General features: G+C 40.9%; 1 protein-coding gene, 1 long non-coding RNA gene and 1 pseudogene across 9 annotated transcripts; 2 read left to right on the forward strand and 1 right to left on the reverse strand.

Annotated features, from left to right (window-relative positions):
* Positions 1–9745: 9745 nt before the first annotated feature.
* Positions 9746–12281, forward strand: LOC102131424 (small ribosomal subunit protein eS1-like; annotated as a pseudogene).
* A 35613-nt stretch (positions 12282–47894) lies between these two features.
* FAM78B (family with sequence similarity 78 member B) lies at positions 47895–156294 on the reverse strand. Of its 2 annotated transcripts, XM_065519544.1 has the most exons (3): positions 155304–156294; positions 60293–61221; positions 47895–51109 (listed from the first exon to the last, which is right to left on the reverse strand). In XM_065519544.1, exons 1-2 carry the CDS (start codon positions 155564–155566, stop codon positions 60699–60701), a joined length of 786 nt encoding a protein of 261 aa, XP_065375616.1. In that variant the 5' UTR covers positions 155567–156294; the 3' UTR covers positions 47895–51109; positions 60293–60698. The 2 variants fall into 2 exon arrangements, with proteins under 2 accessions (XP_065375616.1, XP_045252431.1); XM_045396496.2 differs by lacking the exon at positions 60293–61221.
* On the forward strand, positions 155182–303152 carry LOC135964818 (uncharacterized). Of its 7 annotated transcripts, XR_012417902.1 has the most exons (5): positions 199769–199979; positions 245456–245569; positions 296915–296971; positions 298238–298310; positions 298968–299481. It is a non-coding gene; the product is annotated as an uncharacterized lncRNA (long non-coding RNA). The 7 variants fall into 7 exon arrangements; XR_006699585.3 differs by lacking the exons at positions 199769–199979; positions 245456–245569 and adding an exon at positions 155182–155372 and having other exon boundaries at positions 293177–296971; XR_012417910.1 differs by lacking the exon at positions 298238–298310.
* Positions 303153–541252: the final 238100 nt, after the last annotated feature.

A 541252-nucleotide genomic window follows, 5' to 3' on the forward strand; every position in this document is an offset into this window, starting at 1 on the left:
ATGACTTTCTTCACAGAATTGGAAAAAACTGCTTTAAAGTTCATATGGAACCAAAAAAGAGCCCGCATCTCCAAGACAATCCTAAGTCAAAAGAACAAAGCTGGAGGCATCACGCTACCTGACTTCAAACTATACTACAAGGCTACAGTAACCAAAACAGCATGGTACTGGTACCAAAACAGAGATATAGACCAATGGAACAGAACAGAGTCCTCAGAAATAATACCACACATCTACAGCCATCTGATCTTTGACAAACCTGAGAGAAACAAGAAATGGGGAAAGGATTCCCTATTTAATAAATGGTGCTGGGAAAATTGGCTAGCCATAAGTAGAAAGCTGAAACTGGATCCTTTCCTTACTCCTTATACGAAAATTAATTCAAGATGGATTAGAGACTTAAATGTTAGACCTAATACCATAAAAATCCTAGAGGAAAACCTAGGTAGTACCATTCAGGACATAGGCATGGGCAAAGACTTCATGTCTAAAACACCAAAAGCAACGGCAGCAAAAGCCAAAATTGACAAATGGGATCTAATTAAACTAAAGAGCTTCTGCACAGCAAAAGAAACTACCATCAGAGTGAACAGGCAACCTACAGAATGGGAGAAAATTTTTGCAATCTACTCATCTGACAAAGGGCTAATATCCAGAACCTACAAAGAACTCAAACAAATTTACAAGAAAAAAACAAACAACCCCATCAAAAAGTAGGCAAAGGATATGAGCAGACATTTCTCAAAAGAAGACATTCATACACCCAACAGACACATGAAAAAATGCTCATCATCACTGGCCATCAGAGAAATGCAAATCAAAACCACAATGAGATACCATCTCACACCAGTTAGAATGGCGATCATTAAAAAGTCAGGAAACAACAGGTGCTGGAGAGGATGTGGAGAAATAGGAACACTTTTACACTGTTGGTGGGATTGTAAACTAGTTCAACCATTATGGAAAACAGTATGGCGATTCCTCAAGGATCTAGAACTAGATGTACCATATGACCCAGCCATCCCATTACTGGGTATATACCCAAAGGATTATAAATTATGCTGCTATAAAGACACATGCACACGTATGTTTATTGCGGCACTATTCACAATAGCAAAGACTTGGAATCAACCCAAATGTCCATCAGTGACAGATTGGATTAAGAAAATGTGGCACATATACACCATGGAATACTATGCAGCCATAAAAAAGGATGAGTTTGTGTCCTTTGTAGGGACATGGATGCAGCTGGAAACCATCATTCTTAGCAAACTATCACAAGAACAGAAAACCAAACACCGCATGTTCTCACTCATAGGTGGGAACTGAACAATGAGATCACTTGGACTCGGGAAGGGGAACATCACACACCGGGGCCTATCATGGGGAGGGGGGAGGGGGGAGGGATTGCATTGGGAGTTATACCTGATGTAAATGACGAGTTGATGGGTGCTGACGAGTTGATGGGTGCAGCACACCAACATGGCACAAGTATACATATGTAACAAACCTGCACGTTATGCACATGTACCCTAGAACTTAAAGTATAATAATAATAAATAAATTAAAAAAAAAAAAGACTGAGATAGGATGCCAGTGAAAGTAAATGCACTGGCTCATGCAATACCTGGGGCACTGGAGAAGTTTGAGGCAAATGGTGACTGTGGAATTGGGTGACAGCCACTGAATGCCATTGATCCATTGAAGAGAGATTATGTCAGGATCAGAATGGGATTAATCACCAATTCTAGGCAAAATCAGAAAGCCAGAGGACCTCCTTGGCAGCATTTAAGGAAACTCTTAACTCCTTGCAGTAGGGCCACAAAGAATGGAAAATCAAGCCTGGCACTAAATTGTAGGAATAGCTTCAGAGAAAGGTGAATTATGGCCCTGGTAGCGTTCTTATACCAAAGTCAAGGTCTTAAGAGAGAACGAGTGGGACCCTCAGACTTGGGATGGGGATGTCTGAATAGATGCAGTTAAGACCCCTGAATGTACAGACTTTTCTGAAGTCACTGGGCCTGCAGATGTGGCCCACTCCCCTCTTGTTACCAGATTCTGATCATATGGAGGTTTCCATTGAAGAGAGTGTCTTATGAAATGATGTTTGCTCCCTCAGAATCTACCTCTGTATACTCTGCTAGCAATCAGACCAATAAGGTCTGTGCCACATCCTGGCACAGTTTGATTGGATGAGCTGGGCCTGCTGAGAAGGAGAGGGACCGTATGCTGCAGGAGCAGGCTATAATGCACCCAGGAACATGTTGGATCAGAACATAAGTTGGTTAAAGGTGTGTTTATTTAGATATGGGAACCCTCTGAAGGGCTGTCTTAATTTTAGTGCTCCCTGTTGGATTGGCTGAGGCCTCAGCTGCAAGTGCATTGCTGGCCAGCTTCTTCGTTTGCCCAATCTGCCTTTCTCACTTCTTCATAGGCCCTTCAACCCCCTGTAGGCTACTTTCAAAACAACTTTCTAATGTACCTCTTCCCTGCAGTCTGTTTCCACATACTCTCCTGTGTGCTTGTTATGAACTGAATTGTGTCCCCTCAAAATTAATGTGTTGAAGCTCTAGTCTCCAGTGTGACTATTTGGAGATAGGGCCTTTTTTATGGAGATAAATACAGTTAAATGAGGTCATAAAGATGAGGCTCTAATTCTATGGGGATCTGTGTTCTTGGAAGAAGAAGTAACACAGAGCTCTCTTTCCATGCACGCAGAGAAAAGGTTATATGAGGACATAGAGAGAAATTATCATCTGCAAGCCAGAAAGACCAGCCTCACCAGAAATCAACCCTCCTGGTAACTTGGTCTTAGATTTCTAGCCTCCAAAATTGTGAGAAAATAAATTTCTGTCATTTAAGCCACCTACTCTGTGGCATTTTGTTGTGGCAGCCCCAGCAGACTAATATAGTGCTCCTAGTTCCATTCTGTACTTCGTGTGTTGTAGCGCTTACCATCATACTTCCTTACTCTTCTGACTTGCACTTTGGAACATAGTAGCTGCTCAATTAGTAACTGTTGAATGAATGGTGAATGAATGTAACATAAAATGGTTCTCAGGTCAGAGTAAAATATGATGGAAATAACGACTCTCTAAATACAGAAAGGGGCTGATCGGTCCCAGAATAACAATAAAAAGCCAATCTTAGGCTGGGTGCAGTGGTTCATACCTGTAATCCCAGCACTTTGGGAGGCTGAGGCAGGTGGATCACTTAAAGCCAGGACTTTGAGACCAGCCTGGCCATTATGGCAAAACCCTGTCTCTACTAAAAATACAAAAATTAGCTGGGCATGGTGGTACATGCCTGTAGTCCCAGCTACTCAGGAGGCTGAGACATGAAAATTGCTTGAACCTAGGAGGCAGAGGTTGCAGTGAGACAAGGTTTCACCACTGCACTCCAGCCTGGGCAACACAGTGAGACTCTATCTCATAAAAAAAAAAAGTAAATTTTAAAACAGTGCCCATCCAAGTAGCACTCAGAAGAGAGGTATCTTAGCCGTGAAAGTTTGGTTATTTTGGTCCCATGATCATGGCCATGTTTAAAGTGCAAATGTGAGGAAGAGTTGTAGCCAGTAGATTTTCAGCATTTTCAATCATATGGGTAAGTCTCTACTGTGGAGGCAGGTGCCCCAGAGGCTCCCTTAGCCTGCTGCCATTGTACATTTGATCTACCTGCCATCCCCCCCTTATCCTGCTTGAACACTCTTCAGATAACACCACCTGGGATTTGGTTTCTCACATAGGCTTGTTGACAGGTGATGAGAACTGGAGTATTCAAGTCCATGGAACAGGTATAATTTCCTCTTGTAAGTGGATTAATTTCAATTCTGATTTTGTGTATCAGTCCTGCTTTATGTGAGCCTGTCCCTGAGAGATGCATCTGCTCTCACTGTGCTGACAAGTCATGTTTCTGACCCTATGAGACCCAGGGACAGACAGTGGATTGTAGGTGAATTCACTAAACTAATGATGCATCCTCTCTCTCCTCCCCATGTTGACTACAGGGATCCTGTCAGCTTGTTTCCAGGGAACGTCCTGACCTCATCATGTACTGAGAATCTATTCTCTACTTTGAGATTTTTGTGAACAGTAGGGCTAGGACTGGGTGGTCAACTTCTTTTTTACTTCTAATATTAAGTATTACCTGATGCTGGGGACATAGTCATTATTCAATGAAGAGAAGATGAATTAAATGTCCCTGTGGCATAGGGGGACCCTTGGGACAAGACAGTTCTTCCCTCAAGGTGTTGAGTGAGGAGGTCTCTGGGGCCTGTGGACTGCAGTGCAACCTCTGCAGGATTTCACAGAGGGTCTGGGATGCTTACTACACTCCCAGGGACCCTTGGAGGGCTCTTCAGGTCTACAGGTGAGATGTGAGCCCCAATGTGAGAAAGAGTGATCAGAACAAAATTTGTTTATGACCTGGAATAAAGCTGTTTGTATCTTTTAAAAAATTATAACCTGGAATAAAGCTATTTGTATCCTTTAAAAAATCCTTTTTATCTGTAATGTATATAGGATTTCTCCCATTTTACGCCAGGAGAAAGTGGATGGTTCAGCGTACCATCACCATGAACATTCTCAAAATGTCCTTGATAGCAAGTAACTGTTTTGTACTCTGAGTGTATGGAGAATTCCACATTGTAATCCCCATCCTAGCAGATGGACGGTATTATGTCACATAGTTACAGCAGACTAGCCATAGTGATCCAATCAGCATACAGATGTTATAGTTCATGGATTTTAAAATGTATATTTTTTCACATTTATCATCTTTGAAATTGGGATACAACTTATTGACATGTCAAAGTTTAAATCAGAAATATGTTTTTTGTTAATATTACATATAATTATGTTTTATAATTGATGGCATCTTAGATTAGATAAATAGAATAAAATATTCTATAGCATTCTTGGTTGAGGAGAAGCAACTAGAATGCCTTTTTCTAATTTTTCTCCATTATACATTAAATCTTTTGCACTATTGGGAGGAAGATAATTGTCTGAAAAGAAGAAACACCTCCCAAAATAAAATTAAGAGGAAGACCAGCACTACTCAAGAACATGGGGTGCTGGCCTTGTTACTGCCCCTACACTGGCCAAGGAATACCAACACTGTGCTTACCTGGCTGTTCTTCTCTGGGTATCACCTTGGACCTTTTCCTCCCTTCTCTCAATTATAAAACGTTACCTCTCTTGTCTCCCAGTCCCTCAGAATCAGTCAATCTGAGAGATAATTCTATGAGGATCTTCCATAGAAGTGAATCAAAATGACTTCATGCTTTATTCTTTTCTCTTCCTTCTCCTGTATCTTGTGCATTTTAACAGTGAATAATTGGAGTCATAATGCCTCAGTCCAAAAGAGAAACTTTCATGGTAGAAATTATGGTATCTGTGACAAGGTGATTGAAGTCATGTTTTAAGTGTATAGTTCCCTAAAACTCACACCACTTAGTAGGGCAGCTACAGTTTTTATACTACTTTGCAGTTTACAAAACAGACATTGAAAATGTTTTCTTATAAGAGCCTCACTAAAACTCTCTGAAGAAGGTGAGGCAGACTTTATCATCATTTTTTAGAAGAAGAAGCAGATATCCAGAGAAATGAAGTTGATTCGTGGAGGAAGTAGGACCACATTCTAGGTTTTATGATTCTGGAGGCATTGTTCCTCTTTTTTGGAAAGAGACCCCTGTTTACAACTTCTTCCCTTGCCTATAAGTAGATGAGCTTCAAAGAAGCTGAAATTATTCAAGGCCTGGTAGACTATGTCAGAGGCGTTGGTCTTTCCTCTGGGAGTCCTGAGAAGTCACTGAAAGATTTTTTTAAGCAGGAGAATAAGATAAACAGATTATTGTTTGTTTACTTGTTAAAGAGCTATCTGGGTGCAGAGGGGAGAATGAATTGTAGGAAGGTAGGAATGGCAATATTTAGGAAGCTATTGCTGTAGTTTAGGGAAAAAATGGTGGTGCTTGGTCCAGGAAGATGACAGTGGATGGGAGAGAGGTGGAGGAAATTCTGGGATGATGGCAGCTGAAGCGTGTATCCTACAGCCTTTTTACCCTAGCTCAAATCCAACTACCAGCTGAAGGTCTGTGCTCTATAGGATTCTAGGAGTAGTGCTCAGCCTTCTGGCCAAGATAGGAACCTTGAGATAGGGGAAAACCCTGGAGCAAAACTTAGTTATTACAGGGAGCTTGAGCCATGGAGATCCATGGCCAACATGGTCCTAGAAATACCTGTTGGCCACCCTGTTCCTGAGGACCTGAGGTAAGACTGCAACATGGATGGGGTTCTCCTACCTCTGAGAGCTGTGGTCTTTATTCCTGAGGAGATAGAGAGCAGAGAGACTTCCTCCAGAGGTTTCATCTGGGGAGAGGCATTCTGCCACTGGGTTGGTCCCTAGGGTCAGAGGCTGTTGTGCTTTTCAATGTTCCCAAGTTCGTTGCCACTCTTGATAGCTTAACCTGGGTCCCAAGAAAGAGTAGAATCAAGAGTTCACAAAGGAAAATTCAGTGCACCGAGGGGTTCTCAATAGCCACAGAAAGCAATGACAACACTCAGATGGGTAACTCCTTTGAATACAACTGCTAGAGGAGACAGGCATTGGTCTTATTTTTTAAAAAATAAGTACTTAAGGAGAATCATATAGCATTTTAAAAAGACCTCTTAGAAGCAGAAAACAAAACAAACACAAAACAGAAACAGCCATGATTTTTACATTTAAAAATTAGGGAGAGGATGATCCTACTGAAAACCATTCTAAAGACATGGAAATTCAGGTGAAGGAAAAATCTTAGAGCAAGGACCAGAAATACAAAGAGACAGAAATCATGAGAAAAAAAAAATGAGGTCTGAAGAACAGATCCTGGAGGGAGGCCTAAGATGTGAATAATAGAAGTCCAGAGAAGGTAGACTCCAGGAGAGTTTGATGATAGATGTAGGTGGGAGTTGATGGAGAGGAAATGCCAAGGAAGTCTCCAATGCTTCTGGTTTGGGCAGGTGGGTAGACGGTAGTGCCACTGCCCAAAACAGACCATCCTAGAAGATCAGTGGGTTGTGGGTCAAAGAGGGCAGGTGGGGAGTGATGAGTTCAGCTGTGTTGAGCTTGAAGAGCCTACGGACATAGAAGTGGAGACATTGACTAGCTGTTCAATGTAGTTATAGTGTTCAGAGCAGAGATGCCTGGCTGGAGATACAGAATGGAAAACCACCAACCTTTAGTGCCCTGAAATAAAGGGCATAGATGAGAGTCCCTGGAGTGAGAGGCAAAAAATAAAACAAAATAAACAAAACCCCAAACTTTCATAGGTGCAGCAAATCACCATGGCATGTTTACCTATGCAACAAACCTTCCGGCACATGTACCCCAGGACTTAAAATAAAAATAAAAATAAACCAATAAACAAAAAAACTCCCAAAACCGTATGGATGAAGGTCGCAGTGTGACCAATCTCTTCCTTCCTTTCCCCTTTTCTCCCCTACTCTTAATTCTACATTTCGCCTGCTTTACATGTCCTTTCTTATTACCTGATACGAGACTTGCTGGGGAAAGGGAGCGCAAGAAGAAAAGAAAAGAAAAAGGAGAAAAAAAGAAGAACATAAGGAAGAATAGTGAGGGCATACCCTAAAATAGGGATGCTGTGGTAAATCTGCCCTCTGATCACCAAGGCAGAGGTGTGATCCATGAGAATGCAGTCTCTCATAGGAGGGCTCTCACAGTGAGGCACCATAGTTATCTTTCCTGAGACATAAAAGGAAAAGTAGAACTAGCATCTACTGAGCAACTGCTATGCTGGACATGCTCTTTAGTACTTATTCTCTCATTTAATTTTCTTCAATAATCTCATTATATAAGGAAAGCAAAACTCAGAAAGGTTGAGAAAGTTCCCCCAATATCACACAGTTGGAAAGCAACAGGGTTAAATGAATCTGTGCAAATCTGAAGCCCTTGCTTTTCCTGCTGTACCACAGAGCATCTGTACTAGAGGCAGCAGGCAGCAGATTTAGATACTGATCCACATGACTTTATTTGTATTTTCACTGGGCTTTTGTTATCTCAGGACATTCAAAGATTTACACTCTCTCTTCTATCAGAGTTAAGTACACACTGCCAGCTTGACCTTTCAATCTGGGCTGCTCTTTGCTTCTCCCAAGTTACAAGCCAGCTCAGATAAAGGGAGAAAAATGAGCTATTATTCTTTCTGGAAGTTGAATGGCTGCTTCCCTCTAAATATCTAGAAAGCCAATCTTCTGTGAATTAAACTCTTTCATCAGCTATTAGCTGGATCCTAAATCATTGATAAGAGGGATAACCCCTCAATTCATTGATTGACATCTTGAGAGTTTATCAACTCTAAATAATAACAGCAGCAACATCTGAGACAATAGTCAGCATTTATTCAATCTAAGAGAAGAAGCAGTTCTTGTTTTCAACTTAGAAAAATACCTTATATTCTCAGAATTAAGATAAGTGGCATTTCTTCTAACTTTATTATATATGTATGTGTGTGTATACACACACACACACACACACACACACAAGCAACACCAACAGGGTCTCTTGCATATAAAGCACACTGTATTATGTGCTGAAGACTCAATAAAGTAGAAGGTTAAGTTCTAGATTTTTCAGGATCCTCTACATTTTAAATGTTCACTTATGTGGTCCTCCTCAATGCAATTGTTGAAATTTTATCATCTTAAAAAAAATTTGGAGACTCTGTTCATTATAGGGATATCCTTATAGGTCTCCTTAAGGACTTGGCAATTATCTTAGGATGACTGAGCATGCATAAAATGCTCTAGGCAATTCATTTTTTTTCTTTTTCTTTTTTTTTTTTTTTTGAGAAAGTCTTGCCCTATTGCTCAGGCTGGAGTGCAGTGACACGATGTCAGCTCACTGCAACCTCTGCCTCCTGAGTTCAAGCAATTCTCCAGCCTAAGCCTCTTGAGTAGCCGGGACCACAGACGTGCACCACCATACTTGGCTAAGTTTTGTATTTTTATTAGAGATGGGGTTTCACAATGTTGGTCAGGCTGGTCTCAAACTCCTGCTCTCTAGTGATCCACCCGCCTCAGCCTCCCAAAGTGGAGATTGCTGGGATTACAGGGATGAGCCACTGCACCTGACCTGCACTAGGCAAATCTATGAAATTCAGCAAACATTTAGGGAATGATGATTAGCCATGTGTGTGTTATGCCCCAAAATTAAAGAGGAAAATACTACGTTGCTGCTCTTTGCTTACTGCTCTAGAGAGGGCAAACAGATAAAGAAATAAAAGTTGAGCTTGTGAGTAAAGATGGAAGACTGAGCATGCAGATTATATGTAGATGTATCTCCTCTTTCTGAAAGATCCTTTAAAATAATAGTAAAATAATAATAAAAAGTTATCTCTCTCTAATGAAGAGAATGAGAAATTTCAGCAAATTTCTTGAAGATAGAAAATAGGTGAAATGGTGATACCTGAAGTAGAGGAAAGGAGGGGCTACTACTAAGGAGAAAACTTGCATTATGTCAAGTTAAATCCAAAGCTAAAAGGAGGCATAGGAACTGAAGACATCAGGCATAATGGAGGGTGAAGTGGTATGTGGGGTTATAAACAAAGGCAATCATTGGAACTATATATGGGACAGTCAACATCTCCCTCACTCCCCACACTAAACAGTAACATTGAGGCATTTCACCCCCTCAACTTATGCAAACAAACAAGCAAAACCACACAAAATACTGGGATTATCTTTAAGGAAATTAAATGAACTGTATGGCAGACCAATAAAGGAGCTCAACATCTGACTAATAGGAATCCTACAAAAAGAAAGTAGAGCCATTTTGGCTTTCTGAGTAGCACCATGGTGGTTGGCAAGAACAAGTGTCTTACTAAAGGTGGCAAAAAAGGAGCCAAGAAGAAGGTGGTTGATCCATTTTCCAAGAAAGATTGCTATGATGTGAAAGCACCTGCTATGTTTAATATAAGAAATATTGGAAGGACACTAATCACCAGGACCCAAGGAACCAAAATTATATCTGATGGCCTCAAGGGTCATATGTTTGAAGTGAGTCAAGCTGATTTGCAGAATGATGAAGTTGTATTTAGAAAATTCAAGATGATTACTGAAGATGTTCAGGGCAAAAACTGCCTGACTAACTTCTATGGCATGGATCTTACCCATGACAAAATGTGTTCCATGGTCAAAAAGTGGCAGACAATGATTGAAACTCATGTCGATGTCAAGACTAATGATGGCTACTTGTTTAATCTGTTCTGTGTTGGTTTTACTAAAAAATACAACAATCAGATACGGAAGACTTCTTATATTCAGCACCAACAGCTCCGACAAATCCCGAAGAAGATTTGGAAATCATGACCTGAGAGGTGCAGACAAATAACTTGAAAGAAGTGATCAATAAATTTATTCAATAATTGAAGCATTCTAACTGGTGTGAGATGGCATCTCATTGTGGTTTTGATTTGCATTTCACTGATGGCCAGTGATGATGAGCATTTTTTCATGTGTCTGTTGGCTGTATGAATGTCTTCTTTTGAGAAGTGTCTGTTCATATCCTTTGCCCACTTTTTGATGGGGTTGTTTGTTTTTTTCTTGTAAATTTGTTTGAGTTCTTTGTAGGTTCTGGATATTAGCCCTTTGTCAGATGAGTAGATTGCAAAAATTTTCTCCCATTCTGTAGGTTGCCACTTCACTCTGATGGTAGTTTCTTTTGCTGTGCAGAAGGTCTTTAGTTTAATTAGATCCCATTTGTCAATTTTGGCTTTTAGTGCCATTGCTTTTGGTGTTTTAGACATGAAGTCCTTGACTATGCCTATGTTCTGAATGGCAATCATTAAAATGTCAGGAAACAATAGGTGCTGGAGAGGATGTGGAGAAATAGGAACACTTTTACACTGTTGGTGGGACTGTAAACCAGTTCAACCATTGTAGAAGACAGTGTGGCGATTCCTCAAGGATCTAGAACTAGAAATACCATTTGACCCAGCCATCCCGTTACTGGGTATATACCCAAAGGATTATAAAATCATGCTGCTATAAAGACACATGCACATGTATGTTTATTGCGGCACTATTCACAATAGCAAAGACTTGGAATCAACCCAAATGTCCATCAGTGACAGACTGGATTAAGAAAATGTGGCACATATACACCATGGAACACTATGCAGTCATAAAAAATGATGTGTTTGTGTCCTTTGTAGGGACATGGATGCAGCTGGAAACCATCATTCTCAGCAAACTATCGCAAGAACAGAAAACCAAACACCACATGTTCTCACTCATAGGTGGGAATTGAACAATGAGAACACTTGGACACAGGAAGGGGAACATCACACATCGGGGCCTATTGTGAGGAGGGGGGAGGGATAGCATTAGGAGATATACCTAATGTAAATGACTAGTTAATGGGTGCAGCACACCAACATGGCACATGTATACATATGTAACAAACCTGCACATTGTGCACATGTACCCTAGAACTTAAAGTATAAGAAAAAAAGAAATAAATAATTGAAGCAATAAATTGCTTCATCCTGACAGCATTGAAAAAGACGTAGAAAAGCCTTGCCAATCTACTTGTCCTCTCCATGGTGTCTTCGTTAGAAAAGTAAAAATGCTGAAGAAGCTTGAGTTTGAATTGAGAAGACTCATGGAGTTTCATGGTGAAGGTAGTAGTTCAGGAAAAGCTACTGGGGATGAGACAGTTGATAAAGTTGAACGAGCTGATGAATATGAACCACCAGTCCAAGAATGTGTTTAAAGTTCAGACTTATAATAGTAGCAAATAAAAAGTCCTATTAGTGAAAAAAAAAAAAAAGAAAAAAAAGAAAGTAGAGAAAATACAAGAAAGAAAATTGCCAAAGAAATAATAGAAGCAAATTCTTAGAGCCCAAGAACAAAGTTTCCATATTGAAAGAGTCCACCACATTCCCAATGTAACAAATACAAATGACTCAAACCTTGATGTCTCATCATGAAATGTAACACTCAAGGATGAAATTCCTAAAGGCTTCCAAGAAGAAAACTAACAAAAACAGAGTGTCCACGAAGAAACAATACACAAGCTAGCAGTGGACTTAGCAGTAGCATCACTGGATGTTGGTAGACCATGTAGAAATGTCAACAAGTCAGGTATAGGGTGCTGACGAGTTGATGGGTGCAGCACAGCAACATGGCACAAGTATACATATGTAACAAACCTGCACGTTATGCACATGTACCCTAGAACTTAAAGTATAATAATAAAAAATAATTAAAAAAAAAAAGAAATGTCAACAAGTTTTTGAGGGGAAAAAAAAAAGTTAACCTAAAGTTCTACAACTACACTAATAGTCAAATGTGAGGGTAGAATTATTTTTAGACTGGGAATAGAAAATTTTATCTCCCATGCACCTTTCTCAGGAAGTTGCTTGAGAATGTACTACATCTAAATGAAGAAGTAAACTAAGAGAAAGAAATGAGATCCAGGATATGGAGGATCCAACCCAGGAAAGTGACAAAAATCCAGCGAGTAGTCCTGGAGACTGGCTCAGGATATTGAACTGGGACAGGTCTGTTAAAGGGAAGAGTTGCAACGGTATAGTATGATTGAGAATTTTTTTTTTTTAATTTTTAGCATCTTTTCCAATGCATTAGTGGTTTAGCTGGAACCCAGAAGTCAGTATTGACATGTCAAGTTTTTTTTTATTATTTAAACTGCATTCTGATTTATATTGTGATTTCTTTGTTATTTAGATGGTGTATTTCTTAATTTCTAAACTTACAGGGCTTCTATTAATCTTTTTCTTACTGATTTCTGGTTTAATTGCATTGTGGTTAAAGACACTTGGTTTGATTTCTATCCTTTGGAATTTGTTGAGATTTGCTTTATGGCGTAGCATATGGTAAATTTTTGAAAAGTGTTCTGAGTGTGCTTGAAAAGAATGTGTAATTCGCAGTTGCTGGGTGCAGTGTTCTAAATATGTCAATTAGGATAGGTTTGTTACACATGTTATTCAAATTTTCTGTATCCTTACTGATTTTTGCCTGCTTGTTTTATCAATTTCTGAGGGACGTGTATTTAAATCTCCCACTGTTTTTATAGATTTGTTTATTTTCTTAGTAGTTCAGTCAGATTTTCCTTCATTTATTTTGAAACTACATTATTAAGCACATAAAAATGTTAAAGTGTTATGTCTTCTTGGTAAATTAAGCCTTTTATCATAATGAAGTATTCTCTTAATCTCTAGTAAAAGGCTTTTTGCCTTTAGCTCTATGATAGAACTAACCAGCCTTCTTCAAGGTAGCTTTTGTATGACATATTTTTTCTATTATTATAATTTTTTTTACTGTCAGCCTCTCTGTTTCCAGTTCTACATGTATCTCTTGTGAAGAGCACATGGTTGTGTTTTGTTTTTATGTCCAGATGGATAATCTTCGCTTTTAATTGGATCATTGAGTCTACATACATTTAATATAGCCATTGATTCATGTGAGTTTAAATCTCTCATCTTACTCTGTGCCTTTTAGATTGATTTTTCAAAAAGCATTTCCCTCTTCTATTAGCTTTGAAGTTATATACTTTTATTATTCTTTCATTGATTACGTAAGAGATGACAACTTTTTCTTATCATGGTTCACCATCAGTTGGCACTTTTACCCTCTCCCCAGAAAATGCAAAGATCTAAGGTACTTAAACTCCATTTATCCCCTTCTGACTTATATGCCATTGTTGTCACGTATTTTAGCTTATGCATATTTTAAACTCCAATGACATATTTATTATTGGTTTATATAGCCAACACTGCACACATATTTTTCTTTTTCATTTCTTTCCACATCTGTGTCGTTTTATCTGGAAAAATTTTTCTCCCACTTGAAACACTCACGTTAATGTTTTCTTTAAGGCAGATCTGGATGTGACAAACTCTTTTGGTTTTGTTTGTCTGAAAATGCTTTTATTCTAAATTCACTTTTGTTTGCTGCCTCCAGTGAGAATTTTCATTTGCTTCTTTGAGGCAACTGGGGGCCTGAGCAATCAGGGTCACCTTAATCCTATTTCAGTGGTTGAGTAGATTGGAAGTTGAGCTGGTCACTGCAAAGGCTGGTACACCCTGGTTCATCCTCACAGCATTTCAAGGTTCCAGACAAAAACAGGAGGAGCTGATTAGGTTTTCCTCATAAATTTTGTCCCTCTACTACCTGGAGGCTTTCAAAAATTCTTGAATTAACAAATATACCTAAGGGAAAGATGTTTGTCTCACTTCTCTATATTTCCAATCTTCTAGGTGTTGGCTTGGTGATTTTTCACTATCCTGTTAGCTCTCCAATATTTTCAGATGACTTCTTCCCTTCTTTTTCCCTCAGCTCCTTTGTCCCTCTCTCTTTCTCCCCTCCCTCTTTTCCTTCTTTTCTTCTTTCCCTCCTTTCTTTATTCTCCCTTCCTTCCTTCCCTCTCTTTCCTCTTCTCCATTATTCCCTCCTTTCTCCTTTCCTCCCTTCTTTCCTTTTTCATTCTATCCCTCCCTCTTTTCGTCCTTTCTCTCTTCCTTTTTGTGTGAGAAAAGTTTTGGTGCATAAAGGAGTGTTTTTCAAGTTAACTGAAACATTTTCTCACATGTCAAAAACCTAATTTTCCAGGAATGTTCTATAACTGAAGCAACCTAAAACACACAGATGTTTTTGTAGAGATCATTTCAATGTAATGAAGCCTGCTTGAGCTCCAAATGTTTGTCAGCACTGTGTTAGGTACAATTGCTGCCTTGAGGAACTTATGGTCTTGTAAGGTTGACAAACCCATAGGAGATAAGTACATATAACAGAATGATTGTTGACAAGACATCTATTTTGTTGTATTGAATTATTCTCGATAGAGAAATATTCGTCCCTGAAACAGAGAAGTCCAGGCACTGAAAACCATTTACAACAGGAAGCAGAGTTTTATTATGCAGAATACAGCAAAGTCCTGATGCTCACATAATACACATGATGAGACTTTCTAAATTTTCTTTCAGAACATTCTCATTTATCTTTTCAGGAGCCTCATCCTTCTTATGAGAAAAAAGAGAATAAATCTCTTATTTTAAAACTGATTTCATCTAAATAGTTTAAGACAGATCTTTTCAAAATGTAGAATCAGAGCCTTAGGATGACAGATGTGTACCTATCTGTGGGATCAAGCACTCGGTGTCTTTCCCCTAGTCAGAGGGCCTGATCCTGCTGGCCCAGCTTCAAGACCAAAGTCCAACACAGATTAAGAGGTAGAAGAGCAAGTCCCAGCCCTGATATTTACTGGATCTATGACCTTGGGCAAGTCATCTGTGTGACACCCCCTCCCCCACCTGACAGGTAGGAGATATTCAACAAATGTTGAACCAAGCATCTTTGTCTCATTTTCTATACCTGAAAAATGTGAGTAGATGCTGTTGTGAAAATATAGTAAATGAGATAATGCAGGTGACAAGCCTTTGTAAATGGTAAAGGACAATACAGATTGGGGAGGATTGAATGGTACACATATCTGGTCATGTCAATGCTGAGTTGATTTTCTTATCCTCAAACTGGATATAAGATTCATGGTTAAAGTACGCTGTTTTTTTTTTTTGTGGGAGGTGGTTAACCTCAGCGAGGTTCATGCTGTTTTTTGATGACAGGATATTGGAGGAAATAGGATACTCTTTAAAGTCGAATGAGAGGAGTGGAAAACAAATCATCTCCACTGGCAATGCTAGTGAGGTCTAATGAAAAACAAGGACTGTCTTTTATCCAATGATCATATTTTCTTCCTGAGCCTAACCTAATTGTATTATTGAATGTTCTGGAGCCCTCCTCACTTATTAAACTACTATAATCCTTTACTTATGGGTTTCAAGATATCATTATGGTCTCCTCCCCCTAATGAAATGAAAGGTTTTAACTCAGTTAGCCCATCAACAGTCCCTGATGAAGCCTGACAAATCTCTTTTTGGACTACATAGGCTTGATAACAATAATGCCAGGGCACATTCTTTCTCTAAACTCACTTTCCTGAACTAGATGAGTGATCAGAAAGCATTTATGATATCTTCAGAGTCAGAATGGAATTAGTACACCTATGGGTCCACCTCCTAGAGACCTGTACAGAATCTAACACTCTTGAAAAATTCCTTCCGTTGACTGAACTGCAAGACTCAGCCTTCTGAGTGGGTGGGTGTTGAGGGTCTGATCTGATGACAGGCAGGAGGGAGAAGACGGAGCAGCCTCTTCTTGGAGTTCCCTGGGGAGACGTACACAGATGGCTGCTACACTATGCAGTTGGTGGGAATGAAAGTCCCTTTTGTGAAGGGAGGGTCCTGATTTTGGTCACTTACTGGAGTCCCTGGCAGAAGTAGCCATTAATCAGAGTCAGCTTCTTCATTTGGATGGTAATGCTGATAGATTTCCAAATCTTGGGGCAGGAGAGGGCAAACTGGGGTGGTGGCACTTAAATGCACTAAGTGATGAGGTCACAGATGGATTTTGAGGGTGGACGTGGCAAAAGTGGGGGCTGGAGCAAGAAAACCCCAACAGGCAGGTGGTGTTAAGGTGCTAGAGGGTGGCAGGAGGGATTGTTGAGTCTACCATCTGGGCTTCTCCTTCCAAAATTCATTCCCCTTCCACAGATGCCAATGCTTGTCAGAGGTTCATAGAACCAAAAAGAACCTGCACTCCAACTGTTGATGATACTGAAGTGACCTTCCTTTTCTGTTGAATGAATATGGCCATTTTTCTTTAACAGAATATAAAGACTTATTAAGCACCTTCTATCTTTCAGACATTCTGCTGAAGTTTTATACGTATTATTGTCTTTTATATTTATTACAGTCCCTTTGAGTTAACTTACTATTTCTGGATAAGGAAACTGAGGCTCAGAATGGTTGACTAACTTACCCTCTGTCACATATCTCATTTCTACTCAATACAATAAAAAGGCCCATTATTCATGTATTCAGTCCATGAATTCTCCTTGAGATGCTTGCTATGTGCAAGCCAGAAATTACTAGAAGCTCACCACCCTGTTTCTTTTGGACTTAGCCTCATTTCTTTGTAATTTGCTCAGCTAACCTAAAAGCTCCTGGACAAATCCTTAATAATATTATTTTGAAAAGCCTCCAGGGAAGAACGTTTTTTAGGTTTTCTTGGTAACTTAAGTTTCCCAGAACTTCTAGGGATTTCTTAAGGGCCAGCCTATGACCATTTTGCTACAATTGAAACCAGCTCCTCATGATAAGTGGAGAACAGCGAGAGCAGGAGGGAAGTCTTTGAGAGCAACCTATCCTCGGAGGAAAGTAGATGTTGTTGGCAATGAGATGGAGCCACAGGGTCAAAGGATATTAGAGCCAACTGGAACCTCAACAGACAAAGACTCTAACTCCCCCACTTTCCAGGAAAGAAAATGAGCTGGGGGAGAATGAACCACTCCCCTCCCCCAAATCACTGAGCTATGTCATGGCAGAGCTAGAACTGGTGTTTGGGGCTGCTTATTTCCAGGGAGGCAGAACACGTGGGAGAAATAGCTAGAGCCTTGAAGGCAGGCAGGTCGATTCAAATCCTTGTTCTGCATTTCCTAGCCGTGGAATTGGGCAGGTTTTTCAATTGTATATATTTTGTGCATTGGTTTATTCATCTGTGAAGTGGGCCTGGTAAATGAGACAATGTACGCGAGTCCCTGCAGCACAGCAGGGACTCAGTTAATATTTCTTTCCCTACCCAAGACCCAGTCTTTTTATCGATTATATTCATTAATGTACAAATCACACCAAACGTAGTGACTTGAAACAACAATGATTTATTTTCTCTAACAATTGCTGTTGGTCAGGAATTTGGGAGGGGCTTGGTTGGGTGGTTCTGGTGTGAGAGTCTCTCATGAGGTTGCAGTCAGATGTCAGCTGTGGCTTGACTGAGGAGGGAACATTCAACATTAAGGTGTCTCACTCCTTAATGGTAAATTGGTTCTGGTTGTTGGCAATGGGGCAGCGGGGTGGAGGGAGGTGTCTCAGCTCTTGTCCCATGGGCCTCTCTATAGGACTGCCTGAATAACCTCACAACATGGTGTCTGAATTCCCCTGGAGTGAGTGATCCAAGAGACCAAGATGAAATCCGTGATGCCATTTGTGATTTATCCTTGAAATTCACGTACTTCTGCTATATTCTATTGGCCACACAGGGCCAATCCTGATTCACAGGGTAAAGGGACCATACAGAGCACAAATACCAGGAGAGGAGGATCACTAGGGGCCAGCTGGCATACTACCCCGCAAATGAGGGCCTATTCCTCAGCTCAATTGTGTGAGGGTGTTATGTCCCCACTTGACTTCTGGTGTCTTGAGTGTTGTTGATGTTTTCAAAAGTCACCCATAGATCCTCAAGGAAGACAGGGGCTGTACCCTCCTGAGCGTGTTCTGGAGTTCTGGGAACACTGCTTATAATTAGCCAAGCAATAATTCCCACCACTGAGCTGACTCCAAGGCTCATCTGCTTGCTTCTCTTGAGGTTTTTAAATAGACAGGGATGTGTTAGTGACACAGTACATTATCTGTCTGTTACCATTTTGGCAGGCAACGTAGAAACGTGACTTTTTAAAGGAAGAGTTAATCAGTGTTAAAGCAGCTCCTACAGCACAGGCATGCAGCAGTGCTACAGACTGCCTAGGAAGGCTGGGGCTGCAGAACACCAGGGCCTGAACATCGTACCCTTTGAGTGTCCCCTGGGCATGACCTGGAAGCAGAGCTGGATGAGACATTGCTGGAGCTCCTGGTGCCCTGGCTCAGCTGGGCTCATTACTACTGACATCTTCCCACTTCCTCTTCACTTGGAAAGCATTGAATCTGCTCCCAAATTCAGCATCACTCCCAAGGAGGAAGCCTGTGAAGTGCGATTCTTGCTTATTTGCTGATGACTTTCAAATCTGTATGTCTACTCCGCCCCCCACCAAATCTCTCTCTTGAGCTCTAAACTACTCACTGCTCATTTTCATTTGGATGTCCCACAAGCATGTTGAAAGCTGAACTCATAATTTTATTCTCACCCAAATTTCCAAATCCTCCTGTGTTTTCTACCTCAGTAAATGGCACCACCATTCTTTCCATTGCCTAAGCCAGAAACCTAAATGGTATGACATGATGATTAAGAGGGAAAGATAAGAAGATTGGAGCTTTTGTGCCTGTCCTGAATCTCAGCTCTGCCGTTTATAAACCGGTGGTCTTTGGAAATTTGCTTTACTTTAGGTCTCAGTTTCTTCTTTTGTGGAAATGGAGATAATAATAGAAATAATCAAAGAAAATGGTTAGGAGAATTAAAAAAGGAAGGTGCTTGGCATATAGCATGAACTCAAAAAGTGCCTACAAATCGTTAGGCTCTTTGGATTCTATCTCCTAAATATTTCCTGAATTCACTCACTTCCTTATATTTGCCATCCCAAGCCTGAGGCACCATCACTGCTCAGCTGTACAATTGCTTCTTGATAAGAAGAATCTCTGCAGCTAGATAACTCGAAAGTACAGATATGGGGGATGTTACATCCCTGCTCAGCTCCCACATCCTCTTGTTCTTAGGATTTGAAACAAATTCTTTACATGGCCCAAAGGGCTCTGCAGGCTTTGACCCTGCTTCCTCTCCAGCCTCACACCCTTTCCTTTTATTGACCTTTCATTTCCTCTGATAGAGAACGCTGTCTCTTACCTTCAGGCCTCACACTAGCTTTTTCCTCTTCAAAGAATAATTTCCTATGTTAAGCCCCTTCTCAGCATTCACTGTAGATCTTCTTGTTGAGAAAGAAAGGGAGAGGCAGGTATAGATGAATCAGATAAAGATGTTTATCTCTTCCTTTCACACTACTCCTAGGCCTTCTTAGTTGATTTTTGACTGTTAGGTTTCTAAGTTGTCTGAATGGCTGTGGATGGAGGATTCCTTAGGTCCGATCTTGGGTTTTTCTGGATGTACCCTGTGACACCTCTGATCCTGCTCCCTCTGCCTGGCTTCCATTCCTTTTTATCCTTTAATCTCAGCTAAACATCGCCTTTTGGGAAACAGGTTCAGATCTGCTGGACTTGGCCAGGCTCTTCTCATCTCCTACTTCAGTCTTGCTGGTTATTCTCTGCTCACCTCCTTTCAGTCTTGTTGGTTGTTCTCTGGTCACCTCAGTCTTCAGTCTTGCTGGTTATTCTTTCCTCACCTCCACCTTCAGTCTTGCTGATTATTCTTTCCTCACATCCTCCCTCAGTCTTGATGGTTATTCTCGCCTCACCTCTTCTCTCAGTCTTGCTGGTTATCCTCTCCTCACCTCCTCCCTCAGTCTTGCTGGTTATCCCCTCCTCACCTCCTCCCTCAGTCTTGCTATTTATTCTCTCCTCATCTCCTCCCTCAGTCTTGCTGACTAATCTCCACTCACCTCCTCCCTCAGTCTTGCTGTTTATTCTCTACTCATCTTCAATCTCCTTCAATCAATAAGGCTTTGCTGAAATGACTTGGTCATCCACAGCTCAGGCTTACCTCTATGTACTCTGTGGCTATGTAGTGACTGGTGCTTAACAAACATGTGTTGAATTAACACATGAATGGGTTGCTACAACTTTTCAAGTCGACATGCTATGAATATCCAAAGGGCTATCAATGCTGCCTCTTTGCTAATATTTTACTCTTATTTCAGAAGTGGGTAAATAAATCAAATTCTTAGCCTGAGTGTGTTTGACAATTCCCTGAAAAAAAAAAAAAAAAGACATCCAGAATTCCCATTTTCACCCAGCAAATATTTTTTGAGCATTTCATATGTACCAGGAGATACTGAAGATGTAAAGTTGAATATGACATAGTCCCAGGCTTCCCATTGTCACAGGGTTTTCAGTAAAGAATTAAATGAGGTATTGAGCAAACATTTGTTGAATGAATGAATAAATGAATAAATGATGAATAAAAGTATTTAATTTTAAAAAAGCAAAACATTTTAACTTTATAATTGTTTAAAGACAACTGAATGTGTGTTGCTATTGTGCAGTTGAAAACCTATATTCAAATTCATTCATTCATTTATTCATTCAAATTATAGTTATTGAGCATCTGTTATATTTTGAGTACATGAATATCTAGTGGTTTCTGGATTTGAGCCATTAACCCCACCCAAACTGGAAAAATATTATGGGCCCTTCAAGACCAAATGAAATGTCAACATGAAAGAGCTATTTGCAATGCAAATGTGAAGTCACCAGTCTTTGTAATAAACAGGCTGAGGAAAAAAAACCCTGCAAGCTTCTTGGGAGATGAGGCTTAGTAGTTTTGATGAATTACAAAAGCAGTATAAATCTGGGAACTCCTAATTTGTTTATCTTCATATCTAAGGTCAACAACATCAATCTGTACTTGGGTAGGCCTGCCAGATCATTGGGCCTATTTGTAAACCAACCAGTTTCTGCCTGTAGGTCAGTGATTCTTAGCCTTTTATTAGGACACACTCCCTTTGGAGGATCTGCTGAAAGCAACGAATCCTCTCCCAGGAAAATGTAGGCTCTCGTTGCCTCAAGAGCTGGAAATCTCCATTTATGTTACTTCTAATCACAGCCCTTCTCTCTGCAGGAACCTGGTCCAATTTCCTCAAGGGGCTGAGCTAGAAGTTAATTTGAGAGACTCCATTCACACTGACTCCATCTTACCATAGGTTCTTTCCTCAGTGGTGTTAAGAGACCTTGCAGTATGCATTTCCTCCAGTTCTTTGGTGGGCAAGGACTGTCTTAGAATGATGTGGTTAGATGTCAGCCCACCCTATATGGTCATTGTCTTAATCAAATCAACCAAACCCTAGTTGTCCTACCCTTCATCCTAGACAGGTACTGTGGATGTGCCAGGAATAGCTCAGAGGCACACAGGCATGTCATTGTTTATTAAAAACCCTGATTGCTCTGTGCCCGATTTGTATCTGAGCCCTCCTGATGTCTTCTGTCCCTGAAATCCCTAGGAATTTTCCGGCCTGACTCAAAATGCATGGTAGCTTCGGTGACATGCTGTTCCTGGCAGACACTCTGACACCTCACTCCAGGTGGGAGGACCTCAGGCCAGGGCTGGCAAAGAGCCACTACCAGCTGGAGCTGCCAGGGTCAAGGCCTGTGAACATGCCCACCCGGACTCTGCCAGCCCTAGGCTTTCACAATTCACCATTTTAGCTTCCCAGGGTTTGACAAAAACCCAGCTTTTACACTGCAAGCGTTGCATGAAACTGCCTGTTTGAAATATATTAGCAGCTGCTGTCATATCCAGCTGGCAGGGTGCCAGAGAAGGAAATTAAACTGCACTTCCCCAGCCTTCCCCACCTCCTGTTAACCAATCGATTCTCTTCAGTGTGCGCCTGAGGGTGCTAAGTCTTGCCACTTGCCAGGACTGTGGTGCTTGGAGTTCTTGGTGAATTCAGATGCCCATTGAGCCTCTGCCAACTCACTGATGAGCCCAGAGAAGTCTAACATTATCCCATGGAGAAGGATCCTAGCCTGCCCAGTGTTGAACCCTGAAGTGAGTGGGGCCTATGGAGTGACAAAGAAGGGATGTGGTTGCCAACATCCCAATTGGACTTTTCAACCACAGGGAGGAAATAATTTATGAAAGTCAGAGAAGTGATATGTAATATATGCCAACGGCTTAAGGAATCAGCATGTGAGTAAAAAATTATGGTTCTATCTATTTTATAACAATAAAACTAAAATCTTTCATTGAGAGAAAAATGACAAGTGTATTAAGTGTCTTCTTATGGAGACTCCTAACACTACGATGCCCAAGGAATCTGTCCCTCTTTTCCCAACCATTTTACCCAGGTCTCCTGGAGGCCACAGAGGCATGGAAGGCCCCTCCTGGCCACTGGAGAGTTTACAATCTACCAGGGGAGACAGCAGCTGTGCACATTATGCCTGCAACACAGAATGTGATAAACACTTGCTTAAGAGAAGAAGTATCTACACTGAACATGGGGGCACAGCTCACACCCATCCATTCATCCAGCAGACTTTTACTGAGCTCTTATTATGTTCCCAGAATGATTATTACATTTGGGATTCAAAAATGAAAACAAAAATGTAGTCTTTACTCTCAAGGAGTTTACAGTTAGTATGGAAACAAGGAAAGAATACAACTTTTGTAGAGAAAGACTTGGGTTCAAGTCCAAGCTATGCCTTTTAGCAGCTGAATAACCTTGGGCAAGTCGCTTTTTTATTCTCTGTCTCCATTTCCTCATTAACAAAATGGAAGAGTATGAGAAAAACCTCAAAGGGATGGTGAAATGAGATTAGATGTGTGAAGTTTTGTAAGAAAGTGGTAAAGCACTGGATAAATGGGAGTTATCTTGGCCCTCCAGTGGGTTGAGAGCTGGGCAGACTGATGGAGGCCTCCTGGCTTGGATATCTCTCTCTGTAAGACCTGATTACTTCCTCTGCTAGGATTTGGGGATCCTGCAATCCCAGGGCTGCAGAGAGGGAGCCTGGGGCACACCACCCATTTCTCTGCCTGCTGGACAGGCCTTTTGGGGGATAGGACCTCCTATCTATAGAGTCAACTTAAGTCTCCTTGTTAAAACATCTAGAACCCTGGGAAGGTCCTACCAAGATGTGGTGTAAAATATGCTGAGAATTTGGCCCCTTATTTGTTTATTATTTATAACTTTTATTCTGGAAAATTTCAAACATATACAAAGGTAGAGAAAATAGTGTGATGAACTCCTATGTACCCATCCTGTAATGCCAACAATTATCAACACATATGAAAAATTGTTTCATCCATAACCCCACTACTCATCCTGTACCTTGGATTATTTTAAAAGAAAGCATGTTAGAAAACATAATTACCTAAGAGTGTTATTGCACCTAAAATTAAAAAATTCTTTATACTATCAAATATTTTGTCAGTTTATTTTTCCCTGATTGTCTTATAAATGGTTTTATGAGGTATACATATATATATATATAAAGAGAGAGAGAGAGAGACGGAGTCTTCCTCTGTTGCCCCAGGCTGGAGTGCAGTGGTGCAGTCTCGGCTCACTGCAAGCTCGGCCTCCCGGGTTCACGCCATTCTCCTGTCTCAGCCTCCCGAGTAGCTGGGGCTACAGGTGCGCGCCACCACGTCTGGCTAATTTTTTGTGTTTTTAGTAGACACGGGGTTTCACCATGTTATCCAAGATGGTCTCAATCTCCTGACATCGTGATCCACCCGCCTTGGCCTCCCAAAGTGCTGGGATTACAGGTGTGAGCCACTGCGCCCAGCCTTCATGAGGTATATTTTAAAAAACCAGAACATGAATAAGGTCCATACAATGTATTTTGCTATTTTGGCATGTGTGTATGCCGATGGAATGACCTGGTAGGGAGGAGAAAGCTGTAGATGCAGGAAAGTGAGAGGATAATTCAGGATTAAAGTGCTCTCGAGTATTCAGTGGCCAGAGCACAAGTTGGAGAAGCTGACTTTAGAGAGGAGTGGAGATACTTTTCCAGCTAAACAAAGGAGGAGGCAGGGTATGCAGCTTTAGAGGCAGGCAGATGGGAAGGTGGGGCAATTCTTACCTGATGGCTTTTATTTTCTCAATAAAGTATGATGAGAATAAGAGAATTGATTTGACCTGACAAGAGTGAGAGGACTACTCAGAACCATCTTCATTTGATAAATAAAGAAAGTAAGGGCCAGAGAAGAGATCTGCCCAAGGTTCTAGAGCTCGTTAAGGACAGGCTGAAGAGCAGAACCTAGGTCTCTTGTTCCCATAGCTGCATTCTTTTTACTAACCCGTCTTTTTTTTTTTTTTTTTTAAAGATGCAGTCTCACTCTGTTACACAGGCTGGAGTGCAATGGTTCCATCTTAGCTCACTGCAACCTCTGCCTCCTAGCTTCAAGTGATTCTCCTGCCTCAGACTCCCAAGTACGTGGGATTACAGCTGTGTGCTACCACACCCAGCTAATTTTTGTATTTTTAGTAAAGACAGGGTTTCATCATGATGGCCAGGTGGTCTTGAACTCCTGACCTTAGGTGATTCACCCTGATTGTTAATAAATAGGAAAGCACATGGTTCTCTGGCCTTCCTCTAGTGATGGATGGCTAGGCTGTGGTGGGCCAGTGGGGGCGGGGGGTGTGTGTCCCTGAAGATTGTCATTTATATTCCCAGGATTGGCTTGGGTGAGTCTAGACATTGAATAGCATAAATGCAAGAGCTTGGTCAAGGATGGGGCTTGGAATTACAGAATTTCAGACTTAAAGAGAAATCTGAGATCCATGCTCGCTGTTAGAATGTCCCCTTCAATCCTCTTAAAGGAAAATAGCATCCTTCGATCCTCTGTAAAGGAAAATAAAAAATCTCAGGACCCCCAAAACTCTTTATGCAAAAGGGAAGGCTAAGCCTGGAGACTGAGTCATGCAACACCCTCCTCCAAATGAATAGCTATTACTAGGATTATGCATTAGCAGGCAACTCCCGAGACCCATGCTCCTGGCCAGAATGTTCCTTACAACATGCTCCAATCCTCCAATGAGTGGTCGTCCAGCTACTGTTTGAGCATGCACAGTGCCCGGGCACTCACCACCTCTCAAACGGTGTACCCTACTGTGAGACATCTCTAATGGCGAAAAAACATCAGGCTAATGTTGTATTGAAATTTGCTTCCCTGTAATTTCTACCCACAGAGACTAATTCTGCCTCTGAAGCTACACAGCGAGACTCATTTCTCTTCCTCCTGACAGCCCTCCAGTGACTCGAAGCTGCCTCTCAGGTCCTCCTGCTGAGATGTGACACAGCTTCTGAGCCTTGAGAGAGAGGCTGTTCCCAGGACAGAGGGTTCTCAGTTTTTGCTACTTGTTCTGTGGATTCTAGGAATCACTCTGCTGTCTGTTCCATTTTCTATTTCTTAAAAGTGCTTTCTCATTTCATTTCAGTACCTTGGGACCCAATCAAAGCTCCCTACTACATCCTGCTTCTCTTCCAAGTATCTTGCCTGTTTTCCCTCATGTGCCCCAGGCACACCCCAGGGCCTGCTTGGAAGAGACGTGCTTCTTCCTTCTATGTGAGAGCCCCACAAGGAGCCCCAGAGTACCAGTCAGGAGGTTCCTCCTCCCCTGACTTGTGACAATCAGGAGTCCTTGGCTTGGGAAATGCTCCTCAACGCAGCAGACACAGAAGTGCAACCTTGACTGGAATCCTTACACTTACCCTTCGCAATTCAAATCCTCACTACACGTCAAGGCTTAACCTCTGCCCTCTGCATCTGAGAAGCCTTCCCAACTCCTCTAATCTATGTTAACTTCCTCTTTGTTTTGGCAATCTTAATCTTTTTTATTTATTTATTTATTTATTATTATTATACTTTAAGTTCTAGGGTACATGTGCATAACGTGCAGGTTTGTTACATATGTATACTTGTGCCATGTTGGTGTGCTGCCCCCATCAACTCGTCAGCACCCATCAACTCATCATTTACATCAGGTATAACTCCCAATGCAATCCTTCCCCCCTCCCCCCTCCCCAGATAGGCCCCGGTGTGTGATGTTCCCCTTCCCGAGTCCAAGTGATCTCATTGTTCAGTTCCCACCTATGAGTGAGAACATGCGGTGTTTGGTTTTCTGTTCTTGTGATAGTTTGGCAATCTTAATCTTAACACCAGAGGTATATGAGGAGAGAGAGGGTGCCGCAGGGCCTCTGTTCCTGTGAGGAGGAATATTTTATCACAGATAATAAGAGTTGTAAAAATGGTGATAAGAAAAAGCAGACCTCCCTTGAGTCACCTCATTGTTTCTAAATCCTCAGTGCAACTGCACCCCCTTATCGTGTGCACTGGGAGGGATGGCCAGTGCACCCACCTGCTCGGCAGGCTATGGCTTCACAGTGACTCACAGCTTGCCATGTGGTTTCTGCAACTGTTTCATGTGCCTTAGTTTTCTTCCCCAAGTGAGGGATAAGTCACTGATGGCTGGGATGAGTCTTATAGTTTTTACATGATCTTTCTGAGCCGGGCCCAATCCTGGGTTTGCAATCGCCGCTTAACAGAGAATTGCCTGATTTCGTGAGTTAATAATTAGAGTGGTCCTCCTTTCCCAGCAATTCCACAGCAGTGCTTTTCCCTTGAAGTCATCCCTCCTGATCAGCTTTGAGGAGGAAGAGGGATTGGAGTGTGTGTGTGTGTATAGTGAAGGAAGAGGGGTAATGTGTGCGGCACCTGCACACCCACTGCTCCTGACTTTGGGAAGAGACAGAAATGGGCTGTTACCTGGCAGGCTGGGTCTGCACCTGCCCAGAATTCCACAATCTAATAAGGGCAGGAATTTGATTTTGTTCTTCTTTTCTCATCCTTTCCCCTTCTCACCCCAACCTTCCTTTCCTAATTACTTTGATGGGATTTCAAAGACCAGAGCATCCCCTGCCTGACCTCAGCAGTCCCTTTGATTTCATTTTGATTTTGCTTTGACGGGGCTTTTAACCTGTTGTAATTATTTTCCCAAAATGCCTGCAGTCCCCAGTGCACACAAGCTAATTATCTGCAGAGCATGTACGGAGTGATCTGTCAGCTGCTGATGGATCCGGGACTCTGCAGGCCCTTGTCTATTGGTTGGGTACCAGGGGCTCTGGCTGAACAGCTTTGCATCACTCATTCAGGGTTTTGGTCTGTGGGAGGTTTGGTAAGGGCCCCATCCCTTACTAAGGCTGGTTGTCTATGAGTAACATCCAATAATCAAGAGTAAGCTCTTCTTGATATTCATTCCAGCCACATGGTGGTTAGTCTGCTTCCTGGGAATGAGGCCATGATGGGAAATAATTTAATTCAATTATTTACTCAATTCATTCCTTTATCTATTCAACATCTTTTGACCCCCTACTATGTGCTGGGCATTATGCCAGATGCTATGTGTCTGACATAAAAATGAACGACAAACAGCCTCTGCCCTCAGGAACCTTATTCTGGTTGAGGAAATGACAAGCACACAAGAAAATTATCTATAATAGGCCGGGCACGGTGGCTCAAGCCTGTAATCCCAGCACTTTGGGAGGCCGAGACGGGCGGATCACGAGGTCAGGAGATCGAGACCATCCTGGCTAATACGGTGAAACCCCGTCTCTACTAAAAAATACAAAAAACTAGCCAGGCAAGGTGGCGGGCACCTGTAGTCCCAGCTACTCGGGAGGCTGAGGCAGGAGAATAGTGTGAACCCGGGAGGTGGAGTTTGCAGTGAGCTGAGATCCGGCCACTGCACTCCAGCCTGGGCGACAGAGCAAGACTTGGTCTCAAAAAAAAAAAAAAAAAAAAAAAAAAAAGAAAAGAAAATTATATATAATATAAGGGAGGCATAGATAGAATGCTATAGGAGTTCATAGATAGGAGGGGAAATTTACTTTTAAATAGGGGATCAGGAAAGTCTTCTTGAGACAGGACATGTTTAAGCTGGGCCTCAAGAATGGGTTTAATCTGGCCACAGGGAGGCAGGGGCAGTAAAAGCCCTTTGCATACACGAGTCTGAGGACTCTCCTGAAGGCCAATCTGTGGATCTGGCTTCTTCAAGGCCAGCTGCAGGGTCTATCCAGAAAACCTTGCTAACTTCCTGTCTGCCACCCAAGTCCTCACTCCCTCCCTACTGGAGCAATACTCTTCCAAAAGCTGCTGCTCAAGGTCAAGGTCATGGCGTGTCATAGGCCTGTGGTTCCACATTCTTCTCTTTTCTAGCCCAGCTCACAAAAACTGAGGAAGTGCCTCATTTCCAAATCCCACCCGCTTGCTTCCCACCATGCCCTCCACAGGGACTGGATGGGTTGCTCTGACATTTCAGGGATGCTGCCACCACAGACTGAGGTCCTGCAGCACACCGCCACCCATACCCCAGCCCTGCTCCTGGGCCCGGCCCTGACCAGTGCTACTTCTCAACTTTGTTCCTTTGCTTAGCCTCTCACTCCTTTTGACAGCTGACTCCTTATATCCTTTAACACTCAGCTCCAGTGTTGCTCTTCTTTGGGATCCTTCATCTCAACCCAGGCTGGTTTACGTGGCCCTCTTAGGGTTCCCATAGACACCATCATTGCCCAGAGCTGCAACATGTTTAGATGATCGGCTTGTGCTGGTCCCTCTGTACTGTCAGGTTTCTAAGGGCAGGAACTCTGTGTGTTTGCATTCCTGGTGGATACATAGTAAGTGCTTAATTGGTGTATGTTGGATGAAGAAATGCAGGTAGGACCCTCTAAAGCAGGTGCCTCTATAACATATGCACACAATTCTGGGATTAGGGATTGAAGAGAAGGACTTTGCAAATTTTTCTTCAAGTTTTCATGATATTCAACAGATGTCACTGCTCTGGTCATATTCTGGCAGGCCAGAGGGCCCTGGGAACAAGCTCAAAAGTGAGAAAGGCTTCCTGGATGTGATGAGAGGCAGTGATGAATAGTAGCCTATAGGCCTGGGGGCTGGGAGACCTGCATTCTCATCGAACACATCCCTTACCCAGATGTATGGACCTGGGTCTCAAGAGTCTTCAGGAGGGTGATAAAACTAGTTCAACTATTCTCAAAGTGCAGTCTCCAGACCAGCAGCATCAGCATTGACTCAGAACTTGTTGGAAATGCAAATTCTCAGACCCCTCCCTAGACCTTCTGGATCAGAAACTCTACAGGTGGGGCCTGGCAATGTGTGTTTTAACAAGTTGTCTAGGTAATGCTAATACACAAACACATTAAAGTCTGAAAACCACGGGACTAAGCTCAGTGCTCCTGAAACTGCAATGTGTATAAGAATTATTCAGGGAACCTATTTAAATGTGGATCCTTGGACCCCACCCCAGAAATTCTAGTTTGGAAAGTCAGATGGAAGCCCAGGAATCTGCACCTTGAACCGATTTGCCCTGGGGGATTCAGAAGCAGATCTACAGACGGTATTTTCATCAGTGATGTAGGAGATGACCTCTGGTCCCTGTGAGCCCAGTCACAGTGATGGTCTCTGGTACTGATTGGCCAGGAGCTGTGGGTACAATGAGCAGCAGAAAGGCAGGCCTGGGGGCCGATGCTCAACCTGCCTTCCAATTGCTTGGGAGAGGCCCTCGGTCAAAACAATGGGGACTGTGTGCCATGGGACAGGGCTACCTGAAATGAGGCAGTCTTTCCCAAAAATAGCAGAGTGGTACCAAAGGGAAGGGTGTAGGACTTCCGCCCCTTTAAACACCCTTGTAATTTACATTTAAAAATAGAAAAAGCTCATGAATAATTTGTGAGTCATGAGCAAGCCCCTTCAAAATACAGTCATGAATAAAATATCCTGCTTCGCCTCCTCTAATGGCACCGGCCTTTGATGTTTTATTGATGGATTCCTTGCCCTGAGTGCTATAAGGCTCCTGGATTTATTCGAGGTACTGGGGCCCTGCCACCTGGAAGGTCCATGGGCTTGCCCTTGCTGGCTTTCTGGCTTGCTTACACATAAATACACCACCTTGTTTCAGGCAATTCAAAGGAGTGGCCTCAGATCCCTTTGGAACAGAAAGCATAATTACAGGGATGTGGGAACCCCCGACCTGGGCCCACCGAGAGGGTTAGAACCAAGTCACCAGAAGCCTTTGTTTAAAGCCAGGTGAGTTTCTAGAGCAGCTGCAAGTGTATCTCCCATTTTACTGCTTCTTGAGAGGCTAGGAATGGAAAGCAGATATTAAAAAGCTGTAAATAATAATCTCCTGTAGCCTTTGGCAGAACAATGCCCCAGAGACACAGGCCCCATCTAAACAGAGGCTTCTGCCCGCCCTAAGCGGCTTTTGTGTGAAACAAAGGCAGAAACTCCATGAAAGAGCTATTAAAGAGAGTCCCTAATGAAGGAGGGTGTAGAGGGAGGTGTGGCTCTGTATCCACCTAGGGAGTCTGTAGACCCAAGCTGCTGCCAGAGCCCATTTACAGGTAAAGCCCGAAGGCTGGGGTAAATGTGGTCTGCACAGGTGTAGGAAAGAGTGTGGGGGAGGAGGAGGGGACAACCTCATGTGTTTCTTTATTAAAAACACATAAAAATGAACCTTATAAAATGAAAAAGTTCCATGAATAAAAAAGGATAGTGAGAATGAAAGACTCAAAGGCACTGGATGTAGGTGTCTTGACTGAGAGGTGATCCTACCTTCCCAGAAGACGACCTTGATGCACTGGGAATTCACCTGAGGCAACAGGGGGCTGAGGTGCCTTGGGTTTGCCCTGGGACTCTGAGTGATTATTGGAGGGTTGGATAGTTTTGGAGTGGGGACCCTACAAATGCCTACGACTTAGGTTCTTGGGTCATGTCTTGAGTTTGTTAAGAAAGGAAGCTGTAAGAATCAAGGAAGTAGGGGGTGGAGAGAGAGAAAAGAGAGAGAGAGAGAGACAAAGAGAAAGCAAGTGCACAAAGCCAGCATTCTGGGAACCCTACAATGGGAGTTGTAACAGGTGGAGACAGCCCTTCAGAAGCTTGGCCACGTCAGTGTTGATAACTCTGGTCATCACTGTAGTTCTGAAGGGGACAACACCAAATCTAGTGGTGATCAGAAGAGTCAAGGGACTCCAGGAGCATTGGCAGAAGCCACTGAAGGCAATCTGGCTGGGGCGTGAGATCGCCTGGACCTCAAGAGGACTTGGTGGTGAAAAGGAGACTGTGTTGGTCAAAAGCTCCCTTGGACCTGCTGAGAAGAGAGGAGGTCTGGAGGTCTTGCATCACTGGGATTCACCTGGTGGGACCTAGAGCCAGTGCTTTTTCTGCTACCATTTATGTGGCAGGGGGAGGGTTAGCCACAGCCCTCGGTTGTTTATGGGAAGGCTTGTCTAGCCTGGTGAATTGAGGGTCAGGCAGGGTGTACAGTCCCTGGAGACATAAGGGCATCTTTGTTCTCTCAGGTTAAGCTTTTTGCCCACTGGGCATTCAGGAATAAGCAGGGGGCACCCTCCATTTAGCACCTTAATCCCAATCCCCTGGGGCCACCATCAAGTCAAATGCCCTTGTTATCTGCAGGTTTGTAGGCACTGTTCCTGGGCCAGGCTTCCTGAATGGGTGTCACTTCAAGGTAAGAAGGCACCTTAGCACCAGAAGGCATTGAATGGCAGTTGCAATGCTCCATAATTTGATCCAGGGTCTTTCAAAGGTCCCTGGAAGGGAAGAGGGGTTCTGGAGAGGAGGTTGGGGGACCAAGAGATGAGGACTGTTTTACACCTGTTTCTCACTTTAGCATCTGAATTCCGTAAACACACCTGGAATCTTTGGTCCTTCTAAGATTCTTTAAAAGTCATCAGGGCCCTCAGTCTACAGCCATACCTTCCTGAATGCTCCTGATCTCAGAAGCTAAGCAGTCAGGTGTGGTTAGTACACAGATGGGAGGTGACCTGGGAATACCTAGTGTTTTAGACTGAAAAAATAAAGAAGTCATTAGAATCTAGGTGGTCAAAGAAAGACAAAGGGTAAGTATTAGAACAAGCCTAGCTTAAGGTAAAACTGTAAAGGTGTCAAAGACTTTTTTACTCCTCTGTTCTTCTTTTTTCTTTTTTTGAGACAAGGTCTTGCTTTGTCACCCAGGCTAGAGTGTAGTGGCATGATCTTGGCTCACTGTAGCCTTGATCTTCTGGGCTCAAGCCATCCCCCCACCTCAGCCCCTCAAGTAACTGGGACTACAGGCATGCACCACCATGCCTGGCTAAATTATTATTATTATTGTATTTTTTGTAGAGATGGTGTTTTCCCATGTTGCCCAGCCTTGTCTCAAACTCCTGAGCTCAAGGGATCCACCCGCCTTGGCCTCCCAAAGTGCTAGGATTACAGGCGTGAGCCACCGTGCCCAGCCCCCTCCATTCTTCTTTAGAACCTGCTTTGCCCATTTTCCGGGCCATCAGAGCTTCTGGGTACCCCAGTTCCTGAAGTTGCTCACAAATCTGCAAACCTCACATGCAGTGCCCAGAACTCTCACCAACCCTCCTTCTCCATCAAAACTGATATGTCCCTTTGCCTCCTGATCTTCATCTCTGTTAGAGAGAATCCAGTAAATAGTTCTAGTGAACAAGTTATTGATTGAGTCACACCTATAGCCCCTGCTTATTGCCTGTGCTTCGTGCTCTGTGACACCAGTTCCCTGACTTCTCTGGCAGTGAGGGGGGGTTCACCTGATCTAAGGGCAGCCACTATTGGCTACCCTACCATCACTGACATGCATCAGCCAATCAGACAGGCTTCTCCCAGCAAATCAAAAGGGAAATACGGAGAGCAGGTGGCAATCAGGAGTGGGAGCTGAAGCAGAAAGGTCATGAGGGGACCAAAGGAGAGGGATCAGAGAGGCCACGTAGTCAATGGGCAGATTGAAACTAAAGGAGCAGACACACTAGGAAGGAGAGAGAACAGAGTACACCCTTGAAAAGAAGAGAGAGGCCATAAAAGAGAAATATTAAGTGTCCCATGAAAGAGGTAAAGTAGGCAGTTCCCAGAGCTTCTGCACAGCAAAAGAAATAATCAACCAGCTGAACAGACAACCTACAGAATGGGAGGAAATATTTGCAAATGATACATTTGACATGGGACTAATATCCATAATCTATAAGGAATTCAAACAACTCAACAAGAAAAAGCAAATAATCTCATTAAAAAGTGGGCAAAGGACACAGTCATTTTTTCAAATGAAAACATACAAATGGCTAGCAAGCATAAGAAAAAAATGCTCAATATCACCAATCATCAGAGAAATGCAAATTAAAACCATAACGTTACCATCTCACACCAGTCAGAATGGCCATTATGAAAAAGTCAAAAAAAATAACAGATAATGGCAAAGATGTGGAGAAAAAGAAACTCACACACTGTTGGTGGGAATGTAAATTAATACAACCTCTATGGAAAACAGTATGGAGATTTCTCAAAGAACTAAAAATAGAACTACCATTTGATCCAGCAATCCCACTATGGAGTATCTATCCAAAGTAAAACATCCCATGATATCAAAAAGATACCTGCACTCATATGTTTATTGCAGCACTGTTCACAATAGCAAAGACATGGAATCAACCTAAGTGTCTGTCAATGAATGACTGAATAAAGGGAGTGTGATTATATATACCATGGAATACTACTTGGTCACAAAAAAGAATGAAATCATGTATTTTGCAGCAACATAGATAGAACTGGAGGCTATTATCTTTTATTTTTAAAATTGTATTTATTTATTTATTTATTTATTTATTTGAGACGGAGTCTCACTCTGTCACCCAGGCTGGTGCTGTGGTGTGATCTCAGCTCACTGCAACCTCTGCCTCCCAAGTTCAAGCAGTTCTCCTGCCTCAGCCTCCTGAGTAGCTGTGATTACAGGCATGAACCACCACGCCCAGCTAATTTTCGTATTTTTAGTAGAGACGGGGTTTCATCATGTTGGTCAGGCTGGTCTCGAACTCCTGACCTTGTGATCTGCCTGCCTTGGACTCCTAAAGTGCTGCGATTATAGGCATGAGCCATCATGGCTGGCTTGGAGGCTATTGTCTTAATTGAAAGAACTCAGAAAGTCAAATACCACATGTTCTCACTTATAAGTGGAAGTTAAATAATGCAGACACATGGACATAGAGTGAAGAACAATAGACATCAAAGACTCAGAAAGGTAGCTGGGTGGGAGTGGGGTGAGGGATGAGAAATTACCTAATGAGAATAACATATAATATTCGGATAATTTCTACACTAAAAGCCCAGATGTCACCACTCTATAATATATCCATGTAACAAAACTGCACTTGTACCCACTTAGTCTATAAAATAATTAAAAAACAAACAAAAAAAAAACCCAAAACAAACAAACCAAAAAAACCTAGGCAGCCCCCATGGCTAACTTGGTCCCTGAGATGTTTCTAGTTCTAATTTTGGTTCCCATTCATATGGCTCTTTATTGTAAACTCTTCCTTATTTGAGGCTACTTGAGCAAACTCTACTGTAACTGAGGGAGGGAGTCTCAATAAAATAGTGGCATACATAGTGTGGGTAAGAGGTCTGGTCTGTACTCTGTCCTCTGCCCTCTGCTCACAGCTGGAACACCCTGAGGAAATACTTATCCTCTTTTTCATTCATTCAACTATCATTTTTTGAGTACCTACCCTCAGGCATTGTTCTAGGTGCCTGGAATACTGAGTGAATAAAACAAAGACTTTCTTACAGAACTCCCCTGCTACTGGGATGGGGATGGAGATGGAGATACAGGACAATAACAATAAACAAATTATCTGTAAGTTAGAGGTGAGGGGGCCATAGGGGAAAGTGGAACAACGTGCTGAGGATAAAGAGTGGAGATTATACTTTAGTGAGGCTGGTCAGGGCCAGTCCCATTGAGAAGGTAACATTTGATCAAAGACTTGGAGGCGAGGAAGTGAGCCATGCTGGGATTTGGGCTGTCCAATCAGAAGGAACAGTAGGGGCAATGGGAGAAACGACTGTTATGTCTTCCTTTCTGTATGAGGGGATAAAGACAGCAGGTGCCATGAAGACTGAATGAGGTCACCTATTAAAACTTTCTGCTTAGAGCTGGGTGGATGTTAACAACAATTAGATTAAAAGCTGGTTAACATTAGTGTCCCTGTTTCCAACATAACATTTAGATTTGGTGCCTTAACCCAAAGGTGTGAGCAGGAGGAGAATTCTGGGCCTTCCGGCGAGGCAGGAGTGAGATGCTTTGGTGCCTTGAAGCCTTTCAGGCCTGTGTCTACTCTGCCCCCATACAGGCCAGAGAGACGCTTTCCAATAGAAGTGGGGCTGAGGGCTACAGGGAGTTTTTCAAAATGCAGAGGCCTGGTTCCTCTCCTCCTAAGTGTCGGTGGGAAATTTAAGTGACAGGTCTCAGCTCTGAGTATATTGAAATACTCCTCTTCCTCCTTCTCCCTGCCGCCATGATTCTGATACATTCCCATGTCCCTCTCCAATCCCTGCTCATTCTGAGTGAGAAGTCCTGGGCTAGAGTCCCCAGGCAAGGTCTCCTAGAGAGAGTTCAAGCCTGGCTCCAGTCATGATGCAGAAAGAGGACACGGGTTGAAGCCATCATACCCGAAGCCATCATACCCAAAGCCATAAGCCATATTCCTGTGCTCATAGACCTAATGACACATTCATGGTCTCATCTTAGGAGCCCCATGACTTATAGAGGAAATGCAGGCTCCATGAACCTTGTCTGCCCCATTCTCTTCAGAAACCCCTGAAGAAAGAAGAGAATGGGGTAGACAATGCATGGTGCCTGCATTCCCTGTATAAGTCAAGGCAGCAAAAGGTCAGGATAAAGTGGATTCTATCCTGTTGGGGGTGGGCAACACCAGCCCTGGACCTTTGCCATCTGTCATAAAATTGTCACAAAATATACATGTCAATAACAATTACAATGTAAATGCCCCCGTTAGAGTTGTGTGGTATACAGACTGCAGAACCAGGCAGAGCAGCATGAGTGGAGGTGGGAAAGGCATCAGGCTGCCCTTTCAGGGGGAAGTGCATTCTAACAGGATCAAAGCCTCAAGCAAAAGGAAATCCTGCCATTGCCCACTGAGGGTAGTTTTCTTGGGGGATAGTAGTGCTGGAAGTGGCATTTTCTGGGGCTCCTAAGATGAGACCATGAATGTATCATTAGTTCCATGAACACAGGAATATGGCCTTGGGTATGCAGGGCTTCACTATGAATCCAGTTCATTCATTCTGCTCCTACATATACTTGGGCAAATGGTTCATTCCAGTCTCTAGGCCTTAGTGCAGGGTCAATATTCTGGTGTAAGAGTGTTGGTTTGACAGATTTGAAAGTTGATGCAGAACGTGTGTGTGTCTGTGTGTGTGTGTGTGTGTGTGTGTGTGTGTGTGTGTGTGTGTGTTTGAGAGAGAGAGAGAGAGAGAGAGAGAGAGAGATTGGGGAAGGATCATGGATGTAGGCTTGAATTATGAGACAGTTAACACTTGCAGGTGAGAAGAGCTCATTGCTGTCTTGACCAGTGTCTGGGAGACAATGCAACATTAGGTATCACTGAGACTTGGGAAGAAACAAACACCAGAAGGGAAGTAGCAGATGTGGAAAAGGGAAATGTTATTTCCAAGCCAGAGGAGGGAGGAGAGGGTTCGATTTCATCTTCATGCCTCTCAGTCAGTGTAAATAGAGCATCCTTTCTCTGGAAACTTCTCCCTAATCGAATCCAGATCTCCTGTGTTCGGGATATAAACAGAAATCAAGAACAAGGTCCAATATGGGCTTTGCAGTGAGATGGCCTGGATTTTAAGTACAATACTGCCACTTACCTACCATGTGCACTGGAGTGAGCCTCAGTTTCTTCACCTGTAAAACCCATGGTCATTCCATTCCCTTGCAGGGTTGTCATGAAGATGAACTGAGGAAGGTTGAAGCAGTTGGCACTTATTTTAAGCTCAGTAAGTGTAGTGTTTGCTGCTTCTTGAAGGGGAAATACACAGGAGCAGTATAGATACCAATATCAAATGTGGGAAAGGGTGTATATAGTCATAGGATGAGTTAAAACTTTTTGAAAAGTTATTACACATACACAGAAACAATTCAAATATGGAAAAAAGGTATCTAAAAAAAATGGATCTCCTTCTTACCCATCCTCCTAGTTCCCAAGCCCCTTCTCTGAAAAGATAATAAGGTTAGTTCCTCCTTTATGAAGAGCTGTGTTGCAGGATCTCCTTTATTTCATTCTTGTGCTTTAATCATCTCAACCTCCCAAAATTTTTTATGCTGCTTCTCTTGCCTGAGAGCCAGTTTTACAGAAAACATGATTTGAAACAAATAAGGAAGCATTTCCCACATTTGTTCTACAAAGGATTTGTTTTCTCACACCCTGGTGCCCCAGACAAATACATCTGTCTTGCTGGCACCTTGAGTGGCTGCTGGTGTGCTTCTGTGTGATACTGAGAGGCAGAAGCCGGAGCTGTGAGTTATGAGGTGTGAAAGACAGGTGCCATGTTGAGGTGGGCGTCCGTGGGCATTTGAGGAGGCTGTCACTGCACCTCCCCCACTGCCTTTTCTCACTCAAGTGTAACTTACCCTGGTAATTGGCTCCTGCAAAACAGCCTTTAGTGACAGGAGCATTTGAGAGCAAGCCTCTGGACCCTTGGGGTGGTAGCAAATGCCACAGTTGAAATCTCTGGCAAAAGATAAGCAGCCAAAGCCAAGGAACATTTCCTCTGGGTCTCTAAAAATGCCATTGATGTAGATTCCTGCTTGGGTTCATCTTATGGGGACTGAGTACCAGTGATGGGACCTTTTCCTCCTTCCCCAGGGGAGGCTCAGCCACATGACTCCTGCAAGGTCCTCATGAAGACAAGGAGCTTGGTTGTGTCCAGTTGATTCCAGCCCTGGGAAGGCGCTGCTCCACTGCAAGCGTTTCAAGTCCCAACCTGTGGGGAATGGGACTGACTGACTGACTGTTTCAGGGGCCCTAGGCCAGGCTTGTCTGTCAGCTCACAGAGCCAATGGGAGGGAAAAGTAACTCCAAAAAGGAACTGTTTTGCCTTGTGTAGATGCTTCCCTCACACGCCTGCAGCAACTGCCTTGACAGCACAGGTTCTAGGCTCAGGATCCTAGAATCTCTTTTCCATTTGCTCAATGAACATCTCTTCTGAGGTCCAGGGGATATAGTATTGCTCCTGACCTCAGGAACTCACAATAAACAAACTGCAGAAGAGTTACATGAGTGCAGAGGTATGTGTGAGTAGATGGAATGGCCAAGCCCAGCAGCATGAGTTGGGGCAAGGGGAGGAAGGGGCATCCACAGAGGGCACAGCTTGTGCAAAGGCCTGAAGAGAACAGCACAGCATGTGTACAGAACTTAGTTCTGTCTACACATCCACAGTCTTTCCAATATTCTGAGTGTCCTAAAATTACTTTTCCTTATTTTTTTCCCTTCCTTCCTTTCTCGAATAAGAGTTCTGAACTCCTTACCTCCATTGAAGGCCTAGGAACTACTAGTTTGAAGTATCTTCATGGGGAAATTGGCTATCCAGCCAGAACATCCCCACTTCAGAAGAAAACTTGTGGGATGTGTCAATTCAAACTCAGAAGGGCACTCAAATGAGCCCCTGGCAAGCTGAGCCTTAAGGATAAGGCCTATTCCACTCCAGCCACACTGAGCCTCTACAGTTCTTGATGAGATCAGGCTCGATCCAGCCTCAGGTCCTTTGCAGGGCTCATTTCCTCTTCCTGGTAAGCGCCTTCTCTAGGTATCTGCATGACTCTTCATCTAAGTCTATGTTTCATCTGCTACCTTCTCTTACTACCCCAATTTAAGCCCCTCATCAAGCTACATTCTTATTTCCTGCCTTATTTTCCTTCACAACACTTACTGTAACATGGCATATAGTTTATGGACTAATATTCTTTATCACTGCCCAACTCCCGATTAGAGTGCTAGCTCCTGAAGGTTTTGTTTGCTTTGTTCACTCCTGTGTCCTCTGCACCTACAACAGTGCCTGTCACATAAGTGTTACGTAGGTGTGCCCTACATAGGTGTATGTGTATATGTAGGTGTGCCCTATATATTTGTTGAATAAATAATAAATGAATATTCATGAGGGCTGAATAATGGGAACGAAGAGAGGTAATTGGGCCCATTCTTCACATCTACTTGGTTGTGGACCACAAGAGAAATTACTGGGAAACTCCTCAGCTTGGTTTCCAAGCCCCCGCTCCCTCGACTCTAAGACCCACTCTCCGCTTTCCTAGAGGCCTCATGTCCCTCTACCAGACTTAGGTCACAGGCATCTTCACAGAGTCATTTGGGAGCCCCGGGGCTGGGAAGGGAACGCCGTGTTCCTCTTTGCATCCCCTGTATAATAGATGATATAGTTTGAATGTGTCCCCATCTAATCTCATGTTGAAATGTAATCTCCTAGGCCGGGCGTGGTGGCTCACGCCTGTAATCCCAGCACTTTGGGAGGCCGAGGCGGGCGGATCACAAGGTCAGGAGATCGAGACCACGGTGAAACCCCGTCTCTACTAAAAATACAAAAAATGAGCCGGGCGCGGTGGCGGGCGCCTGTAGTCCCAGCTACTCGGGAGGCTGGGGAAGGAGAATGGCGTGAACCCAGGAGGCGGAGCTTGCAGTGAGCCAGGATCGCGCCACTGCACTCCAGCTTGGGCGACAGAGCAAGACTCGGTCTCAAAAAAAAAAAAAAAAAAAAAAAAAAGAAATGTAATCTCCAGTGTTGGAGGTGGGGCCTGGTGGGAGGTGTTTGGATCCTGGGGGAGGATCCCTCATGTACTGGTGCTGTCCTCATCACAGTGACTGAGTTCTCACGAGATCTGGTTGTAGTAAAGAATGGTACAATCCCCACTTCTTGATCCCGCTCTGCCGTGTAAGATGCCTGCTCCCGCTTCACTTTCTGTCATGAGTAAAAGCTCCTTGTGGCCTCCCCAGAAGCCGAGCAGATGCCAGTACCATGCTTCCTGTACAGTCTGCAGAAGTATGAGTCAACGAAACCTCTTTTCTTTATAAATTACCTAGTCTCAGGGATTTCTTTATAGCAATGCAAGAACAGCCTAACACAGTAGATGTTATACTGAATCTCTGAGGGGCTGCCTTCCTTTCCAAGTTCCTGCCTCCTAGTGTAAGTTGGTAACAAAGGAGCTAAACATAGATACAGGAATTTCCCTGTTCATAGCTTCTGGTTTCTGCCTAAGTGAGCTCACCAGCAGGAAAATCTTTCATTCAGGAGGGAAGGAGGCAATACTGAGCTGGGGCCCTCTGTCAGCTTTGGTGCTAATTTTTCCTGAGACTTTTGCAGGAGCCTCCCTGCCTCTAAGATCACAGGATGACTGGTCACTAAGTAACTCAGCACTCAGACTCACTGTGCATACACACACAATCACTTTGCAATGAGCTTCAGCCCATCGATCCTGAGACCTCCTGGTGTCTTTTCCATCTTTAGGGGAGATGGAGCTGTGTGATAGGAGAATAACACAGTAAGTAGCAAACTGTCAGGGGAAAGCCTGGAAAGAAAAATATCACAGGGCCAGCTGGGATTAGGTCTGGGATTGGACCTCTTTTCCAAAATGTGTTTCTTCATAGAGCACGTGAATCAGCCTAGAATTCTCTTGAAATCAAGCTTCCTAGAATTGGCCCAGATGAGGGGGATTTGCTCAGGGCTGGGGATGGGAGGTGCCCATCAGTCTTTTCCAGACCTTAGCAGGGCTTCTGGGCACTCTGAAGGATCCCTGACACAGCTACCTCAGCACCTACTTCCCAAGGCAGCAGGAGCCTTCAGCTAGAAAGGCGTGTGGTGAGGGGCCCCGTTTTCGACTGAGCTGGTATGTGGATGAACTGGTGAATCAGTGGACTACAACTGATACTCCCTGGGGCTTCAGTGGTATTTGGAAAGAGGGAAACATAGGGGTCTCACATCCTAAAAGGAGGTGGTTTCCTGAAGCACTCCCATTTCTGTGGTAGCTTTTGGCATGGAATTGAGGCCACACATGAAACAGGCGACTTACTGTTACTCCCCAGGAGTCCCTCAGCCCTTCCATGACCCTGGAATGGGTTCAGAGCTAGGATTGTAGCTAGGATTCAGAGCCAGGATGGTGGCTGTGTGGCAGGTTCTTATGTTGGAGGCTCACACTGCCTGGAGGGCTTATCTCTACTGGAAGCAGAACAGATGGAGGCACAAAACCCAGTGGAATAAGCTGGAACATTCCCTGCCTCTCTCCCACCTAACAGGGGAGGGAGAAACTTGGGCTGAAACTGACCCTACCCTCAGTCCTCTCTCAAGGGCCTTTCCTTGGGGTGGCAGCCTCTCCATCCCTGAGTCGCCAAGACCCCAGCTAGCTAAGAGCAGGGGTGGAGGATGTCTCTCTTTGCTGAGCTCAGGAGAAGCTATGTGGCTAAGCTAATGGACTTAATTGTTGGACCTCAGCGTTCTTCTTTGAAAAAAATGGCATGGCTGCATAACATGTAGGCTTCTTTCTCAGCTTTAAACTTCCACACCAGAGCCACGCCAAAGCACACTGGATAGACAAGATTGGGAAACTTCAACTCAAGCCCCAGCTCTGACATTTATGAGACTGTTTTTTCATATGTAAATCAGGGCTAGTAACACCCACAGGGTTGTTGATAGGATGAAGTGAAGTACCACTATGTGTGTCAAAACTTGGTAAGCCATGAGGCTTTAGACAATTGAGAGGGCTTAGGAATCTCTGAATCTGAGAAAGAGAGATGCATGGAAGTCAGGGGACATAATGGATCTTAACTCTTGGGGAGCTAGGCCTGTTCACTTTTCTTTTAAACTAAATTGCATAGCTATACAAATGGATGGCAGCCTCGTGGCTGCTATTTATTTGACATTGAGGAGATATTTGTGTATCATTAAACACTCAAGAGAATCAGACTGCAGGCCACCTCTTGGTAACCTTGAAATGTAGCCTGGTCATGGGCACCCTAAGTTCTCCTACTTCCCACTGAGGGGCACTGCTCCTCTAGGGGTTGGGCTCTCCGGAAGAAGTATGATTTGGGGGATCATTTCTGCCATCGGTTTAGTATTTTGGAATTCAGGAGTGCCAGAGTCAACTCAGAATTGCCCCAGGGATGAACTCTTCAGCCTGCTGCATTTGCCACTGAATTGTGGACTCCTCTGTTCCGAGTAGGAAAGGGATGTCGGGAACAGAAAACACTCAAAATTCTCCACCAGGTACCATTTTTTTTCATCCTCTCAGAATCTTAACAAAGGGTCCATAGGGCTTCAGTTGGAGCCCATTTCTCTTTCCTCAGTGACAAGAAATAACTGGTTCCTCTCATCTTCAATGTAGATAGTCTTACAGGGTGAAGAATTGCCACGGACTAGCTGTTGAGCTGAAACAAAGATACGTTCTAGAATTTGGGGGAAAGATTTGATTTAAAATATTTTATGTCTTGATCAGGCTAGGGACAGAAATTTTTGGTTTGGAAACCATGATCATCATGATTTTAGCATCCTCGTATCTTTGTTTTTTCTTCAGAGATGGGGTCTTGCTCTGTTGTCCAGGCTAGAGTACACTGGCAAGATCATAGCTCACTGGAGCCTTAAATTCCTGAGCTTGAGCAATCCCCCCATTTCAGCCTCCCAAATAGCTAGGACTACAGGCATGCGTCACCACACCTGGTTAACTTTTATTTTTTTTTTGTAGAGATTTCCATACGTTACCCAGGCTGGTCTCGAACTCCTGGGCTCAGGTTATCTTCCCACCTCAGCTGCCTACAGTGTTGAGATTACAGGCATGAGCCACCACACCCAACCTTCATCTCCTTTTTATTTACTCCTGAAGTTATTTCATTTCTGTCTTGGTTCATTCTCTATCTTTCCTCCTGAAAATGAGACTTCCTCACTCCCTTCATTTTGAACCTAGGCTCATTATCTTTGTTTTGGGGTTGGTTTAATCCAATTTCCCTTGGAATCTTGGTGAGGAGCCTCAGAGGCAGGGATAGGACAGTTTTGCACATCCCCAGACTGGGTGGATGGCCGAGGAGCTACCTGTCTTTGCTTGTTCTAAAGTCTCCCACTCTGACCATGGGTTCAGAGCTAGGATTGTAGCTAGGATTCAGAGCCAGGATTGTAGCTGTGTGGCAGGGGAGAAGAGAGAAGGCGACATTTGCAGCTCTCTGAAGGTACACTTTTATTTTTTATTTATGTATTTATGTATGTATGTATGTATGTATGTATTTATTTATTTATTTATTTATTTTTAGGGCAAGAACATTCCCTTTGTAAAAGCACAGGGATGGGGCAGAGAAGCTTCAGAATCTTTTCAGAAAGTAGAGTATGCCTCTCCTCTTATAGTTTGTACCTCCTAAGATCTCCCTTCTAAGATCTGCTGAGCCGAATTCAGTTTTATTTATCAGCTTAGACTGATGGACTCGCTACCAGCTGCCTTGCAGGCCAATGTGACACTTTTTTTCTGTTCACTGGTGGGCATTCTCCAATGACTAGGATAACAAAGAGGGAGAGACCTGGAACAGGAATAAATCCAACTGGGTGTTCACAGCCACCCCTACACCCCTGGGAACCATCACAGGCTTGGCCATTTCTCCACACTTGCGCTGTGTACACTGAGTGCTGAGAGGCTGGTCACAAAGGCCACGTGTTGGTGCTTCTTCAGTACACGTACTGTAATTATGCACATGCTTTTAGAGAACACCTTAGAAGTGGGCTTGCTTTGAATCCATTTGAATCAGATAATTAGTTTATAGACAGAAAATATATGCTGTTTTAATTTTTCAAACTTGAGTAAGGATTGCTTTGGGAGTTGTGTGCAGTGTGTTATAAAAATAACTCCTTTTAATTATATTTATTTACTTAATGAATCACACAGATGATAGGTGAGTGGGGTTTTGAGACAGCCTGCAGAGTTGCCCCAAAGCCTCACATTTGTACTGTGCCTTATGATTTATAAAGTAATTTCACATCCAGTCTTTCTTTCTTTTTTTGAGATGAGATGTCACCCAGGTTGGAGTGCAGTGGTGCTATCTTGGCTCACTGCAGCCTACACCTCCCGGGTTCAAGAGATTCCCCTGCCTCAGCCTCCCGAGTAGCTGGGATTACAGCATGCGCCACCATGCCCAGCTATTTTTTTGTATTTTTAGTAGAGATGGGGTTTCACCATGTTGGCCAGGCTGGTATTGAACTCCTGACCACAAATGATCCACCTGTCTTGACCTCCCAAAGTGCTGCGATTACAGGCATGAGCCACCGCACCCAGTCACATCCAGTCTTATGTTTGCAGGGAACATTTCAAGGTTTTGTATACCTAGTAAGAAGCAATGCTGGGTCTCTATTTTAGCTCCCATCTAAATTTAGCTCTATTCCAGCTTCATGTTTTGTGCTTTTTACAAGTGCATTGAGAAAATCATATGATGAAATCAAAAGAGCCATATTGGAATCCTCACTCTAATGTTTAACAGCTGCGTGAACTTGAGAAAGTCATTTTAGTTTTCAAAGCTGCAGTAAATGGACTCTCCATGGATTATGGTAAAGACAGTAGACGATAATTCTGATTCTGCTCTGAAATGTATAAAGTGTAGATGTGAAGCCTTTAATGGAATAGGATGCCTGTTAATGCATAGACGAAAGGAGGTGCCTGGAGAGGCCAAAAATTATCTTTATTAAATGTAATAATTGATAGCTGCTTCGTGGTATAGCCCAGACATAAAGGAAACAACTCTGTCCTTTTGGTTCCCCTCATCTGTTCTTTTTTCTCCTCCCGTATTTCTCATTGCCTAACATATACAATTTCTATACTTATCATGTCTACAGTCTATCTTTCCTCTCACTAGAATGGAAGTTCTAGGAGGGATGGATTTTTGTCTGTTTGGTTTGCTGAGGAGTTCCTAGCATCTAAAACTCTGGCACATGGCAGTCACATAATAAGTGCTTGCGGAAATAGTTCATCCTTTTGCTTTGCAGATCACTCCAGTGATCTTCTTTAGTTATGAAAATGTAGGGTTTCAGGGAGAAGAAGGGCATGGAGGACGGGAAGTTCATTAATTTGTAAAGGGAAGCTGGAATTCCTATAAGGCAAGGAACCGACAGCTCAGCTCTGGAACTTTCTATAAGGCAAGGAACTGACAGCTCAGCTCCTCTTCCTCAAGGTTTGAAACAGGGATTCCCATGGGAGCTCCAAGGGGGCCCACACCTGGGCTGGCAGCCCAAGAAAATTGGCAGGTCACCAACTTGGGGAGGACAGCGGTTTAGGTTGTTGACTTAGGTGTAATGAACAAACTCAGAGAATTGGGAGGGAATCTGTTTCAGCACAACTTAGGAATGATTCTGGACAGCCTTCCAGTACTGGCCCCTTGGCGTCTTCCTGCTTTGAGAATAATGACTTGGTACACCAGAAGCTATACTAAGGTGACAACTTATGTCCTGGGCTTCCTGGCTGCAATGAACTGCCATCTTCCTTTAGGCAGTGGGCAGGGAAGGCAGGAACAGGTTAGTATGCCCGTCTTCTGCTTGGGGTTTTGAATTTCTTGGGACTGAGTTCAGGACCCAGGATTTTTGAGAAATTGGAAGTAGATGGACTGGGAAAACCTTAAAAAGGGATTACTGTGCTCTCTGTTAACAAAATATAAGATGGTTCAAGTAATTAATTTCAAAAAATAAAAGAAATGTGACCATAATGTAACATGGCAGGCTATACCATTTCTTCATGTAGGTAACAATAAATATATAGTTTTGTTTGAATATTGTCTTTGCTCCCCCAAGTGACTTCTTTAAATATATGACAATTTGGTTTTCAAAAAATCAAACACATCCCTGTTCCCTTTTCCAAGTTAACATGGAACTTACAGTTTTTTTTTAAGTGAGAAAGAAATACCACTTGTATTTTCAGTTTGCCTCAACTGTCACTATATTCTACCAACCCTCACTCATACGTTTGTGCTGTATATATACACACATACATACTGCAGTGTGTTCAGCAATTTCCAGTTCCTTATTTATTTCTTGAAATGAATGAACTAAGAAAAAAGTGCCAATTGTTCTTTCCAGAGATCATGCATTCTGATAGAGAAGATGCAGGAATCCCTTTTCTAAAATGTATCTGCAAAGCTGCTTGCTCCGGAGTTGAGCACGTGCTGCTCAGGTGACCTGGTGAGGGTAGAGGGTTATCTTAGGTTAGGTTGGACATACGTATATTTAAAAACACTCCCTCACCCCATGACATGCATGACAGAGGCTCTTTTCTTAAATCTTTTTTTCCAGGAGTGATAACCACTATTTATCACTTTTTATTTCAATATCTGGGTCTCCTTGCTCTCCTTCTTTTGACTGGTGTGTGTGTGTGTGGGGGGGGGGGCAGGTGGCGGGGAGCGGGGAGAGAGAGAATATGAATGAATGAATGTGAATTAGTGACTCTCAGCCCTCTTAAAACTGTCGACCCCACAGAAGGGTCATATATCTTGTGGAAAGGTCAAGAGTGCAGGTGGTGGGGAGGGACAGGAGGAGGGCTCTGATAGGCTGGGTCTTCAGTCCTGTCAACCTCCACAGTTTTCAGAATCCAAGTACACCTCAAGACCTGTCTTCCAACCATGCAGTTCACACTCTTGCCTGGATAAGTCTGACCATTTACAGATGCCAACACTCACGGAGAGAAGGCAACATTCCAGAAACCTAACTGCCTTCAGGAACTCAGACTTTAAGATGACCTGTTTTGATCAGATCCTAGGTGGCAAACATTAAGCTAAAGTAAAATAATTTAGCAACAGCAAAGCAGAATCTGGTCACGGGTGTTCCACGAAGAAATGGTAGTAGGAAAGAGATGGATGGGCAAACTTTATCCTCTGGTTCTAGAATGTTCTCTTTCTCCCAATTTCACAGCACTGAATCATAGATGAAAAGAGTGCTATGTTCCAATATCTGTATCCCCCACAAATTTGTAATTTGAAATCCTAACCTCCGTGGTGATAGTATTGGGGGGGGGGCTTTTGGGAGGTGATGAGGTCATGAGGACAGAGCTCTTGTAAGAGAGGCACAAGGAAGCTCATTTGTCCTTTGTACCATGTGAGGGCACAGCTGGAAGGTGCCAAGTATGAACCAGAAAGCAGGGCTTCACCAGTCATCGAATCTGCCAGAGTCTTGATCATGGACTTCCCAGCTTCCAGAACAGTGAGAAATACCTTTCTGTTGTTTATAGGCCACCCAACTTACGATATTTGGTTATAGCAGCCCCAAAAGACTAAGCCCAAAGCGTGTCATTAGGGAGAAAGGCGAGGATCCCTTTCTTTCCCTTACAGTTGTCCATGCTTTTCCTCATCTTAGAATTGTCTTTTGGACCAAATTTAGTGGCGGAATTGTGCCTTAGCCTGCCAGAGCTTTCCTAGCTGGGCAGGATTCCTGCATCTGCCCTCTGTATGTTCCAGAGCTTTCTTGTTCCTGGGGCCATCCCCAGGTTTTGTAGAAAACCAGGCACTGCATCTTTGAGGACCAAATTAAAGAGAAAACATATTTTGTTGTTGTTGTTGAATACACACTGTATTTAACTTTTTTTTAATCCCAGAGAAGTGAAATGCAACATCTGTTTGAGTTTATGTAACATCTGAAGACCGACAACTCAGAATTTCCTAATTAAAGTCATTTTTAAGGCACTCTGCAGAGCCAGCTTTCATCTCTTCCTTCGCTGGGTTTTTCTCCAAACTGTAGCAGAATACCTGGTTTCTCTTTCTTCAAAGTGATACACACATGCTCATGCCTTAACCTGCTCTTCTGTCCTCTAGGACAACGAAACACAGCACAGTTCCAAGGAGGAAACGGTAAAGGAAGGAAATACATAGTGTAGGGGAGCAGGGTAAGGAGAGAGCAGGGAGGACACGTAGAAGTAAATTAACTGATACAGTCGGTCGTAGCTGAAAAGAGAAAGAGCAGAAGGGAAATTGAACAGGGTGGGGTGGGCCAGATGGCTGGCAGCCGGTGAAAAAATAGGCTACGTTTCCCAGTGAGATCTAAATTAATTTAGCTAGTTCCCTGTTTTTTTTTCTGGTTTTTTTTTTTTTTTTTTTTTTTCATTTTTAAAGATAGGGCCAATGCAAGGAAGGTATCTCAAAATTATGGAGGGTATAACGTAGATAGTGTGCTTGCTTGTGCTCATGCACTTACGAAGGGCTGCACTTACAGACAGGTATGACTTGGGGGCTCTAAAATGCCCTCCTGATATAAAAGAATCTCCCTTACTGGCCCACTTCTGTGCCTGAAATTCCCACCATTACAGCCACTCTTTCTGATTAAGGCATTATCTGTAGCCCCTATTAAAACATAAATGTCACCTGGGAAGGGTAACACTCGACTCTTTAGCACCCACTGACTGAACTGTCACCTATCAGAGAGTAGGACCCTGAGAGATGGGACAGAGGGCAGGGACATTTGGACTGATGGGGAAAGGCGGCTTGGTGGTATGGGATGCTGGAGAGGGAATGGCTGGGCAGCTGAGGGGAGCGTGTGAAACCATGCTTGCCCCAGGAAATTACTTAGGTGGAGGAGATGGGATGGCGAAATGAACTTACCCACATCACAGGTTTCCCTAGGCTTTCTGTGTGTGTGTAGTGTGTCTAACAGTTTGTATATATTACACATTCTGTGTATATACCTGAAATGGAATTCACTGGGGCCCGTCATGAACATAGTACAGTGAAACTCCATCAAGTGAAAGACAACGGAAGCCCTCAATTGTTTTCATGTAAAATGTAATCACATGTAAAGTGAAGTCTGGCATCTCTATATATCTAGATGGTTTATATGCAGATAGTGTGTGCACACGTACGTGTATACACACACACACACATTTACTCATACTCAGCAGTGGAGATCTTGTAGATGTGAAGGATGAGATGCCTCTTCTCAGCCATCTAGGACTTGAATGCACAGTGGCTGCTGCGTTGTGCATCCAAATCCTAGACAGCTGAGAAGGTTGGTTGCTGGAAAATGGACTTGCTGGGGGAGCACTGTGACCCCTTTCTCTGTTAACAGTAGACCCTCATTCAACTCAGTTGGCTCTGCAGAAATGGCCAAGGCTTGGGTTTTAAGACTTACATGGGCCACACCACCAAGATTGGGGCTTGGAGACAGAAATGTCGCCAAAGTGCCCTTTAAACTTTTGGAGTTTGGGAACCTGGAGAAGGTGCCGGTGAACAAAGAATCTTGCAGGGGATAGGTTTCTGCTCCTAGAAAAGCTGGAAACTGTTTGGGAGCAGCCGCCAGGCTAGAGGCAGGAACCAGCCTCAGAGTACCACTTATGGGACCTGCCCCTCTCCAGGGATCTGCTATCGTTGGCTGCGCTGATGGGGGGAAGGTTCAGTGAGGAGAAGGGGCTGGAGGAACGGGAATAGGACTCCAGAAAAGCCTGGGAAGTAAAGAAGAAAGAGTCTGGGTGGGGAGGGGCAAGGGAGAGGTGATACTAGAACTTTCCAACCCTATTTTCACATTAGAGTCATCTGGGTAACTTACAAAACTCCAATGCCCAGGATCTACCCTTCCATGCTGTAATTGGTTTGGGCAGGGGACCAGGCCTGGATATTTTTTAAGCCCTTAGATGATGCTAATGTGCATCTGATGTTAGAATACTACATCAAAGCAGAATGAGAAGTTTTGTTCTGCACTGTTAGGCTGAAGGTGGCTGGTCAATCCCCACCCGAGTAAAGGAGAATGAGAGGATTGGTGCAAGGTGGTTGGGGTGGAGGCCGGATTCTGAGAGCTGTCTGGACAGTCAAGCCTCTGCTGATTTGTGTGACTTTACAGCCTTGTTAGCTGGTGATTTCTAATCCCATGTCTGGTTGAAAACGTGGCTGAGGTGGAGGTGTTTGGGCGTAGGGAGAAAAATTTCCCTCTCTATTCTGAAGCTTCAAAGAGAAATAATTCACTGTGCTCTATGGGCCCAGGAAGACAAATTCTGGGGCTGATGTTTAAAAAATGGAAATGGATTTTGTGTTGTATAATAAATATAAATAAATACATTAGTAAGCAAGCCAATAAATAAACCAATAAATAAACCAATGCACACCAGTTTTGCCCTCTTAAGGTGGTTTTCCCCTCACCCCACTGATCCTGGTGACTTACACTCTGCCCCTGGTCACCTGAAGGCACCTAGCCTGGCCGTGGAAGGGGGAACAAGATGACTGCCTTGGCCTTGGCTCTCCGAGGGTCAGAGAACTTAGAGAAACCTAGAGAGGTCACCCACATGGAGAGGGAGGAGGAAGGGAGATACAAATCCCCCGTTTCCCACCCAAAAGCAAAAGGAGGGAAGGCAGGGTTTGGGAACCAAGGCTGGGCCACGTTAGGTATTTAAAGTCCCAGGCTGACCAGCTTTTCATCTCCGAGAGGCTTCGCTTTGAGGGTTGGTGAAAGGACTTGGGATCTGAATGAACCCCATCTTTCCACACACAAAAAGATACAGCAGGCACAACTCCCACTTCAACACAGCTCCCCATGGGCCAAGCAGGCAGCCCCGTCAGCCCAGGGCAAGTGCCGCATGGCTCGTGGAGGGTGGGTAGGAGGGACTGGTCATGGGATGGGAGGAAGGCGAGGAGGTAGGCAGGATGGTACACGTTTTAATGGGAAATCAGCTGTCCAGGGATTCAGCTTCTGGAGCCGCCAGCCATTGCTCACTTCCTCCTTCTCAGTCTCTGCCATGTGGTTGTGCTTGCTGGGCTTTCCTTGTCCTACTAGGAGACCTGTATGTGGACACGGAAACATGTAAATAAAGTGGGCGTTAAGACAGTGATCAAATTAATTCCCTAAAAGCAGATGGTCATGATCTGGGCTCCATTAATAGATTTCAAGGGGAGATGACCCTGAAATTTTATGCAACACTTTTGTTATTTATTTTCATATGCACTTCTCTATAAAGAGAATCTATAACTTTCATATGGTTATTTTAAAAAGATTAAAAATAAAATAATATTAAAGGATTACAGGTCATTTATATGTATAACCTGTTAGCAAGGCACTGCTAAGCAATCCACGGAAATGGGGGGGAAGTTGAGATCCCCCATGGCATTGTTTTTTAGCATCCAAAGCACAAAGGGACTTGCAAGAATCATTGAGTGACCAGAGCTGTAGCTTACCCAATATTCCTGTGCAAGGGGGTCACACCATGACTGAGCTAAACTTAGTTTTATTCCAGAGTCCAAATCACTGGTAAAGAGATAAGTAAGAGATAAAACTTACTTCTTGAATATGCAACATTAGAGAAAACTGAAGTTATTCAGTTATTCAACCCGAAGTTGTCATGTAATAGTTGTGGTCATAACAAAGTGGGTGAACTAAAGTTTTAAAATCAGAAAAAAGCAGTCTTGAATATATGAAGAGAGTTGCTCTAGCGTAAAGCCAAGCATCAGGCATCCTTCTCTTTTTTTTCTTGATCATTCTTCTGTTTGGTATCTTTGAATTTTTGACATGCTCGGTTTGCTTACAGGGATGTACTGCTATAATGAGACAATTTTTTATGATTATAAATTAATTAACATGTTGCCTTTTCAGATTGTATGCATGGTTTCAATTTTAGAAAAAAACCAAATTTCAAATTCTTACATAGATGGTTAAAAAAAACTTGTTCCAATTGTTTGAAGTCAGTAGACAACGCCATTGCATATATAATTGGGGACTTAACAGCCTAGAAGCCATTCTAGAAAGTGTTCCTCTGTATTCCCTGTGCTGTGGAACAGCTGCCATGCTCTTTGGTGCCACTTCCCCTTCCTGCAATGAGATTGGTTAGAATTGGTCAGAGGCACTGACTGTGCTAGGCTTTGACAGCTCTCAATACCTTGCGTGACACAGAATGACAGACACAACAGGAACAGAGGGGAATGAGTAGGGCACAATGTGGCTGCACGTGTGCAGAGGCCTTGAGACACCCTGAGTCTGCCTATTTCTCCTGAACCATACTGGAGAGATGCCTGTGTGCCAGTCACATCACCACAATGACTGCTTTATGTCATCATTATTTCACTATATTATTTCGGTTATACTTATTACACAATAAGGGTGTCTCTGGGTTAGGATAATTTTTCTGCAGAAAATATTTTAAATGCATGTTTGGATTCTATCAGTTTTCTCTAAGGCAAGGCACAGAGGCTCAGGGCTCTCTGTCAAATGTGCTCTCACAAGCCTAAAAACTTTGAGGGTGAATATGGCACTGAGATTGGCCTTCTTCCCATTTCACAGACGGAAAAGCGAAGATCCCAAAGATGGCCTGCATCAGACCACCATCAAGCCAAAATCAGGCCTCGGGGTCTCAGGTCTCCTGGTCCCTGACACCACCCTGTGCCAATGAACACTGTGTTTGATACAGAGAGCGGGCTTGGAGAGATCTAATTCTACTGAAGAGAAAAAGACAGGATCAGGTCAAGCTGCAGAAGCTTTGGAATCCAACTGAGTTTAAAGCTGCTTATTCTTTCACAATAAATGCCCTATTTCCCTTCTGATGAACGTGCCTGAAGAAGGCGTTTTCCTTTGTTTGATTTTGTGAGTGGCTCCTGGGAACAGATGCTTTCTTGCTATTTCAGAAGACTTAGGAAATTTTTTAGGTGAGACAGATGAGTCTTTAGTTCCCTGATGCGTGTGCGTGTGCCTTCTCAAAGAGGCGGGTGGGGCAGCCTCTCAGTCCCTGCTCATCTGATATGCATGTGCAGAGTCTTTCTTTCTTTCCTAATTAATTAGAAGTAATAGCTTTCCATAGTTTCTGGTACGTGAGGGAGTGAAGTGGGAAATAATTTAATTGGCTGTCTTGCTTTCAAAGCCCAGTTTAATGAAATAGTTCTCAGCCTGAAGTGCATGTATTATCTTTCCTGTTATTTTTCCAATTAACATTTCATTGGATCACGTCTGTGTGGAATATTCTAATTGGTTTGAAGGGTGGGGTGAAGGGACAAGAGCAGATGGAGAGATAACCAGCTGTTTCTTTCATCCCCAGTGTCTGTGCACATACTGACGTGGCTGTAGGTTTTTCCCAGGGCCCTTCCTTGGAAGAGCTCTAAGTGCTTGACAGAAGTCCTGCCCTGTCAACCTCACCCATCCTCATGGAGCCCCTGGGCCAGGAAGGCAACATCTCCTCACAGGCACACTGGCTGATGCACTGGATAGAGAGAACTAAGCAGGCATTTCTGTAGGTTCTGGGCTCCCCTCTGATGGGTGAGCCCAAGGGGGAAAATAAGTGGCTCCCAAAGCTTCCTGTTGGCATTGTCTCCCTGAGGACAGGACTCTGTTTAGCCTGACACATAGGAGACACTCACTACAGACTTGTTGACAGAACAAGTATTCAGAGGGATCCCACAACATCCTTCCTGCTCGATCTTCTTGTGAAGAGAGCAGTGAGTTGGAGGTGGGCATGAAGCAGGGCTGGGACTGGGGGAGGTAAGCCAGGTGCCTAGGGTAAATACTGAATGAGGCTTGCTTGCACAGGGGCAGGTGAGTGCAGGATCCAGTATTTAGGAAGGGTCTTACTCTCAGGCCTGGGCACGGCCTGAGAGTGCCTTCTTAAATACAGGATCTTATGAGACCAGCCTGGGCAATATAGCAAGACTCCAGCTCTGTGAAAAAATAATAATAAAATAAAAATATCCTGGATCCTAGTGCCTGCTTGGCTCACCCAGTCCCAGGACTGGCATGAAGCAAACAATCTCTCCTCCTTTATATTTCCTCTCTGTTCCTAGTAATACTGGCCCTCAGCCAGCCTGAGAACAGCCCTAGGCTCAGCGATCTCACTATCCAAATACTTCATGGCACTGGCTGTATTTCTCACAGTCCCCAGTGAGGTCCGTGTGGCACTGGGTTGTGCTCTGTGTCTCTGGCCTCTCCCATCATTGCTGTAATTCTAATGTTTTCCCTTCTCCCGGGCATTTCTGACCCAGCACTCAGCTGTTTTGAAGATCAACCTGTTTTCTGGGTTAGCCAAGGACAAATGTGGGCCTGGAGGCAGAGGAGGGGCTCCTATGCTTGGCCACATGGCCTGCTGCCCAGAGGCCTGGCTTCACATTTGTCCTGGGAAGAAGAGTTGGTTAGGTTCTCTTGGGGGCCATTCCTAGGCCCAGCTGGGAGAGGCACAGTTTGGGGTATTAGGACAGGGAGCCCTTGGGAAGCAGCCCTGAGGCAGTGTGGCTGGTCCATGTGGGGCCATGGGGAATGGGGCTGCCTTGGGCAGGTGCAGAGAGACAGAGGTCATCATCATATATGCCTCCAGTGTGGTGAGACAGCCTGGTGGCTATAGGATACAAAGAAGTATTTCTTCATTTTATTTGCACCCACATGGCCAAATGTGAAATAACACCGTTAAACTGTGGGGGCCCAGCCAAGATCTGGGACATCAAAAACTGTGTAGAGACCCACATACAACTTTGAATATATACATATATTTTCCTCTATCTCTTGTCTGAGCCCATAACCGGAAGAATGCAGCTGTTCCTGCCTGGCTTCTCTAGGTTTAAACTATGCAAATTGGGCTGGGATTTCAAGTCTGGCCTAGATTTGACATTCCAGCCTCCTTTCCTTTCCAAAAGGCCTCTTGGAGTTCCAGCTACACATTCTTTCTAGAGCTGCTTCCCGGAGTGCTATGCAAAAATCTTTCTTTCCTTGACCACCAGGGTTCAGGCCTCCCTGAACAAGCAAGGTGGCTGGGGGAAACGGGGCCCACTCTCCGCAGGGTCCAGGCCTCACTTGGCAGGAAGAGCGGGTTCTCCTGAGATGGTTTTGGGCTTCCAAGTAGATGAGGCCAGAGGGCCTGCCATCAGTTTCAGGCCCTGTGATTCTACTCAAGTCTTAGTATCTTACATGAGGCAGCACATCAGGCAATTTGGAGTATTTTCAGACATTGTCCCACTTTGTCTTTCTGACTGTGATGTTGGGTGGGCTGTATTAATATCTCAGTTAACAGAGAAGGAAGCCAAGGCTCAGAAAAGTTAAATGATTTGTTCAAGTTCAGCTACCAGCAGGACCTCCAAGATCTCAAGTCATGCTGATGTCCCAGGTTCTGGCCTCCTACCTCAGAGCACCCAAGTAGGCCTCCCTTCTAATGTGGGATAGGAGAGAAACCACTTGAAGGCACAGCCTGGGCCACCTGAACCCTGACTCCTCAGTAGAGCTTATTCTGTCTGGTTAAATTACAAGAGATCAATTAGGGAACTCTTTCCTAGTCAGCCCTGCCTGAGGAACAGTAGTGGCTGAACAAGCGGAGGAGGGTGCCTGCATTTAACCAGGGAGAGAATGTTCTGTGAGAATGGAGTAAAGGTCTGGGGTAAAAATATCTGTGTGTAGAGGGCTCAAGTTCTTAGGGCACCACTAAATTAGTGTGACCTTGGACAAGTCACTTGAGCTTTCTGCTTCAAATTTTTCATTATAAAGTGGTGACATAATGCCAAAATATTACAGGATTGTTGAGGATAAAATGGCAAAATATTTGTGCTGTACTATGTAAACTGTAACATACTAATCAGATGGGAGTGTTGTTACTATTAATAACAATGACAGATCAGGCCAATACTGACTTTCCATCTAGAACAGAGATGCCTTTCATTCTACACAAAGGAATGAAAAACTCTTTATAAAAAACCATAAAGCACTTATACATAAAGGGAATTTTAGGACCCTAAGGTTGGTGATGGGCTCTGTCATGGGCAGGTGCACCGCTGACCTGGGTGGGGGATGGGGATGACGCTCCATCTCCCCAGATGCCTTCCTGTGAAAGTGTTTGGAATGACCAAATAACCTTGACTGTCCTCTGGCCACTGAACTGGCAACTCTTCTGATGGTCTTCCATAGGCAGATGTCCTACCAGGGAAACTGGAACCAGATGTACTCAAGATCTCAAAAGAAATTAATGGCAGTAAGACTCTGGGGTAAAAATATCTGTGTGCACAGAGCTTACTCACTCAGCTCCCTTTCTATCTAAAGATCATTTAGGCTTAATTATAGAGTTCAGGCATTCATTGGGTTTTTGATTAATTTTCTTTTCAGTTTGAAGAGTATGTGAGTGTGGTGGGTCTCTGTGTGTGTTTACATCTTTCCTTGCAACTCAGTTGGGAGCTGGCTCTTGCAATGTTTAATTGTGCCCTCAGTTCTAACAAGCATGTTCAATGTGCCAACCAGGGCTTGGAAAGCCATTGTTTCCACTGCTCACACCCCAAAGGCTGCTCCTGCCATGTTGAGGGACGGCGGGTGGCAGGGCCTTGTTCAGCTGGGACCTAGTTGCAGGATGCATGCTTTCCTTCCCCTTTTTGGCCTTGTGGTGCTTAAGGGATTCTGAGACCAGGAGAGCAGATTTCCTACTCCAATTACCAGTACTCTGCTAAGAGCTGCTGAGTGACAGCTAGCTCACCCACACTGCAGCCCCTGTCAGGCATTATTTTCTGGGATAACCTCCCAAAGGGTTTCTTTACATAAGAAAGCAGTGTTTGTTCTCATATGTTTAGCATATCCATTTAATAGATTGGGAGAGACTACATGACTGTATAGATGAAAGTGACCAGCTTTCTCCTTTCCTTCCTTTTCTTTTGTGCCCTCTAGGCAGGGATGAACAGGAGAAGCAGAAAAGGATAATGGAAGGGCATGGAAGTTGGAGCCAAAAGGCCCCATTTGAATCCTGGCTCCTGACATTTTGTTTGTGTACTCATGGATATGTCACTTAACCTCTTTGGTCTCAATTTATTATCTGAAAATGGGGATAATAATACTCCTTAAGAGTATCACACTCATAAGACTGGGGATGAGAAAATGCATGTGGAAGACTTCTGTAAAAACACTCTATAAATCATAGTTCTTTTATTTTACTGATCAGAATTGCTGCTTAGCACATGATTCTGACCTACGAGATGTCATTCCAGCACCAGGAGATAGGGAGTTGCACAAAGGTCCATGGAATGGGAGGTGGGTAGGGGACTAGCCTCCAACTTTCTCATGTGCCCCCATCTCATGTGAGATGAGATTCAGGAGATGTGCTTGGCTCTTCTTCTGGCTAGGTATGTGGGCTACAGCAATGACCGAGGAATGTCAAGTGCATGCAGTGAAGGGCCCAGATTAAGGGTTCAACCTCAAAACAGCCGTCACAGATAAAGGGAATCTGCAACATTCAAATTTTCTTTTACATAATAGTAACAGGGATTTTCTCTTGTTCTTTAAAGGATGGATCCAATTGTCTCTAGTTTTTAGACTCATTGATTTGTGGGTGAATGGATTAGGGATGATGATAATGTTTTGGTTGCAGACAAGAGGCTGTGGGTCCTCGCTAAGTGTGACCATGTTGTCAGATGAAATTTGGGAGATGGGGCCTTCTTTTGGCTCTTCAGCTGGCTAGGTATACGATTCTGAATAGATGACCTAATTTAATGAGGCCTCAATTTCCTTCGAGATCATGGACTAAAAGATCTCAAAGGACTTGATTAAGAAAACTTAAGACCTGATGAAATGCTTTTTCCTATGGAATTCAAAACTCTTTTGCCACCAAAAAGCCATATGTTGTGTGTGTCTAAGTCCTGAGACCACCCAACTAAAACTTAAGGCACTAAATGAGCCCCTTTAAACTGATGGCATCTGGCATCAGGCCCAGGCACTTTGAGGGGAAGGAGGACTGGATGGGAGGGCAGAGGTGACCTCAACAGAGATTTCAAGGTTAATTCTCTCTTGTATGACAGACTTTCATTTGGCAATATCCTGACTAAGCTGAAAGATAATGACCTACAAATCACAGGAAGAAAAGGGGTAATTTCCTTGTAAAACAACAGTAACTTGAAAATAATTGGCCACAGGGCAATAGAGCGTTCTGCCAGGCTGACTTCAGAGCTGAGAGACACAACTGTAGAGTTCACAATGGTATCAATAACAATAATCACAATGTATATGATGCTTTTAACTTTCATAAGCACTTTCCCATTTTTTTTTCATTTTGTCATTACACAATTTCCCAGAAAACTGCTGTGGGGTTCATTTAAAACTCTGAAAAAGTGTGATTTTTCACGGGAAACAAGTCTAGCTAAACATGCTACACCTTGCTTTAGAAATACAGATATGCTTCTGAAAAAGTTATTTGTAAATATAGTTGTGTAAGTCATATAGTATTTTAATGCACTAGGGGAATTTGAAAACATAACTCTTCCATAGCATTTTGTAATGTAAATTCTCATTAATCTGTTGTTACAACTTTGGAGTTTAAAATATCAGGTTTTCGTCAAGTTGGGCCACACGGATTAGATTCTAGGATCAGTATCCACTCCCCAGAATCCCACAGGGGTAGAGTCTAATTCAGTCTGGGGGAGAGATTGCGGCCTGTGGTGTCAGCATGGAAAATAAGCTGCTTTGTGTTTTAGCCATGGAGCTCTTGGGGGCTGCCTTTCCCAATAAAACAAGGAAACATGGGAAGGGACAGAGAATTTCAAATGTAACAGCTGAATTATTTCTAAATGAATGTCTCCAGGTCCTCTGCGAGCCACTGATGTATTATTAACGTGCTGTTATAAATAACTTGCCATCAATAACTAATCTATAACAGAATAGTTGATGGCTGGGGTGTGAGGTTAACACTACATAATTTGGAGCAGATCTGTTAGCACTCTTACGTAAATAAGTACCATCCCCTGGGACTAGAATCTGAAATAAATTACACTAAATTGAATTTTTAATAAAAGTAATAAACCTTCCTGCTTTTTATTCTCTATCCACAAACTCTAGTAGAAGACAAGCTCTTTGGAGCCAATCACGAGATTGTAAAACTGCCTTGAACTTCAACTTTCTCCCTCTGAAATTAAGTTAGCAGTGTCTACTTATTAAATCTACAATGACAATGTGAAAATTTTATAATTAGTTTGCATGGAGGGGGTGGTGAACAAGCAAATATATATACAACCATATATATGGTTGAATTACTGAGAATAAAGGGAAAAGTTCTTTTTTTGGAGTGGGGGAGGGGAGGAAGGGTGATTCAAGCTAGAACTGCAAAAATCCTCACTGCAAAGACTGGAAACCCTCAAAAACAAGTTTTATATTGGCCTGATTAAAGTAAACCTGGCCTCTCATCTTTACTGGTTAAATCTTAGCAATACAGGCTTACTTAATATGAGTAGCTTAGATTTTCTTTAAAGGGCTCTAAAGTTAAGCCTTAAGAAATAGTTTCTCACAAATGCTCAAGTTTGAGCTTCTGTGAAACGGAGCTAAAATAAATATATATATAAACATACAGTGTATGTACATACAAAGGCTACAGGTAGATATGTAGGCACTGGTGGCAAATATGCTAGTAATTATGCTATATGTATCCTTCATGTGTGCATGTGTGCATGTGTCTGTGCATACATGTGTCCATTCTATGTGTTCAGATCATTCAAAAACTCAAAAGAAATAGAATGAAAATACTGTTCTTATTTGCTGAAATGTTCTTGAAATCTTACATGGATTCATGGCTTATAATTTTTTAAATATAAATTTAGGGCTAATCATGGGAACAGAATAAGCAGCTGTAAACAACATCACAGTTAGGATTTCACTAAAACATGGACAGAGCCCCAAATATCCTAACTACTGCAGAATACAGGAATTACAAAGCCAAATACTGTGATTAAAAATACTCCGAATAAGCAATCTTTTTGGAAAGAGGTGGGTAGATGGAACTAATGAAGTGTTTCCGTTAGTTCACATCAGCACCTTGGACAGTTCCAAGGAGTCTTTCTCCCTCAGAAAGGAGCAAATATCAATATTTGTCTAGTTTTCTAAGTGTTCATTCATTCCAGTGTGTGTCGATCTGATGATCAAGTAATAAATGCAGAGGTATTAATGTGTAATATAACCTTATTCTTCCTCTCCCCATCACCCATTCTTTCACCACCCTTTTCCCCAGCACCCTCCAGTCAGACTGCAGGAGTCTGCCTCATGACCACCTGGTGTGGATGTTTTCACTCCTACTTCTTATTGGTTGGGAAGGAGCATTTGCCACAGGCACTGTTTAATTTTGTTTCCATCCCCTGCATCTCACAGGAAAGAAATGGTCAATAGTTCAGATAAAAGAATCATCCTGGTCAGCTCCAAAATATGGCTACTTGCATGGTAATCACAGCAAGTCTGTCAAATCAGTGATTTTTTTATTCCTAAGAGGAAGGGATTTTTCCTAAGGATTATGGTTCTACCACCCAAGGAGCAGCCCTACTCTTCAAAAGTGGCTGCAAAGGCTGGCAAACCAAGAGGTCTGCTTTGGCTCAGAAACTCAGTTTGGCTCCTGCCACCCCTGGCACCCTCACTGCATGTCTCAGAGGCATGTGATCCACACACAATCAGGCCAGTCTGCTTCTACTTAGGAGGGATCACAACCAGAGGTGGCCCCCGCTTGGGCCTCCACATGAGGACCTGGGCATCATTGGCATTGGGTTTCACTAGTGCGTTAGGGGGGATGGGTTCCATCCGGCTCAGGATCCGGGGCTGCTCCTGCTGAGTCCTGCCCACCAGCCGGGCCCGCTGCCCCAAGAGCTGAAGAGGGTCCACCTCAATGTCCACCCTCATCCTCCACTTGATGGTCTGCAGAATGATCTTCTCCTTTGTGGTAGTGTTCATGGCCACCAGCCAGGTCGTGAAACTTTGGTCTCTCTTGATTCTTGTGAGCAGCGGCACATTGCTGTCGCTCACAGGCACTGCCCATGTCACACTGGGGTAGAAGTTGTCATTCATGCTGACGGAGAACCTGGAGATCTTGTTGGTGGGGCCAACCAGGGTCACAGTTTCTGTGGTGTTCCCGTACCAAGGGTAGCTCACCCCATCTGAGTCACTGATGGCTTTTACTCTCCCTTCCCTCAAGTCAGGCAGTTCCCAGCTTGACCTGGCAAAGCAGAAGACATGCACAAGAAAAGAAGAGGCTGAATGAATTTTTCAAAAGCTGGAGAGGTGCTCACTGCTTACTAACATAGTCAACTTGGGCAAAATGAGAAGTTCACAGGGGAATTCAGGTCAAAAAGTTCTATGCTGTGCTGTTTCAGGATTAAACGAGAACAAACCAAAATAAAAATAACAAAGCCATGCCAAAACAAGTTAAACACAACCATGGCTGACCCAGTTGAGAACAGGAAGCTCAAAGAGGCAGTTGTGAGACCACAAAGAGACATCAACTAGTTAAATGATAGTAGTCAGCAATTTAGAGGAATTCCATTACAAGAACCACTTTCTTGGAAATATGAGTGTAAGATTTGTTTTTTGGGAAGAAACAATGGTTGAAATTCGATGTACTTGGAAGGCAGTATCTGGTGGAAAGAAGGGCAAAAGGAGGCAAAATTAAAGGTTATATTAATTTCTTACGAAATCACAGTAATAGAATTTCTACTCAACAAAGAGGGTTGTTTAAATCCTAGGCATCAACCAATTCATCACTTAGGCACAGAAAATCATAACATGAGGAAATAATGGTCATCTTCTGGAAAACCACCTGAAAGTGAAAGTTGTTCTACAGGTTGGCATAAACTCTAATGCACTGCCCTCCCATTGCCTTCCAGTTCAGCCTAGAAGCCTCATAGTTTAGTTTGGCAAACTTGCCATTTAGCACCTACCTACTCCTGGCTGCCTCTGACCTTGTACAGAAGGAGGAACCAGTGTCTCTCCCCACTGCTGTAGACTGTTGCTAATAATAATTGCTGATACTTATTGAGTGTTACTCTATTCCGACCATTGTGCTAAGTACATCATCTCAGTTAATATTCAAAATACTCCACAAGATAAATAAATTTTTATTTCCATTTAACACATGACGGGAGGGAGGCTTAAAGATGTTAAGGTACATGAAAAAGGTCCTACAGAGGGCAAGAGGTGAAGCTGGGAGTTGCCTGACTTCAAAGTCCATGATTCTGACCACTAAATCATACTGCCTCCCAAAGTGCCCTTACACAGTGCTGGAGAGAGCAGAGCAGAGAGGACTCAGGCTGTCCAATGAGTTAGCAGCTCCAGGACCAGTCACGGAGAACTGGACTGGACCCCAATAAGGGCAGAAGTCTAGTCAGCAGAGTCTGATTATGCATTCTTCATATTTTCACTCCGGGGACCAGGGAAGGTGCTTGGTAATAATGCACTAGAATTTAATAATTAAAGAAATGTGACTGCTTTATTCATCAGCTAAGAAGTAGTCATCTTGTCTGATATAAAGTTCTTCCTCCTATGAAGTGACAGAAGATCCTGCAGGGTTTTATACAAGTGGTCTAAAAGGGAGTTGCATTGTCAAGCTGGTGCTGATTAACATCTCAGCATTCTTTACTGTCACATGGGGACACGGAGACACTAACTACTGCCTCCTACTGACCCCTCATAGTACCTCCTAGGCCAGTCAGCCCCAGCCTGAAGTGAAGGGAGGGCTTGGCTGCCTGGGGAGGAGGTAAGCCCACAGCTGCAAGAGCCTTTTCTCTTGTCATGCCCTTGGTAACTGCTGGGAATAATTGCAGTGTATCATGGTTGGCAAACACTAAGTAAGGAACTGACCTGATGCAGAAAGTCAGAGAGAGCTCATTTTGCTACATATGCTTTTGAAGCTGGGGGTAGGAGCGCCCAGGTAATTCTATGCCATTTCTTACTGTACAAAAGGGAGTACATGTTATTTGAGTGGGTCAGAAGTTGGGTAGAGACCCAATCTGCTCATTGGGTTCATGAAATAACCATACTGGAGTCGGTTTCATGCCCCCATGCAAAGGGCTAAGACAATTCTTCAGTCACAATACATCTATTTTCTGTGTTGCCTAAATCTTGTTTTTCATTTTGGTTGTAACCAGTCCCTGCTGGCCTTTGATTTCCTCCTTAGAATTGGAGGGCAAGCATTCCCAGCAGTGGCAGACTGTTCTTGCCCTCCCACCCTACACACTGGGTTTACTGTGGCATATTGCCTGGGGAATTTGGTTTTGAGTGGATGAACTTTTGATATTGTTACAACACAGTCCTTTTCAGGACTGGCTATCTTGCTAGTAGATTCAGTGACTTTATCTATAGAGTCTTTATAGTTCTCATATTTTTGCCTCCTGTCTTCCTGCCCAGAGCTGTGTGAACAGAGACTTGGGCCCAGGGTCTGCAAGTCAGTCTTGTAAGACAAATCATAAAACTTAGTTTGGTCCCAGGTTTTTTGGGGGGAAAACAAAACAAAACAAACAAACAGAGATAATACAATAAAGACACACTCTTGTGGCTCTCTCAGGAGGGAAGGAAAAGACCTTTTTCTTGGAGGAGTTTCTGGAACAGAGAAATATAAACAGACTTCTTAATCATCACATCAGAACAAACACATCTGGCCACATGTAGTCATTGGAGAATAGTGACATTGGAGGCTACACTTTAGTTTCAAACACACTGCTGTTACTTCTGCAACTGTGCTTTTGGGAATTCCTCAGGTCAGAGGCATGTTCTCCTCCATAGCCCTAGGGAATTAGGATTACATCATTAAGGGATGGTTTGATTTTGGAAACAGCCAAAATTCATTATGACTTAAGTCTAGTGAATAGGGAGCTGCTTTAGATTTGAAAAATACCAAATTTTTCCTTTATGAAAAATAGATACTAATGTACACCCCAAGGCAGTGACCTTCCCTTCTTCCCTCCCTTCCTTTCTCTCTCTCTCTTTTCTTCTTTTTTCCAAAAAGAGAGTTATGTCTATAAAATGCATGACTGGTTTATGTGGCTGATAAAATGTCTTTGGTCATGGTTTTTTGAGAAGTCTCTGAAAAGTTCCAAGAACAGTAGCACTATTTGAGTCACTCAATGACCATTTAAGGGGATTACTTTGAATGGAATGCCGGAGGCATTTCAAACTCCATATGGCTCAAACTGAACTCATCATTTCCACCATAAATCAAGCCGTCTTCCCCTGTCTGTGCTGCAGGGGGTGGCCCACTGCTCACCCAATCTTCCAGGTCAGAAGTAAGGGCCATCTTTGGCTCTTCCCACACCCTCCCCTAGGCTGCCACAGTGACTGTATCACTGCATCCTGTGAATTTTGTCCCATAGTGATGCTTGACTTTATCTCCTTTTCCCCATCCAACTCTTACTGCCTTCACTTAATCCAAGCCCTCAGCATCTCTTACCTGGTCTACTGTAATGGCGCATAACTTGTCTCTTTGCATCCAACTCTGGTCCCTCTCAAATCCATCTTTTAGGCTGCCCAAGTGTTCAAACATGCAAATCTGATCATGCTCTTTCTAAACATAAAATCCTTCCAAGGGTTTTCTATACGGACATCGCTGGCATCACCCACAGGGTAAAATTCAAGTTCCTTAACAGGACATACATGGCTCTCCATCATCTGGCCTCCCCATCCCCACACACCATGCGTCTCACTTCCACTGCTGTGCCCTGTGCCTATGCTGTTCCTCCTCCTATTCAATTTCCACTGTATCGAACTACTCATCCTCTGAGAATCACCACATGTATCACCTCCTCCATGAAGCCTTCTCTTCCGTGTACCCATAGATATATCTACATCTACAGGTGTCAGATTATATTATAAGGATTTATGTGTCTTTCCCATTAGATTATAGGTTTCCTGAGGCTTGGAATTAAGACTTATTTTTGAATAATTAGTGTCTTGCACATTGCTGGCACATAAAACAATATTTATTAAAAGAATAAATACTTTATTTGAATTATTTTCATGACTATATTCCTGGAGCTTGGTAGAACTTGTATACAACAAAATGTTTTATTACAGTTTTATACTTTACATATTTACTCACCTTTAAAAAAATCTAACATCTACTATTCATTTAGAATCTATTTATTACAATAGTATCATGCCTTGCACTGAAAGTTGCTTATCCTTAAAAGGAGGAGGCACACTTAAATGAAGCTGAATGAATTAGTGAATATGAATGTATTTTAGTGACTACTCATGCCATCATATACCTACATATAAAAATGAGTGTCAGAGACGCCAAGTGATACAGCAATTCGGAGACATCGACAACCATGCAGGCTACAGCAGGGGAAAAGCTTTGTGAAGGAAATGGGATATGAACACTTTGGAATAGAGACAGGCATTCCAGGTGGGAGACTGCGTCATAGGCTAAAGTGTGATATCAAGCATGGATGTGGCGTGTCCAGGAAACAGAGAACACTGGGAAGAGTGAAGACACTGCTGGGGCGCAGGGTACTATCGGTTTGTGGAGCACCTTCAAAAATGGATTTAGGTACTTGGGCTGTATCCTAGAGGTGGTGAGACTTTTGCTCAGGAGAGTTAACTGCAAGGAAGAGTAATGAAAAAAGTAGGATTAGAGGGCTAAAGGGAGGGAACGAGGATGTTTAGGAGCTTCTGCAACACTGCACGTGATCTTTAATGATGGCTTCATCTAGACTGGTGGCTGAGAAAATGGACAGGTGTCACATATAAGAAATATTACAAAGGTAGATTCTCCAAGGTTTGGTAACCAATTGCCTGTTAGAGACAAAAGAAGACAAAGAAAAACAATCACTCAGAAGAGGCAAGTATGGCTGACTCTGTGTGTGTGTGTGTGTGTGTGTGTGTGTGTGTGTAAATCATTCACAGAAGTAACAAGGTTGTGGTCTTACTGTCCCTGACATTTTACACCCATCCCTGAACCGATCACAATGGTATTTCAAGGTGTAGTACCTGACTCCTGCATTAGAGCATGAGGATGGTGAGGAAAGGGTCGTATTTGTCTTTGTATCCTTTGTCTGGAGCATGGTGTCTGGCACATGATGCATACTTACTAATCTTGTTTCTCTTTATATCTCATTATTTCTTTTTCATTGTCCTTTGCTGGTTCTGCCTCATCTTTCAACCTTTTAACATTGGAGGGCCCCAGGGCTTAGGCTTTGGTCTTCTCTTTTCTATCTATTTGCATTTCCTTGGTGATCTCATCTGGTCTCATGATTTTAAGTACCATCTGCACTGTGACAACTTCCAAATTTGTATCTCTAGGCTGGATTGCTCCCTTGAGCTCCAAATCCATATATTCACCTGCCCACTTGCCAAAAACTTTGGAGTCACTCTTGGCCACTCTCTCACATTCCACATGCTACCTATCAGCAAATCCTGTGGATGCGATCAAAATATATCTAGAATTCAACTCCTTCCCACTACCCCCATCACCATGACACCGGTCCAAGCTAGAGTTGTCTCTCTTAGATTACTGCAGTGGCCTTCTAACTGGTCTCCTTGCTAATTACTCAACTTTGCTTCCCTGGTCTATTGTCAACATGGCAGCCACAGTGATCTTGTTAAATATTTGTAAAATCGTGTCACTTTCCTGCTCAAAACATTTCCATGCCTCCTAAAGCACTCAGGAACAGTTCAGCTACTTAAAATGGCTTATGTGGCCCTATATGATCCAGTTCCCTATTTCCTCTCTGATTGTATCTCCTTTTCTCTCCCTCTTGCGCATTCTGGCCTCTGTGCTGTTCACTGAACATGCCAAATAAACTCCCACCTGAGGGCCTTTGCACTTACTGTTCATTTCACCTGGAGCAATATTCCCTTGGATATCTGAAAGGCTCGCTCCCTTGCCTCCCTCATTCCTGGCTCCAATACCATGTTCTCACTGCAATCTTTCCTAACCACCATATTTAAAATTGCAACCTCCTGCCCCAGTGCTCCCCATCCCCCATCTCTGCTTTATTTTTTCTCCATAGTACCTTCTAATACACTATAACTCACTTATTTTGCTAACAGTCTGTCTCCCCTCATCCCACTCTCCAAATACTATCCCTAAGAAGGCAAGGATTTTATGTATTTTATTCACTGCTATATCTCCAGTACCTAGAACAGTGCTGGAAAAATAGAAGGAGTTCAAAATTATTTGTTGAATAAATATCAAATTGATCTGAAGTGAAAGATGAGTGGAGACCATGAATTTCAATTTGGACACTACTATCTTTGTGGAATTGACTAAATAGGCTGACACTGTGTCTGTGAGTTATTGCAAAGTTGGGTCCAGAGCTTAGAAGAAAGTCAGGGCTAGGGATGTAAATTTGGCAACCATCTGCATGGAGAGGATCAGGTGCTGGGTGAGCTCTTTGAGGATGACAGACCTGTCACATGGCCAGAGACAAAGAAAAGTATAAAAAGCAAAGGAATAGCCAGCAAAAAAGGAGAATTAATTTCCAAAGTCAAGAATTTCAGGGAGTCAGCAGTGTCAAAAGTCACAGAAACTGAAGAGAAAAAGCCATTCAACTTGTTAATTCTCAAGACAGCAGTAAAGATATGCTGGTGGAAGTCATTCTGCACGGGAATTAACAAGCACAAGAAAAAAAGGAGAAGTGGGCAACAAAGGGGAGAAGAGAGATGAAGTAGAGAGCTGGTCCAGCATCATGGCTGAAAGCAGCATTCTGGAGCCAGACTGCTTAGGCCTGTAAACCTAGTGCTACAGTTGTGTGAACTTTCCATACCAGTTTCCCCATCTAAGAAATAAGGAATAAAGATGATACTTACTTGATGTACTTGGTGTGAGAATTAAATAAGATAATGAATGGGAAGTACTTAGCACAGCTAAATACTTTCATGTGTAAGACAGGAAGAAAAATAACTCCAAGTCTCCCTACATCTCAGAACTATTACAGAAATCAAATGAAGTGATGATGTAGGAGGAAATGCTTTGTAAACTACAACACATGATCTCTCTCTCTCTCTATATATATTTTTATATATTTATATATTTTATATATATTATATTAAAAATACATTATATATATTTTTTGATATGGAGTCTCGCTCTGTTTCCAGGCTGGAGTGCAGTGGCACGATCTTGGCTCACTGCAACCTCCGCCTCTTGGATTCAAGCGATTCTCCTGCCTCAGGCTCCCGAGTAGCTGGGACTACAGGCGTGTGCCACCACACCCAACTAATTTTTGTATTTTAGTAGAGACGGGGTTTCACCATGTTAGCCAGGATGGTCTCATCTCCTGACCTGGTGATCCGCCTGCCTCGGTCTCCCAAAGTGCTGGGATTACAGGCGTGAGCCACTGCGCCCAGACGTCAACATGAGTGATTATCTAATTCCCTTCCTTCTACAATCCTTCTCCTCACTGTGATAAACAGTGTTTTTGCTTCAGACAATCAGCCATTGACCCAAAGCTCACAGCTAACGGACTTGCCAATGGGCCTAATAATGAAAATATCGATTATTGCAACCTTCATGCTTTCTGCATCCCATTTTTAGAAGAAAGAGGCAAATCTCAATCAAATATCATGTTAAGCATTTCATTCAAATAAGGAGTCCATGGGTTTAGGTCAAGACTCCACTCAGACCCAACAAATTCTCCCATTGCCTTTGAGGGGCAGAGCAACCTCTCTGAGAACCCCACTTTGCTCCCCCTGAAGCCCTGCAGTCACTGGGGAGTCTGGAGAGAAGCTGGCAGCAACATTCTTGAAGGCAGGGAGTGGGCAGTTGTGCAGCGACTCTCTGATACTAATGTCCCCTGATGCGGTGTGGGATAGGAGTTAGGGGGAACCACACATGGAAGACTGATGGTTTCAAGTCTAGAGAGCTTCTAGGGAAGGCTTTGAAATCTGGGGCAGTACTACCCTTAGACCCAGGTGAGAGGAGCCCTGGCCTGGCCTTACATTTTTTTTTTTTTTTTTTTCTTTAGAGATAGGGTCTCACTCTGTCACCCAGGCTAGAGCACAGTGGCACAATCATAGCTCACTGCAGCCTTGAACTCCTGGGCTCAAGCGATCCTCCCGCCTCAGCCGCTGGAGTAGCTGGGACTATAGGCATGCACCACCATGCCCAGCTAATTTTAAACCATTTTAAAAGAGATGGAGTTTTGCTATGTTACCCAGGCTGGTCTTGACTTCCTGGCCTCCAGTGATCCTCCCGCCTCCGCCCCCTGAATTGCTGGGATTACAGGTATCAACCACTGTGTCTGGATGGCCTCACCCTTTGAAGGGACCCACTCTGGTATCTTCTGGCCATGCTCTTTCACACTGGGTAAGAAGTCTGTGGGGCTGAGAGGATGTGCCCCTCCTTCCAGAACACTCTCTGGGTACCTAGGATCTCAACATTTCCAGCCCACACGCCCCTAAACATGCCTCTAGAGTCTATTCAGGCCTTTTCCCTGTCCTGTCTTTCCAAGGGCAGTCCAGTCCACTGTGTATGCACTTTTGGGCCCAAGGGGTGGCCAGAGGGTGGCTGTTTGTTGGGGGTATGCATGGAGTTTGGGACCATGTGTTTGTTGGGTGCCCACATGCATGTGTGTGATGGAACATCTCTTTCAACAGGGTAGACAGCCAGAGGTGGGAGGGGAAGTGGGTGGGGCTAGGGGTTGAAGGTCACTTGTTCCTATGCTGCTAGGTTCTGGCACAAAACTTTGAGGAGTCCAAGAATCCTAAATTTGAACATAGCCTTCAGGTTTTTATAAAAGGTATAGTTGTCTAGGTAGGAGGATAGAACTTACTTGATTCAGCCCTCTGTTAGTCTGACCTATAACTTATAAATATTGAGAAATATGGCACCCAGACCTTTGTATTCTTACTCTGAAGCCTCAAATGTTAGGGATGGGCAGAGCTGGAAGATCTAGATGCATAGTTCTGGAACCCAGGACAGTTCCAATCTGGAATATTTTCCTTTTGTTATGTGTGGTTTCACTGATGCTTGTTTAGCCATAACATGCACAAAGCACCCTTACAACCAGAATCACATGTACTTTGTACATCAATTGCATGAGGTGGGCATCATTCTATTTTCCACTATGCAGTAGGGAACCTGCTCAAGATCTTTCAGCTAGGGAGGGGTAGAACTGAGCTGTGATTCAGAATCAGGTCTGTGATTAGAATCAAGGTCTGATTCTAAACACACGCTTTCTCATGCTGCCTCCCTGGTACAAAATTAAGAGTTCAAAAGCTCTGAAAAACAATAAAAGTCATGGATGAGATTAGCTGATACACACTGCTATGACCATGCCAGTTGTTAAAATATTGAAACATTTTTGGAACAATTGCTAAACGACCCCTCTTGCTCCCCGTAATGCCTTCTCTTTGGCCACCCAGGTTCCTCCTCAGCTACCCACCACCACGTCTCCAAAAATTAATCAACTAAAGGGTTAACACAGGCACAGCTGGGGATCTCCAAGACAGGCTCTGGTTCTAAGGCTGAGTATATTAATAGTTCTGATAACATCACCTTGATCATAGCTCACACTTAACCTGAATGCCAGGCACTGTCCTGAGAGTTTGTGGTCTAACCACTATGTTCAGTCTGCTCTTTAAAGGAATCCTGACTACTGTGTTAACTTTACTGCACTTAGAGGGTGGGAAAAGAGGATTCTGCCTTTTCTCTTCATCTTCAGGGCTGGAACCTAAGGTGCTACTATGTGGGTATGTGGAAAGTTTAGTTAAAGAGAGCACCACACCCTGAGCACACTGAGGCTTCCAAAGCTCCATCTAATGTGACAGAGAGCAATGTGCTCCCGGTCATGTGAGTCTCATGTTCCGTGTCACTGCTCACTTTGCAGCAACTTTCTCCTCTCAACCCCTCCACAGGAGCAGCTGGAAATAATGGGACAGTGAAGAGAGAGGAGGCACAGAGCAGGTGGGGAATGGTGTAGGGCCAGGCCCCTGTTACCTGGGCAGCCACCTGGCCCCTGAGACCAATTTCCAGCCCTGGCTCTGGCAGAGGTCCTGATTCTCAGATGCTTTGCAACCATGATTACAGAGTTAAGTGTTAAAATTAGGATTTTCCTCATTCTGCACTGTTTATATCAGACTCCAAGCAGCCTGTAAATACTCCCCTCCCACTTTCCCCTCCGCCCGCTTCCTTTCTGACCACATCCTTTTCTTTTTGGCGCACGGGGAAGCATTTTTCCTATTGCAGAAAAGATCATTTTCAGTGTTTTCCAAGAGTCATCAGTGCGGAGAGAGGCTTCATGTTTGTTACTACCCTTGCGTTCGGTTTAGTGAGTTCTTCCAGCATTGGAGACATCTTCTCACTGTGTATTTCACCTTCACCATGTGGAGGTCAGGTCACCTTGTGCCCTCTAAGTTGCTCCAGCTGGGTTCTCGGAGTCCTTTGCTGACTTGTTTCTATTTGACAGCCCTGAGGTCTGGGGTCAGTGGCCAGTTTTCTAGGTCACATCTGAAAATGGTTGACTTCTGACTCCAATTCTGAGTTTCTTGGGGCAAAGTACCTTATCCCACACAGAGAAGCAGTGTTTGCTAACACCTGCAGAGCGCCGTGCGGCCCCAGGCTGTGTCCCTTACAAGGGTTATGTCCTCTGGCCACACAGCAAGCCCTTTTGGCTCCTTACCAGTCACTGGGCCTTGTGCTAGGCCCAGTGGTGTTTGTTCTCCATCCTGAAGGAGGTCACAGCCCACCCGAGGTGACAGGTCAGATACCCTCCCACAGGAGTAAGGCCCTGCTTATGCCAGGCTCTGGGGGTGCCAAGAGGAAGCAGAGGAAACGGCCTGGGGGTAGAGGTCAGCAGGCCTCTTAGGGGAAATGGGGCTGCAGTGGGACCCCAAAAGATGAGGGGAAATCGATGTGGGTGGCATTCCAGGTGGCGAGCATGGAGACCTGCCTGTCCCTCACCATGCCCCAATCCTTATCTGCTCTTGGACCAACATGTTTCTCCACTATGCCTCTGGAATATGGCCAGAATTCGTCTCTTCTAACCCCATGGCCACCAGCCTGCTCCAAGCCATTTCTCCTCTATCTGGGACCATGCAGGTCCTCTCCTCACTGGGGCGCTGCTTCCAAGCTTGTGCTGCCCCTACAAGCCACGAATGTGGTTTTTATAAGATGTACATCAGGCCATGTCTCATCTCTGGAAAATTCCACGATGGTTTTCTACTGCATTCAAATGTCCACGTTTCCTTATTTGCCCCACCAGTTCTCCATCCTCATTCATCCTCACTCCCTCCCTCCTGGCTCTCTAGATTCCAGCAACTTGAACTGTTCTCATTTTTCAACAAGATAAGCTTCCTCCCACTGGACTTGTTGGGCCTTTGGATTTGCTGTTCCCTTTGCCCAGGACCATTTTCTTTGTTCTTTACATTCTGGACTCCTTTTGTTTTTCTGAAAATAGAAAAAGAGTCTCACTACCTTTCCCAGGCTGGTCTTGAACTCCTAGGCTCAAATGATCTTCCTGCCTCAACCCCTACAAAGTGTTGGGATTATGGGCATGAGCCACCACCCTTGGCTCCCTTTCATCCTCAACTTGCAGCTCCAGGTCACCTTCTGAGAGTGGCTTCCAAATGCATACACATTTCAGTGTGCTGATTTGCTTGTGTCTATGCCAGTTTTCCACTAGACTGCATGCATCCTGAGGACAGGCTTTGTTGTATTTTCAGTACCTCCAGAAAAGCCCAGAACAGGTGCTTCCTTCAAGCAGCACAATGAATGGGGCAAGTGTTTCTGGAAGAGCAGGCAGGGCTGGCTGTGAGGTGAGTTCAAGGGAGCTGCAGAGGGAGTAAGATGGGGAAGGCTCTTCTGGAGTCTAGGGGAGAGTCCCACGTGACAACAGAAGGGATGAGTCCCATGTGACAGCAGAAGGGACTGAATACAGATACATTGGAACAAGTGTCCCTGGGGCTCCTGGCAAGGTGCTGAGTGCCTTTCCTCAGACAGCTTGCATTAAATATGAGCCCACCTAAGCTGGGAGAGGATATAGGGGCTGGGTGGTGGTGTTGAGGGGCATGAGGATGCAACACACATTCAATCCAGCCCATGGCAGTAGACTGTATCCTCTACTTCCAGCCCTTGAAGCTAGACAAATGGCAGGTAGAGGAGATGGGGAGTGGATGTGTTTTTTCCTTCCTATTTTGGAATTCTGCTATTATAGGCAGAACCTTAGTTAACCTGAGAAAAGACATTACTGGGTGGATACACCAAAATGTGAAAAGTGGTTATCTATAGTTGTGGGACTATACGAGTTTTCTCTTTATTTTTGTGTATATTCTCATTTAAAAAATTAATTTGTCTTTATTCTGTACTAAAAAGGAATGAGTTACCTCACAGAATTGCACAGAATGAATGTGAAGCATTTCGGGGAAAGAGAGAGAAGGAGGTAGGGGAAGAGTGTGGGGTGGGACTCCCAAGACCTGTATGCAAATCTGGATGTTACCACCTGCTGACCATGTGGCCTTGGACAAATCACTAAGCCGCTTTGGGCTTCCATTTCTTAAGTGAATGAGGATAATAACAAAACCTACTCTGTAGGTTTTCCTTTTTTTTTTTTTTTTTTTTTTTGAGATGGAGTTTTGCTCTTTCACCCAGGCTGGTGTGCGGTGGTACAATCTCGGCTCACTGCAACCTCTGCCTCTTGGGTTCAAGCACTTCTCCTGCCTCAGTCTCCCGAGTAGCTAGGACTACAGGTGTGTACCATCACGCCCAGTTGACTTCTGTATTTTTAGTAGAGATGGGTTTCACCATGTTGGCCAGGATGGTCTCAATCTCTTGACCTCATGATCTGCCTGCCTTGGCATCCCAAAGTGCTGGGATTACAGGTGTGAGCCACCATGCCCGGCCTTTTTTTTTTTTTAAATGAGAACCCTATGAAAAATAATCTATATCATGCCTTCCTGGCACATAACAGGTCACAAATGAGAACTGTTATTATGGTATTGCTCATTCAAAAAGGACGTTGGCTGGCTGGGACCTGAGCTACTTCAAAGAGTAGGACGCATTTCCTCGCTTTATGCAAGTGAGAACTGAGTATTTCCCTTCCATCCTGACAAGGGAACAGGAGGGTAGATGGTCACACTTCATTTACATAATAAGGACATTGAAGTAGAGAAATGACTAATTCATGGCGTGCACCAAGAAAGATGCACATCCACAGATAGTATTCTTTTCACAAAGGGCACCTACTTTGTTCTTCACATTGCATTAGGTTTTGTGGATAACAGAGGATGTAGAAACCACACACACACACACACACACATACACACATACTCTCTCTCTCTCCTTCTCTCTCTCTCTCTCTCTGTATATAATTTCATCTGGTGAGGGTCTCAAGTCTAAAAATATCTGCTCTGGAAGCTACCAGCCTAGATGCCCTTTCTGGGATGACTTTTGGGCTGCAATGTGAGCCCTTTCACCTTTAATTTCCTCATCTATAAAACGGAGTAGAATAAACAACCTCATGGATAAGGATATATCCAGCTCCTATAATCTCTGACCAAAGACCTCAGTCCTTGTGCTGATGGCGAATGGGATTTTCAGGGCCACAAGGGACGAGTTATGGTTTCAGAAGAGAGAAATGTGGTTATTCCCAAGGGATGAGTTGCTCCTCCCAGAATACAGGACACCACACAACTGGTTCTCCCTGGGCTGTAAGGCTCCCAGGGATTCAGAGTGGCTTCCCTGTACCCGAGTCCACATCTACTCTTCTATCAGGTTCCAGCTCCTCCTGATTGAGTTGTCGTGACAACACCTGCAGCTGGGGAAGGACTACAGCTCTTGAGCCCTGCTGGATGTCTGACTTGCTGCTTGTCAAGCTTGCCACCTGTGCATCAGGTGGTGGAAGTGGGGCACCACTCCTGCCTGCACATGGCCTGGATTCCAGCCCCACAGCCTGGCCTACCTTGGTGCCTGGACCTGGAGTCTGGAATCTTGTAGGTCCTGTGGCTATAAAAGGCCTTAACACTGTGAACACCTAATGCCTTTTAATTTTTTTCCCTTTGTGCCTGGGCATTGACAGAGAAGGTGTGGTGCACTTCTTTCTTTTTACCTTATTTGTCAAGTAAGATTCCTAGTATGGAATCTTCTGGTGGACCCCCGGAAGAGGAGCTCTTGGGGCCCTCCGCCATTTACCCTGTCTTGGTTAACTGACACAGTTTGGCAATGCATCCTCATCTCATGGACTGTTTTAGCACAGAACATGTGCAGTTTTAACTGTTACTTGTAAAGACAGGACTAGTTTTTTTGTGGCTGAATCTAATGGCAGCACATGCATCTGATGGAGATAATGAACACTGAGCATAGTTGGCTGGGGACCCTGGGCAGCTCAGGGGAAGGAGGGCCACGGTGCCATCCCTTCCCATCTGGACCTAAAGCTGATGTGTTAGCTTTGGAGACTGGGGTCAGAACTCAAGATCTCTTCAGATCTTTTGGCCCAGATAGCAGCACTTCCTGCAATTTATTCCCATCTGATTTGGGAATCATTAAGGAGAACAAATTTTCAAGGTCAAGGAGACACTGTTAAGGACATGGTTGTCAAATTTTCTCCAGGATGAGTCAGGAGTTACTAGATACTTATCAGCTGAAAGAATGAATGAACCAGGGCAGGTCTGCTGGGCACAGCGTGTTGAGCAGGAGTGCAGGGCACTACCAGCCCTTCTATCAGATAGCATTCTTGCCTTTCTCCTGCCTCCCTGGTTACTGAGGCCTCAGTGACCCCATGACAAGTGATCATGACCAGAAAGAACATAACCCATAGGGTCTGGGTACCTGGGAGTCCAAGGCAAGTCTGGGCTGGGGCTCCTTGGCCTCAGTGGTCTGGAGGGGTCCAAAGTCTGGAAACCAGGAAATAAAGAGATGTGTTTACTGGGGCAAGAACAAGGCCAGGACAGTCACACAGCAAAACAGCTGTGGTGATAAAGTTGAGATGATCAAGACAGGCTGGAGGCAGGAATCTCAAATGTCAGGTATTATTAATACTGCTACTACAGGTAAGAGGAGCTAATATTTACTGAAGGCTTCCAGGCAGTCTAAATTCTTGCTATAGTAACCTTCAAAGTAGGTACTATGTTACTTTTTTTTTTTTTTTTTGCATAAAGGAGCTGAGGTTCAGCTAAATCACTCGCCAGTGTCACAAAGCAAATAAGTGGCAGAGATGGGACAAACCTAACTCTGGCCTCTGGCTCTCCAGTACCCTTGACCCCTCTTCCTGGTCAAAACCCAAGGCTTTTGCAGCCAGTACTGACCCAGGTCCTCTAACCTGATTCTCGCTCCCCCACCATCCCCAAAGCACAGGGTTTCCTCATAGGTGACACTAGAGCAGAGAAATGTCCCCAGAGAAAGTACAGTGGCAGAAGGGCAGGACTCTGCTGCTGGAGCAGTCACTTCTCTCATTTCTCTCACTGGTGCCGGGCAGGGTGAGGGTGGGAGGATGGAAGGGGCTTCCCAGTTTCCACCAAATAATGCTCAAGGTGAAGGGGGAAGGGTCAAGGGCATGAAAGCTGGGCAGAGGGAGGCAGATACAGGAAAACAGAAGGGGAGAGGCTGAGGATGGAGTGCTCTAGCAGCACAGACTTTAAAATCAGAGTTTATTGTTTTCATTAACTTTCCACTGTGTGTTCTGTGCATGCCACATTTCACTGCATGCTGAGCAGGCCAGCAGATGTGGGGAATTTCCGGCAGCAGCTGAGCTGGGGCAGGAGATATAAGGATGCTGGCAGCTGAGTGTGTACCCTGGTGACAGGACCATGGAAATGTCTTACTAGGCAGATGCCAGCTTAGAACACAAAAGAACACTAGGTGCCTGTCTGCAGTTGGCAGAGGTGGGGCCACATTGTCCACACATGTGTGGACACAGGAATTCACATGGATATGATCAAACTAGAGGGGCAGAGAGAGACTGCAAAATTCCTAGGGATGCCTAAATGTTCCCCCAGTGTGGCTACATGCAGTCTGGCCCAGGTGAGATATGTCTCTCAGCGATTGTGGATGAAAGTGGTACACACACTTGCTTTCATTTAATAATGTGCAACAACGCTGCCGGGCGGCTACTATGATTACCTGATTACCATCTCCATTTTTTTTTTGACAGAGTTTCGCTCTTTCACCCAGGCTGGAGTGCAATGGTGTGATCTCAGCTCACTGCAACCTCTGCCTGCCAGTTTCAAGTGATTCTCCTACCTCAGCCTCCCAAGTAGCTGGGATTACAGGCGCCCGCCACCATGCCAGCTAATTTTTGTATTTTTAGTAGAGACGGGGTTTCACCATGTTGACCAGGCTGGTCTCGAACCCCTGACCTTGTGATCGCCAGCCTCGGCCTCCCAAAGTGCTAGGATTACAAGCATGAGTCACCGTGCCCAGCCCACCATCTCCATTTTGCAAAGGAGGAAACTGAGACACAGTGATACCCAGGATGACAGCTGGAGTAAACCAGGGAGGCAGGATTCTCACCCTAACAGATACCTCCACAGCCCAAATTTAAGTATTCGTGGAAGGAAAACTACCATGTCTTGAGCACCTGGTGTACTTCAGGCACCATGCTAGGTACTTTGTGTGGGTTAACTCATTTGGTCATCAAAAGTCCTTGTGAAGGAGGCATCGTAAGTCCTGTGTTACAAATGCAACAACTTAGATGGAGAGAAGTTAAGTAATGTGTCTCTATTTGCCCAGCTTGTAAGCAGCAGAGCTGGGACTTACTTAAACCCAGAGGAAACATCCACATGACTGTGTTGTATTTTCAATTTTTTAAAATTACATTACTTATCTGCACCCCCTCAAATGTTTTATTATTAATTGATTGGTTAATTCTTTTAACGGGTAATGTTTGAAATGTGTAGGCATCTAAGGCAGTATGTGGGCCGGGGGGGGGGTTGGGCGGGGAGACACACAAAGATGACTCTGATCTGGCTCCTAGCAAGCCATAAGCAAATTACTGCAGTGCAAGGAGGAACGGGAGGAGTGCCTCTCAGGCTGGAGAGCGCTCTGGGGTGCTGGGGATGGCAGAGGGTACTTGTGTCTGCTGCTTTTACCTTCTGCACCCTGGGGTGGCTGGTTCAGAAGTCAGCCTGCCCCAACGCAAGGCCCAGGCTGCAGATGCTTTGACCCAATTCTGCTCAAGCTGTTGGTCATCTCCTTCCAACACTCAAGAGACTGGCTTTTGTACCCGGATGGATCATCTCTGCTTTGATGATTCTGGCATCCATGTGAGAGCCAGCGGGGGAACTGCCATGCAACAGAGGCCTCTGGAACCTCACGCTCTTTAGATGTTAAATTGAAATCAGGCCCTTTATAACTCTTCTGTATTCAGGAGCCCATCAATGCTGCATAGGAGCTGCTGTGGATTCAAAAGAAACACCAGTGTCATCACTGCATGGCCCTTTACTCCACTGGGCTCCATGTTCTCTTCACTCCCTCCCAAGGGAGTTTTCTCCCATCTGCAGACCCTGCTGGGTGGGGCAGAAAGAGCACTGGGGTTGGACTCAGAAGATCCAGGTCCACTAGCTGGTCTGTCACTCAGCAGCATGACTGTCACGAAGGCTCTCCTAGGCCTCAGTCTTCTGAGTTGTAAAACGGAATAATAATGCCTTCTCGCAGAGCTGCCATGTGGGGTTGCATAAGAAGTATACGGAACGGTAGGTGTTACACTTATTGCATTTCCAGGCCTCACGACTGGCATCCAGCTATGGCCAAGTCATTCCCATCCTCTGTGAAGGGCTTCCTGACTGTTCCAGCCTGCCGGACTTCTGGAGGAATGAAGGACTAACCCGAAGTATTTGGCCAACCAGGGGGAGGGGCAGAGGGGGCAGACACTGGGTGAATATGGCTTTGGGTTGTGTGGGGCTAGTGGGCTCCTCCAGTGTACAACTCTTGAGAGGCTTCCTAGTACTGGTAGAATACCACCCAAACCCCTAATGTGCTCCACACAGTCCTGCATCCTCTGGCCTCTGACTCCCCAGCTTCATCTCACACCATACTCCCCCATGCTCTCAGTGTTCCACTGCCAACAGCTTTCCACCCCCAATAGCTTTCCTTATGGTTGTCCAACATGCCAGGCTCTTCCCTGCCTCAGAGCCTTGGCACACACTGTCTGGAAGATACTTTTTCCCACTGCTCACTTGGGCAACTGACTAATCCTTAGGTCTAAACTCAAGTGTCACTTCCTCTGGGATACCTCCCCTGATCCATGCACCTCCTCCCACGCTGAACGAAACTAGGTCTCTGCTATAGAACTGCATCTTTTCCTGATTCATAGAACTTATCACCATTTGTAATTATATACATGTGAACCTATTTATGACTTAATGTGTCTCTCTTCATGTGGATTGGAACATCTTAACTGATCACGACTACTGATGAGGACCCACCACCGCCTGGGATATAGTGGTATTCCATCAGCATGTACGAAGAGTGAATGTCTACATGAAACAGGTAGCAACAAGGGGCAAGAGGATGGAGGAGAGTGGGGAGGGAGTGGTGGCAGTGATGTGCCTGAGAGGTATCACAGTGGGCAGCAGGGAAAAAGCAGAGGGCTCTAGGAAGTGAAATAATGGGTCAGGAGGAAGACCTGAGAGTCGGCTGTTTGCAGTTAAGATTTCAGAGGGGCAGCCATGAAGCATGGCCTGTTTTGAGGCTCCTAGGAAGGGGCAGATGCAGCCTTGTGATGGGTTTTTGTGCAGTTAGGGCATCCAGAGTGCCCTGGGAGCTGGGAACTGGCAAGGAAGTAAGAAAGAGCTCTGGAATGGGGGGTGAGGGGGTGGGTACTGATGGTGCCTGTGTCCCTGTGTTATGGGGTGGCCCTGCCCTCCAGATGTCACCAGTATCCCTTGGACTCAGTAAGAGGGAGCTCCCTCTGGGGGAAAGGGAACTCTGTTAACATAACCGCAGTGGGGGTTAAACAGCAGCTTTCCCTCAGTAGTACAGAGCCCTGAGGCTGGCAATGCTGCACAGCTCCCCGAGACTCAGCTCCCACTGTCCCTGAGCCACACTGGGGCTCTTCACCCTCCTGGCAGCAATTATAAAGTTGAACAGCAGAGGCAGGGAAGGATCGAAAGCCAAACAGGAAGCCGGTAATTGCCTCTTGCAGAAATAGCTCTTTCAAAATAAAAGTGAGGTCCTGAGGTTCCTACCCAGGTCAGTTATACAATGCTGCTCCTGTCCCTCCTAGAGCCCTGTAATCTTCCCAGCGTCTACTTTCTGGCCCTGAACTCCAGTATAGGTCAAAAGATGTCCATGTGAAAACTAAGAAAAGAAAAGTCCAATCCCCCACGCAACACTTTTTAGGGCTCCTGAGCACATAAACACGAATGAACATATGACATTTTTTAAGCCTGGTCATCACAATCATCTGTCCACACACCGACACATGAACCTTCTTAGCTCCCAGACAGGCAGAGCAATGCTTCACTCACTGAAACTGACCCCTTACTCAACGGGAAGACTAGGCTGAAAAAAACAAAACCAACAGAGGAAGTAGGTGTCAGGAACCAAAGGAGGAGGCCACTCCAAGGACAATGGAATGAGAGATCTCCAAGGTCACAGGATATTAACTCGGTCCTTTCATGGGTAAAACTAACCCCTTTGAAGGGAATGCAGTCCCAATCAAAGTCAGTAATAAAAGCCACCTCAGAGATATAGTTCATGAGACATCATTTCGAATGATTTCTTCACCACCTGCCATGTGCTTGGTACTCTCCTGGGTGCAGGGGACACCAAGACTAATGAGACAGCGTCCCTGCTCTAATTCTGGGATATAATTAGAGGCACATCACTTCAATACAATATGGGATATTTGGGGACAGAGACATGTTATCAGGGGCAGCAGCAAAAGCCATCTGGCCATCTGGGAAGAGGTGGATGGTGGTGACCATAATGATGGCTAATGTTTATTGAGGGCTTACTCTGTGCAGGTATTGCTCATGGCACTTCACACGTACCAACTGATTAATCCTCACCACAACCCAATGAAGCTGGTACTAACTTTATTCCCATTTTCCAAGTTGGGGTGGGGGCGCGACTGAGGTTCGGGGAGGTGAAGAAACTGGCCTAGGGCAACACAGGATTTGAACGCAGGCTGACTAGCTCCTGAGCAGCATCCTGGGTGAAGGATAAGCAGCAGAGGAGGAAGCAGCGTGAGCAATGGCCTCAAGGTGTGGTACAGGCAGAAAGGGTAGAACTAGTTGTTTCTGTATTTCTTAAACACAATGTTGGGCCAAGAGGGAGGGAAGTCAAGGCTGAAGGGGAGGTGGTGGCCTTGACAGCTCCCCCATGAAAGCCTGGTTGGGTTGGCGCAAGAAGGATGGTGATATGGTTTGGCTGTGTCCCCACCCAAATCTCATCTTGAATTCCCACATGTTGTGGGAGGGACTCGGTGGGAGGTAACTGAATCATGGGGGCAGGTCTTTCCTTGCTATTCTCATGATAGTGAATAAGTCTCACGAGATCTGATGGTTTTAAAAAGGGGGAGTCTCCCTGCACAAGCTCTTTTTGCTTCCTGCCATCCATGTAAGACATGATTTGCTGCTCCTTGCTTTCCACCATGATTGTGAAGCCTCTCCAGCCATGTGGAACTCTAAGTCCAATAAACCTCTTTCTTTTGTAAATTGCCCAGTCTCAGGTGTATCTTTACCAGCAGCATGAAAACGGACTAATACAGATGGTATCTCAAGCCTAATTCTTTACAGGTCCCACCACCTGACACTCCCACGGACACCTGACACCTGACACTGCCATAAGGATTTGGTGGCTGAATGAATGGGAAAGTAACCATAACCAGATATGGACTTAGTACTTTACATTTCACAAAACAATCCCATGTAAATGATCTCATTTAATCTTCACAATAATGCTATGAAATAGGTATTATGTCCTCTACCTTAAAAACAAGGAAACCAGAACTCAGAAAGGTTACATGATTTTCTCAAAGTCCAACAGTTCGTAAGTGATGGAGACAGAGGACTTAAACCTACATCCACATTCTGTTAACGTTTTCTACCACACTACCCCTGCTTCTCAATGAGGCAAGACAGCAGGAGAACCTAGACACTGTGTAGTTAACATGACTGAGTCATCATATTTTTTTTGTTTTTGCAAAACAAAAAGTGGGAGAAGCTTATGTATCAAAAATCTAACTTTTTGAAGAATTTTCCAGAACTTAGCGCTCAGGAGGATGATCTGCCCAAAATACCAGTAGTATACTTGGTAAACATGAGCCAGAAATAATTAGCTAATGAGCTACCATCAATGTTAACTAACTGTACCAATGGAAGCGAGCACTGATATGGAGAATAAAAAGTGTGGCAGTGTCCCTTGGATGGCAGAGCCACAGCCCTCCTCCTCCCAGTGGGGCATGCTGAGTTATCCTACCCTATGTGCAGCCTGCACCTCCAACCCTCCCTGGCATTGCTAATCACCACCTGCCCACCAGGGGCTTGTTCAAAGGGGCCCCTCCAGGTGGTCAGTGCTCTCAACACCTCCTCTACACCTCCTCCCACCCCTAGTTAGTCCTGCCCTGCTTCTTCTCTTCTGTAGACCCCTTGCTGTGGATTCAGTTTTGGTTCTCTGCCTATTCTATGCCTACTGATCTTTAGGCCTCAAGCTTCCTTAAGCCTGATCTTGTCATGAAGGATGCAGACTCTGAGTCCCCTTTACCCCATGCTCCTCAGCTGCAAGCTGGCTTTGCTCATCCAGAACTTCAATCCTGACCCCTGGGACCCTGGGCGTGGGCTCCCCAATATGAATTCTGTGTATACAGCACAGCTTTCATTTTAGGTCCAACCATCCCAAACACATTCTTTAAATTTGATGACATCTGTCTAGTTATTTTTATGTGATACAGTGAGAGTAAAAGAGGCCTTCAGAAATGCCATTCTAATATACATTTTTGATGAATGAAGGAATAAGTAACTCGTTAAATCCTCCCAACAATGTTGGTTAGGTTGATATGATCATCATCAGACAAGCTTGCTGGATCTCAGAGACATTCTAACTTGCAGATAAGTGGCCGGGCTGAAATCAAACCTGGGTCTGAGCCCCAAACCTACACTCATACAAATCCACTTATAACAATATTAGTTAAGAGTATATTTAAAAAATAATAAAATATACTTGGGTAGATACTCCTAAAAGGAGCCCTGAGAGAAGCATTGTTTGGAATAGAAAACTCTTTACATAATACATAAATAAGCACCTATTAAATTTTCCTATTTTATATATTTTTTCAAATATATATCTCTCCAGCTTCTTAAAGTGAGGCACGCAGTTTGTGAGAAATGGCCCAGAACAAATATTTGGCAGAAAGGTGGGAAGAAGACACGGCCAAGTCTTGTCTACATTCCAGGTGTGAACAATGGTTATAATCAGCAGGAAAATGATAAAAATGATTTTAAATCCTCATCTCCAAGCAGAGGTTCCAAGTCCCTGCCCTTCCCATTGCTCCCACCTCTTGTCAGAAACAAGAGGCCGACAGGGCATGTGTCTCCTTTTATTTCCTTTACTCCTGGGTCAAAGGCAGAAGAGAAGAAACAGAAACATTACTGCCCTGACATGTTTGGGCAGATCCTATATGACCTATATGATCACGGAGCTGCGTTTTAAAGCCAGGGGCTTGCCTTCTTTTACAGAAAATATCTTTCTATTCCTCCTCACATGTAAAGGCTCTAAGAGACTGAATCTTTGCCAAATTAATGGAGGACAAACTCATGAGAGAAAAGTATTTCGGGGCAATTCTTTGCAGAATAAAAGAATCCTGATCAGCTGAGGCTTCTCCAGGGCCTGTCAACGGCAGACAAGCAGGTCACATGGGAAACACTATGTTTTTTTTTAAAGAAAGCAATAATATTAGCAGTTGTAGATTGGGCTCTGGTGGTAAGGCAAGCACTGATTTTCTTAGGAAAGATCTGAATTATACCTTGATGTGTCTTGATTGGCTGGGACGATACAGAATAGGGCTGCTGCAGAGGGACCTGCATAGGCCCAGGATCAATGATGGTGCGCGGGGAGAGAGGAGCAGGATGGGGGCATGGGGGGACAGGGAAGAGGGGCATACAGGGCTTGTGAATGACTGTCTGTGTGTGTGTGTGTGTGTGTGTGTGTGTGTGTGTGTGTGTGTGTGTGTGTGTGGTGGTCTTCAATCTGCTTTATTGAGCCAGTGGTGCAGCAAGGGAAGGAAGCAGGACGCTGGGATGCAGGACTGATCCCAAATAGGAAGCACTGAATGCAACCAACCCTGAAGCAGAAGCCACCAGAACAGACAGCACTTAGGAACATGCCTGTGCCTACAGCCAAGGGACAAATGATGGCAAGTGAGGAGCAGGAACAGAGGTGGCAGGAATGACTGGAGGGAAGTGGGCCCTGATGGAGCAGGAGGCTGTAGTTTGGAGGAGACAGAAGCAGAAGGCTACCACCCTGCTTTGGGACGACTATAAAAAGAATCTGTGTCCCGTGTTCCACGTAGGGCTCAGTCTCACGCCATGGCGGGGCTCTCCACTGCGAAGTGTGCATGCAATGCTGACACCTGCACTTTGACAGAGAGCTGCAGTGGGCATTTCCCAATCACTATGGACCTACAACTGCCTGTGGCCAGGCTGCACTGTGTGGTGATGAGTCTGTGAATTTGTGCCATTGTGTTCTGTCAGGGCAGATGTTCCTTGACTTCCAACAGTCTGCACTTTTCTTGGAAGACTGATAGTGCAGGACTGTCCTATAGATGTGGAGACAGAATGTGCCTTAATGTTTCTGCAGTGAATATTCTGACCCTATATGGATGCTCCCGTGAATCAAAATGGTCACATATTCTGGACGGAGCCCTGAAAAGAAGAGGAGGACATCTGGATGCCAAGTCAGGTTAAGATATGCTGGGAAGGACAAGACAGAACTTCCTTGGTCGTGACAGCAATAATAGTGCTAGTAACACTTACTGAGGTTTATACACCTATTGAATGCTGGAGGGGGTAGAGCATGCTACATACATTTCTTTGCTTCATCTTCAGAATGACCATTCTGCCTAGTAGATATTATTAGATCGGTTCTGTCTACGAGACAAGTTTAGGGAGCTGAAGAGACTTGTCTAAGGTGACTAAATCAGCAAGTGGCTGAGCTGACAGGTCTGATGCTCAGGACACTTTTGCCTTCATCATTAGATCTGATCTAATGATGACTCTGTCTGTCCACACCAGTCCTTGCAGAGTCATCATCATCCTTGCAGGAGCAAGTCTGCTGACAACCCTTCCCTCAGAGGCTTGGAAGGTCACTCCTCAGGGTGGCTTCATTTCCCCGTTCCCAGAGGGCTTGCCCATGCCCTGTGTGCGGGGTGGGCTCCCTTCCCTTGAGCACGGCATACTCGATGCAGCAGCCCCGCTAGAGCAGCCAGGGTGCAGGTGGCAGCAGAAGAGCGTAAAGCTATCACAGGTGAGAACAGAGGTGTGCTGAGCAGTCTGGACAGGTTTAAAGATGGCAGAGGGGAGGGTAGAGTGGTCAGTACAGCCAGTGGGCCAGGAGCCAGGACAGGCAGACAGGAATGCTGATGAGGCTCAAATAGGCCTGGTGCTGCCCTGAGGTTCAGGTGCCTTTGGGGGCGTGTGTACTCTTCCTAGCCAATGCTGGGGCATAGGCAGGGGAAGGGAGATTACGAACTTCGTACTTTTAATAGGAACATTATGGCCAGCCCCTCCACCTCTGCCCCAGTCATTGTGAGTCCGCAGGAACCCCAGGCCCACCCAGAGTCCCCTCTCCTCATCCTGCCTAAAAGGGGGCAGGGGGAAAAGGGCAGGGAATTGCTTATGTGATAGACAGTGAGTACTACACAGACCACCCCCAGTCCCAAGCCAGGGAGAAGGTCTCTGGGACCTGAGTAGATGAACGATTCAGAACTGTTCTGTGTGTGTGTGTTGCGGTGGCAGGGGGTTTGTGTGGGGGGGCAACACTCCAGTGGCACAGAGGAGTAAGGTGCTGGCTCCCAGGATCAGTGACAGATTAAACACAGAGAAAAATCAAATACTAAATGCAGGAAGCTGCAGACAGAAATGTAATTCCCAGCTGGAAATGGCAGCACCTAAAAATACTGAGCCGTGGTTCTCACAGGAATGCTCAATGCCCCACATTCAATCTAGAATGGCTTCTGGATTATGGGTTAGAGTAAATAAAAAAGATACTCTAAGCAATGTAACCATAGGTTTTTAGCTTAAAATGACATCTGGTATCAACATATTATCTGTCTCTAAGAAACTCAAATTGCCAGTCGTCCCACGAGCCTCTGCTGCTCTCAGCAGATTTTCATCCTGACTTGCTATGACTGCTGGGGAGAACATAAGTTTGGATTTCAGCTCTCCCTTGGGTTTTGGAGTTCTACTATTACCCAGGAGCCACTGTTGAAGGCAGGCTGGTCATTGGTCAGCACATGGCCTGGCCACTCTGGCATTGCATAGTGAGCTTGGGCTACTTACATCTGTGGATGGGCAGCTCATTTCACTGGCCAACCCAAACAGCCCCATGCATAAATCACTCTACATCCATCTCTTCTCCAAGAAAAACAACTTTGTGTGTACAACCTCTCGATGGTGTCAGTGGTAGCATTTTGTTGTTGTTGTTAAGAAGGAAAGCCTGCTCCATAATAGATCTAATTCCTGGTTCTACAAAGTCCTAGCTATATGACCTAGGGTGAGTCACTTGGCTGCTTTGTGCCTCGGTTTCCTCATCTGTAAAAGAACTAGAGTATCTCCGACTGTCCTGAAGTAGTGAGAGAGGCCTGCCTCAATGTTCTTGTCCTCCTCTCCTTACCCAGTTGGTCTTCTCCCTGAATACCTACTATGGCAGCTATGCCTGCATCCCACCCTAGGCTGACCTTTGACTCCAGAAACCAGCCTGGAGTCCTAGGATCCAGAGTAGATGAAGAGTTGTCTTCAAAAGAAAAAGAATGGGGCGAGGGGAGAGATCATGGTGGACGGGAGGCAAGACTAGATTGCAGCTCTGGACACAGCAGCGGGCAGTGGCTCACACTGTAAGTTGTAGCTCCAGATCGACTGCAAGAACAAAACAGCACTCCCGAGAGGACCCACAGACCCTCTGAAGGAAGCGGACTGCTCCTGCAGGACCCAGGACATCACCCGCCAAAACTGTGAGTGCCCCAACTGCAGAAGCAGGAAAGGGAGACCCTTCTCTCTTGAACACACACCCCTGCTGGAGAAGCTGAAGGTCTGTTTGTGGGAGAAGTTTCTGACTTTACCTGGAGTTGAGTCAGTCTGGAGAGCTGAGCGAAATACTGGAGTAGAGGAAGCAGCAGAAAGGCCCTGGGAGCTCGCTGGGTTCCCTAGCAGGCCATTCCTGCCTGGCACCACAGGGATCCAACAGGAGAGGAGTAGGGGGTAAAACTCCACAGGGAAAAGGAATTCTCTAGCTGAACTCTGTAACAACTTGAATAGGGCAAGAAGCCTCCTGGCTGGAACTCGGGGGAGGGTGCAAATCCAGTGTATAGACTGCAGAGGCAGGGGAAGAACCAAGCCCCTTTTCTTGCGCAGCTGAGAGGCAGATAGCCGGGGGCAGGTTTTCAAGCCCATATGGCTCTCCACCTGGAAAGGGTCTGGGGACTGTTGTGGGGAGCATGGTGGGAGTGAGACCAGCTCTTTGGGGACTGAGACCAGCCCTTTGGATTGCATGGGAGCTAGATAAGGCCTGTGACTGCTGGCTTTCCCCAACTTCCCTGACAACCTATGAGACTCTGCAAAGGGAGCCATAATCCTCCTAGGTATACAACTCCAGTGACCTGGGAATCTTACCGCCATCCCCACAGCAGCTGCAGGAAGACCAGCTCAGGAGAGTCTGAACTCAGACATGCCTAGCCCCACCCCCACCTGATGGTCCTTCCCTACACACCCTGGTAACAGAAGACAAAGGGCATAGAATCTCGGAAGTTATAGGGCCCCACCCACCACCAGTTCCTCCCCATATTACCACAGCTGATGCTCTCTGGAAAGTGCCACGTCCTGGCAGGAGGCCAACCAGCACAAAAATAGAGAATTAAACCGCTAAAACTGGACGGAGTCCTCACGGAGTCCACTGCACACTCCCACCACCTCCAACAGAATAGGCACTGGTATCCATGGCTAAGAGACCCATAGACCCGAATCACAAGACTCTGCGCAGAAAACCCCAGTACCAACTCAGAGCTGAGGAGACTCACTGTGTGGCTAGACCCAGAAGACACAACAATTACTGCAGTTTGGCTAACAGGAAGCCACATCCACAGGAAAAGGGGGAGGTGCTACATCAAGAGAACACACATGGGACAAAAGAATCTGACAACAGCCTTCAACCCTAGACCTTCCCTTTGACAGAGACTACCCAAATGAGAAGGAACCAGAAAACCAACTCTGGTAATATGATAAAACAAGGCTCTTCAATACCCACCCTCCAAAATCACACTAGTTTACCAGCAATTGATCCAAACCAAGAAGAAACCCCTGATTTACCTGAGAAAGAATTCAGAAGGTTAGTTATTAAGCTAATCAGGGAGGGACCAGAGAAAGGTGAAGCCCAGTGCAAGGAAATCCAAAATATGATACAAAAGGTGAAGGGAGAAATATTCAAGGAAATAGATAACTTAAAGAAAAAACAATACAAAATTCAGGAAACTTTGGACAAACTTTTAGAAATGTGAAATGCTCTGGAAAGTCTCAGCAACAGAATTGAACAAGCAGAAGAAAGAAATTCAGAGCTCAAAGACAAAGTCTTCGAATTAACCCAATCCAACAAAGATAAAAAAGAATAAACTATGAACAAAGCCTCCAAGAAGTCTGGGATTATGTTAAATGACCAAACCTTAGAATAATTGGTGTTCCTGAGGAAGAAGAGAATTCTAAAAGCTTGGAAAACATATTTGAGGGAATAATCAAGGAAAAATTCCCTGGTCTTGCTAGAGTTAAGACCTAGACCTCCAAACACAAGAAACACAAAGAACACCTGGGAAATTCATCGCAAAAAGATCTTTGCCTAGACACACTGTCATCAGGTTATCCAAAGTTAAGACAAAGGAAAGAATCTTAAGAGCTGTGAGACAGAAGCATCAGGTAACCTATAAAGGAAAACCTATTAGATTAATAGCAGATTTCTCAGCAGAAACCCTATAAGCTAGAAGGGATTGGGGCCCTACCTTTAGCCTCCTCTAACAAAACAAAAAAAGCCAAGAATTTTGTATCCAGAGAAACTAAGAATCACATATGAAGGAAAAGATACAGTTGTTTTCAGACAAACAAACGATAAGAGAATTTGCCATCACCAAGCCACCACTATAACTGCTTAAAGGAGCTCTAAATCTTGAAACAAATTCTGGAAACACATCAAAACAGAACCTCTTTAAGGCATAAATCACACAGAACCTATAAAACAAAAATACAAGTTAAAAAGTAAAAACAAACAAAAAACAAAGTACACAGGCAACAAAGAGCACGATGAATGCAACTGGTACCTCACAAATCAATACTAACATTGAACATAAATGGCCTAAATACTCCACTTAAAAGATGCAGAATCACAGAACGCATAAGAACTCACCAACTAACTATCTGCTGCCTTCAGGAGACTCACCTAGCACATAAAGACTCTCATAAAGTTAAAGTAAAGGTGTGGAAAAAGCCATTTCATGCAAATGGACACCAAAAGCAAGCAGGGGTAGCTATTCTTATATCAGACAAAACAAACTTTAAAGCAATAGGAGTTAAAAGAGACAAAGAGGTACATTATGTAATGGTAAAAGGCCTTGTCCAATAGGAAAATATCACAATTCTAAACATATATGTATCTCATACTGAAGCTCGCAAATTTATAAAACAATTACTAATAGACCTAAGAAATGAGATAGACAACACCACAATAATAGTAGTGGACTTCAATACTCCATTGACAGCACTAGACAGGTCATTAAGACAGAAAGTCAATAAGGAAACAATGGATTTAAACTATACTTTGGAACAAATGGACTTAACAGAGATATACAACAACCACAGAATACACATTCTATTCAACAGTGCATGGAACTTTCTCCAAGACAGACCATATGATAGGCCATAAAATGAATCTCAATAAATTTAAGAAAAATGAAATTATATCAAGCACTCTCTTAGATCACAGTGGAATAAAACTGGAAATCAACTCCAAAAGGAACCTTTAAAACCATGCAAATACATGGAAATTAAATAACCTGGTCCTGAATGAGCATTGGGTCAAAAACAAAATCAAGATGGAAATTTAAAAATTCTTTGAACTGAATGACAATAATGACACAACCTACTGAAACCTCTGGGATACAACAAAGATGGTGCTAAAAGGAAAGTTCATAGTCCGAAATGCCTACATCAAAAAGACTGAAAGAGCACAAACTGACACTCTAAGGTCACGCCTCAAGGAACTACAGAAACAAGAACAAACCAAACCCAGACCCAGTAGAAGAAAGAAAATAACCAAGATCAGAGCAGAACTAAATGAAATTGAAACAAACAAAAATACAAAAGATAAATGAAATGAAAAGCTGGTTCTTTGAAAAGATAAATAAAACTGATAGACCATTGGCAAGATTAACCAAGAAAAGAAGAGAGAAAATCCAAATAACCTCACTAAGAAACAAAACAGGAGATACTACAACTGACACTACTGAAATACAAAAAATCATTCAGGGCTATCATGAATACCTTTGCGCACATAAACTAGAAAGTCTAGAAGAGATAGAAAAATTCCTGGAAAAATACAATCCACCTAACTTAAATCAGGAAGAATTAGATACCCTGAACAGACCAACAACAGGCAGACTGAAATGGTAATTAAATTACCAACAACAAAAAAAGTCCAGGACCAGACAGATTAATAGCAGAATTCTACTAGACATTCAACTAAGTATTGGTACCAGTCCTTTTGACACTCTTCCACAAGATAGAGAAGGAACTCTCCCTAATTCATTCTATGAAGCCAGTATCACCCTAATACCAAAACCAGCAAAGGACATAACCAAAAAAGAAAACTACAGACTGATATCCTTGGTGAACATAGATGCTAAAATCCTTAACAAAACATTTGCTAACTGAATTCAACAACATATCAAAAAGATAATCCATCATGATCAAGTGGGTTTCATCCCACGGATGCATGGATGGTTTAACATACGCAAGTCCATAAATGTGATACACCACACGAACAGAATTAAAAACAAAAATCACATGACCATTTCAATAGATGCAGAAAAAGCAGTTGACAAAATCCAGCATCACCTTATGATTAAAACTCTCAGCAAAATAGGCATACAAGGGACATACCTTAATGTAATGAAAACCATCTATGACAAACCCACAGCCAACCTAATACTGAATGGGGAAAGGTCGAAAGCATTCCCTCTGAGAACTGGAACAAGACAAGGATGTCCACCCTCACCGCTCCTCTTCAACACAGTACTGGAAGTCCTAGCCAGAGCAATCCGACAAGAGAAAGAAAGAAACGGCATCCAAATCAGTAGAGAGGAGGTCAAACTGTCACTGTTTGCTGACAATATGATTATTTACCTTAAAACCCTAAGGACTCCTCCAGAAAGCTCCTAGAACTGATAAAAAATTCAGCAAAGTTTCCAGATACAAGATTAATGTACACAAATCAGTAACTCTTCCATACACCAACAGCGACCAAGTGAAGAATCCAATCAAGAACTCAACCCCTTTTACAACAGCTATGAAAATAAATAAATAAATAAATAAATAGGAATATACCTAATCAAGGAGTCAAAAGACCTTTACAAGGAAAACTACAAAACACTGCTGAAAAAGATCATAGATGACATGAACAAATGGAAACACATCCCATGCTCATGGAGAGGTGGAATCAATATTGTGAAAATGACTATATTGCCAAAAGCAATCTACAAATTCAAGGCAATTCCCATGAAAATACCACCATCATTCTTCACAGAACTAGAAAAAACAATCCTAAAATTCATATGGAAACAAAAAAGAGCATGCATAGCCAAAGCAAGACTAAGCAAAAAGAACAAATCTGGAGGCATCACACTACCAGATTTCAAACTATACCATAAGGCCACAGTCACCAAAACAGTATGGTACTGGTACAAAAATAGGCACATAGACCAATGGAACAAAATGGAGAACCAAGAAATAAACCCAAATACTTACAGTCAACTGATCTTTGACAAAGCATATAAAAACATCAAGTGGAGGAAAGGACACCCTTTTCAACAAATGGTGCTGAGATAATTGGCTAGAAACATGCAGAATGAAACTGAATCCTCATTTCTCATCTTATACAAAAATTAACTCAAGATGGATTAAGGACCTAAACCTAAGATCTGAAGCTATAAAAATTCTAGAAGATAAAACTGGAAAAACCCTTCTAGACATTGGCTTACGCAAGGATTTCATGATGAAGAACCAAAAACCAAATGTGATAAAAACAAAGATAAATAGCTGGGACCTAATTAAATGAAAGGGCTTTTGCACAGCAAAAAGAACAGTCAGCAGAGTAAACAAATGGACCACAGAGCAGAGAAAATCTTTACAACCTATACATCTGACAAAGGACTAATATCCAGAATCTACAATGAACTCAAACAAATTAGTAAGAAAAAAACAAACCAATCCAATCAAACAGTGGGCTAAGGACATGAGTAGAAAATTCTCAAAAGAGGATACACAAGTGGCCAACAAACATATGAAAAAATGCTCAACATCACTAATGATCAGGGAAATGCAAATCAAAACCACAATGCGGTATCACGTCACTCCTGCAAGAATGACCATAATCGAAAAACCAAAAAACAGTAGATGGTGGCGTGGATGTGGTGAACAGAGAACACTTCTACACTGCTGTTGGGAATGTAAACTAGTAGAGCCCGCTATGGAAAACAGTGTGGAGATTCCTTAAAGAACTAAAAGTAGAACTACCATTTGATCCAGCAGTCCCACTACTGAGTATCTACCCAGAGGAAAAGAAGTCATTATTTGAAAAAGATACTTGCACATGCATGTTTATAGCAGCATAATTCACAATTGCAAAATCATGGAACCAACCCAAATGCCCATCAATCAACGAGTGGATAAAGAAACTGTGGTATATATATCTATATGATGGAATACTATGCAGACCTAAAAAGGAATGAATTAACAGCATTTGCAGTGATCTGGATGAGACTGGAGACTGTTATTCTAAGTGAAGTAACTCAGGAATGGAAAACCAAACTGATATGTAGGAGTTAAGCTATGAGGACACAAAGGCATAAGAATGATGCAATGGACTTTGGGGACTTGGGGGGAAGGAAGGGGGAGAGGGATAGAAGACTAAATGTGGTGCAGTGAATACTGCTTGGGTGATGGGTGCACCAAAATCTCACAAATCACCACTTAAGAACTTACTCATGTAACCAAATACCCCCTGTACCCCAATAACTTAAGAAAAAAATAAATAAATAAGAAAAAGAATGGGGATATATCACTGGTCCTGATCCTGCTATTCCCCGGGTACCATGAAATCCCAAACTCAGACCCTCCCTCTGCATAGCTGGGCATCTTTGAAGAGTCAGGCAGTAAGAGATAACAAATGAGCTTTTACTTCTGCCGTTTTGGATGTGACTCATTATTATTATTATTATTCTTTTTCCCTGTGGCTGAGGACAACACAAGTGGTAAGCAATCAATGGCTTTTTCTCCATGTGGTAGTACCCAAAGCCCAGATGAGAGTTAACTTCACCACTGCTTTCTTGCTTGCCTGTCATGGAAGCAGTGACTGTACCACCCGTGCACACTGGCTAGTGGCTTGGTGGGCAACAGTGACTTAAGATGGTATTCATCTTTGAACGGAGCCACACGGGGAGACCCCAGGAGTCTCTGCTTTTAGACAGTAGAGCCTATGCCCCCAACTATTAGAGATTCAGCTTATGACACCTTCCCAGAGCATCTGGCAGAGTTCTGTGCAACTGAGCACATTTAGACCTGAGAGGAGTGAGGCAGAAGTTATAAAGAGGTAAAAAGATATTAGGACAGGCTGTGAATTAAGAGGTTACAAGTGTGAGCATACATTAGCACTATATAATCAAGCTTTGGAAAGTCTGTGCCCCTATAAATGTATATAGAAATGACAGAAACCTGAAATGTCCCTGCTGGGCAAATATGAAGGAGGACACAGGAGTTGAGGTGAATAAAATGACCAGTATGAACTACCATCTGGACAACCCAGCTAGGGGGGTGGAAAGTATAAGGTCTCTCTGCGAAGATAAGCTGACAGGGCCACTGTAGATAGGTGTCTCCTGACCATCCCAGAAACACTAGCCCAGACTTGGCCCTTCTCTTTCATATCTCCTCTGGGTCAAGCAACCGTGAGGTCCAGGTGGCTAGGATCTGTCCATGGATCAGCGCTGCTTTCTGCATCAAGGACACTCCAAATGTTGGCAGAAACAGGAACTCTCTCCAGGACTGACGGGCAGGGACAGGAAGGGTAAGGTGATATTGAATTTTGTATTTGCTCTCTGCACTCCCACCAATGGGCCTCTGCTTTCAGAGGTGGGTTATCAAGTTGAGAGGCCTAATACACAGGTGTAGAGAACAAGTTAGAAATCTCAGATATGTCCAGGGCTCCCTGTTACATAGGCTGGAGCAGTTGTCTACAGCAGTAATACATCGACTGTGATTCACAGACAGTGTCCCTGCTGTGCCTATAGTCTATTTTGGAAATGTAAAAAGTCTCTTGCTTTAGTTACAAGTAACTGGGAATATCACTTCCTTTTGGTCACCTGAAGTGGGGGAAAAGTCAAACTCCCAAGGTCAAAGTCTACGTCTTTATAACAGAAAACTGTCAAGGGGTAACTGGACTGGGATGCCCTCTGCATGGGGGTTTTTCAGGGGATCCAGTGAATGCAGGTCATCGAAGTTCACAGCACAGTTCTTGGCACATAATAAGCACGTAGCAAATGTGCAGTTATCGAATTTCCTCTACCATTTAAAATACAACTAGCCATAGAGCAGGGTTCCTGGCTTCCCAGAGGCTATATTTCATTGCCTGTTCCATTCTTTATTGCTATCTGGCTAAATTTCCATCCAGGTCATAGTGATTTTGCCTAAGAGAATGTAAGTTGAGTTCAGTTAAGTTGCGTGATCCAGGCTCCTGAAGTCACGTTTTCTTTATTATAACATCAGAAGACATGACTCAGTGCTGTGGCCTTCCCTGGCTATAATTCTGCAGTTTCATCTCCAGAAGCAGCCTGGCCTCTCTGGCATCACTGCCTCTGCCTAAATTCTTGGGGTATATCTGTCCACTGCTCTGCAATTCTCTTCCAGCTAGCTCATTCCCATCTTCAAAACAGATTTACCAGGGGTTAGCCTTCTTACTTATTTACCACATTTCTATTATAATTGTGCTCACAACCCTGGTCCTTGGATTGACAGACACAAAACAGATTAAGGATGAAAAAAATAAAGGTGTGAGTCCAAAGCAGAGCGGAATTCTATGAAGCCCCGCTGATTTCATTTCTTGTGATCTTCACCTCAATTCACCCTGTTTATTAAAAAGTACTCATCAGGTTTTTTAGGTCAACAGTCTGAATTAGTCTAGGAGTGAGGTCTCTGGAGTTTGAAAGGGCACCTTCCCATAGAATCTGCCACCAAATGCTGCAAGACCAAGTGCTCTCATGGGTCTGCCTCAGGGAAGGCCTTGAAAAAAAGATACTAATTCTTGGATTCTAATGATGACAAAAGGAGTATACACTAATGTCCCATTCCAGCTGCTCCTTTCTGAGGATGCCCTATTATTCAAGGAGTGGCTAGAATATGCTGGTGCTCCATCACTCCATAAGGCAGGCATTATCCACACCCCTGCTCTCAAACCAATAACGGATAGAGATATGGCAGCAAGGCCATGGTCCACCTTGGATTCTGTGAGCACTTCCTACATGCCAGGCCCTGTGTAAATACTATGCAGGCGACTTGTCTTCCCAACAATCCTATGAGGTACACACTAGCATTACTCCCATTTTACAGATGTGGAAACTGAGGCCCAGAGAGGTTATATAATTTGCCATAGTCATATCACTAATAAGTGCCAGAGTTGAGAAATAAACTCAAGTCATTTGACTCCAAATATCTGTATTATTGGGAAATCCACTTAAAGTGCATTGTTCAATTATCTAAGTTAGAGAAATGAGAGATTTTTAAAAATCTGTTTTCTAATTAAAAAAATGAAAATACAGAAACCTATTGTAGGGAAAGAGGCTCAGCTGTGCTGTCGGATGCTCACTCAGCTGAAAGATGCTCAGCAGCCCCAGACCCTACATATCCTGTCCTGGTCAAGGTGAGGAGGTGAGCAAACTGACTCTCAACACGGCCTCTGGACCAGGTTTGTTGGCCTTGACCAGGACCCTCCTTTGGTGGGCCCTGCGAATCCCCCAGTCAGGGTTCTGCCTCCTTACAGACTTCCTGGGAGAAAAAGACTTGCTTTCCAGGGGGATAATGTTAGGTTTGGAATCCCATCTCTGTTCCTTGATGCATGCAGATGCATGTTCAGATTACTTCACTGCTCCAGCTCTGGTTTCTTCATCTGTTAAACAGGGCTAATAGCTACTTCACAGAACTATGTAGATTAAATTAAATGTGTGATGAGATAGCACGTGTGAAAGCCTTATAATATTAGCAACTAAGTATACAACTACATTTATTTTCACTGGGGTGTGAATGCCCATTAGGATTTACCCTCCAAGGATATCTGCAAACAAATGATGCTCAAATTAGTGGGATGTGTGTGTGGCATCAGAAGTTAAGGAGTCCTGAGACTTCCTCCAGCTGGCTGGAAGGACTGGAGCCACACCTGCCACCCTTCTGCAAGGCGTGTCCTGCCATAGTGTCCCAGCTGGCTTTCCCTGAGCTCTCACTTAAGAATTTTGCCTTAAGCAGCCCTGGGCAGCAATGAAAGGGTGTTTCCTGGGACAGAAGGGATGCTGAACAGGCATAGGAGATGGGCCGGTGTGCAGATGGGTGTACCTCTGAGACCACCAGGCCTCTACTCAGCTCTGTCCTCAGTGGGGAATGGAGAACTGGAGAAGGTGCCATCTTCACAGGGGCAGTCTCAGGGTCCAAACTGGTGAAAACCATTGAAGGTCAAATACAGGTCAAAAGAAAGCAGCCCATCAGAACCCTTAGCACTGTCCACCACACTAGGGCCCACCAACCTGAAAACAATTGTTAGACATGCAAATCCTTTACCAAACAAGACATGGGACAATAAATAAATAGACACAGACACCAATTATCCTTTCACTGTTCAGCCAAAGGCCTCCTCTGTGCACACTCTATGCTGGACACACCTCTGGGTGCACGATGATAAAAATAAATTTCTGTTGCACATTTGAATTTTTGAGGTGCTAACACATGCATGATCCAACTAAATTCTTGACATAAACCTGTGCAGAACATAGTCTAAGAGCCCATTTAGAGGTCGGGAAACAGGCTCAGGGAAGAAGAGTGCCCTGGGTCATAGTAATTAAATGACAGAGCCTGTGCCGAAGCCGACTGGTTCACTCATTAATTCACAAAATGGTTCAAATTTTTCAGAATTAATTTTGATCCAGTTTGGAATAGATGTGCCACCTTTTAGAAAGACTGGCATTTAGAAAGTTCTGTGTGAATACTGAATACTACACTTCCCACCAGGATGGGGTTTATAATAGAGACAAATTCTCCAGAACCAATTTTCAAGGAGAAAAGAAGAAATGCACTGCAAGCAAGAAAACTGGGTGTCTGGGAAGGTTTCCAGCCAGGAGATTTCCAGCAGGACTTGAAAAGACTTGGTCCATCCTGCATTAGAACAGATAGTGGGAGTAGGGAGGAGGTGGCCTTTACTCATTCCTCCCTGTGCTAGTTACCTCAGAGGACATGGGAGGGGAAGACAAGGAGCCTTCACAGAAGAGAATAACAATGTGGATTCTTTATTTTAAAAGAGAAAACAATATAGCGTATTTTCTTGTTGTTCTCTTTTTCCTCCCCAAACTCAGAAACCATGGCCATCCTGGCAAACAGCTTAGAGTTAGACTACATCTGACGCATGTGTATCCTGGGGCCTCCTGACTCCCAGGGAGATAGTCTGGTCTTCTGGAACAAGTTCCCTTTAGCTTTCTCCATTGATAGCATGGAGGTGGTGATTCTCAAATTTTAGAGGGGAAGGGAAAGGGTGAGACTGACAGTTTTGGGAGGAGCATGTGGTATGACTGTCCTCTCAAGATGCGACAGAAAACACCTTTGGGTGCCTGAACATGAACCAGCATGGTTTGTTCGTTCATCTGACAAAAGTCTACTGAGTGCCAGAGACCACTCCAAGCTCTGGGCTCACAACAGTGAATGAAACAAAGCTCCCGCTCTCAGGGAGCTTACATACTGGCCGGGGAAAGAGACGATACACAAACAAGATAAAGGTAATGAGAGATGGGGCTGCTTTTTAAGCCAGAAGGCAGAGATGGCCTCTTTGAGAATGTTGTCACATTGTCATTTTAAGCAAACCCCCAAACGAAGCGAGGGAGAGAACTGCATGGTTATCTGGAGGCAGTGCTCCGGGCAGACGGGACAAGCAAGGGCAAAGGCCCTGGGGTGGGAAAGTGCTTTGTGCATCTGAGCTCCGCTTGGGAAGGCAGGTAGGGGTGAGGTCAAAGAGGTAGCAGCCCAGCAGCAGGACAGATCCTATGGGCCCTGGAAGCCATGCTGAGAGGACCCTGGGTACTTATTGTGCAACATCTATGTGCCAGGGATGTCCTAGGGCCTGAGAGGAGAGAAAACCATGTCATGATCCCTGCCTTCACTGGGGCAGCTTATGATCTATCAAAGGGTGACAAAGGAAGAGGTGAGTCCAGGACACTGTGGTAAGTGCTGAAAGGCATTTGGAGGGGCTGAGGGCTCAAGAAAGGGCTTCCAGAGGAGATGACACCAAAGCTGGAAGGAACAGTTGTGAAATAAGCCAGAAGTCAGCTGTGTTCTGGAGCCACTTTTGCCCATTTCCCATCTCAGTCAAATCCTTGGAGCTTTCTGAACTTCAACTTCCTTGTGTAAGAAATGGAAACAACAATACTTGTTCTCTAAAGAGAAAACAAAGTCAAAGGTGTGAAGGTCTTTTCAAGACTGTAATGTTCTAGAGAGGTGTAAAATACTCCTACTATCTCACCACAGTGCTTTCTCTTCCTACAGACCTGTGACTGTGTGTGAGTGCACACAGCTAAGCGCACAGGCTCCTAGCACCTCTCCTTGCACCCACCAAAGCTGGTCAGCTTGTAAAGCCAGGCTTCTTGGCCCAAGGCCTGGTTGCATTCTGCAGCTTTCACGTGTCTTGCAGCTCTTGGTGGGGCTGCTGGAGACACCATCCCTGTGGCATTTTCTCCGCTGGTTAACTGGAATTCCTCAGACATGTGTGCAGACTCCTGTTGGCTTCTGGGCTCCTCATCCTCTCTGACCAGAACCAGAGATGGGATCCTGCCCCTGCTTTCCAGGCCTCAGAGAAGAGGCGGCCACTAGGCTGCAGGTGCTTGGTCATCCTGCATTGCTGTTTGAATGCATTCAGGTGGGGGATGCTGTTCCCACATAGGCCAGGTTTGGCTCTGTCCAGGGCAACATTTCTCCGTAGTGACAGGCGCTCAGCCAGGGAAAGAGAAGCGTCTGCCCTCTCTATTAAGAAGGTACTTTGGGCTGGGTGCAGTGGCTCATGAAGTTAGGAGATCGAGACCATTCTGGCTAACATGGTGAAACCCCGTCTCTACTAAAAATACAAAAAATTAGCTGGGCGCGGTGGCAGGCACCCGTAGTCCCAGCTACTCGGGAGGCTGAGGCAGGAGAATGGCATGAACCTGGGAGCGAGCCAAGATCGCGCCACTGCACTCCAGCATGGGCAACAGACCGAGACTCCGTCAAAAAAAAAAAAAAAAAGAAAGTACTTTGGGGGACTAAATTTCCATCAGCAGATTGGCAAGGTCATGGTTTAAAACCAACAATGAAAGCCAGATTGCAGCATGATCCACCTGCCCTCTCTGGGGTTAAAAAGTTCTTTTTATCTAGGACCCTTCAGAAAGAAGAGTCTATTTTCACCAACCCCAAGGCTTTAATGTATTTCATCTTCCAGTGTATTTTCTCCAATCAGAGCTGTCCTACAGTAATCTTACCCTCTTCAGCTGAAAACATCCCCTTTCAACTTATGGGAAAACACTGGCTGGGTTCAAGTGTTGGTTCTGCTCTGTGACCTTGAGCACCCCTTTGGCCTCAACAATGATCTGTAAAATGGGAGGATTAAGAACAGGTGAACCTTAAGGCTCCTTCCAGCTCCAGCCTTCTAGGATCCCATGACCCTTTGTCTCTAATGGGAGCACCCTGCCATCTGTCTTGGCTAAGGAGTCACCACATCCCTTGATGTTGACCTTGACTTCTGCCTTTTAAAGTAATAAATGAAGCCTATAAATGCTAAATAAAATATGTGGTATTCTCCTACTTTGACAACTATATCCTCATATCTGGAAGACCAAATTCAAATTTAGAATTTTCAGACCCCCCAGAACTCTGTGTCGCACTATGGTCTCTTTCTGCTGTTTTCCCCCTTAGTTTAAGGAGACACACGACCTCCCTGAGTAGAATTCTTGTTGAATTCCAGTAGAATTCAAGAATCCTACTGAGCAATCCCTGAGTAGGATACTTGTCTATTTTGCATTTTGTATCTTGTGGGACATGTAGTTTGCTGTTGCTGTAGATACAACAGCAGACTAACGGACCTCCAAATAGCACATTTTTTCTCTCTCCATTTTTTCTTTTCTCTTTTTTTTGTAAGGGGATGAATATTAGTTGTGAGGCACATTTTTCTTTCTTCATTTAGACAATCAGCTGTTAGTCTTAGCACCCCATATCACATTTCCTCGTCAGCAGAAGCCGCTATTTCTCCTATCCATTAATTTCCATGTGAAAAGTGCAGCTTCTAGGGTCCCCATTTCACTACAGTTTTAATGGCGCTTATTTTTCTATGGATATGTGCTTTGTTAGCATAGGTTTCCGTCAAGAAGGCAGTTAGTTGTTTTATTCAAGGCAGGAGTGGCAGACCTATGGGTATTATAGGTACGTGGAAGGCACTGGAGGTCTCACTGGTCGAAAGAATGCCCTTTAAATATATAAAGGGTTATGGTATATTTTAAACCTTTTTCCTAGAGGAATTGGGACCTAGGGGCTGGACACAGCAGGGCTTCTGGATATCTGGGAAGAGCACAGAGGTTGAGTCAAGTGGGGTCTAAAAGACAGAGTCAGGAGCACAGCTGGAACGGAAAGCCAAGCAGACAGTCCCACAGAACTGCTCACCTTAAAAATCTGGGCAAGGGCGAGCAAACCCGACATGAGGCAACTGGGAGGGGCAGGGGTGCTGGGCCCACGGTCAGGTTCAGACTGGAGAGGGAAGGAGGCAGAACTGAGGTGGTCCTCTGAAGCAAACCTCATGGACTCTGTAAGAGAACCGCAGCTCCATTCCTGGAGACAAAGGTAGAAAGAAAAGGTGGAATGAAGGAGCAGGCATAACTAGGACCGCTGGGAGAAAGTCACACGGAAGCAGATTCCGCCTTCACTAAGAACCTGCTCACAGACACGAGCTTGGATGGTGTGGGCTGCCGCCTTAGATGACAGGCTTTTTGCAGGATACAGATAACCAGGAGTTAGGAACTTGTCGAGCTTTCAGCATGGAGGGCGCAGTGGCACTCTATGATTGCTAAAATCTCTTTGAGCTCGAAGGGTCTGAAATTCCATGAGATTTTTAAAAAGTCTGTACCAAGATACCTATCTAATGTATAGTTTCAGTTAATCACATAGCAAATAAAAGAACCAATAATTTCACACACTAATAGGTTTTGTCTTCACAAGATAAAACATATAGCTTTGTTGCTAGAAATAACCTTACGTGTAATTTAATCCAGCACTTGACAAACTATGGCCTACTGCTTGTTTTTATATTAATAAATGAAGTTTTATTCAAACACAGCCATGCTCATTCATTTATATATTCTCTTTGACTGTTTTGGGGCTACCATGGCAGAGTTGAGTGGCTGCAAAAGAGATCTTACAGCTCACTAAGCCTAAGATACTTATTCTCTGGCCCTTCAGAGAAAATGTTTGTGACGCTTTGATGTAATCTAACCCCCCATTATGCAGATAAGAAAACTGAGGCCTTCAAAGTTAAGGGCTTACTTCGAGGCAGCTAGGTGGTGACTGAGTTGCGGCAAAAACCATGACACTTGACAGCTAGGCCTTTGTTTCTCCACTTCCGCTCCCAGTGTCCCATCCCTGGCTCCTCTGCTGATGTGCACCTCTTCACACCATTCCATTTTGTCATTTTGCAGACACCAGGCCCGTGAGGCAGAGGTGAACTGACTGGCCCAGGGTCACTCTCACTCTGCCTGTCTGCCGGCCACAGGACAGGCCTCACACTTTCGAGTTCTGATCCTACAGAACCGGCTTCAAGTGGTACTCTAAGTAAGAGTAGAAGAGAGAGAGAGGAGTGGAAAGCAGAGCTTCTAAGAGCTTTGAAGACAAGAACTCATTTGGCTCCCCAAGTCCCTCTCAGCATTAGCATTCACCTTCTGCTTTCCAACAAAAGGACACATTTACAACTGTCTCGAGTTCAACTTGAAAACCCTTTTCATAGGTTTCCAGGGAAATTACTCCAAGCAGCCCTGTTGGGCTAAAATGATTTCAACACACCCAGCCGTCTTCAATTCCTTCAGTGGCATCTGCTACAAACAGCAAAACATATGAGTACCTGATATTTACCTTCCTTTGACATGAGAGATTCCAAAGGAGATAACGCACAGGGTAAAAAACAAGCCCTATCTACCCACAATCACATTTAAAGAACAAACAGCCAATCTGAGGCCCAGATCGGGCCTCCATTCTCTGTGTGGGAGATTTCCCAGAGCGACAAGAATCAATCAGCCCATTAGCATGCTCTACATTTGTCCAGGAGAGCATCGGCTGAAAGCCGACCCCGCTTTAACCCTTCTTCCAGCTGCCTCCCTAAGAGAGCCGATTTCCTCCTCTTTGCCATTTACAAGCCTTTACAGTTTCTGCATTTCCACTTCTATTACGCATCTCTCTTGGACAGACAGGAATGAATATTCATCCAAGAGATTAAAGCGCATCAGCAGTTCTAACATAAGTGGTCAAAAGAATAAAGGACGCGTGTCGTAAGTGGCCACACGAGACTCCCTGAAGCCTTGCCAAGGCAATACGCTGAACGTATGCATGGTTCCCCAGGCCCACAGAGCTTCTGCCCAGCTCAGATGTAAGCCTGAATTTCAAGGGTGACATTTCCAGCCAAAAGAGGGAAGCTAAGCATGAGAGAGATGCGTCAAGAGAGGCAGCTCTGTCTGGGGCTCAGTCTGTGGATCTACTGTTCCTTGTGCCTCTGAATTCAGCCCACTCCCTCCCATAAAGTCAGCTCCTCACAGCTTAAAGGTGAAAACCAATAAGGATTGTGAGAGGCACCGGGTGGGCTGCCGAGAATCAAAGGTAAATCAAGTCCTTGTCTTTACATTTATTGAGAATCTCTCTGTGCCAGGTGCTGTGCCGGGGGCTTTACATATGCCATTTCTTTAAATCCTCACACAGCCAAAAGGTCAGCATTATTTTCCTCATTTTATACACATAGAACCCACAACTCAAGAGAAGTTAAGTAACTGGTCCAAAGACACACAGCAAGTTGGTGGTGGAGCCAGGCATTCAAACTCACAAGTGTGCCTGTGTGCTTTCCATCACACTGCACCATATTCGATGCCTGGAGGCTTTCTTTCATCACAGTTGCGGGCTGACGGTGCCACGCCCACTTAGCAAGGTGCCCAGCAATTGTGGGAACACGGGTCGAGGCTCAGGTGCATTCAGTGTGCTGTATATCATGTTGAAACGAGAGCACGTTGAGCTGAAGATCATTTGGAGAGCGGAGGCAGAAGAGTGAAATGAGAGAACAAATCCAACTTGTGTGGAAATATAACTTTGTGTTAATGTGAATTATTTGGATTGATTGTGGCTGGTGGGAACTCCAGACGTACAGACAACAGTACTTGTTTGGATAACAGGGGTCCTGAAGATGGGTTCCTGTGGACCACTTCAAGGGAGGTTTAATATAGCAAAAACACAAGCTTCCAGCAGAATCTGAAGTGAGGTGGGTGGATGAAAACAGAAGGAGCTAAGAGCTGTCCCTAAGAGCAGCAGCAGGTGGTGAGCAGAGGACATCCATGGTGAACTCATAGTTAACTGGGGCAAGGGATGAATGCACTAGGCAGGAGACTCCAGAACTCTTGCCATATCTGCAAACACCATTTGTCTTGTTCTTTACAGCTAAGTTTCCAACACTTTCCCCTTCATCCACTTGGCCAAAGTGAGTAGATGGAGAAGTGTGAACATAAGTCAATACAGTAATACTATCACTTCTAGATGCTGTCACTAGAGCTTCAACTCAGGGCGACCTTTCTTGATCTCATTCTTTACCAGCAAGATTATTATCACCAGGTATACTCTTAAAATTTGCAGAGCCTCAGGCAAATTTTTTAAAAAGCCCACCTATCATATGACTAAATATTTAAAAGTTATAAATCAAATCTACAAATGGTAGATAAAAGACATGTTGCACTATGGGGCAAAGGATGGCACACACATCGGTGTCGACACCATCAAGGTCCACAAGGGTCCACATGTATATGGTCCTGGGGACTTCAGCATCCCACCATGGTTGTGTAGCTGTGGTGGGATACTGAAGTCCTCAGGACCCGGTTCTGTCCACACCCTCACCTCAGTCACTCTTGGACACCTGAGGGTTCACAGGGTAGTGGGGCCCACCCTTAGGAAGCAGACTCAGGGAAAGTGTCCACACAGGTTCTGGGAGCTCTAGACTGTCTAAGCAGGGAATTCCAGGGTCCTGGCTACCACTGAAGAATAGTCTAGAAGGAGAGGTATGGGCCTGTGTTCTTGGCCCTTCAGAGCTCCATACCCTGTGGAAAGAGACATAAGAGAGGGCCAGAGCAGGGCCCTCTAAAGCATGGGTCCCAGGGCAAGGGACTCCAAGTGGTAATGACCTTTGACAGCACCACGCACTAATAATGCTTCTAATAATTAACACCACGTGCCAAGGTTTAGTTGTCCCAAGCATTTTACATGTGCTAACTTGTTTAATCCTCCTAACAACTCTATGAGGTAGGTACTATTACTACTGTCATTCTACAGATGAGGAACCTGAGACACAGAGCAGGTAAGCAACTTGCCCAAGTTCATAAGCGATAGAGCCAGGTCATCTGGCTGCAGGTCCTCACTCCTACTGACTACACCATGCCCCTTCTAAACACAGCAGGGCCCACCTTTGAGGCACATACTGGCCTATAGGTCAGCCTCCCAGAACTCAGCCCTGAAGGCAACTCCCAATCAGCCACTATGGAGCACCTACTGTGTACTCATGGCCTATATTCATGAACATGTGGGACAACTCTTCGTCACATCTCCACACTTCTGACTGCTTTGCAGAATCACAGATTAATTCCCAGATCCGTCCAGTAGGTTTGCTGAAGCACCATTTTGGAAAGTTGGAAGTGAGTCAGGAGATGGCTTTTTTTCCTTGCCTCAGCCAGGATAAGGAATGAAATCATCACCTATGGGAGGGGGTAAGCATAGTCTGAGGGCATTGGTGGTTTGATGCCACAGCTGATAATCAGGAGAAGGCTGCTCTGCCCAGGGCACAGATCTGCCTGAAAGCAGGAGAGATGGAAAACACCCCAGATGAGTGGGGTTTCTAGCAGCCGGTGATGATAGCTGCCCTTGAGTTGGGAGAAAGTACAAGCCAAAGAAAAGAGATCTCAGTTCTCTTGAAAGCTTAAGCCACCTCTATCTAAATCAGGTAACAAATGCCAAGGAAAACACCATCAGCTTGATATTTATACATGTTTATAAAGCTTATTATCTAACATTATATAAGCCAACTCGTATCTCAGATATTAATAGGTCTCAGAATAGAGATTTACTACAACCCACTCACAAATGCTTAAAGAAATCTTTCCAAATGTGGAAAGGGCATTGTGTGAATCACCCGGAAACTGGGTTCAAATCCGCATTCTCTCTCTTAGCAGCTGTGTGGCGTTGTATATGTTATTTGATTTCTCTGAACCTTGGCTTCTTAGCTGCAAAATGGGGATGGAAAATATCTAACAGGATTACTGCGAGAATTCAATGAAATAACATGTAAATGCTCTGGTATACAAAATCTGCTTTAAATATGTTACTTTTCCCCCTTCTTTGGTCATTTCCAGCTTCTCCTCCTCCCTCCTGGAAGCCTCTGTTCTCAGGTTCTCTTTAAGATCCCATGGAATGGGTTATTCACAGTTATCTGAGGCCCCTCTTTTACATGGGGGAAATGTGGTCGGGCTGAGAGCTCCAGGACGAAGGTATAAACAGAGGGCAGAGCCTGCTTTTGATCAGGGGCCACTCTAAGAAAGGCAGGAAACTAGATAAATACATTTAAAAGAAATTTCGCAGTGGCAGGGACAGCAGAGCAGCATGGGGTAGATCCCGACATGGAAAGGTAACAGTGTGATATGGCAGAAAGGCTTTGGTTGCAAGTGGAGAACAGACGTCTCTGGCTGCCTCTGGCAGCTGCCTCCTTCTGGGCCTTGACCTTTCAAAGCCAGGCCAGGCATCCCCTACCTGTACCACCTGTAGCTGGTTCAGGGGCCCCAGGCTGGGCTTCCTAGGTGAAAACACAGCTGACTCCATCTCTGGCTCTGTCGGCTCTTGGCCACCTGGCCGCTCCCATAACTGATTCTCAGGTCAATCCGTCTTCCCCATTCCTACGTCAATGACCTCAGGTCAGGCCCTTGCCACTTCTCTCCTGGACAACGATGACAGCCCTTCACTGGTGTCCTCGTCTCCAGCCTCTCTAATTTATCCTCCACAGTGCTGTCAGAGTGACATCTCTAAAACACAACGACCCCAATTTAATATTCTTCAACGGCTTCTGAGGACGAAACCCAAGCTTTTTAGTCTATTAGTCAGGACTTTTTCATTTGCAAATATCAGAAACCAACTTGAAGAAGCTCATATTAAGAACGAACGAAATGATTTATTGGTAGGATACTGGGAAAGTTCCTAGCAGAAAAGAACCATAAGAACTGGGCAGTTCCTGGGATCCCAGGGGTCAGGGCAGGGGCCTTCACCATGGGGTGAGGAAGAGGTGTTTAGGGGCCCACAATCACACTCCTCCAGCAACACGCCATGAGGGGCAAGCTAGATTCTTCCACCCTAGCTCCAGCAGAAATCCTGGACAAACACTGCGACTGGCCAGCTTGGGCTGCATGCCTATTGCTTGATAATTTTTGTGGACAGAATGGGGAATGTAATTGATACCTGGGTCCTAGGCCTGGGCCTAGTCCAAGGTGGGAAGAGGAGGAGTGGGATCTGGGCTGCAGAAGCCAGGAGAAGGTGCTGAACTGATGAGGACAAAAGCCCCCCATAAGCTGACCCTGCTTTGGTCTCATCACTCACTATGCCCCACTCCGAGGCTGCCACCATAGCAACACCAATCTCCTTGCAGTTTCCAGCACACACCAGTATGATTTATGCCTCTATGTCTGGCTCATGGGTTTCAACACCCTTTTCCTGGAACATCCTTTGCACCTTCTTTGGTTGGGTAATGCACAGTCATCCTTCCAGATTCAATTCACAATTGCGTCTCCCCAGAATCCTTCCCAGAGCTCTTAGACTAGGTTGCTTCTTTCTGGGCTCTCAGCACACCTGTGTGTCTTCATTGTAGTTACTACAGAGTAACACTAAACAATGACGATAATAACAAAAACAAACACACGCAGAACTTACTATATGCCAGGCACTGTTCTAGGCATTTGGTATATTTTAATTCACTTGCTCCTGTAACAACCCTATGAGGTGGGTACTACTACTAGCAAGTAGAGCTTGCTTTATTGAAGCAAGGAAACTGAGGCACAGATAATTTATGTCACTTGCCTGAGATCACAGAGTTATAAGTAGCAGAGCCAAGTTCAAACCCAGGAAGTATAACTCTGAGTTCTGCTTTAGAAATAATTTAACAGGCTTCAGTCTACCCGGTTAGGCTGTGAGCCCTCCAGGGCAGATACTGTGACAGCCATCCTTGCACTGCTGGTATTGGCTGAGTCCCTCATGAAATACTGTCTGAGAGCACTGAACAGAACCTCCTCTGTTGGGCAGCAGGAGGAGGAAGAGAGAAGTAGAAAAGGCCACTTGGGCCCTTGGGAGCAGGATCATAGAGGGCTGTGGAAGGAATGGAGTCACTGGAGTCCGGTCCCAGGTTGGCTGCATCCTTGCAGACCTGGTGTGGGAGAAGGGACACAGATGCCCAGCAAGCTGGACAGTACCCTACACCCACTAGGTCACCTGAGAAATGTCTCTTCCCAACTCAGCTACACTTTCTCTTTCCAACTTGTTTCCTATTCTTTAAGCAAATCTGGCTTCTTCTATGGTCAACTGAGACTTGCCAGCATTGAGCTCTCACGATTGCAGTACTTTTCCATGTGTAACTTGATAAGGCCTATGTTGGGGTATGCATGTTCTGGAGTGATTTTCACTCAGAGCTGATTTTCACCCATTAACTAAATTGAGCTAATCCCTTAGTTTAGCTTCTTTTTCCTACAGTTGTGGGATCAAGGGCCAGGCAGGTCTCTGACTCACTGTCTGTCCTTAAATAAGCCATTGAATGCCCCCTGACAGTTTCTCCAGTTGCATATTGAGGCTGAGTCTAATAATCTGCCTCAATGGGCCTCGGAGCTCAGTATGAGGGCCTATTTGTCTCCACTGGGAAGGCTAGTGGCAGGAGGGAGGGACTGCAACCATTATGGCCAGTCATTAAACATGGTCCATCTTCCCTGCCAGTGGGACCTGAAACTTAACTATAACCCGACAGCAAATTTATCAAGGTCAAAATCAGATATGATGAGAGAAGCCTTATATTGAGTCTTTCCTATGGGTCAGGCATTGAGCTAAACTATTAACAAATACAATTGTCCCTCTCTATCTGTGGTGGATTGGTTTTATGACCAATTCAAATACCAAATACCCAAATCTGCAGATGCACAAGTTCCATATATAAAATGGCACAGTATCTGCATATAACCTATGCACATCCTCCTGTATACTTTCAATCATCTCTAGCTTACCTATAATACTGAATACAATGTAAATGCTATGTAAATAATTCCAACACCATATTGCTTTTTGAATCTCTGTTATTATTGTATCACTACTTTTAATTTTTTTTTGAGATGGCGTCTTGCTCTGTCACCAGGCTGGAGTGCAGTGGTGGGATTTCGGCTCACTGCAACCTCCACCTCCCGGGTTCACATGATTCTCCTGCCTTAGCCTCCCAAGTAGCTGGGACTACAGGCACATGCCACCATGCCCAGCTAATTTTTGTATTTTTAGTAGAGACAGGGTTTCACCATGTTGGCTAGGATGGTCTCGATCTCTTGGCCTGGTGATCTGCCCGCCTCAGCCTCCCAAAGTGCTGGGATTACAGGCGCGAGCCACCGTGCCCGGCCTATTACTTTCAATTTTTTATTTTCTGAATATATTCAATCCATGGTTGGCTGACTTCTTGGATGCAGAACCCATGGATACAGAGGGCTGACTGTCCAATCTAATTTAATCTTCACAAGTCTGTGTTAATCCTTTGACAATTATGATTAAGTACCTGTAGATGCCAGGATCTATATTGGACATTTGGGAAACAGCAGTGAATAAAACAAAGATTTCTGACTTGTATACCGACAAGCAATAAACAGAATAAACAAGTAGTAAACTACAAGGTAAACCGTGTAGTAGGTTAGGGAGAAACAGTATGGATGAAATAGCAGAGCAGGTAAAAGAGACTGGGAATGCCAGGGGAATGGTCCAGGTAGGCCTCATTGAGGAGATGGTAACTGAGCAAAAATTTGATGGAGGTGAGGGAGTCAGCCATCTGGGGGAGAGACATTCTGGGCAAAGGTCTAAAAGTGGGAGCATGCTGGGGTGCTCAGGGAGTGGTAAAAGGGCATGTGAGGCTGGGAAGGAGTGATGATGGAAGAGATGAGGCAAGAGAATGAGGGACCACATCATATGCGGTATAATATACACAATAATATGTGATAATTATTATATTATGTAGGCTACAATATTGAGTACCAATATTAGCCCCATTTTATAGATGAGGAAACTGAGGCAAAGGAATATTACATATCTTGTCCAAGGTGACATAACCAAGTATTGGAGCTGGGAATGCACCCAGGTGGTCTCAGCTCAGAGCTTATGTGTGCATCTTAATGCTAACACATGGAAACCAAGATGTTTCATGATACCTTCCCCTGTCAACCAACTTAGGCACAGTGACATTTGTGACCTGAAAGGAATCCAAGAGATTTCATCTGATTCTGTTGTGGTAGAAGGAATAAAAGATTTTGAGGCTGAAGCCTGGGTTTTTCTCTCTCTTACTGGGTGACATATAATGTAACCTTTCTGAATGTCAGTATCCTCACCTGAACAATGGAGAAAATCACTCCTGCTTTACAGGGTTGTGAAGATTGAAATGGATGCATGTCCAAGGGCTTTGAAAAGTGTAGCAGCTCCTCTTTCATTTCCTACCATGTCCCCAGCTTTTGGCAGCTGCAATCACTGACAATTCATCTCCAAGTTCAATTCTGCCATAGACAGAGACTGCATCTATATTGGCTGCCTCTACCCCAATCACCACCAGTCCAGGAGGGAGCTTGGAATTAAGTCTTTCCCCAGACTTTGGGCAGAAGGGTTTACCTACGATTGTGGAGGACCACCTCCCTTTTTGTCTCTACTACATGGAGAGTCCAACTTCCTTCCAGGCGACTCAGGATCTGGTGCTCGAGGAGTCTCTAACCTTGAGACACTGTAGTCCCTTTTCTACCAATTGGGGCCTACTGTATGTGCTCACAGCTCTGTTTAAAGTGTTAGACACATATTAGGTGCTCAATAAACAGCTGTTACTGATAATAGTACTAGTAGAAATGGAATTTGTTGCTACCAAAATGTACCGCCAGTTTGAACAGATGTTGGTAAAGGAAAGCCTGGTGATGAAAAGAGAAAGACAAATGTAGTTCAAAAATGTGTCTGACTGCTACTGGGTGTCTGTAGCAGGGAGAGGGGGTGGGTGCAGTGACACAAACACACTAAGGTCAGAGAGCACACAGACCACTGCTGAGGTTAACTCAAAGGCTAAGGATGGTATCAAGATCATATCTCACCTGCAATAGCCCTGGTCCATCAGGTGGCAAATGGATCCACACATAATTACTTGCCACACGCTTATGATTATTTTAGAAGTAGCTGGTATAAAATATAGAGCCACCACATCAGACAAGATATTTTGCTATTTGATAAAAACCACCTATGAAATTGGCCTCAGTAGTATAAACTTTATTATAGGAGCACTGGAAAACTTATAGTAAATAAAAGCCTAAAACACAGGAAGTTAAGGAAATGTAGAAACTGAGAAATAGGAGAGCTAAGCCAACAAAAGTAATTCTGACACCCTATTATCTATAGGAGCCAAACTTTTCTTCTCTGCAGTTCATCTCCTTTTATTCCTCTTTTATTTATTAATTCATTCACTTTATACTATCCTCATTAATTTTATACATTTATTTCATTCCTCCTTTATTTATTCCTCACTCCACGAAGGTCATAATGAGCACTGAATAGACTGGATGAAGCCTGCAGCAAGAGAAAGGGATGCAAAGGGCCGTGGCAGAAGTCAGCAGGTGGACAGAGCCTGGGCTGGCAGTCAGACACCTGGGGTCTGGTCCTTGCACTGGCACTGAATCACGTCCCTCCCTCTCTGCACTCTGTCCCTTATAAAGCAGGCAGTTAACGCCTGCACTAGTTTGCACTGTGACAACTGAATGCACTAATGTTGGTGAAAATGCCTAATTGTGAAAGGCTATCCCCATGTAAATCACTGTTCTTTGGTTGTAAGTCAGAGAATAGAGGAGAGAAGGTTTCACAGCTGGATACCACTGCTAACATTCACAAGCTAGAGCCAAAGGAGGTCTGGTCTTCGGGCATCTCTTTCCACTTTCCCACTGGGAGAGAACATGGCATTGAGTCTGTGAGGGCCAGTGGGTGAGGCAGGATGACTTGGTTCCCTATGACGGACCCACCAACACATGGAGCTTCTCTTTGGCTGGCTAGTAGATAAACATTAATGACTAAATATGTATGCAGGGTAGAAGACAGATGGGTGTCCTGGGAGCCATCACTTTGATTGTCCCTTCTTAGATGCATTTAAGGATCTCAATATCGTAATTGCATAGAGTGCTGGAATGAAATAATAGAAAGCGTGGGAGGAGGTGAAGCAAGCTTCATGGGAGGAAAAATAGACGAAAGTCGGGTCACCTGCTGGGGTGCCGAGATGCGAATGTGATTGAGTTGTCCCTGAGAACACAAATGTGGGGATCCTGCTCACACCCTCAAGAGTCCAGGCGATGCTTCTCTGTCTGGGTGTGTGAGCGGTGGCAGAAGGCCCAGCTGTGCCAATTCAGTGTCCTGAGCCCCTGCTGTGGGCGCACTCCTGTGTATATAGATTCAGAGCATCCCAGTGTATTGTTAGAATATTAGAAAAAAGCAGCATATGGCATATGCTCTGCATGCAATTCTGCTCCTGCTGTTAACTTAGTTAAATCCAAAGTCTGATTCTTTCTGCTCATAAAAAGGTGCTTTGCACAGGAACGAAAGCCCCAGGCTGAGTTGCTTTTTTCTTTTCTTCTTAATGTTATTTTTTGAGGGCCACATAAATAGTCCTTAAACGATAAATGGATTCAAGAAGCCCATCTCTGCAATAAACAAAGCATCGAGCAAACACTCATGTGCCTTTTCTCCCGGGAAGCATGTGAGACCTTTTCAGGCATGGATATGGATGAATTTAGGAAACCCTCAATTTTAATGTTTTACCTTGGCCCTTCTCCAGTGCTCGAACTTCCTGATTCCTGGTTCCTCCTCTTTCTCCTGTTCTATTCTGGGAAATCCTTTTCTCCAAGCTCCAGAGTCAAAATTGTAGTCCTCTCCTCCTCCTCCCTTTCTTCACCTTCACAGACCCTGCTGCTTCTCCTCCTGCACTTTCTCTTCCATTAACCTCATCTCCTCCCTTCTACCACAATCACTCTTGTGATTGGCCTCTTGTGCTGGCCTCTCCCTACTCTAATCCATTGTCACATGACCCCTTCAACACAGCTATGGCCATGCCATATCACTGCTAAATTAGGGACAATGAACACATTTGGCATTCCAAGCCTTCGCAGACTGACCACAAGGTCTTATCTCTTGCTACCTTCTCATCTAATCCTATGTGCTTTCTACCCTGGGTTACACCGCTCCCTCTGATTCAAGCCCCTTCAGGCTATACCAGCCTATCTCTGTCTACTGAAATCCAAACATCACCTCCTCTGTGAAATCCTTCCTCTCTGATACCTGAGCATGACTTTCTGGTCTTAGTCTTTTCTATGCTTAAATATTCCTCCCATGAGAATGTGTCATCCATGAAAACAGGCACTGCTACTCACCTTTGTGGCTCTTCACACACAGTAAGTATCAAGTCCATTAGAAAAGGAGAAACTTAGCTGAATTGCACAATGTGAAGCATGGACATAACAAGTCACTTGCTGGACCATGTAGGGATGTGGACAGAATATGCTGTTTCTTCTTTCTGCTTCTACATAAGTATAGACAATCAGAGAAGACTGGAATGCCAGAGAAGGAGGAAGACAACCATGATGTCTTGTATTTTCACACAGTTATTTAAAGTATCCTGCTAATCCTATGAGTTAATGCAGTGGTTCTCAACTGGGGGCAAGTTTGCCCTTCAGAGGACACCTGGCTATGTCTGGGAACACTTTTGGTTGTCACAGCTGGAAGGTACTACTGGCATTTAGTGGGTAGAGGCTAGGTATGCTGCTAACATCCTACAATACACAGGACAGCACTCCGCTGCCACTCCAACAAAGAACTAACCAGGCCAAGATGTCAATAGTACTGCTACTGAGAAACCCTGAATACTTATTAGTTCAAATAAGTATTATTAATCAAGTTGAAAAAACTGACGCACAAACAAATGAGGTGGCTTGTCCAAGATAGAACTATTTAAGTGGGAGATACAGGCCCAAGCCCCAGTTCCCTGACTCCCAGACCTGTGCTCTCTCTCCTGCATTGTGTGTACACCTGCACAGCCAGATACTGTGGCAGAACTGAGAAGAAACAGAACCAACAAAGAATGCTGTCATTACTAAGCTTGGCAGATGTCACAAGGCTGTGCGCCCAGGAGGTAGAATAACTCAGTCTATCCGCATCTCCCCTACGTGCTTTTTTTTTTTTTTCTTTTTTTTTTGATACAGGAGTCTTGTTCAACATGTTGCCCAGGCTACAGTGCAATGGTGCAATCTTGGTTCACTGCAACCTCCACTTCCCAGGTTCAAGTAATTCTCCTGCCTCAGCCTCCTGAGTGGCTGGGACTACAGGTGCGTGCCACCACACCTGGCTAATTTTTGTATTTTTAGTAGAGATGGGGTTTCACCATGTTGGCCAGGCTGGTCTGGAACTCCTGACCCCAAGTGATCTGCCTGCCTCGGCCCCCCATATCGCTGGAATTACAGGAGTGAGCCACAGTGTCCAGCCCCCTCGGTGCTTTTTAATAGTATCTCCAAACTGTGTAGGACAGTGAGAGGCAATGTCAGAAGCCCAGCAGACAGCTAAGGCCCATCCCAGTAGTCCAGACAAAACTGCTCTAGAGTTGAAGCAACTCCACTGGTCCACGTTATAGAGGGGGTTAAAGGATAGCAAACTACCTCGCAGTAGTGGGCAGCTGAACCCTCCAACAGACAGTGACTTTACTGAGACCAAGCAACAGCAAGGTTAGTTTTCCTGGCTCAGAGAGCTGCGGTGAAGTCTGGGAAGCAGCCCAAGGAGAGTAGATATCTTTGTGATGGGAGTAACATGCTGGGAAATCTAACACCACCCTTCCTTGGTTACTGAATTCCTTGACTCAAGAGAGCAGAGAGGTAGCATGCTGGCACGGAGGAGGAAGAGCTTAACAAACATAGATCATAGATGCCATTTTTCCTGAGCATTTGGGCCCGTGTCCTAAAACCTACCACCTGCATGAGTGGTGGAGTAGAGGGCTGGGGAGGACTGATGCGGACAGAACTGAGGCGGGGGGGCACAAGCACATCCTGAAGTCTGCAAAGTGGCTATGTGTGTCTGTGAGAAGAGCTATCTTGGGGGGCTCTGGTGGGCAGAACTGGGCTGCATGAAGAATAAAATTTGACCGATTTGGGCTCAATATGAAGAAGACTGGGGAGAACTATCTAAAATGGCACAAAGTTCCATGTCATTGGGGTTCAGGTAAGTTGGGTTTCTCCTGAGGGACACTCAGTGTCAGCTGATATCCCTATAGTAAGGGACACTCAGTGTCCCTCAGAAGAAAACAGGAAACATATTTTTACTATGTTTTATGAAAAAAGTAAGGTTACACGGCTATGCACTAGTTGGAGGGCCTGAACTGAAGACCCCAGCGGCAGGGCTGTCTAGGGGTGGGAGATAGAACTTGAAAAAATCCTGCCCTCACATGGCAGAAAATAGTCAGCTGGGGGCAGAAGACCCAGGTCTTAAATTGCAGTGACAGTGGTGTACGTGCATTGCTCTCCCTCTGATGAAAGCTGTTGACTTCAGTTGAGAGAGCCTTCTGCTTCAATCTGAGGCTGAATGTCAGGAAGGCCATATAAAAGGCAAGGCCTAAACACAATTTTCTCCAATTTTAAAAACTTGTCAGCAGATATCTCTACAGTAAGAGCAACAGGCTATTGGAAACATACTGGAAACATACTAGCTGTCATCATAAAATAAGAATAAAGTAAATATGACATGTTTAGTGATGTCCTATCATTACCATTGTGTAACACTAGAATTAAGCAGTTCACATAATAGCTGAAAGGGTATGTTTTGGTTTTTCTGTCCTCTCTTTGCTACCTAGAAGAGTGGTTCCAAACCTCCCCTCTCCCCTAACCCTGGCAGTGTGAAGAACATGACACACTGGACTTGACTAGCAAAATCTAGCTTGCAATTTAACAGTGTGACCCTGGGCAAGTCAAGTCATTTTTATTTTGCAGTTTCCTTATTGCAAAATGGAGACAATACTACTGCTTACCTTTATTAGGTAATTGTTGAGGATTAAGTGAGATGTTTGTGAAGTGCAAAAAAACCCAGGTGTGTGCAAAGTAAGTGGCTTGTGAATGTCAACCATTATTACAAAGGGCTTTACCATATGCTATCTCCCTTCTTGTACAGCAGTGGGAGATTCCCTCCATCCCCCCAATGAATGAGTCTCCACCTGACTATTGCTCTCTCTTGCCAAATCATTCCACCTAATTAGACAAAAATTTTCATGTTAGGATGAAGTCACCAAGTTCAAAAGCCACTTGCCTCTAGTTGTTTTCTGTGAAGAAACCACTATAAAGATAATACTACATCAGCTAAGTGTACCAGAAAGGCCAGCTTTATTTTCTGCCCGATATTGTTAGATAAACGTGACTTGAGTTACAGTACCAGCTTATCAGTGTGATGAAACTGCTTCATAGTATCTGCTGGTTTCTCAAGATAAACCATGATTAAAATGGTAAGGGCAGTTTGTAGGAGTGTCACTGGCATATTTATGCCCTCTGGGATACGAGAACAATCTCTGGGGCTGGTCTAAGGTTATCAGCAGCACTGAGAATTTGTTGAGGAACTGGAGCTTCCAAAAACAAGGAAAGGTATGAGTTGTTCATTAAACTGGTAGATCTTGGCAGGGCAAGGAGATTGCTGACTCTGAGAATAGCAGAGTGGCCCTCCTTTTCTCTTTGAGAACAGTATTTCTGCTAGAGGTTAGACCCCAGCGTTCTTCTATTGGCTTCCTGGAGGAGGAATAAGGGCTGAGCTCTGCACAGCTGCACATGCTGACCTAGCGGCTTCATAGTAGTACGGGAAACTCCTCATAAGGTCCACTCTGGTCTTCCTCAAGAGTTGGTTATGAGAATTCTCAGGAGAAGAGAGGATACTTGTTATTGTGCAACTTTAGGTTTAGAGTTACATTTTCCTAAAGATAAGATGTATGTTAGAGGTAGAATTTCTCACGCAAAACCAAACCTGCAATTTGCAAATTCTGCCAGCAGGTGACAGCGATATGAACCAAAACACAAGTTTTGCTTCATGTGGGGATCTTTCTGCAAATCCCACAAATGTGTAACTGTTAATTTCAATGATTTATTAAAATATATGTAACTTTTAAATAATATTAATCTGTAAAGTTGAGCAATCTTAAAGAAAAAAGAACCATAAATATAATGTGAAAGAGTGAATCTGATTTTTGGTGGTTAGAAATGTATTCCAGTGCTAATCTTATGCCTAATTAGAGTGGGCCTTTGCACAGCTGTGGGCTTCAGGATATGGCCTTTCTCAGGATAAGGCTGTCTGCTTCAATTGCGCTGGCTTCTCCTTCTCTGATGGCTACTCACAAGGTGTTTACCATTATAATTGCCGTTTTGGAACTCCCATCTCCTTTCTTTAAACATTATTATTTATTAAGCACTTACTTTATACCAGGAACTAAATGAGATAACTTCATGCCACTAGTCTCATTTCATCCTCACCACCCCAAAAGTTACATGTACTTACCTCCATTTTACCAACAGGAGACTGAGAGTCAGTGGGTGACTGAGCCCAGACCTGCCTAAATCCCACCCTATGCTCTCCCAACTATCTACCTTCTCAGGTTCAGAGAAAAGAAAGTTCGGGGGGTTTCCCCATGCTGACAGGGGCTTCCCTGCACTGTCCCTACAACATTCATTTTCTCCTGTCAGAAGAGAGAAGTGCTCTACTTTATCCTCCACCCCTGGTGGGCAGTCCCCCACCCCACCCCCAACCCCATTATTCTTTTATTCTAGGGACTCCCTGAGTGAGTATGCATATAATATTTATTTACTGATCCATAGTATTTTGCTGCCAATGGGGCCTTGGAGGGCATTTAATCCAACTCCCTTTCTTTGCAGAAAAATGAAGCAGAAGTGCAGTGTTGCCCCTAGTCAAGCAACTAGCTAGTGGCAGAGGCAGGACTGGAGCTTAGGTTTCCCATCTTCTGGTTGGGTTGAGTACCCCCTTGCTTTTCCAATTCATTTCAGAGAGTTCTGAAGAAGTGGCCATTTGAAAGACACCAGAACATTAAAATAATAATAATATGTATAGAGGTTAAACTGACCTAAAAAGACTGGAGTATAAATAGGTATAGAGGTTAAACTGGCTTAAAAAGACTGGAGCATATGAATTTAACAACACCTCAGTAGGTCAGACCAGCATTCATCCACCTAACATTCTGTTCCTGATTGTGGTGTCATGAGGGTCACTGGAGAATATGGGGGATCCATTCATAATGATAACTTAAAACGATTAGAAAATGCCCCCAGCGTCCCTTTAATAACTCAATTTATATCTGTCATCCATGACGCTCTCTAGAAGTTTGTGTCTGGCATCTATTTATAATTTCAACACATACTGTTTCTGGGAGTAATGATTTTCACACATTTACTACCTACGGTGTAAAGTACTACTTCCTTTTATTTGTCCTAAAACTATCAAGCTCTTTGGCTCTGCTCAGCAGGGCAGGATGAGAAGCCATTAACATCTTTCACCTGAAGAATTATTTTTAAAGAAGCTAATTAAATGTACAATGAAAACAGGTATGTTACTATGCAAACACATTAATTAGGTCAATTTTGTGAGGTTCCTACACGTTCCCCGAAAAAGTTCAGTCCACCTACAGAGGTTAATTTTCCCCAGATGACTTCCAGTTAGAACTACTTCCATAGGAATTTTCTCTAAACAGCTGTATCGACATGGCTTATAACTTCCCCAGATGAAAAAGTGATAAAAAGCAAGACCAGTGGGCAGGAATGTATAAGTTACAAAGTCTAACAGCAATGACATCTTGAAAACACATTCTTTTGTTTTCAGAGTCCAAAACTCTGAAAACAAAGTTTTTGGACAAAGGGTACATTGATAATGGTTAACCAACTCCAGTATCTAAAGCTAACGCTGGAAGATGGTATAGCAGGAAGCGTCATCCTGATGATTCACATGGCAATACCTGAACCCTTCCACATCAGGATTTATAACGAAAGCATGTATCATGTATTGCTCCTTGTCTGTTTCACTAGCAATAAGTAATAAGATTCCATTGCTCTTCTACTCAGTCCAGTAGCATGAGACATGCTGGGTGAAGACATTCTGCTTGAAGATTCAAAGAAAGGACAGAGATAGATAGCACCCTCTGAGTATTCTTTTGCAGCCAGGTGGGGAAAAGGAGAAGGAACCAAACTAGAGAGAATTCCAAATGGAGCTGTTTCCACCATGGTCTCAGGGTTCTGGACTACCTGCCCCAAACAACACCAGAGCAGTCACAGCACTTTTAACTCAACACCATGACTTTGTCAACTGCGGAGGGGAGGTTTAGGCCCAAAGACATTTCTTTCCTCTGAATAGTCACATTCGGTGTGTGTTCTGCAAAGATGGTGCAAAGGTTAACAATCCAAGGTATTTTAGAATCAGTACAGACCAGACCCATTTTCCAGAAGTTGGTTTTTGACATATTAACAAGAGATCTAGTCTCCTAAGACATAGAAAATCCCCAGGGGTTCCTGCATTCTCAAGATGGAGCAGAAGGAACGTTGTAAGCCTCAATGCTAACATTTTTCAAATAGCTCTTTTAAAGGGGACTTGTCTCTCATGAGTATTCTAGGTGGACTAAGTTCAGTGTCTTAAACAAACCCTGCCAGTAATTTGCTTGTCTGTGGGACCAGCTGGGAACTAGCAAAGGACACTGAGGATGTAACAGAACAAGACTGTATGAATTCTGATGCATGGAGGGTGTCAGAGATTTAATAAGAGTTCAATCTTTTAGCCATGCCTGAATTCACAGCATGGCTTTTTCCAAGAAGTGCCAAGTGCTTTAAAGATGACACGCTAATCTTCACAGAGTCTGGGTAATGGAACGCCTGAGCCTGCAGGGACAGGGTGTGAGGGTTGGAAGCTGACTTCTAGCTGTGTGCTGGCCCCAGTGAGCGGATCAGTGACGTAGGTAACAGAGCAGCCATCTCCAGATGCCTTCTCTCTCTGCCCTCGCAGCTGCTGCTGTCTCTGCCAACTCTCACTCCAGGGTTATTATGAACCAGGATCCCTTCTTCTTCCCCTCTTTAAAGACAACAGCATAACTTTATCGATAAGTAATGGCAAAAAATAAAGGCACCAAAGAGCAGATAAACAAGTAAAGGGCAACAGGAAGATCTACCAAAAAGAAAAAGCAATGAACTCCTGGAAGGTAACGTTATGAGATAAAAAAAAATCCACCTCTACCTGAGGCCCTAGGCTACCTTGCCCCTAACTGGGCCGGTGACTCTGATTTAGAACAGTTGCAGCAACACAACTTGCCTGGATGGTCAATAGTCTAAGCTCCTATTCAGTTCCTGAGATGGAAGAGGGTCTAGATGCCTGGTGGGGAGCTCAAGTTGCTGTGTGTTAGCACAGTGCCTGGCACACAGTTGTCAAGCACTGACGTCTGCTAACTGAAAGTACTTGTATGGCTCATAACTAACGTGAGGTAGGTGTTATTATACTCTGTGAGGATACTAAGCTCCTAATGGAAAGAGAAGGGTCCTGAACCTAGATCTTATTTTAGTCCCTTACTTTTCCTACGGATCTATAGAAAAGGAGTGTTCCAGGATGACGTGATGTAGAGAACATGAGGCTGGAAGGGAGGAGACCAGTTTTCTATGCCCAGAATGCTAGACTGGAAAAAAACTTGGAGAGCTAGTTGAGGAATGGCAAGCAATTTCCTTTTATGTGCTAACCCTGATTTTCAGCAGTAGTTGCTGGCTCCCAGGAGCCCTGTACTGAGGACTCTGGGCTGCATCTGGCTCAGCAGGACAGTGAGCTATGATCAATTAGCCATGTCTGCCACAGGCGTGCAAAGGACTAAAAGGACTAAAGATGTCCACCATCCGCCATATTTTCTTTTTCTAGTCCAACCTATTTATTTTATAGATAATAAAATTAAGCATCAGAAAACAGATGTATTCTAAGTCACATAGCTGGACAGTAGCTAATATGTGAACCCAGGATTCTTGACTACAAGTCCAGTACTTTTTTTTTTTTTTTAACTATGTTAGCTATCCTGGTCCTAATACTAGTTATATTATAGCTCCACAAGTATGGATAAATGTGCTCCCTGTGACTCAGTTTCCTCACCTGCAGATCAGAGGAAATAATTCCTATTTTATCTACCTCACAGAAATACTGACAATCAAATAAAATACTAGAATTCCAGAACTTTGAGTTCTGAGGCCATGTTCTTGCTGTCGTACCACGATGTTATTAGTAAATAGATGTGGAAATACTGAAAAGCACAAGCAGCACTACAAAATGCAGAGTAGTAGTATCGGAAGTAAGGAGTCTGGGCTCTAGACTCTGCTTCAATTGCTGCATACCTGCAGGCTTCCTGTCTACATCCCCACAAGCAGGAGTGCAGGAGGGAACCAAGGCTAACAGCAGAAACAGACCCTGGTCCCCCTGCAGGCAGCTGGTCTCAGGTATGTCTCAGAACAGAGTGGGTGTCTGGAGGCAAAAACTCCTGGCAGGGCAGGGCTTCTGCCCTCTTAGAGCTCTCTATCCCTCCTTCCTGCTCTCACAGTGGATGTCCCACTAGTCCATGAGTATGAACTTGTGTTTGCAACCGGGACACTGCACCTAGACTCTCACCTTTATGAAAAGAGGATGACGGCAGTAGGACCTAGAGGGGAGGGAGGCCGGGTTTCTGGGACTTGAGTTGGTGGTTTCCCTGTGTCTGTCTCCTACTTCTGCTCCTCCTCACTCCCCTCATCAAAGGCTTCACCCCACCTCTCCTGCTCTCTGTCTCCTCCTTCTCTTCCTCATGACTCACATTCTCTGGTCCTTCAGTGAAGTTGCCCACCCACTGTGTTTCTCTTTCCTCATCCTCAATATCACAGGGATCTCAAGAAAAAGCAACCCCTCCACCCAGACACCCACTACAATGCACATTTCTAAAGTACTTTTTTTTTCAGTGCCTTTTCGTAAGAACAGCCCGCTGCATCTACCTTATCTCTCTTCCTAGAGTGACAGTTGCCATTGAGTGGAGGTCATGATTTGGCTTAGCTGGTGTTAGAACAGAGAGATCACACATCTTCACTAGCCTTAGGTTCATGGGATTGCCGGGCTAAAAACACCTAACAAGGTCATTTAGTCTAAGCAGCCACTGGAAGCAGATATCTAAGTACTAAACGTATTCCCAAACACAAAGAGCTCAATAGTTCACAGGCAGTTCGTTTTGAGGGTCCAAGAAGCTCCTCTCCATTGTGTTTATTTTTGAATTGTCTCTGTTCACTAGAATGTCAACTCCATAAGGGCAACAAGATTTTTGTCTGTTGCATTCATTACTGCATCACTATTGCTTAGAACAGTGCCTTGCACATCGCAGGTACTCAAAACATTTGTTGAATGAATTAATAATTGGTCTTGTTTATAACCTGTGGGGCTTTTCAAGATAATCTAATCCTTTTCATCTTCTACAAGATAACCCCTCAAATAATTCCAGACAGCTGTCATGTTCCCTGAGTTGTCTCCCACCCTGAATATTTTATGAAGAATTTCCAGACCCTTTGTCACGTTGGGGTGTTCTCTGAATGTACTCCAGAATTACAAAGCAGCAAAGGGGACACCAGAAATTTTTCTAGCTAGCTCACACTCTCATTTTACAGACAGGAAAATGGAGGTCCATAAAGGTATAGCAGGTTTGTTAGAAGGGGAAGCCTAGACTCAGAGTTTTATCTAGTTGGAGATGAGCCAACATAAGAAACTTTGTAGGCAAAACAAATCCCAGACCAATACATTTCCCATCATCTTGATACTGTCCATAATCAGTAGAAGAATTCCAAAACAAGTGTCTCCAAAATCAAACCACTGTAGCTTTACATGCAAGCAGATTCTTTATTCATTCAATAGGCATTGAGAGTACTGTATGTGCTATGAACTATGCTGAGTTTTGGGGATACAGAGTTGAAACAAAAGTCTCTAAACACTTGATACTTACAGTCTAGTGGAGACACCAAGCCAGTAATTAAAATTCTATAAAATGACCACAGTAATAGAGGGGCAGAGTTGAGAGGGAACAGAGAAGGAGCCCATAAGGCACCCTTGGGGAGGCGAGGAAGTCTTCCTGGAGGAGGAGGTGGCATTTGAACATCAACAAGACCACACTCATCTGGGATGGGTTCGCGACTGGCTTCAGCACCAACTCTAGCATATATTGGTTCTACAGCTGACAGAGGAGCCTGCAGCATTGGTCTTAACCAGACTAATGGATCCCAAAGGCTGTTCTTCCTGTGGACACCATCAACCAGGTCTGTGCTGCCCCAGAAATAGCACAGTATGGTCTTTCAACCAGAGAGGTGAACAGCCTCATGAGGGTCTCCCTGTTGCTGTTGCTTCCTCATGAAAATCCAAGTTTGGCTGTGCTGCTTTGAGGGTGGAGGGAAGAGGCTGGGCTTTCCCACATGTAAAGCCAGGTGGCAGCCTCCCTACTACCACGACCAGAGGAACCTTGGAACAAGGATGTGACAAAGGCCACGCAGGATGGAGGACAGGGTAAAGGCAGGTTTCTGCAGACCTTTTCAGGAGACTGCTTTAAATGAGCAGGAAAGAGCTTAGAGCACACATGCTTCTGAAGCCTGTAGCAGGGCTAGACTCTTCTAAGGAATAAGATGGCCTTTCTAATAGTGGCCTGGACATTCCAGGAGCAGTAGCATTGCTCTCTACCCCAGCAAGGCTTCAAATGTGCAGGCTACACATTCACTCTTTCCATGGCACAATCCACCGTCAACATGTGGCTTCTAAGTGTCCTGGAGAATGAAAGCTGACTTGCCAGGAAAAAGTGAGCCCACAATCGGATGAGGAAGCAGCCCCAGCTTGATTGCTGCATGGGAGGATTTGGACTGGACGGTGAAAGTGAATATGTAAACCGAACTCCAGCTATTGTTAGGGGCTAAAAACCATGGTCATAAATCTGGGAAGCCAGAAAACAGCATTACAGGACTTCGGGCCTTCAGGAAATGATAGTTAGGATGACCAATAAATCTGAAACTTGACTTCTTAACTGAGCCAGAGCAGCGAGAAAGGCACCATCATCTCTGCTTAAGAGAAGGATGATAAAGCTAATCCAAAGGAGACTTCTGTCTTTTGTGAGGCTGCTGATGCTGAATAAGCCATCAAGGTGTGCCTCAGTTTTCCTTATTGCAAATGGTGGGATAAGTGGCTGATTACTAGAAAACAGTGTGGTTTGTTGAGGTTCTCTAAGAAAACACTTGGGGTAAAATACAACAAAGAAGCCTTTCTTTGGCATATGATTTGTATCCTCCCTGATCACTGGTCCACCACTGATTTGTACTATGGAGAGGAAGTCACTTGAAGTTTACGAAATGGTTTTCCATAATTCTGTTCACTCTCAAACCAATCCTGTGAGACAGGTAATATTATCATTAGCGCTCAGAGGAACCAGGCAACTTACTTGGAGCTCACAGCCAACAGCAGAGCTTTGAGTGCAATCTGGTCTTTAAACACCAAAGCCAGGCTGCTGCACTGCCTATGTAAACAAATGCAGCACAATTAGAAGGGCGTTAATATATCAGAAATGCTCTCCTGACATTAAAGGCCAGGTCAGTGAGCAGGTGGAACCCTCACAAAGGGCTCACCTGCCGTAGTCCAAGAAATATGTATGAAGTGCCTACTGGGGCAAGGTGCTGTGCTAGGTACTGGGGACAGTAATGTGCAATGTACATAGGTCTGATCTCTGCCCTCATCGTCTCTAGGGGAAGACACAGACAAGATGCATGTAGGTATGTCACAGTGAGACAAATGGTTGAGGGGGGCAGGTTCCAACACTGACCACACCAGAGGTTTGGGGACACAGAAATCTAAGTGGGTTTTACTCCAGTTATCGAGCAAGATATTCCTCTCCCTGAACATCCTTGTCATAGAGATCGTTAAACAACTGAAAAAACAGCATGGACTACTACTTCTTGTATACTCTGCACATAGTTTTGAAACTCCTTTGTCTAAGACAGATTTCTTCAAGCTATTGTAATTGAGTGTTTACTATGTGCTGGTAGCTAGGCCCATAATAGGTACTGAATAGTTGTTAAACTAGTAAATGTAGAATCTTCAAAAAAGCTCTGCAAAGTAGGCAGGTTCATACCCATTTTACAGAAAAGTAAAGTGTATTCCGGCCTGGAGGTGATGGGAGGTACATATCCATGTGAGGCCTGTCAAAGGGTGACTGACAGATAAGTGGCAGCTACCTCTGGTAGCTACCCAATGCACAGTCCATCACAGCTTGATTGGCTTTTGCATGGACACTGACAGATGCAAAGCTGTACATGCCAAGCACAGACGAAGAGTGCCCTGGAACTGGAGGAGGGACAACGCTTTGGGATGGATGATCGTTCATCCAAATCATCCAATGCTGGATAAGCATTCATCCATATCATATTGATACGGAGAAAGCGAGGAGGCAGGCTGACAGATGCTGGTCCTGCGAAGTTGTGGTGTTCTCTCCTGGTCTTGGAAGGGCATGCCACCTGTGAGAGGTCCCAGGTGTCCTTGCCCTGAGCACAGCTCCTCAACGATCAGACTGGCTGTGAAGGTGAGTGGCATGGTGACCAGCCCTGCTCTGACTTGGGGTAGTCTGCATGGAAGGGGACAGCTGCCTTGTGGAGAGTTATACCCAGGCAGGTCACTAGAGGACATTATGCAGTGGAAAACCATTACTGGGGAGTGGAGGGTTAGACTGCACTTAAAGGAGGTTCTAGTGTCCCGAACTACTGGGCTCTATTGCAGCTTGAGACTCTGTACCCAAAAATCTACTTCCAACCTAGACTCTCCCAGACTCTCTCTGTGCCCTAAGTCTTCTGGGTGCCTGCTACCAGCCAGGCCTGGGAAGACTGCATAGCTGAGGCTAGGACATGGGGCAGCAGCAGAAGCCTGAAGTCCACAGACAGGGTCAATGGTGCATTAGCACCAGCACTTGCTGAGCACTGGGCATTGACATATGCATGGTACACTGTGGGGTTCCTCCCCTCAAGGATCTTGAGGTCTAGGTGGGAAAAGATGGAGACTATTTTTACTTGAGGATTGACCACAAAACAAAGAAACCGGTTTTGTTTGTGATTTGAGGGACTCATTTTCATTACTTCAGGTTTGGGTATAATCTTTATCTCTTCAACCAAATTCTAAGTTCCTCAAGGGTGGAGCCTTGTCTTCTAAGTCTCTTGTCCTTACCACTGTAGCATATAAAAGGCCCTCTAGGCACTTTTTAAATGAAATGATGTATGGGTAACAGGTTGTAAAAGGTGGGCTAGTCTTAAATCTACTGAATACCAAAGGCCTAGAAGGATAAATAGGTTGCAGGGTTAATTAAGAAGGAATTGTGCTCTTGCCCTATGTCAGGGCACAGGGTGCAAACATGAGCAGCACATGGTTTCTTAGTTCAGGGAGCTCAGTCCAGAGATGGTCATGGTTTGGTCAATGGTACAGTAGTGTTAGAGGCCACAGAGCCCAGTGGTTATGAGTGTAGACTCTGGAGCCAGATCATTTGGGTTCAAATCTCAGCTCTTAAGAGCTGTGAGATGTTGGGCAAATCAGATAATTTCTGTCTCAATTTCCTTATCTGTAAGTAACCATAATAATAACAGTACCTAATATAGGGTTGTTGTGAGGATTAAATGAGTTAAAACATAAAATATTTCTGAACATATGCTAACTATGAATATACAGTAGAGGCTGGGACAGTGGCAGGGAAGATGAATAATTCAGACTGCGAGAAGGGTGCCAAGGAGGCCTCTGAGGAGATGCACAGGTGTCTTCTAGGAGAGGAGAGGGTAAGCCTGGTTGGGGAACAGCATATGCAAAGGTCTAGAGGTATCACGGCTGGGAGCTACATGCCATGTGGTATAGCTCTGCCCCAGTGCCAAAGAGAGACTGGCAGATGAAGACAGGCCAGAGATGGTTCTGGTTCCCTATCCAGGAAAGGTCAGGCCAACAGAGGCTTGGCATTACTTGCCAAGGCGTGTAAATTTTATCTTGAAGGGAATGGGGAACCTTAGGAGGCTTTTAAATGGGAGAGGGTGATATGATCAGATTTCTATTCTGAGTTGCCTACTTGGGCTGTGGTGCAGAGGACAGGTGGTGGAGGGGAAGAACGTGGAGCCGGGAAGAACAGGGGCCCAGCAGGAGGCCATGGCAGTAATGAAAGTGAGAGGCAGTGAGGGTTGCTCTAAGGAAGTGAGGTGGAGAGGAAAGCACAGATCTGAGAAAGATCAAGAGGTTAAACAACAGAACTCCATATACTAAAACACCATCACTGATAAACCATTGGGCTCCTAACCACATGTCAGGCCCTGTGCCAGACACTTTGCATGGAGCATCTCTTTTAGTTCTTACCCAAACCCTATGAACCACAGTGTATGTGAGGGTTGAGGGCAGAATGGGGAGGGAATGTCCCTCCTATTTGGATGCTATTTTGACGCATTCAAAATAGCTGATAAAAGGCACCAGAGAACTCCTGGGCCCAAATTAATGGGGGTCCAGTAACCAGGGTTCCCAGGAATGAAAGGCTTGGTGGGTGCCCACTTCCAATTATTTAGGAGATGAACACCAAACTCTTCATTTCCTGACAGTCTGTCGTGTGTGTGTTAGCGTTTTCACAGATCCCTGCTCAGGCATTTGGATTGGGGAGAGCTGTGAGTAAGGCCGGGGGGTGGGGGTGGGGGTCTAGAAATGGGCCTGATTTTCTTTATGAATGATCTTGATGTGGGTGTCACAGGAATGAAATCAACAGATGGCAATACATTTGTAGGAAATGAGAGAGACAGATTTAAATCCAGAATCGCAGGAACCCTTAAACTGCCTCTATGCAAGGAAGGCACATGAACATTAAATATTTTTGAAAGGATTAGCTCAACTCTGATCTGTCTCCGTCCAAAGGTGGGAGGCAGGGATGGGGAGGAGGAGATTGGCTGTTGTCCTCATAATGGAGAAGGAAAGATCAGAGAGCAATAGGGTGGGCGGAAAGAGGGGCAGAAGGAGGTCCCCATTCATCTTAAACCGTACTGGCTCTTGACAGACAGGGAGTGGGTGGCTGTTTATCTCTCAATCCTCAGCTATTTTCTCCAGCAACAAGGTGTAAACTAACTTTCCTCAAGGCAAAAATCTTCAGCTGCAAGAGGGGAAAAGCACATCAAAGGTATGGAGCCCACAAAAGAAGGAGAGACCTGCCACTTCCTCATGGGAGAAACCCCCTTCTGTTCTTCATCATGGCACCTCACCCAGGGCTTTTGCTGTGAACCCACCAATCTTTCCATAAAAAGGCAACCCACTCCTTTGATTTCCTGTTCACGGAAGGGAGAAGTTAGGGGTTTCTTTGGAAAAGATAGAGGTGGGGTGGGGGTTGGGAGGACTCACACCACCTACCAGACTTGACTATCATTTTAAAGGATACTTCAGTCCCCAGTTCCTTGAATCTCAAACCACACCAAAGACAACACGTGGGAGGATGGGGGAAATGCCCTCAACTTGGGTCAGGTCTATTCCAGTCATGGTGAAGATTATAACAACTGGCTGGCCCCGGACAAAAAAGCGGAACCCCTCTCAGTTTCTGATATCCACAAACTAAGGAGGCCAAGCACTGCAGGAATCACCATCCCTGCCTCAGACTTCCACCTCTTCCATCAAAGCTGCTTCCATCAAGTTTATCTTTGCAAGTCAAAGGTGCCTCCTAAACATGGTACCAAAGCAAGATTTTACATGTTGGGTGTGCTTCCACCTGTCTCACTCCCCTGTCTGAAGCCTACCTTCTCAGGGTGCACCAAGGCATCCTGTAGGTTGGTACCAGGTGCCATCATGGCAGCAGCACTTTGCCCATGCTTTCAAAGGGAAAGAGGGCTTTTTGATGGGCAAACAGATGCCTGCGTACAGGATATTTGCCTGCCTCTCAGTTGCAGGGAGGAGGGAAAGGGATGAGTCAGATGTTTTCCAAAATTCTCTTCCAGCTGCTTTAGGACTCTAAGGCCACAATGCATTATCTTAGCAGAAATCCAGCAAAACATCTAGTCTTGGATCTGTAACTTATCAAAGACAATCTCAAGTCAGACACATTTTTGGCACCAAATGAAGCCCATCCATGCAAGCTTTTCAAATGAAATGTGACTAACACTTTTTCTTGGTTGGCTGCACATTAAACTGATGCTAAATTCACAACCTGAAGGCTAGTAGGGTGGTAAAGTAGACAAATACTGGATAATGAGTCAGAAGATACTGTTTTAGTCTTTTGTCTCCTCCTTCTGGCCTTGGACAAGAAGAATAAGTTCTCAAAGTCTTAGCTCTTTTTGTTTGGGAAGGAGAGATGATAGCTTCTCTGCTTCCTCTCACAGCTACTGTGAGGAGCAAAAGAAATGTGAATGAGAGCACTCTGTAAGCTTCTACTACCTGTATGAAGGATGAAAGATGGTTATTATTAACATTGCTCAAAAGGTCCAAAATATTCCCTGAGGGCAATTCAGGGGGATGCTTTAAAACATTAGTTCAATGGACTCATGTCTCATGGTGCCACTGCCATTCTGTTGAAAAGACTTCTGACCCAAGGACTAATTTCTATGTTCTTCACTCAGGGTTTTACGGCATCTGGGACCACAAGGCATTATGTTTATTTAGGATACTGTCTGAGACATTTCTTCTACGTTGAATCAAACTTATTGATTTTCATAGTCCTCTAGTATCTAGTACGGTGCTTGCTATAAAGCCGGTGCTTGATAAAATAGATAAAATAGTAAGAGCTACTGACTGGACAGGTAGGATGATGCAGTCCCATAGGAATGAAGATGGACAGAAAGTTGCTCTTGTTTACCAGTTTTAGGAGGAGATTTCTAAAACCTAACTGGGCTAAAAGTACTCCAAGGTCAGAGATCTACTAAGCCAAGGGCAATGGGGGTCTGAGGCTGCCTATGACAGTCTCCACACATTCAGAAAAAGGAGGTCGAGAAGTTGTGAATATACAATGGGTCAAGGGCGGCACATTAAGCTGATGCTCAAATTCAGAACGCAGAGCGGAAGTGGGATGTTAAAAGTAGACAAATTATAGATAATGAGTCTTAGGAAACATCTCAGTCAACCTCTCAACAACAGTAGAAATGGCCTTCTGAGCATCGGCGTTCATTTCATTTGTGCTGGCAGGGGTTATCCTGAGCTTCCTCTTTGCAAGCTTCAGGTCATTCACCTCCCTCTGTATTGAATGCGCAGGCTCAGTTCACCACTCTGTGAGACTAACCTGCGATGTCTCCTTGCAGGTCTGATCCTCACATCACCAAGCACATACACAAAGCTGTAAGGTTCCTAGACATTCTGAGCTTATAACCTCATCCCAGAGCTTTGAGTTCCAGGTCTGGTACTCACTTGACTGGAGTTCATAAGAGACCAGATCTAGGAGGAGATAATCAGAAAGAGCCTTACCCTAGGAGAGGTGGTGAGGAAAGAACAAAGTTCAGCTTAGAAAGTGCAGCAGTGGACACAAGGAGGGGAAACTTGCTCAACACCATGACAGGAAAGGCTGATTGTGTGTATGGTGAGCACACTCAGAAAAGTCCTAGGGGTTGCTGAAGGTAACAGCCAGCCTCTCTTACTGGCCTGCTAAGGTTTCAGAGACAAAAAGCAGGCAATGCCAGGATAATAATGCCTAAATGAGCATCAGTGGGCAGGAGGCCCAGGGATGTCCTCTCATGGCTGCAGCCAGCTTAGGCCAGACCCCAAGAAGTTCCCCAAGAAGTTGGGGAACCGAGTTCAAAGGATGAATAAGTTAGAACCCATAAGGATGCTTTAGAGAATTCGCACAATTCTGTCTGGGGAAGGCTGGATGGGAAATTATGGTATTGTCAAGCTGTTTTTTTTTTTTTTTTTTTTTTTTATTTATTTATTTATTTATTTATTTATTTTTTTTTTTTAAATTTATTTATTATTATTATACTTTAAGTTGTAGGGTACATGTGCATAACGTGCAGGTTTGTTACATATGTATACTTGTGCCATGTTGCTGTGCTGCACCCATCAACTCGTCATTTACATCAGGTATAACTCCCAATGCAATCCCTCCCCCCTCCCCCCTCCCCATGATAGGCCCCGGTGTGTGATGTTCCCCTTCCTGAGTCCGAGTGATCTCATTGTTCAGTTCCCACCTATGAGTGAGAACATGCGGTGTTTGGTTTTCTGTTCTTGTGATAGTTTGCTAAGAATGATGGATTCCAGCTGCATCCAAGTCCCTACAAAGGACTCAAACTCATCCTTTTTTATGGCTGCATAGTATTCCATGGTGTATATGTGCCACATTTTCTTAATCCAATCTGTCACTGATGGACATTTGGGTTGATTCCAAGTCTTTGCTATTGTGAATAGTGCTGCAATAAACATACGTGTGCATGTGTCTTTATAGCAGCATAATTTATAATCCTTTGGGTATATACCCAGTAATGGGATGGCTGGGTCATATGGTACATCTAGTTCTAGATCCTTGAGGAATCGCCATACTGTTTTCCATAATGGTTGAACTAGTTTACAATCCCACCAACAGTGTAAAAGTGTTCCTATTTCTCCACATCCTCTCCAGCACCTGTTGTTTCCTGACTTTTTAATGATTGCCATTCTAACTGGTGTGAGATGGTATCTCATTGTGGTTTTGATTTGCATTTCTCTGATGGCCAGTGATGATGAGCATTTTTTCATGTGTCTGTTGGCTGTATGAATGTCTTCTTTTGAGAAATGTCTGTTCATGTCCTTTGCCCACTTTTTGATGGGGTTGTTTGTTTTTTTCTTGTAAATTTGTTTGAGTTCTTTGTAGGTTCTGGATATTAGCCCTTTGTCAGATGAGTAGATTGCAAAAATTTTCTCCCATTCTGTAGGTTGCCTGTTCACTCTGATGGTAGTGTCTTTTGCTGTGCAGAAGCTCTTTAGTTTAATGAGATCCCATTTGTCAATTTTGGCTTTTGCTGCCGTTGCTTTTGGTGTTTTAGACATGAAGTCTTTGCCCATGCCTATGTCCTGAATGGTACTACCTAGGTTTTCCTCTAGGATTTTTATGGTATTAGGTCTAACATTTAAGTCTCTAATCCATCTTGAATTAATTTTCGTATAAGGAGTAAGGAAAGGATCCAGTTTCAGCTTTCTACTTATGGCTAGCCAATTTTCCCAGCACCATTTATTAAATAGGGAATCCTTTCCCCATTTCTTGTTTCTCTCAGGTTTGTCAAAGATCAAATGGCTGTAGATGTGTGGTATTATTTCTGAGGACTCTGTTCTGTTCCATTGGTCTATATCTCTGTTTTGGTACCAATACCATGCTGTTTTGGTTACTGTAGCCTTGTAGTAGAGTTTGAAGTCAGGTAGCGTGATGCCTCCAGCTTTGTTCTTTTGACTTAGGATTGTCTTGGAGATGCGGGCTCTTTTTTGGTTCCATATGAACTTTAAAGCAGTTTTTTCCAATTCTGTGAAGAAACTCATTGGTAGCTTGATGGGGATGGCATTGAATCTATAAATTACCTTGGGCAGTATGGCCATTTTCACAATATTGATTCTTCCTATCCATGAGCATGGTATGTTCTTCCATTTGTTTGTGTCCTCTTTTATTTCACTGAGCAGTGGTTTGTAGTTCTCCTTGAAGAGGTCCTTTACAACCCTTGTAATTTGGATTCCTAGGTATTTTATTCTCTTTGAAGCAATTGTGAATGGAAGTTCATTCCTGATTTGGCTCTCTGTTTGTCTGTTACTGGTGTATAAGAATGCTTGTGATTTTTGCACATTAATTTTGTATCCTGAGACTTTGCTGAAGTTGCTTATCAGCTTAAGGAGATTTTGGGCTGAGACAATGGGGTTTTCTAAATATACAATCATGTCATCTGCAAACAGGGACAATTTGACTTCTTCTTTTCCTATCTGAATACCCTTGATTTCTTTCTCTTGCCTGATTGCCCTAGCCAGAACTTCCAACACTATGTTGAATAGGAGTGGTGAGAGAGGGCATCCCTGTCTTGTGCCAGTTTTCAAAGGGAATTTTTCCAGTTTTTGCCCATTCAGTATGATATTGGCTGTGGGTTTGTCATAAATAGCTCTTATTATTTTGAGGTACGTTCCATCAATACCGAATTTATTGAGCGTTTTTAGCATGAAGGGCTGTTGAATTTTGTCAAAAGCCTTTTCTGCATCAATTGAGATAATCATGTGGTTCTTGTCTTTGGTTCTGTTTATATGCTGGATTATGTTTATTGATTTGCGAATGTTGAACCAGCCTTGCATCCCAGGGATGAAGCCCACTTGATCATGGTGGATAAGCTTTTTGATGTGTTGCTGAATCCGGTTTGCCAGTATTTTATTGAGGATTTTTGCATCGATGTTCATCAGGGATATTGGTCTAAAATTCTCTTTTTTTGTTGTGTCTCTGCCAGGCTTTGGTATCAGGATGATGTTGGCCTCATAAAATGAGTTAGGGAGGATTCCCTCTTTTTCTATTGATTGGAATAGTTTCAGAAGGAATGGTACCAACTCCTCCTTGTAGCTCTGGTAGAATTCAGCTGTGAATCCATCTGGTCCTGGACTTTTTTTGGTTGGTAGGCTATTAATTGTTGCCTCAATTTCAGAGCCTGCTATTGGTCTATTCAGGGATTCAACTTCTTCCTGGTTTAGTCTTGGAAGAGTGTAAGTGTCCAGGAAATTATCCATTTCTTCTAGATTTTCCAGTTTATTTGCGTAGAGGTGTTTATAGTATTCTCTGATGGTAGTTTGTATTTCTGTGGGGTCGGTGGTGATATCCCCTTTATCATTTTTAATTGCGTTGATTTGATTCTTCTCTCTTTTCTTCTTTATTAGTCTGGCTAGCGGTCTGTCAATTTTGTTGATCTTTTCAAAAAACCAACTCCTGGATTCATTGATTTTTTGGAGGGTTTTTTGTGCCTCTATCTCCTTCAGTTCTGCTCTGATCTTAGTTATTTCTAGCCTTCTGCTAGCTTTCGAATGTGTTTGCTCTTGCTTCTCTAGTTCTTTTAATTGCGATGTTAGAGTGTCAATTTTACATCTTTCCTGCTTTCTCTTGTGGGCATTTAGTGCTATAAATTTCCCTCTACACACTGCTTTAAATGTGTCCCAGAGATTCTGGTATGTTGTATCTTTGTTCTCATTGGTTTCAAAGAACATCTTTATTTCTGCCTTCATTTCGTTATGTACCCAGTAGTCATTCAGGAGCAGGTTGTTCAGTTTCCATGTAGTTGAGCGGTTTTGAGTGAGTTTCTTAGTCCTGAGTTCTAGTTTGATTGCACTGTGGTCTGAGAGACAGTTTGTTATAATTTTTGTTCTTGTACATTTGCTGAGGAGTGCTTTACTTCCAATTACGTGGTCAATTTTGGAGTAAGTATGATGTGGTGCTGAGAAGAATGTATATTCTGTTGATTTGGGGTGGAGAGTTCTATAGATGTCTATTAGGTCTGCTTGCTGCAGAGATGAGTTCAATTCCTGGATATCCTTGTTAACTTTCTGTCTCGTTGATCTGTCTAATGTTGACAGTGGAGTGTTGAAGTCTCCCATTATTATTGTATGGGAGTCTAAGTCTCTTTGTAAGTCTCTAAGGACTTGCTTGATGAATCTGGGTGCTCCTGTATTGGGTGCATATATATTTAGGATAGTTAGCTCTTCCTGTTGAATTGATCCCTTTACCATTATGTAATGGCCTTCTTTGTCTCTTTTGATCTTTGATGGTTTAAAGTCTGTTTTATCAGAGACTAGTATTGCAACCCCTGCTTTCTTTTGTTCTCCATTTGCTTGGTAAATCTTCCTCCATCCCTTTATTTTGAGCCTATGTATGTCTCTGCGTGTGAGATGGGTCTCCTGAATACAGCAGACTGATGGGTCTTGACTCTTTATCCAGTTTGCCAGTCTGTGTCTTTTAATTGGAGCATTTAGTCCATTTACATTTAAGGTTAATATTGTTATGTGTGAACTTGATCCTGCCATTATGATATTAACTGGTTATTTTGCTCATTAGTTGATGCAGTTTCTTCCTAGCCTCAATGGTCTTTACATTTTGGCATGTTTTTGCAATGGCTGGTACCGGTTGTTCCTTTCCATGTTTAGTGCTTCCTTCAGGATCTCTTGTAAGGCAGGCCTAGTGGTGACAAAATCTCTAAGCATTTGCTTATCTGTAAAGGATTTTATTTCTCCTTCACTTATGAAACTTAGTTTGGCTGGATATGAAATTCTGGGATTAAAATTCTTTTCTTTAAGAATGTTGAATATTGGCCCCCACTCTCTTCTGGCTTGTAGAGTTTCTGCTGAGAGATCTGCTGTTAGTCTGATGGGCTTCCCTTTGTGGGTAACCCGACCTTTCTCTCTGGCTGCCCTTAAGATTTTTTCCTTCATTTCAACTTTGGTGAATCTGGCAATTATGTGTCTTGGAGTTGCTCTTCTCGAGGAGTATCTTTGTGGCGTTCTCTGTATTTCCTGGATTTGAATGTTGGCCTGCCCTACTAGGTTGGGGAAGTTCTCCTGGATGATATCCTGAAGAGTGTTTTCCAACTTGGTTCCATTTTCCCCCTCACTTTCAGGCACCCCAATCAGACGTAGATTTGGTCTTTTTACATAATCCCATACTTCTTGCAGGCTTTGTTCATTTCTTTTTCTTCTTTTTTCTTTTGGTTTCTCTTCTCGCTTCATTTCATTCATTTGATCCTCAATCGCTGATACTCTTTCTTCCAGTTGATCAAGTCGGTTACTGAAGCTTGTGCATTTGTCACGTATTTCTCGTGTCATGGTTTTCATCTCTTTCATTTCGTTTAGGACCTTCTCTGCATTAATTACTCTAGCCATCAATTCTTCCACTTTTTTTTCAAGATTTTTAGTTTCTTTGCGCTGGGTACGTAATTCCTCCTTTAGCTCTGAGAAATTTGATGGACTGAAGCCTTCTTCTCTCATCTCATCAAAGTCATTCTCCGTCCAGCTTTGATCCGTTGCTGGCGATGAGCTGCGCTCCTTTGCCGGGGGAGATGCGCTCTTATTTTTGGAATTTCCAGCTTTTCTGCCCTGCTTTTTCCCCATCTTTGTGGTTTTATCTGCCTCTGGTCTTTGATGATGGTGATGTACTGATGGGGTTTTGGTGTAGGTGTCCTTCCTGTTTGATAGTTTTCCTTCTAACAGTCAGGACCCTCAGCTGTAGGTCTGTTGGAGATTGCTTGAGGTCCACTCCAGACCCTGTTTGCCTGGGTATCAGCAGCAGAGGCTGCAGCAGATAGAATATTTCTGAACAGCGAGTGTACCTGTCTGATTCTTGCTTTGGAAGCTTCCTCTCAGGGGTGTACTCCACCCTGTGAGGTGTGGGGTGTCAGACTGCCCCTAGTCGGGGATGTCTCCCAGTTAGGCTACTCAGGGGTCAGGGACCCGCTTGAGCAGGGAGTCTGTCCCTTCTCAGATCTCAACCTCCGTGTTGGGAGATCCACTGCTCTCTTCAAAGCTGTCAGACAGAGTCGTTTGCGTCTGTGCAGAGGTGTCTGTGTGTCTTAGTTTACTGTGCCCTGTCCCCAGAGGTGGAGTCTACAGAGACAGGCAGGTTTCCTTGAGCTGCTGTGAGCTCCACCCAGTTCGAGCTTCCCAGCAGCTTTGTTTACCTACTTAAGCCTCAGCAATGGCGGGCGCCCCTCCCCCAGCCTCGCTGCTGCCTTGCCGGTAGATCACAGACTGCTGCGCTTGCAACGAGGGAGGCTCCGTGGGTGTGGGACCCTCCCGGCCAGGTGTGGGATATGATCTCCTGGTGTGCCTGTTTCCTAAAGCGCAGTATTGGGGTGGGAGTTACCCGATTTTCCAGGTGTTGTGTGTCTCAGTTCCCCTGGCTAGGAAAAGGGACTCCCTTCCCCCTTGCGCTTCCCAGGTGAGGCGATGCCTCGCCCTGCTTCAGCTCTCGCTGGTCGGGCTGCAGCAGCTGACCAGCACCGATCGTCCGGCACTCCCCAGTGAGATGAACCCAGTACCTCAGTTGAAAATGCAGAAATCACCGGTCTTCTGTGTCGCTCGCGCTGGGAGTTGGAGACTGGAGCTGCTCCTATTCGGCCATCTTGCTCCGCCTCCTTGTCAAGCTGTTTTTATGGGTCTACTGCGTTCCCCCTGCTCAGACAATTAATGTGCCTGAAATCACAGCTAGTAAATGGTGCAAGCAGCATTTGAACTCACATACTAAGGTTCCAGAGACCATGTTTTTTTTTGTTTTGTTTTTTGTTTTTTGTTTTGAGACAGGATCTCACTCTGTCACCCATGCTGGAGCGGAGCAGTGCAATCATAGCTCACTGCAGCCTTGACCTCCTGGGCTCAAGCAATCCTCCCACCTCAGCCTCCCAAGTGGCTGGGGCTTCAGGTGCACACCACCATACCCCAGGCTAATTTTTGTATTTTTTGTAGAGATGTGGTGTTGCGCTTTGTTGCCTAGGCTGGTCTCAAACTCTTGGGCTCAAGTGATCCTCCCACTTCGGCCTCCCAAAGTGCTGGAATTACAGGCATGAGCCACTTCCTTGGCCCAAAGTGTGTGCTTTTTAATGTTGCCTGCAATCAAAGAGGGGTTAAGGGAAATGAATTCTTGGTGACTGGTGACTTCTGAATCTCATGCTCCTCTCCACTGTGGTACACTCTTTCTGTTAATTTAACACTTCAACTTTAACAACAGTGAATCTCTTTTTGTAGAAACCCATCTAGCAATCTCAGATGAATGCAAAGTAAGATATGAGGGATCTAGAGAGCTGGTAACTCAAATAATTCAACTCTAATCAGATGTTTTAAGGAGTGTCTTACGGCTAACAGATAAATCTCAAAATACCTCTGGTACAGTAATTTGGGAAGAGTGATTGCAATAGTTTCGCCATGAGATGTTCAAATTATTTGCTGTGCCCAGCTTTCCCAAGCCCTGCTCAGAATCTGAGGTTCCCTTTTCTCTTTTAGGTGAAGCATCTATATACACATGATGGTAGTCAGAGGCATAGCTTTGGAATTCTTCGAACCTGGTGTTATATTTTGATTCCAGCACTGAAAGTTTGGGCAACTTACATGGTCTTTCATGAGCCATAGTTTCATTATATGTGAAATAGAGGTAATGTGAATGAGTGTTAAATGAGATATCATTTGTGTAAACGCCTAGCACCTCATGTTCATCTGTTCCCATTAGGTGATGAATCAATGATGAAAACCTGCATTAGAAAAGGATCTGCCCAACAGTGGGCAGGCAGCTGGGATGCAGCTCAGACTTCTAATGGGAACTCAACGGAAATGAGAGAGGAGACAACGTGTGCTGTCACTTTGAGCCAGGAAGGTCAGGTGACAAAGGGAGCTCATATCCTTTCCTCCCAATGCAGTTGTCCATTCGGCTAGGTTATTTCTGTAGACTGTCATCCCACCACAGAGTGGGTTTCTCAGAGAAGCGATAAGCATTCATAAAAATTACATTCACTGAATTGAACTGTTATAAAAAACAGATATTTTAAAATAAACTCCATCCTTTGAGGATCTCTTAGCTTTTTGTATGAGCTTGGGCAATTCCTTTTTACCTCTTTTTACATGTCTTTTCACCTGTCAAGTCAAGGAAGAAGACTGGAATCTCCAAGGTCTTTTCAGCTTCAGAAGTTCTATCACTTTCCCCTTTTCCAGCATCAGCTACCTAAAGGGAGTAACTAATTTGGAATTGGATAGCGAGTGTGGCCACCTCCTAACCATGTAAACCTGCTGAATCAGTTCAGCATGTGGAGCCTTGGTTTCCTCTCATCACATGGAGAACAATAATACCATTTCTAAACGTGAGTGTGAAGCTCAACAGGAGTAACATACATGGGAGCATTTTTGTAAACGTTAAACTTCAAGCCTAGCCTTCTTCATTACATTCAAGGTTTATGTGGCCCCAACCACCTTGAGCTCCATATTGCAGAATAGCTCCACACAGGGAATCCCCATGCTCCATCCCCACCTCAGTGTCAGCCTGCTGAGTGCAGGGTGATACTAGGCATGTGTGCCTTCTTGGGGGTTGCTGGCTGCACCTTCCAAATGACATTGCTTTGCCTCTTGGTCTCCTCTCCCATCTCCCCTCCCTCTGCTGGTCCTTCCTAGAGCCACCTGGAAGAGAAGAAAGCAACAAGCTTCCTGCCTGCCAGAAGCCAAATGCCAGTGCAAAGTGAGCCTTTGAGGTAAAGTCAGGGAACAGGTGCAGAGAAACCTGGAGCTAGCTACTTCACATTCTGATACTGCACAGGGACAATGAGGATGGCTGTGCATCAGGGGGTTTGAGATGTCTGAGGAATGCATCTCAGAGAAACTGGGTCTGCTGAGGCAGCAATATACCCCAGGTGGTTGTGCCTAGTGCACAGTGGGACAACGTGCTGGACTCTCTTGCCCTTGGCCTTAGACCCAAACCCTCCCAGTGCCTTGGCTCCCACTTCACCCCTAACAGTGGGGTGCTAAGTAAAAAAAAACCTCAGTTCTTTTTATCAAAGAGCCTTGCCTAGATAGGCAGCTTGCTTTGAAAGACATTCATTCAAATCAGAAACAGGAGACATGAAAAGCTCACTTTTGTCTATAACTGAGGAACAGAAGAATATAGTAAGTAAATCATAATAGACTAAATCTCCTGAAAAACTCCCACATTCCAAGTTTCTTCTTGAATACACAGTTGAATTTGCAAAAATAAATTCCTAGGGGTCAAAAATGAAGAGGAAATCCACAACTCAAGAGGTAAGCAGCCTCATCCTCAAAATGTATAAAGCAAAATATGAAAAAACTGCCAAAAGAGTTATGACCACACTAGCATACACAAATTTCAACAGACTTTCTCAACTGATAGATCAAACATAAAAATTACCAAGAATATAGAACATTTGTACAATACAACTAGCAAGTGGGATCTTATGGACAACAAGAAATACACATTCTTTTAAAGTATACATAGAAGCAGGCTGGGTGCAGGGGCTCATGCCTGTAATGCCAGCATTTTGGGAGGCAGAGGCAGGATTACTTGAGCCCAGGAGTTTGAGACTAGCCTGAGCAACATAGTGAGACCTTGTCTCTACCTATATTTAAAAAATAAAAAAATTAAAAAGTATAATAGAGATAAATCAGAAACGTTTAGAAGTTGGATGGTATGACCCGGAACTGGGGTTTTAATCTGACATAGAAGTTGATTTTTGCCAAGGAGCTTGCAGGGGTATTCACTTCGGTTCTGTGCTGGGTTATACAGGACAGCATCAGAGAAGTTGAACACTTGAGACTGGAAACAAATGCCTGTAGGCTTGTAATAGCTCAGGAGTTCAATGCTACCCTGTAAATTGGCCTGTGCTTTTGAAATGTCTCAATGAAGACAATCTGACTATCTCGTCTACTTCTTTCTCTCTGGTTACTCTGCTTCAGTTTAACCAGGGGCATTTCTGATAGAATATTTTTTCAATTTTTTCAATTTTTTTTTTTTTTTTTTTTTTTTTTTTTTGCTTTTTGAGGATGGCATGAAAACATTCCAAGATTTTCCTTTTTGTGGAAAGTCATAAGTAGTAAGGTATAATTCCAGATTCTAATTCTGATGACCAGACATTTCAGGAAGCACCAGAGGTTGAAGGTAAATCTTGAAAAAACCCTCCCAGCATCCAAGGAAGACTCTTGCCTCTTAGAATAAAGCTCTAAACATTCCTGGGTTCTGATCCAGAAGCATCCTGCTCTTCTTGGCTCAGCAGTGAGTTTGTCCAATTGTTGGCCTAGGATCCCTCAATCTGAAGTCATTGATACAACCACAGAAACCATGGCCAGATGTAAGTGGACAAGTAACCATCTTAGCCTCCAGGTGTTCACAAACACTCCTCAGTAGGGGCTGTACCCAAGTATCTCTGCTTCAAGTGCCAGACCTACTCAACTGTTCAACCATTTGGCTAAAGAGAATTAGCTGCTTCATGAAAAAGTAACTATGTACAGATCCCAAGGTTAAAGGTCAACAGACAGGGTTTCCGCAAAAACTTTATCATGTAGACAAATGCTACCTCTCCCCTTCCATTCAACTTTGAGGGCCTGGTAGCAGGAAGGAGCCCATTAGCACTAAATCCACACCAGTACTCAACCTTCCCTGGCCCCAACTCTCAGCCTAATTATACAACAGTCCCATCTCTGAAAGACTTTTCAATTGTGATTAAGCAACCCCATAGTTACCCAGATTAGATTATCTAGAGTCTCTGTCAGATTCTGAAAAGACAAATTTTCTCAAAGACATCTGAGAATCCCAGCAGCCCAGGCACTGGCCAGGGAGAAGGATGTCCACCCTGGCTGTAGAACGGCCCTTCAGTGTTCCTAGCGCCTCCCCTCTCTGGAATCTTCTACCTAAAGCCATCTGCTCAGCCGTCCAACTGGAGATGTTACCTCAGGGAACTTTGCAGCACAGAAGCCTGTGGTGGTGGTGGTTCTCAGGTGTCAAGGATAAGGATAGGAGCAGCTGCTAACCTTGCCTAGGCCTTTCAGTTCTATGCTGTCAGGACACGGCAGTACCTAAGGTCAAGAATTTGTCTGGTCTTGTCGTGAGGAACTAGGCTCACCATAGCTTCTCTTGGCCCTGCCTGCACCCCATTAATTGTTCTCTTTTCCACATTTTAGAATCTACTCTTGATATTCAGGCCTTTAAGATGCTTGCCAAGAGGACAACCATGTTCTTAAGCTTCTTTCATATGCCCTCTCTGCTGCAGACTTGCTGTATTTGAACTGGCCTCGGACACTTGTTGAATCAATCCCCCTTTAACCTGCGCCCTCTGGATTCCAAACCCCACATACTCAGAGGAAGTTCTCAGTACTCTATTTTTTTTTTCTTTTTCTTTTGTAAGATGGAATCTCACTCTGTCACCAGGCTGGAGTGCAGTGTCGCGATCTCTGCTCACCGCAACCTCCACCTCCGGGGTTCAAGAAATTCTCCTACCTCAGCCTCCCAAGAACTACAGGTGCACGCCACCACACTTAGCTAATTTTTGTATTTTTAGTACAGATGAGGTTTCACCATGTTGGCCAGGATGGTCTCGATTTCTTGACCTCATGATCTGCCTGCGTTGGCCTCCCCCAAAGTGCTGGGATTACAGGCGTGAGCCAACACGCCCAGCCGGTACTCTGGTTTTAACTGTTCCCAGCTTCCTCACCAGCCACCCAAAACTCTAGTTGAGTTGCCCCTTTAGATCACAAGTAATTTTCTTTATAAAGATCATCCATGGTTTTTGGAAACCCGCTCATGAGATGAAAGAAGAAGCCCAGCTAGGCATGGAGGCAATGTGCAGGACAGAGTGACTCACGAGTTCCCAGGAGACGGGTGAATGGTTCTGCTCCAAGGGTGGAGGACAGCTTTGCTCCTCCAGCTGTGGTTCCTTCCATATTTCTCTCTCCAGAGGGAGATGGGGAACACAAGTCAGAAGGTCAAGGAGAAGTGGGGGGGAGGGTCCAGGGGTTTGGGGAAGGGCATCTAGCTAAAGTCCTGCAGCTTGAAAGAGTGACCATTCTAAGACAAGCAGAGGTCAGAAATCAAGCCAGCAGAACTTGGGATGGACACAAAGATGAACAAGCAGTTCAAAGGCAGGCAGGAATCTGGCAACAAATACTGAGTATCAGGCAGCAAGGCTGATCGATCAGACAGGCAGGAGCCCTGCGAGCTACAGGTCTTGAACAGGCCATGCCAGGCAGGCAGGACAACAGTGAAGGGTCCACATAGCCCAGGAAACATGAGGATGCCTCTTTCTCTACAGAGGCCCCCAGGGAGGGCAGAAGCCAGGTCCCAGTGCAAGCTTGGAGAAGGAGGGCCAGCCTGCAACAGGACTACGTAAAGAGGAGGTGGACCACATGACATCGCCCTGGATTCCCAGAGTGCTCATGACAGGCAGCGTGGAGTGGTACATAGACTACAGCTTTAGCGTAAGCCAGACAGGCAGTGGTGGCAGGCTGCTCAGAGGTACACACTCACCTCCCTCTCCAGTCCTCCCTCTATACCCCTCTTAGATCCCAACAAGGACAAAGCAAAATGGCGTGTTGCCTGGACCTGTTCTCTCCCATTCTTCCCCAACCACACCTCCTTTAGGGTAAGCAGACACAGCACCATCTGATCATGCCCCTATGCTGAAACGCCTCAATAAAACAAAACAACGACAAAAGAATTGACTGAAACCAACTAAAAGTCACAACACAGACAAGGTCTCCACACTGCTAGGATATCCCTCTCAGACTTCTCCCATCTGTTCTGCTCCACAGAGGCCTCCCAGCTGAGCCCTGCTGTCAAGGGAGGGCCCGTGGCCCCCTCACAATCTGTCATATTTGACACTACTTGGATCTTATTTCTTCTAGAGCTGCCACGGGCTATGACAATACCTTTCCTGTGTGTGGGTAGGGGGCCAGGAGGGCCCATGCATGCCATCAGCACAGGGGCTGGGGTGAGGCGGGTATTGAGGGGTGGAAGAAAGGGATTCTGGATTGTTGGGAATCCCGGCTAAATCTCAATTTCTCCATACTTTCCCCTTCCCTTGGGCTGCCAAGCCCTCCCATCTCCTGCCATCTGTGATAGGTGTCTCTGGGGAGACCCTCTTCTTTCTTGCTTGCTAATCACTGCATATAGAGACTGAAAATAGGCTGGACTCTCTGCTCCTGGCAACTGTGTAGATATCCCTTGGGCTGATTTGAGTTCCTCTCTGCTGCCAAGGGATGGGTTCTTCTTGCACCCTGTGCACCTTTCTTTCCTGGGCAGGTGGCCATCTCTGCCTGAAGACCTGGACCCTCAGCAAACCTGTTGGGGGTGGGGGGCTGGCAGTGATGAAAAAACAAGGGGTGGTGACTGCTGACTGCTGCTTTGAAGACTAGGTGTGCTGGGTGCCTCCAGCCTTGACCCACAGAGTGAGCCAGTGACCCAGGCTGGATCTGAGTCCTGGTTCTGTCCCTCACTAGTTGTGGCACTGCCCTTTTCTGGGCTTCAGCGTCCCCATCTGTAAAAGCAGCAAATGAGCTAGATGATTTCCCGCACCATTACAACACCCTGTGAGTTAAGGATGGTTCTGTTGATCTACCACTTGCATTCTTCTGGCCATTTCTCTCCTCTTTAATCAAGACCCTGCTGTAACTGGTAGCTAGTAACAGTCACCTGTGAGGTAGCTGAAAGGACAGAGTACTGCGTCTGGTGCTGGGATGGTCCCCTGGGTCTGGTCCCAAGACCCTGGTTTCATTATTATCACATCCTGAGCAGCTGAGTGAACCAGGCAGCTGGGAGGCGAGGCGGCTAGCCATTTCCAATTTGATTTAAACCTTTTGTTTCCCAGGTCTCCTCAGCAAGGACAACAGCAAACACTCAAGCAATATCCTGAACACCTCCTGATCATTCATTCATTTGGACATTCATTCGTTCAACCCTTATGAGGCAGTACAACATCATAAGGAGTCACAGGAATTAGTTTGACCTGCTTTCTAAATCTGGCTCTGGCACTACTTAGCTGAGTAATGCTGGACATGTTATCCAACCGCTGTAGGCCTCCGCTTCCTCTCTAATATGAGGAAAATAATGGTGCTATCTACTTCACAGACAGTACATCTGAAGCATCTGGCACTAGTTAAGTGTTCAACAACTAGTTGTTGTTATCATCAAGTTGAGTAAGTTTCTTATGGTTTCATGCGGAGACAGATGATGAGTACATAGCTGCCCATCACTCAGTGTGTGCAGGTTTCTTAGCAAAAGACAGGTTCCTGGGTTCTGAAAGCCAAGAAAACAACTTCAACAGGAGTTTGGGGGTCAGTTTGTGGCACAAATCACTCATCCTTCCTAAAGAATGTGAAGATGGTTCCTGGAAACTTGAAACAGACCCTCAAATCATTAAGTCATAACAAAAAAATCTGTTCTTGAATTGATTTGCCCAGCTCAGGTGTGGGGACTGCCATTTTGGAATGGAGGTTCAGCGTGTGTGGTCTCGGGAGAGGGACTGGAAGCTAAGTAAAATCCTGCTCTCACAGAACGGGCATGTCTGATTCCCTTCACGCCTCTCTTCCCCTACATATCCCAGCCTGCGCCCCCATGCCGAGGGCAAAGCAACATCTAATTTGCCTGTTTCTGGCAGCTCTTGGACTTGCCAAAGCCCGTACCTGCCGCCACGCATGCCCCAGAAGCCTCTGCCTGCTCCCTCAGGATGTTGCCGAAAGTGCTGACTGCGGACGCCGATTTACTGCTTCCCATTAGCCAGGCCCCTAACAGCCTCTGAGAGCCTGTGCCGGACACAGGCCCACCAGACAGCTCTGAAAGGTCAGGCCCCAGGAGCAGGAGCCAGTCAGGGGCTTTGCGACAGTGACCCTGTTGATGTGCCATCCTTTATTTTGTTTTAATAACAAAATGGCCTTATTTATTTTGTTTTAATCTGACAGCCTGAAAATTTCTCTTTGCGCTTGTGGAAGACATTTAGGTGGTCCTGTTTACCCTCTCTTGTCTTCAGACACCATAAATGATGCCCCTAAAAGTGTCCACATGCTGGCTGAGCCAGAGGTGCCCAATGCACACGGCTCTGAGGATGACCTCTCCCATCCCCGACTCCCATTCTTGGTTGGCTGAGTATGGACTCAGTATGGGGGGCACTGGGAGAGGAGGTGGGACGCCTGAGCATCAGGCCTGAGTCTACCAGTGCTTGCCAGGATGACCCTGGACACATAATTTAATCTCTTTAGGCCTCAGTTTGCTTATCTGAAATAGGAATAACTATTGCCTTAAATGTTTCATGATTATTGTGAGGTTAATTGTGACAGGTCCCCTTATAAAGAAGACAAAAATCATGAAAGGGGCTTGCAAAGAATAAAGTACCTTAAACACAGCTTTGGACACAAATGACTTCAGGTGTTGGTCTCACTGTCCACCCAAGCCAGACACTGCACAACCTTCCTGAGCATGAACAGCATGGCTCACATGCTCCAGCATCACCCAGCCCTCAAGTCCTTGGTCTGGACAAACTGTAGCTCCTTCCCCCAACCTGAGTGACACTGTTACCAAAGGAGGGCTCAGGGATGGGGCAGGAAGTCCCCACAAGGATGTGGCTAGGCTGCAGGTGTCATGCCTAGGGATTAGGAGCAGCCAGGGTCCCGGAGGCTTCCCAAAGTCTACAGCTTAGAGGAGAACAAGGAGGGTGACTTCTGAGTGACATGACGTCGGCGGGAGGGGGCCTCCAGTGCCCTCCTCTGAGTTGGAATAGAAAACAGCCCAGACTCCAGAGGTACAGAGCAAGCCTTTCTCCTCCCCTCTATCTCTGAGTGGGTTTGTAGGGGAGGTTTGTATAGCTGACAGACCAGAGACCCCTCTCCAGAGTCTGAATGCTTCTCTGTCCAGGGAAGTTGCAGGGCCACAGCCACAACCTCCCTGTTCCTTAAGGCTGATCCAGAGTCATCCTCTAGCCATAATAACGAGCATACTCTGTAATAACAAAAATCACAAGTGTTGATTCTTAATCCCTATGGCATTAGGATAGGGGAGATCTTATTACTGTCCATTTATGTACAGGCAAACTGGACGCTGACTTGTTAAGGGACCTGCCAAAGGTCATGCAGCTGGCACTGGGACCCAGGTCTTCTGACTGGAACCCTGTGCTGGGGAACCAGCAGCTAAATCTTCCACTGGCACAGTGAACAGTTCCAACTGGCATGTACCCCAGAACCTAACATGGTAGCCTGAAGGGGCCTCGAGAAAAGGAATAGTGCAGGAATTCTGGGGAGCCAGAGGTATCTCCACTGAGCTGATGACAGAGCCAGGGGTCCCTTCCACTACCAGAAGGGAATCCTCGTTCTCCTTCTCTTCCTAATCATCCACCTGAACAGCAACTGCCTGGAGAGTTTGAGGGATGAACAGAACTCCATATCCAGTACCTGGGTGGTCTGGGTGACTGTCTGCTAGGGCCCAGGGCTGCCCATTAGGGCCTGAAGGTATGGGCACAAGGCTAAAAGCTACCGCCCAGATCAACCAGCTTGCAGCCCAAGAGCTGAGGATGTCATCTTCCTGCTCCCAGGGAACATGCTCCTCGGCATGAAAGGAGCTTATTCCCTGCTGTCTTTACTCCTGGCCCCTCACAGAGATACGGCTCTTACAGCTACCCACCAATGCCATTCTCAGGGGGAATGCAAGGAGGTTCACATACATGATCTCAGAGCAACTTACTCTGTTTCCAAAGGAGGGAGGAAATAGAGAAATCAGAGAAAACCGATAAAGCTAGGTCCATTATTACTATTCTGTAAAGCAAGTTCAGAGAACCTCCTTCCTGGGAGATAAGGCCATCGTCTATTAGAAATAGAATATTAGTCAGGTGTGGTGGTACATGCCTGTGCTCCCAACTACTCGGGAGGCTGATGTGGGAGAATCGCTTGGGCCCAGGGGATCCAGCCTGCAGTGAGCTGTGATTGTGCCACTGCACTCCAGCCTGGGTAACAGAGCAAGACCTTTTCTCAGATACATAGATAATTTTAAAAAAGAAACAGAGTAGTCAAAGGACATGGGCTTGACTCCTGGCATGACACCTTGCTGGCCATGAGGCCTTGAGCTAGTTACTGAGCATCCCTGGACCTCGTAATAGGATAACTTCTCTCACTGGGTAAGATTTCCATGAGGCCATGTATGGAAAGCACCCCGCACAGTGCCAGGCACATAGACCTTTCACGTGTGTTATTTCCCTTGTCTTTCTTTTCCTTCCCAAACAGCATCTCCAGACATTCCTCGATCTGGACAACTCTCCCGGCACAGGCACACTCACACTTTCTTTACTAAAACCTGAAACAACAACAACAACTCTAGAACCATCCTTAAATACCACACTGATTTGGATTGATGAGAATAAGAGGCAACTTGCCTCACGACTCTGCCTCTGTGGGGGAATACCCCACTTTGTGGGCAGCTCTGCTGTTGGTGTGCAGGCGGGCATACCAGGGACCCTTCCAGGGACCCTCAGCACCACGAGGACTCTGCTTCATGAGTATTCACCAGGACACCCTGCTACTGCTAATTTCCTGTTATTTCTCTTCTCAAAGGAGTCCATAATAACCAGCTTATAAATGACAGCCACTTCTTGTGGCCTGTTTGGTGTTAACACAACAGAAGTTGTGGCCCCTCTGTTATCTGTGACAACTTTTTCTTATCGGTAGACCAAAGTGGTCCAGGGAAGGAAGCTGGGTAAGAAGAAAGCCATGCTATCAACTACTTGGAGCCTCTGGGCAACCCTAGGCTTCCTTACAAGCAGCTCTGAGGAAAAGCGCTAGGTGCATGATGACAATAACAGCGGCCATGACTACTAACTTTTCTAGTGCTGATATGAATGGAGGGCTGACCTGTCCCCTCACAGGCCAAACTGTGGCAGTATACAGAAAGCCAAGACCCAGGGCCAGAAGACATGGCCTGCAGTCTCAGCTCGGCCACTTACTTGACGTATGGCCTCAGGCAAGTTACCTGACCCCCTGAGACTCAGTTTCCTCATCAGTAAGATAGGCATGATAATAGTACCTAGTTCTCAAGAACCAGGTGGGTCAGATGAGAGGGTCAGATGAAATCAGAATGCAGTACGAATTAGAAGGAAAGGGGGTATTTGGGACCGCACACCCCACAACAGACTTTGCATTTCCCTTTCACTTGCCAGTCTGCATCCTTAACCTGGAACATGATGCCTCTGCAGACCTGGCCCCTAAAATAGCATATGCCCCTGCTGCCTGTGGAAGGTCACCAATACCTTGCAGTCTGATGCCCTCACAGTCCATCTCCTGTCCTTGCTTTCCCCAACCCATCCACTGCCCTGGAGTGCAGATTAATATCCCAGGTGACACAAGCCACATTTTGTTAACTTTCTATTTGTTTCTCCCCCTCTACATCTTTTCCTAATCATTTGTTTCCTCCCCTATCTCTCCAACCCCTCCTCCAACTCCAGAGTTGTGCTTTATCTCTAGTGAGCTTAACGCTTCCCTGATAAGACCGGTTAATCCTCTGCTGCTCCTCTTTTGCAGAGACGGAGGAGATTACAGGCAAAGGGGTTAGGCCATCTCCCCTTCAAGGGCACTCAGGACTTTAATAAAGGAACTGGATCCCACTTTCCCATCTGATACTCCAGACTGGCATCCCCAGTGTTTCTGCTGAGAAGCAGTTCTGGTTACTTCCAGACCGTGAGCCTCCTGATTGGAACAAAATGGAAATGGGGGTGGGGGGAATGGGTATTGGTCAAGTGGCCTGGAGACTCATCAGTCTCCCTGGACAGATGGGCTGATCTGGTCCTCAAGAGCAAAATGCCCAACTGTGTGACCATCTCTATGGTCACCAGTGAGGGCCACACTTAAAGCCACACTGGGCATGTAGCAGCATGTAACTGGTAACAAGAAGGGGAACTCTAGCCTGGGGGACATAACTGTACCAGCCAAGGTCTCTAGCCTTCTCCTCCACAAGTCCTGGGATTAGCGAGTTAGTGATGCAGGTGGCACAGTGCTACATACAACAAGGTCTCCTTGGGTACACACTGAATGCCACTTTACAGCAGGTAGGTGATATGAGAGCGAGGCTTCAGTGTTTGCTGAACACCACTCCCGGTGTACAGAACACCTCAGGGAGACAGAGGAAGTGACAGAAGTAAGCTCTGTGCTGAGAAGCAGACCATCTGGTGGGGTAACACAGGACAAATAACGCAAAAGCACAGCAGAGTTAAACTATAAGCTAGTGCTAAGTAACTGCTGGAGTGTCTTGGGTTCAAGATCTTTGTGGCATCAGGCTTAGGTTTAACATGAAAAGCTAATTTTGAAGAGACATGATGTGTTGAAGAGGACATAGACTATTTGAGGTCAGAAAAATAGTTCATTCATTTATTTTGTATCAAATGTTTATTGAACATCTGCTACGGGCCATACACTGTTCATAAACAAGATAGATATGACATCTGTTTTCATGAAATTTATACTGTAGTGGACAAGTCAGAAATTAAGTAAATAACTATATTCTCACTCCCATTCTTACTAATGGTAACCAGTACATGAACAGGGCGTTTTGAAGGAAAAAAACAGGAGGATCCTAATTTCAGCTGTGAGATCAGGGGTAGCCTCTCAGAGGAGATAACGGCTGAGACCTGAATGAGTAGCAGGAATTAGCTAGAGCAGTGCAGGGAGAAAGCACATTTCAGATGGAGAGCAGCATATGGAAATGTTCTGAGTTGGGATAAAGTTGGTTCTTTTGAAAGACTGGAAGACATCGCTTAAGAACAGAAATTCACAGAACAGAAAGAGATTTTCTTTCTTTCTTTCTTTTTGAAACAGAGTTTCACTCTGTCACCCAGGCTGGAGTGTGCGATCTTGGTTCACTGCAACCTCCGCCTCTCAGGTTCCAGTGATTCTCATGCCTCAGCCACCTGAGTAAATGGGGCGTGCACCACCATGCCCAGCTAATTTTTGGAATTTTTAGTAGAGATGGGGTTTCACCATCTCGGTCAAAGCTGGTCTTGAACTCCTGGGCTCAAGTGATTTGCCCCCACTTGGCCTCCCATGCAAGAGATTTTTCCCATTTTATTCCAATCGCAATGGTAAGTTATTAAAAGGTTTAAGCAAGAAAGTAGTAACATCTACATTTTTAATATATCACTCTGGCTGCTATGTGGGAGGTAGACTGGAGGGGGACAAGAATGGTGGTGACAGGTTCAGTTAGAAAGTCTCTGCAGGAACAGGTGACAGTTGATGGTGACATGTCCTGAGATGGTAGCAGTAGACAGAGAAAGTGGTGGCTGGATTACAGATATATTCTGGAGATGGGATCACTATGATTTAATGATGGGCTGGATGTATGGGGAAATATCTAGGGTGACATAGAGATGGTTTCACTCGAGCAACTCAAAGAGTGGAGGTGTCATTTACTAAGATGAAGAACGACAAAGGTGCAGATTTTGGGTGGGAGCTATAGTGGGGATCAAGAGTTCGGGTTTGGATACCCTAAGCTTGAGATGTCTTTCATTGTGTCACGTCATTATTGTGCGAAGACACACACATATCTAGACTGGAGGCGACTGTGTATCTCCCACAATTAGGACGGATGAAGTTACCCAGGGAAAGCACAGAACCAGAAGAAAAAAGTCCCATTAACTGTATATTGAGGTAATATGGAGATAGAGAAACAGCGGAAAAAAATAGCATAGAAGCTAAAAGATAGGAGCGGTTCCAGACAGAGAAGCCTGTCTACAAGGAATGCTGCTGAAACTGTGTGTCTCTCAAAAGTGTCTGAGGGATTCGGCAACATGGAAATCACAGACGAACTTAGCAAGAGCAGTTTCAGAATGGATAGAAATCAGCTTGGACTAGACTGAACAGGCAACAGAGGTGGGTAGGTACAGCCAAATCCTCAATAACCCTGGCTCTGAAGGAGGAGTAGAGGGACAGGCGGGAGCTGTCTCTTGAAGCTATGACTGAGCTATGACTTCCTAAAGTTTCACACAGGCCAAAGTTTTCCAAATTGGCAGTGGAGATGGTTTCCACACTATCAGCCCTAGCCTGACCATGGAGAGTTCCCTTATAGCCCCAGAAGACTCAAAGAGAATGAGAAGGGCCTTCAGCTATTGCTGGTTTTCCCTGACCTTGTCTTCACCTCATATCCTGGCACAAGAACCCCATTCCTTGTTTAAATCTTACTCAGGAAACCTCTTCAGCGTTGTACTCCAGCATTCAAAACTGTTCCATTATAAACATCTTCCACCTCTGTTGGAAAGCTTCTGCATACTCAAGAGGTATAAAGAAGGTACGAAGAGCTTTCTGACACCCTCTGTCTGGTCAAGATCGGACTTTAATCTTTCCCTTTACCAGACTGTGTTATTCTGGGCCCACCCAACAGACCCAAGCTACCTTTCAAACCTCATCTCCTACTGTTCTCCTTGAACACTCCACTCCAGCCAACTTATGTCCCCTTAAAACACCTTCTATTTTCCTACCTCCGTATCTTTGCTGGTCTTCCCCTTTGGAATCAGTCCCTCCTCCTTGCCTACCTGAATATTACCCATACCTCAGAGTTCGCCTTGAGTCCATTCACCTCCAGAACACCCTGCCTGGCCCCCCAGCTCTCTCTCTCAGGCATTTCTTTCATACTGCCCAAGAGCACTGCTTTTCTCTGCATGTGTCATCTTAGAATGAGAAGCAGTGAAAACCGCCTGCATATTCCTTTGTTTCCTTTGGTGCTGCTGCCTGTACATCAGAAGCATTTGGTAAATGTTTGTTTACTGACAGGTTGAGAAAGTCAGGAGCCCTTCCTCCCCAAGGGATGAGACTTACAGCAGTCTGTTCAAGGCTGCAACAGCAAGATTCACCAGGGCCAAATGAGAAATAAATAGGTGCCACAACTATTCACCAGCCTGGTTTCTATAGAATCATTCGAGGAAGTGCCATGGCAATGAGTTAAAGTTCAAATTAAACTCTGGTCATCATGGCCATCAACTATTTCAAACGTTCTTTTAGAAGCCTACCCCTTCTTGGAAAAGTTTAAAATTGAAACCACAAAACCTCAGACTTTCTTTCAATCCTGTAAAACAGAAGTTTCTTGCCATTTTATGCTGTGGATTTCCTCTGGCACAATCCTTCTCAAAATATTGAAAAGGCAGTTTTCTAACCCAGACCCTCTCACCATATTGTGGTTCATGTGACAGAACACTGCACAGGGGTGAAAATTCACTGCATGCTATTTTTTACAATCCAGGTATTGGCTAAAGTACACATAATAACTAATAGACTGCTGTAACTTTCATGCAATATGAGTTCCCATTAAAAAGTTTACACTAGCAAAGTTTTCTGGGCATAAATATCTTGTGGAAATTGGTTCATTCAAATCTGGGCTCCAAAGTGGCCTTAAACACATAGCAATTATTGCAACCATGAAGAAAACAGGTAGACTGTGGACACAAATCTATAATAATATGCTTTATTACTCACTGGGGGTCTATTTTTTGCTCTCCTACATCTACATGAAAACCAAGATTCTTAAAATACCAAAAGTGGCAGTTTAAAAACAAAACCTCTTTCCAAATCCCAAATGCAAGGATTCAGTAGAGAAGGGTCAGGAATCCTATCACTGATTCATATCCATTAAAGTTGGTTCCAATGAGGACATCTTCCCTACAGATTCCACGAAGCTCAACTACCATGTCTGTTTATATCTCAACTTGACTTCTCCTAAGGTAAAATAAGTTTTATGGAAATAATTCTGTATTTACGTATTTGCTTTTGATTTACTTATTCATAAGAGATTTGAGGCAACAGAGAGCTCCGCTGTGCAGTCTTGGGAAAAGTGAGGCTGCTTCTGCACAGTCACTCCTGGCCTCCTCTACCAGAGGCCCCAGGCTGTTGAGGGGAGTAGTTGCTGTCCTCCAAAAACCCACCGTCATCAGGGTGACGCCAGGGGAATGAGAGGGAGGGCTCTGGCCCTGCCTGTGGCTTTCTCTGACTTGGCTGGAAATAATGGATTTATTTTAAAAAGCAGTTTTAAGAGACACATGTGTTCACATATAATCATTCTTTTGAGGGTGTGTCTGTTTTTAAATGACATGATTCACCCAAAATAAAATATCCTTCATTTCTCACATCTAGCTGTCTTCCAGAAAGAATACAGTGTGCAGAGGCATATTGGAAACTGGGCCTCACATTTCTTCACTAGAAATTGAGTTTTCTCTAGCATTAAGCTTTTGTGCTCAAAGAGTAAAGTGCAAAATCTTTGGGAGGAAAAAAGGAAACAACGACCTGTCAAAATTTCTGTTAGCGCCTATGACTACTGTTAACTTACATGCTCTCAGAGTGCAATAAAAAGCCTGCAAACTGCTGCTAAAAAGATGGTTTGACCTTTTAAAATGGGAACTCCCCCACCCCATATCCATATTAAATAGGCAAACCTTGGGAGCTCTAGAGTTTTAGATCAGTAAGTGAAATGAAGTTGAATTTCCAGAAAAAGGGTTTCCCTGTAGGCTGCAGGCTAATTAGAGTGTTCTAGACCTACACTGTAACAGCAGGTAGAAGGCAGGCCCTAAAACCTTTTAGCTATTGTCGTTGCCACCTGCTCAGAGTCTAGTTCTGAAAGGAGGCGGGTGCGGAGTTATGAAAATTTGGTAAATATAAAAGTCCTGGACGCGATCGCCCGCAGCCTGCGGCCCCTGGCGGTTGAGGAGCCGCGGTGATCCTCGGTCTTCACCGCAGCAGCTAAGCCCGGCGCGCACCAACCGGCGCTGCTGAAAGTTGGAGAGCTCCCAGCTCGCCGATAGAATTCGGCGGTGGGCGCCAGGGGAATCCCTTCCAGTGCCGCAATTAGGAAAGTTTTGAAAAGTAAGGACCCTAGACAGACAAGAGACCCATCCTTCCCTTTAGCACAAGAAACACTCCGCGCCGCGCCAGCCGAAGGCTGCTCGCACAAGGCCATCCGCCCTGCTTCGCCGGGACGCACCCGGTGCCTTCCAGCTCCCCACCAGAACTGGTCCAGGGGGTGCGGAGACAGAGAGGCAACTATGTCCGGCTTGTGGTTCCAGACGGAAACGCCTCCCGGCTCCCTGGCCTCGGGGAAAAGGGTTCGAAATTCAACAGTCGCGAGGGCAAGGACAGAACTACCAACTCCCGCTCGGATGCCCGGGACCTGCTCTTCCAAGCCCGCTCCGGTTTCTCCAAACGACACGCGGCACAGCCCATGCGTCCCCGGCACTCCACTCCACTCCTCTATGGTTTCCCCCAAACTCTTCCCGGGGAGCCCCACAAAGCACAGACGGCGCCCTGAAACTCGCCGGGCACTCGCCAGCCATCCCCACCTCCGCCTCTCGAACCCTCCTTGTCGCGTTCTTCCCGCCCCGCACCGTTCTCCTTGCGTTTCTGGGGAGTCAGAAGCAAACCACGAGAAAATGCCTTCGCGAGGAGCCTCCCTACACCCGCCCTGTCACTGAAACAAAAGCGTAGGGAGGAGGGAGGTGGGAGAGGAGGCGGGAGGAAGGTTTAGAAAGACGATGGGGACAGCAGTAGGAAGGAGCTGGGGAGGGGGGTTAAGGTGGCGAGCAGAGCTGGGGGCCCAGAGTCCGCTCCCGTGCCGCGCGGCGGGTCGCTTACATGCCCAGGTCGCTGTAGGTGTTGAAGAACTCCATCTGGTTGCACGCCTGAATCCAGCCCACCACCCAGGTCTCGTGGCGGGGGATGGGGGGCATGACCACGCGGGCCGAGGCTTTGAAGTACGGGGTCTTGTAGCGCAGGACGATGGGCGAGGTCTCCTCGATGCGCGTGGGGCACTGGTCGATGGTGGCGCACACATCGTACACCACGATGTTCTCGCGCCGGATCCGCGCTTTGCAGGTGATGCTTTGGATACAGCCCATCCTGCAGCCCGGCGCCGGCACGCCGCGGCGTGGGGCAGCGCGGGGGCCCGCGCGGGCAGCCGGGGGCGCGTCACGCCGGCATGGCGACGCGCCGCTCGCTCCCGGTCAGACTCAGCTTGCACCTAGGAACAGGGAGCTGCCGGGCATACTTGGGGAAGCCCCCTCCTCTTGCAGCCGCGCGGGGTCTCCGCTGCCCCGACGCCCGCCCACGCCCGCCCCCGCCCGCCCCCTCGCTCCGGCAGGGCGCGCGGAGGGTGCACTCCTAGGAGGCGAAGGGTGCCCTCGCCGGCTCCAGCGCCCGGGCGGAGGGCAGGGAGGGGAGCGGCGCTGCGAGGAGTGGTGCCCACCCCGGGCCGGAGCCCCCCGCCCCTCGCCGGAGAGGAGGAGGTGGCAGCGGCGGCGGCATGGAGCCGGGGGAGGGCGGCGGCGGCAGCGCCCGGTCTGTCTGCCTCCGCGGCGGCAGCAGCAGCAGCCGCCGCCGCCGCCGCCGCTGCATGAACCTCTGCACCGCGGCTGCCCCCCGCGTGCAGCGCACCCAGCGGCGGGCGAGCGGGCGGCCCGAGCGGCAGGCGGAGGCAGCAGCGGCAGCGGCGACCGGAGCTCCCGCCGGCCCCGCCCCGTAGCCGGACCGCGTCGACACTCCTCGGCCCGGCCGCCCTGGCGCTGTGGCCCGGAGTGGAGGGCCCCAACGGCTGGGGCGGCACAGGACGCGCTCCGCGGAGGAAACTGGCTGTACGCCATGAGTTTTGTCCCTCTCCGGATGCCGTCCGGGTGGGGGGGTAATGTGTAAGGGTGGGGGTGTTTAAAGGGCCGCTAGCGCCGGGGTGGGGCCCCGCACGTGGGGTTGGGGCGGGGCGGGGCCCTGGTAGGTGGTGCCCTGGGGTGGGGGAGTAGGGCGGGCCCAAGCGCCACCGGGTGGGTGGGGCCGAGCAGGGCGCGGCGCTGTCCAGAGTCCACTGGGGAACCCAGTAGCCCGGTAGGGGCTGTGGAGTGTTTCGGGCAGCAGAAGGGTTAGGGGAACAGCTTTATCAGAGATTGGTCGTTACTCAGAATCTAGCTTGTTGGATTAGATTTAGGCTTGAGCCCTCTTAGTATCCTCCCTTCAGGCTCCAGCAGTGTTACTAAATGCAGTGTATTTGCCTCTTTCCCTGACTGGATTTGTTCTGGAAGCTCTTCTTTCCACCAATGTGTAGTGGGGATACCCGAAGAATCCCTCCGTACTCCAACACTAAGTCTCTCATATGCCAGAGTTTTGGCAGACATTGGGCATTGTGTACAGTATGACCACGGTCATGTGTCTGATACTGCAGTCTAATGTGCCAAACAGGAAAAAATATTTAGCAGATGCTTTTACTAGGCATCTTCTTACATTTATATTTTCAAAGCCAATAGCTTCTAAGTATTTCATATCCGATCATTGAACATTTGCTGGATCAGCTGCCCAAGTGTGAAATACTAACAGGCCGCAGGAGGTGCTAGAGTTAGTCTTTAGCTAGGACAGATGTGTCGAGTAATTTTTAAATTGATTGAGATCTAAAAGCACTCTTCATCCTTGTTTTAACTGTTCTGACGCCTTGGTTCACTTTATAGTTAACAAAAAAGCAGTTTTTCCCTTTGATGACTCGTCTCTCTCATTTTACCATATAGCCACAGACCTCAATCACTGGTCCTTTCATTCAGCAAAGGCTGACTGCCTGGCAGGAGCCAAACATCGTGCTAGGTACTAGGGATTCAAAGTTGAACACAAGAGCACATGGAACACTGGAGAAAATAAACCTGTTAACAGATTATTATAGTAAACTGTGACACCTGCTTTAGTGGGGATGTGTATCCAGTGCAGTGGAAAGCCAGACGTGTAAATCTCTGGCCACATGTAAATCTCTCAGTGGCCAGAGATTACATGTGACTTTGCTCAAGTAGTGACATTTAAATTGAATACTGACAGACTACAGAGTCTCACTGAAAAGAGAAAGGTGAATGAGTAGTACAGTACCAGCATTTGGCAAATGCAGAATGTATAGAGATATGAAAGAACTCATCCTGTACTGGGGGGAGAAACAACTCATAGTCAAGGCGTTTCTCAAAGTGTTATGTATCGACCGTGGACATCAGAATCACTGTCCAAGAATCAGTTGGTTGTTGATAGACCATATCTTTTTTCTTTTTAAAATTAAGACTACAGACTTTATTTTGATTTTACTAGTTTTTCCACTAATGTCTTTTTTATTTTCCTAGAATCTAATCCAAGATATGATGCTGCATTTAGTCATTACATCTCCTTATTCTTCTCAATCTGTGACAGCTTCTCAGTTTTTCTCTGTTTTTCATGACCTTGACATTTTTAAAGAGGACTGGTCAGATATTCTGTAGAATGTTCCTCATTTGCATTTATCTGATGTTTCCTCATGATTAGACCAGGGTTTTGGATTTTGGGGATGAATACCACGAAGATGAAGTGCCTTCTCATTGCATTATGTCAGGGGTACGTGATAGCAATATGACTTATTACTGGTGTTATTAACCTTGATCACTGGGTTTGGTGAATAATTTTTTTTTTTTACTTTTATTTTAGGTTCAGAGGTACATGTGCAGGTTTGTTATATAAGTAAATTGCATGTCATAGGGGTTTGCTGGACAGATTATTTTATCACACTGGTAATAAGCATAGTACCCAATAGGTATTTTTTTTTTTTATCCTATGCCTCCTCCTACCCTTCAGCCTCTAGTGGGGCCCGGTGTCTTTTCTCTTGATAGGACCTTATCTTAAACCTCAGTGGAAGCCAATGAAGGCAAGCCATGCATTTTGAGAAAAATTACTCTGCATCAATATAGAGAATAGAGGAGGCAGAGTTGCAGAATATTGTGATGACAGATGCTTTGACCGTCGGCTAGCTTGGGGCAGTGCTGTGGGGCTGGTGAGGCCTGGCTGTATTTGCATTTGAGAATCACTTAGGAGGTAAATTTATTTACTCGATAACTGAACAAGGAGATAGAAGTGGAAGCAGCTTGGGATTGTGGGTGATGTCATGTTAAGTTTGAGGTTCTTGGAGGTATTTGGGAGACGGGGTGGGGTCAGTTTGAGTTTCAGTGGTTATTAGGTTCCAGGCAATAGACCAAAAGGAAAGCATTTCATTGGGGAATATAGTTATCTTTCTTAATTTGAGTTGCTTGTCAGGCTGCAGTTTTGTGGATAAATAACTCCTTTGTCTTCTGGTGACACATGTTAAACCTTCATAAACAGGAAGGGGAATGGCAGCCTTTCCCAAAATATAGGGAAATCACATGAGAGAGAATATCTTACTTTTCAAACTTAAAATAAGATTTTGTTATATTTAGTAAAGCCAATAAAATGTAACATTATTCATGGACTTGGACCTTTGACATTCTCAGAGGGTTCATCCATGACCTTGGTGAGTCTCCAAAATCATGAACGTCATCATGGCATATAATTTCCACCATAAAGTACAGTAAAGTGTAACTGAAAAATGTAAAGAATCTTTTCAGACTCTTAATGGTTCTATGAATATGGGGCCAAAGTAATTTCTAAAGCTACTTAAATAAATTTTGCCATTAAAATAAACTTCTTGGCCAGCACGGTGGCTCACCCCTGTAATTCCAGCACTTTGGGAGGCCGAGACAGGCGGATCACGAGGTCAGGAGATCGAGACCATCATAACTAACACAGTGAAACCCGGCCTGTACTAAAAATACAAAAAATTAGCCAGGCGTGGTGTGGGGCGCCTGTAGTCCCAGCTACTCTGGAGGCTGAGGCAGGAGAATGGCGTGAAACCAGGAGATGGAGCTTGCAGTGAGCTGAGATCGCGCCACTGCACTCCAGCCTGGGTGACAGGGCGAGACTCTGTCTCAAAAATAAAAAATAAAAAAAAACTTCTTACTTCATTACCTTATATCTTTACCTTATTAACGCCCTATTACCCTTATTCTGCGAAGAAAAAAATTGATCACAGTATGAGAATTATTGTGTGGATGTCGATGAGAAAGGAAGGAGAGCTAAGTGGTACTGGGACACAAATCCCAGTGTTAGGAGTGGTCATTCACTAGCTGAGTGGCTGGCAAGCACAGTCTGGCCTCCTGGCAGCCCCATTCAAATCTGTGTCTCGGCAAATTACCTCATGACAGGGACGTTTTGGATTACTCACTGGGGGTTTTTATCATTCATGCATATTCAGTCTGCAAATGCCAATGCAGGGCTATCTGTAGCTCAAATGAAATCCCCAGAATTGCAACAGTTTCTCTGTGCTGCTCTTCTAAGTTTCTCTTTCTCTCTCCTCATGGTAAGTCCCTTGCCTCTATTAACACATTTAATGCTATTTCACAGTTCCTTGCTCACACTTTGTCTCTCCCAATAAGCTGTTCACTCCTCAAGCGAACGCACCATCATGCCCTGTTGCCCAGCCTAGTGCGTGGCACCTAGGTGCTCCTCAATAAACATTTGAATGACTAAACGTATTCTTAAAAATCCAATAAAGCATTATTTCCCATATATCATATTTAGTAGAGTGCCAGTAAAATGTAACATGATTCACAGACATGGACCCTTGACATTCCCTATAAGCTTCCCTCTAAGCTCTGTCTCAATACCTGCAGCAAGCACGTGTTTTTATTCTAATTCTTTCTGCACTGTACCTCTTTGTCCCCCTACTCTTTTCTTAATGTGCCTCCTTGATGTTAAGTGATGCCCTTTGTCTTCGAGCACTATGCATGATCTCAAGGGTTATCAGTTCTAGACACCACGAAATGGGAAAACTCCAATGACAAGACCTTGACAACAATCATTACTTGTGAATAATTTCATTGGAGTTTATTCTCAGGGCACAGTACAAATGATCCTTTGTACTTCAAGCTTCTGATGTTCTTGGGCATGACAGAGCTCCTCAGTTCCCCGAGTTAGAGCCGTGCTGTACACTCTCCAGGATGCTGGCCTCTGTGCCCCTTTACAATCCACTCCTTCAGCTGTTGATGACTCGTTCCTTCCAGAAGCAGGGTAATCTCTGACTTTATTTTTCCTCTTGATTGACTCATTACTCAATTTGTCAAGTGGGCTTTTTAGAAACTCTGGGTCACAAGGGCCTATTTTCTAGTTGACCTTGACAAGGGTTTTCAGAAACTGTAGAACAGACTACCAAGAGATGTTGAGGAATTGCCTCTGGAGCTGTTAAAAACAGAGATGAATTTCTGTCTCACTTAGATGGCCCAAAGACAGGCAAGAGGTTAGCCTCAGGCCCAAGAGTGCAGGATTAAGGAAACAGCTCCTTCTTGGTTGTGACCTCTCCCTACCACCACTTCAGAGCCAGGGTTACTAATTTCTCTTCCAGGACAGGCTAAGAAACTCAACAGGGAGTGGAATATGGCAAGAGACTAAGGCGCTGTGCAGAAGTCATTCAGTCCAAGATGTGGCAGCTATTGTGTGGTTCAAGTAGTCAATATTTATCAAGCTTTTTCAACCAGCCTTGCATTAGATTAGGTCACAGAAACTATGAAGAAGGATACCTTGGTTCCTCAGCTATTCTGTTGCAGATCTGCTGTGCCTATCTCTGCCAAATTCAAAGTCATTTTCTCTGTCCTGATCTGTCAGGTTTAACACTCTTAAAAGAAAACTACTTTGAATCCCATGATTCTGCAAATCCTGATTCTCCTTTTAGCTTCTCTGACTCCTCTTGCTTTCCTCATTTTCCAGGGTCGTATTTCCTAAGGGTCTCCCCAATTCTACCTGAACTCCCTCAGGGTATTTATCCATGTTTTAACTGGTATTTTTCATGGATATCTTCCAAGTTTGTCTTGCCAGCTGAGCATTTCTCCTGAACTCAAGGTCAGCAGGCCCATCTGCCTGCTAGATGTTTTCATTTGGATGTACTGCTGTATCCTCCTCCATCGCAATGAGTTTTGATACCTCTCTTTCTGTGAGCCAGTGTCTCTTCCTGACTACCTGTTCCTGGCTGAAGGCACCAGTGTCTTCCTACTCTTAAAGTCCAGAACCATCTTGGTCTCCTCCCTCTCCATCTTTGCCACTCTCATCTAACGCATCAAGTCAGAGCAAATTTTGATCATGTGTTTCCCTACTGTGGAAACCTTCTGTGTTTTCTTATTACCATTAAATTCATCATAAATCCCTCAGGTTGGTATTGAAGTGCTGCACCATGATGGGACCCCAACCAACCTGCGTTTCTAGCCTTCTTTCCCTCTACTTCCTACCCACCCTGGGCCTCAGGTCAAGCAGATGACTCACCAGTCCTTCAGCAGTTTCCTCTCTTCTGTTTTGGTTAGGCCATGTCCTCTGACTGTATGTTCAAGCCCCACCCTGTTCCATGACAATTATAATAACCATGTGTATCTCATTTATTCCTGGAATAAGTCTGTGAGGTAATATCATTATCCTCTTTTACAGATAAAGGTGCAGTGGAAAAGAGAGTAAGAAACTTCCCCAACGTCACAACTGGCAAGTGGCCAGGCTAGGACTCAGACCTCCATCCAACCACACGCTAATGACCCTCTGGCTCCCCTGAGAACTTCTGGGAGCACTTCAGCTATACATGATCTTTCCCACCCTAGAGTCCTGCTCAGAACATGAGTAACTGATGCCTGTAGACACTGAGTAACTGATGCCTGAATAAATAAAATAACAAGGTTTTGTAATAGATTTATAGAAAGATCAAAGGAGAAGGAAGAATCAAGGATAAATCCAAGAGGCTAATAGCTTAAAGGACAGTAATACCATTGTCAAAGTGAATCACCTGAGACGAGGAGCGTTTAGTAGGTTGAGAACTACAATGATCTTGATGTTAAAGTATCCAGGTGTTCAAGTGAAGTGAAGATACCCTGTGGGGGAAGTCACTAATGAACACATCTTGTTTGAGTGGTCATTTAAAAATTATAGCTTAGTGCAACTCCTTCCTTCTCCTGTTTCTCCCTCCTTTCCTTTCTATCCCTTTCTTTCCCTTCTTTACTTTCTTCCAGAAATATCATTGAGCCTTTTCTTAGTGCCTGTTATTATGGTGGTGCTTAGAGATTCTGTGGCATGTAAAATACTACATGTAGTTCTTACCTTATTAATAGCACTCATACTTTAAAAAATACAATTTATTTATATGTCTGTCTCGTGAATACATTATCATTGTCTTGGGTTTGTGCATTGTGTTTAATTTGATTTTGTGTCATCAGTTCTAAGCACAGTGCCTGGCACTTTGTATGTGCTCAAACGATAATGAGTAAGAGGTGGCCTGGTGAGAAGTAGGGGAAAGGGTATTGCAGGTTAAGACCAATGCTTCTCAAATTATTATGCACATACACATCACCTGGGAATCTTGTTAAAATGCAGATTCTGATTCAGTAGGTCTCAGTGGGGCCTGAGATTCTGCATTTCAAATGAGCTTCTAGATCTTTGTTACTCAAAATGTAGTCTGAGGACCAGCAGCATTGGCTTTCAAATTCAGGAAGCTCGATAGAAGGGATAATGTTCTAGGGAGAAGCAGGAAGTTTAGTATGGCAAGCATAGCACATGGGGTGCAGGGGTGGGGAGAGGTAAGGTCAAAAAAGGAGAGTAGGACCAGAGCCTGCAGATCCCAATGTCTACATGAGGCAGAGGGAGATATAGTGAAAAGCTAATGCAACTGGAGTCAGACATACATGAGTTCTAATCTCACCTTGGACAAATAATAGCTGTATACTTTCCATATCCCTAGGCTGCATGTTCCTTGTTTATAAAATGAGAATAAGGAGAACACAATGTCTTTTTTATGAGGTTGTCACGAGCATGAACTGAATGTAAATCTCCTAGGGCAATGCCTGGCCTGTGGTAGGTACTCAATAAATGGTAGTGAGCATTGTCACCATTGCATGTGATGGACAATATGATAGAGAAGACATAATCCCTGCCTATAGGAATTTCCAAAATGGTCAGTTTCCAAAATGAGCCTCCTGGCTATGGCCCCTCCATTTTTCCTATTTCAGTTTCATGACTAAAGCAGGTAAATTGTCAGTTGGTTGCACAGCTTGAGGCCCTGGGTGGGCTTGCCACTTGCAAAGAAACCCAGGTCCGTAAAACCATCAGCAGAAGGTCATTACCTTCTCTGGATTTGCTTTGGACTCATTCATATTTCTTCTAGTCACCTTTCCTCTTTTTTTCCCTTCTTACTTCGCCCATGGGTTTCCCTACCAAACACTGGCTGATCTTGGATAAGGTGTGTTTTACCGTGATCCCTCTGCATGGGTCAGAGACTGGGATTTAGTCTGAGGATTTATCCAGCATCATATTAGAGCAGCAGCTCAGTGCTGGTGCATGTCTGCAAGCATTCCTCATCAGCAGGGTTGGCAGCTGTCCAGCTTGCTGCTGTGTGGAAGGCAGAGCCACCCCTTGTCCTCTCCAACTCCCTTGCCATTGCCACTATTCAATCTTCATCCACTAGGGCACTGGTCTCCAAAGGGTCTACACTGGAGGAAAAGAATGATATAAGAGAATTTCTATTTTCCATTATTTTAAACATTTTCTGTTAAAATTTATATTTTATGTTTTATTAGTTAATTTATCAGTGTTGTGCTACTGACATATGTCATTTATAAATAAATAAACAAACCTAAATGGCAACCACTGATCTAAACAATTGCAATTCCTTCTAGCTGATCTCCTTATCTCAATCCTTTCTTTTATATTACACTCTGAATTATCTTTCAAAAACACACTTCTTATTGCTCACTGGTTTATCTAAAGCCATTCATTCACTTATTCATGCATTCATTCATTCATTCATTCATTCACTTGCTGAGCAGCTGCCATCTGTCAACCATTGAATGAGGTGCTGGACAGATGAAGATGGATAAGATACTGCCCTCGTCCTTACAGAATTCAGGGCTGCTTGTGACCTCCTGCTCCCCTGTGTGGTGAAAAAGACTTTGTAATCTGGCCCCTTCCTGCAGCCTAAACTCTCACCCCTCCACTCACATTTAGCCACATCGAGATTCTTAGCATTGCCCAAACAGTTTGCCGTGTGCTTTTTACTTTTACATCCCACAAGCATGTATACTCTGTGAGGGTGGGGTCCTTGCCTTTTTGTTCACTAATCAACCCCAAAAGCTTAGTATAGCACCCAACATAGAGTGGGCACTTAAACAAATGTTTATTGAATGCATGAATGCCTTGCACATGTTGATTCCTCTTCTTTGAGGTCTTTCTATCTGATAAAATGTCTGTCCACCCTTTAAAAGTCACTTCCTCTGTGAAGCCTTGAAGCCTCCCTGCTCCCTGGCCCCCACATACATACCCTCCCATGCGCAGTGAGCTCTTTTTCTTTTTCCGGGCTGCTCTAGTGAATATTCCTCCACATTAGCAATTGCCAGGGTGTCCTGCAACTGCTTATGTGTCAGTGTCTTCCGCTAGTGTATATGCTCCTTTTGGGGTTGTCACTATATGTTTTCCATTTTTATATCCTGGTGCCTATCTCAGACTAAATATTTAATAATAGTTTCAGAAAGGAAAGGGGGATGGAAGAAGTGAAGGCTGATGTCCTTGTAGATCTTGCTGGGCAGAGAGACTGTGATGTATAAAGGGCTAGGTCAGGCCCTGGTGGTCTTCCCTTCAATCACCCTCCTGTAAAGTATTGAATTGTGCGCCCTAGAAGAGATCTTGAAGTTCAAACCCCCAGTAACTCAGAATGTGACCTTATTTGGCACAGTGTTGTTGCAGTTGTAATTAGGTAAGAAGAGGTCATGCTGGAGAAGGTGTGCCTTTAATCTAATATGAGTGGTCAGTCCTTATAAGAAGACACCGATGCAGTGAGAGAATGCCCTGTGATGACAGAGGCAGAGACTGGAGTCATGCAACCAAGGAATGCCAAAGATGGATGGTCACCATCAAAAGCTAGGAAGAGGCAAGAAAAGATTCTACCCAGAGTCTTGGAGGGAGCATGCCCTGCTAGCACCTTAATTTTGGACTTCTAGCTGCTAGAACTGGGAGAGAATAAAATCTCTGTTGTTTAAAGCCCTGCAGTTTGCGGTGCTTTGTTGTTACAGCAGCCTAGGAAACTGGAACACCTCCCTGACTTCAGATGAGGCTCCTCCCTGCGTGCTCTGCATCACCCCTGCCTGGACAATTAAGGTCTGCCAGAGGCCCAGCGACACCCTCTGAGCCTTAGCAGTGCCAGCGTATCCTGGTTGTGGGCTGAATCTGATCTACAGCCTTGTTCCCAAGGCTCACTTTGGACTCTGGTCCTTGTCACAGAGTTTCCACCTCTTTCCTAGGATCCGCTGTTTACCCCATGCCCCACTTCTAAGAACTGGCATCCCTCTGTTTTCTTGAGTGTTCCAACTGGATTCTCCACATTTGCCCTTCTCCTTTGCCCCTAACCTACTTTTTTCACACAATAATCAACATGATCTTTTAAAAACTGGAATAAGATTGTGTCCCTTATTCTCAAAAAACATTTCAATGGCTTCCTACCTCTCTTGGGACCCCATTTTCAGTCTTACCATGTGGTGCGACTATGATAAGGTGCTTCATGAGCTGGTTCCTGGCTGCCTCTCCTGCTTTATCCTGTACCATGTCCTATCTCATCTGTTCCGTCTGCACAGTTTCCTTCTTTCATGTCACTGAATGAGTCAAGCCTCACTTTCTGCCTCAAGGCCTTTGTGCAAAGTCTTTCTTCTGGTGAGATCAGTCTTCCTCCTGTACCCCTGTCCTGACCTCCAACCTGCAACCTCCAACCTCCACCCTCCAGCCTCTGCACTTTCACATAGCCAACTCATCCTTTAGTGCAGCAAACCTAAATGCTGCATTCTCAGAGATGCTTTCAACCCCACACACCCAGACAGGGCTCATTTTTGTGCATTCTTGAAGCCCTCTGGACCTCTTTCCCACAGGACTTATCATATGAGTAATTAAATAATCATTTCTGTGATTATTTAATTAATTAATTGTTTTTTTTTGAGATGGAGTTTCACTCTTTTTTTTTTTTTATTATACTTTAAGTTCTAGGGTACATGTGCACAACGTGCAGGTTTGTTACATATGTATACTTGTGCCATGTTGGTGTGCTGCACCCATCAACTCGTCATTTACATCAGGTATAACTCCCAATGCAATCCCTCCCCCCTCCCCCCTCCCCGTGATAGGCCCCGATGTGTGATGTTCCCCTTCCCGAGTCCAAGTGATCTCGTCGTTCAGTTCTCACCTATGAGTGAGAATATGCAGTGTTTGGTTTTCTGTTCTTGCGATAGTTTGCTGGAGTTTCACTCTTGTTGCCCAGGCTGGAGTGCAAAATGGCGTGATCTCAGCTCACTGCAATCTCCGCCATCGAGGTTCAAGTGATTCTTCTGCCTCAGTCTCCTGAGTAGCTGGGACTACGGTGTGTGCTGCCATCCCTGGCTAATTTTTAAAATATTTTTAGTAGAGATGGGGTTTCACCATGTTGGCCAGGCTGGTCTTGAACTCCTGACCTCAGGTGATCCACCCATCTTGGCCTCCCAAAGTGCTGGTATTATAGTCATGAGCCACCACGCCCAGCCTATAATTATTTAATCTGTCTTCCTTGATAGATTATAAGCTTCATGAGGGTAGAAACTATGTTTGCTTTTTTCATTGCTATTTCCCCAGCTCTCAAAACAATGCCTGATACCTAGTGACTGTTGAGAAAATATTTGTTGAATAAATGAATGAGGTTGAGACCTGTCTTGGTAACCTGCCTAGTATCCCAGTCCTTATAGAGACATTGTCCTACTTCACTCTCAACACTCCCTCACCCCCTTGAGTGGGAGAAAGATCCCCTATCTCCAGCGTAGTGCAGGGGTCATGCTACTTCCTCTTAGATTTCCCTCACACTGCCTGCTTCTGGCTGCTCCTGGATCTGTTTCTGTTATGTCCCCTGCCAGGACATGTTCATTGTTCCATCTTGGAAGCTCTAGTGCCAAGGCCAGGGCTCCTTGATGACGTGTTGTACCTGTGGGACTAGACACATTTCTCTCTGCACTTGCTTTGGGATCTCCACATTAGTTCCAGGTCCCACCCCTCCTGGTCTGCCCCATCCAGATTGTCAGGGTCAAGTGTCTGGAGACACAGCAAGAGGATTTGAGAAGCCAATGATGGGATCTTCAGGGATCGATTGTTCAGGGAGTGCTACTGTATGCTGTGTTTACTTAGAAAATCCAACATGGGCCTCAGTCCAGGCTAAATAAACACAACATAAGGGCAGAAATTTTCGTGGCATTTACCGCTAAGATAAGTAATTATTTTTATTACTGCTAGAAACTATTGAGTTATGAATAGAAAGGAAGTCCAAATCATATTCAAATAAAGGGAATGAGCAATATAGGAAGAAAACAATACAAAAGGGAAGGAGAAAACCTGAGAATCCCTTTACGTTGGGTATTGTGTTTACTGGAAGAGAAACTAATTTTATCTGTATCGCTCAGTAAGTATCACACACAGTGGAAGCAAAATAACATTAGTGTTTACACTTCCTGAGGCAGCTGGGGACAATAGCCACAATCCTGCACTGACATGAGATAAGCATCGAGCAGGTCACACAGCACAGTTTCATTTCCCAAGCCCCCCGTGGTGCTAGATGGGGAAGGCTATGCTGTTTCCCTAAAATGTTTGAAGCACAATTGATGACGTCTTACATAAGCCCACAGCCTGGCACTGGGAGCTTTATAGGAAAGTTGTGTGTCTGAGACTTTGTGCCTGTCCGTTAACAAAGGACTGGTAGCAGTAGTAACTCCTTTGGTCTTGGGCAAGTCACATAAATTCTCTGAGCCTCAGCTTCTTTGTTTGCATTTGTAATTCAAAAAGATCTTCATGGCTGTTTCCAGATTTCCTCCTGTTTTTGTCTTGGGAAACCCCTTGATAACCGCCTGGGACAGGAGATGAGTATCTGATAAAGAACTTGAGATCTGGTAAAACGATGCTAGTCAGTTCTTCCATAGAAATGAATATCAGTTTGGGGGATGGGAAGAGACCAGGACAAAGAGAAGACAAGGGAGAGAAGAGAGAATGAATGGCCTACTAAGATGTGTAGTGTGATTTACCCGTTAGAATAGGGAGATCCAATGTTCAGTTTTAAGTGGTTTCTATTATATTTTCATGTGAGAGACCCACTTCTCCATATCTCCAAGTCTTCAACACAGTATTCTTTACATACACAGTCCCTGTATGTATATGTGTGTGTCTGTGTGTAAATTAAAGAATGAGTTCTAAAGCTGGGTTAATTATAGGGCAAATATATAGAAACGACTATGAGTCAAAGTAGAGACCAAGAGTTGAGAAGTTACATGAAGTCAGAGTCAAGGGAGACTATGAGGACATAAGCCCCCTGGAATTGACAGAAATCTTGAAAAGGAAATTGGATTTCCTAGCGACATGGGATGAGAATTTAAGCCAATCTAAATCTTTCTCAAGGAGAAGGAAAACCTAAGCACAACTGGGTGACATATAAAATGAGAAAAATAAGGATGACACAAGAGCAGAAATCTTTGTGGACGCTACCTTTGGAATGAGTAATTATTTTTATTACTGCTAGAAACTTCCTTGCCCTGATTATCTTATATGGTTGTCATGAGTTGAGAAGGATAATGCATGTGAAAAGATTATCGATGTCAAATAATTACTATTTTAGGGGACTTAAAGCCTTCTCTGCTTGTGTCCCAGACTTTATCACCCAATTTCCAATCTGGAAAGAGTTACACAAAGGTTATTTTTTTGTTTATTTGTTCTTGTTTGTTGGAGATTAAGGGCCACCCCATGGGACAGCATCTTCCTGAGCATGCTATGGTAATAGCTAAAATAAATGCAAAGCTGAGCAATTTGGCAGCGGTCTAGAGAGATTGAGCAATTTCCTGCTTGAAAAGAAGAAATTAAAATACTACATTAAACTTATGAAAAAAATGAGTGACCAGTGAGAGGCAGTTCAGCTTCTTTTCCAGATGAGAGAGAGTGATGGGTCCTGAAAAGGGGAATCTAAAGAAGTTCTCCAGGTAAGGAGTAGAAGCGAAAGCAAAAGTGATCTTCTCTGTTTCTTATTTATTTATTTATTTATTTATTTTAGAGACAGGGTCTTACTCTACCACCCAGGCTGAAGTGCAGTGGTGCCATCATAGCTCGTTGCAGCCTCAACATCCTGGGCTCAAAGAATCCTCCCACCTGAACCTCCTGAGTAGCTGGGACTATGGGCATGTGTTACCAGGCACAGCTAATTAAAAAAAATTTTTTTTTGTAGAGACAAGGTGTTGTGATATTGCCCAGACTGGTCTTGAACTCTTGAGTTCAAGTGATCCTCCTGCTTCGGCCTTCCAAAGCACTAGGGTTACAGGCTTGAGCCACAGCACCCGGGCTTCTGTGTTTCATCTAAGGTTTACAGGGATGTAGAAACAATTGAGCAGAATGTGTCAATGTGAAGACATTTGAGCAGAAATGCTAAAAACCAAAAACAGACTGGGAAGTTAGTGTGATGAGATACGTGTCAAACAACAAGAAAACCACCCCCAGGCACATTAGACTAGGGCAACGACCCCCAACACCCCCCAGGTGGAAGCTACTGTCACCATGGAACTGGCAGGCTTTGTCTGGAAGATTAGATGATTTCTAAGATGTAAAATGGTAAACTTTCCCGGCATCAATCTGAGGAAATTGTAGGGCTCTCCTCATTTGTTTCATCTCTTTCAGGAAAGCCTATTCTTTACTTCCTGTTGTCCAATGGCTGAAATCTTGTTTTATAAAGTTTGTTCAGTTTTTAAATTATTTAACGAGGGAAAGAAACTTAGGCTATTTTTACTCCATCTTGGTTGAAAGTGAAAGTAGACATAAAATAGCTTAAGGTGAAATTGCTTAAAGATCTGACTTTTATGGAGCCTCAGTTTCAAAAAATAATGCCATGTTCATGAAATCCTAGAACATGAAAACCCTAGAGTATCTAGGGAGCAAGAGGACAATCTCAACATGCCTAAAATCTGCACAATTTGTTCCATTCTGCCTCAGATAGAAGCACATGTGGGCCCTGCTGAAAGCTTTACTAGAGTAAGATAGAGGAGCCGCCAGTCATCACTGGATTCTGAGGCTCTGAGCTTACCCTTCGTTTCAGTGAACCCACCTGCCCCACCCAGGGCCCTGGTCACAGTAGATTTGCCTGGTTTCCTTGAAGACTATTTCTACCCATGTTTCCAGGGAAACAGGCCTGAGCCCTGTGGGGCCTCCTAACCCCTCAACATTAAAACTCAAGACAGAGACATGAAGCCATCCTCCCATCTCCTATGGCTGGCCATAGGAGATGATGAGGAAGTAGCACGAAGTGACTTTAAAACACAATTAACTCTGTTGCAGCAGATTTATGATAAATCACTTTCTTTCCTTACAGAAATTCAGATTTCCTGGGTTGGAGGGACCTGTTGAAATAAGGAGTAAGAGCTGGGCAGCTTCCTGTGCTATAGGGGAACTGATGGCCTGGATGGTTGAGCATCCCTGAGGACTGCCCTCTGGGAAAAGATCTTGAAATAGAATTCTCAGGGGGATAAGCCTCTCCTCGAGCCTAGATTCCTTGTTTCAGAGAGTCTGGCCAAATGGCCTAGAAGATTCTTTTCTAGTACTCCTTGGAAGTCAATATCATTTCCCTTCCAGTTTATTTTTATTGAATCAGAGAATAGAACTGAATAGAAACCAATACCGAGGAGGTGCAGTCAGGGTGGCCCTGACAAGGGAAGCTCCCACCTCCTTGAGTGACCATGAAGTGTTTTTTGTTAGGGCAAACTGTGATGGTTCCAATAATGATGATAGATTACTGTAGTGATGACAGATACCAGGTGTCATTTCTGTGCACAATACATAGCAGGCCCTGTTGAGCACAGGGTACGAGCACAGGTGTGTTCAATGCTTCTGAATCAGCAGCAGTGCCCATCATAGGTCAGGACACACAATAGGTATATAGCAAATGCTCACTGAATGAACAAGCCACAGAGTTCCATAGTTGTCATGGACTTGGACAGGGCCACGTTTATTGAGCTCTTCCCACGTGTGTGGCACCAACAATGTGTCATACAAAACTCAAAAGACCTCACCTGCCACAGGGAGTTTTCCAATCTGGGAGTAAAAACTGTAGTACAAAGTTGTCATGTCTACAAAAGCAGTGTCTCACAAGTCCCAGAAGAAAGAGATCACTTCATTCTATGTTTTTGCTTAAACAGTAGCCCTCTGCGGCACTCTCTGTTTTCTAATCAGCCTGTTCTGAAATGCTTCCTATGTTTTAGGACATTTTCTGCATTGTAAATCTCACCTCCTTAAAAGGAAAGCCAGATACTTGCTTTCCCACTTCCTTGCAGCTAGAGCATATTTACCAGATCCAAGTTTTGCCAATCAGACCCTCTGATGGAAGACTTCAATTAGGGAAAGAACAGAGTGAGGAAGCAAGGGCTGTAACCCATTTTCTGATGAGGATAACTATGGGGCACTTTGTTGTTAGGGGTAACAGAGGTGGAGTTTTGGGCTTCCAGGGCCCCGTATCGGGGCTGGAGTCTCTGTTGGAGCCAACCACAGTGTGGTCCAAGTGTTGTCCCTGATCATGTTACCTTCAAGCTTGGCTTTCTGACTCTCCTGGAGATTTTCTGAGCTACCCAATATCTTTTAATAAATTCTTTTTCTGCTTAAGGTAAGTGGAGGAGGTTCTGCTATGTGTAACTGAGAACCTGATAGATACGCCTCTTGGTTGTTGGTTGTTAAGGGCCAGTGCTTCTTGTTTATGTGAATGCAAATTAAACTCATTTGTTCTGTGATTCAAGGTACAACGTTCTAAGAGTTGCTAGGTCAGAATGAGCAAGCAGGTCCCAAATTACCCTTGAAGGAGTGAGTAGAAATCTCACTTCTGAAAGCTTCCTTACAGTTTCTGCATTCTAAATATACTCAGAATGAATCACATTAGTTTGCTTCTGTGCCTGTACCATCCATTTTTGGTAAGTACACCTGGATACCCAAGCCAGAGATGTGCAGTCATCCCAGACTCTTCCTCTCTCTCACCTCCCAGCCACAAGCTTCTAGAATTTCATTTCATTACTATTGTTTAAGTAATTGCTCTTCTGCACATCCCAACAGCTCCTGCCCTGGCTTAGACCTCCATTCATGGTATGTGTCTCCCCGTTCAGCTCCCTGCCTCTAGCCTCTTCACATTTCAGGTCATCTTCCATGCCACTCAATTTAGTTACGCCTCTCTCCCTTCTAGGAGGAGATGAGTTTTCAAGCTTCTTTGTGATCTTGCCCCAGACAACTGTTTTAAACTCACTTCCTGCTACTTTCTCATCATCTCCTATGTCCAGCCACCCACCAGTCTCCAAACACCAGGTTCTCATTGCAGCATCTTAAGAGTGCACTGCTCTTTCTTCTCAAAATGTCCTTTATCAAATCATGCATCTGGCATACTCCTACACATCCTTCAAGATTTTGCGAGAATGCCACCAACTCTGGGAGACAGATTCTGCCATTTCCAGCAAAGTGAAGTGCTTTTTTCCCCCACTGTGCTCGCAAGGCACCATTCCCCATTCTTCTAGTATATCACTTAAGTACTTCAGTGTAGTTATTGACAAAGAGTGTATTTTTCTATTAGATGATGAGGATGTGAGGGGTAGACCTGGAGTCCTCTTCATCTATGAATCTCCAGGGCTGAGGATGGTGCCTGACACTTAGTAGGTACTCAGCTGATGCTTATGAAATTAATTAATTAATCAATCAATGATAAAAACAATTTCAGGAAAGAACCTTGAAACTAATCTAAATTTGGAAACTAAACTAATTTGGGAACCTGCACTTCCAAATAGATGCTGTTATTAAAGTAGTAAGATTCTATTCACTCCAACCATACATGTCTCCTCTTCACTGGGCCAAAGGCACCCTCACCCCCCAGGGGAATTTTTCTGCCCAGGCAGCTTAAAGGCAGACCCAGAAAAAGAAATTACATGTACCTGCTAATTTACAAACACCTAGATATCTGGAATAGTAATTAACACAGAGCTCACTAATAGGGAGTAATTAATAGTTAAACGTTGGCATTTAACAAAATGGTGTTTTCCCCTTTTTCTACCCAAGCAATGAGTTTAAGTTGAAGATGCTCAAAATGGCTTGAAATGGGAGGAAATCCTTCCAGACACCACGTGTATTTAAAAGGCAGTGCCACTTGTGGGCATCCTTCATTGCTATCATTAACCACAATGGTAACAGCAAGCATTTACTGAACATTTACTGCCAGCCGAGGCAGAGGTGCAGAATTGAAGGCAGGGCCACTTTCATAAAAGTCTCTCGTACAAAAACAAATTATGCCTGCAAATTAAATAAATTTGAAGTGAGACAGGTGATAATTCACAATCCAAAAAGACCCTCTGCTATACCAAAGGATCTCCCACAGGGCTGTTTTGAATAGGAAACTCCGTGACAGCACTTAACATATCATTGAGTTTATAAGGAATCGATTAAGAACGAATTCCTTTAGAAACCAATCTATTGCATAATGGGGGTGTAGCTCCCTTTAGAATTGCAGCTCCAATTTTTGCCTTGTCAGCAACCTTCACACAGCAACACTATGCAAAGGAAAGTACATGGACAGAGTCTGGAACCTGGGCTTGAGTCTGGCCTTTGGCCATGCTGACTGAGCATGGGCAAGCTAGCCTCAGTGTTTTCATCTGAAACTGGGACCAACAATCTTGGAGCAAAGAGGCGAAAAAGAGACTGAATGTGAAGGGCCCACGACATAGGTGGTTGTTCATTCATTGGCTTACTAGGGCTAGCATAACAATTTACCACAAATTGAATTACTTAAACAACAGAAATTTATTGCCTCGCATTACTGGAGGTTAGAGATATGGGATCAAGGTGTTGGAGTGGTTCCTTCTGAGGGCTGTTCCACGTCTCCCCCCTAGCTTCTGGTGGCTTGCTGGCAATCTTTGGCTTTCTTGGCTTCTGTTGTGTCACTCCAATCTTTGCCTATATCATTATATAGAGTTCTCCCTGTGTCCACATCCAATACGACCCCATCTCAACAAATTACATCTGTAATGACCCAATTTCCAAGTAAGTTCACATTCTGAAGTATTGGGGGTTGACACTTTAACATACTAATTTTGGTGGGGGACCCAGTTCATACCATAACAACTCATTATTGTTCTCAAGTCACTGAAATAACAGACAAACTGTGTTTTTCTGTTAGATATTTTGCTTTTCTTGGCTAGATGTTGCCAAGTGAAAGGTATTTTTATAGAAACAATAGCAAACCACAAAGAGAAGCGCTTGGACACAGAAACTCAAGGCAAAAGGGACGTTTTTAGCAGAGAGCAGATTGGGTTACAACTTGGGCAGCAAATCCAGTAACAGTTTCATTTATTCCTGCCATCCGTTTTGGGAAAGGAAGTGTATTCAGTGTATTCATCAGCGTTTTGGTCACATCCTCCTTACCACATTGAGGAGTACGAGGGAGGCCTGGCATTCTTCTTGTCATGACTCACTTTTTTGCAGGAAGATTTCTCACACACTGGAATAATCCTTCTGTCAGGTAGAGACAGCCCTCTGCCTCCAGAGTTCTGCCAAACCAGTTACAGAAACAACGAATCGGTAATTTCTTTCTAAGCATGGGTTTTATTATTCTCCCAAAAAAAGTGAATTGATGCTACTGTCCTATAGATTCTATTACCATTGAGTTGCTGGAGATTTAGAGGTCAGAAGCTGGAAGAAATAACTTTGGAGGCTTTCAAATCTGTGACGTACTTGTTTTGTGTTCTGGCCCGCACAGGGATCCTGGGCTATTTGGGTAGATTGTGTTAATGGCCCCATTTGTTCCCATCTTCCTGCGTTCGTGCATTTGGTAATGATCTCCCACACTGCCTTCTGGTACAGCCAGGTGTCTTGCTTTTGCCAAAGGGAGTAGCTTGAAAAGAGCTTGTGCTTTAGGGTTTATCCTTTTGCTGCTCTAGCAGCCTCTGCCTCTGCAAGCTGAAGCTAGCCTGCTGGAGGAAGAGACAGCACATGGAACCGAGACAAGCTGTCCCAGCTGAACCTTATTAGATTAGCCAGCCAGCTCTGCAGCTGATCACAGATGTATGCAGGAATCCAGCTTATATTAGCTGAGCCTGGCCCAGGCTGGCAGAATCGCCCTGCTGAGCCAAGCCCAAATTGCAGATTCTCCTATTTGTGAGCTAAAATAATGCTTTTTTTGTTTGTTTGTTTGTTTTGGGTTGTAAGTGACTTGGTTTTGGGGTGGTTTGTTATATAGTAAAACCTTACTAAACACAGATATTTCCCCAAAGATTTTTCTAGAGTCTAGTACCACTGGTAAGATCATGTGTTTTGGGATTTTGGAAGCAGTTTTCTATAAAGCTGGGTGAAATTAATAGATACTAGATCCTAGGCTAGGAGGTGGGACACCAATCATGCTCTCTGTCCTTTGGGAGCACAGGCTTTCGAGTCAACTGACTTCAAATCATGGCACCGTGTCAAGGTGGGGTAACAGGTATAATAAACAACATAAAAATCTCTGTGCTTAACACAATACAGATGTATTCCTTTTCCATGTCAAGGTCCAGTTATATATATTTGGTGTCTTATACATGTACAATCAGCTGTGGAGTTGGCTGGGGGCTGGTTAATATAAGAAAGCTCAGCTGGGATGTCTTGTCTCTGCTCTATGTGATATCTTATGCTCCAGAATACTAGTTTGAGCTTGATCATACTTATATATGTATATCTCTATGAAGAGATTCAGGGACTGTGATAGTTAATTTTATGTGTCAACTTGACTAGATCACAGGATGCCCAGATCTCTGATTAAACATTATTTCTGGTTGTTTCTTTCAGGCTGTTTCCTAAAAAGATTGGCATTTGAATCTTTTTACTATGTAAGAAGATCACCCTGGCCAGGCGTAGTGGCTCATGCCTTAATCCCAACAATTTGGAAGGCCAAGGACAGCCACTTAATTGAGCTCAGGAGTTCGGGACCAGTCTAAACAACATGGCAAAATCCTGACTCTACAAAAAATACAAAAATTAGCTGGCATGGTGGCGTGCACCTGTAGTCCCAGCTACTTGGGAGGTTAGGTGGGAGGATCACTTGAGCCTGGGAAGTGGAGGTTGCAGTGAGCCATGATTGTGCCTCTGCACTCCAGCCTGGGTGACAGAGTGAGACCCTGTCTCAAAAACAAACAAATGAAAAACTCCAGAAGATAGACCTTCCCAGTGTGGGTGGGCCTCATATAATCCTTTCAGGGCTAGAATAGAACAATAAGGTAGAGGAAGGGAGGATTTGATGGCTTTCTCCCTTAAGGCTTGAGCTGGGACATCAATATTCTTTTGCCCTCAACTCTGTGGCTCTTAGCTCTTCAAATCTACCCAGAGGAAAAGAAGTCATTATATGAAAAAGATATTTGCACACACATGTTTATAGCAGCACAATTCACAATTGCAAAATAGTGGAACCAACCCAAATACCCATCAATCACCAAGTGGATACAGAAACTGTGGTATATATATATGATGGAATACTCAGCCATAAAAAGGAATGAATTAACGGCATTCTCAGTGACCTGGATGAGATTGGAGACTATTATTCTAAGTGAAGTAACTCAGGAATGGAAAACCAAACATCATGTGTTCTCACTGACATGTGGGAGCTAAGCTACAAGGAAGCAAAGGCATAAGAATGATACAATGGACTTTGGGGACTTAGGGGGAAGGGTGGGAGGGGGCAAGGGATAAAATACTACAAATAGGGTGTAGTGTATACTGCTCGGGTGATGGGTGCACCAAAATCTCACAAATCACCACTAAAGAACTTACTCATATAACTAAACACCACCTGTACCCCAATAACTTATGGAAAAATAAAAAATAATGTTTTTTAAAAAAAGATAGTTCTGTTCAGTTGTCTTCTTGTCCAAATGCGTAAGTCCAACTCTGGGTGGATCAATTATTGCCACACACAACTCCTTTTCCAAATGTCTCACATTCTTACATTTTTATGTTAGTGGCACTGTTCTTCTCCCAGTCTCAGTAATCTTCAGCCCTTTCTCTTTTATTTTCTGTAGTTATTCAAGTTCTTTTCTTTTCCATCTTCCCTGGTTTGGACTCAGGTCAGCTTGCATCACACTCCCTATAACGCATCTGTGCTCTGCTGCCAAATGAACCTTCCTGAATACCACTTTCATAGAGTTATGGTTCCCCTGAGAATCTGCAATGGCTTCCTGCTGCTATTGCATCACGACTGCCTCCCTTAAGGCTGGAGGAGGCTAGAGCCAGTGATTTGGAAGCTGCCAGCTTCCAATTAAGGATTTTTTTCTCAGATCTATGTCTAAGCCTCATTGTTCAGGAGAAAACATGTAAGGGGGGCAAAAGAAACACCGTTTTTCCTCCAAACCCAAGAGGGCTGAGCTGACCAATTTAGGGGCCCAACAGACATTGCTTGAATAAAGAAAATAACTTTTGGATAGTGTATGAAAATATAACTTCCTTAAATGATATAATTTGCCCATATTCATTCATTGATGCCACTTTAGTTATCTGTAGCTACATTAGCAAACTATCCTAAAATTTAGTGGCTAAACACAACTATCTTATTTTATATTTCTGTGAGTTGATTGGGCTCAGCTGGGCAGTTCTTTTGCTGGTCTCTCTTGGGTTCTTTAGGCAGGGATAGTCAGAAAGAAGCTTGGCTGGGACGCTGGGACAGTGGGGCCTCTTCCTCTCTTCCTGTAGGCTTAGAACCTGTGTCTCCCCATGTGGCCTCTCCATGTCATCTTTCAATGTGGTCTTTCCAGAAGGGCAGCCAGACTTCTTATATGGAGGCACAGAGTTTCCAAAAAATGTAAATGTGGAAGCTTCCAGGCTTATAACGCATAGTCCTCTAATTGGCACCATGTCAGTTGGGCTATATTTTGTTAATTACATCAAGTCTCAGGGAAGCCCAGCTTTAATGAATTCACAATAAAAGTGTGAACATGGAGAAGTGTGGCTCATTGGGAGCCATCTTTGGAGATGAGCTACTGCCTGTGGCTGTTCGTGATTCATGACCTTCCCACATAAAAAATACACTCACCCTTGCAAATCTCATTCCAATATGGTATCAGCTTGAAGTCCAGGATATGGTGCACTAAATCATGTCCCAGAATGGGGCTTCTGGGATGAAGTTCCTTATGTGCATTTTCTCAGTTGCAAGGACCAAGGAAAGAAAAGGACAAGTATCTGTATCCCACTCACTAACATTTAGTTAGTTGAAAATGAGACAAGAAAATGACAATTGACTTTCCTGTTCAAAAAGAGGGGAAAAAAAGAGAAATGATCAGTCAATGATTCATAGCAATTCTGAAATCCAGACTGACACATGTCCCAATTTTTCTGACTTGAGGCAAGGGATATTCCTGATGAAGGCTCACTTTTGTTCTTTAGAAATGGTTCTGCTCAGCTCTTGGTCTCACCCTCTGGGATTCGAGCTCTGCCTCTGAGTCATACTTCCTTTGTCGTAGAAATGGCGCACATTTGTAACTGCATATCTGTAATCCCGCTTTCTGCCCTGTGGGAAATTGGGGCCCAAAGCAAGAGAAAATTGTGGTGGCTCACCTCAAACATGCCTCAGTGAACCCTACCTCCTGGTACTCATGTCCTCCTGTCCCTCCCTCACCCACTGAATTTGGGCTGGCCGTGTGGCCTGCTTTAATCAATGGAAGAAGGCAGAAGGAACACAGCCAGCTCTGGGCAAAAGGCTTAAGAAGCCCTGACAGTCCTTGATTCTGTACTTTTGGGATTCCTAAGAATATAAAAAGTCTGTCTACCCTGCGGGAAAGACCACACAGAGAGTCCACATACAGAGGGAGAGGCCTGAGAATACAGAAAGAGGGAGAGAGGCGAAGTCATGCCAGCATCTCAGGTGAGTTTCCAGAAGCTCCATGCTATCTGAGTTTCCATTTCATGGAAAGTACACGTGAGAACCCAAGTAGGACTACAGAATAACTTCCCATGGAGCCCAGCCAACCTATGGAACTGTGAGAGATAAGAACATGAATGTCTTTTTAAGCCATTAGATTGGGGTGGTTTTCTTTGCAGCAATAGATAACCAAAACATATGTACTCACTCACTGAAAGTTATTTAACTATCCATTGGTGCCTGATATCCATCTGTGCCTGATACTGTGTTAGGCCAGATAGATGCAAAGCTAAATAAAGCATGGATTCTGAACTCTATCTTGTTTATATATGTTTGTTGGTGAAAAACCTTTGTAAATAGAACTATTTTAATTTTACATTTTAAAGGCAAAATATGTTTAAAATATACTTGTAGTGAATCCTTTCATAAAAGAAATAACTACTCTGAGATGTGTCATATTTTTCATTTTCTTCAGGTTAGACTTTTTAAATAGTGAAGTATACCTGAAGTTTTAAAAATGTAATTTAATTCAACAAATATTTTCTGAGTACTTATTATGTACTTCTTTTATGTAATTTTAAAATCTATGACTCAAGTGAGATTAGGTTGAAATTCAGGTACTGTTTTCCATCTGACTTCTATTAGCTCACATGGGGTTTGTTGTCCTAAGTTACTTGGGGATCCTGTTTCTGTCTATTAGCGTATATTCTTGTAACTATTATGCATCCCCTGACTGTTTTCTTATTACTTCAGCAAGAACTACATTCAGTTGTTCAGTTTTTAAATGACCTAATTAGCAGCACTATTTTACATTCTCTTTATAATTCTGTCTTCAGCTGGACTCCCTCCCCATCACCCTCTCTTCCTCTCTGCGTTTTACTCAACATCCTGCTAATGAGTTCACGTTCCACCCTTGCTTGGCCCTCCATGAATTACTGTCCAGGCATTTGCAGACCTTCTTGCCTTAATTATCGGAGGAAAAAAAATCTCATATTGGTTTTTCCTTGTTAGACTCTAATGGCTTTGAGCTTCCAGTCAACTTACGGCTCATATGTCTTTGTTTTACACAAAAACAGAGATCATAAAGCAGAGAGGAGCCCTGTATATCATATAATTTTACAGATGAGCACACTTTGGACCAGGGAGCCAAGGGACTTGCTCACAGAATCACTATTGCCGAGGGCAGAGCCAGGACCAGAACCCAGAAGTCCTGGCTTCACTAATGCAATGAATGCACTGTGAAACCTCATCACACTGATGTAAACACACTCACTGATGATTGATGAGTCAGTTTTTATTTATAATTATTAATGGACTTTAATTAAGCCTCTGCTCTATTTTCAGTCTTAGGCTAAAACTGGGAGAAAGTAAGAGAAAAAAAGAGAAGTATGGTGGATTCAGAAATTGTAAATTATGTAGCAGTAGGTCATAGTGTTTTCAGGGTTTAGAATTTTGGTGAACATTCTTGCACCTCATATTAATGTATTCAATAAATATTTATTGAGCACCCACTATATGCATACACATAAGCATGCATGCACACATAAACCCAACACATATTTTCCCTAGAAATGTGTGAAATAGCGTACAATATCCTCATAAATATATTTATACTACATACAATTACAAGTTTCATGCCTGTTGCAATGTATCACAGATTTGTTGCTTCTTTGGGAAAATGGACACTGTGATTCATGGGTATTTTCTCTTTCTAATAATTCCCATGTCGCCAGTTGTTAGAATCATCTGATCATTGTATTTCATAATAAGGGATCTCAAATTCAAATGTGTTCCCAGGTCATGCAATCAGTGTGAATAAGTGAAGCAGGCTGGGTGTTCCACAGGTAGAGGAGGGAACTGTGGAGCCTTGAGACCGCAAATCCTGTTTAAAGGGGGCAGTTGCTACGTCAGATGGTTGTGGTCATGTGAAAATTCAAGGGCCAGTATTTGTAAAACTTCTGAATTTTCAAGGGATGCTGGAAATCTTTATTTTTGTGCAAAATCTCCTGAATTTTAAAATGTTGGTGATCAACTAAAAAATGTAAAACCACTGTGTGGGCCAAACTAAACATGTTTACTAGACTCAACTCCTAGGCAGTTTGCCCCACCACCCTGGTGTGTGCCTTCCTCATGGTCAGGGATAATGGTATCCAAACTCCTCAACCATGAGATTTTCTCATTTTCAAAGAATTCTGTAAGTAAGAGCCTTGAGTGCAGTGGCTCTTATTCACTGACCTCTATGACATGGTCAAACAATCACCCAATTATTTGCTTGACCAGCCTCTAGTTGATATCATGAGAAAATAAAAATCCCTTACTAGACTAAATGGGGAAACAGTTGCTTTTAAGATGATCCAAAAAGGGATTGCCTTTGCCTACTTTTTACTAGTTAGAAATGTATTAATTATTCTAGAAATTAAAATATAGGCCTGCACGCAGTGGCTTACACCTGTAATACCAGCACTTTGGGAGGCAGAGGTAGGCGGATCACTTGAGTTCAGGAGTTCAAAACCAGCCTGGGTAACATGGCGAAATCCCATTTCTACAAAAATATATACAAAAATTAGCTGGATGTGTTGGTGCACACCTGTAGTCCCAGCTACTTGGGAGACTGAGATGGGAGAATAACTTGAACCTGGGAGGCAGAGGTTGCAATGAGTATTGATCTTGCCACTGCACTCCAGCCAGGGTGACAGAGCAAGACTCTTGTCTCAAATATATATATATAGATATACACACACACATATATATACATATAGATATACACACATACATATATATGTGTGTATATATATACACATACATATATATAGTATTGGCAGTGCCATCTGATGAGTGTGTTAGACGCCCATTCTTATACGGGTCATGCTAACACGTCTATACATGTGCTTCTTCAAACCCCAAAATGTTTATTCAACCCCCAAATAAGTGTCTGGTATTGGCTCAAACTATTCAGTTCAAAGTCCTCAAAAGTCTCTTCAACTTCAAATTAAATTTTCTGTCCTCATTGCTTGTTTATCTCATTTGTTTATTTGTCAAATACTTAATGAGCAGCTTCTGGGTATCAGATACAGTTTTAAACACTAACAATATCACAGTGAATCACAGAGACATAGCCTATTCTCTCATAAAGCTTACACCTACCGAGGTAGCTGGGAAGAAAAAGTAAAGTAAAGAAATGAATAAATAAGATGGTTTCAAATAGTGATCGCTGTTGTGAAGAAGGTAAAATGGGGAAAGGTGATAACATGATTAAGGGAAGGCTATTCTGTAGAGTTATTGGAGTGGGAACCTGAATAGTGTGAAGTGGGCAACAATGCAAAGGTATGAGGGCAAAGGGTTCCAGTCAGGGAACAGACCTGGGGCCAAAGCCTCGAGGTAGAGATGGGTTTGAAGTGTTCAAAGATCAAAAAGAAAACTTATGTGGCTGAACTTCCTAGCCTAACTTCTCTCCAGCATTTGGCACTGTTTACAACCCTAGTCTTGGCACAGCACTTGCCTGCTTTCTGCTCCTCAAAATCCGTTTCTTTGTCTGGTTCTCTCCAAGGTCCTGAATATAGCTGTGCTTCCTTATGAAACTTATTATTTCAGCTGAATTTTAGGCGCAGAGAAGGGGCAAGGCTCACTACCTTCTTCTTAAAACTTAAGGCTTTCTTCTCTCTGGAACCCAGACACATTTTGTAATAGTTCAGAAAGATGATGTCCTGAACTACAGTGATAGCGGGGGTAGAATCATTGGTACCTGATAGCCTATTAGGCATATGTGTGTAGGCCTGGATGTGTGTTGTGGGAGTGTGGGGACATATTCAGGGTGGGTGATCCCAGAGCATCAAACTTGAATAACTGGGTAGATAGTAATGCCACTCACTGAGATTCAGAAAGCAAGAGAAGAAGCAGGTTTCATTTAGTTGCAGAGCAGGGTGGGTGGGGACACATAGTGGAAGATCAGACAGAATGGAAAGAGTGTTAAAAAGAAGTTCCTGAATCTGAAGCTTTGACTCTAGGAAATGGGCTTTTACTGCCATCTCATATTGGAATTCCAAATTAGGGTTGACATAATGAGAATATGGTTTCATAATGCTACTGGACCCCATTATTCTTCTGTGTTAGAATAAAAAAATTTATAGATTGGTCTAGAAATATTACTCAACAATAAGAGAACTGCTTCTTAAATCAGAATGCTGCAAATGTTAAACATTTAAAAAGTTAAAAGTTGAGGCAATTTCCTGAGAAATTCAGGCCAGAGTTGTTTGGTGTAATTTCAATTTTCCTTCTACCCAACTAAGTAGATTTTATTAGCATAATCATTGGTTTTGAGAATTAGAGGACAGGTGGTAGACATGGCCATCATTATATCCTGGATAGTGTTCATCAATCATTACACAAAATTTATTAGGCACTTACTACGTGCCAGACGTCATGCTAGTTGTTAGGGATACAAAAATGAGTAAGGCACAGCCCTTGCCACGAAATTATCAACAAATCATACCTGTGCTGAACTTTCAAACTAGTGGTTCCTTTTCTTAACTGACAGATATTGCTTGCTAAAATAGTCTGTTAATGTATTAAGAGTGTGTGTGGCAGGAACAGAAAATCAAACACTGCATGTTCTCACTCATAAGTGGGAGTTGAATCATGAGAACACATGGCCAAAGGGAGGGGAACATCATACACCAGGGCCTGTCAGCGGGTGGAGGGCAAGGGGAGGGAGAGCATTAGGACAAATACCTAATGCATGCGGGGCTTAAAACCTTGATGACTGGTTGATAGGTGCAGCAAACCACCATGGCGCATGTATACCTATGTAACAAACCTGCACGTTCTACACATGTGTCCCAGAACTTAAAGTAAAAAAGAAAGAAAGAAAAAAAAAAAGATTGTGTGTGAGCCAGGTGTAGTACTTTACTCTGAGAGGCTGAGGCGGGTGAACTGCTTGAGTCCAGGAGTTTGAGACAAGCCTGGGTAATATGACAGAACCCCATCTCTACAAATAATACAAAAATTAGCTGGGCATGGGGGCACTTGCTTGTAGTCCCAGCTACTTGAGAGGCTAAGGTGGGAGCATTACTTGAGCCTGGGAGGTGGAGGCTGCATTGAGCCAAGATCATGCCACTACACTCCACCCTGGGCAAGAGAATGAGACCCTGTCTCAAGCAAAACAAACCGAAAAGAGTATGTGGGACCCACTTGTGTTTACTTTTTTGCCAAACAGCCCTACAATTTCGAGAGACCGTAGGTCATTTTGAAAAGGGAAGGAATCTAGTAGTGGTCAAAACCTGCTTCTGATTATTTTTTCTTTAAGAGTTAATTCCACTTGGAAATAGTTTGCTTGGTTGTTACTTACGAATCTGCTCACTGGGAACTCTGATACAGTAGCTCGAGGGCCTGTGTTCTGGCATTTTGATGGAATGGGTTTATTTTTTCAACCCTGGACACCAGTTGCTACTTGTGAAAGACAGCAGAGGATTGAATCTCTCCCCTTTAGGCTCTTGGTAGCTCTGTAGAAAATCTGGCCACTGAGCTGGCCCAGGCTCTGTCACTGCCCTCCCTAATAGGTGTGTGTGTGTTGGGCAGGGGGTGGCGGCGGGGCGTGGTGTGGAGAGAGAGAGAGAGAGAGACAGAAAAATGTGCTTTATTTTCCTTATTCTCAGATGGGGATAGTGTCCTCTGCCTTGCTTGTTTCACAGTGTTGCTCTGAAAGTAAAATTATACAAAAGAGGAAAATGAATATGACTGTGCTTACAAAAAATGAGTTATGACAATTTAAGATATTATTAATTAGTGACACTAAATCAGTATTACTCTGCATTTCCCTGAGATAGTGTAATCTAGTGGTTAAGACCCTGTTTTGGCTCTTACTAACCATGTGATTTTGGGCAAGTCACTTAATTTATTTGAGCCTCCGTTTCTTTATCTGTGAAAGAAAGATAACTTTCCTGACTTCATGCAGTTGCTGTGAGGTTTGAATAACTTATTACCAGTAAAGTGATTACCCTAGTGTCTAGCATACGGAAAGTGTTTGCTTCATCAAGTGTTTGCTTTCCTTATTCCTGCCACGCCCAAGAAGACTACAGCTCTTTGCAAATGTTTTTGCACAGAAATGACCTCCTGTTCCTCTTATGACCCATTGAAAACCAAGAATGTTTGCAAAATGGAGAGACAACATGGGCCCAAGGGAACAAAGAGTTGAAAGATCCTGATTTTAATTCTGGTACTTTGGCCAATTGGCCAGGTGATCTTAGACAGACTCTTTGTTTATGGTGGTTAGCATGTCTGCAATATACAAACGAGGGAGCTGAGGTCCTGATTCATCCCCCCAAGCTAAAATAAATGCTCAAGTGTCTCCTACCTTTAAAAACCAACCAACCAACAAACCAGCCAACCAATACTCAATCAAACATTTCAATAAAATATTTTCTCTTTTTGGTCATAGTCAAACTTCTTAAAAGTTGTCTGCATTAATCTCATCACTTTTTTCACCTGGGTTCACTTCCTAACAACAAGTGTAGCAGTCTAATTTGGCCTTTATCACTTTGTTACCCCTACTCTGGTTAAAATCTTTTCACTGACAAAACCAATGGACAACTTTCAAACTTCATCTTCCTTAACTTTTAGACACAGAAAAGAAGGCAAATGACCTTCATGGATGATAAATAACATTTTCAAGTTTGATTCCAGACAGCAATTCTTGATGCCGGAATCAAAATTGCCATTTAAAGGAACTCTATTCTGCTGAAAACATCCCATATTCAGATACAAAATGTGAATTATTCAAGTAATCAAGGAAACTAGGTCTACTAAAATATCTTACTGTGGCATCAGGCACCAAGAGTGAAGTCTGATGACAAGAAAATGATTAGAGCACAAAGCAATCTATTGCTTTGTTCTTATATGAAATAGTGATGGTGAAGTAGGCACCTGCTGCCATTTGTACCTGATGGATCCTAATACATCTAATCATTCTACCTCTGTCCAATCAAAATGTATTTGTCCTGTGTCACATACCATCAAACCCTTCTTTGTTAAGAAGCCTCTACAAAGATCAAAGCAAAATATAAAAAGTAGTCATTTGCCTTTCAACAACATTTTCAATGTATAATTTTAGGCACATGGGTAGGTGAGTATGGGCAATATTTTTGGTCATGGGTATCTTTTCCAAGCTCCCTGAAATCCCCACCTGGTCATTTGCCTTTTAATGGGACATTTGGTGAAGCTGCTACCCTGAGCTGAGTCAGATCTTTGTAGAGAAGGTTTATCATTCTCTGAAGCTGTCAAGATGATTAAATAGGGCTGTTGTGCAATAGGTCCCAAGCAACAGCAGCAATAGAGCGGGATAAACACTGGACTGGGAATCAGGGAACTGGTTCCACGACTCTGGCAAGTCTCTTCCACTCTCTTAGCCTTGGTATTGTCACTAGTAAAATGAGGGGCTGGATTAGATTATTTCTAAAGTCATGTCTAGTCAATGCTTCTGAAGTCATTTTTAAAATTTCCTTTCTCTACTGACTCTGCAGCTCTCCTCCTAATTTCTTTGACCTATTTTTACCTTACCTGATTTTACCACTACTTTCCAAATTGATTATTTCTTATCTCTCTGCCTTATCACTTACTTTCTAGCTAGTTCACTCAAAGATAAGCCCAGGAAATATGTATCTCACAAACAAATTGTCTTTTTCTTTGGAGATAGTGTATCTCTCTGCTAGGTTCACAGCAGGGCAGTTACATGGCAAATCTGGGATGTGTCCAGAATATTCATGCTTACAAAGCAAGGCTCTTTAGCTTGAACTCTTGGCCCTTTTCTGAAGTTTGAAACCAGATAATTCCACTAGACTACAGGGTCCTATAGGGAGTAGACTACAATCTCCCCATGCCTCTGCTCTGAAAGGAATTTTATCTAAAGATTTTCAAACTCTGGGGTTGATGAAACTGTTTATATATGTTTTTTCTTGCTCTGGTTCCTCAAACCCAAGCTAACAGAGGGCTGGAACCTGTAGGCTGTAGTGATCCACCCACTAAAGATGTCAACAAGAACTATACCCTCTTTCATGGGCTCATTTGGCATCAATATAACGAGCTTTTAAAAAATAAAAAAAGAAATTGAAACCCTCACAATTAGAAATACTGTGAAATTTCAGAACATCAAGGAAAAAGAGAATATACTAAAAACTTTCCCTGTAGGGTTGACAGATAAAATATAGGACGCCAGTTAAATTTGAAGTTCATGTAAACAATGAATAATTTTTTTTTTAGAATAAGCATGTCCCCAATATTTCATTGTTTATCTGAAAGGTAATTTTAATCAGATGTTCTGTATTTTTATTTGCTAAATGTGTCTATCCTAGTCCCTAGAATAAAGCTAGATCGCCCAAATATAGCATCAGTAACAGTGGATAGTAAAAGGCAATGTGAGTGCTGCTTTCAAAATTCCAAGACACAATCATTTTTTAACCTAGAATCCCATACCTACCCAACTCATCAATGAAGTATAAAGGGGAAATTAAAACATTGAAAGACATTCAATGACTCAGAAACATTATTTCTATAATAGATGTCTTGGAAAATTATCCAGCATGTGTTCTAGTAAAAGCAGGGAGTAAATCAAAGGAGAAAGACAGGGGGTCCATGGCAGTATGACCCAGGTTCAGAAAATCAATGAAGGGCTACCTAAGATGACAGGTGCTCAGCAGAACTCAGGTAACAGGTAAGCTTCTTTGACTGAAAGTAACAGAAAATCCGACTCAAATTGGCACGAAAACAACAATAAAAAGGCAGGGAGGGCTCTTAGGTTGATTTAATGGTTCAAAGATCAACGAAGATCCATACTTTTACTGTCTCTCTGTTCTGCCATCCTCGGTATTGGCTTCTCCAAAGGCTGCTTTTCCTCTTGGTCAAGATGACTGCCAGAAGCAACCTAAGCAATGCTTTTTGTTTGTACCTAGTGGGAGAGAACTGACTTCTCCTTCTCAGAAAGTCTCTCCTCACATCCCATTGGCCCAAAGTGGCCTACGGCTGCCCATTCCCAGAAGTGTCTAGCAAAGAAGATGGAGTGGCTTTGATTCTTTCATTCAGTGTCAACTGTGTATGAGGCGCTGTTCTAAGCACTGAGGATAAGGCAGAAAGTAAAACAGACAAAACTTCCAACTTTTACGGAGCTCAGATTTAGGAAAACAGACAATAGACACAGTATGTAAAATATCTGTATGCTATATGGTGGCAGGTGCTGGTGAGACAAAGCAGAGGAGAGACTAGGTAGTATTTGGGAGGGTGATTAAATTTTAGGGAAGGTGTTCAGGAAAATCCTCACTAAGAATTAATGGGGGAATCAACCACACGCTTCCTATGACATGTACAGGACAAAACATCCAGGTCAAAGTAGAGGGACATAGAGCCTGGGGAGGGAGGTCTCCTGGGCAAAAGGGGGACTTCTTAGAATACTTGATATAATGGAAAGTTAAAAAATAGTGTTAGAATCAGGAGAAATAAAAACATGTGTAGGAAAGAAATTACACTTACAGAATACTACTTGACTCCTCCACGAATTAACGTTTACATAGTCACAATACTATAAATGCTGTTATTAGTTTTCATATTTTAGAATGAACTGTTGGAAAAAGTATGGATGATGGAATTATCATTACCAAACCAAATGTAAATGTTATCAACTTGAGTGCTCTAAGGTTGCAATCCTGAATATGGGAGGTAGAAGAGCTTAGGACAAGGCTGAGAGCACCAGTCTTCTCTTTGTACCCACTGGGGTGTTAAGAGAGACTATCTATGTTTGGCGGAATAAGAAGAGATAGTGTATGTTTATTACTTAAACTTTCAAAACTAAGCAAACAATACAGGAACTAAATATGATGTTATAATTGTATCGGGAAGTTGGGGAGGAAAGGTGGGAGGTGATGTAAATGAGTTAAATCTTACAGAAACTCATATATACCATAGAACCACAAAAGAACTAAAGAACAAAAGAACAGTATTTCTATGTGACTATAGAATAAACGTGTTGAGTGAGTGGGCTGACTTTGGGAAGGTAAGACTGAAGGTGAGAGCAAAAGGCAAACTATTGTTTTTGTTGCTAGTTCTTTGGCAAAATTTGACTTTTGAACTGTGCATTCATTACTTTGTCTTAAAAAAAGTCTGGTCTCCATTCTATAATTTTTTTCTATATTCTTAAAATTGACACATGCTTATTATGGAAAAGTTTGAAAATATGGAACATTGTAAACTATTGGTATATTTTCCTTCAGTCTTTTAAAATTCATTATATTTATGCACATTTGTGATTAAGTTGAATTAGGATACATTTTGGTGCGTTCAAATTCATGAATCTAAATTGATTAGCTTAGATTCCATACATAATTTGTATCATTTTACATCTCCATCAGGATTGAAAACAAGAACAAAACAAACATGATATTAAAGTCTTTATAGGAGAGATGTTTGACATTAAATAGTGGCAGTAAAATTAGCCAGTTCATCAAGGAAACTAGATCCCAGCAAGCTGAAGTCAAGTTCATGCTGTTATTCAGTGAGAGCTATTAACTACTGGCCGAAACTAAATTACAGATTTGTTTCATATCTGAAAATGATAACATAGGCATCTTATACAATGAAGACATGGATTCATATCCTGCCTTCCTCACTGGTGTTGGCTCCCACTCCTCCCCCCCTCGCTCAAAGCCCAAGCCACTCCGATCTAGCTGTGTATCTCCAAACACACCAGGCTTCCTCCTGGTTTGTGCTTCAGCCATGCTGTTGCCTTTGCTTGAAATCCTTTTTCCAAGCTAGTGGCCCTAGACAAAATGTTATTAATCCATTAAGTCTCCTGTGATGCTTAGCTAACTCCTTCATGAATATTTTGCTGCTGCTTTTCCTTGTGCGACCACTGAACTTGACCCATGCCATGACTAGTGTATTCATGGTGTGGAGTGAAGAGTATGAGTGTAGAGTCAGACTATCTGAACTTGGCTCCCAGCTCCACCTCTAACAGACCGTGTGAACTTGGGCAAGCCACTTACCTACTTTGATCCTCAGTTTACTCATCTGTAAAATGACATTAATAATAATACTTGCCTCAGTGGTTATGGTAAGAATTAAGATAATCAATACAGGAAAAGCACTTGGCAGGGTGACTGGCCTACAGTAAGTGATCAGAAACATATGCTATTATTATTTGTTGTTGTAGCTGCTGCTTTAATGATTAGCTTGCATGTCCAGCCATTGAGTTTAGTGACTGTAACTTTTCATCTTTATCTTCTTTGTCTCACTGTAGAATCTGGTTTTGTGTCCTTGAAAAATTGTGTAGACTGATTGAATGAGTGAATAATTTAGAGTGAATTCAGCTACCTTTGCTTTTATAACTATTATTTTAAGGATGGTAGTTCTAACAGTAGACCTCAGAGTCATGCAAAAAGCTAACCAGCATTAATTCAATGAAGCAATATTTTTCTAGTTAAAACAAAGAACCACTTCCTGAATACCTTTACGTATTGTCAGCTCTGAGATGGAGCTGAAAATACAGGAATGATAGGGGAGGTCTCCTAGCAATGCAAGACCTTGCCTCTGTCCTATAATATTTTTTGAAGTCACAGAGACACAGGTATTACTAGTCTATATAGATTCAGAACTAAATGGGATAATGCATTTCAAAGAGAGATGAAGAATTCCAAACCACAATACAAGTGTGAAGCATCATTAAAGTATTTTTAAATTATGTTATGAAATATAACTATTTGGGTTTTCCATGTTATTGCTTTACTTCTTTCTGTATAGGATTATTATTTATAGGCCAGGGAGATTTCCCTTGAAGCCCAATTATATTTAACGCCTTTGCAGTGACGCATGACTGACTTATGACCTCAGGAGTAAGTTCTGATGGTGGTTCTGTTCTGACGAGGTGGCTCCACCTGTCTGCACCTTATCCCAGAACCAAAGCTCCATTTGCTGCACTATTACATTGAGAAGACACTTCACTCCCCTTGCAAGAGAATCAGGTTCTGATGGCAATTATTTGAGTCTGACTCTATGCAAGACACTTCAGTAGTTACTTGGGAGAGTAATATTTGTCCTGCTTATCTCCAAAGGCTGCTGGAAGACTCCAGTGAGCCATTTTATAAAGTACAAAGTGATCTACAAATACAAGGGTCTTATTATTATTAAAAACACATCTCATCTTCCACTGGAACGTTTAGATAAAGGAATGTGGGGTGTAATAAAGAACTAAGCTAAAAGGGGAGAAACACTAAAAAACTAATTACCAAATATCACACAAGTACCACAAAGAGAGTGATTACTTGATTAATTAATGATAGGAACCCTACATTTAAGTCTTTCAGTTATACGTGCATCAGTCCTCTTTGCCTATTGGAAAGGGGTTTATTTCTGCCAACGAATAACTATCAAAACACTGAGGCCTAACTGATGTGTGATTAATGTGGGCTCTGTTAATTGTATGGCTGAGTTTTATGTATAAAGCTGTATCCTTGATTTTTCTCCTTTAATTTCCTCCTGTTTAATTGCTGGTCATAAAATTGTTTCAAATGTATCTACTGAGTCTGAGAGCAAGTTCTGCAACTTGAAAAGTGCCTGAGTCAGTCTGGGCATCTTGTTTGGTAAAACCGACTTGGGGGAACTCTTATGCTGTAAGATGAATTGCTGCTTGGCTTCTACTCCCAGCCTTGCTGGCTCCCTTTCTGCAGCTGCGCACCGGCACTGCATCTCATCTATTAGCATTAAGCACATGTGTAGCATTGATAATGGCAAAAGGCTTAATCACTTTCTTTCTGATAGCCCATCAGATGTGGCTCTATTCAACCTTATTTTAGACAGCTAGAGATGATGACATCTGATTTTCTAGTCTTTTTCGCATTCATTTACCATTTCTGTTAATATCACCTGATTTTCTTTTGGGGAAGTACCCCCCTGCCCCATCTCTGCTTTTATTTTCTGTGTTTCAAGTAGGGCTGGTCTCATTTCCCTGGCTCCAGAGCTAGGCTTGGACAATTAGAATTCCAGTGATTGGTTCGGGGATAGGCATGTGACCCAAGCTTGGTCAACTCTTGGTCAACTAGAGAGGCAACCCTAGAACTTTAGCAGGAACTATTAGAAAAAAAAAAAAAAAGCTCTCTTTTTCCTCTTGGGTTTTTAGATTGCTAAAATATTAAATCTAGGTCTTCTGGTCTCTTTGTCACAGCTAAAGAAGAACCCAGCTGAGAATGAAGCCAACACAGAGAAAAAGAGAGCCAAGAGATGGAGAGAGACAAAATCCTGCTGACATTGTTTGAATACGTGGATTCAGTTGTGCCTAAAGACAAGCCTGGGCCTGTCCTTTTCTATTATGTGAGCCAGCTTGAATAGGATTTTGTCACTGATAACCAAGAGTACTGATTCAAATGATGACGTTGGTCATGATACCTTTCTGCCTTACTATGTCATATATGTACGGAGACTTCAGAAAATTAGAATTAGAAAAATAAGATTTGGGATTTTAGAAATATATGCATATTTAAATGTATAGCTTTTTCCTCTAGAAGAAGTTTGCTTGGATCAAGTGGACATTTTCCCTTATGATGTTGGAGAGGTCAGACTGAAATAATTTGGTGACAGCTCACTGGTAGAAGGCACTCTGTACTCATAGGGGAGACCCTGTGGTTCATTCGTTCATTTCATGATTGGGTCCTGCTTATGCCGGGTGCTGAGGAAATGGCAGGTGCAGAAGATAGCTCAGTTTGCTTTCCTAGTGGAAATTATAATCTAATAGATTTTAGTGAGTCAAAAATCCAGGACCCATAGAGGTAAAAGAAATCAGCAAAATTTGACAGTAAACCCCTTTATCAATGTGTAGTACCACTTCGGGATAGACTATCATTTTCAAGGTGTGTTGATGATATGATTAGTTATAGAAGCATGCCTGATTCTATGCTCACTTTAGTTGATGGTGGCCCTAAGCTCTTTTATTTTTCAACCTTGAAAAGGAAAATTTTCTTGGAAAGGAAATTGAGGCAGCTCAACAGTAAAAAGGATTTAAGGACTGAAAAATACTACCCATTAATCCGATTTCTCTTTAATAATTGTTTTTCTTTTGGGGCTGCTAAGATCGTTGTAGATTTAGGGCACTTTTACTCCAGCAAGTTGTAAACTCTTTATGTGGTTGAACGCACTTTATCTTTCCCAGTCTCTGCTGGTTGTATCAGAAGCCAGAGTAATATTCCCTCAGTTCACAGAGGAACAAACCTAAGGCAGAGAAGGCTAGAGGACCTGTCTGGGATGTCACAGTTAGAGGCTGAGACAGATCCTGATCCATCCTGATCCTTATGAGAAGCTGTTGTGTCCCAGAGGCTCAACACCCACACCTGGCTGATGCACCTAACCATGCCCTCCCTCCCTTGCATCCCCACTGCCCCAAACCTGGCTGAGGTCTTAGTGTAACTTGCGAATTTTACAATTTCCTCTTAGTTGTTCTCCCCAGTGCCACTCCCACTAATCTATTCTACTCCATGTTGCTTCCAGAGGAATCTTGCTAATACACAGCAACAAGTACATCACTCCCCTGCCCAGAAACCTTCACAGTTTATTTTTTTTCCTGAAAGCAAGGTTGTTCAAACTCCTTAGCCAGGCAGGCAAGGCCCCACATGACTTGGTCTCCATCTAAAATCCTGTGCCTTATTTTCCATGACTGTCTTTCCACTCTTAGACCCATTGTTCCAGCGCAACTTACCATTCCCAAAACACATCCTCTATTTTCCTGTCCCTTTACTCCCACTATTCCTCATCTGGAATGGTTGCAACTCTCTCCCCGCAACTCCCACTGCCAACATTTTCACTTATTGAATTCTTACCTATCATTGCAGGCCTCAGGAAGAACCCTCCTCTTTTGTGAAGTTTTCTGAGATTTTCCCTTGCTGGAAGTAATTTCTTCACACTTTATATCCTTGTTATATTTTATTTGTTCTTGCATTTTTTTTCAAATTTAGTCTGATATTTATTTACATACTGGTCTGTCTCTCCTGATGGCGTGTAATCTCAACAAGGCAGGGAACCATGCCTGGCTCTTCTTTGTGATGTCCATGGTATCTGCTGCTTGGATGATGACTGGCTTCTCTCCCAACTTAAAACTGAGGCTAAACACCTCATGATTCCTCTCACCCCCTGAGCCTTTGCAGAGGCTGTTCTTTTTTTGGGATGTGTGTCCATCCTCCCTGCTTCCTTCACTGTCTAGTTCACAACCCATAGTAAGAAATATACTTTATATTGTAATGCTCAACAAACATTTCATGAAGTAATGCTAACTTTTGCTAATTTTCAGTACATTTTGATCTATTCCTAATTTTTTCCTGTTCTTTTCTGTTCTCTTCTACTGTATTCTAGTCCAGTCTGTTACTTCATTTTAAAATATGTAGTTGTGACACTCTAAATAATTTCCTTAACCTATTAAGAGGTTGCAAGAACCACTGGCCTAGTTGGTTTCTACTTATCTTTTAGATCTCTACTCACATGTTGCATTTATAGGAAAGTCTTCTCTTGACCTCCCAGGCTAGACTGAGCCCATGATAGAGGTTCTCATAGCCGCTCTTCTTCATAGCACTTTAATCATAGCTTTTTTGTGTGTGTAATTGTTTCGTTGTCTTTTCTCCCCACTGGATTCCAAGCTTCATGAGGGCACAGCTTCTTTGCTTTTTTCATTATCAAATTCTCAGTGCCCAGCACAGTGCCTGGGACACATCTATACACATTAAATCTTTTCTGGATCCACGAACGGGGTGTTTTTAAGTTGGGTGTTGAGGGGCTGACATAATAGATTTGTGCTTTAGATACATCACCTAGGCTACGTAAATTTCATTGTTCAAAGGGCAAAAGTCAAGACTAACATGAACCAGGCATGGTAGCTCACAGCTGTAATCTCAGCACTTTGGAAGGCGGAAGTGGGCCAGATCGCTTGGGCTCAGGAGTCTGAGACCAACCTGGGCAACATGGTGGAACCCTGTCTCTACAAAAAAATACAAAAATTAGCCAGGTGTGGAGGCACAGGTCTGTAGTCCCAGTAACTTGCAGGGCTGAGGTAGGAAGATGGCTTGAGGTCAGAAGGTTGACACTGCAGTGAGCTGAAATTGTGCCACTGCTCTCCAGCCTGGGTTACAGAGCAAGACCCTGTCTCAAAAACAAAACAAAAACAAAACACAAAAAGATGAATATGAGTGAAGTTGGGGGAGGTGTTGAAGGGTAGGGGTCTTGGAGGCAAGAGGCAGGGAGGGAAGTTTGGAGGCCTATACAGTGGGGACTTGAACTAAGGGACATTCACTGCTGTCGATGAGTTGGGAACAGATCCAAGAAATGTTTTTAAGGAAGAACTGAGAGAACATAATGACCTGTTTTGAAGGTAAATCCAATTCTTGAGGACCCTCTTCTGTCCTAGTCAGGAAGTGGGAAGTTATCCTTCTGGTCTATGTGAGTCTCTCTCCGGGTATCCAAGATGCCCTCTGGCTCTTGAGGTCTCTGGGCTCCAAGGGTGGTGATCCTACTCCCATGGGGTTCTGCCTCGCTGGGAGAATTTGGTAAAGGTACAACTAGGATAGCCCCCACTCAGGTCTTAGCCTCTATTGGATCCACTGCTTTCGTGGTCCTCAGAGCCTCATATTTTATGAGCTAATTATGCTTTGGCCTTTCCTTTCTCTTTCTCTTTCTCTTGCTGTTGATACTGGTTTAAGTCAATTAAGATGGGAGGCATTTCAAGTAGGATTGTCTCTTTATTGATTATTCTGTACTAAAGCGTTAGTTCTTAATTACAAGGAGTCTGTTGCTCTTCTACAGACACAAAACTTGCTGAGGTGACCTGACCCATCAGCAGAGGAGAGGCAGGCTCCAGCTGCAATCAGTTCAGAGACGCAACCACAGCAGTGCGTTCCTCAGCTCCCAGCACCAGCCCAGGATGGAGCATGGTTTTGGAAAGTAGCTTTAGAGGCCAAGGCTATATCTATACAGTGTGTCTTAGACCTGCCTCTTTAGTATCTTTTTTTTTTTTCTTTTAAGACAGGGTCTTGCTCTATCACCCAGACTGGAGTGCAGCGGCATGATCACAGCTTACTACTACCTTGAACTCCTGGGCTTAAGCAATCCTCCTGCCTCAGCTTACTGAGTAGCTGAGACTACAGGTGCATGCTGCCACACCTGGTTGATTTTTTATTTTTTGTAGAGATAAGGTCTCACAATGTTGCCCAGGCTCTACCTCTTTAGTAGATTGAGTATATATGTGCTTGTCATGAGGGCACAGTGCCCAGAAGTGGTTCAGACTGTCTCTTCTTGGTCCAGCTTGGTGGTTAAAATTGCCAAAATAATGACTAACACAGCTGAGAAAAATATTTTTGGTGCACAATTACATCAATCACTTGACTGCTGGTCTCTATTAGAGTTGGGAAATATAAATCAAGCAAAAATGGACAGCTCACAAGATGAGAAGATATTAATCAGTGGGCACCTCGTGAGGAGTTATCTTCTTTCCCTGGGGCCATGCTGTATACAACAGGGACAATCTGGCCATATTCCTGCCGGTGTCCTTCTCTCTCCTTATCTCTGCCTCCCTCAGATGCACTCTCCTTTGCTTCCAGGTTGACTATATATTGAACTATTTCTTCTTAGATAAACTAGTTTGCATTTCCTCCTAAGATAAATCTCATTTCATTATGTGCTGGTCATATTTCTAATCTGCTAAGTCCATTTGTATTATCATTTGGTGTTGCCTGACACTAGACTAGGTCTGCTTCTCAGTTCAGTGTTGCCATGACTTCTGAGTGGCCACAGAACCAGCCACAGAGCACATTTTCTTCCATTATGGGAACATGATGAGGTGAAGAGGAAGAAAAAGTTAACAAGATAAAAAAATAGCCATCTCTCTACTTAGTAAACAGACATAGGCTGTGGTTTAGCACAATATTTGCAGCAAAGAACTAGCCATAAAAAGAGTAATAATAAATAGTGAATAGCACAATTCTGAGTGTTTATGCATGTTAACTTTTCCAATTCTTGCAACCACTCTGTGAGGTAGGTACTATTATCATCTCTACTTCCTTATTTTCAGATAAGGAAACTGGAAGCACAGAGAGGTTAAGTAGTGTGCCCAAGCTAACACAACTAGCAAATGGCAGAGACTGGATCCCATGGAGCTTACATAGTAATTATATAGATTTTATAGTAACTTTAAAAATTTCTGCTTTAAACTCAAGTGTCAAACACGTAGCTGACTTCAGTATATGGTTGGCAATTATTTTCTTTCCAATATTACTTTATTTCACAACTCCAATGACCCATTTATTCCTGGGGCATCATTCCACGCCACTCTTTATGCTTAGTTGATTATGTATACTATTTGTGTATGTATGCAAATATATGCATAGGAAAAAGGTTTTTGTCATTGTTTATTTTACAAAAATTGAATCACACTATATACACGATTATGTAGTTTATCTTTCTACTCATAGCAACACATGGAAATCCCATCAAGGCACTTGTTTGGGTATGAATTCATGCTTTTTAGTGGCTGTATCATGTTTCATGGTATGAATGTATTATATTAATCCAGATATCTCCCACAGGTGGACAGTCACTATGCTTCTATGACTTTAATTCTAATTCTAATTATTATCGTGTTAGTGTAAACAATGATGCAATAAATGTCCTCGAATTCATATTCATACTGAGAATTGTATTTCTAAGGAAATCAATTCAGTGGTTTTAAAGATATTTACATATTTGTACAACCAACATCACAATTAATTTTAGAATATTTGTATAACCCTACAAAGAAACTCCATATGTACTAAGTCACTTCTCATTTCTCCCCAGTTGTCCAGCTCCAGAAGACCACCCACTAATCTCCTTTCTATTTCTATGGATTTGCCTATTGTGGACATTCCATATAAATGGAATTATACAATATGTGGTCTTTTGTAGCTGACTTCTTTTACTTAGCGTAATGTTTTCAAGATTCATCCATGTTACAGCATGTATCAGTCTTCATTCCTTTTTATGGCTGAATAATACTCAGTTGTATGAATATGCCATATTTTGTTTATCCATTCATTCATTAGTGGATATTTGGCTATTTTTACCTTTTGCCTATTTTTCTTATAAGCTTCTATGAACATAACATACATGTATTTGTTTAAGTACCTGTTTTCAATTCCCTTGGGTATATATCTAAGAGTAGAATTGCTGGGTCATACAGTAACTCTATGTTTAATTGTTTTAGAAAATACTAGACTGTTTTCCAAAGTGGCTGCACCATTTTGCATTCCCACTAGCAGTGTATGAGGGTTCTGACTTCTCCACATAATCTCCAGCATATGTTATTATCTGTCTTTTAATTTTAATTTAATTTTTTTGAGACAGAGTCTTGCTTTGTCACCAGGCTGGAGTGCAGTGGCATGATCTTGGCTCACTGCAACCTCCGACTTTTGCCTTCTGGGTTCAAGCAATTCTCTTGCTTCAGCATCCCGAGTAGCTGGGATTATAGGTGTGTGCCACCACAACTGGTTAATTTTTGTATTTTTAGTAGAGACGGGGTGTCACCATGTTGGCCAGGCTGGTCTTGAACTCCTGACCTCAGGTGATCTGCCCGCCTTGGCCTCCCACAGTGCTGGGATTACAGGTGTGAGCCACCATGCCCAGCCCTGTCTTTTTATTTATAGCCGTCCTAGTGGGTATGAGGTGGTATCTCATTGTGGTTTTGATTTTCATTTTCCTGATGACCAAACTTTGTTGAATCATAAAATATGTTAGATATTTTTAAGTGTTTTTTTTTTTTAACTCTATTTAGATGATCATATGGCTTTTGTTCTTTATTCTGTTGATATGGTGTATTACATTAATTAATTTTTTATTGTTAGCTACCTAACAGTCCTGGGATAAATCCCACTTAGTTATGGTGTATAATCCTTTCTATATGTTCCTGAATTAAATTGTGTAGTATTTAGTTGAGGAGCTCTGCACCTATATTCCTAAATTATGTTAGTTTATCGTTTTCTTGTGATGTCTTTGTTTGCTTTTGGTATGAGGGTAACACTGGCTCATATAAAAAGTTGGAAATGTTCCCTTTTATTTGGAAGAATTTATAAAGAATTGGTGTTAATTTTTTTAAATGATTGATAGAATTCACTAGTGAAACCACTTGGGCTTTTCTTTGTGGGAAGTGTGATTGTTAATACTGAGTGTCAACTTGATTGGATTGGAGGATACAAAGTATTAATCCTAGGTGTGTCTGTTTGGGTGTTGCTAAAAGAGATTAACATTTGAGTCAGCAGGCTGGGGAAGGCAGATTCACCCTTAATCTGGTGGGCACAATCTAATCAGCTTCTAGCAAATATAAAGCAGGCAGAAAAACGAGAAAAGGAGAGACGGGCCTAGCCTCCCAGCCTAAATCTTTCTTCCGTGCTGAATGCTTCCTACCCTTGAATACTGGACTCCACGTTCTTCAGTTTTGGGCTGGGACTGGCTCTGCTTTCTCCTCAGCTTGCAGACAGCCTATTGTGGGACCTATTGACCATGTAAGTTAATACTTAATAAACTCTCCTTTATATACATATATTTGTGTGTGTGTGTGTGTGTGTGTGTGTGTGTATCCTATTAGTTCTGTCTCTCTAAGAGAATGCTGATTAATACAGCTTTAAAAATTAGCAAATCAATCTTCTCATTTGTTATAAAGTCTATTCAGATTTTCTGTTTCTTCTTCATGTTTAAGATCCCTTTCAGCATTTCCTGTAGGTCTAATCTAGTGACAAATTCCTTCAGCATTTGCTTCTCTGTGAATGACTTATTTCTCCTTCATTTATAAAACTTATTCTGGCAGGACACAAAATTCTTGGCTGACAGTTTTTTTTTCCCCCCAGCACTTTAAAAATGCCATTCCATTCTCTTCTGGCCTGTAAGGTTTCTGCTGAAAAGTATACTGTTAGTCTGATGAAGTTTCCTTTATAGATGACAATTCTGTAGATGCTATTCTCTTGCTAATTTTAAAATTCTTTCTTGACTTTAGACGTTCTGAACACAATAAGCTGTGGTGAAGTCCTTTTTGCAATGTATTTTCCTGGGGGTCATTGGGCTGCCTATATCTAGATGTTTATCTTGATAGACTTGGAAAATTTTTATCAATTATTTTATTAAATTTTTTTTTCTAAACTTTTTGTTTTCTTTACCCCTTGGAAATATTGATCATTTGTTAAGTTTAGTTACTTTGTGTAGTCCCAGATGTCTCAAAAGTTTTGTTCATTCTTTTTATTCCTTTTTTGTACAAGATTATCCTGAAAGACCAGTCTTTAAGTTCTGAGATTCTTTATTCTGCTTGGTTTAGTCTATTATGGAAACCTTCAAATGTAGTTTGTATTTCCTTCAGTTAATTTTTTAATTTTAGAATTCGTTTCTTTTATTTTTGAAGATATCTGCTTGATAAATATCTCATTCATATTCTGAATTGGTTTTCAAATTTCTTTGTATTGGTTTTTAGATTTCTCTTTCATCTCACTGGTCTTCTTTAAAATAAATATTTTGAATTCTCTTTCTGGCATTTCAAGGAATACTTTTTTGATTGGCATCTGTTGCTGGACAATTGTTTTGGTCCTTTGGTGATGTCACATTTCCCTGCTTCTCCATGTTTCCTGTATTCTTCCATTGATATCTGTGCATCTGGTGTAGAAGTAACTTGTTCCAATTTTGGGGGGCTTTGGGGGAGTCTTTTTGTTTTAATGTTATTTTATGTTCAGGGGTACATGTGCAGGTTTGTTATATAGGTAAATAGTGTATCATGGGAATTTGGCATACAGATTGTTCTATCACCCAAGTAATAAGCATAGTACCTGATAGGTAATTTTTCAGTCCTCATCTCCTCCCACCTTCTGCCCTCAAGTAGGCCCTGGTGTCAGTTGTTTTCTTCTTTGTGTCCATATATACTCAATGTTTAGCTCCCACTTATACGTAAGAACATGTGGTATCTCATTTTTTGTTCCTGTCTATGTTTGGTTAGGATAATGGCCTCCTGCTCTATCTCTGATGCTGCAAAGGATCACGATCTCATTCTTTTTTTGTGGCTGCATAATATTCCATTGTGTGTATGTACTGCATTTTCTTTATCCAGTGTACTGTTGATGGGCATCTAAGTTGAATCCATATTTTTGCTATTGTGAATAGTGCTGTGATGATCATACATATGCATGTGTCTTTATAGTAGAATGATTCGTATTCCTTTGGGTATATATCTATTGATATAATTGCTGGGTTGAATGGTAATTCTGCTTTGAGTTCTTTGAAAAATTATGAAACTGCTTTTCACAGTGGCTGAACTAATTTACATACCCATCAACAGTGTATAAGTGTTCCCTTTGCTTCACAGCCTGTCTAGTATCTGCTATTTTTTGACTTTTTAATGATAGCCATTCTGAGATGGCATCTCATAGTGGTTTTCATTTGCGTTTCTCTGATGATTAGTGGTGTTGAGCATTTTTTCATATAGTTGGTGGCCATATGCATGTCTTCTTTAGAAAAGTGTCTGTTCACATACTTTGTCCATTTTTTAATAGGGTTGTTTGTTTTCTTGTACATTTGTTTAAGTTTCTTACAGATTCTGGATATTAGACCTTTGTTAGGGCATAGTTTGCAAATATTTTCTCCCATTCTGTAGGATGTCTGTTTACTCTATTAATCGTTTATTTTGCTGTGCAGAAGATACTTAGTTTAATTAGGTCCCATTTGCCAATTTTTGTTTTTGTTTCGATTGTTTTTGGAGTCTTTCTCATAAAACCTTTGCCAGGGCCTATGTCCAGGTTGGTATTTCCTAGGTTGTTTCCAGGATTTTTATCATTTTAGGCTTTACATTTAAGTTTTAATACATATTGAGTTGCTTTTTGTATATGGTGTAAGGAAGAAGTCCAGCTTCAATCTTCTGTATATCACTAACCCAGGACAATTTATTGAATAGGAAGTCCTTTCCCCATTGCTTGTTTTTGTCAAATTTGTTGACGATCAGATGGTTGTAGGTGTGCAGACTTATTTCTGGGCTCTCTGTTCTGTTCCATTGGTCTATATGTCTGTTTTTGTACCAGTACCATGCTGTTTTGGTTACTCTAGCCCTGTTATATAGTTTGAACTTGGATAATGTGATGCCTTCGGATTTGTTCTTTTTGCTTAGGATTGCCTTGGCTATTCAGGCTTTTTTTGTTTCCATATGAATTTTAAAATAGTGTTTTCTAATTCTAAATAGTGTTTTCTAATTCTGTGAAGAATGTCATTGGTAGTTTGATATGAATAGAATTGTTGGATGAGGAGATGGGTATCCCATTCCTCATGGTGTGATTATTTTACATTGCATACCTGTATCAAAATATCTCATCTACGTAATAAATGTATACACCTGCTATGTATGCACAAAAATTAAAAAAATTAAAAAGATAGGAATAGCATTAAATCTGTGAATCATTTTGAGCGCATGGCCATTTTAATGATATTAACTCTTTCTATTCATGAGCAGGGAAAGTTTTTCTATTTGTTTGTGTCATCTCTGATTTCTTTGAGCAGTGTTTTGTAATTCTCCTTGTAGAGATCTTTCACTTCTGTGGTTAGCTGTATTTTTATGTATTTTATTCTCTTTCTGGCTATTGTGAATGGGATTGCAGTCTTGATTTGGTTCTCAGCTTGGATGTTGTTGGTGTATAGGAATGCCGGTAATTTTTGTACATTGACGTTGTATCCTGAGACTTTGCTGAAGTGTTTTATCAGAACAAAGGTCTTTTGGGCAGGCACTATGGGGTTTTCAAGTATAGAATCTCATCGTCTGCAAACAGATACTTTTATTTCCTATTTGGATGTCTTTTATTTCTTGCTCTTTCCTAGTTGCTCTGGTTAGGATTTCCAGTACTATGTTGACTAGGAGTGCTGAGAGAGGGCATGCTTGTTTTGGTCTGATTTTCAAGGAGAATGCCTCCAGCATTTGTCCATTCAGTATAATGTTGGGTGTGTGTGTGTGTGTGTGTGTGTGTGTGTGTGTGTGTGTGTGTTTCAGATGGTGGTTATTATTTTGAAGTCCATTCCTTCAGTGCCTAGTTAGTTGAGATTTTTTTTTGTTTTTTTTTGTTTTTTTTCCATGAAAGGGTGTTGAATTTTATTTAAAACCTTTCTACATCTATTGAGATGTGGTTTTTGGTTTGGTTCTGTTTATGTGGTGAATCACATTTATCAGTTTGTGTATGTTGAACCAACTTTGCATCCCAGAGATAAAGCCTACTTGATCATGGTGGATTAGCTTTTTTATGTGCTGCTGGATTTTGTTTGCTAGTATTTTATTGTGCATTTTTGCATCTATGTTCATCAAAGATATTGGCCTGAAGTTTTCTTTTCTTGTTGTGTCTGTGCCAGGTTTTGGTATCAGGATAATGCTGACCTCATAGAGTGGGTCAGGGAGAAGTCCCTCCTCCTCAGTCTTTTGGAATAGTTTCAGTAGGGATAATATCAGTTCTTTATACATCTGATAGGATTCAGCTATAAATCTATCTTGTTCTGGGCTTTTTCTGGTTGGTAGGATTTTTGTTGCTGATTAAATTTTGGAACCCATTATTGGTCTGTTCAGGGATTCAATTTGTTCTTGGTTCAATCTTGGGATGTTGTGTGCATCCAGGAATTTATCCATTTCTTCTAGATTTTCTAGCTTGTGTGCATAGAAGCGTTCATAGAAGTCTCTGAGGGTTTTTTGGTATATATGTGGTGTCAGTGGTAATGTCCTTTTTGTCATTTCTGATTGTCTTTATTTGCATCTTCTTTTTTTCTTTATTATTCTAGCTAGTGGTCTGTCTGTCTTATTTGTTCTTTCAGAGAAAAAACTCATGGATTTGTTGATCTTTTTATAGTTTCTTAACATCTCAATTTCATTCAGTTCAGCTCTGATTTTGGTTATTTTTTTGTTTTCTGCTAGTTTTGGGATAGACTTGCTCTTGTTTCTCTAGTTCCTCTAGTTGTGATGTTAGGTTGTTAATTTGAGATCTTTCTAACTTTTTGAAGTAGGTGTTCAGTGCTATAAACTTCCCTCTTAACACTGCTTTAGTTATGTCCCAGAGATTCTGCTATGTTGTATCTTTGTTCTCATTAGCTTCAAATAATTTCTTGATTTCTGCCTTAATTTCATTATTTGCCCCCAAATCATTCAGAATCACATCGTTTAATTTCCATGCTATTGTATGGTTCTGAGTAATTTTCTTAGTATTAATTTCTATTTTTATTGCACTGTGGTCTGAGAATGTGGATTAGTTTTTCTGAATTTGCTGAGAATTGTTTCATGGCTGATTGTGTGGTTGATTTTAGAGTATGTGCCACATGCAGATGAGAAGAACATGTATTCTGTTGTTTTGGGGTGGAAAGTTCTACAGGTGTCTATTAGGTCCATTTGGTCAGGTGTTGAATTCAGGTCCTGAATGTCTTCATTAGTTTTCTACTTCAATGATCTTTCTAATATTGTCAGTGGGGTGTTGAAGTCTCCTACTATTACTATGTGGTTATTTAAGTCTCTTCGCAGGTTTTAAGAACTTGCTTTATGAATTTGGGTGCTCCTGTGTTGGGTGTGTATATATTTACAATAGTTAGGTCTTCTTGTTGAATTGAACCCTTTGCTGTTATGTAATGCCCTTCTTTGTCTTTTTTGATCTTTGTTGGTTTAAAATCTGTTTTGTCTGAAATTAGAATAGCAACCCCTGCTTTTTTTCTGTTTTCAATTTGCTTGGTAGATTTTCCTTCATCCCTTTAATTTCAGTCAATGTGTATCATTGCATATGAGGTGGGTCTCTTGAAGACAGCATGCAAAGGGAGGTAGGTGACCTGCCTCTATCTCTCTAGCTGCCTTTAACATTTTTTTTTTTTTCATTTCTACCTTGGATAATCTGATGACTATGTGTCTTGGAGATGGTCTTCTTGTGTATAGTATTTTACAGGTGTTCTTGGCATTTCCTGAGTTTGAATGTTAACCTCTCTAGCAAAGCTAGGAAAATTTTCATAGACGGTATTCTAAAATATATTTTCCAAGTTGCTTGCTTTCTCTCCCTCTCTTTCAGGGGTGCCAATGAGTCATAAATTTGGTTTCTTCACATAATCCCATATTCTTGGAAGCTTTGTTCATTCTTCTTTACTGTTTTTTTTTTTTTCTTTTTTTCTGGCTGAGTTATTTCAGGGACGTGGTCTTTGAGCTCTGAGATTCTTTCCTTAGCTTGGTCTATTCTGCTGTTAATAGTTTCAATTGCATTCTGTAATTCTTGAAGTGAGTTTTTCTTTCTTTTTCTTTTTTAATTTTTAACTTTATTTTAAGTTCAGGGGTACATGTGCAGGATGTGCAGGTGTTACAAGATAAATGTGTGCCATAGTGGTTTGCTGCACAGATTATGCCATCCCCCAGGTATTAAGCCCAGCATCTTTTTTTTCTTATTATTTAGATTTTTAATTCTATACTTATTGAACTATATCTTTCAGACTTATTTAGATTATTATTTTTAAATTTAGATTTTTTTTTTTAGACAAAGTCTCACTCTGTCACCCAGGCTGGAGTACAGTGGCACAACCTCCACTCACCACAACCTCCGCCTCCCAGGCTCCAGCAATTCTCATGCCTCAGCCTCCTCCCAAGTAGCTGGGATTACAGGCATGTGCCACCATGCCCGGCCAATGTTTGCATTTTCAGCAGAGACAGGGTTTCACCATGCTGGCCAGGCTGGTCTCAAACTCCTGACCTCAAGTGATCCACCCATTTCCACTTCCCAAAGTGTTGGGACCACAGGCACAGGCCACCGCGCCCGGCTATTATTTAGATAAATTTTACCATATATCACTATGATACATATATAAAAAGGAAAATACAAGTAAAATAAGTTGGTTAAGGCATGGCTGAAATTTGTTCACATTCAGAACTCTTCTGAATCACTGATATACAAGAGTTGTGATGTCCACATCTTCTATGCTGTGATCCTTCCCATCATCACAAGCACTGAGGATGTGGCATTTCCTAACAAGCTGCTCCAGTCTTGTCTCTGGGATTTTCTTCCAAGTTACTAGTGGCCATTGTGCAAGATTTGCAGCAATGACATCACAATTGTTCCCTTTAAGAACACATCTTGACTTCGGAGATGCTAAACTGGAGAACTGTGCATTGGTGAGACAGGTTATCCAGCCGTGGGGAGGGCAGGTTGGTTCTGCAGACTCCATGGCAACAAAATGCTCCCCACAATTGAGAAGCCAGCTATAGAGTCTTAAACCTCCCTGTGCATAGTGATTGCAACAAGACGATGAGAAACTGTATTCAAACTCCTCCAAAAATGGTGGTTTGTTTCTCATGAGGTGAGCAGGTTTCCTGAAGGAGGGACTGGGGAGGCAGCTGAGCATCCCTGGGCTAGAAGACCTCTGAGGGCCTCTGCAGCCCGAGTCCCATGTCTTTGTGATGGTTACAACAAAGAGATATAGAGCTGGGACCTTTCTTCTCCTGCCTTCTCACCACCTTCTGTACACAGGCAGAGAGGTAGCTATCAGGGAAGCAAATGGGCACTTGCCCCCCAGAGGCCTCTCCATGGGCCATGCAGGGCGAAACACACTCCGCTGACTCACTTCAGCCATCAGACCCCAAAGGCTGGCCCTGGGGACATGCCTCCTTGGAATGGACGCGTTCTCAGTCTGCCCTACCCTGAGATCCTATCTTAGGCGATTAACTCAAGGTATTATCTTAGGAGTTTAACTCAATAGCCTCTGGAGGATACAAAGCAGGTTCAGGTGTGGTGGCTCAAGGGCACACAGTGACCCCTTCCCAGCCAGGCCCCCTCAGGTGTAGGCTCTGGACCCCTGAATGAGCCTGCCCTCCTGGTTTTCTCACAAGGCAGCGCCCTCTACCCTAGTAATGTGCTGATGTTCCAGTCCTGGTCTTTCCCTCTCCAGCATGCTGCCAGGGCCTGTCCACTGGCAACACTGCCCCATCTGCCCCTTCTCTCTTATTCCATAGCTCTGCCCTCACCCAGAGCCCCAGACATTCCCTGTCTGCTCGGGGGCTGGCCCCAGGTGAGTTTCTCACCACCTTGCTCCAGGCAGTGGCTGAAGCCTCCTGTTCAGTCTTTTGCCCCTGATCCACTGTGTTTGCTATAGCCAGCAAGTTTTTTCTAAAAATGGTTGACTGGCCGGAGCAGTGGCCCACTCCTGCAATCCCAACACCTTGGGAGGCCGAGGCAGGCGGACCACCTGAGGTCAGGAGTTCAAAACCAGCCTGGAGCCTGGCCAACATGGCAAAACCCTGTCTCCACCGAAAACACAAAAACTTAGCCGGGGTGGTAGCAGGCACCTGCAATCCCAGCCATTCGGGAGGCTGAGGCAGGAGAATCGCCTGAACCCTGAAGGTGGAGGCTGCAGTGAGCTGAGATCGCGCCACTGCACTCCAGCCTGGGCAACAAGATTGAGACTCCATTTTTATTTTATTTTATTTTTTTTAACTTTTTTATTGCATTAGAGATTATTTTATTTTATTTTTCTCTCTCTATATATTTTATTATACTTTAAGTTCTAGGGTACATGTGCTCAACATGTAGGTTTGTTACATATGTATACATGTGCCATGTTGGTGTGCTGCACCCATTAACTTGTCATTTACATTTGGTATATCTCCTAATGCTGTCCCTCCCTGCTTTCCCACCCCACAACAGGCCCTGGTGTGTGATGTTCCCTTTCCTGTGTCCAAGTGATCTCATTGATCAATTCCCACCTATGAGTGAGAACATGCAGTGTTTGGTTTTTGGCCTTGTGATAGTTTGCTGAGAATGATGGTTTCCAGCTTCATCCATGTCCCTACAAAGGACATGAACTCATCATTTTTTATGGCTGCATAGTATTCCATGGTGTACATGTGCCATATTTTCTTAATCCAGTCTATCATTGATGGACATTTGGGTTGATTCCAAGTCTTTGCTATTGTGAATAGTGCTGCATTAAACATACGTGTGCACGTGTCTTTACAGCAGCATGATTTATAATCGTTTGGGTATATACCCAGTAATGGGATGGCTGGGTCAAATGGTATCTCTAGTTCTAGATCCCTGAGGAATCGCCACACTGTCTTCCACAGTGGTTGAACTAGTTTACAATCCCACCAATGTGTAAAAGTGTTTCTATTTCTCCACATCTTCTCCAGCACCTGTTGTTTCCTGACTTTTTAATGATTGCCATTCTAACTGGTGTGAGATGGTGTCTCATTGTGGTTTTGATTTGCATTTCTCTGATGGCGAGTGATGATGAGCATTTTTTCACGTGTCTGTTGGCTGCATAAATGTCTTCTTTTGAGAAGTGTCTGTTCATATCCTTCATCCACTTGTTGATGGGGTTGTTTGTTTTTTTCTTGTAAATTTGTTTGAGTTCTTTGTAGATTCTGGATATTAGCCCTTTGTCAGATGAGTAGATTGCAAAAATTTTCTCCCATTCTGTAGGTTGCCTGTTCACTCTGATGGTAGTTTCTTTTGCTGAGCAGAAGCTCTTTAGTTTAATTAGATCCCATTTGTCAATTGTGGCTTTTGTTGCCATTGCTTTTGGTGTTTTAGATATGAAGTCCTTGCCCATGCCTATGTCCTCAATGGTATTGCCTAGGTTTTTTTCTGGGGTTTTTATGGTTATAGGTTTAATATTTAAGTCTTTAATCCATCTTGAATTAATTTTTGTATAAAGTGTAAGGAAGGGATCCAGTTTCAGCTTTGTACATATGGCTAGCCAGTTTTCCCAGTACTATTTGTTAAATAGGGAATCCTTTCCCCATTTCTTGTTTTTGTCAGGTTTGTCAAAGATCAGATAGTTGTAGATGTGTGGTATTATTTCTGAGGGCTCTGTTCTGTTCCATTGGTCTATATCTCTGTTTTACCAGTAGCATGCTGTTTTGGTTACTGTAGCCTTGTAGTATAGTTTGAAGTCAAGTAGCACGATGCCTCCAGCTTTGTTCTTTTTGGCTTAAGATTGTCTTGGCAATGCGGGCTCTTTTTTGGTTCCATATGAACTTTAAAGTAGTTTTTTCCAATTCTGTGAAGAAAGTCATTGGTAGCTTGATGGGGATGGCATTGAATCTATAAATTACCTTGGGCAGTATGGCCATTTTCACGATATTGTTTCTTCCTATCCATGAGCATGGAATGTTCTTCCATTTGTTTGTGTCCTCTTTTATTTTGTTGAGCAGTGGTTTGTAGTTCTCCTTGAAGAGGTCCTTCACATCCCTTGTAAGTTGGATTCCTAGGTATTTTATTCTCTTTGAAGCAATTGTGAATGGGAGTTCACTCATGATTTGGCTCTCTGTTTGTCTGTTATTGGTGTATAAGAATGCTTGCGATTTTTGCACATTGATTTTGTATCCTGAGACTTTGCTGAAGTTGCTTATCAGCTTAAGGAGATTTTGTAAGCCCAACATCTATTAGCTATTCCTCCTGATCCTCTCCTTCCTCCCACCACCCCCACCAAGCCCTGCGACAGGCCCCAGTGTGTTTTATCCCCCTTCATGTGTCCATGTGTTTTCATCATTTAGCTCCCACTTATAAGTGAGAACATGTGGTATTTTTTTTTTCTTTTTGTTCCTGCATTAGTTTGCTAAGGATAATGGTCTCCAGCTCCATCCATGTCCCTGCAAAGGACATTATCTCTTTCCTTTTTATGGCTGTGCAGTATTCCATAGTGTATATGTAACATATTTTCCTTATCCGGTCTATAATTGATGGGCATTTAGATTGATTCCATGTCTTTGCTATTGTGAATAGTGCTGCAATGAACATACACGTGCATGTGTCTTTATAATGGAATGATTTCTATTCCTTTGCTTATATGCCCAGTAATGGAATTGCTGTGTTGAATGATATTTCTGCCTCTAGGTCACCACACTGGAATCACCACACTGTCTTCCACAGTGGATGAACTAAGTTACACTTTCACCAACAGTGTAAAAGTGTTTATTTTTCTCCACAACCTCACCAGCATCTGTTGTTCTTTGGCTTTTTAGTAATAGTCATTCTGACTGGTGTGAGATGGTATCTCATTGTGGTTTTGATTTGCATTTCTCTAATGATCAGTGATATTGAGCTTTTTTTTTTTTTTTTTTTTTTCCATGTTTTGGCCTCGTGCATGTCTTCTTTTGAAGAGTCTGTTCATGTCCTTTGCTCACTTTTTAATGGGGTTGTTCGTTTATTTTCTTGTAAACTTGTTTAAGTTCCTTATAGATGCTGGATATTAGAACTTTGTCAGATGGATAGATTGGAAAAAAATTTTCCCATTCTGTAGGGTTCTGTTTACTCTGTTGATAGTTTGTTTTGCTATGCAGAAGCTCTTAAGTTTAATTAGATCCAATTTGTCAATATTTGCTTTTGTTGCAAATGCTTTGGGCTTCTTTGTCATGAAATCTTTGCCTGTGCCTATGTCCTCAATTGTATTGCCTAGGTTTTCTTCTAGGGTTTTTGTAGTTTTGGGATTTACATTTAAGTCTTTAATCTATCTTGTTGATTTTTGTACATGGCATAAGGAAGGGATCTGGTTTCAATTTTCTGCATATGGCTAGCCCGTTCTCCCAGCATCATTTATTAAATAGGGAATCCTTTTCCCATTGCTTGTTTTTGTAAGGTTTTTTAAAGATCAGATGTAGATGTGTGGTCCTATTTCTGGGTTCTCTATTCTGTTCCATTGGTCTATGCTACTATTCTTATACCAGTACCATGCTGTTCTGATTACTGTATTGCTATAGTGTAGTTTGAAGTCGGGTAGTGTGATGCCTCAAGCTTTATTCTTTTTGCTTAGGATTGCTTTGGCTATTTGGGCTCTTTTTCGGTTCCATATTAACTTTAAAATGGTTTCTTCTAATTCTGTGAAGAATGTCAGTGGTAGTTTCATAGGAATAGCATTGAATCTGTAAATTGCTTCGGGCAGTATGGCCATTTTCATGACATTGATTCTTCCTATTCATGAGCGTGGAATGTTTTTCCACTTGTTTGTATCATCTCTGATTTCTTTGAGCAGTGGTTTGCAGTTTTCCTTGAAGAGGTCCTTCACTTCCCTTGTTAGCTGTATTTGTAGGTATTTTTATTCTTTTTGCAGCAATTGTGAATGGAATTGCCTTTCTGATTTGGCTCTCGGATTGTCTGTTGTTGGTATATAGGAATGTGTGATTTTCACACATTGATTTTGTATCCTGAGACTTTGCTGAAGTTTCTTATCAGCTTAAGAAGCTTTTGGGCTGAGATGATGGGTTTTCTAGATATATAATCATGTCCTCTGCAAAGAAAGATAGTTTGACTTTCTCTTTTCCTTTTTGAATACCCTTTATTTCTTCCTCTTGCCTGATTTCCCTGGACAAAACTTCAAATAGTATATCGAATAGGAGCGATGAGAGAGGGCAACCTTGTCTTGTGCCAGTTTTTAAGGGGAATGCTTACAGCTTTTGCCTATTCAGAATGATATTGGCTGTGGGTTTGTCATATATGTATCTTACTATTTTGAGGTAAGTCCCATCAATACCTAGTTTATTGAGAGTTTTTAACATAAAGAGATGTTGAATGTTACCAAAGGCCTTTTCTGCATCTATCGAGATAATCATGTAGTTTTTGTTTTTAGTTCTGTTTATGTGATGATTACATTTATTCATTTGTATATGTTGGACCAGTCTTGCATCCTGGAGATGAAGCCTACTTGATCATGGTGGATAAGCTTTTGATGTGCTGCTATATTGCAGTATTTTGTTGAAGGTTTTTGTATCGATGTTTATCAAGGATATTGGCCTGAAGTTTTTGTTGTTGTTGTATGTCTGCCAGGTTTTGGTATCAGAATGATGATGGCCTCATAGAATAAATACATATGTATTTAGGGAGGATTCCCCGCTTTTTAATTTTTTGGAATAGTTTCAGTAGGAATGGTACCAGCTCTTCTGGGTACCTCTGATAGAATTCATCTGTGAATCTATCTGGTCCTGGCCTTTTTTTGGTTGATAGGCTATTTTTTACTCACTCAATTTCAGAACTCATTATTGGTCTATTCAGGGATTCATTGTCTTCCTGGTTCAGTCTCGGGAGGGTGGATGTGTCCAGGAATTTATCCATTTCTTCTAGATTTCCTAATTTATGTACATACAGGTGTTTATAGTATTCTCTGATGATTGTTTGTATTTCTGTGGGGTCAGTGGTAATATTCCCCTTATTTCTGATTCTATTTATTTGACTCTTCTCTCTTTTCTTTTTTATTGGTCTAGCTAACAGTCTATTTTATTAATTTTTTATTCAGAAAACAGCTCCTAAATTCATTGATTTTTGAAGGGGTTTTTGTGTCTCTATCTCTTTCAGTTTAGCTCTAATCTTGGTTATTTCTTGTCTTCTGCTAGTTTTGGAATTTGTTTGCTTTCAGTTCTCTAGTTCTTTTTGTTGCAATGTTAGGTTGTTAACCTGAGATCTTTCTAACTTTTTGATGTGGGCATTTAGTGGTATAAATTTCCCTCTTCACACTGCTTTAGCTGCATCCCAGAGATTCTGGCATGTTGTATCTTTGTTCTCATTAGTTTCACAGAACTTCTTGATTTCTGCCTTAATTTCATTATTTATCTAAAAGTCATTCAGGAGCAGGTTGTTCAATTTTTACTTAATTTTATGATTTTGAGTGAATCTTGAGTTCTAATTTGATTGTGCTATGGCCCAAGAGACTGTCTGTTATTATTTCAATTCTTTTGCATTTTCTGAGGAGTGTTTTACTTTCAATTATGTGATCAGTTTTAGACTAAGTGCCATGTGGTGATGAGAAGAATGTATATTCTGTTATGTTTGGGTGGAGAGTTCTGTAGATATCAGGTCCACTTGATCCAGTGTGAGTACAGGTTCTAGATATCTTTGTTAATTTTCTGTCTTGATGATCTGTCCAATATTGTCAGAAGGGTGTTGAAGTCTCCCATTATTATTGTGTGGGAGTCTACATCTCTCTGAAGGTCTCTAAGAACTTGTCTTATGAATCTGGGTGCTCCTGTATTGGATACATATGTATTTAGGATAGCTAGCTCTTCATGTTGAATAGAACTCTTTACCATTATATAATGCCCTTCTTTGTCTATTTTTTATCTTTGTTGTTTTAAAATCTGTTTTGTCAGAAACTAGTATTGCAACCCCTGCTTTTTTCTGCTTTCCACTTGCTTTGTAAAATTTCCTCCATCCCTTTAAGTTTACATGCATCTTTGCATGTGAGGTGGATCTCTTAAAGACATCATACTGATGGGTCTTGGTTCTTTATCCAGCTTGCCATTCTGTGTCTTTCAATTGGGGCATTTAGCCCATTTACATTTAAGGTTAATATTGTTATGTGTGGATTTGATCCTGTCATCATGATGCTAGCTGGTTCTTTTGCAGACTTGTTTATGTGGTTGCTTCATAGTGTCACTGGTCTATGTACTTCAGTGTGCTTTTGTAGTGGCTGGTAACAATTTTTCCTTTCCATATTAGAGCTTCCTTCAGGGGCTCTTGTAAGGCATTTGCCTCAGCATTTGTTTGTCTGAAAAGGATCTTATTTCTCCTTTTCTTATAAAGTTTAGTTTGGCTGGATATGAAATTCTGGGTTGGAAATTCTTTTCTTTAAGAATGTTGAATATTGGTCCCTAACCTCTTCTAGCTTGTAGGGTTTCTGCTGAGATATCCACTGTTAGCTGATGGGCTTCCTTTTGTAGGTGACCTGGCCTTTCTCTCTGGCTGCCCTTAATTTTTTTCTTTCTTTTTGACCTTGGAGAATCTGATGATTATGTGTCTTGGGGATGATCTTCTCATGGAGTATCTTACTGGGGTTCTCTGCATTTCGTGAATTTGAATGTTGGCCTGTTGAATGTTGGAGAAGTTCTCCTGGTTGATGTCCTGAAATATGTTTTCCAGCTTGGTCCCATTATTTCCATCTGTTTCAGGTACGCTAATCATCTGTAGATTCAGTCTCTTTACATAATCCCATATTTCTCAGAGGCTTTGTTCATTTCCACTTATTCTTTTTTCCTCTATTCTTGTCTGCTTATCTTATTTCAAAAAGACAGTCTTCAGCTCTCAGGTTCTTTTCTCCTTTGGGTCTATTCTGCTATTAATACTTGTGATTCCATTGTAAAGTTCTTGTAGTATGTTTTTCAGCTCTATCAGGTTGGTTATGTTCCTCTCCATACTGGGTATTCTGGCTGTCATCTCTTGCATTATTTTATCATGATTTTTAGCTTCTTTGCATTGGGTTACAACGTGCTCTTTTAGCTCAGCTAAGTTTGCTTTATCCACATTCTGAATCCTACCTCTGTCATTTCAGGCATCTTAGGCTCAGCCCAGTTTTGAACCCTTGAAGGAGAGGTGTTGCAGTTATTTGGAGGAAAGGGGGCACTCTGTATTTTTGAGTTTTCAGCATTTTTGTGCTTATTCTTTCTCATCTTTGTGAGCTTATCCACCTCTGATCTTTGAGGTTGCTGACCTGTGGATGGGGTTTTTATGTTTGTTGTTGTTTTCTTTTAACATTCTGGCTACTCTTCTGTTGGGCTGCTGCAGTTTGCTAGGGGTCCACTCCATACTCTAGTCACCTCAGTTTTTCTAATACCTGGAAGTATCACCAGTGAAGGCTGTGAAACAGCAAAGATGGAAGCCTGTCCCTTGCTCTGGAAGCTCTGTCCCATGGGGGTACTGACTTGTGGCCAGCCCAAACACACCTGTAGGAGGTAGCTGGAGACCCCAGTTCGGAGGTCTCACCCAGGCAGGAGAAATGGGATCAGGAAGCTGCTTAAAGGAACAGTCTTGCTGTGTTGTGTATCCCTTGGTCCTCAATCAGTTTGAGCTCTCCAAGGCCTGCAGGCTGAACCAGCTGAGATGCCCCAAACAGTAAAGGTGGTGGCCTTCTCCCCAGGCACTCCATCCCAGGGAGAAATGAGAATGCCGTTAGCTGTGGAATATGGGTGATGGTGGCTGGAGGCTCTTCAAAGAGATGTAGACTCCCACACAATAATAGTGGGAGACTTCAACACCCTTCTGACAATATTAGACAGATCATTGAGACAGAAAATTAACAAAGTTATCTAGGACCTGAATTCAGCTCTGGATCAAGTGGACCTGATACATATCTATGGAACTCTTCACCCAAAACCAACAGAATATACATTCTTCTCATCACCTCATAGCACTTAATCTAAAACTGATCACACAATTGGAAGTAAAACACTCCTCAGCAGATGCAAAAGAACTGAAATAATAACAGTGTCTCAGATAACAGCATCATCAAATTAGAATGCAAGATCTAGGTCCCATAAAGAATCAGTCTGGCCATATCTTGACACAACAGCCATGCCTTGCTGGGGAACCACCTCTGCCCTTTTTGGTTTGGACTGTCCAAAGCCCAAAGGCTGGAATTGCTGAGTCGTCCCAACAACCAAGGTGGTGGCCCAGCCCTCCCACAGCACACTCTCCCCTAGGGAGAGATCAGAGCTCTTATCTATAGAATACGGGATAGTAGGGGTGGCTTGAGGCCCCAGCTGGGAAGTCCCACCCAGTGAGGAGGAATGGATGGGATCTCATTTAAAGAAGCAGTCTGGCCACATTCTAGCAAAGCAACTGTGCTGTGCTTGGGGGACCCTTCCTCATCTGGACTGCTTGGACTCTTCAAAGCCTGCAGGCTGGAATGGCTGAGTCAACCAAACAACAAAAATCACATCTCACTCCTGCCCCCAGGGACTCCATCCTGTCTTAGGCAGGCTCCATCCACCCTGTTGCTGGTGGCTGCCTGGAATTCCAAGCCAGTAGGTCTCATCTTGTGAGGTGCTGTGGAAGTGGGGCATGCAAACAGATGCTGCTTGGACCCCTGGATTCAGCCCGCTTTTCAGAGATATGTACATACAGACCTCCCACCTTGCTGGGGATATCGGGGCCAGAGTATGTAAAGCTCCTGGGTCTCTGCATGCCTGAGCAGCTGCTCTGCTGAGATTCCTCACAGCTCTGTGTCAGACTCAAGGCCCTGGTGGTGTGGGCTCATGAGGGGATCTCTTGATCTGAGGGTTGCAAAGATCTGTGGGAGAAGCATGGTTTCCTGGGTTCACACATTAACTCACCAATTCCCTTGGCTGTGGGTGGGGGTTCCCTTGGCTCCATGTCACTCCCAGGTGGGTTGTTGCCCTGCCTTGCTTTTCTTGATTCTCTGTGGGTCCGGTTGTTTTCCTGATCAGTCCCAATGTGAGTACCTGGATATTTCAGTTGAAGGTGCTATATTCACTTGTCCCTTTTGCTCCTCTCTGTGAGTACCACACCACAGCTGTTTTTATGTGGCCGTCTTGGCCCTTCCCATTTGAAGTGAGTTTTTCAGTTCTATTAGTTCAGTTTGGTTCTTTCTTAAAATGGGCATTCCATCTTTCATCTCCTGTTTTATTTTATTGTATACCTTAAAATCCTTGGATTGGATTTCAGCTTTCTCCTGAATGTTGATCTTCCTTCTGATGTGTATTGTGAATTCTATTTTTTCACTTCAGCCAGCTTGAGAATCATTGCTGGAGAATTAGTGCAGTTGTTTGGAGGTCAGAAGACACTCTGGCTTTTTGAGTTTCCAGAGTTCTAGCACTGGTTATTTCTTGTCTGTGTGTGGACTGATGGTCTTTCAATAATTGAAGTCCCAGTCCTTTCAATTTTTTTTTTGCTTTTATCTAATTTGATGCCCTTTGGAGTTTGATTATGGCATAGGTGGGTTTGGTTGACTGGCTTCAATTCTAGTCCACTCCTGTGTTTTGGAGGAGGCGCCTCTGATTACTGTCTCCATGTCTACACTTTTGTTGGGTATTCTGGTCCAGGGGGCTCCCTTTGTATCCTTGCTGAATTGGTCCTAATATGCTGTCTGTGTGCCTCCTCAGGAAACATGGGGTTGCACCTGCCTGCAGAGTTCAGGCTCAAGCAGGACTGCTAGGCTGAAAGCTCTAGCAGGTGTAGCCTGAAAGCTCTAGCAGGTGTAACCTATCTGGCTATGAGAGGCAGAGTTGGGCCAGGTTGCCCACCCTGCTGTCCAGGTGTTTCCAAGTTTCCAGGGACAACAGGAAGGTGCACTCTGCAGGTGAGTTCACACAGAGGCAGTACCACCGCGCTTGCAGCTCTAGCAGGTACTGCCCGCCTGGGTTACCTGTGGCATGGGTGGGTGGAGTGGCCAGACTGCTGGACCAGGAGCTGCCAGCCCCATCTTGCAAAGGGACGGGGGTGGTGGAACAGTCTTAATGCTCCCAGGCACCACAACTGCAGTCTCTACTGGGGCTATGGCACTGGTACCGGTCTGCTCCAGGGCCCAAGGCTTTTAGTGATCCCGTTAGACTTCGGAGTTATCCCCACAAAACATCTGGGTGACTCTCTGCTTCAGTCTTAAAGCACAATGTGGGGGGATGCCGAGTGGCCAGGGGGATTCTCCCATTCCTAGTCTTGCACAAGTCCTGGTGTAGAGTGTGAATCCCCCTGGGGGCTGTCCTTTACTAACCCTTTCCCATGTTGGAGAGGTTCTCCTGGCTCCAAGCTGAGCCCAGACAGGCTGGTACCCAGCTTCACCCCTTGCTGTCCTGTATGTGCCCCTGCTCCCTTGATAGATCCTGACATGATTTCTCAGATGATTGGCCTGTAGGGACAGTGTTCCCTAGCCTTATGTTTTCTCTCTACGAGAGCGGCACACATGAGCTACTTCTCGTCCATCATTTGGGCCCAACACCCTCAAGTTACTGAAATTGCTCTTGTAGGGGAGAATTTTTTATTGAGGATGTATGTATGTTGTTGATTAGGATACTTGGCTTCGATTTTGGGTGCCTGTTGTAGTGTGATCTTTGTATGACATCTCAGGAAGTATGCAGGGTCAGCGGTCTCTGTGATTTCCGTGGCATCTGAAGGTACAATTATTAGTTGAGTTTTTGTGAAGTTTCGCTGGGGACTTGAATGCCAATTGAGCCAGTCTTCGTTTGGGCCCCAGTGGTAGCAGCAGTAAGGTGAGTGTGCCTGTTTCTAGGCCCCAGAGCAGCTTACACTGCCTCTAGTGTTAGTGAGTCTTGGGAGGGCTGAGTCTTGGGCCTCCAGGTGTTTTGCTTAGAAGCTAGTGGTGGGAGAGGTGGGCCAGGTGTGTGAGTTTGCCGTCAGGCCCCTGAGCAGCTGGTGTTGTGTGGGTGATGGCAGCAGCAGTGGGACCCAAGTGGTTTTTGTTGGTGTTTCTGGAAGCTGGGATGAGTTCAGCGGGTTAGTCTACAGTCCCATAGACACCTGTATAGGAGTCTGTATTGTCCTAAGGGTGCTTAGGAGAGCTTAGTCTCCCCTGTCTCTTCCCCAGCTAGGTGGCTACTGGAGCCACATCACCTCAAACTCAGCCTAAGTGTTGGGCACAGCGCCTTGTCAAACTCTCAAAATGGTGCCAGCTATGGGCTTGTGACCAGAGAGGAAGAGACCTTGCTCAGGTGAGCAGCGTGGGCAAGAAGCTTTGTGGTCTACCTGAGTTTCAGTTTCACAGCAGTTCGTAGCAGGATGTTGAGTATTGTCCTAGGTATGCATAGGAGAGCCTGGCTTTCCCATCCCTCCCTGATGGGGTGGCAGCTGCAGCCACATCAACTGAAATTTGGCCCAACAATGGGGTGCAGCCCAGTGTTAAACTCTCAAAATGGCACCTTGGGCCTACCATCAGGGAAGGCGGGACCCCTCCCAGGCAGACAGCATAGGCAAGGTGCTGAGCAGGGTGTGGCCCACTCACATCCCAGTCTCACAGCAGCCCATTGGAGGACAGGGGGTATTGTTCTAGATCTATGTAGCCTGGTATCCCTGTCCCTCCTTGGGTGGGCATCAGGTGCAGCCACATCATCCTGATTCAGGCCAAAGGGAAAGGTGCAGCTCAGCATTAAACTCTCAAAATGGTGCCTTGAGCCTGTTACCTGAGAAGACAGGGTACCTCCTAGGCAAGCAGCAGCATGGGCAAGAAGCTGTGAGGTGTGCAGTCTTCTCACATCTCAGTCTCAATAGCAGCCCACAGCAGGGTGGTAGGGACCCCTCCCAAAGGTGCGTGGGAGCAGCTGGACTCGCCTGCCCTTCTCTCCTTAAATCAGTGCAGTGGCAGCAGCCATGCCTGCGGATCCCTCATGTCTAGGTTCTCAGAATGATTCTCAACTGAAGTGGCTCCAGGTTCAAATGCCCGGGGAATTCTGTGTGGGGTTCCCTTTCTGGAGCAATATCTCTGCGATCTTTAGGCGGCTCTGTGTGTCAGGCCTGAGGTCCTAGTAGGTTGAGGGTTTCTCCCATAGCCAAAATCATAAAAGCCCATTTAGCAGCCCTGGGGGTTTCTCTCTCACTGTTTCCCCACATTCAGGAGCCTCTTCTGGCTATCAGTCAGTTCCCAGATGGGCAAGCTGCCTCAAACCCTCTCCTTACTTACTTTTAGTGCTTCCTGTCTCCTCTCTGGAAAATCCGAACATTCTCTCCTGGATGCCCTGTTTGAATTGTGAGTATCTACTTACTATTTTGGTTCCTCTTCACGGTGGAGGCACATACTAATGTGTCTAGTCAGTCATCTCAACTCTACTCCTCACTTTCATTTTTGAAAGGTAAGTTTGTGGGATGTAGAATTCTTTTTTGACAGTTCTTTTTTCTGTTAGTACTTTGAATGTATCTTCTCACTGCCTTCTGGCCTCTATTTTTTTTCTGATGATATGTCTGTTGTTAGTTTTCCTGGGATTCCCTTTTATGTGAGGAGTCTTTTTTCTCATGCAGCTTTCAAGATTTATTTTCTTTCAATAGTTTAACTATGATGTGTCTGAGTGTGGGTCTCCTTGTGTAATTCTACCTGAAGTTCATTGAACTTGGATGTGTAGATGAATGTTTTCATTAAATTTGGGGGATTTTGAGCGATTACATTTTCGAATATTTTTTCCATTCCTTTCTTTCCTCTTCTTTTGGTATTTACAGTACAGGTATGCTGGTGTTCTCATTGATGTCCCACCTTTCTCTGAAGTTCTGTTCCTTTTTTTAAAGTACTTTTCCCCCTTCTATTCTCTGATATTCTTAATCTCTATTGACTTATCTTCAGGTTTACTGATTTTTTTAGTCACTTGAAATCTACTTTTGAGAACCATTAGTGAATTTTAAATTTTGGTTATTATACTTTATAACTCTAATTTCCATTTTCTAAAAAATAAACTTTTTTTTTAGAGCAGTTTTAGGTTCACAGAAAAATTCGGTGGAAAGTACAGAGAGTTGTCATGTATCTCCCACCTCCACTTATACGCAGCCTCCCCACTATCAGCATCCTGGAATGAGTGGTGCATATACTACAATTAATAAAGCTGCATTGACACATTATTATCACCCAACTTCCATAGTTTACATTAGGTTTCATTCTTGATACTGTGCATTCTATGGGTTTTGACAGGTATATAATATATCTACCATTTTTGTCATCATACAGAATAATTGCCCTAAAAGTCCCCTATTCATTCCTCCTTGCACCTAGACCCCTGACAACTACTGATCCTTTTACTGTCTTCATGGTTTTGCATTTTTCAGACAGTTATATGATTGGAATCATACAGTATATAGCCTTTTAAAATTGGCTCCTTTCACTTAGTGATATGCATTTAAGTTTCCTTCATGTCCTTTCAGGCTTGATAGCTAGTTTCTTTTTAGGACTCAAAGAATTATCACTTGGATATACCACAGTTTGTTTATCCATTCACCTACTGAAGGACATCCTAGTTACTTCCAAGTTTTGGTCATTATAAATAAAGCTGACTTAAATATTTGCACAGGTTTTTGCACGGGCATAAGTTTTCCGCTTAACTTGGGTAAATAATAAGAAGCATGGTTGCTGGATTATGTGATAAATACATGTTTAGCCTTGTAAGAAACTAATTGTCTCCAACATAACTGTACCATTTTGCATTCCCACCAGCAATAAAAGTTCCTGATGTTCCATGTCCTCACCAGTATTTGGTGTTGTCAGTGTTTTAGATTTTGTCATTCTAATAGGGGATATCTTATTGTTGTTTTAATTTGCAATTTCCTAATGACATGTAATGTTGGGCATCTTTTTATATGCTCATTTGCCATCCATATATCTTTGGTGAGCATTTATTTGGGTCTTTTGCCCATTTTTAATTGGGCAGTTGGTTTTTCTTATTGTTGAGTTTCAAGAGTTCTTTATATACATTTGCTTCTTTTTTTTTTTTTTTTTTTTTTTTTTTGAAATGGAATCTTGCCCTGTTGCCCAGGCTAGAGTACAGTGGTGCTCTCTCGGCTCACTGCAACCTCCACCTCCCAGATTCAAGCCATTCTCCTGCCTCAGCCTCCTGAGTAGCAAGGATTATAGGCATGCCACCATGCCCGGCTAATTTTTGTATTTTTAGTAGAGACAGGGTTTCACCATGTTGGTCAGGCTGATCTCGAATTCCTGACCTTGTGATCCGCCCGTCTCAGCCTACCAAAGTGCTGGGATTACAGGTCTGAGCCACGGCACCCAGCTACATTTGCTTCTTTTTTTGATATTCTTTAGTGATAAGACATTGTCATCATATCTTCTCTTCTTTAAGCATGGATTATTTGAGATATATACATAAATATATACATATCCATACACACAGATGGCCCCCAACTTATAATGCCTCGACTTAGGATTTTTTGTCTTTACAAAGGTGCCAAAATAATATGCGTTCAGCAGAAACCATATTTTGAGTACCCACATAACCATTTTGTTTTCATTTTCAGTATAGTATTCCATTAATTACATGAGATATTCAACACTTTATTATGGCATAGGGTTTGTGTTAGATGATTTTGACCAAGTGTAGGCTAATGCAAGTGTTCTGAGCGCATTTAAGGTAGGCTAGGCTAAGTTACGATGTTAGGTAGGTTAGGTGTATTCAATGCATTTTCAGCATATGATACTTTCAATTTATAATGGGTTTATTTGGACATATGTCATAAGTCAAGGAGCATATATATACATGAAATCTTTTTTGTTAAGTTAAATATTTGTGTCCTCTTGTGGACATTTATTCTGTATCTTGATTTTTCTCATCACTTTGGTGATACTTTCCTCATTTTAGATAATGTAGCAACTCTGGATACCAACTGCCCTCTTTTTGTGTGGCATGATGTTATTGTTTGCTTGTTTATTTTACTGACTTGGCTGGCATATTTTAGTATGTCTGTTTCTTCTGCAGTGTGAAGCCTCTCCTCTGGCTTTCAGAGGGCAGAGCCTTGGGCACGTGCAGTCACCCTGGTATTACAGTTGTTTTAACAAGTCTCTTTTTGACTTTCTCTTTCCCTGATCTTTCTGTTAAACTATCTGCCTTTCTAGGTATTACACCTAAATATTGGGCTCCATTAATTGCTGGTTGACTGCTTTATTATTTACAACATTGCTCCAAAGTCTGATCAAATTAAATTCAGACCTATTAGCAGGAGCTAGGATTTGAGGTTTGTTCTAATCCCATGAGGATTCTTTTTAGCTGTATTCCTCCCTAGTTCTCTCTGGCAAAATATCTGGCCTATGGTTTAGTTAGGTCATCTCATGGAACTAGCAGCATTTTAAAAACTGCTTATTACTAAAATCCTCATTGTTTTTGAAAGTTCCCTTAGGTTTGAGCTTCCCAACACTATCAGTGACTTCTGATTGAAGTCACTTCCCTTTTGGAGAGCTTCGGGGCTCTCTTCTTTATGACCTGCTTCTTTCCCTGGGAAAAATCTCTCTGCTACTGTTTTGGAGCTGGGGACAGGGATAGTAACCCACTTCTCTTGGAGAGAGTCGTGCTTACAGACAGGCTACTGGGCAGAGTTTGTGGTAGCTTCTGGTCTTTCTCAGCTTCCCTCTGCTAGTGTGGAACATATATTCTACAACGTACTGGGCTAAAGGTGATTGGGATCTCATTATTCTCAGTGTGCTCTGTCTAGGGTAGAGTCTCCACCAAATGAATGTGGGGTGGGTGGAAGACCAACAGGGATTAAACTTGTATGGAATTTAGCCTCTGTAACATAGTACTGGTGTGTGTATGTGTGTGTGCGTGTGTGTGTGTGTGTGTGTGTGTTTGTGCATATGCGCACAGTTATGAGAGATACTGGTGGCCTGCGCCTTTTGAGAAGATACTGTAGCCCTTAACTCGGAGCTTAGGGGAAAGGGAATCTCATCTTTTTGGCCATACTTTTGGTGATGAATTTTCTTTTTGTTTTTAAATTTTTCTTACATGATCTGGCCTTACTGAATCGTGGAGTGGGATATTAATCACAATGAGCTGGAAACAAGGAGAGAGAAGGCGCGGGCCGTGGGTAAAGTGTCACATATTCTTGGTGTTATTACTGGTATTTAGTAGTTCACTTAGGCTAGGCTGGACTCCAAGCCTCAGGTTTGGTTTAGATCTGCTACATTTTTATTCAACATTTCTAGGATCTGTGATTACCCATTCAGATTTCTTTCATGGTAGAATGCAGAAGCATAAGAAGCCCAGACAAAATACTCAAACACATTTAAAGCCTCTACTTAAGTTCTGTCTCTAATTATCCATTGGTCAAGGCAGTTACATTGCCAAGCCCAAAGTCAATGGGGGAGGGATGTGTACTTTATTTTATTGGTAAATGCGGTAAAATCACTTAGCAGAGAGAGAAAATGAAGACTTTAGGAAAATAATTTGATTTATCTCACAGGTCACTTGTGATTCTGCCTTAAAGCCTTTAAAGTTTTCTCTGTCTGGATGTTTATTTTGCCTGATGTTCTCTTGGCTTCACTTCTTTCATGAATCTGTTCAAGTATTTGTTACCTTGAAAAAAAGTTTATCTCTGATCATCTGTGTCAGCGTTGGTCTCCCTGCAAGCAGAGGCTAAGATAGAATTAGAGGTTTAAGAGATTTTCGGGAGGAGTGCCTATGAAGGAAACATGGAATGAATGGGGTGGAGAAGTAGACAGAAATAGGCTTCAGGATGCAATACAGGTATGACACCTCTGATAGAAGAGGAAGATAAAAGAAGTATTGTATAAAAGGGTTTCAGAGTATAATGCAGCTCTGAAAACTCTCAGCCAGGTCTATGAGGAGTCACAGAGCAAGCATTGCCTACTAGAGGAAAGAATGTATGGGATAATTCTGGCTTACATAAAGCATCTTATAGTTATAATCTACAATTTTAAGCTGAAAACAACTTAATTTCTATTGCCTACAAAAATTCTAGCCTTTTCCCTCTTCCTCCACAATTTGTTTTTAATGTCACAATTTACATATTTTAGAGTGTGCATTCCTTAAAAGCTTATTGTACCTTTTGTTATTTTTGACTGTTTTGACTTTTAGTCTTTTTGAAATATATATATATATATATATCTCCATATATATACATATCTCTCCACATATATATATCCATATCCATATATATATCCATATCCATATATATATCCAATATCCATATATATATATCTCTCCATATATATATCCAATCTTTCTCTATATATGGATATATATAGAGAGAGATTTACATACCACCATTACAGTATTGGAATATTCTGGATTTGACTATGTATTTACCTCTATAGTGAGTTTTGCGCTTTCATATGTATTCCTGATAGTAATAATCATCCTTTTGTTTCCACTTAAGGAACTTCTTTAAGCATTTTTTGTAAGACAGGTCTAGTGATAATGAATTCCCTCAGCTTTTGCTTTCTATGAAAAACTGTATTTTTCCTTCATTTACGAAGGACAGCTTTTCTGAGTATACTATCCTTGACTGACAGTATTTTTTTCTTTCAGCATTTTGAATATATTATTCCACTTGCTCTTGGCCTGCAGAGTTTCTGCTGAGAAACCCCTTAATAGTCTAATGAGGTTTCCTTATGTGATTTGGCATTATTCTCTTGCTGCTTTATAATTCTCTTTGACTTTTGTCAATTTGATTATAATATTCTTTAAGAGGACCCCTTTAGGTTGAATCTATTTAGGGACTTTTGAGCTTTGTGGATTTGGACATCCATATCTCTTCCAATACTTAGGAACTTTTCAGGAACTACTTCATTAAATAGGATTTCTGTCCATTTCTCTTCTCTTTTTTGAAACCCCATAATGTGAATATTTGTTGCTTAACGTCATCTTATAGTTTCCATTGGACTGTCTTTACTCTTTTTCATTCTTTTTTCTTTCTTTCCTCTGACTGAGTCTTTTCAGAAGACCTATTTTTAAGTTCCCAGATTCTTTCTTCTGCTTGATCTAGCCCGCTGTTGAACTTCTCGGTTGTATTTTTATTTCATTGATTGAATTCTTCAGCTCCAAGCTTTCTGTTTGGCTCTAAAAATATATATTATCTATTTCTTTGTTAAATTTCTCATTGAAAGCATTAATCATTTTTCTGATTTTATTGAATTATCTATTTGTATTCTCTTGTATCTCACTGAGTTTTCTTAAAATTATAATTTTGAATTTCTTTTCAGGCAACTCATACATTTCTGCTTCTTTGGCATCAGTTACTGGATAATTACTATGTTCTTTTGGTGGAGTCATGTTTCCTTGTATTTTGGTATGCCTTTTGGTGCTATGGTATTTTCATGCATCTTGTGTTCCTGCACAGATGTCTGAATATCTGGTGGTGTGGTCTCCTCTTCCAGACTTTACAGAGTGGCTTTTGTAGAGAAAGACTTTCACCTGCAGATGGGCCTGAGGGTTTCAGTTGGGCAGGATGCAGTGGCTCTGGTTTCATGTGGATACAGTTGTGTAGTTTTTGTGAAGCTTCTTCAGTTGTGATAAATGTTAGCAATGACTGGAGGTTTCAGTAGTCTAGGTTACAGGGATGTGTGGCAGTGATGGTGGCTGCATAGGTTATTTGGGTAAGGGATTTAGGAGTCCTCCTATTCTCGTCTTCCTCACAGTGGGGACTTATCTGAGAAGATCTCTCTTGGTGTTGGGTCTGACATGGTTCACAGGCAGTCATAGCAGCACTAGAATCCAGGGCACAGGTGCTCAGAGGTGCTATGGAGCTGGGTTTCTGAACTCAGGGTCTTGTGAAACTACTATAGCACTTGAGACTTGAGGTACAGGTTTACTCTCCAAGGTATGAGTGAATGCAGTTCTCCCACTAAGCCAGTGTTGGTCATTCTGTGGCATATCTCAGCAGCTTGAGCCCAGGAGGCATGATATAGCTCTGACCCTGGGAGGTGGGAGAAAGTAACGGCTTCGATCCAGGGGAAAATGAGTGCTCTGGAGGCTCAAGCTCTGGGGAGCAGAGCACAACTGCAATTTAGGTCCCAGAACCAACAGGGCACAGTGACAGCTTAGACTCCAGGGGATGAAGTACCACACAATGTTGACTCTGGATTCAGGGATAATGGGATATAGCAGTAGTCCAGGCTCTGTGAGGCCAAGTGCAACAGCAGCAATGACCCAGGAATGGCAAGGTGCTGCTGTGGCTTGGGCCTTGGCTGGTGGGGAACAGTGCAGTGATAACTCCATTCCCTGGAAAGGCACAGTGCCATAACAGCTTGAATTGTGAGGAGCTTGTCAAATTCTAAGTAGGAGGGGTACAGTGGCTGTTCAGCCTGGAGGGCAGGGTGGCACACCTCAATAAAAGCTCTGATTCCCTGAATCATGAGGCACCATATCTATTTGGCCCCAAAAGGCACAGCTACATGGTTCAGTGGAGCCTCTAGATCCCTAGAGGTGGGGCATCATGTCAACTATGGTGCTGTGGAGTGCAACAGCTCCACTGTGCCAGAAGCTTGAAGTCCCTTGGGGGGGCAGAGTGCTGCCTTACCTGTGGCATAGGGGTGCATGTGACTGCTCTGGTATGCAGGAAATCTGAAGATCTGGGGTTGGGGGAATGGAGTGCTGCCTCAGTTGTGGCACCAGGGGCACGAGTGCTCTGGTGTGCAGAAAACCTGAGGTCCCTGGAGGATAAAATTCTGTATCTAAGGTCCCTGAGGGATGAAGTGCTATATCTGCTTTGGGACCAGGATTGTGAGTGCTTCATGAGTCCTGAAGTCCACAGGGGTTGAAGTAGGCCTTGGCTGTGGTACCAGGGAAACAACTGCTCTAGTAGTTTAAGGCTCTGGGTCCCTAATAGTGGGGCACAGCTTCAGGTTGGCCCTAAGGGGAGTGTGCAGCACTGTTTGGGATGGGGAAAATGGAATATCTCTGTGGCTGACTGGCTCTAGGAAGTAGAGCATAGCAGCAATTCTGCTTGGGTATGGTGTGCTACTGGGTCGGTGTAATGCAGCGGTGGCTGAGCCTCGGGGGTGGAGGAATGCAATGGCTACTTGTACCCAGTGCATGACACACTCTAGCAGTGGCTCTGATTGCAGGATGACACAGAGCAGTAACAGCATGGGTTTCTTCTTTGGGGGTAGCTCAGCATGTGGACTCCAGAGAGTTCCCTCAGCTGGGTTCAGAGCCTGTGAGAACTGTAGGAGTCTCTAGTAATAAAAGTAGTAGAAGTAGGAGTCAACAGTGGTTTGAGGGTTACTGGGGTCCTCTTGCTTACCTTTAACTTGCAGAAAGAAATCCTTCCTGGTTCTGAGCTGATCCCAATTGAGGGGATGGAGTGGCTGGGGAAAGGTGTTTTCTCCCCTTCTGTCTGTGGCCATCCTGAACTTTTGCGCTCTGCAGGACTTCTGGGTTTTTGCTGTTCTCTGGTACAGTCCATTAGTCATTTTGGTTAAAAGGTTATTTTTTTTTTTTTAGTTGTGGGGGTAGAGCTCTAGTAGCTTCTGGTCAGCTATCTTGCTGACATCCAATTTTGGGCACAGTGATATTTTTTGATGTTAAAAAAATTTTAAGGTGGAGATATGTTATACCTATATATTTATTCCATATTGTTTTATATTTTTCAATAACTTTTCTCCTTTAAAATTTTATATTTTTCTACATCAGTCTTGTGCTTTTGTTGTGACATTTATTCTTAAGCATTTTCAGATTTTTTTACTATTGTAAATAAAACATTTTTACATATTAAATTTTCTAAGTGCTTATTGCCAGAATAGCTAATAGTTTATTACTTTTATGTTTATTTTTTGTTTAGCTATAATTATATATCTATAACATAATTTCTGCTGATTTGATTGTCTTTGTTTTTTCTTTGTCTAGTTTATTTGCCTAAATATAAAAGAAGTAAAGTTTCTCACTATATTTAAATTTTTATTACATTCTCCTTAAGTTTCTAATTTTTCTCTTTGCATCTGTTTCTTGCAATCTATTGAGTTTGTGTATTTATCCTGTATCCATCCCTTTGCCAAAATCTCTTCTCTTAATTTATATATATCATACCATTCGCAAAAAGACATAGTGTTATCTCTTCTTTTCCAATACCTATGACAATTATTATTATTTTACTGTTATTTTGCTTTGGCTAAACCTTCCAAGATGGCGTTGAATTATATTAACCTTGAGAGTAAGCATTTCTGATTTAAAAAAACATTTTTTTTGTTTTAACATTTAGAATAATGTTTGCTGTTGGCTTTGGTAAATAGTGTTTATTTTGCCTAATGGGAATATAATATACCTATTGTACTTAGATTTTTCTTAGTTTTCTTTTTTTAAAGAAATACATGCTAAATGATTTCAAATGCCCTTTTACCTTTTACTGATATAATTACGCTATCTGTTTATTTTTAATCTGTTAATAAAATTTATTGTGTTGATAGATTCTAATCTTGAATCCTCTTGTGTTCATAGAACAAGCCTTGCTTGTTTGTTGAACAGAAAACCTTTCAACTTTTGGTATGGTATTTGCTTCTATTTGTTAATTTTTATTTTAAAATTTGCACCGATATTTATAAGTAAGATTGGTTTACAGCTTTGTTCTTTGTAATACTTTTTTAAAAGCAAGTTTTACTGTTAAGGTTGTATTGTCTTCTTGCTATACTTACCTAAGCCTTAGCATAGCTTTCAAAATACTGATAACTATTTAAAATTTAAATGAGGCTTGACCATAAATCTCTCTAATCCTGATTACTAAAAATGGTAGGTTATTATTTTTTTCAATCCTTTTTGTGACAAATTGTCTATTGAAAATTTTCATTGATTTTTGGATGAATTTTGTTACTTTATATTTGTCTAGGGTATTATCTATTACCTTGGGTTTTCATAAAAAGGAATGTAGTATTCTCTAATATATATTTTCCAAAGTTGCTATTATTGTATCTTTTTTCTTATTCCTAATTTTATCTATTTTTGCTTTCTAGCTTTTTTCCTTAATCTGGGACACAAGGGATTTACCTATTTTATTTTTCTCTTTAGAGAACCAGCTTTTCAATTTATTTATATGTTATCCTAATTTTATAATTTCTACTTTATTAACTTCAGTATTTATACTTATTGGATTCCTCCTGCTTAATCTATTTGTTGTTCACATTAAAATTCCTTAAGTTAAGTGCTAATGGCTTTTAATTTTCATCTTTAGAGCACAGGTAGAGCTATACATTTTTTTTTCTGAGTGCAGCTTTTTCTGTGTCTGTAGGTTTTGATATAAAGTATATAAAGTGTTATGTTATTTAATATTTATTGCTTTCTTTATAGCTACCATATATTTTTATATTTTCTGTTTTACCCAAAGATTAGTCATGAAAGCTTTTGAATTCCAAAATTTAGGATTTTCTTTTTATTACCTTTGCATTAGTCATTTCCACTTTTATTGAATTTTGACTAAAAAATGTAGACCACTAAATATTGTTAAATCTACCTTAAATATTTGAATATAAGGTATTCTTTGTGGCCAAGTACATGATTTATTTTTATAATTATTCAAAGAGCATAAGAAAAAATAAGTACTCTGTTTGGTGGATTTGGGTTCTAAATGTATCTATATTATAATTTTTACTGATTTGATTATTATTTTTTAAAAGTCCTTCTTTTAAAAATCTTTGTCTATTCAATTTGTGTAACTATGAAAGAGGTATAACGATGTCTCTCACTATCTAAAATATTAAGTTAATATTAAAATATTAAGTTCTCTTTGCATTTCTAATAGTTTTTGTCTTAAGTATTTTGCTGCTGTAAGTACTTTAAGCACACAGGTTTACGATTCATACTGTCTTCATAAAGTATGACTATGCCTTGTCTCAATACATGATGTTTTCCCTTCTTCCTGTTTAATATTTTTAAATTGAAAATTTACCTTGTCTGATATTAGCTCCTGCCTTTCCGGATTGTTTTTTAGTGCCCATTCCTCTGATTAATTAATATCCTCACTGTTTTAGATATGTTTACAGTAAACAGCATATAGCCAGTTTCTTGCCATTTGATTCCTTTTTTGAGACAGAGTCTTTCTTTGTCATCCAGGCTGGAGTGCAGTGGCGTGCGGCTCACTGCAAACTCTGTCTCCTGGGTTCAAGTGATTCTCCTGCCTCAGTCTCCTGAGTAGTTGGGATTACAGGCGCATGCCAGCACACCCGGCTAAGTTTTGTATTTTAAGTAGAGATGGAGTTTCACCATGTTGGCCAGGCTGGTCTCAAACTCCTGACCTCAGATGATCCACCTGCCTCGGCCTCCCAAAGTGCTGGGATTACACTGCGCCTGGCCTTGTCTCTGATTCTTAGTGGGAATTCAGTCATTTCACATTGATTAGAATGACTTATATACATGACTTTATTCCTCTTATGTTTATGTTTTTAAAAATTTTATTTCATATGGGGGAGAAGAGACAAATTTTGATTGCAGAATTCCAAATAATATATGTAGGTACTCCCCACTGCAGAAGTTCAGTTTAATTCCTGCCTCACCCCCATGCCCCTGCCTTTTTGAGGGTTGGCTAAATTCAGTGAGTGGCTTCCAAAGAATAGAGTAAGGAAAGAGAATAATGGTGATTTTGTAATGGGGAAACCTGGCAAGCACGAAGTGATGAAGACTAACATCATCGTTGATGTTTTGTGGATATCATGTACCCCTGATGTAATGCAAGAAGAAGGGCATTTCACTTTTATAGTGTTCTTTCCAAAATCCCAGAGCCCCATCTAACCATGGAGAAGGCATTAGAAAAACTCAAATTAGAGATATAAAAGTTATTTTATAGTGTTGTTTTCTTATATTTGCTGGTTTGCTCAAGCTGCTCTTTATCCTATTCCCCATATCCCCACATGCCTTGTTAATTTGAAAGTTCTACTTTGCTTTCCTTTTTTTTTTTTTTTTTTTTTTTTTTTGTGAAATGGAGTTTTGCTCTGTCGCCCAGGCTGGAGTGCAGTGGCGTGATCTTTGCCTCCTGGTTTCAAGTGATTCTCCTGCCTCAGCCTCCTGAGTAGCTGGGATTACAGGCACAATATCACCACACCTGGCTAATTTTTGTATTTTTAGTGGAGACAGGGTTTCGCCACGTTAGTCAGCCTGGTCTTGGACTCCTGACCTCGCCCATCTCAGCCTCCCAAAGTGCTGGGATTATAGACGTGAGCCACCGCACCGGTCTGCTTTCCCTTTTATTAGCACTTGGTTCACTTTCTATACATCGATAATCAGACACATTTTTTTTGTAGTATTAGAAAACAATGTCTGTACTGTTTCCTCCACCAAGACGTTTATATGCCCCTTCAAGACAGTCTATTCCCAGCTTTACTCTACCCTAATAAAAGGAGAACTCAAAAGTTTTTACTTTTCCTTTTTCTATCTCAACTGCTGGGTTTTGCTACTTCTAACATTTAAAGTGCTATTTTAAAAGTACACATGGCCAGGCATGGTGGCTCACGCCTGTAATCCCAGCACTTTGGGAGGCCGAGGTGGGCAGATCACCTGAGGTCATCCTGGGTAACATGGTGAAAGGCCATCTCTACTGAAAATATGAAAAATTAGCTGGGCATGGTGGCGTATGCCTGTAATCCCAGCTTCTCAGGAGGCTGCGGTAGGAGAATCACTTGAACTGGGAGATGGAGGAGGTTGCAGTGAGCCGAGATCAGGCCACTGAACGTCAGCCCGGGCAACAGAGCAAGACTCCGTCTCAAAAAAATAATTAAAAAAAAAAAAAGTACGTACAATTATTTCCTTGTAGTATATACCTTCTATTTCAAGAATCCTTTAAAAAAAAACCATATGTATTTCATATTCTTAGTACATTATTATCCACTTAGGTTTATTCACATGTTATTTCACAGCTCTTTGCTTACACTGTTTTTTCTCTTATTTTTTTTCCTCCCTCTTGAATTGTCTGTTATAGTTCATTGGTTGTTTGCTAGAGTCCCCCCTAGATTTTCTTTTTTCCTTTCTTTCTTTTTTTTTTTCCCCTGAGGCGGAGTTTCACTCTTGTTGCCCAGACTGGAGTACAGTGGCGTGATCTTGACTCACTGCAACCTCCGCCTCCCGGGTTCAAGTGATTCTCCTGCCTCAGCCTCCTGCGTAGCTGGAATTACACGCGTGCGCCACCATGCCTGGCTAATTTCTGTATTGTTAGTAGAGACGAGGTTTCACCATGTTGGCCAGGCTGGTCTGGAACTTCTGACCTCAGGTGATCTGCCCACCTCGGCCTCCCAAAGTGCTGGAATTACAGGTGTAAGCCACCACACCTGGCTGAGTCCCCCTTAGATTTTCTGAAAATGTGGGTAGTATAGTTGAAAAAATTAATTTTTGGCTGAGCTTAATGGCTCACACTGTAATCCCAGCACTTTGGGAGGCCAAGGTGGGAGGATTGCTTGAGCCCAGGAATTGGAGACCAGTCTGGGTGATATAGCAAGACTCTGTCTTTAAAAAAAAAATAGCCTGGAGCAGTGGCTCATGCTTGTGGCGGGAGGATTGATCAGTTGAGCCCAGGAGATGGAGGCTACAGTGACCTGTGGTTGTGCCACTGCATTCTAGCCTGGGCAATAGAGCAAAACCCTGTCTCAAAATAATAACAATAATGATAATAATAATTTTAAAAACACCTTTGCTGAGATATAATTCACATAAAGTGTTCAGTTCTGTGGGTTTTAGTATGTTCACTCATGCAACTGTCACTGCGATATAACTTTAGAACACTTTTGCAACCCTCAAACGAAAACCTATGCCTATTAGCCTATTACCTATTCTCATCCCTCTTACCCTCACTAGCCCCAGACAATCACTAATATATTTGTGGTTTCTATAGATGTGCTTCTTCTGGGCATTTCATACAATATATGATCCATTGTGGCAGGCTTCTTTCATTTAGCATAATGTTTTCAAGGTACACCCATGTTACAGAATGCATCAATACTTCATTCTTTTTTATTGCAAAATAACATTCCATTATTTGGATATGCCACATCTTGCTTACCCTTTCATCAGTTGATGGGAATTTGAATTGTTTCCACTTTTTGATTTTTATAAATAATATTGTTATGAACATTCATGTGCAAGATTTTGTGTGAATCAATGTTGTCATTTTTCTTTGCTATATGCCTAGGAGTAGAATTGCTGGTTCATATGATAACCCTATGTTTAACTTTTTGAGGAACTGACAAACTATCTTCCATGTGACCAAACCATTTTACATTCTCATCACCAACATATGAGGGCTTCAATCCCCCTAACATTTGTTATTGTCTTTTATTATGGCCATCCCAGTAGTTGTGAAGTAGTATTTCATTGTAGTTTTGATATGCATTTCCCTAATGACTAATAATGGAATAATGTTATTGAGCTTCTTTTCATATGTTTATTGGCTATTTGTATATACCTTCTTTGAAGAAATGCCTATTTAGACCCTTTATGCATTTTAAAATTGGATTGTCTATCATTTTTAATATGGAATTGAAAAGAGTTTTGAAAGTATTTTTGATACAAATCTCTTGTCAAATACATGATTTGCAAACACTCATTTTATGGGTTGTCTCTTCACTTTCATGATGGTATCCTTTGAAGCACAAATATTTTTATTTTGATGACATCCAATTTGACTATTTTTTCTTGTGATTTTGGTGTCATGTCTAAGAAACCATTGCTTGACTGGGCGTGGTGGCTCATGCCTATAATCCTAACATTTTGGGAGGCTGAGGTGGATGAATCACTTGAATCTAGGAGTTTGAGACCAGCTTGGGCAACATGGCAAGAACTCATCTCTACAAAATATATATATATATTAGCCAGGCATGGTGGTGTGCATGTGTAGTCCCAGCTACCTGGAAAGTTGAAGTGGGAGGATCACTTGAGTCTGGGAAGCAGAGGTTGCAGTGAGCCAAGGCCGCACCATTGCACTCCAGCCTGGGCAACAGAGTAAGACCCTGTCTCTATAAAAAATAATAAATACAAAAATAAAAGAAACCAATGCTTCACTCTAGGTAATGAATACTTACTCCTATGTTTTCTTCTAGGAGTTTTAAAGTTTTAGCTCTTATCTTTAGGTCTGTGATCCATTTTGAGTTAATTTATGGTGTTAAGTAGTTAACTATGGTGTTAACTTCATTCTTTTGTATGTGGATAGTCTCCGTAGCTCCTTTTCCTAAGATGGGTTAGGGGGTGATAAACTCTATTACTGGCGTGTTCTCATGCATTTTTCTTTCATTCTGAGAAGTGAATAATTTTAACTGCATGTAGGATCCTTGCTGCAGTCTCCCAGTGTCCATGGATATTATTTTACTATTTTTCATGTTCTAAGGCTACAGTAAAGAAAACTGATGCCAGTCTGATTATTTTTGACTTATAGAGCTTATTCTCTTTTTATCTGACTGCTTGGCAGACTTTTCTTTTTACGCAGTTTGAAATGTTACTAGGATATTCCTTGGTATGTCTCTTTTCTCTTCAGTCATGTCAGAATTCAGAGAGGCTTTACTTAAGTATAACTGTTTTTTTTTTTTTTTTTTTTTTTTTTTTTTTTTTTTTTTTGTCTTCTAGAACATCTATGGTTCTCACGGATATATTCCCCAAGTCTCTTATATTTTCCTCACAATTTACATTTATTTTTTTCTTCATACTTAAAATATTTCTCCTATTTGATCATCCAGGCCATTAATTCAAGTCTTGACCACGACCACCCTCTGCTTTGATTTCTCTTCTAAATCTTTTAGTTGAGGTTTTCTTTGACTACAGAAGACTATTTCACTGTTGTTACTGTTGCTGTGTGTACTACACTGGATCTCCTTAAGTACTAATTTTCATATGCAAAGTGTTGGCATTCTTCTTTGGCAGCTCTATTTTGCTATGCATGTGTTCAGTTTCTTCTGATGCATACTTCTCTCTCAGCCAGCCAGATGAGAAACAAGTGCTGCTTGTTTAAGTCCTTCATGTGGCAGCAGCCTCAATAGTGGCAAGGAAATGTTGTCTTTCATTCTGTGGGCTAGGGGAGTGTGTGGAGGGTGGCAGATTTCCAGGGCCCCAGAAGCAGCCTCCTTGCTCCCTAGTTTTCTCATGCTCTTCCTGCCTCTTGGGCAGGAAGGACCCAGTCTGCCAGTCCTATCCTTCCTGGCCTCTTAGGGTCAGGAAACCCAGGCAACCTCCCCCAGGGCTTACTGTGATCTTGGGCTTTATGATCCCACTCTGGAGCTCTCCACCTCTGGCTTCCCCATGCTCCTGTTCAGCCCACTGGGGAGAGTTTGCAGATATTCCGCAGTACCAAAATCTTCACTTGAGTCTGATAACCATAGGCCCTAGAAGTCATTAGAATTGGGAGAGGCAGACAGATTCTTTGAAAATAAATAGAAAATGTGACTGAAGGGAAGAGAATTGAGTTCAGATCACCATCTTCCCAGGACTCTGCCACTGATTATATCACTTCAATTTTAATTGCTGATTTATTTCTCTGCCTCCTCAGCAGAGTGTGTCCTTTTAGCCCTGGGCTTGAATCATGTTTGTTTTTTTGTACCTAGCACCTGGCACAGTGCATGGGGCATAATCATATTTCATTAGCTGCATTTGGAATGAATGAATGGAAATATGAAACTGCAGTGAATGACTTGAGCAGGTCTTAGAAATCCATCCAGATTCTTGCACTGCAGACAAACTCTCTGGCCCTGGTATTTTTGACAAAGATAACTTTATTGGAATGATACTGATTGTCCAGGAATTGAGAAAAGCCTAGAGAACTAGACTTGGAAATGGGCAGCAGTCAGGGCACCCCTGGAGGGCCAGGAAACTAGAAGTCAATACTGGTCAAGCAGCAGGAACATCTTGGTCAGAGTCACGTTACAGGATGAATGTTCTTCAGTCTGTTTTTTTTGTTTTGTTTTGTTTCATGGCTTTATATTGCTCACTCAAGATTCGAAGTCCTAGGAGAGAATCTGTTAGTTGCTCCATTGTATGACAGCCATAGCAGGAGGGATCTAATGTATTGGCTTCCAGAGTGAAGGCAGGCATTTAGATTTCCCATGTCACCAAGGCTACCTTCAGTGGGGTAGATTATGCTCCTGGGGGGACAGAAATATGTTAGGAAGTGGGGAAATAGTGCTGGGTGACCACAAAACAACCTATGTTCCCAAGAAGGACAGGTGTCTGATTTCCACAGTGGGTCAAGTGATTCCTTTGTCACCCCTACACTCTCTCCCCACTAGTGGAGCTCTTGACACCACTGCCAAGGCTGCGGGGAGAGAGGAGAGGAGTGGGCGCTGGCTGCTACCAGACCCCCAACCTCCACCTCCAGCTTCCAGCCCCTGCTGCTCTGAAGTGGGGCCTGTTCCCATGGGAGCCAGGGGAATTTCAAGAGCTGGTTTTAAAGAAAGGCAGATAGGCTTCTGTGACTGTATAGTCAATCTTAGTTCTTCCTCTTCTCCCATAACAACAGTGTAGATGACACTTTAGGTTCTCAAATTAAGCAGGCTTTTGTGGCTTGGCTTGAGACCCTAGTCACTAAATGTTCCTAGTTTCCAAGCAACCTTCTATCTTAGTCCATTCAGGCTGCTATAACAAAATACTATAGACAAAATGCCATGATTTATACACAACAACAATTTATTTATCATCGTTCTGGAGTCTGGGAAATCCAAGATCAATGCACCAGCAGGTTTGGTATCTGATGAGGTCTGCTTCCTCTTAGACAGCTCTTTTCTCGCTGTAACTTCAGATGGCAGAAAGGGTGAGAGACCTCTTTGGAGCTTCTTTTATACGGGCTCTAATCCCATTCATAAGGGCTTCACCCTCATGACCTAATCATCTCCCAAAAGCCCGTCCTCCTAATACCATCACAGTGGATATTTGGATTTCAACACATGAATTGGAGTGGGGAGCAAACATTCAGACCCTAGCAACTTCCTTTCTCCTTTCTATCCAAAAGTTTATTGAATGCCAGTCATTGGAAACCAGAATAGATAGCCCTTTTCTTCATAGAACTTACAGTCTAGTGGGAGAAAACAGATATGGAACAAACAACCACACAACTAAATATGTATTTGCAAATTGGTACAATACTCTACATAATAAGCAATCATGACAGGGACATAATTTGGGTGGGGAAGATATGAAAAGGCCTCTTTGAGGAAGTGACATGCAAGCTGAGGACCATGAAGATGGGAAGGTAGTGCCCACGCAAAGTGACTCACTCTCAGATTTTCATCTCATGGCCAAATTTCTATGGTATCTTGTAGATCTTAGCCATGGGTTGGTATTTAGGTGTGGGTGTGAAGGGACATTTTTTTTTTTTGTCTTTGTCACAGTGATTCAGAAAGTACTACAGGGCCGGGAGCAGTGTCTTATGCCTGTAGTCCCAGCACTTTGGGAGGCCAAGGTGGGAGGATTGCTTGAGCCCAGGAGTTCAAGACCAGCCTGGGCAACATAGTGAAACCCTCTCTTTAGAAATAATTTTAAAAAATTAGCCAGGTATGATGGTATGTATCTGTAGCCTCAGCTACTTGGGAGGCTGAAGTAGGAGAATCTCTTGAGCCCAGGAGGTTGAGCTTGCAGTAAGCCATGTTCATGCTCCTGCACTCCAACCTGGGTAATAGAGTGGGATCCAGTCTCCAAAACAAAAACAAAAACAAAAAAAAAAAAAGGAAAGAAAAAATAAAAAGAAAATACTAAGAATTTAGTGCACGGAGGCAGAAATGCTAAATGCTTATAACATGCAAGATGGTTCTGCATAACAAAGAACTGTCCTGCTCAAAACACCGACAGCACCTTCCTCTGAGAAACCCTGTAGGCTGAGGTCAGTCTCACAGCAGCCAACCTCATCAAAAGGAGAACTGCTACTTAGCAATAGTTGCTTTTAAAAGTTCTGTGATGGAGTCAGATGGTCACAGCTTGAGTCCTCTGTCCATCCCGAACCAAGCACAGTGACAGGGGGTGGAATGGTGACTCAGAGTGGGGAAGGAGTGAATCTGCCAAAGAAAATTGTGGTGCTGTTGGCAGAAGAAGGAAACTGCTACTGGGCAGGCAAAATAGCAGATGCCTCTTGCATGAGTGAGAAGGGCAGTGGCACAGAAAAACTGGGTGGGTAGGCAGGGGCTAGATCATTCAGGGCATTGTCAAGAATCTGAGATGTCTCTTAAGGTCCCCGGGGAACCACTGACAGGTTTTAAGCAGCATAGAGGGGATGGCAAAACCTGTGCCAAACATCAGAGCCCTTGCTCATTTAGGTTTTGTGGGCATCTTGCCCACACTTCCCTCCATGAAAGAAACAGTATATGTCCCCTGTGTCTCTCACCTTGTCCTTTCTTATATCCTTTTTTATATGTAGATTCCATTGCCTTCTACCTACAGGTAAATAACACAAGCAGAATTGTGCTTTGGGAAGCACTATTCTTCCACTGGCTTCTATCACATATAGTTTGATGAACTGCATCACATTTCAGAATTTGCTTTCTGCTCTGGAGATAAGAGTTAGAATTGAGCAAGTGTTTATATATATCCCAGGAAGTCGTTGGTTTAATCCAATTAACTACCTAGTGGAAGATCGCTCTGCATCCCAGCAATGCTTATGCCATTATGGCCAAGTCCAGGACACTGACAACATATCTTTGCAAATTTCATTAGCAGTGGCTGTTTCTGCCTTCTTCTAGGTCATTAGTGAGTTTGTTAAACAAGGCCAGTTCTGACATCAGCCTCCGACATGCCCCAGTGGACCTTTTGCTTCCCAACCAGATGTAGTTCCTATTTACTCCTGATTATGCAGTGTTTTCACCCTGCCAGCATTCCACTTAGACGAGAGCATTCAAAAACAGGCCAATTTAATTTGGAGCACAACTTTTATGGAGGTCATTGTCAAATGCATCACTGACACCCACATAATGCTGCTGCACTCCTGCCACCTGCTCTTTCTTCCGGGGTGTCCTTTTCACTCTCCTCCTATTGCTGTACTTCTACAGCAGTTTCTAAAACAAATTATTGCAATGAAATACACTAACATAAAAGTACTATTTTAACCATTTTTAAGTGTACAGTTCAGTAGTGTTAAATATATTCCTTATGCAACCAATCTCCTGAACTTTTCCATCTTGTGAAACTGAAACTTTATGTACACTGAACAACAATTCTTCATCCTTTCCTTCCTCCAGCCCCTGGCAGCCACCATTCTAGTTTCTATCTCTATGAATTTGATTACAGTAGGTCCCTCATATAAGCAGAATCCTACAATGTTTGTTTTTTTGCAACAGTGTTGTTTTTATTTCACTTAGCATAATGCTCTCAAGGTTCATCCATGTTGTAGTATGTACCAGAATTTCCTTCCTAAGGGTAGATCATATTCCAATGTATGTAAATACCACATTTTGTTTATCCCATCATCTGTCAATGAGTGTTTGGGTTGGTTCCACCTCTTGCCTTTTTGTGAATAGTGCTGCTATGAACATGGGTGCACAACTGTTTGAGTCCCTGCTTTCAACTCTTTGGGGTATTTACACAGAATTGACATTGCTGATCATAGAGTAATTGTATTTTTAATATTTTTGAGAGACTATTACATTTTTTATTGATTTGAGGAATTATCATACTGTTTTCCATAGTGGCTGCACCATTTTATTTAAAAAATAAAACTTTTAGGTTCAGGGAGTTCATGTGTAGGTTTGTTTTATAGGAGAACTTGTGTTATAGGGATTTTTTATACCAATAATTCCATCACCAACATATTAAGCCTAGTACCCAATAGTTGTTTTTTCTGATCCTCTCCCTCCTCCCACCCTCAACCCTCAAGTAGGCCCCAGTGTCTGCTGTTCCCTCTTTGTGTCCACGTGTTCTCATCATTTAGTTCCCACTTATAAATGAGAACATATGGTATTTGGTTTTCTGTTTCTGCATTAGTTTGCTAAGGACAGTGACCTCCAGCTTTATCCACATTCCCACAAAGGACATGATCTAGTTCTTTTTTATGACTGCATAGTATTCCATGGTATATATGTACTACATTCTTTTTATTTAATCTGTCATTGATGGGCATTTAGGTTGATTCCATGTTTTTGCTATTGTGAATAGTGCTGCAGTGAATATACATGTGCATATGTCTTTATGATAGAATGATTTATATTCCTATGGGTATATACCCAGTAATGGGATTGCTGGGTCAAATGATATATCTGCTCCTAGGTCTTTGAGGAATCACCACATTGTCTTCCAGAATGGTTGAAGTAATTTATACTCCCACCAACAGTGTGAAAGCATTCCCATTTCTCTGCAACCTCACCAGCATCTGCTGTTTTTTGACTTTTTAATAATAGTCATTCTGACTGGTGTGGTTTTGATTTGCATTTCTCTAATCATCAGTGATACTGAACTTTTTTCATATGTTTGTTGGCCAGATGTATGTCTTCTTTTGTAGTGCCTATTCATGTCATTTCCCACTTTTTAATAGGGATGTTCATTTTTTTCTTGTAAATTTCTTTAAGTTCCTTATAGATGCTAGATGTTAGACCTTTGTTAGATGCATAGGCTGCAAAAGTTTTCTCCCATTCTGTAGGTTGACTACGTACTTTGTTGATAGTTTCTTTTGCTGTGCAGAAGCACTTAAGTTTAATTAGATTCCACTTGTCAATTTTTGCTTTTGTTGCAATTGCTTTTGGTGTCTTTGTCATGAAATCTTTGCTCATTCCTATATCTAGGATGTTATTGCCCAGGTTTTCTTCTAGGGTTTTTATAGTTTCGAGTTTCATATTTAAGTTTTTAAATCCATCTTGAGTTGATTTTTGTACATGGTGTAACAAAGGGGTTCAGTTTCAATCTTCTGCATATGGCTAGCCAGATCCCAGCACCATTTATTGAGCAGGGAGTCCTTTCCCCGTTGCTTGTTTTTGTCAGCTTTGTCAAAGATCAGTGGTTGTAAGTCTGCAGCCTTATTTCTGGGCTCTCAATTCTGTTCCATTGGTCTATATGTCTGTTTTTGTACCAGTACCATTCTATTTTGGTTACTGTAGACCTGTGGTATAGTTTGAAGTCAGGTAGAATGATGCCTCCAGCTTTGTTCTTTTTGCTTAGGATTACCTTGGCTATTTGAGCTCCTTTTTTTGTTCCATGTGAATTTTAAAAGTTATTTCTAGCTCTGTGAAGAATGACACTGGTAGTTTGATAGGAATAGCATTGAATCTTTAAATTGCTTTGGGCAGTATGGCCATTTTAATGATATTGATTCTTCCTATCTGTGAGCATGGAATGTTTTTCTATTTGTTTGTGTCACCTCTGATTTCTTTGAGCAGTGTTTTGTAATTCTCGTTGTAGAGATGTGTCACCTCCCTGGTTAGCTGTATTCCTAGGTATTTTATTATTTTTGTGGCAAATGTGAATGAGATTGTGTTCTTGATTTGACTCTTGGCTTGGCTGTTGTTGGTGTATAGGAATGCTGGTGATTTCTGTATGTGGATCTTATATCCTGAAACTGCCAAAGCTATTTATCAGCTGAAGGAGCTTTTGAGACTATGGGGTTTTCTAGATATAGGATCATGTCATCTACAAACAGAGCTAGTTTGACTTCCTCTCTTCCTTTTTGGATGCCTTTCTTTCTCTTGCCTGATTGCCCTGGCCAGGACTTCCAATACTATGTTGAATAGGAGTGGTAAGAGAAGGTATACTTGTTTTGTGTCAGTTTTCAAGGGAAGTGCTTCCAACTTTTGCCCATTCTGTATGATGTTGGCTGTGGGCTTGTCATAGATGGCTTTTATTATTTTGAGGTATGTTCCTTCAATACCTAATTTATTGAGAGTTTTTAATGAATTGGTATTGAATTTTATCAAAAGCCTTCTCTGCATCTTTTGAGATAATCACGTGGTTGTTTTTGTCTTTAGTTCTGTTTATGTGATGAATCACACTTATTGATTTGCGTATGTTGAGCCAACCTTGCATCACAGGGATAAAGCCTATTTGGTGATTGTGGTGGATTAGCTTTTTGATGGGCTGCACCATTTACATTCCTAGCAACAAAGCACAAAGGTTCCAATTTCTCCACATCCTCACCAACACTTGTTATTTTCTGTTTTTTTTTTTTTTTTCTTTTTTGACAGTAGCCATTCCAATGGCTTCGTGGTGATATCTCATGGTGGTTTCAATTTATGTTGCATTAATAATTAGTCATGTTGAACATCTTTTTATATACTTGTTGGCTATTTGTGTATCTTTTTTGGAGAAGTGTCTGTTGAAGTCCTTTGCCTATTTTTAAATCAGGGTATTTGGTTTTTTGTCATTGTTGGGTTGTAGGAATTCTTTATATATTCTGGATATCAACTCCTCAATCAGATACATAATTTGCAAATATTTTCTCCCATTTTGTATGTCGCTTTTCCATTCTGTTCTTTGTGTCTTTTGATGCATAAAAGTTTTAAATTTTGATACAGTCTCTTAACAGACTTTATAATTTCAGAAATTATCACTTTTCCTATAAAAAATACCACTCTTGTGTGCTTGCCACTGTTTTTTTCTCTGTCATCCAATTCTTATTCTTTTACATACATTAGGGTTAACATTTCTGAATCATAAGTGTCGTGACTGATTTTTTTATAGTATGAAAGAAACCCCAGTAACAGGTTGACGTGTGAAAAACGAGAAAGTGGGATAGACATTTTATCACTTCATGTGGAAAAACTAAGAAGTGGCAAGGGCTAGTGGAGGTTAATAATGATAATTAGTGTGGTGTAGCACTTTGCAGTAATCATTTCTTTCTTTCAATGACCTTGTGTAGAAAATATTGTTTTTCCCACTTTACAGATAATAAAACTGAGACTAAAGAGGAAGTGTCTTGCTCAGCTTCTCACTGTCAATGTGCACTCAAACATCATAAACATTTTACTATTCTAGGCCAGTTCTCCAAGGAGTTATTTTCAAATTCTTTCATAAAACAAGTCGATTGATTCTTACTCATTGTTCTCATTTCACCTTGCCTGTGTCACGAGATTGATAATAGCTTCTTCATCATTGCAGGCATTGTGTCATAAACTTCTTATGCATTATCTCATCAATTCACACCTTACTGTGCATGACAGCCAGAAGCTTAGATAAGCTGATGAATTTTGCCCAAGATCACACTTCTGGGAAGACATAGAGCAAGGATTTGTACCCAAGTCAATTTGATTTCAGAGCTTTTCAATCTAAAGTTTAGATCGTGAAAGTGAACATAATTTAAATCTTAGGCTAAAGTACACTGCTTAAATTGTCTTTATTATAAAGTCATTCAAAAGTTCCTTTTATCTACTCATTTATTTTGCTTAGACTCTAAGTCCCCTTATATTTGGACCTTGTTACGAAAGAGAGATGTAATCTCAAATCTCTGCTCTGCAACTAACTAGCTGTGTGACTTTAGGCAAGTTATTAACTCCTCTCTGCCTCATTTTTTCCCCATTGGAAAACTGTCCATTATATTACTTATTTTAGGTGGTTAATTTGGGCATTAAATAAAATAATGTATGCACAAGTGCTTACAGATAGCCTGACACACAGCAAGCACTCGGTAAACACTAGCTATTATTATTAATTTTGTAAACAAATCTGATCCATATAGTATATACCATAATGGCTGCACGTTCTTATCCTAGTTCTTAATAATTTTTTTTTCCAAATATAGTATATAAGACGAGACCTGCAGTGGAAGTTTTCACTGGAAGAGTTAACTATGGACAGATTCTGTATCATTTAGGATTTGATATGGTTGCATATTTTGGAAAAACCAGAACAACATTGCATCAAACATACGGGGCTTATTCTCTTCCCTAAAAAGAAGTCCAGAGGTAGGCAGGGCATAACTGGAATAGCAGTGCCATGAAGTCATCCAGACCCAGACTCTGTCTGTCTTTTCTGCCCCATATTCTCTAGTTCATAGACATCACCTTTAAAGTAATCTAATGGTCCAAGATGGCTGCTGAAGTTCTAGTCAGAATACTCATATTCCAGGCAGCAGGAAGGAAGAATAGAAAGATAGAAAGGGCACAACTCTCAGTTTTAGGAGTCTTTCTGGAAGTCCCATATTTTCCACTTATATCTTATTGACCAGACTTTAGTCACAGGACTGGCCTTACCTGGCAGGAAGACAGGCTGGGAGACGTAGTCTTTTAGTTGGTTTCATTCCCACCCTAATTTGAATTCTGTTGCGGAGGAAGAAGAAAGCGGTACTGGAACGGTAATTTGCAGTCTCTGCCTCACAGGCAATAATTGGTACTGATTAGTGTTTTAGGGCAGCTGTGTTCCTAAGGTGTCAGAGTTGCTTCTGAGAGTGGACAGGGTCTAGACAGGACAGAGACTCAGAGATCTGGGTTTATATGTTTAAAATATTGAAGTTGCATGGAAGCTTTGTTTTGCTAAAAGGATTCCACTGCCTAAATTAACTCTGCAAAGCACTCTTGGAGAGGAAGAACAATGTCAGTCCATTCAAAACAAGATTGAAGGTAGGAACACTACAAAAAGGATGTGGGGAGTATACCTGGAAGGATGAGAAGTAGAGGAGCATAAAGTAACAACAACAAAAGTTACCCATGTGCGTGTCCCTGTAGCTAACCCGAGAGGTGATTATGTTGATTTGTCAATGTGCTGTGGAAGTCCCATAGGGAAGGGGTGAAATCTCATTCCCTTGTAAAGATATGGCTGTACAGAACCCATGTTTGATGTTGGATCAGAACTTACATTTTAGTGACACTGGATTTAACCACATATTGCAGACCCAATTGACTGTTGTGATCAATGATCCCACTGACCTTCCCAGCCTTATTTTGAGCAAGCAAATGTTTGGGATTATCTGAGCTAGTTCTGTATTCAATTTTTCTGTTCCAGCAGACTCATAAGGACATTTATGCTTGTCGGATCATGTGTTCTGATTTCTGGTACTCGATGCCCTGCCAAGGATTGATTCACTCTTGCCGCATGTTCCCCAGGCCTAGTGCATCAGTAAGTATTTGAAAAATGTTTGTTGACAAGCATTGCTACTAATCATGCAATGCAATTGAGTTTCAAATAACACTAGTCCTCACTCCCGAAATGTCCTCAGAACTGTGTGGTAAGATCACCTTATAATGAGGCCAAATCTTTTTTCTTCAGTGACTAAAACCCTTGGAGGGGTCTGATGGCACCTCTTGATGCTGAAGTCTTTTCTAAAGAGAGCAGAGCTTTGAGGAAGACCCAGAAGAGGGAACTTCTGTAGTGAGAACTTGCTTGAGGAAAGGCTTGCCCTTGGGATATGCCTGTCTGTCCCATCTTTTTGATCCTGGACAGGATCCCTGGCTACAGTTGCCTGAGGGATCTAAGGCCTTGAGCCCTCCTATTTCCCTTCCTCAAAATGCCTCTTCTGCGCAGTGAATGCCTTCTCCCTCTGTCAAAGCCCTGACTCTGTGTGAGAAGCCACTGCAGGGGCCCTGAAAATCTTGGTGTTTGTATCCCTCCTTACAGGGGGTCTACTTCCTGTAGGTTTTGTAGACGACACCTTTTCTGACTTCTTCCCCTTAATACTAGAACTCTCTGCTCTCTGTCACCATCTGAACTTCCCCTCGTGCCATCAACTCCTGAGATAGGAGTGGAATTGGGGTCAGGGGTACATTTTTCCTGATAGCCCCAGTGGAGATTTCTATGCATATCTTCTCGCAGAATCATTTTGAGAAGGGACGCAAAGCTCTTGAGCACCCTCCCAGCCTGCTAGGATCTCCAGTCACAGTTTCTCTGGTGAATACATTCTGAGTTGCACGTCACCACTAACATTTTTAAACCACGGTGTTCAGGCGTTGAGGACAGCCTGTGTGTCTGGAACATCATGTTGTAGGGGAAGATGAAACATTAAAATGGGTAGAATGTTCCTTTTCCTATGGGCGTGAGCTATTCTGTAGCTCAATTCTAAAGCCTTTGCAGTATAAAGGAGTGCTTCAAAACCTGACTATGCCTCAGCTTCACCTGGAAAGCTTGTTAAAAATGTGGAATCTTGGGTCTTGCCCTAGGACACTGACTCACAGGGACTGGTGTGAGGAGCAGAAGTGTTTTTAAGGACTTCCTCAGGTGGTTTGGAGGCAGTCACTGGTTAATGGATATCTATCCATGACAGAGCAACTTTGCATAAGCAGTGCAAAGCACAGCTATTGCGTGGTGTTGTGGAATGACACTGGCTCTGGATCAGAGGACTGCGTCCAAATACTGGTGCGATCAATTCTTGTAGCGTGTACTTGGGAAAATCAATGGACACTGGGGAAAACTGGAGAGCTTGAAGAGGTTAAACTTTTTGACTAATTTAGGTCATACAGGGCATGAGGCCACTCCCGAAAGGACAGAAGAGAACCGAATGGAGAGAACTAGAATTGGGAGGAGGCAAGAGTTTTGTTTGGGAGTTTGGAAAAGGTGGAAATTGGGGATGTTCGTGGTACTGAGATTTTGGGAAGACAGGTACAGGGAGTTTCTCCTGTATGTTTTACAATGTAATAGACTTCACTAAAGACCTACACAATTTCTTAATGTTGTTGGGTTTGGATTTGTGTTTATTTTGGATGTGACGCTATGCTGAGATTGACCTGTAGGCAGCCCAATTTTATGTAGATGATAAATGTAAAAATACTACTCCTGCAGGATTGTTGTGAGAATTTTAGAAACCCTATTTCAAAATGTCTTTGAAATAGTAGATGCTCAAAAAGTGGTAGCCGTTATTGGAAAATCAGTAATTATGAAGTACCTACTATATACTATATGTTGTGTTGGGCATTGAGAATACAGAAGGTGAATAAGGAGCTCACAGTCCAAGTGAGTCCATTAACTTTTAATTCAAGAAAGGAAAGGAAATATTTAATTTAATATTAAAGTAAGTATGTGTTCCAGAAAGCGCTATGTACGATTTACATATTGCCAGGTACCTGACTACATAAGCTTTGAGTAGAAGTCAGTGAGGATTAGAACCAGGTACTTCAGATTCTGGCCAGATTCAAGAATGCCCCAGATGAAAAGAACCTTAGAGAGCATCAGTTTATTTTTTCACATTTTTCTGATGAGGAACTGAGGTAGGTAGAGGGAAAAGATTTAAAACTCTTGAGAAATTATTACTATTTTATGAAGTATTTAAAGACGTGGTCATTATTTATAGGTAATTGCTAGAAATTTTTACAAGATAAACATTTCTTGGCCGGGCGCGGTGGCTCAAGCCTGTAATCCCAGCACTTTGGGAGGCCGAGACGGGTGGATCACGAACTCAAGAGATCGAGACCATCCTGGAGAACATGGTGAAACCCCGTCTCTACTAAAAAATACAAAAACCTAGCCGGGCGAGGTGGCGTGCGCCTGTAGTCCCAGCTACTCAGGAGGCTGAGGCAGGAGAATGGCGTGAACCCGGGAGGCGGAGCTTGCAGTGAGCTGAGATCCGGCCACTGCACTCCAGCCTGGGCGACAGAGCAAGACTCCGTCTCAAAAAAATACATAAATAAATAAAAAAGATAAACATTTCTTAAAGTATAAATGTCAGTGCTAAAATTTACCTAAAAATCATCTGGTTCAAACTGCTTATTTTACTAAGGAAGGACCTGGGCGTATATTTTATTTTGTTTACTGCTCAGTCATAGCTTGCAAGTGACTGCATTTAAGGTGAATTTAGGAAGGGGCTTGGTAAATGAAAGTACAGAAATCTTGAACTTTTTTTTTTTTCCAGAAGAGTATTGATAAACTGCTTTCAAAATGTATTTCCTTTCCTTTCTTGACTGACTGGTTTTGTTTGGCTACACAGCTAAAAGTCAACTGGAATAAAGAAAGGTGAAAAATGTATAAATATATGATATGCCTATATATAGACAAAAGATGTATGTGTAAGTTGGAATGCATTTGGATACAGTGATGTATGCTTAATAATGGCTTAAGCATCAAAGATATGTAATTATACCAGGTAGCAAAAAGTCTGGAGATAGAGGATTCCAGGTTTGGTTTATTGGCTCAGTCTGTCATTAGAGAGTCAGGCTTTTAAAAACCTTTTCTGCTTTATCATCCTCAGCATATTGGCTTTTTGTTCATAGGCAGACAAGCCTAAAATGGCTGCCTCAACTCCAAGCATCATACTTTACACACTCCCATTCGAAAAAGAGAAAATGCAGCAGACTTCCTCATGCTCTGTTTATCATGGAGCAAAATTTCCCGCAGATTCTGCCAGCAGAATTTTTCTAGTTCTCAGTGGCTAGTTCTCTGTGTTACATGCCCTCCAATCCCCAGCAAAGAGAAACAAGATTGCCTTAGTGGCTCAAATTAATCATGGTTCACCTCCTAGGACCAAGGAGTGCCCCTCTTTGAGATGTTGATTCTCAAACAACTTGAAATTCTATAGAGACTAGGGATAGCTACTAAGAAGGAAAAAAGGCATGGGCTACATTATAGGTGAGACACAAAGATCCTGTAATTTTTTTGACTAATACTGTACATTGTTAAGTATTACTAAGTACATTGAAGGTAAGACTATTTTCTAGATAGACTAATAGTTGAGTAAATAGGCTTTGGAGTCAGACAGACATCCTAGGTGGGCATCTTAGCACCAGCACATACTGGTTGTTCTTCAGCAGTTTTCTCATCTGTAAAGGAGAGATAATAACACTTACCTCAGAGGATTTGGGGTATTTGGGTTTGTTTTTTATTTTTTCAAGCAGTGAGTTAAGAAATATTATGTAATTATTACATACTTTAAATAGTGTCAAGCACATAGTAAGCACTCGATAAATGTTAGCTGTCATTATTTTGGAAACATTGGTGCTGTAAATTTAAATTCTGCTTATCTTCATTAAAGTCAAAATTATATAAGACTCTTTTCTATTTCCCAAGTCTGTAGTTGTACTTTTCTAATTGTAAAACATCGTATCTGGTATAAATGGGTCCCCTCGTTGGGGGAGCTTCTCCTTTTTAGCCCAGGAAGTAAAGGCAAAACTTTGCAGTGCTTCTTTCTAATTTTCAGACTGCTCTAGAGTGAATCCTATTTAATCAGCTTATTCAGGCCCAGAATCCATTTATTTGATCTCAAATTGGATGTTTGCCTCTCAGGTCCAAACCAAAACAACAATGCAATTTACCTTATCTGCTTTACATTTCTGGCTCCCAGAGAGAAGACTTGGCAAGCACCTCATCTCTCAGGACGCTGGGGCACACAGCCCAGTGAGCTTTTTCTCCCAGGCCCAGGAAACTGAACCCATCTGGAAAATTTGGAAATTTTCGGAAGACTAACAAAATCATTGCCCCGATTCAGGTTATGGTATTGATGGGAGGGAGTATTTGCTTGAAATCCAATCACAGAATTGTAAATGTAGCTGACAGGATGTGGGGTTGGTTGTAAGAGGAAGGGCAATCATCGAGCAGATCTGGTCAAGGTTCTTTTGCCCACAGTAACCTTGACAAGCTCTGGTACAACTGGTTGTCCAGCTTTTAGTGCTACCCTTATATATATTCCTTAGAGTTTCCCTGAGAGTTCACCAAACAAACATACCCCCTTGAGGGATTCTGTGCTTGGTAATGACAGCCCTAAGGCAGGTGCTTCCTGCATAGTGGGTTTCAGATGATAACGGGCAAATATCTGGGTTCCCAATGTGGGTAAAAAGGAGAACTTGCCTGTCTTCACATAAAATTCCACTGTAAACTCTACTAGGTCCTACCTGAAGGTGTTTTTGCGACTTTGAGAAAGGTCACTGCTCTGGTAAACTTGGATTTCGGTTGATCATACTGGAAGCTAGGAAAATCTAGGAAGTATTTCTTCATTGTCCGGTATATTCTTCCCTGATTTCCCCTCTCTTTCTTATTTTTCGTTTTCCTACTTTTTGTTGGACTGATCGTCTCCTTTTTACCCTCTTATTTCTGCTGGTTGGGAAAATAGGGATTATATTTCTGTTCTTCTGGTGGTTATTCAAACATATTTAAAATGTCTACTTAGCTATAAATTTTTCTGAGTCTAGTTTTCTGGCATTTTCTATTCCTTTTCTAAACAATAATTCATCTCTGAAGTAATAAATCTCATTATCAACCTTGCTAGTTATTTTGCTTGTGTATTTTCCTCATGTGTTTTTGGAATTTTTGTTTGCAGGCTCAGCTTAAGTGGGAATTTCTTCTTTTTTCTCACTAACTCTCTTTCTCCTCCCCACAACCTGACACCCCTTTCTGGCAAGCTGTTTTGCAGTTGCCTCTACCTAGCCTTTTCTATCAATCATCAACCCCCATCCCATCCTCTCCCCGCTACCCCAAGTCCAGAACCAGATCTTGTGTTGGTGGCTCAGGCAGTATTGAGAACATCACAGATACAGTCATGGAGCCAGCAGTTGGCTGGCATCTTTTCCTGAGGTGACACTGTCTGCTTCATCTAGACTCTCTAGTCACACAGCTTTCTATAAGCCACGACCCTGAAGCAGCTGTGTGTTGTAGCTTTTCTTGCTTCCTTTCAAGGGTGGTGGAACCTGGGCTCAAAAAGTGATCTAGGTTCTGGTTGCTCTGCTTCACATAGAAACTTTGCCTCTTAGGGGTTGACACAGGGGCCACTTCTGTGTCCTTCTGACTCCTGGGCCCAATAGCTGTGCTTTAGTCTGCTTTACCACCTCAGATTTCTCTTCTGTCTCTGGCACAAGGAATTATATATCTGGCTTCTAAGTGGGGTAAGAAATGTCATATTCTCTTTATCTCTATTTCTCTGTTTCTCTCTCTCTCTCTGTTTCTCTCTATCTCTATCCCTATCTCTATCTCTGTCTCCCCTTGCTGCATAGTGGTGGCTGTGGTAGTGCTGAAACTGTGATCTTACAGTGTCATCCTTACCGGAAGTTCTTGATTTGTAATGGAGGAACTACACAACACATCCACCTTGCTCAAATCGGTAAAAAGACTGTCAGCCTGCTGAGAAGTGGGAGGGTCGGGGCAGAGGCATGACAGGGCAAGCTTACTGCTTTTGACCCTCTCCATCAGGTATGGTGGTCCCAAACTGAAATTTCCTCAGAATCTAGGTGTGTGGCAGTGGCGAAACTGTGGCTAATTGGAGAGTACTTCCTCTGTCTAAAGCTGCTACTCAGCATCATCTGATTACTGCCATGAAGGAATGCAGACACTGTGCTGTGAGAGCATCCAATTTGTCAAAAGAAAGAAGTATAAACAATTAAAAAAATAGTTTTAACATTTACAGAAACGATTTGGACTCTTAGTTGCAATCTCCCAAGCTTTAAGTGTTAACTGTTGATTCTGTGTGAGCTGGGAATACATGTGATGGTCAGTGGGCCCATGTGCTGCCTGGCTGGGACCTGTCATGTGATGTACTTGTCAGTGACTTTTCTGTGCTAGTCACCTCTGGGCTTCTAGGGGCTTGAGACACTACAGAACCAACATTTAAAATGCTGTACAGTCTTTTTGGAAGAACACAAGTACAACCTGTGAATTACGAAGAAAAAAATTAAATACTCTTCTGTCTGTTTATCCTCATTGGTAAGCATTTATATGTTCTACTTGGTACATGGAACCCTGTAAGTAGAGGCGTCTAAGGAAACACATGCAATATGAAAACTGTATGGATGATGAGCATTGAGCTTATGGCAGGCTTGGGTTTGAATGCTGGTGCCTGCATTTGCTGGAGGTTTGACCTGGGGCAAATTATATAATCTCTTTGAGTCTCATTTTTCTCATCTATGATGTGTGGAAAACAACACCGCCTTCATGTGAGACTGTTGTGGGATTAAATGAGATACTGCACACAACAGCAGAGTGCTAGCACGGGGGGAGGTTCGGTAACGATGGTTGTTAAATAGCTCAGGTCCACACTTCTGAGACACTGGATTCATTTGTGGCAAAACCTGACCTGAACTGATAAGAAGCTAATTACAATTTTTATATACTCCACTTACCATGACTATTCATAAGTTTCACTGAACAAATATTAATGTGTTTGATTATGAGTGCCACCCCAGACCTCTGTCATCTTTCTAAGATCTGAAAAGGTCTGAATTCTAAAACACATTTAACTCCACAGGTTTTGGATAAAGGATCTGCAGTGACAACAACATATCAGCAAGTGAAGAATGGCACAGTCAAAACTGAACACATAACCACAAAACTGCTGGAAGGTGATAGAATGGATAAATGATTAGAAATGAAGCATGTGAATTTGCAAGGGCTTCCTGGAGGAGGTGACCTTTCAGCCTGATCTCAGGAGAAGTGAAGGAACTGCACTGGTGAAGAGGAGGCAGGACATTCCAGGGAAATACATGACATTATTGAGTATCTTGAGGCTCCCAGCAAAAACAAACTGCTTTCAGGTCTGTGTAATGCCTGGAAGAATGACTGATCACTTTTAGAAAGATACTCAGAGGACTTGACAGAAAGAGAGCCCCGGGCAGAGAAGCATGAAGACTGGAGTCAGAATATTCACCTTCTGAGGAAGCATTGTTGGGGAGAAAGTGCAGTTTGCCATGGCCTCCAGAGGGACCCTCTGCTTCTCTAGGCCAAGAACCTAGCGCTGCACACCCACAGCGATCTCCATGTGACTTCTGCATATATCAGCAAGCAATCGCTGCATTTAAAGATGCTCTTCTGGAGCTGGGACTGCGGCAAACCAACCTTTCTTAACTCTACATCCCAGATGTTTCTGCACTCGCTTGTCCGTTTTTAATAAACTGGAGATGAAGCTGAAGGATGATCTGGCTGAGCAGGGAGTTGCTATGAGCAGGAGAAGGATGAGACCTGATTTATATTTCAGAAACAGCACTCTGCCTCTATGTGGATTGAAGAAGGGTAATACTAGACCTAGAAGAAATAAGTCTTCTTTATCACTCTTTTCTAGTACTTAGGAAGTATGCCAGGCATATGCTTGTTGAACTAATGTTTTAACAAACACGATCCCCATCTTGGCAGCACCTGCTCCCTGGTATGAAAGACAGAGCATTGATAACATGGTGAAAAGTAGGTGCTGGCCTCACATTACTCTGTGGGAGCAGCAACAGGCAAGAGACAAGGCAGTTCCACAGGGATGCACAGAAGCTACTCATGTTCCTCCTGTTGTCTACAGTCATGGGAAGAAAGCTAAGAGGAATCTAAAGGAACAGAAACATGCCAAATGTGAAGCACAGGCACCTCCAGACCTGTAACAGTGTGGAATTAGCTGGTACTATTGGGAGCAGCTCTGGGCTCTGAGCCTAATACAGAATCCCCAAGTTTCTCTAATGAGAGGGTGTTTTTATTTTCCTCAAACTCTTACACTCACTGATGGGGATGGCGGTGCCAGGCAGACGAGGTGGTGACGTGAGTTGTTTGGGAACTGAGAAGTCGAGTCACTGATGGTTGGGAGGGATTTGGAAGACACACGTGGTGAAAGTGCCTGTGGGGAGCTGTGCCTGTGGATGTGAGAGGGGAAAGGGGTCTGGCAGGGGCAGTCTCATGGGTCTGCTGACAGGTGGTAATTTGCTGGTTGAAAATCACTGGTATGAAGTAGCTTTACGAATCCAGTTCCAGCTTATCTAGCTTTGTTTTCTCTGAACTTTTCCCTCCCCCAACATTCCTGCAGGGTTGAGGTCAGTTTTTTTTTTTTTCCAGTTTTAAGTGTGTTGGAGAGGGCTGGCCCCCTCACTGTTGTGTCGGTTCATCTTCACTTAAGGGACCATCTTTACTTCCAGTAATAGCTGGTACTAAGGATGACAGTGCCTCACCTGCATGCATGGAGAACTATGTATCAGACTGTCCTGCACACTCTATGTGCTTTATCTCACATAATCCTTGCAACATCCCTTTGAGGTGGGAACTACAATGATTACCATTTACAAGTGAAGAACTGAAGCTTTAAACAATCAAATAACTGAATAACATATAGCAAGTTAAAAACGGACCAAGAATTTTGATCCAGGAAGATCTGACACAGACTGTGCTCTGTTCTCAATAAACAGCATTCCTACCATGTTCAAAACACTACATCCAGTGTGGTGGTAGAGATTTCTAAATGACTGCACACAAAGCTCTATCCACAAAGAACTATGATTGGGTCAGAGACAGTGAGAGGACACCAAGTCAAATGAAATTAGAACATGACATAGAAACATAAGAGAGGAAACAGGGTAGAATGTGGTCAAGAATTCAGACAGAAGAGCCAAGGAAACTGAGATGGCCCAGGAGAGCCCGGGGGAGGGGGAAGATGAGGCTTGGGAAGCCCAGGCAGGATTTAGAGTTTAAAAAGATAAGGCACGGCGTTCTAGGAAGGGAGATGGCTGAAAGGCGTGAGCATGGCGATATGCATGACGTGTTTGGGTGATAGTGAGCAGGACAGTTTGACTAAAGAGAAGTTCATGGGGGAACAACAAGGAGGAAGAACTTTGGATTTTAAAATGTGAGAAACCACAGGGAGAAGGGCTGGGTTTTTTTTGTTTTTTTGTTTTTTTTGTTTTTTTCATTGTATAGGTAATTGGGGTGGGGGAAGTGAAGTTTTCTGAATGTTAGAGTAATACATTATATGAAGAGGAGTTCCTGGCAGAAAGGTGCCAGTGGATCGTAGGGGAGACCCCCAAAAACCAGTCTTGAGGCCGCGGCAAGCTCCAGAGAGTGGCAGAACTCAAATTCACAGAACCATGTGACTTCAGAGTTGACTGAATGGGGGATGTCGTGGTAACTAACTGCCAGAGAGGGAGGTGGTGTGATTGTTGAGAGTCACTATAGCTAAATTACTCCCAATTATGGGCAGTGTCTAGATTAGATGCAGATGGATTTAACTTTGGACTTTGTGCAAAGGAAATTTACAACTAATTAATTTACTTGTATTCCTCTTCTCAATCTAATTAATTTCAAGGATTTTAAACAAGCATTGCTTCTTTTGACCCCACAGGACATCTTCTAATTGAAATAGTTGCTTGTGACCTTAGAAGGAAGGTCCTTTATGTACAAACATGCACCTGCCATTTCAGCTACATGACTCAACTTTAGGCTTTTAAAACTCTTCTTTCAGCTTAACAAAACTGTGACCAGAGCTGCCATCACTTGTAATTGTGCAGAACCATGATCCTTTTGACAATCTGATTTTAATTTTAGTGGTCTGCACATCCCCTAAAGTCTGCTATTAGCTCCGGTTAGGAAACCGAAGGATTGAAGAATCGAGATGAACTGAAGAGGAAAAATATACGTATATGTATTTGTGGAGAACGCCATGTGAAGAAGAAAATAAAATGTTCTGAAATTAGGTAGTAGTGCTAGTGGACAACATTGTGAATGTACTGAAAGTCACTAAACTGTACATTTTAAAATAAAATGGTCAATTTTATGCTACATAAATTTTACCTTATTAAAAAACATAAAAACCACTTATGGGTATTCAACAACAACAACAAAATGACAGAGAGAGAGAAAAGTAAGATATAACATTAAGAAAGAAAAAAGTCAACTGAAAGGAAGGAAATTATCCAGAGTGATTATATATTTTAGGAATTAGTTTCCTCCTTTCCTTAAAATGCAGTTCAGGAATCTTGGCCCCTCAGAACTGTCATGGGCATCCTGGCCTTTGCTTGTGAGATCACACCTCACCTGCACCCCTCACTTGAAAAGCAGAGCCTGGAATTTGGTCTTGTGAGGGGTTCCTTATGGACTCTATTTAGCACAGACAAAAGTTTGCTTTTAGCCGCTGGAAAGGGAATGAAAGGGCTGGAGGAGGAGTGTTAAAGGGTGACTTAACAGACTACGGTCTATGAAGACAGAGCTCAGAAAGTTTGCCTGTGGACAACTGTGGAGCAGAAACAAACTTCAGCTTCTAGTGGACTCTCCAGCTTTGGGGGTATTTGGCCAGGGAGCTCAGAGTTTTCTCGTAGCTGCACATTTGCTCTTGCCTCTGAGTAGATTCAAACCCTGCCTTAAATCTCTACTCTCCTTTTCTTCCCACCCATTTCCTTCTCTTATTCTGCCCATATGCCAAAGAGGCCTATGAGAAGTGATATATGGTCAGGGTTGGCTGACCAAAGATCAAAGGAAGGCAGAACTATTAGGCCTTAGAAATAATTTAATCTAGACCCCAATTTTACTGCAGTAAGTGTTTCACCCAAGATCCCACAGCTGACTAGCCAGGATGAGGGCCCAGAGCTTCTCCTTCACTTTCTCCCTTATTTTTCACACAGTGGCTGAAAAGATAAATGTTGCAATTTATGTGAATATCTTTGTAAATTGTAAAGCACAAATATATATTATATGTGTGTGAATGCGTGTGTGTGCATTATAAACAATAGGTTCTGATAGCATAGAGAGTGGGTAAGGCCTCTGGCTCTGAAGATTGACCCAGGTTTAAACTGCAGGCTCTGCCATTGGCATGCTACTTAACTTCTCTGAGAGCCCCAGTTTCCTCATCTGTAAACTGGTAACATTTTAACTGTGTCTACCTTATGTGGTTGGTGGTGGCTCAAGCCTGGTATATAGGTGATTGTCAGTAAATATTGTGACATACATGAAGGAATGAGACTCTACCTTCTCAAAATATTTTTAGATGTTAACTTCAATTAATAGAAAGTTTATTCCCACCCCAGAACAGTGCTTGGCATGTAACAATGGTCAAAAAATACTTGTTGAAATAGCAAAGACATGGAATCAACCCAAATCCATCAATGATAGACTGGATAAAGAAAATGTGGTACATATACACCATGGAATACTATGCAGTCATAAAAAGGAACAAGATCATGTTCTTTGCAAAGACATGGATGGAGCTGGAAGCCATTATTCTCAGCAAACTAACCCAGGAACAGAAAACCAAATCCTGCATGTTCTCACTTATAAGTGGGAGCTGAACAATGAGAACATATGGACACAGGGAGGGGAACAATGCACACTGGGGCCTGATGGGGGGTCAGAGGGAGGAAGAGCATCAGGATAAAGACCTAATGCATGTGGGGCTTAGTACCTAGGCGATGGGATGGTAAGTGCAGCAAACCACCATGGCATACACTTACCTACGTAACAACCTGCACATCCTGCATGTGTATCCCAGAACTTAAAATAAAATAAAATTTAAAATAAAAAAATACTTGGTGAATCCATCTACAGATAATTCCCTTGGTTCTCTAGGAAATTATCATTTTTAGTTGATGAGTGAAGCCAGGGCAGGGTGACTGGGTACCAACTGCCCAGAGTAAGAAGTCGGGGGGCTGGGAGGCTATAACTGAACCTACAGGAGCATCATATCAGAGTCAACTCACTGGGAGGAGAAGAAAGCTCAAGCTTCAGTGTCCCTGTGGGAGCCAGGGGCTGCTGGGAACTGTTGTAATATAGGTGGGGAGAGGAAGCCAGGGTGCAGCTGGGAAGCATTACAATGTAACCATTTCCGAAAAAGTGGTTTCTGAAGAATAGGACCTGAATCACCAAGGTGATTTCTTTTCTCTTTCTAAATAAATGCTCATTCTATTCCTAATTTTATATTCATAATCTTACATTTTTTGAGTAATGAGTTTCTTCCAAATTGTACAAGTTTTAGGCCCAAATACCCCCAAATCTGTTCTTGTATGTTTCCCACATCAGAGCAGACTAATCAAGATCATCCTTCTCCTTAGAGGACAAATGTTCAAGTCCAGACCTGGTCTTTGGCAGGAACTCTACACAATATAAATATGAGTTTTGTGGTCTTTGTTGCCTTATAGGGAAAGAAAAGGCCATGAAAGGCATGGACGTGGTTGTTGTAAAAGAAAAATTGTCCTAAACGTAGACTGGAACAGAATTTTTTGTGATATGAAGTTCAGAACTTGGTTCTGGGAAGAAATCAGCATTCCTGGTAAAATGCTTAACCTATTTTCTGGAAACTATAATGGGATTAAGACTTGTTCTGGGAAACTAATCACCTACCCACCCAGCTGTCAGTCAAGAGTTTAGACCTTTAACCAAACATTCTTTTTGCAAGTAGTCTAATGATTACTGAACCATTAATTTTTTTTCTATATAATTTCTGTACTAAGAGGGACTCTTTGGATTGGTCTACTGGAGGCTTTGTCTCTTGTAGAAATATTATAATGAATCTTTGATCTCATAACCAAATAGTCTGGCACACTCCTTTCTCCCCCAACTTGCCATCCTTTGAACTCCCCTGACAGCCCCCTCCCAGCATGTACATTCTTCTGACTCTTTCTTCTGCATTTTGTCTTGTTAAATGTTCCTTCATAGCTACCTTCTTTCCCAAACTGAACAGTAATCTTTTTTTTTTTTTTTTTTTTTTGTGGTGCAGTGTTCTATTCATTTTTTTCATCTTTCTTTCTTTTCCTTGCTTCACTCCCTGACACTTGATTCTCTCAGGGTCTAGAACTGGGCAGGGGCATAAGCAGGACTTTAATAAATATTGGTCTATGGACTGATTATTTCCTTGGAGGTGCTAGGAAGTGAGCTATTGCATGATTTTCTTGACCCATCATGCTGTGTCTCAGGTTACTTTGGCCTGGTCAAGGACCGCAGAGGTGGCACAGCCTGCCAGAACCTGGGGTCCCACAGCCATAAACCAGAACCACAAACCATAGGCATGAAACCAGAGCCATCAACCCAAAGCCATGAACCCAGAGCCATGAAGAAAAGCCGTGAAGCCAGAGTCACAAACCCAGAGATATTAACCCAAAGCCTTATACCAGAGCTATGAACCACAGCCACAAGTTTCGAGCCATGAACTTCAAGTTAAGTGTCCACAGCCGTGAACCAGAGCCATGAGCTTAGAGTCTGCAAGGTGGGAGAGAAGCATGCTGTCAGCTAGTTGGATTCATGGCTTTGGGTGTGGTTTACAACCTTACGCCAGTTGCTAGAACCTGATACCCCAAGTCCTTATTTTTTACTTATTGACCAACATTTGAAATTTCACAATTACAGGTAAGAAGAATGGATCTACCAACTGCAGACAGTTCTAGAAGTAAACCTTTGACTTGTTCCCTATTACTTTATTAGATCTGAGCAACTGACAAAAAGGTCTGACTGGACTCAGATTTGGCTTCTCTCACTCAGTTTGTGTATGACTTCAATTTGTAGAATGTAGACTTGCCATTTCAGTATTAAAATGGACACTTTTGATTGAAAGGGGCATAGTTTTTCAAATTGTAAAATGAATTGATGACATAATTGCTCAGCATTTTATACTTCCTAAAATTCTTGAGTGTATAAAGAGGTACTTTGACACTGCCTCTCAAAATTATGGAATCCTCTTGGCTTAAAACCAAGACAAAAGGGCTACCCTGAGAATACTGGCATTTTGCTGCCTTTAACTCAGAGTGTAAGAGTGAGAGTCAGCCTTTGGGGCAGAGTCTTGTTTCTGAAAGAAACAGCTTTGGTGAGTCCTTTTTCTCTTTAGATGAATAGAGGCCAAGTAGCTGTTCTTTTTTTTTTTTTTGACATACTCTGAAATTTGTGAAGTAAATAATCTAAATGCAAAAATTTTAGCTTTCGATTTTGATGTTTTTAATGGTGTAAAATAGAGTAAGGATGGGTACAGGGAAAGGGCACAACTTATAAAAGTATATATTTGTTTTTCCTCTCCACTTTTTCTGCAGTGGAGAGGTGTTAAATTTTAGTTCGTAAAATAAAACTAAAAATAATCACCTGACTGGATAGTTGTAAAATACTTGCTGAAGCATGGTGTTTTATGAATTATACAGTGCTGCATGAATAGTTGTAAATGTTCTTATTGGCAATAAGCGTAGCAGGGGTATCTACTCATCTCTTTCCAGCCAGGGGACTCAGCATACAAGGGGCCTAAGAATTGTGGGGGAGGGAGATGGGTGTGGTGATGGGGCCAGGGAACAAAGCCTCAAAGTCTAGGCTGGGAAAGGAGTCTGCCCACTTACCGCGACTTAGTCCTGGAAATTGTCCCAGGCCCCAGAGCTGGGGTGGGCCACACAGTGCCCCTCTGGTATTTCCTGGGCCACAGTCCACCTCTATGCTCAGTCTGGTATCTGACCCTTGGACACTGAGATCCCTTTCCTCTCTTTGCTTCTTTGCTCATCTCAATTCCTCGGATTTTAGAGCCTTCAACACAAAAGAACTGATTAAATTCCTTTTTTCCATAGTGGGGCTTGTTGGTCCATCAGGCAGAACCCAGACTGTGGAAAGATAAGGGTGTTTATTTATATTTATTTATGTTTGTTTGTTTGTTTATTTATTTATTTTTTGAGACGGAGTCTCGCTCTGTCACCCAGGCTGTAGTACAGGGCGAGATCTGGGCTTACTGCAAGCTCCGCCTCCTGGGTTCACGCCATTCTCCTGCCTCAGCCTATGGAGCAGCTGGGACTACAGGCACCCACTACCATGCCCGGCTAATTTTTTTTTTTTTTTTTGTATTTTTAGTAGAGAGGGGGTTTCACCATGTTAGCCAGGATGGTCTCGATCGCCTGACCTTGTGATCCACCTGCCTCAGCCTCCCAAAGTGCTGGGATTACAGGCTTGAGCCACCGTGCCTGGCCAAAGGTGTTCATTTTTTCTGGAGTGTGGGGAGGGCCCAGATATTGGAATCCCCATGCAGGCTGACCAGTGAGTGGTGGGTGGTCAGAATTACCTTTCTTATCTCATAATCTCACCCCTTGTGGCTTATGACATATTATTTTCTAGCAAATATAGCACTCTCCCCTGAAAGGAATTCTTCTTTCTCTATCTGTTAGGCATAAAACAAACTGGTAAAGAATGTGTCCGACACAGCAGATGTAAAATGCCCCCTCCCACTTTTAACACACAGATATGCTCAGCAGAACGTTTTAAAAATTGTATTTAAATGTATAGCTGAGCTTGAAAGACAGAGAAGAAAATCCTCATGTCCCAGGAAAGAAGAGGAACAGAAAGTGTTGGGGTAAAAGGGAGCTGATGCTAGAGGACCCGTGTAAAGGCCTTCAGGGCTGGGTGGAGGTTTTTCTCCCATCTGGAAACAGGAAATGAGACCTCAGGCCTGTGCAAGATGGGGAGTTAAAGGGAACCACCTGCCTTAAACTGGGAACTTCAAAGGGCTGCCCTTTGCTTGAAGGGAAGATTAGAAATAACCTGATCATCTGGGGAGCTTGCCATCTGTTTGAGACCCTCTGTGGAAATAATGTCACCTTAGAGAAATGAGAATTCTAAGTATGACTCATGCTTGAATAATTAGTGAAAATGTCGCCTTACCTTTATACTGCAGAATGTTGGTTTGAGAAATGGAAGTGAAAAGTGTTCCAACCAATAAAGCTACTAGAGAACTGGCAGAGGCCACCATGGAACCCCTCTACAGAGGAGCCCACAATCCTGAGCATATGAGTGGTCCATAGGAGATAATCTCTGTTGCTGATGTGCTTAACAGAAATAAAATCACAAACCATACTAGGAAATAAATTCCGTGAGGGAAATATATTCAAGGAAGGAAAGAGTAAAATGAACACCCCAAGAATTAGAGAAAGTCAAACAATCTCTAAAAGACTATAAAATAAGAATCATAAAATTTTAACAATACTGAGAACTTACTGTGCACCAAGCACTATCAGAAGAACTTTAATGTATTGCCCTTCCCACCAGTCCAGTGAGTTGGAGACTATTACTAGCCACATTTTACAGATAAGAAAACTGATGTGATATTGGTTAACTAAGGTCCACAGTTAGGAAATAGTGGAGTCAAATTTGAACAGCTGATCATTGCAGAGCTTGCCTCCTAATCACTGTTACAGAGAATGAAGCTGCCCACCTTACCTGTTTTCCCCTTCCTGATAGGAAGGGGATACATCTGCTGATACATCTGCTGTGCGGACACAGCAGTTTTCACTTCCATTTCTCAGATGGAATTATAGCTGGGCTTATGACTGCCCACCAACACTACATTTCGCAGTCTCTGATGTAGGTAGGTGTAGCCACGTGGCTCAGTTCTCTACAATAGGAGCAAAAGTGATGTGTGACACTTCTGGCCTGGCACCTGAAGACAGTGGGGGTTTCTCCTCCATCATCTTTTCCTTTCACACTGTCTACAATCCAGATGTGTGACGCCCCAGCCCCAACTAGGCACATGAGGATAACACCCTAGGGTTGACTAAAGAGTACTTTTTAAAAAGTTTTCTTAATTTTAATTTTTGTGCACTTTTTATTATTATTATTTTTTATTATACTTTATGTTCTAGGGTATATGTGCACAACGTGCAGTTTTGTTACATATGTATACATGTGCCAAGTTGGTGTGCTGCACCCGTTAACTCATTATTTGCATTAGGTATATCTCCTAATGCTATCCCTCCCCGCTTCCCCACCCCACAACAGGCCCCAGTGTGTGATGTTCCCCTTCCTGTGTCCTAGTGAACTCATTGTTCAATTCCCACTGATGAGTGAGAACATGTGGTGTTTGGTTTTCTGTTCTTGTGACAGTTTGCTGAGAATGATGGTTTCCAGCTTCATCCATGTCCCTACAAAGGACACTAATTCATCCTTTTTGATGGCTGCATAGTATTCCATGGTGCATATGTGCCACATTTTCTTAATCCAGTCTGTCACTGATGGACATTTGGGTTGGTTCCAAGTCTTTGCTATTGTGAATAGTGCCGCAATAAACATACGTGTGCATGTGTCTTTATAGCAGCATGATTTATAATCCTTTGGGTATATACCCAGTAATGGGATGGCTGGGTCAAATGCTATTTCTAGTTCTAGACCCTTAAGGAATCGCCACACTGTCTTCCACAATGGTTGAACTAGTTTACACTCCCACCAACAGTGTAAAAGTGTTCCTATTTCTCCACATCCTCTCCAGCACCTGTTGCTTCCTAACTTTTTAATGATTGCCATTCTAACTGGTGTGAGATGGTGTCTCATTGTGGTTTTGATTTGCATTTCTCTGATGGCCAGTGATGATGAGCATATTTTCACATGTCTGTTGGATGCATAAATGTCTTCGTTTGAGAAGTGTCTGTTCATATCCTTTGCCCACTTTTTGATGGGGTTATTTTTTTCTTGTAAATTTGTTTGAACTCTTTGTAGGTTCTGGATATTAGCCCTTTTTCAGGTGAGTAAATTGCAAAAATTTTCTCCCATTCTGTACGTTGCCTGTTCACTCTGATGGTAGTTTCTTTTGCTGTGCAGAAGCTCTTTAGTTTAGTTAGATCCCATTTGTCAATTTTGGCTTTTGTGTTTTGCTTTTGGTGTTTTAGTCATGAAGTCCTTGCCCATGCCTATGCCCTGAATGGTATTGCCTAGGTTTTCTTCTAGGGTTTTTATGGTTTTAGGTCTAACATTTAAGTCTCTAATCCATCTTGAATTAATTTTTGTATAAGGAGTAAGGAAGGGATCCAGTTTCAGCTTTCTACTTATGGCTAGCCAGTTTTCGCAGTACCATTTATTAAATAGGGAATCCTTTCCCCATTTCTTGTTTTTCTCAGGTTTGTCAAAGATCAGATAGTTGTAGATATGTGGTATTATTTCTGAGGGCTCTGTTCTGTTCCATTGGTCTATATCTCTGTTTTGGTACCAGTACCATGCTGTTTTGGTTACTGTAGCCTTGTAGTATAGTTTGAAGTCAGGTAGCGTGATGCCTCCAGCTTTGTTCTTTTGGCTTAGGATTGTCTTGGCAATGCAGATTCTTTTTTGGTTCCATATGAACTTTAAAGTAGTTTTTTCCAATTCTGTGAAGAAAGTCATTGGTAGCTTAATGGGGATGGCATTGAATCTATAAATTACCTTGGGCAGTATGGCCATTTTCACGATATTGATTCTTCCTATCCATGAGCATGGAATGTTCTTCCATTTGTTTGTGTCCTCTTTTATTTCATTGTGCAGTGGTTTGTAGTTCTCCTTGACGAGGTCCTTCACATCCCTTGTAAGTTGGATTCCTAGGTATTTTCTCTTTGTAGCAATTGTGAATGGGAGTTCATTCAGGATTTGGCTCTCTGTCTGTTATTGGTGTATAAGAATGCTTGTGATTTTTGCACATTGATTTTGTATCCTGAGACTTTGCTGCAGTTGCTTATCAGCTTAAGGAGATTTTGGGCTGAGACAATGGGGTTTTCTAAATATACAGTCATGTCGTCTGCAAACAGGGACAATTTGACTTCTTCTTTTCCTAACTGAATATCCTTTATTTCTTTCTCTCACCTGATTGCCCTGGCCAGAACTTCCAACACTATGTTGAATAGGAGTGGTGAAAGAGGGCATCCCTGTCTTGTGCCAGTTTTTAAGGGGAATGCTTCCAGTTTTTGCCCATTCAGTATGATATTGGCTGTGGGTTTGTAATAAATAGCTCTTATTATTTTGTGATACGTTCCATCAATACCGAATTTATTGAGAGTTTTTAGCATGAAGGGCTGTTTAATTTTGTCAAAGGCCTTTTCTGCATCTATTGAGATAATCATGTGGTTTTTGTCTTTGGTTCTGTTTATATGCTGGATTGCATTTATTGATTTGCATATGTTGAACCAGCCTTGCATCCCAGGGATGAAGCCCACTTGATCATGGTGAATAAGCTTTTTGATGTGCTGCTGGATTCGATTTGCCAGTATTTTATTGAGGATTTTTGCATCGATGTTCATCAGGGATATTGGTCTAAAATTCTCTTTTTTTGTTGTGTCTCTGCCAGGCTGTGGTATCATGATGATGCTGGCCTCATAAAATGAGTTAGGGAGGATTCCCTCTTTTTCTATTGATTGGAATAGTTTCAGAAGGAATGGTACTAGCTCCTCCTTGTACCTCTGGTAGAATTTGGCTGTGAATCCATCTGGTCCTGGACTTTTTTTGGTTGGTAGACTATTAATCATTGCCTCAATTTCAGAGCCTGCTACTGGTCTATTCAGGGATTCAACTTCTTCCTGGTTTAGTCTTGGGAGAGTGTATGTGTCCAGGAATTTATCCATTTCTTCTAGGTTTTCTAGTTTATTTGTGTAGAGGTGTTTATAGTATTCTCTGATGGTAGTTTGTATTTCTGTGGGGTCGGTGGTGATATCCCCTTTATCATTTTTTATTGCATCTATTTGATTCTTCTCTCTTTTCTTCTTTATTAGTCTTGCTAGTGGTCTATCAATTTTGTTGATCTTTTCAAAAAAGTAGCTCCTGGATTCATTGATTTTTTGGAGGGCTTTTTGTGCCTCTATCTCCTTCAGTTCTGCTCTGATCTTAGTTATTTCTTGCCTTCTGCTAGTTTTTGAATGTGTTTGCTCTTGCTTCTCTAGTTCTTTTAATTGTGATGTTAGAGTGTCAATTTTAGGTCTTTCCTGCTTTCTCTTGTGGGCATTTAGTGCTATAAATTTCCCTCTACACACCGCTTTAAATGTGTCCCAGAGATTCTGGTATGTTGTATCTTTGTTCTCATTGGTTTCAAAGAACATCTTTATTTCTGCCTTCATTTCATTATGTACCCAGTAGTCATTCAGGAGCAGGTTGTTCAGTTTCCATGTAGTTGAGCAGTTTTGATTGAGTTTCTTAGTCCTGAGTTCTAGTTTGATTGCATTGTGGTGTGAGAGACAGTTTGTTATAATTTCTGATCTTGTACATTTGCTGAGGAGTGCTTTACTTCCAACTATGTGGTCGATTTTGGAATAAGTGTGATGTGGTGCTGAGAAGAATGTGTATTCTGTTGATTTGGGGTGGAGAGTTCTGTAGATGTCTATTAGGTCTGCTTGGTGCAGAGTTGAATTCAATTCCTGTATATCCTTGTTAACTTTCTGTCTCATTGATCTGTCTAATGTTGACAGTGGGGTATTAAAGTCTCCCATTATTATTGTGTGGGAGTCTAAGTCTCTTTGTAAGTCTCTAAGTACTTGCTTTATGAATCTGGGTGCTCCTGTATTGGGTGCATATATATTTAGGATAGTTAGTTCTTCTTGTTGAATTGATCCCTTTACCATTATGTAATGGCCTTCTTTTTCTCTTTTGATCTTTGTTGGTTTAAAGTCTGTTTTATCAGAGACTAAGATTGCAACCCCTGCCTTTTTTTGTTCTCCATTCGCTTGGTAGATCTTCCTTCATCCCTTTATTTTGAGCCTATGTGTGTCTCTGCCACTTGAGATGGGTCTCCTGAATACAGCAAACTGATGGGTCTTCACTCTTTATGCAATCTGCCAGTCTGTGCATTTTAATTGGATCATTTAGCCCATTTACATTCAAGGTTAATATTGTTATATGTGAACTTGATCCTGTCATTATGATGTTAGCTGGTTATTTTGCTCATTAGTTGATGCAGTTTCTTCCTAGCATTGATAGTCTTTACCTTTTGGCATGTTTTTGCAATGGCTGGTACCGGTTTTTCCTTTCCATGTTTAGTGCTTCCTTCAGGAGCTCTTGTAGGGCAGGCCTGGCGGTGACAAACTCTCTCAGCATTTGCTTGTCTGTAAAGGATTTTATTTCTCCTTCACTTATGAAACTTAGTTTGGCTTGATATGAAATTCTGGGTTGAAAATTCTTTTCTTTAAGGATGTTGAATATTGGCCCCCACCCTCTTCTGGCTTGGAGAGTTTCTGCTGAAAGATCTGCTGTTAGTCCAATGGGTTTCCCTTTGTGGGTAACCCGACCTTTCTCTCTGGCTGCCCTTAACATTTTTTCCTTCATTTCAGCTTTGGTGAATCTGACAATTATGTGTCTTGGAGTTGCTCTTCTCAAGGAGTATCTCTGTGGCATTCTCTGTATTTCCTGAATTTGAATGTTAGCTTGCCTTGCTAGGTTGGGGAAGTTCTCCTGGATAATATCCTGCAGAGTGTTTTCCAACTTGGTTCCATTCTCCCCATCACTTTCAGGTACACCAATCAGACGTACATTTGGTCTTTTCATATAATCCCGTATTTCTTGGAGGCTTTGTTCATTTCTTGTTACTGTTTTTTCTCTAAACTTCTCTTCTTGCTTCATTTCATTCTTTTGATCTTGGATCACTGATACTCTTTCTTCCAGTTGATCGAGTCGGTTACTGAGGCTTGTGCATTTGTCATGTAGCTCTCGTGTCATCGTTTTCATCTCTATCAGGTCATTTATGGACTTCTCTGCATTGGTTATTCTGGTTATCCATTCGTCAAATCTTTTTTTAAGGTTTTTAGTTTCTTTGCGCTGGGTTCGTAGTTCCTCCTTTAGCTCTGAGAAGTTTAATCGACTGAAGCCTACTTCTCTCAACTCGTCAAAGACATTCTCCGTCCAGCTTTGTTCCGTTGTTGGCAAGGAGCTGCGTTCATTTGGAGGTGGAGAGGTGCTCTGATTTTTTGAATTTTCAGCTTTTCTGCACTGCTTTTTCCTCATTTTTGTGGTTTTATTTATCTTTGATCTTATTGATGGTGACATACAGATGGGGTTTTGGTGTGGATGTCCTTTCTGTTTGTCAGTTTTCCTTCTAACAGTCAGAACCCTCAGCTGCAGGTCTGTTGGAGTTTGCCTGAGGTCCACTCCAGACCCTGTTTGCCTGGGTATCAGCAGCGGAGGCTGCAAAAGAGAATTGCTGAACAGCAGGTGTTGCTGTCTGATTGTGCCTCTGGTCAAAATGAAAAAGAATAAATGGGTTTAAAAAAGAAACCAAACTGAATTTTTAGAAATAAAAACCATGGTGTCAAACTGTCATGCCGAAAGGTTTTTGGGAGGAGTTTGCCTCTGAGGTGCTGGCCAAGTAAATGATCATGCTGACACAGCTAGGGCGAAGGTGCAAGTTTTGGTGGATCTTGGAGAAGCCTAGGAAAGATGCTTGAGGGAGAATCATGGGGACCTGTGGACTGTAGAGAGCAAAGACTGGACCTGCTATGATGGTGGCAGGGGTGGATATTTTTAGAAAACAGGCTGCTCTGGAGGTCAATGCTTGATTTGGCTCCAATGACACTTGCCTTGTCTACTCTTTGGTAGGCCTCAAAGAGTTCCCTCAAACTCTGCTAATTTCTCCTGGGTCAGATGAGTGTTTGTTTGTTCCTACTCTCTTGCTGGTCTGGGTAAGGAGAGCCCACAGAGACATGCTGAACACATTAACTCTAAACAAAGGCCTTTCTCATCTGCTCAGAATAGCTCAGATAGGTACTCTAAGAAGCAGGGCTGACGAAAGGAAAAGAAAAGGCACAATGGCACAGAGAAGATGTGCTTCAGTCCAATTTTAAATGTCCCGTTTCCCCCAAAAATCCAGCATCACTTTATGATTAAAACCCTCAGCCAAATCGGCACAGAAGGGACATACCTTAAGTTAATATAAGCCGTCTATGACAAACCCACAGCCAACAATACACTGAATGGGGAAAAGTTGAAAGCATTCCTCTGAGAACCGGAACAGGACAAGGATGCCCACTCTCACCACTTCTATTCAACAAGGTACTGGAAGTCCTAGCCAGAGCAATCAGACAAAAGAAAGAAATACAAGACATCCACATCAGTAAACAGGAAGTCAAACTATCGCTATTTGGTGGTGATATGATTGTATACCTAGAAAACCCTAAAGACTCATCCAAAAAGCTCCTCGAACTGGTAAATGAATTCAGCAAAATTTCAGGATACAAAATTAATGTACACAAATCAGTAGCTCTGCTCTACACAACGGCGACCAAGCTGAAAATCAAATGAAGAACTCAACTCTTTTCACAACAGCTGCAAAAACAAGCAAGCAAGCAAGCAAACAAACAAACAAAAAACAAAAAACACTTAGGTTATACTTAACTAAGGATGTGAAAGACCTCTACAGGGCAAACTAAATGTCCTTTTTTATCCGCCGGGTGTCTCTGTCCACTTCAGGGCATCCTTTGGAAACAATGGGAACTTACAATGACCACTCACTTCTAATTCTAGGCCTCTTGGGTTTTTTCATGTTTCTTCTTCACATTCTTGGTTTGAGAAACACTCTAGAATCATTGTCTATGGCTCTCCTGGTAGACTGAAAGCTGTAAGAATCCTGGCCTTGAGGGCCATGGGATAGGGTGATCCTGGTTTACCCAGGATGAGGGATTTCCTGAGACTCTGGATTTTCAGTGCTAAAGCTGGGACAGTCCCAGGAAAGTCAGGATGGCTGACTGCCCTACTGACAGGATTTGTGCAGAACCATAATGCTCCTGCTCCAAGGAATGTCCTAGGGTAACTGAGAAATTTGTTTTGGGGCTGGAGTCAGTGGAATATTACCAAACTTGACTGAGTTTTTTCTGGATCTTACCCTTTTTCCTTTCCCCAAGTGTGGAGCAGAGTGTAAGAGAGCTGACCATTGGGGGACTGCACATTTCACAGCTGCGGACAATGGTTACCAACACACCTTTCACCGCTACAATCTATCACTCTCTATCACATAATCCAGACATACACAAGTCTAGGCTAATGGCCCATTTATTTCCAGCAGCATTTGAAACAGTGAAATTCTAGCACACTCAGGGATTCTAGGCTATCCCTTGGAGGGGAATGGCCTAAGGAATTGGCTTGTTGCACCAGAGTTGGCTAAATATTTGGTGGGGGATTAATTTATTTCCTCTTTGGGATCTGATTCCAGTGTTTTGGCTGGGCAAGACATCTGTCCTAGATCTCTGCACAAGTGTTTGTGCTTTTCTTTATTTGTTTGCGGGGCAGAGAAAGGGTACTTTTTTGTGGTAGAAAGACTAACATGTATACAGCCAGTGGAGTTAGCTTGTTCTGGCTCACAAAAGCCAATGGTTAAATTTTAAGAAGCCTGTTATTAAAAATTAAACAAAGTCAGCCATTATTAACATTATATTATATAAAATTATAATTAAATTATATTAAAAACAAAGGTAATAAATAATTAAACCCATCACTTAATTATCACTTGTTTATGTATGTTCTCGAGCTTGTGTATGTTTATTGTATTTGTATGGTAGCAGTACTCCATTATGAAATGCCACTGTGCATCTCTTCTCAAATCTGTATTCAGTGGCGTCAGACTGGTAGCTGAAATCAGCTATGATGGGAGTATTTATACCACAGACGTTGGCACACATCAAAAATCAACTTTCTGCCTCTGAGAGCCTGTTGTTGAACATACAGCAGTGTATACTCACAGTTTTTGGCAATAACACAACAACAACAAACCATATACCAGCATATCACTGTGGAAAGTTATTTATTGAGCCCCTATTATATGCTGGGCATAGTTCAAAATGCTTTGTAAATATTTTTCATTCATTCAATAATGCTGATTCATCATTATAAATATTCCAGGTATCATCATTATTTTTATTAGCTAAGATTTTTTTTGGATATTTGCTGTATGCCTGGCATTCTTCTAAGACCTTCACATGTATTCACAGCTTAATCCCTGGGATAAACCTTTGAAGGAGGTTCCATTATTATCTTCAATTTACAGATGAGGAAATCGAGGAAGTTAGAAATGAAATAATTTTCCAGGTTCACAGAACTGGTAGTTTGTACATCGATATTAGACCCCCACCCCCCAACAACCTGGCCCTGGAGCCTGAGCTCTTAACCACTAAACTCTACTGCCTTTCCATGGCTGTAGGCATCATGAATGTAACAGTGAAGAGGCAAAGTCCCTGCCTTTCGAGGCTACATTCTCATGGATGGGGTATGGGGAGAGATATATTTATCAATAAACACATAAATATGTAGATATCAGATAGTGATAATTGCCATGAAATAAAAATAAAGCAAGGTAAGGGTAATAGAAAACACTGAAGTTGGGAGGACGCATTTCTGTATTTATTTGATTTTTTTTTTTTTTTTTGAGACAGAGTCTCGCTCTGTCACCCAGGCTGGAGTGCAGTGGCCAGATCTCAGCTCACTGATTTTTAACTTACTATTATCCCATTTTACAGAAGAGGAAACCGAAGCTCAGAGAGGTTAAAACCACACCTACGGATATACAGCTAATAAGTGGCTGAACTGGGATTCGCACCTACAGTACCCTGGTTCCCAAGTCTGTGCATATTCCCTCTACATCACACACCTGCCTCTCTGCTTCTCTTCGGTTACCAGTCCTTTGATTCAAGCTTGATTTCATGTGCAGAGTCAGCTCAGCTGGAATCTGCCTTGTGTCCATACTCCTTTGTTTCTCTGCCCCTCCACAGCCATATGAGAGAATAAACAGATGTTCAGTTCACAGTGATGCTGCAGCCTGCAGGAGTGAGTGTAATGTCTGAAATGTGGAGCCAACCACATGGCCCTTCTCCACGTTGGTCAGTGAGGGGGCTTTGTCAGTGAAAACAGACTTATTGTGGCTAATATAGGTTGCAGGTGGGAAAGGACACGGACTGACAAAGAGTTTAACTGGATTCCATTATCACTCAAAACAAGCTCAGTGAATAGGCATTGCAGGGGTTTGTGGGAGCTGCTCTTTAAAGCACCCCGCATTGCCCCACTGGAAGTACTGTATTTAATGTCAACTTGCTTTGACCTTTAGTTTTGGTGGCATTTACTAATTCTATGAAAGCAGCCATTTCTCATGATCCCTGCAGTTTAACAGAAATTCAGACCGTTAGTTAAACCCAGACCCAATCCATGCAGAAGGCAAAGTCTTTAAAATGTGTCCTCACAACCTAGGGAAAGATACGGGATGACCTCCACTATTTTGGTTCATTTAAATTTCTAAAACCAGGGGAATCAGAAGGGAGTGGCATTTTAATAACAGATCAAAGCATCAGTTTGAAATCTTTTGTGAAACCAACAAAAGCCAGCGTTTTCAAAGTGGGCCTGACTCTTGGATGGAAGAAAGCTCCCTGAATACAAATATTTCAGGGTTCTTTATCACTCAGTGATAGCCATCTCTTGTATCAGTTCCATTGCTACTGTAACAAATTATCACAAATTTAGCAGCTTAAAACAACACTCATTCATAATCTCATAGTTCAGGCATAAATCCAGGTGGGCTCAGCAGCATTCTCTGCTCATGGTCTCACAATGCCAAAGTCAAGGTGTTGACCAGGTGGGACTCTTTTCCGGAGGCTTGTGGGTGGGGCAGGAAGCGGAATCTGCCTCCAGTCTCATTCAGACTGTTAGCAGAATTCAGTGTTTTGGGTAGTAGGAGCAAGGTCCCAGTTTCCTTCCTGGCTGTCAGCCTGGGGTTGTTTTCACTTCTGGAAGGCACCATATTTCCTTCTTCTTCAAATCAGCAATGGCAGGTCAAGAATCCTTCTCACATTTTGAATCTCTTTGACATTTCTGCCACATTTCTCCTGCTTCCAGTCAGAGAAAGTTGCCTGCTTTTGAGTTCTCCTATGATTAGATTAGATCCACCTAGATAATCTAGGCTACCATCTGTGTCTTAAAGTTTGTAACCTTAATTACATCTGCAAGTCCCTTTTGTCATGAGATGTAACATGTTCACAATCCCTGAGGATTGAAACATGGACTTTGGGGTGGGGGAGGATTCTGCCTACCAAACTTGTATCTCCTTGACCCCTGTGGAGCTCAGATACCTGGCTCACAGGATTCTGTAGGGAGTATTTGTGAAAGTAGCTTGAAAGCTAAAAGTACAACTGTGAGGTGTGAGACCCGTCTTAGAGGTGAGAATAAACATATGTATAGTTAGATCAACCAACTTTGTGTGAAAATGAATGTTTACAATTATGATTTTTCTACCTCTTAATATTATAATAGCTCCTGTAAGGACATTTACTCACACATTCTTTTCATAGTGTGTCTGGAATTGGTGGGTTCTTGGTCTCGCTGACTTCAAGAATGAAGCCACGGACCCTTGTGGTGAGTGTTACAGTTCTTAAATGATGGTGTGTCCGGAGTTTGTTCCTTCAGATGTTAAGATAGATCTGGAGTTTCTCCCTTCTGGTGGGTTCGTGGTCTCGCTGACTTCAGGAGTGAAGCTGCAGACCTTCAGGGTGAGTATTACAGCTAATACAGGTGGCACCGACCCAAAGAGTGAGCAGCAGCAAGATTTATTGCAAAGAGCGAAAGAACAAAACTTCCACAGCATAAAAACAGACCTCAGTGGGTTGCCCCCACTGGCGCCAGCGGCCTGATTTTATTCCCTTATCTGGCCCTACCCACATCCTGCTGATTGGTCCATTTTACAGAGAGCTGATTGGTCCTTTTTGACAGAGTGCTGATTGGTTTGTTTAAAATCCTCTAGCCAGACATAAAAGTTCTCCAAGTCCTCACCAGATTAACTAGACACAGAGCACTGATTGGTGCTTTTACAAACCTTGAGCTAGACACAGGGTGCTGATTGGTGTGTTTACGAACCTTAAGCTAGACAGAGTGCTGATTGGTATATTTACAATCCTTTAGCTAGACATAAAGCTTCTCCAAGTCCCCACCAGATTAGCTAGGTACAGAGGGCTGATTGGTGCATCCACGAACCCCGCCCCCCCCCCAACTAGACACAGAGTCCTGATTGATGCATATACAATCCTCCAGCTAGACATAAAAGTTCTCAAAGTCCCTACCCAACTCAGGAGCCCAGCTGGCCTTGCCTAGTTGATCCTACACACCAGGGCCAAGGGCAGAGCTGCCTGCCAGTCCCGCGCAGCCCCCCTGCACTCCTCAGCCCTTAGGCGGTGGATGGGACCACGAGACTGGGTGGCGCGGAGCTGGGGGCGGCATCCATCGGGGAGGCTCGGGCTGTGCAGGAGCCCACTGGTGGGGCGGGGGCTCCGGCATGGAGAGCTGCAGGTCCTGAGCCCTGCCCCGTGGGTAGGTGGCTGAGGCCCAGCGAGAATTCAAGCATGGTGTGGCCTGGCCGGCCCTGCTGGGTGCTGGCCTCTGCAGCTGCTGGCCCGGGTGCTAAGCCCCTCACTGCCTGGGGCCGGTGGTGCCCACTGGCTGCTCTGAGTGAGGGGCCCACCGAGCCCACACCAACCCGGAGCTCACGCTAGCCCGCAGGCGCCTTGCACAACCTGGGTTCCCGCGCCTCTCCGTCCACACCTCCCTGCAAGTAGAGGGAACTGCCTCTGGCCTCGGCCAGCCCAGAGAGGAGCTCCCACAGTGCAGTGACAGGCTGAAAGGCTCCTTAAGTGCTGCCAGAGTGGGCGCCTAGGCCGAGGAGGCACCCAGAGCGAGCAAGGGCTGCCAGCACACTGTCACCTCTCAATAGTATTAATTGAGCACTTATGATGTGCCTGGCACAATTCTAAGTACTGAGAATTAGCAGTACAGAAAATTCCTCCTCTCATGAAACTTATATTCCAATATTGGGAAACACAAGATAAATTATACCGTATATTAGAAAATTAAAAATATTATGAAAGAACATACAAGAGGATGGAGAAAGGGAGTAGCCTTCTGGGATAGGAGTAGGTTGTAGCTTTAAATAAGGGTGGTCAGGTAAGGCCTCACTGGGAAGGTGACCTTTGAGCAGAGGCTGGAAGGAGACGTAAACAAGGCAGAAGGAAGTGCAGAAGATAGAAAGATGGGCATTGTCTGTATGTGTATAGTGTTTTGTTTTTGTTTTTGCCACGAGAGTGGATGAGTTCTTAAGAGTAAATTCAGATATGAAATAGAAGAATGCTGATAAATGAGTCCCGAGGTACTCCACAATTAGAAGGCAAGGAGACAAGGAGGTGCCAGCAAGGGATGGTGAGAGTGAGCAGCTGGTCAAGCTGGACACTATCAGGAGAGGGCAATGTTCTAAGACAGTGTTTCCAGGCGAAGGGCTTGTTCATCCGTGTTAAATGTTGCTCATGGGTCAAGCAAGATGAGAATGGATAATTGACCTTTGGATTTAATAATTTGAGGTTTCTATTTTCTGTGTCATGGAAATCACATTCTAATTGGAGAATCTCCAGAGAAAATGGGAGAAGATTTGAAGATAGCAGTAAGTATAGACCACTCAGGAGTTCTGAAGAGGAGCAAAGAAGTGGGGAAATACCTGGAGGGCCACGTGTGGATAAGAGATTTTTTTCAAGATCAGATAGCATGTTTGTGTTCTGATGAGAATGAGGAAGTAGAGGACAAATAGATGAGTAGGAGACAGAATGGTCATTTCTTTGGCCTGAAGGAGATGAGGTCTGGAGTAGAGGTTGGCCTTGAATGGCAGGACAGACAATACATCCATGGTAACAGGAGTCAAGGCAGAGCAATAGTGGCCTAGATGCAGGTATTGGGGTAGATGCAGAGGTGAAAGTGTGTGGACGTGCTTTTTTGGTGGCTTCTATTTTCTTAGGAAAATAGAAAGGAATGTCATCAGGGGAGGCTTAGGGAAGGGAAATAGATTAAAGAGATGACCCTTTTGTGGTATGGCCACTGATGAACAGGAGCTGAGACCCGAAGACCTATCTCAAAAGACAATGAACAGGCTGGGCATGGTGGCTCACGCCTGTAATCCCAACACTTTGGGAGGCCAAGGTGGGTGGATCACTTGAGGTCAGGAGTTCAAGACCAACCTGGCCAACATGGTGAAACTCCATTTCTACTAAAAATACAGAAATTAGCCAGGCGTGGTGGCGCATGGGAGGTTGAGGCAGGAGAAATATGGAGTCTAGCAGCCACCCCACCTGAGGAAAATCTCCCCTCTTTGCCAAACAATTAGGGGATCTAAGATTGACTTGTAGAAAGAAAGCTAGTAATAGTCCTTATGGTTGTTTCTTACTAAATACCTGTTTAATCAGCACAATTAATCTGTTACCTAAATTAGTACACACAACAACCCATGAAATTAGCAATTACTGTCCTAATTTTATGCCCATTTACAGAGAAAACTGAGATTCAGGGTGTTTCAAAAATTTATTCAAATTCTTACAATTAGTGTATCAGCTATGATCAGATTAGGCTGTCCAGAGGTGGTTTGGTGGCTTTGCTTCCTGAGGTCCTTGGAACCCAGGCTCCTTGTATCTCTTCATCTTGTATGTGGCCTTTATTCACCCATTACCTCATGGTCCAAGATGGCTGCTCAAGCTGCAGTCATCATGTCCCCTAACCATTCTGCAAGGAGCAATAGATGAAGAAGGGAAAAGACATTTCACCTGTCTTTGGGGAAGGTTTCTGGAAACTTCAATTTGGCATTCTGTATACATCTTTTTGGCCTGAGATTAGTTCCATGACCACATTTGGCCACATATGATGCAGAGAAATGTAAATTTTATTTTGGATGGCATAGTCCCAACTAAATTTCCATTATAATGCACTAATGTATGGAGATTCCCTACTCAGGGGACTTGTATTTTCTGTCAGTGTCATTACACTTAACCACTTAACTGCCTTGCCTTCTCACTTCTCCCTGATTCCCAATGCTCATGTCTCAGAATGTGCTTCTCTCTTCCTATTCACTAACTGTCGAGTCCCAGAATCCAGTAAAAAATTTGTCATTGCCTTTTGAGGGAGATAACAGTTCAGTAAAATGAGCAAGAACTTTGAAGCCAAATAGCCTTGGCTTCAAATCTAGGCTTTAGTACCTACTGGCTCTATTAATGTGTGCAAGATACTTAAATCCTCCAACCTCCTGTTGCCTGCCGATTGATAAAATTAAACCTAATTTACAAGGCTGTGGAGAGAATGAAGTGAGGTAATATATATGACTGTATTTGACATCTGTGGTTTCTCGAGGCATCTATGTCCCTCTTTTCCCTGGTGATCTAGTTAATGGAGAGACCCAGTGAATCCAGAGACCCTCCGTGGTGGGCATTTGCTGATTGCTAACTAGCATCCTGCCCCTCCTCTGCCTGCCTAACAGCATCCAGATTTTGGATTCTGTCGGATTACAATCTCTCTCCACCATTGTGTAGTAGCCATGGAATCTGGAGGGGGTTGACACCCTCTCCTGCCCCTTACCAGCTCTGGGGGAGACTTTGAATGATGAAAGTGTCTTTGAGAGCAGAAGGGCAATGTTATACTTTCACATTCAAGTTTCTCTCAGGCATTTAAAACATCATCGGAGTAATTGATTGAGTAGTTGATTGAATGGGTCTTGGGGAAACACTGGGTTTGTGGAGGGAATTTCCAGGTCAAAGCTGTGTCTGACACTGTTGTGAATGAGCCAGCAGTGGAGCCAGTCAAGCGCGGCCGCTGTGGCCTGGTGATTATCACATTGGTATGTTCCAATATGACAGCTGGGAATCTCACCAGCCAGACCCACCTGATCACCAAAGGAGTGTTTCTATTCTCATCATCTTTTGGGACTGTGGCTGGCATCAAGCATTGGAACAGAAAGCAATTCTCAGACATCTGTCTTTTATTAGTGAAGTCCATTCTGTTATGAAGGCTTATTCTTCTCATGGCAGAGAAATGATGTCTTTTACAAAGGTTGTTTGCCTATCTTTGCTCTGCCTGCAGGCTTTATAGAGTTCTGGATTCATAATAGAGGCCTTTTGAATATGCCAGGTAATGCTTGGTTTAAAGAATCTTACCTTAGCTCCTGGTCTGGGAGTTGTGGTCTAGAAGCAGACCTGCCTTAGACTTTCAGCAGATGGAAGAAAAGAAGGAAACTAATTGTGATTGTGCACTGGCTCCATCATGACCTTGGACAAGTCACTTAATCTCTTCAAGTGTGCTTTTGTTTTGTGAAACGAGGGAAGTAAGACCTCCCCTTCAGTATTTTGGGGAGGCATAAATGAGATATGTGTTTAATGTCTGGCACTTAGTAAAGACTTAATCAAATACTGGCAATGATTATTATCAAACTCATGAGCACAATGGTTGGCATAAAGCCACCCTTCCATGAATGTTGGCTATTATTGTTATTATTATTACTGTTCATATTATTATTTTAAAGACTATTTGTACAGCAGTTTTAGGTTCATGGCAAAACTGACTGGAAGGTCTAGAGCCTGTAACCCTCCTTGTCCCCATGTATACACAGCTTCCCGTACTACCAATATCCCACACCACAGTGGTACATTTTTTACAAAAATGAACCTATATCGACCCATTATTATCACATAAGTCCATAGTTTTTGTTAGCGTTCACTCTTGGTGTTGTGCATTCTACAGATTTGACAGGTATATAATTACATATATCTGCCATTATAATATCAAGCAGAATTCTTTTACTGCTTTAAAAATCCTCTGTGCTCCTTCTACTCACTCTTCCCTCCCCTCAACACCTGACAACAACTGATCCTTTCCGCCTTTTTCAGAATGTCATATTGTTTGAATCATACAGCACGTAGCCTTTCCAGATTGACTTCTTTCACTTAGTAATATGCATTTAAATTTTCTCCATGTCTTTTCATGGCTTGATAGTTTTTTAAAAAAACTTCTGAATAATATTATCATTGTTTGGATGCACCATAGTTTAACCATTCACCCACTGAATGACATTTTGGTTGGTTACAAGTTTTGGCAATCACGAATAAAGCTAATATAAATATCTATGAGCAGGTTTTTGTGTGAACATATGTTTTTAATTCATTTGAGTAAATATCAATGATCACGACTGTCAGATTATATGGTAAGTATATTTAATTTTGCAAGAAATTGCTAAACTATTTTCCAAAGTGACTGTACCATTTTTCATTCCCACCAGCACTGAATGAAAGTTCCTGTTGCTCCATATCCTCACAACATTTGGTATTGTCAGTGTTGTAGATTTTGTCATTGTAGTAGGTGGTATCTCATTGTTGCTTTAATTTGCATTGTTGCTCTAATTACGTATGATTTGGGGCATCTTTTCATATGCTTATTTGTCACCTGTATATCTTCTTTGGCATGGTGTCTATTCAGGTCTTTTGCCTATTTTTTAATCAAGATGTTGGTTTTCTTATTGTTGAGTTTTAAGAGAGTTTTGTATATTTTGGATAACAGCACTTTATCAGATATGTCTTTTGCAAATATTTTCTCCCAGTCTGTGGCTTGTCTTCTCATTATCCTGACAATATCTTTTGCAAAGCAGAAGTTTTTAATTTTAATGAAGTCCAGCTTATCAATTATCTCTTTCATGGACTGTGGCTTGGTGTTGGACCTAAAAAATTATCACCACATTTAGGGTCATCTAGGTTTTCTCCTATGCTATCTTGTGTTTTATGGTTTTGCATTTTACAGTCATGTCTGTGATCCATTTTGAGTTAAATGCAGGAAAAGCTTTTTTTTGAGTGGTATAAGGTATGGCTAGGATTTTTTTTTTTTTTTTTTTTTTTTGCATTTGGATGTCTAATTGTTCCAGCACCATTTGTTGAAAAGACTACCTTTTATCCATTGTATTGCCTTTGCTCCTTTGTCAAACATCAGTTGACCATGTTTATGTGCACTTATTTCTAGCTTTTCTATTATGTTTCATTGATATATTTGTCTATTCTTGGACCAACATCACACTGTCTTGATTACTGTAGCTTTGTAGTAGGTCTTGGAGTTCAGTAGTGTCAGTCCGCTGAATTTCTTCTTCTATATTGCATTGGCTATTCTGGGTCTTTAGCATCTCTATATAAAGTTTAGAACATAATTGTTGATATCCACAAAATAACTTGCTGAGATTTTGTTTAGGATTGTGTTGAATCTGTAGATCAAGTGGGAAAGAACTGATGCTTTAAGAATATTTTATCTTCCTATCCATGAATATAGAATCTCTCTCCATGTATGTAGGTCTTTGATTTCTTTCATCACAGTTTTGTAGTTTTCCTCGTATAAATCTTATACCTATATTTTTAGATATATACAGAAGTATGTATCTTAGATTATACATAAGTGTTTTATTTGGGGTAGTACTAATGTAAATGGTAATGTGTTACTAATTTCAACTTCCATTTGCTGGCATATAGGAAAGTGACTGAATTTTGTATATTAACTTTGTATCCTACAACCTTACTGTAATCTTTTATTAGTTCCAGGAGATTTTTGTTGTTATTGTTGTTGATCCTTTAGGATTTTCTACATAGACAATCATGTAATCTACAAATAAAGATAGTTTTATTTCTTTCATCCCAATATGTATGCCATTTATTTCATTTTCTTGTCCTATTGCATTACTAAAACTTACAGTATGATGTTGAAAGAGTGTTTAGATGGGACATCTTGCCTTCGTCCTGATTTTAGTGTGAAAGTTTCTAGTTTCACCATTAAATATTATGTTAACTCTATTTTTAATTGATGTTCTTAATCAGATTGAGTAAATTTCCCTCTATTCCTAATTTGCTGAGCATTTTTTCTTTTATCATGAGTTAGTGCTGGATTTTGTCAATGCTTTTTCTGTATCTACTGATATGATTTGTGATTTTTCCTCTTTAGCCTGTGATAAATACATTAATTGATTTTTAAATATGGAAACAGACTTGCATACCTGAAATAAGTCCCACTGGTTTCAGTGCATAATTCTTTTTATTCATTGTTGGATTCCATTTGCTAATATTATGTTGATAATTTTTATATTTATTTTCATGAAAGATATTGGTCTATAGTTTTCTTTTCTTGTTCTGTCTTTGGTTTTGGTATTAGGCTTTGCTAGCCACATAGAATAAGTTAGGAAATATTCCTTCTGATTCTATCTTCTGGTAGATACTGCAGAGAATTGGTGTATTTTCTTCCTTAGATGTTTGGTAGGATTCACCAATGAACCCATCTGGACCTAGTGCCTTCTTTTTTGAAAGGTTATCAGATATTAATTGTTTCTTTAATAGATACAGGCCTATTTAAGTTTTTAATTTATTCTTGTGTGAGTTTTGGCAGATTGTTTCTTCCACAAAATTGGCCCATTTTATCTAGGTTATCAAATTTGTGAGTATGGAATTGTTCCTACTTTTCCTTTATTGTCATTTTAATGTCTATTATATCTGTAGTGATGTCCCCTCTTTCATTTCTGATATTAGTAATTTGTGTCATTTCCCCTTTTTTTCTTAGCCTGTCTGGAGGCTTGTCAATTTTATTGACCTTTTCTAAGAACTGGCTTTTGGTTTCATTGATTTTTCTCTATTGATTTCTTGTTTTCAATTTCATTGATTCTTTTGCCTTAATTTTTATTATTTCTTTTTTCTGTTTACTTTGTGTTTAATTTATTCTCCTCATTCTAGTTTCTTGACGTGGAAGATCAGATTATTGATTTCTGGTCTTTATTTTTTCTAATATATGCATTAAATGCTGTACATTTCCCTCTAAGCACTGTTTTTGTTACATCTTACAAATTTTATCAAGTTACATTTTCACTTTTATTTAGTTCAAATATATATATATATGTATTGTTTTGTTTCGTTTTTTTTTTTTTTTTTTTTTTTTTGAGACGGAGTCTCGCTCTGTCGCCCAGGCTGGAGTGTAGTGGCCGGATCTCAGCTCACTGCAAGCTCTGCCTCCCGGGTTCACGCCATTCTCCTGCCTCAGCCTCCTGAGTAGCTGGGACTACAGGCGCCCGCCACCTCGCCCGGCTAGTTTTTTTGTATTTTTTAGTAGAGACGGGGGTTTCACTGTGTTAGCCAGGATGGTCTCGATCTCCTGACCTCGTGATCCACCCGTCTCGGCCTCCCAAAGTGCTGGGATTACAGGCTTGAGCCACCGCGCCCGGCCTTGTTTTGTTTTTTGAGACCGAGTCTGGTTCTGTCGCCCAGGCTGGAGTGCAGTGGCAGGATCTCAGCTCACTGCAAGCTCCGCCTCCTGGGTTCACACCATTCTCCTGCCTCAGCCTCCCGAGGAGCTGGGACTACAAGTGCCCACCACCACGTCCAGCTAATTTTTTGTATATTTTAGTAGAGATGGGGTTTCACCATGTTAGCCAGGATGGTCTCGATCTCCTGACCTCATGATTCGCCCACCTCAGCCTCCCAAAGTGCTGGGATTACAGGCGTGAGCCACCACGCCCGGGCTTTTTCTTTTTGCTTTTGGAGACAGAGTCTCACTCAGTTGCCCACGTTGGAGTGTGGTGGTGCAATCTCGGCTCACTGCAAGCTCCGCCTCCCGGGTTCAGGCCGTTCTCCTGCCTCAGCCTCCCCAGTAGTTGGGACTACAGGCACCTACCACTATGCCCTGCTAATTTTTTTGTATTTTTAGTACAGATGGGATTTCACTGTGTTAGCCAGGATGGTCTGTATCTCCTGACCTCGTGATCTGCCCATCTCTGGGATTACAGGCATGAGTGCTGGGATTACAGGCATGAGCCACCGTGCCTGGCCAGTTAAAAATATTTTTAAATTTCTCTTGAAAATTTCTTCTTTGACCCATGTGTTATTTAGAAGTGTGCTACTTAGTCTCCAAGTGTTTTGGAATTTTCCACCTATCTTTCTGTTATTGATTTTTAGTTTAATTCAATCATAGATCATGATGATCTGAGAGTAGATATTGTATAACGTGTATTCTTTTAAATTTGTTAAGGTGTGTTTTATGGCCCAGAATGTGGTGCATCTTGATGTATGTTCCATGTGAGCTTGGTAAGAATGTGTACTCTCCTGTTGTTGGATAAGGTAGTCTATAGATGACAATTAATATCCAGACAATTCATGGATCTGTTGAGTTCAGCTGTGTTCTTATGATTTCCTGTTTATTGGACCTGTCCATTTCTGGTAGAAGGGTTTTTAAGTCTCCAGATATAATAGTGGATTCATCTATTTCTCTTTGTATTTTTATCAGTTTTTACCTAATGCATTTTGATGTTTTATTGTTATATGCATATACCTGAAGGTTTATCACATCTTCCTGGAGAAATGACCTCTTCATCATTATGTAATGCACCTCTATTCTTGTTAACTTCCCTTGCTCTGAAGTCTGCTCTGACTGATTTTATATTGAAATTATAGCTTCTCCATCTCTATTTTGATTACTGTTAATGTGGTATATTCTTCTCCATCCCTTTATTTTTAATTTATATGTGTCATTATATTTATAGTGGGTTTCCTGTAGATATCTCATAGTTGGGTCTTGAATTTTTTAATCCACTCTGACAATCTCTGTCTTTTAATTGATGTATTTAATCATTGGTGTTTAAAGAAATTATTGATATAGTCGGATTAATATTTACCATATTCGTAACTATTTTCTATTGCCCTTTTAATTTTTTCCTACTTTTTATTTTCCACCCTTTTTCTGCACTTTTTTGTTTTAACTGAGCATTTTTTATAATTTTATATGAGCACTTGTATGATTTTTTTCTCCTTTCTTGGCATATTAATCATACTTTCTTCTAAATTTTTTAGGGGTTGCCCTACAGTTTGCGATACACATTTACAACAAATCAAATTTCACTTTCAAATTACACTCTATTGCTTCACAGGTTGTGCAGTACCTTACGATAATGAAAAATTCCTGGCCGGGCAGAGTGGCTCATGTCTATAATCCCAGCACTTTGGGAGGCCAAGGCAGGTGGATCACTAGGTCAGGAGATTGAGACTATCCTGGCTAACATGGTGAAACCCCGTCTCTAATAAAAATACAAAAAAAATTAGCCAGGCGTGGTCGCGGGCACCTGTAGTCCCAGCTACTCAGGAGGCTGAGGCAGGAGAATGGCGTGAACCTGGGAGGCAGAGCTTGCAGTGAGCCGAGATCACGCCACTGCACTCCAGCCTGGGCGACAGAGCGAGACTCTCTCAAAAAAAAAAAAAAAAAAAAAAAAAAAGAATAAGAAAAGAAAAATTGCTGATTCTGCCCTTCTGTGCCTTTTAGCATTGTTGTTCATTTCACTTATACATAAGCTATAGTCATCAAATACATTGTTGCAATTATTATTTTGATCAAACTGTTATCTGTTAGATCAATTAAGAATATGAAAAATAAAAGTTTTTATTTCACCTTCACTATTCCTTCTAAAATACTCTTCATTTCTTTATGTAAATTCAAGTTTCTGACCTCTATCATTTTTCTTCTCTGTGAATAACTTCTTTTAACATTTCTTGCAAGGCAGGTCTAATGGCCACAAATTTCCTCAGTTTTTGTCTGAGAAAGTCTTTATTTTTCCCTACCTTTGAAGGATAATTTCATAAGCTATAAAGTTCTAGGTTGGTGATTTTTTTTTTCTATCAATACCAAATAGTTGTTTTCATTCTCTTGCATACATGGTTTCTGATGGAAGGTTCAACATAATTCTTATCTATAGGTAAGGTGTTTTTTTCTCTCTAGCTTCTTTCAATATTTTTTTCTTTATCTTTGAAATTATGATATTATAGGTGAAGGTTGTTTATTTTATTTTATTTTTTGATATTTATCCTGCTTGGTGTTCTGTGAGATTTCTGGGTCTGTGGTTTGGTGTCTGACATTAATTTGAAGAAATTTCCTGTCATCATTGCTTCAAATATTGCATCTGTTTATTTTTCTTTTTCTTCTCCATCCTGTATTCCCATTAGATATTTTTTAAAACACATTTTATAGTTTTCTCACAGTTCTTAGATATTCAATTCCATTTTCAGTCTTTTTTCTGTTTGCTTTTCACTTTTAAAAGTTTCTGTTGGTATGCCTGCAACCTCAGAGATTCTTTCCTCAGTTGTCTCCAGTCTAGTAATAAGCACATCAAAGGCATTCTTCATTTCTGTTGCAGTGTTTTTGTTCTGTAGCATTTCTTTTAAAATTCTTTCTCAGAATTTCTGTCTCTCTGCTTACATTATCCATCTATTCCTGAATTCTATTTTTTAATGTGAACCTTAGCATACTTATCACAAATTTTAAAAATATTTCTCTTACGATAATTCCAACATTCCTGCCATGTCTGACTCTGGTTCTAATGCTTGTTTAGTCTCTTCAAATTTTGTTTTTGCCTTTTAGTATACTTTGTAATTTTTTGATAGCTGGTTATGAAGTACAGGGTAAGAGAAATTGCAGCAAATAAGTCTTTGGTAATGTAGTGGTAAGGTGTGTGGGAAGGGAAGCATTTTATGGTCTTATGATTAGGTCTCAGTATTTTCGTGTGCCTTAGTTCCTGGACTGTGAATTTCACAAATGCTTCTCAGATTTTCCCTCTCCTTTTGTGGGAAAGAATGGCTACAACGGGCTGTTAGGTGTTTCCCTTTCCCCAGATCAGTTGGCTTCTGATTAAACCCTAATAGGTTAGGCTGTGGTAAATAGTATTTTTTGAGTGTGGGCTTCACTAAGAACAGGATGCTCTGGCGTATTTCAAAACAGCTATTTTCCTCCATTCCCTGCTAGCAGCATGAGGGAATTTTCCCTGTGATCTTCACAGTAAGAACCTAGTAGAACTCTTAGAGGTGAAACTCACAAAAGTGTCAGGATCCCACTGTGAATGGTCCCCACCTATCTCGGGAGTTTTATTTCTCAGATTTGTCTACACTGGGCCTCCAGCAATTGGTCAATTACAGTTCTGGTTTCCCTCCCCTGGCACTGGTCCCCAGAGAGGTTTCTCTTTGTGGTTGTCTGCCCTGTTAAGTTGTGATTTTCTATATTTGCCTATCTGCCTCTTCAATTTGGGGGACAGTGACCTTACTTCTTTGATTAATCTAATAAGAATTATTTTTGTCTGTTTTTTAGTTTATTAAGCCTTTTCTTGTTGTTAGGATGGAGTAATGACTCCTAAGCCCTTACATGCCACATCAGAAATCTAAGGTCCCCATTATTTTTTCATGTAATCCTCATCACAACCCTGTGAAGTAAATATTGTTAGCTCAGTTTCAAAGATTAAAAAAATAGGCTGAGAAAAGTCACATGACTTGGAAGTGGCAAAACTGGGATCAAACTCATATTTCACTTGCCCAAGGTATCCATTCTCCTTCCAGAGTGCTGGCTGTTCCTACTTATACAGAGCCAGCTGTCCCTACTCATGCAAAGCCAGATGTCCCTATTCATACAGCACTTTGCCTTTGCCCACTAGTGCTTCATTTGACCAGATTTGGGCTGGTGCTTACCTCGCAGCTCTTTAAATTAAAGCTTAGGTGTTTTGACCTGGTGTTGTAAATTGGTGGGTCTTCTAGGGAAATCCAGCTCCTGATCATTCAGTGAACTCTTACCTAAATCTTTTTGAACCCATGACTTTTGCTTCTCCTTAGGGAAAGGAAAAGAATGAAAACTGAAATATGCTCATTTGGTTACTAATAACTCCAGTAAAATGATTTAGGATGGCATAATTTGAAAAGGAGAGCCAAAATATAGCCAAAGGAATACATGTAATTCTCATTAATTTGTGCAGAAAGGAAAAATGGATTTAGAGCCATAAGGCCAGAGTTTGAGTTGAGTCCTGGCTTCGTGCCTTGGTCTGCAAATGAGCCTGAGTCTCAGTTTCTTTATTACTAAATACTCTTTTATATTTGCATCATGGTTCAGTTAAAAAACACCCATCAACAGTTGTTGAATACGTTCATGCTCAAAGGAAGCTAAAAGGAAGGATATAAGAGAAATATAATGATGCCTGTCTGCTGGGTAGTTGTGGAGAATGAAAAACTATGTGCTTCTGAGGGTAGTTTTTAACTTTCAGATTTTATTTTTTTTTTAGTTGTCTTATGAGTCTCTTGAATAAGTTTTTTTATTATTATTATACTTTAAGTTCTAGGGTATATGTGCACAATGTGCAGGTTTGTTACATATGTATAAATGTGTCATGTTGGTGTGCTGTACCCATTAACTCATCATTTACATTAGGTATATCTCCTAATGCTATCCCTCCCCCCTACCCCGTCCCCACAATCGGACCCGGTGTGTGATGTTCCCCTTCCTGTGTCCGAGTGATCTCATTGTTCAATTCTTTTAAAGTCACTTCTGGCCTGCAAAACAGCTGAGGCATCCTCAGCTCACACCCTCTATTTTTGGCTTCTAAATTCTGAGACTGATATTCCATTTCCTGATGTCTTTGGCTACTGCTCAGCTGACCACAGCTTTCTGTTGGTCCAGGAGACTATCTAATTCCATTTGGTTGCAAACTCTAGTTTTCATTTAGCATCTTTCTGCAGAGCTCATCACTTCCCACCTGCAGACCCATCCTGACCAAATGCCCAGGGATCCCTTCCACATCTAATTTCATAATTCACCTCATCTGGACCTGTTTCACCTTAGAGAAAGCCAGTGCCAAAAGAATGCCTTCCCAATGTCTCAATATTAGACTATATAAAGGAGATAATGCTTATGCTTGAGCACACAACAATGTAAGATCTCCCACCACCGTCTCCAATGGCGGGAACAGCATAACTTGTCTGCATGGTCATTGTGAATCCCTCACTGGTCAGATTCAGCTCAGAAACAAAACACTGGAGTCTGCACCTGCAGTGAGTTGTCTCAAGAATGTGGCAGAGGAGGTCAGCTTCTAAGAGACAAATCAAGGAGACTCAGCAAGTAGAAGCACTTGATCAAGCCAGAGGGGGCCCACCCTGAGAAGTGTTTTGTCCGTGTGCTGCTGATGAAGACTTAGGAAATATTCAAGTGCAGCTAAGGGTGTGGCCTTAAGCCTGGATTTCACTGCAGCAAACACTTTTTTAGTAACTCTTTGGAAGGAGTGTTTTCGTTAAATGGTGAGGCTGCACTGGACCTGGGAAATGAAAATTGGACTGTCAAATCCCACCAGAAAAAACCATGCTGGAGGCACTACATCTAGCAACTATGTGGATGTGGATTTTCACAGAGGCTCTATTGTGGTATAGATTTTCTATAGCCTGAAGGAAGTGTCCCTCAAGAACAGTGCTTCTCAACTGGGGATAATTTTGTTCCTCAGGGGACATTTGGCAATTAACTCTATTATTAGTTTCCTTGAAGAGTAAGTTTTGGCCAGATTTCCTCTCACCCCTCTTCGGTTCCTAATACCCTAGTCTGGATATGTGGGATGGTTGAATAGCCATGTGATGTGGTTGGAATGTTCTTCTCCTCCAATTCTCATATGAAATGTGATCCCCAATGTTGGAGGTGAGCCTAACAGGAGGTATTTGGGTCATACAGGTGGATCCCTCATGAATGGCTTGGTGCCCTCCCCGCAGTAGTGAGTGAGTTCTCACTCTGTGAGTTCATGCTGGTTGTTTAAAAGAGCCTGGCAATCTTTCTTGCTCCCTCTTTCACCATGTGACATGTGTGTCCTCCCTGTGGCTTCTGCCATGGGTAAAAGCTTCCTGAGGCTTCACCAGAAGCTGAGTAGATGCTGGTGCCATGCTTGTACAGCCTGCAGAACCATGAGCCAAACAAAACTATTTTCTTTATAAACTACCCAGTCTCAGGTATTCCTTTATAACAACGCAAAGCAGACTAATACACCATGGATCAGAAAGAAGCTACAAAACCCTCTAGAAAGGAATGAACAAAGGATGACAGGGGTACAAAATGATGAAAAGGTGCCCCATAGAACAGTTTTCTTATTTTGATTCATTCCTTCCATCTCCATCTCTTTCTTCCCTCAAACAGTTACTGAAGACCTACTATATGCCAAGCACTGTGCAGAGCACTGAGAATATAAGGATGAATGACACAATCCCTACGCTTTAGGAAGTCACAGTCTAGTGGGAAAGACAGACTTGTAAACCAGTAGTTAGACCCTGTGGTAGTACTTCGTTAGAAATATAAATAAAAGATTTTGAGAGTGACTAGTGAAGGAATTCATATTAGTTTTCTATTGCTACTGTAACATATTTTTGGATATTTAGTGGCTTAAAACACCACAAACTTACTTCCTTACGGTTCTGAAAGCCACGCTCTGAAATTAGTTTCTCTAGATTAAAGTCAAAGTGCCAGCAGGGCTGGTTCCTTCTGGAGGCACTGGAGGAGAATCTGTTTCGTTGCCTTTTTTAGCCTCTGGAAGACTACCCGTCTTCCTTGGCTCATGACCCTTTCCTTGCATCCCTCCAGCTCTTGCTTATATCATCATACGCCTACTTCTTCTATAGTCAAATATCCCCCTGTTTAAAAGAAGTCTTTGATTACATTTAAGGCCCTTCTGATCTAGGCTAATCTTCCAATCTCAAGATCCTCGACTCAAATCACATCAACAAAGTCTCTTTTTAGCATAAAGGTGACATTCACAGGTACTGAAAATTAGCACCCCTGTATCTTTAGGAGGCATCATCCAACCTACCACAGAGTTATAGAATGAGGAGAGGGCATTTGGGCTGTGTCTTGAGGGATGAGTAGGAGTTTTTCCAGTACTTTTCTTCTTCGTCGTCTTTTTTTTTTTTTTGAGACAGAGTCTCACTCTGTCGCCCAGGCTGGAGTGCGCAGTGGTGCGATCTCGGCTCACTGCAACCTCTGCCTCCCGGGTTCAAATGATTCTCCTGCCTCAGCCTCCCGAGTAGGTGGGATTACAGGCACGTGCCACCAAGCCCGGCTAATTTTTGTATTTTTGGTAGAAACGGCTTTCACCATGTTGGCCAGGCTAGTCTTGATCTCCTGACCTCGTGATGCACCCGCCTTGGCCTCCCAAAGTGCTGGGATTACAGACGTGAGCCACTGCACCCAGCTGGCAATTTTCTAGGCTGAGAGAATATGATCTTACCTGTTCAGAGACTTGTAAGATATTCAAAGTAATCCTGTAGTTACTTTGTGCAGAAGTTGAAGCTGGTGAAAGTGGCAAGGCCAGCGCACAAAGAGCCTTGAATGCCAGACCTTGAGGTTTGAGTCTGGTTTTATTCACAACAGAGCTTATTATACAAGGAACGGAGTAGGCTGTTGATAAAGTCAAGTGGAGAGATGAGGATGATGAGGCCTTAATAAGGGCAGAGACATCGGCATTCATCGACTCTCCAATACCAAACCATGCTGAGTGTTCTTAACTCCCGTCCTCATTTCTGTGTCCTAGTTTAGGCCACCTCATCTCAGTGATTACTCAAGACTTCATAATCCTCCGATTTGCTGCTATCTGATCAATTCCTCAAGCTGCAGCCAAAGTGATCATCTAAAACACAAGGCTGATCATGCCACTGCCTGCCTAGTCGTGAATGACTCCCATGTCCCAGGTCAGGACATACATGACCCTCCAGCATCTGGGCCCTGCTCACCTCTCCAGTCTCACTACTGTGCTTTGCTTCGTCATTGTTCCCAAACGAGTCATAGTACAGTACTTAGCCAGTTGCTGACTCAGAAGATCCCCATCTCAGGAGACTTTAAACCTTCATATGAGCCCAGGTCACCATTTCCAACTCCTTCTCCTTATGGGAGTGCTTTTTGTTCCCTTGGCATCCGTGCTTATCAGTTTGACCTTGACCAGAATGACTCTAATTCACCCCAATGGGATCTAGTAATGTTCAATCTCAGAGAAAGGGGTAGTATCCTAGTCAGGGCTCTAAGATGGCCGTCAAGCCTCACCTTCCCCATGACTGTCCACCCTACCCTCGCCCAGGTCAATTCCCTTATCATCCCTTCTCCTTGAGGGTGGCTAGACTCTGTAAATATGATGGGGTAGCTCTCCCATGAGCAGGTTATGAATCAGTTGACTAAGTTAATCAAAAGGGAGAGTTTCTTAGAGGGGCCTGACTTCATCAGAGGAGGCTTTAAAATAAGTCAGAGAGATAGTCCCCTGCTGCCCTAAGGAGAAATAATGAGAGGCCCTGTGGGAATGACAGGGATATGGAATGAAACTGCAGGTCGCTACTAGAAGCTGAGAGCAGAGATTTGGCAAGAGAATTAGAGATTTAGCAAGAGAATGAGGACATCAGTCCTCCGACCTCAAGAAACTGAATTCTGTGAAAAACCATGTGAGTTTGGAAGAGGACTTGGAACCCCAGAAAGGAATGCAGCCTGGCCAGTACCTTGATTTCAGCCCCTTTGCAGAGAACCTAGCTCAGTCACGTCTGGACTGCTAAGCTACAGAAACCATAATATAGTCAATAGGAGTTGTTTTAAGCTAAATTTTGGGTGACTTTTTCTGTAGCAATTGAAAACTACTTATAAGTGAGGGTTATACAGGGGTCTCTTCCCACCAACAGACCCCCATGCTTCTTATTCAGATTCATTCCCACCCAGAACTCTGCACACCAAGAGGACCTGGGAGAGACATCAAGACCCAAAGACATTTTCATTGCTTCCTCCTGGTTTTAGAGTTACATAATCAAGAGGGGTGATTTCAGAAGAGATTTTTCTCCAATACAGTTCTGTGTGGAAAGGACGTGCTGGCTCCACCTACATGGAGAAGCAACGCTAAGTTGCTGGTTTAGGAAAAATCAAGTTCTTCCTCACCAAACATTGTATCATATATGGCTAAGAGTGAGATAAAGAGTAGCAGAAACTTGGAAATATGGTTTTAAGTGGTCTGCAAAGCGTGGTCTCCAGACAACAGCAGCAGCTGGGAACTTGTCAGAAATGTGCATTCTTGGGCCCCTTCCCGGAGCTCCTGAATCAGAAATGGTGTTTTAAATAGCCCTCCAGGTGATTCTGAGGTACAATAAACTTTGAAACCACTGACTTAGACAAATAAGTCGGCTATGCAAATGATGTATAGCAGTATTTTCTAAGTGAATCCCTCTAAAAAAATAACACAGTAACAAGGGATGCAGAGCCCATACATGGCTCAGACTTGCTCATACTGTCCACAGTTGTGATCAGCTACCCTCAGGCTCTCACAGGCTTTGGTGACATGAAGATCAGAGAACCTGTGATGTTAGCTGTCAGGGTCACTTTGGGATTTATTTAATCCCAGCCTAATCCCATCCTCATGAAGCCCGCCTGCCACATAGTTGATATTTGATAAATACTTGTGGAATGCATGATAAGGTGGGACTTTAAAAAAAACCATCCCTTGTTTCAGCCCTGGAATTGGAGTCCTCTTCCCAGGTCCACTCAAGGATAAATCCACCCTCATTAAAGAGAGAGGATAATTCTCTAATCTGGAGAGGTATGGTACATAGTGGATGGTGCCTTGGCATGGGGAAAGAAGCCATGGAGCAGAGGAAAGTACCATTCAAGAGCCTGCAGAGTCCCTCTCTGCCACCTCCAGCCCCAATTTAGCAACTGTGTTCAGGCTTCTGGAACAGATGTAGCACCTATGCTCATCTCAGTCAAAACCCTTGACACCCCCTATAGGGAGCCTAGGACAAGAAACTTCATATTGGCATAAAAGAGAAAACACTCTGCATTAATGCGCATGACAACAAATGGACAGGCTAATGACCATTTCTGGGCAGTAAAGGTCGCCCTGGGGCAAACTGGTACTAGCCCACATTCCAAGAACACAAGGTACTTTTTCAGCCTGGTCAACCAGATTGTAATTCCTTCTGTACCACACGTTATTATGTGATTCTTGTTGCCTTGGAAAGCTCAGATGATTAAAAGGGTTTGTTTGCCATTTCCAAGAATCCCTCTTGCAATTTAAATGATTCATGCACCCCAGTTTTACAGAAAGGAAAACAAACTCATTGTTATTTGCTCTGGTAAAGCCCTCAAGTGTTCAGCTTATTATTTTGTTACCTGGTAATGGGGGGTAGGGTGCTGTTATTTCTAATTCTCTAATCTTTTCATGGGGGAATTCTTATGGGATAATAAAAATTCCTTATTTTATTAACAAAGAAACAGCTGCTGTTTTCATCTTTTCTCCTTTTTTGGGAGGGTGGAAAGGGGAGATACTTACTGTCACATGCTAGTATTCTCTGCCACCTAGCAAGTTCAGAAGAAGACCTGAGCAAAAAAGAAGTCAGAGTGATAAGAATATTCCTTTCTTATCTCTGCACCAGAACAATAACACACTTGTGGTGGAGACTGCGAGTTCTCCCCCAGCATCCATCCCCTTCTTCTTTTCCTTTTTACAGATTCCTCAGATTTTACCTGCACTATGCTTATATTTAGGTACAGAAAAATTCCATCATCACAAGAAACCCTCGAGTTGCCCTTTTATAACCACACCTACCTCCCCACTGTCTCTCTAAACCCTGGAAAGCACTGATCTATTTCCTATTTATTTAATTTTGGCATTTCAAGGTGTTATGTTAAATGGAATTATGCAGTATGTAACCTTTTGGGTTTTCTTTTTTTCTCAGCATAATTCCCTTGAGATTCATCTAAGTTGTGGCATGTATTAATAATTCCTTTTTTATTGTTGAGCAGTCTTCTGCAGTATGGGTGTACCACAGTTTGAAGATTCACTCTTTGGAGAATATCCAATTGTTTCCAGTTTGAAGCTAGAAACATTTGTGTACAGATTTTTGAGGAACATAAGTATTCATTTATTTGGGACAAATGTCCAAGTGTCCAGCTTCTCGGTTGTATGATTGTTGCATGTTTATGTATAGTTGTTTATGATAATTATTATGTTTAGTTTTATAAGAAACTGACCAATTGTTTTCCAGAGTAGACTTAACCATTTTATATTTCTACTAGTAATGTATGAGTGGTCCAATTTCTCTATATCCTCACCAGTATTTGGTATTTCTGCTATTTCTTGTTTTAGTCATTTAGATAAGTATGTAGTGATAACTCCGTGTGGTTTTAATTTTCATTTTTTTAATGGGGAATGATGTGGAAAATTTTTCATGTGCTTATTTGCCATCTGTAAAGCCTTTTCAATGAAATACCTGTTTATGTCTTTTGTTCATTTTCTAATTAGATTGCTCATTTTGGAGACAATGAAAAATGATTTCTTGAGTTTCAAGAGCTCTTTATATGCACTAGATACTGGTCCTTTTTAGGATATGTGGCTGCAGTCCTTCTTTCTTTCTATAACTAAACTATTTGGGTTTATGCTGAGCACATGACTGTCCAGCTAGGGACTACTCTTCTTAACTTTCTTTGCAGCTGAATATAGCCATGTGGCAAATTTCAGGCCAAGGAGATGAGAGTAGAAATGATACATGCAAAGTCTGATCATGTCTAATGAAAACAAAGGCCGCTTTTTCTGAACATCTGTCCTCTACCCATGCTGGGAACATAGACCTTGCAGCCACCCAGCTTCAACGAGGCAGATGGGGATTCTGCCTTGGAGTAGGGGTCAGCTGTTAGTAAGTAGTAAGATAGTAAATACTTTAGGCTTGCGGGCCATATGGTCTCTATAGAAATTAGTTAACTTTGTCATTTTAGCACAAAAGCAGCCTTGAGCAATATATAAACAAACGAGCATGGCTTTGTTTATATAAAACTTTATTTACCGAAACAGGTGGTCCACTCACGGGATATAGTTTGCTAACCTCCTAAGGCAAAGCCACAAAATAATAAGAGCTGCATTCCCGAATGGTCACATGGAGTGGAGCTATTCCATCAGCCTGGATAGCTACTCTCCAGGCTAATTCATGAAAAAGAAATTAATTTCTGTTTTTGTAAGTCACTTTATTTTAAAGGCTCTTTGTTGTAGCAGCTCAGCCTCTCCCTATATATTATAAAAATTGGCATTTGCTGGGTACTTACTGTGCCCACTGTGATAAGATGATTCAAAGGTAAATGTTATATGCTCCCTACCCAGACAGAGCTTGCAGTTGACTCTAAGAGAATGATCCCAGTACAGTGAGATGGAGCTGTAACCAAGCTATAAAGAAAGAGAAGGAAAGAAACACTTTACTGAGTGTCTAATATATAGCAGGCATGTTATTGTTTTATCTCTGAAGGCTCAGGGAAGTCTATGAAGTATGTTATTACATTTCCATTTTAGAAATTTTTAAAAACCCATGAGTCTCTGTAAAGTTATTTAACTTTCCCAGTGGCATAGGTAAATCTGAACTCTTGAAAAATATTAACCAAGGATTTATTCATTGCTGACATTCAGAGTCTGACCTGAGTCCTCTCTCTCTGGAGCACAGTGGACCCTTTGCTTCCTCCCCCAGTCCTCCCTGCTGGATAGCACCTCCATCACTATAGTCAACCCAAGGAAGCTCAACAAGCACTTGCCAAGCAGCTTCTATCTGCCCAGCTCCCAAACCAGGTCCAGAAAGGCCAGAGAAATGAAGGAAAGGATTGAACCTTTAAAAGAATGTAGCTTTAGACAATGTGGTTAAAAAAATCCCCTGATCATTTTGTGTCTTGGGAGTGACCAACCACAAAAGACCACATTGCTCTTGTATAATATATTCTAAAACAAGACCAGTTTTCTCAAGACTTTTGTAAGACTTGTGATGATCCCTCGATTGCTTGCCCATATAAAATTTCAAGTCCCCTTCCTTTTCCTTGAGGCATTACTCATTAATGAACATTCTCCCTATTGGAATAACCTGAATAAAATAATCTCCTTTATTGTCTGGTGCTTTTTATGTTACATAACTTTCGCGACGAATCAAATAGGATTAGACTTCACCTTTGAATCCTCATTCACTCCATCTAGATAGTGAAGCTTCTCAGAGCCCTGTTTGTTCCCTCCTTCCTTATGACTTGGGGACCCAATGGTGGGCCCAACTCCTGGTCCTGTGCTCTGGACCTCTGGTCTTTTGGTAGCACAGTAAGTATTTGACTTTGATTCTTTTTAAGTTGATTTCTGGTACTGGCTTCTCTTGGCTTCTTGGTCTGACAAATCGGTATTCTCTGTAAACAGACTAATGTAAATGTAATAGGTATAATGTAATGTAAACAGATCTTTTCTGTATTGGATAAAAGATGACAAGGAATATGGTTTGTTAGTCTTTTCTGTTTGTCTATTTTTCTGTTTTCAATTCAAATCAATTAAAAACTTGTATCCACTGGGAGGAGAACAGATCTTTGCTATAAACTGGTAAGTTTTGCATTCCTGCATGTGTGTTTGACCTATGACTAATATTTTAGACTTGAAGCTATAAATTTTCTCTGTGTGTGTGTCTGTATGTTTATATGTCTGGAATTTGGAAAGGCCTTTACCTCTCATTGAGTGAGTGTGTGATATTTTCCTACATCTGGATGCTATCACCAAATTAGATGATAAAATCCTTAAAGGAGTTCTATTCTCATTGACTTAGAGGTAAATAAGTGCTTATATAAATTTAATATTCCTAGAATTTCCAGAAATTAAGGAAATTAAAGCTTAAATAGTTTCAATGTGGATAAAAAGAGGTATTCTTATATTAACTAGCTCAGAAATGTTCTGTGAGTTCAAGTTCACATAATTCAAGTAAATATTTGGCAAACAAAACTGGTCTAATAATTTTGATTCAATAAAAACAGCTATACTTTCTCTGAGTTATTAGCATTAAGTGTAACAGAAGCATACACTTTTATTCTACTTGGGGGTAGTCTCTCTAAACCTTATAGGTTCAAATAACTGATCAAATAAGCTAACATTACTTTGACTTAATGTTTAAGATTATGAAAAACATAAGTTTGTATTTAACCAAATAGAATCCTTATTCTAAAGACTTTATTTCAACAGTAATTATGTTTTCCAGTATGTGATCTTGAAAATAATTCCCAAGGTCTTTAGGTAAATTAAAATCTTGAACTTCTGCTAAATTGAATTAGACATCATTTCTGAGTAAGATTGAATATTGTAATATTAATTATTAACCATAATTTTAAGTTTATATATGTTTGCCTCTAATTTTTCTAGGCTGCAGCGAGGCTATGTATTTTGGGTGTGTTAATGAATGTTTTTACTTTTGCCATTTTGGGACATTATGTTATAAGAGATGCGTATGGTTACAGAAAGTGTGAGCTCTGCTAACCTGCTGCAAAGTGCTGGTGTGTGACAGAGTTCACAGTTACCTGCGTCCTACTTTTCTCTGGGGAATAGAGGTTACTGTGGTTAAAAGTTTTTATCAATATATATGGATGAGATTCCACTAGGAGCAATAGTGGCAAATGAACAACTATATATGCAAGGTAGGCAGGATATGTCTTTGGTTAATGAAAACAGAGAGTAGTTTTGTCTTAAACTAAAATGACTATTTGTTGCAGAGTGAGGAAGAGGAAAGACTAGGACCAAACCTGAATGGATAAAAACACTTATAGAAGGTACAGTGAAAAAAATTTCATCTATTGTCACAGCTAGCTAAGATTTGACGGGTTTGTTTATGAGATTTCAGAAAGAGCTTCAGTATTCTATATTATGCTGATGCAAAGCAAAAATTTGTTTTTAATCTTTGTTAAAGCGACAAAATTTCCTTGGATCATTGGTCTGCTCACAATGTAAGGTTATAAAACGTTATTCTTTACCTTCTGTGTAATCTGCCTAGATAGCGAAGATTCTGTGTCTTAACAGAATAAGCTTTTATGGTTTATGTTGATTTTATTATATCCTTGATGATTTAAGAAAACAAAGGCTTCTCATTTAGAAAAGAGCTAAGATTCTTTACAATCATGCTACCTTCTAGGTTTATTTTTAAATGTTTTATTGTCACTTTGAAATGAGAAGTAAAACATTATCTCTCAGACACCCATGATCCAATTCCTATCTTAGGTGTTCAAATCTAACAGCTTTTGATTTTTGCCTTTACAAAATTGACTCCTAAGAGATGTCATTTGCACCAAAATGTGTTTTTGAGATTTCCTAGGGGGACCCTAGAAAATCACAAAGGATTTGTTATTTTACTTTATAAAAAGAGAGAAACTAGAAATAATGAGGTTTATGTGATGTTACCACTGATGAATTTCAAAGCATTGCCAAGTCAGAAGGGATGCAGATGCTTAACCTTTTCTAGGATAAATCTGTGTGGGTAACATTATTAATACAAATATTTCAGAATCATATGCTGTATGGGAAGTTCCTGGATACTTGTCGGTCCTCTCGCTGTCTGTGATACAGTCCTGGTGCTGCTTTGCCTGATGTCAAACAACAACAGTATAGTCATAATTCAATTATTTTGAAGATGTGAACTGCATTGCAATTTACTTATTTAGATTGAATCTAACATCATTTAGGCTCATGGTTTTCAAGTGGATTTTTAAAAATCTATGAAGTTTTATTTACCATTTACCTATGGAGTTTTATTTGATACACAGATGTTTAAGACCTATCGTAGCCTTGCAGAATCTCTTCACTTGGTATTTCTGATATATTCTTGGTATTTTTTTTAACTATACACCTGGTATTTTCATGGTATATTATATGTCAGGATTATGGTATTTTAAATCTGAAGATTTTTTGGTAAAGATAATGTTCATCCATTTTTATAAATTAGATATAATATCCACTTTTCCTTGAAAATACAGTTAATCATTATATTCATAGATATTTTGTCTAAATTTTTTTTGGATTGACTTTTATCTTGTTTTACACAGACACAAATTCCCTTTGCAGTTGCATTATTCTTGTAGAAACTCTCATGGGATCTCTCACCTTTGAAAATTGCAGGTAAACAATAGATGTGCCAACTCTGTCTTGTCTGGTAGAGATTTAACTGCTTTTCTTCTTAACCCTTGGACAAAACTGGACTGATCTGTCACCTTGACCGTAGCGTCCATTTTTACCAAATTTTTAATCCTTTCAATTTTCTTCAATGCCTGGCTGCAATCCTCCAAACTATTTCAATTTTTCTCCCTCCCACCTGGTTCAGCATCACTGGGAACTAAAAACCTGACTGACCAGATGTCTATCATTACTTTAGGTTACCTTAAAGCTGGCTGTTTTCCCTAGGATCTGAAGAAATCTTGCAAGCTGAAGCCTGACAGTTTGGTGCAAACCTCTGAGGGCTCACCACTTCAGCAAAACATGCATAAGCCAGAGTTCTCTCTAGACAAATTGTATCTGGACAAATAAGAAAGTCCACTGATATGCTTAGACCATACATACCCTTTTATAAGAGGGAACCAAGACAATGGATGATGCCACCAAAAGCATCGACATCCAAGCTTTGGAGCTTGAAGAAACTCAAAGAGTGATGCTTGATAACTGAGAGAGTTTTCTCCACAAATGTCTTGGACTCATTGGACTCATTAACCTTCAGATTCAACTCCCAGCTCTTTCCTTCAATACCAGTTTTCATGTTAATGCTTCCCTTTTTCCTTTTAGGCATTCCCCTTCAAGAAGCCTGATCTCCAGACCCTAAAACAACTGATATTTGCCATTGACGCCCCACGGATGGTTCAGGTGGTTTTACAGGAACCACACTAACAAAGTCCTCTGGAGACCCTTTCTTGGATCTCGCTCCACCTTCTCAGGAGGTTTATGATCACCTCAGAGTTGTTCAGCAATCAGTGACTTTCACCTTGAACAAAAAGGGGACTGACAATGTTGAACTTTTCCTGAGTCTTGTGCTCCCTGGAAGTTGCAACAATTACAAAATCCCCCACCCCACCACCCCACTCCTTTGTGTCCCAGGAGGCTCACTACAGAGGACCACACTGCCCTTGCATATTCCAAGACAGACTCATCTCCATCCTTGCTCATGACTCCCATAGGACTCGCAGATGGCTCCCTTAGTAACCTGCTTGCATAAAACCCTTGGTCCCCTTCCTTTTCTTTGAGGACGTTCTTATTAACGATCATTCTCCTTATAGTAGCCTGAATAAAATCATATATTTAATTGTCTGGTGCATGGTATCTTTCCTCTCATTTTTATGGCTGAGTCTTCTCACTTTTTTCCTCTCCAAACCTTGGCTTCCTCATCTTATAAAGACTATTATTTCCACCTCCTAAGTGGTGTGAGAATTAAATGAGATAATGATGGAAAAGAACCAACTTAGGCTAATACTAAGTGCTCAATAAGTATTATTCTCTCTCCTTAGAGGAAAACAACCTTCATGCAATAGGTGATGGGAATGGGAACTAGTTTAAAGAGAAGGGATACGCTCACGTCTGTAATCCCAGCACTTTGGAGGCCGAGGCGGGTGTATTACGAGGTCAGGAGTTCGAGACCATCCTGGCGAACACGGTGAAACTCCGTGTCTACTGAAAATACAAAAAAATTAGCCGGGTGTGGTGGCGGGCGCCTGTAGTCCCAGCTTCTAGGGAGGCTGAGGCAGAGGAATGGCGTTAACTCGGGAGGTGGCGGAGCTTGCAGTGAGCGGAGATCGCGCCACTGCACTCCAGGCTGGGCGACAGAGCAAGACTCCATCTCAAAAAAAAAAAAAAAAAAAAAGAGAAGGGATACATCAGTGTAACTTTGTCTCCAAAAACAGGAAAACAATTGAGAGCAGGTGCCCTGACACTGAAGTACACAGCACAGGGCAGGATGGTCATTTTATATGGAGCAGAAAACTAGGTCTCCTATGCACCCCTTGCTTTCCTGTGGGGAGGTCCTGGAGACTCTGGCAGGTGAGAGTGCCAAATGTATTGATTCTGTTCAGATCTCAGGTCAGAACTACACAGGCCTGGGGTCAGGTTAAAAGTGAAATTTCTCACAGTGCTATACAACGTTTTCCATAATTCTCCAGCTCTTTCTGAAGCCTCCTCCAGGGCGACTGGCAGGAACTGTGTTTCTAAACGTACTTCAAAATCACTGGAAAAATGAAAAGCTAAAGAAACGATGAACCCTACAAGGAAGTTTACAAGTGAAAGAACAAAGTCACCACTTGACAATTCAATTGGAAACTGAAATTGCAGCAGTTAGCATTCATGAAATACTAGTTTTAGATACACAAATTCTAAGTAATCAGAAAAACATTTGCTCCTGAAAAGTGATCGCTGTGGTGCTTTGCATTAAGCTGTAATCACCCTGAATGTAAAATGAGCAAATTCTCAAGACCTGGAGATTTTAACCTCTGAGAAAGTAAGACTGTGTTGGGGGACTTTGACAAAATTTGGCTAGCCAGTTTGCTGCTTTCTCTAACCTACCACTCTGTATTCTTCTGTGATGTGTATTTTTTTTTTCATATTTGCAATTCTTTCCTCCCTGCCATCATGTTTTAAAATTTAATTCTGACCCCTATCAGGACCTAATTATTCAGAATGCACAGTAGGCACAGTGCCTAAGGCCCGCAAAGCTTTTTAATTTCTTTTAAAATCAGAAGAAGAAGAAAATTGGTTAATGGGTACAAAAATACAGTTAAATAGAAGAAATTAGTTCCAGTGTTAAATAGCCTAGTAGGGTGACTATAGTTATCAATAATTTGTTGTATATTTCAAAAGAGCTAGAGGAGAAGATTTGGAATGTGCTCAACACACACAAAAAATGATAACTATTTGAGGTGATGGATATGCTGTTATCCTGATTTATCATTGATATCAAAGTTATCCTGATTTAATTATTATACATTGTATGAATGTATCAAAATATCACGTGTACCCCATAAATAAGTAAAATTATTATGTATCAGTAAAAACAAAAAAATCTCAAAAGCAGCAAAAGAATTGTGACATCATGTACAGGGGAACAACAATTTAAAAAAAGAAGAAAATAAATGTTTAGGTCAAATAATGTAATATATAATATTAATAATTAATCTTTATATGAACACATTAAATATAATTTAAGATATTTTCTATGGAGGAAGCAGCCCATGAAAGATAATGGTCCTACGGTCCAGGACCATCATAGTGCAGCCTTGAGTGGCCAGATTTGTTTGCAAGTCTTTTTAAACTCTTTGGGACACAGAAACTAAAGGGTTATACTTACTTTGTCCTTTGGTGAAGCCAGCCCAAGGCCAACTTCCTAGGCCACCAGCCTCTGAGTTTGGGACACCTGCCATTTAGAAGCAGCGTCATGCACTTGTGGACTTCAGAAGGGTTTCTCTCTTGGCTACATGTGAGGGCTTTTGGCCCAGCAGCCTCATTCCAAGGCTATTGGAAACTGGCAACTTGCTGGTAGTGGTGACCCCTGGACACCCTGATTTAGATATTATAGAGAGACCAGAGTTATGACTGAACTATTCTACAAAACAAAAGTCAAGACACGTCCTCTGCCATGGGATTTTCCCCTCTATTTCCACGGATATAAATTTTAAGATTTATGTAATACAAACCTTAAAAGACATTGAATCATATAATTAACTAAGGGCCCTATGACAATAATACAATGATATGAAAATTAATATCAAAACTGGCAAGTAGAGGCTATCTGGTAATCCAATGTTTGAATATTTATTACCTAAGTGGCCCAGAAGGTCTAGGACCCTGACACACAGTAGGTATCAATCTTCTTTCCTTGTGAGAGCAGTGCCAGATATTATACAGAGAGCCCTGGTTCTCTTCCCTATGTTTTTTCAAGGACCACATTTACCCTTTCCCAATAACAATGACTCCCATTTTTGGGTTCCTATTATGTGTCATACCCTGTTGATATATTCAAACTTGACTATCACAAAAACTCTGCAGGGTAGATATTAAAATTCTCATTCATACACCAGAAAAATTGGGTAATTTGTCAGTGACATGGAACCAGAAGTGCTGCAGCAAATTCTAATTCTGCTCGCCTGACTGGAAGGGCCTTGGATCCCAGATGTTTACCGGTAGCTGCAAATCACTGGGATACTCTGAATTCATAATGGAAATGAGCTTTCCAGAGAGAGGAGGTATGAGTGTTGTCTGTGGTTCTCCTGCTGTCCCCTCACTGAGAAGGCCGATCAGAGCCTTCTCTTTTACAAATGGCTCCCTCAGGCCTTCTGCAACTTTCTTCTCAGGTCAAGTCCATCCTAGCCTCCAACGTTTGGTTCCTATGACTTTCTTGCCTCAAGTGCCCTTCCCAGGCCTCTCTCTTTAGCTTCTGAGTCCAGCTCAAATGCCTACCACTTCCCAGATAGTCTTCCATGATGACCCCAGCCCACACTGGCTTTTCCCTTTTCCAAATCCTTGTTATACTTTTGGCAGTGGAAGACTATGCTTTGTATCATGCAGGAAAGAAGATCAAATCCATGTCATCTGAGGTTCCAGTTTTCAGACGCAGATTCACACTGACAGTGAAATCCAAACAAATTTCTGATCATCATTCTCCCATTTTTGACACCTGGACTGAAGCCAGGTTTCCATCCCTGAGGGGGCCTATGGATATTTATCAGCCGATATTCCCAGCATCCTGAGAAACAATGCAGCTATTCTCAGAGATCTTGTTTCCTTTTTTCTCTCTAGGTTTCAAGGACATAGAAGAGCTCCTTTTAAAAACTATGTTGCAGCCTGGAGGAGGGAGGTGGTACACTTGGTACAGGCTGGTTTGTCCCCTGAACTTCTCCTAGAGACTATTCCTGGCATAGACTGAATGTAAGGAAACTGTCAGCCATCAAAAAAGGCAGTGAAGTCAATTAAAAATCAAGTGTAAACTCATGCCTTCTCTGTTTCTTCTCATGGATGCTATTTACATCTTACCACCTGGCTGTAAACTCCAAGTGGACAGGGATGGGCCCTACATTTGTTTGGTGTCATAGGCTGCTTCTCTTTCACTTGTACATGTTCAATATGTGCTTAGTATTTTATTCAATGAATGGAAGGATGAAATTATTTTTATATTTTCTGTAGTACGAACTCAGTAGTACACCTTCTCCTAGGCCTGAAAAGCAGACAGGCAAAAAGTGGCTTAAGTAGTAAAACCTATTGCTAGTTGATCTAGTCGCGCTAATCCAGAGATGAGCACCCAGTGGAGGCTAAGAAGGTTGGCCACACGGCATTCCTTTGCACACCCTTGGATTGCTGCCTCCTTGAGCCCTCAAATCTCTGCTCAGCGATAATCGTACTCTCTTTATTGGAGCTGATGGCAGCTCTAAAAAAAAAAATGGTTAACACTCCCGAAGATTAAATTCTCTCACGAAGAAAAAATACTCTGGGTGCTAATAACGTGAAAAAAAAGCAGAGGACATTCTCAGAAATGTTCCCACCTGTTCCCAACCAGGCTGTCTGTTTTTATATGTTTTCAGCCCTTTCCTTCTGATCATTAGTGAGGCTATTAAGATGGACTGATCTCCTCCTGTTCGGGCCTGCATGGAGACTCTGCTACCTTGCAGTAATTTCTGTTCCATGGAGCCCCAAATAAGCTTAGGGCACATAGTAAATTAGATTTCAGGAGACAATGGATCTTAGAAGCAACAAAACCCAAATAAATGATATTTACTGCCCTTGAGAAAGGACACTGCATTCTTCCTCATATGTAGCTGTGCTTCCTTCAATCTATTTCAGGGTGGCTTAGTGCAGGGCGAGGGATAAAAAATGGGGTAGGCACCCTCCTATTTAAGGGTGGAGCAGCTTGCTGCACCATCTCTCAGTTACTGAGTTGGTAATTGGCTGGCCACAGGCCTCAGACTTCCCATTTTTCCTCATACCCTCCTGCTATTCTAGGTTACATTTCCTCATTTCTGTAGACCCTTGGCGTCAATAGTCAGTGACATTGTATTACTCAGAACAGAATGGGCTTATTCAGTTAAAGACCCACAGAGCTGACCAACTGGCTCATTTGAAGCCTATACAGAACTAAGTTTTGAATCCTTAAGAATCAGAGAAATGGATTTTGAATTGTGGCAGTTGGGGAGGGGTATGGTGGGTAAACAGTTCTGAGCCAACCTGCTTAGAACTCAAATCCCACAGTCAGCCCTCATATAATTTTCCTTTTTTAAAATATTTAGTCATTTATTTTTGAGTAAATAATATATGAGCATGGTACAAAGGTAACAGTGTTCAAAAAGGCTGATGGTAAATGGCAGGACTGTCTCTCATTCTTGCACTTGCCACTTGGTTTATTTCTCCAAAGGCAATTGCTAGTATAAAGTTCTTGTGTATCCTGACAGTCATGTATGCTATGCATGTGCAAAAACATGTATATATGTTTCTTATTGCTTAAAAAACCAAATGTTGGAATTCTGAATGCTTTTACACTCTTGTCTTTTTAGTTTAACAATATATGTGTTGTGTCTTGGAAATTAGTTCATATCAATTCATATTGAGCCATCTCATTCTTTTTTAATGGTCATATACAGTAGTATTCAATTGTAAGAATATATCATAATACTTTTTAAAAAGTTCTCATTGATAGCTCTTTACATAGCTTCCAAAGGATTGTTTTTACAAACAATGCTTTAATGAATAAGGTGTACATCATTGACGTGTGTGCTGTCATATACGTAGAATAAAGTACCAAAAGTAGAAATTGCTGAGTCAGAGGATCTATGTCTTTATAATTTTGATAAACATTGCCAAGTACTTTTAATAGAGATTTTACCAATTTACATTACAACCAGCTATGCAAGAGGAATGTCTGTCTCTTTACATTGTTGCCAACATGTTTCCAAATATTTTGATCTTATATTGTTTAACTGATTTAAAAAGAGATAACATAGATTTAATTTTTATTTGTTTCATGAGTGAGGTCAAACATCCTTTTATTTTTAAGAGACACTTGTAATTCACTTTCTGTTTAAGTTCTTTGTTCTTTTTAAAAACTGGGTTATTGACTTTTTGTGATTGTAGGAGCTCCATAGATATTGGCCTTCTAACTGTGATTTTAATTGGACTTTTATTTTTTAACCAGTTTGTCAATTGCTTCTGACTTTTTAAGTGATATTTTCCCCCAGTATTTACAAAAAATTATGTGGAATTTGTCAATCTTCTAAGAAATGTCTTCTTGCTTTTTTTCCCCCTTAGGAAAGCTTTTTCTACATCATTCTATCTTTTTAAAGTTTAGTTGATGGCTTGGATATCATATTTTCCTGAGAAAACCAACATGATTTTCTCCTTAGTTTTATTATTATTCTGTTCCAAATTATTACTTTCTGCTTTCATTTATAATGTTTTCTTTCTTGTGCTTTATAGTTTTATAGTTCTTTCTTTACCTTCTTGAGTCACTTTATTTTTATTCTTTCATATTTGTTAATGCAAGTTTCTTATTTGTTATTAAAATATTATATAAACATAATTTTTTGTTTATTAATATACATTTTCTTCTGAACATGCCACATAGATTTTAACAACGCTTTGATCATTGTTATTTTGTTGGTAAAATATGCTTTCACTTTCCATTTTTGAACTAAGCGTTGCATAAGAAAAAGACTTTTTATCTAATTTTGCTAATCGATTTCTAGTTTTATCATATTGTAATTAGAGGATGTTGGCTATACTGTTCACATTTTGGAACATGTTGAGACTTTCTTTGGACCTAATAAATGGTCAACATTTTTAAGTATTTCCTGAGTTTCTTGGGATGTTGAAAAACTATAATCTCCATTTTCATGGAGTAGAGTTATGTTTTAGAATTATGTATTATATTTGAGTTTAACATTTGAAAGACAGATGATAGATAGATAGATAGATAGATAGATAGATAGATAGATAGATAGTATTGGTCAGAGTTCCCCAGAGAAATAACCAATAGAATGTGTATACATGAAATATAGAGAGAAAGATTTACTCTAAATAATTGGCTCATGTGATTGTGGAGGGTGGGCTTGTAGGCTAGAGACCCAGAGAAGAGTTTCAGTTGAATCCAAAGGCAGTCTGCTGGCAGAATTTCTTCTTGTCTAGAAGAGGTCAGTCTTTTTCTCTGTTAAGGCCTTCATCTGATCAGATAAGGCTCACCCTCATTATGGGTAAAGTCCACCAATTTAAATGTCAATCTCATCCAAAAAACACCTTCAAAGCAATCTTCAGAATAATGTTTGGCCAGATATCTGGTTGCCATGGCCCAGCCACATTATCAGATAAAAATTAACCGTAACCACATTATGTTATATAAAAACATTATATATATAGTATATGTATATTTTTACTTGTAAATATTTTGTGATAGTAATCATTTTTGTGTCTATAATTTTATATACTATACCAATCTTCTATTTCTACAGATAGTCTCTTGATTATCCTCATTAATCAAAGAACATCAGCATACTTCTTTTTTCTCTCCTTCCTCTTCCTCTTCTACACCATTCAATTTCCATTTGCTAGTTGATTTTTCTTAGTGTTTAACTTCCTATTTTTCCAATATATTTATATATCTATGGTTTGGTTTAGCAGCTTTGAATAGTGTATTTTTATAAGGAAATCAATACTTACATTATTTGCCACCATTCTTCCTCACTTACCCTCCTAAACTTCGTTAGTTATTTCTTATCTACATTGTAAAGATGCATAACATTTCCTTGTGTTCTGTAACTATAACATCCGCACCTGCTTTAGACTGTCTTAAAGTTGCGGATTCAATGCTCATTACTTTCCTTTTGCTGCAGTCTCCCTTAATTTCTTCTTTTTAAACATTTTTCTTTTTTGCAATTTAAACCAATTTATCATATAATGAGAGCTTGTTGGGTCGTAGAAACGAAGCTAAACACGATGTGCCATATCAGAGTATAACATTGAACATATAGGTTTAAGTATACATATCAACTACAGTGCAAGCAAAATTTAATCTGAAAATGCAAATGTTTCAGATTATTAAAGCCACATCTGTTTTTTAAAGCACAATTTAGACTTTTTATCAAAAAGCTATGTGTATGGCCTAGGTGCGGTGGCTCACGCCTGTAATTCCAGCACTTTGGGACACCGAGGCGGACGAGTTGCTTGAGACCAGATGTTTGAGACCAGCCTGGGCAACATGGCACTGCCTTGTCTCTACAAAAATACAAAAATTACCTGGGCATGGTGGTGCAGCTATTTGGGAGACTGAGGTGGAAGAGTCAATTGAGCCTATGACATCTAGGCTAGCGTGAGCCGTAATCACACCACTGCACTCCAGCCTGTGCAACAGTATTGTTCTTCATCCTAGTGTCCCTTAAGTTCTTAATTGGATCATAAAAGATTTTCCTGCTGTCTTATTACTGATCACATCTTATCCTCAAGGACTTTGGAAGTGCTTACAACTTAACTGTTTTTGTTGTTGTTGTTTGTTTGTTTTAATTCATTGCATTAGCCCAATTATCATTTAGCCTGCTCACCATTTAGCCAATTTTTTATTTTTTCTCTCTTTAGGTGACCCAATCTTTTTGTCTAGCTGGTAAAAAATCCTTCACTTTGAAGTCTAATAATTTTACTGGATTTTTTCTGCTATTGACCATGGAACAGTTTATCTTTCAATATGTACAGCCGAAATTTCTTTAATTACTACAAAGATTTATTTAATTATATTTTAAAATGATGTTTTGGTCCATTTATTTGAACTATATTCATTTGGGTCCCGTTATGCATATCTTTTCTTTTTTTTTTTCTGATACAGAATCTTGCCCTGTCGCCCAGGCAGATTGTGCAGTGGTGCCTTCTCAGCTCATTGCAACCTCTTCCTCCCGGGTTCAAGCGATTCTCCTGCCTCAACCTCCTGAGTAGCTAGGATTACAGGCATGCACCACCATGCCCCACTAATTTTTGTATTTTTAGTAGAGATGGGGTTTCACCAAGTTGGTCAGGCTGGTCTCGAACTCCTGACCTCATGATCCACCCGCCTTGGTCTCCCAAAGTGCTGGGATTACAGGCGTGAGCCACTGTGCTTGGCCTGATTCCATTTTTAAAAACTTCCACACTGTTTTGTTTGCTTTTTCTTAGTCCTTTGCTTCTTGTTCTTTGTTATATTTTCAGCAGTTTCTTTGCATTTATAGTGCTTTCAATTTGCTTTTCAGTTTTTTGATAGTTTTCACATGTTTTTTGCCCCAGCTCATAGTTCAACTTCCATTGTGTTGCCACTTCTTCCCTGAAGACTTTAATCTCTGTCCTAAAGACTTGTTTTGAAGGAGATGGCTACTCCATTATTGTTATTAATTGATTGATTGATCGATTGATTGAGATGGAATTTCGCTCTTGTTGCCCAGGCTGGAGTGCAATGGTGCAATCTTGACTCACTGTGACCTCTGCCTCCTGGGTTCAAGCAATTCTGCCTCAGTCTCCTGAGTAGCTGGGATTACAGGCATGTGCCACCACGCCCAGCTAATTTTGTATTTTTAGTAGAGATGGGGTTTCACCATATTGGCCAGGCTGGTCTCAAACTCCTGACCGCAAGTGATCCACCCGCCTTGGCCTCCCAAAGTGCTGAGATTACGGACATGAGCCACCGCACCCGGCCCATTATTATTATTATTATTATTATTATTATTATTATTATTATTTTGAGACGGAGTCTCGCTGTGTCTCCCAGGCTGGAGTGCAGTGGCGTGATCTCGGCTCACTGCAAGCTCCGCCTCCCGGGTTCACGCCATTCTCCCGCCTCAGCCTCCCAAGTAGCTGAGACTACAGGCGCCCGCCACCACGCCCGGCTACCATTATTATTTTTAAATTGTGACATGGTTGTTAAAATTTTCATCTGCCCTGTTGCAACACTTTTCTTATGCGTGCATTTTTAAGCTGTTTTGCTTTTCCTGTTGCTTTTACCCTTTCTTCTTACAATGCCTTTATCGGTCTTATATTTATTCCTTTAAGTTAATAACCATGTTTGAATTAGGTGAATTGTTTCTGGGTAAGCTATGTGCAGGAAATTTGTGTCTGGGAGGTGCCAGAGCCCTGTGCCAGCCCAGCAGCAATCTTCCTTATGATGGGATTGTGTAAGCGTGTGTTCCTCTTGTCTTCATTCCTCCCCAGCCAAACTAGATTGGCACAGCAGAATATTCCCAATATAGAGTCTCTTTCTTTCTTCCTGTCATCCTGACAGACTGCTTCTTGCAAACATGGTTTGTTTGTGATTCTTTATTCAGCTCCACCTTCCTAACTTTTCAAGACTTCATACCAAAAAGGGTCAATGGAAAATTCTACTTGCGAACTGTGGTTTTGTACCTTGGGGTATGCTCATGTTTTGAGAACTCCTGTCTGCTAGGTTTGTCTAATTTCTATAGCCATGAGCATCTTTTCTTGGCCCTTTATGCACCCCTATGAGATTTTTCTATTATTTGTGAACTTTTTATATTGAAGTTCAGGGTTACAGATGTATTCCATTTCATTAAACAGGCAGGAATTAATATTTCAAGGTTTCTTAAGAGGGGACCACCATCTCTGCCTCTGCATCAAAACAGAAGTCTGTTCTTCATACCACAGACTTGTATGAATTGGACTTCAGAAGGAGTGGCCCTAGTCAAACTCTGGGATCATCCCCAATTACCCTTGCCTTCTAACACTCATATCTGTGGTATCTCTCTTTTTGAGTGTGACAAGGCCTATGGTTTGCTTTCTACCAAGAGAACATGCCAAAGGTGATGGGATGCTATTTTCAGGATTATGTGACATAAAGCTGTCAACTGTCATTTTGGAAGACCCTAGATGTATTTATGGAAGCTAGAAGTGATGTAGTGATGTGTCAAGGACCTGAGGATGACTTCTAGCTAAAAGTGATCTAGGAACTGAGGGTAGCCTCAGGCCAACAGTCAGTGAGAAAGTGAGACCTTCATTCTGATTTCTTGTAAGGATCTGAATCCTGCCAACGACCAAGTATACTTGGAAATGGGCCCAATCAAGCTTTCAGATGAGATCACAGCCCTGGAGTAAATCTTAACTGCAGCCTTGCAGAGACCCAGCCAGTCTGTATCTGGATTCCTGACCCACAGAAACTATGAGATAATAAATGAGTGTTGTTTTAGATAATAGGTTTGTGGTGATATCATCATACATCAGTAGATAACTAATACATCATGTTAGGGCTATGTTGGAAACTGACTGTGGCCAGCAGTTCTATAGGTGTGGAAGGACACCACCATATCTGCCCTCATCAGGTTTATCTTTTAGTATTGAAGAATATGAAAATTTTGTAATTGAATAGATGTGTGTTCAAATACCAAGCCCAGCTTGTGTTAGGTTGTTGTCAGCTCAGTTAGGAACTATGTGGCCTGGGATGAGTTGCTTAATCTATCTGGACTTCAAATCCCTTACTTTAAAAATACAAGTGTTAAGTTAACTCACATCCTAGGGTTAAGACAGAGAACTACATGAGGTTAATAGAATGCTTTACATAGTCCTTGGCAGAAAGTAAATGTTCAATGAGAATCAGTCTTGCTGTTCAAGAAATGCTGTGAGGTGTTAGTTCCTGGTGACTGCAGACCCACCAGCAGATTCCAGGGTTTGATTTTTCTCAGGATTCTGGACTTGGAGTCAGAAGTCCTGTGTTTAGATCCTCAAGTTGTTCCATCTCTTGGAGTCTGTTTGCCTAACTCAAATTGATGGTGTTTGTACCTGTTTATATCATAAGGATCCAGGGAAATAGACTTATCTCAAATGTTTTGCTAGCATAAATAGGCTACCCAAATATACACATTGTTACTGTTAATAAAAATACTACATTATAAAATGGTAATTAAAATCTTGAAAGGGGCCTTTACAATGGATACCCATGGCATCTGTGGTTGCAAGCTTGGGCTCCAGAGCAGGATTGTCTGGGTTAAAACACCCCTCTGCCACTGATGGACTGTGAGGCTTTGGGAGGTTAGTTACCTATCTATGCCTCAGTTTCCTCAGCTGTAAAATGAGGGTGACAGTCACCACCCACTCCATAGGGTTGTTTTGAGCATCAAGTGTGATGATGGATTTGAGCAATATGAATCCTAAATCTTAGAAAAAATGTCTACATTGTAAGTGTTCAGTACATATGAACCAAAATCATTTTCTCTCATTCCTACTTTATCATTAGGAAGCAGAAGATGTCAGTCTTGGTTACTATTAAATTTCCTGCATTTCTACATTTTTGGTGGGAGAATGAAGTTCACTTTTTGGTCCAGTTTGGCCATCGGGCACTTCCTGTTTGTTTGTCTGCAAGGATTCCACAATAACTGATAAGGGGAGGTCTAATTTTGACCATATCAAGTACAATAAAGGATATCAAGAAACCACTTAAATTCAGTTTGATTTAGTCAGATTTCTTGAAGTAAATGATGACCAAGAAAGCAGTTAAAGTTGGTATGGGGAAGAAGTTACAAAGATAAATGCTCACTGAGTCTAAAAAGTAAACGTTTGTTGTCTTAGGACAAATGGTATAAATTTCCCCAAATATTTCTATTACATGAATGAAACCCCTTTACTGAAAGTGATTGGCTAACACATAATATTTTACTTCATTGAAAACAGGTTCCCTTTAGAAGATAATTTCCTGATTATACTCAGAGGCTCTGGAATCTGCTACTAGATTCAGAATTCAATTTTGAATGACTTAGGGAAATAAAACCTTCATAACTTTTCTCTCTAAATTATGAAAGCTCAAAGGCTGAACATCACCCTTAAAATAATTTATTATTCTATTATCTAATAGTCTATAACATATTTCAAAATTAATAATTTTTCAATAAATTTAACTATGTTAATTTTTAGAAGATTTTCTTTTATGAATTACCATTTCTTCTTTTGCTTTTCACGTAATTATAGTTAGGTCAGTTTACAACTAGAACAAAATCATAGAATATTAAAGCTATTAGACACCTACTGAAATATAATATCTCCTTGAACTCTACGATTGCCCTATGAGTTAGTTGTGATTTTTCTTATTTCTAAATGAGGAAGCCGAGTTTGGAATAGTTTACCCAGCACCATGGCACTAGCAGAACCTAAATCTAGCTCTGTTCAAATTCTAAGCTTTTGTACTTTCTACCATAGATGCTACCCATGTACTATTAAAGAACACCGAGCAACACCCCACCTCACTGCATATCACAGATGAAAATAACTAAGGCGTGGGAGGTGAGGGGACCAAGTCAGGGTTCCACTGTGGGCTGGTGGTAGGACTGAGGCTTGCTCAGTGGCAGACGGATGTGGGTTGTCTTTCCTCTGTCATTTATCAGCAATATGAGTTTAGGTAATTTGCCTAATCACTTTGAGTTCTAAAATCAGAATAAGCTTACATCATAAGGGTTATGAGATTGAATGAGATTATTACACATAGAGTACTTAACACTATTGCTTGGCATGTGGTAAATGATAAATTAAAGGTAATTGTTTTCAGTAACTCTGATAGTAATAACAGGAAATAGAACTTAGGCCTTTCGCATTCTGATAAAAGACTTGTAATTTGTCGTCACTGTAGTCCAATTATAAAAGCATGCCAATTTTGTGGCTGGTATGCTTTGTCCTATCTATTTATTTGCTTATGCATTTACTTAAACAGATCAGCTTTGCTTTAGCTAGCATTAACTTACAGATAGTGTCACATAACACCATGGACTGTGCACTCATATATCGACATAGTTGGATGCTGTTATTTCTTGGCACTGGCCACTAATTCCCGGGCCTCTTGAGAAATTTGGAGCTGTGCTTTTGCTCTTTGAAACCCCCTGGGATCCCACTGTGCTAGTCCCTCTGACATGTCAGCTGTGGCAGGTCCAGGTTCATTACTGATTTCCCTGGGCTCTCTGGAAATCGGGCCCTGCTAATTTGCCTGCATCCCAGCTGCCCGAGCTCCACCCGCTTTCTGGCGGCTGCTCCCCACGGCTTTCTGATCATATTGCAGTAGCTCCTAATTGTTCACAGCTTCTTGTCTTTCTTTTTCTCTGTGAGTGAAGCTCAGTGTGTGGATCATTTTGTATTAATGTATTTTGTATTAATTGTTTATTTAATAGACCTTCCATTTGTCAATGGGCTTCCATCTGCCTGTTCTTTCCTTTTAGGCTGGGACAGGTATACAAAAAAAAAAACCCTTATTTTTTTCTTAATCCCTTCTGTGTGTTTTGTTATTATTATTATTATTATTGTTTTTTCTCTCTCTCTATCCTTATCTGCCCCTTTAAGCTTTTACTGACACAGCAGATTCTTACCTTGCTTCCTTCAATCTTTCTCTTTCTTTCTTTCTCTCTCTCTTTCTTTCTTTTGTTCATTCGTTCGTTCGTTCTTTCTCTCTCTCTCTCTTTCTTTGTTTTTTTTTTTTTTTTTTTTTTTTTTTTGAGACAGAGTCTCACTCTTTTGCCCAGGCTGGAGTACAGTGACACAATCTAGGCTCACTGCAACCTCTGCCTCCCGGGTTGACACCGTTCTCCTGCCTCAGCCTCCCAAGTAGCTGGGACTACAGGCGTGTCCCACCACGCCTGGCTAATTTTTTTGTATTTTTAGTAGAGCCAGGGTTTCAACGTGTTAGCCAGGATGGTCTTGATCTCCTGACCTCGTGATCCGCCTGCCTTGGCCTCCCAAAGTGCTGGGATTACAGGTGTGAGCCACTGTACCCGGCCACTTCCTTCAATTTTTCTAAGGACAAATGATTGTTTAATGCCTTGATGTCAGGTACTTTGTTTATAAAGCCACATCAGTCTTTCCCTGTTCCTCTCAAGCTCTTGTTTCCCTGCATCTGATGATAACTTTAAAAGAACTCTCTTGTTTGTCCCTGAATGAATGCCTTAAATGACAGAATCAGGAAAGATATCTATGCTATATCTATATCAATGTATGTTTATATATCTACATTTCTATCAACATCTACATGAAACTTTGATTGACGTGGAGTATGGCAGCCTGGGAGCAGACTGTGAACATGGTGATTACGCAGAAAACAGGATGCCTGTTTCTGTATAGCTGTAGAGCAGCTCTAACTGTATCCCAACTCCCCAGGTGGTAGCAGGAATATAAGGCTGACATTCCCGATCTGGTTCTCACCAGGTTGTATAATATTGCACATAAACCACTAGGATTTCAAAACATGGTAGAGTTCAAGAACTTATCGTCCCAAAATGCCCCCTCTGTCTCTGCCAAGAAAGTTCCACTCGCCTATAAAGGCCCTTTTCCATTTGAAGTCTCATCTCTCCATGGAATCTTCGCTGATGGTGTCTGAGAGCTACAATTACATTTATTGTTTGACTCTCAGATTTTGGCATTGGTTCAGATTGTTTTGCAACTTACTGTGTATTCCTTTCTAGGGTGTTTCTTTTTATGCCTAACTGTTTAATATGTGTAGCTTTTCACTCCTAATAAATGCTATAAAATTGTTTAAAGGTAGGACTACTAATGTTTAGGCACCTTCACCCTTTGATTTTCGTCTACTACCAGATGATTTAGCGTATGTCAGAATGCCCTGGGGACTTGCATTAAAAAGACTCCTGGGTCTTTCTGTACCCCAGTTGAATCAGAAACCTCAGATATGGGGACCCAAAATTTATTTAAGTGAACTCTTGGGGTTTATGATATCAACAAAAGGGTGCTAACAATTACTTTTGGAGATGCCTCTAAAACTGCTTTCATATTTCTCTTCCTTCCTAGTCTCACTATCGTCTCACTAAGCCAGGCTCATATCATCCAAAATACATGTGGCATACATACACACACACACACACACACCCCTCTTCATTTTTTAAATTTGATCTTGGAACTCCTAACAAACATGAACTAGTGCTTTCTATGTGTCAGACACAGTGATAGATGTAGAGATGAATAAATCATGATCTTTGTCCTTGAGGAGTTTACAATGCAGAGAGGAAGGCATACATATACATCCCACAATTATAGGGCAAGGCCATAGACAAAAACATGGTTGCCTCGATTGTGCTTGGAACACAAGTGTCATAACTTAAGTACTATTTGTCCATCTCATCCTGGGAATGGGAGGTTTGAAGTTAGCCTTCAATTTCAGTGGTGGAGGAGCTGCATCTCCACAAAAAGAAAACAAAGGGGCCGGGCACAGTGGCTCAGACATCTAATCCCAGCACTTTGGGAGGCTGAGGTGTGCGGATCACTAGGTCAGGAGATGGAGACCATCCTGGCTAACACTGAAACCCCGTTTCTACTAAAAATGCAAAAAAAAAAAAAAAAAAAAAATTAGCCGGGAGTGGTGGCACATGCCTGTAGTCCCAGCTACTCGGGAGGCTGAGATAGGAGAATGGTGTGAACCCAGGAGGCGGAGCTTGCAGTGAGCTGGAGATTGCACCACTGCACTGCAGCCTGGGCGACAGATCGAGACTCCATCTAAAAAAACAAAAAACAAAAACAAAACAAAAAACAACAACAAACAAGGACATTGACAGTTGGTTATTTCACACTGGACCAGCACTTTCTGCGTGACTCAGATCTGAGAGCATCAGCATCTGGGGCCAGTTAGCTAAGTGCATGACTGGGAGGGAATTGCCCGCAGGTCCACTGAACACCTGGGCCTGGAGCAGACTGTCAAAACTTATGCTCTTTGGTCTCAAGAGTAAATTCCTGGTATAGTGACACCACTGATTCGTGACAATCTGTGATACATAGAAGGTTGGCAAATTCTACTGACCCTGTCAGAATTCTCATTTCTTGAAACACAGTCTGTCATTTCAGAATATCTAACACTTCAAAACAGCTTATTGTGGTGGTGCCATGGCAACAAAAAAAGGCTTTTCCCCATTTGTACCAAACAAGAGCTAAAGGTGTTTGAAGAGCAAATAGAAACAGTCTGTAGTTCAGTATGGGGAGACTTTTAAAGAAATTGGCAGGAGTAATTTGTGCACCAACAAATTGACAGAATTGATTTCCCTCCTCTGTCTCTTGTGCTTGTGAACCTGGGTCTCTGGTGGCTGGCTTTTCTGAACCATCTTTTCTCAATTTTTTATCAGATGAACACTCTTTTCTGGTGATGTGGGGGAATATTTATGCTAATGTATTGACTATGAGTAACATTTTGGAGAGCAAACGGCTACTTAGTCTCTGGGACACTTTGTCTAAGTCATACCCATCACATCTGCAGGCTGCTGTCTCCTCTGTAAGATGAGGGCTGTAGATGAGCTCAGTGTTTTCCAAACCTGGTTGGATATTAGAACAGTCTGAGAAGCATGTTAAAAATATAAGTTCCAGGCCAGGTGTGGTAGCTCACGCCTGTAATCCCAGCACTTTGGGGGGTCAAGGTGGACAGATCATGAGGTCAGGAGATTGAGACCATCCTGGCTAACACAGTGAAACCACATCTTTACTAAAAATACAAAAAATTAGCCAGGCGTGGTGGTGGGCGCCTGTAGTCCCAGCTACTCAGGAGGCTTAGGCAGGAGAATGACGTGAACCGGGGAGGCGGAGGTTGCAGTGAGCCAAGATAGCGCCCCTGCACTCCAGCCTGGGTGACAAAGGAGACTCCATCTCAAAAATGAATAAATAAATAAAAATAAAAATAAAATACAAGTTCTAGAGACCCAGCCAGTCTTACTGATAAAAAATCTTCTGAGGAAGGAGGCCAGGAAATGGTCTTTCTAATTTGCGCCCTGGTAGCTTCAATGCAGGCAGGCCTCTCCCTAGCACCTAAAACTATTGGTCCAAATGCTCCACAAAGACCTTCTAGCTTTGCATTCTATGCTTTAATGATTCTACAGTCAGGCCGCACCCAATTACTCCCTCCTTGTTGCTAACTTCCCCTCCTTACCTTATATACAAAGAACCTGTCAGCCTCTTTTCTTTGGTGACTCCTTTGGGCACTGGGAGGCATAAGAGTTTTGTTGACATTCAGCAAATGAGTACTTTGCTCAGTGAATGCAGGTCGCTCATCAGCGCTGCTATCAGATTGCTAAGTAATGGTGACTCTGTCCAGATAACATGCTACCTTTGTGCAGAACTTAAAGTTTCTTTTCAGGCACTGCGCACACTTTCACATAGGACTGGAATTGTAAGCCATTTCTGTCCATCTAGCTCTGTGGGTTGGAATCTACCAAGGAGACAAAGACCGGGATAATGTTGACCTAGGGATTCCACAGTAAAAAATCAGACAAGGGCTTGGAAGAATCTTTCTGTCTATAAATCATCCAGTCCAGTGCTTCATGCTGAGTACAGCACTCTCCCACTCATCCAGGAGAGTAAGATTCATGCCAGGTGAGAAAAAACAGCTGGCTGATTTCCTTTCTGAAAGATGGAAGGGATATAAACAAACAAAAACAAAAAACTACCCTTGAATTGGTAAATTTTGGATCATTGTTCCAGTCTGATCTGTTCCATTCCCAAAGCTAACAATGCTAGTGGAAGGTATACTTACAAAGTGACGCCTGGTTAAAAATCAATGAAAAGGAAGCTTGCTTTGGCAGAAGGGAGTCTCCTTATTGAATGTTTGTGAATGTGTTACTGATGGAGACTTGGTAAATACCTAAATTCAATCAAGGGGAACAGAGTTTATTCAGGAGATGGGCAGGTTTCCACAAAGAGCTAGAATCAAATCAAGAATGAGTGAAGGGTGTGGTTTGTATGACGTATCACAAAGAGAGTAGGGCAGAAAGCGTTTATCCAGTTCTTCGATGAACTGCATGGAGGGATTCTAACTGACAGACATGAGGACGTGGACACTCAGAGGGGCACTGCAGAGTGAGCAGTGGCAGATGGGAAAACAATATTATGTTACAATACAAATTATATTGGCTTCATTATTACATTTGCTGACACCAACTGCATGTCAGGCCCTATAGATACTAAAGTGCTTTAACAGATTTTAAAATTTAATCTCTAAAATAACCCTATGTCGTAGGACTGTTTTCATCCACATTTTATTGACAAGAAAACCAGTGACCAGGAGTTTCCTAAGCTAGTCACTTAGCTGGCCCAAAGAGGATGCAGGATATGAAGGCAGGCTCATCTGTCTCCAGGGTCCTGGTCTTAGCCACTCTGCACTCCTGCCCCCTTCTCCTCATCATGTTTTTCCTTAGCTAGGATGAAATATGCCCAACTATCCAACCCTTAGTCACTGATTCTCTGTGTATCAGCATCCCTGGAAACCTAATATAAGGAAGGGAGGTGTTCTGAATGGTTGGCATGACTATTATAAATGCTACACTGGCATTTGATTTATATATTTTTATAAGTCTAGTTAGCATAAAGTAATCTTCATGAGTCTAATGGTGGGTGAACTGAAAAAACAAATCATGAAGATATTAGAGCTCAGTGTTTAAGAGTTTGGGCTCAAAATCTGGAGTAATCTGCATTTTATTCTTGGTTCCATTGCTTATTAGCCATAACTGGGCCTCAGTTTCCTCATCTGTAAAATAGAGATAACGATAATACTGCTTTATAGGGCTGCCATGATGATTAAATGAAGTGGTGCTCAACTGTACTTAGCACAGTTCCCAGCTTGTGGTAGGTGCTCAAAACATGTTACCTATTCATTATTGGACTTTTGAAGCTGGGGGTCAGGTCTTGGGGTATGGTTACCCTTGATGTATAGTGTAAGAGGCTGCCATTTGTTGAGGATCTGCGTCTGCTGTAAGCAATCCTTTTGGATGAAAGCTTTTTAGCATTAACATATGAAAATATCATTTAATCTTTTTTGAACTTGCCTACTTGCGAAATTTTTTGGTTTTCACTTGTCCACATACCCCTTTTTGAAACTTTATTTTTCACATTTTAATTATGTATTAAAAAATATAAAATCATGCATACTTTTTATAATATTCAAAGAATACAAATGTATATAAAGCTAAATATGATGCCCTCACCTGTTCTACAGTTTAGTATGTAACCTTCTTAACTTTTTCTGTATGATCTATGTACATAATATATAATGTTTTATATTGTCTTTTGTTCTTTTCAAAGATGAGTTTGCATTGTACACAGTGTCCCGCAATTTGTTTTTTGTTTGTTTGTTTTTGTTTTTTCTCACTCAACAAATACTATGAATATTCTTCCACGCTGTAAAATGCTCATTTTTAGACATAGCCATATGGGATGTTAGAGTATCGTCTCCAAATTTTTCTATGGCAACAAATCTGGCAATGAATGTTCTTATCCATGGGCGTTTTTTTGTGAGAGTATTTTTGTAGACTATTCTTAGAAGTAGAACTTCTGGGCCAAAGGAGTCAGTAATATTATTAACCATTCTCTTATTTCGGGGCAGCTAAGTTTAAAATACTTTACTCTTTCACTGAAAAGTCTGTAATGATAGCCTTTGGGTTTACTTTTCTTTTGAATTATTTTTTTAGAATTTATTAATAAATAACAATAGTTACCAAAGTAAAATATAATCATAGGACAGGAACTCATGACTTGTGGTTTCTCTCCCATATTCTCCTTCTGGACACGTAGTAGTCTATCTTACAGAAGAGAAAACTGAGTGTCTAAAGGACTGACCTATAGCACCCAAGTGGCAGACCTAGAATTTGAGCTCAGATCAATCTGCTTTCAAAACTGACACTTTTTGATGCATCTGACCAATGTGGCTGCCCCTAAACATTAAGTATGAGCTTATTTTGAGATTCTAGGGCTATGGAGGGTTCATTGTCAGTGGTGAGAGGAGACCATCATTAAGGCAAGGGAGGTAACATAGCAAGATAAACACTGCAATGGGGAATCGCAGGGTTTGTGTGGGCCATCAAACCTAGCTCATGGTGGGGGCAATCCCTTTCAAAACCTATTAAATGGCATTCATTGTCTCAGTGCATTGATTGGGGGTAGATAAGAGTTAGCCCATTTATAGATGGGAAAGATGAGGCAGGGGACAGTTTATAATGACCTTACCTCGGTACAAGCCTGATGAAAACCAAAGGCTCTGCCAGGCTGTCTTCCATTGAGAAACACTGTTCTTTCTCCTACAGAATGATAATCTCTGGAAATATTATACTAAGAAGTGGGGCAACCATTCAGCATCAAGTCAATCTAGGAAAATCCCCAGGAGGCAAAGTCTTCCTGGTAAAAAGACCATTTCATAAGTGAGACTTCCTCTGGGAAAAGGAGCATGAAGTTACTTCATGCATCACTGGGTCAGTTCTCTGAGACTGTTGGTTGACTCTGAGCAAGGAGACACCCACAGGGAGGGGCAGACATAGGTGGACAAGTTCCTGAGCCTCTAGATACTCCATTTATATCCACGTGCAATTGTTCATGTTTTTCTCAGCACCTGCTGTTTATCAGGTGATGGGTCTACACTGGGAATCTAGTGATGATGAAGGTAGACCCAGATGTGCCCCTAAGGAATTCATGGTTCATTAAGGCAGCAGCCTGGAAGCCTTGAATCACCAGGCAGGGATATACATGTGGTCACAGGGTTTGTATAAAGAAATTGACTTTGAAGAATTAGTCTGAAGCCAGGCCCCTGAACAGGCTGACTTCTGTTTAGGGAGCACATTCTATTCTGCCTGGGAAGTGGGGAAATGGGGCATGTGAGCTAGCAAAAGTGCCTGGCCAGCATCGTGCTACCTGATGCAGTATAAAGTGGGTCAAACCTGGGCCATGCAGGACAGCCTTGTGATGACAAAGTCAATGCCCAGCAAACATAGTTATGAAAGGAGGGGATTCACAGCCGTGATCTGAAAGCATCTCTGCTCAGCCTAAAAGGGGGCTTCAGGCATAGCTCCACTCCTCGAGGAGCTCATAGTTCCTAACCGTTCCTTCAAATAATGTAGGGGCATAGCGGACACCATCTTGCAAGCCACCATGAAGGGCTCACAATCAAGGCAGAGATGCTTCTGGAGTGGTGGATGAAGTTACCTGTGTTCTACTCCCTTGGCAGAGCAGGCATCAGGGTATAAGGCGCAAAGAGCTGACCTAGGAGTAGGTAGAGCTGGAAGCCACCACTGTTATCTTCCCAGCCCCATGCAGAGTGTGTTTGCATCAGACTTGTCTCTAGATTGGAGCAGCCCTTCCTGGCCTGGGGAAATAATGCATCTCCAGCTGCTGGTGATGCCTTGTCTCGATCCTGGGAAGGTTGGATCCTGGCCAATTGTCCCTAGAAGCATTTTGAGTATCCACCTGTACTGAAATCCATCTCCCCAGGGTAGTTTTCTACCAAAACCGAGTTCCTTCTGCCTATGTCTCTTCTTTCCCCAACCTGTAGTCATGAGGTATAGTGAAGCTTTCAAGGAATAGCCAGCCACTTGCAGGGCTGTTACAGAACGAGTCAGTGTGGTCACCCAGATATTCTATCCCTGAGAAGAGCGCCCCAGGAATCAGACCCAGTTTTTTTCTCACTTCGGATGGAAATGCAGGTGTGTGTCCCACAGTGTGAGCACAGGAGCTGTGTAGCCATGAGGAATAGCCATGAGAAGGCCTTCTGAGTTCTTCCCTTCATGGAACCCATGATAGCTCTGTGGTGAGAGAGGCTTCTCCCAGAGATGACATACTGAAGGATGTGTGCAAGCCAACTACTCAATAAAACTGAGGAGTCCAATCAGGGAAGCAGAGCTATCAGGGAACAAAAAATTAATAAGAGGAATTGGTCCTTATGCAAATGTGGAAAAGCCTGAGGAAGTAAAGGTCTGAAAAAGAGATTTGGAAATTCGGAGAACTTATGTGGTTGGACAAGTCAGAGCTTGCAAAGACATCTGGATGTGAGGCATATCCTGCTAATGCAGTGGGACCGTGAAAAGTGGCTGATGTCTACGGAGGCTGTCTCTTCATAGCTACTCTCTCTGAGTTCACAGCCTGGGTTATTGGTCAGCAGGAAGGGACACTGGGAAAAAGAGATGGACAGAGGGCATGGGGAAGAGCAGGGACAAACTGGGATCCATCTATACCTCTGCATCCATCTCTCATTACCTCCATCCACAGTTCTCTTTAGAGCATAATGACTGACACTCCACTTTTGCCTTCCAAATCTTGGGCAAATTCTCTTTTGGCCACCTTTAAACTGGAACCATACAGCGATGAAGCTCTGAGAAACGTAATTCCAGCTCAGCCATGTTGACAAAGTATGAAAACACAATAGACCATCAAAGACCTCGGCACTGCGCTTTTCATCGGATATGAATATGTAGATAACCAGGGGATCCTGGGGCAATAAAATGTGCCAAATCCCAGAATCTAATAACATAATGGCACCTGCCAGGGTCTGTAAAAAGCTCAGCATGACTGGAGGATAGAGTGAAATATTAGGGATGGGGCAGATGAAGGCATGACAGAAGGAGTGTTGGTTGGGGCCAGATGATTTTGTGCTTTATATATTATAGTTAAAAGTTTAGCCTTTATCCCATGAGAAGAGTTTTAAGTGAAGAGGAAGAAAATGAGCACATTAGCAGTTTTAAAAGGTCATTCTAGTTTTAGTCCGTGAATGGTTCAGAGGGTGCAAACCTCGTGTCAGGGACAACAGGAGTCTGCTTCATGAAATGACGCCTAAGAGATTGAGAGAAGCCAACCGAGTGAAGGGATCTTAAGTATGGAGAAATGCTGGACTCTGAAGTTTGACTGGATATCAAACTGGGATAACTGAGTTGATGACAGTGCCATCGATAGAAGACAAAAGAAACTGGGAGAGGCTTGGAAATGAAGAGGATGATTTTGTTTAGGCTGTGCTGCTTACATTGTAGATATATGAATTGGAGTTCAGGGAGAAATACAATCTGAGTATATGGATTTCAGAGCATTAACATATGCCAGAATTAACTTTATGTTTTCATGAGTCCCTTAGAGAATATGAAGAAAGCCATTTTCATCAGAAAAAATGTGTACAACCCACACAAACACACACACATGCCACATTTTTTTTTCATGGGACACGCAGAGCACTTGAGTTCATCTGTAGATACTTTAGGGATAACAGACTATGCCTAGATTATGGATAGAGTAAGAAAAGGAGATCAGAAAAGAACTTTGGGAAGCATAATACTTAATGAATGGATGGGGTAAAGAGCCTGTACAAATTGCTGAGAAGGAATGGCTCAAGGAGAAAGGGAAGCCAGTAGAGTGTAGACAAACGAAAGCCATGGTAAAAAATTTAAAGAAAGCATGGTGATATTATATAAAATATAGAAAAGTCAAGTAAGGGAAAGATGGGGGGAAAATCGACCCAATTTAGCAAAAAGTGAGAAATTTAAATGTAGAAGAATAGGGGCCACTAAAGAACAAATATACAGGAAATGAGGGGACAGTTAAGTAGATGTGAGAATGTGACAGGAAAGAAGGAGGAGGATATGAAGAAGTCTAATGGGCAGAGAAAAAAGAGCAGGAATTTGTGGGGAATTCTGGGACATTGTCTTCTGGATATTCCCTGCTTCTGTAAAGGAAGGGCTCAGGTCAGCTAATTGGAGGGCTTGCTGGCCGTAAGTTTGACTTCCTGGGAGCTAGCACCAAACTGGACTAGAGTGAATTATGTGGTTCCTTCTGTCCCAAAGAAAGACATATTTTTAACTCAGGAGGCACGTCAGTCCCGTCTGCCTCCTTTAAGCAGCCCAGTCCTGTCTGCATCTTGTGCTGGACTCTATGCAAAAGGGGCAGCTGATGAAACCTCCCCCACAGGAGAATGGAGCTCGGACTGGTCTCCTGGTCCTTGTGTCACACATTACCATGCTGCTTTCTCAAGTCTCCAGGATGCCAGCACGGCTCTTCCCGTCTTTGCCTCCCATTTCAGATATGATGCTGAACCCTCTTGTTTACTCAGGAGTGACACTGACTTTCCCATAGCGAATCAGCAGCTCCCATAGCGAATCTCAGGGAACACCCTTGAGGGTGCAGCCCAGCCACAAGACCATTTTACCATGGGTCCTTTCATGGGAACATCTCGTGGGACAAAATTAAAACCTTGAGAAATTTGATTCAGCCTTGGATCAGATGAAAATGAAACACAGTTCACATTTTAGGGAGAAGACTTGAGAAAAAATAATCTTGTTGACATAAATACTTAGGAACTTAAAGTGCTATGTTGGTTAATATCTTTATCGGCAATATAGAGAAAAGCAGGTCAGAGAATATTTACACCTCAGTGAGTGTGGAAACACCGTGAACAAAAAGCACTGAGAGACACTTGCCAGAAGCCAGTGGGGCAAAGGTCTTATTTAGCTTTAATCATGTTATCATATTTATAACTCCTCTATTTAACTTTTGCTGATATGGAATAGGAGATTCTCCATGATATTCAATTACAAAGTTCTATTTTTCTGTTTCTTATTTTGAAGCAATTACAAATTATAACAAAAATAAAGAACATTTCCAACCTGAACCACCTGAAAAAAAAAATTGTTAATCTAATACCCATCACCTCCAATTACCCCAGTGAGTATTTCCTACAAATGAGTATTCTCTTATAAAATCATAACTTGATCAACCAAATCGGGAAATTAACATTGATAAATCACCATCTAACCCTCAGATCCTCAGTTGCTCAACAACGTCACGTGTAGCAAAAGGCTGCTCCAGTTCAGAATCACACATTACATTTGGTTGTCATGTTTTTCAGCCTTCTGTCTAGAACAGTTCATAAACCTTCTCTTTACTTTCATCTCCTTACATTTTTGAAGAGAACAAGCCAGTTATTTTGTAGCATGACCCTCAATTCAGGTCTGACTAATGGTTCTTCATGCTTAGATCCAGGTTGTGCATCTTTAGCAGGAATATCACAGAACTAATGCTGTGCTCCTCTTCCTGTGTCTTATTATCAGTGGCACATAATTTTGTTTGTTCCATTACTAATGAGTTATTTTAATCACTTGATTAAGGTAGTGTCTACCAGACCTCTCCACTGAGAGGTTGTTCTTCCCCTTTTTCACTTTACCATTTTGTCGGGAGGTATTATGAAACTATATAAATATCCCATTTCTCATCAAACTTTATCTAATTATTTACTTATCTCTCTATGGTCTCAATGGTAGCCTATGGTATGCAATCAGTTATAATCCATTATTATCATTATTTATTTTGATGATCAAATTGTCTTCAGTTTTTCCAGTGAACATCTATTGAAACAGAATTCTGTGTCTTTTGACATGTTTCCATCATTCTGGAATGCTTTCTTGCCTTCTGGCACAATAAATGTGTTAGTTAGCCTCACCTTTCACTTTCCCTGTCCCGGATCTGAAATCAGTCATTTTTCCAAAGGGGCCATGCTTTCTTTCAGTTGTGAGAATGGGATTTAGAAGCCATGATCTGGGTGCCAGGTATGTTCATTACAACTGGGGTGTCACTGCTCCCAGGCCCTTTCAGAGGACAGAACTGGGGTATATATGTATGTAAATATATAGATTTATTCACATGTTTACTTTTATATTTATTTATATAACTAATTCAATATATTAAAAGTCTGTGGTTCACATGAGTATCGCTAAGTCCAATCCAACCCACTGAGTTTATTGTGGTCTTTTTTCTTCTGGTATTTGTAATTTCCTTCTTCAATAATGAAAACCTGGCTCTCATTACCTCTGTATATCTACTTATTTGATCAACTCCCCTCCTTAAATCAGTTTTCCATCTCTGCTGCCACCTCTTTTCTTGTAAGGATGTCCTCTTCACCCCAACTTGGGTTCTGAAACTCTTGCCAGACTACCCCCTATTTGGAACTCTCTGTACCCTGCTGGATTGGAACCATCATACTGGTCTACCCCCATATGTGGATGCCCTCCTCAGCCTGCTTCAGATCTGACTCTTTCCACCTCTGCATGGAAACCTTTCTTATCCTACTTAGGTCTGACTTCCCACGTTGGATTGCCCTTGTCTTCACCTTGCTTTGTGGGTTCTGCCTCCTTACCCTGGCCACCTCTCCCGGAGCTGAACACACTCCTCACCCATTTTGGGCCAGGATACCTCACGCTAGTCTACCTGCTCCATGGATTCTGACATCATCTTGCTTTTGCTGACTCCCAATGTCCCAAGCATGAGTACCTTCCTTATTCTTTTTGGAAACTGACCCTTCCTACCAGATGCCTCTCTTCTGGGAGGTCATCCTGAAGAACACTGAATTAGGGCTCTCATCCCCCAACTGGCTACTCCCCCAATCACATGGACACCTTCCCCACGCTGCCTTACCCATCAGGGCAGGCCATCCCTCCTCAGGGGTGACCCCCTTACGCCTTAGATACTGACTCTTCACTATAACTGTCCTTTTGCCCTTCTCGGAGATGACCTCCTCACCCCACCTGGGCTCTGATTCCCTATGCCATGCCCCTTTACCTGGACACCTTTATCAATGTTCTTGACTGACCTGTTACACCAGGTTACCTCCTGACAATCTATACCAAAACTCCTCCAGGTGTGGATGCCCTTGTCACTATTCTTGGTCTCTGACCTTGCATGCCAGGCTATACTTTTACATAGGTGCCCTCCTCATTCTTTTTGGCCTCTGATACCTCGTGTCAGGCTGTCCCCATACTTGAATGTCCTTCTCACCCTTCTTGGCCCTCGACACCTCATGCTGGTTCACTTGCCTTCAAGAACAGCCTGCTTGGGACCCCGAAGCCCACCCCAGATGCCCCTCCAGCATGGATGCCTACCTTGCTCTGCTCCATTTAATGTCACCCAGAGCATCAGTACTAAATTATGGGGGAAGGGAGGGAAAAGATGAAAAGAAAGGGAAAGAGTTAAAGGACGGGCAAGTACCAAGTTTTATCCACAATTTTTCTTTTGTTCGTTTAGCCACTAGAGATGTAACTTTTAACCATGAGATTTGTTACAGGTTATTATGAAACATGTTTATTATAGGAAATTGTGTTTGTTCACTTATCACTTAATCAATTATAAATAAGTTAAATTGAAAACTGAATTTGTAACTTATAACCATATATGAACTCATCTACTCTGTTTTAATTAATAACTCATAACTATGTATACCATGTAAGGTCTCTTGAGAGCCAGAAAACACCAGGCTATATGTCTCCTGGAAATCTTGCTTATATGTCTGGGAGATTCAGATCTAAAGCCTCATTCTGCATAGCCCAATGAAAGTAGATGATTCTTAGAGCATTACATTCTAAAATAAATTTCTTACTTAGGATTATACTTTTATGACTGTTCTCATGTAGCTCTAGAATTTTGGAAAATGTGCCTTAGAGGCCTGGGGAGGACATCTCCTCTTCAAGCAGACTACTGGCTTTTTATCAATTTTATTTATCACGATTCTAGGTGAGTTTTCCTTCAAGGAGACGATTTTATGCAGCTTACTCCTTCCTAACATACTCTCATTTTTTCAGCTTTAGCAGACATGTTTTAAACTTTAATTTGACTAAATTTCAGATTTTTCTGCATATTATAGTTTCTGTAAGTAAAATAATTATGGCAAAGGAAGTGTACTGTGTTAGTTATTGCCATGAACATAGTGTGTAACAAATTGCCCCCAAATTTAGCTTAGAACAACAGTCATTTATTCTCATAAGTCTGCATGTTGGCTCATCTGGGCTGTACTTGGCTGGATGACTATGCTGGTTCTGATTGGTCTCACATGTCTAGAGATTAGCTGGGGCCAACTTTGCTCTGCCATATGTCTGTCATCTTCCTGTGACCAGCTGGCTGGTATGGGACAAGTTTGAGCAGACTCTTCTCTTGGCCTGGGAGAGAGGAAGCCTTATCTTGCAAGTGCTTTTCAAGTTTCTGTGAGCCTCTTGTCTGATTGGGAGGACACTGAAAAGTGGCAGTGGATGCAGGGAGGGAGAAAGAATTGGAGCCACTAATTCAAACTACCACAGAGTGCCACAGAGCAATAGGAATGGAAAAAGGTACTGCCAGAGGTTAGCAATTCTATCTAGAATACTGACTGGTTTATATTGTTTTCAGTCATATATATTTTCTATTTTCTTTGAGCTAGTAAGAGCTCCCTTGGTGGTTAGTCCTTCTTCTTTCTGGAGGACTGTCACTCTTTGAGACAGCTCAGTTAATCAAATGGACATAAAGCAAATATTGAATGTATGGATGAATAAGTGTTACCATGGTGTCAGCCTTATTGGGCCCCCCTGTTAATTGTGAATCCCTCTTAGGGGTACTGAGGCTGCCACTGTCATGTACTTCCATAGGCTGAAGTTAGGAATTGACCTTGCCCTATGATCTCCATTTTCATTCTTACTCCCTGGATTCAAGGTAGTCTTAGGCACTGCCAAATTCAGATTCTTAAGTATTCTAAGACAACTGAGATTTTTGTTAAATTTTGAGTTTATAAATATCTCTCTCCCCCACCCCCCGTGTGTGTGTGTAGGCAATTGTTCCAGTTTTAAACGACTTGTTATGTTTCCAGAAAAGTTTTACTAATATTTTAAATTAACTTTTATAGGAAGTGATAGATCCATTCTGGTATATTGTTGTCATTGTCCATTAAAACAATGGTTAACATTTATTAAGCACTACTATGTGCTAGTTGTTCGATATACCTTAGCTCTGCTTCCCAAAACAATTCTACTGGCTGGGCATTATTTAATATTCTCATTTGATAGGAGGAAGCTGAGGTTTAGAAAAGTTAGGTAACTTACCCAAGGTCAAGCAATCCATAAATTGATAGATTTGGGCTACCAGTCTTGCCAACTCCCTAGGCTGCACTCTTTCCAGTATACTATATTGCCTTGATTTCCTAATCAAGTTGGTCTCATGGACACCCATCACCCAGCAACTGCACCAGCATCTTCTCTCAGAGAACACCATTGTGCTCATGACATACAATGCATGCTCTGGTAAATAGTGGTTAATATAGGCAAAAACAAAACTTTTATTTTTTGCCTCCAATAAGCAAATGATTATTGTGATGAATCCTCCTTCATCTTTACTGAGGCAAGAGAAAGAAAAGGGGCTTATACCACTGAATAAAATGTTGAAGTCAGATATAAGAAAGAACTTCCTCTCGGGTTTGTTAAATACTATTATGAGATTCCCAGAGAGTTGGCAAATATTTTCACTCAGAAGAAGTATTGCAAACCTTCTTTGCTTTCTCCTTCCCCTCCTCCTTCTACTTATTTTTATGAATTTTTTTCCAAATAAAATCTCAAAAGTGATTCCATTCATCCATTCACTCATTTAACAAATATTGATACCTATTGTCCCCAACACTGTGTCAGGTTGAGGGCACAGTGGTGAACAAGAGGCAAAACCCCGTCATGACATTCTATTACAGGCTGCTGCTCTGGTTGAAAGGGTGGGAAACTCAGAGATGCCCTTACTTTGTCTTTCTCTTTACATCCCCATTCCCAACCACCTCTGTGCAATAACAGCAATCTGCAATACATTGTGAAAATCACTGCTCTGTAGACGTTTAGAGGGAATTAGGATTATAGCTGTCTTCTCTAATTTCCACTTTCTCATCCCCAGCATCTTACCTTTGAGGAAGTTATGAAAATATACTTTTAAAATAAATGCACACAGGCGTCTGTGTTTGGGAGATTGTTTAGAACAGAGTTATCTGGAAAAATGAGATGGACTGTTTTTTGAAGCCCTTCTCTGCCCTTGTTTCTTCGGCCTCCAGTTTTCATCAATCTGCTTTACCAACTCATCTTTGAGGCAGTGCTAGAGTTGTCTTCATAAAACTTTTGATGACTCCCTGTTGACCTTCTAATATAGTTCAATCTTTTAAACAGGCATTCAGGGGCCTCCTGAGCTGTCCTTACCCCTTGCCAGTTTTCTAGTCTCATTTCCGACGCATCCGTCTGTATATTCTGTAGACTCCTTCACTGATCACCTGCCTGGTCCCCAAACACATGTGATGTTCAATCCTCCTCACCTTTGTTAGGTCCAGAATGCCCGTTTCTTCCTCCACTAATCGAAACTTTTGCAACCTTCAAGGCTCAGCTCATTTTCAGCTTCTCCCTGAGGCCTGCTCTTATCACTCTACCAGAATTAATTGCTTCCTCCTCCATGCTCCCACGGTCCTGTCTTGTACTTCTCTTTAGCACATTTTCTGTTCTGCTTCATCTAAACACAATATGTTTACATGTCTGTTTCCTGCAACCCCCTTGGATACTCCAGGATTGAGGTTATGGGTCCATGTCAGTTCATCACTGCATCTTTCAGTGCTTGACTCACAAAAGGAACTTCACAAAATCTGTCACGTGATTGAATTACATTCTTGTACTAGGGTTCCACAAGATCAGCTATGGCCAGTCAGAGAGGTGGTATTGGTTTAATTTTTATCTCTAAGCGGTAGCTAGAACTTGGTGTAAGACAGACCTGGGGTCAGATCCCATCTCTAAGTCTGTGAGCTATGGTGAGTCACTTAACTTCTTTTGCACTCAGTTTCCTCATCTAAAAGTGGGGATTAACACCTACTTCGATGAGTTATTATGAAGATTAAATGACATGATGTGTGCTTAGCAGAATGCCTGTTACATAGCAGTGAATAATAAGTAGTAAATATCATTAAAGCTTTATTTCTGGAAGAAACACTAGCTTACATTACTGAATCCCCACTAGGTACAAGGTGCCTGTCTCCACACTTCATGCACACCATCTCATTTAACTCTCACAAACACCCCTAGGAGGAAGTTCTATTGTTACCACCTCTATGTTACAGGTGAAGACCCTGACACGTTAGTAGTTTCCTGGTGGCCCTGCAGCTAATAAGGAAAACAGCTGGATGTGAACCCAGTCGTTAGACACTAGATCACATACTTGTAGCTATTATTGCCATTTGATGGATTTGAGAAGTTAAAAAAGAATATTCTGGTTTTAATGGAACAGTGGAATTAGATGATGAAATCATCCCTAACCAGGATCTGTCATTATGTCAGCCAGTCATGAAATAGGTGGGAACTTACCAATAGAATAAATAAGTATCAGAGTGCAATCATTGCACTAAAGGATCTGTCAAGTTCTTAGCAGTGTCTATTCTTTCAAGAAGATTTCCTACCCTTTAGATTTTCAAAGAATTTTCTGTATTTTTGCAGTTACAATATTTCAAGACAAAGTTGGCTTAACATTTTCCTCAAAACCTCTCCCCCAAAGATGGGAGGCAAGGTCAAATCAACTCTGATGACACGGTACCTTCAACATATATAGATTGCAATAATCAGATCTAAAATTTTATTTACTTCCCTGGGAGTTACCGTGTGATCAATTTCAAGATGAATAAAAACGATACCTCTTGCACCATTTAGGTCTTTTATTTGCCATCATAATAATTCCTGTGGTTTGTTATTTGACTCACACTGAGGCTAGCTTAATCTGAAGTATGCATATTCTACTGTGTTACTATAATTTAACCAAACATTATTTTGTATTATATTTTATTTTAAATAAATTCATTTCCTAGTAATTAAAACTCAGAAAACCCAAGTCTCTCCCCTCTTTGAAGCCTTAGAATTTGCATATATCCCACTTTAAAATTTTCTATTTAATTCTTTTCCTCTCAACCAGAAACTTTAGATGCATGGTGACTTTTCTGGTCAAAAAATTCTTGCCAAATCCAAGAGCTTTCCCCCTCCCTCCCTCCTGCCCCCCCTTCCTCCTTCACTCCTTTTCTTTCTCCTTCTCCTCCTCTCTTTCCCTCCCTCCCTCCCTCCCTTCCTTCCTTCCTTCCTTCCTTCCTTCCTTCCTTCCTTCCTTCCTTCCTTCCTTCTTTCCTCACTTTCTTTCATAGCTTTATTGAGGTCTAATTTACATACCCCAAATTCGCTTGTTTTAACTGCACAATTTAATTACCTAAAGTAAATTTACAGCATTGTGCAACTCACACAATAATCTAATTTTAGAATATTTCTGTCACCCCAAAAAAGAAACGATGTGCCCATGTATGGTCATTTTCCATTTTCACTGCCAGCCTCAGGCAATCACTAATCTACTACCCAAATTCACTTGTTTTAACTGCACAATTTAATTACCTAAAGTAAATTTACAGCATTGTGCAACACATACAATAATCTAATTTTAGAATATTTCTGTCACCCCAAAAAAGAAACGATGTGCCCATGTATGGTTATTTTCCATTTTCACTGCCAGCCTCAGGCAATCACTAGTCTACTTTTTATCTCTACAGATTTCACTTTTCTGGAAATTTTATGTAAATGAAATCATACACATGTGGTTTATTGTGTAGTTTATTTATTATACTTCTATCACAAAACATAATGTTTTTGCAGTTCATCCATATTGTAGCATTTATCAGCCCTTTGTTCCTTTTCATTTCTGAATACTATTCCATTGCATGAATATATTACATTTTGTTTATCCATTCATTAGATGATAGATACTAGGTTTTTTCTCTTTTTGCCTAATGTGAATAATGTTACAAACTTTCACATATAAGTCTTTGTGTAGACATATATTTTTATATCTCTTGGAGGTTCCAGGAAGTGGAATTGTTGGGTATGCGGCAAATTTTTGTTTAACATTTTAAGAAACTGCCAAAATATTTTACAAAGTGACTGCGATATTTTACATTCCCACCAGCAATGTATGTGGGTTGCAGGTAATCCACATCCTTGTCAACAGTTGTTGTCCTCATATGTTATTGAAATGTATATGGTGAGAAAACTGTGAAAAATGGCGTCTAGATATAGTTTTAACTGCAATTCTATTAGGAGTAGAGTTGAGCATAAATTTATGTTTAAGGGCCATGTGTAAACTTTTTGTACATAAACCTCATGTGAACTCTTTTGTCCATTTTCTATCTAGTTTTTAGTCTTTGCTTTTTTCTTATCAATGTTTAATTATAAACTTTAAAAAATTAAAGTTGTGCTGTATTTCCCCCTTTATAAACACAGTATGTACTCACTAAAAAAATTTGAAAACAAAAATGGGACATGAAACTTCAAATTATGCATGGTGAGTCAACTGCATTTGTTTTAATCATTTCTGGAAAGTCTACCAAAATGATTGTGGAATGCTTTTTAAAAAGCATGAACCGGCCGGGCGCGGTGGCTCATGTCTGTAATCCCAGCACTTTGGGAGGCCAAAGCAGGCAGACCACGAGGTCAGGAGATCAAGACCATCCTGGCTAGCACGGTGAAACCCTATCTCTACTAAAAATACAAAAAACTAGCCAGGCTTGGTGGTGGGCACCTGTAGTCCCAGCTGCTCTGGAGGCTGAGGCAGGAGAATGGTGTGAACCCGGGAGGCAGAGCTTGTAGTGAGCTGAGATCGCGCCACTGCACTCCAGCCTGCACTCCAGCCTGGGCTACAGAATGACTCCGTCTAAAAAAAAAAAAGTGAACCTGGAAAGACAAAAAGAATAGAAATCAATAAGTTTTCAGAATGGGAAAGCAGATGAAAGAGGGCTCATAGACCAAGCAGAGTGGAGAAGTTTTACTCAATTGCCTTTAGAGAATATCCTGATGGAAAGGAGACCCATTCACCTAGCAGATATCTCAAGGTGGCCCAATGCAATAAAGGCAAGGCTGGAGTGCTGGAGAGGAGGAATGACTGAAAGACGTTTTGTAGAGAGGTGAGACTTCCCCCAGACTCTCTTACGTTTCTTGCACAGCCAAGTGACTACAAGTCTCCTCCCAATCTGCCTCTTCCCCCAGAAATGGGCCTTCCTAAGGAGGAGAGTGCTAAAAAGGGGAGGAATTGGTCTATGTATTGAATCATGAGATTCTCAGAGCTATTCTTCCTCCTCCCCACAGTAGGTTGAGCCCTGCAGAATTGTCCTCTCGTTCCCTCTGTCCCCAGGCAGGAAACTGAAGAATTATTTTCTGGAGAAAAGACCTCCAATACTGACATTTGGGGGTAGCCATTGACAAGCCTGCCTTACTTCTTGTTCACCCTGTTCTGAATCTTAACAGTTGACAATCACCTCTACCATAAAAGTATGAACATAAAATAAAGGATCATTCTTTATGTGAGGTAAGCTTTAGGTCTTTGTAAAAACTTTAAATATAAAAGAGGGAGCAAGAAAACAACTAAGAAAAAAAAAAGGAAAGATAAACTCTTCTAGAGAATACAAATACTTCCCCAGGGAACAGAAAAATCTAAACAAACCAACAAAATTACAATATATCTTCTCAAAGGTAAAAAAGATGCCTTAATCACAAGTCAAATGCAGGATGCTATGATAAAAGAACAGAAAAGCAGTAAGAACTCCTAGAAATTAGAAATACTATAAAATAATGAACTCAGTGAAAGACCCTTGGAAATATCCCAGAAAAAAATTTTAAGAAAATTAAAAAAAAATCCCAGAAAAAAAATTTTAAAATTTAAAAAAAATTAAAAAAAAAAAAATTACTGGGCATGGTGGATCATGCCAGTAATCCCAGCTACTCCAGAGGCTGAGATGGAAGAATCACTTAAGGCCAGGAGTTCAAGATCAACCTCAGCAACCTAGCAAGAACTTCCTGCCACACAATCTACCCCCACTCCCCCGCCAAAAGGAAGAAAGAATTATAGAACATTAAAGAAATGGGCAATAGCAGAAAAAAATTATAATATTATAAGATCAATACCAAGTGTCTCATATCATCATAACAAGATTGCCAGAGGAGAAAGCTGAGAAAATGAAAGGAAATTATCCAAGGAAGACAGAAATTTCCCAAAATTGAAAGGCATGCATCTCCAGTTTGAACAGGCCCGTCGAGTGTGATATAATGAATGGGGGAGTGAAGAGACATAACTTTGAAATTTTAGACCACTAGAGATAAAGAGAAGCTTCTGAAGAGAGGAAAAACATGGGGTTTCAAAGTTAAAGATGGTACTAGATTTCTCAATGGTAATATTGGACTCTGGAAAACATTGGAAGAAAGCCCTTCAGTAGCTTTCAATCAAGAATTCTGTATTTTGTCAAACTATTATCAAGATTGAAGGTAGAAGATATTTATATATATATAACAACTCTAAATATTTATCTTCACACACAGGCTTTAAGAAGCTACTTTGGGATGCTTTTCAGCGAAAGAAGTCAGTAAAGGAAGAAAGGACACTGCTCGCTCATCAGTAAATTGTATATATATCATCATCATCATCATATAATCTCTCTCTACTTATTTAGATAATAATTTTAGCATAACTGTTTAGGGACAGTGGGTAGAAGAGATGGCTATATACGTGTGTTTGGATGATTTTAAAAACTAAATCTTTGACCAGGTGTGCTGGCTCACGCCTGTAATCCCAACACTTTGGGAGGCCATGGAGGGTGGATCACAAGGTCAAGAGATTGAGAATATCCTGGCCAACATGGTGAAACCCTGTCTCTACTAAAAATAAACAAAAATTAGCTGACTATGGTGGCGGGGACCTGTAGTCTGAGCTACTCAGGAGGCTGAGGTTGGAGAATCGCTTGAACCCAGGAGGTGGAGGTTGCAGGGAACCAAGTTTGTGCCACTGCACTCCAGCCTGGCGACAGAGTGAGACTTCATCTCAAAAACAAAACAAAACCCAAAAAACCAAAAAACTAAATCTCAATTACCAGGAAAAGAATTGAAGAGATACTGTCTAAACTCTATAACTCAAGACATAGCAATATAAGTGTATGATTTAAAAATACTCTCTAGAAGGAACAGCGTGAGAGTTCAAAGTGACTGATCTGGACAGTGGGACTTACAGGTGCTGGTGCTGGGGGAGAGGGAATTACTTTTAGACACATGCATTGCTTTGATAAAAATAAGTAACTTTAAAAGAAAAGTTTGGGAGCCAAGTATAAACTATGACAACAGAAACAATAATACAACAAAGAAAGCAGGAGGGAGAAAAATGACTGTTGTACTACCCAAAGATAAACAATACTCTATTTGGTTGGTTGGTTGATTTTTTTTAAGTCCCCTCCCCCCGCCCCCACCATGCACAGGCTTTTGTTTCTTGCCTTTACATAACCATGTTTATACAGTTGGCTCTTCTGCTTTTCTTTTCTTTTTTTAAGATGGAAGCTCACTCTGTCACCCAGGCTGAGTACAGTGGCACGATCTCTCAGCTCACTGTAACCTCTGACTCCTGCGTTCAAGCAATTCTTCTGCCTCAGTCTCCTGAGTAGCTGGGATTACAGGTGCCCGCCGCCACTCCCGGCTAAATTTTTTGCATTTTTTTAGTAGAGATGGGGTTTCACCATGTTGGCCAGGCTGGGCTCAAACTCCTGACCTCAGGTGAACCTCCTGCCTTGGCCTCCCAAAGTGCTGGGATTAGAGGCATGAGCCATCTGAATAGACTACTATGCCGTGAGTAATTCTGCCTATTCTGCTTTTCTTAATCTAGTCTTATGGCATAGTATGCTCCCATGTTATCATGTCATGTTAAAATTAAAACATACTTTTCAATGGCTGCATGATGGCACATTGAATGACTATACTATAATTCACTTTTGTTCATTGTCGTTCATTCTTCTCTCTGCCTAAAGCTCTAACATTCTTGGTATCAGTCCCAAATCTTAATTGGGCAACTCCTCTTTCCCCTCTCCAACCGTATTATTCCAAAAGGGGGCGGAGCTGCTAATCACGATACCCCAGCCCTCTGGCCACAGTGCTAAGAATGTGGTCCACACCAGTTCAGCTGATGAGAGAACTTTTCTGAGGAGTTAGAAAACTCCCCAGGTGTTGGACAGCAAAGTTTGATGTGAGGATGTGAGCCTGGAGCAATGATGTGAGCCTGGACTCACCGGGACGGTCAGCCTGAAAGCACAAAGCACAGGGAGGCAGAGATGAGAGCCGACAGCTAGAAACAGAGGGAAGGGAGAGATACAAGGAAGGAACCGGACAGTATTCCACTCCCTGAACCTAGAGGTCCCTGAGGCCACCCTTACTCTAGCCTTTTCCATAATTAGTTTATCAGCTGATAAATACTTCCTTTGTACTTTTTATAATTAGGTAGGTTGAATTTGCTTCTATTATTTATAAATTAATAAGCCTTCACTAGTGTGACTTTTGGAATGGAACACAATACTCAAATTGTTCATAGCAGATATTTAATAAACACTTACCAAGCTGAGTTAAATGAACTTCCCTAGAGGCAGAACAGTACAGTGCAAAGAGCTTGCGCTTTAGAAACTGGCTGACCTGAGTTTGAATTATGGATCTATAAGACGTTTGGCATATTATTTCATAATTCAGAACCTTTATTCCTCCTCCTTTTTCATCCTCATCAGCATTATAATCTGTAACATTAGTTGACTTCTTTCTATGTGGCACATACTATGCTAAGTGCTTTGTATTTATGAGTAAAATAATCCTAACAGATAGGTCTTTTTTATTATTATATTGTTATGATCTTTGAAATGAGGATTCAATGAGGTAATCAATTTAAATCACTAAGCCCAAATAATGACTTTTTTCCTCCCACTTTTTCCTTTCTGAGTTAATCCTGCCTCTTACCACTTTGCCAGAATATAGAGTTATGTCTCCTTGACTTTTGGACAGATTAATCTGTTTGCTCTTTGCCGTCATAACTTGTTAACCTTTGTCTCTGTGCCTTTTTACCTGTCAATTACTCACTATGAGATGTGCTTAATAATGGTACAAACAACATAGATGGAAAGACATATCCTGTTCTAAAACTGGAAGACTAGAAATCACAAAGAGGTCAATTCTTTTTAATTTACAAATTTAATTCAATTCTAGTAAAAGTAAAAACAAATACCCCCCCTCCTTCTTTCTCTGGAATTGGACAAGTTGATTCTAAAATTCATATAGAAAAATGGATACACAAGAATAGCCAGAAGAATTCTGAAAATGAGAGCAGTGCAGAAGGCTTAGTCCCTCTAGGTAATAAGGCATATTACACAATCTCAATAAGTAGAAGAGAGGGATAATGATTCCTGAATAGGCAAACAGACCATAACACAGACTGGAAAGTTCAGAAATAGAACTGATTAACAAAGGAATTTAGTAGAATCATTGGTGAAGCTGGTATCAAGATCCAATGTTTGACAGCACACTCTCTTGGCAAGGCTGTGGGGAAGAAAATGGTACAAGCTCCAATTCCATGGAGGAAAATTTGATAATATTTGTTAAAATTACAAATGCATTTATCTCATTTCTGAGAATCTAACGCATAGATTTTGTTTGTTTATCTTGAAGTATTTTTATTTTTCCTTAAATAGCAGCTTCCTGGGTAGCCCTGAGCTCATTTATTTTATTTTTTCCAACCCAATGAGGTTAGCAGAATCTCTTGATTGCTACTTTATTTTTTATTTTTTCTTACTTTCAATAATTTTGATGTTTTTCCAACTTTTTTGTTTATTTTATTTCTTTAGCAATAATTCATTTATAATTTCAATTTTTGTTTTAGATTTAGAGCATACATGCACAGGTTTGTTACCTGGATATATTGTGTGATGCTGAGGTTTGTAACCCGTTGACTTAAGTGCACACATACAAAATGGCAGGTTTGCAAAATCTATTTATTGCAATTCACAATAATAAGAAATCCAAGGGTCCATGAGTAGGGGACTGGATAAATAAACTGTGGTGTGAACATATATTAGAATACTATTCAGCTTTAAAAACACACAGAGAAAAGTTTCTCTAGTCACTTTTACAAAGAGAAAAAAGTTAAAAACTCAAATGCAGAACAGTGTGTATAGTACCTTACCTTTGTGTAACAAAGGGAGTAAGAAGAATATTTATATTGTGTTTGCCTGTATCTGCATAAAGAATCAATGAAAAGCTACATAAATTGCTAAGAGTAATTACCTGTTCAGAAAGGGAGAATCTGCTAGAAGGGAAGAGAGATGAGAGCAAGACTTGTCAATATATACTTTATTACTTTTTTTTTTTTTTTTTTTTTTAAGACCTGGCCCCAACTCAACTGAGTCACTTGGTAGTTTTATAATCATGAACAGCATTATTTAAGTTCTCTTAGTTTTCTTGACTGTGACATGGGGCTACTAAAAGCTACCCTGCAGGGTCATTGTAAAATTAGAGATGATGGATATTCATTGACTGCGTTGACTGCTCTGTTGCCCAGTCTTGCCCTGTTGCCCAGGCTGGAGTGTGGTGGTGCAATCTCAGCTCACTGCAAGCTCTGCCTCCTGGGTTCAAGCAATTCCCCTGCCTCAGCCTCCCGAGTATCTGGGATTACAAGTGCCTGCCACCATGCCCGGTTAATTTTTTTGTATTTTTAGTAGAGACAGGGTTTTACCATGTTGGCCAGGTTGGTCTCAAACTCCTGACCTCAGGTGATCTGCCCACCTTGGACTCCCAAAATGCTGGGATTACAGGCGTGAGCCACTGTGCCCTGCCTGATTTTTGTATTTTTAGTAGAGACGGGGTTTTACCATGTTGATCAGGTTGGTCTCGAACTCCTGACCTTAAGTGATCTGCCTGCTTCAACCCACCAAAGTGCTAGGATTACAGGCACTCCTGCATCAGGCTCCCGAGTAGCTGGGATTACAGGAATGCGCCACCACACCCGGCTAATTTTTTGTATTTTTAGTAGAGGCAGGGTTTTACCATGTTGGCCAGGCTGATCTCAAACTCCTGACCTCAGGTGATCCACCTGCCTTGGCCTCTCAAAGTGTTGAAATTACAGGCGTAGGCCACCATGCCTGGCTGGTTTGGCTTTTTGAATTATGGGTTTATATCAACCATTCCAATAGAAAAAAGTAAAGATTAAAAAATTCAAGCAGCAAGTACTTAGTGTATGTTAAGATACTGTGCTAAACCTGTAAATATATCATCTCATTTAATCCTCACAAGAGACCTGTGAAGTTTTATTTTAATTTCAATTTTACAGATGACAGACAGAATAACTTAGATGGCTTAAGCAATTTGTTCATCTCTCTATCAATCCACGCCCCTCATTTCTTTCTGCCCCAGCTCCATATTAACTTCCTGCTAGTCTTCACACAGGTTATTTCCATTCAACTTCAAAAAGTTGTTTATTTGAATCTCTTCAGTAATTAAATACCTAGTTCACAACATATTCTTTTTTAAATGGCAAAAGCCTTAGGGCCTTCTGCCTGTACTTCCTTCATCTCCCTGACCATACTGTAAAAACCATGTTGTGTATCATACACAATATCATTTTTGCCTCCTCTCTTTCAGTGCTTCCAGGTACACTGAATTACCACTTAGTAAATCTCAGGATACAAAATAACTTTCACTTGTTTGGGTTCATGCAACTTACAGTCTATAATTACATTGAATCTCCCCAAAACTCTGTCAGGTAAGTTTTATTGACCTCATTTTACAGAAGAGGAAACTGACGCACAGAGGGACTCAGAAAGATTAACTACAAGTCATATCTAGGACTTCTGACAAAATAAGGCCTCTTTTTGTTACAATACAGCTACTTCTAGTTAAAGTCATACAAGATATCTGGTTGAATCGTATTTATTCCAGGAAAAGGTCTAGGTCAGTTATTCTAGAAATGAGGACATAGGGATAACTCAATTTATATTTAACATTTTAAGAAACTGCCAAAGTATTATACAAAGTGACTGCAACATTTTATATTTTCATCAGCAATGTATGTGGGATCCAGTTAATCCATATTCTTATCAACAGTTGTAACTGTCTTATACATTGGTGAAATGTATATGGTGGTGACAAAATGGTGAAAAATGGCATTTAGGTATAGTTTTAATTGCAATTCTCCTATTATAAGTAAAGTTAAGCAACAAAATGTGGTCCTTAGACTAGCAGCATCAACATGAACTGGAGGCATGATAAAATACAGCGTCTCAGGTCTCATCTCAGACCTACGGAGTCAGAACTTGCATTAGAAGACCCACAGATGATTCCTATAACATTCACATTTGAGAATTTCTGGTCTAAGACCCTGTTCAGTGACAATTCTCTATGATTTTATGATCTATGTCTAGGAGAACCAACCAATGAGTTATTTATCATTCTCCCCTCATTTGTGCTGTCTCTGAGGAGCACCTATTTCCTTTCTTGAAAACATCTTCCAGGATATTTTGGTGCAGTGGAATGAGAAGTTTCTTCTGTTTGAAAAGATCCTTTTGAGACCGGCTATGAATACCTGCAAAGTGAGAGAAATGAAGAAAGTCTAAACGTCCCCACTTGGCTGTCAATGCATCTCGCGTTGCCTGGAGAGTTGCTCTCTGCCTAGCACTGACTGTATAGAGTGGGATATTTCTGCCCTGAGAGTTTCCAGCACCACAGTCAAATAGAACCCCAGACTGCTTTCCTGAGTGTGCTGAGGTTTCTGGCTAGCCTGGCTCAAATTCCTTGGGGGAGGAATCACCTTTGCCTGACATGTTATCTCTGTGACCACCAGTTTGTTCATGTCTATTTCAAATGCTATTGATGTTAGTCAACTTTATAGCATGTGTACTTTGTTGACATTTAAAAAAATACCTGTATATGTTTGCTCATTGGTTTTAATTTATGGCATGGGAGGAACATGTTTCAGATCACAAGAGTAGAATGAAATCATGAGATTATTCACCAGTTGGAAGTACCAGAAAAGGCTGTAATTGAACATAATAATTTTCAATATTTTCCTTAAAACTTGTGTAGGTATTTTATTCCTAAATTTTTATATTATTTTAGATATATGTAATATTTTGTCTAGTTTGAAAGAAGAGCATTTTGATTTTCAGACTATGGAAAATGGAGAGAAGTCTAAGGGGACATTAAAAAACCAAACCCTCTAAATTCAATACTTCACATTTTGTTCTGTCTCTTTTTACTCTTTTTTGCTGTAACAGGGATCTTTTTCCTGCAACTTCTAGTGTGGAAAGCTTGTTTTAAGATCTCTTGTTTCATTATGACAAGAAGGACAGTGATTGAGCTCCCTTGTGGAGAGGAGGAGGATGAGTCAGCCAAAGCGACATGGAAAGGACACAAATAGAAACAACTGGACCACCTCCAGGGCAGCTGGGGCTTGCATGTTCCTATGACTCTGGACTTCAGGAAGAGTTGCCTGAGCCCCAGAAAGTCCTATGGATCCATCTGCACTGGACTCCATATGCCCACATGTCCATATGCCCACATGTCAACCTCCACAGCTGCGAGGCTGAGATGCTGGAGCTCTCAGTGACCATCCTCCTGGCCTGAAAGCTATTTCTTCCATAGGGCTGAAGTTGTTGAAATGCAAATTCCCCCCTTCCCATCAAACACACTGGAATACAGCCAGCAATCTATGTTTTTATAAACCCACTGGTGTGTAGGAAAGAATAATTGACTGGAGTCAAAAGTCTTGGATGGCATTCTGGATTTGCCAGTTAATAGTTGTGTGGCCTTGGGCAAGTCAGTTAATCTCTGTTAGCCTAACACTGAAGTCCCTAAATAGTTTATCCCTTTAAACCCGGAATGTGGCCACAAAAGACCCTAAGCTAAAATAGGACCTCTTGCTATGTAAGGTCTATTTCTTGGCTCCAGCAGAGATAGAACCTGTTCTCTGTTCTCAGGATGGCAAATGGGCTCGTGGAAAGGACTTGGAGTTCAAAACCAGGCAGCCCTGGCCCTAACTCTAACTCAGTCACTAGGTAGTTTTATAATCATGAGCAGCATTATTTAAGTTCTCTTAGTTTTCTTGACTGTGACACGAGGCTACTATAAGCTACCCTGCAGGGTCATTGTAAAAATTAGAGATGATGGATATTCATTGACTCTAGCTTAACAGGCACTCAATAAATGGTAGCCATTACTGTCATTGTCTGTTCTTTCAGTCATCTCTTTTCTAGGCTGACATCAACACATCTCTTAATTTTAGTTTCATTTCTCTTAGCCCATATCTGTTAAGCAAATTTCCTCTGAAATTATAGAATTTCAAAACCCCATCAGCCTCCTCTTAGATTCCAAGTTCTCTCTCTTTCTCTAACATATATTTTCTTGTTGGTGGTAAAAAGATACAAAGGAAGAATCAAGGCCCGTGTCCTTTGGGAGTCTTTAATCTCATTGGGGAGACAAGACTTAGACACAAGACACAATTAGAGAATAATAAAAAAGAGCGAGAGCACTCAAATGTGCTGAGTAGAATGTTCCATCCCTGTCTGCTTCCGAATTCCATTCCTGCTTTATTAAACAATATTGCAGTGCTGCTGACTCATGTGCAACTTCTAGACCCCTGAGACTGTAGTATTTCTCTGCCATAACTGCATATAACCAGTGAGAATATTCTATTGTGTATAATATTTCTATAGCATATTACATTTGGGCAGTTTTCCCTGATGTTCTTCATGGCACTTGTCCCACCAAAGTTCACTCTGTTTGTGTCTGATAATTTTTCTGTGCTGTCAACCTTGTAATATAATGCCTCAGCATCCTAACAGAGATACTCAGAGTAAGGCTCTTGAAACAGCTGTCCTTGCCTGCAGTGTCTGATACTTTCACATTTTCTCTCTGTACTTGCATTCGGACTCCTAGAGTAATGGAAAGTCAAGGGAGGGATAAATAGATGAACTTAAGCACGTCACTTCCCATCTCAGGGCCTCAGTTTCCTTGTAAGGGGAAAAGGGACTATGTGAGCACATCCAGTACAGATGTGTTGTGATTCTACATATGGTCACTACTTTGATATCAGTGATGTCACCAACAATTAGTTCTGCCAATGAGGAGCTGCTCTTCTGAGATGGGGCTCAGCACATCTCTCTCCTTAAAGGTGGGTCTGTCAGTGGGGTTGCAGCTTTTTTTTTTTCTGAAAATGGTGGCAGGACAACTCTGAGTCTTTCTCACCTCATGATGGGTCTGTAACACAGACCCACTAGACTATAGTAGGATCAGCTATAAGGCAACATAGAGAAAATGCTTAGCAGGAATAAATGTGAGATTCCTGGGTTTGCTAGAGATGGAAAGAGATAGTTTGCCATTTGCCAGCAATACCAAGTGAGAGCTCCCTGAGGCTATGTCCTGTGGAGGATATTTCAAAAGCAGTATGGGCTGTAGTGTCTGCCCTCATTGGCTTCATGGCTACCTTCATGGCTACATTTAGAGTAACTGGCAGGAAAAGGAAAAAGGGTAAGCAAATACACAGAAACGTGGCATAGGAACAATTCACATCTATGTTCACCTGAGGCATGCACAGGAGCACCAAATAGGATATTAGAACTGGAGGAGACTTTATAAGATCATTTCAAAATTCATACTTTGCAGACAATGAAAATGAGGTACAGAGGGTAAATGGCAGAGAGAAGGTCTGGGAGCTGGTGAATAGCAGACCTGGGTTCTCATCCTTCTGATCAGCTCAGGGTCATTCCCATCGCAATATTTTGCTTCTGCTGACATTATTGGATTTGGGTTTGTTAGTTAAGGTTACATGGGATGGCTGTATCAGGAAATTATTCCTAAGTGCAAGATGTGTGGTTCGTCTGGGAGGCACATATTTTAGATGTGTCTAGGTAGTTTTGTGACAACAGGAGGGTCTATAGAAAGTCTTGGTTACTAACATTGTATCTTGAACTTAGTAGGCATTGAGTAATAGTTATTTAAAATTTTTTGGATTTACTAAATACATAAAATAAAACTCTCATCATCTGTCTCAATTAATATTTGTTTTCTTTTTCTTTTTTTTAAGAGGCAAAATCTCACGTTGTTGCCCAGGCTGCAGTGCAGTGGCAGCATCATAGCTCACTGGCAGCCTTGAATCCCTGGGCTTAAAGGATCCTCTCACCTTAGCCTCCCAAGTAGCTGGGACTACAGGCACACACCACCATGCCAGGCGAATTTTAAAAAAATTATTTATAGCAGAGAGGGGACCTCGTTTTGTTGCCCAGGCTGGTCTTGCTGGCCTGGGCTCAAGCAGTCCTCCTGCCTTGGCCTCCCAAAGTGCTGAGATTGCAGGCATGAGCTACCACACCCAGCCTGAATTAATATTTCTTGATTGAGGTAGAAGTAACTGAGTCATATTCATAAGTAGGTTTGCCTAATTATAGACAGTACCAGCTGGTGAGTATTTTGATAGAGTCAGATAAAAAGCCTCACACATAAATATCCAGTGTAGGTGGACAGGCCAGATATTAAGGTAGGAATGGCTGCCTCTGTCAACCTTGGGTGTCTCAGCAAATTTCCAGCCATCTAATGGAGTTTTAAAAATGTGAACATACTCATATAAAAGGTATTTAGACCCTGGAATAAGTGAGCTATTTTACCTGCCTGGTTGTTTTCTTCATTGATCTATTAATAGTGCTAAAATAAAATATCCTAGCTCTTCATTAAGCATTCATGATCAGACACCCACTTCTGACAGAAGTCTGCAGCTCCTAAGAAACCTTGGATGCATCTCTCCTAAAAAATTGACTTTTAGTAAAGAAATGATCTGGGCTTTCCAAAGGTGTTTTAGTTATACATATGATATTTCATTCTTCATTTAACCATTTATCAAATATATTTCAAATACTTAATAATTATGTCTTATCCTATAGTTTCACATGCTTTTACATTGTCTCATTAGAACCTTACAACAGCCTTCTGAGCAGGGTAAATATAATGTGTCCAATTTCACAGAAACAATAGAGAAGCAGTGAATTTGGGATTCCAAGGAGGTGAAACATGGCCCTATTTTAGCTTAGGGTCTTTTGTGGCCACATTCTGGGTTTAAAGGGATAAACTATTTAGGGACTTCAGTGTTAGGCTAACAGAGATTAACTGACTTGCCCAAGGCCACACAACTATTAACTGGCAAATCCAGAATGCCGTCCAAGACTTTTGACTCCAGTCAATTATTCTTTCCTACACACCAGTGAGTTTATTAAAACATAGATTGCTGGCTGTATTCCAGCGTGTTTGATGGGAAGGGGGGGAATTTGCATTTCAACAACTTTCCAGGTAACACTGAAGCTGCTGGTCTGCAGACCACAAGCTGAGAACTACTTGTTGTTCAAAGTGTGGTCCCAGCAGGCATCACCCAAGAGCTCCTTAGAAAGGCAGATTCTCAGACCCACAGAATTAGATTCTGAATTTTAACAAGATCTCTGGATGATTTGTATGCAAATTAAAATTTGAGAAGCGTTGCTGTACACCACAGCTGTCAGTTTGCAGGGCACTGACAGAGACAGGAGACAATAACCATAATAACCCTTTAATCGGGCACTTTCTATATGGCAGGCACCCCTCTAAGCACGTTAGGCATATTATCTCATTTAATCGTCACAATAACCTCGTGAGGGAGATACTAATATTATTGCTGTTTTAAAGCTGAGGAAATGCCAGAGAAGAGAGAGGTCGGTAATCCAGTACAAGACCGATACGGGCTCTGAGGTTGGGCAGAGACCAACTCTGGTCCCAAACACCATGTTCTCATTCACTAGGCTGCAGCTTTGTAAGCTGTGGTCACCGTTCATACAGTCAGAGAGATAAGAAGGAAAGGCAGGCAAATAGGTATGAGGCAAGACAGAGGTCATAGCCTGAACATCGTGTCTGGGTCAAGGGAGTCTATTTGTGTTCCCCACTGGGGACCTGGGTTTGGCTGGGCCTCTGCAGTGGCTTCTGATGAGGAAGACTTTGGTGAGTCCTGCTTAGTATCTCCACTGGGAAAACGGAAGTAATCTTAACAACAATTGATAAACAGAAAAGACACTGGCAGCTAGACTAAAGGGAGGGTACTGAGAATTGAAAATAGAAACCACAATTTTTCAAAGCAGATTATGCAAAACAGATAAACTGTATCAAATCAAAACCACAGTGTTAATCTGCAGCTAGGGAAGCTTTCAGTCTTTTAACAGCAGTCTGTTCAGATCCGTGAGCTCCAAGATAAGACCACAGACAACTGATCTAACCGTGACTCTGTACAGACCAAGGCATACTAAATACAAAGCCACAGACTGTTCCAGAAACCCCCAAGTTTATTCCTGCTAAGCCCACCCTATGACTAACTTCAGCTTCCAAGCCCTATATGAACCTTTTTCTGACTCTCCTCCTTTGGAGATGCCCCCCAGCTCCCCATGCTCTATGGTCTCCCTTGCTGCAGCAAGTAAGAACCTAACTTTATTCCTACAGATGTATTCCCAGTGGTCTTTGGCTGACAGGCACTGACCCAATAACATTTTCCTGCCTATCCCATAGAGTTGTTATGAATATCACATGAAATGAAGCATGGAGAATGCTACATAAATGTGAGTTTCTAAATTTGTCATTGTAATTGTTTATGTGCTGTTTCATCTTCCACCTGCAAAAGTAATGAAGCCCTTAGTTAGAAGAGACCAGATCATATTTATCTTTGTGTCCTCAATGTCTAGAATAGTCCCTAATGCACAAGGTACTCAGTAACTGCTGGTTGAATGGAAAAAAACAAATAAATGAACAAATGAAAAGAAAATCATGCTCTAGTTCTCCTTTTCTCCAGTCCAGCCCTATGAGTGATCCAGACTTCCTCAAATGGGGTAAAGGAATTCCTAAGTGTTTAAATGTGAGCTTTACCTCCTGGGCAGACTGTCACTTGCACTTTGTAACAGTTACAGATAACCTTGTTTATCTCTTAAAAGTTTTTCTACCTGCAAGCTGGCTGGAATTGCTAGAGGGAATACTATTCCCTTTGCCCACAAAATCGATCCTGGAGCAATAACCGTGCAGTTGAACAGCAGCACATTTTATAGCCCATGGAGCTGGTGTGTATCAGCACATTAGCCAGTGCCTGTTGTAATCACACCTATGTTTAGCAGAATGACATACTTAGGTGCTTTTGTAATAGGCTTACACCAAGCAGAAATCATGGCCCATGGAACACAGTGACTCCACTGAACATTCTAAAATACTTTTGGCACAGCGAGTTCCAGTGATGGCTGGAGTCTCTGGGGATGACTTTGATCAGTTAGAAGCTGCCAGAGAATTCTTCATACTCTGAAAGCACAGAAGCTGTCCAGTGCTGTGTCTTCCTTTCTCCCCTCCAGTTCTGGCAGTAGATGGCCCATTTTATCTTCCCCTCTCCCTTGAACCACTTTTTAGTTGTCATGATTTCTGACAGATGCACCTTGGGGGGTAGGCAGGCATTTACCCTGGTGTAGGAGGGATGTAAGTAGACATCATTAATGGAACAAGCAAAAGCAGTTATCTCAGGAAACACAGGCCCTACAAGTTGGAATGTAGGCCAATGCTTTCTGAAACCATATTCTCTGCTAAGACCTACCCTGCTGGGTATTTTACAAGGGAAACAACTCCAGCAGTGTGTTCCCTTTCCAATGCCCTCTCCCTAGGACAGGAGTAAAGACAAAGAAAATGCTGTATGGGCTTCCCCTCTTACTTCCAGCCATCAGAGGTGCATTTGCCCCTGAATCAAAAATGGAATGTGTGTTCAATGGGTTCCAATGCCAGTGTGGAACTCCCCTAAGCAAGCCAAGAGACAGGGATTGTAGAGGCCTCTCACCAGGAATTTAATGGCTTCTATGCAATTCCCAGTTTCTTCTCCCTGCCCAGAACCTGCTCTCAGAATGGATAGGATAATGTTGACTTAGGTGAGTGGGCAAGAGTTTTTGGAAAGTAGTCCCTTCACGCTGAACATTGGTGTCTAATTGGAACCTTGAGTTTGGCTAGTTACATACCCATACATTTCCCATTTCCTTCTCTATTTCCCCTGATATTATTTGTGCACACATCTATTTTCTCCATTAGAATATAAGCATCTATTGAGTAGCATTTTCTTCTCTTCCCCTTGTCTAGCCTAGAGCTTAGTACAGTGCTTGATTTGAAACAAGTGCAAAATAGATACACACATTTGAAAGAAACATATATGTGGCCAAAGATCATGGGATTGTGGCAATTCCAATGGATTTAAGATTCGGTCTGAGCCTTACATTGGCATTTCAAGGGTTTTCTCTCACACCCTGGGAATAATAACACACTGTTTTTCTCCATGGAGATGGGATCCTGTGTCACTGGGAGAAAGAACGTGATGGAAGCAGTTTGAGCAATTCTTTCTGAATGAAAGACCTGTAAACACTTTCAACTTGCTGTCACTCCCTAAAGTGGGCAGCCTCTGGGGCTCTTTGGGAACTCGTGTTGGCCCAGACCCACGATCCTGATCCCTTGCTTGCAGTCTCTTCTCAGACTCAATTAGAAATTCCTTGGGCTCCCCTCTAGGAAGCTGCTAGGGCCTCTACACCTCCCAGGTGGTTAGTTTCCTGGTGGGTGGCATTTTGTTAGAATTTATACATTATCTATCCTTCAAAGACTTGTGGCTTACTTGGCTTTTGCTGTCTATTATTTCCCAAGTTTCCTGGGGTGGGTTAGGGAGTTGGTGGGAACTTCCTGACTGATTTTCTGGCTGTATTTGAGAATCCAAATATCCCAGGCAATTAGAGCAGGGGTGTAGGAAGGCGGTGCCTTAAGCAAGAACTGGCCAGACAGGCATTAATACCTTGATGCCCTTTCAAAGCAAAGAAGTTAGTTCACATATCTGTTCACCATGTATTTGGTGGAGGAACGAAGGGATTTGCATGGACCCTGGAGCCAGATCACTCAAGTTCAAATCTCACCTCTACCATTTCTGGCTGTCATTTTGGGCATACTAACCTCCTGGTATTTCAGTTTTCACATCTCTAAAATGAGGATAACAGTAATAAGCACCTCTTATTATTTTGTGAAGATTAAGAGTCCATATAGGTGGCCGGGTGTTGTGGCTCACACCTATAACTCCAGCACTTTGCAAGGCAGAGGTAGGCCGTTCACTTGAGCCCAGGAGTTTAAGACCAGCCTGGGCAACATGGTGAAACCCTGTCTCTAAAATAAAAATACAAGAAATTAGCTGGGCATGTTGGCACGTGCCTGTAGTCCCAGGTACCCAGGAGGCTAAGGTGCGAGGACCACCTGAGCCTGGGGGTTGAGGCTGCAGTGAGCCACGATCTCAGCACTGCACTACAGCCTGGGCAATAGAGTGAGACCCTGTCCCCGCCCCCCACAAAATAAAAAAGGAGTCCATATATGTAAGATGCTTAGAAGAGTGCCTGACACATAGTGAGTTCTCATTATTAGCTATTGCTTTTGTCAAAATAGAACTAGTACAGATTTTCTTTGTGTTTAAAGCAATTTTTTAAACTTTTTGTGAATATAACATAGACTTTAAACTAATTTTATGTTATAGTTTTTCTGTTATTTATGACTGGATTCTTTAATACATACTACTCATTAAGGACAGAGTTAATTTATGTGACATAGAAAGATTTTGCTTAAAAAACTTATTCTATTAATGTTTAATATGTGTTTCTCCGTTCTTGCTTCATGAAGGGAAAATGTTTCTTGCTCTCTTATTTATCTCTTCAGTGTTCTTTTGTCATGTTCTCAATTAGACAACTTTTGGGTGGCATGTTAAAGGGTTCGGGGCTGAGTTAGTGGAGTGAAACAGTCTTTCCCGGTAAGCAGCACTTCAGCGCGTGTCAATCATTAGTTCTCAGAGTTCCAGCAGAGTGGGGTCTGCTTCAGATGGCATCACTGACTGGCTTTGGGATGGGTGACTTGGCCTGGTACCAATTTTCATGTTGGTATAAGAAACTTCTCAGTGGACAGAGGTTGATGCTAAGAATGCTATTCTTTCCATTGGAAAGCATCATTTCCTTTGGTGGGAGGGGTCGCAGCCTGGGTCCATCTGTGTTGGAAGGGGTACATGAGGTCCAGCCTTCAGCTTTATTCTTCTGATGCTTTAAAGTTTGTTGCCGATGATGCTCCAACCAGCTGTTCCTTGCCTTGACTGGGCTCCTCCCTGAGCCTATGCTGCTGAGAAATTCTGAGAAATTTGAAAGGATGAAAGTTGATGCCTGTAATCACAGAGACTGGGGATGCTCAGGCAGGAGGATCACTTGAGCCCAAGAGTTTGAGGCTGCAGTAAGCTATGATTGTACTGATGCACTCCAGTCTGGGTGACAGAGCAAGATCCCATCTCTGGAAAAAAAAAAAAAAAAAAAAAAAAGAAGGAAGAAGGAAAGGAAGGGCAAGGAGGAGAGGGGAGAGAAGGGAAAAGAAAAGAAGAAAGGAAAGAAGTAAACAAAGAAAGGAAGGAAGGAAGAAAGAGAGAGAGAGAGGGAGGGAGGGAGGGAGGGAGGGAGGAAGGGGGGAGAGAGAGAGAGAGAGAGAAAGAAAGAAAGAAAGAAAGAAAGAAAGAAAGAAAGAAAGAAAGAAAGAAAGAAAGAAAGAAAGAAAGAAGAAAATGTACAGAAACATTCCCACATTCATCATTAAGATTATTAAGAGTCCCTCCTCCCAAACTACGCTCTTGGACCTAGAACCTACCTTTTCTCCTCTGCCTATTCTCATCTTTCTAGGAACAGCATAATAGAAAGATGGGATAGATGTGGATTCAACTCTCTGTTTTGCTGCTAGTCAGCTCTCTGACCTGGGAGAAGCTATTTAGCTCCTTCAATCCTCTATTTCCTCAACTATAAAATAGGAGTAATAATTCCAGGGTTGTTGTCAGAATCAAATTAGTTATTGTTTGTGGAATATATAGAACAGAATCTGAACTCATTAACAGCAGCCATTAGAAGTGGCTGCAAATAATCTCTTTTGTAAGGATTTATCAATCCCAGTTACCTGCAGTAAGAAGTTATTCTGGAATATTGACTTTCTCCCATCTGAAATGTGAGGTTTTCAAGGCCAACAACAGTATCTCCACTATCTCTATAGGCCCAACACCAGCGCAACTCCTACTGAATCCCTTCCCACTAGAATGAATCTTGGAGACCACCAGTTTCATTAATTTCATCAGCTCACTGGGATGTCAGCCTGTGGATAATCAGACTGAGCAAAGAAGACACCTGTCGATAGTTAAGTAAAGTGTGAATAAGATGCAAGAGAAACTAAAGTAAAACCCAGGTGCACTGTGGGCTACTGAAAGGCCCGTGGTCACAGATAGATTGCAGTATGGATAGATGGCGGCTCGAAGGGGCACTAAAGGTGAGTTGCCCAAGGATGTCCCATTTGACCCAAGCCGGGCTGTGCCTGGATCTCGTGCCCACCTTTCCATTGCCCCTAGCCTCCCCAGTCAGAGGGTGCTGATGTTGTTTGTGAGTTCCACTGGATGTGTTCTATTTACAAGTGTCTGCACACTTCATTTCCCCTGCCTGAAAATAGGGGGCTTTTAATAAGAAAGATTATATCTGGAGGTGGTTTAGCATAAAATATGAGTTGTATTAGTCCTCTATTTTGAGCCAGGCATTATGCTAAATCCTTCATATAAATTATCTCTAATAATTGCTAAACCTCCCCAAACAGTATTATTATTACCATTTACTACTATAGAAACCCTTGACCAAATGGAACAGCTAGTAAGTGATGGAGTTAGGATTCTAAGCTGATTCCAAATTCTAAGGACCTTGGTGTGTAGTTAGAAACCTTTGTTCTGGCCTGAGTCGTATAATGTTGACACATCATTGGCTCCTCAAGGTTTTCTGTACAAATTGGGAATAATCATACCTGTTCCACTTTCCACACAGAATGTTTATGAGGTTAAAGTGAGATAATGAGTGTTACGGCATTTTTATTGGGTATTTGTTATGTGCCAACAAATGCTGCCAAGAAATTGAATGTTATTTCTAGTAATTCTTATAAACCTAATGGTGCATAGCCCCACGGCCTGTGCCCTCTGCCCTGAGAGTTGGATTTCTTATGGAAGTGTTTTGCTCACACCATAGTTCTTGGGAAATTCCACCCCCAACTCAGTGTATTATTATCAGGCAAAGCTCTCTCTTCCCTGCTCACCCATTTTCTCATCTAGTAAATTGGGATAGCATAAGAACTTGTCTGTGAAAGCTCTGGGAGAAAATTGCTATCTGGATGCAAAGTATTATTCAGGAAAGAAAAACCCGTCCAAAGATGATGTGTGTGAAGTGTCAAATTTTAGCTGTTTTTGACAGATACACTGATAGAAGGGGGAGACATTCCATCCAGACATTTCGAACATTTTGAGTTGTGGAAACAGGACAAGGTTTAGCTGCCTGCTTGAAAGCATGCCTGCTACAACTGCAGACACTGCAGCATTAAGTCCCAGTGAAATTGTGTTCCCTGGCCCTTGCAAAACTTTGCTGGGGTTCAGTGCTGGCACTAGCCAAAGCTGGGAAGAAACATATCTGGTGGGATGCCCTGAGGGTGCTGTGACACTCTGTGTCCAGATGGCAGATAGGCATTTATAGCAGACCTTGTACCGCAGATTGAATAATGCACCAAGAATGCAGTCTTGGTCCCATCTGCCAGGTGATGCTATGAGAAACTAAAGGAACACAGAATTTATTCCCCCTGTTCCATTAAAGTGATTTTCCCAAACACATAAGCATGACTATATTTGTATGACCTGGGAGCACTGAGCCCTCTGGACTTGACAGCACAATATTACTGATGATCCGGGCTGCATGACACTGCAGACTTGATGTTTGCCCTTGCATACTTAGACCTCAGGTAAAGGAAGGGGACCACAAAAGATAAGAAACATTATTCTTGTTTTGTGATCCTCCCACTCAGAAGCAGAAGGGTATCAGAAATCCTGGAAAACTTGGTGGGAAGCAGGGACGCGAATAAGGAAGTGAAATGAAGACAAAGATGCTGTGGTTGTAGAAGGCAAAAGCTATAATTTAAAGAGCAAAGGGTTAAAAATTGGGACTTGAACTCTGGGTTCTGATATTATTAGCCATGTGATCTTGAAAAAGTCAGTTAATCTTGGAGAGTGTCAGCTTTCACATCTGACACTCCTGCCTCAGAGGGTGAGTGTACCTTGGGGCACTTTGTGAACTACAGAATGCTATTCCCACATAAGGTACCAGACTGTGGTGTGGATGGTGTTAAAACTGCCCAAAGGAGCAGACACCTGCCATCTTTCTGGTTGCATACTCAGTACCTAGGTCACTGCCTAACACAGGATGGGCACTTAATTATGTTTAAGGGACTAATGATGTAAATCATTGAACCGCAGGAGATTAGAGTGGTAACGAGCTTGGCTGACCTGGAAGATGGAATTACCAATGAGTCCAATCTGCTTCACATCTGGACAGATGGGAGGTTGAGGTCACTGTGATACATACAGCCAATGAAAGTCCAAATATGCACTGTTTTAAAAACTTTAGTACTGCATGCATCTTTTGTAAAGATAAAAAGTTTATGTGGATCCACAGGACTCACTGAAATTGTTTTGTGTGTGTGTTTTAACTTAATGAAACCATCTACAAATTCATTATGCTTATGAATTCCCATGCAATTATAAAAGTAGAACAAATTTATACATTAAATCTAAATGAAGCTAAAATACAATGAAATTCAAATGTGCATTAATGTAATGTGATGAATGATGCTGGTTTGTGAAATTAAATTGAGCCTCTAAATGTGAATAAGGTACTGAGTACTAAGGGGAAGATTCTTTTGAGTTGCCATGCAATGACTCATGTCTATCACCACTTTTTGAAATTCACATCAGTGTGAAATATTTACCCTATGACATCATTGTTTCTCACTCAATAAAAATACATCATTTATATAGTACATCCTCCTAAGTTATTTTCTTCTTAGTCAGGGACAAATTACATAGTATTATTGACACCAAAATGAATTCATTAAAAAAATTATTTACTGGGCAGCTACTATATTCCAGATACTGTTCTAGGTGCCTGGGCTGCATTACTGAACAAAACAGACAAAAGTAGCCCTGCTTTTGTGGAGCTTACATTGTAATGTGGGAGAGAGTCAATCAACAGTAAAATTAATATAATGTGTTATAAGTTACTAAGTGTTATGAAGAAAAAATAGACAAGATAGGGAGATTTGGTAGTCAGGGGTTGGGGTATGGGTGGGTGCTGCAATTTTAAACTGTGGTGCAATTAGGCCACATTGAGAAAGTTAAATTTGAGCAAAGACCTGAAAGAGGTAAGGAATAAGCTGCAGAGAGAGGGAAGAGGCAGTGCCAGGGCTGTGAGTTCATGGGAGAGGCCGGTGGGGTTGGATGGCAGTAGGTGATGGAGAGAGCAAACAAGAGAGGTCACAGGGAGCCTGATCTCATGAGCCCACATGGGCTATTATAAAATTTCTGGCTTTTACTCTGAGATAAAGGAGACCTCACTGGAGGACTTGAGTCAAGGCATAGCATGATCTGACTTACACTGTGGTAGTATCATTCTGGTTTTTGCATTGAGCTCAAGCTGTGGAATGGAGAGGCTGGATTAAAGATCATGGGGGAGACGATGATGCAGGGGAAAGAGGATAGCAGTTCCAACCAAAATGGCAGCAACAGAATTAGAGCTAATGGTCAGTTTATCATATGTTATGGAAGGTAGATCCAACAGGATTTCCCTTTGTCTTGAATGTGGAGTGTGAGAGGAAGAGAGGAGCTAAGCATGACTCTGAGGGTCTTGGCTTGAGCAACTAGATTAAAGGAGCTGCCAAGAATTGAAATAGGGAAGACAAGTGGGCAGGGAAGATTGTAGAGGTTAGGTGTTCAGTTTTGGACATGTTAAATTAGAGAAGCTTATTGGTAGGGTGATCATATAATTTATTGTCCAAACTAGGACACTTGTTAGTGTAGAGCAGAAAAGAGAAAACACTAGTAATCATGCTGGAACAAGAGTCATCTAGGACCATCCTAGTCCAACCTAGACATATGGTCACCCTGTTGGACATCCAGGTGGAGGTGAAGAGCAGGCAGTTAGGCTGACATTCAGGTGAGCAGCATGGGCCATAGTTAAGTGTTTGGGAGATGTCAGCTTATACAAGCTTTAAAGCCATGAGATTGGATGAGATCACTAATAAATGAGTATAAATGGAGAGGAGAACACCAAGGAGCAGAATCAGAGCTATCAACAGAGTAAGGGTGGGGTCACTGTCCTGTTGAGAGGTCAGGGAAAAGAAGAGGAAGCAGTAAAGCCAGTACACGGGAACCTACCTGTGGGCCAGAGACCAAGTGGCAAGACCAGGTCATGAAGTTTTCATCAGATGGTTTAGAAAAATGCTTGGATTGATATTTTTAAGGTTGCCATCAAAATGTAAATACAAAATTAAAAATTTATTGTAGAACCAGACTCCCAAGAATATTTTTGGGTTCTTGGTTTGAGAAAGAGTGCCTCAAATCAATCAGTGGTAGGCACAGATGGCTACTAGTGGCCCCAAGTCCATTGTTGGCTGCCTGGTACATCGAGATCACCATGTGATTTTGTGGGATCCTGCAAATAACCCCTCAAGCAGAGAAAGATAGTCTCATCTGATTTTGTCAATGTGAGAATTGAAACAGATGTTGGGTAAATTTCTTGGTCTCATTTCTTCATATTCAGGTGTCTACCTCCTGCACATTAATTTTTTACATCTTTCTACTTTCTTTTTCTTCTTCTCACCAGCCATTCATCATGCACCTTTTCTTTTTAAATCACTACAGCACTTTTTAAGACTCTACTTCCACTCTCAATCTTTTTCTTTCTAAGTCTCTGCTCCTGACCCATGTTAGGCCCATAAGTAAAGCTCTCACCCCCATGGCCCTCCAGACTTAGAAACTGGGATATTCTCCTCACCTCTGACCTTACGATGACTCTTTTCTAGGGCCTTTTTTTATGTGGCCATCTTTCTGAGAGAGGGAGCCACTTTCTCTTTGGAAGTGATGGTTCCCCCAAATGGGTCCATTTTTAATGAATCATCCTATAACCCACGATATGGGTCCTTTTATTAATGAAGAATAGAGGATACAGAACAAAAAGACAGAGGCACTCCCCATGTTCTTACTACACAGAGGAGTGCTGTGTCTTAGCTGAGGATGCTCTGGGTTATGAGACAAGAGGCAAGAGTTAAGAGACAAGAATTCCATGGGTTTGTGTCTGGCAATTTCTTTAGGGCCCCCATTTCCCTATGCTCTGGTGAGAGATTTAGAATCATATCCACTCTTCTGGAAAGTCAGGGAGTTATTAAGAAATAATAGAAAATCAAAAGGATATGAGATTTGAAACTGAGATTATAGTTTGGCTATTTAGACAAATATATAATTTCTTTGTGCCTCAGTTTGTTTGCTTATAAAAATGGATGTTACAAATAAAATTTCACAGCATTGTGAGAATGAAGTGGGGCAACACATAATAACATTATACACATGCTATCTGGGATTACTATTATTCTTTTCAATTTTAATACATTGGGCAAACTTTACTAGATTCATTGTAGCGGGAGATCCAGAAGCAGCTGGAGAAATACGTAGGAGCAGAGTGCCAGGATTTCTTCTGTTGTGTCACTGTGGAAATGCTCACCTAATAGGTTTATTCTCTGAGTCAGTAATTTTAATTTTTAGCTCTGCTGATGAATACCAAAATTTACTTTGATTCTCTGAGTTCAAGAAAAGCTCACTACTTATTAGTTTTATTGTTTCCTTCCCCCAGAGTCTGAACCTGGTTGATTTATCATTTGATTAGACAGTACCTTCCATTTGTAGAATTGTATTCATTTATTTAGTCAACAAAGGTTTATGGAGTTTTGGCAATGTGCTAGACAGTGGGGCACACAAAACTGAATCAGACTAGAAAATGCACTCCAAGGAGCTTATGGTCAAGTGGCAAAGACAACTAATGTCAGTCCCATTAAGGTAAAATGAAGAAAGTGCCATGACAATGGCATCAATGATATGCAGTGGGTATGAGAGTAAATGAGTGATATTTTGACTAAAGCACTTCAGAAAAGTTTTTCTGAGGAGATGATAGGGGACATTGCAGGAGGCACAGCTAGGGAGAAAGGGGAAGGAGGAGGGTTCAGAGGAGGTTCGCAAATGGGAAAATTAAGGAAATAGGGAACAAATCAGTGTTGCTTGAGTATAGTATGTGTGAGAGAGAGGGGTTGGGGGAGGGAGAGAAGACAGGCATGGAGGAAAGAAGGGCAGGTTGGTAATGTGCTTATTAAATAAATAAGCAGTAGAGACAAAATATCTTTTGCCTTTCACCTGTCAGTTTCTCCCGAGACTCTGACAATTCACCTACTTTTGCATACTTCATTCTGGTGCTGTTGGCTATATGCCGAGCACTGGCTGAACGCTCAGAATAAAAACAAGAATGAGACATTGGGGATAACAAGGCCATTCAGAATCTTGATTTCAAGCACAAAGTCAATCCTTTCAACTAATTTACTCAAGTGTTACCTCCTATCCCATTAAGATAACTAACCCATCGGCCCTACTAGTTTTTCCACCGTCCTTACCCTCATCTTATCATCCATCAGTTCACTCTCACCTGGATTCCATATTCTAGTATCATAGCTGCTCCTTCATAAAAATTCTTAACTTTTCTCCCCACCCCCTATAGTAAACAGCTGGCAAAGTTTCAATAGTCCATTTACTTGATGCCTACACTGGAAAAGAAAGAGAGAGGAAGGAAGGAAGGGAGGGAGGGAGAGAAAGGAGTAAGAAAGGAGGCAAGAAAGAAATGAAAAAAAAAGGAAGAAAGGGAAAGAAAATATACAACTTATTGCTTGGGATATCTTTAAATTTTTTACCACAAATTTCAAAAGAATACTTTACATTGGCCAGACAACCCAACCACATCTTTCTAAATGAAAAAATTCCCTCTTCCACTCTCTGAGATGACGACTGTACACTTTTTTCATTTCTCTGTAATTTTTGCCCCCATCCCACAGCTGATGGTCTTGCTTTGAAGACACAGCTAGAAAAAAATTAGGTCATTATTTTAGACATTCTTACAAGCCACTGCATCTGTAGACATATACTTTGCTTTCTAAAGTATACTCTCCTTTGGTAAGTACATTGATATGTTATTTTTCCAATTTTTTTTTTCTTGGAAGAAGTCGCTTCCTGTGTGAATTTGAAGAAGTGCCTTAGCTTCTGAGTCTCAATTTTCTTGTATGTACAATGGGGATAACAACTACCCTGCCTACCTCACAGAATTATTGAGGGGATCAAATGTGTTCGTGGAACTGGAAGCACTTTGCAAAGCATGAAAACACTACAGAGGGATATGATATGACAGAACAACGAGTGGGCCACGTCTTTTGAATTGAGATATTAAATAGTAGGCCATATAGGTAGTCATCTCAAATGGCTCAAATTAAGAAACTTGAATGAAAGGACTGGTTACAGAGATGAAGACAGGGTTAAAGTAACAGACAAGATACCATTGAGGCACCATTAGCTACCGTGGAAGCCAGTTACCTCCCCAAGACCCCAGGGGCAAGGGGAAGATGTAGTATTACTGGAACTCAGTCAGACTTTGCTGGGAGTGGAACGGCCTGCGGGGAGCAGTAGCTCTGGAAGCGTGCAGCTCCTGCCTGGGGACTTGATGCTGAAGCAGGGTGGGATGGGAGAGGAATACCTCTCTCTCCTCCACCCTCTGACCTGCTGCTGAATGTTGGCCAATTCCAATAAAATCCAGAAGGAAAGCAGCCTAGGCCAGTGGAAGCAGGGCCAGAGAAGGGTGGGGAATGGGGAAGGGGAAGTTAGCAAATAGAGAATTATCAGCACAGAAACCATTCTCTGAGGGAAGTACAATATAGTATTTCAGTTAGCAGAGTGCAATAGTGAAAACTGAAATTAAAAATGGAAACGTTGATAAGGATGGACTGTTTAACCTTCCTCCCTGCCTGCATATTCAGAATTTATTTTTTCCCTGTAAAGTGGGTGGCTCACAGGTGAGCTTGCAGCCCAGTAGGGCCCTGGGCTCAACCTGCAATGCAGAATTTGAAATAATTGATTTAGTTCATGGACCGTGCTAGGAGCTCAGAGAAGGAAATGTGAGCAACTTTCCTACTTACTATTTTTCTATTGCTCACCTGAAAACCATTCTTCCCCTTTCTTCCTTTCTTGTCTTGTCTTTTGTTGTTTGAAAAGAGCACAGTTATTGAATAATTGTTAGCACATAGCATGCATTTGATGCTCTCCCTGGAGATTCTGGTCTTTGCTTGGTAACAGTCAATCAGCACATTTTCCTCTCAACAGTATTAACATCCAAGATGGTGAGATAAACAAGCTCATTAAAAAGCAAGTTGTTACATGAAGCAAACACCTTAAACTAATAAAGTTTGGCATCCTCTGTGGTACACCCAGGGAAATGGTATTAGCAGTTTTGATAGCAGTCTGCATTTAAGAAAAAGACCCAGAAGGCAGCCAGTTTATCCCGTAGAATTATTCAGGAACCTCATCCATCTATGATGCCATGAGGAAATGCTAGGCCTGCATGCTCAGAAGGAAAATGTTCAGATGGCATGCTTATAGGAGGCTCTTTTCATTCCTTTAAGGGAACTTTTTCCATTTATTCAATGAACATTTATTGGGTATCTGTGAGATGCACTGTGCTGGCAACTAGGTGTGTAAGGATGAGTAAGATGCCATTTAAGCCATGAAAGGGTTCACATTCTGCTGGGTGATATACTGATGGGTAAACAGATCCAGATCTAGAGAGTTAAGTGCACTGACAGACATATGCCCAGAGGAAGCCTGTGGGAACATAAAGAAGGTTTAATCAGATCCAGTTAAGGCTGGGGAAAAAGATGGGGACAACTCTTCAGGGCCTATGCCTTATTTATTCAAGGAGCAGTGAATACAGCATCACACATGTAGTTCTAAGAGTTTTGATGGCCTAGTCTTCCATTTACTTGGAGGCTAACTGAACCAGTGGGCAAAGTGTTCTACTAGAGACCATACAACTTGATGCAATTTGGAAGGTGGTGCCCACCCCCAGGCCTGGAGCCGTCTCCAGGTGGGTGGAAAGCCTCAGCATGCACACTACACCCATGCTGGCCCATGGAGTCATGTGTGAATAATTGGCTATAATAGTTAGGTCTCCCAGGAGGGCAGGACACTGAGGCTTGACCTGGGATGAAAAGAGATTTGGGGAGGGATGGGGTTTGCAATGGTTAAAATGGGATTTGTAGGTTTCCATCTAAACCTGTCCGATTGAAGAGAAATTTTGGAGCTGCAAGGCCTACCTCCCCTCAAGGAAGACCAGGACCCATTTGACCTTGGAGAAGGGTAGCTCTTCCATATCTAAAAAGCAGGGAGTGTGAGGGAGAAATCTAACGCTTACCAAGTACATATTACATGTTCTGCAATTCTGCTTGATGTTAAGCTCAATTAATTTTCCCACATCCCCATGAAAGAAAGATTTCCCCTGCTCCCCGCTCCTTTTAAATCTCTATCTTAGAGAAAGAAATTTAAGGTTGCAGGGAGTTTAAGGAAGTGGACCCAGGCACTGAGGAGATAAGTGGTGGCAAGGATATGAGTCAAGGTCTGGTTGACCCTCCTATCCCACCTCCCACAGATCCTGACTTGAGTCTGAGTAGCATCCTGGCTCAGAGCTTTTCTTTAAGGTAGCTGCAGCTCCCACTATATCCTTGGAGTATCACTTGGTTAGGTGGTAAAGAATGAAAATGAGTCAGCATATGGTTTAGCTGGTCTGTCCCTGTGTCTGTGTGGGGACTCAGAATGGTTGAGGCAGACCCATCTGGTTCTGGAGCACCCCTAGGAGACCAGTTAAGGAAGGAACAGCACCTCCCTAGGTCTCAGAGTCAATTTAGAAAGAAAAGGGTCATGAAACAGCCACGTTTATGTGTAATATTTTTGCTAAGTAAATTAACCTCCAAAGAGAGCCGTGATGTTGGCTAATTTTTTAAGAAAACATTCTTTTTCACCTGTACTTTTCTAAGCTAGAGTTTATTCTATTGATCTCTGCTGAGGGCATGAGATTAAATATTCCCCAGTAGGTTGTGGGAGGCATTGTGCCTGTCTTTCTGTCTATCATTATTCCCACAGCATTGAGCAAACTGCCCAGTTGGTGCCCAATAAGTATTTGTTGAATCGATGAATTCCAGAAACAACTGGAAAAGGCTATCAGTAGTACCATCTTTGAACTCACCACTGGGCTCTCCCCAGGTCATTTCTATTTTAGTGTGGAAAGAATCTAGTGTAAATTGTTACTGGTGGGAATAGAAACATGGCATTGCTGGGTACTGCCACCCCCCCACCCTGCCCCCAAGCCTGCACCATGTCTCCCCTTTGTGCCTTCTTCCTCTTTAATGCACCCTGTGGAGGAAGGGAGGCAAACTAAGAAAAAAAATCCCTGATAAAAGGCAGGAAGTGATAATAAGTGGAAGAAGGAGGGGAGCAAAGGCTATAGGAGGTATAAGGGAGGGAGAAATTCATTCTGAATGAGATAGGATTTCATGAAGTGTTATGATGACGGCTCCTATAGCCAAAAGACAGAAGCAAAGCAAAACAAAACAAACAAGAAGCATTTTGGGAGTCTGAGATTACAGTATGGCTTTCGTGTGACCTTGAGTAAGTCTTGTGCCCTTGGTGGCCTCAGCTTCCTCATCTGCTGTGCGAGAGGATGAACAAGCTGGGGTAGTCCACAAGATAATGCTTTTTTCTCCAATTTATTTTTAAATTTACATAAAGTAAAATTCACTTTTTTATTGTATAGTTCTCTGTGGGTTTTGACAAATGCATAGAGTTGTGTAGCTTTTCCCAAAATTTTTTCATGGTGTTCTCCTACCGTCAAACCCTCCCTCATAGTCCTATTGTCTTGTCTCCCCAAGAATGTCATGAATTGAACCTCCAGTACATAGCCTTCTGGGTCTGGTTTGTTTCACTTAGCATAATGCATTTGGGATTTATCTATGTTATTACATGTCACAGTAGTACATTCCTTTCCATTGCTGAATAGTATTCCATGTATGGACATACCAATTGTTTATGTATTCACTTGTTGAAGATTAGGTTGATTCCAGTTTTTGTCAATTATGAATAAAGCAGCAGTAAACATTCACACACAGATATTTTTGTGAATATAAGGTTATGTTTTTCCTGGAGTAGAAGTGGAACGTCTGGGTCATATCGTAAATATATGTGGAATTTTATAATAAAGAAACTCTTTTTCAATATGGCTGTATCATTTTTCACTCCCACCAGCAACATTTGAGAGTTTCAATTGCTCCACACCCTTGCTAGCACTTGGCATTTTAAATTTATTTTATTTTACTTGTTCTGATAGATATGCACTGGTATCTTAGTGTGGTTTCTATTTGCATTTCTCTAATGATTAATGACACTCAACATCTTTTCTTGTGTTTATTTGCCATACATATATCTTCTTTAGTGATGTGCCTATTTAGATCTTTTGCTTCTTATTTTTTCCAACTGGGTTGCTTGTTTTCTTGCTATTTAGTTTGAGAGCTGTGCATATATATTGGACACAAGTTCTTTGTCAGATATGTGATTTACAAATATTTTCTCCCATTTTGTGGCTTATGTTTTTAAATCTTTTTTTTTAAGAGTGTACTTTACAGAGCAAAGTTTTTTAAAATTTTGAGAAAGTCCAATTTATCATCTTTTTGTTTTATGGATCATGCTTTTTTGTCATATCTAAGGATTCTTTGCCTAATTATTATAAGATCATAGACACATTTTTCCATGTTTTCTTTTAAAAGTCTTACAGCTTTATATTTCACATTGAGGTCTATGATCTATTTTGACTTAAGCTTTATGCAATGTGTGAGCAGCAACCCCTCCCCTCCTCTTCCTCCTCCCCTCCTCTTCTTCCCCTTCCTCCTCTTCCTCCTTCTTTGCATAAGTTCCAGAACTACTAATTGAAATATTATGCTTTCTCCAATGATTTGTCCACACACTTTTGTCAAAATTCAGTTGACTATATTTGTGTGTTTTCATTTTTGGACTTTCTATTCTGTTTCGTTGATTCAGTCATTAGGACATTGTTTTGATTATTTTTGCTTTATAATAAATCTTGAAGTAAAGTAATGTGAGTACTCCAACTTTGTTCTTCCCCCAACCCCCAAAATTGTTTTGGCTCTTCTAGTTACTTTGCCTTTCCCTGTAAATTTTGGAATCACCTTGTTGATTTTTATAAACTCCTTCTGGGACTTTAATTAGGATTTTATTGAATCCATAGATAAATTTTGATCTATAGATTCAATAAAACATCTCAACAAATTGTTTCCACATTCATGAAAATAGTCACTTATTACTTCCTGCCTTTTATCTTTCCATTTATTTAGATCTTTCTTCAATTTCTTTCATCAGTATTTTATAGTTTTCACATATATTTCATGTGCAGTTTCCCTGAACATATTTTGTTCGATTTATACTTATGCATTTCATTTATTTTGGCACTGTTGTAAACAGGACTCTTTTGCTTTAAAAAATTAGATTTCAAATTGCTCATTCCTAGAAAATAAAAATATTGATAACATTTTTATCAGTTGATTTTTACATTGTGGCCTTATGTCCTGTGACATTGGCAAACGCACTTATTACTTTCATGATTCTTTTGTAAGTTCTTTAAGATGGTCTATGTATACAATCAGATTGCGAAGAAGGAATAGTTTTATTACTTTCATTCCAATCTCTAGAAATTGCATTGAACTTATAAATCAGTTTGGAGATAACTGATATTTTTACTATATTGAGTCTTCCAATTCAAGACAATAAGTCTCTCCAATTTTTTAGGTCTTTGATTTTTTTCATCAGCATTTTTAGCACACAGAGGCTATACATGTCATCTGGTTTATACCTAAAGATTTCATTTTCTTTGGTGTGATTATAAATGGTATTGTGTTTTTAATTTCAGTTTCCACATGTTTTTTGTTAATGTATTTTTATTTGTTAATATATAATTTTTAAATTTTTTATGTTGGCCTTATAGCATGTGACCTTGCTGATGTCATTAATTACTTCTTGGAGTATATTTGTATGTCCTTTGGGATTTTATGTGTATATAATTACATGATCTGTAAATAGGGGTGGTTTTAGTTCTTCCTTTTCAATCTGTAAGTCTTTCTTTCTTTCTTTCTTTTTTTTTTTTTTTTTTTGAGACGGAATCTTGCTCTGTCGCCCAGGCTGGAGTGCAGTGGCAAGATCTCGGCTCACTGCAAGCTCCTCCTCCAAGGTTCACACCATTCTCCTGCCTCAGCCTCTGGAGTAGCTGGGACTACAGGCACCCACTACCATGCCCAGCTAATTTTTTGTATTTTTAGTAAAGATGGGGTTTCACTGTATTAGCCAGGATGGTCTCTATCTCCTGACCTTGTGATCCACCCTCCTTAGCCTCCCAAAGTGTTGGGATTACAGGTGTGAGCCATGGCGCCCAACTGACTTTCTTTCTTTTCTTGCCATATTGCATTGGCTAGGACTTAGAATCTGATGTTGAATAGGAGTTTTTAAGAGTTATACATTCTTTTCTTATTCCTACTCTTAGGGAGTAAGCATTCATTCTTTCATCATTATACACTATATTCATTGTAGCTATTTTTTTATAGATTTTATTTACTAAGTTTAGAAAGTTCCCTTCCATTCCTAATTTACCCAGATTTTTATTATAAATGAGTGATAATTTTTTTCAAATGCTTTTTCTGCATTTAATAAGATAACCATATGATTTTTTCTACTTTAGTCTACTAATATTACAAACTACATTGCTTGATAATTTTTTTAGTGTTGAACCAGCTTTGCATTCTTGGAGTAAACTCCACTTTGTCATGATATACTATTTTTTCAGATATAATTGGAATTGATTTGTTAATATTTTGTTGAGAATTTTTGGTGCCAGGTTCATAAGGTGTATTAGTCTGTAGGGTTTTTTCTTTCAATATTTTGCCTAGTTTTGATGTCAGTATAATGCTGATACAAAAGATGAAGGGTCTTATATTATATAATTATCTACTTTAAGAAACCAGAAAAAGAGCAACTTGAACCCAAAGCAAGTGACAGAAAGAAAATAATAAAGATAAAAGCAGAAATCAGTAAAACTGAAATGAGAAAAACAAAATCAATGAAATATTGGAATATTTTTACATTTCACATTCAGGTCTATGGTCTATTTTGACTTAATCCTAAAATACATAAATATATTTTACAGATTTTTTGGTAAAATACACAGGTATATTGTAAAAAAAAATACAAAAATACATTTACATATTTACAAAAGAAATAAGAGTGTATTTTACACAAAATACATAAAATGAGTTGGGAAGTGCTCCCACCTCTTTGCATTTCTGAGATTATATAGAATTGATATAATATCTTCTGTAAATGTTTGGTATAATTCACTAAGGTAAGCCATCTGAGCCTGGAGGTTTTATATATTTTTTTCTTTTTTTGCCATTTGATTTTGGAAAGGTTTTAACTACAAAGTTAGTGTCTTTTATAAAGATAGCATTATTCAGATTACCTATTTCTTTTGAATGAATTTGATAATTTGTGCCTTTTAAATAATTGATTCATTTCATTCAAGGTTTGAAAATTATGGGTATAAAGTTGTTATGGTCTTTTCTGTTTTAAAATTAACTAATTGATTAATTCATTATTATACTTTGAGTTCTGGGATACATGTGCAGAACATGTAGGATTGTTACATTAGGTATTTCTTCTAATGTCATCTACATTAGGTATTTCTCCTAATGTCACCTTTCCCCTTGGCCCCACCCCCAGACAGGTCCCAATGTGTGATGTTCCCCTCCCTGTGTCCACATGTTCTCATTGTTCAACTCCTGTTTATGCATGAGAACATTCTGTGTTTGGTTTTCTGTTGCTGTGTTAGTTTTCTGAGAATGATGGTTTCCAGCTTTATCAATGTCCCTGCAAAAGACAAGAACTTATCTTTTTTTTATGGCTGCATAGTATTCCATGGTGTATATATACCACATTTTCTTTATCCAGTCTATCATTGATGGGCATTTGGGTTGGTTCCAAGTCTTTGTGATCATGAATAGTGCTGCAATAAACATATGTGTGCATGTGTCTTTATAATAGAATGATTTATAATCTTTTGAGTAGATACGCAGTAATGGGATTGCTGGGTCAAATTGTATTTCTGGTTCTACATCCTTGAGGAACTGCCATACTGCCTTCTAACTGGTGTGAGATGGTATCTCATTGTGATTTTGATTTGCAATTCTCTGATGACCAGTGATGATGAGCTTTTTTTCATATGTTTCTTGGCTGCATAAATGTCTTCTTTTGAGAAGTGTCTGTTCATATCCTTTGCCCACTTTTTGATGGGGTTGTTTTTTTCTTGTAAATTTATTTAAGTTTCTTGTAGATGCTGAATATTAGCCCTTTGTTAGATGGATAGCTTGCAAAAATTTTCTACCATTCTGGAGGTTGCTTGTTCACTCTGACGATAGTTTCTTTTGCTGTGCAGAAGCTCTTTAGTTTAATTAGATCCTATTTGTCAATTTTGGCTTTTGTTGCAATTGCTTTTGGTGTTTTAGTCATGAAGTCTTTGCCCATGCCTATGTCCTGAATGGTATTGCCTAGGTTTTCTTCTAGGGTTTTTATGGTTTTAGGTCTTACATTTAAGTCTTTAATCCATCTTGAGTTAGTTTTTGTATAAGGTATAAGGAAGGGGTCCAGTTTCAGTTTTCTGCATACTACTAGCCAGTTTTCCCAACAACAATTATTAAATAGGGAATCCTTTCCCCATTGCTTGTTTTTGTTAGGTTTGTCAAATATCAGATAATTGTGGGTATGTGGTGGTATTTCTGAGGTCTCCAGATAATTGTGGATATGTGGTGGTATTTCTGAAGTTTTGTTTCATTGGTCTATATATCTATTTTGGTACCAGTACCATGCTGTTTTGGTTACTGTAGATTTATAGTATAGTTTGAAGTCAGGTAGCCTGATGCCTCCAGGTTTGTTCTTTTTGCTTAGATTGTCCTGCCTGTCTGGGCTCTTTTTTTGGTTCTATGTGAGATTTAAAGTAGTTTTCTTCTCATTCTGTGAAGAAAGTCAATGGTAGCTAGATGGGGATAGCATTGAATCTATAAATTACTTTGGGCAGTATGGACATTTTCACAATATTGATTCTTCCTATTCATGAGCATGGAATGTTTTTCCATTTGTTTGTGTCTTCTCTTATTTCCTTGAGCAGTGGTTTGTAGTGCTCCTTGAAGAGGTCCTTCACATCCCTTGTAAGTTGTATTCCTAGGTATTTTATTCTCTTGACAGCAACTGTGAATGGGAGCTCACTCACAATTTGGCTCTCTGTTTGTCTATTGTTGGTGTATAGGAATGGTTGTGATTTTTGCACATTGATTTTGTATCGTGAGACTTTGCTGAAGTTGCTTATCAGCTTAAGGAGATTTTGGGCTGAGAAAATGGGGTTTTCTAAATATACAATTATGTCATCTGCAAAGAGAGAGAATTTGACTTCCTCTCTTCCTATTTGAATACCCTTTATTTCTTTCTCTTGCCTGATTGCCCTAGCCAGAACTTCCAATACTATGTAGAATAGGAGTGGTGAGAGAGGGCATCTTTGTCATGTGCCAGTTTTCAAAGAGAATATTTCCTGTTTTTGCACATTCAGTATGATATTGGCTCTGCATTTGCCATAAATAGTTCTTATTATTTTGAGATATGTTAAATGAATATCTAGTTTATTGACAGTTTTAAGTATGAAGGGGTGTTGAATTATATTGAAGACCTTTTCTGCATCTATTGAGATAATCATGTGGTTTTAGTCATTGGTTCTGTTTGTGTGATGGATTACATTTATTGATTTGCATATGTCGAACCAGTCTTGCATCCCAGGGATGAAGCTGACTTGATTGTGGTAGATAAACTTTTTGATATGTTGCTGGATTTGGTTTCCTGGTATTTTATTGAAGATCTTCACATCAATGTTCATGAGGGATATTGGCCTGACATTTTCTTTTTTTTGTTGTGTCTCTGCCAGGTTTTGGTATCAGGATGATGCTGGCCTCATAAAATGAGTTAGGGAGGAGTCCCTGTTTTTGTATTGTTTGGAATAGTTTCAGAAGGAATGGTACCAGCTCCTCTTTGTGCCTCTGGTAGAATTTGTCTGTGAATTCGTCTGGTCCTGCGCTATTTTTCTAGTTGGTAGGCTATTATTTACTGCTTCAATTTCAGAACTTGTTGTTGGTATACTCAGGCATTCAGCTTCTTCCTGGTTTAGTCTTGAGAGAGTGTATGTGTCCAGGAATTTATCCATTTCTTCTAGATTTTTTAGTTTATTTGTGTAAATGTGTTTATAGTATTTTGATGGTAGTTTGTATTTCTGTGGGAAGAGTAGTGATATCCCCTTTATCATTTTTTTTTTCTTTTTGAGATGGAGTCTTGCACTGTTGCCTGGGCTGAAGTGCAGTGGGGTGATCTCAGTTCACTGCAACCTCTGCCTCCCCAGTTCAAGAAATTCTCCTGACTCAGCCTCATGAATAGCTGGTATTACACGTGCCCACCACCACGCCCAGCTAATTTTTTGTATTTTTAATAGAATGAGGTTTCACCATGTTGGCCAGGCTGGTCTCAAACTCCTGACCTCATGATCCACCCGACTCAGCCTCCCAAAGTGCTGGGATTACAGACGTGAGTCATTGCACCCGGTCAATGCTGTGGCATTTTTTTATGCTGTCTATTTGATTCTTCTCTCTTTCTTCTTTATTTGTCTGGCTAGTGGTCTATTTTATTAATCTTTTCAAAAAAAAAAAAAAAACAGCTCCTGGATACATTGATTTTTGGAAGGTTTTTTGGGTCTTATCTCCTTCAGTTCTGCTCTGATCCTAGTTATTTCTTCTCTTCTGCTAGTGTTTGAATTTCTTTTTTCTTGCTTCTCTAGTTCTTCTAATTGTGATGTTAGGGTGTTGATTTTACATCTTTCCTGGTTTCGCATGTGGGCATTTAGTGCTACAAATTTCCCTCTAAACACTGCTTTAGCTGTGTCCTAGAGATTCTGGTACGTTGTGTCTTTGTACTCATTGGTTTCAAATAACTTATTTATTTCTGCCTTAATTTCATTATTTACCCAGTAGTCATTCAGGAGCAGACTCTTCAGTTTCCATGTAGTTTTGCAGTTTTGAGTGAGTTTCTTGATCTTGAGTTCTAATTTGATCGCACTGTGATCTGAGACACTGTTATGATATCCGTGCTTTTGCATTTGCTGAGGAGTGTTTTACTTCCAGTTATGTGGTCAATTTCAGAATAAGAGTGATGTGGTGCTAAGAAGAATGTATATTCTGTTGATTTGGGGTGGAGAGTTCTGTAGATGTCTATTAGGTCTGCTTGGTCCAGAGTTGAGTTCAAGTCCTGAATATCCTTGTTAATTTTCTGTCTCATTGATCTGTCTAATATTGACAGTAGAGTGTTAAAGTCTCCCACTATTATTGTGTGGGAGTCTAAGTCTCTTTGTAGGTCCCTAACAACTTGCTTTATGAATCTGGGTGCTCCTGTATTGAGTGCATATATATTTAGAATAGTTAGCTCTTTTTGTTGCATTGATCCCTTTAGCATTATGTAATGTCCTTCTTTGTCTTTTTTGATCTTTGTTGGTTTAAAGTTTGTTTTATCAGAGACTAGGATTGCAACCCCTGCTTTTTTTGCTTTCCATTTGCTTGGTAAATCTTCCTTCTTCCCTTTATTTTGAGCCTGTGTGTGTCTTTGTATGTGAGATGGGTCTCCTGAATATAGCACACCAATGAGTCTTGACTCTTTATCCAATTTGCCAGTCTTTGTCTTTTAACTGGGGGCATTTAGCCTGTTTACATTTAAGGTTAATATTGTTATGTGTGAATTTGATCCTGTCATTATGATGTTAGCTGGCTATTTTGCCCATTAGTTGATGTAGTTTCTTCATAGTGTCAATGGTCTTTACAATTTGGTATGTTTTTGCAGTGGTTGTTACTGGGTTTTCCTTTCCATATTTAGTGCCTCCTTCAGTAGCTCTTATAAAGCAGGCCTGGTGGTGACAAAATCTCTCAGCATTTGCTTGTCTATAAAGGATTTTATTTCTCCTTTATTTATGAAGCTTAGTTGGCTGGATATGAAATTTTGGGTTGAAAATTCTTTAAAAATGTTGAATATTGGCCCCCACTCTCTTCTGGCTTGTAGGGTTTCTGCAAATAGATCTGCTGTTAGTCTGATGGGCTTCTCTTTGTGGGTAACCTGAACTTTCTCTCTGGCTGTCCTTAATATTTTTTCTTCATTTCAACTTTGGTGATTTTGATGATTATGTGTCTTGGGGTTGCTCTTCTCAAGGAGTATCTTGGTGGTATTTTCTGTATTTCCTGAATTTGAATGTTAGCCTTTCTTGCTAGATTGGGAAGTTCTCCTGGATGATATCCTGAAGTGTGTTTTCCAACTTGGTTCCATTCTCCCTGTCACTTTCAGGTATGCCAATCAACCATAGGTTTTGTCTTTTCACATAGTCTTGTCTATCTTGGAGGCTTTGTTCGTTCCTTTTCATTCTTTTTTCTCTAATCTTGTCTTCACGCTTTATTTCACTAAGTTGATCTTCAATCCCTGATATCCTTTCTTCAGTTTGATCAATTCAGCTATTGATACTTTTATATGCTTCACGAAGTTCTTGTCCTGTGTTTTTCAGGTCCTTCAGGTCATTTATGTTCTTCTCTAAACTGGTTATTATAGTTAGCAGTTCCTCTATCTTTTTATCAAGGTTCTTAGGTTCCTTGAATTGGGTTAGACCATGCTCCTTTAACTCAGAGGAGTTTGTTACTACCCATCTTCTGAAGCCTACTTCTGTCAATTCATCAAACTCATTCTCAGTCCAGTTTTGTTCTCTTGCTGGTGAGGAGTTGTGATCCTTTGAGGGAGAAGAGGTGTTCTGGTTTTTGGAATTTTCAGCCTTTTTGGGCTGGTTTTTCGTAATCTTCATGAATTTATCTACCTTTGGTCTTTAATGCTGAGGACCTTTGGATGGGGTTTTTGCATGGGTGTCCTTTTTGTTGATGTTTATGCTATTGCTTTCTGTTTGTTTTCATTCTAACAGTCAGGACCCTCTTCAAAATGTCTGCTGGAGTTTGCTGGAGGTCCACTCCAGACCCAGTTTTCCTGGTTATCACCAGCAGAGGCTGCAGAAGCAAAGATTGCTGCCTGCTCCTTCCTCTGGAAGCTTCATCCAGAGCAGCACCTGCCAGATGCCAGCTGGAGCTCTCCTGTATGAGGTATCTCTTGACCCCTGCTGGGAGGTATCTCCCAGTCAGGAGGCATGGGGGTCAGGGACTCACTTGAGGAGATAGTCTGTCTGTTAGCAGAGCTCAATCACTGTGCTGGGGGATCCACTGCTCTCTTCAGAGCTGGCAGGCAGGAACATTTAAATCTGCTGAAGCTGTGCACACAGCCACCCCTTCCCCCAGGTGCTCTGTCCCAGGGAGATGGGAGTTTTATCTATAAGCCCCTGACTGGGGCTTCTGCCTTTCTTTCAGAAATGCCCTGCCCAGACAGGAGGAATCTAGAGAGGCAGTCTGCCTACAGTGGCTTTGCTGAGCTGTGGTGGGCTCTGCCCAGTGTGAACTTTCTGATGGCTTTGTTTACACTGTGGGGGGAAACAGCCTACTCAAGTGTCAGCTATGGCCCTTTCCCCCACCAAGCTCAAATGTCCCAGGTCAACTTCAGACAGCTGTGCTGGCAGTTAGAATTTCAAGTCAGTGGATCTTAGCTTGCTGGGCTCTGTGGGGGTGGAACCCCCTGAGCAAGACCACTTGGCTCCCTGGCTTTAGCCTCCTTTCCAGGGGAGTGAACAATTCTGTCTCATTGGGGTTCCAGGCGCCACTGGGGTATGGAAAAAAAAAAAAAAAACTCCTGTAGCTAGCTTGGTGTCTGCTCAAACGGCCACCTAGATTTGTGCTTGAAACTCAGGGCCCTGGTGGTGTAGGCACCTGAGTGAATCTCCTGGTCTGTGGGTTGCAAAAACTATGGGAAAAACATAGTATCTAGGCCAGATAGTACCGTCCCTCATGGCACAGTCCCCCACGGCTTCCCTGGGCTAGTAGAAGGAGTTTCCCAACTCCTTGCGCTTCTCGGGTGAGGTGATGCCCCACCCTGCTTCTGCTTGCCCTCCATGGGCTGCACCCACTGTCTAACCAGTCCCAGTGAGATAAACCAAATACTTTAGTTGGAAATGCAGAAATCACCTGCCTTCTGCATTGGTCTTGCTGGAAGCTGCAGAGCAGAGCTGTTCCTATTCGGCCATCTTGCCAGAATCCCCCTATGGTCTTATTACGTTTTTGGTGTACATGGAATCTGTAGTGATGTCCTCTCTACTTTCACTCCTGATATTGGTAATTTGTGTTTTCTCTTTTTTCTTGGTCAATGTTGCTAAAAGTTTATTCATTTTATTGATCTTTTCGGAAAACTAGTATTTGGTTTCATTGATTCAAGCTTCTCTCATTGAATTCTGCCTTTTTTTTTTTTTTTTTAATTTTAATGGAATTTCACTGTTGTCACCCAGGCTAGAGTGCAAAGGTGCAATCACAGCTCACTGAAACCTCCACCTCCTGGGGTCAAGCAATTCTCCTGCTTAAGCCTCCTGAGTAGCTGGGATTACAGGCGCTCACCACCATGCCCAGCTAATTTTTGTATTTTTGTAGAGATGGAGTTTCACCATGTTGGCCAGGCTAGTCTTAAACTCCTGACCTCAGCCAATCTACCCACCTCAGCCTCCCAAAGCGCTGGGATGACAGGCCTGAGCCATCATGCCCAGCCTGATTTCTGCTTTAATCTTTACTATTTTCTTTCTGTTACTTGCTTTGGGTTCAAGTTGTTCTTCTTTGTGGTTTCTTTTTTTTTTGAGACAGAGTCTCACTCTGTTGCCCAGGCTGGAGTGCAGTGGTGCGATCTCGGCTCACAGCAAGCTCCGCCTCCCGGGTTTATGCCATTCTCCTACCTCAGCCTCCCTGGGATTATAGGCACCTCCCTGGGATTACAGGCACCCGCCACCACGTCCGGCTAATTTTTTGTATATTTTAGTAGAGACAGGGCTTCACCGTGTTAGCCAGGATAGTCTCGATCTCCTGACCTCATGATCTGCCCGCCTCAGCCTCCCAAAGTGCTGGAGTTACAGGTGTGAGCCACCATGCCCAGCCTGTGGTTTCTTAAAGTATATACTTATATAATTTAAGACCTTCTTTTTCTATATAAATATTTAACACTTTAAATTCCACTTTGAGCACTGCTCTAGACACATCCCACACATTGTGATGTTTTGTTTTCTCTTACTGTTTTTGCTTTTCATCATTGCTACCCAGTTACGAAATTACTGGGTAAAGGGGGCAGTACACTGAAGTCAAAGCCGAATGACAATAAAGGGCAAATATCCAAAAAGCTTCCCCAATCCTTTACTGGTTGTTCTGCAATTTTTGACTTCCCAACCCTATCTGGATGCTAATGTCTCCTTTTCAGAGTTCTTGTGTAGTTGTTTTTCTATTGTGTTCTAGAGTTTTTTTACTGTAATCAGTGGGAGAGATGAACTGTGGTAGGCTTACTCCATCTTGGCCAGCACCTGAAATCCTATTTAGTTCTGAGATTCCATCAGAGATCTACTGAAGAATTGTGTGTTGAAAGATAGCACTCATCCTGATGGGAATGGACTTTTGGTTTAACTGTCCCCTACAGCCACCACCTGAGATAAGGGGACAAAAATGAAACTCAGAACATGTCTTCTGTTCCTAAAGGAAAGCACCTGCCACTCATGCTTTCCAAAGGAATAGAAATTCCCTGACCACTTTAGATTAGAATAATCCAAAACCGAACTCTGCTCTGTAGAGATCACATTTGAGAAGGTTTGCCCAGTAAAGATAGAAGAGTAAGAAGTTCCTCTGAGCAAACACTGTGTACCTATAGATATTCCAGTCCCAGTGAGAGCTCTCCTTTTTATTCATTCTATCATTCTTCCATTCTTCTTTCCCTCTTTCTCTCCCCTTGTCCCTCTAAATCACTAATTGCTTAACAGTAGTGTCAACACTTTTAATTGTATGTTAATTATAATTAAAAACAATTTTGAGCCATCATCTCATACATACATAAACACACACACGATTTATAAAATCATAGCAAACCCATCTATAATACTATATGTGCTAGTCACTTTTCTAAGCACTTTACTTAATTAGCTACTATAAATCTACCAAATAAATATGAATAAACTTTAATTTTATTCATTTTTTAAGGTAAAAAGCACATATGAAGAGAGTAGTCATTTATCAACCCAAAAGAGGAAGTCATCTTCTCCTTTCCTTTTCCTGAAATCAACATTGCCATCTTCCTTCCCAGTTTGGTACTAGAGGTACGGGTGGCTTCTCCCATCACACACCACCTCTTCTTTTCCCCTCTTTCTTCCTACCAACACCTATCAGCTCTCACCAGCCTCCTCAGTTCCAAGCTGTTCCTTGCAATCCACTAATGAAATTCCTGTTTCTTTTGTAATTGTATTTCAGCATGGTTCATGCTCTGATACCAACCTTAAATCAAATTCTTTGCAGAGAGACTATCACAGGGTGACAAGCTCCTTTCTGCATGTCTCATTACTGAAACATTTATTCAGAGCTTCCTGAATGATATGAATGGCTGCCTTTGAGTGCTGCAATGACTTAATACACTACAACTAAAGGATTTTAATTTCCTCTCCTGGTCTGCTCACTTTGGTTCCTGCCTGAGTTTCCCTCTTATTTTGGATGCACAGCTGTGGTGTGGGTGGGACCACGCTTGAGCCTACAGCCCTGAGAGAGCCTATTCTAGTTCTGGAGTGTGGGGCATAGTTCATTGAAGGAGCCTTCAACTCTAGGCATGTGTGGTTTGCCCACATTTTGGCCAGCTGGTTTTCCCATTGTAGCACCTGTTCTCTCCAAGAGGCGCTAAATGTAAAATGAAGAAGAAAGCTCTTAGAAAGGGGAGTACAGGATGGTAGCTGCAATCTTTCTGGTAGCCTTAGCAAGGGGCCCATATCCAGGACACTTTCTGAATTTTTGTTCACCAGTTAAGAATGATGCTGGTCTCATTAGGGACCGTCAACACGAAAACCACCATGAAGAGGTAAGAATGGTTTGGGGATGACGTAAGAAATACAGAAGTCTGGATGGAGACTTACAGGTTTTTATAAAGGGGGTCAAGTGTCACTTGGGAGATGAGCATAACAGGATGCTGAAGGAGATTTTTCCTTTTTCGTTCCAGAATTAGCAACTGGGATTTACAGAAGATAATATGGGACATCTAGGGTCTGCATATTCTAAAAAGAGCAAAAAAATTAGAACCAGACACCTTTTAGGGCTTAATAAGAGGTAAAATATCCTTGCTCAAATGTTACATGTTTATCAAACAGTTTGAATTCAATGACATGTAAACATAAAAGAAATGTTTTCTCTGTTAATCTCCCTTTCCTTCTCTTTGTTGACTTCTCAGGCAAACTCCACAATTTTCCACTCATTTCTAGTTATTAAAAAGTCCAAGCCAGTACAATTTAAGATGTTCATCTCATCTCTTTCCCTCTTCCCATCTCAGGCTTGACTAGTGGCCTCAATAACCTATAGAGGGAACAACCTTTTTCTCTCTTTCCACCCTCCTAGTTCTAGCTTACTTAGAATTGGGGATTAAGAAGTAGAAATAGTAGAGAGGACAGGGGTCATCATAGGTAGTGGCCCCTGTACATGGAATAACCTTGAAGGTGGTAAGTTTATGGACAGCCCAAGCCACAGGAGATATTCATAATTTAATTGGATATCAGTTAACTAACTCATTTGACAGGCTCTTACAGGTGTAAGAGTTTTGTGGCCTAAGAGATAGGAGGAATGAGGCAGAAGTGTATATAAATAACTTAACCCAGTTATAGGATGGCAAATAAATGCAAAATCCAGTCAAGTGAAGAAGTGGCTAGGTCAGGCATTTGGACTTCCATGAGTGGACTGGGACCTGAATGGTGTAGGCTTGGTGGGCTACATGTCCTTGCTCCTCTCTGATCATGATTCAGATTCAATAATTGAGAAGATATCCTTCAAAGCTATTGGATGACCTAGTTGTTTTATTAGTGAGGAAGTACTTTTTAGCCCAAATATGATTTAGAATTAGGTATACAGATATTTATGAACATTAAACTCATAGTATATTTTTTAATAAGGGATCTCTCCAAATTGTTATCTTAGGTGTCTGCATTGTTTAAGAGAATTGGGCGTATTAGAGTAGCAGGTCAATCTTGTGACTGTAATTCAAAATTATTGAGTATTTGGTTTGAGCTTTTGACTTTAAGTAGAACTCTTAATAAATGTATATATTTGCATTAGCACACTTAAGAAGTCTTAAGTCTTACCTTATTTATAAGTTTAATTTATTAGATTTATAAGAGTGATTCAAGCACTTAGGAAGGCCTTTTTGCTAAGTCAGAAAACTGGGAAACTTAAAAGGGAAATTAAATATATTTAATAATTTAATGCAACAAAATATTTAAAGGAGTTAAACTAAATTTGTAAATGAGACTAAATGTTAATCAACGACCCCATAAAAGGCAATTTTTAATGATTGCTAGAACTTTTAATAGCAAAATAAGATCTGTAGGCTGAATTTAAACGCTTCAGAAAGAACTGGATTTTTGAATAAATGGAACATTAATTTCAAAATCAAGGTAACCTCTGAAGAATCCTTTCTGTGCACCCAATCTGCCCTTGACAGCCACCTGTCGGAGTTCTCTTTTGGCTGCTGCTCCTCCTGAGCTCACACTCACAGCTCCAAAAGTCCTCTGTATGGCAGGCCTCTGAAGGCAGTACTTTGGGGACCCTGGGTGGGCGTAGGGATAGATGAAGGGCCCCCCCACTCCTTTGCTCTCCAACATAGGACAGCCACCTCTGACTTGGTCTCTTCCAAAAACTTCCTGCAACTTCTGGTAGTTGGGGCTGCTTCCCCTGCAGCCCAGCCCTCTCAGTTGGGGTAAAAGCAAGATGCCTCACATTTTGCTCCTTCTGTAATGTCTGTGTAGCCCACAGGAAATTCATGCACCCCTGTTGTGACCAATGGTGGAAGCACAAAGTGTTCCACCACCACCACCTTGCTCTACCTTCATCTTCATTACTTCTTCTGCTCAGATAGAAGGGGTACACCAGCAAGTCTTCCCCTTGAGCAGACATACAATTTGAGAATGAGATATCACTCCACCCTTCCCACAGTTACCTGAGATTTCAACAAGTGATTTTCTTGGGGCTTCTTAATTTAGTTTGGTGGTAGGGAAAATGTCTCACAAGCTTATGACTTGTGGTTTCAATGATTCTCTCAATCCCTTTCTATAATCCTCCAGGTTTTTAAATAACTAAGAGTGTGTGGGTTGGGTTCTAAATTGTTGGTTTGTTAGCAAACAGGTTTGGCTCTCTCTTAGTCTGAGAAAGGTATCTTGCCATTGCTGGAGGCCATTTTGCAATGCATCCTTTTTTTGTCTACACTCTCAAGATCTGGTTGCCAATTCCTTGAGCAGCATGAAACATCCTCATTAGTATCCTATAACTGAGTTCATGTCCTCAGTTCTTATCTCCAATCAGCATTATAGGCAGGAGAATGAGATGACATGAGAGGTCCAATTCTGATCTTTCCAAGGACTGCTGATTTGATTCTTGAAAACCTAGAGTGTTTCCATTAAATTAAACAATAGATATCACTGACCACCTAATTAGACCACACAGGCTTTAGGGGCTCATGGATGGGCACATCTGCTGTTTGAACTCTGAAAGGAAATTTGCTTGCCAGATATACTCAAGTACAACCAGCAAGACTTCTTTGTAAAGCATTCCTGGAATTGCCTACCACTCAGAAGAAACAGTTTAAACCTTCTGTTGTTTCTAAACAACATTCTGTTGTTTTTACCAGTCCTTACCTGAGTTCAGAGCGACAGCAGGATACCTGTGTGATGATGTTATGCACAGGGATTCTGAGAAAGCTGCTTTCTTTTTATTTCAGATTCTGTTTGTACCTTCTAAGGGCAACAACTTTAGTACACTTCCCAGCCTCCTCTCCCTCCCAGACAATTAGGTATTACTGGGAATGAAAACAGCAACTAATAACAAATATATTTGTTGAGCACTTAGTGCTAGTGTTATAAGTTCTTTGCATGTGTTAACTCATTCAGTTCTCACAACCACTCCATGAGGTAGGTACTATTGATATGGGAGGCAGGTACAAAGTGCTGAGTAGAGAAGAGCAGGTCCCTGGCTAGGGCTCTACTCCCAGGCCTATACCCACGGTCTTAGGTGAGGACAGGCATTTCTGTTTTCCTGATCAAATGTTGCATTGCCCAAGACCACCCTAATCCATCACGCCCCCATCCCGTGCCTTTAAAAACCCCAAGACCCTAGCGGGCACACACACACACACGCAGGGCTGGACGTCGAGAGGAACACACCAACTGAAGAAAACACAAGTGGTTGGATGTCTAGAGGAATGCACCGGCATAAGGGCACACTGACAGACACCGGCAAGCTGGTGGGCCATGGACCGGTGAAACAGCATGGAGTTTGGCCGGAGCAGTCAGAATAGAGCCCCTGGCCTCTCAGCAGCCTGACTCCAGAGGAAAACCACCTTCCCACTCCATCCCCTTCTGGCTCCCCCATCTGCTGAGAGCTATTTCCACTCAATAAAACCTTGCACTCCTTCTCTAAGCCCATGTGTGATCTGATACTTCCAATACACCAAGGCAAGAAACCCCAGGATACAGAAAGCCCTCTGTCCTAGCAATAAGGCAGGGGGTCTAATAGAGCTGACTAACACAAGCCATCTATGGATGACTAAACTGAAAAAGCACCTTGTAATGCACACGCACTGGGGCTTCAGGAGCTATAAACATTCACCCCTAGACACTGCCATGGAGTTGAGCCACACAGCCTGCCAGTCTGCATGCTTCCTCTAGGGATATGAGCAGTGGGGCACAGAAGAAGTGAGTACACTCCTATTGGATGCCCTGTAAGGGGGATAAGGGAACTTTTCCTGATTCACTATTACTATTCTTATTTTGTAGATGAAGAAACTGAGGCACAGAGAGAGTAACTTGGCTAAGTTCTCACAGCTGGTAAGTGGAGGAGCCAGGATTGGAATCCAAGCACTCCAACTCTACTATATCACCTACATCCAGCAGTCTGCCTAGCTTGTCAATATACTATATCCAAGAATCAGACATAATTGGCCTTTTTAAAAAATATATATATATACTTTAAGTTCTGGGATACATGTGCAAAAAATGCAGTTTTGTTACATAGGTATACACGTGCCATGGTGGTTTGCTGCACCCATCAACCCATCATCTACATTAGGTATTTCTCTTAATGCTCTCCCTCCCCTAGACCCCCATCCCTAGACAGGTCCCAATGTGTAATGTTCCCCTCCCTGTGTCCATATGTTCTCATTGTTCAACTCCCACTTATGAGTGAGAACATGCGGTACTTGGTTTTCTGCTGCTGTGTTAGTTTGCTGAAAATGATGGTTTCCAGATTCATCCATGTTCCTGCAAAGGACATGAACTCATCCTTTTTTATGGGGGCACAGTATTCCATGGATATATGTGCCACATTTTCTTTATCCAGTCAGTCATCTGTGGGCATTTGGGTTGGTTCCAGGTCTTTGCTATTGTGAATAGTGCTTGAATAAACATACGTGTGCATGTGTCTTTATAGTAGAATGATGTATAATCCTTTGGGTATATACCCAGTAATGGGTCAAATGGTATTTCTGGTTCTACATCCTAGAGGAATCACCACACTGTCTCCCACAATGGTTGAAGTAATTTACATTCCCACCAACAGTGTAAAAGCGTTCCTATTTCTGCACATGCTCTCCAGCATGTGTTGTTTCCTAACTTTTTAGTGATTGCCTTTCTAACTGGCGTGAGATGGTATCTCATTGTGGTTTTGATTTGCATTTCTCTAATGACCAGTGATAATGAGGTTTTTTTTTTTCATGCTTGCTGGCCACATAAATGTCTTCTTTTGAGAAGTGTCTGTTCATATACTTTGCCCACTTTTTGATGGGGTTGTTCGTTTCTTTCTTGTAAATTTGTTTAAGTTCCTTGTAGATTCTGGATATTAGCCCTTTGTCAGATGAATAGATTGCAAAAATTTTCTCCCATTCTGTAGGTTGCCTGTTCCCTCTGATGATAGTTTCTTTCGTTGTGCAGAAGATCTTTAGTTTAATTAGATCCCATTTGTCAATTTTGGCTTTTGTTGCCATTGTATTTTGTGTTTTAGTCATGAAATCTTTGCCCATGCCTATGTCCTGAATGGTATTGCCTTGGTTTTCTTCCAGAGTTTTTATGATTTTAGGTCTTACATTTAAGTCTTTAATCTATCTTGAGTTAGTTTTTGTATAAGGTGTAAGGAAGGGATCCAGTTTCCGTTTTCTGCATATGGCTAGCCAGTTTTCTCAACACCATTTATTAAATAGGGAATCCTTTCCCCATTTCTCGTTTTTGTCAGGTTTGTCAAAGATCAGATGGTGGTAGATGTGTGGCATTATTTCTGAGACCTGTGTTCTGTTCCATTCGTCTATATATCTGTTTTGGTACCAGTACCATGCTGTTTTAGTTACTGTAGCCTTGTAGTATAGTTTGAAGTCAGGTAGCCTGATGCCTCCAGGTTTGTTCTTTTTGCTTAGGATTGTCTTGGCTATACAGGATCTTGTTTGGTTCCATATGAAATTTAAAGTAGTTTTTTTCTAATTCTGTGAAGAAAGTCAATGGCAACTTGATGGGAATAGCGTTGAATCTATAAATCACCTTGGGCACTATGGCCATTGTCATGGTATTGATTCTTCCTATCCATGATCATGGAATGTTTTTCCATTTGTTTATGTCCTCTCTTATTTCCTTGAGCAGTGGTTTGTAGTTCTACTTGAAGAGGTCCTTCACATCCCTTATAAGTTGTATTGCTAGGTACTTTATTCTCTTTGTATCACATGTGAATGGGAGTTCACTCATGATTTGGGTCTCTGTCTATTATGGATGCATAGGAATGCTTGTGATTTTTGCACATTGATTTTGTATCCTGAGATTTTGCTGAAGTTGCTTATCAGTTTAAGGACATTTTGGGCTGAGATGATGGGATTTTCTAAATATACAATCATGTCATCTGCAAACAGAGATAATTTGACTTTCTCTCTTCGTATTTGAATATGTTTTATTTCTTTCTCTTGCCTAATTGCCCCAGACAGAACTTCCAATGCTATGTTGAATAGGAGTGGTAAGAGAGGGCATCCTTGTCTTGTGCTTGTTTTCAAAGGAATGCTTCCAGCTTTTGCACATTCAGAATGATATTGGCTCTGGGTTTGTCATAAATAGCTCTTATTATTTTGAGATATATTCCATGAATACTTAGTTTATTGAGAGTTTTTAGCATGAAGGGGTGTTGAATTATATCAAAGACCTTTTCTGCATGTATTGAGATAATCATGTGGTTTTTGTCATTGGTTCTATTTATGTGAAGGATTACGTTTACTGATTTGCATATGTTTAACCAGCCTTGCATCCCAGGGATGAAGCTGACTTGATCGTGGTAGATAAACTTTTTGATGTGCTGCTGGATTTGGTTTGCCAGTATTTTATTGAGGATTTTTGCATCGATGTTCATCAGGGATATCGGCCTGAAATTTTCTTTTTTTGTTTTGTCTCTGCCAGTTTTTGGTATCAGGATGATGCTGGCCTCATAAAATGAGTTAGGGAGGAGTCCCTGTTTTTGTATTGTTTGGAATAGTTTCAGAAGCAATGGTACCGACTCCTCTTTGTACCTCTGGTAGAATTCGGCTGTGAATCTGCCTGGCCCTGGGTTTTGTTTTGGTTAGTAGGCTATTAGTTACTGTGTCAATTTCAGAACTTGTTATTGGTCTATTCAGGGATTTAACTTCTTCCTGGTTTGGTCTTGGGAGGGTGTATGTGTCCAGGAATTTATCATTTTCTTCTAGATTTTCTAGTTTATTTGCCTAGAGGTGTTTATAGTATTATCTGATGGCAGTTTGTATTTCTGTAGGATCAGTGGTGATATCCCCTTTATCATTTGTTATTGTGTCTATTTGATTCTTCTCTCTTTTCTTCTTTATTAGTCTGGCTAGCGGTCTATTTTGTTAATATTTTAAAAAAATCAGCTCCTGGATTCATTGATTTTTGAGGGTTTTTCATGTCTCTTTCTCCTTCAGTTCTGCTCTGATCTTAGTTACTTCTTCTCTTTTGCTAGCTTTTAAGTTTGTTTGCTCTTCTCTAGTTCTTTTAATTGTGATATTAGGGGGTCAATTTTACATCCTTTCTGCTTCCTCATATGGGCATTTAGTGCTATAAATTTCCCTCTGAACACTGCTTTAGCTGTGTCCCAGAGATTCTAGTTTGTTTTGTCTTTGTTCTTGTTGGTTTCAAAGAGCTTATTTATTTCTGCCTTAATTTTGTTATTTACTTAGTAGTCATTCAGGAGCAGGTTGTTCAGTTTCCATGTAGTTGTGCAGTTTTGAGTGAGTTTCTTAATCCTGAGTTCTAATTGATTGCACTGTGGTCTGAGAGACTGTTCGTTATGATTTCTGTTCTTGTGCAATTGCCGAAGAATGTTTTCCTTCCAATTATGTGGTCAGTTTTAGAATAAGTGCAATGTGGTGTTGAGAAAAATGTATATTCTGTTGATTTGAGGTGGAGAGTTCTGTAGATATCTACTAGGTCTGCTTGGTCCAGAGATGAGTTCAAGTCCTGAATATCCTTATTAATTTTCTGTCTCATTGATCTGTCTAATATTGGCAGTGGGGTGTTAAAGTCTCCCATTATTATTGTGTGGGAAATTAAGTCTGTTTGTAGGTCTCTAAGAACTTGCTTTATGAATCTGGGTGCTCCTGTATTTGGTGCATATATATTTAGAATAGTTAGCTCTTCTTGTTGGGTTGATCCCTTTGCCACTATGTCATGTCCTTCTTTGTCTTTTTTGATCTTTGTTGGTTTAAGTCTGTTTTATCAGAGACTAGGATTGCAACCCCTGCTTTTTTTTTTCTTTCCATTTGCTTGGTAAATACTCCTCCATCCCTTTATTTTGAGTCTATGTGTGTCTTTGCTCGTGAGATGGGTCTCCTTAATTCGGCACACCAATAGGTCTTGACTCTTTATCCAATCTGCCAGTCTGTGTCTTTTAATTGGGGCATTTAGCCCTTTTGCATTTTAGGTTAGTATTGTCATGTGTGAATTCAATCCTGTCATTATGATGCTAGCTGATTATTTTGCCCATTAGTTAATGCAGTTTCTTCATAGTGTTGACGGTCTTATGTTTTTGCAGTGACTGGTACCAATTTTTCCATTTTCATATTTAGTGCTTCTTTCGGGAGCTCTTGTAAAGCAGGTCTGTTGGTGAGAAAGTCTCTCAGCATTTGCTTGTCTGTAAAGGATTTTATTTCTCCATTACTTATGAAGCTTAGTTTGGATACGAAATGCTGAGTTGAAATTTCTTTTCTTTAAGAATGTTGAATATTGGCTCCCATTCTCTTCTGGCTTGTAGGGTTTCTGTAGAGAGATCTGCTGTTAGTCTGGTGGGCTTCCCTTTGTGGGTAACCTGACCTTTCTCCCTGGCTGTCCTTAACATTTTTTCCTTCATTTCAACCTTGGTGATTCTGATGATCATGTGTCTTGGGGTTGCTCTTCTCAAGGAGTATCTTGGTGGTGTTCTTTGTATTTCCTGAATTTGAATGTTAGCCTGTCTTGTTACATTGGGGAAGTTCTCCTGGATAATATCCTGAAGAGTGTTTTCCAACTTGGTTCCATTCTCCCCATCATTTTCAGGTACACCAATCAAACATAGGTTTGGTCTTTTCACATAGTCTCATATTTCTTGAAGGCTTTGTTTGTTCCTTTTCATTCTTTTTTCTCTAATCTTGTCTTCACACTTTATTTCATTAAGTTGATCTTCAATCCTGAATATCCTGTCTTCTGCTTGATTGCTTCAGCTACTGATACTTGTGTATGCTTCATGAAGTTCTTGTGCTGTGTTTTTCAGCTCCATCAGCTTATTTATGTTTTTCTCTAAACTGGTTATTCTAGTTAACAGTTCCTGTAACCTTTTATCAAGGTTCTTAGCTTCCTTGAATTGGGCTAGAACATGTTCCTTTAGCTCAGAGGAGTTTGTTATTACCCACCTTCTGAAGCCTACTTCTGTCAATTCATCAAACTCATTCTCAGTCCAGTTTTGTTTCCTTGCTGGCAAGGAGTTGTGATCCTTTGGAGGAGAAGAGGCATTCTGGGTTTTGGAATTTTCAGCCTTTATGAGCTGGTTTTTCCTCATCTTCATGGATTTAACTACCTTTGTTCTTTGATGTTGTTGACCTTCGGATAGGGTTTCTGTCTGAATGTCCTTTTTGTTGATGTTGATGCTATTCTTTTCTGTTTGTTAGTTTTCCTTCTAACAGATGTCTCTGCTGCAGGTCTGCTGGAGTTTGATGGAGGTCCACTGTAGACCCTGTTTGCCTAGGTATCACCAGCAGAGGCTGCAGAAGAGCAAATATTGCTGCCTGTTCTTTTCTCTGGAGGCTTCATTCCAGAGGGGCGCCCACCAGATGCCAGCCAGAGCTCTCCTGTATGAAGTGTCTGTCATCCCCTACTGGGAGGTGTCTCCCAGTCAGGAGGCATGATCGTCAGGGACCCACTTGAGAAGGCAGTCTGTCCCTTAGCAGAGCTTGAGTGCTGTGTTGTGAGATCCACTGCTCTCTTCAGAGCTGGCAGGCAGGAATGTTTAAGTCTGCTGAAGCTTCACCCACCTTCACTTCTTCCTCCAGGTGCTCTGTCCCAGGGAGATGGGAGTTTTATCTATAAGCCCCTGACTGGGGCTGCTGCCTTTATTTCAGAGATGCCCTGCCCAGAGAGGAGGAATCTAGAAAGGCAGTCTGGCTACATGTGGCTTTGCAGAGCTGTGGTGGGCTCTGCCCAGTTTGAACTTCCTGGTGGCTTTGTTTATACTATGAGGGCAAAACTGCCTACTCAAGCCTCAGTAATGGAGGACATCCCTCCCCACACCAAGCTCAAGTGTCCCAGGTCAACTTAAGACTGCTGTGCTGGCAATGAGAATTTCAAGCCAGTGGATATTAGCTTGCTGGGCTCTGTGGGGGTGGCATCTGCAGGGCTAGACCACTTGGATCCCTCGCTGCAGCCCCCTTTCCAGGGGAGTGAAGGGTTCTGTCTCGCTGGGGTTCCAGGAGCCATTAGGGTATGAAAAATAACTCCTGCAGCTAGTTCGATGTCTGCCCAAATGGCCCCCCAGTTTTGTACTTGAAACCCAGGGCCCTGGTGGTGTAAGCACCCAAGGGAATCTCCTGGTCTCTGGGTTGCGAAGACCATGGGGAAAGCAAAGTATCTGGGCCAGAATGCACCATTCCTCACGGCACTGTCCCTCAGGGCTTCCATTGCCTAGGGGAGGGAGTTCTCCGATGTCTTGTACTTCTCAGGTGAGGTGACAACTCACCCTGCTCCTGCTTGCCCTCTGTGGGCCGCACCCACTGTCTAACCACTCCCAATGATATGAGTCGGGTACCTCAGTTGGAAATGCAGAAGTCACCCGCCTTCTGCGTTGATCTTGTTGGCAGCTGCAGATCGGAGCTCTTCCCATTCGGCCATCTTGCCATCCACCTCTTAACTGGCCTTGTTTTAAAGCTAGGGTGTCTACAAGAGAATCTGCTTGGCCTAAATATCTTCAAAAAAATCCCATATGGATAAACTGAAATTTACCAAAAACAAGTCTTCCTCATTTTATAATCATAGTGTTTATGTGATATAAAACAAAAAGTTCCTCCAAATGCACTGATAATGTTATTTAATTCACCATAATATTATTTGCCTACAACTTTTCCAGGAAGGGTCTCTTAGACAGAAATTCTGTCTCTTTCCACAGAATAAGGAAACTCTTGGGTAAGGTCCTACAGCAAGTTGCTATTGGAACAAGAGGGGAATCAAGTTTAGAGACAATTCAAGTTCAATTAATTGTGGGTGCATTTAAGATATTTCTGTCAATCATTGGACAGGAGAGAACACATTTAATGTTTTGGTAAAAAAAAAAAATTTCAGGCTGCCCACGGTGGCTCACACCTGTAATCCCAGCACTTTGGAAGGCCAAGGCAAGTGGATCACCTGAGGTCAGGAGTTCAGGGCCAGCCTGACCAACATGATGAAACCCCATTTCTACTACAAATATAAAAATTAGCCGGGTGCCAGGTGTGGTTGTGGGCACTTGTAATTCCTGCTTCTCAGGAGGCTGAGGCTGAAGAATCACTTGAACCTGGGAGGTGGAGGTTGCAGTGAGCTGAGATCGTGCCATTGCACTCCAGCCTGGGCAACAAGAGTGAAACTCTGTCTCAAAGTTTTTTTTTTTTTTGTTCAGAACATTGTGTTGTCTAGTTCTTCTAAAAGTCTCCCTTTTAAGAATATTACATGTAGGTTAGCTGAGAGTTTTGTGAAAGTAATTAGTTCAAATGCAATGCCAAGTCATTGGACCTAGTTTGTCACTTTTCACTTGGGTACTTTCAGCACTGTTTTGGAATAGGAGTTAAAGAAATGGGGCCAACAGCTTGTTGGAATCCAAGAAAGATTTTGTCAGTTGTGTTTAGAAGCATGGCAGTCAGAAGCTATTTATTGGCTGGGTACAGTGGCTCACATCTGTAATTCTAGTACTTTGGAAGGCTAAGGTGGGAGGATCGCTTGAGCCAAGGAGTTTGAGACCAGCCTGAGCACCATAGCGAAACCTCATCTTTATAAATAAATAATTTAAAAAAAACCCATTTGTTGAAGCTGGGCAGTCAGTAAATACTCCATAATACAGTCAAAAAGTTTAGAGTGCAAAAATGTGTATAGATAGATTTAAAAAAAAAAAATCTAGGGTGGAAGTAAAGAACAGGAACTGGATTCATGGGAGTGTTAAAAAAGAACTTTCTACTATTAAGGGTACTGAACTTGGTAGTTGCCCAACCAGGGAAGCTGGAGGAAATTTATGTTTACTTCTGACAAGAAATGTGGCAATAGAGTGCCTGATATTTGTATTAACATGTGAGTGAAGCAGAGTGTTGAAGATCCTGTAGCTGAACTCCTGGATTTGAATCCTGGTCCTGCCACTTACAAGCTACATGATCTTGGGCAAATTTCTTAAGCGCTCTGCCTTAGTTTTCTCATCTATAACTTGAAGATAATGTTTTAGCATTGATTTAATATCTTAATGCATATAAGGTGCTTACAACAGTGTATGGCATATAATAAATAGTATGCAAATAGGTAGCTATTACTACTGTTAAAATATATATACCTATTTTCAATCACAGTCAATCACAGTGGTGTTGCCTTTGAAAAACCTTCAGCAGGGGTATAGATCCTGATCTACTGAATGTTTTTGAACAGTCTCTCTGATAGTGCAGGCATGTGTTCCAGCAGAGGTCCTCATGCAGAACTTTAGAAATATGGACACTGCTTCTCTTTCCTGGGGCTTCAGGGTGAGACACACTCTTCCTAGATGGACTCAGTTACCCAGGACTTTGGCACCCTCTAGTGCATGATAAACGCTGATGCTTTCCAGTTCCCCCCAGGATCTTAGAAAATCAGAGCAACCCTGAGCAGCAAATCCTCCCATCGTAGAGGGCTGCTGGGAAAACCCTGCAGCCTTGTCCAGGATAGACCTTGGAGGACCAACTGGGAGATCTCGATGTACATTAAAGATCCTGACTCTGCATCAGCAGCAGCAACAGAAGCTAGCAAGAGGCTCCATGTCTTTAATCAGCGTTCACTGCCAAGTCCATTATCTGTGTTGCTGAAAATGTGGGAGAGACATTGTGGTCATAAGTCAGCCTGTGAGGGATATGCTGACAAGCACATCCCAGAAAAATGCTGCAATTAAACCAAGTCTGAATGCTGTTCAAGCAAAGAGGTAAGTACATTTAAAGTGGGAAACATGAGTGAAGAGGCCTCTGTGGGAGTTTAGAAAGGAAGAGACCAAGGAGATTGATTCTCATTCAGGTCACCATAAAACATTACACGAAGGAGGGAACACGTCAAGAGTTTTTGCTATGACTGAAGAGAGAAGAATTGTTTGCCATAGGATAGGTGGGGTAGAGAAGGCAGAGCCTGAGGTGTGTGTGGACTGAGAGAGAATGAACTGTGCCTTGCATAGTGGTGAGTATCCTCACTCCTGAACACAGTTTCTACATCTTCCTTGTCAAATGAAAAGTTGGGATGGGTTAGGGAAAGAGTGAGGGCCCCTTTCCCTTTATTATAGTCTTAGGATTAAAGGATGAGAGAGACAGAATGGCCACGCCCAGGCACATGTATCCTGAGCCGAGAAGGACTCCTGAGTAGGTGAGTGGGTTAGTAAGGTCCCTTCTGGTCTGGACGTCTTCCCTGAGTCCTTTTCTGTGAATGCCAAATGCCACTCATCCACTGGGATGTGCTGCCTACCCTACATATACCATGACACAGGTACGATGTAGTAGGGAAGTAAGGCAGTGAACAACTGTTACTTTATCTGGACACCTGGACTGAGGATGATCTTGCCAATAAATCTACCCTACTTTACTTCCATTTCGGCAACATTCACTAACACCATGAAAAAACACCATTTTCTTGTGTTTGTGTGTGTGTGGCAAGGAGGGGTGTTAAAAGTTACCATATATCATCAATTCTAAGATGCAGGGGCACTTTATTCATACTTTCCTATCTCTGAAATTGAGATACCTCTTACATATAACATTGTGCATCATAATTTAATTGATGGCAATTTTTTCATAGTATATAAAGTAATAATAAAATTGGAATTCATCTTCCAAATTGTTGATATCTATCTTGGTGATTATAACTGATGAAATCTGGTAGTATGAAGCATGTTTTCACCTGTATAAATCTAAATCCCTTCCAGAAGTCTGCTTTACCAGTAATACCCCAAATATTTCAAATGCAAAATTTATTCTTCTGAATTATTGCAACTCAGATCTAAGGCATAAATAATTGCAGTGGATGCCATGGTGATCTTCCCAGATCACCCCCACCTAGGACTGGAAATGTTGTTGGTCAATAGCTTTCAGATGAAGAGAACTGCCACTCCCCCAAACCTCATCCCCATCTTGGGGTCAGGCCACATCCAATGATTGGTTGATGTGGAGATATGAAGGCTTGCCTCCTTTCCCCATTTGAGATAACTATAGAAGGCCATGCAATTCCAGAGCTTCTGGTAGGATTGGCTGAGGCCTTTGTTATACTGATTTTCATTTCAACTTATCCCTTTGCCAATTATGCTTCCTTTACTTTTCCTGCACACACAGATAGCTCCATCCTAGAGCCTGCTTCTCGGGCAACTTAACCTGAAGCAACTGGTACCAGGAGCATCCCAAGAAACTCTAATAGGGGGTTTTGGAGCTTCATCACCTGCTGGTGGACAATAGGATGAACGTCTGGGTCACTATACTATGTAGGCTTCTTCACTAGCAGAGGTACAAATAGTGAAGGGACTCTAGAATGGAGGTTGGGAGGCATGGAAGAGGGAGATAATGAGTATCAATTGTTGCCTGAAGCAAAACTGCAATGGCAAGGACTGTAGTTTATGCCACTAACCTTCCCATTATATGTTCCTACCAGGAAAAGAGGCCCAACAAAATCCTTGAGGAGCTTTTATCAGAACTTATTACATGAAGCAAGCAGATACAGACAGTACAAGGAATAGACTATAGTGGATAGCACGCTGTACTTTCCAGCTGTTTCCTATAGACTAAAGCACGCATTCTCTCAGCTGCTGGGAATGGGGGTGGCCAATAGTTTCCACCTGAGCTCCTCGTGAGGCCTTGCCCTCAGGTGGAGACAGGAGCCTCCTTGCCTTTTAAGGTCAGGCTGCTTGCAATGACTGCTCGTTGCATGGAATCTCTGGGGGCCATATTTAGTTAGACTAAGTTCCTATTAAACAGGAGATACTGTGAATTTTTGGCTTTAGTATGAGGTGGCAAAAAGAAAGTATATAGTAAAGGTCAAGAGTAGAAATTTAGAAATGACTACACTAAGTTTAAAGTTACTTGTCTGTGCCAGAGTTTCTTCATCTGAAAATGAGGTTGATGATAATGCTTTTATGTCATAGGAAGGTGGTAAGTTTTAACTTTGATATAATATAATATATATAATAATCTCTAGACATATAGTAGGCAATCCATCTATGGTTGATAGTATTATTATCAGCTATTCTTTCTTAATTCTAGGGCACAGAATTACCTCCTTACTTCTACCAGCCGAGCCAGGCAGAGTCCGATGTATTTCCCTGTAGAATAGATGGAGGTTTCTTAATCCTCTCATTAGTGAGGTTGCAGGAAAGTATTCTAAATGTATTTTTAAAATTCTAATTTTGGCAAAAGACTCCATTAAGATAGTGAAAAGTCAGTCTACAGGATAAGAGAAAATATTTACGATACTTGCGTTTGACAAAGATCTCATATCACAATATATAAAAAACTCTTACACATTAATAATTAAAAACCCCAGTCAACTCAGTAGAAAAGTGGGCAAAAGTCCTGAACCAAACATACCTACTGAAAAGGCTGAAAGAGGAGAAGCCAAGTGTTGAGAGGATGTGGAGGAACTGAAACTCTCTATACTGCTGGTGTTAACAAAATAGTATATTCATTTTGACCAGGTGCAGTGGCTCATGCCTGTAATCCAAGAACTTTGGGAGGCTAAGGCAAGAAGATTGTTTGAGGCCAGGAGTCTGAAATCAGCCTAGACAATATAAGCAGACCTAGCTCTACAAAAAAAAAAAAAAAAAAAATTAAATAGCCGGGTCGTGCGAGTCTGTAGTCCCAGCTACTTGGGAGGCTGAGGTAGAAGGATCACCTCAGTTCAGGAGTTCAAGGCTGCACTGAGCCATGATATTTTGAAGCAGTATATACAGCATATTCATTTTGGAAAACTGGCAGCTTCTACTTAAGCTGGGCATGTGCATCCATAAAAACCCAGCAGTTCTACCCTTAGGAACATACCCAAAGAAGTGCATACATGTTTTCACCCAAAATATTTAAGAATAGCCATAGAAGCACTATGGATAATAGACAAATAATGTGAAAAAAAGAAAATTGGCTAACTACCCATCGATGTTGGAATGAGTAAACACATTGTGGTATAATTACACAATAAATGCTATACAGTAATGAGAATTAATAACCAATAACTACATAAAGCAATAAATCTCATAAACTTAATATTAAGAGAAAATAATAAGACAAAATGAACATAGTGTAGAATTTAGTTTTTATGAAGGACGTATCTGACAAAATTAATCTATGCTATTAGAAGTGAGATACTGGCAACCTTTGGGCAAAGTATTGACTTCTGTGTGCTAGTAATGTTCTACTTTTTCTTCTGGGTGTTGGTTACATGGATATGATTATTTTATAAAAATTCATTTTTATAAATTTCAATTTTATACCTCTGTGTACTTTTATGCATATAGTTGGGCTTTAATAAACAGTTAAAAATATATCATTTATACATGCATAACTCTTACTAGCAAACAATATATCTTTGGCTTCTAGGAGGCGCATATCTTGCAGAAGCAAGGAGGAGTTGAATTATCTTAAGTATCATCATCATCATCATCATCATCATCATCATCATCGCCAAAGGAAGAGGCCAAAGAGGTTGGTGGGGGTGAAGGGAGAATCATATAAAAGAAATAGAGAGTTGAAGGGAAGATTTTGAATTTGTCTTTGAACCCAGTGATTTGTTCACATTTATTAGGCCTTCTCTAGGCCCTGGAGCACCAAGTCAAGGCTTATTTTGGCTGATGTCACTGACATATGCAACTAGGCTAAAAGCTTTTCCCCAGTTTCCCAAATGTGTTAACAGCTGAATTATCAGCAGCAATTTATTTTTATCGACATTTGAAGCTTGAGAGTGTGGATGATGTTGACAATGACAGCATGTTGATGAGGCAAATTATAAACTAGGCTTGAATGTGAGTTGGGGAAGGGAGAAATACCTACAGAAGATGTCCCTTGGAAAAGACTGCTACTGTAGTAGACCTCCTCTCCCCTTTTTACTGTCCCCTTTTTACCGTTTTTACTTGTCAGGAGCCTATGTCAGATATTCATAGCTATTGTCCCACCAAGAACTGGCTACTACTATTTTTCCTCCCTACCTGAAGATTTCTGCTTTCTCTAATTCCAATTTCTTTTTTCTTTAATTTCTTTTTAATTCTGTGGGTACGTAGTAGGTAGTAGGTATATATAGTAGGTACATTATAGGTACCCACTAACCATCCCTACTTCCTCCCAATTCCCTACTATCCTTCCCAGCCTCTGGTAACCATCCTTCTACTCTCTATTTCTATGAGTTCAATTGTTTTAATTTTTAGCTCGCACAAATAAGTGATAACATGCAAAGTTTGTCTTTCTGTGCCTGACATTTCACTTAACATGATAGCTCCCAGTGCCATCCATGTTGTTGCAAATGACAGAATCTCATTGTTTTTTATGGCTGAAGACTACTCAACTACGTAAATGTACCATATTTCTGTATCCATTAATCTGTTGATGGATACTTAGGTTGTTCCAAAATTTGGCTATTGTGAATAGCATTGCAATAATCTCATCACTGCAATAGCAGTGCAGATAATCTCATCAATATACTGATTTCCTTTCTTTTGGGTATATACCCAGCAGTGGGCTTGCTAGATTATATAATAGCTCTATTTTGAATTTTTTTGGGAACCTCCAAACTGTTCTCCATAATGGTTGTACTAATTTACATTCTCACCAACAGTATTCCCTTTTCTCAACATCCTCACCAGCATTCACTATTGCCTGTTTTTCGGATAAAAGCCATTTTAATTGGGGTAAGATGATATCTCACTGTAGTTTTGATTTGCATTTCTCTGATGATCACCAATGTTGAGCACCTTTTCATATACCTGTTTATCACTTGTATATCTTCTTTTGATAAATGTCTATTCAGATCTTTTACCTATTTTAGATTGGATTATTGGGTTTTTTCCTATAGAGTCGTTTGAGCTCCTTATGCATGCTAGTTATTAATCCCTTGTCATATGACATCATTTGAAAATATTTTCTCCCACTTGTGGGTTGTCTCTTCACTTTGTTGATTGTTTTCTTTGCTGTGAAGAAGGTTTTTAACTTAATGTGATCCCATTTGTCCATTTTTGCTTCGGTTGTCTGTGCTTGTGGGGTTTATTCAAGAAATCTTTGCATGGTCCAATGTCCTAGAGAATCTCCTCAATGTTTTCTTGTAGTAGTTTCATAGTTTGATGTATTCGATTTAAGTATTTGGTGCATTGTAATTTGATTTTTGTATATGGTGAGAGATAGCAGGGGGTCTAACTTCATTCTTCTGCATATGGGTATCCAGTTTTCCCAGCACCATTTATTGAACAGGTTGTCCTTTCCCAATATATGTTCTTGGAACCTTTCTCAAAAATGAGTTCACTATGGCTATATGGATTTATTTCTGGGTTCTCTACTCTGATCCATTGGTCTATGTGTCAAGTATGCCAGTACCATGCTGTTTTGGTTACTGTAGCTCTGTAGTATCACTTAATGTCAGGTGATGTGATTTCTCCAGTTTTGTTGTTCTTACTCAGAATTGCTTTGGCTATTCTGAGTCTTTTGTGGTTCCACTTAAATTTTAGGATTGTTTTTTCTATTTCTGTGAAGCTTGTCATTAGTATTTTGATACAGACTACAATGAATCTGTAGATTGCTTTGGATAGTGTGATCATTTTAACAACATTGATTCTTCCAATCCATGAACACAGAATATATTTCCTTTTTGTGTGTGTGTGTCCTCTTCAATTTCTTGCATCAGTGTTTTATAGTTTTCATTGTAGAGTTGTCACTTTTTTTGTTCGTAGGTATTTTATTTTATTTGTAGCTATTGTAAATAGGATTACTTTCTTGATTTCTCTTTCAGATTGTTCACTGTTGAAATGTACAAATGCTACTGATTTTTGTATGTTGGTTTTGTATCTTGCAATTGTACTGAATTTATCAGTTCTAATAGATTTTTGGTGGAGTCTTTAGGTTTTTCCAAATATGATATCATATCATTTGCAAACAAGGGTAATTTCTTGCTTTCCATTTTTGTTGTCTGTTATTTCTTTTGCTTGTCTTATTGCTCTAGCTAGTAAGTCCAGTACTATGTTGAATAACAGTGATGACAGTGGGCATCCTTGTTGTGTTCCAGATCTTAGAAGAAAGGCTTTCAGTTTTTCCCCATTTAGTATGATGCTAGCTGTGGGTCTATTGTATATGACTTTTTTAATGCTGAAGTATGTTCCTTCTAGACCCAGTGTTTTTTAGGGTTTTTATCATGAAGGGATGCTGAATTTTATTTTTTATTTTTTTAGATGGAGTCTCGCTCTGTCACCTGAATTTTATATAATGCTTTTTCAACATCAATTGAAATGGTCATATAGCTTTGTCCTTCATTCTGTTGATATGATGTCTTATATTGATTTGATTTATGTATGTTGAACCACCTTTGCATCCCTGGGATAAATCCCACTTGGTCATGATGAATGATATTTTTAATGTATTACTGAATTTCGTTTGCTAGTATTTTGTTGTGAATTTTTGCATGAATGTTCTTCAGGAATATTGACCTGTGGTTTTCTTTTTTTGATCTGTCTTGCTTTGGTTTTGGTAGCAGGATAATACTGGGCTCATAGAATGAATTTGGAAGCATTCCCTTCTCTGTTTTTTGAAAAAGTTGGAATAGGATGGATATTAGTTCTTCAAATGTTTGGTAAGATTCAGCAGTGAAGCCATTGGTTCCTGGGCTTTTCTTTGCTGGGAGACATTTTATGATAGCTTTGATCTCATTACTTGTTATTGGTCTGTTCAGGTTTTGGATTTCTTCGTGGTTCAGTCTTGTTAGGTTGTATATGTCTAGGAATTTATCCATTTCTTCTAAGTTTTCTAATTTATTGGCATATAGTTGCTTATAGTAGCCTCTAATAACCCTTTGAATTTCTGTGGGATTGGTTGCAATGTCTCCCTTTTCATCCTGATTTTATCTATTTGGATCTTCTCTCTTTTTGTCTTAGGCTAAAAGTTTGTCAATTTTGTTTAATTTTTCAAAAAAACCAACATTTTGTTTCATTGATCTTTTGTATTGCTTTCTTCATTTCAATTTCATTTATTTATGTTCTGATTATCATTATTTCTCTTCTTCTACTAACTTTGGGTTTGGTTTGCTTTTGCTTTTCTAGTTCTTTAAGATGCATTGTTAGGTTGTTTATTTGAAATTTTTAAATTTTTTGATGTAGGCACTTATAGCTATAAATTTCCCTCTTAGTACTGCTTTTGCTGTATCCCATTGGTTTTGGTATGTTGTGCTTCCATTATCATTTGTTTCAATAAATTTTTCAATTTTCTTCTTAATCTCTTCATTGACCCACTGGTCATTTGGAAGCACATTGTTTAATTTCCATGTGTTTGTATAGTTTCCAAAATCCCTCTTGTTAGTTGATTTCTAGCTTTATTCCATTGTGGTCAGAGAAGATATGTAATATGATTTCAATTTTTGAATGTTTTAAGATTTCTTTTGTGACCTAACATGTGGTCTATCTTTGAGAATGATCCATGTGCTAAGGAAAAAAATGTGTATTCTGCAGCCATGGGATGAAGTGTTCCATAAATATCTGTTAGGTGCACCTGGTCTATAGCACAGGTTAAGTCCAATGTTTCTTTGTTGATTTTCTGTCTGAATGATCTATTCAATACTGAGAGTGGGATGCTGAAGTCTCCAGCTATTATTGTATTGGGGTCTATTTCTTTCGTTAGTTCTAATAATATTTGCTTTACATCTCTGGGTGCTCCAGTGTTGGGTGCATATATATTTACAATTGTTATATCCTCTTGCTAATTGACCCCTTTATTATTATATAATGGCATTCCTTGTCTCTATTTATAGTTTTGTCCGAAATGTATTTTGTCTGATATAAGTATAGATACCCCTGCTCTTTTTTCTTTTTATTCACTTGGAATATCTTTTTACCTTCATTTATTTTTAGTCTATGTGTGTCCTTATAGGTGAAGTGTGTTTCTTGGAGGCAACAGATTTTTGGGTTTTGTTTTTTTATTTATTCAGCCACCCTATGTCTTTTGACTGGAGAGTTTAATGGAATTTCAGTCAATGTTACTGATAAGTGAAGCCTTACCCCTGCCATTTTGTTATTTGTTTTCTGGTTGTTTTGTGGTCTTCTCTTACTTTTTTCTTTCCTTCCTGTCTTCCTTTAGTGAAGGTGATTTTCTCTGGTCTTATGATTTAGTTTCTTACTTTTTATATTTTTTGTATCCATTGTATATTTTTTGTTTGAGATTACCATGAGACTTGCGAGTACTATCTTATAACCCCTTCTTTTTAACTGATGACAACACTGATTGCATAAATAAACAAACAAGCAAAAAGAAAACTAATTAAACACTGCACTTCAACTTTGTGCCCCCATTTTTAAACTTTTTATTTGTTTCTATTTATATCTTATTGTACTATATCTGGAAAAATTATTATAGTTCTTATTTTTGATTGGTTCATCTTTTCATCTTTCTACTTAAGATATATAGTTTACACACCACAATTACAATGTTATAATATTCTGTGTTTTTCTGTGTACTTACTATTACCAGTGAGTTTTGTGCCTTCAGATGATTTTTTATTGTGCATTAATGTCCTTTTCTTTCAGATAGAAGAATTCCCCTTAGCATTTCTTGGAGGACAGGTTTGGTGTTGATAAAGTCCCTCAGCTTTTGTTTGTCTGGAAAAGTCTTTATTTCTCTTTCATGTTGGAAGGATTTTTTGCCAGATGTACTATTCTGGGATAAAAGTAGTTTTCTTTCAGCACTTTAAATATGTCATGCCACTCTCTCCTGGCCTGTTAGATTTCCTCTAAAAAGTCTGTTGCCAGATGTATTGGAGTTCCATTGTATTTTTTTTTCTCTTGCTACTTTTAGTATTCTTTCTCTATTCTTGACCTTAGGGAGTTTGATTATTAAATGCCTTGAGGTAGTCTTCTTTGGATTTAATCTGCTTGGTGTTCTATAACCTTCTTGTATATGAATATTGATATCTTTCTCTAGGTTTAGGAAGTTATTATTTATTTATTTATTTATTTATTTATTTATAGGATTCAAGTGCTAGGCCAAGGAAAGGTAAATTATTTCTTTCCTTTTGAGCCACGTCCTAAAGGCAGCTATTTTTTTTAAATGTGAACATCAGAGCAAAGTATGTCATTAGTGGCTCCATGACCCTACTGGATTTCACAAGAGCAACCATCCTAAAAGGTTATCCATTAGAGCATATTCCTAATTAAGAGAAGAAAGAGAGAGAAGGAGAAGGAGAAAGGAGAAGAAGGAGGAGGAGGAAAAAAAGAAGAAGGAAGAAGAGAAGAAAAAGCAGAAGAAGGAGAAGAAGAAGAAAAGAAGAAGAAGGAGAAGGAGGAGGAGAAGATGATTAATGTTTTTCATATGAAAAAATGTTCTCAAATGTACCTGACTAGAAAAAAAATCACATAGGTACCATCATACCTGCAATATTCCTTCCTAAGCATTCTTATTACTTAACCATCGATCTAATCTCCCAATCCCACCAATGACTTTCTGTGATATCCATCATATATTTTATGTTTCTCTTCCATGCACAGTCAAGAAAGCTGGGGATTTTTTAAAAACATGCTTGTTCTTTTAATGAATTTAATTCAATAAGTGAAAATTTTCTTGGTCTCTCATTTGATATTTTGGATACCACTATTGGAAACAGAATCCTTTACTAGAATCTGGACCAGACATGGGAGGGTAACACAGTGACAACAGCACTGGCTTAGGCATCATGAAGCTTGAGTCTAGTCTTGGCTCTTCTTCTCATTAGTGGTGTGATCTTGGGTCAGTGACTTTAGTTTCCCCAATTGAAAAACAGAAAGTCTATCTACATTATCTATTTTTTTTTCCCAGAAATCCATGAGGTAGGCTGGGCATGGTGGCTCATGCCTGTAATCCCAGCACTTTGGGAGGCTGAGGTGGGCAGATCACGAGATCAGGAGATGGAGACCATCCTGGCTAACACAGTGAAACCCCATCTCAACTAAAAATACAAAAAGTTAGCCGGGCATGGTGGCGGGAGCCTGTAGTCCCAGCTACTCGGGAGGCTGAGATAGGAGAATGGCATGAACCCGGGAGGCAGAGCCTGCAGTGAGTCGAGATCACGCCACTGTACTCCAGCCTGAGCGACAGAGCAAGACTCTGTCTCCAGAAAAAAAAAAAAAAAGGAAGAAATTAATGAAGTATGTGCATGTTTTTCTCAGCATGCCCTAGATCCTTCACTATCACTTCTGTCTTCATCACTTGCTAGGAGAAAGAGTGATTATAACTGAGAGGAAAAGGGAGCACTAGGAATTCTAATCTTAATCTGTCTGTTCTATTTTCAATCAAAGCCATTCATTATATTAAAGTTTGAGTTTTAATTCTAAACAACATAGTCCTGGGGAAAGGAAAAAAGGGAAGTTCTATTTTGTATTAATTTTGCTTGTTAGAGAGCAGAGACTTGGTTACCCCATAATAATAGGATTGTAGGAATCCATGTCCTTATTGTCATATCCTTCCCTTGACAGCCCAAGCACTCATTAACACAGGCTTCCTGGTATCCATAATAGGAGAGACTCAAATGAAGTTTATGTGATGTGACTGGTAAATTATATTATTTGAAACTTTCAGGGCCATGAATTCCTTATGTTTTCGGATGCTGTGTGCTGCTGTGATGTAACATTTATTTTAATGGCCCCAGAAATGCACTGCGCAATAGTGCAGCAAATTAATGCCATCATCCTGCTTGCCTGAAACTGTAAGAGGCAATTTGAACCACATTTGGTGTTTATAATTATTTTGTAATCTGATTTGCAGAGTTGGAGCAATTATTGGTATGTAGATAACAAATAAATCTTAATAAGAGATATGTTATTTTTTAGAAGATCCACCATACCCACGTGGTCACTAGAAGAAGCAGGAAGGAGGAATATTTATCTGACTGTTTCTGATTCAATTCTTTTGGCAGTCAGGAAAGTGGCAGAAGAATTCATGAGAGTAAAAGTGAAAAAATAGAGAGATTCTACCATATATATTCCTTCTATGAATTAAAGTTCATTGGGGAGGTGGAGGTTCACTTTTGTCATTCCAACTTGTGACTGTTATAGACTACACTTGGCCTTCCAAAAACTTAAATCAACTGAAGTGCATCCCAGAATAGACTCTGATAGGAGCTGCCTTCAGAGATGATTAAACCTCTCAGTAGCTTCCCATGCTGAGATGGTGGAGCAACCATAAAGGCACCCTAGATCACTGAGTCTTCCTATAGAGGGCAGTTGGTCTGTAGAATTGCCTAGTACTGCAGCTTACCTTTGCACAAGCAGCAGATATATTTTTGTTGTGTTAGCATCTGAGTTTTGAGAGGTCGTTTGTTATAGCACCATAACCACATTAGTCAGCTCAGCTGCCATAGCAAAATATCATAGGCTGGGTGGCGAAAACAATACAATTTTATTTTCCCACAATTCTGGATGCTGGGCAGTCCAAGATCAAACTGCTGGCTAATTCAGTTCCTGTTAGGTGGTCACCTTCTCCCTCTGTCTTCACTGGGCAAGTGGAGAACTCTGGTGTCCAGTCCTCTTCCTATAAGAGCATTAATCCTATAATCAGGATCCCACCCTAATCTGAACCCAATCATCTTATCCCAGTATCTCCCAAAAGCCCCATATCTAAATATCATCACATTCGGGGTTAGGGCTTCAACACATGATTCTTGAGGCAGAGGGAAGGGGCAGTGGGAACACAATTCAGTACATGACAATAATCTTGCCTATCCTGGTTAATTAAGTAATGATTAAGGGATGTTTTAGCATCTTCATACCGCCTTACAAGGATTCATACTTTTTTTTCACTTTTGAGTTCAGGGGTACATGTTCAGGCCTGTTCCATAGGTAAATTGCATGTCATAGAGATTTGGTGTACAGATTATTTTTTTCACACAGGTGATAAGCATAGTACCCAACAGGCAGTTTTTCAGTCCTCACCCTCTTCCCACCCTCCACCCTCAAGTAGGTCCCAGTGTTTATTATTCCCTTTTTTGTGTCCACGTGTATTCAATGTTTAGCTCCCACTTGTAAATGAGAACATGCAGTATTTGATTTTCTATTCCTGTGTTCGCTTAGGATAATGGCCTCCAGCTCCAACTATGTTGCTGCAAAGGACATTATCTCATTCTTTTTTTTATGGCTGTGTGGTATCCTATGTGTATGTGTATCACATTTTCTTTATTCAGTCTACCATTGATGGGCATTTAGGGTGATTCCATGTCTTGCTATTGTGAATAGTGCTGCAATGAATATATGTGTGCATGTGTCTTTATGATACAATGATTTATATTCTTCTGGGTATATACCTAGTAATGGAATTGCTGGGTCAAATGGTAGTTCTGTTTTTAGCTCTTTGAGAAATCACCATACTGCTTTCCACAATGGTTGAATTCTCACCAACAGTGTATAAGCATTCCCTTATACACTCCCACCAACAGTACGTAAACATTCCCTTTTCTCCACAACCTCACCAGCATCTGTTATTTTTTCACTTTTTAGTAATAACCATTCTGACTGGTGTGAGATGGTATCACATTGTGGTTTTAATTTGCATTTCTCTAATGATCAGTGATACTGAGTTTTTTTTCATACGCTTGTTGGCCACACGTATATCTTCTTCTGGAAAGCGTCTGTTCATGTTCTTTGACCACTTTTTAATAGGGTTGTTTGTTTTAGTTGTAAATTTGTTTGGTTTACTGAATATTAGACCTTTGTCAGATGTATAGTTTGCAAAAATTTTCTTCCATTCTGTAGGTTGCCTATTCACTGTCTTGATAGTTTCTTTTACTTTGCAGAAACTCTTTAGTTTAATTAGATACCATTTGTCTATTTTGGCTTTTGTTGCCATTGCTTTTGGCATGTTTGTCATGAAATTTTTGCTTGTTCCTATGTCTAGAAGGGCATTGTCTAAGTTGTCTTCCAGGGTTTTTATAGTTTTGGGTTTTACATTTAAGTCTTTAATCTACTTTTTAAGTTGTATGAGGAAGGGGTCCAGTTTCTACCTTCTGTATATGGCTAGCCACTTATCCCAGCACAATTTGCTTGTTCTTGTCAACTTTGTCGAAGATCAGATAGTTGTAAGTAGTGAACTTATTTCTTGGCTCTCTGTTCTGTTTCATTGGTCTATATGTCTGTTTTTGTACCAGTATCATGCTGTTTTGGTTACTGTATCCCCATGGTATAGTTTGAGGTTGGGTGGCATGATGCCTCCAGCTTTATTCTCTTTGCTTAGGTTTGCCTTGGCTATTTGGGCTGTTTTTGGATTCCATATAAATTTTAAAATAGTTTTTTCTAGTTCTGTGAAGAATGTCATTGATAGTTTGATAGGAATAGCAGTGAATGTATAAATCGCTTTGGGCAGTATGACCATTTTAATGATACTGATTCTTCCTATTCATGAGCATGAAATGTTATTCTATTTGTGTCATTTCTGATTTTTGAGCAGTGTTTTGTAATTCTCATTGTAGAGATCTTTCATATCCCCGGTTAGCTGTATGCCTAGGTATTTTATTCTTTTTGTGGCAATTGTGAATGGGATTGTGTTCCTGATTTGACTCTCGGCTTGACTATACTACATTTTCTTTATCCAGTCTGCCATTGATGGACATTTAGGTTGATTCTATGTCTTTGCAGTTTATACAAATTTTGACACCAATTTTATCTCTGCAAATGTTACCCTGTCTTCTTTGCTATGCTGGAAAATGACCTCAATGGTAATTCTAGCATTATACCCAGAGAAGCATGTCATTAACTATCTCCTATGGTTTCATTTATTTATTTATTTTTATTTTTTATTTTTGAAATGGAGTCTTGCTGTCTCCCAGGCTGGAGTGCAGTGGCGCAATTTCAGCTCACTGCAAGCTCCACTTCCTGATTCACGCCATTCTCCTGCCTCAGTCTCCCAAGTACCTGGGACTACAGGTGCCCACCACCACACCTGGCTAAGTTTTTGTATTTTTAGTTGAGACGCGGTTTCACTGTGTTAACCAGGATGGTCTTGATCCCCTGACCTTGTGATCCGCCCACCTCAGCCTCCCAAGTGCTGGGATTACAGGCGTGAGCCACCGCACTCAGCCTTTCCTATGGTTTCTAATGTTCAAATGCCTCACTCTCTGTATGAGTCTATCACACTTCCTCATCTTTCATCTGAGTTCTACTCTGAGTGGAGGAAAAGCTAGGACATGCATGTCTAATCTTTTCACACTATCTTTGTCTTTACTTCTTTTTAAACCAACTAGGATAGAAAAAATGAGTTTTCTACCTTCTCTTCCTGTGTAGCAGATTTCCCTATGTTACATTCTTTTTTCTAATGAGAATTCTGTTTTGCTCTCTTCCCCTGGGCCATAAAGGTGAGCACCGGGAGAAAAACTGGCTTTCGATACGGGAAAACAGAAATACCTTATCCATGTTTTCACTATATGTTTACACATGTATTATTTTATTAATGTTATATTCACCACTAGCTAATGAGGTACATGAGGAGAGCGACTGAGTCTGTTTTCCTCATATTACATCCCTAGTGACCAGCATATTGCCTAGTACAGAAAAGGAGAGCTATACTTTCCCTTCAGAATGGAGGTGGGTCTATGCTAGGCAACTGTTCTTGACCTCCTTCCTTCACTCTCTGCTCCAGTGCAGCTTTCAGACTTCTCCTTCCAAGTTTGGCTCAATCGGTACTTCTTCCATGATCTCCTCAGTTAGAATGAAAAACACAAAACAACTAGTGTGACAACACTTATCTCATTCTACCTAAACCTAATTGTTTCTATGACTATTTCTTCAACTAGTTGCAGAGGGCAGATCCCTGTATTATTTACCTTGTATATCCCTCCCCGTCTGTAATGGTTAATTTTAGGTGTCAACTTGACTGGATTTAGGGATGTCTCAATAGCTAGTGAAGCATTGTTTCTGAATGTGTCTGTGTGGGTGTTTCCAGAAGAGATTGGCATGCGAGTTGATGGACTGAGTGAGGAAGATCTGCCTTCAGTGTGGGCAGGCACCATCCAATTGGCTAAGGGCAGATGGAACAAAGAGGCAGAAGAAGGGGGAATTCTCTCTCACCCTTGGGGTAGGATACCCTTGTCCTCCAGCCCTTGGACATCAGAACTCCAGGTTCTTTGGCCTTTGGATTCTGGTACTTGCACCAGTATCCTTCAGGACACTCAGGCTTTTGGCCTTGAACTGAGAGTTACACAATTGGCTTCCTTGCTTCTGAGGCTTTTTGACTTGGACTGAGGCATGCCTTCCAGAAGGTTCAGCTTGCATATGGCCTCTTGTGGGACTTCTCAGCATCCATAATCATGGGAGCCAATTCCCTTAATAAATCCCCTCTCATATATCTAACTATCTATATCCTACTAGTTCTGTTTCTCTGGAAAATGCTTCTTAATACACCCTCCTTACCCCTATCAATGGTGCCTTGCTCATTGACTGTGGTAGGTGTTTGATAAACTTTTGTTGCATTAAAATAAATTCCCAATCTCATTTTCTCTCTTTTCTGGCTTCTTAGAAACAGAACCTGAAGAACTCTGTACTATTTCTACATGAATTTTTACTGTACCTATCAGCAGCATCTTTGATCTATTTGCCAACCTGACATCTGAGAATGTCTAGCGTGGTTCTAGCACAGGAAGGGCTTGGCAAATATTCTGTCCTGATAAATAGATAATGAAGCACACAAGCGACCAGAAAGTTGCCTGGAGTCCCCCACTGGCAAATGGAAGCTGAACTTCTTGTGTGTAGTTTAGCTTCCAATTCACATCTCCTCCTCTCAGGATCCTTTAGTTCAGCAAGAATTTATTTAGCTCAAGGACACAAACAATAATGTCAATAAAGACAAATTCAAGAAATTGGTTCAGTAAGAGCACTTGGCCTGGCTCTGTTCCATAGCCAGAAACTGAACCACCAGCCATAGCCAGCTTACTTTGTAAATGCAGAACCCTATTACAAGGAGTTCAGACAAGAAAATGATATGCCCAAATGCATATGCCACAGATGATGGGCTTGCAGCATTGCTTTTATAAAAGAAGAAATCTTTCTACTAAATGCATTGCATCCCTGAGAAGAATATTAGCTGAAAATCCATTCCACTACCTACGAATTAACCTTAGGGTGGCTGAATCCCTATAGTATTGTGTAAACTAGGCCTTTATGCTTGTATCTGGATTATCAAGAGTCTCTTACTGGTCTCCAAGAAAATGGTCACACCATCCTCCAATCTATCCTCCACACTGCCTCCAAAACTGTCTTTGAAAAACAAACAAGCAAAACATGTATCTGATAATGAAAGCAACTCTACTAATGGTAGAACAGGCAGGATCCCAGTGTTGAGAGGAAATGTCAAGGGGGTCTAATGTGGTCTCACACCTCATGCTGTGGAACCTGCTGGATGACTGTTCTTTCTAATCAGTACTCTTCAATGAGAGGAAATTCTTTACTTCCTGAGGTAGCCCAGCTTTGACCAAAACCTGCTGTTTGTTCATGGCAATAAACAGAATACAATGCTTGAGATTAAAATGGTGTATTTTAAAACTGAATTAGAATACGTTACAGTTTGTGCTGCATTTTTTACTTTGAAAGATGAATTGTACTCCAGTTCACTAAAGGTGGACGCTCATGCTACATAATATGGGCTTTCGAGTAGGGAGCTACTGGTTTTAGTCAATAACCTATCAGCTTCCTTCTTTCTAGCTATCAATCCCTTCCCTACTTACCAATGAAAACTGTACTTCTCTCCTCCCCTATTCTCTTGGCCTCCTCATCCCTTACTCTTTCCCCTCCCCTTCCTCTCTCTCTTTTTCTCTTCCTGTGTCTCTCTCTCTCTGCCTCTCTTGGTGCTGGGACAGCAAGCCTGATGACATTCTTCAGTTATCATTCAGCTTCCTTGTGATCTGAATTTAGACCCTGATCACATCAAAGTCCCTGATATCACTGACATAGCTCTACAAGGGTAGGCAGGACTTTAGCAACCACAAATAGTTCTCCATAGAAAGAAGCTTAGTTTAAATTAAATAGCAAATGTAAGCATGGCTCCAGAATTAGGCTACAAGGCCTCAACATGTGACTTTAATGGGTAAAAATGTCTTAGATGTGGCTGGAAAAGTGCTGCCTACATCTAAAGTCTTTAGAAAAGTTATTAAGAATATTTATCTGTGAATATTTATGGGCTTATAAATATTTTTAATGATAATGAAAATTATTCTTCCTAGAAGCCTAGGGAGAATGGATGACTCCTGCTATTTTTCTCATTTTATAGACGTATACATCTATTCTGATCATTTATCTCGAATTCTAGACAAGTCGCTACTCCAGGTGTCATCTTCATGTTTGCTCACAGAATGTACTATTTGCTTTGCTCAGCAGACCACTGAGCTACATAATTCTTAGCCAAGTATAATCAATACAAGAACCTAATATGTGAAGGGCATAGTGGAAACTCAAAACTGTGTTGAGAAAATTAAAGAATAATGCTTGACTATACAAAGTTGCATATGGTCCTTCACTTCTTCACACAGGCCATAGCCAGGATCACAGGCAGCTCGGTGGACAATTTCTGTTTCTTATGGTACAAAATGTGCTTCTAGTTTTCCAGTTGCCTTTTATTTATTTTTTATCAATTTTGCAAGTGCTCATCTAGTTAAGACAAAGCCCATGCAAAAACATCTTGTCACGAAAGACAGTGCTTTGCTTTGAATCCAGTGGTTACCAACAGCAAGTGAGCTGGGATTGGTGCTCATTCCTCTAAGTCTGCTGTTCTGTTACTCAGGTACTTACACCTGTGGTAGTGCCCCTGCAGGTGATGTGAATCAAGGAGCTCTGGGGTCTATTCTTTGAACCTGCTTTTGTCCTTCTCAACATTTCTGGTGTCATCCACAGAACCACAGGAGGGTGACAAGGCCATCTGGGATTTTCCAGAGGGCAGTTATTCAGGTTCTCTTACCTCTGATCCTCCCACTCCAAGTCTTGTTTTTTTCTCTTCTTTTTGCTCAGCAACTGTCTTCAGAGACAGAGGTATCAACTACTTTCTTGAAGCTCTGCTTAAAATTCTGTGTGGGATGGAGGGGTCATACTACAATAAGTTTGGAGATGCTCATTACACATACTTCTTTATCCTACCTTAATAGTAGTTACCACTTATGAAGCAATTTATGCATGTTAATTCTTTTATTTGTCATAACAAACTCGATTACATATACATACTATTATTACAAATGCAGAAACCCAGGCACAGGGAGATTAAACAATTTTTCAGTAGTCACATAGCTAGTGATAGAATTGGAATTTGAATATAGGTAGACTAGTTCTAGAACCTTTGCTTTTAACCTCCATGGCATGCTGGCTTTTTGAGATGATGAAGAGTTTGGCTCTATCTCATATTTATACACACCCCTAAAACCATAGCCATTTATGACTTTTCTTTGTAATAGTCCTCACTCTTCTCTTCTGAGTTAGGCAAGCTGCAAAGAAGGTCTGATTATAACATTTAAAATGCATATCCAAGTAAATCTACTACGAGGTGTGAAACCCTTCCTTTGGTTAGCTGAGCTGGCAGAATAGTTGATTGTACTTAGTATAATGCCAACAGCCACAGACAGAGAGACCTATAACTAAGTATCTCAATTCTCTGATTCTTGATTTATTTTCAGGAAGGAAAAAAAGGTAGATCCAATTATGTTCAAACCTGCTGCATGCTTTCCTTCACCATTGATGACTTGCCAGTCAACTCCTTATTTTCCCAATCTCTCTCTCTTTTTATTGTAATCAAGTCAGCCTTTCCAAGTGAGAAGTGAGGTCCCTGCCCTTTCTGGCCAGGGTGGCTCTCATTCTGTTTGGAATACTTCTCTTCTTCACTGTGGATGCCAGCAGACCCCTGCTCAAAGAAACTGCCCACCAGGCAGCTTTGGTCTCTCCATCGTTTTTTTGTTTTGTTTTGTTTTTGAGACAGAGTCTCCCTCTGTCGCCCAGGCTGGAGTGCACTGGTACAATCTCTGCTCACTGCATCCTCCACCTCCTGGGTTCAAGTGATTCTCCTGCCTCAGCCTCCCGAGTAGGTGGGACTACAGGCACTCACCACCACACCTGGCTAATTTTTTTTGTATTTTTAGTAGAGAAAGGGTTTCACCGTGTTAGCCAGGATGGTCTCAATCTCCTGACCTCGTGATCCACCTGCCTCGACCTCTCAAAGTGCTGGGATTACAGGTGTGAGCCACCGTGCCAGGCCACCTCTCCATCTTTAAGATCTCAGGATGCACAGCCAAGTCCACTGGTGCAGAAAATTCCTGATATTCAGAATAGACTAGTAAAGAGGTAGATAAAACTGTGGGTCAAATAGATTTTAAATCATATTCTAAATTTTTCCTCTTCCAATTTGTCAACTTTGAATGGAGTAGTAATGAGAATCCCTCACTTGGAAAACACAATCATATGGCCACCATCTCAGAATCTGATGAAACTGCACAATGCCTAAGCATAGAATTGAATGGATTGGGTGTATGACTGGCTTAGGGCACTCCAATGCAAATGCATTAAAGAGAAAAGAAACACAAAGTCAGAATACCAATCCTATATGACTAAACTTCTTTGTTCCAGGTGTTTCTATATACATTGTCTCCTCTATCCTCCTAATGACCAAATGAGTTAGATATTATTATCAATGTTTTCCAGATCAGAAAAGTAACAATTGTCAAGTTTAAGTAGCTGTTCGTGGTTACACTGTTAACTGATGAAAGGCAAGATTTGAACCTGAGTTTTTGACCTTTGTGTTAGACTCTTCTCGCATTGATATAATTACCAGAGACTGGGTAATTTATAAAGACAAGAGGTTTAATTGGCTCACAGTTCTGCAGGCTTTACAGAAAGCATGGTACTGGCATCTGCTCAACTTCTAGGGAGGACTCAGGAAGCTTACAATTATGGCAAAAGGTGAAGGGAGAGTGAGAGGTCACGGGGAGGTGCCACACACTTTTAAATGACTAGATCTCCTAAGAACACAGTATCACGAAGACAGACCAAAGCCATGAGAGGTCTGCCCCCATGATCCAAACACCTCCCACCAGACCCCAACTCCAACACTGGGGGTTACAATTCAACAAGATTGGAGCAAGGGCAAATATCCAAACTATATCAACCTTCATTATAGCAATCTCTTGAATTCACAAGTAATTGTTCAAGAAAGTTTCAAATTGCAATTGGTATTACTTTAAATGCTCTTCAATTAAATAACTTTTTTGATAAAACAATTATTCTCCATGAAGGATAAACTAATCAAATATAATCAGTGGATAATCTACCTGATTAATCTTACCCTTTCCAGTTTCAGATAAACTTTTGTGTAACACTCTGTACATCCAACTGACCCCCATGATAAATGCAACACTACTGGGTTGCTCTGGTTTGGAGTCTATATTGCTAAGCTCTTCATCTAGAGGATCATCTATCTTGTATTTTTTTTCTACTTTGTATATTGGGATTTGTGCCAAGAAGATCTTTGAGGATGATGCTAACTAGCTTTCTTTGGAGACCATTACCTTGCCAATAATGCTGATACCTGGCTTTATACATATTCTTGCTAGCTCAGTCTCATTTATCTTCACCCAGTGCCAGATTTCTACCTACTTGGACTATTGTAGTAACCTCATAAGTGGCCTCTGTGCCTCCAATTTCTATCCTTTTGTGCTATTACTTTTAATAATAGAATCCCTTCTCCCATAGACTATGCCTATGGAATAGTCTAAATTTTTTACTGTCTATTGCAAACTCATGAGATTCTTACACTAATAAAATTTTCTGGATGTACTGCCTTCTACTCCATCTCAAGATATTTGTTCTAACCAAACTGGTCCCTGCTGTTCCCAGGACATATTTTATAATTTCCTTATCTCACCCTCTTGCCATATGCTGGGTCTCTAATGACCTTGCCCTGTCTCTGTACCTGGTAACATCTATACCTTCTTTGCAACCCAGCTCAGATTCTGCCTCCTTCATGAGACCTTTCTCAGGCTTTACAAGTCCACATGGTGCCTTCATTCCTATTTCCATAGCATTCTGGATTTTTTTTTTACTATTATAGTATTTAATAGTTTCTGTTTTGACTTACAGTTGTTTATAAATATGAGTCAGTCTCAGCATTCTGTGACTTCTCTAAAGAAAGGACTACTTCTTATTCATAGTTGTATCCCCTGCAAAGCTTAGTACAGCACCTTGCTAATAATAGGTATTCAGCAAATGTTTGACAACTTAAATATATTCTAATAAAGTTAGTTTCTGACTGTGTGACAAAGGTTATGAAATCATGAAAACTGGCTGTTTAAGAAGAACTAAAATTATTTTTTAGATTCCTTCTGTTGTACTGACAGAATTATATGTTTGATCAGATGCTTTCTTTAATGTAATTTCTTCTGAAACACCAAATAGCTTCATGCAAAGGAACTCACAGTAATCTTCTCCTTATTCTAGCTGTCACACTTTGTCTGCTTGCTTGGTAAGTATTTCAGCAGCCTTTGAATAAAAGCAAACTAACTTGCCTTAAATAACCTGAATAAAGTCCATTCTAATGCTTTGTTATGATCTTTTGGCTTGTAGAAACTGAGTTGTTCTCTATAGTAACAGTGTTCTCTAAAGTGTCACTAAGATAAAATTCGTTTTACAAAATTGATTCCCCCTTGAATTGAATCCATTCAATTGATTCAATATTCACCCTTTGCCTTCCTCCAAGTTTTCTTCTTTCTTTCCATTTTCCACTTCTGGTTATAAGAAAGCTTGCTTGAATGAGAAAATATATAAATATATTATTAGTAGTATACATAGAAATATACATATTAATGTTTCATAGAACATATATACGTATATCATATGACGTATATTATATACTACTATATATAGTGGTATAATGATAGATATATAATACGTATATATTATTATATATTATATAAAATGATGTACGTAATGACAGATATATGTTATATACCACTATATATATCTACACACACACACACATAAAGAAAAGAGGTTTAATTGGCTCATGGATCTGCAGACTTTACAGGAAGCATGGAATATATATATATACACACACATATATGGTGGTATATAATACATAAGCATGGAATATATATACACATATATAGTGGTATATAATATATAGTTATCATTACATATATATCATACATACGTATATGTATCAGCAGTGGGAAAAAATCTCCAAAGAATGGCAATCTTTGGAAGCTAGTGATACCATTTTAAGTGGATAGTGATCTTAAAGTGAATGTGTAAGTGATATGCAAATAATTTATAAAATTAACCTACAGTCCTTTGGCCAAATTGTGCCAGACTGAGCCAAGAACTCTCTTCTTATAGGTCCTTCTGTACCTGCAGTTTCCTTGTGTTATGTAAATCACCAGAAAACCCTGGCTGTTCCTGGGCTTATGGATAAGCAGGCACATAAAGAACTTGAAATATGTTCTGAGAATAATGCAAATGATAAAGTTGTGAAAAATATTCGTAACAGTGAGAGAGTTTCCTTTGCAGCAGGGCCTTCAACATAGCACCTTCCTGTCTGATGGACCTCCCTCCCTATCCCAGTAGCCATGACCAGGTACCTGCCAACTGGTTGTGAATAATAATATGTCCCCTCTACAGTCCCACCTGGACTGGATACTAACCTCATCTCTATTGAGATGATACACAGTAGCCCTCTCCCCCTCTCCGTTTGTCTGTGATCAGGAATGTGACCTTTGCTTGAATGTCTGCATCTCAGTAGTTTTTCATCTTTTGTGTCATGGTTCCTGAACAGAATCTGGTAAAAGAGATTTATATCAGAAAAATGCGCATACCCCTCAAAGCTTTGCATGTAATTTTGGGGGTTCATAGACCTCTTGAGTCCAGTCCATGGATTGCAAGCTTATAATCTCTGTACTAGACTGTAAACTCTGTGAGGGCAGAGATTGTACCTTATATATATTTGCATTCCCAATGAACATGGCAATGATTGGTAAATGCTTGATGAAGTAATAAAAATAAGAACTTTGAACAATTATTATATTTTCAAGAAAAATGAGGAAAGACCTGCTCTATTCATTACAAGAATGCCTATTGCATTTAGCTCTTATGGCTGCTAGTCTCCAGCACCATTGTGTATACCAAAAGGAGAAACAGGATTACTTAGTAACTGGACATAATTGAGCTAGATACAAAGAAGCCCTTCCCAATAGGAAGGTTAGGGGTTTCACATTAACTGTAAAAGAAAAGTGAACTTCCGGAGGTTGCCTTTAGAGTAGTGCTGTTCTCTGTGGTTGGGCAGAACTACATGAAGGCAGGGTGCCAGGCTGGTGAAGGGCCCTCCAGCCTTGAGATTCCAGTGGATGTTGTTTCCACCACACGCAGCATCTTTGAAAAACACCAAACTTCAAAATGAGCTCTCTGTTTCTAGAGTTCTAATCTGAGACCAAACACCAGATTAAACGGGACCTCAAAGCAATGTCATACTACATGACCAGAGCCACACTGAGAGGCATGGGAAGAAATCCACTTGGAGGAGGGTGAAGTGGGGACTGAATTTAGAGGAGAGTTTAAATGACATGAGAGGTGGAAGTTTGGTCCCAAGCAACCAGGTAAACAAGATAACAGGGAGAAAGAGATATCTGCTGTGGTTAGGACTTGGTGGATTTCCAGCCACCTCTTACTCTCCAGGCCAGAGTTTAACCTCAGGGTTAGGGAGGAGCAGAAATCATCCAAAAGATCCAAGGGGTTTTGCCAACATTATTCAAGGCCTTAAGGTTTCCCAGCAGCTCTGCAGTTTAAAATCAAGTATGGGAACGCATCCAAAGACTACTGGAGTCTCAGAGGCAGTTGCTGGCAATTCTTTCTCTGTCTTCCTGCCCATTTCCTTCTCTAGTTCACCTTTTCTCTCTTCATCATCTCTCTGTTTATTCCCCTTCGAACTACATTTTGTCGTTCTTCCAGGTATTGTGGTGTATCAGAAACAAAATATCCCAGTGTTTCTGCCAGCAGGATGATTTTGGGCAACTCACTTCACTTCTCTTAACCTCATTTTGTCACTTGTTAAACTAGAGCAATTGACTGAATAATGTCTAATTTGTGATGATACATAAATGGCTAATGCCTCTCCTCTCTTGCCTTCTTCTCCTATATTTTACCTCAATTTTTAGGCACTGGAGAGGGCATCCCTTAGAGTTAAAATGTTTTTCATGACTAGTAGGGCATCATATTAACAGTAATAGCTATGACAGATTGTATTTTCCAGAGATGGCCATAACAATACACCCAACCCACATGCTCTTGTACAGCATGACATTGACATTCCGTCCATTAGGTAGTGAGGTCTGTGTCCCTTCCCCTTGAACTTGGGAGGGCTTTGTGACTCCTTTGACCAGAAGAATACAGAGAAAGTGACCCTGGGCCAAATTCTGGGCGCAGGCCTTAGGAAACTCACAGCCTCTGATTCCTGACTTTTGGGACACTGACTTGTGGCAACTTTCTCCCGTGCTGGGAGAAAGCCATGAAGCCATATGGAAAGGCTCCATATAGGTATTTGGGTCAATAGCCTCTGTGGAGTTCCCAGTCAACAACCATCTTCAACCCCCAGAACTGTGAAATAAACCCTCAAAGGATCCCAGCACACAGCTGTAAAGTCACTCCTAGGCTCTAAGACTAGGCTTTCCCAGTTAAGCCTTCAGACATCGTGGAGCAGAGATCAGCCTTCCCTATTATTCTCTTTGCAAGTCCCTGATCCATAGACCTGGAAGCATAACTGAATGATTACTGCTTTATGCTATTAAGTTTGAGTGATTTTTTAGGAGAGCGAAGAGTAACAGGAGGAATAGCTAACCTTTATTGAGTGCTTACTGTGTGGTTAATACTCTTCTAAACGATTCACATGTATATTAGTCCATTTTTTGTTGCTATAAAGGAATGTCTGAGGCTGGGTAATTTATTTTAAAAAGAGGTCTATTTGACTCATGGTTCTGCAGGCTGTACAAGAAGCATGGCGCCAGCATCTGCTTCTGATGCGGGCTGAAGGAAGCTTCCAATCGTAGAGGAAGGTGAACAGGAAGAAGGTGTGTCACATGGTGAGAAGGGGAGCAAGGGAGATGCCAGGCTCTTTTAAACAACTGGTTCTTGTGTGAACTCACAGATTGAGAACTCACTCATCACCAAGGAGGTGGCACCAAGCCGTTCATGAGGAACCCAACCCTATGACCCAAACATCTCCCACTAGGCCTCGCCTTTAACAATGTGGGTCACATTTCAACATGACATAATTTGGAAACATGCAAACTATGTCAGCATCCTCATTTCACATTTAGAACAATTTTATGAGATACTATTGGTCTCATCATTTGCTGAGGGGAAACTGAGGCACAGGGAAGTTAAATAGCTTATTCATATTTACACATTTGGTAATCCAACAGAGGTAGTCTGGACTTGGGGTCCTGTGTACTTAACCAGTATGCTATAATGCTACTCGAAAATAAGACTTTTGAGAAGATACATTTTTAAATTTTTTTATTTTTAATTGACCAATAATTATATTTATTTATTGAAATATACACTATTAATTATAATTATCATCACCAATAGATCACCAGAACTTATTCCTCCTACCTAGCTGAAATTTTGTACTCATTGACCCACATTTCCCTTTTCCCTGCCTACTCCCCAACTCCTACTAGGCTCTAGTTACCAGCATTTTACTCTCTACTTCTATGTATTCAGCCTTTTTAGATTCCACATATAAGTGAGATTATGCAATATTTGTCCCTCTGTGCCTGGCTTATTTCACTTAGCATAATGTCTTCTAGGTTCATCCACGTTGTTGCAAATGCAAATGACAGGATTTCCTGTTTCTTAAGGCCCAGTAGTATTTCATTATGTATTTATAGCACTCTTTTTTTTCTTTGAGACGAAATTTTGCTCTTGTCACCCAGGCTGTGGTGAAGTGGTATGATTTCAGCTCACTGCAATCTCTGCCTTCCAGGCTCAGGTGATCCTCCTGCCTCAGCCTCCCTAGTAGCTGGGACTACAGGCACATGGCACCTCGCCTGGCTAATTTTTGTATTTTTAGTAGAGATGGGCTTTTATCATGTTGGCTAGGCCAGTCTCTAACTCCTGACCTCAAGTGATCCACTCACCTCAGTCTCCTCGAGTAATGGAATTACAGGCATGAGCCACCGTGCCCAGCTGTATAGCACACTTTTTAAATCCATTCATCTGTTGTGGGCACTTTTGTTGTTTCATATCTTGGCTAATGTGTGCTGCAATAAACATGAGAGTACAGGCATCTCTTCAACATACTGATTTCAGTTCCTTTGGGTATATGCCCTAGAAGTGAAATTGCTGGATCACTAGGTAATTCTATTTTTAGTTTTTTGAGGAACCTCCATACTGTTTTCCAAAATGGCTGTACTAATTTACATTTCCACCAACAGTGTACGAGATTCTCTTTTCTTCACATCCTTGCCAATACTTATCTTTTGTCTTTCTAATGATACTCATAGCCAATCAAACAGGTGTGAAGTGATCTCTCACTTTGGTTTTAATTTGCATTTCTCTGATAATTTGAGTTCTTAAGTATTTTTTCATGTATCTGTTGGCCATTTGTATGTCTTCATTTGAGAAATTACTCTTCAGGTCTTTGCCTCTTTTAAAATAGGGTTGTTTTCCTGTTATTGAATAGTTTGAGTTCCTTGTATATTTTGGATATTAGCCCTTTATCTGATGTATGATTTGCAGATATCTTCTCCCAATCTGTGGGTTGTCTCTTCACTCTATTGTTTCTTCTGCTGTGCAGAAACTTAATAGTTTGATAAAATCCCAATTGTCTATTTTTGCTTGTATTGTCTGTACTTCAGGGTTTTATCCAAAAAATCACTATCTAGACCGATGTCGTGGAGCTTTTCCCTTATGTTTTCTCCTAGTAGTTTAATTTCAGGTCTTACATTTAATTCTTTAGTCCATTTGAGTTGCTTCTTGTATAAAGGGTGAGATAAGGGTCCATTTTCATCCTTCTGCATGTGAATTTCCAGTTTTCCCAATACTATTTATGAAGGGACAGACTTTTCCTCATTGTGTGATCATATGGCTTTTATTCTTCATTCTCTTTATGTGGTGTATTATATTAATTGATTTGTATATGTTGAACCATCCATCCTTGAGTCCCACTTGATTATGGTGAATGGTCCTTTTAATATTTTGTTGAATTCAGTTTGCTAGTATTTTGTTGAGGATTTTTCCATGCATATTAATTAGAGATATTGGACTGTACTCTTCTTACCTCATAGTATCTTTGTCTGGCTTTGGCATTGGGGTAACGCTGACTTCACAAAACTATAGTAATAAGTATTCCTTTCTCTTTGATCTTTTGGAAGAGTTTGAGATGAATTGGCTTTAATTCTTCAAATGTTTGATAGAACTCGCCAAAGAAGTCATTGGATCTTGGGCTTTTCCATCTTGGGAGGTTTTTTATTAATGATTCAAACTCTATTCAGATTTTCTATTTCTTCATGATTAAGTCTTAGTAGGTTGTATGATTCCAGGAATTTATCTATTTCTTTTAGGTTAACTGGTTCATTGATATGTAATTGTTCATAGTAGAATATTATGATCCTTTTTATTTCTGTGGCTTTCATTGTAATGTCTTCTCTTTCATTACTTATTTTATCTGAGTCATCTCATTTTTTCTCAGTTAGTCTAGCTATAGGTTTGTTAATGTTTTTACCTTTTCAAAAATCCAACTGTTTCATTGTTTCTTTTTCTGTTGTTTTTCTGTTTTCTATTTTGTTTACTTCTAATCTTTATTGTTTACTTCCTTCTGCTAACTTTTGGTTTAGTTTGTTCTTCTTCTAATTCCTGGAGGTATAAAGTTAAGTTGTGTTTTTGAGATCCTTCCTTTTTAATGTAGGAATTTATCACTGTAAAATTTCCTTGTAGTACTGCTTTTGCTGTATCCCATAAGTTGTTGTATAGTGTATGCTTATTTTCATTTGTCTCAAGATACTTTCTGATTTCTCTTTGATTTCTTCTTTGACTTATTGGTTATTTTAAAAACTTGTTTCATTTCCACTTTTTTGTGATTTTTTTCCATTTTTCTTCAGCTATTGATTTCTAGTTTTATTTCATTGTGGTTGGAAAATATACTTTGTGTGATTTGAACTTTCTTAAATTTGTTAAGACTTGTTTTATGACCTAGTATGATCTATCTTGGAGAATTTTATGTGTGCACTTTAGAAAAATGTATATTCTACATTGTTGGGTTAAATGGTCCATAAATATCTATTAGGTCCACTTTTGTCTACTGTATTGTTCAAGTTCATTGTTTTTTTGTTGCTTTTCTGTCTGCTTGTTCTATTTATTATTGAAAGTGGGGTATTGCAGTCTCCTAATACCATTGTATTGCTATCTATTTTACCCTTCAGGTCTGCCAGTGTTTGCTTTATCTATTTAGGTGCTCTGATGTTGTAGCATATATATTTATAATTGTTATACCTTTCTGGTGGATTAATTCTTTTATTACTACATGATATTCTCTTTTTCTCTTGTGGCAGTTTTTGACTTAAAGTCTGTTTTGTCCTAAATAAGTAAGTCCATCCCTGTTCTTTTTTGGTTATCATTCACATGGAATAACTTTTTCTATCCCTTTACTTTCAGTGTCTGTGTGTCCTTAAATCTAAAGTGAGTCTCTTATAGACAACACATAGTTGATTTTGTTTTTTTGAAATCTATTTAGCCACTCTCTGTCTTTTGGTTGGGGAGTTTAATCCATCTACATCTAAAGCAATTATTGATATGGTTAGCTTTATGATTGCTGTTTTGCTTATTATTTTCTATTTGTCTTGTAGTTCTTTTGCCTCTCTTTTCTTCTTGCCATCTTTCTTTGTGTTTTATTGAGGTTTTTGTATTGATATTCTTTGATTCTTTTATCATTTACTTTTCTGTAACTTCTATAGATATTTTCTTTGTGGTTACTATGGGGCTTACCTAAAATATAACAGTTTATATATCACTTTTACTCCTTCTCTATACTTTATGTTACTGATGTGGTCATTTATAGCTACTTATATTGTATATCTATTCACATATTTTTAAGTTATATTATAGTATAGTATATACTATATATGTTATATATACTATAGTATATATTAATATATAATACATAGTATATATTTAATATATAGTATAATATATACTATTATATATATTATACACACTATAGTATATATTTATAGTATATATAATATACTATATATTTTCTTTTAAATTGTATATCAGAATTAAAAGTGATTTATCCCACCATTACAGTAATATAGTATTTTATTTGTCTATATATTTGCCTTTACCAATGAGTTTTATACTTTCTTATGTTATTGTGTTTGCATTCTTTCAAGTCAAAGAACTCCATCTGGTATTTCTTATAAGGCAAATCTAGTAATAACAAATTCCCTCAACCTTTGTTTATCTGGGAAAGTCTTTACCTAGTCTTCATTTTTGAAGGATAGTTTGGCCATTATACTAATTTTTGGTAGGAGTTTCAATCTTTCAGCATTTTCAATGTCATTTCACACCCTTCTGACCTGCAAGGTTTCTGCTGCAAAAATTTACTGAGAGTCTTGTAAGGGTTCCCTTTTATGCGACAAATCACTTTTCTCCTGTTGCTTTCAAAATTCTTTCTTAGTCTTTGATTTATGTCAATTTGAATGTCTCAGTGTGGATTTTTTTTCTTTTTAATTTTTCCTTATGTGTAATCAAAATGTATCAGTGTGGATTTCTTTGGGTTCCTTGATCTGGATATTATTTCCTTCCTCAGATTTGGAAAGTTTTCAGCTACCGTTTCTTTGAATAAACTCTTGAGTGTTTGCTTTCTTTTCCTCTGAGATTCCCATAATGTGTATTTGGTTTGCTTGATGGTGCCCCATAAATCCCTTAAGTTATCTTCACTGTTTCGATTCTGTTTTTCTTTTTGCTCCTCTGATTGGATAATTTCAACTCACTTGTTTGCTGATTCCTTTTTCTGCTTGCTCTTGTCTGCTATTGAGTCCCTCTTTTGAATGTTTCAGTTCAGTTATTATGTTATTCAGCTCCAATATTTCTCTGTGATTATTTTAAAACTTTTCCATCACTTTATTTTAAATTCTCACTGTCTTTGTGCATTGTTCTCCTGAGCTCATTGAACATTTTTATTATGGTTATTTTGAATTCTCTGTCAGTTAATTTATATATCTCCATTTCATTAGGTTTTGGAGCTTTATCTTGCTCATTTGTTTGGAATGTGTTTTCTTGTTTCTTTATTTTCCTTAACTTTTTGTGTTGAAATCTACACATTAAAGAAAAAAAATCTACCACCTCTTACAGTCTTTACAAATTGGCCTTATTTGGAGAAGACGTTCACCAGTCAACCTGGCCAGAGCTTCTATGGGCCTCTCAAATTTTCATGCTAGTCCAAACAGACATCTTTTTTCTTAGCAGTGGCCAGGTATGGGGAGAGTGCCAAGTCCCATTAGCACTCCAAGACAGGTGGGTCACAAACCAATCCTTTGGCTAGGCCCTTAAAAAGTTGGAATGCTGGTTGCAGAGTCTAACTCTTTCTCTCCCCAGGAAGAAGATGTGAGATTATGTTCTAACTTGCTTTCTCTGTGCTGTGAGGAGGAACTGCAGTGAATTCTTACACACTTGTTCAAACCTCCACTTTGTTCCTCATAGTGCCCAAGAGTCTAGCATATGCTAGGACTCATCAGCATTCTGAAACAGGCAAGATAAAATCCAATTCCTTTGGTAGCACCAGAAAAAAAAAAATGGGATGCTAAATACATGGTGTTATCTCCTTTGCTGCTCAGGGAAGAGCTAGGAGCTAGAGGTTGCCTCCAGATCATATGGAACTGTGATGGGGATAGGGATATGGCAACAAGGTGTGTCCACTTTTCCTACCAGTTTTATTGTGACTGATTTTTCACTTGCCCAGAGTGCAGGAGCCTTTCAACTAGTTTTTAGATTTCCTTAAAGGGAATTGATCCTTGTGTTACTGTTGAATTGGTGTGTCTGTGGGAGGAAGAAGCGTCAAGGGCTTTCTATTCTTCCATCTTGTTGAAATCTCCATTTCTTTTCTTGTAGATGAAGTGAGAAGACCCAAAGAGGTTATACGAGTTTTTAATATACATATAGCTGGTTGGGGGAAGATTGAGATTTGAACCCAGGCCCATAAAACTCTAAGACTGCACATATCCTGTTAAAGTACCCACCTTCTCACTAGGCCATGTGGACAATAAGGACTGGAAAGATGAAGAAACATGAAAGTAATATAAAGATATTTTTCTTTATTATACAAAGGTCCCAATATCCGTAATGAAACTTAATATCAGACTGTAAGCTCACCCCATGAAGGGATGAAATTGTGCTTTATTTTTGATTCCTCATTACTTAACACAATATCTGGTATATGGTAGGTGCTTTATAAATGTTTAATATATGAATATGATATTTTATAGTTGTTATGCATTAATGTGCTTTCTTATTATTCAGGTCAACAAATATTCATTTATTCAGCAGGTATTTAGCATATGCTATATGCTAGGTAATAGTTTCCCTTGTAGGATTATAGTTTTTAATGAGGGAAACCAAGTTCCTGCTCTTATAGAACTTAAATTTTAGTGGGCAAACAGATAAAAAAAACTCTGTGTGTGTGTGCATGTGTCCTTGTGTGTTATATCCACAAATATATACATATATAGAGATAGATTGGTAGATAGACATTTAAGTTGAAGGCTGAATAAATAGGAGATGTCTATGTCAAATCCAAAAGGAAAAGCTTTCTAGGCAAGATTGTATGAATGTGTGCTTGAGGAACAGTAAGAAAGCCAGTGGGCTTTTGACAATGGAAATGAGCCCAGTATGTTTGAGGAACAGTAAGAAAGCAAGTAGGCTAGGAAGAAGAATGAGAAGAGTGGTATGAGGGGTCAGAGTGATAGCAGGAGCCAGATCATGCAGGGGCTGGATTTTATTCTGTGCATGATGGGAAGCCATTGGGTGGTTTCAACGAGGGAGTGATGTGATCTAATTTACATTTTTAAAAGATGACTAAATATTGTGTGAAGAATAGACTGAAGGAAACAAAGTGGATCAGGAAGAACTGTTTATAAGTCATCACAGAAACCCAGGCAAGAAGATGATAGTGGTGGTTTAGACTAAGGTGATGGCAGCAGTGATGTAGAGAAATGGAAAAATGTTAGATATTTTCAGGAGGCAGAGTCAATATGATTTCCTGTCATATTGGTTATGATTTCCTGTCATATGGGTTATGAGGGGTGAAGGAGTCAAAGGAATCCTGGAAGGCTTCTAGTTTTGGGTGAAGCACTTTGAGGGACGATAGTGCTATTTGATGAGGTGGAGAAGATGGTAGATGTCACCAGAGGTCAAATGTGTACATAATGAAAATGGCTGCCATTTATCTAGAGTGGGGTCATGTGTGAGTACCCACATTTTATTAATGATCTTAGTGAGGCTAAGAGAGATTAAAGAATGTGCCCAAAACCATTCAACTAAGAAGAGGAGGAGTCTGGATCAGGATGCAGATTGTCCAACTAAAAAGACCTTCCATCATTAACCACACAGCCTCCCAGCATGAACCAGTTTTTTCCCGAGGCCTTCATCCTGTGTACAGATTTTTCCTGGATTTTTCTGCCCCCTGCTCAATGTAGTTAAGAAAGGGATTACCATTCAGGAAGCTGCCATGTTCAATTAAACTCAGCAAAATCTATTGAACACAATGTAATCTACTGATTACGTTGATTCTGTGGAAGGTCTTTGTGGGGAATACATACAAAAAGGAAATAGGCACTGGCCTCAAGACGCTGTGGAAGTGAATGACTCTTTAAAATTTTTTTCTGAGCAGAGGAGTAAAATGCTTTAAGAGGCAGAGGAGGGAGGAAAATTCTGATAGGAGGTGGGGCTGGCAGGGATTGGGGAAGACTTATGGGAGGCAGTAGCATTTGAGCTAGCTCCTGAAGGCAGGGTGGTAGTTGCGGGAGAGTGACATTTCAAACCAAAGCGATAGCTTGAGCAAGAGCAAAGTGGGATCTGCAGGTATCTGGAACACAGGAGAGGTAAGGAGTAGTGGTTAGAGCATGAACACTGCCACAAGAACACTGCAGTTTTAGGCTCTACCACTGACCTCTTGTGTGACCTTGGGCAAGTTATTTAGTCTTGCCGGGCCTCATTTTCTTATTCTGTAAAATAGTGATACTAGCATCTACTTCCTAGGGTTTTCATGAGATATGAATGAGTTAATGAATTTGAAGTGCTGAACACAGTTCTTAGCTTACAGAAAGGTCACCTGTGGGTAAATGTAGGGGAAGGAAAGTCAGAAAGTTGGAAGTAAGTCTTGGAAGGCCTTGAATGCCATATTGAAGATTTTCAACTTTGTTCTGCAGGCCACAAGGACCCATCAAAGGGTTACTGAACAGGCAGTAACAAGAGAAATACCTCCAAAGATGATATATGTAGAAAGATAGGAAGCAATTGACCAGTTAGAGGGTTGTCAAATTTCCTTACTAAGGTGCATGTAAATTTTTCTGAGAGCCTGTGAATGTACCTTATACTTTCATATTTTCACAAAATGTTATAATTTAAATCAAAATGAATCAAAGGCTGATTTAGCATGTTGCAAAGAGGCTATGACTACATGTATTTACTGAGGAAAATATTTTAATTTTTCCTAAAATGGTTCAGCAATGGAAATTCATATAATGTAGAAATGTCACACTAGCTAAGACTAAAGGCTCATCAGGCAAGATAAATTTCTATGCAAATATTTTTCCAAAGTGGAGGTAAGGAAAGAGTTTACTCTCTTTTTTGGAAATGAGGGCAGGAACAGTATCAACATGAGCAAAGGGAAAACAACCTTTCTTTGTTTTTTTGAATAATCAGGTTGACCCAGAAGCAACTCTCAACCACACAACATTTTTCTCCCAGGCTGCTGCTAAAAAGAGATAAAAACAGAAGAGCAAAGTGACCAGCACACTTTCTTTTGAGATTGAAAAAATTTGTGTGTTCATTTGTTTTACCACAGCTGCTCTCTTAGCAAATTGATTGTTTTTCTTTTTAATGTGAATTAGTGAGGTTATTTGCTCATAAATGTTTTATAAGCAACTTAATAACTCATAAGAAAATTGCTTTAGCAAAAAGAGAGGAAACTGATTCAAGACAACAAGACTTGCTGTCTGCAAAGAAATACCTAAAACAACTTTTTTGAGCATCCATAGAAGTAAGGATGCTGAGTTCCAGAGTCCAGAGCATCATTAAAACTGAGAAAGTTGTTGGCCAGAGGAAAGAATTACCTGCTAAGGTGTGTATCTGTTTGACCCTATGGCTGTGATTGAACTTGATATAGCACCCGAGTGAGCATTTATTTCATATGGTAGCTATTGGCAAATGTATTTTTTTTTTAAAAAAGCAAGCATTTACTGTCTTATTTTAACGTGCCTATTTACAATATAGTCTCCCAGACTGAAAAAAAGTAATCTATGGCTTGGTATGTTGGACTGTGACCTAACTTTGGGCAAAAAACAAATCTTATTACCTCATACATTTCTGGCAATGATTTCTTGGTTTAATTTAAATTCAAAACACGCAAACTGTCTCAAGAGAATTAGATATTAGCAATTGTATTGGGGTATGAAGTATCTGATTTGTAAGGCCGTATCTTTTACTACCACTAGATACTGGTTGAAACCATTGTGACTTTTTTATTGCTTTGATAAATGATGGCCTTTTAAGGGTGGTGACTTTCTTGCAATCTGCTTATGTAAGCTCATACCTACACTTTTTGAAAAGCATTTTTCTGTTTATTTGTCCTGCTGTTATCATAGTAAGTTAATAGCCTTTGCTTTACCACTTCATTTTTGTTGTCTATGATCATAAAAAGCCTGATGGATCAATATGAGGCTTTTAATGTACCTTTTCTGCCTTTTTCATTAAAGGTTTGCAGCCAGAGTATTAAAATGCAGTTGAGACATAATCTCTTTTGAGCTTGGTTCCCATAAAGTGCTTCCCAAGGAGAGAGAGGGTCGCTGGCAGTAAGGGTCTACACATGCTGGCTTTCATAATACAAAGAAGGGGAGCTTCCGCTCCAGCAGTTTTATGAAATTTTTTTCTCAAGGATTAGAGAATGTTGAGCAGATGTTTACTGCATCCTCCACTGTGCATTCTAAAGCATTGTCCTCATTTGAATGTTTAATTCTCATTGAAAGGCATGGCTGAAATTGCTGAGTTTATTCAAGGGCACATCTGTGGTGTGCTGGCAAATGATGAACAACAGGCTCTGGGGGTGGAGGATAGCCCTGATTTGTAGTGTTTGCTGAGTTCTAAGGTGTAAATACTCCCACCAAGGCCAATTTCAAGCTACCAAATGACTTGTTGAACACAGAGTTGGGAAGAGATGCTACACAGTAGCACATCATTATGCAGTAGTTCCATCGTGCAAATACAATACATAGAAATAACTTTATAAGTGTCAATAATAGTAAAATGTAGTAATAAGGAAGTAATGATTTTGAGTTTTTCTTATCTTTGGTTTTCATAGAATTGGTTCGTAAGTTTATATCATTTAAGAATTGAGCAACTGCCTTGACAAATTCTTGGAAACTTAACAATTGGGTCTGACCAACCAATCCCAGCAGGCTTTTTCTGATCTAAGTGACCTTTCTCCTGTGTAAATGACTACTTTCACAATGCTTCTGGCTCTTAGGGGAAAAATCCCTGCATCCAGTTTCTGGAAAGCTGCTTTAATTTACTGGAGGCACTCAATAAAGCAAAGTCAGTAGAGGCAGTCATGATTCAAAGGGCAGACCACCTGGGCAAAGTGTTGGGGAGGTTTTGGGCAGGTCTCATCACCCACATTGACTTCCATGGCAATGGCCCAGCAAACAGTGATGTTGCACCATGAGATGACATGTAAATTATACAATAGGGGTTCAATAAGTCATCCCCAAAATTCAACTTAAAGAGGATGTGATATGTATTCATTGTACGAGATACTATTTATTTATCCTATTCTCTTCATGGGGGTATAGGTAGATAATGTAACTTTAGATCAGTAAGAAATTTTCACGTTATTCTTGCCTTAATAGTACATTTTAGTGCCATTTACTGAGGTACACTGTCTTTGGTAATATACTAATTTATTCATTCACTCATTCCTTGCGTATTTATTGGGTCCCTATGGCAGGCAAGGGGTAGTATTTGGCACAGTGTATTTAAAGAAAAGTAAACCAGCCTTATGATCTGGAGGTCACAGTCTAGTGGAGAGATAAATATATACACAAATCACAATTTAACATGCCAATTAATATTTTAGTACAGATGTAAACACAATTTTATGTTAGCAATAGAGCTGAACAACAGGTTGATATATTTAATATGCTACTTCCTAAAAACATCGAGGGACTAAGTGTAAGGTCTTTTGAACAGGCTACACCATGGTCGAGCCATTGTGACCCCTATGACCCACACATATAGGCCTCCTGGAGTCACAAAGCCTGAAGCACCAGGAGAACCACTAAAGAAGAAGAAAGAGCTAGTTCCTGCCTTAACTGATTAACCTATCTTGCAACATTCCACCATTGTGGTATGTTCCTGCCCTACCCTAACTAATCAATCGACCTTGTGATATCATGCCTTGTGACTATGCACCTCGTGACTATGCACCTTGTGACGTTCTTCCCCTGCCCAAAAAAACTGCCCCTAACTGTAACTTTCCACTACCTACCCAAAACCTATAAAACCAGTTCCACTCTCACCACCCTTTGCTGACTTCTTTCTCGGACTCAGCCCACTTGTACCCAAGTGAATATACAGCCTTGTTGCTCACACTAAGCCTGCTCAGGTGGTCTCTTATACAGATGCACTTAACACTAAGTAATAAAGAAATATCCCAAGAGGAGCGTGATGAAGAAAGGACCCAATATTTCAGACTAATTGTATGCCCTGCACATAGTCCCTGCTCCTACCTCAGTAAAGCCCCACTGATGGTGGCTTCCGAGTTATTTAGTCAGCACCCTTTGTAGGAGGGGCTCTGTAGCAGTGTTCACTGCTCTGTACTCTGAGCTCACTGACACTCAGGTTATACCTAAATCATGGCATAGAGTTCCAACTTGCTAGCTCAAAAAATTAGGGTTATTTTGAAGAAACAGAGAGCTTTAATACAACAGTTCTGAAAAGCTAAGGATGCTGTATTTCCTTCTCATGGACTAGGACCATTACCTTTCTATTTTTCTTTGACTGCACCATTCTGTTCTCTCTCTGCTGGATGGCATTCTCATTTTATCTTACACATGGCCCATAAAGGCTGCCCTTGCCTCCTCTCTAGCTTTGTAACTCTCCTTTTGGCCTCTCCCACTCATTGCTAACTCTTAAAGGGTTAGGAGCTATATTTTTGTCAGTTTTCACACTGCTGATAAAGACATACCCAAGACTGGGCAATTTATAAAAGAAACTTATTGGTCTTACAGTTCGCAACTATCCCTCAAAGTCTTAACTCATTTCAGCATTAACTCAAAAGTCCACAGTCCAAAGTCTCGTCCGAGACAAGGCAAGACCCTTTTGCCTATGAGCCTGTAAAATCAAAAGCAAGTTAGTTACTTCCTAGATACAATGGGGGTACAGGCATTGGGTAAATACAGCCATTCCAAATGGGAGAAATTGGCCAAAACAAAGGGACTACAGGCCCTGGGGAAGTCTCAAATCCAGTGAGGCAGTCAAATCTTAAAGCTTCAAAATGATCTCTTTCGATTCCATGTCTCACATCCAGGTCATACTTATGTAAGAAATGGGATCCCATGGTCTTGGGCAGCTCTGTCCCTGTGACTTTGCAGGGTACAGCTTCCTTCCTGGCTGCTTTCATGGGCTGGAATTGAGTATCTGTGACTTTTCCAGGTGCACAGTGCAAGCTGTTGGTGGATCTACCATTCTGGAGTCTGGAGGACAGTGGCCCTCTTCTCACAGTTCCACTAGGCAGTGCCCCAATAGGGACTCTGTGTGGGGACTCCAACTCCACATTTCCCTTCTGCACTGCTCTAGCAGAGATTCTCCATGAGGGGCCCACCTCTGCATCAAACTTCTGCCTGGGCATCCAGGCATTTCCATACACTGAGGTTCCCAAATCTCAATTCTTGACTTCTGTGCACCCGCAGGCTCAATACCATGTGGAAGCTGCCGAGGTTTGGGGCTTGACCCCTCTGAAGCCATGGCTTGAGCTCCATGTTGTCCCCTTTCATCCATGGATGGAGTGGCTGGGAAGCAGGGTACCAAGTCCCTAGGCTGCACACAGCATGGGGAGCCTAGGCCAGGCTGCAAACAAAACCATATTTTCCTCCTAGGCCTCCGAGCCTGTGATGGGAGGAGATACCATGAAGCCCTCTGACATGCGCTGGGGACATTTTCCTCATTGTCTTGGTAATTAACATTCGGCTCCTTGCTACTTATGCAAATTTCTGCAGCTGGCTTGAATTTCTCCTCAGAAAATGGGATATTTTTTTCTATGGCAGCATCAGGCTGCAAATTTTCCCAACTTTTATACTCTGTTTCTCTTTTAAAACTGAGCTTTAACAACACCCAAGTCACTTCTTGAATGCTTCACTGCTTAGAAATTTCTTCTGCCAGATACCCTAAATCATCTCTCTCAAGTTCCAAGTTCCACAAATCTCTAGGGCAGGGACAAAATGCTGCTAGTCTCTTTGCTAAAACAGCAAGAGTCACCTTTACTCCAGTTCCCAACAAGTTCTTCATCTCCATCTGAGACCACCTCAGCCTGGATTTCATTGTTTATATCATTATCAGCATTTTGGTCAAAGCCATTCAACAAGTCTCTAGGGAGTTTGAAACTTTCCGACATTTTTTGTCTTCTTCTGAGCCCTCCAAAATGTTCCAACCTCTGCCTGTTACTTAGTTCTAAAGTCGCTTCCACATTTTTGGGTATCTTTTCAGCAGCACCCCACTGTACTGGTACCAATTTACTGTATTAGTCCATTTTTGCACTGCTGATAAAGACATACCTGAGACTGGGCAATTTACAAAAGAAAGAGGTTTATTGGGCTTACGGTTCCATATGGCTGGGAAGGCCTCACAATCATGGTGGAAGGTGAAAGGCATATCTCACATGGATAGCAGCAGGCAAAGAGACAGCTTGTACAGGGAAAGATCTGCCCCCATGATCCAATTACCTCCCACCGAGTCCCTCCCACAACATGTGGGAATTCACGATGAGATTTGGGTGGGGACACAGCCAAACCATATCAGAAGCTCACCATCAGCACTCAGCTGAGACAAGAGCTGGGGGAAAAAAACGCACTGGCCAGAGCACAGCTGCTTAGGACATTAGGGGATCTGGACAGGAATTCCCCAGAAGGAAGCATGGGTGGGTGGGCACCTTGAAATATGGCAGCGAGTTACTGGAAGTGCTTCTAGTTGGATGCCAAGCATGTAACAAACAGCCCATGTACTTGGCCTAGCTTCACTATTTGGTACTTGCATTCTCTGAACAAGTGACTGTTCTTCAGTGAGCTGTCAGGAAAGTGGGGTTGCAGTAATACTGGCTCTATCTACTTTTTCTAAGGACCACATTGAAAGTAAAAAATTTGGTAAAATGCTAGGAAGACAGCTAAGCATTGAACAGATATGATTCCTTTGGAGATTTATCTATGTAAAATTTCAAAAACAGAGGCAATATGAGCAAGTTCAGAGGCAAAGCACAGAATAGCTTTCCTTAAAAATGGTGGTAGAAGAGGAAGGCAAGACTGAGCAGAGCAGAGCCTAAAGACACGGGCTTGGTTCCAGAGGCAGGTAGATAGTGTGTATGTGAAGGAAACCCCTCTCTTCCTGCTGCTTATTTGCAACTTCTCTGTTTCTTCCTGTAATCCCTTTCCTCCATCTGACCTAGAGACTTCTGGGAACAAGAACAACTGGAAGATGAGAACTTCTGAGGGCTCCTGCTCTCCTGCCCAGTCTTATCCTTCCCTGATGCAATACTTAGAGAGCCTATAACCCACATGAACAATGGTAGAGGAGAGATTTAAAAAATCAATGTCCTAAAATTTATTCCAGCACACATTCTCCCTTCCCGGGTTAGTGATGACTTCGGAATCAAGTGGGGCTGGATCATCACTTTTTCCACCAAGGAAAGATTGTGAAAGTCAGGAGCCAACCCAATTTTTAGGACACTGAAGTATTCCTGAAAAAAAAATGTTAGAAATCTTTGCTGATATAGAGGTTTTTTAATTGAGTGGTCATTCATCCTCATGTACTTGGATTTTCAGCACTTATGATGGTCTTTGTTCCTCCAGATAATGAAGGGGAATGTGGAAGAGAGAGTAGCAATGATTGCTACTGGGGTCTGTGGTCTGAGGCCATTAAGTGCTGCCGGGATGAAGGGCTGGTGCTCACCTGCTTAGAACAATGTGACCACATTGAGAGTCTCTGGAGATTCCAAGTAAGTCCTAATGCTCTTTTGATGGAATGCCAATGCACGTCGAACCTGCAATTCAACAACTGTAAAATAAGAACCCACTGTGAGCCAGAAACTGCTCCTTATGGGGGATAGAAGGATAAACACAACCCACTCCTGGTCCTCGGAGAGAAGACAGTAAAGGAGAGAAGATGTGGGCACAGATTATTACAGTACAAGGTAGAGGGTGCTGAATGCTGAGCCAGGTGTCTTGGAGGTGGTGTGGGCATGGGCTACGTGTCGATGGGGCACCCTGAGGCAGGGAGAGGGCCCTGGAGCAGAAGGCTACAGTTGCAGCTGGAATCCTCCCTTTGGACAACTCTCTAATCTCTCTGAGCCATGGCTTCCTAATCTATTAAAAGAGATTAGTCATCAGTTCTTCATAGGTGATCTATGTGAGAACACTTAACCTGGTCATCAGTGACAGAGTGGACATTCAGCAAATCTCTTTCCCTTGCTTCCTGAAGGAAGTAGCAATGGAGTAGGGGATCAACATGTTTTGGGAAGAATTTTGGTGCCATTAAATCCTACAGAAATGGCAAACTGCATTTGATGTAAGTGAACTCCAGATCAGATTAAAGTCTACCTTACATAGAGAAAGGGAGGACTGTGTGAGGAATTTGCAGAGCGCTCTGTCTAGGACATCACTAAGGGAAGGCAGAGCTTGGGAACAAGCCAATGTAAATTACTAAACACCCAAACCCTCACAAGTCTCTAGCCTCCTGAAGGTCATATTTAAAAGTAAGCTGAAAGGAAACCTTTTGTCAGGTCTGCTGACCCTCCTAGGCTGGCATTGATTTAATTCCCTTCTAAATATATTTATTTTCCTCTACCCTTGGCTGCAAAGGGGTTTTAGTTTGGAGGTCTAAGAAAACACTTTGGTCCAACCTTCCTACTGGGCAACTAAATGAAGGCAGGAGATATAGGAGTTAGAAGGCAAAGTGCGAAGGGTGAAAGAAATTGGGAAGTTTAACAATAAGTCACTGATTTGGAGGCAATACTGTGTTTATTTGCAAAAGCTTATTCCCTATATAGTGGTCTTTTGTGAATATGTGTGTATATCAACAATATAACTTTGTCACTTGGCATTTTCTTTGCAGAAAGTCAGACTATTGTTAAAATTCCCTTTTCAGAACTATCTCTTTCTATATTAAATGAGTTAGTGCAGATAGAATAGTTAGATTGGTGGCTTTCCTAAGGTAAACACTAACCATTAACAGCCATTATCCTCATTTCTCTACACTCATGGAAACTTAAATTTGGAAAGGCTATGCCATATCTCTCTAGCAATTCATTTTTTCTGATAGATGGATATCTAGTCCCTACTTGATTACTTCCCACAACAGGTTGCTTACCAACTCACAGGAAAACCTAATTTAGTGTTAGACAGCATTTGATGACTCTGTGGCATAATCTCTAAAACAACAACTGTTGAACATGTATGTGTCCATACATTTATCCATCTCTCATATGTCAATTTATCCATACGGTCTTCTATTTGAAAGACTTAAAATCAAAGGCGTATTGGCATATATATCTGCTTCATAAGCTATATTACCAAGGGAAAAAAAGTCAAGCATCAGCTATAAAGGAAAAAAAGAATAATCATTTTTTTTAGATCTTCCTATGTGTACAAATCTTTGGTGAGATTTACAATCTCATTTAAAGTTCACAATTTTCGTGAAAATTGTGCAAGAATTTTACACATAGGAAGATCTAAAAAAAATGATTCTTCAGAATTCACTTTTCCTGAAATCTGTGGACTAAACAGCATAATCTATGTTGGTCCCAGTCCAGTCCTCTGGTTTCAGAAGGAGGTAGAAGGAGCTGGCATGTGACACCCATATTTGTCCTTTGGTTCTCAGATAAAGATGTGCAGTATGAGGAAGCATCCTGGTTTCTCCTGCACTGGCCAATGAAACATTGTGGTGAGGCTGAGGGGAAGCAAAGGTCGTCTGTCTTTGGCACAGTCATGGGCTGCAGTGGTCATCAGACTGACCCTCATTTACCACCACGGTTTTTCCCAGGTATGTAACTTTCCTATCTTGGGGAATCCTAATGGTGGAGGGATAATTTATGCAAAGCGAAGGAAATGCGTCTCCTTTATAATGGTTTGTGGTTAAGTAAAACGAATTTAAAATTATCTTGAAAATGTCAAACAATAAGTCACTAACCCAAATAAATAACTCCTTTTAGAAGAAAACCTGACTTCTGTAGATATTTCAGTTTTATAAAGGAAAAAGCCTATTATAATCAGAATGTCCAATCCCAAACCAATAATAGCACTTACTTTTTAACAGAGGTATCTATTTGTTTTACCCTCTGTTGTCAGACCACACTTAAAGGATTATCTTCTGTTCTCATTTTAAATTTATTTTAAAATTTTTTATTTATTTATTTATTTATTTATTTATTTATTGTACTCTTTGAAGTGTTTCACTTCGAAGGAATGGTGACAAAACAGAACATCATTAAAGAAGAACAATAAGAATATTAAAGAGATAAATGCAGCTTGGTGAACGTTTAAACGCCACTAAAGTTATTTATCCCGAGAAGGACATTCATTGGGGGAGGAGGACACTCATGGAGGGAGGAAGAGGAGCAGGATAGCTGTGTTTGACCACAACTCACCATCATATAGAAGATGGAGTCAACACTGTTTGTGCTCTTGTTGAGCAAAACAAGTAGTACATAGAGGCTCCAGGGAGGTAGACTTGGATCTAAATAAGAAGGGATTTTCCAACAAGACGTGATGTTCTAAAATGCAATGGTCTGCCTTGTAAAGTAGTAGATTTCCTAATTAAGGAAGTATTTAAGCAGAAACTAGTGATCATAAATGAGGAGTTTATAGATCAATGGTTCTCAAACTTTAGTATGACAAGAATCACCCAAAGTCCTTGTTAAATCAGATTGTTAGTTCCAACTCCCCGAAATTCCAATTCAATGTGTGTGAAGTGGGTCCTCTGAATTTAGTTTGCCTTTGCCTGAGTTCGCTGGTGCTGCTGCTGCTGCTACTGCTGGTCTGTGGATTAATAGTTTTCAACAGAGGTATCTAGTAGCAGAGTCTTGTGCATAGCAAGGCTCTGCTAATATATAACGTAAAATTGGACCAGATGGACTCATTTTCCAATTTTGAGAGTCCATGATGATAATCATAGAAAGAAACATAGTATGCTATATGGATTTGGGTATTACCAAAATGAACTTGCTCTGTGAAAATGTATATGAAATAACTTCGTGTGTTTACTGTGGTAAATAAGATTTCTGTTAGTATCAGTTAATGTTGGTGTAACATAGAGCAGTTGTGTCCAACCTTTTTGGCACCAGGGACCAGTTTTGTGGAAGACAATTTTTCCACAGAGTGGGGTGGGCTGGGGATGATTTTGGGAAGATTCAAATGCATTACATTTATTGTGTACTTTATTTCTATTATTATTACATGGTAATATATACTGAAATGATTATACAATTCGCCATCATGTAGAATCAGTGGGAGCCCTGAGCTTGTTTTCCTGCAACTAAATGGTCCCATCTCAAGGGATAGGAGAAAGTAACAGATCATTAGATATTAGATTCTCTTAAGGAGCCCGCAACCTAGATCCTTCACATGCACAGTTCACAATAGCATTTGCACTCCTATGAGTATCCAGTGCCACCACTGATCTGACAGGAGGCAAAGCTCAGGCAGTAATGCAAGCAATGGGCAGTGGCTGTAAATACAGATGCAGCTTTGCTTGCTAGTCCACCACTCACCTCCTGCTGTGTGGCCCAGTTCCTAACAGGCCACAGACCAGTACCAGTCCATGGCCCACAGATTATGGATCCCTGACACAGAAGGACCAGTGTAAAAGAAGTTGAACATGGTACTATATATAAATCCTAGTTATAAAGTGGATTTACTATTAGACTGTACAAATGCAATGCAAAAGCTAAAGTAACCCTTGCATTTCCTGAATCTAAACTATTATTTTCCATTTATTTTCCTTAAATAGAGATTGAGAAATTCAAAGGCAAGTATTTCCATAGCAAGAAATGTACAATTTAGAGGGATTTATGGGAAAGAGAATCCTCATGATTGACACTGGAAATTATGGCTTTGATCTGGCTGTGGTGCTCAGCCACACTACAAAGCAAGCCTATTTTCTTACAGCTGCATCTTGTTGTTGTGGTAATCCTCCACCTGCATGTGCAGAGGCACAAAGTATAGGATAACCAAGATTCAGGGGTTATTTTTATGACTTCCCACTGAAAACACGTATCTACACACAAGAGACAACAAAGGATTGAGTGTGTTGGCTGGGCCAAATGGATTCCCAGTAATCAGACCAGAAACATTCAGGACTTTTGCTCTCTGCCAAGATCTCTACTAGTTAACACACATATATTGTAGGTGATTACATGCTTATTTTAAAAAATTACGTTACAGGACTGCATGCATTTGCGATCCCATTTATGGTTTAAAAAACCTATGTATCTAGGTTATATGCGCATATGAAATTTCAAAAAAGATTCAAGAAACTGTTAACAGTGGCTTCCTCTGGGCAAAAGGAATGGATATGCATGTGTGTGTATGGGGGGGGTTATATATATTTTGTTAACAGATCAAGAGAGAGAAATTACAATATTTAACTAGTGAAACAAAATATTCAGCAACTTTGATAATTAATTCAGACCATCACTCTGCTACTCCTAATAACAAGGTTTAGAAATATAACTACAACTGACAAAGAAGATTTAGGGAGATTTAGAGTGATCTAGATAGGTGATTTAAATACTGCAAATTTTCCAAACTGTTATTTGACAATGCATTGACTTTGAAGTCTCTGAACAATTTGCGAACATGTAGTTGTGTTCATTTAATATGGTTAACAAGGGGTACATAGATCAGCTGTTGGATATGTGCTAAGCAATTTCACAATAATTGAGTTGTATCAGGGGAGCTAAGACACCAAGGTAATTTACCTAAATCAAGGGTCAGTTTTGTCAATGTGCAAGTCCGCCCTCTGCTGGTCATTCTGGGAAAATCACAGCTATTTTACAGCAACTGTAGTTATCTCTGACGATGGTCCAGATCATTCTTTCATTTCAAGAGTACTTATTATTCACCTACTGTGTGCCAGGTACATTATCATACATGATACAAGTGTCTGTTGTATGATTCTCTTTACTTTTTTGCGTGTGTAAAATATTTTATCGCTAAAAATATCCAATATAAAGCAAAAAAATCTGAAAAATAATAGGACAAATAAAATTTAATATTATTTTAAAGAAATTCTGATAGTAGTTCTTTCAGCCAATTAAATGAAGTTAAATTCCTGTAATCAATAAAATAGCATCTTAAAACTTGGCATTGCTGAAGAAATTATTTAGTTCAACCGCCATATTTTACAGCCAAGAAAACTGAGGGTCCAAGACATTAATAGCTAGTGTAAAGGAAGGCAGGAAATTACTTAAAAGGCTAGTACTAAAATCGACATCTCCTTCCTAGAAGATCTGCTTACATTTCAACCCAAGAATAAAAGAAATAATCAACTTCTTTTTTCTTTTTACATATGTAAGCAATGATCACTGACTTGACAAAGGATATGCACAGGAATTAATTTAAATGGTTGTGTGGAGATATTTATTTAGGGTTCATTCATATAGAAGCAAATTGCTTAAGCCAGAAATTGGATGAGGATACTAGAGATTGAATTGAGAGGTAAAAGTGAGGGAAGCTGATCCCAGCCCTCTGCAAGATTTAAAATTTAGGATCCTGAACTTGGAAATGGTTATGCTAATTAAGGACTGAAGAGTAGCAGAGTTTAGAAGATCAAGAAGGTTAGAGAGCCCAGGAGCACCAGGCACTGCTGGGGATTAGATAGGTAAAGGACAAAGTACCTGATCTTGTGAAGCCTATAGATTAGCAGGAAAAGTACATAGTCACACCACCATAGATTGTAAAGTGTTAGTTTTCCAGGTCTTTTTTTTTTTTTTTTTTTTTTTTTTTTGAGACGGAGTCTCTCTCTGTCACCCAGGCTGGAGTGCAGTGGCACGATCTCGGCTCACTGCAAGCTCCGCCTCCCGGGTTCACGCCATTCTCCTGCCTCAGCCTCCCCAGTAGCTGGGACTACAGGCGCCCGCCACCATGCCCGGCTCATTTTTTGTATTTTTAGTAGAGACGAGGTTTCACCGTGTTAGCCAGGATGGTATCTGATCTCCTGGCCTCGTGATCCACCCACCTCGGCCTCCCAAAGTGCTGGGATTACAGGCGTAAGCCACCGCGCCTGGCCTCCAAGTCTTTTAAAAAGAGGAACACACACTAAAGTTTATGGAAGAGTTGAAGTTCCTCTTCTTCATGTCTTCTGCCAGTTCAGAGGCTAATAACTTCATAGGATTTCCAAATCAGCAACGAGGCTCAGGGCATGCTGCAAAAAGCCAGCAACAGGAGGAGGTGACGAAGATACAGAGATGGACGGAAATTCTGGCTCATGCATATTTTCCAGTTCTGTACAATCTTTGAACAGTGATATGCTTGTTTTTACCAAATAGACAACTTCTATGTTCTTTCTCCTGCCCTACACGCTCCCCGCAGCACCCCACTTTGAATATACTCTTACTTTATTGCAGATGTTTCTTAGCACCAGACAGGAGATCTGGATATTGAACCATGAGTGAGATGAGGGCTATCCCATAGACATAGTCCTTTTCGTTTGCTTTAATATCATCAAGAAGACCTTGATGGCATCTATGTTGAATAACTGGGCAGAGAATAAATTAAATTCAAGATTCAGAAAAGAGTGATGTCAACAAGATGGCTGACTAGAGATGCTTGGTGCTCATCCCCACAACCTTCACAAAAAAGAACAAGGCAACAAATAAACAGCTAAGATTCGATTGGAGTGTTAAAGGGTGAGCAATGGAGTGCAGCGTAGCAGGGTTGGGGGAGGGGCGTCTGTGGTGATTGGAAGGCCAGGAGGGCAATGTAGAGGTGCCCAGACACTATAGCCTTGTCTTCCTCACCTGGACCAGCTCAGAGTCAGGAGGGACATCCCCTTGTGGAGAAAAGGTAATCAGAAAAACCCTATCAGCCCTCACTGCCACCACAAACACCTACAGTGCTTATAATAGTAGAATCCCATAGTCCTCGCAACCCCAGAGCCCAGTTTTGGAAGCTGTCAGGAATTCACACAGATGCATTGCCCAGGACCAGGAGCACAAGGTGTCACTCCACACTTCCACCCACCACCGGTGAGCCAAGCTGTGGAACCATAGAGCCATCTTAAGAACAGAGTCACTACTGGAGTGTGCCCTGCTCACCTATACTTCCAGACAGGGAAGTAGTCTGGCAGACTCACCTAGGGAGAACCCTCTATTGAGCCGGCCAAACTACTGCATGCCCTCCCTCAAGCAGAAGAGCCACTGAGGTGCTGAGCAGCTGACATGCCCCTGGGCTGACCAGACAGCCAGGCACCTATGTCTAGGGCTTGAGAAACATCCCGGTGGACTCACGCCCAGAAGACATGGCCTCCAGGCCTGCTCAGTAGCCCAACACCCATGCCCAGGGCTTGAGAAATAGTCCAACAGGTCTGCTCCCAGTAGACATGCCCTTGGGCTGGCCAAGCAGTCATGTGCCAGTGCCCAGGGCCTGAGAAACAGGTTTGTGGGCCTTGCCTCAGAAGACTGTCACCCCAGGCCTGTTCTGTAGCCTTGCACTCATGGTCAGGAACTGAAAAACAACCTTGTGGACTCACCCATGGCAGACACAACCCTAGAGAGGCCGAACAGCCATGCACCCACACTCTGAGCCACAAAAATAGCCAAGTAGTCCCACTCCAGGTGAACACACCTCCAAGCCAGCACTACAGTCGCATTCTCATAACCCTGGCCACAGTTATAGCGCTGTAGCTCCAACCCCAGTGAGCTAGACCCAGAGTTGGCTGACCCATTTTGTGCAAACATGCATCCCTAGCTTGAGAAACAGCTTGGTAAGTCCATCCCTGGCAAAGCCACATCACTTCCACCTCAAACTTTCGCAGCCTAGGACATTGATACATTCACAAACATCATTAGTGTAGATTAGAACTGAAGACACTGCATGGAGACTACATTACTGTATCCACTTAGAACCAAAACCAATGCACTCCACCCAACTGACACACCAAGACCCAGCCATATGAATAAGTGTTTCCCTATGAAGTTTATGCCATAAAATTGGAAGGGGTGACTGTTCCACCAGATGCAGAGAAATTGACTTAGAAACACATCAAACATGGAAAAGCAAGGAAAATAACACCTCCAAAGGAACACAAAAATTCTCTAGACCAAAATCATAAGGAAATATGAAATGACAGAAAAGTAATGTAAAATAATAATCTTAAGGAAACTCAATGAGACACAAGAGATACAGATAGACAATTGAATGAAATCAGGAAAACAATCAACAAAGAGATAGAGATAATAAAAAAGAATCAAACAGAAATCTTAAGAGCTGAAAAATTCAATTAATGAAGTAAAAAATACAATCAAGAGCTTCAACAACACACTAGACCAACCAGAAGAAAGAATATCTGAACTTCAAGATAAGTTTTTAAAAATAACTTTGGCAGACAAAAAACATAGAGTGAAGAATACCTATAGGGTTTATGGAACACCATTAAGTGAACAAATATTCACAATAAGGGGATTCTAGAAGGGGAAGAGAAGGGAAAATGTTTAGAAAACATATTTAATGAAATAGATGAAAACTTTCTGAATCTTGGGAGAGAAATAGACATTCAGATTTAGGAAGTTCAAATATCCCCAAATAGGTTCAACCCAAACAAGTTCTATGCAAGGTAAAATACAGTCAAATTGTCAAAAGACCAAGAAAAAATTGTAAAAACAGCAAGAGAAAAGTGTCAAGTCACATATAAGGGAATCCTCATTAGACTAAAAGCAGATTTCTCAGCAGAAACCTTATAGGCCAGGAGAGAATGGGATGATATATTCAAAGTACTGAAGACAAAAAAAATCTGTTAGCAAATAATATTATACCCAGCAAATCTATTCCTCAGAAATGAGGAGAAATAAAGTCTTTCTCAGACAAACAAAAACTAAGAAAGTAAGGTCACTTATCACTACTAGATCAATCTAGTGTTCAGTGGAATCTTACATCTGGAAGTGAAAAGACAACAGCCACCATCATGAAAACATGTTAAACTGTAAAACTCAGTGGTAAAGCTGATACACACAGAAGAAAAATAAATAAATAAATTATTGTCATTACAAAAACCCACCAAATTTCAAAAATAAATAATACTAAAAAAGTAAGGAACAAAGAATATATAAAGCACGCAGAAAACAATCAATAAAAAGACAGGAGTAAGTTCGAACCTATCAATAATTACCTGGAATGTAAACAGATTAAATTTCTTAATGAAAACATGAACTGGCTGAATGAATTTTTTTAAAAGACCCAATTATATGCTGCTGACAAGAAACTTTTCTCACTTATAGACACACATAGACTAAAAGTAAAGGGATGGAGGGAGATAATCTATGGAAATGGAAAACAAAAGTGAGCAGGAGAAGCTATATTTATATCAGATAAAACAGACTGTAACTCAAAAGCTTTTATAAAAAGAGACAAAGAATGATATTATATAATATTAAAGGGATCAAATTTAGCAAGAGGATATAACAATTGTAAATATAATTGCACCCAACACCAGATCACACAGGTATATAAAGCAAATATTGTTAGCTCAAAAAGGAGAGATAGATCCTAATACAATAATAGTTGCGAATTTCAACACCATTCTCAGCACTGAACAGAGCATCTAAACAGAAAATCAATAAAAAACATTGAATTTAAACTGCCCCATAGACCAAAGGGGCCTAACAGACATTGACAGAACATTTCATCCAACAGCTGCAGAATACACATTCTTTTAATCAGCACATGGAACATTCTTCAGGATTGACTCTATGTTAAAACACAAAATACATCTTAAAAATTTTTTTACTTAAAATTATATCAAGTATCTCATCTGATTATAATGGAATAACTAGAAATCAATAACAAGAGAAACATTTGCAATTATATAAACACATGGAAAGTAAACAACATCCTCTTGAATGACCAGTGAGTAAAGGAAGAAATTAAGAAAGAAATTAATCTTTTTGAAACAAATTAAAATAGAAACATAACATACCAAAACCTATGCAACACAGCAAAAGTACTACTAAGAGGCAAGTTTATAACAATACATCCTCACATTAAAAAAAAAAAAACAGAATTATTTTAAACAACCAACCTAACAATACATCTGAAGGAACTGAAAAACAAGAACAAAGAAAATATAAAATTGGTAGAAGAAAATAAATAATAAAGATCAGAGTAAAAAAAATGAAATTGAGACAAAAAAGAAATAATTAACAAAACAAAAAGTTTTTTTTTTTTTTAATGAAAAACATTGAAAAACCAGTAGCTAGACTAAGGAAAAAAGAAAGAAGACACAAAATCGGAAATGAAAAAGGAAATGTCCCAACTGGTATGACAGAAATAAAAATGATTATTAGAGACAATTATGAACAACTATATGCCAATAAATTTGAAAACTCAGAGGAAATGGATAAATTCCTAGGCAGATACAACCTACTAAGATTGAACCAAGAAGAAATAGAAAGGCTGAACAGGATAATAATTAGTAATAAGATTGAATCAGTAATAAAAAGTATTCCAACAAAAAAAAAGTCTAAGACCAGATGGCTTCACTGCTAAATTCTATGAAATTTTAAAGGAGAAATAATACCAATTCTCAAACTATTCCAGAAAATTTAAGAAAAGAGTATGTTTTAAAACTCATTCTACAAGGCCGGCATTAGCCTGATACCAAAACCAGACAAAGACACAACAACAGAATGAAAACTACAGGTTAATATCCTCGATAAACATAGATGCAAAAATTCTAAACAAAATACTAGCAAACCAAATCCAAACAACACTTTATAATACACCATGACCAAGTGAGATTTATCCCAGGGATGCAAGGTTGATTCAACATACACAAATCTATGAAAATAATGCATCACATTAACAAAATGAAAGACAAGTCACTTAATCATCTCAACAGATGCAGAAAAAGCATTTGATGAGATTCAATATATTTTTATAATGAAAATCCAGCAATTAGGTATACAAAGAAAGTACCTCACACAATAAAAACTGACAGACCCACAGCTAACATCGTATTCAATGGGGAAAAGTGGAAAGAAAAGCTGAAAGCTTTTCCTCTATAATCTGAGGCAAGACAAGAATGCCTACTTTCACCACTACTATTTAACATAGTACTGGAAGCTCTAGCTAGTGTAATAAGGCATCAGGCTGGGTATGGTGGCTCATGCCTGTAATCCCAGCACTTTGGGAGACTGAGCTGGGCAGATCCCGAAGTCAAGAGATCAAGACCATCACGGCCAACATGATGAAACCCCGTCTCTACTAAAAATACAAAAATTAGCTGGGCTTGGTGGCACGCACCTGTAGTCCCAGCTACTTGGGAGGTTGAGGCAGGTGGATCATTTGAACCCAGGAGGCAGAGGTTGCAGTAAGCCGAGATCGCATTACTGTACTCCAGCCTGGTGACAGAGTGAGACTGTCTAAAAAAAAAAAGAAAAAGAAAAAGAAAGGACATCCAAATTGGAAAGGAGGATGTAAAATTCTGAAAAACCTAAAGATTCTACCAAAAAACTCTTAAAAATGATTTCAGTAAGGTTGCAGAACTACCAAAAAATTCTTAGGAATAAAATTAATCACGAAAGTAAAAGATCTCTACAAAAAAAACACTATAAAACACTGATGAAAGAAATTAAAGAAGATATGAAAAAATAGAAAACATATTATGTTCATGAACTGGAAGAAATAATATTAACATTAGTTACAAGGAATTCAAACATCAGTAGCAAAAAAGCAAATAATCCAGTTAAATATGGGCAAATGCTCTGAACAGACATTTCTCAAAAGAAGACACACAAATGGCCAACAAATATGTGAAAAAATGTTCAACATCACTAGTCATCAGGATTATGCAAATCAAAACCACAGTGAGATATCATCTCACCCCAGTTAAAATGGCTATTATTAAAAAAAAATTAACAAATGTTATGAGGATGCAGAGAAAAGAGAAGTCTTATACACCATTGGTGGAAATGTAAACTAGCACAGCTACTATGACCAACAGTAATGGAAGTTCCTCAAATACCACAAATAGAACTATTATATGATATAGCAATCCCTCCAGTTGGCATTTATTCAAATAAATGTGAATTAGTATGCCAAAGAGACATCTGCACCCCACATTTATTGCAGCACTATTCACAATAGCCAAGATATGGAATCAACCGCAGTGTCTAACAACAGATGAACGAAGAAAGAAAATGGGGCATATATACACAATGGAATACTATTCAACCTTAAAAAAGAATGAAATCTTGTCATTCATGGCAACATGGATGAAACTGGAGGACATTAAATGAAATAAGCCAGGAATGGAAAATTAAACACTACATGTTCTCACTCATAGGTGAGTGAGATATAATCTCATCTCTCATATGACCTCATAGAAATAAAAAGTAGAATGGCAGCTGCTAGAGGCTGGGAAGGGTAGAGGAGTGAGGGAATAGGGAGAGATTTCTTGAAGGATACAAAATTACAGCTAGGTAGGAGTAATCATTTCTAATGTTCCATAGCACTGTTGGATGACTATCGTTAACAATAACGTATAGTCTCAAATAGTTACAAGGAGTATATTGAATGTTTCTGACACAAAGAAATGACAAATGTTTGAGACAATGGATATGCTAATTAATCACTATACCTTGTATATATCAAACATTACTATGTACCCCATAAATTAGGTAACTATTACATGTCAATTAAAAATGTTTTAATTAAAAAGTTCAATATTAAAAAAAATTCAGTGATGCAAACTATGCTCCAAAGCCTCCAAAAAGGTATTCATGATACCTTTTAGGATGCATCTACTTTGTCTCAGTTGATGTGATTATAAGAACCTAGAAAGTTCTTATAAAGCAGTTTTCCATGTATTATGACTCATGCACTTCACCAATGAGACAATGTTGAAGAGGACCACTCAGTATTTATTGGTCTTTATTTTACAGACAATTCTAACCATGGGTTGTCTGGTTTGTCAGGCCAGAACCACAAGTGAGAAGGGAAATACTGCTGGCTGCAGATTCAGTGACAAGAACCATAATAATGAACAACACAGGGAGGAGACATTAAAACTGCATTATAGCATTTGAGCAGTAATTAAGGTGCTTAATGATCAGAAGGAGCAATAAAAAAGGTTAAGTTATGTTCATTGCACACTGTTTAAGAAACAAGAAAACAGCTTAATCAATTTTAGAAATATTTTAATCAAAACACAAAGTGAAAGAGTAAAGAAAGTAAAAGTAAAAGAAGTATTTTCTTAACTATATAAACATAAGTTTCCTCAACATCCTGATGATATGATAGTGCCAGACAAATGAGGCTTTGCTATACGCTATATGATTGTGTACAAATCATCACCACTATGTGAAATTCAGCTAAATATCTCAGAACAAAGAGAACCAAGGCTTGCTGTGATAAATGCTAGAGCCAAGCTCAGAATGGGTCCCCAGAGTCAGCTTTTATACGTGCCTCTGTCTTGTGCTACTGTAGACAGGCTGTGTTTAAGGCCCTACAGTGGAAAGACAGGTGAAAACGTTTTCAGTGAAAGACCAGAGCTTTGCCTCCTGGCTTTTTACTTTTCTTAGTATGAGATCAACCTTATATAGGGAGAGGGAAGGAAGAGAAAGGGAGGAGGAAAAGGAGAACCCTGGAGTCCAAATCTTTATCCTAGAGACCATTTTTTAACTCATCTGTAGAAACAGAAGGGGGGAAAAAAGAGTATGCGATAACGTTTTCCAGAATGAATAAATGGATAAGTAAATGAAGTGAGGCAAATACTAATATGAGTCATCTTCCCCAGTTTTGAAGATTTCTAAACTCTCAATAAGCATCAGTGACAACCTTCCCAAAACATCCATTTCTGGCAGGATAATGATCAAACCCAATGTGAAAGAATTCATGGAAATAGCTGCCACTTTTAAAGACTGTAGCACTGTGGAGAAAGTTGGTGTCATCTTTGCCAAATAACACACCTTCTCATTTCCTTTCTTTGAAGATTCCATGAATATCACTGATAAGCAGATGTTCCTATACAATTACATATTCCCACTTCATGTGGAAAAAAGTGACTTTGGCTGTTGTTGGCTAATGCAGCCAGTGGGAGCTGTAATGCCAACAAGGAAACTCCAAACTCTTTGGGCCACCTGAGTGTTAACAGGTAACACAGTTAAAAGGAATGAATTCTTATGGTTTCCTTTTTGCTACGGTTAGCCTCCTTGAACCAAAGGAGTATTAAAATTGAGTCAGTTTAAATGAAAGAATGGGTCAATTACAACCGAAATTGCTGTTCACTAACTTTGTTTAAAATAATTTTATTATCCAGATAAATTTTATTTAGCTTAAAGGCAGTAACAGGGATAGATTTTCCTTTTTTACAATTTTATTTTTGGAGAATTTAGAAAGGCTTGAAAGGCCTAAAAAATCGTTATCAAGGATGGGAAACTCATTTATAACAATTTTTACGAAACTGAGAGACTCTCCCATCCTGGTACACACTTTCTAGGCTCTCCACACAGCACAAAACCAGGATCATCCAGAATCAGCCGCCAGCATCGGCATCACTCCAGGGCCCTGGGTTCCATTTAGAACTTGTACTAAAATTCTTTTGGGGATGAGATTTCTCCTTGATTCTTTTTCTTTTTATCTGTTTTGTGGAGCAGACAGTAATTGAGGAGCCAGAGAAGGAAAAACATGCCATTCTCAGAATTCTGTTTAAAAATGTAGGAATAAAAACTCCCATTTATATTGCTAACAGGGAAAGAAAAAAGTCAGGTCTTCATTTTCTTTCTAGAACTCTTCTCTTAGGTCCTTTCAATCAGCTCAGAACCCACACTCCCACGCTTTTACTTTCCAGGAACTATACTCCTTGGCCTGTCCTAAACCTTTCCTTATCCTGTGTTTGCCTTCATAGGACTGAACACAGACCTGTCCTCCACGGAGAGGATGGCTGACACGGTCCAGAGAATAGAGGCCACAGGGAAAAGTAGGGTCCTTCACCACAGGCAATTACTGAATTTACGGGCTTAGGGGTGTGTGGTCAAATCCATAAGTCAGATTTTAGATATAACTTCTAATGTCAGGAAGGCAGTTTTCAGGAATGCTTAAAAAAAAAAAATTGAAAACTCCTTATTGCAGACACTTACTCTGCCCTTGGTTTTTATATTCGGGTACAATTTGACTATCTTACAAGCCAAGAGAAAACTTTTTTCATAATGCATAAATGATAGAAACAAAGAAGAAATTCACTTATGAAACAAATATGAGTGCTTACTATGTGCTGGGAACTGTGTGGAAGAAGTTAGCCTGATTGCCCCAGGTAGTGTAATTAATAAATGTGGTTCAACATTTGAACCCACCTGATGCCAAAGCCAGTGTCCTTTGCTGTACATCACACTGTCTCCCATTCATGCTCAACTGATGTTTTTCAGGAGTTTACTAACTGAAATATTTAAAACCCTACCAGTATGACATGTTTTTCCTTTATTGCTGATTGCTTGCTGAAGCAAGCAAATTGTTCTATTGTACATAGGCAAAAGATGTATTTTTCTAACTACATTTATAAATATTTATAACAGAATGCCTTCTTGCAAGTTGTTTCCTTAATGTAATTTACAAATTGCATATTACAATGAATGAAGCCAGAAATATTTTTCACTCAAACTGTATTTCCTCATGCAAAAATGTTTATCATCTTGATCCCTTTAAACTATTTGAATAAAAGAATATGCATGTTAAAGAATTTTCAGGTAAAAGCCTTTCTTTGAAAGATTAGTATCACATACATCATCAAGTCCCAATTTCTGGCTCACAAGTAGAATCTGAGGTAATAATAATAAAAATGTATTTTAACATTATAAAAGATTTTAAAAAGCATCTGTAATTTTATCAGTCTTATTGAGCTTATTAGTGTCATTCAAATCTATTTGGTTCTCTTTCTGATCACATAGTAGGATTTAGCTTCCCTGCCCCCTTTGGAGTTGACACGCCAATGTGACTTGCTTTGGCTAAATAAATGTAAGTAGAAGTGACATATTTCACTTCCATGTAGAATCTTTCAGATATAGTACCAACTGTATCTTTCCTCTACCAACACTGAGACAATTGAGGCAGGATGTATAAAGATGGAACCTTCTTCAGCCTGGGTGCCAAAAGGATTACAATGAGCAGAGTCTGATTGGGTAGCATGAGCTTTTGTTGTGAGTCACTGATATATAGGTATTGTTTGTTACCGTAGCATAACCTAGCTTATCCTGACTGATATACTGACACAACCAATGGTTTCTGTTTCTTCATGTTCCCATCCACACTTTGTCCATATAGACATACAGTTTTTACATGGACATAATAATAGCATATAGCACACTTTGCTTTGTTGTACACTTTTCAAAACATTATATTATAAAATATTTCCCCAGATTTTTCATAGATAGCATATTTATAATTTTAATAGTTATAAAACAGCCTACCATATTAATATTCAACTACTTACTAACTGTTCATTTTTTTCTATTACAAACAATGCAGCTGTAGTTATCTTTGTACATATAGTGTTTTTTCTTTTTCAAAAGTATTTTCTTGGGCTAAAAAAATAAATAAATGTTTTTCTTTCAGTTTCGTAGTGAGGCATTTTACAGTCAAACTTACCCTTTTCTTGAAATTGGTGCAAGAATTTTAGTACTAATGAAATTAAGAAAATATATTCATGTTTTTGTCTTTATTTTATCATCCTTTGAAATTATGGTGCTAGTTTAAAAGATAATACCCAGAATATTCTGGAACCACATCCAAAAAGATATCTTTCTGAGATTAAATCAGGTCACACTCTAAACCTGACACCCTGATAAAATAAACTACTTGGTCATAGAATTTTTTGACTTACTATACAAGTTTGTGCCCCAAAGACAGATGAATTGTTCTTGCTGAGATGAAATTAGCAGTGTTTCATCCTCATGCTGAAGAAGAGAAGCAGTATTTCTATAGACTCTTTTATTAGTGATAAACATGTTTATACCACATTAATCCTTATGAAAACCAGGCTGGTTACTCTGCCACGGGGAAAAAAAAAAAAAAAGAAAACTCTGCTTTCTTCACTTTACAACTTTACAGTGATTATTTTTTGATGAATTAAAGCAATTTTATTTCTTTTCACACATAGACTATATATCTGAGGTTGTCTTCCACTTTTATGCACCCAGTATTTTATATTTATCTAACACTGTTTTCAAAGGCACTCAAAGGGCTTTTTAAATATTATTCCATAAAACACTTATAGAATGATGAAGTCAGCACTTTACACAAACATTGGAAACAGCCAAAGCCACCATTTGTGAAATGTTTAACTACTGCTAAGGTTTCTTCTCTTTTCCTTCTCCTGTTCCTTCCTTTCTCTTTCTCTCCCATCTTATGCATCATTTTCAATTTTCCCTTAAGTTTCGTGACACCACCGCCAACACCCTGACAATAAAGATGAGGACTGTACAGAGAGGTGGGACACTTTTTTCTCCTAATGCTCACTAATTTACAAGTGTCAATTATAGACTCGGGACCTACTGACCCTATCTTATTGGCAGCGGCACAATGATTCCCCAAGCTTGGAATTATCTCCAGCTTCGAGATGAGGAAACTCAGTGTCTAAATGGTGTTTCTGAGCAATTCTGAGAGACCGTGCCTTGGTCACATCATCTTTCTAACATCAGATTCTTACTAAATGACTAAAATGACACTAGTCATTCCTGTTTTACCATTCTCAAAGAGTGGCGAGGAGAATCAGATGTATAATGTATGCAAAAGTGCTTTGAAATTGTCTAGGTGAATACGAAGCCACATCAGTCTAATAAAATATAAATGATCATATTGTTAAACACCCTATCACTGCAGGAGAAACCAAAATATTCATTTTAAAAGTTTATTTCTCCAAATGAGAAATCTTATGTCCTACTGCAGGAGAAGAGGATGGAGCAGAAAAACTTAGTATTTTGATAAATATGTTGAAGACATTTTATGCTGAAAGGCATTTTTCATAAACAAAAACAATGTTCTTTAAAGGCCCAGTTCTTAAGTAGTTTTGTGCCACCTACCCCAGGTACTACCAGCAGCTCTCAGGCATAGGATTTGCCTGCCAGAAGTCCTGGCTTCAATTATTGGGTTACTTTTCTTGTGACTTTGAGAAAAATTACCCTATTCTTTGAAGTCGGCTTCATAGATAAGGTGACAATACCAATAACGTGCATGCCTAAAGATCAATGCAAAATTGTACATTAAAAACACTACGTAAATTAAAAAATAAACCAGCCCTCATAGCATCTATTTCCATAAACTCAAAACAAGATTTTAAAAAGAATGCCACTAGCTGACTCAGGTACATTTATAAGTGAAAAAGAATTTGATCACTATCATATGTTAGTCACAAGAAAAGAAAAGGATTCAGCCATCATAGCTGATAGGAATGTGGAGGTCAAGTTTGACTTCATTTTACAGATGACGACTCTGAGATGAGGAGAGACTCAGCCTGTGTTGTAGGTGAGACTTGTTGCAGAGCTTCACTAGAATGGAGTTCAACAGCTCAGGGTTCCTCCACTTTGCCCAGCCTCCCCCTGAGCCAACTGCCCACATCAGCCCTCCCACTTCTTGCCCCTAACTCACTTTTCAGCCCACCCCTCTTCCCCCTGAGCACCCACCAAGGAGGCTCTAAAATCACCAATGAACTTTCTTTTTTTTTTTTTTTTTTTTTTGCTTTTTATTTTTTATTTTTTTTTTCTTTTTCTTTTTTTTTACTGTCAATAATTATTTATTATTATTATACTTTAAGTTGTAGGGCACATGTGCATAACGTGCAGGTTTGTTACATATGTATACTTGTGCCATGTTGGTGTGCTGCACCCATCAACTCATCATTTACATCAGGTATAACTCCCAATGCAATCCCTCCCCCCTCCCCCCTCCCCATGATAGGCCCCTGTGTGTGATGTTCCCCTTCCTGAGTCCAAGTGATCTCATTGTTCAGTTCCCACCTATGAGTGAGAACATGCGGTGTTTGGTTTTCTGTTCTTGTGATAGTTTGCTAAGAATGATGGTTTCCAGCTGCATCCATGTCCCTACAAAGGACGCAAACTCATCCTTTTTGATGGCTGCATAGTATTCCATGGTGTATATGTGCCACATTTTCTTAATCCAATCTGTCACTGATGGACATTTGGGTTGATTCCAAGTCTTTGCTATTGTGAATAGTGCTGCAATAAACATACGTGTGCATGTGTCTTTATAGCAGCATAATTTATAATCCTTTGGGTATATACCCAGTAATGGGATGGCTGGGTCATATGGTACATCTAGTTCTAGATCCTTGAGGAATCGCCATACTGTTTTCCATAATGATTGAACTAGTTTATAATCCCACCAACAGTGTAAAAGTGTTCCTATTTCTCCACATCCTCTCCAGCACCTGTTGTTTCCTGACTTTTTAATGATCGCCATTCTAACTGGTGTGAGATGGTATCTCATTGTGGTTTTGATTTGCATTTCTCTGATGGCCAGTGATGATGAGCATTTTTTCATGTGTCTGTTGGCTGTATGAATGTCTTCTTTTGAGAAATGTCTGTTCATATCCTTTGCCCACTTTTTGATGGGGTTGTTTGTTTTTTTCTTGTAAATTTGTTTGAGTTCTTTGTAGGTTCTGGATATTAGCCCTTTGTCAGGTGAGTAGATTGCAAAAATTTTCTCCCATTCTGTAGGTTGCCTGTTCACTCTGATGGTAGTTTCTTTTGCTGTGCAGAAGCTCTTTAATTTAATGAGATCCCATTTGTCAATTTTGGCTTTTGCTGCCATTGCTTTTGGTGTTTTAGACATGAAGTCTTTGCCCATGCCTATGTCCTGAATGGTACTACCTAGGTTTTCCTCTAGGATTTTTATGGTATTAGGTCTAACATTTAAGTCTCTAATCCATCTTGAATTAATTTTCGTATAAGGAGTAAGGAAAGGATCCAGTTTCAGCTTTCTACTTATGGCTAGCCAATTTTCCCAGCACCATTTATTAAATAGGGAATCCTTTCCCCATTTCTTGTTTCTCTCAGGTTTGTCAAAGATCAGGTGGCTGTAGATGTGTGGTATTATTTCTGAGAACTCTGTTCTGTTCCATTGGTCTATATCTCTGTTTTGGTACCAGTACCATGCTGTTTTGGTTACTGTAGCCTTGTAGTATAGTTTGAAGTCAGGTAGCATGATGCCTCCAGCTTTGTTCTTTTGACTTAGGATTGTCTTGCAGATGCGGGCTCTTTTTTGGTTCCATATGAACTTTAAAGCAGTTTTTTCCAATTCTGTGAAGAAACTCATTGGTAGCTTGATGGGGATGGCATTGAATCTATAAATTACCTTGGGCAGTATGGCCATTTTCACGATATTGATTCTTCCTATCCATGAGCATGGTATGTTCTTCCATTTGTTTGTGTCCTCTTTTATTTCACTGAGCAGTGGTTTGTAGTTCTCCTTGAAGAGGTCCTTTACATCCCTTGTAAGTTGGATTCCTAGGTATTTTATTCTCTTTGAAGCAATTGTGAATGGAAGTTCATTCCTGATTTGGCTCTCTGTTTGTCTGTTACTGGTGTATAAGAATGCTTGTGATTTTTGCACATTAATTTTTGTATCCTGAGACTTTGCTGAAGTTGCTTATCAGCTTAAGGAGATTTTGGGCTGAGACAATGGGGTTTTCTAAATATACAATCATGTCATCTGCAAACAGGGACAGTTTGACTTCTTCTTTTCCTAACTGAATACCCTTGATTTCTTTCTCTTGCCTGATTGCCCTAGCCAGAACTTCCAACACTATGTTGAATAGGAGTGGTGAGAGAGGGCATCCCTGTCTTGTGCCAGTTTTCAAAGGGAATTTTTCCAGTTTTTGCCCATTCAGTATGATATTGGCTGTGGGTTTGTCATAAATAGCTCTTATTATTTTGAGGTACGTTCCATCAATACCAAATTTATTGAGCGTTTTTAGCATGAAGGGCTGTTGAATTTTGTCAAAAGCCTTTTCTGCATCTATTGAGATAATCATGTGGTTCTTGTCTTTGGTTCTGTTTATATGCTGGATTATGTTTATTGATTTGCGAATGTTGAACCAGCCTTGCATCCCAGGGATGAAGCCCACTTGATCATGGTGGATAAGCTTTTTGATGTGTTGCTGAATCCGGTTTGCCAGTATTTTATTGAGGATTTTTGCATCGATGTTCATCAGGGATATTGGTCTAAAATTCTCTTTTTTTGTTGTGTCTCTGCCAGGCTTTGGTATCAGGATGATGTTGGCCTCATAAAATGAGTTAGGGAGGATTCCCTCTTTTTCTATTGATTGGAATAGTTTCAGAAGGAATGGTACCAACTCCTCCTTGTACCTCTGGTAGAATTCAGCTGTGAATCCATCTGGTCCTGGACTTTTTTTGGTTGGTAGGCTATTAATTATTGCCTCAATTTCAGAGCCTGCTATTGGTCTATTCAGGGATTCAACTTCTTCCTGGTTTAGTCTTGGAAGAGTGTAAGTGTCCAGGAAATTATCCATTTCTTCTAGATTTTCCAGTTTATTTGCGTAGAGGTGTTTTTAGTATTGTCTGATAGTAGTTTGTATTTCTGTGGGGTCGGTGGTGATATCCCCTTTATCATTTTTAATTGTGTCGATTTGATTCTTCTCTCTTTTCTTCTTTATTAGTCTTGCTAGTGGTCTGTCAATTTTGTTGATCTTTTCAAAAAACCAACTCCTGGATTCATTGATTTTTTGGAGAGTTTTTTGTGTCTCTATCTCCTTCAGTTCTGCTCTGGTCTTAGTTATTTCTAGCCTTCTGCTAGCTTTCGAATGTGTTTGCTCTTGCTTCTCTAGTTCTTTTAATTGTGATGTTAGAGTGTCAATTTTAGATCTTTCCTGCTTTCTCTTGTGGGCATTTAGTGCTATAAATTTCCCTCTACACACTGTTTTAAATGTGTCCCAGAGATTCTGGTATGTTGTATCTTTGTTCTCATTGGTTTCAAAGAACATCTTTATTTCTGCCTTCATTTCGTTATGTACCCAGTAGTCATTCAGGAGCAGGTTGTTCAGTTTCCATGTAGTTGAGTGGTTTTGATTGAGTTTCTTAGTCCTGAGTTCTAGTTTGATTGCACTGTGGTCTGAGAGACAGTTTGTTATAATTTCTGTTCTTGTACATTTGCTGAGGAGTGCTTTACTTCGAATTACATGGTCGGTTTTGGAGTAAGTACGATGTGGTGCTGAGAAGAATGTATATTCTGTTGATTTGGGGTGGAGAGTTCTATAGATGTCTATTAGGTCTGCTTGCTGCAGAGATGAGTTCAATTCCTGGATATCCTTGTTAACTTTCTGTCTCGTTGATCTGTCTAATGTTGACAGTGGAGTGTTGAAGTCTCCCATTATTATTGTATGGGAGTCTAAGTCTCTTTGTAAGTCTCTAAGGACTTGCTTGATGAATCTGGGTGCTCCTGTATTGGGTGCCTATATATTTAGGATAGTTAGCTCTTCCTGTTGAATTGATCCCTTTACCATTATGTAATGGCCTTCTTTGTCTCTTTTGATCTTTGATGGTTTAAAGTCTGTTTTATCAGAGACTAGTATTGCAACCCCCGCTTTTTTTGGTTCTCCATTTGCTTGGTAAATCTTCCTCCATCCCTTTATTTTGAGCCTATGTATGTCTCTGTGTGTGAGATGGGTCTCCTGAATACAGCAGACTGATGGGTCTTGACTCTTTATCCAGTTTGCCAGTCTGTGTCTTTTAATAGGAGCATTTAGTCCATTTACATTTAAGGTTAAGATTGTTATGTGTGAACTTGATCCTGCCATTATGATATTAACTGGTTATTTTGCTCGTTAGTTGATGCAGTTTCTTCCTAGCCTCGATGGTCTTTACATTTTGGCATGTTTTTGCAATGGCTGGTACCGGTTGTTCCTTTCCATGTTTAGTGCTTCCTTCAGGGTCTCTTGTAAGGCAGGCCTAGTGGTGACAAAATCTCTAAGCATTTGCTTATCTGTAAAGGATTTTATTTCTCCTTCACTTATGAAAGTTAGTTTGGCTGGATATGAAATTCTGGGTTGAAAATTCTTTTCTTTAAGAATGTTGAATATTGGCCCCCACTCTCTTCTGGCTTGGAGAGTTTCTGCCGAGAGATCTGCTGTTAGTCTGATGGGCTTCCCTTTGTGGGTAACCCGACCTTTCTCTCTGGCTGCCCTTAAGATTTTTTCCTTCATTTCAACTTTGGTGAATCTGGCAATTATGTGTCTTGGAGTTGCTCTTCTCGAGGAGTATCTTTGTGGCGTTCTCTGTATTTCCTGGATTTGAATGTTGGCCTGCCCTACTAGGTTGGGGAAGTTCTCCTGGATGATATCCTGAAGAGTGTTTTCCAACTTGGTTCCATTTTCCCCCTCACTTTCAGGCACCCCAATCAGACGTAGATTTGGTCTTTTTACATAATCCCATACTTCTTGCAGGCTTTGTTCATTTCTTTTTCTTCTTTTTTCTTTTGGTTTCTCTTCTCGCTTCATTTCATTCATTTGATCCTCAATCGCAGATACTCTTTCTTCCAGTTGATCGAGTCGGTTACTGAAGCTTGTGCATTTGTCACGTATTTCTCGTGTCATGGTTTTCATCTCTTTCATTTCGTTTATGACCTTCTCTGCATTAATTACTCTAGCCATCAATTCTTCCACTTTTTTTTTCAAGATTTTTAGTTTCTTTGCGCTGGGTACGTAATTCCTCCTTTAGCTCTGAGAAATTTGATGGACTGAAGCCTTCTTCTCTCATCTCGTCAAAGTCATTCTCCGTCCAGCTTTGATCCGTTGCTGGCGATGAGCTGCGCTCCTTTGCCGGGGGAGATGCGCTCTTATTTTTTGAATCTCCAGCTTTTCTGCCCTGCTTTTTCCCCATCTTTGTGGTTTTATCTGCCTCTGGTCTTTGATGATGGTGATGTACTGATGGGGTTTTGGTGTAGGTGTCCTTCCTGTTTGATAGTTTTCCTTCTAACAGTCAGGACCCTCAGCTGTAGGTCTGTTGGAGATTGCTTGAGGTCCACTCCAGACCCTGTTTGCCTGGGTATCAGCAGCAGAGGCTGCAGAAGATAGAATATTTCTGAACAGCGAGTGTACCTGTCTGATTCTTGCTTTGGAAGCTTCCTCTCAGGGGTGTACTCCACCCTGTGAGGTGTGGGGTGTCAGACTGCCCCTAGTGGGGGATGTCTCCCAGTTAGGCTACTCAGGGGTCAGGGACCCACTTGAGCAGGGAGTCTGTCCCTTCTCAGATCTCAACCTCCATGTTGGGAGATCCACTGCTCTCTTCAAAGCTGTCAGACAGAGTCGTTTGCGTCTGCAGAGGTTTCGGCTGTGTTTGTTATTGCCCTGTCCCCAGAGGTGGAGTCTACAGAGACAGGCAGGTTTCCTTGAGCTGCTGTGAGCTCCACCCAGTTCGAGCTTCCCAGCAGCTTTGTTTACCTACTTAAGCCTCAGCAATGGCGGGCACCCCTCCCCCAGCCTCGCTGCTGCCTTGCCGGTAGATCACAGACTGCTGTGCTAGCAATGAGGGAGGCTCCGTGGGTGTGGGACCCTCCCGCCCAGGTGTGGGATATGATCTCCTGGTGTGCCTGTTTGCTTAAAGCGCAGTATTGGGGTGGGAGTTACCCGATTTTCCAGGTGTTGTGTGTCTCAGTTCCCCTGGCTAGGAAAAGGGATTCCCTTCCCCCTTGCGCTTCCCAGGTGAGGCAATGCCTCGCCCTGCTTCAGCTCTCGCTGGTCGGGCTGCAGCAGCTGACAAGCACCGATCGTCCGGCACTCCCCAGTGAGATGAACCCAGTACCTCAGTTGAAAATGCAGAAATCACCGGTCTTCTGTGTCGCTCGCGCTGGGAGTTGGAGACTGGAGCTGTTCCTATTCAGCCATCTTGCTCCGCCAAAAACCACCAATGAACTTTCAACTGCCAAAGCCAATAGGCACTTTCTGATTTTAGTCTTCTTTAGCATCTGCCACATAATTGCTCCTGCCTTCTTTACACTCTCTCTTCCTTGGTCATTGGTGTTCCCACAGTTGCCTGATTTCCTCCTACCATTCTTGTCATACCTAGTTTACTGATTTTCTGAGTCTTTTTTCTCTGTCCACCATCAAATGTTGGTGTTTATATATTCATTTTCATACTTACTTAGAGCTTAGTTCATGCCAGGCACTGCTATAAGGTCTTATAAATATCCATTTATTTTATATAACACATGACAACCTCAGAAAATAGATTGGGGAAACTGAGGCACAGGATGGCCAATCAATTTGGTATGCTGCTTCCTACCATGCTACACCATCTCTGAGATTACTAGAGCTCCCCTTGTGACCCTCCTGGCTCCTGACTCCACCTATTCTCATGAGGTGTGGTCTTAGTATGATCTATATCCCAAATTTGTATGTCTAGACTTGACCCTTCTCTTGAACACCACATTCCAACAGCACATTGGATATGAGAATCTGCATTTACCACCACAAGCATCACAAATGTAATGGTATCCAAAGTGAATTCATAATCTCTTCATCCCCAATTTGCCCATTACTCTGTCTTGTTATCTCAGGTGTGTGACATTGGACAAATATTTTAGTGCTCTGGGTCTCTGTTTCTTCATCTGTATAATTACCAGATTGAACTAAATAATCCCCATGAATCTTTTTACTTTAACATTCTTTAATTCTCTAAACTTCATGTCCCTGCACTGTCTCCAGGTTTTACTCTCTCTCTCCTTTTTAGACTTCCTTTATTCATTCATCAATTCTAAAAGCAATAATTGAGCATATTCTGTAAGCCAAACACAGGGCAAGACACTTGTCGAGTAAGATAAGACCCCTGCCTTCAGAACTGGAGAGAGGAATGTGAGTGAAGAAAGGCAGTTCATATGCTCCAACAGGGTGGCCATTGTTGTCACATGTATCCAAACAGAGGCCTGGAGGTTGGAGGGGTCATCACTGAGTCAGCCACCAAATCAGAGCCTGCCAGCCAGCTTGTCGCTTCATTCTCTCCCTTTCTTCCACAACCAGGCACTCCAGCAGTACCTGAGCTCTGTATCTCTGCCTCCTAAATGCCAGTGTTGTCTGCCGCTTCCAACTTTGCAGGCCCTTACCTTCACTGTCACTTACCCCCTTTCATTCTGATCGCTTTTCCTGCTTTGATCTTTTCTCCACTATTTATAGGGTGATATTTCCAAAACCCCAATCTGACCATGGCACTATCTTGTTTGAAAGCCTCCAGTGATGCTTCACGTCAGTAAGAAAAGTCTTCCTTATGACAAATACCACCTTCACCATCAGGCCCATGGGAGCCTGTCCTCTCTCAGCACCCTGGCTTTTGCGCTGCACTCCAAGAATGCTTTAAGGACCTGTGGTTCCCTGCACATGGGTCTACTGCTGCTCACTTCTGTGCCTGTGCATGTGCAGATTCCTCAGTTGTTCTGCCTCTTATCCATGTGACAAATTTCTATTGATTCTTCGAAACCTAGCTCAGATAACATCTCTTTTGAGAATCTTCTCTGTTCCTGCCTCTCTTGAAATTGACACTTCCATTTCTTAAATGTATTTCTGTTACTGCCTATAACATACTGCATTGTAATTATTGCTTAATGTTTGTCTCCCAACTAGAGCATTGAGTTTGTTAGGTTTGGATGGTGCCAGGTTAATCTTTGTTCCTCTAGCAATGCCTGGAGAGCAGCCTATACTAGGCCCACAGTAAAGTAAAGGTTTGTTGACTGGATGACTGACGGAAAAGCCACAAAAGCAAGGAGTATGTTAGAACATCCCCACAAGAGTCCAAAATCTGAAGTGACAACAATGCAGGCAGTTTTGGCTGCATCATTGGCAAAAAAAGAAAGGAAAGCAGATAGCAGCTCCAGGATTTGGAGTGAGAGGTGATGGTCCACTCCCATGCACGCTGAGCCCTTCTGCACTTCTCTTCTCACATGCATCTGTGTTTGCCCCAGAAGATGCATCAGATCACACTGGGCTTTTTAGATACACATACAGAGCAATGTCAGCCACTTTCTCCCAGTGTTTTACTATTTGCCATTTAGCGACAGCATCGGGAAATGGAAATCTGTTTATGCAGCAAGATAGGTCTGTGAAGGCAGATAATTGACTGACTCAGGCCCTTAAATATATATATAATTAAAGAAATAATCTTCTGCAAATGGAGGGTGTTCCAAAGGCTTTGTATGTTTCAGAAGGGATGGGCAACATTTAATTTGTTGTCTTCCAATTCTCATGTCCTCCCCTTGCCTCAAGTCAGCTTTCTGGGAAATTCTCCAAACATCAGGCAGAAGCTGTCCTAAGGTGACCCCTGGGTGAGCAGGGTAGAGAGTGCTTCAACCAGTAATCTTTTTTGCTTGTTCACTCGGGTAGGCATCAAGCCAGAAAGACAGGTTGACCCCAACTGTAATGAGCTAAGCCTTTTGTAGAAGCCTCATCTTTTCTGCATGTTTTTTTTAGCAGAGATAGGGCTAGTGTTTTGCCACTACTACAAATACTACATCCACAAAACCAGAACTCAGATACCAGAAAACTGCTAAAATCAATATCCTTCTTTATTATAGAGAGTCAGCTTCTGGATTTCCTGTGCATTATGCAGCCATGAGTGAAGTCCAGCCCCATCCTCTTCCACCTTCCCCACCATCACCCAACATATGCTCAAGGCTCTGGCCTCCATAGGACAAGAGTGACCACCCTGTTGAAGTATATGAGCTGCCTTTCTTCACTTACCTTCTCCCCAGTGGAAATTCTTATCTTATTCAACCATATATCCTCAGGGCTCAGGCTAGGGATTGGCCCATTGAATATGCTCAATTATTGCTTGTAGAATTGATGAATGGATAAAGAACATTTAAAAGGCAGAGAGATAGAGAGTAAATCCCAGAGACAGTGCAGGGACAAGAGGTTTAGAGACTTAAAGAATGCTAAAGTAAGAATGTTTATGGAGATTACTTAGTTCAACCCATTATTTATACACATAAGAAAACTGAGGCCCAGAAAGATGAAGAGATTTGTCCAAGAACATTCAGATGGCCAGCAGTTGTTTACATTTGAAGGGAGTAAATGTAAATCATTTAGGTTTTAAGCCAATTCTTTCCCCCTTCCCTCCCTGTAACCACTGTTTCTCAATGAAGGATGAAGGCCCATAGAATTAATAATTTCATCTATACCACTAATATTTACTGAGCCTACATCATGTGCCAGGCCCTGTTCTAGCATCTAGGAATAGGGAAATATACAACATCAACAAAAGCCCTTGTTTTTCTGGAGCTTACAGATTCTGGCAAAAGAGGTTTACAATAAAGTAAAATAAATAATTATATAGTTAGAAGAGAATGTGACATGGGAAAGAAAAAGTGGTAATAAGAAAGAGGAAGAGCCGGGGGCCAGAAAGGGACTCAGAAAGTGGCATTTGAGAAACAGCAAAGACTTGAAGGTAGAGAGGGTGCCTTGGCAATATTTAGCAGAAGGATGCCTAGGTCCAGGGAAAAGAAAGGGCAAAAGCCCTGAGTCAGGAGTGTGCCTGGCATGTCTGAGGCACAGCCAGGAGTTCAGTGCGTGCAAGGGGAAGAAGTGAAGGGTGAGGTCATTGAGAGAAAGAGAGAGAGAGCCAGTTAAACTGTGAAGCTCCTTGTGGGCCACTGTAAGCAGCCTGACTTACTCTGTGAGATGAGAAGCCACTGGAAGGCTTTGAGCAGACGAGTGACTTGTGAGTTCAGCAGATGACTCTGACTGCTATGTTTTGAAGAGATTATAGGTGGAAATAATAAGGCAAGAAGTCTTCTCTCAATGGAAGGTCTTTTATCGATCGAAGGGTTCATGGTCTCACGAGCTTCAAGGAATGAAGCCGTGGACCACAGTCGCGAGTGTTACAGCTCGATTAGAGAAGCCCGTGGACCCAGAGTGTGCAGTGGCAAGCTTTATCAGAGCGAAAGCGAAAGTAAAATGAAAGCGATAGTAAAACTTCCGCCTGGTGGAAGGGGACCTGGAAGGGTTGCGGGTTTTTGGCTTGGGTGTCTTATGCTTATGTCTCCTTATGACCGCTCTTCTTTTTCTTTTTCTGTCCTAGGTAATTAGCTTATTTTTAATCCGCTTGTGGGTTGGCGGGCCTGATTGGTTAAAAACATCAGGCTGCAGCTAGAGCTTAAACTCCCTGTATGATTGGTTGAAGTTTCAATCCCTTAGCTTGCAGCTGTGACTCATTTTGGCTTAGGGAAAAGTCCCCTTAGGGAAGTTCCTATTGACTCAGGAAGTCCAGCCAACTTAGCCACTTAGTCCCTCACAAAGGTTGAAAACAATAGACCCAGTAACTGTTGTGCTAATTCAGGAGAGAGAAGCTGGGGCTCTGGCAAGGTGGTGTCAGTGGGGGTTGAGAAGTAGTCAGATGCCGCATATTTGTGGAACAACTTCTTATGAAGTGAGACTGGAGAGAGTTCCTCCTTTGGGAGGGAAGATCAGGAGCTCCGTTTTGACATATTCAGTTTGAAATAACACATTTAAAGGTCTAGCATATAAATCCATATACACTTTGGAATTTATGGCAGAGAACTGGACGAGAGTTATAAGTGTAGATGTCATCAGCATAGGAAAGATCTTAAAGCCTGGTTTAAGACTGGTTACTATCACCAAAGGGTGAGAAGAAGGCCAAAGGGCTTAGCAGTGGGGCTCTCCAACATTTAGAGACTGGGAAATGTAGAACCAAGGAGAGTGAGAAGAAGCAGACAAGAAGGTAGGAGAGTCAGGAAAGTGTGGTGTCCTGGAAGTGTGCAAGGAAAGTATGCCAAGAAGAACCATTGACCAATGGTGTGAGCCAAACACTGCTGACATGGAAAGAAAAAAAAAAAAAAAAAAAAAAAGACCAGGCGCGGTGGCTCAAGCCTGTAATCCCAGCACTTTGGGAGGCCGAGACAGGCGGATCACGAGGTCAGGAGATCGAGACCATCCTGGTTAACACAGTGAAACCCCGTCTCTACTAAAAAAAAAACACAAAAAACTAGCCGGGCGAGGTGGCGGGCGCCTGTAGTCCCAGCTACTCGGGAGGCTGAGGCAGGAGAATGGCGTAAACCCGGAGGCGGAGCTTGCAGTGAGCTGAGATCCGGCCACTGCACTCCAGCCTGGATGACAGAGCGAGACTCCGTCTCAAAAAAAAAAAAAAAAAAAAGACGATGGCTGGGATCTGGGTGTAGACTTAGCAGTGAGGATGTTCTTGATGCTCTTGACAAGAGTCATTTATGTGGACAAAGGAGGACAAAAGCCTACTGAACACAATGGCAAGAGAAGGAGAGAAGAATTAAAGACAACTATGAGCACCAACAGTTCTTTCAAGGAGTTTAGCTGAAACAGGAGCAGAGAAATTGGGAGGTAAATTGATAAGAAAACAATGGAGGTCCACAAATGTATTTAGCTTTTTGTTTTCGATGAGAGAAATAAAAGCATGTTTGTCTACTGATGGAAATGATCCAGTAGAAAATACAAGTTTTTGGATGTGCCTGTACGTAAAACGTGAGAGTGACAGTCTTTTCATTCAATAAAATCCAATTCAGTTCAACTCAATTCAATTCAACTCACTTCAATTCAATTTCAACAAATATTTATTGAGAATTTACCCATGGCAAAGCACTATTCTTTATGGATACATTTGTGAACACAGGCAGAGAACATTGTCAGTATCTGGCAAGGGAAGTCAAATAATAAGTAACAAACATAACAGATAAGTACATCATATAGCATGTTAGAAGATAATAAATACTACAGAGAGGAAAATGTAGAGCAAGCTGCTACAGAGGATTAAGGTCACCAGGCATGAGTTGCAATTTTAAATAGTGTGGTCAGTGTGGGCCTTACTGAGAAGTCAAAGAGTCAGCTATGCCCACATCATTGAAAGAGCATTCCAGACAGAGGGAACAGCCAGGGCACTTTAAGCCGGAGGAGTACCAAGGAGCACAAGATGATTAAAAATATATATGCAGACAACTCATATTAGCCTTGGGTTGGCTAGAGAGAGAAATAGCCAAGGAGAATTCCAGTTGGGTTGAGAGAAGAAAAGAAGAGAAGAAAATAATAGACACTGACAAGATCATAATGTGACACAGGTGGGAGGAAGATTGTCCTGTGTGCCAGGAGATGATAAAGAAGTTCTGAGAGCACTGACACTTTAAAAAGGAGAGATTTCAGCTCAACAACCCACACCAGCTCCTGTTCCAACAATTCTCTTACTGTTTTTCTGGTTGGGACACCTGAGTCCGGCACCTGAACCTACTCCACCCAGACACACCTGTTTGCTTATCCCTCTTCCTGGCATGAAGGACCTACTCTTTACTTGCCATCCCTGAGGCACCTCGGCAGCACGGAGGTTTGGTGCCCCAGTATCATAAGAACCAACAAAACCTCCAACCGAGTTTCTCTCCTAAGTGGAATGGAAAGGACAGAAAGGAGAGACAAAAAGAGGCATCCAGATTAGTCAGAACTACTTTCCCTTACTGTCCACTGATGGTCTTCACAGGTCTCTTGCTTAAAAATGCAATCAAGGGAGTGCTCCTAACACTTTAATATTGGAAATTTTGTTGAAATACAGATTATGTGGCTATTACTAAAAAGTCAAAAAATGATAGATCCTGGTGAGGTTGTAGAGCAAAAGAAACACTTACACACTGTTGGTAGGAGTGTAAATTAGTTCAACCATTGTGGAAGACAGTATGGTGATTCCTCAAAGACCTAAAGAAAGAAATGCCATTCAATCCAGCAATCCCATTACTGGGTATATACCCAAAGGAATATAAATCATTCTACCATTAAGACACATGCACATGCATGATCACTGCAGCACTATGCACAATAGCAAAGACATGAAATAAACCTAAATGTCCATCAATGAGAGATTAAATAAAGAAAATGTGTTACATATGCATCATGGAATACTATGCTGTCATAAAAAAAGAATGAGATCATGTTCTTTGTAGGGACATGGATGGCGCTAAAGACCCTTATCCTTGGCAAACTAACACGGGAACAGAAAATCAAATCCTGCTTGTTCTCACTTATAAGTGGGAGCTGAACAATAAGGACATATGGGCACACAGGAGGGAACAACAAACACTGGGTCCTATTGGAGGTTAGAGGACAGGAGGAGGGAGAGGGTCAGGGAAAATAACTAATGGATACTAGGCTTAATACCTGGGTGATGAAGTAATCTGTACAACAAACCCCCATGACACAAGTTTACCTATGTAACAAACCTATACATGTACCCCTGAACTTAAAATAAAAGTTTTTAAAAAAAGGATAAATGCTTGAGGTGATGAATACTCCATTTATGTTTATGTGATTATTATGTATTACATGTCTGTATCATAAAATCTCATGTAATCCATAAATATATATACCTACTATGTATCCATAAAATATTAAAAATTAAAATTAAAAACAACACTCTTGTTGCAAAAAAAAAATGCAGATTCTGGAATTTATCCATTCCATCTATATTATCCAATTTGTTGGCCTATAATTGTTCATAATACTCTCTCATGTTCCTTTGTATTTCTGGGGGTTATTAGTTGTAATGTTTTCTTTTTCATCTCTAATTATATGTATTTGAATCTTCTCTCTTTCTCTTAGGGTAGCTAAAGGTTTGATGGGTTTTTTTCTCTATCTTTTCAAAAAATCATACTCAATTTTGTTGATTTTTGTATTTTTTAAAGTCTTTATTTCATTTATTTCTGCTCTGATTTTATTTCCTTCCTTTCAGTAGTTTTGGATTTAGTTTGTTTTGTTTTTCTACTTCCTTGAGGTACAACATTAGGTTGTTTATTTGACTTTTTTTTTTTTTTTGGTGTATGCATTTATTTCTATAAATTTCACTCTTAAAACTGCATTTGCTGTACACCATAGGTTTTGGAACATCATGTTTCAATTCTGTCTCAAGAAATTTTTTAATTTTCCTTTTAATTTCTTCATTGACCCATTGGTTATTCAGGACCATGTTGTTCAATTTCCACATATTTGTAAAGTTTCTGAAGTTCCTCTTGTTACTGATTTCTAGTTTTATACTATTGTGATCAGAAAACATACTTGATATATCTATCTTCTTAAATTTGTTAAGACTTCTTTTGTGACCAAATGTATGATTTATCCTGGAGAAGTTTCAAGTGCAGTTGAGGAGAATGTGTATTTTGCAGCTATTGGATGTAACCTACTATAAATGTTGGTTAGATCTATTTGGGCTAGAGTGCAGTTTGAATCTGGTAATTCTTTGTTAATTTTTCTGTCTGAATGATCTGTCCACTGCTGAAAGTGGGGTACTAAAGTCTCCTACTATTACTGTATCACAGTCTGTCTCTCCCTTTGGATATAATAATATTTGTTTTATATATCTGGGTACTCCATCATTGGGTGTATGTACTTATAGTTGTTACACATAAATTCTCAGACACATACAACATACCAAAATTGAATTATGAAGAAATAGAAGATCTGAACAGATCAATAATGAGAAAGATGAATCAGTAATATAGTCTCCCATCCAAGAAAATCCCAGGACCTGATGGCTTCACTGCTGAATTCTACCAAATATTTAAGGAAGAATAACAGTTCTTCTCATAATATTCCAAAAAGTTGAAGAAAAGAAAATATTTCCAAATTCATTCTTATATAAGGCCAGCATTACACTGATACCAAAACCAGACAAGGACACAACCAGAAAGAGAAAACTACAGACCAACATATCTGATGAACATAGATGCAAAAATTTTCAACAAATAATAGCAATTTCATTTCAACAGCACAGTAAAGGCCATGATCAAGTGAGATTTCTCCCAAGAATGCAAGAATGGTTGAATATATGCAAATCAATAAATGTGATGCATCATATAAACACAAAGAAGGACAAAAACCGTATGGCATTTTAATAGACACAGAGAAAGCATTTGACAAAATTTAACATCCCTGTATGATGAAAACTCTCAATAAATTAGGCATATAAAGTACATACCTCCACACAATGAAAGCCATATATTATAAATCCATAGCTAAAATCATACTAAATAAGGAAAAGTTGAAAACTTTTCTTCTAATATCTTAAATGAGATAACAATGCCTGCAAACTTTCATCCCTTCTATTCAACATAGTACTGGAAGTCCTATCCAAACAATTAGACAAAGATAAATAAATAAATTTTTTAAAAGTATTTACATTAGAAAGAAGGAAGTCAAATTGTCCCTATTTACAGACAATATCATCTATATAGAAAATCCTAAATATTTCACCATAAAAAAACTGTTAGAACTAAAAATATTCAGTTAAGCTTTAGGATGCAAAATCAATATACAAAAGTCATTAGCAATCACTGCAAACTATCTGAAAAAGAATTCAAAAAAGGATTGTACTTACATGAGCTACAAAAAACACCAAGATTTCTAGGAGTAAATTCAACAAGGAGGTAAAAGATCTCTATACTTAAAGCTATAAAATACTGATTAAAGAAATTGAAGAGGACACAAACACATGGAAAAATGTTCCATGTTCATGAACCGGAAAAATTAACATTTTCAAAATGTCCATACTGTCCAAAGTGATGTATAGAATTAATGTAATCCTTATTAAAATAACAGTGACATTTTTAACAGAAATAGAAAAAAATCCTACAGTTTGTATGAAACCACAAAAATCCCTGTATCAGACCATTCTTACATTGTTGTAAAGATCTGGGACTGGGTAATTTATAAGAAAAGTGGTTTAATCGGCTCATGGTTCTGCAGGCTGTACAGAAAGCATAACACTGGCATCTGCTTCTGGGGAAGGCTTGGGAAGCTTAAAATCATGGCAGAAGGTGAATGGGGAGCAGGTATCTCATATTTCCACATATGGAAAAAATATTTTTGAACTATACATCTGACAGTGGGTTAATATCCAGAATATATAAGGAACTCAAATAACTCAATAATATAAAAACAAAAAATTTTATTAAAAAATGGACGAAATATTCAAGGAACAGACATTTCACCAAACAAGACGTACAAATGGCCAACAGGTATATGAAAAAATGTTCAACATTACTAATCATCAGAGAAACACAAATCAAAACCCCAATGAAATATCACCTCACTCCAGTTAGAAAGACTATTATCAAAAAGCAAAGATAACAAGTATTGGTGAGGATGTGGAGAGAAGGGAACACTTACACACTGTTGGTGTGAATATAAATTAGTACAGCCATTATGGGAAAAAGTATGGAGTTTCCTTAAAAAATTAAAAATAGAATGACCATACAATCCAGCAATCCTGTTACTGGGTATATATCTGATATGATTTGGCTGTGTCTCCACCCAAATCTCATCTTGAATTGTAGCTCCCATAATTCCCATTTGTTGTGGGAGGGACCTGGTGGTAGATAATTGGGTCATGGGGCACGTTTTCTCCCATACTGTTCTCATGGTAGTGAATAAGTCTCATGAGATCTGATGGTTTTATAAGAGGAAACCCCTTTTGCTTGGTTCCTATTTCTCTCTTGCCTGCCACCATGTATAACATGGCTTTTGCCTTCTACCATGATCATGAGGCATTCCCAGCCACGTGGAAATGTGAGTTCATTAAGCCTCTTTTTCTTTATAAATTACCCAGTTGTGGGTATGTCTTTATTAGCAGTGTGAGAAAGGAAATTAAATCAGTATGTCAAAGAGATATCTGCACTCCTGTTTATTGCAGTGTTATTCATAATACCCAAGATATGAAATCAAACTAAGTGTCCAACAATGAATGGAGAACAACCCTACAAATCACTGCTCAAGGAAATAAGAGAGGACACAAACAAATGGAAAAAAATTTCATGTTCATGGATAGGAAGAATCAATATCGTGAAAATGGCCATACTACCCAAAGTAATTTATAAATTCAATGCTATTCTTATCAAGCTACCACTGACTTTCTTCAAAGAAGGAGAAAAAAACTACTTTAAATTTTATAGGGAACCATAAAAGAGCCTGTATAGCCAAGACAATCCTAAGCAAAAATAACATCCTAAGCAAAAATCCTAAGCAAAAAGGCATCATGCTACCTGATTCCAAACTATACTACAAGGCTACAGTAACCAAAACAGCATGGTACTGGTACCAAAACAGATATATAGACTAATGGAACAAAACAGAAGCCTCAGAAATAACACCACACATCTACAACCACCTGATCTTAGACAAACCTGACAAAAACAAGCAATGGGGTAAGGATTCCCTATTTAATAAATGGTGCTGGGAAAACTGTTTAGCCATAGGTAGAAAACAGAAACTGAACCCCTCCTTACACCTTATACAAAAATTAACTCAAGATGGATTAGATACTTAAATGTAAAACCTAAAACCATAAAAACCCTAGAAGAAAACCTAGGCAATACCAGTCAGGACATAGGCATGGGCAAAGACTTCATGACTGAATCACAAAAAGCAATTGCAACAAAAGCCAAAATTGACAAATAAGATCTAATTAAACTAAAGAGCTTCTGCTCAGCAAATGAAACTATCATCAGAGTGGACAGCCTACAGAATGGGAGAAGATTTTTGCAATCTATCCATCTGACAAAGGGCTAATATCCAGAATCTACAAGGAACTTAAACAAATTTACAAGAAAAAAACAAACAACTCCATCGAAAAGTGGGCAAAGGATATGAACAGACACTTCTCAAATGAAGACATTTATGAGGCCAACAAACATATGAAAAAAGCTCATCATCACTGGTCATTAGAGAAATGCAAATCAAAACCACAATGAGATACCATCTCACACCAGTTAGAATGGTGATCATTAAAAAGTCTGGAAACAATAGATGCTGGTGAGGATGTGGAGAAATAGGAATGCTTTTACACTGTTGGTGGCGGTGTAAATTACTTCTACCATTGTGGAAGACAGTATGGCAATTCCTCAAGGATATAGAACCAAAAATACCATTTGACCCAGAAATCTCATTACTGGGTATATTCAAAGGATTATAAATCATTCTACTAGAACGACACATGCACACATATGTTTATTCCAGCACTATTTACAATAGCAAAGACTTGCTATTGTAAGTCCAACCCAGATGCCCATCAATGATAGACTGGATAAAGAAAATGTGGCACATATACACCTTGAAGTACTATGCAGCCATAAAAAAGAATGAGTTCATGTCCTTTGTAAGGACACGGATGACACTGGAAACCATCATTCTCAGCAAACTAACACAGCAGCAGAAAACCAAACACTGCATGTTCTCACTCATAAGTGGGTGCTGAACAATGAGAACACATGGGCACAGGGAGGGGAACATTACACACTGGGGCCTGTCGGTGGGGCAAGGGGAGGCAGAGCATTAGGACAAATGCCTGATGCATGCAGGGCTTAAAACTTAGATGACGGGTTGACAGATACAGCAACCCACCATGGCACATGTATACCTGTGTAACAAACCTGCACATTCTGCACACATATCCCAGAATTTAAAGTAAAATAAAACAAACAAAAAAAAGAGAAAATGTGGTGTATATACACAATGAAATCCTATAAAAGCCATGAAAAAGAATGAAATCCTGTCATTTGCAACAACATGGATGAGTCTGGAGGACATTATGTTAAATAACATTGGTCAGATACAGAAAAGCAGATATCTCGTGTTATCATTCATAAATATAACCTAAATAAGTTGATCTCATAGAAGTAGTAAATAGGAAGTAACTGCCAGAAACTAGTGAGGGTAGGGAGGATGGAGGAATGAGAAGAGGTTGGTCAATGGGTACAAAGTTACAATTAGAAAGGAAGCATAGGTTTTGGTGTTCTGTGGCACAGAAGGGTAACTATAAGTAGTGTGATCATAGCTCCCTGCAGCCTTGAACCCTGGGCTTAAGCGATCCTCCTGCCTCCATCTCCCAAGTAGCTGGGACTACAGGTGTACACAACCACACCCTAGCTAATTTCTAAAATTTTTGTAGAGACAAGATCTTACTATATTGCTTAGGCTGGTCTTGAACTGCTGGGCTCAAATAATCGTCCCATGTTGGCCTCCCAAAGTGCTGGGATTACAGGCGTGAGCCACAGTGGCTGCCCAATCCCCTTTTCTTTAGTGCAGTCTTTGCACAGAAATCTAACGCTGTCGAATAAGCTACATTCAAAAAGTATCTGCTCCTGTAATCCCAGAACTTTGGGAGGCCAAGGCAGGAGGATCACTTGAGACGGGGAGTTCAAGACCAGCCTGGGCAACATAATAGGATTATGTCTCTACCCAAAAAAAAAAAAAAAAAAAAAAAAAAAAGGCCAGGTGTGGAGGTGTGGAGTCGTGGAGGTGTGCACCTGTAGTCCTTGCTACCCAGGAGGCTGAGGTGGGATGATCTTTTGAGTGCCAGAGTTCAAGGTTACAGTGAACTATGATTATGCCACTGCACTCCAGCATGGGCAACAAAGTGAGACTGAGACCCTGTCTCCAAAAAAAAAAAAAAATTCATCTGCTTGTATTTGCCTGATATATCTTTTCCTGTAACTCTGCTTCCAATCTCTCTCATTAAAATCATTCTCTTTTAGTGTTTTTTTTTTAAAAAACCAATCTATTTTATAATTGAATTATTTAAAACATACAATTGAATATTCTTTTTTTATTTTTTTTGAGCCGGGGTCTCACTTTGTCACCCAGGCTGGATTGCAGTGGCCTGATCTCGGCCCACTGCAGCCTTGACCTGCCAGGCTCAAGCGATCCTCCCACGCTGGCCTCCCTGGTAGCTGGGACTATGGGCCCCTGACACCACGCCTAGCTAAATTTTTATACTTTTTTGTAGAGATGGGGTTTTGCCATGTTCCCCAGGCTTGTCTCAAACTCCTGAGCTCAAGCGATCTACCCGTCTCAGGCCTCCAAAGTGCTGGGATTATAGGACTGAGCCACTGCACCCGGCTATTCTCTACCTTTTGATAAAGGGAATTAAGTTGGTAAGTTGGCATATAGTTCATTCAATTACATGTATTGTAATTGACTCTGTTTTTATATCAATTATTTTATGCATTTTATTTGATTGTTTTATCTTGTAATTTTTTTTCTTTTACAAGCTTGCACAAATTTTTTTTAATACCGTATTTTCTCCTTTTTAGTTTGAAATTTTCATGGTCAAATATCTAAAATAAAATTTTTATATTTCTAACTGGATAGTGATATATCAATTAATAGATTGATAAATACACATTTGAGGTAGGAGATGTAAATATATTAACAGATTTTGCTACAAGAAGTACATAAATGCTAAAAAATTTAAAATATTTGACTAATACAATTTAATAGACATATTTAGTTGTACCCTACAAAAAGATACTGCATTTAAAAAAGTATTTTATGTTAAATAGATGAAATTCAACACATTTTAAAAAATCAACAACTACTCTATTTGAAAGTTAAGGAGCACAATCCTAAAAGATCCTTGAATCAAAGAAGAAATCAAAACCAAAAATTTCATTTGTAAAGAAAGTAATGAAAAAAGAACATATTAAATCCAAACCTACAGGATATAACTTGAAACTCAACTGTAATACCTATAATATCTCTTAAAAAATAAAGAACAAATGTTCAATTTTAAAAATTAGAATAAAAGCAATAAATAAACCAAAAGGAAACCAAAGAGAAGGGAATTAATAAAGAAAAAGCTGAAATTAGCAGAAAACATAAATCCAAAATTACTTGTGGTATAAATAAAACCCAAAAGTTGATTATTTGAAGAGAACTGTAAAACAGATAATTCCTGTGTTAGAAGAATTAGGCAAAAGTATAGCATTAAATGTTTTTTAACTTTTATTTTAGGTTTTGGGGTACATGTGAAGGTGTGTTACATAAACACATGCCATGGGTTTGTTGTACAGATTATTTCATCACCCAGGTATTAAGCCCAATATCCAATAGTTATCTTTTCTTCTTCTCTCCCTCGTCCCACTCTGCACCCTCAAGTAGAGCCCAGCGTCTGTTGTTTGTTTCTTTACATTAGGAATTTTTAAGTGGTATATTACCTCAGATATTGAAAAAAACTAAAAGAATTACAAAAAACTGCAATTATCTGGCTATATATATGTTTAACTTAAAGTAAATAGATAACAACCCAAATAAAAATATTAAATATTATAAATACAATTTATTATAATAATATTAAATATTTTACATAATTAAATATTAAAATATTAAAATTGACCCAAGAAAAATATAAAAACTGAACAGATTAATAATCACAAAAGAGATTAGAAATGTAATTAAAGAGCTACCATTTAAAAAGCACCATATACAACCACTGCACAAGGCAGCTTGGCAATATCTACCTAAATTACATAGGCATATACTTTCTGACAGAGCAATTTCATACCTTGTAACTTATAGACACATAGCATGTATGTGAGCTCATATTTTTTTACACATGTGAAATTACATAAGTCTAAGGTTATTCATTGAAATATTGTTTAAAATGTTAAAATGTGGGAAATACCCTGAAAGTCCTAAATGTGACATTGATTCAATGAAATACTGAACAGCTGAAAAAATTTTACAGCTTATACTTTTAAATGAAAACATAGGATTCATACTAATTTGTATAATCTATGACTATTTCTGTAAAAGTGGTAGTAGATGGGAAGATATCTATGTGTGCTTATTCCTGTAAGTGTAAAAAAGTCTCTGGAAGGGTACACACTCACACACACAGACACACACACGCTGCATTGGCTTTCTATGATGATGGCATTGAGACGCCAAGAGTTGGGTGAAAAGGAGACTTTTCTCTTTATGTTGATAGTTCATTCATATTTTTTTAAAACATTGAGCCATGTGACTGTATTACCAAATCAAAAAACTAAATACATATTAAAAGATACCATTTCCAGATTGGTTTTTATATGACTTATAAGTAAATATAAAACCATAGTTTTCTATCTTATCTCAGAATATAGAAAAATTCCCAATTTTTAAAAATGCTAGTACATTCTTACTACCAGATAAGGCAACTTATAGAATATAAAGGCTATAGACTAATTTAATGTAAATAAATAGACACAAAATTTTAATAAAATATTAGCAAATGAAGTCATCAGAGGATTAAGAATAAAACATACTATGACCAAGCAGCAGAGGAACCAGGAATACAAGAATTCTTCAACTGTACAGAATCTAACAATATACTTTATTTCATCAGCCAGTTAAAGAAGGAAAAAAAGCATATTATATTAATAGCTGCTAAAATGGTATTTTTAAAGATTCTGTGGTATTCCTAATAATAATTTTGAAAGTATCATTTTGAGTAGAAAATAAGAAGCAGAGTTATGCATGTTATGATATAGCATTTATATAGGTTTAAAATGCACAAAGCAATAATTTATGGCTTGTAAAGCTATGTATAGTAAAAGTATAAAAACATAGATGGAAAGGAGGCATGCCAATTTCTGGAAAAAAAAAAAAAACACGACAAAATTATAAGGTCTGTCTTCATATACACTAGTTGTGAACAGAGCTGACCCTGACCTAAACCACCTGTGACTGCATCCCCAATCTACCACTTACTGCTTGTATGTGTGACCTATGGCAAGTTATTTAACTAACTTCTATTCCTCAATTTCATGAGTGTGAAAAGTGTATAATAATAATGCCTACCTCATAGGTTTGTTGTTGAGATTAAACGAGTTAAGATTAATAAAAGAGCTTGGAACAATGCCTGGTACAAAGTAAAGATTGAATAAATGATAGTTGTTATAGTAGATGTTGCTGTTGTTTATCATTTATTATTATCACTATTGTCACTATTAAGTCAGTCTTAACTAGAAATTACAAAGTCAGAAGTTCTATAAGCTTAATTGGAATTTAATAAGGAAACTTGTAAGAATGGGTGGCTAGTGATACAGTTGCTTTGAAAAAAAAAAGCAGTTTTAGCAAATACACTTTGTCATTTAGTTAAGGAAAAGGATAGTGAACATTTACATACAAGAATGACCAATTTAAATTTAATATCTATTCAGTCTGTATCTTATCATTATGGAGTTAAATTTATAAATCTACTTGCTAAAAGCAAAGAATTATCCTATAATATTGAAAGTTTCTTTTAATACTTCTAAGGACTGTAGTCTCTCTCTCAAAATATCTTATTATATGCAATATTTTTGGACTGCAGTTCACACTTGGGTAATTGAAACCTTGGAAAGTGAAACCATGGATAGAGGAACTACTCTACCTTCTCTATTTTGCTGTGAAACTAAAACTGCTCTCTAAAAATGAAGTCTTAAAAATGTAAAAAAAAAAAAAGGAATTTAAAGAAATCTAATAAAAATTATTTTGCAAGTAAAACTAAAAGTTGAGATTAACTTTTAAAACCCATATAGAATAGTGCTGTTCCTTGGTGTGTGGTATTCTTTGAAATATCTTTAAAAAGTAAAGGCAGTGGATAGACCTTCATACACCGGGGTTGTCCATCTGCTGACTCCTCTCTTAATTCACAGCCTCACTCACCTCTTTCGGGGCATGAAGATACGTGTTGCTTCCTCAGTGAGCCTTTCATTTATCAATTCTGTTTTTATGCACGGTGTTTCTTCATCTCAGGTCATCTGCCCACCCTCTCATCCACTGGCTGTATCCCATTAGCACTTCAGGTACCAGCAATGCTGTCTCATTCCTCTTCAGAAAGCCTTCTGTGAAGTCCTAAGTAAGTTCAGAGTAACTTGTAATTATTCCAATGGGCTCCTCTTAGTGTGAGAATTGTTTATTTATAGGTCTTTCACTATAGCATAAGCTCCTTGAAGACAGGGGCTGTGTCTTTTCTACTGCTTTGTTCCCTCTGCCTGCCTATCACAGTGATCAGTATGTGTCAAGAATTCAATACTTATTTCTTGAAGAAAGAGTGAGAGAAAGGAAAAAAAGAAAGAAGGAAGTGACCATAAATATTTTGCCTAAAAAAGGCAGAGTTTGGTAGTTCTGTAAAATCTAAGATAACCATATATACCTTATCATTAAAATGGGACAGTTCTGAGAGTGACAGGGGCAGGAGGGGGCACTATTAGTAAAGATACGGAGAAAACAGGCACGGAAAGGAGCTACCTTTGGTAAACTGAGAGTGATATCGACTACTTGAAGGTCCATAAATATTTTATTCTATGTTGCCATTCATTTACCTGTGCTGTTTCTTCTATGAAGATTGCTATTCCTTCTCTTACCTTTGTCCACCTGGCAATCATCTGTCTTAGTCTGTTTTGTGCTGCTATAACAGAATACCCAAGACTAGGTAATTTATAAAGGACAGAAATTTATTTTTCACAGCTCTGGAGGCTGGAAAGTCCAAGATTGAGGTGCCCATGTCTGGCAAGGGCCTTCTTACTGTGTCACCTCATAGTGAAAGGCAGAAAGGCAAGAGGTTAGAGAGAGAAGGGGAGGGAGCCAAATGCATTATTTTATCAGGAACCCACTCCATCTCTAACTACTCCACTCCCATGATAAAGTATTAATCATTTCATAAGGGTAACATCATTTCTTGTGAAGTTCTTCACGGATTACTCCCAGGCAGAGCTAATCATTCCCTTCACTACTGTATCCATGTGACTTTCTGAAAAAAAACTTAGTATTTGACATATATCATCTCCTCCAAGGGTTTTCCAGACACACGTATTGCAAAAGCAAAAGCAGTGATATCAACTACCTGTCACTTAAGAAGAGATTGTCTTACTTTTAACTAAAATGTGTATATTAGGTTTGCGGTTATAAAAGAAGGGAAATTGTACCTCTCAGAGAACATTTGGAAATGTCTGAAGACATTTTTGGTTCTCACAAATGCTACTGGCATCAAGAAGGCAGAGGCCAGGCGTGCTGCCAGATATCCTGCAATGCACAGAATAGCCCTCTTCTCCACCAGCAAAGAATCAGCTGGCTTTAACTGCCAATATTGCTAAGGTTGAGAAATCTTGTACTGAGTCACAAAATGAGTCCATTGTGGCTTCAGCTACATAAAATTATCTCATCTTATACCTTCCTCTGTTGTAACTCCTAAACAGTCATCTATGATCTGGAACCTGACCCCAGAATGTAGCTTAGCGTGAACTCTGAGGTTGTCATTCTAATAACAAACAACACAATAAACTGTGGGTTTTCAACCCATTCTTTTTTTTGTAACAGTATATATTTAAGGTGTACGATATGATGTTTTGATATACTTATCTTGAGCTACTTATCTTGAGTATTACAGTGAAGTAATTGCTATAGTTAAACAAAGTAACATATCTATCATCCCATGTAGTTATATTTCCTTTTCTTGTGGTATCAACCCATTCTTAACCTTATTGTTTAGATTAATTGTATAGTCTCTACAGAACTGGTAGGCCTTCACATAACATGACTGCTGCTCCCTAATTCAGTGGTTAGTCAAATCACATGATAGAATTGCTCCTTTAAATGCTGGCAAGCAAGAAGCATATGATGAAAAGAAAGCCTGGGACTTGCAGCTTCCCTTTTCAAACCTTAGATAAAATCAACAGACATGGGAAAGAACTAAGAATTTAAAGGAATGATATGTTACTACTCCTCATATTTTGCTGAGATATGTACCCAGGACCATTTTCCTGAATGCAAACACTGGGTTGTTATATCATCCAAGAAACACAGCATGGCAGATACCAAACTTTCATAACTGCTTTTTTGTATGCTAAGTGTTTGTAATAAGCTTGTATATTTCAATGCTTTTGCCACCATTACACTTTGTTGTTACTTTCAGTCATTACAATACATTTTACAATATTTAAAAATTACCTGTTTATATATTTCCCTTTGCTGTAAACCTTGTGTTTCTTGATGGCAAGAGCTATATATCCTACCTCTTAGGCTTGACACAGGGCCTGCAGCATAATATACATAAAGCAGAGGCTCCTTGTGCTGAATAGTTATGATAAGGCTAATTTGGATCTAGGCTCAGTTTAAGAGGCCAAATTAAACTGTCAATTAAAAAAAGAGTGCATAAATGATGGTTCGGTTGTCAAGCTGGGGTTTAGTTGGGCTCCACAAAAATAAGTTAGGTGCTTGAAAGATAAGAATTTGTTTTGCTAAACCAAGGTCAGGCACATCTAAAGTCAAAGTTGGTAGCTATTAAGTAAATTCTCTCACTTAGAGCTTAGAGTCACAGGTAGGCTGAGCTTTGGACCTTTATCAGAGAGGGACTTGAGGATTTTAAATACCAGGCCACATATGATGGTTTCATCTATTCTTCTTCACCTAGATGCAAAGAGTAACTCATGGTGCTCAATCTGCCTGCTTCTCCAGAGAGTTCTGATACTTCCAGTTAGTAAATCATAAAATACTATTGCATACCTACTATACCAGGCACTGTATAGGGAGCAATGAACAAAAGAGAGGACCTGCTCAATACAAAAGTTTATACAAATACACATGCACACATACACACACACACACACACACGACATATATGCCATATATAAAAATGTTGCACTTGCTGAGAAAGCCAAGTCTGAGAGTGGGGATTCAGAAATGGGTGGAATCTCCAAAGTCTTTTGCCCCTAACTTTGTCATTGACCTTGCTTCCTAACCAGAAGTCAAATCTAAAAGTGAATCCTTGATTCTTGGATATGATTTTTTCCTTTCCCTTAAGCTTCTTTTTAATAAGCACTATTACTAAATATAATCCAAAACATTTTGCTAATATAAAATTGTTTTTGGCAACATGTAAGAAATATTTACATATTGGCATCTTGTTCAACCTTTTTTGTTTTGTTTTAGCAAATGTTCCAGGGTTTATAAAATATATTTTTAATTTTTTCCACTCTCAAATAATGTATGATGTATAAATATAACTCACAATACACGTTTTCTCCTTCTGTCCTTTGTGCTATTCTTGTTATACATTTCACTCTGATATATACTTACTCTAATGTATTTTACAATACATTGCTATTATTTTTGCTTCCAACCATCAATTATCTTTTAAAGATATTTTTAAATTACAAAAATATCTTTTATATTAATCTCTAAATGTATCATTTCTGGTGTTCTTTCTTTTGTGCATCTAATTTTTCATTTGGTAGAATTTCCCATCTTCCCAGAGAACTTTCTTTAAATTTGATTTATAGTAAAGATCTGCTGGTGAGAATATCTCTCAGCTTATGTTTGTCTGATAAAGTATTCATTTAATCTTCATTTTTGAAAGTTATTTTAACTAGATACAAAATTCCAGTTTGGTTTTTTCCTGTGTGTCCTCTGCCGATGTTTCCATTGTTCTCTGACTTACATAGTTTCCGATGGACAGTCTGCTGTCAACTTTCTTTTTGTTCTTTAATGCAATGTGTCATTTTTCTCTGACTACTTTTAAGAATTTTTTATTGCTGGTTTTCAGCAATTTGATCATAATTTACCTAGATGTCATTTCTTTCAGCTTTCTTCTTCTTGGGGTTTATTGAGCTATGGGATTGTTGCTTTCATTAAATTTGAAAAATTACTATCATTTTATTTTTTGTTAACTATTTTTAAACTAACTTTGAATCTGTATAATTCTTTTAAAGCTAACTTTTAATTTTGATTAGCACTGATCTGTAGTAGGCTTTAGCCTAGGGCTAAATTAACCCCACTACTAAGGCAATACCCATATAGGGACTCTATCCAATTCCTTACATATTGCAAGGTGCCTCTATTGTAGCTGTTGGGATTGAGGACCACCTTAAATTGTGACCTCCAGGAATTATGGACTTATTGCTTCCGTGTATGTGTTTTTTTTTCTCCCTCAGCCTCATGGAGTTTTATCCCATGCATATACAGATTAATATTCAGATGAAGATTCAAGGACACACTTCAGCAGATCTTTAGAGTCCTCTCTCTGTTCAGCTCTTTCCTCTTTAACTTTCTGTCCACAAATTCTGGTTGTCTCAGCCTCCTTGAACTCTGATCTCTGTTTTCTCACCTCAGCAAGACCACTGCCTTGTCTCTGGTTCTCCTTTCCATCATTGTAGCCCGGAAACTGCTTTTACATAGTACATGACAGCAAATATACCTCATCCATTTCTCTTTTCTCACTGAGCTGTAGCTCAATATCTGAAAAACAATTGTTTCACATATTTTATCAAGTTTTGTAGTTATTTATGGTGAAAACACTATTACTATTGTAGTTAATCCTTCATTAGTGGAAGTATAAATCCAAATATTTTATTTTTTACTTTTATAATTTCCAGTTGATTCTTTTTATATGATCTACTCCTTCAGTAAAATCTGTATAAGCAACATTATGAAATTCAACCCAATCTCTTTGTTTGCAAATATAAAATTGTTTCTTGCTACATGTAAAAGATGCTTAATGGCAATTTTAAAAATCTCTGTTAATCAAAGTTATGTATATATAAGGCTCACATTTCATTACATCTCTGAATTATGCATTAACCATAGAGCATTTGTTATAAACTATTTTAAAACCATAGACACCAAACATTAGATTGTTTTATGCATGCTTTCTAAACAGTATTTATCTAAATATTCATATCTATATAAATTCTTTATAAAAGTTTTCTTCCCTAATTTGCTTCATATAGAGATTATGTTTGGCATATTTTTCTGCATATTATATACCACCATGTCTACTCGTTCACTTATACTCTCATTAATTGGTTCATTCAAGTATTTATTCATTCACTCAGAAATTTTTATTAAATGTGTGCCATATGCTGACACTATTCTAGACCCCAATTATAAGAAAATAAGAGACAAACCACCCCATCCTAGAATATTTTTCTGCTGATTGGAGAAGGTAGAAGGGGAAATATCCCCTATGATCATTGCATCATTGAGGCTTGAAAGGCTGCATTTGACAACGAAGTTTTTCTGAAGTAAGTGACATCTGAGCTATATTTGGAAGGAGAAGTTGAACTTAGCTGGGAATCAGGTATTCCAGACAAAGAACAACAGAGAATTTAAAGTGAAAACATTGGCTTTTATGGGAGGGGAGTGTGGAAAGACATATCTGGGTAGTTAGTGGCCAGTTGTTTAAATTACTATTCCCATGTAACAAACTACCCTCAAGCTCAGAAACTTCAAACAACAATTTGTTTTATTGCTCACAGATTCTGTATGTCCAGATTCCCAACAGTACATAGTAAGGATGGCATGTCTCTGTTCTACAATGTCTAGAGCAATGGCTGGGAAAAGCTGGCATTTGGGAGCTGCAAATCTGGAGAGATCTTCACTCCCATCCTTGGTGGCTGAGGCTGCTGTTGGTTGAGATCTCTCCAAATACCCTAGGCCTCTTCATACCATGCTGGTTTCAGAATAGTTGGATTTCTTATATGGAAGATTAGGCCTCCAAAATAAGTGAACCAGTGAAGAAGACAAAAGCTGCATCACTTTTTATGACTTAGCTTCAGAAATTATGCATTTACTTTCATGTCATTCTATTGGTTATAAGTGAGTTATAAGCCCACACAGATTCAAGGAGATAAGGCATAGGCCCCACCTTAAAATAGAAAGAATATCAAAAAATTTGCAGCTATTTATTTAAAACCATCACAGCAGTCACGAAAGAGGATGTTAAATGCAATGTTATGAGGAGAGATTTTGAAGTTAGATAGGCAAGGGTTTCCAGCTCTATCAATTTCTGGATGATTGATCTCCCTTGAGCCTGTTTCCTTGCCTATGAAATGGAAATAATGCTTTTCGTAATTGGGTCATGAGGATTAAATGAAATTATGTTCACAACATGTTTATTACAATGTTTGGCACCTAGTTAATGACAATTAGTAATACCCACTTTCCCCCAAATAAATTAAATCAAAATATTTGGCTACCTTAATAATCTATGCTATAGTAATATCTTTGACTATATACATAAAACACATTTTCTGCCTCATAGTAATTTTTGCTGTTTTTAAAAGATACTTCCAAAAGTTTCCTTGAAGTCAGATTTTTGAGAAAGTTACGAAACTTCTCTAAGTGTCTTAAGAATAAGAACAAAAAAAATTACAAAGCAGAAAGTATACTTTATGTGTTAAAGATAGGAGAAGAGAAGACTGGGGAAAAAAGAGGTTAATACCACTGTCAAAGCAACACTTTACAGTCATGATTCTGGGCAAAGGGATGACAAGAAAAGCACTCACTCTCTGGCCTGGTATACATCTCAGAGACCATGGCTTTCCTTGTGCAGGGGATCCCCAGTACCGCAACACCACTCTGGGGAAGTTGCTCTGCTTTCAATGGCAGACCACTGTATCACTCACATGAGCGAAACATTTCAACTTTGGCAGAAATTCTTTTTAAAAGTATGTCTTGAATGGAAAAAAAAAAAAATATCTAAGCTCAAATGAGATCTAAAACCGTATGTTAAATGGGGATGAAACAAGCTATGTTAGACCTTATGTAAGAGTTTAAGTTTAGGAGAAGGAAAAAGTTAACCACCCCCTGCCCCCACGCCCCACCACCCAAGGAAAGTCAGCAGTCTTAAACAAATAGGAGGAATGTTGCAGTGGAAGGAATATGTACTGTGAACCCTTTATTGGGCTGTCAAATTTTGGTCAACATGCAAATTTAATTTCTGTCAAACTAAATACCTATACTGTTAAGGGAGTAAATATCAGATAGTTGATGAGAATTTTAACATACTTGAGATATGAAAGGCACAATGCAATAGGTAGCCAGTACCAAAGGAAGATGATAACATGTCTAGTGGAACATGAGGTGACCCTGCTTCATGAGAGCATGAGGGGTCAGTCAGGCAGCACTTACTGCTCCAATAGTACTGCTAGTGGACAGACAACCGAGAGAGACTGATCTGCTTAGAAGGGCATTGGAATACTATAGCAATGCCTTATTTTAAGCTTATTGAGTTTTTTCATCCTTTCAAGTACAACTGCTAAAAATTCTAGTCCTAACGCATGTCATGAAACATATAAAACTTGAAAAAACCACTGGAGTCTAGCAGTCTTGAGTTTTTAACAAGGATTCCCTGATTTACTCATTATGTAACTTGTGGGGACCTTGGACACAACATTTATTTCTTTATTTGTAAAATGGAGACAATAATACCGACTTCCAGAGCTCTTGTGAGATCTAAATGAGACACAAGATATAGGAAAAATATCTACCTGACAAAGTGTCTAGAACATATTAAGTATTCGATAAACAGTAGCTATTGTTTTATTAGGGTTTTAGATCTGAAGCACCCTGGTAGCTTAATAAAAATGCTGATTTTTGGATTCCTTGCCAGGGGATTCTGATTAAATAAATATACAGTAAAGCCCAAGGCTTCTCCATTTATTAATTTTAACTTCCCAAGTGATTCTAAAGATCAACCAGATTTGGAAACCACCAAAATAGATAAGCTTATATGTTATAAAGCTAAATTTGCACGTCCTGCTGTATTTTCAAAAATATCCTTAAGTAGGGCATTTTTATATAAACCATATCAAGGCCAGGCATGGTGGCTCACGTCTGTAATCCCAGCACTTTGGGAGGCCAAGGCAGGCAGATAACCTGAGGTCAGGAGTTCGAGACCAGCCTGGTCAACATGGTGAAACTCCGTCTCTACTAAAAGTACAAAAAATTAGCTAGGCAAGGTGGTGGGCACCTGTAATCCAGCTACTCAGGAGGCTGAGGCAGGAGAATCACTTGAACCTGAGAGGCAGAGGTTGCAGGAGCTGAGATCATGCCACTGCACTCCAGTCTGGGCGACAGAGACTCTGTCTCAGAAAAAAAAAAAAAAATCATAATTCTGTGAGGTTGGTATTCATATTCCAGCTTTATAGGTTAAAAAAGAGTTATTGCTCAATTCCTCACTCATAATAGTAACAAACACAGAGCTGAGTAATTCTTCCAACAGTAGTCTAATGCTTTTAATTGCTTCATTTTGGATATTTGCTCTCTGTTGAAACATTAATAGATGGGTTTAGCTGTGTTTAAGGTAAGACACATAGTATGGCTATCAATAATCTATAAATGAGAATAAGTTTTAGAGTCAAAATGTTTATGTGCGTGTGTATGTTGATTACTTAGGATGTAATACAAAAATTAACTTCCAGTTTGTACCTTCCTGCATTCACTTCAGAAGCTTTCAAAGAAACTGAAGAGGTTCACTTTAGAGACTTACCTTCTCCGTATTCCACAAAATCTTCATGTCTCTAGTTCAGAAATTTTTCACCTTGTCTATTCTTAAATAATTATAAAAATCACATTACCCAGCAAATAAACTCACTGGTTTTAATTAACTAAAGAAATATTGGCAATAATTTTAAAGGGCTTGTAAGATTTAATGTAAAACTATTAAGGCATGGTTATAATGTCACAATCCATTACCATGAAATAAAAGGAAACACTTTATTATATAAGCCACAATCTATTTGTTCATTTATAAAGCAAAACTGAGTCAACACCTCGGGGGCATGAATATAGGAATTTGGGATGGATTCAATTCTTAGAACCTCTCCCATAATTAGATGTACCACAAGGTACTTCAGACGTTTGTATTTCTAAGGAAGCAAGCCAAGATAAGATGCTGAGAATAAGACAGCTTGAGGGTTTTCCATATACTTCACCACACTTACTAACATTTTTATTCATGATGTGTCTTCAAACTTTGGATTACTAAACTCTGTTACTTTACTACATATCTGATATGAAGCTCTCACTCAGGTAAGTCTGAAGACAATCCTAGGTCAATACTCTGCCTACTTCTTTTTTTTGCCCCCAAGGATTTGTTTCCTTGGGTTTCTGTTTTAGACCTGTTAATATCCATTTTATGTCTAACTTAACTATGAAATGAAATACATATACTGTCTCCAAAATAGGTAAACTACATCTTTTTACATTTGGTTTGAGATCTTTTATTTTGGGAAATGGTCAAGGGAAAATGGCAATAACCCAGTTACTAGGATTTAATAAAACATATCTGGTCTCATAACCAAGATCCCTGACCTACAACTCCTACATTTATTCTTGGATCATATTGGGAAGTCCTAATGGGATCCTGCTCCCCCTAAGAAGGTTTGAGCTCATCAAGGTACACTGTCCTTATCGTTATCGATTTTATGTACACTTTATCAGTTTTATGTATTCACCATTTATCAATACTCACTGAGTAAATAGTAATACATAGTTGTTACTGCCTTCTATCTGTTGGCATTTTTCTAGGGACTGCTAGGAAAGAAAAACTGTTCAATGCCAGGATCCTCTTTCAGGTTATTTTTGGATAATTTAATTTTGCCTCATTTGGGGTTTTTAAAATGTTTGTGTTCACTATGACAAAAACATATTAATATTTTTGGATCTTTAAAGAAAGTCTTTAAGAAAGATGAATGTTTTAATATTCATCCCCAGAAAAGTGCACAATCACACATACACAACCTTTGCATACAACATCAGGAGGTTCATGGGCTTCCGAAGTCCATCCATGACACTTCAAAGAGCCATGTGTTTCAGGTTTAGACCCACTGACAGACATTTATGCATATCATTTTCTGAATCCCAAAGAAGAGTTCAGGACCAAAGGAGATAGGACAAGGGACGGTGAAGAAAGGGTTGCAATAAGAAGATGAGGGATAATTATATATTTGAGCTTCTGGTCCTGGAAACAGCACTGAGAGTGATTTGGCTACTGTACTAGTAACACAGAGCACATTTCTGTCATTGCAGAGAGTTTTATTAAAGACTGCTGTTCTAGAGATCCTGGGTTGGACATAAACCCTAAGTAATGAACATCATTTGGAATTACTATAAACTTGCATTTCACAGAGATGGAAAGCAGGAGGTGTCACACATAAACTTGTGAGGCAGAAGCTAGAGTATGCAACTCAAGGTTTAGGAAGTGTTAAAACCAGATGGGAAAGGAGTTTAAGGTAATTGCTGTAAGGCCTCAAAATGTGTGGCTAACGGTTCCAAATGAACATGAAATGATTGCAATCTCTTCAAAGTTTCTCTACCACCTTAAAAATCCACCTGTCTTTGAAATGTATGCCATGTGACTCTACCACACATTCTTGCTACTTTATGCTGTCATCTATTAATCATTTAGAGTCTAGGCATTCCACTCATTCTCTGAGGATTTTGACACCTGTGTATAGTTTCCTTTGCATCCTAACTTTGGGATAACTCCAAAACTTACATGGATGATCTATATAATATCCCAGTTCTATATTACTTGCTCCCCTCATGTACAATGATGCTTTGTATTTTATTTCACTCACTGACTCTGACAGCCACTTTGTGAATCACCCTTAGCTTTCCAAACTCCAAAATCACCAACTTCCGCTTCCTCCCTTAGTAATGCCACTTATCCTTCTACCTTGCCTGCTTAAATATCCTTCTGCAACTTCAACATCTTCGAGACTTCTAATTCATAAAATACTCCACTTTCTCTTTCTGCTGCTCCTAATCTGTCTTCACTTCATTCATTCTAGTCTATGGTATAACTTTTATAATATCCTACAAAATACACTAAAAGTGCAGTTTGTGCACTTTTCTGGGGATGAATATTAAAACATTCATCTTCCTTAAAGACTTTCTTTAAATATCCAAAAATATTAATATGTTTTTGTCCATAGTGAACACATAAACATTTTAGAAACCCCAAATGAGGCAAAATTAAATTATCCAAAAATAACCTGAAAGAGGATCCTGGCATTGAAGAGTTTTTCTTTCCTAGCAGTCCCTAGAAAAATGCCAACAGATAGAAGGCAGTAACAACTACGTATTACTATTTACTCAGTGAGTATTGATAAATGGTGAATACATAAAATTGATAAAGTGTACATAAATCTTTGCTCTTCTTTTCTTTTCCACTTCAACCAAACTTCCGTCTTCTTCCTGCTTGCACCTGGGCAAAAAACATTGCTGGAGAAAGTTACACAACTAGGTAGACTAGTTCTATTAAAAATTCATGGTCATGAATATCAATTGTATATTTCCTTGTGATTACATGATTTACCTATGAGGAATAAAGCCAGGTTGTATGCAAAAGGAGAATCAGTTGGATAGATGTTAAGAAAAAAAGATGTTTTTCATTAATCGTTGCAGATAAAGTTGCTAGATGAAATAGGGGATGCACAAATGATATATATATTTATATATAAATATATAAAATATATAAATAAATTTATATGTAATTATGTAATATATATGTAATATGGAAAATTATTTGTATATGTAAATAAATTGACAAAAGTATGAATTTCATCAAGTTATTTAACTTCTCCTAATTCCACTTGTCTCATCTATAAAATAGGATTAATAATATTAGCCATCTCACAATTGTCTCTAGAATTACACCTGGTATGTAACAACTGCTCAACAAAATGCAGCTATGATCAGTATCAAATTATTTTCCATGACAGGAGTTTTGATAGGGTTAGATAGAAAAAGTACAAGGTTAGAGAAAGGGATTACCAAGGTTGCAGAAACAGGTACTAAGGGCACCAAAACTAAACTTTGCCTAACTTATGGAATGTAGTGAGCACAAAACATATTGCCCATGATAAGGAGTTTAGACTTACTATTGAAGTAGCCCACACATTAAAATAATAATAAGAAGAAATGGTTTGCAAATTATATTGTTGGCAGAAGTTTTATGTTGGACTAATCTTAGTTTGCACTTTCACATTGAGCATGAGTGGAAATTAGGAAGCTCATCTTATCTTCCAACACCATAGTTCTAAGGGAATAAGCAGAAGGAGCATGTCTCAGGTCTCAGAGGCACTTGCAAATCCCCACAGATATCTCTGCTTATGTTGAATTGGGGTATCCAGGAACTTCTTATCACTTAGAGAATAGGCCTGATTGCCAAAATAACATTCAGACTCTCTTTAACATATCTGATTATCTGTAGAGTAATTTTCTCCTCGTTTAAAAAGCTTGAGTGTTTACGATCTTTAATGTCACCAAGTTGTTGTATTGTCATTTTGTTTTAAATAATTCAATCATTAAGGAACAATTTTCTATTGTTTTATTGTGAAAATCATCATTGAGGAAGAATTGCCTATTAAAATGTTATTTTTCTTTTTTTTCTGTTGTTTGTTAGTATTTGAGACATGGTCTTGCTCTGTCACTCAGGCTGGAGTACACTGGCTCAGTCATAGCTCACTACAGCCTCCATCTCCTGGGCTTAAGCAATCCTACCCTGTCAGCCTCCAAGGAGCTAGAACTACATGCACATGCTACTAGGGCCAGGTAATTTTTATAATTATTATTTTTGTAGAGACAGAGTCTCACTATGTTGCCCAGGCTGGCCTTGAATTCCTAGGTTCAAACAGTCTTCCCACCTCTGCTTCTCAAAGTGCTGAGATAACAGGCATGAGCCACCATGCATGGCCATAATTTTATTTTTCTATGATAAAAATGAGATAAAAATATTATAACATTTTTAGGCATGTGAGAAAAATATTACACATAAGCTTACCACTCTACCTCATAATTATTAGCATTTTAGTGTTCTTATCTCCCTCCAGGCAGAGGAAACAGAAAGTGCAAAGGGAAGTTCTTTAAGTAAAAACAAGTTTGGTTGAAGAAAGGCCAGTGTGGCTGCTGCAGTGGAGGGAGTGCAGGAGATTAGCCTAGGTAGCCTGAATGATAAGGCTTTGGTAAGATGTGTGGGTTTTACTTCTTTTGGTAAGAAAGGGCTGGATCTCAGGGACACTTCCTTCTTTCTTTCTTCTTCATCCCTTTCTTTCATCTCTACAACTTTCTCTTAAGACATAAGGAAGGGCTTATGTCTTGATAATTTAACAATGTGAGGCACAGCCTGAATGCCAGTGACTTTTCTCCTCTTCTCAATTTCCACTGTACCACAAAAGAGATTACAGTATTTGTGGGCTGCTTTAGGGATGGATGAAGAGTTAGTTTTGGTCCTTTGGAGAGGATGAAGGTCAAAATGATGGTGGAGGTGGTGGAGGTGGTGTTCTATGACATGAAAGTAATTTTCTCCCAGAGGTTTTTAAAACAGTTTCACAAACTGCAATGATGAATTTCATTTCAAACAAGGTGAACAGTTTGTCTCTCACTCAAAGCTTATTTAAATGTCATGAATAAAACAAGGTAAAAGGAATCAGAAAATCAGGAAATTTAAAAAAAAATTATAAAAATAAAGAGGATTTGTCTTGGTAAGAAAGCTTAAGGAAAAATAATTTTATATGAGAAAGAATCTTGTATGGTAAATTTAGTCCTAGAGAAAACTGATTGGTTGTTCAAGAAAGAGGGATGTTCAGAACAAACCAGAAAGTCCAAGCATGTCGTTAATAGTCTGTACAAATCATAATAAAAGGATTTATTGTTTTTAAAAAGCCAAGAAACTTCTATATGATCAAGTTGTCACATTATTATTAGGTTTTGGTTTGCTTAGAGAAAAACTGAGGTTAAAATGTTTTTAAATTAAGTTTATTATATCCGTGTATCTTTCTGTATGTGCCTTTTTTTTTTTTTTTTTTTTTTTTTTGAGATGGAGTTTCATTTTTGTTGCCCAGCCTGGGGCACAATGGTGTGATCTCAGCTCACTGCAACCTCTGCCTCCCAGGTTCAAGCGATTCTCCTGCCTCAGCCTCCTGAGTAGCTGGGATTACAGGTGCCCACCACCATGCCTAGCTGATTTTTTGTACTTTTAGTAGAGACAGGGTTTCACCATTTTGGCCAGGCTGGTCTTGAACTCCTGATCTCAGGTACCTGCCTGCCTCAGCCTCCCAAAGTGCTGGGATTACAGGCATGAGCCACTGCACCTGGCCCTGTATATGTTTTTAAAGTCCTTGTGACATTGAGTTACAGGGCTTTGACTCCTCGGCTAAAAAGCACACCAAGTCCTGGTAAATTTTAAACACTACCAGCAATTAAAGCCCCATCTTCAGGCCTGGTAGAAGATGCCAATCAAAATAAACTGCATTCCTGAAACACAGGGCCAAAAATTAAAGCTCTTCAGCTCCTCAAGGTCCAGGAACTATCACAAAAGAGGTGAGCATGTGAGATTTTAAGGGCCAATTTTGAGGATAAAATGAGTTCAGTTTCTCTATAAATTGATCATTAATGTCAAAGGCACACTGATGCAAGACCAGCACATGGGCCCTGTGTCAGATCAACAAGGTTTTCTTGAAGCATTATATAACCTTCCTTAATGAAGGTTATAAAGGATTATGGAAGTTATATCTTGTGGTAAAGATGAAAATTTTATATATTGTTTACAAAATTTTGGAAAACAAATTAATTTGGCTTCATGCTGTTTTTATTAGGGCTCGTCATTAGGTCTCCTTTCTCAAAGAATGAAGGTTATCTCCTTTTTTGGGGAAATCCTTGAGTTACATCTTGGTTAAATGAATGACTTGTTTTACAAGGACCTGTCATAACCTTTGATATTTTGCAAATTTTCAAAAATCAAATCATAAAATATGTCTTTTGCTCACCTAATTAACCCTTTAAGATATTAATCAGCTCCCTAAAGTCCCAAACTAACATACTTGGCTTATTTGGTATAAAAACTATACAGAAAGCATTGCCTAATATAAAGTGGTATTTGGTTTTCTTTGGGCTGCATTTGTATAAATATGTTATTGGTATGTGTTCCAAAATTATGGGAAAATCCTAAAATTTTGATATGACTTAGTGTATGTTATTATTAATAGTTATAATTGTTATGTTAAATTATTGTGTGCCACAGAGGTAACAAATTTCTTTGTCAATTGCATCTTTGACCACTGCTGTCCTAAAACTTTTTGTCATCCACCGATAATTGTTATCTTCTTTTGGTTCTCCTTAGAAGGTGGTTTTATAATAGGCTATAAAACTCTAACAGGTGCTCTTGAATGCAGATTTCTGATAACTTTGGAGATTGTGACATCAGAATAGAGAAAATACTTTCGGGAATCATGGAGAGCAGAAATGTTCATGAATATCAACAGAACAGGGATTAACTGCATGTACTAAACTAATAGAAGTCTAAAATACTATTTTTAACTTTTTGCTTAAAATGTTGTTGATCCTTTGTTTATTTTCAAACATTAAGAAAACTTATTTTATTTACAGCTTTTAATAATTGAGTAAAGGAATACTATAAACAAAATTTTGAGCACATTTGTTTCTATATTATTTCTCTGGAATTTAGAAACTATTTGTGAGTGTTCTTAACTTATGACAACACAGTTATTTGCATACATGCAATAAGAATCTATTTTCATTTGTAACAGGAAACAGTTGGAGAAACTGGTTATTTTATGAAGGCTTTGACCGGAATGGTGTGCTTTCTTTTAAGCAATCAAACTTGACTTATGGAGCCAATAAAACCCCTTGGAAAAACTGGCCTCATATCTTTGCCTACACCGTCCCTGTACAGAGATCCTGACCTGTAGCAAGTGAAGAATGTCATGTTCTGACAGGCCCAGGAGCCCCAAGTTTATCTTGGAACCTCAAAAGGAGAGAAATTCATTCAACTCATAGGTATTTAATGATACAAATTTATGACTGGGCTTGGCTTTCAAAAAGTCTTATTTGAGATTCCTTCTATGGAACAAAGTTCCATCAAAGACAATTTAAAAGCCTATTAAAAAGAATTATTCTTGCTGCACTGTATACAAATAATCTGGCCAAGTATAATAAAGCAAATGAGAAACTGGACAGTGAAATATTATGTTTCAACAACTATAGTACATCTGTTGCTAGAGATTCTAGTCTTGCCTAATGTTTTTCAATTTTATTATTTTCTACTGTTTGGACCAAATTCTAATTTTTCTTGGCTATAAGTTTTCAAATAGTGTTTTCAATTTTTTTCCTTCTTTTTTTCCCCATTTTTCCTAATTTGGAGTCACTGAAAACTAAGCTATGCTTTCTTGAAGCCCTGTGAACTAAATCTAAACAACTTAAATTTCAGAGGGAAATAACAGCAACATATTTACATACATAAGCCACTTTCATACCTGCCTACTGATATATGGACTTCAGAGTAATGTGGCCTACATCAATTTTCCAGGATTGTTCATTTGTTTGTTGTTGTTTTTCTCCCTTTTCTCCCTATTTTCTCTTTATAAGACATAATACTTCCCAACCTGCTGAAAATGAGCTTTCCTAATGAATTAGAATGTATCCATCTAGGAATAAACCATCCTAGCCATGAGAGATCAGATGAAACCTGAGACCAGAGGCTCATTTTCTTCTATAATGTTTTCTCCAAAAGATTTTTGAAAAGAAAAAATGGGAAACGTGAATGGAAAATAAATGTTGAGGCCCCCAAATCACTAAGCTAATGAGAAAAGTCACGCTGGGAACTGCTTGGGGCAAACCTGCCTCCCATTCTATTCAAAGTCACTCCTCTGCTCACTGAGATAAATGCATATCTGATTTCCTCCTTTAGAGAGGCTAATCAGAAACTCAAAAGAATGCAAACATTCCTCTTTCATCTATCTGTAATCAGGAAGCCCCCTCCCCTCGGTGAGTTGTCATGCCTTTCCGGACCAAACCAGTGTACATCTTACATATGTTGACTGATGTCTCATGGCCTCCTAAAAATCTATAAAACCAAACTGTGCTCTGACCACCTTGGGCACATGTCATCAGCACCTCCTGAGGCTGTGTCATGAGCATGCATTCTCAACCTTGGCAAAATAAACTTTCTGTATTAACAGAGACTTGTCTCAAATTTTGGGGGTTCACACAAGTTTAGTTTTAAAATATTAATTGGCTTCCTTTGTGATTCTAAATTTGGGCAGCACTTTATTCCATAAAATAGAATGAGCATTTCAACAAGCTGAGGAGAGGAGGTTGTTCGTTTTCATAAGCAGAAAAGGTTGAAGAAGGCAGAAACACAGAACAAAAAGCAGATTGGTCATTTCAAAGTTATTTTCTTTGTAAAGGTGAAAGCACAAACCAACTCCCTTATCATGCCAGCTAAAACTGGCATGCTTGGGATTTGGCTGTCATGTCTCATTCTGCTAGTTGTAAGGGTAAACTGAGGCTGGAGCTGAACCGGGAATGAAGACACAAGGCAAATGGCAGTGAGAATAGCCTTTATTAGGACTCGCGGGCGAGGTTCCTCAGTCCAAAGGTGCGGGCCGAGGAAGTTGCGCTGAGGGAGGAGGGTAGGGGCTTTTTATAGCCTGAGAGGTAGGGAAGCTGGTTGTGCAAACAGGGCCTGGGGGGTCTTGAAACTACTAGGGCAGGAGTTGAGTAAGGGTCACGAGGAAGGGGTCTTTGGAAACTGTTAACCAAAACTGCTGTTTACAAACTTGTGGAATGCAGGTGAGCTGCAGGTCATGGGGGAGTGTGGTTGCCCAGCCGGAACCTCTGACTTATGTAAGTCTGAGGGTGTATTTAAAGAGGAAGGGAAGTCTCGAACAAAGGGCCTGCTTGAACAAAGGGCCTGCTACGCTAAGTAGCACCGCCATGTTGGGTCTAGGTTCCTGCCTAACACTAGTTTCTTGGAAGGCCAGACAAACAATTCAGTTTTAATTTAGAAAGTTTGCAGATGTAGCTATTTGTATTAAACCAATATCAGTGTCTTACTTATTAAAAATTACACAAGCAAAAATCATTCTGTTCTGAGCTAAGTTTATAGTTTTATAACCCCTATACCAAATTTTGATGTCTTATAGTATTTGGCAGGAATAAGTATGAAATTACTTGATCAATAAATGCAAACAAAAATGTATGCTGACAATTCTTAAGATATTTCTACTTTTATTTTATAATAATTTTAAAGCTAGCTTTAAGATTTTACTTAAGTCACATAAACTTGAAAAAGCATTTGACTAGTTTTTCCTTTTTTCTGATACGGTGTTTGATTTAAGCCCATTTATTTTTCTTTAACCCAATTAATTAGAGCTCATACATATATATATATATATATATATGTGTGTGTGTGTGTGTGTGTGTGTGTGTATGTATATATATATATATATTTTTTTTTTTTTTTTTTTTTTGAGACAGATTCTTGCTCTGTCACCCAGGCTGGAGTGCAGTGGTGCGATCTTGGCTCACTGCAAGTGCCGCCTCCCGGGTTCATGCCATTCTCCTGCCTCAGCCTCCCGAGTAGCTGGGACTACAGACACCTGCCACCCTGCCCAGCTAATTTGTTCTTTTTTTGTATTTTTTAGTAGAGATGGGGTTTCACCATATTAGCCAGGATGGTCTCGATTTCCTGACCTTGCGATCTGCCTGCCTTGGCCTCCCAAAGTCCTGGGATTACAGGCATGAGCCACTGCGCCCAGTCACTCTTTTATATATTTTTAGGAGTGAAACATTGTGTAAATAATGCATAAATAGAATAGACATATTAGACATACTGATAAAACTATGTCTTATATTAACAGATTCCTAAGACCTCCTTTTCCTCCCCACCTCCATCTTAGGCTTGGAAACTCTTGATAAGCTGTTTCATTACCCTGGCAGTTGTCAGCTAAATAGTACTAAATCTGCATATTGAAAGAAACAACTCTTAGATGAAAAATCAGATAGCAAAAGTTACATCTCAAGGTACAAAGAGAAAACGTCTGGTGGTGCTAGAGGGAGTTAAAGATGAATGCCAAATCAAACATAAAATTATAGAAATCTATCATAGGATTGTATGAGGAGAACAATTTTATTTAGATTTGGACTACATATCTTTTAACTGGATCTCTGAGCTCTGGGCAGTGCCCACACTGAATCCTGGGTCTCCAAAAAGGGAGAATTATTATGAGGTTAGACCACGTGATGCTTTTATAGTTCACTTAGATGCTGGTTGTTAATCTACTTTTAGCCAAGATAAACACCAATTCAGTTGCTTACGTAGGGACGGGTCTTAGGCTGCTCACTACCATCCTAGAAGCAGGAAAAAACTCAAATTCGTCCTCCCTGTTAGAAGCAAGCTCAAACTCCATAAAGGAGTTACCTGCCTTCCATCATCACGGGAGCAGGAAAAACTGCCTTCCTTGTATTGGAAGAAAGCAAAACTCCAAAAAAGAAAAGGAGTTGTACAGAAAAATTAACTTTAGATCTCGACCAAATGTGGGGAGATCAGAGATTCTCTGGAGGGGGCGCTTCAAGGCCTCAGTCAATTGTCCTACTGATCTGAGCCATAAAGATAGCTCAAACTGGTACCAAGCACCAATGGGAGATTTGCCAAAGGTCACGATCACTTCCACTCAGAATCCCTCCATAGTTACCAAAATGTAACCGGCCCCCCCACCCCCACCAATCTGAGACAGGTGTTAGTAAATTTAGTAAGTTTATTTTGCCAAGGTGGAGGACATGCACCCGTGACACAGCCTCAGGTGGTCCTGATGACATGTGCCCAGCATGGTTGGGGCACAATTTGGTTTTATACATTTTAGAGAGACATGAGACTTCGATCAACATATGTAAAATGTACATTGGTTCTATCTAGAAAAGCAGCACAACTCAAGCATTGATGGGGCTTCCAGGTCATAGGTAGGTGAGAGATAAATGGTTGCATTCTTTTGAGTTTCTGATTAGCCTCTCCAAAGAAGGCAATCAGATATGCATTTAGCTCAATGAGCAGAGCAATTACTTTGAATAGAATGGGAGGCAGATTTGCCCTAAGCAGTTCCCAGCTTGACTTTTCCCTTCAACTTAGTAATTTTGGGACCCTAACATTTATTTTCCTTTCACATTTCCCCGTTTTTCTTTTTAAAATCTTTTGGAGAAAACATAGAAGAAAACAAGTCTCTGGTCTCAGGTTTCATCTGCTCTCTCATGGCTAGGATGATTTACTCCTAGATGGGTAGGTTCCAAATCATTAGGAAAGCTCATTTTTAGCAGATTGAGATGTCTTATGTCCTATGAAGAGAAAATATGGGGAGAAAGGGAGAAAAACAACAACAAACAAAGGAACAATCCTGGAAAATTGATATAGGCCACATTACTCTGATCCCATTCATCAGTAGACAGACATGAAAGTGGCTTATGTATGTAAATAGATTGCTGTTATTTTCCTCTGAATTTTAAGTTGTCTAGATTTAGTTCACAAGGCTTCAAGAAAGCACAGCTTAGTTTTCAGTGATTTCAAGTTAGGAAAAAAGGGGAGGGAAAGGAAAAGAAAGAAGAAAAAATTTGAAAACATTATTTTCGAGACTTGTAGCCAGAAAAAGTAAGAATCTTGTCCAAACTGTTGAATATAATAAATATTGAAAAATATTAGGCAAGACTAGAATGTAACAACAAGTATACCATAGTTTTTGAAACATAAGTTTGTTTCTCCAGTTTTTTATTTTTACCAAAAGCAAATCATGGGAGTACCAATTTGCTTTATTATACATGGCCAGACTATTTATATAAAGTGTCACAAAAATAATTATTTTTTACATAGGCTTATACAATTATCTTTGATGGAAATTTGTTCCATAGATAGAATCTCAGATAAGACTCTTTTAAAGCCAAACCCATCCATGGATTTGTATCATTAAATACCTATGAGTTGGTTGAATTCTTCTCCTCTTGAGGTTCCAAGATAACTTGGGACTTCTGGACCTGTCAGAACATGACAGGTCAGGAACCCTGTACAGAGACTGTGTAGACAAAGGTATGAGGCCAGTTTTCCCAAGGGGTTTTATTGGCTCCATAAGTCAAGTTTGATTCCTTAAAGAAAAGCCTACCATTCCAGTCAAAGCCTTGGTAAAATAACCAATTTCTCCAATTGTGTCCTGTTATAAACGAACACATGTGCTTGTTCTTACACTTATACAAATAACTATATTGCTATAAGTTAAGAATACTCGTAAATAGTTTCCAAACCTGGAGAAATCAGGTACAGAGAAACAAATATGCTCCAAATTTTGTTCATAGGAGTATACCTAATTGTTAAAAACTGTCAATAGCTTAAAAGAAAGCTTTCTTTGACTGAAAAACAAAACAAAGGATCAGCAACATTTTAAGCAATTACTTCATTCTTTTATTAGTTTAGTCCATGCAGTTAATTCCTGTTCTGTTTGATATTCATGAACATTTCAGCTCTCCATGAGTCCTGGAAATTTTTGTTCTATCCTGATGTATCAGTCTCCAAAGTGATGAGAAACCTGCATTCAAAGGCACCCATTAGAGTTTTACAGCTAATTATAAAACCAGCTTCTGAAGAGGGCCAGCACAAGACAACAATTGTCTGTTGATGACAAAAAGTATTAGGGCAACCATAGAAAGACACAATTGACAAGGAAATTTGTTACCTCTGTGGAACACAATAATTTAACATAACCATTATAATTATTACTGACAAAGTACACTAAGTCATATTAGAATTACAAGAGTTTCCCATTGCTTTGGATCACATGCCAATAACATATTTATACAAATACAGCCCAAAGAAAACCTAATACCATTTTATATTTGACAATGCTTTCTGTGTAATTTTTATACCAAATAAGGCAAATATGTCATTTTTGGACTTTCAGGAACCTAATATTTTAAAGGATTAATTAGTTCAGAAAAAGACATAATTTATAATTTAATTTTGAAGAATTTGTCAAATATCAAAGGTTTAAAACACTTCGTATCGCAAAATAGGATCACATGTCATTGTAAAATAAGTCATTTGTTTAAGCAAGAGATAACTCAGGGATTTCCAATAAAGGAGAAAACTTTCATTCTTTGAGAGGAGATTTAATTTTTCAAACAATAAACCCTAACAAAAACAGCATGAAGCCAAATTAATTTGTTTTTCAAAATGTTATAAACAATCTATAAAATTTTATATTGATTATAAGATATAGCTTCCATAAACCTTTTACAACTTTTATTAAAGAATTGGTTAATGCTTTAAGAAAACCTTGGTAGTCTGACACAGGGGCCCTCATGCTGGTCTTGTATCATTGTGCCTTTGACATTAATGATCAATTTATAGAGAAACTGAACTTATTTTATCTCTCAAAATTGGCCCTTACAATCTCACATGCCCACATTTTCCATGATAGTTCCTGGGCATTCAGGAGTTGAAGAGCTTTAATTTTTGGTCCTGTGTTTCAGAAATGCAGTTTATTTTGATTGGCATTTTCTACCAGGCCTGAAGATGGGGCTTTAGTTGCTGTCAATGTTTAAAATTTACCAGGACTTGGTTTACGTTTTAGACCCAGGAGTCAAAGCCCTGTAACTCAACGTCACAAGGACTTTAAAATCACATACCAAAAGATGCACGGATGTAATTACCTTAAAAGAATTTATCTCAGCTTTTTTCTAAGCAAACCAAAACTTAATAATAATGGCATAGGAATTATTTTGATGAAACATAAAATCTGTTAGGCAAGTTACCAAAAAGCAAAAGAAAAGACCTTCAGTGCACAGAATATTATGTTGGAAGAAAACATTTCCTCTAGACCTTTAAGAAAACGTTGTTAAAAAAAAAATTAACATCTCATAATAGGAATAAATCAATCCCTTAATAAAATTTTATTGTTCTAGTCAATTCTTTAGTGTGTAAGTGTTTTTTCTATATCAAGCCCAATCTCTAGAAAGGTCATTATAATTTTCCTTTAATTATAGACAACTTGATTATATAAAAGTTGTTTTTTTTTTTTTTAATAAATTGTCTTATTGTCACTTACACAGGCCATTCATGACATCTGTGGACTTTCTGGTTTGTCCCGAACATGCCTGTTTCTTAAACAACCAGTCATTTTATTCTAGGACTAAATTTATCATACAAGATTCTTTCTCATATAAAATTATTTCTCTTTAAGCTTTCTTACCAAGAAATACCTCTTTATTTCTATAACTTTCTTTATATCTCTCTTATTTCCTGCTTTACCTTGTTTTATACAAACCTTTAAATAAGCTTTGAATTAGACAAAATGATTCGCCATTTTATAAAGGAAAGGACACATTTGGTTTTTTAAAAAGAAAGTTTTCCTACAATACCTTTTATTGGAAAATGCCCAAACAGTATTTTATTGAAAAATACCCAAATAGTAAAATGAAATATCTATTATTTAATTTGTTTAATTTATTATTTAATTTAATATAACTTAGTTATGACATTTGTCTATAAGTATTTAACCCATTACCTTTACCTAATTATTTTATTTTAATTGTTTACCTAGTTTATTTATAAAAGTGCAATAGTCATCAGTTAAACTTGTGAAACTCACTATTGCAAAATTATTAACTGAGACAGTGAAAAAGATATGACCTAACTGACTCCATCTTGCTTCTAACCTCCAAGCTGTCCTTGTTCATTCCTGGGTGTAGACTGAACTAACTTTGGGAGGACTTTAGTTTATAGTTTAGCTTTGAAAAAAAGATAACAGTCTTTTCCCAAAACAAAACTCCTTACAGCCTGTGGAGTAGACTGCCAAAAACCTCAAGATTAGAAGCTATGGTAATTTTACCAAATAATTCAAGATGTAGCTATTTTCATTAAACCAATATCAATGTATTACTTATTAAAAATTACACAGGCAAAGATCATTGTGTTTTGGGCTGGGTTTATAGTTCTGTAACCCCTATGCCAAATTTTGACAGCTTACAGTATTTGGGAAGGATAAGTTTGAAATTACTTGATCAATAAATGCAAACAAAAATGTATTCTGGCAATTCTTAAGACATTTCTAGTATTATTTTACCAACAATTTTAAAGCTAACTAATTTATTAAAGATTTTACCTAAGTCATGTAAACTTGAAAAAGCATTTGACTGATCTTCCCTTTTCTCTGATAAAGTATTTAAGTGCACTTATTTTTCTTTAACCCAATTAATTAGAGCTCTTTTATATATTTTTAGTAGTGAAACATTGTGTACACAACACATAAATACATAGACGTAGTAGGCATACTGATAGAAGTACATCTTATATTAATAAATTCCTAAGACCTTCTTTTCTTTTCTCTTATCTTAGACTTGCAAAGTCTTGATAACCTGTTTCATTACCCTAGTGGTTGTCAGTTAAATAGTTCTAAATCTGCGTAGATGAAAAATTAGATAACAGAATTTACATCTCAAGGTACAGAGAGAGAAAGTCTGGTGGTGCTAGAGGGAGATTAAAGATGGATGCCAAATCAAACATAAAATTATAGAAATCTATTATAAAATTGTATGAGGAGAACAATTTTATTTAGATTGGGACTACCTGTCTTTTAACTGGATCTCTGAGCTCTGGGCAGTGCCCACACTGAATCCTGGGTCTCCAAAAGGGAGAATTATTATGAGGTTAGACTACATGATGCTTTTACAGAATACTTAAAAACAATGTATTTTTTTAAAAAAGGACAATTGTAAACATCTAAACTACATTCTTCCAAACCCAAGAGTAGCCTCTGTTGCAGTTACTATTTTAAACAATAAATCAGGTAACACAATACAAAAGCAAGCAGTTTAAGAGCTGAGATGAACTTGTCTGTTTACACTTTTGGGGTTCGAGGCAGAAAATCAGGTTTCCCCCCAAAGAGAGTCTGATGCCCTCTCCATTTTCTTTAAGGAATCCCAGACTATTGTAAGCTATTTTAGGTTTCTCATGCAATAGAGGGTGCAATGGAAAGGAGAGAACGCAGAAGTAAATGAAGAAAACAGAATTCAGTCAACTGACAAGAAAAAACCTTTTGCTCAAAAAAAAAAGAACGACAAGGTCTTAGGAGAAAAAAACAAAAAGAAAAACATGAAAGCTTTTTAAATACACACACACACACACATCTTGGACATTAGCTTTAATTAAGCTGACTTTTAACTGTTGATTTCCTTTTAAAAAATCTTTTCAAATCTCATTACCATATTTCAGCTAGTACAAATTGCTGCTATTTCAGAAGTACCAAGTATCAAATCAGAAAGGGCTTGATTTAGGATTCAAACCTAGTCTTTTTTGGTGAAAAAAAAGGGCAAAACCCTTAGCTATGAAACTGCAGTGTGGGGTGAGAGCCATTACTCTTTCAATTTGGCATGGGTAGCAAAAAGGTGGCCTTGTTATGTAAATAAAATCCCTTAAGTAGTCAAAAAGCTTTCCTTTTCTTTTTTTTTTTCTTTTTGCTGGCCATTTTTCTCTACCCACCACACTACCTTTTTGTGTTTATGTGGGAATTTAGCCACTTCAGAGACCTTGTTCCCCATAATTTGGAACTTTCCTTTGGATTTGATCACGCTGGATACAGTTGATCAAACCCAGTGGGAAAAAGACTTAAACAACAACAAAAACAGAAACAACAACCACAACAACAACAAAACAGTTAAGGAAAACAAACAATGGCTCAACTTATACCATTACTGAGTGTTATAAAGGTAAGGAGACATTTGAGTTGGTTCCAAGTCTTTGCTATTGTGAATAGTGCTTCAATAAACATATGTGTGCATATGTCTTTATAGTAGAATGATTTATAATCATTTGGGTATATACCCAGTAATGGGATTGCTGGGTCAAATGGTATTTCTGGTTCTAGATCCTTGAGGAATCACCACACTGTCTCCACAAAGGTTGAACTAACTTGCACTCCAACAGTGTAAAAGTGTTCGTATTTCTCCACATCCTCTCCAGCATATGTTGTTTCCTGACTTTTTAATGATTGCCATTCTAACTGATGCAAGATGGTATCTCTTTGTGATTTTGATTTGCGTTTCTCTAACGACCAGTGATGATGACCTTTTTTCCATATGTTTATTGGCTGCATAGATGTCTTCTTTTGAGAAGTGTCTGTTCATTTCCTTCCCCCACTTCTTAGTGGGGTTGTTTGTGGTTTTTTTTTGTTTTTTTGTTTTTTGGTTTTTTTTTTTTTTTTTTTTTTGGCTAATTTGTTCAAGTTTCTTGTAGATTCTGGATATTAGCCCTTTGTCAGATAGATAGATTGCAAAATTTTTCTCCCATTCTGTAGGTTGTCTATTCACTCTGATGATAGTTTCTTTTGCTGTGCAGAAGCTCTTTAGTTTAATTAGATCCCATTTGTCTGTTATGGCTTTTGTTGCCATTGCTTTTGGTGTTTTACTCATGAAGTCTTTGCCCACGTGTATATCCTGAACGGTATTGCCTAGGTTTTCTTCTAGGGTTTTTATGGTTTTAGGTCTTATGTTTAAATCTTTAATCTATCTTGAGTTAATTTTTGTATAAAGTGTAAGGAAAGGGGTCCAGTTTCAGTTTTCTGCATATGGCTAGCCAGTTTTCCCAGCACCATTTATTAAATAGGGAATCTTTTTCCCATTGCTTGTTTTTCTCAGGCTTGTCAAAGATCAGATGGTGGTAGATGTGTAGCGTTATTTCTGAGGTCTTTGTTCTGTTCCATTGCTCTATATATCTGTTTTGGTACCAGTATCATGCTGTTTTGGTTAATGTAGCCTTATAGTATAGTTTGAAGTCAGGTAGCATGATGCCTTCAGCTTTGTTCTTTTTGCTTAGGATTCTTGTGGCTATATGGACTCTTTTTTGGTTCCATTTGAAATTTAAAGTAGTTTTTTCTAATTCTGTGAAGAAATTCAATGGTAGCTTGAGGAGAATCACAAATTACTTTGGGCAGTATGGATATTTTCCTGATATTAATACTTCCTACCCATGAGCATGGAATGTGTTTCCATTTGTTTGCATCCTCTGTTATTTCTTTGAGAAGTGGTTTGTAGTTCTCCTTGAAGAGATCCTTCACATCCCTTATAAGTTGTATCCCTAGATATTTTATTCTCTTTGTAGCAATTGTGAATGGGAGTTCACCCATGATTTGGCTCTCTGTTTGTCTATTATTGATGTATAGGAATGCCTGTGATTTTTGCACATTGATTTGGTATTCTGAGACTTTCCTGAAGTTGCTTATCAGCTTAAGGAGTTTTGGGGCTGAGAAAATGGGATTTTCTAAATATATAATTATGTCATCTGCAAACAGAGATAATTTGACTTCCTCTCTTCTTATTCAAATACTCTTTATTTCTTTCTCTTGCCTAATTGCCCTGGCCAGAACTTCCAATACCATGTTGAGTAAGAGTGGTGAGAGAGGGCATCCTTGTCTTTTGCCAATTTTCAAAGGGAATGCTTCCAGCTTTTGCCCATTCAGTATGATATTGGCTGTGGGTTTGTCAAAAATAGCTCTTATTATTTTGCAATACGTACCATCAGTACCTAGTTTATTGAGTGTTTTTAGCATGAAGAGGTGTTGAATTTTCTTGAAGGCCTTTTCTGCATCTATTGAGATAACCATGTGGTTTTTGTCATTGGTTCTGTTTATGTGATGGATTACGTTTATTGATTTGTGTATGTTGAACCAGCCTTGCATCCCAATGAAGCCAACTTGATCGTGGTGGATAAGCTTTTTAATGTGAACTGGATTTGGTTTGCCAGTATTTTATTGAGGATTTTCTCATCGATGTTCATCAGGAATATTGGCCTGAAATTTTCTTTTTTCGTTGTGTCTCTGCCAGGTTTCTACAACAGGATGATGCTGGCCTCATAAAATGAGTTAGGGAGGATTCCCTCTTTTTCTATTGTTTGGAATAGTTTTAGATGGAATGGTATCTGCTCCTCTTTGTATCTCTGGTAGAATTCAGCTGTGAATCTGTCTGGTCCTGGATATTTTGTTGTTGTTGTTGTTGGTAGGCTATTAATTACTGCCTAAATTTCAAACTTGTTATTGGTCTATTCAGGGACTTGACTTCTTCCTGGTTTAGTCTTGGGAGGGTGTATATGTCCTGGAATTTATCCATTTCTTCTGATTTCCTACTTTACATTATTTGCATACAGGTGTTTACAGAATTCTCTGATGGTATTTTGTATTTCTGTGGGATCATTGGTGATATCCCCTCTATCATTTTTTATTGCATCTATTTTATTCTTCTCTCTTTTCTTCTTTATTGGTCTGGCTAGCAGTCTATCTACTTTGTTAATCTTTTCAAAAAACCAGCTCCTGGATTCATTGGTATTTTCAAGGGTTTTTGGTCTCTATTTCCTTCAGTTTTGCTCTGATCTTAGTTATTTCTTGTCTTCTGCTAGCTTTTAAATTTGTTTGCTCTTGCTTCTCTAGTTCTTTTAATTGTGATGTTAGGGTGTCGATTTTAGATCATTCCTGCTTTCTCCTGTGGGCATTTAGTGCTATAAATTTCCTTCTACACACTGCTTTAGCAGTGTCCCAGAGATTCTGCTACATTGTGCCTTTGTTCTCATTGTTTTCTCTTTTTTTTTTTTTTTTTTTTGAGACGGAGTCTTGCTGTGTCTCCCAGACTGGAGTGCAGTGGCACGATCTCGGCTCACTGCTGCAAGCTCCACCTCCCAGGTTCACGCCATTCTCCTGCCTCAGCCTCCCAAGTAGCTGGGACTACAGGCGCCCGCCACCACACCCGGCTAATTTTTTGTATTTTTAGTAGAGGCGTAGTTTCACCATGTTAGCCAAGATGGTCTCGATCTCCTGACCTCTTGATCCACCTGCCTTGGCCTCTCAAAGTGCTGGGATTACAGGCGTGAGCCACTGCGCCCAGCCTGATCTCATTGTTTTCAAAGAACTTCTTTATTTCTGCCTTAATTTCGTTATTTACCCAGTAGTCATTCAGGAGCAGGTTGCTCTGTTTCCATGTAGTTGTGCAATTTTCAGTGAGTTTCTTAATCTTAAGTTCTGATTTGATTGTACTGTGGTCTGAGAAACTGTTATGATTTCCATTCCTTAACATTTGCTGGGGAGTGTTTTACTTCCAATTATGTGGTTAATTTTAGAATAAGTGTGATGTGGAGCTGGGAAGAATGTATATTCTGTTGATATGGGTAGAAAGTTCTGTAGATGTCTATTAGGTTCGCTTGGTCCAGAGCTGAGTTCAAGTCCTGAATATCCTCGTTAATTTTCTGTCTCATTGATCTTTTGAATATTGACAGTGGGGTGTTAAAATTTCCCACTATTATTGTGTGGGAGTCTAAGTCTCTTTGTAGGTCTCTAAGAACTTGCTTTATGAATCTGGGTGCTCCTATAGTGGGTGCATATATATTTAGGATAGTTAGCTCTTCTTGTTGCATTGATTCCTTTACCATTATGTAATGCCCTTCTTTGTATTTTTTATCTTCATTGGTTTAAAGTCTGTTTTATCAGAGACTAGGTTGCAGCCCCTACTATTTTTTTTCCTTCCATCTGCTTGGTAAATCTTCCTCCATCCTTTTATTTTTAGCCTATGTGTGTCTTTGCACGTGAGATGGGTCTCTTGAATACAGCACACCAATGGGTCTTGACGCTATCCAATTTGCCAGTCTTGGTCTTTTAATTGGGGTATTTAGCCATTTACATTTAAGGTTAATATTTTTATGTGTGAATTTGATCCTATAATTATGATGCTAGCTGGTTATTTTGCCTATTAGTTGATATAGTTTCTTCCTAGTATTGATGGCTTTACATTTTGGTTTATTTTTGGAGTGGCTGGTACTGGTTTCTCCTTTCCATATTTAGTGTTTCCTTCAGGAGCTCTTGTAAAGCAGGCCTGATTGTGAGAAAAATCTCTCAGCATTTGCTTGTCTGTAAAGAATTTTATTTCTTCTTTGCTTATGAAGTTTAGTTTGGTCGGATACAAAATTCCTGGTTGAAAATTCTTTTCTTTAAGAGTGTTGAATATTACCCCTTACTCTTTTCTGGCTTGTAGGGTTCTGCAGAGGGATCTGCTGTTAGTCTGATGGGCTTCCCTTTGTGAGTAACCTGACCTCTCTCTCTGGTTCCCCTTAACATTTTTTTCTACATTTTAACCTTGGTGAATCTGACAATTATGTGTCTTGGGGTTGCTCTTCTTGAGGAATATATTTGTGGTGTTCTCTGTATTTCCTGAATTTGAATGTTGGCCTGTCTTGCTAGGTTGGAGAAGTTTTCCTGGATAATATACTGAAGTGTGTTTTCCAACTTGGTTCCATTCTTCCCATCACTTTCAGGTACACCAATGAAATTAGATTTGTTTTTTTCACATAGTCCCATATTTCTTGGGGGTTTTGTTTGTTCCTTTTCATTCTTTTTTCTCTAATCTTGTCTTCACACTTTATTTCATTAAGTTGGTCTTCAATCTCTGATATCCTTTCTTCCGCTGGATCGATTTGGCTATGATACTTGTGTATGCTTCACAAAGTTCTCATGCTGTGTTTTTTAGGTCCATCCAGTCATTTATGTCCTTCTCTAAACTGGTTATTGTAGTTAGCAGTTGCTGTAACCTTTTATCAAGGTTCTTAGCTTCCTTGCATTGGGTTAGAACATGCTCCTTTAGCTAGGATGAGTTCATTATTACCCACCTTCTGAAGCCTACTTCTGTCATTTCGTCAAATTCATTCTCCATCCAGTTTTGTTCCCTTGCTGGCTATAACTTGTGATCCTTTGGAGGAGAAGAGGCATTCTGGTTTTTGGAACTTTCAGCCTTTTTGTACTACTTTTTCCTCATCTTCATGGATTTATCTACCTTTGGTCTTTGATGTTGGTGGCCTTCAGATGGGATTTTTCCATGGGTGTCCTTTTTGTTGATGTTTATGCTATTACTTTCTGTTTGTTAGTTTTCCTTCTAACAGGCCCCTCTGCTGCAGGTCTGCTGGAGTTTACTGGAGATCTATTCCAGACCTTGTTTACCTGGTTATCACTAGTGGAGGCTGCAGATCAGCAAAGATTGCTGCCTGCTCCTTCCTCTGGAAGCTTCATCCCAGAGTGGCACCTGCCAGATGCCAGTGGGAGCTCTCCTGTATGAGGTGTCTGTTGATCCCTGCTGGGAGGTGTCTCCCTGATAGGAGAGTAGGCAGTCTGCCTTTAGAAGAGCTCGAGCGCTGTGCTGGAAGATTCGCTGCTCTCTTCAGAGCTGGCAGGCAGGAATGTATGTCTGCTGAAGTTGCACCCACATGTGCCCCTTCCCCCAGGTGCTCTGACCCAGGGAGATGGGAGTTTTATCTATAAGCCCCTGACTGAGGCTGCTGCCTTTCTTTCAGAGATGGCCTGCCCAGTGAGGAGGAGTCTAGAGAGGCAGTGTGATACAGCAGCTTTGTAGCACTGCAGTGGGTTCTGCCCAGTCTGAACTTCCTGGCAGCTTTGTTTACACTGTGAGGGGAAAACCACCTACTCAAGCCTCAGTAATGGTGAACTCCCCTCCCTGCACCAAGCTTGAGCATCCCAGATTGACTTCAGACTGCTATGCTGGCAGTGATAATTTCAAGCCAGTAGATCTTAGCTTGTTGGGCTCTGTGAGGGTAGGATTTGCTGAGCAAGACCAATTGGCTCCCTGGCTTCTGCCCTTTTTCCAGGGGAGTGAACAGTTCTATCTTACTGGGGTACCAGGTGCCACTGGGGCATGAAAAAACTCCTGCAGCTAGCTCAGCGTCTGCCCAAATGGCCTCCCAGTTTTGTGCTTGAAACCCAGGGCACTGGTGGTGTAGGCACCTGAGGGAATCTCCTGGTCTGTGGGTTATGAATACCATGGGAAAAGTGTAGTATCTGGCCTGGATAGCACTATCCCTAATGGCACGACCCCTCACAGCTTTCCTTGGTTAGGGGAGGGAGAGCCCCAATCCCTTGCACTTCCCAGGTGCTCGCTGGGAGCTGCAGACCGGAGCTGTTCCTATTCGGCCATCTTGCCTGGGAAACCCTACATACTCCTAAATAGCCAATGGGTTAAAGAAGAAATTAGAGCAGCCATACCAGTAGGAGTAAATCTTCATGTCTTGGATTGGGCAATAATTTCTTAGATATGACAACAACCATATAAACAAGGCAAGAGAACAGGGCCTGGAGTCAGGAAACCTAAGGACTTCCTAGAATTAAATCAAATGGGAATACTTCAGCAATGACAGGAATTATCTTTTTCATTTACATAAGGCATACACTGAGTAAATGACTTTGTAACTTTACTTCATCCTCTTTATTTACATAGGGTGTACATCTAGTAAATGATTTTGTAACTTCACTTTAGCCTCTTCATTTATATAGGGCATATACCAAGGAACCAATTAAAACCTCCAGAAGGTATTTAAACCTCAAAATATTCTGTAACTGGGCCCTTAAGCCTCTTGCTTGGGCCTGCTCCCACCCTGTGAAGTGTGCTTCTGTTTTCAGTACATCTCTGCTTTTGTTGCTTCATTCTTTCTTTGCTTTATTTGTGCATATTGTCCAATTCTTTTTTTTTTTTAAAGTCTGAGTCTCACTCTGTCGCCCAGGCTGGAGGGCAGTGGCGTCATCTCAGTTCACTGCAAGCTCCACCTTCCGGGTTCAGTCATTTTCCTGCCTCAACCTCCTGAGTAGCTGGGACTACAGGTGCTTACCACCATGCCTGGCTAATTTATATATATATATTTTTTTGTAGAGACAGGATTTCACCATGTTAGCCAGGATGGTCTCAATCTCCTGACTTTGTGATCTGCCCACCTTGGCCTCCTTGTCCAATTCTTTGTTCAAAACCCCAAGAACCTGCACACCCTCCACTGGTAACATATTTTGGCAAGCCAGCCAGGAGGTAAGCCCAAAGTTTGGCGTTTATTTTTTTCCTTTTTCTTCCTGCTCCATATGGGTGAATCTCTCTCTCTCTCTCTCTCTCTCTCTCTCTCTCTGTCTCTCTCTCTCTCTCTCTCTTTTCCTTACCAACTCGGGACCCTTGGTAGACAGTACCTAAACACTGAAGCAACTGCAGGTTTCTGGCCAGGGACTCTCTTTAGCATTGCCTGAATGGGGATAGTTGCCCCACCTGGAAGGAGGAAGGTCTCTTTTCTATCTATTCCAGTTTCAGTCCCTAATACCTATGTGTGGCGCAGCTCCTCCAGGGTGAACTTGCAGGTGTTTCAGGCATCTTAAACCTTCTTATCTTATGCTAAATTATTCCCTCACCCCATCCAACTGGCTAAGAACAAAATAAACCCACCCACCCTCCAGTTCCTATCTAGTGGAATGGGAAGCATGGAAAAGCATGGCCTAATCAAATTATAAGGATGCTGGAAGTTGAAGCCTTCATCCAAGGACAAAAGGGAAGCTCATATTAGGTCATCACCTCTGGAGGGAAAACATGCAAAGTGGCACCAGTGCCCCCTAAGGTCCCAGATGTCTGACACCCTAAGATTGGACTCCATGGGGGGATGCCCCAGGGGATCCTCTGGACCTTAACATCTCCAATGGGGACACCCTCAGTGGAGGTTCTCAGGCCTACTACTAAGCCCTCCTTAGAATTTTCTCTCATAGTTGCAATATGGTTTGGCCCCAATATTGTTTGGAATCTGGAGTTTGCTGTTGAATGGGAAAGTGGGATGAAGCTGCATGTATCCAGGCTTTGGTGTTGCTGTTCTAAGCAGGGTCAGGCCTGGTTCATATGTGATGTTCTCCTTTGGTGCTGTTTGGCCCCAGTATTCTATGGAATCTGGGAAGCATTTGCCTTTAAAAATCAAATTGCCATGAAAACAGCTTTAACCTGAAATTTTGGTTCACAACTTTCACTGGATTACCAATGGCAAACAAAGTAAAACAGGTGAGCATGTATTGCTAGCTCATGACTATGGTTTCAACGTAAAAGCCACTGGATCTTCGTGTGTGTGTGTGTGTGTGTGTGTGTCTATACAAGTCTAGATATGTTTATTTATATGTACACTTGTTGTTACACGTTGTGTCTACCAAATTGGCTTACAAGTAAAAGAGTGCTCATAAATTAAGTAAATAATTCTAAGCAATTTTCAAGTTCATGTGACTTAAGTTTAGCTTTACTAAACTAGCTGGTTTTAAAATGATTGGTAAAATAAAAATAGAAATGCCTTCAGAATTGTCAGCATACATTTTTGTCTGGAATTTATATTTGTCTCTGCTAGATATTTTGAGGCATCAGGGTTTGGCATAGAAGGTTATAAAACTAAAAACCCAGCCAAAACAAAATGATCTTGGTTTGCATGCCTTTTTTTGACAAATGAGAATAATTTAATGTTAGCTAAATCTTCTGAGTTATTGGCAAAATTACCTCTGTATTCAACATTAAGACTCTTACTTAGGTTGAGGGGAGTACCTAATGTTCACTGGCTATTAAAAACATGGTTAACGGCTGGGCACAGTGGCTCACGCCTGTAATCCCAGCACTTTGGGAGGCCAACGGGGGCAGATCACGAGGTCGGGGATCAAGACCATCCTGGCTAACATAGTGAAACCCCATCTCTACTAAAAATATAAAAAATTAACCGGGCATTGTGGCAGGTGCCTGTAGTCCCAGCTACTCAGGAGGCTGAGGCAGGAGAATGGCGTGAACCCGGGAGGTGGAGCTTGCAGTGAGCCGAGATCGCGCCACTACACTCCAGCCTGGGTGACAGAGTGAGACTCTATCTCAAAAAAAAAAACATGGCTAACAAGGAAATGACTAACTTTAAATGATAGTGTCTAATGTCTCTGTTTACAGAAGTAATCTAGATAAACTGTTAAGAAAATGAAAGAATTGAGTACGTGTAAATGGGATAAATGTTTTTGGTAAACTTCTTGTGTGAATTAAAATCCTAAAATTATTTTTGATGCCCATGGAATAGCTGGGGCATTTCCAATTCAGAAAGGGCTGTGATATGGGGAAATACATTTCTGAAATTGTGGAATTATTCTTATCTATGAATGCTCAGATCTGAGAGTTCAAGATTTCTTGCTTTTTGTGTTCCACTAAAGTTTTAGGTTACTAAGAATAAGAATTCTAGTTAACACATAATTCTGTAGACAAAATGTACCAGAAAGGGTTCTTTAATTTGTGAAAAAAAGAATAATTTTGTCTAATTCAGAAATTATCTAAAAGTTAGTTCAAATTACAGATTTGCAAAGGGTGTTTATGAAACAATGTAGTAAGGAACCAGTAAGGAGGGGAGAAAGATGTGAAAAAAAAAAAGTTTAAATAACAAAATGTTATTTAAAGCCTGATAGAGAATTGGAGACATTTGGCTAATTAACATTTTCATAAAGCTCTTAGTCTTGATTAAAGCAAAATAAGAAATATTGTTGGCAGTTTGGAAATTCTTTTTTAAATATAGTTAAACATAAAGCCTGATTTAGTGTGGAGCCAAATTTCACATACATACTTGCATTGCTTTACACTATGTTTACCATTTTGCATGGATAGTCCCGGCACTGGAATACTTATTGGGCATATGCCTAGAGTGAATTTCTTGATTGCACAGGATATATGGTGATATTGGTGGACTTAAGGATATTGAATTGTGTATCAGCAATAAAATATTCATTATGCAGGTTTTGGGGGGCCCTGGGTTACACTGTAGCCTCCAGGGTAGATTGAGTAGAAAAAATTTAGGGTTGGTTTACTGTTTGTTTGTGCTTCTAATTTTCATTTGTTTGCTGTTTACTCTTCTGAGTTTTGCTTACATATGCATATATATAAAGCCCTATTTTTTTTTTTTTTAGTTTCCAGGGGAAGGCTTTTATTTGGTTCTATGAATAGCCATTTTGTTTCCTATGCATTTCTAGCAAGTCATCATTTGTTTAATTTATCTGGAATTCCTAGACTACTTTTGTCAGGCCCACAGAAATTGATGGATCATATCAACTTTCTAACCTTAAACTAAATTTTTGGAAATTAGGATTCCTGATACTTTATGTGTGTTGAGTATACTTTCACAAAAAGAATTTGAGTCATATTTCTCTCTCTGACTAATTTCTCCAATGTTTGTAAACTACTTGTGAATATTCTTAATTCATGGCAATGTGTTTATTTGCATACAGTTGAGCAGGGTTGCAAGGGCTGCTCATGGACAGGGAACCCAGAAACCTGACATGCCAGCAATAGGGTAAGAATTTCTTACCAATCGTACTTCTGGCCCCCCTCTCTCTGAGCAAACTAGTTGAATGAATGGTAAAAGATTATAAGAAGGCATGGGAATGTAAATTCTTGTAAATCTTTAACATATTTAATAGGCTTTCCAAAATCAAATTTCAGCTTTAAAATAGACTTTTCTGACCTCTAACTTTGCAATGCTACAGAAGGCCCCTGAAACATTGAAAAGAAAGGTAATCAGGATTATTTGACAAGTTTTGTTATGGGAAGTATTGTCAAAATAAAAAATAATATTTAATTATCTTCAGATTATATTTTAGTGAATGAGATTAATATATGTTCCAAAAGTGTATGGGATTTCTAAAATTCTAATATGTCTCAGTATATACTTCACAGTTTGGAGTAAAAGAAGTAATTCTTAGAAATGTGTCCCTCATGATAGGCTCTATACCAGATTCTATTATAAAGGCTATAGTCACACAACAGACTTTAAATTATTTTGTGAACGTTATGATAGAATTGGCTGAACAGAGAAGTATCTGTGCAACTGCTGGCACTTATGGCCTATGGATAAATACATCAAATGAGGATTATATAAATTCAGTTGTAGGGGATTAATGCAGAGTCCTCAGTTAAGTGAGTAGACTCTTTATCTAGGTCACTCTTTGATCTATTTGATTTTAGGTGTTTTGGTTTATGGGAACACTCATCCTGATAGTAATAATAATAGGCTCCCTGGCATGCTGTATTCTCTCAAAGGTTTTAAATGTTTGCATGCAGCCATCTCTAGAATGTCAAATGGTCTCTCTTCAACTGGAATGACAAGAGCTGAAAGAAATGTGTGACCAGGGGAACACCGTAACCTATGAATGACATGTTGAGACCAGAAACCCAAAATGATGGTAACTGAGAGTGGTGCTAAGGTCCTAAGTTTTGGTTGCACTCTCACCTAAGTGAGAACCTGACCAAAAAGGGAGAAGTTTTTTAAACAAAATTATGAGAGGCCATTGTTTTGGACTGAGGTCATGCACTAGGCCCCAACAGACCAAACCAAACCAAAATGGAGTCACTTATGCTGAGACTTTAAGGAAATACATAGATCCTAGAACAGACCAAGTTTTGTTTTTCTCCTGCAAATCTCTCTAACAAACATTCCTGACAGTATAGGTATCTGCCTCCTGAAGTTCCCATAAAATCTTGTAAACAAATTCATTTCTTCTTGCCTAGAGACAATAAATCTTCAGATGATCATGCGACAAGGGTTCCAGCCAGCTCCAGGTAAAGACACCACCACTGGTTATCGAGGCGTTACCCTGACTCCACTAGAAAAAGCAAGGCAAGGGTTCTGTGATCCACAGTAGGTAGGGACTATGCTCCAAAGCAGCATGAAGCAGTACAGAAGACCATCCGTGCCTCTGCCTCCCATAACAATTTATGGGGATCACTACTTTCAAGGCAGGAAATGAGGCAGGAGAATAGGGCCTGGAGGCAGGGAACCTAAGGACTTCCTAGAACGAAATCAAACGAAAACACTTCAGCTATGACAGGAAATATCCTCTTCATTTACACAGGGCATACACCAAGTAAATGACTTTGCGACTTCACTTTAGCCTCTTCATCTACATATGGCATACAGCCAGTAACCAATGGAAACCTCTAGAGGGTATTTAAACCCCAGAAAATTCTGCAACCGGGCCCTTGACCTGCTTGCTTGGGCCACTCTCACCCTCTGGAGTGTGCTTCTGTTTTCAGTAAGTTTCTGCTTTTGTGGCTTCATTCTTTCTTTGCTTTGTTTGTATGTTTTGTCCAATTCTTTGTCCAAAATGCCAAGAACCTGGACACCCTCCACCAGTAACATAAGCAATAAAAGAAAAAGAAAATTAAAATTAGACCGAATAAAATTTTTAAATCTTTGCAGCTCAAAATAAATCAAGAAAGTAAAAAGAAATCTACATAGAGGTGCATATTAATCAGGAATGCTTGCTGACACGTACCCAGATATTTATCATAGGTGCTACAAACTGGAAGCAACTCAAACAGCAGAATGTGTAACACATTGTGGCATATTTATACATTGGAATACTGTGAAGCAGTAAAAACAAATTACCTACAGTTTCATACCTCAATACATAAATTTTGAATGAAAGAAGCCACACATAAAATAAAACATACTACGGGGGCGGAGCAAGATGGCCGAATAGGAACAGCTCCAGTCTCCAACTCCCAGCGCGAGCGACACAGAAGACCGGTGATTTCTGCATTTTCAACTGAGGTACTGGGTTCATCTCACTGGGGAGTGCCGGACGATCGGTGCTGGTCAGCTGCTGCAGCCTGACCAGCGAGAGCTGAAGCAGGGCGAGGCATTGCCTCACCTGGGAAGTGCAAGGGGGAAGGGAATCCCTTTTCCTAGCCAGGGGAACTGAGACACACAACACCTGGAAAATCGGGTAACTCCCACCCCAATTCTGCGCTTTAAGCAAACAGGCACACCAGGAGATCATATCCCACACCTGGCCGGGAGGGTCCAACACCCACGGAGCCTCCCTCATTGCTAGCACAGCAGTCTGTGATCTACCAGCAAGGCAGCAGCGAGGCTGGGGGAGGGGCGCCCGCCATTGCTGAGGCTTGAGTAGGTAAACAAAGCTGCTGGGAAGCTCGAACTGGGTGGAGCTCACAGCAGCCCAAGGAAACCTGCCTGTCTCTGTAGACTCCACCTCTGGGGACAGGGCAGAGTAAACAATAACAAACGCAGGAGAAACCTCTGCAGACGCAAACGACTCTGTCTGACAGCTTTGAAGAGAGCAGTGGATCTCCCAACACGGAGGTTGAGATCTGAGAAGGGACAGACTCCCTGCTCAAGTGGGTCCCTGACCCCTGAGTAGCCTAACTGGGAGACATCCCCCACTAGGGGCAGTCTGACACCCCACACCTCACAGGGTGGAGTACACCCCTGAGAGGAAGCTTCCAAAGCAAGAATCAGACAGGTACACTCGCTGTTCAGAAATATTCTATCTTCTGCAGCCTCTGCTGCTGATACCCAGGCAAACAGGGTCTGGAGTGGACCTCAAGCAATCTCCAACAGACCTACAGCTGAGGGTCCTGACTGTTAGAAGGAAAACTATCAAACAGGAAGGACACCTACACCAAAACCCCATCAGTACATCACCATCATCAAAGACCAGAGGCAGATAAAACCACAAAGATGGGGAAAAAGCAGGGCAGAAAAGCTGGAAATTCAAAAAATAAGAGCGCATCTCCCCCGGCAAAGGAGCGCAGCTCATCACCAGCAACGGATCAAAGCTGGACGGAGAATGACTTTGACGAGATGAGAGAAGAAGGCTTCAGTCCATCAAATTTCTCAGAGCTAAAGGAGGAATTACGTACCCAGCACAAAGAAACTAAAAATCTTGAAAAAAAAGTGGAAGAATTGATGGCTAGAGTAATTAATGCAGAGAAGGTCATAAATGAAATGAAAGAGATGAAAACCATAACACGAGAAATACGTGACAAATGCACAAGCTTCAGTAACCGACTCGATCAACTGGAAGAAAGAGTATCAGAGACTGAGGATCAAATGAATGAAATGAAGCGAGAAGAGAAACCAAAAGAACAAAGAAGAAAAATAAATGAACAAAGCCTGCAAGAAGTATGGGATTATGTAAAAAGACCAAATCTACGTCTGATTGGGGTGCCTGAAAGTGAGGGGGGAAATGGAAACAAGTTGGAAAACACTCTTCAGGATATCATCCAGGAGAACTTCCCCAACCTAGTAGGGCAGGCCAACATTCAAATCCAGGAAATACAGAGAACGCCACAAAGATACTCCTCGAGAAGAGCAACTCCAAGACACATAATTGCCAGATTCACCAAAGTTGAAATGAAGGAAAAAATCTTAAGGGCAGCCAGAGAGAAAGGTCGGGTTACCCACAAAGGGAAGCCCATCAGACTAACAGCAGATCTCTCGGCAGAAACTCTCCAAGCCAGAAGAGAGTGGGGGCCAATATTCAACATTCTTAAAGAAAAGAATTTTAAACCCAGAATTTCATATCCAGCCAAACTAACTTTCATAAGTGAAGGAGAAATAAAATCCTTTACAGATAAGCAAATGCTTAGAGATTTTGTCACCACTAGGCCTGCCTTACAAGAGACCCTGAAGGAAGCACTAAACATGGAAAGGAACAACCGGTACCAGCCATTGCAAAAACATGCCAAAATGTAAAGACCATTGAGGCTAGGAAGAAACTGCATCAACTAACGAGCAAAATAACCAGTTAATATCATAATGGCAGGATCAAGTTCACACATAACAATCTTAACCTTAAATGTAAATGGACTAAATGGTCCAATTAAAAGACACAGACTGGCAAACTGGATAAAGAGTCAAGACCCATCAGTCTGCTGTATTCAGGAGACACATCTCACACGCAGAGACATACATAGGCTCAAAATAAAGGGATGGAGGAAGATTTACCAAGCAAATGGAGAACAAAAAAAAAGTGGGGGTTGCAATACTAGTCTCTGATAAAACAGACTTTAAACCATCAAAGATCAAAAGAGACAAAGAAGGCCATTACATAATGGTAAAGGGATCAATTCAACAGGAAGAGCTAACTATCCTAAATATATATGCACCCAATACAGGAGCACCCAGATTCATCAAGCAAGTCCTTAGAGACTTACAAAGAGACTTAGACTCCCATACAATAATAATGGGAGACTTCAACACTCCACTGTCAACATTAGACAGATCAACGAGACAGAAAGTTAACAAGGATATCCAGGAATTGAACTCATCTCTGCAGCAAGCAGACCTAATAGACATCTATAGAACTCTCCACCCCAAATCAACAGAATATACATTCTTCTCAGCACCACATCGTACTTACTCCAAAATCGACCACGTTAATTGGAAGTAAAGCACTCCTCAGCAAATGTACAAGAACAGAAATTATAACAAACTGTCTCTCAGACCACAGTGCAATCAAACTAGAACTCAGGACTAAGAAACTCAATCAAAACCGCTCAACTACATGGAAACTGAACAACCTGCTCCTGAATGACTACTGGGTACATAACGAAATGAAGGCAGAAATAAAGATGTTCTTTGAAACCAATGAGAACAAAGATACAACATACCAGAATCTCTGGGACACATTTAAAACAGTGTGTAGAGGGAAATTTATAGCACTAAATGCCCACAACAGAAAGCAGGAAAGATCTAAAATTGACACTCTAACATCGCAATTAAAAGAACTAGAGAAGCAAGAGCAAACACATTCGAAAGCTAGCAGAAGGCAAGAAATAACTAAGATCAGAGCAGAACTGAAGGAGATAGAGACACAAAAAACCCTCCAAAAAATCAATGAATCCAGGAGTTGGTTTTTTGAAAAGATCAACAAAATTGACAGACCACTAGCAAGACTAATAAAGAAGAAAAGAGAGAAGAATCAAATCGACGCAATTAAAAATGATAAAGGGGATATCACCACCGACCCCACAGAAATACAAACTACCATCAAAGAATACTATAAACACCTCTACGCAAATAAACTGGAAAATCTAGAAGAAATGGATAATTTCCTGGACACTTACACTCTTCCAAGACTAAACCAGGAAGAAGTTGAATCCCTGAATAGACCAATAGCAGGCTCTGAAATTGAGGCAATAATTAATAGCCTACCAACCAAAAAAAGTCCAGGACCAGATGGATTCACAGCTGAATTCTACCAGAGGTACAAGGAGGAGTTGGTACCATTCCTTCTGAAACTATTCCAATCAATAGAAAAAGAGGGAATCCTCCCTAACTCATTTTATGAGGCCAACATCATCCTGATACCAAAGCCTGGCAGAGACACAACAAAAAAAGAGAATTTTAGACCAATATCCCTGATGAACATCGATGCAAAAATCCTCAATAAAATACTGGCAAACCGGATTCAGCAATACATCAAAAAGCTTATACACCATGATCAAGTGGGCTTCATCCCTGGGATGCAAGGCTGGTTCAACATTTGCAAATCAATAAACGCAATCCAGCATATAAACAGAACCAAAGACAAGAACCACATGATTATCTCAATAGATGCAGAAAAGGCTTTTGACAAAATTCAACAGCCCTTCATGCTAAAAACGCTCAATAAATTCGGTATTGATGGAACGTACTTCAAAATAATAAGAGCTATTTATGACAAACCCACAGCCAATATCATACTGAATGGGCAAAAACTGGAAAAATTCCCTTTGAAAACTGGCACAAGACAGGGATGCCCTCTCTCACCACTCCTATTCAACATAGTGTTGGAAGTTCTGGCTAGGGCAATTAGGCAAGAGAAAGAAATCAAGGGTATTCAGTTAGGAAAAGAAGAAATCAAATTGTCCCTCTTTGCAGATGACATGATTGTATATTTAGAAAACCCCATTGTCTCAGCCCAAAATCTCCTTAAGCTGATAAGCAACTTCAGCAAAGTCTCAGGATACAAAATTAATGTGCAAAAATCACAAGCATTCTTATACACCAGTAACAGACAAACAGAGAGCCAAATCAGGAATGAACTTCCATTCACAATTGCTTCAAAGAGAATAAAATACCTAGGAATCCAACCTACAAGGGATGTAAAGGACCTCTTCAAGGAGAACTACAAACCACTGCTCAGTGAAATAAAAGAGGACACAAACAAAAGGAAGAACATAGCATGCTCATGGATAGGAAGAATTAATATCGTGAAAATGGCCATACTGCCCAAGGTAATTTATAGATTCAATGCCATCCCCATCAAGCTACCAATGACTTTCTTCACAGAATTGGAAAAAACTGCTTTAAAGTTCATATGGAACCAAAAAAGAGCCCGCATCTCCAAGACAATCCTAAGTCAAAAGGACAAAGCTGGAGGCATCACGCTACCTGACTTCAAACTATACTACAAGGCTACAGTAACCAAAACAGCATGGTACTGGTACCAAAACAGAGATATAGACCAATGGAACAGAACAGAGTCCTCAGAAATAATACCACACATCTACAGCCATCTAATCTTTGACAAACCTGAGAGAAACAAGAAATGGGGAAAGGATTCCCTATTTAATAAATGGTGCTGAGAAAATTGGCTAGCCATAAGTAGAAAGCTGAAACTGGATCCTTTCCTTACTCCTTATACGAAAATTAATTCAAGATGGATTAGAGACTTAAATGTTAGACCTAATACCATAAAAATCCTAGAAGAAAACCTAGGTAGTACCATTCAGGACATAGGCATGGGCAAAGACTTCATGTCTAAAACACCAAAAGCAACAGCAGCAAAAGCCAAAATTGACAAATGGGATCTAATTAAACTAAAGAGCTTCTGCACAGCAAAAGAAACTACCATCAGAGTGAACAGGCAACCTACAGAATGGGAGAAAATTTTTGCAATCTACTCATCTGACAAAGGGCTAATATCCAGAACCTACAAAGAACTCAAACAAATTTACAAGAAAAAAACAAACAACCCCATCAAAAAGTGGGCAAAGGATATGAACAGACATTTCTCAAAAGAAGACATTCATACAGCCAACAGACACATGAAAAAATGCTCATCATCACTGGCCATCAGAGAAATGCAAATCAAAACCACAATGAGATACCATCTCACACCAGTTAGAATGGCGATCATTAAAAAGTCAGGAAACAACAGGTGCTGGAGAGGATGTGGAGAAATAGGAACACTTTTACACTGTTGGTGGGATTGTAAACTAGTTCAACCATTATGGAAAACAGTATGGCGATTCCTCAAGGATCTAGAACTGGATGTACCATATGACCCAGCCATCCCATTACTGGGTATATAGCCAAAGGATTATAAATCATGCTGCTATAAAGACACATGCACACGTATGTTTATTGCAGCACTATTCACAATAGCAAAGACTTGGAATCAACCCAAATATCCATCAGTGACAGATTGGATTAAGAAAATGTGGCACATATACACCATGGAATACTATGCAGCCATAAAAAAGGATGAGTTTGTGTCCTTTGTAGGGACATGGATGCAGCTGGAAACCATCATTCTTAGCAAACTATCACAAGAACAGAAAACCAAACACCGCACGTTCTCACTCATAGGTGGGAACTGAACAATGAGATCCCTTGGACTCAGGAAGGGGAACATCACACACCGGGGCCTATCATGGGGAGGGGGGAGGGGGGAGGGATTGCATTGGGAGTTATACCTGATGTAAATGACGAGTTGATGGGTGCAGCACAGCAACATGGCACAAGTATACATATGTAACAAACCTGCACGTTATGCACATGTACCCTACAACTTAAAGTATAATAATAATAAATTAATTAAAAAAAAATAAAAATAAAAAATAAAACATACTACTTAATTCCATTTGCTAAAAGTTCAAAATCTCTCAAACTATGCTATAGCTATAGAGATTAAAATGTGGTCACTATTGGAGCAAAAAAAGGGGACAGTGCATGCCAGGGGCAAGAAAGGGACTTCTAAGATCTGAAAATAATTTATTCCTTAACCTAGGTAGTAATTATAAGGATATTTGTTTTGTGATAATCCGTTGTACTATGCAAGTATATTTTTAGCACTCTTTTGTATGGGTGCTACTTCAATTAAAACAAAACTGATTTTAAAGTATATATCAATCAAAATAAAGAATAAAAACAGAAAATTCATGGTACACTAACACTATTTATTAGTAAATAATTAAGTAGTGTACTCTTTAGTAAACTATTTTTACTAAAACTAAACTTAAAACTAATAATAAAACAATACTCAACTATTAGTTACTACTAATAGCAACTAATTATGCTACAGATGTAGATAAAATAATAGTAAACAGTGAAGCAATTCAAGTATTTTTATTTTAATTGTTCTAAATCCAGTCTCAAATAGTATGTAAATGGTATTAACAATTTTTAAAGAGCTGATTACATAAAATACTTATAATTTATTTTTTAAAAAGTGTAAAATCCCAAATTCCAACAAATACCAAGAGATTGGAGGGAAAGGTACTGAGAAGTGTCATTGTGCTAATCAATTCATCTCGCCTTGTTGCAAAGGTCAATCAAGAATTATTGATCATATTTTTTCTTTACTTGTGAAATATTTGAAAGAAATGTATTTTAAAAATCTAGCTACATATTGTTTACAGGAGACATACTATAATAAAAATGACTCAAGAAAGGTATAATAAAGGCTTGAGTAAAATATGTGAATGAATGTAAACAAAATAAATTTCAGAAAATAAATAAAGTAGAATATATGCAAAAAGTTTAATAATTTACAAGTCATTCTATGTTAGTAAAGAGTTTACTCCACAGTGGAGATATGTCAGTCAGAATTGTGTACTGAATAATAAAATCAAGATATATGAGGGTAAGTTTGACTGAAATTTAAAACAGACATTGATAGAAATAAAGTATTAGCCTAACACCACAAGAACTATTTTAGTTCTTAACAGATAATATAAAATCTCAAAAGAAGACATTTATGCAGCAGACAGACACATGAAAAAATGCTCATCATCACTGACCATCAGAGAAATGCAAATCAAAACCACAATGAGATACCATCTCACACCAGTAAGAATGGCGATCATTAAAAAGTCAGGAAACAACAGGTGCTGGAGAGGATGTGGAGAAATAGGAATGCTTTTACAATGTTGGTGGGACTGTAAACTAGTTCAACCATTTTGGAAGACAGTGTGGTGATTCTTCAAGGATCTAGAACTAGAAATACTGCTTGACCCAGCCATCCCATTACTGGGTATATAGCCAAAGGATTATAAATCATGCTGCTATAAAGACACATGCACAAGTATGTTTATTGTGGAACTACTCACAATAGCAAAGACTTGGAACCAACCCAAATGTCCATCAATGATAGACTGGATTAAGAAAATGTGGCACATATACACTATGGAATACTATGCAGCCATCAAAAAGTATGAGTTCATGTCCTTTGTAGGGACATGGATGAAGCTGGAAACCATTCTGAGCAAACTATCACAAGGACAGAAAACCAAACACTGCATGTTCTCACTCATAGGTGGGAAGTGAACAATGAGAATACTTGGACACAGGGTGGGGAACATCACACACCAGGACCTGCTGTAGGGTGGGAGGAGGGGGGAGGGATAACATTAGGAGAAATATCTAATGTAAATGATGAGTTAATGGGTGCAGGACACCAACATGGCACATGTATACATATGTAACAAACCTGCACATTGTGCACATGTACCCTAGAACTTAAAGTATAATAAAAAAATAAAAAATAAAAATTAAAAAAATTAAATAACATGGAAAATAAATGTATACTGAATCTAATACCCTAGAAAAAGTACCTTCTTTTCCAGAATTCATGATATATGTATATAAAATTGATAATGTGCTATGCTTTAAAGAAAGTCTCAATAAATAATCAGTAAATTAAAATCATTCAGGCAATTTTCACAATTACATGAGAATAATTAGAAATTAATAGCAAAAGTAAAACAAAATAAAACAAGACATAATTTGAAAGAAAATGCTGGCAAGTAATTCAAACCAAAGGAGACAAATCTTAACTGTAACTACAGGGAATTTAGAGAATAATGAGCATAAGAACACTGTACCTTAAAAATTCACTATGAGACTTGGCCAAATTAGTAATTAGAGGAACACTTACTATCATAAAAAAAGAATAAAGGATAATAAATAATATAAATAAAAACTCAAGAAACAAGAAATCCAACCTAAGGAAAGGATAAAAAATGAAATAAAAGTAGAAATTAATGAATTTATAAACCAAAAATTGTAGGCTTGATAAATGAATCTAAGAGCTGATTCTTTAGGGAGCATAAAGTGAGTAAAATAAACAAGACTCTAGCTTATTAATATAGCTTAAGCTCAGTGTAGCCTGCATTCTCAAATTAATTGTTACTTATATACTGTACGACGAGAAGTTTATGCAAGAATATAAATTGACTAAGTCACTAAACACACTGTCGATGTTCACTAACTTTTTGCTTTTGTAAGTCTCTCTTGAAGCAGTGCATTGATTTATATCCTGGTGCAAGCTGCTGGGAACTGGTTGAACTAGCTCTGCTATTAATCTAAAGTAGAATTAAGCTAATGCACAATATACAAAACGCACAATGCACAATATACAAAATTAATAAAGAACAAAGGGATTGTCTTTTTGATAGAGATAAAAAATTTATGAGGTAATATTAGTTTAATATATAATGCTAGATTAAAATGTTTCAAACTCATATAAATGAATAACCTTCAAAATAAAATAATAAATTGACATGCATAAACATATAAAGCCTATAAAATGAAGTGTTTAATAAATAAAAATTATCTCCAAGAAAAAAAAAACTGGCCTCACATGATTGCCTAGCAAATTGGTGTTAGCCTTCAATATACAAATAGTTACCATATTATGTACACTGTCCAGAGTATAAAGTAAATAGGGCAACTTCTTCATAAACCTGATAGCAAAGACAGCATAACTTTGACATAGTACAAAAAATTAAGCAGCAAACCAATCTTAGTTACAATAATCTTAGTTATAATTTTAAATGTAAAGCTCTAAACAAAATTTTAATAAATAGAATCCAACCTTTATATATATCACCACCAAGAAAGCTTTAATGTAGAACTATAAATATAGTTCAAATAGAAAATCTGCTAATATCATCCATCACAGAAATATATGAAATGAGGAAACCATATTATTATCTTAATAGATTTCAAGAATGCAGTCAATAAATCATTATTTATTATAAAATAATTATTTTCTGATTACACACACACAAGCATACATGCATACAAAGCTATCTAGAAAGATAAGAATATTTCTTTAATGTGATACAGAGTATGCTCCTCAGAACAAGAGCCAGCATCATATTCAAGGATGACACATCAAAAAAACAATTGCAGTCACCACTTGTATTGGAAAATGTTCTGAAAATACAAGGCAACTCAGTAAATGAGGAAAAAAATATAGGAATATTTATAAGAAAGGGAGAAACTATATTATGTTATCATTTTGGTTTTTCGATTCTTTACTTGGACTGATATAAGAATCCATGAAATATTTTGAATGAAGGTTTAGCAAATGACTGAAATTACATTGTGTATGAACTATTAAAAGTATAACATATATATATATAGTTTTCCATATAACATATATGTAAATAAAATACATACAACTATTAACTAGCTAACATGACCATAATAATAATTTGGAAAATACAGTGGAAAAAATAACATTGCCCATAATAATAAAATATGTAACTAGAAATTAACAACAAAAATTGTGAGCCCATGTGAAGAAAATTTCGCCAAAAGATACCAAAAAAGTGAATAAATGGAGTCGTTCTTTGTTATAAAGATCTCAATTAACCCATAATTAATTGATACATTTAATAAAATTTTATTTTTTGGAACTGTGAAAATACTCCTAATTTCGTCTATAAGAGTAAACTTGATAGAAAACTCAAGCAAAATATTATCTTAATAGACTCTATTGAAAAACAAGAGTAATAATTGGAGGCTATTCAAGGGAAATTTCAACAATCCTTAAAAGCTACAATAATTAAATAGTGTGGTTTTGATATCTGAATATAAAGAAGCATTAGTGGAGCAGAAGATAAAGATCCACAATACAGCCCAAGCACATACGTACTGAGAATACTGTACGGTGACATTTTTTCAATACGGTAGGGAAAGATGACTTGGTCTGCACAATAGACAGAGACACATGGTGATCTAGCACCAAAAAAAAAAAAAAAAAAAAAAAAAAATTCACATTAGAGTATTACTTCACACCATATGTCACAAACAAACTGTGAAAATATCAAACAGTTCAATAAAAACCTAAACCCATCAGAAAAAAAAAATACTATAGAAGAATAATTTTCTAATCTTGAGATGGGGAAGACTATGAGCATGACATAGTAGCCAGTAAGTATAAAGAAAACTACATTTTACTTCACAAAAATTAAAATAAAATAAAAGACAAATCTGTAATTTTTAAAAGTTAATAACAAAATAGGAGAAAATTTTGGAAAAATATGTGAGAGGAAAAAATGGTTTCCATTGATAATATTTTTAAATCTTAAAATAAAAAAGATAGAAAAATACAGAAAATATATTCATTAAATTTACCAAAGAAGAAATACAAATGGACTAAAAAATATATGAATAGAGTTTAGATTCACTGATATTCAAAGAATTGCTGATTAACAAGAAAATGGAGTATTTACTAATATTTGCTGATATAAACTCTTTTTCGCTAATGTAATTAGCAAAAAAAAAAAAAGGAAAAGAATATCTTCAAACATTTTTTATTAAGATAAAAATCGATCTCATTGTTCTAGGAAATGTTATATTGAAGATCTGAATAGCATTTCTTCAAATGCCTTTGACTCAAACCATAAAGAAATAGAAATATACAAAGCTACATGAGGATGTTTTTGGTCATTGTCTCCCATTCCCTATTCCAGCATTGGTGATAATGCTTTATCAATTGAAATGCATGAACATTCATTACCATCCTAAGAACTGAAATGTTTCCCCATATTTCCCCAAGTTTCACTATAGATCAATTCCCAAGCAGTACATTGTATTAATGGAGTTCTTCCAGGCTTTTTCGTACCTGTGATTTGATTAGACTTTGTGAGATCAACACAATTCCTGTGTTTAAAAAAATTTTACAACATGGCAGTTTCTTTTCCTGAATCCCAACTTAAAAAGCCAAAGGGGAAGGAAAGAGACTCGGGAAGGAGTTTTTGCAAATTAGTCATCACATAAAACTCACCTTAGTGGCCCACCTCAGCACAGGAAAGAGTAAAGAAGAAACACATATTCTCCGTAGGTGACAAGCATTCTGGAACCTGTTTCTTTACTGCAGTGCCTGGAAACATCTAGAGCAAATTTGATTTTCCTTTTCTTCTGATATGGGTTAGTTTTGTGACCTTTAGTTCCTTGAAGACTGTTAAGACTTAACGGTATTTTGAATTTTTCATTTATACCATATAATTGCATGACTAGGGAAATATATTTGTGTTTCATATATGCAATCAAAAGAAAAAGGCTAATTAGTATGAAATATTCACAAGGGATCAAGAATTCATCGAAAGAATAACTCATAAGGACTTCCAGCAGGGCAGAAGACAGATTGGGGCAGTGTCTGCTGCAGGTATGGGGAGGGATTTGGCCCACGGGGATTTCATTTGGATTTGTTTCAGATAAGGTGATAAATGGATGGAGTTGATTTGGAACTGAAGTTTAAGGGGAGCTTCTGAAGGAGCAAGAGGATATGAGTGATCAATGACACATCTAGATTATGAAAATGTGAATTGTGTTAATAGCTTTTCTATTTCAACAGCCAAGGAAGTCAAAACCCTAAAGAAAAGCACTGGAGTATACATTTTTGGTATTTGAAAGTCTATTTCTCAAACAAAAGTATATATCCAAGAGGCATTTTAAAATAGACATTGACTATATCGGTCTACTTTTCAAATTATTAAATGCAATATTCTTTATTCATGTATTTCTGTGATTTCATTTGCCTTGTTAATATAGAGTTATTCTGCTACTGTGTTGTCCAAGTGTTGGCTGGCATTACAATCCTGAATACTTGGAAGACCTCTGCATCAACAGGTATACTCAGGAGGGATTATTTTGATATTATTTGCTGTTGTGTTAGTTAAACTCTGCTTATTAGCCTCTGGATACACTTTCAAGTAGCAATGTATCAATGATACAAGGTTATGCTAAAAAGCCTTAAGTTAAAGAAACTTACCAAGGGACTCTAGATCTAAAAATAGTCTCATATTTTAATAGCTGTTGTAATCCATTATAACACAAATTTGTTAAAGTGCAATACAGAATTCCACTCAGTTTCTCTTTCAATTCAGGGCAGAGAGCAAAGATATAGGGAGACAATCATCAGATGATAAATTAAGGAGACATTAGCTTAAGAAAAATGTATTACCTTCTGGTTCAGCTGAGTGGTGGATGTGAAACATACCCTTGTAGAGTAGATAGAATACAGGGAAAAGTAGTGTCCCCAGAGATATTTACAGGTAAGCCGCATTTCTGAATACCTGTCGATACTGTATAGTCCGTACATTTTCTTTGCTTCGTCCTTTTAAAAAAGTGCACTGCCTGATCTGACTCAGCTACTAATCCCTGATTCTGCCTTTCTGACTTCCTCTTATATCCTTTATATTTTTTTCATATCCATTCCCAAAGCTTCCCATGCTTTTCTAAAAAATAAAAATAAAAACAAAAGTCCAGCCAGGCGCAGCGGCTCACGCCTGTAATCCCAACACTTTGGGAGGCCGAGGCGGGCGGATTACACCATCCTGGCCAACATGGTGAAATCCCATCTCTACTAAAAATACAAAAATTAGTGGGTCGTGGTGTTGCGCGCCTGTAGTTCCAGCTACTTGGGAAGCTGAGGCAGGAGAATCGCTTGAACCCGGAAGATGGAGGTTGCAGTGAGCCAAGATTGCGCCACTGAACTCCAGCCTGGCGACAAAGCGAGACCACATCTCAAACAAAAAAAAAAAAAAAAAAAAAAAATCCAGTATGTACCTGCCTCAGAGTCTCTGCTTGGAATTCCCTTTCAGATACCCACATAGCTTGGTCCCTTCCTGCTTAAATGTCATCAGCAAGCATTCCCTACCATATTATATAAAATAATACTCTCCCTTCTGTATTCCCCGTAGCCCTTATCCTGCTCCATCTTTCTCCGTAGTAGATACCATCATCTGGCTTATTCCTTATTTGCTTATTTGTTTAGTCTTTCTACTCCATTAGGATGTTTTTAAGGAACCATATCTGATTTTTTTCACTGCTGTGTCTACCCCATTGAAGCAGTGTCTGGCACATAATGGCCACCCAATAAATATTTATTAAATTAAATGACTAGCAGAATATTAATCTCTTGTATGAAGGCAGTTAGATGACTGTTCTAAAAACCAGTTAAGTGGCTTACACTGTGCCTCATGCAGAGTGTAATGAGTCATGCTTGATGAAATGATTTGTTGGGGTTTCCTCCTCCCCTACCTCACACTTCAAACCCTGTATCATGGGGGAAAATATAGGGATTCCCTGGTCTAAATAAACTGTTCAAAAACAGCCAACATGAGTGTTTCAACAAGCAGATAGTAGTATTGGAAGGAATGCAGGCTCCGTTTGGGCAAAATCTGTGTATGGAGAGGTTTTTCACAGTGTGTGTGTACATGCATATGTCAATGTATGAGGCTGAAGGAAGGTATCAAAAAAGAAACGTAAAAATGAAGTCATATGGCCAGAAACATTTTAGGAATCAAACTTATATTGAAAACAATCTACTTTGTACTTGAAAATGAGAAATAGTTGTGTGAGGTAGGCTTTTCTGTCACTCTAAGAGCCTTGGAAAGGCATAAAAATGTTGAGTAAGACATTCCTTAAATGCACTAACCAGCAATTTTAGGGGGGAAAAAAAAAGAATGCTCTTGGATGATAGAGAAAAATACATGGCAATAAAAATCTGACTTTATATTAAGAAGTTTCCTGATGCCAGAAACAATGCCAGGAAAAAGAATTACAGTGATTGGAGCTGGAGTCAGTGGATTAAGCGCTATTAAGAGCTGTCTGAAAGAGGGACTGGAGCCCACCTGTTTTGAAGGAGGCAGTGACATTGGAGGAGTATGGAGATATGAGGTCAGTTTGAATGGTCTTATGTTTTTATGTGTATGTGACTTCCGCACCTGGGAAATAGAAATACAAGAATTGCAGCACTAATTCATCTTTCAATTATCAGCATAATAATAACTATTTTTACTAATGTCTACACCTGTGTGTTGAATCTCATTCTCTTCTTTTCCTCAAGGTTGATGTTCAGTCAATCCTTCTTCCTTTGGGAGTCCAGCTTCTTGAGGGAAGAATGTATGCTTGCTCTCTGCACTTTCTCACCTCCCGCCACACTTCAACCATTGCTACACGATGGACATCTCCAGCATTTCCTGAAAACTGTTCTCACTGCTGTTTCCAAAGGTGTCAAATCAAGTGGACCTTCTGGCCTAATTTTTTTTTTTGCTTTCTCAAGGAGAGCTAATAATGTTAAAACCCAATCAACCTTCTTAAAAAACATTCGTCCCTGGCTTCTACAATTTCACTCTCTTTTCTTCTCTGCCTTTCCTTTTCAATATTTTTCCATTTGGCCTATAGATGTGGCTGGTTGTAGCTTTATTTTCAGTCTTCTGTTCTTTTAACTTTTTGCTCATTTCTTAGGCTGTCTCCTTATCCCCTGTTGACTTCAGCTGCCATATATGCTAATATATAATCTTTAGATCTTTATCTTCAGCCTAACAACATATGTATACTAGAGCAACTAACACTAACGGTCCCACAGACAAATTCTGAAACCTTAAGAGGTTAGCATAATAACAGTAGCAGATATGATTAAGTAACATTTCTTCAACTTTAACTTATACCCCTGGACCATATAGCCTCCAAGGGTGCCACAGAAGGGAAAAGAGAGAAGGTGGAAGGCTACTGACCCATAACTGCCTAGGGCTAGCCTAGAGGTGGGGTGGCTACCTGATTTTGCTAATCTCTAGGATGTTCCACCAACACCTCATTAGCTTTTGAGGTCTTTCATTATCTGTGAGATCAGTTCCCTGCATTACCTTCCCTGTCTCAAGTTAAGAGTAGTTTCCATGTTCCTGGTTGATCCCTGACTGATACAGACACATCTCCAGGAAGGCTTTCCCAGCACCACCCACCTCCAGGTCCAAAGCACCCTATGGACACACCACTATTATATCTATTACACGGCATGTGATTGCTGGTCTCCTGTGTTAGGTTTTCAAAGCATTTTATGTGAATTATTTTGTCCTTATAACAATACTGTGACTACAAGGACAATGCAAAGACTTATTTACAGATGGAGAAATAGATTCAGACAAATGATTTGATGTCAGGTTCTTTTTCCAAGCCACACAATGATATATATCAAGAACCACATCAAAATACCACCTCATGTCATCTAACTTCACTAGGGATGCTTACATGTCAGGCTGTCACGTATTAAACTGCTGGTCATATTTGCAGAGAATAACCTTATCAGGAGGGGGTAGTTTTGTATACAAGTACATCAGTAAAATGAGTTTTATTAATAAATAATGCTCTCCAGTTTGAAGAAGAAAACATATAGTTTGATTTTTCCTAAAGCTGATATACTTTAGCAGGAATTAGATTCCATATTTCAGGCTTGAAATATTACACACGATACAAAACATTAAAACCCCCAAAATTTTGTTTTATGTGTTCATGTAGTTAGGATTACAATAATTTTTTCTTGGAGAAAACAACATATTTTCAGTGGTGGTATGTTTTACCTTAACTTTAAATTACTTAGATATGTAGCCATATTTTTTTAAAAAAAAAAATCAAGAATGGCTGTTAATGTACACAACAGATACTATATATTGTATGGACTCCTATTATATCTTGGAAAATGAGAATAATGTGCTTCATAGAATTGAATTATAAGTCATTGTATATTGAAAACTCTTCAAAACCATAAAGTACAGTAGTGTTAAAACATTATATGCCCATCTGCATTTGTATAGATAAATAGATAATACAGGTAGCAAGAGATCTTGAAAGATAGACCGAGACTGGAAGGGTAAACATCAAGATGTTTAAAAGGATCATCATGAATTATAGTCTTCACCATAATTTTCTATAAAATAATAATAAACATGTGCTGCTCTTATAATTAGAAAAAATTGCCAATATAAAAGAATAAAGGATAAAAGAAAGTCTAAGTATGATCACTACTATTTTCTATGAGTCACTACAAATAGCCCAGGGCTTCCTGGATGCCCTCTGCCCAGTACTCTCCAGTCACCCCTCAGTCTAGAACTTGAACCCCTCCAAACTCTGCAGGCAGAGAAGTAGCGCTTATTTCCTCTGCTTATTTTCACTTTCTGGTGTACTATACACATTTTTCTTTTCCTGTCCTTCTATCTGTTCCCCAATAAATTTTTTTTTGCTCTTCTTAACTATTTGCCAGAAAATATCTTCTCTCTTAGTAAAGGTAATGGGAAATTGCTTTCTTTGAAAGAATTTAGTCCAGGAGCCTCATAATTCAACATATAAAGAGATTTCTTCCTTAACTTGTTACTCTTGTATTCTAAAAGATGGTGAGTGTCTTCTTCTCTTTTAGGAGAAGGCTGACGGTGGCAGGGCAAGCATCTATAAATCTGTCACCAGCAACACTTCAAAGGAAATGTCAGCCTATAGTGATTACCCTTTCCCTGCCCATCTTCCCAACTATTTGCACAATTCTAAACTGATGGAGTACTTCAAAATGTACGTCAAACACTTCCACCTTCTGAAGCACATCTGGCTTATGATAAATGAGGCAGAGGGCACTTAGCACAGGTGGAACCCTTTTGGGAAGGTGAAAAGCCAGGCCAGAGCAAAGTATAGCAAGGGCTCCATTCAGTTCGGGGGGTTGACTCGAGCATGACAGGGTTCACCTTACATACATCTTCAGTGAAATCAGCAGGAGCTTCTCTCTTCTCTTCCTTTAGGAAAAAAAAATACGGTGGATTGGCTGAAACATCAGACTGGACCCCTTTTGTAGACTCACCCCTAACTATGATGCGAACCATGGTTGGGAGCAAACCAGACTAAATAAGGCTCTACTTAAAGAGGCCTTGGTAGCAAAATCAATTCTAAAGGAACTCATTTATGAAAGCCCGGAGGAGAGTGGCTATAACCGACCTTATTCATTAAGGCCAAGAGTTCTTGGGAAGGAGGGCAAGTGGGAGGAGTGGTCATGAGTCTGAGTTTGTCTCATTCCCAGTCAAAGGTGTGCAGTGTGAAGAAGTGCTCTAACTTCTCGTGCACAAGGCAACGGGATGTTGTGGTCGAGACTAGAGGGAAGCAGAAATCCTATGTCTTTCATGGGATTGTGGTGTGTAGTGGCCTTCATAGCCATTCTGTATTACCACTCTAGGACTTTCCAGGTATGTCATACAGAATGTTAAGGCACTGCTTTTATGGGGTTCTATCATTGTTGTTATTGATATGTATTTTTAAAGTTTTCAACTCTGAAAGTCACCTTATTTTTACAATAAATATTACCTTTTCTGACTGTAAAATAATGCATGCTCTTTGAAAGTCCATTCAAATAATACATAATGTTTTAAATTGAAAATAAAAATTACTAGTATCTCATCAGCACCTGGATTACTTCAGAGCAAAGTCCTACATTTTACCACAATTGGAAGGTTGTTTTGTGGTGGTAATAGTTTGGAGTAAATAGGAAAATCAAAGCTACAGAAAATATTTTTAGATTTAGCCTTATTTTGTGTGTATGTATATGCATAGCATGACAAATATAAATAGCTATTTGCTGGTGTTACCATGCATCTTAAAATAGACTGAATGTTACTGTTCTACTATTTGGAAGCTCAAGCACCTTGAATACTAGGAATGGTGCAGGAATAATTTCCCTACACAAGATCTCTCTGTTCATCGCTAGAAATATGATACGTATTTAGTCTTCTTGAAGAGTACTGAACCTTAGACTCCTTCAAGGTTCCCAGGATGCTCTGGATTTCTCCACATCCATTGTTTCTTTCCCAGTGTATGAAAAGATGAGAAGGTCATAACTGGACAAGAGAAGTCTATTGACTAACTAGTTAATTAGAGATTTAAACATTCCTGTATTTATATATTCAATAATAATTCAAGAAATGCCTATTGAGCACCAACTTACCAGAGGCTCAGCAGAGAGCAACACAGACAAAACCTCCGTCCTCAAGGAGTGTGCATGGTAGTTGATGGAGACAGACACAAATGGGATAAATATGTTGGAGAAAATAATTGTTGAAGTGAAACACTTACCAGGGAAGGAGGAGGGGTTTTAGCAATAGGGGATTGTTTTACAACATTAAATAAGGTGGTAAGGCGAGACTCAGTTAGAAAGGGGCATTTAAGTAAATACCCAAAGGAGCTGAGGAAGTGATGCAGGTCTCTGGGGAAAGCATACTGTTTTGAAGGAACAGCGTGTGCAAAGGCCTTGAGGTAGGAGTGTGCCTCACAATTCCAGTGTGGCTGGACCAGAGGAAAGAGTGGGAAGAAGATGATGACAGTGAGTGAAAGAGGACCAGATCAAGAAGGGCCTTCAAATCTTATGTTTGGACTCTGACTTTGGACTCTGAGCCTCAGGAGTGGCATGCTCCCGCCACTTTGACTGCCGTGTTAAGAATAGCTGGGAGAAGATGGTAGTGGTGGAAGCTGGGAGACCAGTGTGGATGCTCTTGCACTAACCCAGGTGAGAGAAGATGGGGACATATATTGATATAGAGATGATGGGTACACGTATCGAGGTGGTAGCAATGGAGATATATAGAGATGTGCTTGGATCCCACAAGTAGTTTAATGGTAGAGATGACAGGATTTAGTGATGAATTAGAAATGGGATGTGGCAAAAAGAGAGGGGTCCAAGATAATGCCGATGTTGTTGGCCTGCATGAGAGAGAGAGATTGAGGAGGCCACAGGATGACCAGGCTCCAGAGATGCTCATTGAGAGTGGGAAAGAATGGAGTAAGATTGAAAACATTCAAAGGAGACAGCTAAATTTATTTTCTAAACACTTACTATATCACAGGAGCATAACAAGGGATCCTTATACCATTCCTATGCAATAGGTAAAATAATTACCACTTTACACATTACAAAGTTAACTACTAGGAGATTCATGCCTAGGTTTGTTTGACCTCAAAGTCACATTGACTCCAAGGGCAAAGAGTTCATTTTGGAATAAAAGAGAAACATTTTCTCCTGGGGAAAAGAAGCCAGAGGAAAGATAGATGAAAACACACTAACTTTTAGGTGTTGAGGAACTCACGTTAGAATTTTGTTGTTTTCATACAAATGAGAAGAAAGGTTATCTTCAGAGAATGAGAGGGATGACACTGGCACCAAGGAGAGGGGAAATAATGGAAGTAGCTGCAGTAAGAAAATTGATAGGGACTCTCCTATCCATGGGTAATTGAACTTGCCAAACGTGGAGTTTAGGAGCAATTAGAACCATGCCAGGAGTTCACTATGTGAGAATCAATAACTGTTTCCAAGGAAAAGCTAAAGTTTTGGAGCAAACTCTGTAGGGAAGAGGAGACTCAGCAAAGACTGAACCACCATTAGGACTGAGTAAGGCTGTGTGTGCAGTGTCACAGGAGGAGAGCAAATGAAGCCCATATGTGCAGACCCCAATATTGTTTAAAAGATGAAATGTTGCAAAATCAATCAGCTTTTGTGGCTTTGCTACATAATGTTTCTCTTTAAGTCAAAGTAAAAAACTTATTTTTTAGGAAAAAATGAGTTCTTACATCCTCTTAGCTGCAGATCTTGTGGGTGGTGATGGAATGTTTGGCCCCAGTAGGAGAACAGAGAGATAGTGCTGGTAGGAAGGGTGTACTTGCCCCAGAAGGTAAAGGAAACAGCTATACAAGGATGAAGCTTGGGTAGGGAAGACAAGACAGAGGAAACTGAGTCCAGAGCAGTAGTTGTGAATAGCATGGGTGACAGATGAGGAAAATATATTACTTAAACAAGAGCTGAGCTCCTCCTTGAAGGCTTCTCAGAATACAGATAAGTAAAAAGGAGTCAGAGGTGAGATATCTGAGTTTCTCAGAAGTCTGGGGGTCTGTTCTGGCTTGGAATTTACAGTCTAGAACAAATCTGTAGGAGGATTCATTCTGCCTGATGGTGCTGGGCTGGCAGGGTCCATGACACTGGCGTCAGTAGACCAGCAAATGAGATGTGTAAACAGGACAACCTTTGAGTTCAGTAATAAGCTTTAGAGTATTCCAGGAGTTAAAATAAATGGAATAATGACCAGTGCTTTAGTAATTCTGTTCTTTCCCACAGGGATCGAGAGGTTCAAAGGCCAATATATTCACAATTGGCAATATAAGAGGCCAGAGAAATTTTGGGAGATGAAATCATTGTGATTGGCCTTGGAAATTCTGGAACTGATTTGGCCATTGAGCTCAGCCATGTAGCTGCACAGATTTGGCTACTAAAATTCTCTGCCCCTCAGAGCAACCTGCCCACTTCTCTGAGCATTGCATGAAATATGTATAGCATCTACCCCGTCACACACACAGTCTTGATTGTTAATTACCTCTTCACACCTGTTTTCTTTGTGCAACATCATAGTAACCCATTTTTTAAAATTGAGAATGGAGTAAAAATAAATACTTCAAACTTTAACACCTGCCATATTGTTTATATTTACTAAAGCATCTGGATGCTTCATTAGGTCAGCCAAGGGTTTCAAAAATCAACATACCAGAAAACCATTTTTTATATTTCTTTCTTTTCCATTGACATGACATTTGACACCATCTCCCAACTCTGAGTCCTCCATACTTAGATTCCAGGGACATAATTAACGAAGTGCTCTAGATACTACAATACTATGATTAGCTGATAGATGGCATTTACATGTCAATTTGTTAATTTCTAATCTCCTTGCATTATTTAGTTTTTCTGGAATTTAGAACCTAAGTGATTGTATGTATGAAACCCTCCTTTGAAGAAGATTCAAAGGGCTAGTGAGTGAGATCCAGAGGGAGGCCTGGGCAGATTTCTGGAGCTATAAGCAATGTTAGGTGTGTCTGTATGTGTGAGTATATGTGTGACTGTATCTTGGTCTAACTGAATTTGAGAAGAGAGGAACACTTTAGGATAAAAAGGCAAGAGACTTCTTATCCACTTATCCTCTTGAGCCAAATAAGAGATATATGAAGAATATTTCTCAGTTCCCAAGAACTGAGAAAAGCATCTTATGAAAGGAAATACATTGTGAGGCAGTTATTTTTCATATATTTGTCTTCTCTCCCAGGTGTTTCTCAGCACAAGACAGGGTGTATGGATTTGGAGCCGGGTCTGAGATTATGGGATGCCCATGGACACTGCCCTCGTTACTCATTTTAAATCTGTCCTCAACAAATTTTACCCTGCATTCTTAATCAACAGATGGACAGAGAATAAATTAAATGCTTGATTTAACCATGAAATCTATGGTTTACAATCCCCACATAGGTATGTTTTGGGATTAAAAAAAATAATTTGGGGTCTTTGGGGTCAGCAGCTAAGACTTGGAACATAGAGGTGGTTTAGAGTCCCTGTTTACCATCTTGAAAATAAACTTCAACTATCTTAGGAGAATGTCAATCATTGTTGCTTTTATCATGCTTCTTTGAACCATTCTACTCACTTATCTTACAGGAAAATATCGAGTTCCAGGATTAGGGTGGCAGCTTCATCTGTCATCTGACACCATCTTCCAACTTTGACTCCTTCCATACTTAGATTCTAGGGACATGATTAACAAAGTGCTCTAGATACTATAATATTAATACTATAATTAGCTGATGGATGGGATTTATGTGTCAATTTGTTCATTTCTACTCTCCTTGAATTATTTAGCTTTTCTGGAATTTGGAACCTAAGTGGGGCATGAAAGTGGATAGGCCCACTCATTTAATTCACATACTGGCTACTTATATAATAAGGAACACACAGAAGGTACTCAGATAATAGTTATTCATTTACTACACTTAGTGTTTGGCCATTTCCTTCATGGTTCTCAGGCTTCTGAAATTCACTCCTTCTTTAGACTCTGAGACCTGCATAAGGTGGACAAGCAGTAGATGGTATACTGTGTTATAAAGCATCACCTCCATTTTCCCAAGCCAAAAGAATCAGGAATCTGGCACTATAAGGGGAGCAATAAGAGGGGAGACTTGGGGCAGGGAGAATCCTTTGAAATGCAGCAAACGCTTTCTTTGCCTTGAATAGAATTGTGGATCCAGACAGCTATCTGAATCTTTGCTTCACTATTTACTAGCTATGTGATATCACCAAATTTACTTAACTACTTACTTACACCTCATTTTTATTTTATATAAAATGGGGACAACGTTAGCACCAACTTAGAAAATTGTTTTGAGCATTAAATAGGAAAGCACATGTATAGCTTGTACTAGTACCTAATGCATAGTAAATGCTCAACAAATTTGTGTTGTTTTATATTATTAATTTTCTGACTATAGTAAAATTATACCTATGGAATTTAAGTTATGGAGGTGACTGACTGACAATATGAAGAAGTCAATGCCATCTAAAGAACTTACCTTTACTTACATTTCCCAAGCAAAACGGGTGTGCTATACCATGCAGGGCCATAGAGGAGCACCATGTTTGGTCAGGCGGAAGCCAGAGCAAGGCAGAGAAGTAGAAGGATCAATAGTAAGGATGGCAAAATATAAAGAAGAAAATTTCAAGAAGGGAATGGCCAAACGTCAAGTGTAGTAAATCAGTAAATATTATCTGAGCACCTTCTGTGTGTTCCTTATCATATCAGTAGCCAGTATGTGAGTTAAAAGAGTGAACCCGTCCACTTCCATGCCCCAAAACTCAAAAAGGGAAGTTTGCTGGAAACAAATGAGGAAATATTGCTCAACTTTTGTATGAAAACAGTTTTTGTCTGCATCTGAAGCATACAATTGTGTATTCTGAATACTGAATCTAAAAAAAAAATACATAATGGAGCTAGAAAAATCTCAGAAAGACAATGAAAATGATGAAGGTAGACTGATGGTCTGCTGCATGAAGACACAGTAGAAATCTGCAGATATGGTGGGGTGAAGGAAAGATGGAATGTGGAGTTCACTCAACGCTGACTGCAGACTAACAGCAAATATTCCCGAGGCTGAAAAAAGTAAAATTTGGGATAAGTATAAACATGCACACTGTATGATTAATTCAAATATGGTGTCAATAGAATAAAGCTTTGCTTGAAAATATAGCTAGAGTACTAGGGAAAGAGAAGTAGTAGAAAGTGGAAGAGGTAGGCAGGGGCAGACCACATAGGGCTTTGTAAGACTACAGAATGGTGGGGATTTGGGTTTTTATTTTCAGTGAAATACAAAACCACTGGAGAACATTTTTGTATATTAAAAGGATCATTCAGGCTGCTAAGTGTAAGAGAAAATGTAAGGAGTAAAGGGTGGAAGCAGGAAGACCGCTAATGGTACTGAAATTAGATAGTGCTAGTAAATTTATTAAAATGGCATGTATATTCTCAATATAAAATAAAAACAAAAATATAGTCTGATTTTCCTGTTCCAATGCAAACACCTTGGCAACTACTTTTTAAAACTTTCCTATGAAATTATTTAAAAGAAGTTAGATGTTAATGTACTACCAGTATAAGCTTTTATACCACATTTCAAAATCTTTCCTTTGTATATAGTAAGCATTAATAAATATCATTGGCATTCTGATAAATACAGAAAGTTTCCTCAGTAAGTAATTCAGAAAAAGATTTGAGGAAAAGAAATATTTCTGTAAAACAAAAATGTAGTTCTCTCATTAAACATTAAGTAGTTAATGGTAAGCAAATAGTAATTAATAATAAGCAAAAAGACTTACTATTAATTTTCCTGTACTTCAGTTGTTATTATTCAGATTCCTGAGCCATCAAATGACTATCAGTGATGATCTACCCAACCACATAATTTGTGGAAGAGTTGTGATGAAACAGAATGTGACAGAGTTCACTGAGACAACTACCATCTTTGAAGATGACTCAGAAAAGGAGATTGATGCCATCATCTTTGCCACAGGCTACACCTTGTCTTTCCCTTTCTTGAAGGATGACTCATCAATCCTGGACAACCAGTGTTCCATGTTTAAATATGTGTTCCCTCCTCGGCTGGAGAAACCAACCCTAGCTTTCATTGGCATCCTTCGGACAGTGGGAGCCACCATTTCCACTTCAGAAGTCCAGAGCTGATGGACTGTACATGTTTTCAAAGGTATGTGCTGACTTCAGGAGTATTTAGAAAAGGTTGCCATCAGGTGGTGTGATTTCAGAGACATTGCAAAGGTCTTTTGCCGTAAGACATCTCTGAAGTTAAAACCTTTACAATATCTGAAATTCTGCCACTTGAGATCTGTTACTTCAATGTTTGATAACTACTTATTTAATCTTCATGATTCCTGTGTGAATATGAAAAATAAAAACTACTCTCTTAAGCTACTAATGATAACTTATTGGCAAATAATTCCTTAGAGCACTATGGGGATGTATGTAGCATAGAATGTGAGAGCAGTAGGGAAAAAAAAAAAAAGATCTCAACATGAAGTAGAGGTGGGAAATAACAGCTCTCTTACTTCCCAATGTTGCTAGAGTCATTCTGGAATAAGTGAAAATTAAAGGAAGCATTTTTTGCCTATCTTTCAAGTGTCCATTCAAAATATAAAGAAAACAAGCAGGTAAATTCGGCAGAATCACAGAGCCACTGGAATAACACTACAGCACAATTCAAAGAGCAAGGGCTCTATAATCAAATAAACCTGGGATTAAAAACTAGTTCTACCATGTACTGGCTGCATGATCTTGGCCTGCTACTTGACCTCAATTTCCTCATTTGTTAAAAATGGGAAGACATGTCTACTTTGCAGGATGGTAAGAATTAACAATTAAGCACCTTGACTTTAGTAGGCATTCAATAAATATTGATCGAATAAATAGAGATTAGCCATTGTTGTAATCCATTATTACTATTCTTTATTTTACCATTAATTCTAAGCTCAAGAATGAATCAGTGATGACAGATTCAAAACCTACCTTTATAAAATGATGCCAATAATATTGTAGTAATTCTGTTTATTTGTCTCTTTCTCTTTTAAAAACTTTTCCGTATTTCCTGGAACGTTCTGTGTTTTTCAAAATGTAGGATGTCACCCATTTTAGGAATGAAAGAGAATTGTTGGAAGATGACTTCCGTCCATTAAGATGGAAAACTAGTACAAAACCTTGGTGTAAAGAAAACAATCAGAAGACTTTGAATTACCATTAATAGCTACAATCCATATTTGTAAACTAAGTAGTAATAGAAATGAACAAGTGTAACTTCCTATTTATGGGAGAACCAGAGTATACACTCTTATAAGGGAACTACAAATAAACTCATCTGTGCCTTGTCAGTTGGGTGAGACTCAACCCTTTAGTCCATCCTTCTTCATGGGCTTTGAGGGCTTTGAGGTCTGCTAATCAAGATGTGAACTCATCAGGCATGTGACAAAGATGTGTGTTTGCAACTGGCAGGCATGTGCCCTGTTAAAACAATGAGTGGAGGGCATTCCAGAGCTGTCCCTGGATTCATCTTCCCCACGCCTGTGCTACCTCACTCATGATGTTCTTTACCAAACGGAGCTTCAGGGTGTCTATTTTTTCCTGAAACCACATCTTCTCAATAAAAAAGCCATGTTGAAATCCGGAATTTCTTTCCTAGGATTGAACAAACTACTTTCAGTGAGTGACATGATGGCTGACATAAGAAAGAAGAGAAAAAAAATGTTGGAAAAAGTATAAGAAACTTGTTTTTTGGTAAAAGTCAATTGAAAGAGTTTAGGTGGAGCTGTTTGCCTTACAAATATTCTTTATATTTTAATCATCATAATGTCTTGATCTATTTATCAAGATGAGATCTCAAATTATCAACTTTTAAATTTCCTCTTAACCAAGCATACTATCATGTATGGAATGTTTAGGGGTGAAATGGACACAGAATGGTCCCTCATGAAAACTTCAGAAATGTGTTTAAAGTTCATGGAACGGCAGCCACAGCATACAGTTTTAAATTTATGATAGCCTTACAAATGTAAGGCATAGAAAAATGTAATATGAACTGAAAGATTGTTTTATTTTCTAGGATTCCTTTAAGGAGTTTAAGAAGTTATTTCCTTTAAGGAATTGGGAAGATAAATCAATGTGAGAAATGAGTTGGCGAATCACCATAGAATCTGATTAAAATTCTGATGTGAGTTCAGAAGCTTGTAGATTGTGCCAGACCTTCTTAATGAAAAAGTATTCTCAACCACTAGGGTTGGGATGTAATTTATTTCTATTCAACAAGTGTCTGTTGAGAATCTACAATGTGAATGTCACAGCATGTTCTCTAAGATCAAAGGGCTTACATCCTAAGAACAGTCAGTTATCCAGTAACTTTTATTTAAGAAGATTAGCCAAGAGTTGCATTTCAGTAATACATAAAATTAATGTCACACATACCTAAATAACTGTCATGTACAATTCATAGAGCATAGTTCCCACCACCGATTGACCAAGATAAGGTTGTTTCCTGAATGAAAACCAAATGCATGGCAAAAATATAGAATTTAGGACAAGGAAAAAATATCATTAGTAAGACAAAAATCTTCTGAAACACACCTATTACTATCCAAAAACCCTTCCAAGTATTTGAAGGAGAAAAATACACCTACGTGAATATTTCATTAGAAACTCCCGAAACCAGGATGGCAGAAAACAAGGAAACCAAATTTATCTCTTGCTTTTTGAAGAAGTCATCAATGACACAGTTGCTATTAAGCCACTAATAGCCATCATCTTTTCCCTATAGATGATCTCCTCACACAAGGTCTACCCAGTATTTAGAGGAAACTGCTTGGAGGGATGGAAGTTATCATGGGACACAAGGCTTCTGATTTTGTTTCTTTTTGGTCTCAGATTGCTGAAAAATCCTCATGAGGCACACAGAGTGTACTATGTAGATTACATAGATGAAACTGCCTCTGAAATTGGAGCGAAACCCAACCTCCTCTCACTCTTCTTGTGGGATCCAAAGCTGGCTATGGAAGTTTTCTTCGGACCATGCACACCTTACCAGTACTGCCTTCAGGGGCCAGGGAAGTGGGCTGGAACCCAGGAAGCCATCCTGATCCAGAGAGAGCAAATTATCAAGCCCCCGATGACTCATATCCTTACTCCTGACCAGCCTTCATTCTCTGTATTATTTTGGCTTAAAAGTATCAGTGCAGTCCTTCTTATCTTTGTCCTCATTTTCATCATTGTTAAAGGATAATCCTCCTTTGTGCATTATTACAGTATAGACCAACAATGGTACACAATAATTTAGAGCCCAGCATATGCAAGTGTTTTTCTCTCAATTCAGACTAGACTAGTGCAGTGAACTGTCTAATAATTCCAAAATTTCCCATGCATTGATATTTTGGCAAAATTGGAGATTTTGCAAACAGAGTTTTCAAGTAAAGTGGTTTGTATAAGAAATTACTTTTGAACTGCACATTTAATTTCTGTAACACGACAAATATTCCAAGAAATTCCAAGTACTCCTAAGCATCTCTTTATAGTAAACACATTTTTGTTGGCTTCTTGCAACTGGTAAATTCTTGTTTTTGCATCTGAAGCACAGGCTAAGAAAAAGTATCTCTTCAAATAATCTAGAAAATGTTAACAGTGAAAAATATCACCAGAAACCCTTTCCACGAGGGCCACATTCTATAGAATCATGGATATTGAAGTAACAGGCTATTTCAGATATGTTTGAGGATTTTTTAAGGTATGGAGGGTGGCGTGGAGAGAAAAAGAGGAAATAACAGAAGTCAGGAACTCTACATAATTTTGTGTTCTTTTAAAACTATTGAAAAATACATTGAATAAGTCACATAATAGACATAGAAAATTCTATAAACGCACTCAGGAGAATAAGAAGCAGATGTGGGTGAAAAGAGTAGAAGGTATTTGCAACATTTACAAACACTTTAATAATTAATCAAAGAGATGAAGTATTTTAGTCTCTGATTCAATCACTCCTAGTGAACCTAGTTCTGATATTCTGTATAAGCTTGTTTTTTATCTGAAATATATTACTCATTCTTTAATTTACTGAAAAAAGTATTTATTGAGCATCTGCTACATCAGATTGTGCTGAGTGTTGGGAATAAGCAGGCTCACTGGATAGCATCTGGTCTTGTGGATTTAATGCTGTCCGTGTACTGATGATGCTCAATCACAGATCTTTAACCTTCGACCTGACTTTAAAAGGCTGAAGTCTAAAGCTTACACTTACATCAACCATGTGTCTATTCAACCTATTCAAACTTAAGTAAGCCAGACCCTGGTGTTTTACTCTAGAGATTGGCTTCCCCATTTCTATAAATGAAAACTTTGTCTTTTCAATCCCAAAACAAAAAGTTTTGAATCTTTTGATTCCTCTCTTTCATACCCCATGCTCAGTCTATCAACAAATCCTGTCACTTTCAAAATAAATCCAGAATCTCATCACTTGTCACCACCTCCACTGCTACCACCTGAACTCTTGCCACCATCTTTTGTCAGTATTACTTCAGTAGTCTCCTCACTGGACTTCTTATTTCCCCCTTAATCTCTGTGCTTTCTTCTCCTTATAGCAGCCAATTGATATTTTTAAAATGTGAGGTTATGACATACTTTACTGCAAACTGCCAGTGGCTTCCACATCGCTCAGAGTAGAAGTCAAACCCTAACAATGACTTACAAGTGCTTCCCGATCTGCTTCCCCACTGCTCTTCTGACCTCATCTACCACTACTCTTTTCCATGTTCGCTCCTTGAACAAGCCAAACCCACTCTCACTTCATGACCATTGCACTTGCCATGCCTCTTTCCAGGAACATGCTTCCCTCTGAGGGTCCACAATGCACCCTCCCTCACCTCCTTCAGATGTGTGCTCAAATGTCATCTTGGGGCCGGGTGTGGTGGCTCACGTCTGAAATCCCAGCACTTTGGGAGGCTGAGGCAGGAAGATCACTTGAGGCCAAAAGTTCGAGAACAGCCTGCCCAACAGGTTTGGTTTAGTAGAAACCCCATCTCCACTTAAAAAAATATATATAGGCTTGGTGGTGCATGCCTGTAATCCTAGCTACTTAACAGGCTGAGGCATAAGAATCAAGAATTGCCTGAGCCCGGGATTGCAGTGAGCCAAGATAGCACCATTGCACTCCATTCTGCGCAACAGAGCAAGACTATCAAAAACGAACAAACAACCAAAATGTCACCTTGTCAGTAGGGTCTTTCCTGATTGCTCTGTATAAGACAGCATGCCTCAAAACAGTCACTTTCTATCCTCCTTATTCTGCATTATTTTGCTTCCTGTCATAATATATAACAACTATTACTCTGTTATTTATTTGTTTTTCTGTCTCCACTTCAAAGTGGCCAAAAGAACAGGGATCTTCACTATTTTGTCGGGAATAGTTCCTGCCACAAACTGGTCCTTAAAACATGTTTGTTGAATAAATGAACAAGTAGATATCATCCCCATCTTTGAAGAGCTCACAATGATAAATAAGAGGCATGTAAACAGATAATTAACAATTTATCACTGGTGTCTCTGTCTATAACCAAAATATGAACAAAATGCTGTTGGAACTCAAAGGGTAGAGCAAAGAACTCAATGAAGGGAAATTAGGAAGGATTTGCAGAGATGAGGAAAGTTGATTTAGATCACAAAAAGATGTTTAGGAGATTTTTCCAGCAAAAGAGAAGGGCATCAAATATGCAGTGTGTGTGTGAGTAGATCAGCCTGAATGCCAGAATGTGGGACTGGGTGAGGAAGATGAACCTGAAGAGGTAGTCTGGGGGCATAATTGGGAGAACCTCGGCTCACCACACTGATTCTTATTCCTTTGGTTCATCTGAGTCAGAACCACAGCCTCCCGACCCCCAGCTTCTCTCCCCTGTGCCCTGGTCCTGTTCTCCCTGTATCCAGCCTCTCCTGTCACCCCACACCGTCTCCCAAACTCTCTGCCAGAGCCGACTTTCTGAAACTCCAACCTGGTCACATCATTCCTGTGCTTAAAACCTTAATTTTACTCTTTGTGGTCTATGGGACTGGACTCAAACTCCTTACCTTGCTTGCACATAAAGTCTCTTTTTATAGGTCGAAAATGAAGTAAGAATTTCCACTTTTATTTAAGTTTTCTTTATTTTATTAATCCAGAAAGGAAATGTTGGAACTCAAATTTGAATCTGATACATATTTCAATTGCCTCCATCTCGAACCTCTCTCAGTACATGAGACTTCCAAGGAGGCTCATCTTTACCATGTCTCCTCTTTTCCCACATTGCTACAGACATAATCACATTAGGGTAATTCCAAGCAAAAAGGATTTTGTTTTGTTTTTTCATAGTTTGGTCTGACCTCTCACTGACAAATAATCCTCTCCAACAATGGTTCTTAAATTTAACATGCATCATAGTCCCCTGGAGTGCTTTTGAA

Source organism: Macaca fascicularis, chromosome 1 (assembly GCF_037993035.2).
Source record: "Macaca fascicularis isolate 582-1 chromosome 1, T2T-MFA8v1.1".
NCBI lineage: Eukaryota > Metazoa > Chordata > Mammalia > Primates > Cercopithecidae > Macaca > Macaca fascicularis.

What these genes read in the sequence shown, in the direction of transcription:
- FAM78B (XM_065519544.1), bottom strand. Translation starts at nt 155,566, where the DNA reads ATGGGCTGTATCCAAAGCATCACCTGCAAAGCGCGGATCCGGCGCGAG. An exon ending in ACCTACAGCGACCTGGGCAT is followed by an intron (nt 61,222 to 155,303) that starts GTAAGCGACCCG and finishes CTGCTTTGCCAG; the next exon opens with GTCAAGCTGGGAACTGCCTG.